The sequence below is a fragment of the Rhinolophus hipposideros genome (assembly GCF_964194185.1).
Source record: "Rhinolophus hipposideros genome assembly, chromosome: 13".
NCBI lineage: Eukaryota > Metazoa > Chordata > Mammalia > Chiroptera > Rhinolophidae > Rhinolophus > Rhinolophus hipposideros.
This window is the reverse complement of record NC_138059.1, coordinates 61817178-62393893: the sequence shown is the minus strand read 5'-3', so window position 1 is coordinate 62393893 and position 576716 is coordinate 61817178. Positions and strand designations below refer to the sequence as shown.

The following is a 576716-nucleotide window of genomic DNA, read 5'->3' as shown; positions in this document are numbered from 1 at the left end:
TTTTTAATATTTTAGGTGGATTTCATTATCATGTTAAGAAAACTGCTAATTGTCAGGAGAAAGGGGACTTCTCACTCTCCACAGAGCCAGCATATAAAATTCTTTCTTCATTTGTTTGCTTCACACAAGCCACTGTCAATATCATTTAAGGAGAAATGACTATATTAACCTTAATAATACACGAGGACCTGGCATGACATAAATGGCTTCCATTTTTCATCCATATCTAAAAACAACAGAACCCTCCACAACTCTTGCAAAAAAGAATTTCAATTTTTTTTCAATTTTTCAAAACACAGCTGGTTTTATATCTGAAGTCCAGGCGCTCCAATCTCTTCTTGAAACTGACACATTACTCTAGTGTCATTCCCTATTTCTATCACTTAAAAAACAGATACATATAAACTCAAATTCAAATCTGTTTAACAATGCCAGGCAACCAGATTAGTGATACTGGATCTACATGAATACACCTGTGCAGAAAAGAGTTATCAGAGCAGGTCTGAGACTGCCTATCCTTATAAAGGCCTATGTGCAAGGCTGGAGGCCATTGACTGGCCCGGGAATACAGATTTTTGGGAGGGGTCCCACCATTCCCAGAACTGATAAGAGTAGCTCACTGTGCCTAAACTGTCTGTACAAACAATGCAGGGGACGCTGAACATCTGTGTTCCTTCAGGGAGTCTAGAATTTAGGAAAAGGGTGCCTCTGTGAGCAGCCCCCAATAAAAACACTGGACACTGAGTCTCTGATGAGCTTTCTTGGTAGACAACATTTTGCCCAAGTTGTCATAATGCAATGCTGGAAGAACCAAACACGTCCTGTGCGACTCCACTGGGAGAAAACTCTTAGAAGCTTATACCTGGTTTTCTTTGGACTTTGTCCCATGTGCCTTTTTCCTTTGCTGATTTTACTTTATATCGTTTCAACTGTAATAAATCATAGCCAGGAATAAAACTATATATACAAAGTCCTGGGAGTCCTCCTAGCGAATCCCCAAACATGGAGGTGATCTTGCAAACTCACAATACAACAAACAAAAGTAAATTTGTTGATGTGGTACAGTGAGCCTGTGAGTTTTCAAATACAGAAAAAATTTAAAGTTACAAATTTTTAAAAACACAACATGGGATTCAATCAGAATTAACCAGAATTAAAGGCTACTTACACATACAAAAATTCTAAAATTTATCAGAGCTTGTGGCTTCCTACCTTTTCAGTTAAATTGGCTAAAGACAACATTTGGATTTGCAAGTCTAGCTTATCCATATACAGTTGAACCCAAAGCATCTACACTAAAACATGTTTTATAGGTTTTTCTGTATATATGGATATTTTAATAAAGAAAATACCATAAGCACACTTTCAAAGTTTATTCTAAATTAAAGAAATTTAAGACATGATTTTGTTTATGTATATGGTCAAGGTTTCTTTGCTAAATTCTCCAGTAAAATCACAAAGATTTCTTAATAAACAACCCATATGAAAGAAAGAGTAAAGTGTATCCTTTCTCTAAAGAAAAAAAATTATTAAAAAATTATAGAAGTCCCCTCTGTCTCTGGTAATTATAAAATTAAAACTGGAGAAATGTTTAAGAGGCAAACAAAGAGTAGAGATATGTATTTCATTAAAAAGAATAAAATAAAATCTGAAAACATTCTATTCAGTTTTATGAAATGACTGATAAGATTGTGCTTGCTTTGTTAAATCAGGGAAAAATTACTATTTACAAATAGAGTCCATAAACTTTTTTCAAGTTACTAATAGAAGACCAAAAGAAACAGAAAAAAAGAAAAAGAAAATACAACCTAGAACAGAATATAACAAGCTATGAAGCCAAATTATAGCTTGGAAAGTTAGCCACTTATTTTCTAGTAAAATATTCCTATAATTATAATGGAATTTCCTTCATTCACTGAAGTTTCTTTCATATTTGTAATAAATTTAGCATTTAATGACTCAGCTATTTCTGGCTGTTCACTTTAACAGCATTTATGGTGATCTTTCAATTTATTTTAGAAACCTTTACTGAGGTAAATAAATGGAGTCATCTTTGAAGACAGGAACTGGTGAGAGCCGGCAGTTTTAACACAGCCCTCTCTCTCTTCAATCCTCTCAACATCAAGGGGCAACTCACAGACGGTAATCTCCAGAAGTAATGAACTCACTAAATGTTTAATAACAACCTGATTCTAGTCAAAGTGCAGGAGTTCAGTTTAGGTCCAGTTTGTCCTTGAGAAGTTCTGTTTAGCTGTGGCTTTAGAGCCAGTGCCAGATTAAAACTATCCCTGTGACCCACAACCATCTAAATATTCTATGGCTTTAAAACCATACGTTCACTTAACACACATCTCTCAATCCGTTTGGGTTTCCTCAGAAAGGGGCAGACCTTTCTGAGAAAAAGGTCAGAAAAAAGTCCATTTCTGACCACATAAGAAAAAATGTCCTTACTTTGACATACCACATCATATTTGATTGAGAGTATAATTGTAAAATAGTTTCACCATCCTACTATCAAAAAAAAAGTTAAAGGTTATGTTAAATGGATAAAGCTTTTTATCTATTTCCTTGAAGACGTGGATCAATAACTAGTTATTAGGTTCAAATTTCAATGCCAAAAAAACCCAGGAATAGGCTAGAGGCCAAGTTTACTCACTCCATAAATTAACACATGCATGTATCTTTTTTAAAAAATTACTCTTAAAGAAGAAAAACAAACTGTTTAAAACCACAGGTATTTTCAGCTAATTGAAATGCGAATGTACACTGCTAAATGATAATGAATAATTTATATTTTTTCCTTAAAAAACCACAGAATCAACTACTTCAGAAATAAATTTACAATGCTTATGCTGTAAAAAATAACACATTATAAAAATAAAATATTTACCATCTGTTATGCTGTCAAAAAATAACACATTATAAAAATATTTACCATCTGTTGGTCCTAGATTAATATAGCTCATAGGGAGAATCAAATTTCTCCTTACTTAAAAGAAATCATCTAATTCATATTAATGGTTACACCACTTTGTTTTCATATAAAGAATTTCTCTAATGTGAATGCAATCTGCTGTTAGGGGTACTCTAGATTATAAAAGTTAAAAGAAAAATACTAAGCTATTAATGTGAGTCTCCACTGTTCTCGTTGTTTTCAGTTCTTACCCAATTTTTATATTCTCTTTAATTCAGTAACAGTGTTTTATAAAATCAACCCCATCTATAAAGTGGGAAAAATAATTAATATTAAAATGGTCCTTCCAAAGATAAATGAAAATCTATAAGAAAAAAAGTAATACCAAGCTAAATAACTCATGTTCTAATAAACCATTTCTCCTCACTTACATTTTCATAGTAAGCATGCACATATCTTAGAATGTCCTACACTAAAATTTATGTTTCAGATTCTAATTTCAGATGGAGTTTTAGCTCAGAATTTTATTAAATGACGATTAAGATTACAAAATAGCAAATATCAAGAGTTAAACAGAAGTGCTAACTGCATTAATCACACAAAAACTAAAAAAACAGCATTTTTTAATGCTAAAATTTTCTTTTACTCATTAACATTGGTTATAAAGTAAAACATAATATGGTAATATATTAACTTCTCTAGCTCAAGTTAATAAATAATAAAGACTAGGATGACTATATTTTAAAAGTGCCTACAAATTTTAAAGTATTATAAGACACACTGTTACATTCAACCTAAGACAGTTCCCAGAACATTATAAATTTTACTTAACTTAGTAAATATGTGTAAATAAATAATACACATATGCACACCACACACACACACAAACACACACACACACACAGAATGCAACTGAAAAAGTGCTAACCACCTCGTTAACTATTAAAAACAGTGCCAATGATTAAGGATTAGTTTAGGAAAGTAAAATCATTTCTGGATTTAGCTTTCCCATATTTAAAGTAGGGAAAAATGTTTCCCCACACAATACAATATATAGATGATGCATTATTATAAAATTGTTTATTTGAAACCTATGTAATTTTACTAATCAATGTCACCACAATAAATTTAATTTTAAAAAGATATTATGGTATGTGGAAAAGTTTATAGATTAACTTAGAAAAAAACTGAGGCCAAAAGTATAAAAATAAAAAATTATTAAAACTCAAAAGTAGAATTTATGACATGCTAACTTTTAGAAGAAAAAAAGAACAAGAGAAACAGAAGAACGAAGGAAAATTAATTTTATACTTCTCACATTCAGTTATAATTATTTTTCTATCAAGAACTTCTGGTTAAGATTATAGTATATTAAGAATAAATGGAGGGAAAAAAAAAGAATAAATGGTTAGAGAAAGAGACCAAATGCACATTTGTCTATACATTACACATTTCTTTAGCCTCTTTTACTAACAAGTAGTCATTTTCCTATTAACTCACTCTGCGTGCTAAATAAAAACTATTGAATGATCGATGTGATTTTTTTTCTTGCTGGAAATAAGGAATCTACAAATCTAAAATACAGAAATTCAGTTTTAACCTCAATTGATGTATGTCTTTCTCTAAGGAAAACCTTACATTTAGAGATATGTGCATTAACAAAATGGAAGTAACATATAATAATGATTTGTATTTTGAAGAAATATTTTTCAAAACTTTGAAATGTGTAGCAGGAATTACTCTCACTCATCCTCATGTTTAATCTGAAACTATTACTTCAGAGCAATAATATAGAAAGAGCTCATTTCGTTTATGGGATACATGAGAAAATAAAATAGTTCTCAAATAATCAGGCTGAAATTCATTTGTTAGTTCATATGTAAAATTATCACGGTATAATTACAAAAACAATAGATTAAAATATACAAAAAAACAAAGCAATAACCATCTTAGTAAGTTTCTTGAAATTCCAAACTTAGAAAAAAAGTTCTCAAGTACAAAGAAGGCAGCACCAAGAACTGAGAGTTCTTTTAGTTTAGGCAGCCTTCCGATATAAACAAACATTTTCAAATATAACTCATAATAAGATTTGAAGCATTTTCTGAACGACAATTAGATTCAAATCAGAGATAACTATAATTAGCATTGCAAAATTCGAATCCTTCACTCAAATTACCTACTTTAGGGTGAATAATAAAAAGATCGGTGAGCAGGACATAATAGCTACAGAATAAAGAGTAGAAGACAAAGAACTATAGAGGCTTTGCAATATTAATTAGAATATTGAATGTGCAGCATTACGTCTCAGAAAATTTCCTGAAATACTAAAAAATGTAATCTATTTGGGCTAATATATGAAACAGGTCCCATTCACCGCTCAAAATTTAGATTTAAGCCTTTCAAGTTAAAAAGGCAGTGACAAATATGGGACCCTGCCACATTTCTATCTCCAAATCAAAAGTTAGGTTGAAGTATAGCAAGTTTTAAGTATTAACACAAATGACTAAATAAAAATAAGAAATTATAAACAACTTACAAAAACAATCATCCAAAGGAACTGAAAAACTGATCAAAAAAGTTAGTGCCATTTCACTTAAATAAATGTTTCATAAGTAACTTAAAAACAAAGAAATGTATTGATAGAAGGACTTAGAGCATAGGAACATTAAAGTAATAAACTGTGTTTCACCTATTTTAAGATGTCGTTTTCTCCCCACATTCTAACTTCTGAAACTAAGATGGCCATCAACCTTGTTTCAAATAGAGTTATTAGCCAAAGGAGGAGTTATTTTTCCCCTGCCAGTCACTCAGGGGCATTATGAATGTCAGACAATGGAATTCTCACCTCCAGTTTTTATATGTTTGTTTGTTTGTTTGTGTTGTTTTTTGACAATACTGGCAGCATGAATTCTGACAGCAAACCTGAATCAGCACTGGCTTGCCATTTCAATTCTCAGGGAAGTTTTGTTTTTGTTTTTTTTTAACTCTCCTCTACTCAGTGCTGAGGTTGAGACACGAAAGTTTCTTTTCTGTCCCCTCCTATGGGAAATTTTATTTCCCGTTTAATTTTAAATAAAGGTGTTTACTGCCTTTCGGTGTTCCAGCTTTATGACAGGGTCCCCTTCTCCCCAACTTGGGTGATTTCTTTTTTCCCTCAGTGGCACATAATATAAGAGTGCATCTTAGAATTAATTAAATATACAAATCAAATGAAACTGCTCCCTAATATGATAAAAAGGAGCAGCAGTAATATTAAGCAAGAAAAGAAAAATGAAGTTGTAAATACCTGTCATTTGCATACACTCTCAAAGGTCTTCTATCAAAATCACTTTCGTATCTAAACCTCTCATCCATTTCTTCACTTACTTCAGGATCTTGGTCTGGTCTGTAATACTGTCTGTCAAACACAAGATCCTCATCAAGCCTGTGAAATCTTCTGTCGGGAATGTCAACCTTGCTGGCAAACCTGTGATGTTTTTTATTAGGAATGCCCACTTCTTCATTGGTTTTCTTAACAATGCTTCTATTCCTTAATTCAATTTCGTCATCTAGTTGTCGGTATCTGTCCTCCTCCCGTCGTCTTTGGTTTAGAAGCTCTTCATATGTCTCCGAAGGAGTTAAGACATCTCTCCTAAGACCCTCTGAATTTTCCAAAGATGTTTGTATTTGTGAAAGTAAACCAGGCTTAACCTGACTAATAGGTTTTTTACTTCTTTGACTCTTGTGCTGGTCAATTAAAAAAGAAAAAAAAAACAGATCTAAATGAGATGCTATTTCTTAAAAGGTAATTAAACCCTCAAATGATGCTTAGTCTATTTATCATCTCGACTCTAAGGCTTAATCACCCATAAGAAATACCTTATCTTTAGAAAAAAGCTTCAGAAAATTCATCCTTCAATGAAACTTAATAAATACCAAAGAAACAGACAACACTAATATGGGTAAGTAGTTCTAAAAAAGATAAACTAAATGCAAATTCCTATCCCAGGAGATATTTGAAGCATATTGTGGCAGTTAAATATTGCTTCAAAATGTTTCAAATTAAATTCTTCCTCAACACAAAGCATACAGAAGGTGGTAGATTTTTTGGCCCTAGTAACACCAACCATCCTTAAATTTGGAAAATATATAGCTAGAAATTGTCACTATAAAACAAATAAACAAAAATCGTTTAAAACCGACCTCTAAAATTAAATCTCTCCCGTGAAGTTAGTTAAAAGGTAGGATAAGTTCTTCAACATAAGATAAAACCATTTGCACAACTAAATATTTAAATGTCCTGTGTTTGGCTCAATTTGGCTTAATTTTTAAAATATTTACCTAAAAACCAAAAGAAATGTCTGACACATAAAAATATTTTCAAGTAAATACAAAATATTCAACTTGTGCTGTTAAAGATTTACTTTAAAAGCAAAACCTACCTCAGTACTGTTTTCTGCCTGTCTGAACTTTTCAGTGGAGTCTTCCTTACCCCTGAGAAATTGATTGTATTCTCTGTTGCGTTCAAGTTTCAACCTTTCCTTAAAATAGACACCAAAAGACAATGTAAACTTTAACTTTAGGATAAAGTATCTTAAAGTCAAATTGAACTCATACAAACTAGAGATCTTGCCCAGAATCAAGTTTTACTAATAATTTCAAGGATGTAAGTAGTTACAAGGCACAGGGGAGCAGGAGGTTATAAACCATCAATTCAGTTCCCCTTTATTGCCACATTAAAATATGCATTACCACATGCTTAGGTCTAGATTAACATGAGGTCTCTAAGAAGCGTCTCCATGTTACACTCCAGTAGTTATATAGCTTAGACGACATTTTCCAAGGAGCCATGCCCCATAAATCCACGGATTCTAGGTTTGTTTACCAATAGTAACCCTAGACAATCTAAGTGCACTCTGCTAAGAGCATCATAAATCAATCTTTCCCATTAGTAAATACATGATTGCGTTTGCCAAGAAGTCTGCCATTAGCATGTTTCCAAGGGGACTTGACAGGTTACCTTCCTTCTTTCCTTCCCCAACACCCCCCGCCCCTCCCCATCCCAAAAGACCTGCTGCTAACTATTTCCTTCCCAAGGCGAAAGAAGGATACTTGTATTTTAAACATAAAAAGGTAAAACTGTCATAGACAATAAAATATTGTAATGTGTGTGTTCTGTTGAAACCTCTAAAGAGGATGCCCTCCATGTACTTGGAGGGACAGAAATGCACCCCTCAAACACCCCACACCCTCCCCCACAGAACACAGAAGCACCGTGTGCTCCATCCACTCATCTCTGTTCCAGAGCATAAACATTACAGCCCAGGGACCACTGCGAAACAGTGAATTCTGAACATACAGTTGATCAACATATTAAAGAAATACATCACATTACATCATTACAAATGTAATTTTCAAAAAAAGTTTTTAAACAGCACCACTAGAGACTCCACAGATTTGGGGGCGGGGGGGGGAGAGATATTCAAGTATGGGAAATGAAGTAATTTGTTTACATTTGCAGGAGCATGTCCTTTCATGATTTTGATGCTGCATAAAACTGCTACCCACAATAACTACTTCTATCCACCTACCTTGGCAGATAACCTCTCACCAATAGGAAGAGAAACTCCCAGAGTAGATGGATCTGTTTCACTCGTGGATAGAAAATTTTTCTGTATATATACACATTAAAAAAACATATTATCTAATTGCCTTTATAAAATGTGTTTCATAAATGTGTCTTTAGGTTTGATACTTTATGCTATTACATTATGCAGAGCAAAAGAATGAAATGGAGATGACAACAGAAACTACAAATCTATAGAGATCATAATTAGAAAACAAGAGAATTTGCTTCCAATCAACAATGCAATGAAGAGGAGAATCAGGTCTTAATTTTCATGTGCAATACATGTATAATCTATTGATTCAAGATGATTTTATAAAGTATGAAAAAAAAAGAAACTTCTTAATTCATATTCTTCTAAGCCCATATGTTTTCATTTTCAATGCCCTACTACTCTTTCATTAAGGAAAATGTAAACTTCCTCATGAATATCTATATGCCTGCTGCAATAATGCTGTCTTCTATTTTTCCTGCAATTATGAGTTACTATCTACTGAAGTGCTGGAAGATACAAACTATGAACATTGTTTCTTTATGTGTCCCTCCATTCTTGTTCAGCAAACACTTAAGTAACTAGTGTAGCTGAGAGAACATTAGACTAGGAGTCTAAACACATCAGCTCTAGGACCAGCCTGAACACCTCTCAGTGGTATGACCCTGAGCAAGTCACTTAACCTCCTTGACAAAGACTTTCTCAGTCCGTAAAATGAGAATGAGAATGGCATCTGCTCTGCCCATCTACCAAAGCTGGTATAAGGATCAAAGATAAAAAATGGAAAATCTCTTTGAACACTATAAAGCAAACATAAGTGATTAGTAAAAAGCATACACAATCCCCAACTTTCTGGTACTGCTAATTAGTAGTCATATAATCTGAAATAAATTCCTTAACTTCTCTGCCTTAGTTTCTTTGTATGTAAAACAAGAATGTCATCTACATCACTAGGTTATGAGGATTAACCAAAACTTATTAACCTGTCCAGCTCCATGCCTTTTATGTATTCATTAAACAAGCAATTATTGACCATCTAATATTTTATCAGTGACTTTTTGAGGTGGTTGGAAGACAAATATAAGCATATGTTCTCTATATTTAAGAGATTTACAATTCACTTGGGGAAACAAACCTGTAAACAAATACTACAATATAAGGTACTAATAAGATTATATTCAAAACATTATGGGAACAGATTAATAAAACTAAGTTATTAATAAAATTTCATTAAATCTAAATTTATGAGTAAATTGTGCTACAAAAAGCTAATTTGAAAGTTGGTGGAACTCTACACTTACTTGTCAAGGGAAACAACATGACAACGACTAGATCCCTGAGCCAGTTCAAACCCGTTTACACCAAAGTACATTATAAACATAATCATTTCATCGAGTTATCCATGTACAAAAAAACACATTCATAGTTCCAACCCTGGGAAGAGAGAGATACAGAACCTTCACTCCTTCACTGAGTAATGCCCCATTCCCAAAACAGGTCCACGATGATGTTTAAAATTTTCCATAAAATTAAAAATTTAGGAATAGAGTGAGTTTTTCAAAAAGCTGACTTTTAGTCATTCACTCATTCATTGAATAAATATTGAGTGCCTACTATGTCCCAAACTGTTTGATACATTTGAGTCTCATCAGTAAAGGAAGCAGATAAAAATCTGCCTCCCTGAGGCTTACATTCAAGCAGGGGAAACTGACAATAAACATAATGGTATGTTAGAAAGTGACGGCCCTACAACACAAAAATATAAAGAACTGGCCACAGGCAGTCCAGGTTTCTAGAGGATCAGAGTGAAAACAACAGAAATCTTGGAGTTCCCTTTTGGATATATATTTTCAACATAAGATACCCATTAGATTTCTAAATGAAAATGTCAAATGGGCAGCCAAAGAGAAAAGTTTGAGGTTCAGGCCTGGCTGAAAATAGAAATGTACTGATTCCATTTAACAACTGTTCTTCTGATAATATGTTCTTCTTGCATTGTTAAATGGTCAAGTGCCTTTTATTCTAAAAACAGTAAAGAAAATGGTAAAGATGGCAGTTGCTTGTTTTAATGGCTCTCTTTGACCAAATTTAGAGATTTGAATTTTTTTAAAATATGAATGTAATCGACAGCCTAGAAGGCACAAGAAATTCCATAAAGAATGAGACTTGTAGAGTGTACCTAATCCAGGGGTCAAGGAAGCTATTGCTGCGACCTCCTCTACCCTATATAATTTTCTTTTTGCCTTGTTTTCCTTTCCACTCCACTTTCTCAGATGGCAACCAAAATTGTCTCTTTCATATTAAGGAACTATTGCCCCTCTACAACTTGATAGTCCAACACTAAAAACTCCTCATCCCTTTGAATTTAAAGATTCGCACACCTTGATCCCTTTCCCTTTCCACCACTGTTCTTTTTATTAATCACACATCTATGAAGCAAAGTAAAAATCCACAAATGAAAATGGTAGCTATCATAGGAAAACGCCACCCAATAAAGAGGGGGTGGGAAGGATAACGAGGTACGAGACCAGGGAGGCAGGTCGTCCTGAACAATTTGAATTTTTATCCAGAAGGCAGTGAAGAGACACTGAAGTATTTAAATCGGTAAAAGACAGACTCATTCTGGAAAGCAGCATAGAGAATGGACTGAGAATTAATGGAAGGAGATCAGTTAAAAATCCATAACAGTAATTTAGGACAGTAAGATAAGAGTCTCTAACATGCGGAACTAACTGTCCTGAAACAGTTATCAAGCTCCTCACAGGCTGCTTCAGGAGGCCAAGGCTTGCTGCCTATCACACATTGCAATTTAAAAACCCACTGCTTTCTACTTGGACCCTGTCCTATTTACATCACTATTTCTTACTACTCTCAGGAAGACTCTAACTTGGTCAGGCTGGTAAACCTAACAGGCCTCATTCATACGAAGCCAAAGTCCACCCTCCAAGTCCTTCTTCACGCTATACTTTCCATCTGAAAAGCTTCCTCTCTTCCCTCCACTCGCCTTGAGAATAACCAAATTCTAGCTACCCTGTAATGGCTCACCAAATAACACCAAGGCCTTTCCTGATCACTTTATCCTCCTTGGCAGTTACTACTTTCTGAGTTGTATGTTATCTCTGCAACTAGATTCTAAGCCCTTGAAGACGTGATTCATCTTCATAAGTGTTTAAAAAGCGTTGGTTGAATGATGAATGGATGGGTGAGCTGCTTTTTAAAAAAAGTTTTGTGTGTAAAACTGCAAAACTTTTATTTTCTCTTTCTTTTCCCACATAAATTTACAAATGCAAACCACAGGTTTGGGTACAAAAATATCAAGTAATCCAAATACTGGCAACACGTGGCTCAAAAACATCTTAGAATATCTTGAATATTCTAATATTTTATTAACTTAATATGATTAATAATTTGAAGAACAAAACTGGCATGCTGGTCCGGCCCGGTGGCTCAGGCGGTTGGAGCTCCGTGCTCCTAACTCCGAAGGCTGCCGGTTCGATTCCCACATGGGCCAGTGGGCTCTCAACCACAAGGTTGCCAGTTCAGTTCCCGCAAGGGATGGTGGGCAGCGCCCCCTACAACTAAGACTGAACATGGCACCTTGAGCTGAGCTGGCGTGCTCTCAACCACGAGGTTGCCAGTTCGACTCCCACAAGGGATGGTGGGCTGCGCCCCCTGCAACTAGAAACGGCAACTGGACCTGGAGTTGAGCAGCACCCTCCACAACTAAGACTGAAAGGACAACTTGAAGCTGAACGGCACCCTCCACAAGATTGAAAGGATAACTTGACTTGGAAAAAAGTCCTAGAAGTACACACTGGTCCCCAATAAAGCCTGTTCCCCTTCCCCAATAAAATCTTTAAAAAAAAATACTATTGATTATTTAAAAAAAATAAATAAATAAAAAAAAATAAAAAACTGGCATGCTAAAAACAAATGAACTTATAACAGGTGCAGAATATTTCTCAAGGATACATTAGAAAGCAACAAAAACAAATGCAAAGAAGGAATCAAAAGGAATGCTTAATTGTATTAATGGAAAATTATAATGTATAGATTGTCATCTTGCAAAAGCAAAAATACAAAATGGTACTATTCAAACGTCTCAAAATTACAAAAGAAGCTATTTTTCTTATGGGAGGGCAGCAATAGCATAGATGCAAATAATTGCAAGCTACTAGATGTTAAAAAAAAAAAAATTGAAGGAGAATATTGTGCAGGCAACCCTACCTTTCTTTTTGCTTCTGTAATACCCTAAAGTCAAGGGAAACAAACCATTGATAAAATATTGTCAGAGTCCTTTCTCTCCACATGCAAATCAGAATGAGCAAGAGACCATTTATACATTTGGAACAAACATTACAAAGAGTAAAAAACCAAAGAATATTTGAGGATGACTAGAAACATCATACTTGTTTAAAATAATTTTATAAGCTAAAAAGTAAAGTGCATTTTAAAACTTAAATCTTCAGCTTAGCTGTTAATAATTTACCAAAATATACTTAAAACAAGAGTTCTATTAAGTAATCAGATTAAATCATAAAGTCAAGACTTTGGTGGTTAAACATGTTAAATGAAGTTTCGTACACTTAGCTCATTGGAAAGTAATTATTAACAACCAGAACTCCACGTGTCATTTTAATACCTGGTTGGGGGGAGGAGAGGAGTAGGGACCATCAGTGGGCTATCTTAACTATGATAATTTGACAGAAAACACAAACCAGAATTTATAATCCCATTTACAATTAGAATCCACCTCCCTACTCCAAACAGTCTATTATTCCATGACAACAGTTCTCAGCACCAATTTTTTTCTCTATCCATGCCATATACGTCACTCACTTTCACTTTTATACCCTATTGCTAGATACCACTGAAAACCTAAAAATTAACACATGTAACTAAAACCTTAGGAAAACAAATTTAGGCGATGAATTCTGAAGCACAAGACCCAACAATTAATAGACCTCTTTACCTGAGTAAGATAGCGTCTGTAATCTTGTCGCAATTCTTCTTTTAGTTTATGTTTCTTCCGTTCATAGTCTTCCCCAAGTGGTAAACTTAACCCATAATCAATTCCTAGGAAGAAAACAAGTTCTTAAAGTAACGTAGTTCATTTTCAATCCAATCTCAATTTTAATACAATCTCCTATGACAAAGCACAGTAGGAAGGAATACAGCCACATTGATTCTGAGACCGGGATCGGGATAATAAATTTTTCATTTAAAATGTTCAATAGGTAATACATTCACATAATGGAAAATATGGTCCCACCCATGAACCCCTGCCACTCAGTTCTCCTTCCTGCCCAGAACCAACAACATTACTGTTTCTCGTATCTCCTTTAAGAGACTTTTTATGCATCTATAAACAGATACTTTTGTATTATAGTGCTGGTATGGGGTAGGTGTGCGTATATTTACTTCTTCCCCCTTTAGATAATGGGTCTACATTGTTTGGAATCTTGCTTTTTCAAGGACAGCAAAATGCAAGCAAAGAAAAACTGTTACCTTTCCTCCTTCAGTTAATTCTACCAAAATTTCTGTAAAAAATAAATACTGACAACAATTTCAGTGTTTTTCAGTCTGTGAAAATTAATACATGATTTTTTAACCTACACAAACATCCTTGTTATAACACATTTGAGAAAAATTAGGGCCATGCGTGGCTCAGGCTGAAATTTCCCAAGTGAAGCCACCAATTCTGATTTCACATAAATGGACATTAATTTTTACTGTGGTAAAATGTACGTAATATAAAATTTACCATTTTAACCATTTTTAAGCATACAATTCAGTGGCATAAGTTCATCCAAAATACTGAGCAACCATCACCACTATCCATTTCCAGAATTTTTTCATCATCCTTAACAGAAACTCTGTAAAAGGATAATTTTTTAAAGGAAAACTTCAATTTTGAGCAGTGTTTCCTTACACAGAGTTCAAAAATCAAATTACATTTTGGGGTGACGACAACAGTGATGGCTGCACGACTTGTAAATACACTCATAACCATGAATTTATACGATTTAAAGGAATGAACTCTCTGGTATATAAAGGATATCCCAACAAAGCTGTTAAAATCAAATTACATACTTTTCAAATATTTTAAATAGTAAAATATTGTGTCAAGAAACAAAGATATCGGATCAGTATTTGATTTCTGAAGTCCCTCTATCTTTTCTTAGTCCTACTATGTAATACGATGCTATAAAAAAGTTATCATTTCTAAACAAAATAAAAATTTTCCTTAGAGAGTCAGCTACAAGCAATATAAAAGAAGTAACTGACTAGAGTTTAAAAACTGATAAGGATATCACCATTTTTGTGCCTTGCTCTTCATAATGCAACTAAAAGATAGGGACCTATCATGAATGTATCATACCACTGCTTTATTATATCACTGAAATATTTCGGAGGCAAAAAGGCCAAAGTAGCATAAACATAAATGAATGTCGATTCCTCTGCAATACTAAATTCCATTTTCCATTATAAACATTGTAGAATTGTTTATAAACACTGTCGGCCTCCTTAACTGCTGATAAAAGAGGGTGTAACAGGATTCCTTAGGATACCTCTCACCCATGCTCCCAACACTCTTCCAAAAAAATCTAAAGCATTTAGTATGCTTGCAATTTTAAATCACCCTAGAAAGGCATTCTTTCCTCACAAAGGAATCTAAACTGTATTTTTTTTTTTTGGTATTACAACTGAAAAAATAAATTCTAATTAAAGCTTATTGGGGTGACAAACGTTAGTAAGGTTACATAGGTTTCATGTGTACAATTCTGTAATACATTATCTACATATCACATTGTGTGCTCACCACCTAGAGTCAGTTCTTCCATCACCATATGTTTGATCCCGTTTACCCTCATCCACCACCCCTCTCCCCTTACCTTTTAATAACACAGAATTTAAACCTAAAGAAACAATTTCAATTCTCACATTCAGAACGGAGTATCAATAAGAAACTAAACAATATAATCAATTGAGGTCAGGTCCATGCTTTATTCAATTTTATAATGCCTGACATACAACCTGCACCCCAGAAATGTTCACCGAATAAATGGGTGAATGAATATATGAATGAATGCCTAAGAGAAAGGAAGGAGAGGAAGCAAGAAAGAAGAAGAAGACACTATTCTTAGAATTTCATTTTTGCTTCCAGCAGCGTGATTGCACAGAGAGGAAGCATAATAACTGGTAACCACAGTTACCTGTCTCTAGTCAGAGTCACAAAGGACGCTCTATTGTGTCAAGGAGAAGAAAACAATGCTGCAAGGATGATGCCTCCCAACTTGCTCAGTGCTGCTCTCAGGGAACAATTTACGGCTTTCTGAAAAGTCATGGGTTTAAGGTGGTTTTTACTGCTGGTGGTTTTTTCAATTTTGCTTGGTGGACTTTCGTGGAAGAGTAGGAAGAAAAATTTTCATTTTCACTTATAAATTACTGTTCATACTAAGTTCAATTTTATTTATCAAGAGTATTTGCTTTTTCTATTAATTCAAATAGTATTTGTAATAATTGTCTTAAAAGACAAGTAAATATACATAATGCCTTCTTTCTGAATTTAAAATTTAGATTTAAAGTTTTATTAAGGTTTACTCAACAGAAAATAATAACTCTTGAATTCTTATTTTTCTCAGCCGGTAGATTTTCTAATGCTGGAAGATTTTCTGGCATTATAGGTAAGTCATAGAAATATAACTAAGAACTTATGGAACAATTTATTCTGTTCATTTTAACCTGTGCATTAACAATGCATCTCGGGGGCCGGCCCGGTGGCTCAGGCGGTTGGAGCTCCGTGCTCCTAACTCCGAAGGCTGCCGGTTCAATTCCCACATGGGCCAGTGGGCTCTCAACCACAAGGCTGCCGGTTTGATTCCTCGAGTCCCGCAAGGGATGGTGGGCAGCGCCCCCTGAAACTAAGATTGAACACGGCACCTTGAGCTGAGCTGCCTGCCTCCCGGATGGCTCAGTTGGTTGGAGCGCGTCCTCTCAACCACAAGGTTGCCAGTTCGACTCCCACAAGGGATGGTGGGCTGTGCCCCCTGCAACTAGAAACGGGCAACTGGACCTGGAGCTGAGCTGCGCCCTCCACAACTAAGACTGAAAGGACAACAACTTGAAGCTGAATGGCACCCTCCACAACTAAGATTGAAAGGACAACAACTTGACTTGGAAAAAGGCCTGGAAGTACACACTGTTCCCCAATAAAGTCCTGTTCCCCTTCCCCAATAAAAAACAAAACAAAAAATGCGTCTCAATTGACTTTAATAAGCTAAGAAACATGGTGAGACTCACTTATTCAGAGCAGTTTTCTTCTGCTAGTTCTAGTGGCAAGGGCTGGTGTCATCTTAGGGCCATTTGAAGTGATGTCACTTCAGCAAGGACACCACCACTGACTCTAAGATAGTTAACATTATGCTTCAGAATGACATCAGTTAGAAGCATTTGGTTTCCATAGTGATTCTGGGTTAGATAAAATATTTGAAACTAAAGTACACAGTCTTTTTAAACCTAATACACCTTCTAATATAGCACTCATAATACACACTTTATAAAACAAATTACCACGGAACACTTAGTTTCTTCTTTTCATTATTACATTACCATATTAAGTCATTATGTAAAAATAAAGGACAAACTATAAATAATAACAGGCCTTTCCATAAGCAGATGACTTATTAAGAAATGTGACTTTATTTTTTTAAGCGTAGATGTATTTTGACAGGATCACACAATGGAATATTACACAGCAATAAGAGTATATGACTACAATTACAATCCAACGATATGGATGAATCTCACAAACCTGCTGAACAAGAGAAGCCCAGACACAACAGTACATACCCTTTTATTCCATTTAGCAAAGAAACACACAGCAGTATGCTGTTGAGATGTGACTATTTTAATTGAGGAGAACATTGTACTCAAACTTCAGCTATAAAGCTATTATTACAAATCACCCACTTGACATGCTCATATCACACAGGACATGCTCAATTCCTCCAACAAGTTGTGACAACACACGTGAAGTGCTGCCTCCCCAGGAAGCTCGTTAGAGACTCAGTGCCCAAGGCTGTTACTGGGAAGTGGTCATACAGGCACCCTCTACCTAGCATGTACACAGGCTCCCCAAAAGGGAAGCATGTGTCTGGATAAACCACATGGTTTCTGCGCAACGAGCCACACTAATCCCTTAGGAAAAAGTTTTAGAGCGGTGTAGAAAACCGTTAACTCAGCTAGCTTCCAGATACGAGCCCAGGGCCAGCTTTGCAGCAGGCCTTCCTAAGGACAGGCAGTCCCAGGCCTGTTGTTAACAATGTATGAAGAAGTGTAAGGCCTTGCCCAAAGGCACAGCACCTAGCCCATAAACAAGCAAGCAAATAATTTCAGTATAACACACTAAGTGCTTGCTACTTGACACCTTCTATAACCTACTGCAGGTACCAATCAGTTTGGTACACAATGAACTTTCCTTTCAGCCAGGGATAAGGTTTTATACCAGGTCTAGGTTGATTTTTTTTTAACTCAAATTTTAGATTCCTTTTTGGAATAAAACAGGCTCTTAATTGTTTATTACAACATTATCCATGAGTTGCAAAACTTCTCTCTCCATGTTTTCCCCTGTTCCCATTTTAATCTTCTGTATCCCCCATTGAATCTTGGCTGTCATAATCAGACAGAAAAGGCAGGCACACTACTTTATTGCATCTGTAGCAGAAACCGTAGCAACACAGTAACTGTTCTAGGTCTGGCAATAAATGCATTAGGTTGTTTTTCATCCCAAGAGGTCATGGTCATGTCCCTGTAATTTAAATCACAAAAGTAGTATCTTTAAATGCAGAACAGGGTCTACAAGGTATGATCAAAACCTACAGTGAATGTTTAAATTTTATTACAGTAAAAAACACATTGGCACTAGCCCCCTCAAAACACTTCCACGTTGCTTTGAACACACTTATCCCATCATTCTTGTCACTTTCTGAAGCAGTTCTGGAAGTCCTCTTTCGTGAGTGTCTTTAGCTGCACTGTTGTGGCTGCCTTGATGTCCTGAATTAATTCAAAATATTTTCCTTTCACGGTCATTTTGACTTTGGGGAAGAGCCAGAAGTCGCACTATGCCAGATCCAGTGAATAAGGTAGATGAGGACACATCGTAATGTTTTTATTTGACAGAAATTGCCATACCAGAAGTGACGTGTGACACAGCAAGTTGTCATTGATGGAGGATGAAATAAAGACACTCACAAAAGAGGACTTCCAGAACTCCTTCAGAAAGTGGCAAGAATGATGGGATACGTGTGTTCGAAGCAAAGGGGAGTGTTTTGAGAGGGATTACTAGCAATGTATCTTTAACTATAATAAATTATTTAATGTAAACATTCACCATATTTTTCGATCACGCCTCGTATGCTACCATATATAGAAAAAGAAGAGAAGGCTATATCCGTGGGTACAAGGTCTACTCATGAAAATATATACAAGAAACTGCTTTAACAAGAGAGACTGAAGGACAGGGCTGGGAGGGTATGAGATAATAGAAAAAAATATGTATATATAGGTCTCTGCCCCTAGTTCCTGGCACAGAGCTACTAAAACTCTTGTAATTTCCCAAGTGATAACAGCACTAGGCTGGTCAAGATGGCAAAATAGAAAAACACTGTGCTTACCTCCTCCCGCAACCACATCAAATTTACAACTAAATTACCAAACAGCCATTACTGAGAACCACCTGAACACTAGCTAAACAGACTCCTATAACTAAGGATATATTTTTTTAAAAGCCACAATGAGATAGGTAAATGGGGCAGAAACTTGAAATGGGCTGGTCACACACCCATGTGTGGCATTTAGAATGAGGAGTGTTATCTTGGCTGCGGAGATCCCCGCTTGAGGAGCAAGAGGTCCCAGCCACACACCTGGCTCCCAGTCCAGGGCACCAAAAGGAGTCCCCGTAACAACTGGATTTGAAAAACAAAGGGGTTTGAATCAGTTAGACGGAGGGCTGCTGGAGTCTCAGGCAGCATAGGGGCACCAGAAGGAGAAGAAAGACAGCAAGCGATTGAAAACCTATTTGAAGAAATAAAAACAGAAAACTTCCCTAACCTGGTGAAGGCAATAGACATACAAGTCCAGGAAGCTCAGAGATTCCCAAACAAGAAGAACTCAAAGAGGCCAGACCAAGACGTATCATAATTAAAATGCCAAAGGTTAAAAAAACAAAAAGAGAACCTTAAAAGTAGCAAGCAAAAAGCTGTGAGTTACCTAAAGGGAACTCCCATAAGACTATCAGCTGATTTCTCAACAGAAACTTTGCAGGCCAGGAGGGAACGGTAGGAAATATTAAAAGTGATGAAAAGCAAGCACCCACAACCAAGATTACCCAGCAACGCTATCATTTAGAATCAAAGGAGAGACATAAACAGATTTGAAGAAAAGAGAAAGTTAAGGAGTTCATCACCACTAAACCAGTACACAAGAAATGTTAAAGGAACTTCTTTAAGTAGAAAAGACAAGATCAAAAATGTGAAAAACAGAGGAAAGAGAAAAAATGCTCACTGACAAATGCAAACACTAGTAAAAGCAGTGAATCAACAAACTATAAAGTTAGTACAAAGGTTAAAAGGCAAAGTAGGAAGATCATGTGTAATTACTAAATAAATCAAGGAATGCATTCACACACACACGAAGTTAAAAAAATAACAAAAATATAGACATAAAAGCGGTGAGTAAAAATTGCACTGCTCTTAGAATGTGTTCTAACTTAAGCAACCATCAACTTAAAATAGATTGCTATAAACATAGTTTGGTATGTAGGTTACATGGTAACAACAAAGCAAAAATCTACAAAAGATATATAAGAAATAAAGAGAAAGAAATCCAAACATGACACTATAAAAAGTCGTCAACACGCAAGAGAATAAGAAAGAAATAGAAAAGAACTACAAAAACAATCAGAAAACAATAAAAGGTAATAACTACATACCTATCAATAATTACTTTAAATGTAAAAGGATTAAATTCTGCAATCAAAGCTATACGGTGGCTGAATTAATAGAAAAGACCAATACATACTCATACACTGCCTACAAGAGACCCACTTCAGATGGAAAGACACACACAGACTGAAAGTAAAGGGATGGAAAAAGATATTTCATGCAAATGGAAATGAAAAATGGCCGGCATACCAAGACTAACAGATAAAATTGACTTTAAAATGAAGGTGATAACAAGAGACAAAGAAGGACATTCTATAATGATAAAAGGATCACTCCAACAAGAGGATATAACTCTTGTAAACATCTATGTAGCCAATGCAGGACCTCCTATATATATAAAGCAAATATTGATGAACATAAAAAGAGAAATCCATGGTAATACATCATAGTAGGGGACTTTAACACCTCACTGATAACAATGGCTATATCATCCAGACAAAAAGTCAATAGGGAAACAGTGGCCTTAAATGACACATTAACCTGACGGACTTGATATTTTTTGGATATTTCAGTCAAAAGCAGGAGACTATACATTCTTTTCAAATACATATAGAACATTTTCCAGAACAGACCACATGTTAGGACACAAAAAAAGTCTCACTAAATTTAAGAAAACTGAAACATCAAGCATCTTCTCCAATCACAATGGTATGAAACTAGAAATCAGTTACTGAAAACTGAAAAACACAAACACATGGAGGCTAAACAACATGCTACTAAACAAAGAATGAGTTAACAATGAGATCAAGGAAGAAATCAAAAAATACTTTGAGACAAATGAAAATGAAAATACAGTGACCAAAAAAGATCTATGGGACACAACCAATGCAGTTCTAAGAGAGAAATTTATAGTTATCAGCCTATTTCATGAAACAAGGAAAACCTCGAACAAAAATCTAACCTTATACCTAAAGGAACTAGAAAAAAAAGAATAAACAAAGCCCAAAGTGAATAGAAGTAAGAAAGTAATAAAGATCAAAGAAAAAATAAAGTCTAAAATAAGAACAGAATAGATCAATGAAAAGATTTTTAAAAATTGATAAACCTTTAGCCAGACTCATCAAGAAAAAGAGGGCCCAAATAAAATCAGAAACGAAAGAGAAGTGACAACTGACACCACAGAAATAACAAAGGATTATAAGGAAATACGACAAACTATTAAATGCCAACAAATTGGATGACTTGGAAGAAATGGATAAATTCCTAGAAACATACTATCTTCCAAGACAGAATTGTGAAAAAAAAACAGAAAATCTGAACAGACTGATAACTGCTAATGAAATCAAACAGTAATCAAAAACCTCCTAACAAACAGAATCCCTGGACCAGATGGCTTCACAGGTGAGTTTTACCAGACATTCAAGGAAGAAATAATACCTACCCTTCTCAAACTATTCCAAAAAATTGAAGAGGAAGGAAGGCTCCCAAACTCATTTTACAAGGCCAGCATTTCCCCGGTCCTAGAACCAGACAAAGACACTACAAGAAAAAGAAAATGATAGGCCAATGTCTTTGATAAACACAGATGAAAAAAATCTTGAACAAAATATTGGCAAACTAAATTCAGTACTACTTTAAAAAGATCATACACCATGATCAAGTGGGATTCTTTCCCTGGGATGCAAGATTGATTCAATATCTGCAACTCAAGTAACATGATACAAGCACCACATAAACAACTGAAGCATAAAAATCATATAATATCAACAGATGAAGAAAAAGCATTTGACAAAATCCAACATCCATTTATGATTAAAAAAAAAAAACCTCTTAGGAAATTGGGGATAGAGGGAACATACCTCAACATAATAAAGGTTACATATGACAAGCCCACAGGTAGCATCATACTCAATGGTGAAAAACTGAAAGCCTTTTCTCTAAGATCAGGAACAAGACAAAGATATCTGCTTTTACCACTTTTATTCAATGTAGTATTAGAAGTCCTGGCCAGAGTAATCAAACAAGAAAAAGAAATAAAGGCATCTGAATTGGAAAGGCAGAAGTAAAACTGTCACTATTGCAGATGATGTGATACTATATGGAGAGAATGGTAAAGATTCCACACAAAAAACTATTAGAACTAATAAATGAATTCAGTAAAGCCACAGTATACAAAATTAATATTCAGAAATCAGTTGTATTTTTATACACGAATAATGATCTATCAGAAAAAGAAATTAAAAAAATAATCCCATTTACAATTGCATCAAAAAGAAGTATCTATGAATAAATTTAACAAAAGAGATAAAAGACCTATACTTGGAAAACTGTAAGACACTGAAGAGAATGAAGAAGATATAAATAAATGGAAGCACATACCATGCTCATGGATAGGAAGAATTAGCATCGTTAAAATGTCCATACTACCCAAAGCAATCTACAGATTTGATGCCATCCCTATCAAAATATCAATGACATTTTTTCCCAGATCTACAACAAATAATCCTATATTTATATGGAACCACAAAGGATCCCATGCAGCCAAGGCAATCTTAAGAAAGAACAAAGTTGGAAGTATCATGCTGCTTGATATCAAACTATACTACAAGGCTATACTAATCAAAACAGCATGGTCTGGCATAAAAGAGACACACAACACACAGATCAATGAAATAGAATAGAGGCCAGAAATAAACTTATGCCTTTATGGTCAATTAATCTATGACAAAGGAGGCAAGTATATACAATAGGGTAATGACAGTCTTTTCAATAAATGGTGTTGGGAAAACTAGACAGATGGGGACTACATCAAACTAAAAAGTTTTTGCACATTGAAATCATCAGCAAAATGAAAAGACAACCTACTGAATGGGAAAGGTATTTGTCAATGATTTATCTGATAAGGGGTTAATATCAAAAATATATAAGGAACTCATACAATTTAACACCAAAAAAAAACACCAAACAATCCAATTTAAAAATGGGCAGAGGACCTGAATAGACATTTGTCCAAAGAGGACACAGAGATGGTCAACAGATATATGAAAAGATGCTCAACATCACTAATCATCAGGAAAATGCAAACCAAACCTCAACGAGATAGCACCTCACACCTGAAGAATGGCTATCATCAATCAATGATATAGAGAAAGGGAACCCTCGTGCACTGCTGCTGGGATTGTAAATTGGTGGAGCTGTTGTGGAAAACACTATGGAGGTTCCTCAACAAATAGAACTACCCTGTGATCCAGCAATTCCAATTCTGGGGATTTATCCAAAGAAATCCAAAACATTAATTTGAAGAGATATATGTACCCCTATATTCACTACAGCATTATTTATAGTAGCCAAGATATGGAAGCAACCTATGTGTCCATCAACAGATGACTGGATAAAGAGCTGGTACATATACAAAACAGAATATTACTCAGCCAAAAAAAAAAAAATGAAACCTTGCCATTTGCAACCACATGGATGGACCTAGAGGGAATTGTGCTAAGTGAAATAAGTCAGAGAAAGACAAATACCACATAATTTCACTTACATGTGTAATCTAAACAACAAAATAAATAAACACAACAGAAACAAACTCACAGATCAGAGAACAAACTGATGGTTGCCAGATGAGAGGGGGGTTAACGGGATGGTGGAAAAGGCGAAGGGATTAAGAAGTACAAATTGGCAGTTACAAAATAATCACAGGTATGTAAAGTATGGCATAGGGAATAAAGTCAATTATATTGTAATAACTATGTATAATGTCAGATGGATACTAGACTTATCAGAGTGATCAGTTCGTAAGTTTTATGTCTAAATATTGTTTCACACCAAAACTAACATTATATTGTATGTCAATTGTAATTTTAAAAGTTTTTTTAATTAAAAAGAGAACTAGGAATATCTTTTGTTCCAATGAGGTGACTCTGGGTGGGCTCCTGGATGAGGGCTGGTCACTGGAAAGACGAAGCCATGATTAGAAGGTTGGAATTGTCAGCCCCACCTTCCATTCTCTTGAGAAGGGAGAAGGGCTGAAAATGGATAATGACCCATCATGCCTACGTGATGAAGCCTCCACAAAATGCCCAAAGTACAGGGTTCAGAAAGGTTCCAGGTTGGTGAGCATGTGGAGGTGCCAGGAGAGTGGTGTGCCAGGAGAGAGCCTGGAAAGCTCCGCCCCGTCTCGCATACCTTGCCCTACGCAGCTCTTCCATATGGATGTACATTTATATCCTTTATCACATCCATTTACAATAAACCAGTAAACGTAAATGAACCGTTTTCCTGAGATACGTGAGCTGCTCTAGCAAATTAATTGAACCCATGGAGAGGGTTACAGGGACGGACCTCCAATCTTTATCCGGTTGGTCAGAAGCACAAGTGAAAACCTAAGCTTGCGACTGGTGTCTTAAGAGTCGGTAGTCTTGTAAAACTAAACCCGTAACCTGTGGGACCTGATGCTGTCTCGGGTAGACAGTGCCAGAATTTATTTGAATTGTAGGACACCCAGATAGTGTCCGAGAATTGCTTGTTGTGGGGAGGGGAAACCTCCACATATGTGGTGACCAGAATGTCAGAAATGTTTTACATAAAAATGAAGGAGACACACAGGAAAGAAAGATGCACGAGGGAAGAAGAAGGTTTCTCCCTGCATAAGAAAGAAAAAGACTGCTCAGTTTTTCCTTTTCAGAGGATCACAAAATTTCATGCTATATATACTTCTGTACTCTTTATAACTGTTTCACTGTGTGCATGTTTTTTCTTCATTTCTTAAATGAAAAACAAAAATCAAAAAATACCTTCAAATAGGGCAATAATCTCTTCCTCGTCATTGAGTCAGAAACTACATTTCAAAAGCAGTTGAGTCGAAATATATGTGTATATGAAAAAATGTTGAAAGTACTGGCTGCATTATTTCATCTATTAAAAATGTATTCCAGGTTATAAAGTATCAAAATCAAAGGGATAATGCTCAACTTCTCCAAGGGAAAATTCTCAACTTACCTAAGGAAGAGAAAGGATGAGGAGATATAATAGACCTAAATTTTAAAAAATTAATGGGAGCATTTCTCAATAGTAATGGTTATTAAACATGAAAATGAGTTAGTAAAAAAAAGTCAAAGACTTGTTGAACAACAATAACAACAATCACAAATATGCCTATTATGGCTTAAGGAGATAGACAATGTCATTCGCTTTTAAAGATCATTTTCAGCTGACTCATAATTTTATTCAACCTGAATAAACTCCTTACCAAGGACATCATTTCATGATTTTATATGGACTAAATCACGTATATGCTGGGTGTAATAAAGAATTTGGCTAGCCTTTGTCTCTGGTCCCTGGGGGTAACTTTAAATCCTTGGACTTTTCCAAGTGATGGGAGCGTCTTTGTTATTCATGGCAGGTCCCTACAACCATACCTGATAGTTCACACTAATAAGGTGACTCGTGGTAACCCCCTAGATAATTTATGCTAAAGAGATGACACAGATGAGGACTGGTCACACAAGAATGACCGACCACGTGACTAGACGGTGGACCTTTGAGCCATCTGACATCAGCCTGACCTCAGGGGGAAGGTAGTAGGTCTGGAGACTGAGCCCTGCAGGCAATGATTCAATCAGTCGTGCTTACACAAGGAACCCCTAGTAAAAACTCTGGACACCGAAGCTCAGATGAGCGTCCCAGTTGGCAATAGTCTGTATATTGTCACATATTGCTATGTGACAGAGCTTCATGCTGGGACCCTCCCAGACTGTGCCATATGTGTCTCTCCCTGTGGTTGGTTCTGATTTGTATCCTTTTGCTATAATAAAACTGTAATAATAAGTATAGCATTTTCCAGAGTTCTGAGTCATTTTAGTGACTTATCAGACTTGAGGGGATAGTGGAAACCCCCATATTTGTAGTCAGCTGGTTGAAAGTGAGGATGGCCTATGGACCCTGACCTTGCAGCTGGTGTCTGAGGTCAGAGAAGTCTGGTGGAGGACTGTGCCCTCAACCTGTGAAGTTTGGACCAACTCTGGGCTATTGGTGTCAGAAGTCATTGTAAAGCTCCTCAAATTTTTCTGTAAGAAGTATTAATGGTGGGAAATGAGCCAGATGGATAAACATTATCCATACGGTCAAATTCATGTCAAAGAAATGAATTTACAAAATCATAAAAATGTAGTGTTACATGATTGTTGTACTATATATTATTGCTAGCTACAAGGTTTAACTACTCATTCAAAGTATGGTATCACAGCTTTAATTCAACATATAATTTCCAAACTTGACCTTTATTATCAGTTTGTTTTATAATTGCTGGGTGAGATCACCTAAGTAAACTCTCTATTGCCAAGTCATTTTACATTTTTCTTAATATCAAAAATTATACAATGGCCTCATTTTAGGGCCACAATTATTCAGGCCAGAAGTCAGTAACTGAATATTTGTTAGAGGTATAAAATTAGTCAAACGATATATTATTCTTTAATAAGACTCAGTGTGCATCAAAAATAATTATTGCTTCAGTTGGCAATAAAAGAAACATTCCATGAAAATTAAATTCTATACACCCAAGAGAATTGTTTATTTTTGCAATGAGGACCTTCATTCATTCATTTGAAATATGTTTTTTAAGCAGCGACATGCCAGGCACTGTGGTAGGTAGGCAATGAATACACAACGTCAGGCAAGCTGGCATGCCATGGCGGCCCAACAGAGAGCTCAAGTTCAAAACTATTCTTCAAGGGGAGTGCCATAGGAGCACAGGCAGGAATGGCCAATACAATCTCATAAAAATGATAAAAGGGTAAAGTGATCACACAGGAAACCAGAAGCTCTTCAAGAATCTGAAGCAGAGACTAACGTGATCAGTTTTGTTTTGTGGAAGGATATTAAGGGCAGTGCCGAGACTTAGTAGAGAAAGTAGACCATAGAACAAAAGAACACTAGAAAAAAAATCTATGTGAGAGACAATGGAGGCCTACATAAAATAATGTCTGTGCACTTGGAGAAAAGTAAATTTATTTGAGGTTTAGGCATTAGAATTCACTGGATTTGTGTAATTACGTGCTATGGGTTATAAAGGGAAGAGAGGAGTCAAGGATGACAGCCTGCTCACTGGAGCACGGAAAGTTTGAAAGGAATAAAGTAAATTTTGCAGATGTTGATTCTGATGTCATGACACACAAGTATAGATGTTCAGTAGGAAGTGAGATAATTGGGTGTGGAGATCATAAAAGAAATTCGGAATGGGAGTCATGAATACACTGATGGTTAATAGAGCCGGTAAGTGGATGAGGTCACCCAAGGAACATATGAAATGAAAGAGGGCCCAAGACAGGGGTACCAATTCAGGAACAGGCAGAGGTCACTGTCTATACGTTCGACTTTAAATTCTCCATCATTTGTGAATGCAACAATAAAAGAATAACAATGTAATTCTCAAAAATAAAAAACCTAACTTTTTAACTTTTAAAAAGATGTAAAAGAGGTTGGGAAATTTATATTGTCTGCCAATTATATGCCAGTCATCTTTTCATATGTATTCAGTTATTGCCACATAATCTTTTAAGGTAGATGCCATTCTTAAGATGAAGAAACAAAGAGCTTAAATAACTTGTGTCAGGTCGCAAAGGCCCAAGAACCACAGTCCAAAGCAACTTGTAATCGCAGAATTTCAAAGTAATTCTGACTGACCTTAGTGCTCGAGAGAACCTACCACTAAACTTTTAAAATACTATGTCTTGAAATAATCAAATGTTTGATTCATCAAAATTTAGGATTAAAAGATAATCCAACTTCTTCATGGTTCAGATAAAGAAATTTAGGGCCTTAGAGATTAAGGAACTTAACCAAAATATGTATAATTCTTAAGCTCACCAAAGCTGTATATCAGCCAATAACTTGTAAGAGAAACAGGATTGAAAGTGTTATCTATATATCTGATACTAAAAGTACGATGTTAACTTTCAGCAGTTTTTCTAGTAGAGAAAAACTATTCAGTCTCTTAGTTAATATCTCCTTGTACCCAGTGACATACAAATGCAACTCAGCTAACAATTTAGGACTGAAAAACAGTCCACATGAGAACGAATGCTTTAACTAAATGAACTTATCACATTTGACTTCCTTTATGTGAAAAAGTTTCAAACATCAAAAATTCACAGGATAGACTTTTTAAAAATTCATACCTTTTCTTTTAAAAGAATGTATACCTACCAACAAGCCAAAGTGTGGTAAAAAGTTTCCAGATATTTTCCTATCAAACCATATAGTCAAAGTATCAGTATAGCTGCATATTAACTTCTTTACAAGTCCAATATAATTATCAAGAATTAAAATGGCCTTTCACCAAATAACGTTGTGTTCATTAAGCATGTCTTTGATTTTTAAATAAAACCAAGTCCACCATTTTTATTCCACAATTACCATACTTTCTTTCTCCCTCGCTCCCCCTTAACACACACACACACACACACACACACAGTCTCTCTCTCTCTCTCTCTCTGTCTCTCTCTCTTCAAATTTTTCAATTTTTAGTTATGTTACACATACTTACTGTTATAATTTCCTTAAGTCATAACCAAGGCAATAACATTTAAAAGGTTCTCAGTATACATTTCACATGTAGTCCATACCGTTATATGTAAGATTCCAGAAAGGAAAGTTACCAGGATTCCAAAAATACCTTTTTTTTTTCTGACAAGGCAATACTCTTTCACAACAGCCTGCTAAGAATATCTTAAAATCAATTCAGCACATTAATGACATACCTAAGGAGCCCTTCGCCTGTTGACTGTTTGGTGGTATGTTTTCCTTCGCCATGGAGATTAATATTTTACTGTTTTCAGAAAGCTTCTCTGATGGCTTTCCCTGAAAGAGACATAATATTTACAAAAGCAGAGGAGGGAAAAACGTCAATAAAATATACACTTCATCTCAGTACTTTTATTAAACAACTTGACAAAATTACACAGAATGGCATAGAAGAAATTTACATGTAAGGTTTGAGGAATTAACCAAAGGTATTTAATACTATAATAATTGTTCTAATATTGAGCTCATTCACTCATCAACAAATATTCACTGAGCTCCTACCAGGCACTGTCCCAGGCATTGGAAATACATGAGTGAAAAAAAACATACAAGAATCTGCTATCATGGAGCTTATAAACTATTGTGGAAACAATAAACATAGTATGTAATTAATTTATGTAATATGTAGAGAGTGACAGAGAAGGGCTATGGAAAATATAGAGCAGGATAAGGAGGCCCAAAAACAATGGGGGAGAGACCACAAGGCCTCACTGAGTCGGTGATACTTGAACTTAAAGACTTAAAAATTACTGTTCATGTACTATTTGATATTAGAAATTAGAACACAGCTGTATTTAAAGCAATGTAATAACTCTTTGAAAACACTGTAAGCTAGTTCTAAGTACTGGAGAGTGGTGAAGAGCGTGGACTTTGGAGCTGGACATGTGAAGGTTCCAACCCTGATCCACCAGTGTGTGTATCTGGACAAATTACTCCACCCCTGTAAGCCTCACTTTCTTCCTTGATCTGTAAAACAAGAAATTCCATCTACTTGCCAGAGATATTATGATTAAATGAGATAATACATGTAAAGTCCTTGGCACACTCCTTGTACATGACAGATATCATGGAAGGAAGACAACCGAGTATGGTGGTTAAGAGAAGAAGCATTGGATTTAGGTTGCCAGGGATCAAAGCCTAGTTCTACTAACTCTATCACTTTAGTCCCATTTAGGTAATGCGACTTCCCCATGCCACAGTTTACTCATTTGGAAAATGACAATAATGACAGTACTTATCTCACAGATTCATTTGCAATGTCACTGGACCCTCCTAAGACTACGCCTCATCCATATTTAGCACAATAAATGTTAGCTATGGAAGTCCTTTTGTATTGGGGTGCCCATATTATTTACCATCTCAACCAGGATACCTTTGTCCAGGACAAATGCTAAACCAGATGAGACAATGGGACAACAGGTAAACTAGGACTGTCTTGGGCAAACCAACATATATGGTTACTGTCATTATAATGGACCACATGGCACACATTAATCCACGTCCTGTATCTCATTACATAAACTGAGCCATGAGAGTAGGGGTGACTTCTGTCTAGATTAGTGCTATATTCTCAGAGCTTAGCACAGTACTTAGCAGTCTCAATAAATATTTGCCAAGTAGACGAATCACTCTTTCACCAAAAATACACTTGATCTTAGCCAAAAGGCCGAGAAGCGACCTTTCACCAAAAATAGAAAAGTTTAAGAAAGCTTTTCCAGACACTGCTTTCAGAAACATTTTAATAAATTTATATTCTGAAAAACAAGTGTACAAAGTAAAGCAAAAACTATTCTAATAAATTCACTTTTGTAGATTTCAAACAAAAACTTAAATAATGATTCATTAAAATTTTAAATAATGATTTAAAATAATGAACTTTTCCACACAGAATATAAGAACTTGCTTTTATATCTATTCTGTTTCTATTCGGAAAATCCGTTGTACTAAGGCTTATCTCCTAATCATTTTATGAACCACATAAAGCACTTATTAAAACTCTAATAAAAGAGGAGAAACTGGGAGATAAAACTCCACAGAAGAAAAACTGCCTGCAGAACCACTGAAATCTTGTCCAGAGTCAGGCTCTCAGAGGCAGAACGCCAGCACAGGCAAACTAAAGCATGAAACTGAGACTTCCCACCTGAACAGGATGTTTTGCATTTGCACGGGACTAATCTTCAGAGACAATTTTAATGAAATTTTGTTAGAAGAAAATGATTAACTTTACCTTCATTTCCATGTATGGGGGATCCCTTTCCAATTCTGCCTTGTCTTTGGCCAATTTGGCTTTTTGCTCTTCAATAAATTCATCCAAATTATGAGCCATTTTGCAGATACTAGAAAAAAACAAGAAGCCCACCTCAATGAGCACAGCTATAGCTATATAAGAGTATGTTAGACTGTTAATATGCAGGCTTAGTCGACATTTAGTATTCAATCTCATTTATCAAATTGAGAACTTCAAACAAGATTGAGTGAAATATGTCTGCCTGCTTTCTCTCCCAACTCCCTCCAAAAATCCTATAACATTCTTTAAAATATCTGAAAAGAAATAGGAAACAGCCACCAACATCCCTCCAACCCACACACACCGCACCCCCCCAAAAAAACCCAACTTTGAACCTTAAGCCAAAGCACCTTTTTAAAAGTTTTTTAAAACTATTTGAAGGTAATCTTTAACTTACAAAAAAGTTACGATAATAATAATACAAAGAACAGCTGTATACTTTTTACCTATTCCCCATTGTTAAGATTTTGCATCACTTATTCTTTCTTACGGTATTCACACAAGTTCTCTCTTTATACACACAACTTTCTCTAAAATTATTCAGAAGAGTAAATTACATATATCATGGCCCTTTACTCCTAAACGTTTCAGTGTGAATTAAGAACTAGATTATTCTCTTATATAACTTCAATACAATTATCAACTTCAGTAACACTGATTTTTTAATCTATTCTCCATATTCCAATGTTGTCACCTGACCTAATACTGTCCTTTATAACATATTTTTCTCTCTCCAGTTCAGGATCCATTCTAGGTCAGTTACTGCATTTTATTATGTCTCTTTAGCCTTTTTTCCCCCATGTTTCTTTAATCAGGCTTTTATTCAAAATTAGCTGTGCAAAGTGACTGGACTTTTACAGAAAAACAAATTTAAGTTTATGCCCCAGGCTTTTCTTCTGTGGTGGGTTTCTTTTCTGCAGGCTTCTCAGCTGCTGGTTTCTTGAGAGCTGCAGCCTTTTTCCCACCAAAGGCTCATTCTGCTTCGGAACATCACCAGCCTTCTTTCCTTTCTTCCCGGCTGCTGGCCTCTTGCCTGGAACCCCCTTCTCATCAGCTTTGGCTTCTTGCGCTGCTGCTGCTGCTGCTGCTTTTTCCACCCAGAGCTGCCTGGTGAAGACTGGCGTTCCGGCACATGGTCTTTCCATGTGGGTTTAGCTTCAAGGTGATTCTCAGGTTTTTCAGTGAATTCTTCTTCAGGAGTCTGCAACAAATCTTCTTGCGTGGTGCTCGGGGGGCTCTTTGGACCTCCGGGCTTTTCAAGATTCTGCTCAGGTCTGTATTGAGCATGTTGTGTGTGGGAAGGTTGTAGCTACTCTTGAGGGAGGCAGCTTTACGGCGAGTGCCATACAGACCTTCTAACTTGCAGAAAGCACTTTTGGTCTGACGGCAGACATGGCCCACGTGCCCACCAGGATAAGTTTCAAATGCTCAGTTTGCTTAGATTAAGCAGAGTAGCTCCAGGGATGTTTCCGAAGGCTTTGATGATGCCGTTGTCCTCCTTATAGATGACGCAAGGTCCCCTGCGCTGGATATGACAGTTTCTCATTCTGCCCTTGCCAGCTCTCATTCACTGAGAGGCATAGACTTTTTTGACATCATTCCAGGCCTTAAGCTTCTTAAGAAGCAAATCAGCCTCCTTGGTGTTCTTCAGCCTTCAACTGTATCCTCAACCACCAAAGAAGTTCAGGAACTTGCTCAATATGGTGGATTTAGACACGACTAGCGCTGGTAAGGCCGAGGCCGCCAGGGCAGAGCAGACGGCATATCGCTTCTGTGTTGTGTTCATTCTGAGGTGTCCACGGCACCAGGTTTGGGTTGGTGCAAACATGCGGCCCCCACGACACATTTTGCCAAAAGCACCCTGGCCTGAACTCTGGGAATTCGAGCCACAGCTCTGCCAGGACCCACGGCTCAGCACTGGCTTGATGACCTGCTAATCCATTGACAGCACAAGGCTGTTGTTCTCGTGCAAGTTGGTGTGAACAGAGTTCACAATATCTGGTTGAATGGGAGCTGTGAACAGAGCAGGCAAAGCGACATTTTTGGCAGATGACTCCCCATTTTCGGAGTATACTGATGTCAGTGAAGGAATACACGCCATGGTGGGGACAGGAGATGGCCACGCTCCTCTCAACCCGGTGGCTCCCACAGGAAAAGGTTCTTTAGATTTCTTTCGTTTGGAACATTTCCACAACCTTCCACTTGTACGACACTGTTATTTTTTAATACAGCCCACTCACCGCCACCCTCCACCTTTTTTCATAGAATAGTCTTCATTTAAGGTTTGCCTGATGTTTCTCCATGATTAAGTTCAGGTTACGCATTCTCAGGAGAAATACTTAGATGGGATGTGTCCTTCTCAAAGTGTCAACAATCAGAGACACACGATGTCCACATGCCCTTATTAGTGATGATAGTTCTGATCACCTGGTCAAGACGTTGTCTCATTTCTGCACTACTGTTCCCTTGCAACTAGCAAGCGGTCTGTGAGGAGATATTTTCAGACCATGCAAATATCCTGCTCCTGATCAAAATGTCTGACATTTAGCATCAATAGGTGATTCTTAATTAACCCACTCTTTGATTCTAGATGGCTGCAAAATGCTAATTTTCCAAGTCCACCACTTCCTGCGTATTTATTTACCAGTAAGCATTTATTTAACCATTTTATTCTAAGACCCCTTTCTTCATCTGTATTTACCGGCTTATCAGTCTGAATTCACAAATTCCTGTTTTCAGTAAGCCCTGGAATTGTTTTTAAACCTATAAGCTGTTGTTTTTATTGAGGAATAACTTACATACCATAAAATTCACCCATTTCGTGAACAGTTTCCATGACTCAGAATGATGAGTCATTCTGTTGGATGTGTAGTAATGTCCCACTGAGGCTTTCCCTTGCATTTCTCTAGTGACTATGATGTCGAGCATCTTTTCACGTGCTTGCCATCTGTAGAGGGAGCCAAAAAAATGTATACACATTCTAAGACAGGAAAACTATATTAAAATTGTAATACTCAATTCATACTGATACCAAAGGATGAATGCAAGTCCCGTTTGATTTCTGCGATTACAAGAGGTGCTCAAAGTGGTTACCATCAGCATCCAGACACTTCTGATGATGGCTAACCACTGCTTGACCAACACCGACCAGAGTCCATTTGTATACATTTTTTTGGCACCCCCAGTATGTAACCGTTGGCAAAATGTCTTCAAATCATCTTCCCATTTATTATTGAGCTGTAAGATTTTTTTATATATACATACTAGATACAAGTCCTTTATCAAGCATGATTTGTAGATATTTTCTCCCAGGCTGTGGTTCTTTTTTTACATTTTCCTGATAATGCCTTCTTTTTTAAGACTTTATTTTTTAGAGCAGTTTTAAGTTCACAGCAAAACTGAAGGGAAGGTACAGATTAACCATATGCTCCCTGCTTAGACTCCCCCGTTATCAACCTCCCCCTCAGATTGGTACATTTGCTATAATCAATGAACCCAGATAGACACATCATTATCACCCAAAGTCCACAGTTTACATAAGATGATATTTTGTGGGTTTAGACATATGTATAATGACATGTATCCATTGTAGAATCATACAAAGTGGTTTCACCGCCCTAAAAGTCCCCTATGCTCCACTTACTTATCCTCACCTCCCCTCTAATCCCTAGCAACCACTGCTCTTCTCACTGTCTCCATAGTTTTTTGCCTTTTCCAAAATGTCATATAGTTGTTATCATACAATGTTGGCTTCTTTGCATTACTAAGGCTTTTCATTGTCTTTTCATAGCTTGATAACTCATTTCTTTTCAGTGCTGAATAATATTCCATTGTCTGGATGGACCACAGTTTATTCATCCATTCTTTCACCTACTGAAGGACATCTTGGTTGTTTCCAGGTTTTGGTAATTATAAATAAAGCTGCTATAAAGATCTGTGTGACGATGTCTTCTTAAGAGCAAAAGTTTTTCATTTTTATGAAGTCCAATTTATCCATTTTTCATCAATTTTTAATCATTCATGCTTTTTGTGTCATATGGAAGAAATTCTTGCCTAGCCCAAGATCACAAATATTTTCTTCTATGTTTTCTTTTAGAAGTTTTATAGTTCTCTCTCTTATGTCTATGATGCATTTCAAGTTAAGTTTTGCAAATGGCGTAAGGTAAGGGTCATCAAGGTTCAGTGTGGACAGTTATTCCAGCACCATTTTTCAGAAAAGACTATCCTTTCCTCAGAGAACTTTTTTAAAAATACATTTTTCAAAAATTCATGAAACTTAGTGACGAACTGGATTATGTGGCAAGAAAGGTGCCACTGATGACCAAAATTTCACATCCTAGTAAAATTGGGAATCCTGGGCAGAAATGTTAGAAGAAGCTGGCAGGCTTGGAAAGGTTTGGTTTAGATATGCTAACTCGGAGCTAGTAAGACAAGCTAATGGAAATTTCCAGCAGATGGTTAGAAGTTCAAGACTCAAATTCCAGGAAGTGGACAACATTACAAATGTTTATTTACGAGTTAACTATTTGAAAGATAATAGTTGAATCTGTGGTAAAGAGCACAGAAGGGGGACAAAAGAAATGACCCAGAACTTAAATGCTAGGCAACGTTCACTTGAGGAGGTGACTGAAGAACAGAAGCTAGAAAAAATACAAAGGAGAAGTAATAAAAAGAAAGATATAACGAAAACCAAGTCAACATAATTTGTGGAGAAAAAGAGATACGAGAAAGAACCAATCAGCAATATCAAAGGCAAGAGTTAAATTTTAAAAACCCACTGAACGTAATGTTTGTGGAATAATGATTAATTTGTAAAGCTGTAGAAAAGCAAGCTTTACCTAAAAGAAATATGTTAAAACTTGTATCAATTAAGTGGTACATAATATGAACTTCATTCTATTTACTTCCATAAAGAACACTGATTTTAAACTATAGCTTTAGCAAAATATATTCCAAACCAACAAAAGTTAGTATGGTTTAGCCATTTTAAATTTTCTATTTATCTCTAAAGATTTTCCCAACGTAAAAATTAAAAACAACTCAACAGCAAACAATCGTCATGTTTTAAGAAATCATTTATTAAAATCCCCTAATTTTCCAAATTATTTTGTCTGATAGAAAAGATAATGTGATAATATACTCATATATAATACATATATTTTGCTATAGAATTTTATACAGAATTTAAGCAAAAAAGTCAATATAAAAAAAATAAGTAACAAGTCTCTTCCACTCTGAACTATCTAAGGCCTCCACATAATTCTGTTAACAATTATTAATTTAACATGTTCATTTGGTTGTTTAACCATACTTTGAAAGATGTCTCTTCTTGAATTTATGGATACTTCAATTTCCCTTTACTACAATGATTTAGCATCAATTAGGACTTCTAGAACTGATTTTACACAACAGTAACCATAATAAAACCCACTTTTAAACAATGGTAGTGAGTTAATATATGCCAAAGCTAAACCATGAGATTTATCAGGTATGTTTATGTTTAATCATTTCTAATTTTGTTCTACCATCTAATCTGATTAGAATATATTCTACTATTAAACTGAAGAGTCAAAGATACTACCGCTTTCTCCTGGCAATGCCCTCCAGACAAAGACCACCAGGAACACTACCCTAGTTAAACTAGATGGGTTTATTACTCACGGCATCAAGAAATGCATCCCTGAGGCCCACCATGGGGAACTCTGGAGTATTTTAGTAAGAGGGTGTTAGAAAAAACTTACAGGATTTGTGCTTGTGTCAGGTGATTCCGAGGAGATAGAGCTTTGCTCAGGGCTGAATGCTACCAGGAAGTGAGGGTAATTCTATGATTGGACAGTTTAGTAAAATCTGATCTACAGAGTGAGGCTAAAGCTGTAACTGGTGGAGGCAGCAGTCACTCATATTAAAGGGGATGTTTGGCATTTTGTGGCTTGGACAACATTCATGTTTTGTCTGTTTGAACACGACATGGAGTAGTATTGTTTTCCTCTTGATTCATCAAGGACACAAAGCAGGCCCATCTGATGTTGATATTCTGTGCAACTGTGTATCTTCCACAGAAGAACACCAAGCCTAAGCAGTTGTCTCAGGCCAGCACCTAGCAACACCAAAGGCTTGGCAGCTTCTCGCTGTCATGGCCACTTTTCTCTTTCTTACTCTTAAAAGCATGTGACAACTTACGTAAAACAATTTCAACTACAAAATTATTCAAGAATTACTTAGTGAATCAGAGACTGAGTTAGTGTGCACAGCCAAAGTACAAAATAGAGTAAGCATATTTATAATTCAAAAATTAAGGTCCAAAAAACATCAGCTAAAAGAAACCTAAGTGGGATTGTTCATTCTTTTACAACGTAAAATTACTCACCACTTTTTCAAGGTATTACCAAAGTTTATTTGTTTTTCCCAGTAGCTGTGTACATAGAACATAGATAATAAAGAGTTTTCAGGAAACGTTTAACTGAAAGACCTGGATTTAAAATCCAATTCCATCACTAATTAACTGTATTTGATTAACCTCAAATATGTTCCTTAACCTCTCTATGCCTCAGTTTCTTCATCTGTCAAATAGAAATATCCACTCCAGAGTTGTCATCAAGAAAAAACGAAATGATGCATTTAAAATGTATGGACCACCTGACACTTAGAAATCAATAAATCACAGCTGTTTTATTAATTCTTGTTATATTCTCTTAGTTTTTGTACACATCAGCACTCACCTTTGAAAAAGCCTCCAAAGTACATTGGGATTTAAATCACTAATAGATACTTGCTTATCATAATCCAAACCAAAATCGCTAAATCTTAAACTTAGGCCCTTTATGCTTATCATACAGATAGAAATATAAGCAGACCAGAACACATTCATGCTGCTAAGCCTAGGCAAATCTAAAAAGCAGAGAGGCCCCAGAAATAACTGAGTATGCCTGATTCCTTCTCCCAATTTCATCAATCACAAAGAAAGGGGAAAATGTAGCTGCCATCCTTTCCCCCTTGAGTGAAGTGCACATGCCCCTTCCATTACGGAAGCATGAGCAATGGAAAATAACTGCCCTCCTAAATCAGGGCTTTGTTCTAGATGCTAGGGAGGTAAAAAGTATAAGATGATCTTTGCCCTCGAATGTGAACACAATAATACCCCTGCCACAGTGGCTCATAGCCTTGCCGGACGGGGGCTTAGAGATTCAATGTGAGGTACCTATGAAGATCCAGTGGAGGTAACAATTAAACAATTTTAAACATGTCTGGAATTCAGAATAGAACCCAGGCTAAAAAAAAACATTTAGCAGTTTTTAAAATGATTAAAACTGTTAAGACAAGAGGTTGCCTAGCAAAAGAGAGCCTGGTATGGGAAAGCAGGACTGATGACAGAATAGCAGAGTGATAAAATATGGGGGTGCAGTGTGGGGAGGAGCCTGGGAAAGAGCCTTAGAAGAAAGAGGGTGAGGTGAACCAGGGCAATCTTTCTCATTTCCCATCGATCCAGAGATCTTTCTACCAAATACAAGGTGCTTAGTCTTTTTCACCTGGCTGATGACAACCATGAGTGACTTATTTCCATAGGCACCCCCAAATTTTGACAACTACTCCTAAAAGTTGCTTAACAAGTAAACGCCATGTTGCTGGGGGGGCAAGAGGGAGGTGGGTGTTAGGATATAGAGAGTGTGAATCCGGGCATACCGCGATGTTGCTGGGAGAGCAAGAGGGAGGTGGGAGTTAGGATATAGAGTGTGTGAATCCGGGCATAACTCGTTTTGTTACACTTTGCTTTACTGCACTTCACAGATGCTGCATTTTTAACAAATTGAAGGCAAGACCCTCCACCAGCAAAAAGATTACAACTGGCTTTACTGGGATGGTCTGGAACAAAACTCACAATATCTGAGGTATCCCTGTATAAAAAAGCACGATTCAGTCTGTTAGCACCTGTTAAATACACATCATAAACGGTGACCAAAGAGTAGCATACATTAGATAACCTTTGGGTAACACAAAATTGCCACAACACTTGCTCAAACACCTTTGTGTCCCACTCAGGAAAGCAATCAGAACGTAAGTCAGAATGATGTTAAAAAGGTAATCTGAAATCTGCTCAAAGTTTGTAACAGTTAAATTGCATTTGTCTGAAAAGTTCACTTGAGAAAAACTGTACTGGAAGCATCCTGTTTCAAATCACCCTATCTAAAACCACCTGTTACCTTCCAGAAGGTCATCTGTACTGCAGGAGACCCCAAATTGCATGTCCGCTAAGCATTTCAGCAGATATTTAACCACCAGAAAAATCAGTGTTCTCCTAGAGAGAAGAATGACGTGCAAGAAAAAAAAAAATCAGCATCTTACTGGTTGCCATGGGATTCCTTTTTGCTTGTCAACATGACAAGCCATTCTCTCACTTAAAATAGAACCTCTCTGAGGACAACTGTCTTTTTACAGACTCATGTTGGTTGCCAGTAGGCTCTTGCATTTTCCGAGGTGTCTGTAAACTGGGTGGTGGTTTATTTTAGAATTCAGTCTTCCCAGAAATCCAAGCTAAATGTCTTAACCCTATAATCTTGAGAGCCACTCTCTCCCTAAAGATGAGACCCACGGCTAACACTGAAAACTGAACTCAAAACCCAGCTTAACAATCCTAAAATGAAGGCAGTTACAAGAGGTTCTAGCTCGAGAAGCCAGGTGGAACCAGGAAAACAGCACAGAGTTCACAGGGCTGGGTGATTAAACCAATTTCACCTGCAAAGCAAAGCGCTGGGATCCGCGCGCCGGGCGCACGAGCCAGTCAACGTCAACCCTCACCCAGCACCAAGGAAGAGCAAAGATGCTCGGAAGGCTGACGGTAACAGCGGAGACCGGCTGATGGGCAGCGAAGGCACCGCTACTCTGCGCGCTGTAGGTGGCGGCCTCGCTGGAAAGCGTCAACGCGTTGTCAGGCAACCAACCAGGTCTCCACGGCACCCGAGGCGGCTGCGGCGCGGGCCCGGGAGTCAGGACCGCGTACCCAGGGCGCCGCCCAGGGCCCGCCCGGCCGCCGCGAGACCCCCGTCCACAGGTAAGCCCCGCCCCCGGGAACCGGGCACTGCCCCAGCCGGGCTGCTGCGAGACCCCCACCCGGACCTGGACACCGTCCCCGGCCCAGCAGCCACAGCACCCCAACCCCACCCGTAACTCGGACACTGCCCCTAGCCCGGCGGCCACGAGACCTCCCCCCACAGGGCGCCCCCGTCACCCTGACACCGCCGTCAGCGCGGCCGCCGCCCGGAGGCAGGATCGTCCCCAACCCCGCCCCGGGACAGCCCCTCCCGCCACACCCCGCCGGGCCGGCTCCCCACCCGCGGCCAGCGAAAGCTTACTCGGGAGCGTGGGCTCGCGTCCCGGGAGACGCACAGCGCTCCAGCGAGGACCTGCGCGATCCCAAGTGGTGGCGGTGGCCGCCTGGCGCGGGCTCCGCCTCTTAAGCCGACCCTCCGCCCGCCCTCAGCCAACGGCCGGGCGCGGCCCCGCCCCTCCCGGGCCTCGGGGGAAGGCCGCGCGGCCGGAGGCGCCCCCTGCCGCCCCGGAGGTCGTACAGTCGCCGGCGCTCGCAGGGCTCCCGCCTGCAGGTGGGGTACTGCGCCGCCGCCGCCCCCGGGTTCACCTGCCCCGCCTGAGGGCTGTTAAATGATTGCAGCCGATTCCCAGGCGAAACTGTTTCCAGCCCCTCCCAACGCCCCGAGTCCCAGCCGGCCTGGGAACAGTCAGAGTCTGGAAAGAAGAAAAGGGAGGGGTGGCAGTGAGAGAAAACTGTTGACCTCTCCAGGATCTTACTCCTCTGGTCAAGGTTTTGTCCTGGGCCTTTACTGCCAATGTCCACATATTCAGGTCACCCCAATACTAGATGGCCCTGTGCTACCACTAGAAAAGAAATCTCCGTGGAAAGTAGAACGACTAGGAGTCCTTTATCTTAAATTCCTTCGTAAGAGAGTTTTAAAGATAAATTTTCTTCAAGTCGAAATCAGTTTATCAAAACCGCTTGCAGGGAGGTGGATGCTAAAATTCTGATGTTTTTATTTTAACTATATGCCACCCACCGTACTGGGAGTGGGGTGTCCTGCACTCTGAAACTTACAGCGAAAGGAAAAACTTTGAAGGAAACAATATACTACAATGCAATGTGAGTTATAGAAGCACCTACAGACTCTTAGAGATACCGTGGAAGGAATTACAGCAGAGATGAGGAAGCAAGAGTAAATGGTAGAGATCTGTGAGCTGTGTTTTTAAAAGATGAATAGGAGCTCCCGGGCAGAAAAGTGGGAGGGCATTTGGGGCAATGCTGACCACATGTGCAAAATTCATATATGCAAAATTCTAAGGGTAACTGGAAAAAGATGAAGCGGGAGAATAAAGCTATGATGCTCTATTCTATTCTCCCATCTCCCTTTCCCCGACTCCAATAAAAAAAAGTATTGAACATCTACGCTCGGTGTCAGGGATAAAACAAGAATCACAGACCTGGTCTCTGTGGTTTAGAAGTTAGAATCCAGTGCGCCGTGGGGGAGGGGTGGGGAAGGAAGAAAACACAAGCAAATAATTAAACAGCGTATTAACTGTTGTAAGAAAACAAATAGTATGTTGAGATTAATTCGGCCTCGGGGACAGAGCTGGTTTCACGGAGCAATGCTGAAGATGAAAATGTAAACTATAAGAGCTGAGTACCAGACATTTTCCTAACACTAATAAGTCATGTTGACGTTAAGTTTTACAAACACGCCAAAGGGCATGATGGCAGGCGTCCACGACTTTCTATACCCTCCTCGGACGCTAGAGAACGCCCCGCTGGTGCCAAACCACCACCAGCCCTTAGGATTTTGCGCACATGCAGTGATTCGTCTGCCAGTAAATTAAGATGCCATGTTTCTTTCTCACCAGCACCAGAATTACTAATATCGCAGTTTTTCCGCGGACATCCTTAGTTTTCAGTCTTGCAACAAACTTTCATGTAAGGTACCTACAACTACAAAAAAAAAAACCAGTTAACCCCCAAACCCAGCTTCAGGAGCTACACGTTTTTAATATGGCGAAGGTTGAGCCTGCGCAGTACGAACTAAGAAGGCCAACTGCAGTTTCTGGCATAACGATAACATGCCCTTCTTCCGGTGCGGAAGGCTATACCATTCTCATATCCAAGCACTGCGTGTGTCCTAATACACACATATAATTTTCCAAGATAATAGGCTCTCCTTTAAGCCACAGGAAGACTCCTCTGTCTCTAACTGTTAAGTAACTGCTATTTCTAACCTCCTTTCTCGAAGGACCCCCCCCATCCCCGAATGGTCTATACCAACTTCACTTCCGGTTCTAGGTGTCATGGCTGCCTCGACAGGGTAGTGCGGCGGGTTTGCATCTTTGGTGGGGAGGGTCCGAGGCCCACACCCGGAAACCGAGCAAGGTAAAGTTGCGTCTTGAGTGTGGAGGCGACGACTTCTCCGGTGCCTCGGCGATGGCGGCGTCCGGGAGTGGTATGGCCCAGAAAACCTGGGAATTGGCCAACAACATGCAAGAAGCCCAGAGTATCGATGAAATCTATAAATACGACAAGAAACAGCAGCAAGAAATCCTGGCGGCGAAGCCCTGGACTAAGGAGTGAGGAGGTCCCTGGCGAGCGCAGGGGAGGGCAGGGGTGGCGGGGGTGGAGGAGCCCCCGGGGGAGTGGGAGCTGACGGGGATGGAGAGCTTGCTCTCTCCTGCACAGGGAGGAGGAGGAACATGCGCCTAAGGAATTTTGGTCTGCTCTCTGTACCCTCAAGTAGAGCCTAAGCCCCTCCACTGGGCTTGACTTCGTCTCCCCTTTCTGTGTCTTGAACACGTTTGCCCCCGAAGGATGGAAGAGGAAAAGGCAAGCGGTGATGTGTGTGGTCGCTTTTCAACATCCGTTATTGTACCGTATGCCACACGCTCTGCCTTGAACCCTCCCTTGTCTCGATACACACCTTGTCGGCACCTGCAGCCGCTCCCAGACTGGAGGCTGCAGCTGTCTTCAGAAATTGAGCCAGCCCAAGGATCTCTTAACTTTTGAGCCATCTTTTAGAGAGCTGTACTCGTTTACTGACTGCTGGTAATTAGTTCAGAAACACGCGAGCGTCTCCCCAGTCTCCCAAAATGTTGCTTCGCCGGTTTACGGAAACTAGAAATTGCATCACTAGAGCTGAAGGCTTTTTGCCCCTGAGCAAAATCCCTGTGTCCATGGCAGTGATGACAACTTGAGGATCCTTCACCCACAGCATTTATCCTTTCCTGAGAGCACATTTTGTAAGGGAGGGAGTAAGAAGAGCACAATCTAATTTAGAGAGAGAGAGAGAGTGGTGGTCAGCAACAAAAACCATACTTCACCTGTCTCACAGTTTTTTAGAAGGCAAGCTGTAACGGTCAGTGTTCAGATCCAGCCACGTTTATTGAGTGCTTAATATGCGTGAGGACTGACCTAGGAATTTCCATTCCATTTGCCATTTAATCCTCATGACAACCCAGTTCTATATTTTCATTCCATTTTTGCAAATAATGTTAGCAAACACGATCCAGTAACTTATTTCATGATCACACTGAGGCAATAAACTGAGCAATAGACGTAAGATCAAATCTCACTACTGTCACTAATTAGTTGATTGCCCCTTGGAAAATTACTTATCCATGTTCATTTTTTCAATCTGTAAAATGGAAATAAGGCCTATTGGTGATGTCATAAAAATATTTTAAAAGCTCTGGAATGAATGTAGTAGGGGCATAATAACCGGGTTTTTTGTTTTGTTTTGTTTTTTCTTTTCCCCAGTAAATGGAGGAGCCAAGATTTTTGTTCATGTCTTGACACCAAAACCAGGGCTCCATGTTTTTCAGTAGTGATTGACATCTGTGGGCAAACATCTTTAAAAGGTTTCTCAGAGACACTGAGAATTCTGTACAGACTGGTTAGTATGGCTGGTGGTCTGCTTACTCCTGTAGCAGGCGATGCATTCTAGGTCTGATGTAGCCTCTTAAATATTTGGGGATTATCAGCTGTGTTCACTGTCTGATTGTGGCTCTAATTATATTCATCCTAGCTGTCTTGGGCTGCATTGTTGAGATGGAAAATGCAATTTTATTCAAGAGTAGTTTAGTTCCATCCACAGATGACAAACTCTGAAATAGTGATCATAGTAGAACTAAAGCTATTAGGGCTGCATTTTTAATTTTGAGGCTGACACTACAAAAAGAAGCCTCACGGTCAATATAGTACACTGTTCTTTGAGAGTACTATAAAAGATTAATGCTAATAATACCTAACATTTTAAAAAAACTTCAGTTTGTCAGGCACTAAGCTAAGCACTTTACATACATTATTTCATTTAGTTTATTTCCTCCTAACAAAACCTCTATGAAATATCCCTATTTGCAGACGAGGAAACTGAAGTAGTTGTCTCAAGGCCACAGCTAGGACTTGGCAGTGCAAGGATTCAATCCTAGGCAGATGGATGTCAGAACCCACATTCTTCACCACTAGGCCAGAAGGTTAGTTAGGCCTCAGAATAGCTGGGCACAGCCATCCAACCAGTCAGAGTCAGAGATCTGGTGATTCCAAAATTAATGGAGAACAAGTCTGTTGAACTGGTCATGTAAATACCTCCATTTCACTTGAATAGTGTATTAAGAAATGATTTCATACTTTCCCTTCCCCCAAGGGGACCTATCCGGCAGCACTGTGACGTACATCATTTCTATCCCCCTGTAAGAACGCTGTCCTTTTCTACTTCCTTTTTCCTTTCCCACATTTCACACTCTCTCCTCCTCCCATCACTGTAAATTCCTTCAATGCATATTCATTATCTTCACACAAACTCCTTTGAAATTGTACTTTATATAAGAAAGTTAATGACACCGTGCTTCTGTTTTATAGCCACCACTACTTCAAGTACTGCAAAATCTCCGCGTTGGCTCTACTGAAAATGGTGATGCATGCCAGATCAGGAGGCAACCTGGAAGTGATGGGTTTGATGCTGGGAAAGGTGGACGGTGAAACCATGATCATCATGGACAGTTTTGCTCTGCCTGTGGAGGGCACTGAAACCCGAGTAAATGCCCAGGCCGCTGCCTATGAGTACATGGCCGCATACATAGAAAACGCCAAGCAGGTAAAAATGGTGCTCCTTCACGTTTCATCCCTGCAAGTTAGAGTCTCAGGGTGCCTTCCAGGTTTCTAAACTTGAAACTATCCTTTTTGCATGAAAGTTTACATTTTAAGTTACTTGCAACAATTTCTAGATAAAATATATATGATTTTAGCAGGGATTTTTAAAAAAATTAAGAGAGTGTATCTTAAAAGTTCTTATCACACGAAAAAAAAAATGTGTAACTGTGTGTGGTGATGGATGTTAATTAACACCCTCTGTGATCATTTCGCAATGTATACCTATCAAGTCATTACGTTGTACACCTGAACTAATACAATGTTACATGTCAATTATATCTCAAAACATTTTTTTAAATTCTCATTATCAGATGTGTGTTTAAAACTAAAAATTTGGAAATAACCTACATTTTTCTGAGTATAAACCTGATTAAATAAATTATGGCATAGCCATACAATGAACTGCTAGCCAGCCTTTAAAAAAAATAAAAACAGAAAAGTAGTTCTCTGTGTATTTACTAATGTGGCACAAACCCCAGAATATTTTGTTCAGTGAAAAAAGTGAAGAACACTGTATGTAGTATGCCATTGTGTGTGTGTTTCTCAATCTCCACATGCGAAGAATATCTCTGGAAGATAGGTGTGTAAGCATCTGGGTATAGTGGTGACGTCTGGGCTGAGAAACTGGATGGTTGAGGGGAAAGAAGTGGGAAGGGGACTGAAGGATCTTACAGGACTCGTGTCATGTTAGTTTTGTGCTCTGGGCATGTATTACCTATTCAAAACAATTTTTACCATGAAAGCAGCGTACACTATGAACTCTTCTGCATACTATTTTACCATAATACTATGTAAACAGACAAATGATAAGTGTCTCTAAGATGGAACAGGAATCTCAAGCTCCCATGCCCTCTTCATTTGTTAGGTTGGCCGCCTTGAAAATGCAATTGGCTGGTACCATAGCCACCCTGGCTATGGCTGCTGGCTCTCTGGGATTGATGTTAGCACTCAGATGCTCAATCAGCAGTTCCAGGAACCGTTTGTAGCCGTGGTGGTAAGTATTTGTACAACCGGTTTTAATTAAGTTCTTCATGAAGGTTTACCAGAGCAAACATACAGAGAAATACAAACTGTGTGGTGAGAGCAAGGCTCTGGTGTCGGCTGCCTAGGTTTGAATCTGAATGCCACCTCTTAGCAGCTGGGACTTTGAACAAGGTACTTAACCTCTCTGTGTCTCTTCTGCTACTCTGGGAGGTGAGGGTCATCACAGCATCTGTGTCTCAGTCCCTGGCACATAGTAGGCATTCAATCAGTGTTAACTGAGTAAGTCAGGAATCGCTAGAGCACCTCTTGTTATGTTCAGTGTACTAGACGCAATCCACGTTACTGTGAGGAAGGTAGAAATTGTTCTATTAAAAGGACAAAAACTTGAAAAAGAAACGAGTAAATCTTCAAATAATATTCTTAAATCGTATAATAACGAGATCTAACCTCTAAATTAACTAGGAGACATTTCTATACTTACCCACTTTATTGAACTTTTATGGCTTTTTAGTTTGGTTATTTTTTTTCCTATAATTTGGTTCTTTTAATTAGTGGGTGTTTGTGTGTGTGTGTGTGTGTGGTGTGTTATATGTACATGTGTATTTCTAGGTTTACGATGTTTAAACAAATGGAAATATGTAACGATTTTATAATCAGAAACTAAATATGTCTTTCTTGTAGATTGACCCAACAAGAACAATATCTGCAGGGAAAGTGAATCTTGGAGCCTTCAGGACATACCCAAAGGTAATTGTTAAAATTATAAATCTTTGTAATTCTTTTAATTCCAAATATTTGATTTATTTTTAAAGATATGTTACGGTTAGTATCTTGTTTTGTCCTAAAACAATTTAATACTTTTCACAAATTAGCAGTCAAATTGTCCTTAGCAAAAGACAATACATTTGTTCTACGTGTTGTTAATTTTACTAGAAAAGCAGTCTTTGTTATTCAGTTTCTGTATGCCTTTGGCATTCTTTCAGGTACCAGATAAATAAGCTAAATATACTTGTTTCCTTTCTTGCAATCTAAAATAGATATTAGCACAAGTGTATGTCACCTAAGGACAAGAAAAATGAATCTATACGCCAAATCCAGTCTTTAGCCACTAGGTGGGGTTCAGGGAGGATATAAGCAAAATAACTTTTTATTTACTTAATTGAACCTAGAATACTTATGTTCAATATTTGGCTCCCCATAATTAATGTTTCTATAAATAGAAAGCTGCATGTAAAACATAATGTTTTTACTCTTTTTTTTTTTAAATCTTCTATTTTCTTCATTTTTATTTAGGGCTACAAACCTCCTGATGAAGGACCTTCTGAGTACCAGACTATCCCACTTAATAAAATAGAAGACTTTGGTGTACACTGCAAACAGTAAGTAATTTAAAAATGCATGTGATGCCGAAATCATCATAAAAAGATCATTCAGTCCAGGCCCCTTACAGATGAGAAAAAAGGTTTAGACAAAATGCATTTCATAATATTTTTAAAATAATAGTAAGAATATATAAATTTCGAATAATGTTTGGATTTTTATTAATGATTGTTTAAATCTAATATGTTATTTGCGTTTCACACAACCATAAGCATTTTATCAATGTACAAGATATTTGGCCCGTTAATGAAATGAACAGTTGAAAGAAGTTGCATTCAGGGCCAGCCTGATACGAGCACGTCAGCAACCGTCAAAGTACCCAAATTCCACTGAGCAAAAATTCTTCCTAAACGTTTTCACTTCACAAGTTAAAGAAGCCCTACTAAAAACCACTGAATCTGTGTACTTCTTTAGTGACTCTGATGGTATGTGAATTACAGCTCAAGTTTTAAAAATGTTAAACCAATGAGGAGTGTTTTTCTACCTTCTGAAATATATCTTACCACCTGTCTTCTCACCTGGTCCTAAACCCCTGCATCTGGAGCCTGAACCAAAGCACTAGTCTTCTAACTAGCCTTCCAGCTTCTGCCCTTCACCCCTTAAAGGTCTTTTGTAAGTCAAATCATGTTCCTCCTCAGAATGACTTCCCATCTCAACAAGGATGCCGTCCCCAGTCCTGCAGACAAAACAAGATACTAACCATAACACGGGCTGCTGGTTGGATCCCTGCCACCTCTCTGAGCTCCTCCTGTCCCCGTCACTGAGCCGTGGCTCTCTCCCATCCAGCCTCACGGTTTGTCAGAGGTGCCAGGCAGGCTTCTGCCTCAGGGTCTTTGCACTTGCTGTTTCCCCTGCCTGGGACACTCTTCCTTTATTCCATGTGGCCCAGTACTTTAGACATTATCTGTTTAAGGGTCACCTTAACCGAGACTAATCATTGGTCACCCTATCTAAAATAGCACCTTCTTGTCACTGTGTGTTCCCTTTCCCTGCTTTATTTTTCTTCTTAGCACTTGCTACCAACTGGTATGTTTTTGCTTCCTTGTTATTGACCCCATTTGAATGTGAACTTCATGAGAGTGGAATTGATTCATTGCTGTATCTTAACATTTAAAACAGGGTGTGGCACATAGAAGGGTGGGCAACGCCCCCCCCCAAAAAAAATGGTGCTTAAATGATTATCTGGTGTCTCGTTTTCTCCATACCTTCTATCCCAACTTCAAGAAATACTTTGATTACCCATGTGCTACTTACTACTGCTCTTATTTTTTGTTTACAAATTCTTAGAAAATTCCAGAATTTCTAAAATAGAATTTGTAAATACATCTGGTTTTCAGTCATCCCTGACATATTTCTGAAGAAAAAGATTCTATTTTATTTTTCAGTTAGAGGTTTGGGATTAATTTGCCTTATTGAAAAGAATTTAAACCATTCCTATTTAAGAGAATTACTCCTAAGAGTGGAAACACTCTGCTGTGATACTTTCATTTTCAGAGTAACAATTTTTTCATTCACTTAAATTCAGTTGTAGTTATATCAAAAGCTTATACTTGTAATATCTACTCCACTTTTTTTCACCACCAGCAGCAGCTTTGGAAACAAACAAAAATGACCGATGTAGCCCATGCTTTCTATATCCAGACGAACTCCATGTCCTGTTTTTCCGAAATCGGAGCCTGTCAGAGAAGACCAGCTGCTTTCTAATTACCTACAATGCTAGAGCCTAGACTTTTGAACCTGGAATTGCTAGGATATTCAAAGATGTGCTCTTGTTTAGGATCAATTCCTAAATAAGAATAAACTTTTTCATAGGACAAATAAGTGGCTTAATTTATTTTTATTTCAAATCTGTAATAAAACATACTGCCAGGCTGAAAGAGCAGGAGTTTTGTGCAGACTGGTTATGGATACATTTCCTAAATTATTCGCTGATGAGTTATTATTTGCAGTTTATATTGACTTTTCTTTTTTCATTCCTATCTTAAGTCCCAGATCATAATACATACTCAAAGTCTGTTTTAAACATAGAATCTAATGAGATATTAAATATTTTTAACTTTAAAGATCCTTAGTGAAAATAGTGAAAAAGTGTTTTTTTTAAATTGGCTTGTACATTATCAGTGTTACATAAGCTTTGTTTAAAGAGTAAAATGGTTCTATGAAACTTTTTATGAAAAGCAAGCCTTGTACCATCCCAGAGGCAATCACTTAAACTGTTATAAACTGTTATTCCTCTAAATATTTACCCCAATATCTTCAAACAATATGATGATAGTGCTGCTTCTTGATTTTCAGTTCTAAGCAGTATCTATGACTGGCTTCTCGTACAGAAGATGATTTAGCTCCACGAGTAATTTTGAATGTTCTTGTTTTCAGCTCTGCTACTCAGATTTGCTGCTAATCACTACAGTTTACACAAAAAATGTCATTGCATCAGCCTATGGAATTAAAATAGTAATTACATTAAGGTGATACATAAATTTTAAAACATAAAAGTATATTATAGATGCTCAAGTTTGCATCCCCGTATTTTCCATCCTTTGTAAATCTAAATATCTCTTGCTATGCTCATCCTCTAATCTCTTTTTCCCTGAGGTATCAGAGGTACAACTCCTCCTTTCTAAAGCTGACCTTTCCATTTGAGCCCCTGCCCCCCCCCTCCCCATCCCTAACTCTCCCACTCCTGGGCCTCACTTCTTAAATACTGTCTTACATGTTTATACTCTGAATGAAAAAATAAAGACTGGGAGATTTTTGGCAATAGACATAACTTTCCTATCCTTTATCTACCACTCACCAGCTATGTGGCTTTGAGCAAGGTCTTTACTCTCTAAATCTGTTTCTCTGTCTGTACAATGGGAATAATAACTCCCTCCTTGTGTGGCTGGAGGGAAGATTAAATGAGAGTATATGTAAAGCACCCAAGACAGAAGAGGACCTCAAGAAATCCACTGCTGCACATTTCACTGGCTGTGTCTTTTCCATCTTCAGATACACACCATATCTTGATCTTGAAAAGGCCTTCACTTAATCCTATGTCTTTACGTTCTTCCTCCTTTTCATTCATTCACTCCTGCATTCGGTCAGCAAGCAGGTGTTGTTGTGCACCTGTGTCCGTCCTGCACCACTGCCCTGAGCCGCAGCCCTGCTTTTTCACACCTGCCCCGCTGCACTGGCACCCTTTGTGGCGTCCTTGCCTCCAGGCACTGCTCTAACACGTCCTGCCATGCCAGCTTCCTGAGGCACCTCTGCGGCCTTATCACTGTGCTGCTCAAATACCTCCTGTGAGTCCCAAGTACCCAGAAGATAAAAGTTTACATTTCTCAGCTTTTTATGTAATGTCCTCCACCAATTAGACCCTGACATAGCTTTCTAGGTTTCCCCCACGTAATTCTTCTGCTCTTGCTCACCTGTCCTGGTAAACTGATTGGCTTATTCCTTTCATGGCTTTCCTTTTGTGAGTCGATGCTCTCAGCCTAATGCCCTCCTTGCTCTCAGCATATCCACACCGTGGGCTCACGTAAGGGTCACTCTAAATCCTGCCTTCTCACTGGGGTTCTCAGGCAGTTCCATCAACACTAAGACTACTCCTTATCCCTAACAGTGAATTGGTAGGGGATTCACTTGAATATATGCGTTACATTATAGCATCACTTACTGTTAGTCAACGTATGTCATTTAACTTTTTGTGGATTCATACCACATCTACGTAAATGGTAAGCTCCTTTACCTTAAGGTAAACAAGTCCCTTGTGTTTCTTTGTGTCCATTCATGTACAGAACCTAATGAGATACTTAAATATTTATTACTTTAAAAAATATATATTTTCCAGACATTTAACCAAATATTTCTTGCTATCCCTGATTATAAACTAGGTACCTTTGGAATCACTGGTAATTCTTTTAAGTGCTTTAAGGACCTACTTTAAAGTTTACTTTTCCAAAAAGCAATAGGTCCTAGTTAGGAGATATAAAATGTAATTCACTAAAACTTGGCCATAACTTTTATATGATATAGTTGAGTATGTTTTCTACTTACTAAATTTGTGCTTTTGTTTTCATAGATATTATGCCTTAGAAGTCTCATATTTCAAATCCTCTTTGGATCGCAAATTGCTTGAACTTTTGTGGAATAAATACTGGGTGAATACACTGAGTTCCTCTAGTTTGCTTACTGTAAGTACTGTACTTGCAAGGGATGCATTTGAATTTTATCTAAGCTGCATGAGTTGTTTAATATCGGAAACTCTTTTTTCATCGAAGGGGCTGTACCTGACTTGGCTAAGACAGCAGGGCTGGGGTCAGATTCTGGTAGTAGGCCAAGCAAAGGTCTGTCGTGGACCACTGAGACCAAGTCTAAATGGCAAACATAGTAGCAAAATGCGGGTGAGATCTGCCCCTGCCTTAGAGACTTACAGAGAGAAAAGCACAAATCCTGATTTGTGTTGTGTCAGGTATTTCACGTAGGACTCTGGTTACAAGGGGCAGAAGACGCAACCAAACTGGCTTAAGCAAACAAGAGAGTCATGTAAGCTACAAAATCCAGGAGCAGGGCTCAGTTCAGCCTCAGCTAAGTTTGCATGCAAACAATATTATGAGGTCTTGGTCCTTTTCTCAGCTTTGACTTCATGTCAGTTGGCTTCAGTTTTAGATTTCATGTCAAAGCAAGATGGCAGCATTAGCTTCAGACCTCCTAGCCTCTAAGTTTCACATTCAGAAGAGAAGATCAAGGCGCGCGCACACACACTCACACACACACAGACACTTCTGGGCAAAGCCTCACTGTGTCTGAGCTTTGCGTAGGTCACATGCCCATCCGTAAACCTGATCTGGGTCGACGGAGTGAACACCATGAGTGGCTGGGCCAAGGCCAGGTGTTTCACTACTGGGCTGGGGTACAAGAAACTCTTTCAGGAGCACAGGGACTAAGAAGAAGGAAGGAGCTGCCCCAGAAGGAAATCAGATTATCATTATCTTAGAGCAGCAGATGGCAGGGAGGGAAGAAAAACAATCACTGAATATATTTTCCAATATATCATTAAAGCCTAACATACTTAGAAGGATATTTATTTAACAAGTTTCTATCTATTCTATCTAGAGCTTAGCCAGGAACAGTAGGCCGCTTCACATAGTACAATGCAGCATTGGTTAGAACCACAACATTTGGAATAAAATTAACTCTATTCAAAACAACTCTGCCGTTTTAGTAGCTGTGTGTGACCTTCACAAAGTTGTTCAGTGTGACTGAGAGCTTTTCTTGGGCTCAATGATAATAGTACCTACATCAATAAGTATATTGAGAATTAAGTGAAATACTTCACATAAAGCAGTTAGCAAAATGCCTGGCATATAATAAAGCCTCAATAAATTATTTTTTGTTATTGTTTGGTTTATTGTATTCAGGGGAAAAGATGCTACCTGAGCATATTTACTATGACTTTAAAAGTTATTTTCTGATTTTAAGAAATTAGTTCCCTATATTTAGTCTCTGTGTGTTTGAAATGTAATTGACGTCATTTTATTACATTTTAATAGTATAACTGTTTCTGCCATCCTGTTTTTCATTGCTTGAAGTAAACCTTCAAATATGAAGTGGTCTATAAACCTTAGGGTTTTCTCCAAATCGGGGGTGGGGGAGCATGTATTGGTGTCCTAAACCATTTAGATCCAGACAAAGTGAATATAATTGCATCTTTAAAAAATATCTTAAGTTTATAAAATCATTGGGAGAGCTGGTAGCATTTTAAAGGGCTCTCTGTAGTAACTTTGATGACGGCAAATAACTCTTTATGTTTGCTGATTGAACTGTTTTTTGTACACTGTCTTACACACCGAGCAGTGGAATAACTAATTGTTGCCAAATTGTGTACTTAATCTTCATTTTCTTCTATTGAAGATACAGGAAAGAAATGGAATATGTACTTCACAATTCATCTTTAAAACATTTTTTGTTTGTTTTACGCTTCTCTTTTATTAGGAAACATTAAAAAGCAACAACAACAAAAAAGCGAATAGCCACACATCTCAGTAACAAAGATCATTCCTTTGTGTTCTCAAGGCTAATAGGTTAAGCACCTCACAAAGGCAGTTCTCCCAATAGGGTTTAAGGATGGGAGCTGTGATGGGGAAAGGAGCTTAGGTCTCCAGCCTCAGACCTGGAGGAGAGGGACATAATTGTTTTGTATTTTAGACACATTTTCAAAAAGATGTCCCATAAAAATCTTTTTTTTAAATATTATCGTAAAGTATATATGTATGCAACTATTAAAATTTTTCTTTTTAAAAGGTATGAAACAGACAAAACAGTATATAGAAATATTCCAGCAGTATATAAGTATATATAGGTGTGCATATGGGCATCCAGCATATATTTAATACTCTGAAGTATAACTGGTTATAGTTAGGTGGAGGAATTGCATGTGTTTCTTCTTTATATTGCTTACATTTTCCAAATTTCTTGCAATAACAGTTTTATAAACAGGAAAGCTAAAACAATGCTATTTTTAAAACATTGTCATAGTATTAATTCTGGATGTTTAACAAAAAGAAATAACAAATTTAGCTAACAATTTATTAAGCCTTTAAAAGGTGCCTTGGGCAATGCTACGAGCTTTATATGTGTTACTTAATCTTCACTGTAGCCGTAAGGTAGCAATTCCCTCCTCCCTCCCCATTTTTTTCAGAAGCCTTAAAGGCACAGAGGAGCTCTCTCACAGGCTCCCAACTGCTCTGCAGCAGGACCAGAACCTGGACCCAGATCTGGCAAAGCCTCTCCTTGTAACAAACATTAGATTTCAGCAGTCAGAAAGAAAATTTTCAAATTTAATCTGGAAATTATAAAAGGGGGAAAACTGCACTTGCACTGCTTAAACTCTGGAATCAGTTTTTGTTAGTTTAATTTGATTTCTTAATTCACTGACTATTCACTTAGGTTTCATAGTGGAATTCTTTGTAAATGAAATGTTCTACATAGAAGAAATTAGTTTACCTTAAAATTGTCGAATGGTCGGCTTGTATCATGTACTGACACGGTACCGTTTTCCCCACAGAACGCAGACTATACCACTGGTCAGGTCTTTGATTTGTCTGAAAAATTAGAACAGTCAGAAGCCCAGCTGGGACGGGGGAGTTTCATGTTGGGTTTAGAGACACACGACCGAAAGTCAGAAGACAAACTTGCCAAAGCTACGCGAGACAGGTAAGAGCCTCTCTTTTTGTTTCAGGATTTGCAAATAACAGTAGGATTCAAATTCCTTATGGTGTGACTTACTTATAACTTAGAATGGTACCCGAACTTCTTGGGACCGGTAAGAGTTATCACATGCAGGTTTTAACTTTGAAAATTTAGAAGATATTAGGTAAGAACACTAAAGGCTTAAAGGGCTGGGTAACATTATAAAATACTCCCAGTCACTTTTTCTAGGTTCAGCTGTGACAAAGAAAACCAGTCGGTCACTGGATCTTTGGGGGGGTGGGGGAGGGGAACTTTGGCAAAAGAATGTCCTAATCTATTCTAACTTAATTGTCTTCTGAGGGATTAAAGTAGGAGTTCTTAAATTTATCAAATTTTAAATTTTTATAAAGTTTTAAACCCCTAAATATCATAGTAATGATTGTATCTCTGTTGTAATTCTTTTGAAACTATTCTTTATACAGTAATTTTTAGTATCCCAAATTTCACTACCAAGATTTGTTAGGAACAAACTCAGGATATGTTCTCTGATGACTTGGGAAATAATTACGTTGCTCTTCAGATGCGCACAGGACTGGGAAGTCTACGCACATAACATGTACTTTCACAAAAAATTGAATTTTAACATAATTAGGGACAGAGCAAGGGAAAACTATGTTGACATCTGTATAAACTGAAACCTGAGTAACCATTTTAAAAAAAACCCGGACTGCTGGATAGGAAAGAGAAGGGAGGAGGGAAGAGGAAGCGTTTTAGGAGCAGAAGCCCTCTTGGGTTAGAATCACCTCATTCCTTTCTCCACAGGTTTTCAAAAGGTACAGGTAGACCTGGTAGCCTGCATAAAAATTACTGTTTCCTTTGACTCTAGGTCTTCTTTTTGGTAACTGCCCTGAATGTGAGTTTTTGCTCTTCTGTCTGTGATTTGTAATTTTATCTACGTTTATATCTCAATTTCTTATGAAGCAAAAATGTCATTATGGGAATGCCCCCAGTTATCTAAGTAAAGTAGGAAGGACAAAAGTAACAGGACAGAAGTAGAGAATTTTCCCTTTTTTGGGTAACTTTACAAGAATTGCATCTCTTCTGATTATTGGTGGGTTGTTACCGTTTTTTGCTTTTTGTTTTTTTATCAATTCTAAAATCTAACTCTTTCACCCCCTAACCTAATTTTGGTTTTTAATTGTTTGGAGGATGTTTGTGATTTTTTTTTTCAGGAAAAAAAAGCATAGGACTCTTTAAAATCATTTTTTAAGTTAATCTAAGTAATAAATAATAAGGAGTAACAGATTCTTATGTAGTATTGGAATCAATATGAGTTACATATAATTTCAGTCACCTTTGAAACAGAACTTTTCCCAAAACTGCTGACAAGTAACAAAATTAACTTAAAAATTATGTCAAATTTTACATTGTCATTCCTTGTGAAGATGCTAGTAAGTAGTGAAGACATGCAGACGGCTAAAAATCACAAGAGGAAACTATAAATTGGTGTGGTTTGAGGAATGTGAATAGAACAGAAAATCATTGGGGGGGTGCAAGGATGGAAATTGTGGGGGGCGGGCTTGCATGTTTGAAACAGTTTTCAATTCAGTTCTTGTGACATTATGTGATGTGGTGTGTTTTTTTTTCTTTTCAGCTGTAAAACTACCATAGAAGCTATCCATGGATTGATGTCTCAGGTTATTAAGGATAAACTGTTTAATCAAATTAACATCTCCTAAACCATCACTAAGTAGTACTTTTGCCTGCAAGCCAGTATGTGAAAAATACTCGAGTAACACATTAAAACCAGGTACCAAAAATCTGTTAGAAGTATAAGGTGCTCTGAAGTGTCCTGAACATTAACACCCTGTAATAAAACTCTTCAAAATGAAATTGTTCTTTCACTTTTTTGTGTGTGGGAGGGGTTACAATATTTTTCTAGTATCCTTTAATGTTCTTGAAGATGAGGGAAAGAAATATTTATTACAACCTTTCTTTTTTTTAGAGTCTTGCCTATCTAGTGAAAGAATTTCATCATTTCACTTGCCATACTGATTATCACCCACTTTGCAATGTGCCTTATACATTAAGTCCTCACTTAACGTCATTGATAGGTTCTTGGAACTGCAGCAAAACGACGTATAACGAACCCGATTTTACCACAGGCTGATTGATATAAACAAGAGTTAAGTTCCTACAGCGTCTCATCAACATTTTAATGAAACAACGTTGAATGAAACAGTGTTATTCGAGTACCTGCTGTATCTTCTTTTGCCAGTCCATTAGTAAAACAATATAATTTAACATGGCATTTTTTGTGCTCCTGTGAAACACTGACCAAGCCACACCATAAATTATGATCCTGAAAATCAAATAACTTATTTGAGACAGAGCCTAGCACAGGTTATCTAGTCATTCAAATATTCACTAAGTGTCTTTACTGAACCAGGCCCAGTTTTACTCTCTGGAGATACTCTGAGCAAGACAGACATGGCCACTGACCTCACACAACTTGCCATGGGGGCTAAAGCTAAGTTAACAAGAACCTAAATGTATTGCTATGAAGGGAGAAATAAGTGTTGGAAGCTCAGGAAAAACATGCCAGAGGAGTTACACAGGTAGGCTTCCGGAAGGAAGTGCCTGACATGAAGCTGAAATTTGAAAGACAGGAGGACAAGCCAAAAAGCGTACTGGGGAGGCAATGACTTTTACAAGCAGAGAGGACAGCAGTGTGGAAGGTCAGCAGCAGAGAGCGAGAACTTACTGTGACCTTCGGAACTGAGATTTGCTTACTCGAGTGTCGGCCGACTGTGGGGAGTAGCGAGAGACGACTAACAGGAGGAAGATGGGGAAAATCCTGCAGGGGCCTGTTGGACTATCCTCCCAGTGACAGGGAACTAGTCTTAAACGGCAGAAATGTGCTGGATGGATGTTTCTAGAGTGCTATATTCAGAGAGTGGAGTAGAGGGCTGGATGAGATCAGGTGACATGACCTGTGGGAAACAGTGAAAAGAGGGCCCAAGAAAACAAATTGTAAAATGGCCGAGGAAGAGGAGACCACAGGAGCAGAGAAGTAAGAACACTTGAAGAAGTGATTTACCAGCCTCTTGACATGCTGCCAAGAGGTCAAGGAAAACAGCTTAAAAGTATTCCATTAGATTTAGCAACGAGGTAGTCCGGTAAGATGAGGAAGCCAATTATCATTAGTATCCAAGTACTTTCTCGGACACTTGATGATATATTAGCATTTCGGTCTAGTTTTAAGTAAAAAGCAGCACTCCCAGTTTCAGATGGCTCAACCTGACCTCCATGTTTGTGCCCTTTTAAAAAAATCATGACTGACCCCAACAAGCAGCCAAAATCTGTGTTTACTGCCACAACCTCAGTGACACCAACACATTGAATCATTTAGGACACTGACAAGCTCTTTGACGTTTCTTTGGCAGACGTGATGGAATGCTTAAGGTTTTGACATGAAGAGGAATCATGGAAATCACCAAGAAAACACTGGCGGTTTTCATTCCAAGACTAGAATACAGTTGTCCACATTTAACTTGACATTGGTGAGAGAATCAATTAAGACATCTTGGTGTGATGGAAAATGCCTATGGTAACAACAGAATTATCAGGAAAAGCAAGCTTTTCAGTCTTAGCCTCATTGGGCTCATTGTGATAAGTCTCCGTATTGCAGTTCTGATGCCAGTGCTTACACAATCAGAAGAATTTGTCGGCTCACCTAGCTCCACAGAGCCCAGAATCAAACGTGGTTCAGGTGTAGTGGGATTAAGCTTCCTACCAAGCTTCTCAGCTTTGCCCTCCGCGTCTTGACTTAAACCTAAAGCTGATTCACCCAAACTGGCTGCACATCACACCATCCACTTAGGGTGAAAGAGCTGCTTATAACTGTCAAAACAGGCTCCCACTTCACTCTGATTGGTCTAACTTGAGTTGTGAGCCCACCCTTGGGATTATATATAGTGACTGCTTTAGACCAAATAAGGGCCACCCCTGGAGTCAATAATATCTAAAATACGTAACTGCTACACTGAGAGGTGAAATGGATAATACAGAGACAATCAACAATGTCCCCTCTATCCCCTCTACTCATTGGTCCAGCCCAGGCAAAAGTAGCCCCAGAAAGGAGTATTTGTGTTTTATTGTAAATGCAGTTACTTTATTTCGAAAACAAGATCCTTTACAAGTATTTTTAAAGTGCATCTTCAAGTGTTAATGTACTGTCATAATCACTTTTGGTATAAGTGCTCCAATTTACATTATAGAGTTTTTAGGAAATCAGGGTTCAATTTGCATCCATCATTCAAAAACTAATGTATTGGGGTTACCTTTTCCTGCAAAGTATTATCTTACAGCCGCCTTGAGCTATTCAGGAGCTGAAAAGGCCATTTTCTAAATGAAGTCTGTTTTTTGTTCAGTTTCAACTTTTTTCAGAGATAATTTCTCAAGCTCTTTGGTGATAATATACAGGAAATGTCAATCGTCATTAAAAACTTGATCCCAATGTCCAAGTAATAAAATGAGCCAGAAGCACAGGCTAAAGAAGAGATGGAGAGAGGTCAGTGGATATAGAATGGGGACGGACCAGTTCAGGGTACAGCAAGATCCTAGAATCAAGGGTGTTCCAAATTTTCCAGGTTGTTTTAATAGCCCAAGGTCCGAGTTCCAAACAATTCAACAAGATTAACTTAGGTATAGTTGAGAATGTAGACATTTAGTACTGCTTTTTAAGTTCCGTTGTCCAGTTATATGAGCACTAAATTCTACATGTTTTATTTGTTGATTAACAATAAAACACCACACACGTTATTTTCAAATCAGTTGTACAGCCGAGAACAAAGAGCCAACAGGAAGAGAAACCATTTGGGATCCATTGTTTCTTAATTTGGAAAATCAACTCTAAAACCAAATATCACGTGCGAGCTTCATTTGAGGGATCTAGCCCGAAGACTGTTGTCACAAATTAGTATGACTACCTACTTAGTATGCAGGATTTTGAAAAATCACTGCATTGCACAATAGAATAATAAACTGCCCATAGTACGGCCACTTGAAAATAAACACAGACAGGCAGAAGCATTAGTAACTTTACAATGAAGCAGAGAAACTGTTTGGGAGTTGGAGTGCTACAGATTGCAGAGGTTCAGTTTCCAAAAACCGTCTGAGAGTGATGAGGTACAGATGCAGAAGTCATGCGTGCAGAGAAGAGTTCATTTATATTGCTAAGTCTGCACTGTGTCCACGTGTAGCCGAATAAACTGAACTGAACACAGACTGTGGAGTTCCAAGGTTTCTTTCTATATTTCTGGATTGTTTTAACTCCAAAGACACATACATTGGTGAGCAATGTGGGGGGCTTTCCTGTTCTGAGGGGGCTGTTGTGGAAGATAGGAAAATGTACTACACAGAATAATGGCTCTTTTTTGCTCATCCTTGTAATGTTAAACAAAGAAAGATGGTTATGTTCAAATTATGATGAGGTAATTATTTCACTCACTGTTTATTAATCGATGTGTCTATGTCATTGAGTTTGCAAAATACGAGTTAGGAAATTGAAAATCTGATTGTGCGTTCTCTCAGTTTGGCATGTTTTCAATACAAGTTCCAACTGCAAATAAATATACTTTTGGGGGGCCAAAATGCTAGTTTAAGGACTTCAGGTAACTTCTGAGGTAATCAGTTTGTAAGTTTCTAAAGGTTACTAAACCTTTTGTCCAAATATTAGTAGAAGAAATACCATTCATCTTTATAAATATCAAGTTATGATCTACTTATTTTAGAAAACTAACAACATGAAATGCAGGTCAACTGTAACCAGATTGGCATACTTAAACTTTTGATCTCAACAATCAGAATATTACAAAAATGAAATAAGGAACTCTGTCATTTCAGGTCAAATTTGGGAGGAAACAGCTCAAATCATAGCTTGATAACTAACACCAATGATTAATTGCTTTTTCAACATGTGCATTATCTTGGTGCCAAAAATTATGGAGCGATTGCCTAACAAATTGGAGAGTCCCTGATGTCAGTACTCATATTTTCTTTGGATTATACTAAGCAATTATGCTAAACTTTCTAATGACTGAGTAAAATGGTATTCTGCCTTAGGGCACATTTTGATGAACTACAGTTGTACATTTCATAACCTAAGAGGCATATGCAAAAAGAAGTGTATTGTCTAAGAATAGAGATCTGTAATCTTTATGTTAGATTTTAGAAGATTATAAATATCCATCATATAATTATGAATATGTTTACCATTAACAGTCATTACTTTAAACTACTTACCTTCCTTCCTGAAAAATTAGTTGGTATAAATTTGTCTCCAAATGAATGCTTAATTTAAATGATTCATTTTTGTTCCTAGAATTTACTACATCATACTCCATCCTCATATTCAACTTATTATTATTATTATTATTATTATTATTATTATTATTACTGGTGATGATACTAAATAAGTCCTTTAAAACATGTGTGTGTTTAGCTTTAATATTTTACTTCAATTCCTATGTAATCCACCTATCATTTCTGCATGTGTTTCCATTAAACTTGAGGCTATTATCTGAAGATTCTGGGCTTAAATAAAGTAACACAAATTAAACTGAATAAGAAATTAATTTATAATCTTATATATGAGGACACATCACGTTGAATAATTACAACCATCTAAAATGTTCCATAGCTTCAGAGAAGTTAACGTATATGCCACTGATGTGAGAATTATACATTAACATCACTTTTTAAGAGATTATTTTTAAACTTTCTGACTAGGCTTAATATTTAAAGTAAAACACTATATCACTTAAAACTAAGGAACTATGAACTACAGAAATGGTAATTCATTCAGACAGATATCAACATTACAGGCTTTTAATTATCCCAAGATCTAAAAATAATGTATTGACAAGTGCTAACCTATTTCAGTGAAGAGCAAAACTGAAACAAAAGCTGTATTAATAAGAGATTTTGAAGCACACATAGAACTTACATTTTCTAACTGTCAGGCTCCTGCTACTAGATTTCTAAGAGTATCTTTAAATATCCCGCACATTAATATCACACACACTACAAGAACATATTTCAATCGAGATTTTGAATTTCAACTTTTATAATAAACTGGCAACTGCTCTCTCCTTCAAACTCTAAATATAATAAATTTCATTTTTTTCTATTAACAAAGGAAAATTTACATTCTGCCTAAGAGTTAAATACCGCTATATATCAAAATCCCAATTTCTCACTGTGGGCTCAAGGCTGATCTGCTTCCTGCTTTCCTCTCATTCCATTCTCCTCCTCACCACACTTCATCCACACTGTCTTGAATCCTTATGCTCATCCAGCTCTTGCCCCTCTCCTCGCCTTCAAACTGGCTGCTTCCTGGGCCTGGAACACTTCCTCACAGGCTCTCACAAGCCTGGCTCATTCCTCCAGTCTCCGCTCACATTCTCCTCAGAGAGGCCTGGCCTGTCTCCCTCAGCTCAAGGAAACACTTCTTCCTTTCCCTCTTTCCTCCCTACTTCTACACTGCAGGTTCCCTCTATTTGTTTCCTTCACAGAATGTACCACAATCAGAAACTATCTTGGTCACTGATATATTTACTTTTTCACTGTCTTACTAGAATGTAAGCTCCACGGGGGTGGGAACTTGGGCTACCTTCTGCATCCCCCGCGCCTTGAACAATGGCATATGGCAGGCACTCAGAAAATATCTGTTCAACGAAGAAACAAATGCAGTGGACGGTTCAGTTTGCTTTTAAGAAACGTTAACAATATGTGTTTTTAGAATGACAAGATTAAATGGGTTCCTGCCTTTTTTACGGGAAACTGACTTTTGTTGCACTGTTAGATCATTATAAAATGAATATCATTTCCCCAACTTCTTCATAGATTTAAAAGAAATTTTAAAAAACGGGTTTTTCAATTGTTCAATAAAGTTTCTCTATTGCAGAAATGTGCAAATGGCCACATACTAGTAAAAAAGGACCAGCCATTTTCAAAAACAAGCATAAAGAAGTGAAACTCTTTTCAAACAAGCTGATCAAAAAATGCAGACAAGAGCCAAGAAAATAAAGCAATTAAATACCAGTATGCAGATATATAAGATGTTTTCACTGACTTTAACAAATTATTTTGAAAGATACAAGAATAGAGTATATTACATTGCTAAGTTTCACTCTCAGCCTCAATCCATCACCAACTAATTAAACTTTTGCTGAACTTATTATTGGCCTGATAAACTTAAGCAAAGTCTTAAATCTCTATTACAAGACAGAGGTTCCCCACCCTTGGTTCAAAAGACAATTTAAAAAACTTCTAAAACATAAGCAATGAACTGTTCCTGAAACCTAATCTAAACTTTTTCTAAAATTATAAGTCCCTTTCTTGCAAATGCTCCCTGCAAGACTCACACTAAAGTGTTAGACTCTTGACAGTAGATGTTTCAGAGATAAAGACAAAACATTATTTAATTAGAAAATCAGTGACAATGTTTGCAAAAATACTTTTCAAAAAACATATTTACTCTAAGATATATTCACTGTATAAGTGTGACTTTAAAGTAAGGAAACTGAGTTTCAGCTTAGACCCCTTAATTTACATCACATCTCATACATGCTATATTTATTACAATTTGACTCTCTAGTGGAAGGTAGAGATAAAGCATTTTAGAAGAAACTTTCTGTACATTAAAGATCATAAATTTTTTTAAATGAAACTTGAGAAAGTCCTTCCATATCCATTCTTAGTAATGAAGAGGACAGGGAGAGACAGCTGGGTTTGAAAGTTTCCGAGATTAAGTGAACTTGATTTGGTGACTGAATGTGGGGGATCCAGTATGTGAGAGAGTACTGGAGATGGCTTTTGGACTCTACTTTGGGGAGCAGAGTGGACTGTGGGAAAGACAGAAACTAGAGGAGACAGATCAGTTTTGTGCAGGATAGAAATGAGTTCAGTTTTTGACAGGTTCACTTTGCAATTCCTCTAGGAATTCATATCCAGCTGGAATGAATGTCTAGCAGCCAGTTGGATGGATATTCCTGGAACTCAGGAGAAATACTTTGGATTGTTTTATGTATAACCTATGTAATAGCATTACTGTATTTAATAAATGCATAAATTAGTTACTAAGGTAAGTTTTTAAAAAACTATTTATTGGTACCCATATTTTGTATATCATGGCAATAATTAGAAGGCCATGAAGCTCTCAATTAAATGCTCATCTCCATGATACAGAAATCAAGATTCACACCATGAATGGAAACTGCTTCATCCATAACCAAAGACCTTCCTTTATATTGATACTTCAACTGGCAGCTTCTATAAATGAATATTTTCATTTCATCTAAGCTGCAACCTCCTACAGTGACTCTCATTTCTCTCCTCTGAGCTCCACTCAGAATGTCCTATGAAAATGGAAATCATCTCTTCCAAAAAATTGAAGAAGAGACAGTACTCCCTAACTCATTTTATGAGGCCAACATTACCCTGATACCAAACCTGGTAAGGATAATATTTAAAAAATAAATTACAGACCAATATCTCTGAAGAATACAGATGCAAAATCCTTAACAAAATTCTAGCAAATCGAATTCAACAATGCATTAAAAAGATTATATCACGACTAAGTGGGGTTCATCCCCAGGGCACAAGGATGGTTCAACATCCGCAAATCCATCAATGTGATACATCACATAAACAAAATAAAGGACAAAAATCATACGATTATGTCAATTGATGCAGAAAAAGCATTTGACAAGATACAACATCCATTTATGATTAAAACACTTAATAAAATAGGTATAGAAGAAAAATACCTTACATAATAAAGACCATATATGACAAACCCTCAGCTAATATCGCAATTAACAGTGAAAAACTGAAGCCCTTTGCTCTACATTCAGGAATACAACAAGGCTGTCCCCTATCACCTCTGCTTTTCAACACAGTCTTGGAAGTCCTCGCCAGAGCAATCAGGCAAGAGAAAAAAATAAAAGGCATCCAAATTCAGAATGAAGAAGTTAAATTGTCACTCTTTGCAGATGACATGATGCTATACATAGAAAACCATAAAGACTCCACTGAAAAACTATTAGAAACAGTCAACGAATACAGTAAATTTGCTGGCTACAAAATCAACGTACAAAAGTCCATTGTATAACTATATACTAACAATGAAATCCCAGAAAAAGAAATGAAAAAAAAACAATTCCTTTTGCAATTGCACCAAAAAGAATAAACTACCTAGGAATAAACTTAACCAAAAATGTGAATGACCTATATGCTGAAAATTATAAGACATTTTTAAAAGAAATTGAAGAAGACACAAACAAATGGAAAGACATTCCGTGCTCATGGATTGGAAGAATCAACATAGTTAAAATGGCCATATTACCCAAAACAATATACAGATTTAATGCGATCCCCATCAAAATCCCAATGGCATTTTTTAAAGAAATTGAACAAAAAGTGATCAGATTTGTTTGGAACCACAAAAGACTCCGAATAGCCAAAGCAATCTTAAGAAAAAAAAACAATGCTGGAGGTATCACACTCCCTGACTTTAGCTTGTACTACAGGGCAACAATAATCAAATCATGGTATTGGCAGAAAAACAGACACATAGATCAATGGAATAGAACTGAGAACCCAGAAATAAGACCACATAAGCTCAGCTCCAGGTCCAGTTGCCGTTTTCTAGATGCAGGGGGCACAGCCCACCATCCCTTGCAGGAGTCGAACCGTCAACCTTGTGGTTGAGAGGATGCATTCCAACCAACTGAGCCATCCGGGAGCTCAGCAGCAGCTCAGCTCAAGGTGCGGTGTTCAATTTTAGTTGCAGGGGGTGCTGCCCACCATCCCTTGTGGGACTCGAGGAGTTGAACTGGCAACCTTGTGGTTGAAAGCCCACTGGCCCATGTGGGAATCAAACCAGCAGCCTTCAGAGTTAGGAGCATGGAGCTCTAACGGCCCGAGACACCGGGCCAGCCCTGGACAGATAATTTTTGACAAAGAAGCAAAAACATACAATGGAGAAAAGACAGCCTCTTCAATAAATGGTGCTGGCAGAATTGGAAAGCCAAGTGCAAAATAATGAAACTGGACTGCTATCTTTCATCATGTACCAAAATTAATTCAAAATGGATCAAAGACGTAAGCATAAGACCTGAAACAATAAACTGCAAAGAAGAAAACATAGGTACTAAACTTATGGACCTTTTGTTCAAAGAGCATTTCATGAATTTGATTCCAAAGGCATGGAAAGTAAAAGCTAAAATAAATGAATGGGACTATATCAAACTTAAAAGCTTCTGTACAGCAAAAGAAACCATCGACAAAAAAAAGAGGCAACCAACTGAATGAAAGACAATTTTTGCAAACAGTGCCTCCAAAATAATGTCTAAAATATATAAGAAACTCATACAACTCAATAACAAAAAGCAAACAACCCAACTGAAAAATGGGCAGAGGACCTGAAGAGACATTTCTCCAAAGAGGACATACAAATAGCAAATAGACATATGAAAAAATGCTCAACATCACTAATCATCAGAGAAATGCAAATAAAACCACAATGAGATATCACCTCACCCCAGTCAGAATGGCTATCATCAAAAAGACAAATAGTAACAAGTGTTGGAGAGGCTGTGGAGAAAAAGGAACCCTCATACACTGTTGGTGGGAATGCAGACTGGTACAGCCGTTATGGAAGGCAGTGTGGAGGTTCCTCAAAAAATTATGAATAGAATTACCATATAACCCAGCAATCCCTCTCCTGGGTATCTACCCAAAAAATTTGAAAACATTTATACATAAAGATACGTGTGCTCCAATGTTCATTGCAGCTTTGTTTACAGTGGTCAAGACATGGAAACAACCAAAATATCCTTCGATAGATGAATGGATAAAGAAGTTGTGTTATATATACACAATGGAATACTATTCGGTAGTAAGAAAAGGTGAAATAGGACCATTTGTGACAACATGGATGGATCCTGAGATTATAATGCCGAGTGAAATAAGTCAGACTGAAAATGCAGAGAACCATATGATTTCACTAATATGTGGTATATAAACCAAAAACAATAAAAGAACAAGACAAACAAATGAGAAACAAAAACTCATAGACACAGACAATAGTTTAGTGGTTATTAGAGGGCAAAGGGGGAGGGGGACGGTAGATGAGGGTAATGGGGATCAAATATATGGTGATGGAAGGAGAACTGATTCTGGGTGGTGAACACACAATGGGATTTATAGAAGATGTATTACAGAATTGTACACCTGAAATCTATGTAACTTTACTAACAATTGTCACCCCAATAAACTTTAATTATGAAAAAAAAAAGAAAAGAAAATGGGAATCATGTCCCAAATTTCTAAGTAAATCTTCCCTCCTTCAAGGAATTTTCCATTGCTGCCTGTATTAGCTATTTATTGCTGCATAACAAATTACCCCAAAACTTCGTGGCTTAAAACAATACATATTTATTATTTCACAGATATCATGGGCCAGGAATTTGGGTCCTCTGCTTCAGGGTCACTCACAAGGCTGCAATCAAGGTGTTGGCCAGGGATGAGGTCTCGTCTGAAAGCTCAACTGTGGAAGGATGGACTTCCAAGTTTAAACCGTAGTCGTTGCCATTCAGTTTCCTGTTGGACTTGAGGCTCTCAGTTCCTCACTAGCTTTTGGATAGAGGCCGTCCTCAGTTCCTTACCAAGTGAGACTCTCCTGAGTGACTGCTTGCTCTATCAGCAAGCACAAGCCAAAAAAACAATAGAGAGAGTCTGCTAGGAAGACAGAACTCACAATCTATTGTAACCTAATTGCGGAAATGACAGCTCATCAGCTTTGCCTGATTCTATTGGTTGGGACAAGTCATTAGGTCCAGCCCACACTCAAGTTGAGGTGATTACACAAGAGCCTGAATACCAGGAGGTGAGATCACTGAGACCATCTTAAAAGTCTGCCTACCTTAGTCACTAATACTTACCAACTTACAGGGTCAAGACAAAAGGAGGAGTTAACTCCAATAAAAGCTAATTTTTCTGTACAGAACTATGTGATGACATACATGTCTAGGCCCTTTAAACTGTTGCTTTCTCAATGAAAGTGACTGATCATTAAAGGGTTTGCTTAGTGCTTCACACAGGGCTGTGTACCATGTACTCTAGAAGGTCAAGAAGTACAAAAAATGTACAAAGATATATACAAAAATTTTTGAAATAAAAGGGGTATTTTGTCTAGTTACTGGGAAACTCTAGTGAAGACTTTGTAAAATGTGCTTTTTAGCATGATTCTTCCAAGTGTGCCTTTTAAAATGATTCTCAAGGCTTCACTTTTTTTTTTTTTTTTTACAAATACAAATTTCCCAACATCTGTCAAAGTGTAACTCTTAGACTACATTACACTGAACTTACAAATGTGGCACTGAAAACAAGTATTTCTTGTAGTCTGCCAAATTTCTGCCACATTGGAAAATACACAGACGATTGTTTAACACTGTGTGCCACTAGACAGGAATTATATTTCACATCTTAATGAGAAAATACTTTCTCTTAAGCTTAACTTGTTGCATGAAAAAGTTAATTAGTAATTCAAGCATTTAAAACTATTTTAAATACCAGCAGTCACAAAGTGATTTTCAATTCCACAAAGAGCAGGATCCAAATGAACTTTCAGAATATAATTTCATCATTTTTTAAAACCTAATGACTAAAATAAGAGAAACAGTCATAATCCCACCACCAAAAAATAACCACTATGATATATTTCGGCGTATAGACATAGGTATAGATCTATAGATCTACATCTAAGTCTATACTTGTAGATCTTTTTAGACATTTAAATGTGTATATAATTTTACCACAAATGAGACCATACTCCCTCTTATAATGATATATGAAATTGTTAAAAAATAAAGATTAACTGAGTAACTGATTTCCAATGAGGCCTTGCTACACACGTTCCTGGCAGAGTTAACTGAATGCTACCAGAGTCATGGGACAGCCCTGCATACATTGCCGAAGCTCTTGTTCCCTAGCGAATGACCTATAAAACAGATGACAAAGGGCATCTGATTTGTGCCATAGTGTTTTAGCCATATTATTTTGACCATTTTTTACTTCTCCATACCTTCTATAGCTTTTTATTGTTAGGCAACTCCCTCCTTAAACTCTTTCTCTGGTGTCCACATCTAAAGTATTAGCTCCTGAATCACTGAATTATTACTTATTCTCAGAATCTCACTTATGATGAATCTTGGTCTGACATCTTAACCAGCTTTGCTTCCCTCTTCCACCCAAACTAGTTGGCATAGTTACTGACTTGCTGTATTTCTCTTTTCCCTACTTTTCTCCCTCACTACCATTTATGGCCTTATAGTTTCAATGATTCTTCTATTCTGGAAACCTGAAATCTATCTCACCTCACACTTACATGTGTAAACCAACACATCCACTTCTCCTCAAATTACTTGACATCTCTCCTCTTTTTCCACTATTATTCCTTTATCCAGGAGTTATCTTCAATTTCTTCCTCCCGTTTATCCTATCGGATCTCTCCCTATTAAATCATGCTTCAAGATACCTCCTCAATTTGTTCATTCCTTGCCACTTTCTTTGCTTTCACTCTAATCTAGGCCAAAAGTGCCTCACAACTGGACTTTAGCAACAATGTCCCTAATGGGATTAGGGTTCACCTGTCCCCATCCCTCGGCCCCGCTTTATAGGCTACTCACTGCACCCATCAGTGATAGATAAGCAAAGCGGATCTGAGCTTGAAATCAGGGGCTCAAGGGTAAACTCCCTCTCTACCACCTCAGATGCAACCTTCCACATATTTCTGTCTTGTCTCTAGGTCTGGAAGTTTCCTCATCTGTAAAATGGCAAACTGGCCTGTCCACTTGGGCTTTAGGTTGCCTTGTAACTCTAACAATCTCCTATTTTCATGTTTCTTTGCTCAAGGAACAATGACAACCTTTCCAGCATGCCTCTGCCCCTCCAAGATCACAGCTGTTTCCCACTGTTTCCCAGCTTGCACTGTCCCTTACATCCAGATTGCTTATTTTATCATATCCCTAACGAGCCCCAGTCTTTCCCCTGTAAATGTCAGTTCCTTGTTTTATAGTTCTTCTCCTTCATTTATAAATTATTCATTTATGGAGTGACTGCTAATCCACAAAGTACTTTGCCAGGTCCTGGGAATAACGAGGTTAAAGACATCATCCTTGCCCTCGGAGAATTTACCATTTTATTGGAGACATGGGTAAGTAACAAACATATAGCAGTGTGGTGACTGTTATACGAAAGAACTTAATATATAGCCTAGCTGTTTGGGGGCAGAAAGCAGCATCACGGAAGACTGAGGGCATAAAAAGGCTTCAACAAGGATGTGCTAATTACAAGCTGAGTCCTTCCATCTTAAAAGGGGAAAATAAGAATTAAGAAGGAAAGAAAGCGTGTCCTATTGGTACCCTGAGGAGGGGAGAGGTGAGGTGCAAGTTCGTTAGAACAGGGCACCGTGGGCCAACACCCAGGTTGGAACCCTGGAGTACAGAGGGCAGGAGGCAGGCGGGGAGGCTGGTCATGATGAATGGACGGGAATGCAACCCCCCCTACGGAGTCTGGAGTTTATCTGAGGAAAGAGTGAAGTACGGGCTGTACTTTGATTTAGACACTTTGTTTCCTGGTCTGTTATTGGGAGAAGGTGGTTGGTTTGGGAGCACTTGAAACGTTCAATACTGATGCGAGGAAAATCCAGTAGGGGGAAATGGTGGCCTGCCAAAAATTGTCCTGGCTACTGGTTGGTCCACTAACACGCAAACGTGGCCTCATCAAGCTAAATGCCTTCCCTCACACCCCCCCTAGGGACCCCCATCAAACTCCGGCCGCCGCGTCACAGAGACAAGACCACCACCATCCCCCCACCCCGAGGCCACAGGGGAGGGCACTTCCGGAGACATCGCGAGATTTCCCGTGAGCCGCGGCCGGACCGGGAGCGTCCGGTCGCCTGGCAACCGCACGCGGGCGGCTGAAGAGTCTGGCACTGGGGACCTTGACCAAACGTGAGTTACTAACTCGGCTCATCCAGCGACGGGTGAGGTGCCTTCAGGGGAAAAGCGTGGGGACAGAGGAAACTCCAGCGTCAGGTTTCTCAAACTTGCCTGCCAGTAAGACTTTCCTGGGGCACTTGTTAAAATGCAGATCCCTGACCCTTATCTCTAGACATCTAGAATTTCTAGAAAAACAGTCTGAAAGTCTGTATTTTATTTTTTTTTTATTTTTTTTATTTTTATTTATTTTTTTTTTTTATGATTTATGCCACATTTTTTATTCGAATTTTAAATTAATGCACAGTACAGTTGACTTTTTGGGGGGGTGTACGGTTCTATGAATTTTTTTTTTTTAATTAATTTATTTATTAGTTTCAGGTGTACAAAACAAGGTAATACTTAGACGTTCATCATTTATATCCCTCATACTGTGAACCCCCCTCCCCCCATCCACTATCCCTCCGACCTCACACTGAACCATCACATTATATATATAAAATTATAGTTGGCATTCATTAATGTTTAGCTTCTGATGTACAATGCCATGATCAGGTATCCACAGTATCCCTGAGGTGGTCTCCCAAATAGGACGCATGTCCATCGGATACCCAACAAAATCTTTACAACATTATAGAATACCTTCCCCAAATTAATTTTCAAAAGAAAAACCCTGAGGCCATCTTGTGGTTACCAGCTGCTTCCAAATCCCTTCACCTTTCCCCTTATCCCCAACCCCCTCCCACACACCCATCTAACCACTCTCGGTTTTTTCTCTGCGTCCCCAAAACTGAGAAAGTCTGTATTTTAAAGAAATGGCTATAATCAGGCAAGGTGGGGAAACAGCGCTGGAGGAGACACGGTGGAGGGGTGGCCGCGGAGCTGCGGGAGCGGGACTTGGGTTTGAAAAGGAGACAGTAAGAGCGTGGGCCATTGGGAGCATCTGGAAGCCACTGAGCCTGGGGCCAGCTAAGGGAAACGTACCAACTGAATTTGGAAACGTCTACCACACCTAGCCAGTAGGAGCCCCAGGAGATGAAAGCCAAGGTGTCCACCCACGTGGTTCCCAGGGCGCCTGTAGAGCAGCTCTAAGCTGTCCCCCACCGGCCGGCGATCTGGCCAGTGAGATATCCTAGCAATGGAGCCCCGAGTAACAGAGGGATCTAGTAGGGGGAAATTATGAAAAAGCAGGTTCTCAAACTTTAGAAAACGAACCTCTTTTAAAAGAAAATCAGGGACACCCACAAGGGTTGACAACAATTATTTCTGTTATAATATTCTAAAATGTATCCAAATCCAAACTAGGTTCAGCTTAAACTCCTGAAGCTTATACTTTTTCCAAAACAAACTACAATGCCAATGAAGTTTAAATTAATGTTATAATAACAAGATAAATGGTGGTGTTTTGATGAAACTAAGTCCTCTTTCAGGGATCGGACTGCTACCATGCAGGTTCCTTTGATTTAATAGTCTCTATTGTGTTACGGGTTGATTCAATTCTCTCTCTTTCTACATCCAAGCCCCTGGAAAGTTTTCCTAAAGCTTAGGATGAAGTCCATTGACCTGCCCTTGGTTTAATAAATACTTCTTTAGATATTATCTAAATTATCTGAGAGAATTCTAATTATCTTTTCTAATTATCTAATTATCTGAGAGAATTACATTTATTTCTATATAAACATCAATGTGTATACTGGAACCTAGAGACAAAATCCATTTATAGAATAGTCATTCGTGAGGATTCAGATATTTCAAAGTTTCTCTGTTTTAGCCTAGGTTAGAAAGCATAACCTAAAGCAAAAACTCATGTGATAGCACTTTTAGGGGGTTGTTATCTCAGGGAAGCAGGAGGGGCGGGGAATAATGAGACAGAGATGGAGGGAGAGCAAGTATAACACAATATGTAACCCAGAAGACCACAGCATGTTTTCGGAAGGACGTTTTGAAATGGTTGTGACTCCTAAAAATCCATAGGGTTGGGGTGGGGAGAGAGAATAAATCATTCATAGCTCTGATCTCCCAAGAGTCAAAGTCACCCCACAAGGCATCACGTCCTTCAAAGTACAGGGTCACTCCTGCCTCAGCTATAAGGGAGAAACCCTGGGGTCTATAACCTCTTTCAGATGTGCATTTCACCACAGTTATCAGTGTGAAAGAGATATATGAAATTTCGAGAAAAAGTTCTAAAATTTTAAAATATAGGCCCAAAGAAATATTTTTAAATGTACAGTCCAGAAGTAGCCATCTTTAGTTTTAAACCCTAAAGAAGCTCTTGCAAATGTGCTAAGATGACATACATATACCATAAAAGCAACACTGCAAAAGCAAAAGAAAAATTTAAAAATTAAAAATTAAAACACCCAAAGATCTATCATTAGAATAAATTTCTTACAGTGGAATATTATATAGCAGCACAAATATTCTAGAGCTGCACACATCAACTCTGATGATTCTTACAAGCAAAACATTAAGCAAAAAAGAAAACTGGAGTCAGAATAATGCCACTTATGATGTGTAAATATGTAAAAAAAACAATAGTACATGTTTAGGTATACATACATTTGTAGTAAAAGTATAAAGACATGAATATGGGTGTCTGAATTTAAGATAAAATCTAAAATAGGAGAGTAGAGAGGGAGAAAGTTATAGAGGGGTTCCAAATGTATTTGTAGTGTTTTATATTTTAGCTGACTTGTGGGTCCATGGGTGTGGTGTTATTCTTTACACTTTTATGATGATATATTTTGTGAAATATTTTTAAGACAAGATTAATAAAAGTGAGCTACAAATAAAGAAACAAAAACTCATAGATACAGACAATAGTTTAGTGTTTACCAGAGGGTAAGGGGGGACGGAGGATGGTAGACGAGCGTAAAGGGGATCAAATACATGGTGACAGAAGGAGAACTGACTCTGGGTGGTGAACACACAATGTAATATATAGATGCTCTATTATAGAATTGTACATTTTAAACCTATGTAGCTTTGTTAACGATTGTCACCCCAATAAATTTTCATAAAAAAGAGAAAAGTTAGCTTTACTTAATTAGAAACTTTGTTCAGAATATTACTGTTGTGTTTGAAATTTGATCTGTAAACAGTAATCCTTTATGTCCAGCATACCACACAAACAGGTGTTTGGTTGGTGAATCCAATGAATCCCAGATTCATTGAAATAATAATGCTCAATGTTAAACTGTGTTTTTGTTTATATTTTTGATAAAAGAATAAAAGCACAATTGGAGAAACTGGGATATGTATCGCTTAAATAGCTATACTTCTGGAATGGTTGTAAGAAATAGGTTATCTCAAACTTATGAACAACATATGGGTATCTTACATACAGCAATATTTTATTAATAGCATGTTCCCCCTATTTAACAGCCCTAATATATTCCAGTGCAAAGAGTGAACAGTGTTCACCGTATCTGTGAACAAATCCGCAGAATAATAAGGATAGATAACGTTTTGATCTATGTACCAGGCGCTTTACAGAACACTGTTATGCATGATGATCATGTGTCATCCTCACAATATCCCTTAGAAGTAGGTACCATTATTACCCTAACTTTGTAAGACACTAAGGAAACATGCCCAAGATTGCCTAACCAGTGAGCAATGAAGCCAAAATTTTATCTCAGGCAGTCTAGACTGAGAAATACTACATTATGTTGCCTCTTTATGGATTATACTTGTAGTAATATAACAAAATTTCAAAGCCAGCCCCATTTTCAAGTATTTTGCACCACTGACCTATGTATACATTCAAGGTTTTCATACCATTTGTTCTGATTTGGGGATTTAGTAAATATGATCACCATGGGGACTATGGAAAAAGGAGCCAGGAAACATGGTCTCGTTACCAACTGTCACTAACTTGAGCAGTTTGAGACAAATCTCTGGGCCTTACTTTCTTCAAGAAAGAGCACTGGATGACATTCCTTGAGGTCTTTTTTGACTCCAAGAGAGAAAACTAATACTTTAAAAGGTGCTCACAACTAGTGACATCAGCATCATGACAGAATGAGAAGACTCCTTTGATTCTCCCCTTAAACTTACAAGTCAGACAACTATAATCCAACAAAGGATCCCCTACTCAACACACACACATGCCTGAAAAATCCATGCGTTGGGACATCTGAGTCATTCTTCACAATGACATGGAAACAACTTTAGTGTCCGTTGACAGATGATTAGGTACAGAAGATATGGTACATATACATAATGGAATACTACTCAGCCATAAAAAAGATGAATATTGCCATTTGTGACAACATGGATGGATCTGGAGAGTATTATGCTAAGTGAAATAAATCAGATGAAAAAGGACAAAAAATGATTTCACTCATATATGGGATATAAAACAAAAAGCAACAAATGAACAAACAAAACAAAAAAACTCATAGATACAGACAACAGAATGGTGGTTACCAGAAGAGAAGGGGGGCAGGGGAGAGGACAAAATGGGTAAAGGGGGACAAATATATGGTGATGGAAGGATGCCGACTTCCGGTGGTGAGCACACAATACAGTATGCAGATGTTGTATTATAAAGTTGTATAACTGCAATTTATATAATGTTATTAACTAATGTTACCCCAATAAATTTAATTTTTAAAAAATTAAATTAAAAAAGATGACCACCGTAACAGTTCAATACTATAGCGAGAGAAAAATTTAAGAGTAAAAGTGAATGCGCGTTGTGTATTTAATTAATTTTGGTATTTTAAATTTTTTTATAAAAAGAATTAGGTCTGTAAACTTGGAAAATAACCTAAATGTCTCTAAAAATGTCTATGCCCTAGCTTATCAAATAGTTTTATATAAGAAAAAGAGTACGTCGAAATAATTTTTCCTAAATTTCTATGTACATTATATTCCTTTTTTTTCTTTAATTTTTAGAAAGTTGGGCATGAAACAATACCTAAACCTGCTTCTTGACATGGCATCAGATCAGAGCTATTGCTGAGAGTTTGATTTATAGAGAAATCATGGTTCGTCTAACCTTGGATCTCATTGCCAAAAACAGCAATCTTAAACTTCGTAAAGAAGAAACCACTTCGCAATACCTGAAGAAAATAACTCATATAAATTTTTCAGACAAAAACATAGACGCAATTGTGAGAACTCTGAAATTATTTTCTATTTTTATATAATTAACAATGTAAAGTTTAGAAACTGGTGTCAGGGCATACCTTCTTATTAACTGTATTTTTATTATACTTATTAACTACATATTCATTAGCCAGCTTTATATTGGTGTTTGATTTTAATTTCCTGCTTGGGATGGTAAACTTATTAAGTCTATAAAATATACCTGTGTGATAGTTAAAAACTCTATAGTGTAGCAAACTAGATTTACAAGCATATTTTGGAAAACAATTTCAAAGATAATTACTTAGGTATAATTCCAGAACCTTGGAATATGAATTGTTTTAACATATCAAAATATTAAGAATTAACTATGTGAGTACAGTAGTTCAAAACTTTAACAGTGACATCTTTTTTGCACATAATTTAACTGGTTAGATGAATGTAGGTTATACTCTGTCACATCAGACAAGACTGTTTACTTGGATATACTCTGAAAGTACATTTTCTCTGTTTTAAGCCAACTCTTGGCTTTAATTTGGGAAATTTTAACGGCAACAATAACTCATCTAGGCCATTTGTATTGATATCCATTGCCTACAATAAAATGCTCAAATATATATATATATGTATATATATATACACACACACATTATATTATATACATATATATTCATATATATATGGGAGAAAATTTCTCGGAAACATATAAGATACATGAGGGCAGGGATCATGTCTATTTTCTTCATATCACCCTAAACCCCCCCATCTAATACTGTGCCTGACTCATATTAAGTGCTTAAATATTTATTGAGTGAATGAATGAATGAACAAATAAAAAAACACCAAAGCCCCAGTCAAAATTGTCCATTAAGACAATTGGTTTTTTTTTGTTTTATTTTTTACAGAACCCTACTCAGCTCCCATTCTACGTCATATATCCCTTTCCAGTTTCCTGTGATCCTTCTTCGTATGAATTCAATTGCCAAAACCCCATGTTTCTCTTTTGTTGCCCAAAGCTCTCTACCTCCTCGCACCATATACAGGCTGCTTTCTCCAGAGCCTCCATTTAATGTTCTTTGGCCCCTCACAATCAATGTTCCTTCACTCTGGACGACCTTTGTTAGGAAGAAGACAATTTGGTGTAAAGTAATTCACACTAAGATAGGAATAACTTGTAAATTTAAAGTTCCCAAGATGTGGCTGCACTTTAAGAGTTCTTAATGAAAGCCGAGATATTTTTTGAGCAAAACTTCACTCTCTCTCTTGCCTACTTAGCCTAGGCTGACTCTACCACCACACAAGAAATGACAGCCTTTAAAAATACCTTTAATTATTTTCTTATCTCAAAAGTAATTGCTGTTCATTTGTATAAGTACATATAAAAGAAAAAAATTAACTTGTAATTCTACCATGCAGAGAAAACCACTATTAACATTTAGATAATGTCCCTCTATTTTCTAGGCATATATTCGTATAATTTTACATCAGTGGGTCACTGAACATACTGTTCTCATTTTATTATCAGATATACAAAATATTACTACAGAAACTTTATTATATAAAGTATTTAGTAATATTTAGTAAATATTACTAAATGCTTCCCTTCAGTAGCATTATCATAGTTTCTTTATTAATCTATTGTTCTTGAATATCTAGATGACTTCCAATTTTCAGTATTATAAATCACAATCGTTTACTTCCAATCCTACAGAAAGATTAAGCCATAATTTATAATGTTGGAGCAGTAATCTATTAAATGCTTCAACTTCCAGAGGAGCCTAATTGCTTCCATGTAAAATTGCTTGCACTGGGAAAATCTTAAATACAATTTTATTGATATAGTTACAGAATACTAAAACCTAGAACTAATTTTGTAATCATTCTAGTCTTGTTTTGACTGTGCTAAGAACAAAGAAATACTGTTCTTTTATACTAACCTTATTACAGAATGACTAAGTGAAAAACTTTCTTAGAAACAAACTTCTAAGTTTTCAATAGAAATTAAGTACGACTTGTTTTTGTTTTCCTTTTAGGACGACCTCTCTCTTTGCAAAAATCTTAGTGTTTTATATTTGTATGATAATCGTATTAGTCAAATCAATAACTTGAATTTTGCCACAAACCTGACCCACCTGTACCTACAAAACAATTGTATTTCATGTATGGAGAACCTCAGGTCATTAAAGAAACTGGAAAAACTGTAAGTCCTTTTTTTTTAAGGTAATGTAATTGCCATCATTACAGTAATATTTTTACACGCAGATATTTCTATTATCTGCAGTTTTGTGGAACAGGCCTCCATTTTTATTCTCTTTTAGTATTATTAGTACAAAATAATTGTTTCAAATGTAATGCCTGACAATTAGTGTTTTAGTAAGCCTGGTATGCTTTCCTTTTGCATGAGACGAATTGTCTTAAGGGCTTACAGGTATACTAAAAACACCCTTATGTAGTAGGCTCCCATGGTGCAAGTTTCCATGAAACAAAGTCTGTGCTTTTCAGAATCACACATCTCAAAAAGGTAGGGTCACAGAATTAATAATACTGACGTAGATTTGATTGTTAAAAGGTATTTACTGCCTATGATGATTTAAACAACAAAGACTGGTGGATACAATTTCCCCAGATTGTTAGAACTATCAGTGCTTCCAAAATCCGGCCAGGGGCCTCAGAATAGGGAGATAGGAGTGAGGTGGGTAGTGCTTATTAAAAATGCAGATCGCTGGGTTCCTACCTAAAGAGCCAAATCAGAATCGCTGGGAGTTCAGCCCACAAATCTTCATTTTTAAACCCACAACCCAGGTGATTCTTCTGCACTCTAACATATGAGGAGCACCGGTAGATAGATTAACAAGGGCTATTCTAATTCTCTCACTTAAAAAAAAAAACATACTTTTTAGACTACGTTATGTGTAAGTATCATATAGATAAACCTTTCATTGATTCAATAACATTCTGCATGTATAATTTTCACACAGCTCAATGATTTTGTTATGTTTTTATCATTTTTACAGACCATGATGTTCTTATAATGTCTATTTAGAATTACTTCCTATATTTTGCAGGTATCTGGGAGGCAATTATATTGCTGTCATAGAAGGCTTAGAAGAATTAAAAGGACTAAGAGAGCTTCATGTTGAGAGTCAGAGGCTTCCGCTTGGAGAAAAGCTTCTCTTTGATCCAAGAACTCTTCATTCTCTGGCAGTAAGACCACATTTGAGTATTCTGACAAAGCATATCATGATCAACAGTTATAATGGAACAGGAGGGTGGTGATGGTATATTTGCACATTGTTCATACTCTGCATGTTTATATGGCCAACTGAGAGTTCATTTGAGGGCTAACACTAATTTTCCCACATAATTTCTCAGAGACTCAGCAGCTATAAAGTGGGGATAATACCTGCCTTAGGGCAACTGGAAGGATCAAAAGAAGGATGTTAAAAGGTGATGGAAACTTTAGGGGCAGCTGGATGGTTCCGTTGGTTAGAGCGCAAGCTCTCAACAACAAGGTTGCCAGTTCAATTCCCACATGGGATGGTGGGCTGTGCCCCCAACAACTAGATTGAAAATGGTGACTAGACTTGGAGCTGAGCTGCATCAATTAGATTGAAGGACAATGACTTGACTTGGAGCTGATGGGTCCTGGAAAAACATACTGTTCCCCAATATTCCCCAATTAAAAAAAAATTTTTTTAAAAAGGTTATGTAAACTTTGAAGTTCTAACACAGATGTTAATTCATTCATAAATTAGACCTTGGTGATGATCATGACTCAAAATTTTAAATTTGAGGGAAAAGCCTAAGGAAAGAGATGTGCACAATTATTTGGCAAATTTTAAACAACCTATAGAATCATTACTATAGGTAAGTCATTTTTCTCACTAGAGTCAGATTCAATTGTAGGTTGCACTACAGACAATTCTGCCTCATCAGAAGCAGGTGGATCTGGAAGCATTGAATTTGCTGCTCCGGCTGTCACCTAACAATTGTTCACATCACATGATGGTGTCACAATGAGTTGAGAAGCCAGAGGGCACCACGCTAATCTTCAAAACAGGATTTGTTTGGATACGCTACCTTCAATTTGGGGGCAAGGGGCGGAAATGGAATGTGGTTGTTGCATTTACAGATTCTGTTTGTTTTATTTTAGAGGGCCCCAAAACGGAGGGCAGTATAAAGTTTCTGAACCAAACGTATAAAAATTAAGGGATAGTGCTTTAAATTGGGGGTGGGGGGTGGGGGTGGAGTGACCTGATTTCTATCCTACCCCTCTGTCCTCCCCAGAGAATCAACTGTCTCAGCCCAACCTCAACTGATCCAAGACACCAACCCCACTGTGGGGATGGCTAGTTTTATTACAAAACGCCACTGAAAATATCTTTGCTTACTCAATTTTTGCATGTATTCAAGCAGATTCCTAAATTCTAAATATAAGGCATAATTTTTTAAGCTGTATTTCAAGTCTTGAAGAGTGTCGGGAAGTATGTTCTGTATATATTAACTGTGTGTGGACACCTGGGTGGTGTCCACCTTAGATTCCTGGACCTTAGATTATTTTTTTGTTGTTATAAATTTTATTGGGTAAAAGTGTGCTTCTCCAGGTTTCATCAACTCCAAGTCATTGTCCTCCAATCCAGTTGTGGAGGGTGCAGCTCAGCTCCAAGTGCAGTCGCCGTTTTCAATCTTTAGTTGCAGCGGGTACAGCCCATCATCCCATGAGGAACCGGCAACCTTGTTGTTGAGAACCGCGCTCTAACCAACTGAGCCACCCGGCCACCCCTTTGGCAGTTCAGCGACAGCTCGTTGTCTTCAATCTAATTGTGGCAGGCGCAGCTCACTGGCCTATGTGGGAATCAAACCGGCAACCATGTTGTTCCAAGCTTGCATTTTAACCAACTGAGCCATGCGGTCACCCCCAGGCCTTAGATTTTAAGATGGCTTTCATTTAATATTGTCCTAATCCCTATTTATGTCCTCATTAAGAGCTGATGTTGAAATTCTTGTTAAATAACTAATTATTATCCTAAGTGGCTTCTGAACATATGAAACGTCAAGAGAATCCTATATATAGAGAGAAAGCTAAAAATAGATACCAGCTATTCTTTCATTCTTGGTCAATGTTTCCTATTTTGAAAAACTAAGACAAAAGCAATTTCTTCCTATGTAACTACATATTTTAATGATATTTAACACAAAATGAAACTTGCTTAAACTGAAATAAGCACACTTTCTACATTATGTTATTTGTTTATTGGGGCACCTTCTTTCTTTGCTTCTTGATTCTTGGCTTTTTTCTATAAATTTCTCTTATATCCTAATCAAACTTATGAAAAATAGTAAGTTATATCACAATTACTATAGTTCTAAAAGTTCTATCTGAAAAAAAATATGCCATAGAGACAAAATCTCCATGCCTTTTTTATTTTCTTGCCTAAAGAATAAAACAGCCTGAACTGATAAATCTTAAATTTTTTCACGGATTAGGATTTCTGGTTCCTATATATAGTATTTAATTAACTAATTAACTAATTAATTAGTTAATTAGTTAATAGACTATTAACTAATACCAATTTAATTGTTTTCTTACAGAAATCCCTCTCTATATTGAATATCAGCAATAATAATATTGATGACATAAGAGACTTAGAAATACTGGAGAATCTTAATCAGCTCATAGCAGTTGACAACCAACTCCTACATGTGAAGGTAGTGTAAAGAAAAATTAATTTTAAAATATTTACATGAAATTCTGGTTGAAATAGCATAAAATGTATTACTTTTAAAACTATTTTGGATTTTTTCTAAAACTAGCTTATAAATCTCTACTTCTTAATGTATTGATTTGCATAATTCTGCCCTCTTACCTGGTGTTCCCCTCCATACCCAATGCCTCCATCTCTCACCAACAGAAAAAAAGTTTCTCTAAAAAAGAAGTATACGCTTTTTTTCCTCTCTGTTTTATGTTTCCATCAAATGTTTCCCTCTAGAGACTAGATTTATTGTCCCTTAATTCTAATCTGTCAATGAATGAGTTTCTAGTAACTGGGACTAGACCTGAACTCTCTCCTGGCTGTTCCTTCTTAGGGAAGCACCTTGAACTTGAACTTGTTCTAATTTGCACTAGCTGTATTCATGTCATGTTATATCATATCATGCCATATTCATTCAATCATGTAATGGACACCTACCTATTTGTCAGGCACTGGACTACTTGGTGTAGAACGGAGGAAGGAAGGATATAGTCCCGGGGCTCACAAACCCCCCAGTCAACAAGTAACATGAACCTTGGAGAAACATGTTCTAGGCACTGGGGATACCATGAAAAATAACAGAGACAAGGTCTCTGCCCTCAAGGAGCTTACATTACAGTGAGACAGGAGAGGGAACGGCCAGAAAAAGAATAAGCAGAAAAGATTGTGAAAATGCTACAAAGGAATTAAGTAGGACATAGTGGAAAAATCAGGTTATCAAGAAAGACCTCTGAGGAAATGACATTTATGCTGAGATCTAAAGGATGAGAAAGAAATCTGTGCAGAGAGCAAGGGAAAGAAAATACCCAGCATAGGGAAAAACAAACACAAAGATTCTACACACTTTAAACATAAAAATATCTAAAAGTAAAATGATGGGGAAATATATGCAATACAAACACAAATAAGAAAATTAAAAAGCTGGAGTGGCAATATTAATATAAGACAAAACTGACTTCAGGACAAGAAATATTACCAGAAATAGATCAAGAAAATTTTATAATGACAAAAAGTGCCAATTAGTCAAGAAAACAACACTCCCCAATATTTATGTACCAAATTAACAGAGCTTCAAAATGCATGAAGCAAAATGACAGAAATAAAAGGAGAAATAGACACATCATAATTATAACAAATTTCAACACTCTTCTCTCAGTAGTTTATAGAACAAGTAGGTAGTAAATCAATAAGGATATAAAAGATTGGTACAACAAAGCCAACCAAACCAATCTAATTGACTTTTACACAACATTCCACCTAACAGCTGTTGGAATATTCATCAAAATAGTCCATATACGGGGCCATAAAGCAAGCCTTGAAAACTTTAAAGAACTGAAATTATACAAGTATATTGTTTGATCAAAATGGAATTAAATCAGAAAGAAAGGAAAAATATCTTTAAAATCTCCAAATATTTGGAAATTTAAAAACACACTTTTTAATAACCCCTGGGTCAAACAAAGAATTACAAGGTAAATTAGAAAATAATTAGACTGACCAAAAATGAAAAGGAAACATTTGAGGGCCAGCCTGGTGGCTCAGGCGGTTGGAGCTCCATGCTCTTAACTCCGAAGGCTGCCGGTTGGATTCCCACATGGGCCAGTGGGCTCTCACCCACAAGGTTGCCAGTTCGAGTCCCGCGAGGGATGGTGGGCTGTGCCTCCTGCAACTAGCAACGGCAACTGGACCTGGACCTGAGCTGTATTTTCCACAACTAAGACTGAAAGGACAACAACTTGACTTGGAAAAAAAGGCCTGGAAGTACACACTGTTCCCCAATAAAGTCCTGTTCCCCTTCCCCAATAAAATCTAAAAAGAAAAAGGAAACATTTGAATATTTGTGTGATGCAGTAACATCGTAGCATAGAGCTTTATAGCTCTGAATGGTTATATAATATTAAAAAAGAAAAATTATCTAAGCTTCCATCTCAAGAAGCAAGAAAAACAAATGCAAATTAAATTCAAAGTAAGTGGAAGGAAGGAAGTAATAAAGATAACAGCAGAAATTAATGAAATAGAAATACAATCAATACAGAAAAATCAATGACACCAAAGCTGATTCTTTGAAAACATAAAGTAATAAATTCTAGGTAGGCTGATCAAGAAAACAGAAATTCAGAAGTTATCACTACAGTTAAAAGGATAATAAAGGAATTTTGTGAAAGACGTTATGCCAACAAAGTCGACAGCTTAGATAAAACAGACAAATTCCTTGAAAAAGAAATTACCAAACCTAACATGAGAAAAAGTAGATATTCTAAATAGATATGGATCTACTAAATAAATAATCATATTTATAAGTAAAATCCTTTCCACAAAGAAAACTCTAAGCTCAGATGGCTTCTTTGATGCACTCTATCACACACTTAAGAAATTACACTAGATCACTGCACTGTACACCTGAAGCTGAACAATAATGAATGCCAACTATAATTTTACATATATATGTATATATATGTATGTATATACTTACAAGAAGCGGAGTATAGCATTAGGAATAGAGACAGTGGAAATGTAATGGTTCTGTGCGATGTCAGAGGGATAGTGGATGGGGGCGGGGGGTTCACACAGTGTGAGGGATCTAAATGATAAACGTCTAAGTATTACTTTGTCTTGTGCACCTGAAACTAATAAAAAATAAAATTACACTAATCTTATGCTAACTCCTTCAGCAAGTAGGTAAGTAGGGAATACTTTTCTATTCATGTTATCCAGCTAACATTATCCTATCCCCAACAATATTCCAGGAAAACTACAATGAATTAAACAAATAACAATATCCCTCATGAACACAGAACCACACGTCCCTACCAAAATATTAGCAAATAAAATCTAGCAACATATAAAAAGGTAATCCATAACAACCAACTGAGATTTATCCCAGGAAGGAAAGATTGGTTTGACATTCAAAAATCAATCTAGTTCTCCAAACAAAGTAAAGGAGAAATATTATATGATAATCAATAGATGCACTAAAAGCATTTTTAAAAACTCAACATCTATTTTTGACTTTTAAAAATGATCAGCAAAATATAAATAGATGGGAACTTAACCTGATAGCTGATATTCATGTAAAATCTACAGATAATACCATATTTAATGATGAAAAACTGAATGCTTTCCCCCTCAAGAGTGGGAATAAAGCAAGGAGGTTTCCTGTACTTTATAGTAGAGAGCTCAGCCAGTACAATAAGGCAAGGAAATGAAACAAACAACACTCAGTTTGGAAAGGAAGAAATAAAACTGGCTTTATCTGCAGACTACATGATTGGGTACCTATAAAATCACAAGAAATATACAATCTACAAAAAGCTATTAGAGATGGGGGGGGTGGGGGTTGACACAATGTGAGGGATATAAATGATAAAAGTCTGACTATTACTTTGTTTTGTGTACCTAAAACTAAAAAAAAAAAAAAAAGCTATTAGAACTTATAGAGTAAATTTGGCAATGCTATAGAATACAGCAAGGTCAGTATGCAAAAATCAATGCTCACACACTGGCAATGAACAAGTGGAGAATATTTTTTTAAATACCATTTACAATTCACATCAAGAAATATGAAATACTTAGGGATAAATTTAAGAAAATATGTGCAAGAGCTGTACAATTAAAACTACAAAACACTGTTGGGAGAAATTAAAGAAGACCTAAATAAATGGAGAGAGATACCATTTTTATGGATTGAAAGACTCTATATTCTTGAGGTGCTAATTCTTTCCAAATTATCTTTACATTCAACACACTCTCAATCAAAATCTCAGAAGATTTTTTTAAAAGAAATCCTAATTCTAAAATTTATATGATAATGCAAAGGACTTAAAATACCTAAACAATATTGCTAAAAAGAATAATGTTGGAAAACTTACCATACCTGATTTTGTGACTTTAATGTTACCATAATCAAGACAATCTGGTATTGGCATAGGATGGACACAGAGATCCGGGAAACGGATTAACAAGTTTATCAATAAATCTGCACATATGTCCAATTGATATTTTTGCAGCGGTTCCAAAATAATTCAATGAGGGAAAGATAATCTTTCAATAAATGCTGGTGGAATAACTGGATATCCAAATAGAAAAAGTGAGCCTTCACCTTTTATACCATGTACAAACATTTACTCAGAGTGGATCATATCCAAATTTAAGTGCTAAAATATAAAACTTCCAGGAAAAAGTAGTTTGTACAGAAATCTTTAAAAGAACACAAAAAGCGACTCATAAAAATTAATAATCTAGACCATCAAAATTTAAAGCTTTCGCTCTCTTTAAAAGACATTATTAATGAAACGGTAAACCACAGACTGAGAGAAAATATTAGCTATTGTGTATCTCACAATTTTTATCCAGAATACAAAAAGAACTCTTACAACTGTATTTAGTAAGAAAACAAACATGTTAAAAAATAGGCTACAGATTTCAACAGAAACTTTACAAAAGAACATATACTAATGGTCAATAAACAAGAAAACATGCTCAGTATCATCACTCCCTAGGGAAATACAAGTCAAAACCAAAAATGTGATACCACTACACACCCACGAGAATGGCTAAAAGTAAAAAGACTAACAATACCAATTTTTGATGACTATGTATGTGGAATAACTGGAACTGTCACTCATTGCTGAGGAAGTTTAAAATGGTACAACCTCTTTGGAAAACAATTTGACAGTTTCCTAACCAAAGTTAAATATGCACTTACCATATGACTCAGCAATCACATTCTTAGGTATTTACCCAAGTGAAATGAAAACCTATGTTCATACAAATACCTGTATGCAAATCTTTATACAGTAACTTTATTTGTAATTTTGGAAACAACCAAGTTTCCCTCAAGTGGAGAATGGATACACTGTGTTCCCTGCAAGGGAATATCACTGAGCAATAAAAAGGCTTAAACTACTGATGCACACAACAGAATGGACAAATTTTTAAAACATTATACTGAGCAAAGTAAGCCAGACAGAGTATATACTGTCTGTATGACTCCATTTATATGAAACTCTTGAAAAGTAAAAAATGTATACAGTCATAGCAGATCAATGATTCCTCGATGGGAATGTGAAGAGATTGACTGGAAAGGGCCATGAGTGAATCTTTTGTGATAATGAAAACGTGGTCTTGATTATGGCGGTTGTTATATGGATGTATATGGTTTGATCATTTAAATGGATACATTTTGCTGTATGTAAATTATAACTCAATAAAGTTAATTTAAAAATAATATTAGAAAATTTTCAAAACCAAAGAACGTGAGTTACCAGATTGAAACTGTCTCCCAAATGCCAGCACAGTGGATGAAAATTGACCCACTCCCAGGTCCATCCTTTCAAGTTTTTAGGATGCCAGGATAAAGAGCTCCTAAAGGCTCCTACAGAGAAAAAGGGGAACAAAGAATTAAGAATCAAAATGGAATCAGAATTATCAGACCCTTCAATCTGGAAGACAGCAGAAAAATATATTCAAAATTCTGAGGTAAAATATATTCTCAATCAAGAGTTATATACTCAGTCAATTCTTCAATTATTAAGTATAAAGTATTTTTAAACATGCAAGCTCTCAAAAAAAATGTATGTCCCGCATGCCCTTTCTTAGGAAGCTCTTGGAAAATGTGTTCCACCTAGTTTGCTCATTTATTCTGTTCTTTAGATTCCACATATAAGTGAGATCATGTGGTATTTGTCTTTCTTTGTCTGACTTATTTCACTTAGCATAATGTCCTCCAGGTCCATCCATGTCATTGCAAATGGTAAGATTTTGTTCTTCTGAATAATACTCCAGTGTATAAATGTACCACCGTTTCTTAATCCAGTCATCTACCGATGGGCATTTCGGTTGTTTCCATGTCTTGGCTATTGTGTATAGTGCTGCAATAAACATAGGAGTGCATGTATTTTTTTGAATTAGCGTTTTGGATTTCTCCGGATAGATACCTAAGAGTGGAATTACTGGATCATAAGGTAGTTCCATTTTCAGTTTTTTGAGATACCTCCATACTGTTTTCCTTAGTGGCTGCACCAATCTGCAACCCCACCAGGGATCCCTTTTCTCCACATCCTCGCCACCCCTTTTGTTTGCTGATTTATTGATGATAGCCATTTTGACTGGGGTGAGGTGGTATCTTACTGTGGTTTTCATTTGAATTTCTCTAATGATTAGTGAGGTTGAGCATTTTTTCATATGTCTGTTGGCCTTCTGTATGTCCTCTTTAGAAAAATGTCTCTTCATGTCCTCTGCCCATTTTTTAATTGGGTTGTTTTTTTGGTGTTGAGTTGAATGAGTTTTTTATAAATTTTGGATATCAACCCCTTATCAGATGTGTCATTGACAGATATCTTCTCCCATTCAGTAGGTTGCTTTGCTTTGATTTTTAAAAATCTAGTTTTAAAAAGAGTGAATGATTGGTAAGAAACACCTGGTTAATATAATTCTGTTATCATATATCACCATATCCCCCAGTAGACTGAGAGCCTTTAAGAGAAAGGAATTTCTGTTAATTTCAGGATTCCCTAGATCTCAGTCCAGTGCCTGGTACACAGTAGGAATCTACTACGAATTTATCAAATGAATGAATACAGGAGCAATAAAAGAAATATTGAACTATCTGGGGAAGAAATGCAAACCATTCAGCCACTTCCCGAGGCTGGGATATGCCAAGAGTTGCTTTTCTCTCCCATAGAGAGAAGATATCCAGGGAGTGAGGCTGAAATATCAAGTCCTTTTACTTCCAGCAAGAAGACACAGCAATTAAAAATGCCTAGATGCAGAAGTTTGCATATAGTTTGCCTGGAGTTCGCTTGCAATGTACTTTTGTGGTCTATTTGAAATCATCCTCTGAAGGTTTAACCAAAGGACATGTTGAAGTTCAGTGTCAGAATACTAACTTGTTTCCCCATATGTATTCCTGGGGTCAGATCTCCATTTTTTGGCTTTAATTTTTCTAGTCTTTATGCTCATTGATTGAAGTTACCCCAAAACTGCTGACACCAAACCCTGTGCCACGGGAGAGAAAGCTCAACATGCCATACAGGTCACTGACATCCATCCTAAGAGTCTTCAGCAGCAGACAGCTCTGTGCCATGGGGAAAAAGAAGTGGCCATCATTAGCAAATCCTAACAAAACCCCTCTAATTAGCCAAGGTTTTAGCACAAGAGCAGCTGCTTTGATATGGACAAGCATAGGTTCCTCAAATGCACCTATAGAAAATACATGAAATAAGGTAAAAGTGAAGAAATAATGGTCCCTGAGGTGGTTAAATAACTTTGAATCTTCCAATCAAGATTCTGGTTTGAGCAGTGAAAAAGAAACAGATTTACGAAAATTGAAAAGGAACCCATGGAACAAGGAAAAGTACTACCATGGCAACTGAAATCCTGGAGCTCTGGGAAAGAAATCATAAGAAAAGGAAAAAGAAAAGAGACTCGTATCACTGGGAAAATAGACATTCCCCAACGATGCCCAGGCCCTAGCCGGCTGAAGGTCTTCACAGAGCGGTGGCTACATGAGGGGCCAGGCACAGGATAAGGACCTAGAGGACGGTGGCTGGCTGACTGGCCTCTGCCCTTCCTGCTATCTGAGATTTCATTCCCTTCCCTCTCTCACTTGTACAGACCCACAGCTAGCAAGTACTTTTCCCCCCAAGATCCTCTAACCTTTCCTCATCTCTCCTGTTTCCTAATCCAAAGCTGGTCCAGGGCAGAGACCTGGGGCAAGAGAGGGAGAAGGGGTGAGGGTAGCGAAGGAGGAAATCAAAGATAAATCCTGTCTTTCCTCTCTCTTTCCATGTCTATAGCCTCTCTAATCAGCAACTTTTTCAAAATGGTTCCATATAATTTTTCCTTCATAATTTCTGTCCTGCTTTTAACCTCAGATCCCTTTATTCATGCATGATTGCATTCATTTCATCGTACCATTCATTCAAAAAAACATCTACCATGTGGCAGCACATGCTAGACAAGGGAGGAGACAATAGTGACCAAAGGAAAAAAAAAAGATATGGTCGCTGGCCTCAAAGAGCTCTTAGCATTGAGGGGAAGAGAAACATTAAGCACATAATCATCCCAAAACCATGTAAAATTGCACCTGTGGCTACTACTACAAATAGAAGTATGTGGCTCTGGGAGGCTATAACAGGGGAACTGGCCTTGGTTAGGGGGCTCAGTGAAGGTTTCCCTTAGGAAGGGACGTGAGAACAGAAGAGCTTACCAGGTAAAGAGAATAGCATGTGCAAAGGCCCTGGGGCAGGTGATGGATGAGGGATGGCAAGGATAAGAGACAGGAAGCAGGAGAGTGAAGGTGGAGCATAGTGCATGTAGAGGCTGGTGGGTAGAAGGTGCATAGGTCATGACAGAGAGTTTTGTCTTCATCCTAAGAACAACGGGGAGCCACTGAAGGTGTTTGAGCCAGGGTGAAGTAAGTACAGATTAGTATTTTGCAAAGACCAGGAGGGCTACAGTGTGGAGAATGGATTGGAAGAGGCCAACCAGTCAGGAAGTGAAAGATAATGGAAACTTGAATGGGGTTGGGGTGGAAATGAAGTCAGTGGGGAGACTGAAGAGTTGTTCAGGAAGTAGAGCGGACAGAACGTGGTGGTGACAGAAGGAGTGTGGAAGAAGTCAAGAATGTTTCCCTGGGAGGGTGACCGGTTAGCTCAGTTGGTTAGAGCGTAGTGCTGATAACACCAAGGTTGCCGGTTCGATCCCTGCATGAGCCACTGTGAGCTGCGCCCTCCTTAGGGGGAAAAAAATTGCACAAGAATGGTTCCCTGGCTTCTGCCTTGCACAATGGAAAATAGGGGACTCAAGAAACTGGTTTAGGGGACAGGGAGAAGATCATGAATTTTGGCCATGTAGAGTTTAAAGTGCCTTCTAAGTGTTCCAGAGAAATGATCAAGCAGACAATTGGATATATGAGGCTGGGGCTCTGTGGACAGAAGAATGTGGGAGTCTTCAGCATATTGGTTAAGTGGTCACTGAACCACCTGCCATCATGGATGAAATTGCCTGGATATGGGAGGAGAGAGGGTATGATGAGATGCTCAGTGGCGTCCCACAAAATCTGGTGCTTCTGCTCACGGACAGATGACCCTTCCTTCCTTGGTTGAATAGGTGTTCTACTATTGTCATCAACGTGGCCATTCTTTTTCTGAAAAGGGTCTGCATATAAATGGAGAATGTGGTGGGTTATAGAAGAAAAACATTTTTCAAGCCATGATTTTACAGTTTCCTGTAGTCCCAGAAAGGAAAACAAACACTGTTTGAAAGGAATAAATGTACATTACAGAAAAGCAAGAGAATTGACCCCTGATGGTCTGCCGCAGGGACGCCTACTCCTGCTTCCCCAGAGGGAGCTCTAATGCTTGGGAAACATGGTGACACATCATGGGGAGGTTTCACATCACTGTCACCACACAGATATTATTTGGGCTTTTTCTCATTAAATAGGGCTGTTTTTCTGGGCTGACGCTGGCAACAGTCTGCCAGGAATGGCACTGTTTTTTGATGGGATGTGTTCTCCATTCTCAAAAGTAACTTTTAGAAAACAGCCTGGTTATACATTAGGGTTTCCTCTGGTCAGAGGTTTGTTACTTGTGGGGTTAGAGATTCATGCAGGATCGAGGGAGCCTGAAAAATGTGGAACCACAAAGCCATAAAGGGAGCAGCAGTAGTGTAAGATGCTCTAAAAAACTGAGACTGAGAAATAAGGCAATAAGCGATAGGGTTAGCAGTGCCTGTTCAGAAGTCCCAGGCTAGAGACGTCCAGTGACTGAGGAAGCAGAGGCTGTGGCCTAGACCTTTATAACCAAATGTGGTCCTAGGACACAGCCACGCCACCTCCGAAATGTAGACTCTCAGCTTCTGCCCCAGACCTAACACATCAGAACCTGCATTCCTTAAACAAGATCGCTAGGTGATCCTTAAGCACCTAACATTTGAGAAGCACTGGTCTGGACTAGTCTTTCAAGAAGTGTAGTGATGGTAGGTAAGAGCCAGAAGAGAGGGAGAGATTGGAAGTGCAAATGCAAAAGCAAGAAGATCCCAAGAGAAGGAGGCCAGTGAAAGAGGGGATGGGGTCGAGAGAACCAATTAATTTAGGAAAGGAGGTGGGACTCTCATTTTTGAGAAAAATGGGAAAGAGGAATGGAAGAGGGAATGAGAGAGCTAAGGCAAATAACTGAGAAAACTCTGGGCAGATGACCCGATTCTCCCCAATAAAACTGGGGGCAAAGTCAACTCTTGAGGAGGGGGAGAAAGAAGGCAATACTCCATGGTTGAAAAACTTTCTTTAACTCACAGGGCTCTCGTTTAAATGACATTTACTTTGGGTTAACATTTCTTTGCGTTTTTTTTTTTTTTCTGTAACTCCTTTAAATAGGTATGTACTGATGTATTAAAATATTAAACACTTTAATGACCATTTACAATAAAACTTTTGCATTTCTCCAAGGAGCTTGGTGAGCCATGAACTTCAACAGAGCCAACCTCCTATAACCTGCTGACACTATTAAGTCAGATAAATATCATGGTTGCAAACGTGCATTTAAAAGAACATTTTAAAAAATCTATACCTACAGTTTTTATGTCTGCAAAGTTTGCTAAATCAATAAAATGATCTGAAAAGTTCATCTCACAGTCAGATATATTAGTGATTTGCTTCATTGGTTTTCTCATGACCATTTATCATGAGGTAAAGCATCTTCAGAATGAATGGTGGAAAGCAAAAATTTGACGTGCTTGCCTCTTATATAACCTAAATATTTGATTTATAAGACGCAAACGAACAAACCACCATGGCCTGTCATGCTTTTCCAGTTTCTAATTTATTCAACCTCTGCTCAATATTGATCCTGACAAGGAGAGTAACCCAAAGATAAATTTATTCACTCCACAGTTTAGTCAGGAACAAGCCAAAAATTATAGATTTTTCCCAGGCAGATGATGACAGGCAGTCAGGGGGATGACAAATGGCTGTCTTTAGATTCAGTTAGGACAGTTGGGCCAGACGTTTCCGATAAAGATTGGAGCATGCTGGTCAAATACAGGTTCATCAGTGGCCATCATTAATTGTGGAGGGAAGACTGCCAGGGAGCTTAGCACCAGCCCTGCATGGGAAACAGAATTGGCTTCTCAGGATTGTGCAGCACTCCTCTGAGTGATAGCATGACATGATCATTTATCAAACAGAGACTATCCAGAAAAGTGTCTGCTCCCTTTAGTAACTTATTGAAGGGCACGAAAGTGAAAGCAGTTTATTAAAGACAGGAAGGCAATGAACAACCAGAGCGTATCCAAAGGGTAATCATATTTCAGCACAGGATTAGTTTAGTCTTAAATAAACATGCACTGGAGGGAGTATGTCGAGGGTCATTTATCAAGTGAGGAACAATTAACAAAACTCTCCAGGACTCTCTATCTCTGTACATTTAAAGTTCTCTTATTGTTCTTATTACTTAACTTAAAAATGATGGGCATTGTATTCAACGCGGCACAAAAAGGCAATGCACAATTCCTTCCTTACAGGTTTTCAGACCAAGAAATACAGCTGAAACTCTCACATAAAATAGGATAATTATGGCTGTATCAAACACTGTGGAGAGAGCATAATACAGCGCACAGGACTGAAGGATGAAGTTGTAACTTTTGAAGAGAACTTTCTTTTTTCTTTTAATTTTGTATTCAATTTACTGGGGTGACATTGGTTAGTAAAATCATACAGGTTTCAAGTGTACAATTCTGTAATACATCATCTATATATCACATTGTGTGTTCACCACCCAGAGTCAGTTCTCCTTCCATCACCATATATTTGATCCCCTTTACTCTCTTCTACCCCAACTCTCCCCTCCCCCTCTGGTAACCCCTAAACTCTTTTCTGTGTCTATGAGTATTATAAGTCAACTACATGTCAGTGGTCAGAAGCTTATTCTTCCTTAAACAATTTTTGTTCTGTGTTGACCAAAATTAAGAGAAAGAAAATTAGCTGAGGGGTGGGAGGACAGGCAAAAGGGCAGAGAACTAACACGTTTATTATTACCTGCTTTGTCCCAGGCATTTATGTCACGGCAACTACTCCTAATTATCCCACTTTATACATAAGGACACAGGCTTGCCTAAAGTCAAACAGTAGCAGCAGTGCCAGGAAGTTTGGCACTGCCTGCATTTTTAAAAGCCATTCCTATTTTTACATAAGTTATTTATTTGGATAGCTCAGAATCTAGCACAGATCTTAGTCCATGATTCAAGAAGTATTTTGTTGAATAATGAAGTAAGCAGCACTGGAAATACTTTTACCACTTTATGTAGGAAGATGTTGGTCTCAGAAGATTAAGGGACTTGCCAGGTACTCTGTAGAAGGTCTTAGACACCCAGCTTTCCTTGTAATTATTCCCCCAAAGCAACATTTCTTCATGTAGATACAGGTGCATTCTGCATATTCCGAATTTGTTACCTCCATGATAAGACAGAGTGTTGTGGGGATTTTTAATATGTGGAAGGAAACTACCATCAAAGCTTCATAGTAAAAAAAAAAAAAAAAAGATTTTCCTAAAATCTAAAGAATAAATGCTCTAATATATGGTGATAGAAGGAGAACTGACTCTGGGTGGTGAACACACAGTTGGATTTATAGATGATGTAATACAGAATTGTACACCTGAAATGTATGTAATTTCACTAACAATTGTCACCCCAATAAATTTTAAAAAATAAATAGAAAAAAAGAATAAATGCAATCTTATTATAAGAAATTTTTCCAAAAATGGACCAATGAAGTATCTAAGCAATAATAAACACGGATCAAGCAAAAAATAAGATGGGAGGTACAATAGTTAGGTTAAATAGATATAGAAGGCTAAATGGTACCAAGCTTTGTAGGTGAGGAAATGATAAAGGGAATAAAAATACCAGGCAATATATTGTTGATTACTTTCAGCTTTGCAATTAAGAACATGTATGAATTAATCTATAATTTGTATCTCCTAATTTTCCCTTATTCCCTATGGTAATGTGTGTCTTGGCCTGAGGAAAACAAATGAAAGACTCATAGATAGGTGCTTGTCTGCTGCTATCTGGAATTTTCATTAATTCTGTAATCCTCCCACCCCCCACATTCTAAATAGCAATCCCCCTAGATGTGTACAAGATCACATACATGGCATTGCTCTGAAAGCTCTCCACAGAATTAATTGTTATCAACATTTATTATGATTAGCAGTAAAACATTTGCTTTGAAATAGTGTTTTTGCCCTATCGAAGGTTAGTTTTCCTCTCTCTTTTTTAGCCTATGGCCATTGAATTTTTAAAAATCAGTTGAAGGCTTTAGAGTAGAACAACAGTTTTTGCATTGCTTGTTTTGAGTAATTCATTACAAATGAGACTTACTGATTTTTAAAATTAAAAACAGAACTTTGGGGAATATATAAGAAATACTCCAAGTATTATTTCACTTCCACTAAACAGCTAAAATAAATATTTAAAAAATGAGGAAGGGAAGAGAGCAAGGAAAGGAATGACAAAAAGGCAAGGTACTGGAAACAGAGATGGTGACATTGGATGGAAAAAGAATCCCAAATAGGGGATCCCAAAAAGAATCCCAAAAAGGGAGAGAAAGAGGAGGTGAAGAGGGCAAACTGAAGGAGCGTTGGTTTTTAAGGCTATGAATCTGTTTTCTCACATTCCTGCAATGCTGATGGCCTACTTACTGCCTTCATCTGGAAACTTCCATAAGCTCCACTAAGAATAGGGGCATCTTCTGCAGCTTGGGCAAAACTGCTGGGTCAAGCTGCAGGTTGGGTCCATTTGACGGAGTGTGACAGAGAACAGGTCTGTGACTCCCAACTCAGGACCACCCTTTTTGCCTTCTCTTTAGCCCCCTCTAGTATTAGTATAGACCATTTTATCCGGGGGAAAAAAAGACTTAGCGTTACACTTTCTAAGTACCTGGCACTTAGCTAAGACGCCATGAAAAGCAGTCATTACCCTTAACTGAATGAAAGAAATATTGATAATTGTGAAATATTTGTATCTTGGTTTTTCTTCTGTAATTACAGGATTTGGAGTTTTTACTGAACAAGTTGATAAAGCTGTGGAAAATGGATCTGAATGGAAATCCTGTTTGTCTCAAACCAAAATACAGAGACAGACTGATACTGGTGTCCAAATCACTGGGTACACATTTATATTATATTAATATCATTTTCCTAGAGAAAGAGACCTGGTTCACTTTTTACTTAATGTATCAGCAAGCCTTCAGAAATATAAGTATGAACTCTGAATCTACAAAAATGGTCGACGTTAAATTTGATATTTTGAATAAGAGCAAAAGTTACAATAGAGACGTAAAGCATGAAAAATATCTGATGTTCAAAAATAATTAATCAAGGCCCCAGACACCTTTTCTTTACGAAAGAAAATGTGGCAGTTCCCAACAAACGTGGTTAGTGATAAATGTGTAGAACTCAACTCACCTTCTGCCAAATTTCCACTGGCACAAATCCTTGAAAGATCCTGACTCTTTAGCTCTTGGATCTGCAGATAAAATTATCAAGGTTTTCATTGCTTGACACTTGATAAATGGCACCCTAAGAACATATGGAAGTTTCTTTCATTTGAAAATGGAGCAGAGTGGGGAGTCCTTTAGAGACCCTTACAAATAATAACATTCCCGAATACGCACTATATTGGGGGAGATGGACCGAAGCTCTACAACAGGGACCCAGTGATACAGCATCAGGAGACCAGCACTGCCCTCTCAAAAGGAGACCTGTGAGCCGGTTTCCTGTATCAGCACTTCTGTGACATGCTGAACTTGGGTGTAAAAACTTACGTATCACAAAACTATTTCACAGCTCATGGCTGTAGTAAACCTTGATTAATCTTAATGCTAGTGCAGGGGGGAGGAAGGGATCGACAGAGAGCATATCAGAAAGATCCAAGATGATTTTTCAAAATACGTATGTGAGGGTCATACCCTGCCCAACTTTTACCCCACCAGCCAATGGTTGGGAACAGAGAATATGCAGGGAGAATAGTCATGCATATTTTTTAAAAGCTCTACAGATGATTCTGCTATGCAGCACCCGCAACTCTCCACCTCCTCTCCTCTCTGCCCACCACAACAATCTTATTAGTCCACTTTCCTTAGGAAGCAGAGTAAACACAATTAATGTTTGATAATTAAGAATCTTCCTGTGAAAAAAAAAAAAAAAAAAAAAAAAAAAAAAAAGAATCTTCCTGTGTTGTGATGCTACAGTACCACATGCAATGCTGTAAAAGATATGGAGATAAGTGTACTAATTTCAAAATAAAGAGGATTTATTCAAAGTTTTTAAAAAACAACTCTTTTCTATGACATATTTTATGATTGTAAAATTAATACGTATTTCTTCTACAAAATGCAGAAAATGCAGGAAAGAAAATAACATTCATAATCCTGCCATAAATCTGCTGTTAACACTTTAATATATATCCTTTCAGTGTTTTCTATGCCTTAGATACACGTATAACAAATTCTCTTTGATTTTAGCTTGTTTTATTTTAATTTCCTTTTTCCTAAATGCAAAACCAAACAACACAAAGTTAACTGAAAGCCTGGTTTGGTGTGTCCCAGTAAAAAGAACAGCAATTTTCTGTTTTGTAAGTAACCCAGTTCTTACCAAACAGGATGACAATCCACACACTTGGTTTACTTAGTATGAGTGAAAGTAAATTTTGTGTTGAGAGCAACTCATTAAAACAAATCTCACAGGTCTCCGATCTTGTGTCCATTGCTTGGCGTCTCCTCCTGAACCATTTCCACACCTAATAACCTCAAATAAGATCAAGATCACTTGCTAAAAGTGAGACAGAATCAGATTTACTGAGGCCTAGTCTCCTAGTCATTTCTCAGCTTTGTCTGGAACATGATGAAAAGGAAATGGGATTATGGTAAAAGACGTGGATTTTTCACTCCTTATCCTTATAATAGATGTTTTTTAAAAATATGTATTGATTTACACATATGACATCCAAAATATACTAACAAATTATACAATTATTAATAGAAACATCTGGAAAGACATTAATAAATACAAGTGGTTTGGAAAACTGAACACAAAAGAATGACTTTTAATGTAAAGTTGTAAATACTGTAAGATGTGTGATGATAAAACATTTAGCCAATTTCTTACATTATAATTTGGAGAGCTCTGTTATTCAGTTAAAATAAGTAAATGAGGCAAGATATGGAAACAATTAAAATTCTAGTGTTTATGGTTCTAATTTATATTTCTAGTTTCATCACTTGATTTTGTACTTTGGGTATAACAATGTTATGGATCATATTTAAGTGGTAATGTTAATACTTTCAGTAATACAATTAATATTTCATCAGGACATTATCATTTTTCCCTGTAATAATACAATCTAAAAATTTTTACTACATCCTTTCTGCATTCTGGGATAAGGTGGAAGACATTATATGGGTGATGAGAAAAAATATATTTAACTTTAAAAATACTATATAGCAAATTTTGCTAGAAAAGATAGTCTTTATATTAAATTAAGGCCACCCATATTCACATAATTTAAAAAGGTAATATAAAATGTCCTATTACTTTACAGTATATACATACAGTAGAATGCTATCAGCCATTAAAAACTGCGTTTTGAAGAAAGACATGGTAAAAAGCTCACAACACAATATTGAAAAGTAGGACGTAATGCTGTATAAACAGAGAATTCCAATTTTATATAATACACATCACACATAGAAAAAAAAAGAATTCTAAAAAACATGTTATCAGTGGTTTTTAGTGATTATTTCTGGTTGTGAAATACAGGCAATGTTAATTTTTTTTCCTGTGCCCATTTTTCTTTTGTATTTAACAAATATCTTAAAACATACAAAAATTATTTGTGTAATTAAGATGCTCAATTTTCAAAACTTTTTTAAAGGAACACAATGTAAAGATAGCTGAAATCTCACTTCTTAGAACCAAGAGGCCAGCTATATGGATTGTTCCTATTATAGCCTTGGTCCTAGGATAGAATAAGCATTATTAATGTATGTGCTTTTAAAATACCATGTTACATATATAAAACTTCTTATTCGCTTTAAGATAAAATATATTTTTCTTTTTCCCAACAATAACCATAGTGTTATTTAAAGAAATAGGCAATAATTTTTGTTGAGTATGACATTTTTGTTTTTAAAAATAACAATATAATGTACATATGACCCTGGAAGGGTGACCATACATTGAATTGTTTACGGTGATTATCTTTGTCAGCGACGGGAAGGAGAGGTATGGATATAGTAATACAGAGCATTTTTATGTCTTTTTCCATCCTGTTTCAGTTGCTTATATAATAGACACATATTCTTTTTGAAATCAGAAAAATTAAAAATTAAAAAGAAATAAAAGCTAAACAAAAATACAGAAGTTGTGTAAATAAGGTATTTTTAAAATACATGTATTTCAGCCTACTGTGTAACTTAAGTTTGTGTGCCCTAAACCAAAAGACTATATATATTATCTATATATTGATATATATTTATCTACATATTGTATTTTTTTAACATATATATATTTTCTTTAGAATTTCTTGATGGAAAAGAAATTAAACATATGGAAAGACAATTCCTAATAAATTGGAAAGCATCCAAAGATGCCAAGAAAATCAGCAAGAAAAGAAACAATAAGAAAAAGGATGAAAGTAACTCATACATAAGTAAGTAAGCTGTCATTAGTAAGTAAGCGGTCATTCCGTAGTTGACCACTTCTACTAGCAAAGGGAATCTTCTACTCAACAACAACAAACATTGCGAGAAATAAGGAAGATTTGTTTAGATTTTTTGTGTAAGGTTTTTTTTTTAACTTATTTATGATTCCTAGGAAATTTAAGCTTAATGTTTATATTTGATAATTGTAGCCATTATCAGCAAAAGCTGTGTTTGGTTCTTATTGAGTACGACTGTGTCAGCTATGTAAACAGAGAGCATTGGGGGTGTGGAAAATGTATAATTTTATGTCTGGCAAAAGTGCACGCTATTAATTATGTATCGTATTTTGCCATGTATCATGCACTCCTATATATAACGCGCACCCATTTTTTGGGCCCAAACTTTCCGGGAAACAATCTTTCGTTTCGATTTTTAATTCAAATTTTTATTTGTTTACATTTAGGTACTTGGTTTTTGTATCATAAAGGAATTTTAGCATTTATTTTTTAACATATTACGGTACAAGAAATTTTATGTAACAAATAATTACAAAACACAAGAACAGGTATAAGGTACATGAAATTTTATGTATCGGTAACAAATTTACTATATTTACGTATCATAGAAGGTCAAGAACTCTTCGTGGTTACAAGTTCGTCATTGAGTTCAAGTAAACAATTATCGTATTCCAGGGTATTATTTTGCTTAAGGATATCGTTATTGACTTCTAGAGTAACACTTTTAACTCATAAGCATAAAAAAAAAGAATTAAAAACATTTATACAGATACAGAATTAGTACTACCCATGTATAGTGCACATCTTTATTTTTCCCTCACAAATTTGGGCAAAAAATTACGCATCATACACGGCAAAATACAGTAAATGGTAAAACAACAATCAGCTATGCAAATTGTGAAACCCAAGTCACCAGTATATTTGTTTAAAAACAGATTACAAATCACATTTTTCCTCCAGGTAGAAAATAAAAATGTAACACAACAACATCTGTGGCCTGTCCCCTTTCTTATGTACACACCCCAACAGTTGCATATTTTATTACAATATGCGTAAGGTTGTGTTGCAAAGGACATGCCAACCTCCTTTGCCTAAGTAATGCCACTAAATGTATCTCAGCATAATGGGTAACAATTATCTTTATCATATTGGGGAGCATCCTAGAATTACTCCATAGATTGTGCAGGTCACAACATTGGAATGAGCGCTTCCTCCATTCCACCTGTTGGAATGCCAATGGTCTTCCTGTTCCATAGCTAACACAGGATGGGGCATAGAAAGGGGTTAGGCTACGAGAATAGGGACAGGGAAAGTGGAACAGTACAGTGAGGCTTTATGCATGGACAGACAGCATATCCTAGCAGCTTTGTCTCTTGGGCAAGGAGGTCAAGGCGAGTAGAAGTAGAGATGGGGAGGCATAGAACTCTGATGATTTTGCCATCTCATGTCCACTGACTATGAACTGTGGAAAATCATTTTGAAGAATGGGACTTTCTGAGCTGACAGTATACCCATGAATGATGAAACTGTGTTGGCAATGTGAATTTCTCTGAAAGATCTGAAACTTATAACACAGACAGGAGGCATTTCTCCTTCTCTGGTTATCCCTGGCTGGCTGTGAAGGGTAGAAGTAGACCCAGAGTAAGGATTTCAATAATTTAAACACTTTTTCAGTATTACATCAAAGATGCCAAAGTACCTTATTAATATTGAGGTACTCATAGAATTCAACACCAGCCCTCACCCAAAATTTGAGCCTATTCTACTATAACATTTCCTTCATCTTAATAGATTTCACAAGTTCTTCCAAATTCAGAGACAATTCAATTAATTAATTTTTAAGTTCTCCAGTAAATTCAACAAAATAATATAATGTATCTTAAAGTTTACAATTTTTAAAAATTACAGTCATTTAATTTTCTCAATAAAATCCGTCTTAATCTCTTTATAATCTAGTGTGACCCCCCAACTAATTAATAAAAGTAATCCTTAAAGCCACATAGATACACTAACAACTATCTGAAAAGGAAATTAGGAAAACAATTCCACTTACAATAGCACCAAAAAAAGAATGAAATACCTAGGAATAAACTTAACTAAGGAGATGAAAGAATGGTATACAGAAAACCTAAAATATTGATGAAAGAAATTAAGACACAAATAGGAAGACATCCTGTGTTCAAGGACTGGAAGATTTAATATCATTAAAATTCTATAACACCCTGGTCCGGCCCAGTAGCTCAGGCGGTTAGAGCTCCATGCTCCTAACTCCGAAGGCTGCTGGTTCGATTCCCACATGGGCCAGTGGGCTCTCAATCACAAGGTTGCCAGTTCAATTCCTCGAGTCCCGCAAGGGATGGTGGGCTGTGCCCCCTGCAATTAGCAACAGCAACTGGACCTGGAGCTGAGCTGCGCCCTCCACAACTAAGACTGAAAGGACAACAACTTGACTTGGAAAAAAGTCCTGGAAGTACACACTGTTCCCCAATAAAGCTGTTCCCTTCCCCCCCAAAAAAAGTCTTTTTTTAAAAAGAAAAAATTCTATAACACCCAGAGTCATCTATAGATTCAGTGCAATTCCTATCAAAATTCCAATGACATTTTTCACAGAAATAGACAAAAACAATTCTAAAATTCATGTGGAACTACAAAAAATATCCAAATCACCCTTGAAAAAGAACAAAGCTGGAGGCATCACACTTCCCGATTTCAAAATACATTATAAAGCTACAGGAATCAAAACAGGATGGTACTGGCATAAGACAGACATACAGACCTATGGAACAGAACTGACAGCTCAAAAGTAAATCCACACAGAAACAGCCCGCTGATCTTTAACAAGGGTGCCCACAATATACAATGAGGAAAGAATAGTCTCTTTAACAAATGTTGTGAAAACTGGATGTCCACATGCAAAAGAATGAAGCTGGACCCTTATTTTACACCATACAAAAAATTAATTCAAAGTAGATTAAAATATGACCCAAAACTGTAAAACTCCTAGAGGGAAAAACTTAGGGGCAAAACCTGACATTAGTCTTGGCAATGATTTCATGGATATGACACCAAAAGCACAGACCACAAAAAACAAAAATCAACAAGTGAGACAAATTAAACACTTTCGGCACAGCAAAGGAAACAGTGAAAAAGCAATCTACAGAATGGGAGAAAATATTTGCAAACCATGTATCTGATATGGGGTTAAGCTCCAAAAGTAAAAAGGAACTCCTACAACTCAATAGCTAAAAAACTCATAACCCAACTTTATAAATGGGCTAGGGACTTGAACAGACATAACTCCAAAGAGACCTACAAATGGCCAACAGGTATATTACAAATGCTCAATGTCACTCATCAACAGGGAAATGCAAATCCAAACCACAGTGAGTTATCACCTCACACCTGTCACGATGGCTGTTATCAAAATAACAAAAGACAAATGTTGGTGAGAACGTGGAGAACTTGGAAGCTTTGCACACTGTTGGTGAGAATGCATAATGGTGCAGCCACTCTGCAAAGCAGCACGGCAGTGCCTCAAAATGTAAAAATAGAACTACCATATGATCCAACAGTCCCACTTCTGGGTATTTATTTGAATGAATTTAAATCAGGATCTTAGAGCGATATTAGCACCCCTATGTTCCCTGCAGCACTAGTCACAGTAGCTGAGATGTGGAAACAACCTGAATGAATGTCTATTGACAGACGCCTGGTGCATACACACAACGGGATACTATTCAGCCTTACAAAAGGATATCCAGCAATATGTGACCACATGGATGAACCTTGAGAACATTGTGCTACGTGAAATTAGCCACTCATTCACAGAAAGACAAATACTGAATGATTCCATTTATGTGAGGCATCTTAAAACAGTCCAATTCATAGAATCAACGAGTGGCATGGTAGTTGCTAGAGGCTGCAGGGCAGGGGCATAAAGGAGTTACTAACCAGCAGGTATAAAGTTTCAGTCAAGCAAGATGAAACTTCTAGAGATCTGCTGTACAAAGTTGTACCTACGGTCAACAGCAATGTATTACACTTACAATGTTGTTAACCGGGTGGATCTCATATTACGTGTTCTCACCACAATTTTCTTACAAGACATACAGGATGTTTGCAGTTCAGAAGCATCGTTTCATTCTCTGTTGTCACCGCTATTGTAATAATCATTAATAATTTCAAATGGATAGCACTCTACTCTAGGAGGCAAAGAATAGTGGGCAAAAGAAGAAAAGAGAGCTATTTTCACTGAGCCACACATTTCAGATATTCATACACATTAGTGCAGTTAAATCCTTCTGACCTATGGGGGCAGATAATCATTATATCCGTTTTACAGATGAGAACGCTGAGTTTTAGAAACATGAAATGACTTATCCAACATCACAAAGATGGCAGGTGCCACAGCGATGAATCCAAGTTACCTAACTTCACGAAACCCCTTTGGTTCCTGCTGACCACTCTAGGCTTGCCTGGCTGAGCTGGGCTTAGACGGGGACAAAAACGTCTGCTGTCCTTAGAAATCCACTTCAGTTTGGTGGACATTTAGGGAAATCTGCAGGTGTTTAAACGTGTGACATGTAAACAAATAATTTTTTTTAATTTTTTTTTATTGGGGAAGGAGGGCAGGACTTTATTGGGGAACAGTGTGTACTTCCAGACCTTTTTTCCAAGTCAAATTGTTGTCCTTTCAGTCTTAGTTGTGGAGGGTGCTGTTCAGCTTCAAGTTGTTGTCCTTTCAGTTAGTTGTGGAGGAGCAGCTCAGCTCCAGGTCCAGCTGCCAGTTTTCTAGTTGCAAGGGGCACAGCCCCCCATCCCTTGCGGGAGTCCAACCGGCAACCTTGTGGTTAAGAGGACCCGCTCCAAGGAACTGAGCCATCCGGGAGCTCAGTGCCAGCTCAGCTCAGGGTGCCGTGTTCAATCTTAGTTGCAGGGGGCAGAGCCCACCATCCCTTGCGGGACTGGAGGAGTTCAACTGGCAACCTTGTGGTTGAGAGCCCACTGGCCCATGTGGGAATCGAACCGGCAGCCTTCGGAGTTAGGAGCATGGAGTTCTAATCGCCTGAGCCACCGGGCTGGCCCTAAACAAACAATTTTTTACAAATAAAAAAGAGCCTAGGGAGAAAATGGGATAATAGGTTATGAAAGAACTTTGACATTTTAAAAGTATTCAAATAGATTATATGATTTCCTATATTGAAAAATAGACCTTAAGTTCAATTAAAATAAAACTGAAATTGAAAGCAGACAAGCTGCAATAGAAAATTCTCCTGAGTTTTCCTCAGGAGTACTTATTCTCCCTTGACCACTGTAGAGATCCTTCTCTCTCGCCTCCCACACGTTTGCCATCCTATCCAAACAAATGACAGTTCTTAACGCTGTCAGGCTTAAAAACAGTGACATCCCTGGATATGTGTATATAACACACACTAACTCTACCTTTAGGTATGTGGCCAATAGCTTACACCACGGTATTTATGCAAAGGTTCTGTCATTACTGCTCAAGAGAAATGGAAAGCATGAATTAAAGTCTAGAAAATACATGTTTTTAAAATCTATACTATACCTTCAGATCTTTAGAAGACCTAAAATGAACCTTTTAAAGATGCCTCTGTACAACCAAATACATTGTAAGTGAACGGAAATTCTTAGGACGACAGTAAGTTTTGTACTTCCTGACCATTTACGTAGTTTTGATACCATCGTAAGTGTGGAGTTCTGGATTAGGAACAGATGGTAAGACCACAGGGACTCTAGCCTCAAACTTCATTATTTTACAATAAAAATCTTGTCATAAATATAGCCTCATAACGAAACTGAAAACAAAACCACTTTAACATCCAAAATATATGCATATCTCTCAGCATTTACTTTTGTAGCGTTTTGATGGAAACATTCATGTATTCATTTAACAAACACTTATTGAGGACCTTGGACTCTGCTAGACACTGGGAATTAGCAGTGATAAGGCAGCCCCCACTTAAAAGGAAATCACTGCTGGAAATGGAGGAGGATCAGTAATGACAGGGGACGTTAAGTGCAGAGAGAAAGGCAAGAACTACGGGAGCGGGAGCGACTAATCTACTCCCTAAAGGTTAAACGCTCTGAATAAAGAAACTTAGAACAGCAAAATGCAAGGGGTGTTAATATTTATAGTAACTTTCCTGTACCCATTTTGTCTGTGAGATTTGACTATAAACTTTCCTGTGTAGGTTTCTATGTATGAAAGTCTATGATATTTTATCTCGGATATTACTTTTTTTATTGGTTTTACCGTGGATCCAATTAACTTATTTAATTCCATTTCATAAGATACAATTTTTATAGTCTAATGCTGTTATATGTTATGTTCACAATTTAGTTATTAGTTTCAAAGCAGAATGCTTTTAATTCTTTGTATGCTACAGGTAACTTTGAAACAATGCATCACATAGTTCCTGTTTATTACCCACAGGTGGGTAAGCCAAAATTAGTCTTTTTCTCTGCTGTACAGACATACCTTGCAAATGGAAATGCACCTCCAGAAAGCTCTCATGAAGATAACCCTAATATTAGTGAAGAGACCAGGTAAGTTCTTTCAAATATTTATATGATTTATCTTCTGAGGAAGATGGGACACTCTCACTGTCAGTCAACGGCACAGAGGAAGACAGGCCCTTCATCTGTCTCTCCTGGTTCTCTGTTCTCGATTCTTCTTGGCTAAGCAGCAAAGGGGGGGGGGGGAGAAAAGAAAAGAAAGAAAAAATCATTGTTGGTCTAGCAGAACAGTGACAAAGTTGAGGTGGAAGGATTAGTCAAGAAGAGCTGGGCGGCACAAACTAGATACACCCCCGAGGTCGGGGAGGTGACTCAAGAAGTCCCAGAGGCAGCAGGTAGCAATGTGGGAATGAGCAGGGATCAAACCAAAGGAGCCTGAGGCCCAGCTGATGATGGGTGGTCCACTGGTGAGTGGATGACCAGGAAGGGCAACTGGTGGCAAAAAGGAGGGGAGGCCCGACACATGGGCTAGTTTCACCACGGCAGCAAACCAAAGGGTCTTAACCTGGTGTCGCTGAAGGAGACATTAGAAGTTCATTAAACTCTTAAAGGGTTTGTGGTCCAACAGATACTTCAAGAATCACTGCTCTAAACTTGAGTATGTACATAATTTAGCTTCAGGCGAATCAGCTATAAGTCTCCTGAGAAGAAGAAAGTTGCTTTCGGGGTTTTAAAAGATGATATTGCTTCAATGTAAAAAGAAGTCATAACAGAAAATAACTTCATTTATTCATAAATGTAATGGGCACCTGCTATATGCTGAGCAGTACTGAATATAAAAACTCAAATGAGATAGTCCTGATCTCAAAGATCTTCCTACAAGTTGGTCAGAGAGTCAAATGTGATATAATTATAGTGTGATATGGGCATTATAAATCAGATCCTAATACAGCCTACAAATTATTCGTTCAACTTTTTTTCATTGATAAGCAAAAAATGATTGCTCTATTGATCCTTCCAATAGTAGTCATTTCAATACAATGAAGGGCAACCACATATTTCATTGAGAAATAATCAGTCAGTGGACATGCTTTGGAAGAGATTTCCTTTTTCCAGAACTGTCTACTGAAGGTCAGGTGAATTTGTCATGAGACCCTCTTTGCAGGGTGTACTCAAGCTATGGTGACTTAGCATTCCTTAATGGAACCACTCGAAGAAGAGCCATGAACAACAGGTCGCACTGTCCTATCCCCATTCCCTGAAGACTAGCTTAGGCTTGTCAGGCCAGAGGCTTAAGGGAGAGAGAGTCCTGGGAGTCGGAAAATGCTTCACTTGGGGAGAGGAGAACAGGTATGGAAAGGGTCCTAGTTTGGGTCTTGTCTCCTCTCCATTAACAAAAACAAACAACAAACAAACAACAACAGGTCTGGAAGCTGTGTGAAAATTTGCTTTACTGCTACCGTAGTGTGTTCATTGTAACTACCATCAAAACCTTAGCCAGTGTGTCTGTAGCATCCCAGCAGTTTCTTAAGGATTTATACAAGTGGTGTCAATTCCGCCACAGTGTTCATGAGTTTTGTTTTTTGCCAAGCACTTTTAAAGGTCTCGCTGGTATATCATCAAGGTGGAAAACAATAAAAATGGACACAGCGTCAGAAAACAATGTTGGTAAATTCTACACATTGCCACACACACTAGGATCAGTTGTGAGCTGTGACCTTACCACATACCGTGTGTTACACTGTTTCCCCGAAAATAAGACCTAGCTGGACCATCAGCTCTAATGTGTCTTTTAGAGCAAAAATTAATATAAGACCGGGTCTTATATTATAGTAAAATAAGACCCGGTCTTATATTATAGTGTATAAGATAAGACCCAGTCTTACATTATAGTAAAATAAGACCGGGTCTTATATTAATTTTTGCTCCAAAAGACACATTAGAACCGATTGTCTGGCTAGGTCTTATTTTCGGGGAAACACAGTATTCTCTAGCCCCAAGCAAAGCTCTAATCCCTGGGACTACACTGATGAAACAGCAAATAAATCACTGTATCCTCATTTTCCTTATGAGGAACATTCAATACAGAGATAAATGCATTTTTAACTGCTCTGTACTGCAAAGACAGGCTACCCTAAAAGAAGCCAGCAGAACAGAGGGGTTCCTGTGAAAAGAACGCAAAGAATGTCCTGCTTCCACCACGGTCAGAAAAGTTGATTATGTTCAATCCCGAGTCTTCAGTTTTATAATGTGGAAAAAAAATAATTACATAAATATTTCATTTTAAATATTTTATTTCCTTAGGTACCATTTTTACTGAGGGTATGCCAAAATAGCATTTTGTTATCACAAAAGACTCGGCTTATTAAATGGGAATATCCGTGCTAACCTATCTTTAATAAAAGACCCAATGTATGGTGGGATTTCATTAAGCTTTTTTTTAAAAAAAAAAAAGATTTTATTAGGGAAGGGGAACAGGACTTTATTGGGGAACAGTGTGTACTTCCAGGACTTTTTTCCAAGTCAAGTTGTTGTCCTTTCAATCGTAGTTGTGGAGGGCGCAGCTCAGCTCCAGGTCCAGTTGCCGTTGCCATCGAACCGGCAGCCTTTGGAGTTAGGAGCATGGAGCTCTAACCGCCTGAGCCACGGGCCAGCCCCTCATTAAGCTCTTGATACAGATGTTGAGTGGGTGCCTGTTGCTAACATGTTCCTCATTTAGTGTAAAGCTGAGAGATACTGAAAATAAAGCTAGAAGGTCAGCAAAGCGTTAAAAACAAAATACGCAGACCAAACACAAAGAATAAATGTTTTCAGTTTCTAAAAAGTTGATTGAAGCAACTCTTTCTGTGAATTACTTTAAGGGGGGGAACGAGGCGGCCTCAGCAGACGCGTGGTCCACAGTCTACGTTTAGTACTCGAGGTGGGGAGCCTGCTCAGAGGTGGAAAGGCGCTTAGAGTGCTTCTCCCCAATACTCCCAGTATGTGCCCCCCCTCTCCTTAAGGTTCCACACACTGGGAGCTGTGCCTGTATCCTTGTGGAACACAATGAAGCAACATCTGTCCAATGACAGGGAAATGTTTTCTGCCTCCTTTATAAATGTGTGCAGTCTGTGCTCGTGTATATTTACACAAGCCTTCATTCCCTACAGGGAGGAGAAAGGCAGACTCGTTGACGTTGTTTTTGACCCTCAAACTGAACTTGATACTATCAATGTACACTTTAATTAAAGATTAGCTCAAAACTATTTTTTATTTAAAGGCTGATGCTGAACAAATGCCTTCACTGTTCAATTAAAAGTAATATATGGTATTAAACAAAAAATGTACACATTATTGCCTCTTTCTGTGTTTGTCACAGTAAATACTTCTGACAGATGTTTCCTCTTTTCAAACATGCTAGGAGGTGCTTGAGCCTTAGTAATTTTAAAATAGACATTAAATGCATTTATATGTTGTAAATAAGATCCACTTAAAATACTGTACAGCACTGCACAATGAAAAAACCAAATTGTTGTTTGGTTATTTCACTATCTTTCCAGCCCAGGGAATGTCAATAGAGTCAATTCATCTCTTTTGTTAACGCAAAAATAATAACCTTCTAGCTGGGTTAGAATGTCCTTAGTTTCAGATAACTTTAAGGAATGTGAATCTCATAGAAAATGTTCATGTATGTTATTTAGCTATTTATAAAATTCCTACTATCTTCAGTTAGAATATGGAAGCATTGATTTCTTTGAGTTAAAACGTGAACTTGACAACCAGTAAAAATAACTTGCTTTCACCACTGTTAAGGTTGTGTTTGAAAAGTTGCAACAACAGATCTCCTATGTGCTTCAAGAAGAATTTTTAAAACTTAGAAAACATTTTTTAGTCACAAAACTCTAGGATGATCTTATATAATCTTATTCGCAAAGCTCTAAATGCCTTTAATTTTGTTGTGTTGAACCTAACCTCAGTCTGATTGATTTTATAGGCAAAATAAACTTATGTATCAGTAATGTAGGTATAATCTTAAGATTTTGATATGCAGTTCTCAAAGAACTCTTTTGAAATTAGGACACCCACCCCCAGAAAAAAAAAGCAATTGTGGTAAGCAACAAAGTTTTTAAAACAGTCTAAGGTAGCTTTTGTGACTTCTAGTCTCCACTCTGTCAATGGCTTACTCTGGGAACAAGAGTTATGTAACATCTAATTTATAGGAATTATATTAGTTATTTTCCATTCCAAAATGTCTATTTTGAAAGCTGAATCTTCATTACTCAAACAAATTAAAACAAAACAAAACAATAAAACAGTAGAACCCTTTGAGATGAGAATCCTACGAGCCTTATTTCATAGATGGGAAATGAGCAGTGGAGATGGCCCACAGGGACCCGTAGTCACACGACTGCCATGAGGCAGAGCTGGGATTTGAATCCAGTCCCTGACTCCAAAAGCCGAGTTCTCAGCTGCTCCGCAAGGAGGTGTCAAAAATGTCCTCAGGTACGGACAGGTAAAGTAAGTGAGGGAAGCAGGTGAGAATATGATTGAAGGGAATTGGAGAGCACATGTCCAATTAAAGGCAGGTACAGCTACTTGACTCCCAAACAATGCAGTCAGGCAGATATGCTGAACTTGAGAAATCACGCTAGCTGGCAAGCAAGATATCCAGATTGTGAAATTATCTGATTTTAAAATATTGGATCATTTTTTTCTTTAAAAATCTCTATTAAAATAGATAAGAAAAAAATCCTGTAATGCTAACAAAGATATGGAGCAACTGAAACTCCCAGGCACAACTGGTGGGAGTTCAAAAATATTAGGTTGGTACAAAAGTAATTGCGGTTTAAAAGGTTAAAAATAACTGCAAAAACCGCAATTACTTTTGCACCAACCTAATAGTACAGCTACTTTGGAAAATAATTTGACCTCTTCTTATAAAATTAAACATAGACTTCCTTTCCCTGGTATTTCCAAAGTGAAATGAACCTATACCCACACAAAAATCTGTACCCAAATCAAACATCTGTACCCAAATGTTTATAGTGGCTTCTTCATAATCACCAAAAAGTGGAAACAACCCAAAGGTCTCTGGACTGGGGAATGGATGAACTGTTTAAGTCTATCCATACAATGGAATATTACTCAGCATTAAAAAGGAATGAACTAGTGACACACGAAACAACCTGGACAGACCTCAAAAGCATTATTCAAGCGAAAGAAGCCAGACTGAAAAGGCTCAATACTGTATCATTCTATGATGTTCTGGCAAAGGCAAAACTACAGAGACAGAAAACAGATCAGTAGTTGACAAGGTCTTAGGGGGTGACTGCAAAGGGTCAGCACAAAGGAATTGGGGAATGGGAGGGATGAAATGTTGCCTATCTTTATTGTGGTAGTGGTTCCATGACTGTATATGTTTATCAAATCTTGGTGAATAGTCTCAAAAGAGTGAATTTAACTATGTAAATTATATTTTAAACAATGAGTGAAATAGTTGAAGGGTGATAAAAAGCACCAATTATATAAAACTTATGTATGATATATATATATATATTTCAAAGCACTGTATTTTCTTCACTGTATGTGTGATCAATTTACATTATAGAGTTCAGATGACAAATTATTTGACCTACTTAGAAAAAAGACAAGTATAATTTTAAGACCTACACCACACTCTGAAATAAAATTTATAGCACTCTAAAGCCATGTACTTTCTGCAAGACTAGACAAGAACTCCAAAGAATGATATACTATAGAAATAGTATTTGCAGTGTTAATAGGAATCAAGTTAAAGTATGCCCTTTTTGAGATAATAGACATAAAAAATGTTTTGCAGATAATAAAGAACTCTACAAATATTAAATAAAGTAGTATGGTAAAAAGCACAAGCGTTAGGGTCAATCTGCCTGGCTTACAACCCGTCTGCCTCTTACTGTGTGACCCTCAGACAAGTTACTCAATCCCTCTGAGCTTCATTTTCTCAACCACAAAATGTAAAATCCTCAAAGGGTTTTTGTAAAGACTAACTGGAAGATAAAGTACTTGTAAAGCACTTAACATATAGAGTTAAATAAGAGTTAAATAAGGTCTAACTCTTATTTAATAAGAGTTAAATAAGGTTATCCATCATTAATTTATGTAATGTTGAAAATTTGAAGATTTTCATCTATTTTGAATTTCACAGCAAATGCTGGCTTCTTGCAGGACTTCAGACTAATCTAGAATCGTTAGAGAATTCAGACAGGCTGCTTGGAGAGGCAGCAGATAGCACAAGTTCGCCAGTACTTGGACTTGTTACATCAGTCCTTTCTTCCTGACCTGTTGGGAAACACAGCTGGCCACCAGCCAGCCACTGTTACTAGCAGTGAGGAGCCCCAGCTGTGCCCCTACCACTGACAGTCACAGCAGACTCTAGCAGGGGAGGCTAAGGTGAGGGTGTGAGATGTCAAAGATGCAAAATGTAAGGCTCTCTGCACACCTAATTCGCCTCACCCTAGTCCTGGCCCACTTTCCTTCCAATTATTCCAATTTCCATACCTCTCCCAACTCATAGATTGTCCTATTCTTCCCTGTCCCAGAGGGAGGAATCTTTATGTTTCTGCTCCCATTAAAGCTTGAGAAGATTCACACAGTTTAGTGACTAATCATTAGCCTGATTATTGTGTCCTAGATACTGTTTGCTACCTGTTTTGGATAAGTTGCATTCTTGAAATAATTTAACGCTGTGTGTTGTTTTTTTTTTCTCTATTAGTACAGGAATCTCTTTGAAGGAATCCGAAAGCTTAGTGACAAAATAACGAAGTACTCACACCTCACCTTCTCCATAACGGAAAAGTAAAAGAACATTTGTAAAACAGGAGTCAATTCAGCCTTAAGTGATCTGAAACATCTGATTTTTGTTTTCTGTCTTTATAGAACGAGGCGACATCGTCTTTTGTGGTTTGTAGCCTTATGGTATCTCTTTAGATGAGAAAAACCTGTAAGATCTTGTTTGATTTGCTTCTCTGTGGAATCTGAAACACTGCTTTCCAATTGCTTTAATCCTCACTGCATGTAATTTACTGGGGAAATGAAGACGTGCTTTCTCATGCATCGAAACAAAGGAATCTTTTCTCGAAGCAGTGGTGTTTTGGTGGGCTGCTTTCTGAGTGTGAATCTAATTCCGTGGTTGACTAGAAATTGACATGAAAGCCTGACGATTATTCTGATTCACTCTAATATACCAAACTGGGAAACGACGTATTCAAACACAAATGCCACCATTACTATGTACTACTTGGTCGTTCCAGTTTAAAAATCTGTGGTCAGGCAGGAAATGATGTCCCCCACACCAGAGCAGATTCATGAATGATAATGTACATCTGAGGGTCTTGACCCCAGACATTTTTGAGAAGTCCTGCTCTTCGCATCGTAGGCAGTGTTTCAAGGATATACTAATCAGTTGCTAGAAAATCTCGTGCGTCCCCGCAGACTTGGCCTCTGAAGGCGAGGCGCCCGAGACACGCGGAGGCCACGGAGCGCAGGGGGCGCCCCGAACCCCCTCGCGGCGCAGCGCCGGCGTCCGGAAGGAGCCCTGGCCCGAGCCCCTCCGCGCGCGGCCGCCAGCCACGCTTCCCGCGGGGTCCCCAAGGGCAAGACACCTCCGTGAGTGCCTCGCAGGAGGACAGGCCGGGACGAATTTTAAGTCCAAATAACGACACAAAGCGGAGGCCCCGGGGGCACAACGGAGGCGGCCGGCCAGGGCGCGCGCCCCTCGGAAGAAGCGGTCGAAGTCCCAGGGCCCCTTCCGCTGGTGGGAGGACTTCCTAAACTTAGTGCCACCGACGTGGGAGCGTTCGAGGGAAGCGGTTGGACTCCGAGCGGCCCCTAAGCGGGTCACAGAGTACCCGGGTGGAGGGACCACTGCTTTAAGGCATTAGGACGACGTGAAACTCGTACCTGGTGGTGAAATGAAAGGCTAGCGCGGCGAGGCGGCACGCTCCACATCGCCTCGCAGAAAATTAAACGTCGCGCTCCACAAAACGACAGCGTCCCGCCTCAACTCGGTGCCCGCCTGGAAGGCGCCCGGCTCAGAGCGGTGACTCGCGGAGCCGCGCCGGGCTCCGGCCCCACGCGCCGCCAACCTCGCAGGTGCGGAACGTGGGGCGCGGGAGTCCCGCCTCCGGAGACCTCGGACGTGGGGGGCGGGGACGGCAGGACGCCCCGCCCCCTTGGCCCCGCCCCGCCGGACGGTTTGATTAATGACTCTCCCGCGGCACAGGGGGCGGCTCCGAGAGGAGGCTGCCCGGGAGCAGCGCTCAGGTGAGCGCGGACCTCCGCGGCCTTGCCTTCGGGGCCCGACGCCGAGCTTGGTCCGCACGCGCGCGTGGCCTCGGGGGCGCCCTCATAAGGGGCGCGTCCAGCAGTGCTGGAAGCCGTCGTCGGTTTCAGCTGGACGAGGATGGAGTGACCGGCGCGGCCCTGGCCTCGCAGGCACGGCTCGACTTTCCTTGCCCGCTCGCGCCGCGGAGCAGAGCCCCGCACGGCCGCTCCCGGAAAGGTAAGGGCCCCGGTGCGATCCCCGCCGCGCCGCGCGGTCCTCGCCCCTGGAGGGCAGCCGGCACCTTAGTCCGAGGTGAGGCCAGGGGACCCCCCCCACTCCTCTGGCAGAAATTACCCTGGGCTCCAGCCGTCGCCACCGGGGTCCCGGGCCGCGGGAGCGAGTGGTGCGGGAGCGGCGGCCGTAGCCCCGGCACTCCGCGGACAGGACCCGCACCGTCTTCCTTGCGGGCTTGCGGGCTGACATTCCAGAAGCTCGAGCAAGTTCTGGGCCCGGGCTGTGCTTCCGAGAGCCCTCTTCCCCAGTAGAGTAGCCCTTTGGTTTAATTTGTCGGTGAAAAGTGAAGCCGGTACCACGCCGTCAGCCTCCCGAGGAGCCCGGGAACTCTCAGACCCCAAAGCCTCCCCAGGTGTGGGGAGGCAAACACGCCCCAATCGAAGCGACCCCCCCCCCCCGGAGCACGCCGGAGCCAGGCGGAGGCCAGGCACGCGCGGGAGCCGAGAGGGCTGCGCTCGCGGGTGGAGCCCGCCCGGCGCCCCGGCTCAGCGCGCCTTGGGTCCCTTGCAGGGCGCGCGGCGCGGGACGTCGCGATGGACCGCTGCGGCCCGGCGTGCAGCCCCGTGATCGCCAGCAGCCAACCCGCGCCCCCGGCCCCCGCCCCCCGCGACTCGAGCCCGGGGAGGACCGGGCCGGGGCCGGCGGGCCCGGGCGGCGGGGCGCGCTCCGGCGGAGGGCGGCCGGCGGCAGCGAACGCGGCGCGGGAGCGCAGCCGGGTGCAGACCCTGCGGCACGCCTTCCTGGAGCTGCAGCGCACGCTGCCGTCCGTGCCACCCGACACCAAGCTGTCCAAGCTGGACGTGCTGCTGCTGGCCACCACCTACATCGCGCACCTCACCCGAAGCCTGCAGGACGACGCCGAGGCGCCGGCGGACCCCGGGCTGGGCGCCCTGCGCGGCGACGGCTACCTGCACCCCGTCAAAGTAAGCGGGCAGGGCGCGCGGCGGGGCTGGGCGAGCCACGGGGCAGCTGGTCCGCTCGGCCGGCGCCTGGGTAGGTGCCACCGGGCTCTCCTCGCCCTCCTGTCGGGGTGAGTGGGGGGAACACCCCGGCGGAGCGACCGTGGTCTGAGCGGTGTACGGAAGGCGGTGGGTTTAAACCCGGGTTGGGGGCAGGGGTGTCTCACGCACCGTAGAGGACGCAACCTACAGGTTGCCCTTCTCGGGTGAGAGGTTTCTTGGGGGTGCCTGGTGAGGTGCTGGGTAATGTTTTAGTGTCAGAGTTACGTTTATGAGCCTTGGAGTTTTTAAGTGTTTTGAATTTACATGATTACACTTCCATTGTGGTTTTTATCAGACGTTTGAAAAGTTTCAGGAATAAAGTATTCATGAAAAATGGGGTAATGGAATTATCTGTCCCTAAGTAATCTGTCCCTAGGAAACCAACGTGGAAAATTTTTTGTAAAATTGAGAACAAAATGAGACTGTTCAGCATTCGCACAGTAAATTTTCAGTCCGTTTTAATAAATCGTAAACTATCATGGGCTAGAGAGCCACCGAGAGTGTGAGAAAAACTGTAATGTGTTTATGTAAGTTTTATAAGTCCTTTGGCATATATGCTGAGCTGATTAAATACTATATTCAAATTATGTAACGGACAAAATTAGACAAGAATATCCGTTTTCTGTAATTTTTCTACATATAGGTAGAATGGTCAGTGTTTTCGTTTAATATGGTATGTATGATTATGATTTATTATCTATATTGCAGTATTTAGGTTCTGCATTGTCTTTTTCTTCGAGACTTGATTGTTTGAAGTCCTACATTGATCTGGCTTTTTGTTCAAAATGCATCATCTTCCCTGTATTTTCTAAGCCTAAATTTTTAAATTTTGGTTCCACCATTCTGAAGCCCTCTCTCTCTCTCTCTCTCTCTCTCTCTCTCTCTCTCTCTCTCTCTCTCTCTCTCTCTCTCTCTCTCTCTCTCTCTCTCTCTCTCTCACACACACACACACACACACAAATTAGGACTTAGCCTTAGTATTCAGTGTTCAGTAAATTATTGAATAATCGTTATTGAAATGTGGTAAATTGTGCTCGCTTCGGCAGCACATATACTAAAATTGAAATGTGGTAAATTACTCTCTAATATTAACTGAATTTAAACTTTTGTGGTGAGGTTTAACAAAATTTACTTTGCAAAATATAATCAAAATGATAGTTTCAAACTATTTTAAATATTAAATATAAAAATGTGAAATATCACTTATTTGTAATTATGATAGACCACATTCATGTATTATATAACAATTACAGCTGAAAAGTCATTCATTAAGGGGTTTTGTATTACAGTGTGCCTTAGATTGCTATTAAATTATATCATTAATATTAGGTTTTTTTGACATGATATTTCCCATATTCTCTAAGAAACTTTTTTTTTAACCATTAAGTACACTTTAAGACAAAAAGCATCTGTTAAATGTGTCTTTCTGGAAAATATAATTCAGATGAAGAAATCAGGTTGTTTTCTATCTTAGTGTTTGCTTTTTTGAATGAGTAATGTTAGAACCATAATTTTCATGTAACAATAAGCTTAACAAGAGTTTTATTTTTGCACTTGATGCATGTACCAACTATTTTTGTAGTCCTATAACTCTTTTAAGAACAATTCAATCTCATTTGTCCTCTGGATCAATTGGTTTGATGTTAAAAGACAACTCTAGGAATAATGAAACAAGGCCAAAGATTACCCCTTCATGAAATTGATGATGGTTGAACAAATGACTAATCTGTTTTAAAATCATTAACTAAGTGCCTACTATGCGCAAAGCACTGTGTTAGCAGAGTGAACACAGTTAAGGGTAAGACTCAATCCCTCCCCTAAATGAACATATAATAGAAAGGAAAACACATAAGGGAGAATGTTGTATGTGCCAGAAGAGAGCTATAATCATGTGCTGTGTAGGTTCCAAGGAAAGAGATTTTATGTACGTAATTAAAACCACCTGTAACATAGTATTTTACAGACACTACGAGAGAATGCTTAAATATTAACTCTATCTTTCATTTACCTAATCCAAATAGAAATATTCTCATATTATACTTCTTGGGTAACTAAATTGTAATCCTTAGTATACCAAGGACCTTAGAACTAAACTGATTATATGACACCCCCTCCAAAAAAAAGAGAGGTCCATTCTGAAAGGGGTACTTATGTAATTTTTTTCGTTGCTATGGCTATTCAGCAATAAATGCTATTGTATGAGTGGCTGTTCACTTTAAAGGTGAATTTAGAAAAATCACAATCTGAATACAAATGTGGTGATTACTGAAAAGTTAGAGCTGTGTGATGCCAGTACATCCAGACATTTAATCTGGGTGTTCTATCTATACACCACCAAATATTCTAACATTTGCATCTTCTAGATATTGCTTTTAGCTAGACAAAATGTTTAGATAGTTGAATTTGTCACTTTCCATTGTAATTCTTTGACAAGTGTAGACACATAATATTTACCATATATAACTTTCAAAAATATCTTTCAAGCCAGGGATCTTGCTTTAAGGCTTTTGTTTCAGGTTTTAGTTTGAAATTAAAACATTGTGGATAACTATATTTTCCTATACTTAACTATATTCTCCATGATTTCTTATCCACATTATTTTATATAGTTATACACATTATTTTATATAGTTATAAACAAAGTCTGGGTATATTCTTACTTTTATTGTTAGCGTTAATAAACATTTTTTCATGTTGTACCTTAGACTTCATAATTATTAATACAATTGTTACTGGCTACATACTATTGCACTTGCATTGAAGTATTTGGAATTACTATTATTATCATTATTATTGATTATGTTATATCTGTCATAGATACTAACTTTTGGATTTGCTTGTTCTTTTTCAGAAATGGCCCATGAGATCAAGATTATACATTGGTGCTACCGGGCAGTTTCTGAAGCATTCCGTCTCTGGAGAAAAAGCAAATCATAGCACTGCTCCAGCAGACTCACAGCCTTAGGCTCTCTCTCCCCTGATGGGGGCTGGAAGACAATGGTGTCATTGTTTTTAAAATAGTGTGAGATAATTCTGTATTTATTACATCAGATATAACAAACAGCATTTCTGAAAGTTTACATTATGAATCTATAGTTTGATGTTCAGATTTATCTGTCTAATCTAAATAAATGTGGAATGAAATAATCAGTCTTGCATCAAACACACAGCTTCTCTATTCAGTGTAACAGATAGTCATTACTATATAGTGCAGGAAAAACTACTGGAAAACAAAGACACACAAAAGCAAAAGCTATATATTTACAGAATGCACATACTTTCTTAGCGTATTTATTAAAAACTGAAAAGCTAGTATCTACTGATAGTCTTTCTACTTAAAAAAAATAAAAGCTGTGTTTGTAATGCACTAGTATTTCATGTTAGTATTTCATTTCATTTTCATTTTGCTTAAAGTTAGTCTGAGAAGCCATTTCAGTTGGAAGTTGTGCGATCATTTATTCAGTTTTAGCTGAATATGTTTGAAAAGACTGTTGAGGTAATATGATGATGCAGTAACTTCTATAACTAGTTCTTTCTCTTGGAAAATTTGCTCAGAGTATCAGAAATAGTTTGCATCATAGGACCAGGCTTGGCCACCTTCCTAGAGGATTACTAAATATCTAATTGTTTCAAAATTGTGGAAGGCATTGGGAATCCCTGAAGCCCAGTATGAACAGATGGGTGTCACTGGGCAGCAGGGTTCGTCACCCTCTCCCTGGTCACTTTCTTTCAGGTCCTAGACTAGGCCCGCTGGTGCAGCTGCAGCCACCCTAGAGAGAGTAGTGTGTTTGGGCCTGTTGGTGGCCTCAAGTGAGCCCCAAGTGAGCCCCTGGGACCCTCGCAGCCACAGCGTTTGCCAGGCTCCTTCTCCCTTCATCAACTGCTGTTCACAATCTACCTACTTGGCTGTTATGAAATGGGAGATATCCCATTGCTTTGGGAATTCTAGGACACAGTGACCATCCGGGGATACATCAGGCCAGAGCAGATCCCGCCCCCCATCCTGCCCTGCTTTGAACCTACACCCAGGGAAGGCTCTCTGCTGTGGGCCTTTCCCAAGGAGCTGCCCAGCAGGTGCCCGGGCAGCAGCCGTTCTACATGATTGCACCACTGGTTTCGTTTTTTAACAGGAGCTGTGGGGTCACAGCCGTGAAGCAGAGATGTTGGTCAGGGAACTCTGTGAACCTCAGAACAACGGGGTACAGTAGAGACACCTGAAAAAAAATCATCTGTCTCTTCTGTCATGTGTTTGCTGACTTAGACTCCGTTGCATCTCTCTTATTTTTCTCCTTAGCCTTTACTATTCTATTTTCCAACTGTAAAGTTCAGTTACTTCTCAAAAACCCAGTTTTAAAGTTGTTGAAACTCATTCAAGATTACCAAATAGAAAGGCATATTAATGGACTCGGTTAAATTAATATAGCAGTTGAACCACCACTTTATTTTCTCCTCACCTCAGTTTTCTTCCAGGTTTTGGCAGTGAAATGAAGTAAAAGGCCATTTAAAGACAAAAGCTATCATTCAGTTAAAAAATAAATAAGTAACTAAATAAAACTATCAGTCAGTTAAAAATAAATAAAACTATCATTCATTCAGTTGATTCAGCTAAACATGACCATGTTTTTGACTCATATCTGACAGTTTGTAATTTTTATTATTTTATGTGAATATCTTGTAATGTGATGAAAGCATGTCTTTAAAATAAAAGATATATAATAAAAGCTTTGTACATACTAATATGTAGCAAAAATGTTTGTATGTTTAAATATTTGTAAATATTTTTACTCATAACATTGAAAGGGATAAAAGGTAAAATGAGCTACGGATTCAGCTATTTAGTAAGTTATTAGCATAAAAAGAGCTAAGAATAATCTTTTATTTTAAGGAATGAAATTAAAACTTTTAAAAAGTTACCTAAAAATGAACTACAAACACTAAATTTGATAGCAAGAATGTCATAAAAATGGCTTTCTTGCGAATAATCTATTTGGCTAAAGTTTTTAAAGCATTGAATTTGGAGAAAATTATGACTTGCTGAATTATCAGACTTTTCTAAATCATCCTGCTAAATAGTTAAGCTTTGCCTTTCACAGTATTACTTTTTATTTCTTCTTGTCCAGTTACAAAGGTTTTAATGCCAAAGAAGTTATATTTCTGCCATAGGTCTTCATAACATTTTAGTAAATTGCTAAATATGCTAACAGCTTTTGGTAGGTTGGAAAATCTCAGAGGAGAAATTGCATATTTTCACCCAAAGTTTCAAGGAAGCATGCTGTTTTAATTAATGGTGCATGGTCAAGAGAAGAGATGTTACTGAAGTAAAATAAAATGCTAATTTGAAAATGTAGTCTGTTAAATTTGCATGTCTCTATGGATATTTTACAAATACTGAAGGTAGATTTGAAAATCTTTCTAGTAGATATCTACTTGGCAATAGCTTCTTCACCAGGCTTTAAGGAACAGAGTATATATTAAGACTGGGACGGGGTGTATTTGGATCATACTATTATCCCATAATCTGTAAGGCAGATCCTCAGTTAAATTTCTGTCAGTTTACTCAGCTCTCAGTGATGTGACATGCATTTAAATTTCTCTATAGTGATATTTTGGGGGGATAAGGAAATGCCTTTATAGGGGGTCATAACAAGTTCCAACAGACTTAAAATATTGTTGATATTTCTGATTATAAAAACTGCAGTTTATTGTACACCAATTATACTATATATATATATATTATATATATATAATATATATATATCAATAAAGCTCTATTAAAAGTATATGCATGCCTGTTTTAAAAAAATAATAAAAGGAATGAAGTGGAAAATAAAAGTCTTACAATGGAGATTGGTGGTTGGGATAAAGGTGGGGATATCTGTTCACATGTTATTTGGTAAATAAGAATGGTTCTGCATTGTGATAAGGGTTTTTTTGACCCAACTACTTCAATCTGCAGAGTTGCAGATATCCGTAACAGTGGTTTTCTTATCTCCATGGAAATTTTGTTTACACTTAGAAGCTGTGCACGAAAAGAAAATAAATGTTAATTGACCTTGTTGAAATGCACAGTAATTATTTTAGTTGAAATTGCTTTTTAGGTAAATTATTCAGTAATTTCTCCTTCTCTCAAAGGGCCTCATTTTATATTCATGAATGCAACTAACCAGTTATTACCAATTAAAGAGAAAGTATTCAGGCTCTAGTAAGGTCTTTTTTTTTTTTTTTGGAGTGGGAAGAGGTAATCCTATATATATATATAATTTCCAGCACATTATTTAACCTTTTCTTTAGGCCTCAGTATAGTATAGTACCATTTGAGGAAATAAGCCAATAAAGACATCTCTGCAGTGGCCAACATGATTCCCTCAGAAATCAACACATGAATTATTTGGCATCATTATAAAACAAGTTGCTTGTTGACTCTATATACACTGTATTGTTCTTAGCTGTCAGGGAGAAAAAATTATAAATCAAACAGATTGCTTTGATCCAAATTTACATATTAGGTATTTTGAGAAGATGGCTTAATCTAAAGGCTCTTTCCTAACTGTGTATAAGATATTACAGATTATATCGATCATGTATTTTATTTGAAAAGCTATGAACTTTGATTCTTCTAACGCTGGCACATTCTGTCTTGATCTGATGACAAAATTCCTTTTTTTTTTTTTTAATCATTGCTGGAGGATGTGATATCTACAGTTTTTCAGATGACTTACCACCAGTAAATAGTGTACTACTGCTGTCTTTCTCCACGGTACACAGTATTGATATTTTTAATTTTATTTTTGTTGTTATTGTAACTTTGAAAATATCCAAAAACTAAAATCCAATTTTTTTAAGGAGCACTAGGGAAATATTATAAAAGTATGTATCTCAGAGAAATGAATATATGTTTTTGTTTTGTTACATACTGGTAGTTGGTGGTCTTATACATGACAATGAAAAAAATAAATGCTGCTTAAATCCTATAGATTTGCTTCTATGATCTTTGAGTTCGGCCCAGCTGGTACTAAGGCACAGTTGGGACTGAGGGACATTAAGTATTCCTGCCTAACTACAGAAACCCGGGAAGGGCTTCCCTTCCTATGTTTACACAAGTCTTAGTTTCAACTCATAAGAGAAACTCGCTTAGTGAAATCTACCTCAATCACTCAAACTCTTTCATTATAAATTATACCTTAGCATTTAGCTGTCAGAAGCTTTTAAATTATAAACTGAAAAATAATCTTAACTATTAGGCTTAAAGATTATGTCAATAGTCATTTCCTATGCGTATGAATGTTACTGAAGAAACTCATGCATTCCAGCCCTCTCAGGACCAAGAAGTATGTCCACAGGGAGCTCTGGGGATGGACTTAAATCACTGGTCTCCATTTTTATGGTCACTGGAAATGGGAGGGCATTTAAAACAATGTGAAGTCTAAGGAAGAGTTGATTTTAAACATTCTTCTTTTTCAAATAAGTTCTGAAATCACTCAATTTAAAAATTCTAAATGTGTGCTATTGTAAAGCATCTTAATATTTTACATAGATGGGTATTGTGGGCCAAATTTTTTTTTAATTAAGTTGTATTTTTTTTATTTAAAAAAAGGCCTGTGTATGATTGTTTCTATTCTGTGTGCAGCCTCTTGCTGACTGTAAGACTCTATACCAGAGTCATCTTGAAAGGTAGGCTATAACCAAGTGAAAAAAAGTGGTGTGCAATGGCGGAAACAGAAGAAAGCAGAAGGTGGGAAGTGGGAAGTGAGTTCCAGATCCTCCTTTCAGAGAGGGGAGGCCAGTTCCACCAGGGCCCAATCAGGCTTTAAGTGTAATATTTTGGGACATAGAGGAGAGGCTGCCTTAAAAAGGAGACCTGACTTCAGGACGGGACCAGAACAAGATAAAACGTTGCTCCTGCTGGACCACACCTGGCCTGAGAAGGCCAGATAGCTGTGACTCACAGGGGCTCAGCAACGACTAAGCCCAGGCGGCTCTATGTCCCTCTCCCGCCAGCCAAGACCAGAGGCTGGACAATGGCTAGAGTGGGAATGGCTTGACCCAAAACGGAGACTTATCACCCCAAATAATAACTGCTGGTCTTCCCCCTTCCCCAGCCATGCAAGCCCCCTTCCCCCACACCTATCCCCTAAGCTTATGGCCTCTCTGGGATACACATTTTGATTACATGACTCCCCTCCCTCCCCTTGTTGAAAGGAAGCAGAGCTTCCTGCAAAAATGAATGGTGGGAGGTGAGAGCATGTTACTCGAGAAGTGCCTTCAGTCAAGCTTCAGGATGTGGGGCAGGGGGATGCATGAAGGGGTGGAAAAAGAAATATATTCTAGAGAGACCTCAACCCCACTTCCTTATAGGGGATAGGCTGGGGAACACCGGTGTGAATACATTTCCTTAGGGCACGCAGTAGTTTACAAAGAAGAGGGGCTCATCCTATATTTTAAGTTTCTAAACTGATTCAGGAGCCCGCAGCCTCCCGTACTCACTGAATTAAGGGCCTCTGGTGAAGGGCAGAATCCTTCTAGAACGAAGTCGTTGTATACCTCTGAAGTTACAAAACTGACTGAGACTCTCTAGCAAGACAGTGGACCTAAAACTCAAACTTTATTAAGAGAGAAAATGGAATTCTAAATTCCAAAAGGTGCCCTCTAGGTATACGAGCGAAGGTTGGAGCTCCATAGAGATTTACTCTAAGTGGTAACAGAGGGAGGGGAGAATCAGGCCAAGGGGCAGGCAGGGACAATGGCCAGAGTGCAGGCACTGCTGTCATCTGCCTTGGGTAGAGTGGGGAAGCGTGAGGCAGCGAAGAAATGGAGACAAAGTCTGGCCTTGCCACGCTCCTAGAAACAAAGCCTGGGCGGATGCAGACCCTTAGAGGAGCCCTGGTTCCACCCAGAGCCACAGGGGCAGGGGGTGAGTGGCAATGGCTGAGAGCACAACCTGAGGGCGGGGGTGGGGACACGTTGCAGCGGGGACAGAAGCCTCTGAGAGTACCCAGGCCACCATGCCAGGAATCAGGGAGATGGCAGAATAGGGGGCCCCTCAGAACAGGAAGTTGACTCAGGGCCTCAGCACTACACCAGCCCAACATTAAGCAACAGACACTGTGAATCAGGTCTGGACCCAGGGGACAGGAGACAAGGGAGCCTGCAGCCCTGCCTCCCCGCCTCCTTAGACACAGAACTTCTCCCTAAAGCTAACCACGGATCGTAGGGGAAGGGCAGGTAGGAAGCCCATTGAGAGGGCAAAACAGCCCTGATAGAGTTTCAGCTTCTATTTGACTGCATATTTAACAGTCTGCCTGTTTGGCAGACGTTTTTCCTCTTCAAGGGTAGGGATTCCAGAACAAGACAAGATTGGATACAGGACATGAAGAAAGCTACTTTATTTGCCTCGCACTTGAGTCATGGTGTGGACATGTTAACCTACTTATACCATCGAGATCGACTATCTGCAATTTACAACTTAATTGTTTAGTATTCCATTTTATTTTTCACCTTATACGTCGTTTTGAAGACACCTAAATGAGTGATTGTGAAGATGCTAAGGACATTCATAAACATTTGCAAGTGCATTAGGAAAAGTCAGAGTATAAGAAGCTTGCCCAGAGTTGCCCACCTTACCCATGGAACAGCCAGATTCAGATTCCAGCAGTGTGGCTCTGAGGGTGCTTCTTATCTGCTCTGCTAGGCTGCCTGTCCTGGTGCTTCAGGCACTCCTTTTCCACCCGCAGTCTGGTGGGAAAACTCCCTCCTTTGCTGCAGGTATCTCTCACTGTGATAAGCACTTGTCTTAGGGTTTGCCCTCAACAAATTTCCCTTGCCTTTTCACCCTCTTCGCCTCAGCTCACAAAGTTAATGTGAAATAATAGCTGCGAAAATGCATGGAGGCAGCGCAGCGCAATTCAGGCATGTCTTGTCTGGCTGGTTAGCTCTATTAGATGAAGAGTTAAAGGTGGAAAGGTGAAGCGTGACACAAAAAAGCCAAGAAGCCACAAAGGAAAAGATGGGTCATTTTGACTACATAAAAATAAATGCATAGAACAAAAGAACAAATCATAAACCAGGTGAAAAGACAAAAACAAAACTGAAAAAATTCACAACATACATGATAGTCACAGTAATTTCCTTTATATAAAATCAGCCCTCGGAAGGTAAAGACCAGCAACTCAGAAAATTCCGCAAATGGCACAAATAACTAATTTATATAAAAGAAATCAAATGGCCAATATCTTTAGGAAAAGAAACCCAAACTCACACATGATTAAGAAACAGAAATTTAAACAGCAATGAAATAATATATTTCACCTATCAGAATGATATAAACAGTCCAGTTATAAGTTTTGGGGTGTAATGTACAGCATTGTGACTATACATTACACCATGTATAATGTATATCTGAAAGTTGTTATGAGAGTAGATCTTTAAAGTTCTCATCAAAGAAAAAAATTGTAATTCTGTGAGGTGATGAATGTCAACTGAACTTATTGTGGTGATCACTTCCCAACACATACATTTAGCAAATCATTATGTTGTACACTCTAAACAATGTTATATGTCAATCATATCTCAATAAAACTGGGGGAAATGGTTAGTTGGACTCACAGGGTAAGTAATGATGACTAATTTTCTGGCATAACTTGCTTTAACCAGACTCATAATGTATGTTTTTGATGGAAATAAATCTCTGTAATTTTTATCCTCATGACTTCCTCACACACACACACACACACACACACACACACACACACATAATATTAAATGGAGGAGTGTGGAAAAAAATAATACAAATTAAAAACAGCCATTATTGGTGAGGATGGGGAAACGAGGACTGTTGCACTGTTGGAGTGTAAGCTCTTTTAAATACCATTCGGCAGTATCTTCCGGTATTTCAAGTGTACACACTCTGACTTAGCAATTCCACATCAAACAATTTCTGTAAAGATACACTTACATTCACAAATGCATGTAAGAATAATTATTATAGGTAGCCATCATTTTTTATCTCACAATTTGTACATTTAACAGTTTTCCCTGACTTCAGTATTGGCTGCACCCAAGTAACCTGTCAAAAATGCAAATCTGTGGCTATAACGCACCTTTTCAAGTTCCTTCAGTGGTTTCCTATATTCTAAACATGATGTATAACCCCTTAACTTGGCCTATGAAACCCCTATCTATATCACTGCCCTTACTCTCCACAACCTCCTACTTTGTACTTTAAGTTGTAGAACACACACACACACACACACACACACACACACACACACACACACTGCTATTTCATGCTTCACTGCCTTTGTTCATCAATCATTAGTTGGTCCACAAATATTTTTCTAATACTATGGCATACATTGCTCATTGCTTACTATATCAGTTAGGAATTGTATTCAGCTGCTAATAAGAAAGGCCCCAACCATAGTGGCCTAAATAAAGGACTTTAGGACTTTAGGACTTTATTCCTTCATGTAAAAAAATCCACAAGTGGTCAGATGACTTCATAAAATTTTCAGGATCCAAGGCTTCCATTTATTTCTCATTGGCCAGAACTGGGTCAATAAGGTCACCCCCAACTGTGAGGAAGGTATATTTATCAGTCTGGGTTTGGTTAAGGTATCTGCTCCTGTTAGTTTAAAAACAAAGAGGGTAGTAGGGTCGTAGTGACTTACAGAATCATTGGATGAAACAAACTTGGGCTGAATTTATAGGAACAATTTCCAAAGTCATTTCACAGAACTAGGCGCCAAGGCAGCCACTTGTCCGTGGTCCACACTCTGCCTGACACCTGGGAAGCTGCCCCCTAGTGGCCGAGTCCAGAAGTATCACGCCTTTGCTGCACATAGGTCAGCAAACTGGATGCTGTGTGGCCTGCTTTTCTCCAGACATACTCATAACTCATTGTAGAATTCGGAATTTTGCACCAATGCATTTGATTGGCAGGACCCAATCCAGAAATCTGTCTGCAAGAGAATCTTGGAATATATAATACTTAGCTTTTCAGCCTCTCAGGTGCAGAAATGCAGATAAAAGGAGGCTGGAATAGCGTGTGAGAGAGCCAGTCCCAGCATCTACCACAGGAAGCAGGCAAACAGGCTGGCTCAGCACTAACAGGAGGCCCATAACACAAACAAAAGCAGGGTTTCATTATTGGGAAGAGGGCTGGGGATTGCAACGAGGATAGCAACAATAATATCTGCCAGAACAAGAGTACCTGATCCAGTCTTAAGAGATCAAGGAAAGTTTTCCTGAGAAGACAAGGAGGGGCAAGAAGAACATTCTAGTCATAGGGGAAAGCAACTGAGAGGAATATGGTGTTGGAAAGAAATGCAAGGGGAAAGGGAATGGATACGGAACATATGTTATTTCAGTTAATCCTCACAAAAATCCTAGGAATAAGTACTATATTGCTCCCAAATTTTAAATCAAGGAGGGTCTTGAAAGGCATGTTAAAGGATTTGGATTTAAGGGTAGCCAGAAATCTTCCACAGCAATACAGAGGTACTGGGTAAAATGCAGAGGTTGGGGAGCTGTTGGTAAGCAGAGAGAAGAACACAGAATTCCAAACATCATAAAACACCATAAATATAATGAAAATTAAAACAGACTGGGAAAAGGGATTTGCAATGCATGTAACTGTTGACTGACTAAAGATTAGTATCCACAATATGTAAAGAAATCCTATAAATCAACTTTAAAAATTACAAATACTCCGATTAAAATTTGGGAGAAGCTATGATTTACAAAAGAGGAAACCCAAATGATTAAAAACATGAAAAAAAATGTAAGCGAAAAAGAAAACATACGTAAAGTTACCTGATGGCAACTGCAAATTAAAATAACAGTAAAAAAAACAAACAAACAAACAAAAAACCATAAAATAAAAGAACAGTAAATACCATTGCCCTTTTGTCAGACTGGCAAAAATGTTTAAATTCTGAAAAGATCAAATTTTGACAAGGCTGTGGTATCACCAACCATTTGGAAAGCAGTTTGACTGTATTAAGTACGAAGATGGATTTATCCTTCAGTTCTTCAACCCACAATTCAGCTTCTAGAGACAATGGTGTGTGCTGAGAGCCAATTGTTAATTATTCAAGTATTCAGGGATTTTGTGAGCCAGTTGTTAAATAGTACCTTGAAATCAGCTGGGAAGAGAATATTTACACCAGGGAAATCTGCAAATGCCACACATCAAGGTTTGGGGGCGTGTCTTTGTTTTTAGATCCTGTTTACCAGAATACCCCTGGATAGAGAAACTCCCACGCGTATGTTCAAGAGGACATTTGTAGAAGAAACATTCAGAATCTACACTGTGTTTAAGTTTAGTGGGGTGTTAATTTCAGGACATGATTTGTATTAGCTCATCACTGAAGTACAAATAATATCGTAATTTAACCTTAGTTTGAATTTTTCAATTATTTCCACATTCTTAATTCTCTATGTAATTATTCTTAATGTTTTTTTTTTTTAAACAGTAAGAAAGTGTCTTATTTCACATAACAAGAAGCCTAAGCTGGAGAGCTCCCTGGCTGGTTCATTTGGTGACTATTCAATGTGTTTAAGTTGTTTGGTTCCTTTTCCTTTCTACTTTGCCATCTCTGGTGAGCTCCCTTCATTTAACAAGATGGCAGCAGTGATGCCAGGAATTCTTTCACAGATGATAATATCTAGGAAGGAAGAGCTGTTTCTTCCCATATGTGTCTTTTCATCAAAGAAGAAGACTTTCCCTGAAGTCCCCTAGCCGACTTCCCCTCAGGTCCCATTGGTCAGCTTGAATAATTTTAATAACATTCCATTACATTCAGATTTTGTCATAGGATTTAAGTAGTTATTTGCAAGGCTTACTCTTAACATAAAAGTTAAATTTTTAAAGAGAAAAGGAAAACCCTAGTGTCTCACATTGACAATTAGAGTCACTCATTATTTTAGATCCGGGCAGAAATCATAAGTAATTTAGGTAATTTTCACCAAAATTATCTCAGTAAAGTTCATGTGCTTCAAGTGTTTAAGCATCAACTTTCGTTCAGATCAGTGCCCTATTTTCTGACAATTTAATGTATTTTTCACAGATTTGGAACTTTAACCTTGACGAGAGGTATAAATGCTATGATTATCTTAATGTCAATATTATGTTTAAAAATATCTTGCCTCAAGTAAAGGGATCTTATATATAAAAGTCATGCATTTATGACTAGGGTCATTTACATTTCTCTTGCATTAACTCTATTTTGACATGCTTACTCTTGAGCAAGGGAAAGCAGAAGCAGATGGTTATTATAGCCAACTTCCTTCCAGCTCCAACCTCATTTTCTGCTGCAAACATCTAGGGGAACCAGGAGGGTCTCCAAATCATTCACTAAATATGAAAAAGGACCAAAGGGCAAATGTATTCATTTACTAACGAGATTTACATGTGTAAGTGCAGACTATAGGTTTTGAAAACTTATGAGAAAATAATGTCCTTTATTCCCTAAATCCAGATGTATGTCTACCTACAAAATATAAACTTTTCTAAGGTAACCCTGGTTGTCCTAGCAAAGAATGGCTATGTTTTTAAGTTATTTTTGATACACTGCTATATCAGATTTAAACCATGAAATTATTCCCTTGACGTGGTTTCAGTTGTTTACAACTGGCAGCATGAACGCAGTTCAGCAAACTGGAGACCAGCCACCCCCAGGGATGAGCTCTTTTCTGGAGAATACCAACTACTTTTCATAATGCCAGTCAGGGTTGAAAGGGCAAATCTTAGAAATGGTCTATTTTTGCAGTTGTAAGATAAAATGTACTACTTTAATAATTCTGTCTTACATTTAATTTTAAAATCGCATACACATAGTAAAATTCCAAACAGTAGAGAATGGTATACAATAAAATATAAAAATATCACTTTCCCCACAAATGCTAAGTTATACTCCCTAGAGACAGCCATTGTAAATAGCTCCTTTTGTAACCTCTCAAAAATATTCTATGCATAAACAATCATATAAATACATGTTTTTATTTAACCAAAAATGAGATTTTAACTGAAGACCTTCTGCGCCTAGCTTTTAAATTTTAACATCTTGAAAAATACCCCAAATCATCACATACAGATCTATGATTCATTTATTCATTCACACAATTGATATTTACTAAGTCCTAGAGACTGTATTAGGTGCTAGGAATAAAAAAGGTGAACAAATCAGACAAGGTCTTTCCTCTCACATAATGTATATGCCAGCGAGGGGAGCAAAAGTACATAAGTTTAAAAACAAACAAGGTAATTATAGATTATGAAAACAAAAAGGGAGATGATTTGTAGTGGGCTCACTTTAGAAAGCCGGGGCAAGTGTGGCCTCACTGAGAAACTGGCATAGAAGCTGAGATCAAAAAAGGAAAGAAGTCAGCCATTCAAAAATCTAATTTTAGGCAAGAACGAAGGTCTTGAGATGTGAAAATTATTTGGCATGTTCTAACTAAGAGCAGTCGAAGGTGACAGGGGTGTGGTAAGAGGGGGGAAGCAAGAGATGAGGTAAGCCATGTGAAGAGGTGGGTCTTTTATATCTTTTTAAAATATCTTTTATTTGTATTGTGGTAAAGTATAACATAAAATTTATCATGTTAAGCATCTGTAAGTATATAATTCAGTGGTATTACGTCCATTCACAAACCATTACCACTATCCATTTCCAGGACTTTTTCATCATCCTAAAGAGAAACTCTGTACCCATTAAACAATAACTCCCCATTCATTTTTCACCTCAGCTCCTGGAATCACTGTTCTACTTACTACCTTGTGACATGGCCTATTCTAAGTCATTCTAAGTCATTCCACCTTCCGCTAAGTGAAATCAAATAATATTTGTCCTTTTTCTCTGGCTTATTTCACTTAGCATAATGTCTTCAAAGTTCATCTACAAGAATTTCCTTCCTTTTTAAGGCCAAATAATATTCCGTAGTATGTATGTACATATTACATTTTGTTTATCCATTCATCCATCCATGAACATTTGAGCTGTTTCTACTTTTTGGGTATAGTGAATAATGTTGCTCTGATTATTGAGTCTGTTTGAGTCTCTGCTTTCAATTCTTTTGGATATACACCCTGAAGTGAAATTGCTGGATCATAGAGTGATTCTGTATTTAACTTTTTGAAGAACCAGCATACTGTTTTACACAGAGGCTGCACTATTTTATATTCTCACCAGCAATGGTACAAGGGTTCCAATCTCTCCACATCCTTGCCACCATCTGTTATATTGTCGTTGATTTTTTTTTTTAATAGACACACCAATGGGTGTGAAGTGGTCTCTCGTTGTTTTGATTTACATTTCTCTAAGGCTAGTTATACTGGGCATCTTTTCATGTGCTTATTGGCCATCTGTATATCTTCTTTGGAGAAATGTCTATTCATTTTCTTTGTCCATTTTTAAACTGAATTGTCTGGTTTTTCTTTGTTGAGTTGTAAGAGACTTCATATATTATGGATATTAATCCCTTGTCAGATATATGCTTTGCAAATATTTTCTCCCATTCCATGGGCAGTCTTATCACTCTCTTGATAGCATCTTTTGATGTACAAAAGTTTTAATTTTGGTGAAGTCCAATTTATCTATTTTACTTTTTTATTGCCTGTGCTCTTGGTGTCAGTCATACCCAAGAAATCACTGCCAAATCCAATGTGATGAAGATATTCCCTATGTTTTCTTCTATGAGTTTTATATAATTTTTTTTGTTTTGACTGTTGTAAGTGCTGATTCCCTGAAAAGTCCAACAAAATAACCTGTTGATAAAGTAAAGCCAAGTTTATCATCACAAAAACTTGTAAAGGAGAGAGGGATAAGGGAAGTTAGGGAGACCATTGCCTTGACAGTCTTTTTTTTTTTTTCAGTGTGTGCACATACACATACAAAGTCAGACAATCAAGTACCTGAACCCCTCCTAGAAAAAGTGCTAAATATCTCATTGCTGAATATCACTACAGTCACCTTCGAAGTACTCCCCTTGGGAAGCTATGCACCGACGCCAGCGCCTAGTCCACCCTTCAAAGCAATTTTGAAACTTTTTCTGGAATGGCCATCAGAGTTGTCGTCGTATTATCCTTGATGTCCTGAATGTCAGCCAAATGTCTTCCTTTCAATATTTCCTTTATCTTCAGGTCAGGTGAGTAGGGAGGGTGTTCCAATACAGTTATTTGTTTACTGGTTAAAAACTCCCCCCACAGACAGTGCCGTGTGAGCTGGTGCAGTGTCGTGATGCAAGAGCCATGAATTGTTGGCAAAAAGTTCAGGTCGTCTGATTTTTTCATGCAGCCTTTTCAGCACTTCCAAATAGTAAACTTGGTTAACTGTGTCCAGTTGTTACAAATTCATGATGAATAATTCCTCTGATATCAAAATAAAATTAGCAACAGCATTGAAACAAGTTTGCGAACTTGTCACACCTCATATGTTTGTTTATTGCATTGAATTTCTCATGGTACTTTTCTCCCTATATTTTTATAATCCAAAAGGGATTCAAAAAAATGTATTTCATTGTGCTCAGTTCTAAAAAATACAAAAATGAACATTAAGATTACAGGAATTTGCTAATATGCTGAACTTGACATAGTGTTAATAGCATTTCAGCAGGGGAGGGCAAAGGCAGGATATTTATGAGGTTTCTGAGGGTCTGGTTTAGGATGACTCTTTCAATGTTAAGGGGGCTTATTGGATTTGGACAAAATTCATGACATAATCCATACAGACATAGCTAGTGAAGGATTCAAAATGTATCTTTGATAGAAACAGTCATTTGATGAGCCTAGTTGAGTGATCTATGGTCCTGAAAAGGACATATTTATTCTCCTGACGAATAATTCAGTAGGCCTATGGTTAGGGAAAAAAAAAGGATTTTCCATAAGTTTGAATTACGTAAACTTTCTTAGACATAACACCCAAACTCAAATCCATATAAGAAAATAAACTGACAAATTGGATTTCATCAAAATGAAGAACTTCTCTTTGAATGACACTGTTAAAAGAATGAAGACAAAATATAGAATAGGAGAAAATACTTGCAAATGATATCTGATAAAGAACTTGTATCCCCAACATATAAAGAACCCTCAAAACTCAATTTTAAGGAAACAAACAACTCAATTTTTTAGACGGGCAAAAGATTTGAATAGACATTTCATTAAAGAAGATATTCAGATAACAAATAAGCATGTAAAAAGATGCTCATTATCCTTTAGGGAAAGGCAAATAAAAAGCACAATGAAATACTACCACACGCCTATTTGAATGTCTAAAATTAAAAAAGGACTGACCATTCCAAGCATTGGCAAGAATGTAAAATGACTGAACACTCAAGCCCTGCTGTGTAAAAGGGTACATCTACTTTGGAAAACAGTTTGGCAGTTTCTTACAAAGTTAAACATACACCTACCATGCCATTTCATTCGTGGGTTATTTACCAAGAGAAATAAAAGCACATGTCCCTACAAAGACTCATGTATGAATATTCGTAGCAGCTTTGTTTGTAACAGTCATGCACTGAAAACAATCCAAATGTCCATCAATGGGTCAATGGATGAATAAATTGTAGTACATTCAAATATGGGAATATTATTCAGCAGTAAAAAGGAATTAACCATTGTTACACACAACAGCATGGATGAATCTCAGAATAATTATGCTGAGTGAAAGAAGCCAGATAAAAGAGTACGTGCTGTCTGATTCAATTTAAGCAAATGAGAATTAATTTTCAAACCCTCCTCTCCACCTTTCAGTAATAGTGGCTCCCACACCTGCCCACTCAGTTGTAAGCAAAGGCTTACATCTGGTGGAGATAGCTGCCCAGGCTGCCAAATTAGGTTGTACAAGTAATATTCACCGAGGAGTCTGTGATGGCAGGCTTAGGCCTAAGCCACTACTTGACAGAAGAAACAGTGTCCACTTGGGGCCCCAAAGAATTTTAAACCCCTATAAAGCATTCAGCAAAAGCTTTATATAGAGAGGAATCCTTTGGTAAATGAGTACAATCGCAATTTATATTGCTAGGTTTAGATTTTCATACCAGGTTTCTTTGAGGCAAATATATTTTGTACTGGATTTTCTATCAATTTCTTAGACGTCCAATTTTTAAAGGAGAGATGATGTGTCTCTTACTGATGAAACTGTTTAATGATACGCCTGTATATGTATTCTTTCTTTCTTGCAACAAGATCATCAACCTGTCTTCTCCAGCACTAAGCCTAGTGCTTTGCAGCCAGGACATTATATATAATAACAGAGAGAAACAGCAGGAATACAGGCATACCTCAGAGATGCTGCGGATGGGGTTCCATACCAACACGATAAAGTCAGTCATACTCTTTTTGCTGGTGGAGGGTCTTGCGTTCATTTTGTAAAAAATGCACATCTGTGGCCCACAATAAAACAAAGCACATTAAAGCAAGGTATTGCCTGTAAAACACAAAGCACGAAAATCAATAGCAAAATTACATGTTCATAAACAAGGCGGGTGACTGCTTCATCAATGCCTTTCTAACCCTCAATTATTATTAATAAAAATAGGAACGGTAGCTATCACTGTAATATAGGGAAAACATAAGTTTTTTTGGGCTGGCAACCGGTTCTTCTGTATGTGTGAAGGGGTCGATACCGGATACCCTTACTCTCTATATTGGGATGTTCAATCCCAGCAGTTCCTTAAGCACTGGACCATGTGAGCGAGTAGAAGACCAAGCAAATATAACCTACTAGGAATGGGAACCTCGTTGTAGAGCAGTTTGCTCGCTTGGATACGTAACAAACTGGTAGATTAATCATTTACATACTCAGTGAATTAGCTTTACGTGAGGTCCTCAGGAGCCTTGAAAACCTCTACGGAAGTTCCAAAAGCCACTCCAATACAAACTTGAGGTCTAGCGCGCCACCTCCGGCCCAAAGGCCCCGGAGCAGACCGATTATCCAGGCCGGGCCCCGCCCCACGCCTCTCGCTCCGCCTCCAGGGGCGGGGCCAGGTCCCGGAAGGGGCGGGGCCAACCGCAGCACGTAAGAGCGGTCGGCGGCCTTGCTGCTTTCTTTTCCGCCGGGCCGCCGACGGGGCAAGTCCTCGCAGCGGCATCCGCCATGTGACCCACGCGGCCCCTGCGGCAGCGCCTGTGGGCCCCTGTCGCCGGGCTTTTCAAGGTGGGAGTCCCCGCAGCCTTAGTTCCTTCTCTCTTCCTACTGGGACTCCGACTCCGTGCTGGAGCCCACGCCCGCCCGGGACCCTCTCCGCCGTTTGGTTCCGGCGCCCCGGGCCTTCATCCCCGTGGAATCCGTCCCTCCGCTGCCTGCAGCGGAACGGCCGGCCCCGGAGGCCACCTTCCTCTCCCCTCAGCCCGGGTGGATGCGGCTTTCCTCCGCAGCGTCAGCTCAGTCGCGCGTTGTGAGTTACCCCCTGCGAGCTAGCTGACCCTTTAGTAAACGTGGGTTTCGACTGTTCTCAGCTCAGAAACTAATTCAGGGCCTCTGTCTGTTTCAACTGGTTCCGAGACGGCGGTGGCTCCGTGTTCCTTTCCGACCTTGGCTGGAGCCCTTTTGTGTCCTCTGGGTGTGGCCTATGCGGTAACAGGGTCCCTTAAATGGGCGACTTATCCCTGGTGGGGAGCGTGTTATAAGTTGGGAAGGCATTCTCTTAGATATTAAGACAACCTTAACTGTGCTTGGCGTTTCATCTTAAAATTGTTAACCGCACGGTTTACTAACAGTTTTGATTTTGATACAGTAGAACTCTTGGGCGGCGTTTGTTTCTGGATCTTCCTTTGTAAATAGGCTCCAAAGACGTGGTATTGAAGTTGAAAAATAATATGTCCGGTATACAAGGCCCTTAGGCCGAAATGCCTGCTAGCTACAGTGGCGCCTCGGTTTCCGAACGTCTCAGTTGACGAACATTTCGGTTTATGAACGCCGTAAATTTTATGGATCTATGGTATCATTAGATAGTAAAAATCATGCTAAATGTGCAGTTTTAGGGGTTGATCTTAAAGGTCTGGAACGGATTAATCCACTTTGCATTACTTTCTATGGGGAAACCGCACCTCGGTTTTCCAACGTTTCAGGACTCGGTCTTCTGGAACGGATTGCGTTTGAAAACCGAGGTGCCAGTGTATACCCTTAGATGCTGGCGTTTACATAGAAATGTGTGTTTCCGGACATAAAACAGAAGAAACTGGTAAACAGCTGTGAGACCGAGACTGAAAGAACATGTTACCTACCCAAAAACATGTTATAAATGAATACCTCTTCGATGAGACCTAGTAATAATAGTCTTGTGGTATTTTCCTCTACCCAAATTTGAAACACGTTGCTTCATGCAAAACAGAGCAAATACGATGGCTTGAAGTATTTTATGTTGTATTACAATCGTCCTTATTTTTGAGACCTAAGTGGCATGAATCCTATGTACAAACTAAATGTTTGATAAAAAATATTGATAATGCATGTAAGTCCTGTAGCATAATAAATACAATCCATAATAAATACCAATCAATTTAATAGCTGGAATAATGCCAATAGCATAGTATTTATTTGCTTTCCTATTCCATCCCCCTTTCCTTCCATCTGAGGTGCCAATCTGGATTTGGTGTCTAGTCTCTTGGTTTTTTTGAGGGGAGTGGGATGGATAGTAATGTTACTACATACATGTATCCCTAAATACTGTTGTTTTTTTTTAGTTTTAGGCTTTACACAAGTGGGATTGTGCAAGCAGTTGTCAGTAGTTCCCATAAATTGAAGTTTTCCAAGTTGGAATTACTCATAATATGTAGTCTGTGTTTCTGATATTGATTATCTGAAATATTTCAGCACTTCGAGACTTGAAAATGATAAATTGTTTTGCAAGGTCCAACATTTGATGTCTTCATAAATCATTTCCAATAGCTGTCTGGTTCAATGATTTAGCCTCCTGGAGGACCTGATTGGTGGCCTTGGCATGCCCTTTGCAGTACCTAAGTGTGCTTTCAGGCAACCTGGGACTTAATTCTGCTGGACTGTGTCCAATAATGATGCCATCAAAATGTGTGACTGCTCTCAAAACTACTCGATATGCTGTTGTAATGCTTTTAGTTGGAGGTCTGCACTTAGATATATACACTTGGTTGTATATATCTAACCTTTAACCTAGCTCATAGCTCATCCTTGTCAGGCTCTGAGACGGAAAAGCAACGGCTGGGTACTCATTAGGACCATCATGTCTTAAAATCAATACTGCCACAGTAAGGAACATCATATCCACCATTTTTCCTGCCGAGGCTTAATGAATTCATTTCCATCTTGAAAAGACTATTTGTGGAATTATTAGGGCCTAATCAATCAAAAGGAGTAACGCTCTCAAATCATTGTAGACATTTTAAATTTGGGGTTGCAGATATTAACTACTAAAAAAATGAAGCAGCAAGTACATTCTTGTGTTTCATTAGAGACATGTTAAAAAACAATTACTCCACTATGGGGTGTTGATGTTGGTAGTTTTTATTAAACAACTGGTTAGGAGTCAGGAAGCTTGTTAGTATGGTTGTTTATGGTTCCTGATGAGTGTGAAAAAACTTACTGGACCATTCCTACATAAAAGATGCCGAGCAAATACGTGCAAGTACAAATAAAAATTCACAATAAAATACTTGACTTCCAGGTGCCACAGAGCCTATGAGTTGAAGATGAATGAAGGTTGTCATGAATATTTTCCAAGAGTTTAAGATGACTGAACTGCTAGGAGCACAACTGTGTGGAACAAGGTACCAAAATGTTAAAACTGCTTTTTTACATAAGTTTTGTTCCTGAAGAATAGTACCTAAAATGTTGACTGTTTTGGTAGGTTTAATAACTGGCACAGTGATGACAAAGTACTTTTTGCCGTTTACCCAGCTGAGGGTTTCTTTGAAGAAATAATTGTAAGACTGAGATGCCAGTAGTCTATGTTGAAATTAATGTGAATTACTCAACTATAATGCAGGTTTTTTTTACTAAAATGCTGAAATGTTCTTTTTCATATAGGTAGCTGCAGGTGAATGTTCAAGTCCTTAGCTGTGGTTTAAAAAGTCACTGCCTCTGGTAAGTATGATTTATCAGGCAACCACATTTTTTAATTCAAAAGTATCTGATAAACTAAAGGGCTAGAGCCATTTCCTGTTGCCTTTGTGTTAGTGGGATGATTTCCTGCGCCTTAGAGTACAGAATGGTTTTCACTGTTGGTTTGTTTTGTTTTTTTTCCAGAAGTGGCACGTAACATTTTGGAAGGAAAAATGAATTGGTGAAGAAGACATGAATTTGAGCAAATGATGAAAATTAATATTTTATTTAACATTGATCACAAATTATGCAGAAAATAACATGTTTGAATACTTTGAATTGCTGAGCAATAAAATGTTTTTTAAAATACATCAAATTGTTACACAGCTCCATTCTCAGTCACTAGTCAGATTTGTTTTTAACATACTTCAGGGGTAGTATGTTCTCTCATTAGTGGCTAGCTCCTTTGTGCATAGTGATTCTCTTTGAGGTGTCAAGCAGCTGGGGAGACATTTCTAGCATACCTTTGCTTGCCTTAGAGGATTTCTGGAGAGGCCCTAACCATTGCACACAAACTGCTGGCCTCCCCTTCAGAATCTGCTGTTAGGTCTGAAAAATAGTACAGTAGTCTCCCCTCCCATCCTCAGTTACTCATAATCTGAAAGTACTAAATAAAAAATATCCAGAAATAAGTTTTAAATTGTGGACTGTTCTAAGTAGCATGGACCATCTTTGTCTAGTGTGTCCATGCTGCACATTACCTGCCCAGTAGTCACTTAGTAATCTCATGGTAATCTTAATACAGTATTTTATAATTTGTTAGTGTTAAATCTCTTACTGTGCATAATTTATACGAAAAACAGTATATGTAGGATTTGGTAATATGCCTGCTTTCACAGGCATCCACTGGTCTTGGAAAGCATTCCCCGTGGATAAGGGGGAACAGTAGTTGGAATCTCAAATTCCCTAAATGAATTGCCACTTACAAATAAAGGTTTTTGCCTGGGACCTACAAGTTTTATTTACTTTTACCTTTGAACAAAAAAGTAACCCCAGATCTAGTACAAGTAATATACTGTTTTAAGGGAGAGACTGGATGATCCAGTCTGTCCAGAAGTTGAAAATTTGTAAGAATACTAAAACTGAATTCCTACCTCGGGGAAGACATTCTTTTTATCAGGGTTATAATTTTAATACGGAAAGGCAAACTAAAATGTACAGCAACATATATAACTGCATCAGAGGCAACATTTGAAAACCATTGCCCCTGTGTTGGACAGTCCTTTCTCATCAACAGAACCATAACATTACAGTTGTAAAATGGAGGTCATTTTATGGATCCGAGTATAAAATAGAAATGCTTTGCCCTCATACAAAACCAGGAAAATATGTAATCTACAAAATAAGGTCTTTGTGTAAAGTTGTAATATGCAGTTGGTTTTTAAAAACTGCCTTTCTGGAAACTGAACACTAGTCTGGCACTACTGGTTACTCAGTAAATGCTGTCAAATGACTAGGAAAAGAGTGACTTGTCAAAAGTCCTATAGAATTAGCTCTCTTCCTTATGGTTAAAAGAATCGATACCTGGTAGCATCTTGGTACTTTAGTAAGGTGGCAATTCTGTGATGACTGTTCTTTTGGTAAAATGATTAAAGCTTTGAAAAATGAAAAGGATTTTGAAATTGCACAAGTACATATTTTCATGGTGTCCTTTTTGAGAGCAGTTATCTTCCCTCTAAAAATGAAGACTGGTTTTGCAAATTGGTTTCTTTGACTTTTGCTGTCTTCCTTGTAACTAGCTAGATTTAAAGAGCTAATTATTGCTCCTTGATTTGATGTAAATTACTTTTTTTTTGGTTTCACCTGGCTTATAAAAAATGAAAAATTTCCAAGGCTTTTTCTGACTCCATAATTAGGGCTTCCAAAAAACATTTATATAATGGATATGTCAATATCTAGTAAAGGATGAAAAGCCCTTAAATTTGAGGCTTTTGGTTGTATAAATTGTTATCAATTTGTCAAGTTCACAAATGCAAGAAAAAATGGTTTAATTTGTAGGTACTCATTGAAAGTGCTATTGCCATCTTGTGACAAATTGAGGAAACTACATAAAAGTTACCTTTTTTTACATTGCTTAGCTTGCAATATACATGCACGTTATCTGTTGACCACTGGTATAGTGGGCTAACTAGAATTTTTAATCTAAGTTTTAAATTAACTGCTATTGGCTGTGAGATTTGGATTAGTCTTAACTCCATTAGCAATTAGTTTGAAGAGACCATTTTACATTTAAGATGGCATTCTATATACTATTACTTCAACATCACACTTCCACTGTTGAAATAGGAACCGGGAAAGTTTTCCTCAGATTACCTATTCATCGCTAGTAAAAATAGTTGTCCCAGGTCCATATGTGGCAATAAACTGGAGGAGCTGCTGTTGGCACTGAGTCAGATAGATATCCCTTTGCTCTAAATATTCTTCATCATACAGTTCAAATGGAAATACTGCATTTGGAGCAACACAAAATACAGTGGCCCCTAAGTGAAGAAGGAAAAAGTGTAAATGAGAAATACTTAAAATGCTAAATATGAAATCATATTTTCAACAATATCCTAATGAGTTTTAAAATTAAGTTCTGACCTACTTAATAAAGTATTTCAATAATCATTTAAATCTGAATTATTTTTTTGAGAGCCAGAAACAATTTCAGTAAAAGCACAAATGTACAGTACCAATGGAAGACCTCTTGAGGTTTAAATTTTGAAAACTTAAGTTTGCCATCTATTGAAATAGTCATTACAGTTTTCAAGCTAAATAGTGATGGAAGAAGTAGAGGGGAGGAGGTATTGGAAGGTAAGGAAATGCTAATATATATTTCATAAAGGTTAAGTTAATCGAGCTGGACAATCAGCTCTAATGCACCTTTTGGAGCAAAAATTATTATAGTAAAATAAGACCGGGTCTTATATAAGACCAGGTATAATATAAGACCAAGTCTTATGTTAATTTTTGTGTCTCAGATTTTATCAAATATGTTTTAAATATAGGAAAGGAAGAATGCAAAGATAAAGCAAATTAAAAATAAAAATATTTATATATCCTTCCTCTTACTTAGTATTGGTTGGGAACTAGGTTTTTCTCCTTTGGCAAATAAAACTAATTCAGGATGGTAATTAACCTTCTCGAGAGGTTGTGATTCATCTCCCTAAGCAAAAAGGTATAAAGCACATACATGTGCAAATTTACATATAATTTTGGGATTCACAAGCCCCTAGGACTAAGTATCCATGAATCCTAGGTCAGGAATGCTTGATTTAGACAATTATAGAACTAAGTTCTAATGTTCTAATGGATAGTTGCAAAAAGTTATAAATTGAATTTAAAGCACATGAAAGCACTAAACAAACACATAGAAAAGTCAGTGTTAAAACACCCTTTCAGTCCGAGGGTTGGAACTAAAGTTTGGTTTGAAGCATGGTAGGTCTCATCAAAATTAATGTCTCACCGAATTCAACAAAGAACTTTGTCAGAATAACTCTCTTCACTCTTACATTAGGAGCACTTTTGTGTTTATACTATGAAAACCATAATAAATCCATTCATTTCAAATAATAAAATGCTATCAATAGTCATAACATAACTAGCAATTTGGAGAAGGTGGTCATGCAAGATGATCATATTTTCTTTGGCTACACGCCTAACTCCACTCTGGGGTACTGAATGACAATTAAATGCTGTATGTTATTTTAAAAGGACGATAAATTTAAAATCATTTTAGGTATTAAGTAGTTTTTTTCCTAGAATTCTTTAAATTGCAAAAGTTCAAGTACAGAAACACTCATGCACAATAAGAAATATCAGATGATGATACTACTTATAAACAATTAGTAAATGTCAAATTAAAACAGGCCCTAACAGATAAAAATGTATTGTTCTTGAAAATAATATTTAAAATATATATAAAAATTTAAGACTAAAAATGTTTATCTTTAAATATAATTATTTGTAGTCATTAACAATTTAAAAGATTACCATATTTCAATGTGAGAGATGTTTCAAATAATAAGGCTGCTATTAGTGCATCTTCTTTAATAACTTTATTCCTTAAGTTCAGTCGAGCATGGGCTTCAGATAGGGAAACTCTAAAAACAAAATTGATGCCAATCAAAATATGTTGATATTACAAAGATAATATATTTTGGCAGGAATAAACCAAGACATATGCAAATATAAGCCATACCTTAAAGATCAGCATATTCTTACTTTTAAAAAAATTTAGGCTTTTTCCAAAGCCTTCTATCCCTACCAAGTTAAACAGACTTTTCCAGAGCAAGCAAGTATACTGACTTATTATCAAAGTGTTCGTTTCCACCCCGGCTTATCTTTATGATTCTATACCCTCTCCATTCAAATTCTGTTCAGATAAATACACAGTTGGGAAAATTAACCTAATTAAATGTCTTTTACAAACACATCCTTGGTATTTTCTTCCAGTTCTTCATCTATTTGAAGTCCTCAAAGAATCGAAATTTCAGTGTTGGAAGAGATCTTTGAGCTCAAAGTTCATACTCCATCAGATAACTGAATTTTCTCTACAACATCATACTAATTATTGTCTAGTCTCTTTTGAGCTTCTCCTAGGAATCACTAGGAGTCATGAAACAATCCATTCCTTTATTTTTATTTTTTTTTTAATTTTTATTTATGTATTTAAAGATTTTATTGGGAAAGGGGAACAGGACTTTATTGGGGAACAGTGTGTACTTCCAGAACTTCTTCTAAGTCAAGTTGTTGCCCTTTCAGTCTTAGTTGTGGAGGGCATAGCTCAACTCCGGGTCCAGTTGCCGTTGTTAGTTGCAGGCAGCAGAGCCCACCGTCCCTTGCGGGACTCTATGAGTTGAACCGGCAACCTTGTGGTTGAGAGCTCACTGTCCCATATGGGAATCGAACCAGCAGCCTTCGGCATTAGGAACATGGAGCTCCAGCCTCCTGAGCCACGGGGCCGGCCCTATTTTTCATTTTGAAACTGCCTTTGATTACCTGAAAAATCTCGCTTAAGCTCTCATTAGGCATATGTAATGTACTTGAATGACTGCTGGACTTGGGAATCAGAAAAACGAAGCTAAGTCTCCAAAATTCACTAGCTGTGTGACTGTATAAATTCTTTAATTTTTGAAGCTCAGCTATAAGATGGGGATAATAATAATTCACAGGGTTTTTGTAATTTCAAATAAGGCAACTGAAAAATTTGGAACTCAATCACAAAGATTATATAAATGTTCGATGAAATTGGTTTCATTGCAATTTCCACCCACTGGTACCTAGTTTTGTCTTCTGGGATTACAGAACAAACCTAATACTTCTTAAATGTGACAGCTCTTCAAATAGTCAAAGACAACTTTTCTAGTTGCCTAATGTTCTCTTTTCTCCAAGATAAGTATTCCTATTTCATATTCATGAGACATAACGTGCAGGCCCCACATCGTCCTGGCTCCTCTCCTAGAGAGCAGATTTGGTTACTATTCCTTGTCAGTACAGTATTGCAGGTGAGATTTGACCAGCAGAGTAGAGGAGAGACAGAACTAACATTTTCTTACTCGTGATACTATATTCTATTAATGCAACCCCAAAGCACAGTATTATTAACAGCCATGTTATACTGTTTACTCATATTACGCATAAAAAGAATAACATTTCAAGTCTTTTTCATATTAAGCCACATCACCCTTTCCTATCCATTCATACTTATATAGGGAGCTTGGACCTAATTGAGGATATTACATTTTTCCTATTAATTTTCTTCTTGTTAAATTAAGATCATCATTCAAATTTGTGAAGATCTCTCCAGAGTTGCTTATTTACAAATTTGATTATCATGTTCCTGATGTCTCACCCAACCTCCTTCTAAAAATGTTGACCAGAACAGAATATGTACACAGCCTTTTAGGAAAAGAGTATTGTTCAGCTCCACTTCTTTAGCAAAGCAAGGATGGTGTTACTAGGTATGGTCTATAGAAATACAATAGGAGAGAAATTCAAGGTTAATGACTCTTCTTTCGGAGTAGTGGTTCATTTACTTTGCTATAAACCCCATCTCCACCTCTACTGTTTATTTCTACAATGGGAAAAGGTAGAGTTAACATTAAAATTAACCCTGCTTTATTTTTTTATCAATATAGTCAAATATAAAATGAAGATAGGTGAGTTTAAGTATCTTTTTACTATGGTGAAAAAACATGAGAAAGAGGACTTTCAAAGCTTTTAAGCTTTGAGTATTGATTTAAGTATTTCAAATATTACTTCAGAAAATGAAAAGCATTATACAATTCTATTTACCATTTTAAAATATCATAGTTGATTCTACCGTCAGCATTTTTTCAGCTCTGTGAAGCTAAATACACAGTTGGAGAAATTAACTAAACATATTTATCTCTTATAGACCTATACTTGACATTTCCTTCCAGTCATTCATTTGTCTTATATTGCAGTTATAAGAAGATATTTATTTATTTAATGGATTGCTTTACTCTTGGTCCTACTTTATCATTTGTTTGAGATTATACATTAATCTATGTCATATGAAGTAATGGTCTTTTAATAGGGGACTCTAAATTATGGTATAGCTACAGCACAACACAGTAAAACTGTAATGCAGCTGTTAGAACAGAATGAGGCAATACTTTATGTGCTGATAGTGAGACAGTGTGATAAGTATACCATGTATAATTCCATTTGGGCAAAAAGGGTATCTATGTATATTTATACATTATAACATATATATAATGTTTAAATAACATTCATCTAAAATATATAATATTCAAATAAATGTGTACTATATGCCATATATTTAAGTTACATATTTGTATATGCTAGTATTTGAATGGATGATTTCTAGAAGGATACACAAAAATTGTTCACAGTGATGGGAATGAGATAGAAATGGGTAGGGTTAATAGGACACTTGACTCACTATTTTAGATTTCTCTTTACTATGTCTATACTTCACTTTGATAATAAAAATTAGTTTTTAAAAGAACTTTTCAAGGAACAATAATAGATGAGCCTATTAAAGTATTTAAAAGTACAAGGAACAATATACTTAAGATTTTTTTTTCTAGGTTCAGTTACAAAATACCTGGAATGTGAAGGGCTTCAGAACAGGCCTCCCCAATATATGCCACTTTGGCATGTGGATTATTTTGAGCTGAAGGCAACTGAGACCCTGCAAGCTCACAAGAAACTTCTACCTCTCTCTGAAAGAATTTAAATTTGGGGCCTGGCTCATAATAAGAGTGCTTACCAGAGATAACTTTTTATGACCTATCTACAGGGCAGGGCAAACATCTAATGACTGAACATCTGCTCTTCTTACTGCCCTGTGAATGGCCTTCCCTCTGAAGCTCCAAGGCGCCTTACCTCATCCTTAGCTCAGAATGCCATATATACCCATTTTAATTTTCCATCCCTGAACCTCTCATGCATGTGGGGTCTCTGACTCTCTCACATATGTGGGGTTTCTATATATACGCATGTAATTAAATTTGCTTATTTTCTCTTGTTCATTTGTTTTACGTCAATTTAATGATTAGACCATTCGGAAAAACCAAAAGGGTAAAGAAAAATTTCTTCCCCACAAATGTAAACAGCTACATTTAAAAACAAAAATCATTTGCATTTGAAATCAGTGCAGCCACTATTTTCTCAGCCACACCTTATACAGAGGGACCAATAAAAATTAATTTAGTGAAAACAAATCATTGGAGGTTCAAATGATGTAACAATATAACAAAAAGAACTGTTAAGTCACCTTAAATTCTTTTAGAACAAGGTAAATTATAAACCAGCCAACCAACAATCAAACAAAGAAATAAATGAAACAGATAAATAATTAAACATCATTTAAAGTTAATACTGGCTTTAAAACTTTACATTGAATACCTACAAATATTTTAATGCAGATGCTGACAGTTTTGATCCACATACAGAATCTGTTCTGATTCTGCGACTTGCTAGATAATAGCCATGAATTATTCTTTCTGCCTCCAAGCTGAATTCTACATTTAAATTCTTTGCAAAAGCCAGCAGCTAAAATAAAAGTGTGAAAAATTTAAGAGATTTAAACTTTATTATAGAATCTACATTATAAAAATCCAAAGTATATTGTCATTTTATTTTGAAGTTTGCCTATTTTATTTATATCAAAATTGATTAAATATCTGGAGCCACCCCAATGTCATTGAGCATTTTAAATCATAGTCTTTTACTTCTAAGAACTAGATTAAAGTTTACCCCAAATAATTTCTTCCCCCTTAGTGCGGAAATGTTCTGTGAAATATACTGGAACGACTATCAAGTCTTTGCTTCCAGTGGAATAAAGGCTCACTCAGAGAATTTCAATGGGAGAGAGAAGCTCTCCTCAGAAGCTCATTTCCCTCTGAATAGCTTTAATTCTTTGACAGTTTATTTACTTATAACTTTACCTCATTGGCCCTAGACCTTGTCCTCCTTTCCTCCCTTTCTTCCTTTTAAAGAACACAACTAAACACCAGCAATGTGAGAGGTACTGTGTTATCTATTACCGATATGGACCTTGGAGACTGAGCAAGGTCTGGGGAGAGAATAAGTCTTCAGCACAATGATTACCCCTGTTTCATTTCCTTAATTTTGTGCTTTTCTTTCTATCTGAGTGATTCCCAGTTCCTTAAGTCCTTATTCAATGACATCATTTCCAGACTTGTCACCATCCTAATTGTTTTCTGCTTTTAGACTCATAGAACCAAAATGAAAAATTAACCATAATAAGGTTTCTATTAACTATAATATTTATGTTTTAAATATAACTTTTTTAACCTTCTGGGTATATCCTGGGTTGGATATATCCTGTCTTCTTTATTCTCCTTATACTCTACAGTTCCCTCTGGGCCTTCCAAACTGGATAATAACACTATTAATTACATCAGTAGCCCTCTCTAGGTTTTACTTTATGGAGGTGCAGTGATGTGCCACCTATACCCCTTCAGGAAAGGATTGTTGCCCCAGCTGCCAGGAGTGGTGTCAGCACTGGCCTCCAGTTGTCAACTTCCTCAGGGATTGCCTCATATCAAACGACTGACCGGGGTGGAGGTGGGGCGGGTGTTATAAAGCCCCTCTATTTCTGTTCAAAGCAGGAGAACTCCGATGGGTCTCTTTAGCTCCACAGCACACTGTGGGGCCTGCAACGCTCTCTTTGGGCCTCCATCGCAGCTCAACCCCTTCCTCGGTCCAGTCCCACTTCCTTCTCCCGTCTACAGGTAGGGATAGAAGAGCGTTTCCTAATAAGGAACGGCACAGTAAGCTCCATCTCACTATGCCTCCTGGAGAGCCCAGGCTGTAACATATTCCATCAAATGTGTTTTGTTTGATAGACAGATTTATCTTTTGGAGATATCATTTTCACTATTACACCAGCCTGTTCTCTCTAGTCTGACAAATCAACTATAAACTCTTTTGCCTGAGCTTCCAGTCTTACTGTAAATTTTCCAGATCTTAATTCCGATGACTCCATAATACATTTTTCCAGTCAGACAGGTCTTACAGTTTTCCATGTTTACTCATTTCTACTTTTATGCCTTTGCTCCTCTTTTTATTTCTGTTTAGCATGCCCATCTTTCCTGTCATCTAACTCTTACTTTTCCTTAAGTCCCAACTAAAGTCGTACCTCATCTATGAAATCTTCCCAAGTCCTGCATTCTACTTGGTATCTTCCTTTCTGAATCCTGAAATACTTAAAGCCAGTCTCACCTAGTTTAGCACTTAAATTGTCCCTTAATTGTTTCATGTATCTTGTTTTTATCTGTTAAATGATAACCTATTTAAAGTAAAAAAATTCATGTTTCTGTGAGAATATAAAACAATAGAAATAAGCTCATATATATATATATATATATATATATATATATAAAATATTCAGTAAATACCTGAATAATTAATAAACCCACAGATTTTTGTTTGTTTTTCTGGGAAAAACTAGGTAAAAATTTCTCCGGTTCATTAGTGTATCTACTTATTTAGTATGTTAATTCCTAGAGACAAACTACTTTTTTCTTATATACTAAAATAAACAGAAAGACCTTATTGTACTATCAATATTGTTGTTTTTCCATTCTAATCTATGTGAAGAAACAATGCTCATAATTCATTTTTGTCTACCTCACCTTTCAACCTTTTACCCATGCAATATGCCTCAAGGAAGGCAGGTATGAACAAAAAAATAATAATGACTCATGGATTCCCACTTCCTGATATTCCCTGCCTTTAATCTATCTTACCCAGATACTTTATCTCTACCATGGACAGATTTCTAAATAGTTAATATTAAAAGGGCTTCACTTGTAAATACTTGAGTATCTTTAATAGCTATGAAAATTGTTACTAAATTTATATCATCTACTCTCAGGTTCTCTGAACATGCCACACATGTTTGCATGTCAGGACATTAAAGTGAATTAGTGAGTCATGATAGATATTCCCTACAATCAGGACGTTAAAGGCATTCACATAAAGGAAATCCCTTTGAATAGTCTACAAAATGTAAATAACCGTATAGCTATACAGCTTCTCATAATTTTCTATAGAAATATTCTCTTTTGGCTTTCCTTTCATTGAGAGTCTTTAAGATGTGAGGATTTAGATGGTGCAAAGAGTAAACTCAACATTTTAATATCTATGTCCTTATTCAGTTTTTTATTTAATTATGATCCTAAATATTTTCTATACAATGTCCTTAAAATGTTTAAAAGTTAGAAGCAAGTTGGAATAAAACAATTCGAAATAAAGAAAATTGAATGCTCAAAAAGAGTTCTGTTTAGGCTGAGACACATTAGCTCAAGTATTCTTGGTAATCATTTTTTCTACCATTACCTTTTCAAAATCTTCAGTTGTGAACTGTTTAGAAGCTACATAAAGCAGTCCTTCAGGATCAATGGCTTTCTTTAAAGTATGTTGCACAGTAGGAAGAAATGGGTGGCAAGGAGATGATTCATTACAGTTAATCAATAATCCAAACGCCTCTACAAGGTTAGCTGGAATCAAACTGCAATCCTACAGTAAACAAAAATGTAAAAGGCAAACATTAAATTCTGGCATTTTCATCAACACTTTGGAAATAATTCTAAATTATTTAAATTATTCATATATTTATTATTTTATTATATTAAATTATATACCTATAATTATAACAATTATGTGTTGTTATTATTAATTATTAATTAAGGTGAATTTGAATAGCATGGAAATTTATAGTGACCAAAATTTTTTAAATGCTTTTCATTGAGAATTTTCTTACACATTATTCATTAAAGCTTCCCCCACTACCTATTCAAATAATAATTTCTAGTGAGCAGATACTTGCTTTGTATGATTGAAAAAACAAAAAAATTTCAAACTGTCATTATTTAGTTCTAGTACCCAATTAAGTATAGAAATGGGTTAATAACAAAACATTACAAACAACAAAAACATTAAAATCTGTGGCTACATTCCCTGAACAACATTCTAATAAAAAAAATACGTATACCTTACCATCTGACCAATTAGAGTATTGGGTTTCTGCATATTTTTCCTTGAAGATGAATCCATATTAACAAAAGACCAAAAACTGCATTGAACCGGAAAAGTCATTTGTTGATCAATATCATCCCCAAACTTCTTTCCCGGGATGTATACTGTGATGCTTCTGCTTTCCATAACTAAGTCAAAAAACATTACCCATTTGTTACTTAAGTTAATTTTGGTCTGTATATCTACAAATCAATAACAATTATTATTACATAGAATTTCACTGTCTAAAATTTAGACAGTTAAAGACACAAGTTTATTTGATTGTTTTGTGAGATGTGTATGGCTCTTCCATAAAAAGATCTTCCATAAAAAGATCAAGGCAAGAAAAATATTTGAATGTTTACATGTCCCATGACTTCATGAGAACCAGCAGTCCAAAGCATGTAGCTGGAATTGTGGTCAGTGTCTGGGTGGAATAGGCAGAGGGTTAGGAGATTGGTCACATAGTGCAGGCTTACGAGGGAGGCTGAAATTAAGCAATGTTCTTTTATAATGGAAAAAAATAATAGCAAGTGGGCTATCTATGTGGGAGTGAGAGAGGAAAAGATTGAGAGAGAATATGAACAACAATGACTAGGGAAAAATATATCTCAAATTTAATATGTACAGAACCAAATTCAGTATTTCTCCTCCTCAAATGGCTCTGGGTGCATTACTCACAATTAGGGATATCAGTATCTATCTACTTAAAACGCAAACAAAAAAATGTGGAAACATCCTACTCTCTTTCTATCCTTCCTTCAACCCTTATAACCATTCCATCTATGAATTCAATCCATTTACTAGGATTCTGCCTCTCAAATATTTCTTCAATTAGTCTTCTCTCCATTCATGATAAAAGAGTCTTTCTTATACATGTTTATCTTCCTCTGGGGTCATAAGGTTCATACATATTTAACTCTATAGAAACTGCCAGAACAGTTTGTAAAATGGTATACTATTTTATGTTCTCATCAATGATACATGACAATTCCAGTTTCTCCACATCCTTGGCAAAATTGGTTGTCAATCTTTCTAATTTTTTGTCATTCTAATAGCCATGGCCAGCTACATAATTTGTGGGGCTTAGTGTAAAATTAAAATGTGGGCTTCTTAATCAAAAATCAGGGAAAAACTGCTGTTAAGAGTACTAATATATAAAGCTTTTACCTTTAAAAATATGTTATTACTTATAAAATGTAATAGGGGTGACAAGGAGAAATTAGAATAGCCATGCCTTACTGGTGTAAAATACTGTGCCCACCTTGGAAAAGTTTGGTGGCTCCTCATAAAGTTAAATATAGAATTACCCTATGATCCAGCAATTCCACTTCTAGGTATATACCCCAAAGAGTTAAAAGTAGAGATACAAACAGATACTTGTATACCAGTGTTCATAGCAGCATGATTAATAGCCAGGAGGTAGAAACAGCCAAGTGTCCATCAACAGATGAATAATTTTTAAGTGGTATATGCATACAATGGAATATTATTCAGCCATAAAAAAGGAATGGGATTCAATGAACAGGCAAATTCACAGAGAGAGAAAGTAGAATAGAGGTTACCAGGGGCTGGAGGTGGCGGGGAATAGGGAGTTATTGTTTAAGGGGTACAGTTTCTATTAGGGATGATAAAAAAAGTTCTGGAAATGGATAGTGGTGATGGTTGTACAACATTGTGAATGTACTTAATTCCACTAAATTGTACACTTAAAAATGGTTAAAATGGTAAACCTTATGTGTATTTTATCAGATTATTTTTTAGAAAAGGACTGAAGTAATGATATATGCTACAACATTGACCTCAAAAACATTATGCTAGGGCGGACAGGTGGCTCAGTTGGTTAGAGAGCGGGCTCTGGATAACAGGGCAGCCGGTTTGATTCCCACATGGGCCAGCTGCGCCCTCTGCAACTAGGATGAAGTCAATGAGCTGCCGTTCAGCTCCCAGATGGCTCAGTTGGTTGAAGCATGTCCTCTCAGCCACAGGGTTGCTGGTGCAACTCCAGTAAGGGATGGTGGGCTGTGCCCCCTGCAACTAGCAACGGCAACTGGACCTGGAGCTGAGCTGTACCCTCCACAACTAAGACTGAAAGGACAACAACTTGACTTGGATGGAGCTGATGAGAATCCTGGGAAAAACACACCACTGTTCCCCAATAGAAAAAAGTCCTGGAAATGCACACTTCCCCAAAAAGTCCTGTTCCCCTTCCCGAATAAAATCTTAAAAAACAAAACATTATGCCAAGTAAAAGAAGTCAGTCACAAAAGACTATTTACTATATATTGTATGATTCCATTTACAAGAAATGTCCACAATAGGCAAATCTATAGAGACAGAAGTACATTAGGTTGCCAGGGACTGTGGGGAAAGAGGGTTTGGGGGGCAACGACTAATGAGTATGGGGTTTCCTTTTAGGGTGATGAAAATGTTCTGAAAGTAGACAGTAGTGATGGTTGTACAACTCTGTGAATATTCTAAAAACCAGTAAACTATGATTTTAAGTTGTGAATCGTATGTTATGCAAATTACGCCTCAATAAAACTGTTACCAAAAAACGTAATAGAATTGCCATTCTAAAATGAAAAACTTTTATTAGCATGATTTTTACCATTTAGTTTTATATTGTGCAAATAAAGTCTTAAATACAAATATATGAGCATTTAACTCTTATGTGGAATCACTAATAGTTTGTAGCTAGTATATACCTATACTGATTGTTCTTACCAGAGCAGTGGAAATGCTGCACAAACTGTATTCTACTTCTTGATATGTACACGTTTCCCCCAAACTCTCTCCTTTTAGCTTACAAATGAATAAGGAAGGACTGAAAGGAAAAGAAACTATGGGTTTCCCTATCTTTCCCTTTCCTGCTATAGCATCATTTTCAGTGTAAGTGGTTGCCAAATACGGGTAAGTAACCAAATAAAAAAGAATATCATGGGTTCCTTGGTCATTTGTGTTTCTTAGAAAGCTACCGTGTTTCTTCTATCTTAAAAGCAAGTCTGATCTGAATGAGAGCGTCTTGGGGCTATAAGTGCCCCCCTCTTACTCAGTAGAAGATGATTTGATATGGAACATGAGCACTGAATTGTAGTGAACTCACAATGCATGGGAGTCCAGTGAGAATCAAACTGATTACAAACTGTGTTGCAGAAGTCGCACAGTGACTGCAAATGCTGTATGAAATGGGGGCAGCACGTGGACACGTGTGACTGTATCTCCTCTGCTCATGTGCAAGCTCCACTGTCTTACTGGACTTCCTTACAAAACACAAGTTCAATGATAAAATTATTAAAAATGTTTTTATGAGAGTATATTTTTATTAGTTTCAGGTGTACAAAACAATGTAATAGTTAGACATTTACACCCCTCACAAAGTGATAACCCCCCTTCCCCAATTACTACCCCTCTGACATCGTATACAGCTGTTACAATTCCACTCTATTCCCTATGCTGCACTCCACATCCCGTGACTATATGTATATTAAATTATGGTTGACATTATTATTCAGCTTCAAGTGTACAGAGCAGTGATCAGGCATCTACACCGTCCATGAAGTGGTCTCCCTCATAAAACAAGTGCCCGTCTGACACCCTACAAAATCTTTACAACATTATTGATTATATTCCCCAAACAGTCTTTCGTATTCCTGTGGCAATCTTGTGGTTACAAATTTGGAGATGGTGAGAGTAGTGTTTTAACCAAGTGCCAGGCTCTTCTAGGGGAAGGAGGACCTCTGTGCAATTGCATGCATGCTTCTTCCACATGCATGAAGCAGGCCCTGCTAGCATGAATGTTGGTATCTCATTGCATTTTTTATCTTCATTCCCTAATACCTACCTAATGATACTGAGCACTCTTTCATGTGCTTGTTAGTCATTTTGTATGTCTTCCTTTGTGAAGTCACTATTCAAGTCTCTTGCCCATTTTTTGCTGGGTTGTTTTTAAATTATTGACTTGTAGTAATTATTTCTATATTCTAAGTGCATGTCCTATGTCAGATATATATATGTAATTATTTTCTTTTGCTTGCCTATTCACTTTTTAAATAGGCCTTTTGATGTGTAGAACTTCTTAGTTTTGATAAAGTCTAATTTATCAATTATTTTCTGTTTATTGCTTTCTGGGTTCTAACAAATCTCTGCCTATCCTAAGGTCATGAAGATATTCTCCTATGTTACCCTCTAGAGCTTTATGGTTCTAGTTTTTACATTTAGGTTACGATCCATCTTTAGTATATGTGCTGCCGAAGCGAGCACACGATCCATGTTTAATTATTGTGTATAGTTGAGGTGAGCAGATATTAATTTGTTTTATATCTATCTATCTATCTATCTATCTATCTATCTATCTATCTATCTATCTATCTATCTATCTATATGCAGATGTTCCACCATCATTTGGTGAAAAAAATTTTTGTTTCCTCATTTACTTGCTTTGGTGCCATAGTCAAAAATCAATTGACAGTATTAGTGTGGATCTATTTCTGCATTCTCTTATAGGGAGAAGCAATATGCTATGTACTCTGATCATTGCTGCGCATTCTTGCTGGTATCCCAAGAATGCATGGCCCTGACTGCTCTTTTCCCAGTCCATATCTATCCATATCTTTGTTACTTATAAATCTGGCCCAGCCAGCATTATCTTAATACCAAAACCAGACAAAGACTTTACAAGAAAAGAAAACTACAGAGCAATATCTCTTGTGAACATAGATGCAGAAATCATCAACAAAATATTAGCAAATTGAGTCCAATAATGTATAAAAAGAATTATACACCACAGCCAGGTGGGATTTTTTTCTAAGTATGCAAACTTGGTTCAACATTTGAAAATCAATTAATGTAATCCATAATATTAATAGGCTACAGAAGAAAAATCACATTATCACAGCAGTAATGCAGAAAAAGCATTTGATAAAATGCAACATCCACTATATATATATGTATGTATGTATATATATATATATATATACCTATATGTATATATACATACATATATATACACACATGTATATATATATATACACACATATATATATAATCTCAGTATACTAGACATAGAGGGGAATTCCTTCAACTTGAAAGAGAACATCTACAAAAAAACCTACTGCTGGCATCATACTTGATGGTGAGAAACTCAAAGATTTCCTGCTAAGATCAGGAATAAGACAAGTATGTCCCTTCTCACTACTGCTTTTCAATATCATATTGGAAGTCCTAGCTAATGCAGTAAGAGAAGAAAAGGAAATAAATCTGGCCCAATACAAACTCATGTGTTAGCACACCTGAGAGCAAAGGCTAAAACAGTACATTTGCCCATTAAATTCCTGTTTTTATTTATAAAGGTAAAATGAGAAATGTCATTTAATGCAATTTCTCAATTTCTAAAATGAGTACAATACAATCTTGACTGTTAGTAAGTCTTCAGCACTGATGAGACTATAAGTTAAACAGATGAAAATTAATTTGAAAAAAATACTGTTTACCTGATTGAAGCTGTTCAAGTTTATCTTTTTTGTGTGAAGCCAAGTCTCCTATAAAGCAGATACCATCTTTAGCTAGCAAAGCACTGCCAGCCTGAATACTAACTGCTCCAGTTCCATACTTATTTCTGGACAGAGTGGGAAAAATTTCAGTAGAGACTGGATGACGTATACCACGGGGCACAAGGTTTATACTAAAATTCAAAAGCCTAGGGAAAAAAATAAATTATTCATTACTATTATCTAATATTTGGTTTTCAGAAATCATGATGTGTAACAGCTACACAATCAAATTTAATTTGATTCAATGTTTATTGAGCACGTGATCTAGGGATAAAAGCATACATGAGACCTGGTCCTTAACTTGGAAAGCTCACAGCCTAGAAAGAGAGACATAAACAAAAAACTAAAACACAATATAATAAATCCTGAAATGCTGTCATGAGAACATCTGTAACCACAAGGTTATTTCTTCCTGTAAGGAAGTCAAAGAAAGCTACAGAGAGGTGACTTTTGACCTGAGCTTTCCTCCTTTTCTGGATTACTTTTTTTTGTTGATTCAGAAGTTTTGCATTTATGCTTGCCAATAGCCCATCATGACTATCCCACTGCCTGGTAACCCTTGATACAATCTTTTGCTTTCGAATCTCTTGGCCAGTTGCCTCAGCCTCTTCATTTCTCAAATTTAAATTCTAAGAAAGGAATATGATTAGTCTAGCCACAGAAATCATAGCTTGCTGGTACAGTCAACTGTGATGAGCAGACACAGACATGCAGGGCACAAAAGGGAGAAGGAGCATCCCTTAAATGGGGATAGGTACATGCTGTAAAATGTCTAGTGTATGTGCCATTCCAAGGAATTTGGGTATTAGTTTGAAGATATATGAAATGAGAGAGTGAGATTTAGAAAGAAACTTGCAAGCCTATTGAGCAGTGGTTTTCAACTCACATTAAAATCATGTGGGGAGTTTTTAAAAATTCTAGTGTCAAGCCCCACCCCAAACCAGGGAAATTAGAATCTCTGGGAGTGGACCACAACCATATATATGTGTATGAATTTTAAAATTCTCCTAGATGATTCTAATGTGCAGCCAGGCTCAGACTCTAGTTATATAGAACAATGGACCTCAAACATTGGAATCAGTAAAGGAATTTTTAAAAATACTGATACAATCTCACAGAACACATAGTCAAAGTACAAAAATCAATTGCATTTCTATATATTCAAAGCAAATATTTGAAAAATGAAAATAACAAAACTACAATTTTAATAACATCAAAAATATCAAATATTAGAAGTCAACAAAACATGTGCATGACCTTTACAAAACATAGCTGAGCGAAATTAAGGAAGATTTAAGAAATGCAGATGTATACCATATACACAGATTGGAAGACTCAACATTATAAAGATATAAATTCTCTCCTAGGGCCGGCCCGGTGGCTCAGTCGGTTAGAGCTCTATGTTCCTAACTCCAAAGGTGGCCGGTTAGATTCCCATATGGACCAGTGGGATCTCAACCACAAGGTTGCCAGTTCAATCTCTGGAGTCCCGCAAGGGATGGTGGGCTCCGCCCCTGCAACTAAGATTGAACAGGGCACCTTGAGTTGAGCTGCAGCTGAGCTCCCAGATGGCTCACTTGGTTGTAGCGCAGGCTCTCAACCACAAGGTTGCTAGTTTCGACTCCCGCAAGGGATGGTGGGCTGCGCCCCCTGCAACTAGCAATGGTAACTGGACCTGGAGCTGAGCTGCGCCCGCCACAACTAAGACTGAAAGGACAAAAACTTGAAGCTGAATGGCGCCCTCCACAACTAACATTGAAAGGACAACCACTTGACTTGGAAAAAAGTCCTGGAAGTACACACTGTTCCCCAATAAAGTCCTGTTCCCCTTCTCCAATAAAAAAAAATCCTAAAAAAAAAATTCTCTCCAAAATTAATTTTATGTTAAATGCAATTCCAATCAAAATCCTTAAAGGTTTCTTTGGACGGGGTTTAGGGAGGAAGGTTGGTATTAACATATGGATTCTAAACTTTGTAAGAAAATGAAAAAGACCTAAAATAGTGAAAAAAATAATTGAAAATGAGGAATAAATTCGCCTTATCAGATTCAAAACTTAACATAGAGCTACACCAATCAAGAATGTGTGATATTGGTGTAATTATAGACAAAGGGGTCAAAATAACAGAAAAGAGGGTTCAAATAAATTTATACCCAGTTCAATTTTATACCAAGTTTATACCCAGTTCAACCGATTTTTAACAGTGGTACCAAAGCAATTCAATGGGGAAAGGAAAAAGTTTTCAATAAATGGTATTAAAAAATTAGATAAATGCATAGGAAGAACATTAACCTTGACTCCGACCTCAAACCATATATAAAATCAACCTGTGATAAATACCAAAACTAATATAAAAGCGAAACTATAATGCTTTTAGAAGAAAACATAAAAGAATACATTTATGATCTTGGGGTAGGAGGCAAAGATTTCTTAAACAGAACCCAGAAAACACTAACATATAAGAAACTAATAAATTGGATTTCATCAAAACCAAAAAGTCTGCTCATCAAAGATATCTTCAAGAAAAAAAATACAAGTTTCAGACTGGGAAGAAAATTTCATACATCTGTGACAAAGTACGTGATACACATATGTGACAAAGGACATGCATCCAAAACAACCCCATTTAGAAGTGAGCAAAGGACTTGAACATACATTTCATAAAAGGAGATAATATGAGTAACAACAAGCACATGAAAAAGAGCTCAAATCAGCAGTCATCAGGGAAATGCAAATTAGAACCATAATGAGGTACCATTTCATACAAACTAGAATGGCTAAACTTAGAAAGACTGAGCACAGGTGGAACCTTACATTGTTGGTAGGAATGTAAAATGGTACGACCACTTTGGAAAATTGGCAGTTCATAAAGTTAAATATACATCTACATTATGACACAGCAATTCCACTAAGTATTTATCCAACATAATGAAAACACGTTCACAAAAAGACTTACACAAGAATATTTATAGCAGCTTTATGTGTAATAGTCAAAACATGCAAAAACCAAACCTTCATCATTAGGAGAATGGATAAACAAATTCTGGTATATGCAAGTAATGGAATACTACTCATTGATAAAAACAATGGACAACTGATACATACAACTGAGTTAATCTCAAAAACATGAAAAACACGTTGAGCGAAAGAGACCAGACCCAAAGTGTATGCCCTGTATAATTCTATTTATATGAAATTCAAGAACAGGAAAATCAATCTATGGTGACAGAAATCACCAGCGGAAAAAGAAACTGAAACTAAGGAAGAGGGACTGAAAGAACTTTCTGAGGTGATGGAACTGTTCTACATCTCTTAATTTGGTGATGGCTTATAGGATTGTATGCATTTGTCAAACCTCATTGAATTGTATACTTAAAATCTGATTATTTAACTGTATGTAAATTTTACCTCAAAAACAAAATAAAAAAAACAAATCTCTCATGAGTCTTAAATACCATAGGAAAAGTCAAAGGTGAATGACAAACAGGAAAACAGAACAAGGCCTTAATTCATGAGGTATCACAAACAATAAGAAATAAACTACTGAACAGAAAAGTGAACAACGGTCAAGGAGTTTCATAGAAAAATAACAGAAGTGTTTCACAAGCTATAAATAATGCTAAAACTTATTTCCAGTTAAAGAAATGCAAATTAAAATAAAATACCATTTTCCACCAATCAGATGGAAAATTTTTAAAGCTTGATAATACCCAGTGTTGGTAAGGCTGTGAGGAAACAAATACTGTCATGCTCATATTGGAAGATTAAATTGGTGCAATCTGTAGCAGTTAGCACCATATTTACATTGCAATACAATTTTGATTTAATTTTAGCAAAACACCATCTGTCCAATTAAGTCATAGTTAATTTGAATTTTATTTTCTTAATTTTAAATTCATTCTATAAATTTTACAATTACATAAAAGATACGAATATAAGGAGCATACTCCTAGCTTTTCTTGAACATTTAAGTAACTCTTAATAAAAGGTACTTGCTAGTGAGGCGCCCCAAAATGCTGAGGAGAGGCTTATTCTAAGGTTAGGGTGATTTCCCCAAAAACAGTAATTCTGGCACTTTTGACAGCCTTATTTGGGTACAGTGAGTCAGTATTATTGAGTGGAATCTTAAAGAAAAATAAGAAAATGGCTTATTGGGTTTTAGAGGAGAGAGTATTTTAAAATGAAAACGATACAAAAGCAGAACACTAAGCTACGGAATAGGGGAAATGCGAAAGATGCGTTTATTTGTAAAGGTCTGAGTGGGGAAATAGGTTGAAACTCTGAATGGTTAAATTCTCAAAGTATGGAAAGTAAATATCTCATTTCTCAATTCACATTTTAAACTTCATTGGTAAAAGTTTATTTAAATATTATACTACCCAGAAAAATTCTAAATATGTCTTGTAATAATGCTCATGGAAAGGATTTGTGCAAATCTGTGACCAATTTATAATTTGAAAAAGTTCACGTATTTTACCTGTCCACAAGTAGAGCATCACTTGTTATAATTAAAATATCCAGGCAATCTTCCAGGTCCTTGTTACGGTCACTTGTCTGTACTAGACTCATCAGCAAACAGAGTTTGAGCAAATTGTAAGTCCCGGGGGGAACAATTTGTGATGCAAAGATATTGGCGATTATTGCTGCAAACTTCCAGCATGAGCTGGAAGTCAAAGAGAGGAGACACCTGAAATGGTCACTAATCCCTGAAGGAACTGAAAATAAATATTAATACATATGTTAAAAACGGTTTTAAAACAAGAAAACGACATTATAGATGTCTAATTCTATTTATCTAAAATATCAGATTGCAATTCTTTTAATGCCACATTTAAATTCTTATAATGATGTTAAATTATGATTGGAGGTCACCACGGTCTATCATTTCTATCCCAGAGAATAAAAGGAAGCAGTCACCCCACGTGTCCACATAGACTGTCTGTGGGTTACAAGCAAATCCCTCCTTTTCCTGCTTTTAAGAACTATGTGAGCAAAGGCAGATTAGGGGGCTCCTGTATTGCAGTGTTTGTTTCTTTATTTCTATGTGTGAAATAATATCACCTTTAATGAGGACTGAAAAGAAGAATGGGAAATATTTGAATGTTGCTATTGAAAGGGAAGATTTACACTCCACTACTCTGAAAACACTCTACTGCACTGTAACATTCTAGATCTCCACTCCCTCACTCTGTCCAGCTCCTGAAAGGGATGGTTAGGGAGGAATAGCTGTGCATGTATGACCCAGGCCCTTTCTCCTTCCTCTTGGGCTGCCATCATACAGTAATGATTTCTTCTACTCATCCATGCCCATGGACTAAGGAAGGCTTAGTACCTTAGTGTAGCTCTTGCTACATTTGAGTGGTTAAATCTGACTAATTCTGGAGTTCATCATGAGAAAGCACTTTTCCACCTACTATGTTTCCCCGAAAATAAAACCTAGCCGGACTATTAGCTGTAATGCATCTTTTGGAGTAAAAATTAATATAAGACCTGGTATAATATAATACGATATAATACCCCGTATAATATAATACCAGGTCTTATATTAATTATTGCTCCAAAAGACGCGTTAGAGCTGATGGCCCATCTAGGTCTTATTTTGGGGGAAACACGATACATATAAGTCATGTTCTACTACCAAATCAATAAATCTTGAAACATTTCACAGCAGAAAATATTTAAAAGATCACTAAAATGTCTATTGTCCACTAGTGTTTTCTTTCATCAACATTTTTATTGAAGCTTTCTTTACAAGATAAGCAGAAGTATCTAGAATCCACTTGCATTTAAATTCAACTTGAGTCTCTATTATTGCAGAAGGTTACCTAGGGATTCTAAAAAAAAAAAGGCTAACTCTATTCAAGATTTAACTAGCCTTTCCTACATTTAGACCTTTGTGTGCCAAGTAAAAAGAGCAGGTCTGCTCTCCACTTTGGTTTACTTAAGCTCAATTTATGTTGACGTTGTTATCAATAACAATGGTGATATTTTGGCCATGATCTGCCTTTCTCTCTTGTCTTATATCTCTTGATTGGCTTAGAACTCAGATAAGGAAAAGGATGCTATTTTATTGGGTTCTCTTTCTTAGAGTAACTAACAGTTACTTATTATTGCCTTAACTAGAAAATAAAGGTTAGGGTAGAAAAAACTTTTGACTAATCTCTGTTGATACCCTCAATCATTGTTTTCTCATTGCTAATTATAAAAAATAAATAAAAATAAGGTTTAGGCAAAAGAGTTTAGGAGTCCTTCCCATGGGCAAGGTTCTATATTATCCCATTTTATTTCCTTCATAGCATTTATTATCTGAAATTGTCTTATTGATTAGTTTACACCTTTACTGATTGTCTACCATCTGATTTAAGAATAGGAACCTTGACTTTTCTGATCACAACTGAATCCCTAGTGCTTACTTAGAAGAGTGCCCAACACTCAGGCAGCCAATACTTACTTTCTGAACAATTGATTTTAAATTTAAATATTTGTTAATGCATGATACTAACATTTTCCTCACCTTTTGGGTTGCAAAAAGTTATGTTATTTGCCTCTATACAGACAGAAGTTTGTGAAGTTTTTACACAGGTTGGAATTCCAATAATTTTATACTCATTTCCTATATTCATTTTATTCACGGATTCATCTAAAATTATTAAACACAAAAGAAAATATGTGTTCACTAAATGAAACTTGTACATGATCAGATGGTTCAAAGATTAGAACTAGTAACAATTCAGTCGTTAAATTAGCTGTAAAGTATCTACTTTTGTTTACTATTATTTCCATATAAAGTAGCACTAATACTATAAACTGAGGCAATTTTATTTCTGATAAATTTTGATACTTATAGGCAATGATGAATTAACTTCAAGTAGCACATGACATAGCAACTAGATAGTCTCCTATATATAGTCAAAAGGAGAAACAAGATCGTTCTGTTTAAAATGAAATATCTTTGCATTAAATGACAAGAAATGTAATCACCTTAAAAATAATACTTTTATTTGGGAAGAAAATGATTTTAAAAGGTATTCTTCACTGCCTATAGTATAGGCAAGTTATTTTTATACATTACCTAATTGTAAACTGTAAAATAGATATTGTTATCCCCACTTTACATATGAAGAAACTGAGAAGTTAGGTGACTTGCACAAGGTAAACAGTAAGCACCGGATCTGGAATTCCATCTCGGTCTGCTTATCTCCAAAGTCTACCCTCTTGCATTATACCAGGTTCCTCTCTTACACCCACAGATTGGGCTAAGCCTCCGCCAAGTTCAAAATGTATTTTAAAAGACATATGCTAAAACTCTCGATCCTCCATTACACAATTAGAAGTTGGGTGGTTGTAAAGCTATGAGAGAAAAGCTCACAAGGAGGAACAGGATCAACTACTCTTTATGAAGAAGATCAACTAATGATCTTCACTTTTTATTCTTCTCCCTCTTTCTCTTTCTTTTCTTTTCTTTTTTTTTAAGCTCCAGAAAGCATATTGGTATACCCTGCAGACCTGGAAGGGAAGAATCAGGATCAAGAATTGAGAAAATAAAATCCCAATACCAACCAACAAAACCAACAACAATAACAACAAAAGATACCAACTAAATGATACAGAATGAATTAAAAGGGGAAAATAAAAGTGAATAGTTTTTCAACTGTGCCATGGAATCTTAAAAGTTTGGTGGATGTGTCCTGAGGTCAAGGAAAGGTAAAAGGAAGGCAAGGAGGCTGGGAAATCTGGGTATCTCTTCTGATATCAACCCCAAAGGCCTACTTTTATTTATTTAATTTTTAAATTTTTATTTGGGTTCTATATAAGAGTTTATTTGAACAAAGGATTTTCTAATAAAATATAAGTTGGATAGCCACTTACATTTCTATATTGTAATGTATGGTTTGTATATAGTATATAAAAGAATTTAGTTAAAAACATATATTTTGAAGCTGGAATGCCTGAGTTTGAATCACAGCTGTGCCTAGCTTGAGTGACCTTTGACAAGTTACTTAACTTCTCTGTGCCTCAGTTTCCACATTGTAAAATGAAGATAAAAGTAGAACCTACATGATAGGTTTGGTGTGACTAAATGAGTTGATATATATAAGCGTGCCTGGCACATAGCAATTAGCTATATAAAAATTACATACATCTGGGCTTACGTGCCTGCCTCGTCCTTGTCAGGACATAGAGAAAAAAGTTCTTGTTTGAGTCTACTTTCCTAACTCTTGAGTGTCCTGTATCTAGTTGACATCCACGATCTCTCTTTCTGAATAGTTTAATTCCTCCAATTTTAGCCCAAGAAAAGAAGCTGAGCCCCATCCTCATTTGCACTGTTCTGGCTTCTCAAAGAAGACTCACTTCTTCCCTCGGTGATTGATAATGATAATAATTTCCTCCTTCATGGCAAACTCTGTCTACTCACAGGTCTTGACCCCATTCACTCATTTATTTAACAAATATTTATTGAGTTTTTACTATGTGAGGTAAAAAACCCAATTCCCTACCTTCATGAAACTTATATTCTAAAACAATAACTCTAATATGTACATAACACACATACGTAGAATAATGGGAGAGCATTCCCATGAATAACTGTGTCCCTGAGACTTAGCATAGTGCTTGGGACATAGTAAGTAGGTCCTAACAACTTTTTAAATGAATGTTGTATGACTGAATAATTGATACATTAGCTAAATAAGACTCTTTAAAACACTCAAGAATAAGAAGACATGTGATTCTTAAGCTACAGTAGTCCCTTCTTGTCTGCAGGGGGTATGTGACAAAACCCGCACTGGATGCCTGAAAGTACGGTTGGTACCAAACTCTACATATACTATTCTTTCCCTACACATATATACCTATGAATAAGTTTAATTTATAAGATAGGCACAGTAAGAAATTAACAACAACTAATAATAAAGTAGAACTATGATAACAATATACTGTAGTAAAGGTTATGTGAATGTGACATTAAGTAAAATAAGGGTTACATGAACATAAGCACTGCAATATCACAATAGTCGATCTGATAACCAAGATGACTACTAAGTCACTACCAGCCAGGGAGCATGTATAATGTGGAGACGCTGGACAAAGGGATGATTCATGTCCTGGGCAGGACAGAGCAGGACACCATGAGAGCTTATCACGTTACTCAGAACAGTGTGCAATTTAAAACTTATGAATTGTTTATTTCTGCAACTTTCCATTTAGTATTTTTAGACCATGGTGGACCACGGGTAACTGAAATCAGAGAAAGCAAAACCATGGCTAAGTAGATACTACTGTATAAAAGTACCATTTATATTACAAAAGCATAAAGAAGTCAACTACCTATTTCATATGTTTTATAGCAATTTGCTTTTAGTTCAAACAGAACTTACCTCTTAGGAAAATTGTAAGAGATTGAAACCTAAATGGCTGGTTAGAATATCCTTGAAAAGCATGAAGTGCCTGTGCAGTAATTATTTCAACTATCTGTTTATCTGAAGGCAAAGAGCAAAAACAAACGTTATTAGAATATATATTCAATTTAATTTCCACATTAAAATAACAGACGCTATTTTTAAAATTGTAATTACAAAATGTAAATGCATTTTTACCACCAAGTACTCTAAATTTTCTGTCTTCTTGAAGTGCAGATGAACATAGATCACACAAAAAGTCATTTCTTACTGTTGCAGATTCTGTAGCACCAGGCACATGCACTCTTATATACTGAAATCCTGAAAGAATGAAAACAGGGAAGCTAAATTTGCCTTTGGACTTAGCTATCCATTTTCAGTCCTTTAAAATTAATAATTCAAAGTATAATTAATTCAATTTTGCGTGTGGGTTCAGAGCAGTTCAATTAACATTTATTACATGGCTATGTTTTGCCAAACACTGGGCTAAGGCACTGGTGATATGGATATTGAAACACACAATTTCATAGGCAGCAATAAGAAACAGATCATTTCAATATGCAGTATTCATTTACAGAGTGTTCAGAGAGAGAGCATCCAACCCAATGAGAAGTAGGGTTGAATGGGAAAGGTGTCCTAGAGAAGGACTGAACTGAAGTTAAGCCAAAGGCTGGAGAGAGGACATTACACAGAGTGGGAAGAGAATGAACAAACACTCATGAAGCAATGTGAGAAGAACAAGCACTTTAGCAAAACAAGAGCACCTGTCAAGTTGGTCCTAGAGGAAGGGAAAAAAGAACGCATTTCAAGATTATGCAAACTAAACACCAAATTTTGGAAGACACCAAATTTTCTTGCATTCTTTCTACTCTGAATATTTTATAACTAAATGAAAACATGATTTAGGATTAAACAAAAAATTGCTTCATGTTTTGATTTTACATTCTAATATTTACCTTTTGAAAGAGGGCATGCTTCATCTGAACAAAGAAATCTTGCACCTTGTGTATACTTGGTTACAGTTGTCATTGCAATCACAATTCCTTGTATCATATAAAATCTTTGAGATGTATAATCAAGTGGAAATTCACACAAATCAAGACTATAACTTGGCAGAGGAGGTAAATGTGTTAACTTCAGCACTATATTAATCTAATAAGAACATAAAAATGGTATTAATAAATACTGCAGATCCAATTGAATTTGCAATATATAAGTATATTTATAGGGTAAATCAAGTAAATGATTTGTAAACGTAGAACCAAAATTTTAAGCCTAAGAGATTTAAATATAAAATTAAAGATGCAAAATCCTTATAATCTTGTATTTTAATTGAAAATATCATTATGAACTCATATTTTTCCTTAAAAATATGCATTTCCTGGCTATAGCCACTGAAAAGACTTATGAAACAATGACAAAATTCAATAGCAACGAACACTTCTGCTGCCCAGATTGTGATCTCTAAATATAATTTCTCCCCTAAAAGGAACCAGAGCTCCTCAGGGGAAGTGGCTGATTCCAGGTCTGGGACAGAAAATAATACCAGATGGACCTGGTACATTTCCTTGTGCCAGAAACCATGACAGCTATAAAAACTAATTGAATATGTCAAAAGGAGACAGGAGCAAAATTCAAGGAACTCCCAATGACCAAACATAGGGTAATATAAGCATAAAAAAGAATGACAGAGTCATTAAATATATCAGATATATTTAAAAATTCATGAATTCTTCATAATTAGAAAAAAAAAGGAAAAATAAAAACTCCCAAAATTATTTGGCATCATTGGAGGTCGCTAGATTTCAACTCATTAATCTCTGAAAATTAAATGGAAATAATCAAACATTTACTCTGCCTTTCCTGTACAAACTGTATCTCAGGGTAACCAGGTAGTTGATGAAAGAAAACTTCTCTTATAGAATAATTGCAGCTAATAAATTCAGAAAGTAATTAAAAATTAAATTTAGAAAAATCACAATTTTGCAACTCCTAATGAAATAATGGATTCTAGGCAATGATCATCAACAACTACAAAAACCATTAGGTGAAAGTTGATGGGAGGCTGTATTATTGGAGGGATCTATCAGCTGACATCATCTGAACCCACAGATCAGCTGCGGCATTGCTAAAATTGGGACCACAGAGAGTATCATTCTCCTAATGTAGTGCAATATGAAATACATGAAACTATGATGTATTCTTGTCAAAATGAGTTGAATCTGAATCTAAGGAAGTATTTAGAGCCAATTTCTATTTTTCAGAAATATGGGAAATAGGGGAATAAGTTAAATACCACAAGAACATAATCAGACAAATCCAGATTACATGACGTTTTACAGGACAATTAACTAATTTCCTAAAAAACTCAATGGTATAAAAAGGATGGGGAAGAAAGTAGCTCTAAACAGACTTTTAGTAAGATATAAGAACCAATTGTAATATGTAGACCTTGTTTTGATCCTGATTTGAACAAATCAACTGTGAGACATTCTTGAGACTCCAAATGGGTAAATTTAAATACGGACTGGATATTATACCAAAGAATTACTGTAATTTTTGTAAGAGGTGATAATGGTATTGTGATTATATAAGAAAAGTATCCACAATGTTTAGAGGTTGATACTAAAGTATGTAGATGTAAAATAACAGAATGTTTAGGATTTGCTTTAAAGTATTTCAGGAAAAAAAATTGATGATGAATGTATGGCAAAATATTTCAATCTTCAAATCTGAATGATAGATATATGGAAGATCATTGTATTATTCTCTTTATTTTGGGGTCTGTTTGAAATATTTTATTTTAAAAATGTTTAATGTTATAAGTGATAATACAGGAAATAAAGATGTGCATATAAAATATTCTATTGAACTTTGAAAAATGTAATCTTTTTAATAAACAAAGAATATAAAAATATTTATATACAACTTATCTTAAAAGTATTGTACCTTAGTTTTCTTCATCAAATTTAACAAAAACTTACTTGAGTTTCAGTCTGTAATTGTCCAATTAATGATAGAGTCTTAACAGCAATAAAACAGACCTGTGATTTCAAACAAACAAAAAAGTTACCAAAAATTTCATGTGGCACAAAATTATTTCTTGCTTTAACTTACTGATTGAAAAACTTGAGCAGCTTTTAAAGGCTGGTGTAAAATGTGATTTCCAAGTTCAGCATCTAATTCAACAATATCAGAGGGATTTATTAAAATATTGAATCGATAAACAGCATAACTTGGTTTTGAATCTGTAAAAAACACAAATATAAAAATGAGGATAGTTATGTGTTGAAATTTATTTTAAAGTTTCAAAAATAAAGTCACCTTTGCTGAACATACCATTGTAGTATTTGCAATCATCTATAAACTTTTGGAGCCCTCCACTTCTGTCAAGATAGATAAGGGCTGCCTCTTTCATTTTTAGAGTTGACATTTTCTCCTAGTTAACGATTCTTCTCTATCAGTAACTGATTAAATCACAAAAGCTGGTAAAAACTACAGATGCTGAAACTCATAGAAAAGATGAGAACTCCTAGAAATAAAATAAAAATTTACATACTATGAAACAAAATTGAGAGTGAAATAAAACAAAGTAAAATTTCCAACTTTAAGAATTTCCTACCCAGAGAAACTAAACTGTTTTCTTTTGCCAAATAACATTTTCATCAACACAAGGCTATGAGAGTCTCCACAATATTGCACACTTAAGAACAGAAGCCTCAAATGTCCCTTTACAGAGTAGATACTAAAAAAAAAAAAAAAGGTGGTTGAAATAAATACTGGATGATGAGGTCCCTTTGCAGGCATTCTTTAAAGAATGCAAGTGGTAAAAGTTGTTTCATTAATTCAATCTGAGCAACAAAGTGTAGCTAACTTAAGAAATCTGAGAACTTGGTTCTAGAACAAGCATTTCCTAGCTGCTATGGGGAAATTACTGAACTCCGTTGGTTTAGTATCTTAATCTGTAGGAAATGGAGTTGTATTAGATAAGGCCTCTTGCGGCTTTCAGTCTTTTATCAGTGACCAACATAAAACACTAAACCATAGTAGAGAATGGAATATGTAAAATTCATTTAAAGACAGCAAACACTAATTGGAAACAATATATACCAATAATGGTATTAGGTGTTAGGGATAAAGTGAATAAGATTGGATCATGCCTTCAAGGAGTTGCCAATTCAGAGAAGTCAGAAATAATGATTACCATATTTATTCGTTATCAAGTATTTATTGAGCATTTAGTATTTATTGGATACCAGATTGTCCTAGGCACCAGAGATACAGATGAATAATATATGGTCCCTACTGTTCACAAAGAGTACAGTGAGGGATGACAGATATGTAAAAAATTACAATACAACTTATGTGTTATAAAAGAAATGTTAATGTACTAGGGAGCTCTGAAGGGACAACATAGATGAAGTAGTTCACAAAATTTGGGTCATCTATGTGTAGGGGGTCATAACATTTTCTGTAGTTTGAGGACATTTTGATTTAACATGGTGGGTTCATAGAGAAGCAGCAATGAAATTCTCCTTTAAAGGTGACATCTGATTGATGAGAAAGATTTCACTAATTGGAGGAAAGGTGAAGAGAGTTAGTTGTCCAAAGGTAACCCCCCCTTTCCCCTAGTATTCAGATCTACACTATTGAATCCATATCCCTATTACTTGGAATTCAGGCCACTTTCCAGAGAAAAGTAATTGAGACTATCCTTTTCACTTGTGTATAGTGGGGAAATTTCAGAGGTTATTGCTCTGCGGCCCTCAGTACGCACAATAAGGTGTTCTGTCGTGTGCAGGACATTACATCAGTGCTTCATCAGAAAAATAAAGGTTTCTGATGCCGAATGAAAGGGAGGCTATGGATAATGAAATGACTGGATGAGGCTCAACCACATTATGAGAGCCTTTGAAGTTCATGATCATTATAGAGGCAAAGAGAAATCTTTTTTTTTTTTTTTTACAGGGGAGTAATAATTATTTTGGCAATTAATGCCTGCTGCCAGTGTGGAAAATGGGAAGGAATAGAGGGCGATGTTTCTCGCTATTGAAATAGTGGGAAGAGAAAGATGGCCTCATCTGGGGTGTTAGGAATGAAATGGAATGGAGGAGGAGATGGGTTCTGGATTTTTAAAGATTTCACACTGGACCTGGGGACCACCAGCCTCAGGTTTCAATATGGGTTTGGGTGGATGCTGCTGCTGCTCTAATGGAAGGAAATACGGAAGCCCGGGGAAGAGTGGAAAATGTTACCAAGTTCACTTGAGATATTCTGACTTCGACAGGCTCTCGGGACACCCAGACAGATATAACCACTAGGGTGACCGGAATCGGGGCCTGGATGGAGTTCAGTAGCTCAAAAAAAAAAGGATAAAGCCCGTGGGTATCACCTGTGGAAAGCGGGGGTCCTGCGCGTGGGTGCATTTTCAAGGAAGGGGAAAGCGGAGGAAAAGACATGGAAGCCGGTGGAAAGCATTAAACAAGCGAACGGGGATAAAAGTCCGCCCGTCTCCCCACAGTCTACAGAATCCAACTGTTGGTTCACTTGGAACCAGCGCGCGGACGTATCTTCGCTCTTCGCCGCGTCAGCAGGAAAACACCGCACAATCAAAGCGGCTGCAAGCGCGTCAGGCCCCACCCCTGGGATCCAGGACCCCTGGGACCCACAGCGCCGACGCCCGGCACAGCGGACCCCAGCCCAGCACCGCGTCACACCCACTCCGGTACCCACCAAACTCCACCAACCGCGCGCCGCCGGGATGCAGGGAGGCCCTCGCGCGCATGCGCGAACCTTTAGACGGTTGGCCGCGCGGGGGCTGCTGGGAGGCCGCACCTCCCAGTCACCAGGGCAACGGGGCGCATCGGAGCTTCACCCGCGTCAATCACTCCTGCTCCTTTATGCAGAGCAAAGCAGAGAGATAGATAGAAACCTCTGGTTTTCGTTATCATGGGTCAAGGGTGCCCATGAAAACTAAAAACTTTCCTGATAGGAACGCAAAATGGTGTAGTCAACTTGAAAAACATTCCGGGACTACCTTAAAGGACTAAACATAGTTACTGTATGACCTAACAATTCCAAGTCATATAGTATACATTATATAGATATGAGACAATTTGAAATGTATGTTCACACAAAAATTTGTACATGAATGTTCATAGTATTACTCATAATAGCCAAAAGTGAAAACAACTGACAAATGAATAAAATGTGGTATATACATACAATGGAATGTTATTTGGCTGTAAAAAGAAATGAGGTACTAATACATGCTACAACATAGATGAACCTTAAAAACATTGCGCAGAGGAAAAAGCCAGACACAAAAGGCCAAATATTGTATGATTCTGTTCATATGAAATGCCCAGAATACGCAAATCTGTAGAAAGTACTTTTCCTTGTATAGATGTATGTATTTTGTTAGAATTTCTACCTATTTAGAGGTGGAGGTATGCTAATGTAAATGATATTGGTTTTAATTTCAAATTTCACTTGTTTATTGCTGGTATATAAGAGAGACTTGACTGACTTTTGTGTATATTAACCTCACTTACTGATTCTAGAACTTGAAGTAATTCTACTGGATATTCTACATATTCATGTCATCTACAAACAAGGACAGTTTGTTTGCTACTTTTTGATATCTTATTGAACCATACCACTAACGGGTATCTTACTAAAGTAAATTGGTAGTGTTCAACATCAATGCACCGTCAATAAAGTAAGCTGTAATCATTGCACTATTACTATCATTGAGGCATAAGAGAAAAATTCAACACAGCAAGGCTATATGTTAACTACCATCTGGAAAGAAATGAAAAAAATCCAACACACTGAGATCAAATTTGACCACTTGAGTGGGTCTGTTTTCCTGTATATAAGCCTTCTGGACTCCTTAATAAAACATAAACATTTAAATACTGACAACTCATTGTAACAAAGATTTAGCTACCCGTTGAAGAGGAAATCTCTGCTCCCTAATAAAGTGAAAATGATGAAACTATATTAGAAAAAATGATGAATCTACAATTATGTATTCCTGCAAAAACAAATTTACAGTAAAAACTTCCAAGTTATGTTTGAATGCAAGATTTCTAAAAACACCAACTGTGTTTGGTTCTTCCAATAAGTGGGGTTATGTAGAATGATCTACTTCTTTATTTTACACTATTCCTGTAAACTTCATATGATGATCTATCATTTTCAGTGCAATTTGCAAAACTAACTTTTTATTTGTAGGACCCTTTGATTGGCTATTTCACTGCTATAAATGTCACCCTGAACTTGTACTTCTCTATTGGCTTTTTTCTTTGCTGTAAATTATTTTCTACTATCTTGACTGTGGGTAAATCATGAAAAAGTTACATTTTGAGACAGCTGTATTTCTTTCTGACTTAATTACCTCCGTAAAAGTAGGTATAAAGGAATAATAAAATAAGAAATACTTTCGTGTGTAGGAGTCCTTTTAACTACCAAGGAATATGTTTAAAGGATTACAAATGGGTGATTATACAATATTGGTAAGACACCAAAAATGCTAAATAGATGATATAAATCTCCAGTTAGAATGCTTTCAGCAGCTTCTCTTAATATTAGGTGAGTAAAGGAGAACAAAAGTGGCAGAGAAGAAAGCCAATCTATTTTTACAGCAGTTGAATCCTTTTGAGCATCTGAACAAAGCTATGTAGCACTCCCTGCCCTAAGTCGATTTCATCCACACACAAAACTCGGCGTATCATTTCAAGGTATTCAAGCCACCTGAAACACATTTATGTACAGTTTAGGATTTCATATGAACCATCACCTTGGGATATGGCATAATCAAGTAATTTTTATGTTTGTCCAAATATTTAGTTAAAATTTTACTTTTCTTCCTCGCACATAGATAATTCGTTTTGTAATGACTACTGTAACCAACACCAATTTTAATTTAAAATAACGACAGGCATTAGATAATCACTAATGTTTTTGCTAGCTTTATTATACTATATAAGAGCTGTATTTCTTGCAATCTGAGAAACATCAATGTTCTATTTTAAATTTGTTCTTAAAAATATACAATATTGCACTTTAATTTTTGGCATGTAATTAAGGAGAGGCTAAATTTTAAAAAACCATACAAGAAACTACAGTTTTTATTTTGCTTTATAATAAGCAGTAGTGCCAAATAAACCAAATATTTACAGTGTCGCTATTAAAGTCTTACCTCTAAAGGAAGATTCAGTGTATCAAATGCAAATATTAATCTAACAAATGCACACTCCCCTCCCTCCATTCTTCTGAACATTTTTAAGCCAAAGGGTATTGGTGTGAAATGCTCTTTTGATTTCTTTCTCAAGAGAAAAATATATGGAAAGAATGCTTGTTCTTGAAGCATCTAAACTGGGTCACTAAACTCTTTCACAATGTTTCTTACATGACTTGAAAAAGAATCTCTAAACTAAAAATCAAAATTCCAAGATAAGCACTCTTCTTTAGTTTTTCTGTAGTCATTCTCTTTTACAATTATAAGTACACTAGTTGGTTTTTAGTATGACTTTTAAGATCATTTTCCCATACATATTTTGAGATACATAAATACTGACTAGGCATCTGAATGAATTATTTTTAACTTTTGTTACAGTGCAGTGAAACTGTATACATTTATATTGACCCAGAATTTGCTATTCTACTTTTTAATTCCCAATTGGGTAAATACTCTAGAAAGCTCAGTATTTTTTACTTATCAACCAATTAGGGAGACAGTTTTGAATAGCTATTTGCAAAACTAAATACCAAGATTTAGACCTACTTAACAGTATATTAAACATTTAAAAGACCAAAAAGAACATAAATAGACTGTATTTGTAATATAAATACATGACACAGAGACATTCATTTTTGGCACCACCTAAAAAAAAATTCAGCAGTACTTTATTACCCTTCAGATCTTTGGGAAGACTTAAAATGTCTAATTATTAAACTTTTACTTTCACTCGAGAGAAAAAATAATTCACAAATTTCAACTGGTATTTCAAAAGCAAAGGATTTCGTTTTGTTACTTCTTAATTTGATCTGCAAAATGGTTATTCAAAGTGTTAACGAGTAGCCAATGTGTTAACTATGCTTTTTACATTTTAATCCTACCAAGGACTGATTATTTCAAACGGTGATTTATTATGGAAAGATATGGTTTCTTCTTAAACAACCATGTACTAATTGCATAGTTCTGATCTGAGAACAAAGGTAAAAGTAGAGTTACAAAGGCATTAATGTATGTTAACTGAACTGAAATAGACTTGAAAAACAGTCTATCTTGGGTAGATGTTAGTGTAAACTTAGAGGGAAAGAAACAGTCATTAGCGAAAGTTTTCTTTAAAAATAGGTTAATGCTAAGAACAATAGCTTTTAAAATTTCTGTTTAAAAATAAGCTTAATAAACAAGAATACAAATTTTAATTCAAAACTTAGCTCTTTGAAATGCCCTATTTTCTTGCATACAGCAGAAAATACATTTTTCATAGTTAACATTACATGTAAAAATGAGGCACTAGTTAAACATATTTGAGCATATTCACACAAACAGAAGTTCCAGTCTCATCCGTACGCTTGTATTTGCTCAATGGTTTCCAGATGGCAAACTGTTCACAAAAATAAGTCTTCTGAAGGAGGTGCGTAAGAGAACCCAACGAATGCATCATCGGCCTCCAGTACGCTGGCGTTCACTATGGAATAGTCAGACGATACACACACAGAGTATGGAACTGTTTCTTCTGTAAAGGCCGCATCAAAGTTCCTGATATCATCGGGTCCTGTCTAAAACATCAAAAGCACTATTATTTACCTTAGCTTTTGTCATTAATTTAGTTCTTCATTAAAACCCCTTTATGAATTTGTGTATTGATTCCTGTTCAGATGTCTTCATCATTGCTTTGAAACATTTTCTGTTTTTCCTTTCCTGACTTGTATTATTTAGGTGAGGTCCTTCCAACAGGGAAGGTTCTTGTTGCTGGGTGGGGGGAGGAGAGATAAGGGTGAGGAAGGCTAGCATACCAGAGACCTTACCTATGTTAATTTGAATCTCAGGCCCTGCAATTGACCCTTTCTCTCTACCTATCACCTCTAAGTTTAGAGAAGGGGTTTAGGTAAGTTTTCAGGATAGCATTTTTGCATTCCATCAAATACCTTCCATCAAATGCCTGCCCATGCAGTTTCTCAGTTCTGGGTAGGTGAAGCCTTTTGATGAAGGAATGAAGGGGTTCTAAGTAAAATTGTGAAAGATAACTCTTCTTGTACCACAAAGGTCATTAAGCATTCAGCTATGACACCTTAGCTCTAGAGGCCTAAAGGGACCAGGAACCTGGGAAATGAAGCATGGTGTCTGCTTAGGCTCAAAGATATTGGTTCTTAATCTTCCTTTGCAAATCTCATACAAGCTAATGGATACAAGCTAATGGACTATCCCCTTCCAATGTATTTAAAGACAAAAATTGGGTTTACCAATTCAGGTGATTCACTGTTAAACCCATCCCTGAAGCTCAGTTATCTCTGCCCAAACGGGAAGGGAATCCTTAAAATGTTCACGTCACCAAGTTTAATGGAGGTGAACAAATACGGATTCGGGGCAGATATCACAATCCAACGATACAGTTAGACTGGTAGGTCTACAAACAGCAGAGCAGAGACCAGGGAAACCCAGAATGCTAGATCCTCCCGTATAAGAAATTCTGCCACGACAGAGGAAAAAGACTGCTAGAAATTATGTATGTAAAAAAAGTCATCCAATTTTTATATATAACCCTAGAAACTATGGCCTTTGGAATAGACTAAGGTTTGAATTCTGGCTGTGAAATTTGCTAGCTATAATTCTTTATATAAGCTACCCTAACTCTGTGAGCTTGTTTCCTCTTAGGTAAAATAAGAATACCACCACCTACCTGTTAAGGTTGCCGTGAAGATTTGATATGTTAATACATAAAATTCCTAGAATCTGATAGGTAGGAGGTGCTCAATAAATGAAGACAAACGTCCTTTTACTTGACTTCATAAATATTTTGAGAAAGTCCTTATGGCTCATGGCTAGTACTGACTGTATATTAGGAGTTGAAGGAGGCTGGAGAATAGAGTAGATGACTGACTTATTTTCATACACTTCTGTACTATCTGAACTATGTATTAGAATAAGCATGTTTTACTGTTTAAACTAAAAGTCCAATAAAGAAGAAACAAACAAACAAACAAAAAGTGAGGGGGGCTCTGTCTTCAAAGTGCCTGTGTTCAAATTCTAGTTCTGCAACTTTCCATTTTTGGCAAGTAATTGAGCCTTCTCTGTGCCTAAGTTAACTCGCCGGTATTATGTGGAAAATAACAGTACTATTTCATAGGATTGTAGTCAGGGTTAAGTAAAAAGATACAAGTGATGAGAACAGTGTGTGAGAATATCTACTTTACCCTACTCTAGCTACGTTTTTGATCGTTGTTAAATCTGTTAGGTGAAAAATGGTAACTTGTTAGGATTTTGTTTTGTATTTTTTTCAATTGTCAGTGAGTTTGAACATATTTTAATATATTTAAAAGCCACCTGTATTTATTTTTCTGTAATTGCATGTTTTGTGTCTTGTCCATGTTTCGAGTAGTCCTTGGTCTTCTCGCTGACTTATCAGAATGCTTTGTATGCTAAGAAAATTTTCCCTAATGTTATTTGCAGTGTTTGTTTTTTTTCATGCAAACATTTCTAAATATATACTTTTAAACTTTTATTTATTTTAAGTGTGTTTTTCCAGGACTCATTAGCTCCAAGTCAAGCAGTTGTTTCAATCTAGCTGGGGAATTCACAGTGGCCCATGTGGGGATCGAACCGGCAACCTTGCTGGCTAAGAGCACCTGGCTCCAACCAAGTGGGCTAATAGGCCAGGCCACCCCAACATTTATAAATTTTATGTGCTCAAATTTACCCATTCTTTTCTTTCATGGCGTCTCAGTTGTGGGTGTTGCTTTTAAAAAGTTTACTTAATTAGTTATAGGCTTTTAAAAAGTTTAGTTCTAGAAGAGCAGGGATCCAAGCCTCCGGCACCTGACTCTGAAGTCAAAGCTGCTTGCATTTCCAGTGGTGCTCAGGGGTCCCTATCTCTTTAATGTGACCGATGACACAATGACTTGAGGATAACTAAACTCAGCAGGGCTCTCAGTAAAAAAAAGAATAAAAATACTCTTAAAGATTCTAGGTTCTTATAGCAAACTCTGGAAATGAGAGACAGAAATTTTCCCTAATAGAATAGAGTCACTTGTGTAACAGTCACTTTTGGATGAGCTACATGAAATAAGCCAATACAAAAACTGTTATATTTACAGATATATAATATCACCCTATTAATACCAGCTATAAGCTATGTAGTGAGGCTAACCTTTAACAAAATCAGAGTAGACTAAATACTGACTGTCCTGAAGTGATTTCCCTACCTTGCTCTAAGTTACTAAAAAAGTATTTCATGAGTTTCACAGCAATACCACAAAATTTAAAATGAAAGAAAAACAAATTCACCTATGATCCTGCAACCCCAAATCAATCTTGGTTTATAGTCTCTTCCAGTTCTTATTCGTTATTTTTACTGCTGTAATCATAAGTCACAAAAATTATAATTGCCATGTTTTCATTTAACATTATAAGGATTTTCCAAGCGTCTGCTCACTTTTATATTTGTTACCACTATTATCATTTATTTAACATGAAAAGGCAACAGACCATAACAAAGCATAGAAAACATAGTGACTTTGGAATCAGGCACAGATTTGAATCCTTGCTCTCTTTTAAATCCAGCTATGTGACATCTCTGAGTTTCCATTCATAAAACAAGTATAAGAAGAATAGTAATAGTAGTATTTGAGGACTAAATTACATATTATAATGCATAAAAGGTATATATGTTTACATATAAGAAGCTATCAGTAACATTTTTGAACTACGGATGATTAATAACATTTTCCCTATTATATATTAATTTCCAAAAACTTCCAACCCTGTTAATATTGAGAACAGGTCTTTGATGCAGTTTTTTCACTTTAAAACAAAAATTATCTTTAGGTAAAATGTTTCCATTGGTGGATTTAACACATCAAACTAACATGAATAACATGAGTATTTTTATAATACTGTCTTACTGTTTTCCAAAAATGATGTAACAATTTACATTAGCATTAATGTCTGCCTATACCTAGTTTTATATCAATCTAGAAAAAACCTGTACATTTGTGTTCCTTAAAATATTTGACTTATAGGTATGAAAATGATACCTCATACTTTAATTTGCATCCTTTTTTTTTAACCCATTGAGCTCATCCCTTTCTTATTCATGATCCAAAGAAACATTTCATAATTACTGTACTGGAAGAAATTTTTATCAATCTAACTATAATCTTACTGGTCATCTTGAAGTCATCAGGTGTACTAAACAACCCTGAGTGACATATTTAACAAATATTTAGGTACTAATTCTATTTCATTCAGATTAGATTTTGAGATCTATTGCTAAAATTATGATGAGCAACAGTTCTACATTTCACTATTTTAGAAAGAAAAGACTTGGATATATACTTACCACATTAGGATTAAAAGGTGGTGGAATCTTCTTTTGTACAAGGTCAGTCCAGCTCAGTGATTCAAAAAAGGGATGATTCTGAATTTCAAGCTAGAATATTAAAGAAATATATATTTTTTTTACTAATTGTGAAGAATATATTAGGTATTCACTGAAGAATTTTATGAAGCAAAATCATTACCACTTTGTCCCTCAATAATTCGTTTTAGGTACATGTTTATGCTGTTCACCTGGTAAAATAGTCTAGCAGAAAGAGTACTTGAGCACACATGAAAAAAAGAGTTATTATATCCTCTTGGAAGTCACAGCTTCTTCATAGGTAAGAAGTTAACATTTCTGCCCTAGAAACTTCAAAGGCTGTTTTAAGGATCAGTGGAAAACACAGAAATAAGGGAGGTATGAAAAGAAAAAAGCACTACGTGGGTACGAAAAATTATTAGTATTATCTAAATGAGGGAAGTAATGAAAAAGTTAGGCAAGAGAGTTTTGCACAGTGGCGCAGAAATAAAATGAAGATGATGAGCTCCACTACCAAAATGTATTCCACTCTGGGTTGCTAGTATTAAAAGTTGACACAGTATTTATTCCAGCCTTTTCATTTTTTCCCTGCAAGATGCCACTAAAGTATATAAAGTAGGATCCAACTTAGTTTGGTGGGCTTAAAAAAAGAGAGAAAGTGATGCTTGACCAGAGTTCTGAAAGATGAGTAAGAATTAGCCAGACAAAAGATTGAGGTATGTGGGATATAAAACAGGAAGAAACAAACGAACAAACTCACAGACACAGACAACAGAAGGGTAGTTACCAGAGGGGAAAGGCGTCGGTGGGGTGGTAGAAGAGGGTAAAGGGGCTCAAATATGTGGTGACAGAAGGAGACTAGACTCTGGGTAGTGAGCACACAATGCAATATACAGATGATGTATTACAGAATTGTGCGCTTTGAAATTTACATAATTTTGTTTGGTTGGGTTTTTTTGTTTTGTTTTTTTTATATATAATGTTATTAACCAATGTTACCCCCAATAAATTTTTAAAAAATAAGGGGAGAACATATCGGGCTGAATATGAAGTCTCTGAGGTGGCAAAGAGGTACGTTTGGTCAAGACAATGAGGGTCCAGTATGGCTGCAGTACAGGGAAGGATGGGGCCCATCACACAAGGGGAAGCTCAAACAGTAAACGGGCCGTATCATATGGGCCTATATTAGGAATTTTGGATTTTATTCTAGAGTTATGGGCAGCCATCAAGGAGTTTTAGGTACGGGAAAGTCACAAATGTGGGGTTTTGTTCGTTTGTTTGTTTTTAAGACCGCTGACTGTAAAAACGGAAGACTGGAGAGTCATAATCAGATAAAGGAAAAATAGCTATTGTTGTGGCCAAACAAAAGATGACAATGTTAGGAAAAGAGTCCCTAGCTGTATGTTACAAATGGAAGTAAGAAAGAAAGAAGAGTCAAGAATGACTCTCATATCATTCTTGCTAAGCGAAACCAGTCAGATAGAAAAACACAAGAACCATATGATTTCACTCCTATGTGGGATATAAAACAGAAAGCAACAAACAAAAAAACAAACAAAACCTCATAGACACAAACGGTATGGTGGTTACCAGAAGGGAAGGGAGATGGGGGAAGGTTGGAGAAGGTAAAGGGGGTCAAATATACGGTGACAGAAGCAGATTAAACTTTGGGTGGTGAGCACACAATGCAATATACATATGATATATTATAGAATTGTATACACTTAAAACTTATATAATCTCATTAACCAGTATCACCCCAATAAATTTTATAAAAAGTACTTCAAAGCAGTGTTAGGGAAGAATTACTTGATTTAATTATTTAATATATCAAATTTATAGTCATATAAGAAAATATTGATATAGAAAGACATCTCTAGGATAAATGACAAAAGTATAGAACAGACTATACTGTGCTCCGATTTGTGTAAAAAAAAGTTGATGGGGAGGAGATGGGTATTATCATGGGTATCTGCTGAAAGAACAAAAAAACAGAAAAACTATTGATAGTGATGACTTCTGGAGAATGAGACAGGGATCTGGGGTGGGAGGTTACATTTTTCATTGTGTTCTGTGAAAAATTATTTGAAATTTTTACATGCATCTTAACAAAAATACCAATAAATTCATAAAGGAAAAAAAAAGAAAGAATGACTCTCAGATTTCTGACCTAAGATCACAGAAGAAAGATAGCAGTTCAATTTTGAAGATGGGGTGTTTGAGGAACTCTCACGAAGTCCAAGGAATGGTGTCGAACAGGCAGATAGTACATGAATCCAGAGTTCAGAAGAGAGATCTGGACTGGAGGAAGAAGCGTGTGAGACAAAGACACACAAGCAACCAGGGCCACAGGGCTGATTGACATTGTCCAGGAAGAGAGCACGGTAGAAGAGGGTTTCAGGACAAACACGAGGAGCTGCAACCCTTAGCAGTCAGGCTGAAGAGGAGGCGCTCACACGGGAGATTATGGAAGAGGACCCAGAAATACAGAAAGAAAAGCAGAAGAAGAATGTGTCCGCTTGCAGAAGTCTAGGGAACAAGAGTGTTGGAAGTTTAAATGCTGCTGAGAACTCACGCTGAGGAACAGAAGTATTCAGCAATTCTAGTAGCCATTTTGTGGTAAGCTGAGAAATGAAGAAAGAACAGGAAAGGGAGAATGAATATAGACACTTTCAACAAGTTTGGCTATGAAGGGAAAGAGTTACTACCCTGCAGGACAGTAGGGCTGAGGGTGTTTTGGTTTGTTTTAAGCAACAGATTTGATAATGTTTAATTATTGACTGGAAGGAACTAGAACGAAAGGGAGCAGCTATCTGTGCATAAAAAAGGTTGCACAGGTTTCCCTGCCAGGGGTTGGGATCCAGCACAGGCAGAAACTGACTGTTTCCACTATAATAGGAAGGAAATGACACGAACTAGTCCAGGTAGGTCGGCAAATTTGACAGCAAGAAGCTGAGTTAGTTCTGCTCTGCTCATTCTATTTTCTCTATAAAACAGAAGGCTAAAAGTGAAGAGGAGAAGGAAGAAGTGGAGGAGGAAGAGGAGGAAAAGGGAGAGGAAGATGAGAAGGAGGAGGAGGATTCAGGAAATCTGGAGAGAAGGTCTGGAATAATTATGATAGGGAGTAGCAGAGTAAGCTGGAGAAACACAGGAGCACCACTAGGCAGTGTGAAGCAGAGAGATTAATGACCATGACGTCACAGTGCTTCCCATATGCCCATGTGATACCGTGATTTATACTATGAAATGTCTTTGGTCTTTGTCCATTTCCGGCATGGAGCTCCCACACCCCTTGGAATTTCCTAAGTGATGAGAGCAACAGTGGTGTCTCATTTCATATTAATGAGGTGACTTTCGGACCCCACCCAAGGATGGGGGCTGGTCAACAGAACCAACCATGTAATTAGAGACCTAAAACTTTCAGTGCCAACCCTCCCCTCCAAACCTCCGGGAGAGGAAAGAGGATTGAGGTTGAATCAATCACCAATGGCCAATAACTTAGTCAGTCGTGACTACGTAATGAAGCCTCAATAAAAACCCAAAAGGGCATCTCATCGGCCCATGTTGGAGCAGAATGCTCCCCTGTGCCATCTTGCCGAGCCCCAAGCTCCATGAGGACAGAAGGTACTTTGTTCCGGACCTCACTTTATGGAGCTCTTCATCTGGATGTTGATTTGTATTCTTCAATATTCTCTTTAGTAAATCAGTCATCTAGTAAGTAAATGGGTTTTCTTGAGTTCTGTAAGCTGTTCTGCAAATTAACTGAACCCGAGGGAGTACTGGGGAACCTGATGTGTAGCTGGTCTGTCAGAAGCACAGATAACAACACGGGCTTTCGATTGGTGGAGGACACTCTTGAGGGACTGAGCCCTTTACCTGTGGAATCCAGTTCCTTCTCCAGGTAGACAGTGTCAGGATTGAGTTGAATTCTCAGACACCCTGCTGGTGTCCAAAAATTGTTGGTGTGGAGAAGCACGTGTAAATGTGTGCTCGCACACAAACTGGAATTGGGTCTGAGAGCCCTTTTCAGCCTAGTGACGCAACTTTGTTCAGCACTGTTCGGCAGCCCAGAAGATGACAGGTGGATTTCTCCATGGTTGCGATTTCTGCCAGTGAATTCAATAAAAGCACCAAGGGGGCAAGAAGGTATGGAGTATCAGCAAGACTGACTGAAACAGTGCATTACGGAATGCCAGAGGGATGGGGAACTGTTGACAGAGTCACCAGCTGAACAGGGAATGTAGGGCAGGAAAATCAGTAGCAGAAGAGTTTATTATTCACAGCTCAAGTTCAAGATTGACAAACAGCCCTCAAGAATTTTCTGAGAAATTTGCAACGAATTTAAAAAGCTTTTTTTTATTTAAAAAAAAAATAAACCTGTAGATTCCATAATCGTCGTAAGGAGGTGTGACCAAATTCTCAGAAAAAAAAAGTGATTTAATGTTAGCTAGTTCAAGGCAAAAGGCATTAAGTCCTGAAGTCAGGAGGCAATTTAATTCTTGTTAACATGATCTCAAAGTTTACATAATTAAAAAATGTATGCCACACATTTCTTAAAAAGAAGAGGAGGAAAACTTCTAACATAAAAATCAAATAAATAATAGAGTGTGAAAGCTGGATGTGGGGAATGAAGAGGACAGGATCAATTTGTGATGGAGATCAAGTGCAAGAGCTTTAAACTGTACAGTGCTACATATAAACACTGGTGCGGTTGTTGGCACAAGTATGCCTGTTTTTCATGTTGCTCTCCTTTAAGCTGTATTCATCCCATTAAATGCATAAAATACGGCTTTACCTTCTAATCATAAATAAACTTAAATAAAGTGGGTACTGGGAAAGATGTACGTACAAAGTCTTCTTTGGCACCAAGGCGATTTTGCCTGTCTTTTTCTAGGAGTTCTTCCAGAATGGACCAGGCTGTGAGGCTCACTCCTGGCCTCAAATTTAGGGGCTTGTGAAGAATATTGTCATACATTTCAGCAACATCTCGGCAATAAAAAGGAGGCTGAACAAAAAAAAGCAAAATAAAGCATTGTTACACTAAACAATGCCATAGTGTTTGGGTTAAAATAGTTGGACTTGGCCTTGATCTACAGGGAGCAGACTGGGTCTGTACACTTCCAGAAATGCACAGGCCTCTTTGGTTGTCTGCACCTCTGCAGTGCAGCCTCTCGATGAGAAAGTGATTCTAAAACCCAGCACAATGAAGAGCTTAATACATGTTCATTGAATAAATTAGGGCCAGTCTGTTTAATAACACCTTGTAGACAGGGGTCAATTGTCTAAAACTTGTAATAGTATCTGTTTTACAGAAAACCACCACCAACCACGTCATAGGTGCAATGACAGAATTACTGGAAACAGATCCAACACTGATCCAACGTTAACTAATTTCTTGAGACTGGAGAATAAACTAATTATAACTGAGGTTTCTAGTAGACATGGAGACCTGAAGACAGTGTGCCTTCCTAAGTAGAGCACAGCCTTATGGGTGTCCTCTGCAGAAGGAAACTTCTATTGTTACAGCCTGAAGACCTGAGTTACAGCATCAACACAAAGATTAGCCAGTTAAGCATCGAGTTAAAAGTTTTAAAGCAAAAATAATTTTTAAAGTTAAGGGAGTTATAGGCTTGTCACTTTTTCTTTTTTATAGGAAACAGAAAACTTTTTTATTTTGTAAAATCTAACTTTATTTTTAAATAGTTAATATAAGTCTCATTAACGGATGTTCCCTTTTGAATCCGTTGAATTTTATACACAACACTTTCAAAGTCCTCTAAAGAAATTCAAAGGATTTGGAACTATCAGGATAGCAAATCGCCAGCTCCGAGGGAAACGAAGGTATAAAGTGGTTATCAGGTGTTCTAAATCTCAGGCATCACCAGAAAACTAGACCTTTCAACAAGCATGTCTTGGTCAAGGGCAAAGAAGAATATTTCTTTGGGGGAAATATTCAAACACTTCCCCCAGAAACTGGCTATCAAAGGGCTCTAGCATTCCACGTGAGCAACATGAAACAAGTGCTCTAAAATGTACCCCACATGTTGAATTTTAATGAGAGCTCCCAATTTTCAGGAAAAACAAACAAACAAAAAGCAGAACAACCACCAAAAACAAGCCCCAGCTCAGGTCTCAGCTGATGGCGGGGGCAGCACCAGGGGACGTGAGTGGATGGTTCCCAGCCTGAGGCTTTGGGACACGCATGGGGCAACAAAGAGGGGCTAGAAATGATTTTGAATATTTCAAAAAAACCTAAATAAAAACATATTCCTCTAAGTATATGTATGCTAACTAAAATGCCTAAATTGTTTGCATTTGGTCAGAATGTTATTTACTCAATGCAGAGAAACAATTTTACTCATGTTAACCAGACGCTCTGGCTGGCCTTATGTGTCTTTAATAAAAACTGGGGCAACTGATTACATAGTAAACATCACTTGTTTTCAATGAAATCTTCAAGACAGTGTTTATGGTGAAGGGAATAGAAGGTTCTCAGTGATGGAAAAAGTATAGCACCAGTGTATTAATTAAATCCTAAACAAAATACAAGACAAAACCAAAAGGCATTCTTCAGATAAATACAAAATTCTTTTTTCTTTCCATCTTTTTGAAATCAGGCAGCATCATGATTGGGGTAAACTGAATTAAAAGCAGATAATTTTAATACTAGGTGTTTATTCTTTAAAAATGCGAATTGGATGAGAGTACCTGCAGTATGACAGAGAAATAATTATACTAAAAAAACTAATAATGAAATGAAAAGTTGTTCTTTTTGTGCATAACCCTAATGTGGTTTTGGATTCATTTAACCAGACTACTGCTCTCTGAAGTGTTATCTAAGAGTCCATGAGAGTACTAACAGAGAAAGAGAAGAGAGAAAACTCAAATCAATTATATCAGAATAATAATAAAAGAGTAGAAATACATACCAACCCATAGAGCATTTCATATAGAACAGCACCCAGGCACCACCAATCTACAGTGTTGTCATAGGGCTGTTTTCTGATTACTTCAGGTGCAAGGTACTACAGAAAAGATGAAATATTACAGCAACTCACTAAACAGCTCAAGATACAACATAGGAATACTTGAGAAATTCATCAAATTTTACGTTTTACTATCACACTAAAAACATCTAGATTTTCAAATGGTTGAGTAAGTAGTCTCATAGCAGTGGTTCTTCAGAATCAATTGGGACACTTTTCAAAATATACATATTCAAACATTTGCCCCAGAAACTGTGATGTAGTTAAGACAAACAGAAGAGCACAGCAAATGCAGAATCTGTAATACAAAGTCGGTAAAGGTAGGTTATTTGGGGTGGGGGTGGGGGGGTCTTTTACAAGATTATTTTAGCAATTCCTCTGGTCATTACCCATAACTATTTCTCTTGAAGAGGGAATTCTTAATGTGGCAGTTATAATCCACTTTTCCACCTTTCAATTAACATATTATTTAGAAATGTTGTGTAAGTTATTAGATGACTATTTACATTTTTGTAAAAAACTTAAACTCATCACCACTTCAACACATATAAGATAGTAAATTTGAATTTTAGATTCCAAAATATATATTTTCTCTTCCCATATGAAATAAGAAAATTTCTTAAGCGTTTTTAATGTGATTAAAAGAAGTGGAAGAACAAATAGAAAGGGTTTAATAATTTCTGATCACATTTAGACTTAGATGATCAAAAACACTTGTTTCCTTTCTGAAAACTACAGGTCTTAAAGATTTTAACTATGAAATCAATATATATTCACAAAAAAGTTTCACTCATACATAAACTAAAATAGAATGGTTACAAATGTATGTAGGAGCTAGGGCTAGATTAGAAAAAGGAAGAAAAAAATATATTTTAAAGTAAATATTGTTACTTTTAATTAAGTTTTTGATCTTAATTATAAGTCTCATGTGAGCCATTTTATCATACATTTTCAACAATATTTGAAATTTCGATAATGATGAAATACTACGTGGCACCTAAGATCACTATCCATACATTAAAATTAGGACAGTTTAAAATAAACTAAAGGTGTGTGTGTGTGTGTGTGTGTGTGTGTGTGTGTGTGTGTGTGTCTGAGAATAGCAAGGTTTTAACATAAATTGTAAGGATTATTACTATTGCCTCAAACAGAAAGATACATTTTCTGCTAGCTAACAGGAATAAAGAATGGGATGTTTGGGTTTATAAATTCTGATTTGTGCTTCTCCCCATGCCCATCCACTGTTTTATTTTCTCCTGTTAAAAAAACACTTAATTTCATTATGAAATATTTTAACTCTACAGAAAAATAGAGAAATATAATAGAAACCAATAAGGCTGCCACCTAAATGTGGCCAATATTTTGCCACATTTGCTTTCGCTTATTTAAACACACACACACACACACACACACACACACACACACACACACACACACACACAGCTTTATTAAGATATTCACATACCATGAAGTTTACCCATTTAAAATGTACAATTTAATGGCTATTAATATATTCACCGAATTGTGCGACCATTACCACAATTTTAGGACATTTTCGTCACTGACTTGTGATTTATTTTTAAGGATTAGGAATATAATCAAATGCTTAAAGAAGTCTAAGGTAAACATGTCCATTAAAAAGAAGCATAACATATCTTTTTTGGGTTATCTGTGGTATCTCACATTCATAGTTAAAAATAACAACTATCAATAAACTTTAAATATTCAGAAAGGATGATTATCAGATTATTTCTAATTGGCTAGAAACTGAAATGATAGTTTTTATTCTACTTTTCTGATTTCAAATTTTGTATATGCAATTTGTGATTCATTTTTGCATTTTATACATGATTATGTGAATGACAAAAGAGACTTCTTACCTCTGGTGTCCCACAAAATGTTGTCGTGGTGTCAGAAATAGCAATTCCTTCTTTACAAAGCCCAAAATCTGTTAAGACAACATGTCCCTGAGAAATACAGGGGCAGTAAGATAAAACAACAAATGGACATAAATTGACAATTTTAAAAACCATTTTATTTTGAAGTAATTATAGACCCAAAGGAAATGGCAAAAATAATACCCAAAGTTCCATGTACCCCTCACCCAGCGTCCCCCAATGCTGATATCCTATGTAACTGCAGTACAATATCAAAATTGGAAAACTGACAATGGTACAATATTAACAAAACTGCAGACCTTATTTAGTTTTCACTATTTTGTACATGCCTGCATTTGTGTGTTAGTTTAAAATAAACTAAATGTGTCTGTATGTGTGTCTGAGAATAACAAGGCTTTAACATAAATTGTAAGGATTATAGTATTGTATCATGTTTCTGCTGGCTAACATGATTAGAAAACGGGATGTTCAGGTTTTTATGTGTAAGTATGTGTAGTTTTATGCAATAGACACGTACAGATTTTTGTAACTACCACCACCCACAATCACGACAGAACTGTCCATCACCCCAAAGGGACAGTGCTACCCCTTTATCTTTGCACCTCCTTATCCCCTTGACCCTGTGCCCTTGCAACCCACTAATCTGTTCTCCATCTCTACAGTTTTGTTATTTTGACACTGTTACATAAATTCAGTTTGGAACCTTTGAGGCTGACTTTTCTCCACTAAGCACAACAATAAAAACTGAGAGCTACTAGATTTTTAAAAGACAATACTTACTATGGAATCCAAAAGAATATTTTCTGGTTTCAAGTCTCTATCAAAAAAAAAAAAAAAAAGGAAAGAAGAATAAAACTGAATTATCAACTGAAGTAAAACAATAAAAAGACATTTTTACAAGTAATGTTTAAAAAACTTACCTGTACACTATTTTGATGGAGTGCAAGTAACCCAACGCACTGGCGATTTCAGCAGCATAAAACCTAGCTCTGTGTTCAGGAAAGGACCGTTCTCTTTGTAAGTGAAAAAACAGCTGTAAAATGGAAAAAATAGGAATACTAACATCATTCACACATAAAGCAAAACAAATGTATTCTGTAAATAGAAAACAGGATTTCTGTTATTTTGAACGTGAGATAAAAGAGCACAGAACTGTGACTCTCCCTCGCCTGTGTCCCTGACCTATTGTCTCTCTTCAACCACAGGTTTTCTTCCCCCCTTGCTAATTTACTCATCTCCCATTTACTCCTCAATCTTCAGTCTGGCAATGTCCTTACCACTCCAGGCAACCACGCTGGAAAAGATCAATGAAGACCAATGACCTAGATATTGCCATGTAGTTACAGTACCTTACTGGACCTATTTTAACTGTTCTTGCCTTTGGTAAAATCAAACCTATTCAGAGACTGGCAACTAGTGGCTGGCACATCAACTATAACCCACAGACATAATTTGCTTGAGCCAAACACTGTTTTTAGAAATATCTAAATTAATCGGTAAATTAAAAACTGGAAAAATGTTTTTGATGAAGATTCATAGTTTGGGTTTCTTCCAGGAAAAAAAAAAAAAAAGAGGGGAGGCTCGGCACCATTAAGCCTGAATTCCAATGTGGTAGCAAATGGCTAGAGGGAAGTGGCAGCTGGACTTTCCAGTTCCTTTCTTACACTTTCTAATTCTTAATTTATTTCTTACAACCTGCCTATAGTTATTAGGTTACCTGCCTTGGCACAGTTTGCTTGACCTATTTCTAAGTCCTTGGCTTCTACGACAATGATCTCTCTTTCGGTCTCCATCTCCCTTGGAGAATTCCATCTCCACTCCTTTCTGGGCCCTTACACTGTAGGGATTAACAAGGGTTCTCCACAAGTATCCTTTCTCTGGATACCGTGCCCTGATCTATTGCAATGAGTTCATCCCCTGTGTTGACGTCTCTCATGTGGACCCCCCAGCCCAGACCTCTGCGAAGAGCTTCTGCAAACACCTGCTGCCTGCTGCTCTTTCCTGAATATTTCCTAAGGCAACAAATTCCACTTGCCTAAAACAGAGCCCCTTGTCTTTCACAGACTTCCTGCTGCTGCCGTGACCTCCCTTTGAATGATACTACTTTCTGCCCAGCCCTCTAAGCCATGGGAGGCAGCAAGGCACTGTGGAGGCAGGTTTCATAGCTGATCAGATTGGGTTTAAATCCTGGTTCTTCTTCTTTTTTTTTTTTTTTGTAGGCAATTCATTTAACTTCTCCAATTTTCAAAGATTGTCCAAAAATGTTTTCTTAGCCTCTTCTGGAAGGCTAGGGTGAAGATCAGTTACACTACATCTGACAGAGTAGATAAAAGGGTGCAGACCTGGGATTCGCCTGTTCTGCTCCTTTACCCTTAGCCCCTGCATCTAGTCAATGAATAAATTCTTGTTTTTAATCTTTTAATTATTTCTGGAATACTTCCTCCTTTTTATCCCTACTATTGTTTTTATCAGCTGTAGCTTACATTATTGTAATATTCTATTTCTTGATCTCCTGTTCACATCTGTCCAATACAATACTAATGAAAATCTGACCATTCACTAACACTGGCTGCTTATTGAATCAAAGGCACTAAGCTAAGGACTTTAGATATGCTTGTGTTATTTAATACACCCAACTATTTTGAGGTAGAAAATTAATGAGAAAGCTGAGGCTCAGAAAGGCTTATTTATATGCCCAGTATCAAAAAACTTATTTGTTTATACTCTACCTGGTTCCAAAACAAATCTGAAGTAGTATACAATAATAAATACCACGCATCAAGGTTAAAATATAAGTATGGGGTGACAATTGTTAGTAAAGTTACATAGGTTTCAGGTGTAGAATTCTGTATTCTGTATCATCTATTGAGTGTTCACCACCGAGTCAGTTCTTCCATCACCATATATTTGATCCCCTTTACCCTCATCTACTACCTCTCTCCCCCCTTACCCTCCAGTGACCACTATTGTCTGTGTCTATGAGTTTTTGTTTTTTCATTTGTTTGTCTCGTTCTTTCGTTGTTTAAAAACAAATGCAGGAGTGGCCAGTTAGCTCAGTTGTTTAGAGCATGGTGCTAATAATACCAAGGTTGCTGGTCCGATCCCCACATGGGCCACTGTGAGCTGTGCCCTCCTTAAAAAAAATATATAATAATAATAAATAAAAATAAAAATCATTGTTAATATTTAAAAAACCGTAAGTATGAACATTGGGGGAAATAATAAGAATAATAACAGAAAACACATAATGAAATTATACTCCATCTCTCTTTTTATCCTTTCTCCTGGTCTTTATTCCTTGTCTATCTATTGCCCCATTCAACTCCTCTTCCACCCACCCCAACATTCTATTTCTATTTTTCCCCTATTATCTTAGCCAAGTGTATCTTTTAGAAGACAAGCCTACTCTTTCCACCTTTGCCACTCAGTTATGAGTGGTCACTGCGTAAAGAGATCGGAAGCGAAGTCCTAAAGCAGTATGAAGAAACCACAGACAAAGAAGGAAACCTGCTGTAGGATCTCATTTGCAGTTGGATGCCTCACATGACATTTCAAAGACATGAGAGAGGTACTTATATGTCTAGGTTACATCCAGGGCTTAACACTTACTAGAACAATGTGACATTTAGGAAGTTACTTAACCTCTTGAGCCTTAATCTCCTTATTTATAAAATGGGTACAAGAGTGTGTATCTCAAAGAGTTGTGATGATGAACTGAAATAACACATGTAAAATAATTACAAAGTAAGAGCCCCTCAATCAATTCTCATTATATGTTAGCATTCATGCACATACAAGATAAAATGACAACCTGCAAGGTTGGGGTCATTTACATCTATCTCTGAATCAGGGTGCCTGGGGGATTCATAATCTTGCTTCTGCACTGAGGAGTCATAAGGCATTTTTGTCATAGATGTAGGGGGCTGAATAATGATTCTTTTTATGATCTTTCTGCCAAGTGATCTAGGTGTGTCTGATCACCTTTCAGGTTTGCAGAATAGAAACTGGTCTTCTTTTTAGCTCCTTTATTCTATAGTTAAGTGTACTACAATGAGGTTGAAATATTCTTTTCCCCTCGCTCTGCTCTGGGACTAGGGCATGGAAGGTCTCTTTGTGTAGATATGACAGCATCTGTCAGCTAAAATCATTTTTAGAGACATTCACAGATCAGAGCTCAAATTAGAATGGTGTGAGGGTTGAAGTAGAGGAATAGGAGGTGGTCGGCTGCCTAAATCTTGGAATCAGACTGCCCGAGTTCAATTCCTGGCTCCAATACTTACAACCGTACAATTTGAGCAAGTTACCTAGCTTCTCCATGCCTCAGTTTCTTTGTCTCATATAATAAAACTGTTTGAAGACAAAATGATATGTACAAAGAGCCAGAGTGCTGGGCCTGTAAGTATACTTGATACATGTTAGCTATTACTGTACTTATCACAAGAGCAGCATATCTGAAAATGTATTTCAATATCCCTTTAATTCAGAGTTTTGGGGAATACTATTGACAGATTTGGTTCAAACAAAAAAAGGGGTTATGTGATAAAAAATTTTTAAAAACCAAATCCTGGGGACCTATTCAAGATGGTGGATTAGTAGGGAAAAAACTGAAACATAATAAATATATGAATAAAATAAAATTCTAAGAAAACTTAAGATTTTTTTTAGAAAAATTAAAAATCTCAAATTATTAACGAAACAACACAACAACAAATCCTGGCTTTGTTTAATGCAGAACTTTTCGAAGTCTTTACACATGTTGAAACATATTATAAATCACCAAGAAACATATTGTTAATTATCAATGGGATATAACATGAAACATTTTCAAAACTGACTTCACCATAGAACCCTTTATTAGAGGATCACCTCATCTGATTAATAGTTTACACATTTTAGAAAATGACAGGCTAGACGAATATTTATATGCAACTATTGAAACAATAATTATCTAAATTACAAATCATGTTTTATTCTAATGCTTCAGAATATTATTCTTGCTATATTACTCAGTGACAAAACTATCCATGGAGTCTGTAGCTTCACACTGAGGTTCTTTTATTATGAACTTTCCCATCTATGCCATAAGCTGAGTAAGAGCTTTGTGTTTATACTTTTCCACATCTTGTGTTATGCTTATTTAGCCATCACCTTAAATATTGTTGCTACTCAACAAACAGCTGTTGATGCAGGACTAGCCTTCCAAAAACTCAAGGAAAGAAAAATTTTGACTTAATTCTATTTTTCTAAACATTATCAATATTAGAAAACTAATTATAAAACTCACCTCCCCTCCATTAACAAAATCCAGAACAAAATAAAGCTTTTCAGTTGTTTGGAAAGAATAATGTAATCCAACCAAAAATGGGTGTTTCACATTTTTCAAGAGCACATTACGTTCAGCCATAATATGTTTTTGCTGTAAAAAAAAAAGGTGAAAGATCAACTCACATTATATACTAGAAAACAACTGTGTTAATTGAGAAAAGGGGTTTAGGAGAAAAGAAGTTATTTTATTTTACCTCTTTTCTGTTGAGAACTACTTTTTTCTGTAACACTTTGACAGCATAAAATTTCCCATCCAGTTTTCGTTTTGCAAGAAGAACCTGTTGTAGTTAAAGATTGTGCATGCTATTAGAAATTTTAATATTCTGATAGGAATAATTCACTTATCAATAAATCAAAACTTAAGTTTATAGATTAATTTTGTCTTGAAAATTGAAAACTACTAAATTTATTTTATAACTCCACTTTTCTTTAGATATTTTAAAACAAAAAAGGCTGTTGTTGATCATTTGAAATGCCAGGCACCATTTCTTTGTCAGTTAATGTGCTGATGTTTGAGATTTTCACTAAATTTAAGTACCAAAATCTACACTGTTTGAGATCTTTGTGTGCACGCGCGTGTGTTTGTGTGTGTGTGTACATGTGTGCGCCAGCCCAAGTCAGGAAGAGTGTCCTTAGAAAATATTAAGGCTATAAACTTCATGGCTACATACAAAAAGGAGAAGGAAATGGCTTCTAAGTGATCAAAATGCATTTTTGTGTGAACTTTTAGGCTTCTCTTTATAGGTTCCCAATTCAGGAGAGTTCAGAAGAAGCAGCACCAAGTTTGAGTGTAGCTGAGTGCCTATAATGAGCTGGACTGCATGAAGACACATTGAAGGATCTGCAGAAACTTAAGATTTTCCCTCAGAAAAAAGGCAGACATATACTCAAGGTTTTGCAAATAGTTTTAAGGGATGCAAGATGCCCCACAGGTTGCATAACTATTAAATGACATATTCCAAAGCGTTTCGGAATGATGTGAAACAGCAACTAGTAACGTTGCTGGGCTTTACTTTGTGGTCTTCCTTGCCAAAACCTATAACTCCAGTCTGATCATTAGAAAAATATCCGACAAATTCCAATAGAGGGATATCTTAATATATACCTAACCAGCACTTCTCATAACCATCAAGGGTCCTCAAAAACAAGGCAAATCTGAGAAACTGTCACAGCTAAGAGAAGCTTAATAGGGAGATACAACAACTAAATGTAACACGGGATTACAGATGAGATCCCCAAACAGAAAAAGGACATTATGTAAAAACTTAGGCGATCTAAATAAACGATGAACTTTAGTTAATAATAATGTATTGCTATCTGTTCAATAATTGGAACAAATGTACCATACTAATGTAAGATGTAAATAATAGGGCAAGCTGTGTGTATGGGGTGGGGGATGATTTGTGAATTCTCTGACCTTTCTGTATTTTCTCTTCACTCATTTTTTTTGTAAGTCTAAAACAGTTCTGAAAAACAAAGTCTATTAATTTTTTTTTAAATGTTAGTCATGGAGATGGAGTCAAAACATCTTTAGGGTGAAAATGTCCTGTGCTCAACTGTTGGCATTTTTCTCATGTCCCATTCTTTTGTTCTTTACAATATTTGACTGTGTTGGACCTTCTTCCCTTCTTACATTTTTCCTTTTCTCGACACCTCCCACCTGCCTAACATTTCCTTCTATATTTTGATTGGTTCATTTTCAAGGACATTCTGAGAAAATAATTCAAAGAATGTGGCAATTTGGAGGTAGTGATTTCCTTCAAGTAGGCAGTTTTTTCTAGTAGACTGGTGGTAGATTTAGAGGACAGATGGTTAAGAAACAAATGGGCAAATGGAAAGTAGAACCAAGACCACTAATTGGAGTTTAGAATAAATGTTGGATTGCCATTTAATTATATACATATTTTTCTATTTTACAACATACTGTGAATTTACATTTCTGTTTGCTTTTCCTTCTTTTTGTGTATTCTGCTTTACTATGTTTTATTGCTCTTTGTTCGTTTCTAAGCATTTTGCAAGATTTTAAATTTTTATTAAGCATAACATAAGTAGAGTAACAGACAAATCATTACAGTTCAGTGAATTATTACAAAATAAACACACTATGTAATCACTATCCAGGTCAAAAAATAAAACATTGTTGGAAGCCTGAAGCGCCGCCCCCCTTTCCCCCTTGCCCCATTCCAGAAACTACTCAATCTCCATCTTCCTCAAAGGTTAAGTATCTCAACTTGCAATAACAAAGGTTAAATTTTGACATTTCTTGAATTTCATTATTATTAGAATTATATAAAGTTGTCTCTGTCTTACTTCTTTCACTCTAAATTATCTAATGTGAATTCATGTTGTGGCATGTAGCATAGTTTTCACATTTTTGTCGCTGTACAGAATACTGCATTACATAATTTAATCCACTCTTTCGTTGATAGACATTTAGATTGTTTATAAATAACAATGCTATGAATATTCTGGCATGTGCTTTTCTTTGTGCATATGTGCATGCATTTCTGTTGGATACAGAGCTAGGAGTAGAACCAATGTCTCACAAGCAATGCATACATTCAGCTTCACTAATTAACACTAGTTTTCAAACGGCATAAAAACAAACCACGCAGGAATACATCTAATTAAAGATGTGTAAAAATTCTATACAGAACACTGTAAAAGAGTATTAAGGAAAATTAAAGATGAACTAAATTAACAAAGGGATATATCATGATCATGGATTAGAAGACTCAATAATGTAAAGATGATAATTCTCCCAATTGATTTCCATATTCAATGCCATCTCAATCAAAATCCAACAGATATCTTGTGGAAACTGAAATGCTAATTTTGAAATTTATACAGATATGCAAAGAACTAAGAATAGCCTCTTGAAGAACAAGGAGGGAGGACTTGTTCTGTCAGATATCAAGCCATGTTTGTCACGATGATGTGGTATTGGAGTAAGGACAAATAGACTAATGAAACAAAATATAAAGTCTACAAGCAAATACTAAACATAAGGTCTTCGAAGTAGATCATTGCATATGTGGACACTGGCTATATGATGAGGGTTACTCTGACATCAGTAGCGAAAGAATAGTCTTTTCAATAGATTGGGATCAGATGGATACCCACAGGAAATAAAATGAACTGTGATCTACACCTAATATTAAACGCAAGAACCAATTCTTGGTAGACTCAAGATCTAAACATGAAGTTTCCAAAAGATAATGCTTTTTGGCATTATTGACAGATTATCTCTAACATCTCAATGGACTGTGAGCAGTCTGAGAGTAGGTCTAACTTTCTATTGCCCAGGATGTAGCAGGTGGTCAATATATATTTGCTGAATTAATAATATTTGCTGAATTAATAAATTACTGCATGGTCCCAATTCCTGGTATCTAAGGAACTCAGAAAACAAACTAGAGATATAGAATATGAATACAGCAAATTATAATTAAACACATACATGTTTATCTTTACTACAGATTGAAGTATAATGCAAAAAGGTATTAAATACATTTGATAATTCTGATAACTCCACCTATGACACCTCTAGCCTTAAGTGATTCTCCTTCCTTGGTAGGGCCACAATATCAAGTTAAGTGACTGATGTGACCCTCAATTTTTAGGAGAAGCCAGGTCTTTACACAGCCCTTTCTTTTCCCAAGTATTATTTACACCGCTGCTCATTTTTCTCTTTCCAGCCTCAGCTTAAATAGCACCTCTTTGGAGAAGCCATCTCTGACCAACCCATCTAAGGAGGGATTTTGCCCTCACTTCCTATAGTCCTCTGTCACTTCCCTCTATTCATTTCCTTCACAGGCCCATTACTACTTATAATTATTTATTTGACTGCATATTTTTAATTGACTCCCTTCCCCCCCAACACACACACACTAGGTTGTAGGCATCACAAAGGTACTACCATGTCAATATTATCTGTAATAATATTGTAACGGCCTGTAATGGTGCTTGGCACACAGGAGGTACTCAACAAATACCTGTTGAACAAATAAGTTTTATGTTAGAATTTGAGTAGGTGTCTTATCTCTCTAGTTATTCTGTCAGTGCTTTGAAGATAGAGAAACGATCTTAACTCCATATCCCACATACCAATAAGCTCTGTGGCCTCGCATATATAAAGCATGCATTCCGTAAGTACTTATTAATGGAATGAGAAAATAAAAGCTCTTACCTTGCCAAAGCTGCCTTTTCCAATAACTTTTAAGAAATCAAAGTCTGTTGGTTTAGCACTGAAATAAATGAACAATGACAAGAATCAGCCTCCTAGAAACTGAGAAGATGTTAACTTTCAAGCATTTCTTTCATAAGTAAATGCTAGATACAAAACACTTCAGCATGATGACTCCAGCTTTCACACTGGTAGCATCTCATTTTTAATATAAAGTAGGTAATAGTGAATAATATCTACTTTCTGATAGATAACACATTTATAACTTCACTTAAGCCTTAAGTTCTGCTTAAGAGAAACTTCAATAACAGCCTCCTTGAAAGAAAAATCTCTCTCTCTCTCTCTCTCTCTCTCTCTCTCTCTCCCCCTATGTGTGTGTCTGTATATATAAATATGTGTGTGTATATATATATATATATATATATATAAATAATTTTAAACTCAATGTAGCTTCTATCTAAACCAATTTTACTAATCATACACTTCACCCATGTTGTTAATGAGGAAACTGAATAACTATATAAATTAGTGATACATTCCAAGGACTATCTCGTCTGGTAATTCTTCTGGAAAGAAAGGTACTAGCCATTAACACCTAATAAAGTCACTAAGAAAAGTTTCTGATGGAGTAAAAAGTCATCACATTGTTTTGCATGTATATCACTTATTGTACATTACAGATAAAAGACCTCTCTATTTGTTCTCATAGATGGTAATATAGGAAAGCCAGGAGTAGAGAAGCCAGAGGGAATATTAAAATTGTCCTTTTATTCATAGTAACCTATCAGGTAAAAACAACATTGGCTGTACATAGGAAAAAGCCAGAGCAGCAGAAAGTTAAGCTTAAGCAGCGGGAAGAGCTAGTTCCTTCAATCCAGTCTGAATTCCTAAATTGCTCTAGAGAGGGGGGAATGACTCTATTTAGATTTTAAATTTCCTTCAACTCATTACTGAAACAAATGGCCAACTCACACATTAGAGTAACACCAAGCCTAGGTTAAAGAGTAACAGGTGAAGATTAGGGAGATAAAAACTTAACTAAGCTTAGATGTTTTCTTCTTCAAGAACCTGCTCTTTGGACTAGTTACTTTGTTCTTTAATGATGTGCTAGATAGTGAAATCACTTTTTAAACAAAAAGAATAGCAAAAAAATAAATGTCTCATAATAAACACGCTAACTGGGGCCATACCCAAGGCCGCACTGTTAAGTGTTGGTGATAAAGCCAATTTCTGTTTCTGTGCTGCTGGCCAATTCAGTACTATGTGGGTTGACAGAAAAGAATGCTCAAAACCAAACTTTCTCATCTAGTTACCATCCTATTTCTTTGCTTTCCTTTGTAGCAAAACTCCTCAGGTGGGTGGTCTACACTCAGTATCTATACCCGCTGTGTTCTCCTCCAGTTCCCTCTTGAACCCTTTCCTGTCAGGATCTTTGTACCACACCACTGGAACTGTCGTAACAGTCACCAGGGACTTAGCAAATCCAGTGGTCAATTCTCACCCTTCATCTCACTTGTCCTATCAGCAGCATTAACAGGATTAATCACTCCTTCCTCAAGACACTTTGTTCACCTGATTGTGTGACACCACATTCTCTTTAGTCTCTTTTACTGATTCCTCCCTGACCTTACGATAACGCTGAAGTGTCCCAGGACCCCATCCTTGGACCATGCCTCTTATCTGTCTATACTCACTGTTTAAGAGGACCAAAAGGGTGAGGGAAGCGTAGTATCCTGGATAAAAGACAGAATACTTTAGAATTAGTCCAATAAGGCTATAAAGATAATTTTAAGTCAGGACAGCCACACTACACTCCTTCTCTAATCCCTGGCAGTCATCACTAATCTGTCAGGGCTCCTCAAACTGAGCCAGGAAGTGGTCTTGGACTCCTTCGCATTCAGTGTTCTAGGTAAGTATTCAGCTCCAATGAATTCCTGGAGTTGACACTCAAGATGAAGTCTGTATTTACCACTCCTGGTGTTCCTCAAAATGTTTCCCTGGGGTCAAATAAATAAGGTTCTATGGGAAAAACTGCATCAAGATTGTTTAATAGCCTGTAATGAGCTAACGTGCATCATGACTCCTCTGGAACCAGCTGGCTAACAACTAGGGTTGCACCAACGACAGCACCAGGAGAATATCAGTTAGGCCTCAGGGATGCTTCTGTCATAACACTTCCCAAGCACCTCCCGGGACTTAGGGTCCCCTAGGAAATATAGTCTGATTACACACACACACACACACACACACACACACACACACACACACACACACACACAGAAAAGTGACAAAAGCAAATCAGCAGAACCTGATCAATAATTTGTGGATTAAAAACACCTCAGAACTCTACTAAAGCAATGCAAAGCTAGAGCAGTAATTAGGCAAGCATATGACAGTATTATATTCACTGTAACTATGGTTACATTTCATAGGCTTCCAGTTAAACTGGTATAATTATATTTGCACATTCACGAAAAAAAAAAAAAGCTTTGTAAAATTTAAAGGATTGTTTGAAATAAATCAAACCTACTGAGGATTTCCAGATGGTCCCAGGTTGATGTTCTGTGAGGTAGAGTGTAGCTGTTGGGGTGGGGAAAAAAAATTAATGTTCATATTGGAGCTTCAATGATCAATGTATGTTTTTCAAATAAAATGTACATAATTGTACCAGGTATCTGATGTATTGCCATGTTAAAGAAACCCAAAGTCCTAATTCTTAATCAATGTATAGACTTATTTGGAAACATACATAATCATTTTTATGATAAATTTCAAGAGTAGTTGTACAGAAAAGGGTAAGGCAGAAATCAAGCTCAAAGCGGCAAAAGAACGAAGTAAACTGGGAAAAGCTCTTTGGAAGAGGTGGGTATTGAAACCACAATTTAAAAGGAATCATTTTTACATTTAAAACACTGGTTAAAAATTGGCTTTTGTTTTTCAATTTTCAAATAATAACTTATCAAATATAGGAAATTATAATATGATCATAAAGAGTGCAAATACTGGATTGAAAGTTTTAATTTGATAGGAGATAAACTTATTTCTAAAGCAAATACATACAACGAAGAGTGTTTTTCTAATTCTACCATTGTGGTAGTATCAAAATTTTAGATGGGCTTTTTTTCTCTTTACAACTGTTAAGACAGTAAATTTAATCCCTGTTATTAATTTAGAAGCAAATCTTTACTCACCTAGTAAGCCATAAAGTAATTTAATAAAGATTCTAGTTCATTAATAATTATAATAGCTTGAAATTTAACTCAAAATCCCAAAAGATTAGTCTAGAATGAGCACTTTCCACAAAAGCCAAGTGTAAGTGAATTCTGCGTCATATAAATTCACTTTGAAATTCTTCATACATTCAGAATTAAATCACTAATAGATGTCTCAAATATCTATACTTTCACTAGAGCCTTATATAATTATGTAAGCTACTGATAGAAAATAAGCTTTTAAGAACTTCTCTTTAAGTTAATTAGAACCAACAAATTTTATCTAAGCAACTTCTTATTAGAGACATATGTCCTACATATTTCCACTTAAATTCATTTGAAACTTACAGATGATCTCCAGAATACAAGCTATTTTTTTTTTAAAAAAAGGGCAAACGTTCTGATGAATAGTAATAAAGCTTTCTTAAGAAACAACGTTGGCACCAGCTTTCCAGTTACAAACCAAATTTATTTCTTAACAATAACTTTACATGAAAAATCTTCATGTAATATATTTTCAATCTCCAGTTTTTAAGACAGAAATATAAGGAACCATAACACTCTAGCACAAAACAAAACAAAAAGTATAAATACTCCAGTTCATTAAATGAGAACTGCCCTACTGTGGCATAATTTAACATGGAGTAATCTTTTTTCCCCCAGTTTTACTGAGATAAAATTGACATACAGCACTGTATAAGTTTAGTTTAAGGAGTAAAGCATAATAATTTGACTTAATATATTGTGATTATGTTTAAATGTTAGTGTTCCATAGAACCTGATAATGTAATCTGAACTAAAGTGTAGTTTTAATACACTTATTATTTTAGTCAATGCGCAAAGAACTAAATCACATTTCCACTCAATGAAGTTTTCTTATATAGATGAAGGAAGTGGTATCAATAAGCATGGATTAAACATTAACAAGGATAACGTGTCCTCTGAATTACGTTAATATGTAGCAAGATCATTTTTGTTTGGCAATGATTTTCCTACTGCAGCACATTTCTAAAATAATAATAAAATTATTGGGGTATATAATTAGATAACTTTTTACTCTACCTACTGTTCTTAAAGATTACATCTAATCACTAAACTTGGGGTGAGGTATAATTTATTAACAGAGTGAACACTACTCACGAGCGTAAGTTTCTTGACTTCTCTTGACCTCTTTTTCTCTATATAAATAAGGAGTAGGTCCAAATGCCCTCTAAGATCCTTTCTGGCTGTTAACTTCATTTAGTTATCCACTTAAAAAGTCCTTAATAATAGTTACAACTATAAGATGAAGTATGGCTCTTTCCCTTTTTTGAAGAGATTCTTTTTATCAGTATTTTAAAACTGCGAGAGATCCTAGTCTAAGTTTCAGATTTTATGGATGAAAAAAGAAAACAAGACATAAAATTTGGAGCTAAAGCCGAAAGCGGCGGAACAGGAGGCAAGACCCAAGAATCGCTGTCAGTTCTGTTCTTTCAAAACCAGTTGTCTCCTACAGCAAGGCCAAGACAATCTACAACTGACCTAACCCTACATATGCTCAACACGATTAGCAAACGAAACATGGAAAATCATGATTACATAGATTTTATCCTTTAACTTTTGCTGTGACAGTCAGATATATCTGAATGAATATTTCCATCTGCTGACTGCAGATGCAACTTCCAGAAAAGAAGTTTAGGAAAGCTGATGTACATTTTTTATATTTTTGTGTTTGCCAAAAATGAGTAACAATAGGAAATATTTATACATAAATACAATGTCACTTATATACAAAGCACTTCAAATTATTATTATTAAATGCGTAAAATAATCAAAATACCAACTTGTTGGTTTTTTTGTGGATTTCTGACACATTTTGGGAAAAGACTTGAAATGAATTAACGCAGTGAAAGAGTTAAAATATTTTTGAATGGTTTCATCTTTTACGATTAAAAATATATATTCATAGTAAGAAAATAAGAAAAGTATTAGGAATAAGATTATTTTTTCAAATATCCATAACCAACAGATAATCTTGGAAATATTTAACAGTAATTTTACATAGTTTTTCTGTAACTATTAAAAACTGACCGTAATCACACTGTGAATGTGTATAAAATTTATACTCTTCTTTCATTATGTCAAAACTTTAAATACATCATCTTCAAGAATATTTTTTAAATGTACAATATATAGATAAATATATGATTAATGAATAAACTTGATGCTAATTTTACATTATAAATCATACAATGAACATCTTTGTTCTTCTTCCATATGAAGGATTATTTCATTTGCAACAATTCCTAAGTGACATGAATATTTTCATGTCTGATACATATTGCCAAACTGCTTTCCAAAAGAGTTGCATAATGTTATAATGACACTAGTAATGCCCAAGTGTGCCCACTGTATTTTACCTTCTCAGTTCTTCAGTATTTATTTATTTTACAGTTTCCTTAATTATGTAGAGAAAAAAATGTCTCCTTTAAAAATCTCATTTACTATTGGCATCAAGGTTAAACATTTTCCCACATATTTTTATTAAGAGTATTTCTTCCAGTCCCTTTCCTTTTAACTATTTGGGTCTTAAATATCATTCTTTTCAAAAATCCATTTGAATGAGATTTTTACAGAGATGCTATTCTTTGTTATGCCTTATTTGTTACAAATGTTTTTTCAGTTTGTGTTTCTCTTTTACCCAGATACACTGATAGAAAATTAAAATACCCTTTTACATTTTCCTAAGAGTAACCATGTCACAGATGAAAAAGTTAAATCTGTTCTCTTAACTGAGAACCAGAGAAACATTACTACTTTCTGGTAGTCACAAAAAAGGGATATGTCTATTTTCAAAAGAAGACTTTAGCTGTGGGACAGTAACATTCCATCTCGTAATATTATCTTTTAAATTACAAAAACAGAACCATGACAAAATTAAAAAACATTATAAAAATAAAAATGTCCTTCAATCCAACATCTCTGATTTTCATGTACATATTTAACAAATACTTATAATCAATTTTGAGTTAAAGAGGTATATTTATATTAATTTGTAATCATAATTTGAATTGCTAATTAATCATTTGAGTTAAATTATTGTATTTACCTTTCACTCATAATTTTCTAAAGTAAACGTAGAAAATATTTTCATAAGGCACAAGTTTATTATATTTATTTGTTATCACATTTTAAAAAATAAAAATATCCTATTCAAGTATTCTGATGATGAAGACATACAGTAACCTAAAAATAAGATGCAAAGTGAAGAGAGCAGAATATAAAACACTATATACGATATAATTAAAGTAGATAATTTAAAAATCCTTATATGTTAAGAGAAGATTAGAAAGAAAATCACTAAAATGTTAAAAGTTACTAACTACTAGGTCTGGTTGGTGATAATATGGGTAATACTTCCCTTCTTACTATTTTCAAAACTTTAATTAATATGTATTAATTTTTATTGTAAAAGTACTCATTCTATATATTTTATAAGAAATGGTAATCAGTAAGAGGTGTACATATTTGCTTTTATGTGTTCTCCAGAGTGGAAAATCTACAATGGATGAAATTACTTCGTTTTAAGTAAATGTCCTAAATTGTCAATAACTCCACCTTTGGGGTGTATTTTTTTCTGTTAAAAGAACACAGTCCTTCTTACTACCTTCTGGGTACTTCTTTCCTCCTCATCTTCAGATGGGTCTGACTGGTGTTTGGGACTGTCCATTTGAAGGAATGCTCTGACATCTGGACTAAAAACAAAAATTAACTTCATTATGACTTTGAAAGCATTTCTACAGCTTTTCTTCCTTTTAAAATGAAAATAAAACAACTACAGTACCATGTACATTAATAGAGCCAAACAAAACCCACTAATATTATAAAAGGATAAAAAAATTAAGTTTTTTAAAAATAGGGAATCCAACAGACAAATGGGTACAGGTGTAAACAGGCTATTCATAGAAGAGAAAACCCAAATGGTAAGGAAACTGAGGATGATGCTACCAATCATCTGAGAAATACAAATTAAAACAATAATGAGATACCACTTTATGCCCATTAACTGGCATAAATTAGGAAGACAGATAATATCAAAAGGTGGTAGGGATACAGGGAAAGAGACACCCTCATGTATGACTGGTGAGATTGTAAAATGAGGCAACTTTTCTGCAAAGCAATCTGGCAATATTGGCGAAAGTGTGTATGCAAAGTGTAACCCCCTCCCCCGATCTACTACCCCTCTGACATCACATATAGCCATTACATTTCCACTGTCTCTTTTCCTTATGCAGGGAGTAAAAAAAAAAGAAAAAGAAAGAAAGAAAGAAACTGTGTATGCATTTTCCCTGGGCCCAGGAATTCCATTTCTAGGAATAAACCATAGAAAAACTTATGGACAGGTTCAGTGAAAGACATGAAATTAGGAAATTAGGATACTCATTGCAACATTCTGTATAGTAGTGAATCAGAAGCAAAACAGGCGTCCACCACTAGGGAAATAAGGAAGCAAGCCATGGCAACTGTCCGCAGAAAATACCTGTCAGCAGTCAGAAACAAGGAACGACAGCACAGTACCATTTACGTATTATATTAAACACTCACAGACACAAAGCAACAATTGATAAACAAACATCCAAAGACAAATAACAAACACATTAAAGTGGGTATCAGCAGTGGGAATGAAGAAATGGGTCTGAAGATCAAAGATAAAGAGGAAAAAATGGATGAAAAGAGGGGCCTTGCATGGACTAGTGACATTCCCAAGGAATGAATAAATCTCTGTATCTGGGGTACCGCCTCCAAAATTGTTTTTTTTCCCTTGAGATATAATCGATACACACACACGTTCCAGGTGTACAGCATAATGCATCGTTATTTGTATATATTGTAAAATGATCATCACAATAAGTCTGGTTAACACCCATTACCACACAGTTACAGCTTTTTTTCTTGTGGTGACAACTTTTAAAAGATGCTGTCTTAGGAACTTTCAAATATACAATACAGAATTATTAACTACAGTTACCATGTTGTACATTAGATTCCCCCATGCTTTGTTTTATAACTGGAAGTTTGTTATTTTTTGACCACCTTCACACAATTCCCCCACTCCCCAACCCCTGCCTTTGGCAACCACCAATCTGTTCTCTGTATCTACAAGTTCAGTGTTCTGAGTTTTTTCTTGTGTTGTTTTTTCACTTACCCCTCAAGGCCCATCCATCTTGTCCTAAATGCAAGAGTTCCCAAATTGTTCATAATAATTAAATACAAATAATATACATTCATTGTAAGAAATTCAGAGAGATGAACAATAATTTTTAAAAAGGGGAAAGGTTGGTGGGAACGTAAAATATTGCAGCCACTGGGACAGTTCCTCAAAAGTTAAACGTAGAGTTACCATATGACACAGCAACTCCATCCTAGGTTTATACCCAAGAGAAATAACATATGCCCACACAAAAAATTCATACACAAATGTTTACAGCAGCATTATTTATAATAGCCTAAAAGTGGAAATAATCCAAATGTCCGTCAAATGATGAAGGGATACACAAAATGTGGTATTATCCATACAATGGACTATTATTCATTCATGAAGAGGAATGAAGTACTGATATAAGCTACAACATGGATAAACCTCAAAAACCTTATGCCAAATGAACAAAGGAAGATTAAAAAGGTCTCATACTATATGATTTCATGTTTTCTGGTAAACAAGAAATTACCAGAATAGGCAAATCCACAGAGACAGAAAGGAGATTAGTGGCTGCCATGGGTTGGAGAAAAGGGGAGGTTTGAAAGTGCAGTTTCTTTTTGGGGTGACATTAATGTTAGATCAGACTTGGGGTGATAGTGATGATGGCTGTACAGCATTGTAACTATACTAAAAACCACTGAATTGTACACTTTAAAGTGAAGAATTTTATGTTACGTGAATTGCATCTCAAAACATTTTTTCTCAAGGTGAAGATCTTCAATCTTACCACAAAGGCAACTATTATTAACATCTTTGCATATTTTATTTCAGTCTTTCTCTCTGCAAAGTTAAGATCATGCTATACTTAAAATATTTTATTTTACTGTTTTTCACCTACAAACTACATCATAAGCATTTCACCATGTTGTTATAAACACTTTGTAAACAATCACTTTTGATAGGTGTACGTTGTATAATATGGATGCATCAAATGTTACTCAACGATTCATTCTTTCACTTTAGGATAAACGAGATGGCTCAGATGGCTCGTATATTTTACTACCAATATTTCACTACCCACCTTCACTACTATATTTGTGCTTAACACTAGAACTGCATGTATGTTTACACTACAGATTTTTAAAAATAAAATTATTTGGTCTGAATTATAAACCATTTTCAGGCTTTAAATTAGTTTAAGCTAATTTCCAGAGAGGCTGTACCAATTTATTACTCCTAGTGCTATATGAACATTCCGAAGACTCTCTGCTGTCAGCCTTGGTTAGCATTAAATGTTACAGTTTATATTACCATCTCAGATAATCTGATAAGTGAAAAATAGTATTTTAAAAAGAAGGCACTTGATTTCATTAGTAATTAGTGAAATGCAAACTAAAGTGACAATAATATACCGCTACCCACTCATCAGGATGGCTAAAATTGCAAAGACTAACAATACTAAGTGTTGATAAGGTGGGCAATGTGATCTCGTACACGGATGGTGGAAGTGTAAATTGGTACAATCACTTTGGAAAACTATTTCACACTGTCTACTAAGGCGAACCATACAGATACCCTACAACCCAGAAGTTCTACTCCAGGATAGATCAGAAACGCTTCCACATGTCCACCAAAAGATACACCGATGACAACATTAGTCATCACGGCCAGGACATGAAAACAAATCAAATGTCCATCAGTGGTAGAATGGATGAATTGTGGTATACTCATGCAATGGGTATTGTACAGCAAAGGAAACAAACAAACTACAGCTAGATACAACATGGACGACCCTCATTTTGTTGAAAATAAGCCAGACAGAGAATATGTATTGTATGATTCCATTCATAGAGTTCAAAAATAGGGCACATTCATCAATGCTGCTAAAAAAATCAGGAGGGTAATTACCTTTGGGAAAGAAGGAAGGGAGAGAGATTAATTGAAAAGAGACACGAGGGTCTTCAGGGGTACTAGTCATGTTCTGTTTCTTGGCCTGCAGGTGGCAATTCAGATGTATTCACTTTCTCACCATTCATGAAGCTATACAGTCATGCTCTGTGCTCTTTTCTGTATGTGTTATGCTGCAGCAAAGCTTTTTAAAACGAGGTACTTTTGCTTCCATTTGCATTTCTCAGATAAGGAAATGTTCAGTTTCATTGGTAATTAATCAGCCATTTGTATCCCCTCTTTTTGTAAATCATTAATGTACTTTGTCTATTTTTCTTTTGGTGTCTTAAGTGTGTATTATCTGCAAGAGCTCTTTCTACATTAAGCATATTTATCTATTGCCCTTTATCTTGGAAAGCACTTTCTATATTTTTGTTTTTCAATTTCACTTGTGATTTTTGGGGTTCAAATGTTTTTATTAGTTAAATTTGTCAGTTGTACTTTGTAATACATTATGCCCTGCCACTATGCTTTAAAAAACCCTTTTTTATCCAGAGATCAGAGAAATATTAACATATCGTATTCTAGCTTTTTAATAATTTTTAAAATCAATTTTAATCAAGTTGTCTTAAAAATAAACTTTACTGAAGTAAAGTTACTTTTAAAGCGTGTTTCCCTAACACAGTTACAACAGGCACACAGTAGGTGATCAAGATACACTTGCCAATTGGCTTCTCTTCTTGCTCTCTTAAATCGTTTGATATTCAAATGAAGAGTGTGAAAATTAACAAAGTTTTGTTAACAATAGATAAGATCCAGAAATGTCATTTTTTATTAAAAAAAAGAAGATGTCAGTTAAAATTATTTAAAAAAAACCTCTTGGCTATTTATTTTTGGGGTGCTCTACAAAGGTCCTCTATCTTAAATGAAATGATGGTAGGTACAGGGTGCATATGTTTGTAAAAATCCCGTGGGTTCCATACTTAAGAACTGTGTATTATGCAGGATAACGTTAAAATTAAAACAATCAAATTGTTTTTAGCTGAATTTTAATACCAAATATAACATCTTCAGAATATCACTCTTCTAGATCCAGAATGAATATTTAGAATTTAATATATAGTGTTAGAGGTTCTGAGTAACACTGTTCAAAATACCAGGAGAAATCACCACCACTACCACCATTTATTCTATACTTAGTCCATGCGAGGAGACCCACCCTTTTTCCATCACCAGGAGCTGCTGGTCTACAGGAGTCTACACTCATTAGCAGGAGACACACACGGGGCTGGGGAAATGCCTTCATGTTAAGCGGCTGCCTGGAATGCTGTGTTGAGAAGGACTGGAGGCCTTCTCGGTAGCAGAGAACACCGCCCGGGTGAAACAAGAAGTGTGGCACGTGTGTCTGATCCTTGCCAATGCCTTCAAAGCCCTCGTTTCCTTTCTGGAAAGCTGCTCTGTGTTCCAGTCATACTGCAGGATCCGGAACAGTTTTTGTAGACTCTGTTACGTGTACTGCTCCCTTTGCCTGGAATGCTCTCCCTGCCTTTTTGTCTTGAATGATGACACTCATTTCTCTTTACATGCCCTATGCACACAGCAGGTACTTAATAAATGCTTTTCGAATGCATGAATAAATATAACATCGAACAATTAACTGTGTAGTATACAAATTCCTTTTAAGATTAATCTACAAAAATAATACAAGCAAAAAACGATGAAAGAAAATAACTAGAGCTTTAAATTGATGGTTAGAAAAGGAGTTAAGAATACCGGGGGAATATGCTTTAGAAAGAGTTTACAAATCACAGTAACATTCCACAGAATGTATAAAATCTGTATCAGTAGCTTATTCAATATTCTTAGGTTTGGTTTCAGTGCCTCTTCAGAACACAATGAAAATTACTTACTGGTTGTAAAGCTCTGGATGTCTAACTAAGTTCTGAATGAATTCATTCAGTCCTGCTCTTCTTTGTTTAATAAAATCTGTTAAGAAATACATAAGCTATTAGGATTATTTATATCAAACTATGTAATTATCATCAATACAGTTACAAAAGAGAGAAGTACAAAATAGTGAATTCTGATTAAGAAACTATTTCTTAATTTGGTTCTTGATATACAATAAAAAACAAATACATGTATTTTAAAATCTATAAATACAGTGATTATAAAATTAAAGCAGATGACCTATCTCCCAAAAGAAAATTCTCCAAAAAAAATGCCTATTAGGTTCTAAATAGACTCTCTACCAAACTTGGAGAGGCATTTGCTTTGTCCTCATGTACTACCAGGTAACAAATAAAAATTAACACTACGACACTGGTTATTGAAAAAAAAAAATCACACTAATAAAAAAATAATAAAAACAAGAATTACTGGAAATCCTTGCAACTAAGAAATGGTGATTAAGTGGTTCCTTAAGTGGTTACAAGTGATTACAAAACCCTGCTTCTAAAAACTCCCACTGCTTTAAAAAAAAAAAAAAAAAAAACCCTTGAAAAATATACTGGAATACTTTCCTAACAAGTAATTGTCCAGCATCTTCAAAGTGTTTTCATTGTTGATAATAGCAGCTCAGCAATAAAGGTTAAGTAAGCACAAGAGTTTCTTGGAATTAGAAAACTTGAATCAAGTATCCTCTCTGCTACTTACTAGCTGACCTTGAACCTTTCTAAATCTTAAATCCTGACTTGTAACATAGGGACAGTGACACTATTTACACCTCATAAAGCTGATAGAGGATTCAATGAGACAAGGCACATAAGTTTATAGTAGAATGCCTGGTAGACAGAAGCAGCAGTCTTTGGCTACCATTATTTTTGTTGTGGTCGGGTCAAAGCCATCCTAAATCCTAATTCTTAAGAAATTACAGATGTTCCCTGACTTACGATTGGTTCGACTCAGGATTTTTCAACTTGACAATGGTGTGAAAGCAGTAAGAATTCAGCAGAAACTATGCTTTGAATTTTGTCCTTTTACTGGGCTAGTGATATGCCATGCGGTATTCTTGCGATGCTGAGCTGTAACAGCAGGTGATTCTGCCCAACTGTAAGCTAAATGTTCTGACCATGTATAAGGTGGGTGAGGCTGTGATGATGTTCAGTAGGTTAGGTGTATTAAATGCATTTCTGACTTAAGATATTTTCAATTTACGATGGGTTTATCAGGATGTAACACCATAGTAAGTTCAGGAGCATCTGTGTACTCTAAAAATTAAATAAACAGGAGACTCGAGAGTGTCTCAGAATGGTGCATGTCTTGATAAAAACCTATAAACAACATTCAACTTAACAGTGAGTTTTGGTTTAGTAAAATGATCTCTACTCAATAAAGGTTTTAATGCACAGTGTTTGTCACCAAAATTATGGGTTGTTTCCAGTCAGGCAGGTTTATTTCCATTCCTCAAATGTAAGGTACGGATATAAAAGAACAAATATGAATTAGGTATGTTCTCTTAGATCCAGATGCACTTGGTCCTGTTTTCTTGTTCAACGATGAATTTCTTGAAGAAATTTCAGGACGGTATCTTGCAAAACTCATCCAATTCTTTATGTCACCAATCAAGCATAGGTGAGGCTTACATTAAAAACTGTACTTGAAAGGCAGTCATTTTTCAGAAACTGGACTTAGTAACATAGGAGGGAGAAAATGACTGTATTTGAGATATTTAAAGCAAATCCAATGACTACATGAAGGCAGCTTTAAACTGTTCTGTGGATGTTTACTGAAGGTATATTTCACACTGGGTGGTCAGTTGTGACAAAAGAGTGATTTCCTCTCTTCAGAGAGCTACAGCCTGTGCTGCACTGATTAGTGCTACCAGACTTTCCATTTCATTACTGACTTTACACACAGTTTTGAAAGCCCTATATAAGAAAATCAAGAAGTCAGTAATGAGCCCACAGTCAAAGCCCACAGTCGTCAGAATTCAGGGGCAATTTCAAGTTTATTTTAGATCAACATTAAACATGCAAATACCTGAAAAAAATTCCATGCAAGACTAAACTATGTACCAGCCCATCACAGGATAAGTTCCAAGAATTTGTAAGGCTGACATATTAGCTTTAAGAATTATAGTTAGTTGGAGATGCATATTTTCAAAAGTCTCTCCAGTTAAGAATTTATGTGAATATATCTGTTATTCAAAAGAGGTTTCCATTAGAGATCTGAAAGAACTTAATGCTTAGCTAATAAAGTTTTAGTCCCCAGAATAAGTATGCAAGTGACCGATACAGATTTCTTTGCCATTTCACTGCTTCTAGAAAAAAAATCATCCAAGGGGAGCTAATCTCCAATTACAGGATAAGAAAATCAAACTCTGACTTAAGGAAACCTTGTCCTATTACTGCTACTGGTGGCCAGAGCGACCTGATTATATTCACAATCAAAGGACATTCAGAGCCTGCAGGGACCACAGAGATCCTTTAGTCTTAACCCATACTTTTCAGATTAGGAAATAGGGTAAGATTTCTGGAATATTCCAAACAAGTAATTTTAAAATAAAATGCACATAAAAGTTTGTGAATTTTTTTTTAAGGTACCAGTCGTTAATGAGACAGTAGAGAAAGGGGATGAGAGAAACAAACAACTTGGATGAGTCTAATTTCTCCACGTATTAGCTTTGTGGCTTGGGAGAGGTGGCTTAGCTCTGCTAACTCTCTACTTTGCTCTGGAATGTAGTAGAAAAGAAGCTGCCCTGTAGTTACAAATTCAAATGAAAATTCTACATATAACAGGGGAAGTGAAGTCTCATCCAATGCCAATCCTGAGTAAAATGTAAAAGAGAGGGCTACAGGGGATCCTCCAGCAGCCTGGGAGGAGGGTGGGGGGGAGGAGGAGGAGGGAGAACTAAGTTTTAATTAAAGCAAGAACGTGAAAGAAATATGAAAAGGATGGAGAATAAAGAGAAGTTTGTTCATTGTGGGCAGAATTCCACATGGCACAGTGAAAAGGTCTGGGAGGGAAAGGAATGGTACAAGGTTAGGTTACAGAGAAGCCGCAGTCAAGATCAGTGATTTGAGAGCTATTTGATAGAGGGCGACCTGACTAAGAAAGCAGACATGTAAGGAATCATAAGTTTTATGGGTTACAAGGCTACAAGCAAAGTCAGGTGAGGAGGTATGGCCGGGAGGGAGGTCTCTCTGGCTTGTCAGGATTCACCGGTGGCATTTTGTCACCAAAATTATGGGTCACAGGTGACTTTTTGGACAGGCTTTCTATTAGATAAGGAGATTTCTGTCTCTCAGGAAGTAGTCATTTATGACCAGGATTGATTTCTTGGATCCTAGTGAAAATTTCAGGCTTGAAGCTTTAGCCATATAGGCTCCAGATTCCTGAGATCCTTTGTGTAATTTAAGCTCCCCAAGGGTGAACAACAGAACATCTGCTTGGTATCCCATTCAGAGGGCTGCAGGGTCCTGTGCACAGAACATGTTTAATAAGTGCTTCTCAATGTAACAAACATGTAACAACGAATGTCCTTTATGGTTAGAAAAGTATCCCACATTATCCTCAATGATGCATAAATGTATACGAAGCAGGCCTGCTTGAACTTAACTTTAAAATCTGACATTTACTAGCTGTATGTGACTCTGGACAAATTAATTAGCCTAACTGTGCCTCAGTTTCCTTATCTGTAAAATAGAGATGATGATAATAATACCCACCTCAAAGAATTGTGAGGATTGAATGAATTAAAAACTTGAAATGTGTTTAAAACAATGCCTTGTACACAGTATGTACCTTCCTGAGGCATCCTTTTCATAGAACGTAAGATCAATTAGCTAGGTACAGTCTTGTACTACTATACAGCACACTGAATACAATATGTTAACTACGTCTTCAAACTTCAACCATCACTTATGGCTGCTCTATGAAGTTACTGCTTACCTGGATCAAAATTATCACCAAATATTCGCTTGGCAGGAATCTTCAGGGCCATAGCAGGAAACTGTTTCTTTAACTAAAAATTTTTTTAAATAACATTATATGAACTCAATTTTTTAAAAGTCTTCTAGTAATGCATGCACAAAAACAAAATACAATCAATCTGATTTACAAGAACATCCATCAGAAGACATGCTTTTAAATATATCATGATCAAATGTACAATATTAAATTATACCAATAAAATACCAGACTAATCATCCTATTTTGTCACAATAAAACACTTAGCAGCTTTGTGACCTTGGATAAGCTACTTAACATCTCTGTGCCTCAGTTTCCCTGCCTGTAAAATAGGGACAGTTTTAGCACTTATCTCACAGGTTTATTGCAAGGCTTAAAGGAAATCATTTAAGTGCTTAGACTAGAATCTGGTATGCAAGTCCTGAATACATATTACTCACCATTTATTACCTCTAGGGAAGAGGGGGTCTTTGGGTTCCCTCTATGAGTAGACTGACAATTGTTTTCTAAGAAAGCTGATGAAATTTTGTTTTCAGATCCTCTACTTTGGTCCCCCCTCCATACTATTCTAATACATTTATCAGATTTGCATATCCCCAGAGAAGAAACAACTTGGCCCTGAAGAACTTAAATTTGAGTAGTAAAGTCATACAAACAGGTTAATGCTTATTTTTATTATAAGCTTCAGGTCAGAAAACCACATACAAACAGAGTAACTATATATCTAACTACCAACTGACAGGAAATAGAAAGAATAAAAGAATGTGTTAATCACTCGACACCATGGACATGCTATCGGCAAAATCCAGACTGAGAAAGTCTATAGACAAATGACACTGTTTTTCCAACAAAAAAAACTGTAAAGGAAAGATAAGAGAGGGGCAGGGGGAAATCTAGTGATCAAAAGACACTTAACAGGCTTAACAACCAGTTACATGAACACTGACTATTTAATATGAAGATATTATCATTAGTTTAGTTTTAGATGTGATAATGGAATTTGTGTGTGTGTGTGCGTGTGTGTGTATGTGTTTTTAAGGACCTTTATCTTTTTAGAGATACTAAAATACTGACAGATGAAATGATGTGATGAATGAACTTTACTTCAAAATTACAGTGGGCTGACTAGGGCCAGAGATGAAACAAGAATGGCTATGTAATTGTTGAAGCTGGACAGTACCTTATATTATTCTCTGTATTTGTACTAGTCTCTCTACTTCTGTAGGTGTTCAACAATTTTTATAAGAAAGTTTTAAAATGTAAATGACAGTCATTAAAAACACACATTTAAACTGACACTTAAAATGCTGACAGATGGAAAGTTACACTTTTTGTCTTTTATTCTAAGAGAAGCATACGAAAATAATTTGTATTTTCAGAGTTAGGAAAATCCGGGCCAAGTTTACCTCACTTCTGTGGTTTGAAAAAACGCAACTGATGCCATTCCCTTGTTTTTTTTCTTTGCCCATCACCACAGGAGGCAGAACTGGAAGGGGTTATAGTAAAAGAAAGAGGTAGACACAGAAAACGGGGAAATAAGAAAACGATGAAAAACAGAAGAGAAATACAGGGAAAAATGAGAGACATGGATAATAAAAACTCAACTATATGTTAAGGAAAATTTTCTGCAAAAAGCGTAAGGGGGGGTGGTTTAATGAAAAGAGAATGAAAGTGATCACGGCGGGGGGAATGTCCAATACAAACTTTCCTACTTCATCTTTATGTTGAAAAATACTCATATATTAGGCGCTCCACCTAATTAATCACCAGCTATTTAAATCATGAAACCATCACGAGGAAGCTCTTCACTCATGCATGTCCACCTGCTCAGTTTTTAGATGACATCCCCTACACGCCTCCCTCTTATAAACAATTCTACAAAAGGAAACAAGTTTAGAAGGTAAATCTGACCTATATAATCTTTTAAGCAAAATACAAAACAAAATCTCAAATTTTTAGTTATTAGTTATTTCAGAATGAAATCTGATCTTACCCCTCTGTATGTGTGTTATGTTACCATCAAGTTATTTTTACCTGAGTATCATAACCCAGGTATCCTGATAGGCACAGTTAGATTTGTACAATTATCCAAAAATGCTAATCATGTATACTAAGATGGTATCCAAGACTTTCAAATAGAGCTAGCAATTCAACCCTCACCCAGCCTTCAATATGAACCCTTTTTTAAAAAACAAAAACAAAACACATATTACAGAAGATATTCTCATGTACAAACTCTAACTGGCTATTATTATGTTTCAAAAACGTCTCTTCAGTCAAAAGACAGTCAAAAAACGACTGTCTTAATATCCTTTGATTAAGCAATACTGAAAGCTATATAAAACTTTAAACTATAAGTTCAGTTGCATATGCATTAAATAAAAACTAACAGAAGAAAACACAGTAAAGCTAAGAAAGGGTTGGGCAATTTAACCAGAAATAACATAAAGATTAACAATTATTAGATACGTAGAAAGACAGGATTTCTAATATTCTACAACATTAAAATGCATTTTAAGCTGCTCATCTAGTTGTCATATCTTGAGCAGTTTACCTGGAACTTCTCAACATTTCCCTCTCCACCCTTTTTTGTAAGAATTCCAAAGTTAGAATGCTTTTGGAGAATCTCTTACCCTTTTGTGCTTATCTGACATGAGTATTTTTTTAATTGTTCAAATAAACTCTCTCTTAGTTTTTAGTTTTCTCAGGTGTTTCGTTTTAAATAAAAATCCTATAAACTATTACTTACAGTATTGTAAAGCTTATCAAACTCTGCATATCTCCTGAAGACAAACCACTCACTCCTGCCCACTGAGACCAGAACTTTATAAACCTATGAAAAACAAGAAATAAAAATAACACAATAAAATTTGATTGCAAAAAAAAAGGCATTAGCTATTTAAATAATCTGTTTTCATACTCATGAAACTGGTAATAGATACTAATGTTTATATGATTCTACAAGATACACAAGTATACCAACCGAAACACTTATTTCATCTTGTTGAAAGGTGGTTACTTTTAAAATGTTATGAAATATTTCTGTAATTTTCAGAGTGACAGTGAACACATGTGTACTCATTTAGATGAATTTTAACAGTCTGCCATTCTTGTTTCAGATTTTTCCCCAAGAATAAAACATCATAGATTCAATTGATGATATTCTATATTATTCCCCGAGAGCAACCAGTACCCTGAAATTAGTAAGTATTTTAAAAAATGATGTCTGGCACATTATAAACACTCAATTATTAGTTCTCCTTCTTCCAGGACACCTTTTACACGGTATTTTTCAAACTGAGAATTTATCCTTGGATTTCTTACCACCACCTTACGTGTGTTTAATATTTTCATATATAATTGCATATAATCATAGCCAACAACTCTATGATGTGAGCAGAACAAATATTACCGTCCCCACTCTACATATGAGGAAATGATGGCCCAAAAAGTGAAGTAACTTGTACAAGTTCACAAACTTGTGAGACTAAGATCTAAGCCTTCTGGTGAACCCTCCATTCACCAGAACCAGTATTAAATCGTCAAGTTATAATATAGAATTAACTTTCACAATTCATCTCACACATCCCCTCGGATTATAATTCAACATACCAATGTAGAGAAAACTATTTGGGACCTCAAAGATCTTGTATCATTTCTAAAGAGAAAAATAACAAGAATCCAGATTTATGAGGAAAGGCTCACTGATGTACGGCTCGGATTATCAACCTCATCATTTTACACTGAAGACTACGGAAAAGAGACAGGAGTTACTTTGGGGTTTATAATTCACTTGCTCCCAGTCTGTTAGACAATTTAAAATAAACCAGGTTAATTTTAGTAGATGGGCATACAAATATGTATCAACTATCCTTTCCCATGAAAGATTAGTAAGCTACACTCACAAATTCCTAGTTATATAATAGTGGGAGGAAAGGACCTGATTATATTATACGAATTCTGTAGTATCATTTAAGATATGAGCACATTAACAGGCCCACAGTGAGAGGAGTTCCAGAATGTAAAGCCACTTCTCTCCCTGAGGGAGGACACAGGGTCTCACCTGGAAGATGAAGCCAACTCACTAGTATCAGATACCTAGGTAAGCGATGACTCACTAAGATTGAAAGAAACAGAGCAGCCAAGCACCCTACATGAGCTACAAGGTGGTGATACGGCTCTCCAGTCTTAACCAAGAAGGTATCAAGTTGTCTTAGAGGAATCTATTGAACAGAATATGTCAGAACTGTTTGTAAGATGATACATGTTGTGAGAGTGCAGAAGTAGAGGGTCAGGAACGTGGTTAAGGAGAGCCATGCTTGTAAGACTAGACTCTATAGATTTCTCTCACCCAGCATTCAGGATTGCGTAGGCCTGGAGCAGGACTGCTACAAAAGGATCAGAAACTTAGACTGATGTGACCGTGAGCTTCTGGAATGATTTGTGCTTACTTCCTGGTATGTTATGGTAGCTTCCCATGGTCACCCAAGTACAGTCAAGACTGGAACCCAAGCTTAGGTTCCCAGCTGAAGCAGCTCTGCTGCAAATATATTTACAGGAACTAAGACAGAGCCCTGCGAAGTTATTAATCAGCAGTATGATTTATGAAAAAGGACTTATTGAGCAAATTCTATTAGGTTGGTACCAAAGTAACTGCGGTTTAAAAGGTTAAAAATAATTGCAAAAACTGCAATTACTTTTTTTTTTAAAATAAATTTTATTGGGGAATATTGGGGTGCAGTGTGTTTCTCCAGGGCCCATCAGCTCCAAGTCATTGTCCTTCAATCTAGTTGTGGAGGATGCAGCTCAGCTCCAAGTCCAGTCGCCGTTTTCAATCTTTAGTTGCTGGGGGCGCAGCCCACCATCCCATGTGGGAATTAAACTGGCAACCTTGTTGTTGAGAGCTCACACTCTAACCAACTGAGCCATCTGGCCGCCCCAAAACCACAATTACTTTTGCACCAACCTAATAATAAAACACCAATAAGCAAAATCAAAAACTCTTAAAATTTTTAAAAATACTTTTATTTGCCAAAAAGAAGCACAAGATTTCACAGAAAACAGTGTAATACTTATTACAATATGACATTATCTTATTTTTCTTAAAAATATTTTCCTATTGTCTGTCTTGCCCCACCAGAAGGTAAGTTTCTTGAAAGCAAGGGCTGTCATTCTTACTACCCCTTGTATCCCCAGTACCTAGAACAGTGTCTGGCATAACAAAGAAACTCAATGACAATTTGTCAAGTGGATAAATGAAAGTATAACTCAGACTTGGTTTAAGTCAAGACATCCTAGGGTGCAACGCAATTCTCTATTAGAAGCTTCATGGTATAGAGCTATATAAAAGACATACGAGGGGTGGCCGGATGTCTCAATCGGTTAGAGAGTGAGCTCTGAACAACAGGGCTGCTGGTTAATTCCCGCATGGGATGGTGGGCTGTGCCCCCTGCAACTAAAGTTTGAAAACGGCAACTGGACTTGGAGCTGAGCTGTGCCCTCCACAACTAGCTTGAAAGACAACTACTCGGAGCTGAAGGGCCCTGGAGAAACACACTGTCCCCCAATATTCCCCAATAAAATTTAAAAAAAAGAAAGACAGATGAGAACTAGAGCTCCAAAATATTACTGAATAGTCAGTCACGCAATATCTGTGTTTGTTCCTACGTATAGTACAGGCGTCTGGGCCTGCTGAGGCTGGATGCAGAGTCTGTGTTGGGTGGGATGGGTCCTATCTGTGCTGACTAGAACCCAGTTCCTGGAGGACTGAGGAATGCACTGTGGTAATCAGCAACCAACACGTGAACTTAGTACTGCTTTTCATTCAACATCAATTCAACAGGTAACTTCTTAAACATCCATCTCTGTTCTAGGTCCTGGTGAAACAACAGTGAGGGAAGTTCTTGCTTCAAAGTACCTTGCGTTCTAGTCAGGCAAGTCACACACAAATATTAGGTTGGTGCAAAAGTAATTGCGGTGTTTGCAATTATTTAAACCACAATTACTTTTGCACCAACCAAATAAATACAAAATGTCAGGTGGTGATACTGCTATAGAGAATTTAAATACAGTAAGTGGGCAGAGAGTGAAAGGGGTAGGATGAGGTATGAAGGTGCTATTTTACATACACGGTGGTCAGAAAAAGCCTCTCTAATAAGGCAAAACCTGAGACTCTGAAGGAAGGAAATGAACATGGTGATTTGGATAGGCCCTTTGAGGATTCAGGGGACAGCTCAGAGAGGGCAGGGTGAGAGCAATGCTACAGGTCTCCTGGAACTTGTCACATTAGACATGGATATACCTTTACCATGAAAAATAGAAGGATACCTCAGATAACCTACTGCCTACATTTGCTCTGTATGAATATCCTCAAACTTGGCAGGAGGTTATGCCCTTGAAGAAGAGAATGGCCCAAAGGTAAAAATAAGGACAGGGAAGGAAGGAACACTTTCATATACTCCACTATTTTATCAAAGATACACTCACTTCTTCGTTACCATTAATGTGATGTTGCTAAAATTTGCTTTTATGAGTGTGGAGTAAATTTGCAATGCTTGGTAAGCTACTGCTACAACACAGAGACCGAGGCGAAGCAAATGGTCAGACATGCATCACCATCTCTCTTCTCTGGGCTTTGGTGCAGGGTGTGGCGGTGTGTTTACTAAGGAAGGGAGAAGACAGAAGGGCTGTTCCCAACTCCTTATCTGGGCCTTTGGGAGAAAACCACCATTTCGGGGCTGAAGCCCCAGCTAGTTAAGATGGCAGAGTGGAGTGGTCAGACAAAGGGTTTAGTTGAACTCCTCAGCTTCCATCACCTCCCATGTGAAATGGACTCTGAGTTGAAAGTCACTTGTCATGGGCTCAACTGGCAGGGGCCAGGTGATGCCCTGGTCAGAGGCTGGGGAAGACCACTTGACTAAGGAGCAGGTGAAGACCATGTCAGTGGGTTCTAGAGCCATTGAGAGCCCAACGGAAGCTGAGTTGGCACCACCCAGGCCAACCCAACAAAGAATAAATAACAAGTCAGTTCACTGACTGCAGATGCCATCAATGGATGCCAACAAAATGCCCAGAGCTGGATCAGGTCAACCATAGCTGGACGTTTGCCAAACGAGTCACTCTACAGCTGGAATCGCCAAGATCTAGAGAGATGATATGAATGCAAGAGCCTTCACCAGGCTACCGGGGGCCAGTCGTCAACCACTGTGAAAGAGGACACATCTCCTCCCATAAACTCTGATGCCAAGTTGGAGAAGGAGTGTTCAAACAAGATAACGAGCAGAATGGAGACAATCTGGGCATTTTTACTTAAAAGAACTGCTTAAATTTTAGCTCAGACCAATTGTTTCAATAGACTTGGGTTAAATGAATTCCTTCATATGATTCAGTGGGTGGGGAGTTCATAAAGAAGCCCAGATCAGTTACATATTTTTCAGGGGGAAGAGGGCAGGAGAACTCTGTATATACTAACAGAACTACTGGAACTAAAGACAATATTATATGTTTCATTACACTCATTAGAAAAGTGACTATTCTCCAATAATAGTCACGAATACACTGATTCTGCAAATATTCACTGTGCTTATTCTTTATAAAGTAGATGCTATGGTGAGAAAAAGTAAAATTAGAAATGGGCTTTGCTTTTAAGGGGGGGAAAAGAGATAAAATACTGGATTGAACAGGCTTAAAATTGCAGTACAAAATGATAAACGTCATTTAAGAAAGGTAAGTAAAATCTGGATATGTGAAGACAGGGGACAGAGTGTTCTAGGCTGAGGAAGAACAAAAGGAAATGGAAGTATTCTCTAGATTCCATTTTTCCCATATGCTTTACATTACATACTTACAGTAAACCTCTTCTTTTTCTCTCTGTGTTCGTCAGAGCTGGGAATGCTCACACTTGGGCAGCTTTCTTTGTACTCCATGATATATCCCTTTGGGTTTATTGCCTCAAGAGCACACCAAAAACTGAGTCCGAAGAAAGCGTCAGCAGAGGACAAATACAATTAACTAATCCAAAACATAAAACCTCTTGAGGTCATGTTCAAATTCCATCATGCAACCTTAACCAACAGAAAAAAAACAAAACAAAACAAAAAACTGATTAGCAAAAGAACTTGAAAATACCAGGATTTGTCAGTCCTCGTTCACAGGACCCAAGTTACGCTGGTTCTGCCAGGAATTTACTTTTGATCACAAAGCTCAGCTCAGGTTAGAGATTTCGTTACCATTATGTCGCTATCAATAGCTACACCCCAATCCAACATTTGCATCCCATTTCCCTTGCTTTTCTGCTACGAAATTCTGCAAGCTTCTACACCACACCACAGTTCACGAGGACTAATGGCCACAGTTCGTGTGGAGTAATGGCTACCTCTCACCTAAAAGGGCTTTCGTTTGATGGATTCAGAGCAAGGCTTTTCAAAGTGTGGTTTTCAGACTTTTGCCTCAGGATGAACAGGTGCAGCTTGCTTCAGGTTGAGATGCTATATATTAGGTAACTACGCACCCCCATTTTATAAATGAGGCAACTGAGACACAGAGAGGTTTAAGTAATCTGCCTGGCCAGGATTTGAACCCAGGCTGTCTGGCTCCAGAGTCCCGACTCTTAACCACGGTGCGATGCTGCATTTTACCAACTATGGGGAATTCTGATGCACTGGACCGCTCCCTAGTCAGAGAAATTACAGTAGATCTTCATACAAAACAAATAGTTATGCCAATTTTATCATTCCACCATGGGCAAAGGGCTGGAGATGTCACACTGATGTCACCTTTGCTACATACAGCAGCCCAATGTCACCACTGACACCCAAGTAATACCTTTTAAAAGGTTAGCTTGCCCATTTCTCCTGGTGATTAATTTCAAGAAGTCACGCTGACAGGTCTAATACTTGTAAATAAATTATACTCAAGCAATGATTTCAAATGTCTATCAGAAGGCACTGAGTCTTCAGGTATAATGAGTTTTAAATGATTACAGGGTGCTTTCTTTGAGATGATTCAAAACCTGCTTTGTTGGGTTTGCTGCTGGAAATGAAGTCAGGAAGGAACGATACATAGTTGAACCAGTTGTTCGAAAACATGGAAATGTAACTGACCCCATCCTAAGCTCAGGGTGCAGCACTTGTGCATGTGTTACAGTGCCCTAACACCCCATAAAAGCAGCATCTTTGACTCCCCGTACCTCACCATCAGACCAGGACGGCCACCTGACCTGAGCCCTGCCCTTCAGTCCGGTGCTCTATTGTTAAAGAATTAGAGCAGGTGGAACCCACAGCTCTTCTAAGCAGATACACCTTGTCGGGGAGCCCCAGGACCCACATCAGCCCCTGTCCGGGATCCCCGGGACCCACATCAGCCCCTGTCTGGGAGCCCCGGGACCTACATCAGCCCATCCTTTTCCATCTGCAGCAGAAATGACGAGGTGAGAGGGTGAAGGTGATGGTGCTGCACTTTTCCACATCTGTCCCTCGAGAATGTGGGAGGCAGGGGGTGGTAGGTCCTGCTGCCACCGTATCACATATGAGCTTGAATGTCTGCCTTCCCATGCATGGCCCATAGGAGCAGAGGAACAAGAGAACGTCATGCCTCGGGCCTCCCCCTTGGAAGGGACAATAGGATATGACTTGAAATAGCATCAGGAATAGAGACGGAAGAGCCAGGGTAAGATAAGGTGTTTCACACAAGGTGCCCTGGGGATACCTAAGCGTGCGTGTACCGCAGGCGGGTAAGCCTGGCGCTCAGCTCTAGGCCACAGTTGCCAATCTAACAACTGTGCTACAGTCTCCCTAGGCCCTTCCGGATCCAAAACCACAGTCTCCACCCTGCCACAAGCCCTACGGACCTCACACTCAGGCAGCCTGCCCTTGCCCTCTGGCATCTGCTTGTGTTCAATCAATGCAAAACACTAGCAGAAGATGGAAGCGAGATGCTGAGGTATTTATTCCCCTGCTCCTTTTCTAACAAGCAGTGTTTTCTCCACCTAAGGTCACAGTTCCTAGCAGGCAGCCCCTCGCCCACAACTAAAGCCAATACTGGGAGTAGTATTGGCTTGCAAACACTAAGCAGAAGGGGTGCTTCACCATGCTCTGCTGGTTCTTGCCCCTGCCCACGACAGCTTAGGAGACGGTCCTTTGTTAGGTTCCCTTCAATTACTTTTGAGTATATCATGTGACTGATGTAGTAACTAGGACCAAGAATGACCCCAGGAAATAGAGCCTGAAAAACGGGACAGATGTGTGATGAACGCCCTGACGACCTTCCTGTGGAGGGAGGGAATGGGGAAGTGGTCACTGTAAAACAGTGATCACGGTGGCTCACATTTCCTCCCAGGGCGTCACAGGACAGAGGCAGGCAGTGGGCAAGGTGCTGGAAGTCCACGGGGATGATGAAAAGACTGATTTCAAAGACTGTGACCTGGGCTGGGGCTGCTTCTGCTTATCTCTGAGAAGGTGCACAAAGCAAATGACAGAGAGCTGGGAATTCCCAAATAGATGGGCTGTCAGATAGTTTTCTCTTATAGCTGCTAAGCTGACAGGACTAAGGCTCAAGCCCAGGGTTTGATGGTAAGGGTTGCAGAGCCAATTAAACATGCAACCCTGCAAAGTCTCTTATGCATTGGCTGGAAAGGATCTTGAATCATGGATGTTGGCACTTAGGCAGCCAAACGAGGCTAACGAAGTTGAACTTCTTATGTAGCTGAACATTCCTGCTGAAAGCAGCAATCCATAGCCCTCTGAGGAGACCCAGCCTCCCAAATCCCGCCACCCCCATAACCCTTTTCAAGCTTTTGCACAAAGGGATGCCAACTCACCTCACTACCTGCTCCCATCACCCCTCATTGCCTCCTAACAGTAGTTAGATCCCTCCCAAAAAACAAACCAGAAAGAAGTTCAAAGCCTACTCTGGAAAGAGACTGCCTTTATATCGAAAAATTTGTAGAATCTCAACAATTTTTACCAGCAGGAGTCTGAAGAGCACATGTGGGAGCACCTTCAAAGGATGTTAGACCGATGACTAAATATAAGGTGACTGACCCTGTACACAGCCAAAGGCGTATCCCATCAATCTGTCTCCAGACCTTCTCCAAGAGGGGCCTGCAGCCATTCATTCACAAGGGTATGCTGGGAACCGGGAAAGGCATAACCCTTCCAAGGGTTATGGGCACCAGCTCTGAACTGATGCTAATCCCTGGTCCACCAGTCAGACTGCCTGCCTCATTCCAGAGAAGAGGTGAGAGATGAAGGCAACCCTGATGTCTCATGGTGGCCCACCCTTTGGTTATTGCCCTAGGTCCAGAATTTTAGTGGAAACAGATATGCTTAGCAATGGGCCAAGTCCCCACATTGGCTTCCTGTCCCATGTCATAAAAGCCATTATGGAAGAAAGAGCCATGAGGAAGTCCCTGGACCTCTCCCCACTCTCCTCAATAAGAAAGTAAACCAAAAACGATACCACATTCCTGGGAGAAGCTCAGAAATCAGTACCACCATTAAAACCTTAAAAGGATACAGGGGTGTTGATTCCTATTCCAGTCCATTTAAGCTGCCTATTTACCTGGATCAAAGTCAGGAAGATCTGGGAACATGACTTTGGATTATTATACATTTAATCAGATGATGATGCCAATCACAGGTGCGATTCTAGATGTTCTATCTTTTGTTGGTGTAACCCGACATCTGGTAAACAACTACTGATCTGGAAAATGCTTTCTTTTCTATCACCACCAGTAAGGACGTGATGCAACGTGCCATCGAGTGGCTAAAATGGCCACACACCTTCACTGTCTTACCTGAAGGCTGTGTCTGCACTGTTGTAATATAATCTGGAGGAACCTTGATCATCCCAATATCCCACAGACCACCACCCTGGTCCATCACGTTGATGGCATTATGTTAACTGGACCTGGTGAACACGAAGCAGCGAGCACCCAGGATGCCTTTGTAAGACACACACACACATACACAAGCCAGAGAATGGGGAATAAAACCCGCGGAAGCTCAGGCACCCACGACTTTGACAGTTTCTACAGTCCAGAGGCCTGAGGCAGGATATCCTGTCTAAAGTGACAGAACCTGGGCCGGCCCGGTGGCTCAGGCGGTTAGAGCTCCATGATCCTAACTCCGAAGGCTGCCGGTTCGATTCCCACATGGGCCAGTGGGCTCTCAACCACAAGGTTGCCAGTTCAATCCCTGGAGTCCCCCAAGAGATGGTGGGCAGCGCCCCCTGCAACTAGCAACGGCAACTGGACCTGGAGCTGAACTACGCCCTCAACTACGATTCAAAGGACAACAACTTGACTTGGAAAAAAAATCCCCCAATAAAGTCCTGTGCCTCTTCCCCAATTAAAAAAAAAAATCTTAAAATGAGAGAACCGGATACACCTTGCACGTCCACCAAGAAAGAGATAAAACGATTGGTGAGCTTTGCATCTAAGTAGGCTACTCTGGTCTGTTTACTGGGTAACCCATACGGCTGCAAGTTTTCATGGGGCCTGATCCAAGAGAAGGTTCTACAACAATGAAAGCTGCCCTACCTCTTGGGCCTAGGCCTCAGCATACCCAATAGTACGAGAAATGACATGGCAGACGGGACGGGGTAAGGAGCCTCTGATAAACACCAGGAGAAGAGTAAGAGTTGTACTGCCAACAGCTCCTGCACGCATGGGTCCTGGCTTGGTACCAAGCCTGGGTAGAGATCAGATAGACACCTACTCCTGGGAAACCAAGCGACTGTGTAACAAGAACAGCCCGTCATAAACACAGTATTATGTGATGCTCGGAATCGTGAAACTGGACTGTGCAGAAGCATTCCACTTGGTGCGGTAAAAGCAAGACTGAGCCTGCGCAGGTCTGGAAGGAAACTAAAGGGACAGGCGGCTCCCCGGTGACTTGCTCCCCTTTCCTTGTGCGCTCTCTCTCTCACCCCACACTCATGGGGGGAGAGCCCACAACCAGTTAGGAGAGCGGGGGGGGGGGGGGGGGGAAGGCATACCTGTTTATGGATGGACGTGACAGTGTGCTAGCACTGACCGGAAGTGAGAGCAGACAGCCCTATTCAGCAATGGTCCTGAAAGACTTGTGAAGGGAAATCATCCCAACGCACAGACTTCTGAGCAGAGCGCATGGTGGCTCGCTTGCGCATCGGGAGAGATTCACTGGGGCATGTGGGACACTGTGGCAACCCACAAAAAGATGGGGCTACAAGGGAGTTGGGTCCTGTGGGAATGAAGGTTTGGGTCACCCCACCAGTGAACTCTGACCAGCTGAGGGGCTGGCAGAGGTGAAGGGAACATAAAAGAGGGACCCGGACAAAAAGGCATGATTACCACCTGGAGCCAAAAGACTAGGGCTCAAATCCTGTAAACTTGTCCAAGGACTTGAGGTGGAGAATGGTGGCATTTCATCCCCGCAAGAGTGATAGTCACCGCAGTGGTAGTCACCTGACAGGAGCTTTGGCCTTAGAGGAACAGGTGCAGACATCACAGCAGTTTTGTTTTGTTTTGAGTTTTTTTTCTCTGTCACTTTGTATGAAGAACACGGGTGGTGGTTTCAGGCGGGAGTATGAATAAACTGGATGCAGTGACTGAGACGACAGGTGTTTCCCGAGTTAGGAACGTGAGTTTTACGCTCCCAGTATGAGTGAATACTAGGGGACAGAAAGAGGAGGCGTGCGCTGGGTATTCTCGATCTGCCCTTTTGGCTCCATCTCCACCCTGCTCTGTGCCCCAAGACGCTGCTGTCTACAGTCTGCACCCCACGGGCTCCCTGGCCCTCCTGCTGCTGGTTGATTTCATCCAGAGAGGCACTGACAGGGTCTGGGGTGGGAAGAGAGGGATGAGGGTACAAATTTCCTCATCCTGCTTCCCCCTGGGCAGCCAGTTTGGTAGCTGCTGTGTTCCTCTAAGGCCAAAGCTCCCGTCAGGTGACCGATCTGCCGTGACAACCACTCTTTCGGGGATGAAATGCCACCATTCACCTACCAGCTCAAGTTCTTGGACAAGTTCCAATGATTTGAGCACTAGTTTCTAGAAAATGGGGCTAGCAACACCTACTTTACGTAGTTGTTCAAAGGATTCAAGAAATGTGTATAGTAGTCAATAACCTCGGTCTAATACATAGCAATTTGTTTCAAATTGGCTTTTATTCCTTCATTCAACAAATAGTAAGCATTTATCATGCATTAAGCAATGGAAAGACAAAGAGGAAAGTCCTACCAGAAGGAACTTATTTCATGGGAAGAATGATAAGCAACACAAAAATTTCAATCGGTGGGTAAGTATGATGTTAGATGTATGCATGTACGAAGGCACAGAGATGAGCCACCGATCCAGACTGTCATACATTCCCAGACTAGCTACCAATAAAGCCAGGCAGGCATGGAAGCAGAAGTTGGAAGAGATTACACATTTGCCTCAATTTCCTTTGGAAAAAGGAGCTCGAGTCTTATGTTAGAAATGACAATGTTGCGAGATAAAACCACCTGCCGAAGCCAGGATCCAGCTGACGACAGAGCTAGGATTCAAATCCGAATTGGACTGACTCCAAAATGTATATGGACTTGTCTGCTACACCATACTGTCTCTCCCTAAGTAAGCTTTTCCTGTCCTTTCAGCGAAATCAAACTGGCAACCTACCCATACTTAACACATAGTGGCGAAGCTTATTACAAGCCAGACTGTGCTTTATGTGTGTGAATCTGGTTGCTCCTCACAACAGCTCTTGGGAGACAAAACCAAGGAGACACTGAAGCATAAAAAGATGAAGTCACCTGGCCCAGCTGATGGAGTCAGGATTTGAACCCAGGTGGTCTGACTTCGGGACCTTTACCCACAGTATCTCACTACCTCTACCAGATATACAAGCTCTAAAGAGTCCTCTGGGAAGCACAGAAGGTTCATAAACTGATTTTTAGGTGGTTACGAGCGAAATTATGAAAAAGAAACCCTGCTATTCCTGTAAATCTTATGCATGTGTATTCTATCAAACTGAAGCCATTTCAATTCTTCAAAATCATCTGCTGGCCAGGCAGCCAAATAAAACAGAATGAGAAGAGGGCTCCTGTAAGAACCCCACCAACTAAGAAAGAACAAAAAGCTATGTGGTTCACATGGGAATAAAAGTTGGGACTTTGGGGGAGGTATGTAGGTTCGGCTTTCTACAAGAGACACAGGAAGAGTCTGCCTTCCCTGCGCTGGGGAATCATGAGATAATCTCAGCCTGGCTCCCAGGGGCAGCTGGCGTGCCTGGGAGGAAGTCACACGGCTCTGAAGAGACTAAGATCAGATATTCACCCAGAATGGAAGCACTAACCTTAACATCCAGCCGGCAAATCAACGGTGATAAACCCAGCAAGACAAAACAAAGTTGGTCAGATGAGAACAGACCCTTCTGAGGCCAGCCAGATTTTAGGGTGGGGGGGGGGGCGTGATCAGCAATAGCCATTATTGCACATACGGTTCTCATCGGGGGGACATGTGGCAATGTCTGGAGACATTTTTGGCTGTCACAGCTTGGGTGCTGGCTAATGACTACATGTCAAGGAGGACGCTAAACATCCCACAATGCACAGGACAGCCCCTACAGCAGAGAATTATCTGGCTCAAAATGTCAATAGTGTCGAGGTTGAGAAACGAATGCGAGGCATTATTCTAAGAGCCGGCACCTAACACATGACTTCATCCTCATAACAACCCAGGAAATAAGTATCATCATCCCGATTTTACAGGTGAAGAACCTAGGTGATGAGGAGGACGTCCACATGATCACACAGGTCTGGGTGGCAGCACGGTGACACACATACAGCTCTGACCTCAGAGCCCAGCTGGCACAGTGCCCCACGATTTCTTATGGCACTGCTCATGCATCTCCTTCTAAATCGCCTTTGGCGATACCAAGTTGAAGAGAACAGAGCACCAAGTATCCATCGGCCGCCGGGTTACAGAAAGAAGGCCATGCACAAGAAAAGCAGCTTTCCAATTCTGTCAGCAGGAGGGGGTAGGTTTGTGCAGCACTCAGTCAGGAAGGGCCCATCTTCCTCTTCCTGAAACATCACATGTCAACATCTAACCAGGGGTCTGGTACAAAGTGAGCTCTGAGTATTGATCCCATCTCAAGGACAATCGAGGGCCAAATTCTGACATAAAGAAGACACAAGAAAGGATGCTATCCAGGATATGGTCTATTAAAACGGAGGGGGAGTTAGTCTTTTTTTAAAAAAGCTTTCATATATTTAAAATTTCTTACTTGGAGCTATAAAAAGTAGAAATATAGGCAAAGCTCCATAATAGAAAACTGACAAATTTATGTTACGTTAAAATTTTGTTAATACATACTGCTTAAAATAGGTGGATATTAGTTAAGACTTTTTTAAAAAGCATTTTTCGCTTCATCATCGTGCTCATCCTTTTGTTCATTGTATGCAATTACTGCCCTGGATCTTGTCCATCTTTCTTTCAGACAGCCAAAATAACTGAGTAAGGTCAAAAGCTTCTTCTGCTTTTAACCCTAAAACATAAGCAGAGAGGTTCTGAAATCCATTTCCTTCACCCATCATGAAGACTGGTATTGATGACTGGACCCTACCCAAATCCCAAGGTAGATAAATTCATAAGTATCAGTAACACTCTTAACTACTATGGCAAACAGAGGTGGTCAGTGATTCAGCCCAGACATAAAGGAAAATTAAGAACAAGCCTGTTCCAAAAGGAAGGAAAGAGGCCTGGAAGAGCTACAGGTTTTCTTCAGCAGGGGGACATGCTGGGTGTTTGGGAACAAGAGTCCCAGTCAAGGAAGAGACAAAAGAAAATCTGTGCACAGACCCTGGGCATGGCAAGGGGACTGGTATAGGAACAGGTTTGGAAACAGGGGACTGACACAGAGAATAAGAAAAGGAATTGGGGGTGGGGATGGGACAGGGATTATTCCTGAGAAGAGAACAGGCCAAGTGGGTAGGTTTCATTTTAAACTACATTAAAAGTGCCTTCCCAGTTCTTACCCAAATCAACTGGTTACTCTATTAGAAGACTATTATCAGTGTGTCATCTGAGTCTGCTTATTTCCGCCTCTCAGAATACTAGCTCCAAATACATTCAAAATGTTGCAACGGAAACAAAGGACATCTTTGTCACATCTATAAATTAAATTAATTGTAGAACAGATTAAGAACCTAACAGGATCTGCCAATGGGAGATACATAGTAACCTCCTCCCCACACACATCACATGATGAATCAGTGACTTTTCCTGTTTTTCTTCCTTACTAATACATCCTTCCTCTAATTCCCACCCCACTCCAGTTTGATTCTGTAATCACAGAGCAGTCCTAATTTTTCCTAGATGTATCCATCTCTTATTTGAGATACCTTTTATTTATCCTGACTCTTAATAAAGAAGTGATATAGGAATTAAGAATAAAACACGTGCAAAATATACAATGTTGGGACACAATACAGAAGAGTAGTCTGCACCCAACAATTAATTCCACAGGAGTGTCCAAAAACCTCAACAAAGTGTGTCGGTTTCCTGAACCAACATGAGTCTGTAGGTTCCCTAAAACCTACAGACTTTTGATTTCCACTAGAATCAAAGCTGACAGGATACAAGGAAGGCCCTTGGCTTACTCCAACTGATAACCTGCCCCTCTGCCTGTTCCAGGACAGGGATGACAACTAGAGCAGCAATGCCCGTGACTGTCCTCGGCCTCCCAAGGTCACTATCCTGGGTTCCCAATCACGAGAATGCCCGCCCTCATCCTGGCTTCCCAGGCTTGTCCATCGGGAGGCACCCTCCCAGGGTATCTCCCAGGCAGATGTGAACACAGAACACGCTCAAGGATGATTCCTGGAGGGCTGACCACTGGCAGAATGATGGGGTGGACGGGTGACTCTATGAGGCAAGAGAAAAGCAAACGGGGGAATTCACACAGAACCAGCAGTGGTGAAATCCCGCAAGCCCTAGGGAGCTAAGGGAGAGCTGGTTCTGACTGAGGAGGCTGGGAGAATTCAGATGAAGGAGGCACCAAAACCAAACCACAGACAACAATCACCAGCACATCACAGTCTCCTGGGAGAACCTCCAACCTGGTATCTCTTCCAATCCATTCTTCCCACAGCAGAGAGAGATTTTTAAAATCACTGTAAATCTGATCATTTCACTCCTTTGCTGAAACCCTTCCCATGGCTTCCCACCCTCCTCAGAATAAAATCCAAGCTGAATTGTTGCTAAGACTACGTGAACCCACATGACCTAACCTTGCCCTCCCTCTCCAGTTGCTTCCCACCGGGGCCTCTCGCCCCTCTAGTCACCAGACTCCTCAGAACAGACCCCTCCTAGTTCTCACACACACTGAGCCCTGCTTGTACCTGTGTCCCCTCTGCCTCGAATGCTTTCCCTCCAGCTCTTCACAGTATAGCCCTCGTTCAAATGTCACTTCCTCCAAGAAGCCTTCATAACCACCCTAGCTAAAGTGCTCTGTCCCCAAATTAATCTATTGTCATCATTCTGTTTTTCTTTTCCCTTTCAGCACTGATTGTGATCTAGGATTGCATGTTGCTGGTTTATTGAGAACCTCCGTGACTGGACTGGGACTCAGGTACGGCCATGCACTTAGTAGGTCTCAATACACAACTGCTTGTTCGATTCATTCAACAAACAGGTGGAGAGAGACCCTTGGAAAGTCCACTTTGCCGAAGTGTGCAACGGAGATCTTCAAAGCAAACTGGTCCATCACTCCTCCATCAATCTCCTGAATCATCAATTTCTCCCTCTTATTACACGTATTAGTATATTACAATATTTTAATGAAATCCTCCCTAAAAGTTTAACTTAAGATACTTGCACAGTGCTTACCATGTGCTAGGGATATGTAATTAGTTTGTGTCCCAACTTTTACTATTTGCATGAACAATCTTATGTGATAACACTCTTAACTAAAGGCTTTTTAAAAACAAGGGGAGCTCCGGGTAAACACAGATGCTTACACAGTGTGATAAAGGAAACTGTACTCCAAAGCACATGTTAGCTTTCAAAAGATTCCTCTTCTGACAGTAAAACTTTACTGGTTAGCACATGAGAAGAAATTTCCCAAAGGAAAAACAGTATAACCAATTACATATTTAAATTATAGTACAGGGGCGGCCAGTTAGCTCAGTTGCTTAGAGTGCAGTGCTCTTAACAAGGTTGCCGGTTTGATCCCCACGTGGGCCACTGTGAGCTGCGCCCTCCACAACTAGACTGAAACACCTACTTGACTTGGAGCTGATGGGTCCTGGAAAAACACACTTAAAAATAAATAAAAGTCAAAAAATATATAGTACAATTTAAATATAAATTGTAGTCTACTAGCTTCAAATCCTGACTTTACATTGTTATTAATAAAGATAATATACAGAATTTTACTTTAAAGTTCTACCATTTCAAAAATCAGGAGTTTTATATATATGTTTTCCTATCAATAGAAACTGCAGCTTCATCCCAGGAATGGTGAAATAAATTCAGAACTATACTCGTAAGTACTCAAAATCAAGTACAAAAAAAGTAAGTCAGGCCAATGCGTGCCTTCAGGTGGGAAAACCCCACCTGAGGTTTGGGAAGCAATATGGAAAAATAAGTTAAATTGCAGAAACGTCTACAAAAGTTCTGGAAAAAAGTTTTAATGTATTAATATTAGGGAAAAAATCATAAGTAAAACAAAAACATTCACTCAAGTGGAATATGTGCAAGGATATGTTTGTTATGAAAACTGAAGCAAAACATATCAAATCAAATGCTGATATCAAACTTAATAAAACTGGAAGCTTCACCAAAGGACAAATTCAAGTATTTCATATCTACCTCTTTTCTCTGAAGGACAAAAGCTTCTGGTATATGTCTTCTCCATATATCCAGGAAACTAAATGAAGAAAGAAGTATGAACTTTTTACTGTTTTAAACAATGAGGGGAACAAAAGTAAACCACTTTCTGCAGCCTAGAAAGAAGAGAACGTTCAGTCCTATCCAGCTCAGAAAACAAAGCAGGGAGACAGGATTATTTGCACCTAGAGATGTGAAAACAAAATAATGCTTAGGAATAATACCCCACAAGAAAAATCCAAAGCTGCAGAGGTTGGTCCATGAAATCTGTCTTGTCTTCATGGTTTCCTGAGAGAGTTTATTCTGCATATTTTTTAACTTCTGTCTGTCCATCTAGATGCGAGTTGGTCTGTTATTCTCCCCATACCTACTCCCCCTTCTGTGACTCCAGATCCCAGTATCTTCATTTGTATCTTTTTATTTAGTACTGAATTTCCCCCTGCCTTCCTCCTTAACTGTCCATATTGTAGAAATGACTATAGAAGTGTAATATTTAACGATCTGTCCTATTCAGTAGAACTTTAAGTTCATTTGTATTTAAAAACTAGGTAAGTGGGAGTGTGCCTAAATTTTCCTTAAAATAGTAATTGGAACTTGTGTGCAGGTATCTTGTCCTCCAGGAGCTTATATGTAGCAAAAAGACAAATGCCCAAAGAATTACAGTTCAAAGTAGACTGTGATAAATTCTCTAAGAAAGCTATGAGAAGTGACTATAATTCAGGGGAGAGAAAAACCACTTCCAGCTGAACTTATCTAGGTATTTGGGATGGCGACGGACGACATGTGAGGGCAGTTTTTAAAGGCTGGGCACACAAAACAGAAAGGGCAGCCCAGCCCTCGATACAAACAAGTTACAGCCATTAGTCCGGTTTGTCTGAATTCCTGCTCACCTGTGGGAGAACAAAATTCACTCAATAAAAACAGAAAGAGAAAAGTGGATTTGAGATCATGTTGTAGAGAACTCTGAATGCCAGGCTTCTCACTCTGGATTTCATTCTGCAGACGAGGATGTAAAGGCATTTGAAAAGAGAACTTGAAGGGCTGTAGGTGTAGAGAATAGAATGAGATGGAGGAGGGCTTGAAGAAACAGGGGCTTGTCATCAATAGGAATGGCAGGTTTGCACAAAAAAACCAAAAGGAGAAGTAAGTCAGCAGCTATTTCATGGGGAGGGCAAGGCAGAAGGAGGAATTAACACTGCCTCCTGGGTAACCAGGAAAAGTAACTAGAAATGGGGGGAGAAGAGAGCAAGCCAAAATGACAGTGAATTGGCTTCAGTAATTACTAGCCCTAACTGGAAATGTCTGCATCAGATCCATGCATTTGACACCTTCTGGTGGCAGGTGAACACAACTGGCAAGCACCCCGGCCCTCATGGAACTTATCCTCTAGTGGCAGACAGTAGATAATAAACAACTAAATTGATACATAAACATGTATTATAGGAAGAGTGGGGTGGCATGCAATTTTAAATAGGAGAGTCTGACTGAGATAGTTAACATCTGAACAAATACCTACTGGTGAGGGAGTGAACAACACAGTCAGCAACTAACAAAACAATTTGTTAGTATCGCCAAAGAATTTCATTCCATGATGCTTTGGAAGTTGGCAGCAATTGCAACACATCTCTTCCGTGACCCAGTCCTGTTTCCTCGGGCTAGTGTTCAGTGTTCCACTTCCTGACTCCAGCCTACCCAATTGAGAAAACTTCACCAATAACAGTGATAACAAACTGCCTACTAGGTTAATTTGCTTATCCTGGCTGTTTACATTCCCTGCATGGGACAAAAGGACTGCATACTAAAACAACAAACCCCCAGCATTATTAGAACATGTTTATACAAAGCTTAAGAAGACAATCATCTTGTTCTCAAAGCAATCACTGGGGTAGCAACTTTGAGACTTTGTGATTTAAATCAAAGATGCTCAAGAATGATTATGAATCATGCAATTAAACTACCAAGCAGGATGTTGCTGAGAGAAAAAAAAACAACATTCACAGCACCATAAAACTCTCAAAAATAAAAATAGTACTATTATCAAAACCAGAAGTAACATCATCCTTTGATTCTATAATTTGTTGTCAGCAGTGCTGAAGTCTAGTCTAAGCTCTGCCATTTATTGGTCCTAGGTCTTTGGGCCTCATCCTTATCTGTGAAGAGCAGCTGATCTGATTTTTCATATTCCTTTCAATGCTGAGATTCTATGTGGCAAGTTATGGTTTCTACGATGCTTATTTATGGACTTGGGTACTTTGGTTTACCTAATTTTGCAGCAACAGTACAAATAAGCACCCTCCAAAATAGTACAACTTGTTTTAAGTTCTGTATAAAGTAAAACGAACTTCTTTTAAACCAACCTACCACAGCTTCGTGTTTAAAATGAGGCTCCACTCACTCTAAAAGTGCAGCTTTTTTTCCATCCCTCTTTTAGAGGAAACCTGCAAGACTCTGAGATTTCTGTATCACTGGATTTGATATGGAACCACGTGGAGGACCACATCTTCCGTAAGAGCCAAAAGTCATGAGGTTTTTGTTTTGGTGGGACTCAGTCTTTGAAAACTGTTTCAAATGACTCCCCAAACATTTCTAGCAACAGTTCTGAGGAAACTGGTGATGACAGCTTTGAAGATGAATGCCCAATAAAGAAAATAGCCAAAATTACTGTTCTATGTACCAGGCACTTAAGTATTAACTCATTTAATCTTCGTAACAGTCCTATACCGGGGGTGGGGGGCGGACTACTATTACCCCCATTTAAAAAACGCAGAAACATTTTGTACAGCCCCTGGCAGTGCCCTTCTAATTGCTAGATGGGATGCTGCCCAGTTCATGAATCTTTTAATAAAGCCGATTAGGTCTTTTTTAAAAACTCTGAAACAAAGCCATAGAGAGGAAGCAAACTGCCCAAGTTTTCACAATTGAGAAGCAGATTCAAACTCTGACAGCCTAGCTTCCAAGCCTGCGCGCTCTATCGCCACGATGCACTGCCTATGTAAACCTTGGCGTCCCTGTTTAAATAGCACCATTACTGGTCTCCTCCTTCCTGCACAATGAATAACACTAAGTCAAAATAAAGCCGCGCCGCAAGTGCACTCTCGAGTTTTCTCCTACAGTCCTGAACCACAAACTAGAAATGTATTTTAAAGAATATAAAATCTCTCCAGCACCTGAGGTCTCTCCTCTTTGGGGAGAGGGTGTGTGAAGCAACGCAAATGTTTTCCGTTGGGCAGCTACTGCCGTGAACCAGTGCGCAAAGCTAGAGCCCGACCCGGTGTCTCCCTCCCGCCGGGGGGTCACGCCAGGAGCCGCCTGCCCGCGCGGGACCCGCGCTCCTACTCGGCGCGGAATTGGCACTGGAGCTGGTCCACCCAAACCACACCTGCATCGGGCGTTCCCGCAGGGTTCCTCCAACCAGCCCGCGCGCCGCCAGGACCTCTCCCCACGCTTACCTTCGGGAACCCGCGCCCGGCGCGTGGCTAGCGGGAAGAGCCGCCCCAGCTGCGCCACACTCCACCCGGCTCCGCGCCCCGCCTCTTGCCCCCAGCGGCGACCGCCGTGCTCCCAGCCCGGGACTCCGGGCCCCGCCCACAAGCGGCAGGCCCAGCCCCCACCAATCAACAGCGCCGTCTCGGCCGCCGGCCCCGCCCAAACTAGGGGTGGGGCTTTTGCTCACTCAGCTCCGCCCCCGGCACTCTAGGGGGCCGTGGACCCTAGAGGATCTGCTGGCAGCGTGCCTCACTGAAGGCTGTAAATAAACTGGGGAGAGCCTGGGGGAGTTTGACCTCGAGGGAAGATGGGCAGGACGGGAGGGAGGTGGGCAGGGAACCGGGGAAAAGAGAAAGCCAGGGGGTAAGATGAGGAAAGAGGTTTTCTAACGGAAAGAGAAGGCACTCTCCCCAGGTTCCAGCTAAGGTGTAGGACTAGGTGAGACATCGTAACACAACAGAGTTCATTTATTCAGGGCATTGGCTAAGCTCATTCTTCGGGGGAAGGATACGAGTCACAGTCGAATTCAGGGTTCCATGCATGAGAAGTCATAGGGAATGGGATTAAGGGGGGCAAAAAAGGAAGCAATTTCTTTGCTGATCTCTACTACAAATCCTCATTCTTCATTTAAAAATTGTGGAAAGGACTCCCACTGAGAATCATCACTCGAGGCTTAAATTAATGTTAATCATTCCCTTACCCCTCAACAGTTCAGGCACTTTCAAGAGAGCATACCCATTACGCCTAGGCAGAGTTTGGCATTCATCCCCATAGTGTACTACTACAAGGTTTGTGACTGCATGTACGAATAAAGGAAAAAAATCAGACCACTGGAAAGGAATTATTTTAACTATTAATGTATTTGATTTGAGAAGGTGAAAAACGATTTGAGGAATCAAGTCAATAACTAACTGAATTATGGTGGGGAAACACAAGGGTCACTTTGCCAACAAGTAGGACTGATACACGTAACCTTTGCTACAAGAATTTCAGAAAATAGTGCCAAGATGCCAGCCTAGCTGTCTGACCTTAAGGGAAGTCACCATATCTGAAGCCCTCAATATCCTTATCTGTAGAATGAAGAGATTAGGCCAAGTTACCGCATGAGCTCTAAATGTCCTTCCTCACTCCATGTCATCCTGCCAGACTCAACAATTAAAGGAGGAGGACTACAGGGAAAGCACTGTCCAGTTAGGAACCATACAGAAAAACGGGGAATTTTTAGAAAAAGCATGAGGGATTCAGCATCACTTCATTCAAGCTCTCCTTTCTGCCTTGTCTCTTTGTAAGAATAACAACAACACTCTTCCTAGCTCAAAACCTTTGGTTCTTCTCCCCTCCCGATCCTCACATTTAGGCACCAGGTCCTTGGCTTTCTCCATTACAGAATCTTTTCAATGACCCTTCTCATTTTCCCTGCCATCTCTGTATAAGGTACAAATTAGAAAAACTCAAGATCTTGGATCTGACCCTCACCTATTTTTTCCACCTAGTCTCAAAACTACTCTCTGTGTACACATCTGTCAGACAGACTGTGTCCTCACTGTACAGTATCCACAACATACAGCAAACATTCCCACCACTGAACATTTACACCTACTGCTTCCCACCTCAGAATGCGTCTTCTCAATCTTAGCTACCTGTCTAGACAACAATAGCTAAACTCAGGGATCTCTCTGTGCAATAAATGCTATAATACTTAGGATCTATACCACTCAACTGGGCACTTAAGAGGTGACCTTGTTTTGTTTTCTCTGTTATTTATAATATTTATCTCCAAAACTAAACAATAAGCTACTTACTGGGTATCTCAGGCCCCAACCAACCAAGGAAGAAAAAGCTACTTTCAGTATCTCAAAAAGCCTAACAGAAATTATATATTCATCTATAATTAGGCTACCTATAACAGCAAGATTCTCTGCTTTTGTCTGAAATTATATGACACTGAAATAACACCAGTTTCTTCATACTCACCAAAGCTTTGATGGACAGTTACATGTGACTGATTCAAAAAAGGGGAAAATAAATTAGTATTAAATAAGACTTTTTTGAAGACTAAATCTTTGACATTCATGGAACTGCATAAAAATAAAAAGTAGCCTACCCATTCTTTGTCACCCATTGCCTGAACAAGTGATCTATCCATAGTAAGTATTTTAAAATATATTCATCAGTCTATGATTATTTTCAGTTTTCCTTAACTCTCTTTCACTATAATTAAAATACTGGTCTTTTCTTTTTCATGCAAATAAGATTGTAAAAGTTTCCCCTTCTAATTTCAAATAAATTCTCAATAAGATAAACAAGAATCACACAGCACTTCTTGGAGTTCAACTAGAAAGGTTTTTAGTGTTCCAGAAATAAACCCTTGAACCACAGTAAATTGCCTATGTTAGGGGGCCCTACATACTATTAAAGTCTTTAGAGAGTAAATTTTCCTTAACTGCAACTTTACCCAGATGACACAAGTAGAAGCAGAACCAAGTTTGCAGAATGACTACCAAGTAAGAGTGAAAACTGATTTGCAATCTATCAATGGCCCCTTGTGTTTTGAAAATGTCACTGACATGTTTAAGGGAGGCCCCAGAGCTCTGAAGTCTGGCCCAAACAATCTATAAATCACTACTCACAGCAAACCTTTATAATATTCTGGAGATTTAAGAAGTATTAAATAGGCAGACTAAACAAGTCACACTTCATTTTACAAAGTGGTTGTACCAGAAGCTATTGGTTGTAGACTCTTAGAAATTTCTCTTCCTCTCCTCAAAATGTGAGGTGACTATTGTGTGTGTATGTGTGTGTGGTGACTTTTAAGAGTAGAGCCGTGGGGGTGGGGAGGAACTTCTGAATCCACCCAAGATGGAGTAACAAGGACCATATTTACCTTTCCACCTAGAACAATGACAGTAGCAAAAAAGAGCTAGACAAAATATATAAAACAACAGTTTTCAAGATCCTGGATATCAGGCAATGAAGGAAAGTGACCCCTCAGAGATGGGAAATGCACAAGGTATACCCCCGCTAATTAACTTCAGAGAACTTATAGACCATCACACAGGAAGGGGCAGGACAGCCCGGCAGATTCCCTGAGTTGAGGAGATGGAGCTGTGAGTCTGGGAGGACAAGATGGCTAGAGTTCACAAGACATAGGAGACAAGATAACAACACAGAGAATCCCAGAGATCTGCAGAGGGTTCTCCTCAAGAATTCAATAGTGCTGATCAATGCATGCATATGAGGAAACTACCCAAGGTCAAGGAAAGAACAAACCATCTGAAAGTATTAGAAGGAACAGTATTAGGCACTTACAGAGGGCCAGGAATAGTGGCTGTTCACACCAAGCCAACTAGAAAACTTCCCAATTCAATGAGGTAGATTATGTAGGAGGATCTTGCCTTAGTACTGGAGAGTAATTAGCCCTAGACTAAATGCTACTTAGATGCTGCCAAAAAAAAAATACAAGTAAGTTCCAAGAAAATAAAACTATTTTAAAGTAATTTAACTGCATCTCAAATTAAAAATCAAGCATATTTATAGGAATGCAAAAATATTCAGCACCCAAGATAAAATTCGCAATATCTGTCACTCAATCAAATATTACAAGGCATGCAAAGAAGCACAAAATATGACCCTTAATGAGGAGAAAAATCAATTACTGAATGTAACCTACAACTAACATAGATGTAGAATTAGCAAACAAGGACATTAAAACAGTTATTCTAATGGTAATATACTGAAAAATTAAGTAGAGACAAGAAGGTATAAAAATTTTCTAAATCCATCTTCTACAGATGGAAACAATCTCTAAGGTAAAAAAATACACTGGATGGGATTAACAGAAGAGTAGACATAGCAGAAGAAAAGATTAGTGAACTTGAAAACACACAATAGAAACTTTCAAAATGAACTATATGGAGAAAAAGAAATTAAGAAGAAAAGAGAATCAATGAGCTATATGACACCTCCAAGCAGCCTAATGTACTTGTAATTGGAGTCTCTGAAGGTGAGGGTAAAGGTAGGATTGGGGAAGGAGATCAGAAAAGACATTTGAAGAAATATGACTGGTCTTTTTTCAAATTTGATGAAAATTAGAAACCCACAGATCTGACAAGTTCAATGAACCCAACCACTAGAAGAAGAAAACTCTACCAAGACATTTCATAATGAAATTACTAAAAAACAGTGATAAAGCAAACAGTAATATCAGCCACAGGAAAAACGATATTCTGTATATGGAGGAACAAAGGTAAAGATGACAGCAGATTTCTTGTCAGAAATAGTGCAAGAAAAAGACAGAGGAGCAATACCTTTGAAGTACTGAACAAAAAAACTGTAAACCCAGAATTCTATACCCAGCAAAAATATCTTTCAAAACTGAAGGCAATACAAAGATTTTTTTCAGATTACAAAAGCTGAAAGAATTCATAACCAGCAGACTTGCACTACAAGAAATATTAAGGGAAGTCCATCGGATAGAAGGAAAATTATTCCAGATTTCTACAAATATAGATGTACACTAGGAATAAAGAACACTGGAAATAGCAACAGAGATAAATATATGCTGTTGATTTTTTATAATTTCAATCTCTTTAAAAGATGGCAACTGTTTAAACAAAAATAGTAATAATTTATTGTGGGTTTTATGTATAAGTAAAATGTATCACAACAAAAGCATAAAGACAGAGATGAAAGATACAGACATATACTATTACAAGGTGTATTCTATAATTAATTGTAAACATACTATAAATGATGTGGTATAATTCAATTGAAGATAGACTGTTTCAGATAGAAGAGTAAATTAAAGATGTATTCTTAAACCCTAAAACAACCATTAACATAAGGAGGAAAAGGAGTTATAAGTAATAAGCCAACAAAGGCGAAAAAATGGAATGATAAAACTCAGTCCAAAATAAGGCAAAAAAAGGGGGGAAAGGACATAATGAACAGATAAGACAAACAAAAAACAAATAGCAAGATGACAGACATAAACTTATATCAATAATAACATTAAATGTAATGGTCAAAACACCCCAATTACAACTTGTCATGATGGGTAAATAAAATACCCAACTATATGTTGCCTACAAAAAAACCCTACACTTCAAATATGAAGACTCAAATAGATTAAAAGGATGAAGAACAATATACCATGTTAACACTAGTCAAAAGAAAGCTGGAGTAGCCATATTAATATCATACAAAGCAGATTTCAGAGCAAATAATATTACCAGGGAAAGAGAAGTTCATTTCATAATTACGAAGAGGCCAATTCAGCTCGAGGACATAAAATACACTTATATACCTTATAATAGAGCTTCAAAATACAGGAGCAAAAACTGAAACAACTTCAAGGAAAAAGAGACACATTCAGTTATAGTCAAAGGTTTCAAAAACCCTCTCATAATAATAGAACAATTAAAGGGAAAATCAATAAGGATATTGTCTTAATTCAGGCTGCTATAACAAAATACCACAGACTGGGTAGCTTATAAACAATAGAAATTTAATTCTCACAGTTCTGCTGGTGACTGGAAATCTGAAATCAGGGTGCCAGCATGGTTGAGTAAGGGCCCTCTTGCTGGTTCATACCCAGCATCTCTTCTCTGTGTCCTCACGTGGTGGAGGGACTAGGGACCTCTGTGGTATCTCTTATAAGAGTACTAATCCCATTCATGAGTACTCTTTTATAAGAGTACTAAGGCCATTCATGAGGGCCTTACCCTCATAACATTTCACCTCCCAAAGGCCCCACTTACTAATACCATCATCACCTTTGGAGGTTAGGATTTCAACATATGAATTTGGGGGTGTGGGTACACAAATATTCAGACCATAGTAGGTACAGAAGACCTAAACAATACCATTTACCATCTAAACTTAACTGACATATACAGATAACTCCAAGACAGAAGAATATACATTGTTTTCAAGTGCACACTATTTACCAAGATAGACCATCTACTGGGCCATGAAACAAGTTTCAATACATTTATAAGGATTCCAGTCACACAAACTGTTTCCTAACTATAGTGAAATTAAATTAGAAATCAATAACAAAAAGACATCTGGAAAATCTCCAAATATGTGGAATCAAAGTATACAACTCTAATTATTCCATGAGTTAAAGAAGAAATCAAAAGGAAAATTAGAAAATATTTTGCACAAATGGAAATGAAAACACAACATATCAAAATTTATGAATGACACTAAAATGAATGGTGCTTAGGAGGTATACCCATTTTAAAAAAGAAGAAAGGTCTCAAATCAAGGACACCAGCTTCCATCTTACAAAACATAAAAAAGAAAAGCAAACTGAACCAAAATAATCCAAAGAAAGGAAGAAATAAAGATGAGAGCACAAATAAATGAAAGAGAAAAGAGAAAAATCAATGAAACCAAAAGTTGATTTTTCAAAAAAAAAAAAAAATCAATAAAATTGACAAACCAAACTGATTAGCGCAAAAAGACAGAAGACACAAATTACAATATCAGGAATGAAAGATGTGACATTACTTCAAATCCTACAGATATTAAAAGTATAATAAGGGAATATATGAACAATTATATACCAACAAATTCAACAACATAGATGAAACGTACAAATTCCTTGAAAGACACAAACTACCAAATTTCACTCAAAAAAAACAACAGGTAAATCAAATAGCCCTATATTTATTAAAGAAAATGAGTTTGTACTTAAAAACTTTCTCCCAAAGAAAATTATAGTACCGCACAGTGTCACTGGTAAATTCTACCAAACATTTAAGGAGGAAATGATACCAAATCTATACAAATTTTCCAGAAAATTAGAGGAAGAAATACTTCCCAACTCATTCCACAAGGCCAGCATTACCCTAACAATCAAAACAAAGACATTACAAGAGAAGAGACTCCAAACGAACATCCCTCATTAGCATAGATGGCAAAAATTCTAAACAAAATTTTAGTAAGTTGCATTCAAAAATATATAAAAAGAATACTACATCATGACCAAGTGTGGTTTATCCATGGAATGCAAGGTTTAACATTTAAAAATTAATTAATATAATACACATATCAACAAACTAAAGCAGACAAACCCTATGCTATCTCAATAGACACATAAATAGCACTTGATAAAATCCAATTTCCATACTTGATAAAAATTATCAGCAAACTGGAAATAGAAGGGAATTTCCTCAACCTGATAAAGGGCATCTACAAAAATCTTATAGCTAATTTCATACTTAATTTGGAAAGACTGAAAGCTTCCCCCCTAAGCTTAGAACAAGAAAAGGATGTCTCTTTATTTCTAGTCAGCATTGTACTAGGGGTTCTAGCCAGGGAAACCAGAAAGAAAAAGAAGTAAAAGAAACCAGAGTAGAAGGAAGAAGTAAAACTTCCTTTACTTGAATTTTATCTGATTAGGATGGCTATAGGATGGCAGTAGGATCTGATTAGGATGGCAGTAGGATGGCAATAATCAGAAAAGTAGAAACCAAGTGTAAGGAGGTAAAGAAATAGGAGCCCTTGTACATTATTGGTAGGAATGTTAAATGGGGCAGCTGCTGTAGAAAAGTTTGGCTGTTCCTCAAAAAATTAAACATAGAATTACCATATGACCCAACAATTTCACATAGAGACATACACCAAAAAGAACTGAAAGCAGGTACCAAAACAAATACTTATACATAAATGTTAATAGCAGCACTGCTCACAATAGCCCAAAAGAAGGAAACAACCAAATGTCCATCAACAGATAAATGGTTAAGCAAACTGTGATTTACATAATCGAATGTATATTTTTCAACCATAAAACGGAATGAAGTACTGATACATGCTCAATGTGAGTCAACCTCAAAAACATTATGCTAAGTGAAAGAAGTCAGACATGAGAGGTCACATCCTGAATGAATCCACTTACATGAAATATTCAAAATAGAAACAGAAAGCAGATTGGTAGTTGCCAGGACCTGGGGGGGATGAGGGAATGGGGAATAACTACTTAAAGGATATGGGGTCTAATTTGGGGGTGACGAAAATTTTTGAAACTAGATAAATTTAATGGTTGCACAACATGGTAAATGTACTAAGTGCCACTAAATTGTTCACTTTAAATTTTGTTGTGTAAATTTTGTTATGGTTAATTTTGTCATGTGATTTCACCTTATTTAAAAAATAACCTTAATAACATCCCAGTGATGACCGATAAGACTTAATCAGCCTAGCCTCCTAGATCCTCCACAGTCTGACCACCATATAACCCTACTTCCCTTTCATGCACCCCGTGCTCCAAGCAAAATGAAGCCTTTTCTTTACATGCAACACAGAGCCTTCTTTCTCTATAGATGTAACTCCTGCTCCTCTTTCAAAGCATTATTCAAATACACTCACTTTCAAGTTGTTCTCATTCTTTTAGTGGGAAATACTCTTTCCTACATGCTTTTATGAACATTGCACCTCTTGCTTTCCACCTAGAACTATTTATTTATATTTATATGTCTTCTATTAGCCAATAATTGTCAGCAAGATCCATATGTGATTCTCCCTATTATTCCCAGGATCCTTAGAATACCCTTATACAGATCAGACACCTAAATATTTATTGAAGTAAAAAGATTAATCTAAAATGAATTTCTGTATATGAATCCTCTTGGCTTTATTACAAAATTGGAGATGTTGTTCTTCTGGGAATATATTTGACTCTAGCATATCTAAACCCTTTGAAAACCACATGTAGGTAATATTACCATTTCCTGATGAAATAGTAATAAAAATATTTTGAACACTAATATAAAATGACTAGAACTATTTATATCCTTGACAATAATTGCTTATGTTCTTATCAGTACAAGTCATAACAACAATAATAGCTAACAGTTAATATAACACTTCTGTGTCACACTCACCAAGCACTTTATATATATGTAGATAGATAGATAGATAGATAGATAGATAGATAGATAGACAGACAGACAGACAGACAGATAGATATAGATCCTCACAATAAGCCTATGAGCTATGTACAATTATCATCTCCATATTACAGGTGAAGAAATATGACTCAATGTCACTGAGCTAGTAACTGGTGGGGTGAGATTAGATTAGAAACCAGGTACTTTGGGGTTCCAGAGCCCATCCTCTTAACCACTATATCATGTCACTTCTCCATAACAACAGTTTAATTCTGCATATTAAAATAGCTTTGAAAGGTCAATGAGTTGCCAAGAAAACATTTTCTAATATTCTAGAGCAGGTTAATGTGAAACTTTCAGTTTCTCAGACTCAGTGCCTGGAATTTTGAGACCGCTAATAACTTTTAGAAATAAACTTTCATTACACTGAAGTATGATTTCATTATACTGAAGAAATGATATTGACTAAGAAATAAAGTTGAAGCAGGAACGCAACATAATGCACAACTAAAGATACAATAATAAGGAAACTATATTAAAGGAACACAATAAAAGTTTAAGTACAGCAATGGGACTGTACACTTACTGAAATATAAAGGGACCTGAAAATTTTATGAAGAAAGACTTCTGATGATATAATTTTTTTTTCAGTTGGGGAATATTGGGAACAGTATGTTTCTCCAGGACCCATCAACTCCAAGTCATTGTCCTTCAATCTAGTTGTGGAGGGCTCAGCTCAGCTCCAAGGCCAGTCGCTATTTTCAATCTTAGTTGCATGGGGGGCAGCCCACCATCCCATGTGGGAATTGAACCTGTAAGCTTGTTGTTAAGAGATTGCACTCTAACCAACTGAGCCATCCTGCCGCCCCTGATGATACAATTTTTTAAATGTGAGTTTCTGTATCTCAAATTCCAATATAATTCTCATATAAAACTATGAATCTTTTGCTTAAATGCATGATGGTTTATATAAATATTAATGTAATAGTGAAGGAAACTAACTCTATAAAAGACATTAGTGACCTATGATATAATGATATTCAAGCCTCACATAGCAATAGACCAGAGAAAATAAAATTGGGTAAACAACAATTAGAAGCTGTTCATCTTAGAGAGGAAATAAAATCTTTGAATTTGACATCCAATTGAATCCTTTTTACAACTCTCAAAAGTCAGTTCTTTTCTATTAATCTTGTGGGTAGAAAATCATCTTATCAATGATGTGTCGAATAATTTTATTTGACACTGGAATTTGGAATAGGCCTTTAGGTTTAAATTTGTCTAAAATGATTTATATGATATGGACAGTAACTTTTAATCCATGATTAACTACTCATATTTCCTTTAATATGCTGCCTAATTCAGATTCCATTAATGGAGACAGATTACAAGGACATTTTTATGTATTTTTTTTAATGTATTCCCTTCCTCGGGCATTTCAATTTTATTTTATTTTATTTTATTTATTTATTTTCTCCCTCCTTTAACTTCCCCAACCCCAAGCCATTGTTTCTCAGTCTAGTTGTGTAGGACACAGCTACCTGGCCCAGGCTGGTATAATGAGCCTTGCGCTCTGCCCTACTGAGGCAGTTGGTCACCAGTTGTTGGTCAGCTGCTCACAGCAGCTGCTGGCAACTCTCACCAGCTGCTGGCCACTAACGCTGGCCATTGGCTGCTCATGGCGGGACACGGTAGCCCACGGCAGCACACAGCAGCCTGCGGCAGCTCACGCCAACCTCCAGCTGCTCGCGGCAGCCAAGAGCAGGGAGAACTGTTGTTCACAGTCTTAGCTGTAGAGGGTGCAGCTCACTGGCCCATGTGGGAATCAAACCAGTGACCTCAGCGTTAGGATCACGGCACTCCAACCACCTGAGCCACCAGGCCTGCCCTTATGTATTATTTTATGTGCTTAGGAGGGAAATAATTTTCTACCATATTTTCATAATTCAATAGACTATGTCATAAGTAGGTGAAGTTTTTTTTGTTATTTGTCCAGTTTGGGTCCCAAAGCTCAGCACTAATAGCTTCATTCACATGAACTTACTTTCTAAGATTTTATTGTATATTCACCTTTTACCTAAATAAAACATTCTCAGGCTCTCTCCTTGGTATTTTTTCTCTAGTCATACCAAATTTGTAGCACAATAACATATCTTTTAACAATAGAACAACAGAAACAGAAAAATATGCTGCAACATCCAAAGTCATTTACAGAGAATGAGGGAAAAATGGAAGAGAAAGATGACTGTTCCTAATTCTAAATCCTTGATCTGATATCATGATTTATAAAATACTAATGTCTCCATCAATTGAAGACTAACCTTTTATTTGGCAAAGAGTATAATAAAAATTCAATTTAATTCAGCAAATATTGATTATCTGATATGTACACTGCTCCCTACTAGGCCCTATGAATAGCCCATTAAGTGTATAAAAATTTTAAAAACCTTTCAATCCTATCATCTATTGTTTATAGAAGAAATAAAGCATAGAAATTAAGCTTAGAAATTATAGTCTGACCAATAGAGTAGCTAAAAATGTGACCACTACAGTGAGGTAAGGAGGGTAATACTAAGTGAGTTCAATTCTCATATATTGCAATTGTATATGCAAAGATAATGTACAAAGTTGACAAAAATAAGAAGTAAAGGTATAAGTTTAGAGATATTATTTAGAGATATGGAGGAAAATATAATAGGAACTAAAAGCAGAAATGATTAAAAATACAAGTAACTCCTTGTCAAACTTCAACTAATAGGCCTAACTAAACTTATTAGAGGAATTATTTCAAGTGACTTCAAAACAAAGTATACTCCTGTGGGATAAGCCCTAAGGACAAAAAGAACTGTTTAAAAAAATCTTATGCTCTATTAAGGTAATCATATTTTTGGTAATAATATTATTATTCTGAGACCTGTTTGTGTTGTGGGGTAAAAAAATGAGTAATTATCTTGTGTCTTTAAGAACCAAGAATTTTGATGTGGGAGAAAAGAGATAAAAATCAGATTAAGTTTGAAAAAACAAACACCTATACTACTGAATTTCAGTTGGAAATAACATTATGAATATATTTTGTATTTTACCTTTAAAATATATGTATTACCTAACTCTGGCACAGAATAGACCTAAAATCAATGACCATCCCAGTGACATGAGTACCACCAGTATCTAGCTAGTGGTCTCTAAACACTCCCCACTAAAATAAATCAGGCTCCTTGCAGAATTGGCTGATTGCAGATCTGCGGCAGCAAATGTGTAAGATGAGCCTGGGATATCTTAACTTTCTTACTTTCTGGTATGATATTAATGATTACTAGAGTCATGTCAAAGGCTTCAGAGGCCAACTCAAAGAGTTAACCAAAGACGGGAAAAGTGAGCATAAAATAATGACTATGGTGAACTGAAACACAATGAGTGTTAAATCCAGGAGTCGACAAAGATACTAAAAAATACAAAACAAACCTCATGGATTACCTTTGAGTGATGTTAAGAAACTGAATCATTTTTTAAAAATAAACAGGTAAACACAGGGTAAGAATCAAGTCTCTATCCTGCCTATCCTATATAAGTTAACCAAAAGAATCAAGTCTCTAGCCTGCCTTTCCAATATAAGGTAACGAGATAGTCGATGAAGGGAAGTTTCTCTTTACCAAAGAATTCCAGCTAATGAACAAAGGATAAATTAGAATACCACCATTCTGTAACCCCTGAGGAAGTAATGCATCTAAGGCAGTAATCATCCATGGCTGCTCTCCTTATAAAAAGAAAGCCAACCAGATATTTTATGCTTCCTCATGGAAAACACACCACGACTTATGAAGTACTCTTGCCAAAAATTTGAACCCAAATCTCATCAAGTTTCTAGCTCTAACTTTCAATTTATAAGAAACACAGGGGTCCAAGGTGCTTGGTAAGCAACAGTTCAGGGATGCAATCAGCAAAATTTAATGGGAAACTTTACAGGAAAAATGACCTTATTTCTTCATTACACAACTTACAATGGAAAAAAGAAAGGCAGGAAACATATAAATTAAAAGACTTAAAAAGATAATTTTTAACTAACAATTGTAATATATGGCTATTACTTGGATCATTCTTGGACTAAACAAATTAAAAATATTATGAGGCAAGTGAAGAAATTTAAGCATGACTCACTATCTAAAGACATTAAGAAATCACTGGGGATTTTTTTTGGTATGATGATGTTATTACGCTGTTTTTAAAAAGAGTCAATATTGTAGAGATAATACTGAAATATTTATGGATGACATGACCTGCTGTCTCAGATTTGCTTCAAAACTGTCTCTGTGTGGCGGTAATTAGCTGAATAAGATGTAGCAATAAGAAGATAAATGTTGAAACTGGGCAATATGTTTATGGAAGCTAATTATACTATTAAGGCTATTTTTTAACTTTGAAATTTTCTATGATAAAAGGGGTTTTTTTCCCCTTAAAACAATATTTGATTCAGAGGAATGGTCAGTTGGGAAACTGCTGCTTTTTATTATAACTCTTCCTGTACTATTTGTTTGCTTTTTTAAATTTTTATATATTTCATTTCTAAGGAAATAGTCCTATCAATGAGTTAAGAAATACACGTTATAGACAGAACAAATTGATGGTGGCCAGAGAGGAGTAGGGTGAGGAGAAGGGTGAAAAAGGTGAAGGGGATAAAGAGATACAAACTTAATAAAAATAAATAAGTCACGGGGATTTAACGTACAGCATAGGGAATATAGTTAATAATATCATAATAACTTTGTATGGTGATAGATGGCTACTAGACTTATTGTGGTGACCACTTTCTAAGACATATAAATGTCGAATCGTTATGCTGTATATCTGAAACTAACATAATATTGCATGTCAACAATACTTTAATAAAATCTATATCTACATCTGTTAAAAATGTAATCAGTCTATGATGATTTAGTTCTAAACTGAATGGTATATAACAGCAGTTTTCAAAGTATAGTCCATGTACCCCTAGAAGGCCCTAAGATCCTTTGAGGGGGTCTCTGAGGTTAAACTATTTTCATGGTAACATGAAGATGTTATTTGCCTTTTTCACTGTGTTGACATTTGCACTGACGGGGAAAAGCAGTAGTGGCTAGAACTGGCTGTGCCTTGGCATGAACCAAGGCCGTGGCACTGCCGGGCTAGTAGTCACTGTATTCTCTTCCATCACTCACTTGCAGTTTAAAAAGAGAAAGAAGCCAAGTTCACTTAAGGACGTCCTTGATAAAGCAGTAAAAATTAACTTTTAAAAATCTTGACCCTTGAGTACCCTTGATTCTGTGTGACAAAAATCGAAGTATGCTTAAAGCACTTCTGCTGTATACCAAAGTCTAATAATTGTCAAGAGGGAAAGCCTTTCCTTGTGTGACTGGTCAAGTGAAAAGCTTGAACTAGTAGCTGCTTTTACGTAGAACACCATTTTTACTCAAAAGGACTACTGACAAATGACGGTATTTGCCAAACTTGGATATTGGGCAGACATTTTCTTGAAAATGAACAAAGTAAGCCTGTCACATCAAGGAAAACAACTCAATGTATTTGTTGGCAATGACAAAATTCAAGTCCGAAAGTGAAATTGAGAGTTTTGGAAAATTTCTCTCTGCTTGACTGCTTCCCTCCATTGAAAGGTTTTTCTGATGTACTCAGTTGGTGATATTAACAAATGTGATTTTTAAAAATGTTGTTAAATGAAATGTGTCAACATTTGGAAGAGCTGTATAAATGAGTGAACCAATATTTTCCAAATGACTAATGCATGAAGTTATGAAACTGTGCATGCATCAAAGATCCATTCAAAATGTTAAGATGACTGTAGTGACTTAAATGGTGGCCCCCGAAAGGGTCCTGAGATGAGATCATTTGGATTATGTAGGTGAGCCCTAAATCCAATGACAAGGGGCTCTATAAGAGACAGAACAGGAGAAGCACAGAGACACATGGACGAGAAGGCCATAGGAAGACGGAGACAACCACCAGAAACTACAAGAGATAAGGAACAATTGTCTCCTGCAGTTTGTGGAGAGAATGCAGCCCCGCTGTTCCCTTGATTTTGGACTGCTAGCCTCCAGAACTGTGAAGAGAATAAATTTTTATTGTTTTAGGCCACCGCGTTTGTGTTAATTTGTTACAGCAGCCGTAGGAACTAATACAATGTCAATGGATGTTAATATAAATGAGTACAAAAATGTACTGATATGGATTCAGAGCCACATTGCATCTAATCTTTAAGAAACCACCACTTGTCAAATCTTGATAGAGTATCACAGAAGAATCTCCACAACTTTCTGAAAAAGGCTATTAAAATATCCCTACTTTTTCCTACATGTGTCATTGTGAGGCCTGACTTTTTTATACGTCAGTCAAAACAACATATTGTAACAGTTTGAATGCAGAAGCAGGTATAAGGTTCCAGCTGTCTCCTATTAAGCCACATATTAAAGAGATTTGAAATACGTAAAATAATGCTAATCTCACAATTTTTGTTCAGTCTTGGGAAAAACTTTTTTTTAATAAAAAATATATTTTTATGTTAATATGTAATGTTATATATTTTTAATTTAAATAAAATTTTTAAAATTTCTCAGTCTTGACTTCTTATATAGTAAATATCAATAACATACATAAATACAAACTCTTTGGGGCCCTCAATAATTTTCTTAAAAGTGTAACGGGTTCTGAAACCAAAACGTTTAGGAACCACTGTTATACACAATCAGTAAAAGAGGACAGACAAGTAATCAGAAAGGTACCACGTACATAAGATTTCATTTATTTTGAACTATGCATCGGATTTTCAGGGGCACAAAGGCAGATAAAGGCCCTTCCAAGCAAAAGAACCCCATGAGCATCTATAATGCACTTTAGAAGCAGGTCTACACATGATAACGTCAGGGAACACTGGGCCATCAATAAATACATAAACATGTAATATTACAGATCCAGATTATTATCTTTGAAAAACAACAGATGCATGATTCAATTTCATGAATCTCTGTTAGTCTTTGGAAATCCATTATCTTAAACAGGTATCTGGTTTTATAAATATGGGTAACATGCTCTTCTCTTTATTCCTTGTACTCCGAGCTGATGGAGTGAGTCCTTTTCAATGCTAAACTAGCCAGCCACAACCGCCCTCTGAGTCTCCATGCATTCACTCCACCTGGAGTACTCATATCTCTACTTCTCTTTGGTGCATTAGTCAACTAGGGCTGTCATACCAAAGTGCCACAGACTGGGTGGCTTAAACAACAATATTTATTTCCTCACAATTCTAGAGGCTAAATACCGACATTAAGGTGTCTGCAGGGTTGGTTTCTTCTGAGGCCTCTCTCGTTGGCTTGTAAAAGGCCATCTGTTCCTGTGTCTTTACATGGCCCTCCATGTCAAATCTCCTGTTCTTAGAAGGTCACCAGTCGTACTGGGTTAGTCGTATCCACCCTAATCTTATTCAATCTCAATTACTTTAAAGCCCGTATCTTCAAATATACATTCTGAGGTGCTGTAAGTTAGCACTTCAACATAAGAACTGGGGTGGAGGTTACACAATTCAGTTTGGGAATCACCCTGAACTGTACTTCCTTAGGGAAGCTCTCCTTAACCCTGGACTTAAGTAAGGGCCCTTGTTAGACTTACACAGTATCCAGTACTTATCCTACATAGCATTTATCCCACAGATGGAATTAAACACTCAGTGTGATTGTTTTATGACCGTCTCTCCTACCAAACCCTAAGTATCATGAGGGCAGACATTGTTGCCTGTCATGTTCTCCCCGGGTCCACAGGGTTTAGTGTGGTTTAGTGCTTGACATACTAGTCTCACTCAGTGAGTGAGTGAGGGAAAGCTGTGTTGTGTCACAATATTACAGAGTTTCATCAATGAAAGCTCGAAGTCCATGAGCCCGCCTGGGAAGCAGTCTGAATACTGAGGCAGCCACCATCCTCATGAGATGTACCAGCAAATCAGTAATCTTGGTGGTAAAGTCTAACTGGCTTTTAATCCCACTGGAGTCCTAGGTAATGAGGTGGGGAGGGGTAAGGGCTTAACTCTAGTCCTGGGTTAATCATTAACTAGCGATATAAAAATGGGGCAATATTCTTTAACTTTGCATTCTCTCTCCTTCCTCATCTAAAGCAATGCAGAAATTATCTAAAGTCAAAACTGGTCACCACTTAAACAAGAAAGCCCATGAACTGTGAATATCCCAAATATACAAACCAACTCCACTCCATGCTACCGGGGGCCTTGTCTGCCTTTGGTGGGACGTCAACCCCAACCTTTAACAGCCAATTCTGCTGAAGCTCTGGGAGTCCAGTCCCACTTATAGGCTCCTGAAGTTTTCTCTCAAACTGCAATAGGAGACTGCTAACCAAACATAGCTTCAAAGAGTCACTACCACCTCCTAAAGGTGAACTCCCTCAGAGGGCAAAGGGAGTTCAGGGGTTCGTAAGCACATTTCACGTCTAGGGCCACTACTCCTAACATGATTAGGAGTTAAGAAGTAGTATCCGTGACTTGTAGGAGAATTTGAATTAAAACGACCAACATACAAATGAATGGCTAGAATTCTTCTGGATATGGACAGGGTGGGATCATGTTCTCTTCTTTTGAAGTTGGGAAAGTATGTAATGTGGGGAAAGGAAGTCTCAGCACTTTACAATGTCTTTAGTTGTTCTCTCCTACATGTTGCCTAACCACATATTTTGACTACCTATGTGACTTTGGACAAGATTCTACCTTGGTGACTGTCCCTTCACCTGGGGATAATAATACCCTAGAGGTGGTTGTTAGTGTCATGTGAAGTCACCTGTGGAAATGTATTACCTGCAAGTAAAGAGTGAAGGACTCCACAGAACCTACAGAATTTGGACTTCTACCTCTTCGAAAATGTGTAACCTTGGGCTAGTGTTAACTTCTTCACGCCTCAGTTTCCTCATCTGTAAAATGGAGATGGTAACAGTATCTATTTATTGTGACTGTTGTGATAATTAAATGTGATAATGTTTATAACATATTTAGTGCCTGAAACAAAGGACGCGTTCAGTACGTGTTAGCTATTTCTTTTAATGCTTTGTAGTTTTCAGACCTCTTCTGATCATTGTCAGAAACTGCGATCCCCTTTCTTCTCTCTCTCCTTCAGCAATGCCCCGGACTCACTGAAAACATGGAGGCCACCAGATTTTATCTCCATCAACATCCCATCACATCCCCAAACTGCTGTGGCATAAGCACCTGGGCTCCCTGCCCCAGGGACTTTCGCGACTTTCCCTTCTGTTTCTGGGAAAAAATGACTTGTGTTTCAACTATAATTTTATGTGTATAATGTGATGGCTCGGTGTGAGGTCGGGGTGGTGGTGGATGGGGGGAGGGGGGTTCACGGTGTGAGGGATGTAAAAATAAAATAAAATAAAATAAAATAAAATAAAATAAAATAAAATAAAATAAAATAAAACTATAAAAACAAAACAAAACAAAAAAAACAAATGCTGCCTGCTTTCTCTGCCTGAAATAGTATGTTCTCCCCTCACCCCCAAGGTTTTGTTGGGGTAACTACTATTTTTTCTCTGGATTCATTTCACCTTCTCCTTCACAACTTCCTTCTGACCATCTTCTGCAAACTGGGGAGTGTCCCTTTTTGTGTTCCCATGGCACCTTAAATTTACATCCCAAATTATCATGTTATATAATACTCTCTTTGTATGTCTATTTTTTCAACCTCAGAATCTCACATAGAATCTAGCTCGTAGAGCAACCAATTGCTCCTTTTTGCCTGCGATTGTCCTGGTTTTAACACTAACCATCCTGAATCTCAGGAAACCCTGCAGTCCTGGGTGGTTAGTCACCCTAATATACACTCACTACGCTTTACTGAATGAACAGAGTCCACGCTTGCTTCTCCTCCTCCTCTACTGTTCAATCTTCAACCCAGTGTCTTCAGCTGCCACCGCTTACTTCCCAAACTGCTTTGGCACATAGCACAATGCTATCCTCATGGCCAAATCTACTGGACACTTTTTAATCCCTATTAGATTGACTTCTCAATAAATGACAGTCAATAACCAGAGAGCATTCATATGGTGTACCTATTTTTTCTTAGCGTGAAGCAGGCCAGTATTAAAATATCCATATTTATTAAGTGTGTGAGTATATGCGGACTCAAGGCACCATCCCATGTGTTGTTTACATAGTTCTAAATATCATGCCATACTTATGATTTCACTAAAATAATCACAAGATGTGATCAATGACTGCTAAATGTTTTCTGAATAAGAAGTTTCCAGAAGTCATGACTCATGGAATTAAAAAAACAAAACACTTGTAGCAAGGAGAAAAGCAGTTCCCCTTTTTCAAGAAATCCAAACAAGAAAACAGAGTGATATTTTAGGAAGCTCATAATAAATGATTTTTCTTTTTCTTTTAAGCTCTGAAAATAGATATATGAAAATGATTAATAAAAATTAATAAGTAAACAAGCATTTAAATGTATTGAGTACTTCTTTTTAACCAAAGAACAGATTTTTTAAAATATCTTAATAGTCAAGGCTTTTCCTTACCCCTTTTTTAAACTAAATATGAATCAACATTTATCAAAGAAAAATGCCTAGGAATTACCTGTTTACATATCTCTCTCTCCCACTGAAATTGTTGAAGATAGAATTGTATTTTGTTTCTTATTACATCTCTAGCATTTAGAAAAATAGGTGCCTGGCTCAGGTAGGGGCAAAAATAAATGTCTTAAGTAGGGCGGAAGTGATGAAGGGAGGAGAGCTAAAAGGTGAGAGAATTTTAGATAGTTATAAAACAAAAATTTTTCAGAACAGGGCATTATATCAGAAATGTACATAAATTTCATATATAAAACATTTCCCGATATACACACAAAGGAACATTTTGGCAATAAACACTAATTATAAAGTTAATAATCATGATAACCATATTGGCTCATCTTTTCTAGAATTTCCAACATCAAAGTGAAAAATTAATTCCGTATCTTCAGTCCATCTTACTTCCAGACAATTTCGATTGCACTGGGAATCAAAACAAGCTGAATGAATAGGAAACCCCCCTTTTGTTTTTGCCCAAAAATCAAGAAATCTGAAGGCAGTTTTTTCACTTCCCTTAGTCAGAGATTTACACACACACACATCCCCAAAATTACTTCCAGGCAGTGGCTGATATTCAATTGGCATGTACCAGGATAGTCATCCTGTTCTGTATGTAATTAACAAAAGTTAGCCATTATTATTAATATTATATTCTGATCCTTGAAATTTACTGTGTCTTTATCTCATTTCTGTATCTCTACACCTGTATATTAATATATCTAAAAAATCTGGAATTCTTTACTTCCTGACCTTTCTGGAATAAATCCATTATCTCTAAATAATTTTAAATGCAGACTATTTTTTCCTAGAAAAGACTGGTTAAAGTTGATACAAAATTACAAACCATTGATTTAAAATAAAATACCTTAATCTCAAATCCCCCTTAAATTCAAAGAAAAGCAAATTGCATGTTTCATGAAATTCAGAAATTACTCAATTGGTCTAGCAATTCCACTTTCACTCACGTGCAACAAGGGACACGTATAAAAAGTCAATGTTTGTATTAGCCAAAAAACTAGCAATGACCCAAAAGTCTATTAAGAGAAGAACAGATAACTAAATAGATCACTAAATTGTGGGGTAGTCGTTTGATGGAATATTGTACAGACGTGAAAATACATGAACCACATCTGTACACATGGATGAATGACACCAACACTATGTTATAAGTAAGTATCAGGGGAAATTATTCCATTTATAAGTTTCAAAAACAAAAAAATCAGTAATTTATTGTTTAGGGATAAACAAAAATGCTGCAAAATCTAGTTTTACAAAAAGGCAAGGGAATAATAAATACAAAGTTTTATCATGGTTACTTGGGGGATGGAGGGAGGTGAACTGAACTGGAGAAGAGCACATGGGGAATCTAATGTGTTGCTAATATTCTATTTCTTAAACTGGGTGGTAAATACATGGGTGTTGGTTTATTGTTATTCTTTATACTATGCACATATGCTATGAATATTCTCTTACATGTGTTCAAAAATGTTAAAAGAGAGTGAATAGTTTACAAAAAACATTTTAAACAATTCAAATCTAAGTCCACTATATCCCCAGAACGTTAAACCTTTTACTTTTTAAAGTAAAAAATGTAAATGGAGATTTTTAGTTTAGTAAAAAAAAAAAGTATCCATAAAGCTACATAACATTTACCTTCAAAATTCTGAAAAAGTGTTCCAAATGCAAAAAAAAAGCCCAGTAATAAAATAATAATTTTTCTATCAAGTAAAACAAATCAAATTTCGCCCATTTTGTTATATGTGGACCAAAGGAAGTTTATTTCAGAAGGTGTATTAAAGAATAATTTTCTGAATAATACAAAATGGATCTATCCCTTATTCCATATTTTCTTCACCATTCTCTCACATGAAAATTCATATAAACTAGAATATCTGGTGAGTTTCACCAGAAATAATTTAATAGCAAAGTCAGAAGATCCTAATGACCAACTTTGACATGGCGGGTTTCAAATTGATGAGTCCACCATCTTCATAAAAGTAACCCAGACAAATTGATGACAGTAGTATGCAGGCAGTTTTCAAAATTAAAATTGATGAGCCTGCTCCTTCTCCTTGTCAGAATACAGTTTATTGATCTCAGAATCAGTGGTGTTAGAGGGAAATGCGAGTCAGGGCAGGGTTGTACGGGTCCTGTGGGCCCCTAGCGTGAGTGGGCATTGAGTCAGGTCCAGGAAGATCCCAGACAAAACACAGCCCACAGGCAGGATGAGCCCAGCATATTTACAGCACATTAGCATAAAAAGGAAGAATCTATCAAGGCTTGACATATTTATAAATTCTCCTAAGTAATACCCAACGTCTGAGGAGCTTGGCAAATACGTGATTTCAAAAATTTGGAATTCCCTCCAGCAACTTACTGTTGTTTTTATAGATTGCTAATTCAGCACAGACAGGATCAACTCTTTAGAAAGCTCTGAGCATAAATAAATACTACTTTAATAGCAGTATTTTTTTTTTGAATTTGCCAAAACTATCTCCAAATTAAATCTTCTAAGAATTAGAAGAAAGGATCTGTATTACATAACTTCCTACTGGTAGTTTTGACTCAGCACAACCTCCTAAGCATGTAGGAGGAAGGTAGGAGGGAAAGGCGCTATATGCTAGATGCTTTACATACCTCAGTAGAACGAGCTAAGGTTTATGGAGCCAAGCCCTGTGCTAAGGATTTCATGTGCAATCTCTCATGTAATCCCCATACGAAACCTTATTAACTCCATTTTACAGATGCAGAAAATGAAAGATTAGGTAACTTGTTCAAATTCACCAAGCAATCAGCAGTGCTGGAATGCAAGCCTAACTTGTCCAACACTAAGTCTTGTGTTCTACCTGCCATGCTATGCTATAAATACACTGGGTTAATTTTTCATGAAGACTTAGGAAATTAAATGGATTTTTTTTAAAAAGTAAATTGCTAAGTGGCTAAAAGTTTAAAAGATAAGAGGTTTTTTTTTAGCTCTATACTAAAATGGCACACATGTCAAAGCATTTTAAAATAACATGTAATACAGTACCATTCTTTATAACATGGCACCACACCTGATCTCCATCTGCTCCAGCTCTCTTACTAGTTTAGACCTGGCCTTTGTAAAACAGGTATTCTGTACTATTTACTCAAAAAATGGTATGGCTGTTTAAAGTATTTGAAGATAGTCTTTTATCTGTAAGCAATGAATTACTCTGTAAGAAATTTTACTGAAGTTACTGAGATGGAAAAATCATGCTCCAAAAGAAAAAGAACATTAAAAAGAGTCTATTTTTTAGAATAAAACAGTCTATTTTAAAAGTAAACTTCACACCTTAGTATCGTGAGAACTAACAACTTTCACAAAGTCACATTCAGGATGCTTTGTAGTATTGTGAATCATCTCCTGATGCCATACTCTGGAAATTTGAATTGGCCATGAGAGACCAACAAACATTGGCCTGTCAAAATCTAAAGTCACAAAGGGAAAAAATACTTTGTTTTTTTGAAATGGTAAACCATAAAAGGTGATTTAAAATCTATATTGCATTCTTTCTATGCTCTCTGGAAAACAGCATGCTAATTAATACTTACAGAAGGATTCTATCTTCATAAATGCATTGACATTGATTAATTAGGTCTCAACATCCCTGGGTAGCAGAAACATTAGCATAGTCTTTCCATTTTTAATGATGTATATTGAGAAACTAGTGAATTGAAAAGTTCAGGAAAGGATTTCTCATTTTAAGAGGTTGGCATAGATGTTTCCCTCCTTTTCCTCAGAAGTCACCTTCAAACAATAGGGAAAACACAAAACACAACACAAACTCCATACCATATGAAGCTAGAAAAGCCATGCAGGGGCAGGAAATGGGCAGAGTAGAAGAAGGTGAAACCTGAGGGTCTGCAAAAGGGACACCAGGTAAGAGCGAGCTGACCAAACCTGCAGATGTGGCAAAAGGCTCAGGATTTGGTGCAACAGGCAAAATATGAGAGGCTTGTTATCTGGAAAAACTGAATGATCCTGGAGAAAACAGCTGATGATGAAATCTGTGATGATCCCCTTCAAAAAAGATGGCTCACCTTTAACAAGTGCCACCCAGATACACAAAACATTTATTCAGTTTTTAATGTATTCTTTTAGTGTATCGCTCTTAAATAATCATTAAGCACTGAAGAAAAACCTCTAACATAAAGGACCAAAGTAAAAAAAAAAAAAAAAAAACTGAAACAAACTAGTATACATAAAAACAGGAAATAGAATACCAGGAATAGACAAAAGCTTTTTACCTATAGAAAAAAGTACCTTCAAAGAGATGGAAAACATTATATGTGGAAAACAAGAACAAAATATTTTTAAAAGATAATAAAAAAGCACAATCAGAGAATAAGAAAGAGCTATTGAAAAGTAATAATGACAACTAAAACAAAAAATTCAATAGAAAGGTTGGAAGATAAAGTTGAGAGATTCTTGTAGAAAGTACAACAAAAATACCAAAAGATGGACAACAGGAAGAACCAGTAAGAAAATTAGAGGACTGATCCAAAAGATCAAACACACAACTTATCAAAGATCTAGAAAGAGAAAATAGTGAGGTTGAAATTATCAGAGAATTTTTCTGAGACATGAACAATATAAATTTCAGATTGAAAGGATACATTGAGTACCTAGCACAGGGGTTGAAGAGACATCACAAGGCAGATCACTATAATACTTCAAAATAGAATGTATATAAAGGAGAACTTAAGAACTTCCAGAGAGGAAGAAAGGGTGACATACTGAAGTTCAGGAATAAGAATGACAGGGCTTCTTGATTGCAACAGTGGAAACCAGAAGACAATGGAGCAATGCTTTTAAAAGAAGAAAAACCATTTTCAACTGAGATTTCTATAGCCAGCCAAAATATCACTCAAATGTGAAGATAGAATACAGGCATTTTTAAACAATATAAGGTTTTAAAAGTACCTTCCCCGTACACTTTCTCAGGAAGCTATTGGACTATGTGCTCTACCAAAATAACAGAATAAGCAAAAAAATAAAAAATAAAAAAAAATAAAATATATAATATATATTTCAGCAAGGGATCCAATCCAAGGAAGATGCACAAAAAATTCCCAGAATGACAACTGTGCAGCAGTAGTCCAGATTGGAACTGGAGAACGGAGGACTCCTAGAGGAAGTTTTCCAGAGGGGGAATGTAGCTAAGAGATTCCAATCCTCGATTGAACTATATAGGAAATTTATGGTGAGGCTGTTACAGGATTTAAGAAGAATTAGAGATAAGTTCAAAGGAAATCAACATTTTTGATGAACAAAGCACCCTGGATACTATATTAAATGGAGAGGGTGGAAATATTTCGAGCCTGAGTGAGAAGTCTCTGTCTTAAAGTAGCATATAATCTAATTGGGGAGATAATCCATAAGTATGATACGAACCAGTATTTTTCAAACTTTTGACCAAGACCTACAGTAAGAAATACTTCTCACATGATGAATCAACACACTCATTTATGTCTATAACTGCAAAAAAAGTACATGGAACAAATATTACCTCTTTTTACATATAACTCATTTTAATATTTTCTATTCGGGTCTATTTTATTCCAGTTTTTAAATCACAACCCACTAAACTGACTTCACAAGTCACTAATGGGTTGCAACCCACATTTTAAAAAACACTACAAAAGACTGGCACGTCTTATTAAAAAGAAAAAAACCACTCTTGGAGTTGAGAACCGCAGGGGCAGGAAGGACAGCAAGAAAATTAGAAACTTAATAAAAGCATCTGAACTGAGCTTTCATGAAAGCATCATCGTGTGACGGGCAGTGAAAGAGAAGAATGGTATTCCAGTTAAAGGAAGGTAAGTAAAGGCCCAAAAGCAAGAAAAGAGAGGGTATGTTAAAGGTATGGCAGACCAAAGGGGAAGTCTGGATAAAGGAGAGGAGTAGAAAATACAGATAGAGAGGTAGATTGGAGACACTAACCACAAAAGTCTTGACAACTGTGCTAAGGAGTCTGATGTTATTCTAACAGCAATGGAGAGCCAAGGAGTGGATGGAAGGAAATGTGCTCTAAGAAGTGGGGGAGGGTACTGCGGGACAGTGAGAGCAAACTGCAGTGATGTCAATACCACCTCAACATGACTTACTAATTTTACATGCATGATATTTACATAAGTTAAAAACAACATAACATTTGACTAGAAGCTGGATGTCAGTGAAACAACAGAAACGTATTTTATTCATTCTGATTTTTTTCCTCCTAACACTGTTAAGAAAGAAAGGAATAAATTGATTTCAACAATTTAGGCCTTGAGGGAAAGAGCAAGTATGTCACGGATAAGACAAAGAGATATCCTTTCTTTTCTTTTATGATCTACTACAGTAATGCAGATAGAGGGCCAGCCTTAAGAAACTTCTCTTACTTTCTTGAGTGTACCAGGCTCTCTGCCCATTGGGCTTTTGCACTTGCTGTTCCTGTAATACACGTCAACTGCCATCAAGCTGGATGTCACTGAGCCTGAGAAGTCTTCCCTGATCTCATAGCTGGATTAGGTGCCCCTGCCGTGGCCTCCTGCCTTACCATTTTTTCCCTGGATTATAATTATTGATTTGTCTTCACAATTAGGCCAGGATGTCCATGAAGGCTGAGGTTATGTTGATTTTGATTCCCACCAAAGCGTCATCCATCAGTACAATGCCTAACCCACAGTGGGCACTCAAAAAATATTTGATGAATACAAAGTTTTTGTTTAGTATAACAACATATAACTTGAAAGTCTATACTCTGTGGCTAAAGCCTAGATTTGAAAAGCCAAAATCTGCTCCAGGTAAGAACCACCAATCCATACCCCCTGCCTACTCCGCCTATTAAGTAAACTAAAAGAACTGTGCGGACTGCTTTGTTAAATACGCAATCAGGGTGAAGAGTCTGGACTTGAACTAATAAAGAGCTATTGTAGGTTAAGAAAGGTAGGCATGCAATTAAAATAGAGCTTTAAGAAGATTAGTCTCTTCTGGTATGCAGGATAGAATGGGGGGGGGGATTTTTTTCCACCATTATTTTCAGCCTTTTTTTAAGGTGTGAGCAGATGACCAGACTAACGTGAGCACTCAACCACAAAGGCCCAGTTTGCACAGATGGAGTTTAGTATTCATTAATGTAAACGTGTTTTGAGGTTCTACTATGTTCTATGAGCTGTGTTATATTACAATCAAATACCTTCATATACTGAAACCTGACGTGTAATGAAATGGATAAAAACTGTTGAGAGCTGAGCCCCAGATATGTCAGCATTCTGGTACAGTAAGAGGAGTCTATGGTGCTTAAGTATAAATGGGAAACAGTCCACATAAAATGACTGCACTTAACATATTTTCATAGAACCAAATCGCATTTTTTATTATTCTTTTCTTACTTTATTAGTGCTCCCATACTAATAAATAATTTCAATGACAACTATGACTCTCACCTCTGGAAATAAGTAGAAGCCCAACTGAAGGTATCCTACGGCACCCATGACTTCTCGTGGGCTGTATTGTAATTCCAGTACAATAATGTATTAGAAGAGAAGTATCCAGAGGTTACAGTGGAAGCACAGGGGACAGGCAAGTGGTTCAGTTTTGGGAGGCAGTGTGGGAAGGAAAATGAAGGTTAGGGAAGATGTCCTCAAGAAGGTGGCTGTTGAGCTGAGTGCTGGCAATTGGACAAGTTAGTGAACAGTAGAGGGACAACATTCCAAGCACACAGGGGTGAAATAGCATAATGTCTTTGGAAGTCATTACTGTTGTTGGAGCTGAGAACATGAGCCTAGAAATGGCAGAGGACAAGTAGAGATCAGAGGATCACAAGAGCCTGATAAGCCATGCTAAGGATCTAGGACTTGATATTGCAAGAATGAAGAATGTATTTATATGTAGGAATGACAATGGTCAGATCTTTGCTTTAGATCACTTTGAAAAGAATGTGGAAAATGAATGGAGAAAGGGAGAGATCAAGATGGAGGTAGAAAAATCTCTTAGGAGGGGCCACTGAAAAAAGTAGATGATGATGAAAGCCTTAAGAGGCTACAGTAGACATAGAACAGATGGGACAAACTTGAGAAATATTTAGGAGGTAACACTGTGTTTCCCCGAAAATAAGACCTAGCTGGACCATCAGCTCTAATGTATCATCTGGAGCAAAAATTAATGCCTTATTTTACTATAAGACCAGGTCTTATATAATATAATGTGATGTAGTATAATATAATACCGGGTCTCATATTAATTTTTGCTCCAAGATGCATAAAAGCTGATTGTCTGGCTAGGTCTTATTTTCAGGGAAACACAGTATCAGGACTTTGCAAATGATAGGATGCAGATAGTATGGGAGACAAAGCCCGAATGCCTCTCAAGTTTCTGGGTGGATGGTGACACTGTAAATTGAATAGGGACAATAAAAGGAAGATGAAATTGATGAAAAGTGGGGGTGAGGTACCAGGAAAAGGATAAAGAAAATACATTTTGTTTTATACATGCTGACTTCGGACAACCTGTAGGGTAACTTGACATATTAATCTAAAGGGCAAAGGATAAAGGTCAGGATAAGAACGATGGATTTGGGAGTCACCAGTACAAGATGCATGTAAACCAGGAAAAGTAACTTTAATCACCGACAGAGAGCTAGTATAACCCCCAAAATGCAATGGGCTGGAGTCAGACACCTGAGAACACAACCTGAGGTAGGAATGGCATTATCGCCTTGATGCTTAGGTCAAGGGTCATCTCTAAAGATAACAGTTTTCTTTGCGATTTTCTTTGCTATTTTTCTTTCTGTGCTATTCTCCAGATCTCCTCCCTTACAGCTTCTTAGGACTCAATGTAGGAAAAGTTGTGGTATATGTCTTTCTTTGAAGTACTTAACAAAAGAGAAACAAATTTAAGGCCCTAACATTTTATTCATTAAGACTATTATTAATTAGTGACATTTATTGAGCACCTACTATATCCTAAGCACTGTGTTAAGTGTTTTACAAGTATTATTTATTTTAAACTTAGTAACAACCCTATGAGTTATGTCCTATGACTATGCCTATTCTACAGGCGAGGAAACCGGAAGTGATGGATGAACCACTATTTGAATTATGGTCTGGCTAAGTCCAGACCCCGAATCTTAACCACTGTTGGTATAATCTCTCACAGGAGCTGAAAACAGATAATGAGTCACCAGAGGCAACCTGTTACTTCAACACGTACCAATGCCTGTCAATAACATTCATTCCATTTGTGACCATTTTATAATATATAAATTTTAAAGAAGTAGTATTCTGGTTTTTACATATGATTATACTAAATTTGAATAAAGGTTCTATTAAATGCTATAGTTCAAAGACTTATTCTGCTCAGATTATAAGAGAGAAACATTATAATTGACACCTGAGTGGTAAAAGAAAAAAAAGGTAAACAAGACAAAAGCAAACAAACAAAACAAAAAGAAACCTCAGTGGTAAACGTTGATAATAGACATTAAAGTAAAAGAAAACTGCTTTTTAAGCTCAGAATGTTATAGCAGAATACCTCAGATGAAATGAGAAAGTGCTCCTTGCTTTTCACCTGTAAAAATAAGTCTAAAAGTCAATACTATCTACTGGGGCAGCGTTAGACCTAGTGGGTCCTAGAAATGCTTAAGAGCAAATGCTAATCAGGGTAGTATAGAATTACCCAATAAACATATAGTCTTCAACACAATCACTTACCCAGAAACCTTCTCCACTTGACCCAAGCTTTATATTTTAATGATTAGGAAGTGCATGAGAAGAGACTTCATTAAACTTATATACTATCCTTTTCAATAAGGATTTGGAAAATCTGTCATTTTAAGAGAGCTCCTTCTACTTCTGTACATACTTACACAATAAACCATAATGACTCATAACCACCCTCCATTACCTAAGTTAGTATTTCGCAACTTGTTTTCCACGTTTTCCTCCTTCTAAAACTGGACTTAAGGCAATGTACATAGAATTATGATAAATGAACTTCAATAGTAAAAGATTAAAATTAAAAAAAAAAGAAAAATCCACCATACATTTGGATGGCTTGCCTCCTGATTTTTTTCATAAAACCTCAAACAGATATTTAAAGTGTATTCTTTTAATAGAGGTGGAAAAAAATGTTTTGGTTCTCATAATTTTAACAATTTTTAAACAAGATATACTACTGTGATATAGTGATTTATATTAATAATAAATATATATATATATACACACATATATGTATACATACATGTATATGTATATATATATTTGGTCTTTGTCCATTTATGGCAAAGAGCTCCTAAAATCCTTGGAATTTCCTAAGAGATAAGACTGATGAAGGTGAAACAGGGTAGGTGGCTTCTGTTATTCATATAACAAGCCTCTTTCAATCACACCTGAGTTTATATTAATGAGTTTCTGGAAAGCCCCTAGGTAACTTAAGGATGGGTACTGGCTGCCAGGGAACTGATCTGATTAGATTAGAAGGTTGGAATTTTCTCTTCTCTGGGGAACAGAGGGGCTGGAGGCTGAATCAATCACCAATGGCCAATGATTTAACCAACCATGCCTATGTAATGAAGCCTCCATAAAATCCCAAAAGGATGCAGTTGGAAGAGCTTCTGAGTTGGTGCACATGGAGATGTGGGGAGATCCATGCTCTGACAGCGCATGGAAACTCCCGAGTTATATACCCTTTTATATTAAACCAGTAATCTAGTAAGTAAACAGTTTCCCCAAGTTTGGTGAGCTTCTCTAGCGAATTAATTGGAGTGGTGGGAAACTGATTTATCGCCTGTTGGTCAGAACAGGTAACAACCTTGACTGCTGGTTTGTGGCTGAAGGTGGGGGAGGGCAGGTGTATAGAACTAAGCCCTTAACCTGTGGAATCTACAGGTAGACAGTATCAGAATTGAGTTAAATTGTAGGACACCCAGCTGACTGTCTCAGAATTGGCTGGTGTGGGGAAAACTACCACAGATTCGATGACAAGAGTACAGAAATGTTCAGAGTGTTGCGTGTAGTATAAAGGGAAAAAAAGAAAATTTTTTTCCTTTACAACGACATGAATAGGATTCCACACAGCCTTATTTGAAGCCAGGCAATGGCATCTTTTCAAAACAAAGATGATCCACCACAGTGATGCATTCTCTAACAGTCACACCATACCTCAACATTTCAAAATGGTAGAAATGCTCCTAAATTTTACGTTATCATTAAATTTTTACCAGAAATACCACAGATCCAGAAAACAAATAGAACAAAAAGTAGCCATAATTTCTCCGACAGCTTTGCAGGATCCGAGCCACACTTCCAACCTGCTTTACACTGATTCCTGCAGTAAATTCCACCTGTACATTTTAGAACTTTTGCAAATTAAGTTAGAAGTTCTTGTTCACCTCAACTCATCTCTGCTGGATGGCTTGCGTGGATCTCTAAATGTAAGTACAACTGTGTTACTGTTCTCCGATTAGTGTAGAATAATTCTTGGATTCATGGCAATGCCAGGCTAAATGACACTGCAAAGAAACCCTTTGTTTTCAAATAAATCAGTGGTTGGCTTTAGATAATGCAATAAAGAATCTTATTCATGTAGTGTGCCCTAGTTGAAATTGTAAAAGTTGAGAACAACAACACAAGCTTCCACATCTATTAAGAGAACAATCTTTATTTAAAACTTTTTTTCCCCCTAAATGAATGCAATAGAACTGCAGAATTTCAGAAGTGAAAGGAACTTTGAGTAATTTAAAGAAAATCAAGTCACTTGCTTGGGATCACTTAAGTTAGTGGGAGGCCACTTAACCTGGGTCTGCTGAGTTCCCTAGCCAAAGCTATTAAATATTGTAGAATATTATGGACAGGTTAATATCAGCCAACATTTCTCGTTGCCTACTTTGTGCCCTTCACCGTGCCAAGCATTTTCACATCTATCAACTCTTCCCTAAGTCAGCTCATAAGATTTAAAAAGACTTAATAAACCAATCACATTCACTCCTTTGGAGACTCAGTGTTGCCAACAGAAAATATTGCCATATGATCCAAATGGTAAGAGGTAATTCAATTATTGCAGTAACCACACTACTTAAGAGGATGTGTTCCAACAACACACTCCACGCTCAGAAATTTCCCTCCCAGAAGGAGATATAGCTTTAGAAGGCTTAAGAATGCATGTGTGGGTACGAGCCTCTTTGCCAAGACCTATAAAGACTTCTGCAGCTACCTCCTCCTTCTTCATCCACTTCTACACTTTTTCCACTATTGCATTCTTTTTGATCTTTCTGCAGCTGCTGTTTGTTCTTCAGTCTATGCTGTCTTCTGAACTGGGGTCCCCTGCAATAATCTAGAAATCTGGATAATCTAGAAATGAGATCGAATTTCTCCTCTACATCCTGACTCATAACCTTTATCTACCTAGGCCAAATGGCCTTCCAAAATGGTCATTGTTACATGATAGGATTCATTTAATGAGAGATCACTTTAACTACAAATAGTTTAAAATAAAAAGAAAACACTGAAACGTGGGTATTTTACTTTTTATATTTTCAAAACAATAATTTATTTTTAAAATGCCAAATAATTTCTATATGTAATGCAAGGAAAAGTCAAATTATAGTCTTCATAAACCCAAGGCGCTAAAATGTCTAAGTATTTTTAGTTGAGGAAAATAATTTTACTGGTATTCATACTGTTGGGGAGGAAGAAATTTTCCTCTACCCTTCTAGGTTCTTCTGGTTGGTCTAAGAACTAAAGTGACATGGGGCAGATTAACAAGAAAAAAACAGCCAAATTAATTATGTATGTACTTACAATGGTTCCATAAGAATAGGGGGGTTCCATAAGAATATGGAGCTCAAGGTAGGCAGTTGAGGCTTATATGCCATCTGGAGCTAAGGAGAAGGGGGTATTGGGTTGGAACTTCAAAAGGGAAAAAGGTAATTCACATCGAGATGGAAAAGCAAATGTTTGGTAAACAAATATCATTTAGCTGGGCCATCTTGAACAATGGGACAGAGGGCACAGAGCACAGTCTGATCTCTAAGCTAATTAAGACAGATAGATTAATAGACTAGCATTGAGAGTACTTTACATTTATGGTCAACTGATTTTTGACAATGGATGCCAAGATAATTCAATGGGGAAAGAATAGTTTTTTCAACAAACAATCCTGGGACAATTATATATCCACATGCAACAGAATAAAGTTGGAGCCCTCCCTCATACCATAAACAAAAATTGACTCAGAATAGATTATAGATCTAAAAGTAAAAGCTAAAACTATAACCTGAGAAGAAAACACCGTAGTCAATCTCTGTGACCTTGAATTAGGCAATGATTTCTTAGATGACGTGACACCAAAAGCACAAGTGACAAAAGAAAAAAGAGATAAATTGGACTTCATCAAAGTTAAAATCTTCTGTGTTTCAATGCAAACCATAAAGAAAATTAAAAAAGAAAACCCACAGAATGGAAGAAATGTTTGTAAATCACATATGTGATAAATAGCATGCATCCACACTATATAAAGAACGCTTACAATTCAACAAAAAAGACAAATAACTCCATTTAAAAATGGGCAAAGAATCTAAGAAGACATTTCTCCAAATAAAATATACAAATAGTTAATAAGCACATGAAAGATGCCCAACATCAGTAGTCATTAGGGAAATGTAAATCAAAACCTCAATGAGAAACCACTTCACACCCACTAAAATGACTAAAATCAAAAAGACAAGCGTTGGTGAGGATGTGGACAAATCTGAACTCTCATACATTATTGGCTGGATTGTAAAGTCGTGCAGACACTGGAACACAGTTTGGCAATGCCTTAAAAAGTTAAGAAGAATTACCATGTGACCCAGCAATTCTGCTCCTACATATACACAAATGAAAAAATATGCGTATGTCCACACAAAAACTTACACATGAGTATTCACAGCAGCATTATTCATAATTGCCAAAAAATGGAAACAACCCAAATGTCCATTAACAGATGAATGAATAAGCAAAATATGGAACACTGGTACAAATGAATATTTTTCAGCAATAAAAAGAAATGAAGTACTATGTGCTACAGCATGGATGAAACTTCAAAACAGTATGCTAAATGAAATAAACCAGTCACAAAAGGCATGATTCCATTTTTAATCAAGTGTCCAAAATAAGCAAATCTAGAGAGCGAGATATGTAGATTCCTAATTGCCAGGGGCTGGGGGGAGGGAGTGAGGGAGGGAATGTATGTAGGAATTACTGCTAATGGGTCCAGGGTTCCTTTTGGGAATGAGGAAAATGTTCTGGAATTAGATAGTAATGGTGGCTGCATACCTCTGTGACTAAACCACTGAAATGTACACTTTAAAAGGGTGAATTTAGTGGCATGTGAATTGTCTTAATAAAGCTGTTTGTGTTTGTTTGAAGTGTTAAGTGTAAGATACTCCAGTGTATGCTGCGGGTTTCTTCTGTCTTCTCTACTCACTGTGACCCTTTTTAGCTTTCTAATCACTTGGATTTCCTCAGTATCTTTTTCACCATCTTTTCCCAGAACATAAATACATTTTATTAGGTAATAAAAACAGGAATTCCGACCTAAAATGTTCTTTCATTCTTACTTGGTTAGCAGGAGCTCATCCCAGTATTTGCACCTGCTGGTTGCTCTATTTCCAGGGATTAATGTAAATGCTGCTGCTTTTCATTGTTAAGGGATTTTAGAATCTGACAACAGCATTTGTCAGAGTTGACAAAGTTCACTGGCCATTGGTTGCTAACAGGAGTGTGTGACAGCTCTGTAGATAACAGCATAAGACATTTAAATTCAGTCAGTTCAAAATTGAACACATTCAGCAATTTAGAATTTTAAGCCCTTTTCTATTAGGTAAGATATATATATAATATTTAAAACATGTTCAGTCAGCTTTTCTCCTGAAGTCTGGCAGCAGTTTCTAGATTACAACATTAAAACAATCTCAGAATAATAAAGTAAAAATGAAAAGCCAGTTTTCATACTCATTGACCCACTTCAGCAAATGGTAATCTGAGTTATCTGTACATCAATTTTGCCTATTCTTTCTGGTGAGGGCTTTGAGAGGAGTTAGCCTTTACCCCCTTTTCAAAGGCTCAGGGGACCTCCTGGTAAAGTCAGGTAGACCTGTTCAAATCAGTTTTGCCCTGTGTTACACACGCATGGCTACCTTCAAAACCTCACTAAGCCCCAACTTCCTCATCTGTAAAATGAAACTACACACTTAGCCCTGTAGAGTTATTATGAGTATTTAATGAAATAATGTCTCTAAAGCACCCAGCACATGGTACATATTCAATATAAATTCCTTTCTCTTTGCTCTCCTCGGGGTAAAATACTGATCCAAATGACAAAAACCACAAAAATCCTGGTGAAAAACTATTTAGCTTAGTGTGTACTGAAAAGAGCAGAATTATCTAATTAAAAGAAAACCAACCTTTATTTTCTAAAAGCACCAACCCCATATGATATTAAGTAGATCAATTATAACCATGTTGACAAGATAACAGATACCATGGGGGCGGGGGAAATCAAGTAACTTTGCACCAATTAGGTTGGTATTGTCTAATAGTTTTATTAGGAAACAGCTGAGTATCCAGTTGGCAAAGTACTGCAAGTAATTTCAGTTGAATGGTTCTTCAACTCAGCCAACAATAACTTAAGGTTTGGCCCTATTTGCAGTATCAGAATTTCCTAAGGGAAGTCTTCATAATGAATCTTAGTCCCAGCACTTGAGGAGACGAAAGTCAGGTCAAGATGCCTGAGAAATACTACTAGTCCTTTGAGGCTAGAATACATACACATTCTTAAAAAAATAATATGAAACAACAATTTTGCTAAAGACATAGGGAAAAGGGACAACAGGAATATATAGATATTTTTTTTAAGTCAAGGAAACCACACACGATTTTTAAAACTGCTTTTACAATGGGTTACATATTCACATAGTTCAAAAACCAAGAAATTATAAAAGAGATACGGTGAAAAGTCTGCTTCCCAATCGCATAACCCAATCGCAAATATACACTTAATGCATAACCCAATCGCAAATAGATATACACTTAATTTCTTATGTTTTCTTCTAGAGTCTCTTTCTGCTTAGAGATACAAAGCAAAAATATATTCTTATTTCTTCCTTGTTTTTCTACACAGAGGTGGCGTTTCATACACATTGTTCTACAACTCAAAGGCAAACTTCTAATCCTGAAATGTGCAACAAAAGCAACAAATTCAGTGGAATGAAGAAGTACAAATTGGTAGCTACAAAATAGTCATGGAAATGTAAAGCACAGTATGGGGAATATTGTAAAAACTATGTATGGTGTCAGATGGGTACCAGACTTATCGGGGAGGATCATTTCGTAAGTTATATAAATGTCTAATCACAACACTGCACAACTGAAACTAATATAAACTAATATTCAATGTCAATTAAAAAAATAGTCACGGGGATATAAAGTACAGCATAGGGAATATAGTCAATAATATTGTAATAACTAGTACAGTGTCAGATAGGTGATAGACTCATTGGGGTTATCACTTTGTGAGGTACATAAATGTCTAATCACTAAGTTTTGTACACCTGAAACTAATAAAAAAAAATTCAGTGGAATGGCGACTTTTGTTCGTACTTGAGTGGATTTTTAAAAGGAGGAATAGAAATAAATGACGTTAATGTTGGTGGAAATCAGAAATAAAGGAAATCTAAAGGATGACACACTATTCAAGGGGAAAAGGATACAGTCTTATAAATCTCGTAAAAATTCTTCTCTGCTAAATCATTGATATGTCTTACTTTTCATTAATAAAAAAAATCATTTCCTTACAGACAAAAATAATTCAACAAAATATTCATGAGAAGAGTTGGTAAAAGGAGAACAATTAGCAAAAAGAGAAAGGGACTTGTGTTGGGAATGGACTAAAATGTGAACTGTGTACAACTATGTACACTTAGCACCACAAAACTAAGAACGATTTTTTCAAACCATAGCAAAGTCTTAACTTCTGAATGTTTATTAACAATGGTCCCAGTTCAAATCAGCAAATAATATGGAATTTTCATGGTTAAGCCACCATGAACTGTAGCACCGTGTTGTTGTTTGGAGGATGAATAAACATGTGATTTCAAAATCTTTTTCAATAACGTTTATGAAAAAATAGGTCTTTAATTTCATGCAGCTTAAGAAGCTATTGTCTTGAAGCGGAGCTCACGTCTGGCCGAAGCACCTTTACAGGTGAGCTGAAGTTGGAATGAAGTCAGCTACCTGGGCCTGATCCATCCTCCACCCCCACCTCGTGAGAGAGTCTACGGGGAAACCAAACATTTCCTTCGACTAGTACTGCTTCTTCTCTACCTCCCAAGAGTGGAAGGCTGATCCCTGCTTCTCAATGCATGTCTCTGCTGATGAAAATCTGCATCAAAGGAAGCGTTTGGAATCTTGGCACACCATTTCTCAAAGATGGCTAATCTTTGGTTTAAGATAGACTTATTAGTCTTCAACTGCAAAACAAAGAGGTTGTTTTTAAACCAGATATTTAGAACTTTGGGTGTATTTTCTGAAGGGAACAGTGGTCTTACCTAGGAGTTAGCTTTAAGACCAAAACATTCTCAAGTCAATCCATAATATGGCTAACATCTTCAACAGGGGGGAAAAAATCACAAAACAATGCTATTGCAATGACATGAACAAAAACTTATAGTTTTAAATTTTATTGTACATTCCAACGCTTAAGAAAACAAAACAACATATTTAGAGAAGAGGAGGTGGGTGGAGACTGTGGAAATTTTGAAAGGAATTACTGGGTATTCTCAAGGGCTTTGAAGGTTGAAACCGCTAGTTCTTTATAATATCTACCTTTCCTTCCAAACTAAATGCTTTCCTTTTCTTTATTAAAGGCTTGTTCTTAACTGTACCACCATGATTAGTATCTTTTTTGCTTAAGATCAAAATGGAGAAAGGACAGGGGGAGATTTTCTTAAAGCAAAAGCTGGAAGAAGAAGAAAACAGAACAAGGTTAAACGTGGTACTAAACTCTCAGAAAAGGGGTAAGGCCGCAAAAGGATACAGGAGGAAAGTGTCGGTGATAGTTTGTGCACATGCGCAGTGGGAGAAGAAAAGGGGGGGTGGAGAGATATTACCCCAGACAGAGGGTGGCTGGAAAAACTGGTGGTGTTAATGACTAGGCAGTTGTATGCATGAAATTATACTAAGTCAATGGTTACTAACTCTGAGACAGCCTATAATATAATAGGATTACCAGAAATGTCAAGGTCACCTATTCCTACCATTGGTGGGAGCTTTGTTAAACCAATTATTTCAAAAAAACGTACTTATCATTGGGAAACTATTTCAAAACATGTAAACTTCAGCTGTTTTCATTTTTAACTAAATTCAACAGTGTTTCCTTGGCTCAAGTCCATTATTTCTGCATTTCCTTTAGTGACCACAGTCAATTTCATGTGAATATTCTGTTATTTCTTTTCTTAAATATCTTATATTTTAGATGTACTTAAAATACAAATGTTGACTGACCTCTATTGGAAGGATACCTGCTTTATGCTGATTTGGATAGATCTATCGGTCCATCCACACACCTCATCCCTTTTATGAGCAGTAGTATAAATTTCCAAGAGCATTATCCAGGTTTGGGGTATGGCAGGTGGCCAGGAAACACAGTAAAATAACTGGTTTAAAAGTGCATGGAATCAATGACGTTTGTTGTTGGCTACATAAGCATGATTCTCCAACAAACAAAGCAAGCTTTTATATGAGAAATTATTTTAAGTGGCATTGAAAATATGGATATGCAGACACACAAGTTTAGAAAGATATACTCTAAAATAATAATAGTGATTATGAATGAGTAGTAGGTTTACTGGTGATTATTATTCTCTTTTAATTTTTCTTAAAAATGTATTTTAAAAATGTATTACTTTGGTGATTTAAACATTTTTAAAAAGACAAAAGAATGAACACATAATAGAAATAGAAAATGGATAATTTATTAAATATAAGGTTTTATAGTTAAATTTAAGGGCCTACATATTCCTTTGTAATTAAAAATGATATTTAGAAAATATAAGAAACAAAACTAAAAATGGGGAAAAAAAATACACACAGTGTTTTCTTCATCAACTAAAGATATAATCCCTATAGTCTTTTACCTGGTCATATATATAATATACATATGCATTAGATTATATAGTCACACACACATACACACACACACACACACACATTTGCTTGTGTGGATGCTGAGTTGGAAACCAGATCATTTTAAGGTTAACTTGAATCTATTTTTATCTTAAAAACAGGGAGGTAAATAACCAGAACAATCAAGTTCCTTCTCATTCTGAACTGAAGCAATTAGTCATGTCCTATTGAAGCCCCACGGTACTTGAGGACATTTCATCCAGCAGTCTGCATACTGGCTAGCCCATCAGTGAGTCAGTCCAATTTTGTATATGAACATACTACATACAAAGTCCCTTTTACCTAGAGGAAAAAAGATGTTTGGTATTGACTGGTATAGCAAATAGTATTTCTGAATGGAAGCATGATGTTTGGTATTGAAAATGGAAAAAAGATGTTTGGTATTGACTGGTACAGCAAAAGGATTCCTGAATGGAAGCAATTAACTTGAGTCATATTCATCACAGTATGCTATGCAAACACAACGTCATTTATTTAAAATCATGAAACAGTGAAAAGAATGACATTATCTCAACGTATAGACACTCTCCAAAAAGAGCAAGCCTTTAAAAAGGTACAAAATCCAGGCCTTTACTCAACCAAAGCCTGTCAAATCATCCTTACTCTCAAGTTAAATGCCAGGAAACCAGCTCTCTACATTTTAATTATCTGCAAACATTTTCTGCATATTATTTTGTGGCCTGAAAAAACCAGCTACCTATAATGACACTTTTGCACTTGGTGGCACGAAGGAACTCTGCCTGCCAATATCATATGCCAATAGTATGTTTCTTATTCTTCCCAGACTTTCTTTGATTTTCATATAAGTTTTCCCTGTATTATGGTCCCATTCGGAGAGGCAGAGCAGCACTCTGCATGAATCTTTCACCACGAGCTCTAACATCTCTTACTTCACCCACACATCTTCTATCTTCCATCTTACGTATTATCAATTTCTCACACTACAATTGCTCTAAGATAACCACCCTTTTTTCACTCACTCACCACCCCCACCCAAGGCAGATTTGGGTTCTGAATAATAGAAGAAATGGTGGCTCCACGGAGATAACTAAGGCAGGTTTTCAGGGACCTGTGGGAACTAGGAAAGGCCCTGAGAATTGAACAAAGCCAAGGAGATGGTACACTGCCCTAATTCCCTTTGAAACCTCCCTGGCTCACCTTCAGACAAAAAAATGTTACTGGTTGATGTTTTGAGTCAGCCTTCAACATCTGATTTCCATGGTGTTTCCCTCTGCAGTGACAATTAACTCCCAAGTTATTACTGAGTTAAAATTATTTTGACATGAACTACAAGATGTGGAATCGGCACCTCTTAGATTTACCACATTTCTCCATGAAATAGAAAAAGAAAAGGTTAAATGAGAACAAAGACGGCACCATAAGGAATGGAACAGGTAAAGGAAAAGAGACATTGAGGCCCTTAAAATAATGCGCGAGCTGTTTCTGTCAGGAATAACATGTTACATAATTTGAGTTTCATGAATCAGCAGTTTAGTCAGTAATTTACATGAATTTTAAAAAAGAGCCAGTGAGAGAGAGAGAAAACATGAGAATTGGAAAAGGTAAAGTAGTTTCTGAAACAAGACAGGTTTCAAAAGTATTTTATTCCACCCCCACACAGAAGAATGTTGACAGGCAGATGACTCAGTCTGGCTTCATTTTGGGTTTCTTACCACTTTATACTCCTCACGGGAAAAGCCATCCCATGTCATTTTTCTTCCCTTCTCAATTTCTCCCACCAGGTAATGGCCATATTTTCCTCTCTAATCGAAGGTTTTCCATCTGGAGGTCACATACTTTAGAATACAGAGTTTATCCTTAAAGGATATAAATGGTTGAGTATTTTTTTGTTTTTTGCTTTTTGTTTTTTTTTTTAAAAAGACCCTTATACTTAAATAATTGCAACATTTCAAAAATCACAGTAGTGATGTTAGACGCATGAAAAAAATTACAATACCTAGGATCGCTGTGTTTAAATTTGATCATAATTCCAAGTAGCTTAGTTGAGTTCACTGACATTGAAAATCTATAGTGATCTGTAGTCCTTAAAAATGACCTTAACTGAGCAGGGAGAGAACAAGAAAGCCGTCAACACAAACACTTAACTGATGTGTCTACTCTAAACTCTCTCCAAATCATACGAAACAAGTAAAGTGTTTGAGATAGAGAAAAAAATAACCAACCTATTTCCTTTTTCAAAAACCAGAGATGATAAATCCTAACAAAGGAGTCCAAAGAGCATTCTCATCCCTTTTGGAGAAAATATGTGTATCATATGCTGTTGGAAATAAGAGAGAGACATCGGATTAGGCCTGGAAATCTTTTAGGCACAAATTGATGATGGTACCATGTTTCCCCGAAAAATAAGACCTCACAGGAAAATAAGCCCTAGCGTGATTTTTCGGGATGACATTCCCTGAACATAAGCCCTGATGCGTCTTTTGGAGCAAAAATTAATATAAGACCCAGTCTTATTTCGGGGGAAACATGTTATTGGAGAGGCATATGTTTTGAAAGAGCAAGAACTACGAAGTCATTTGGAGTCATTCATTCCACAAAGGTTTATTACAGACTGGCACGTGCCAGGTACTGTCCACATACCTGCTCTTTATTCAAGCTCTACCTCTTATCAGCTGTGCAATCCTGGCTAAAGCTTTTTAACATTTCTATGCCTCAGTTTCCTCATTTATTAAAAACAGGAATAAAAAATGGCTACCAACCTCACAGAGTCTCTCTGAAGAGCAAATAAGTATGTCTGGAAGCACTTTGTAAACCATGAAAGTGTTGTCATTTGGCTGAATTAAAACCACTAACGTCTGTTGTGCTATAAATTATATCAGAAAAAGGGAGCCCTCCTGCTTCCAGGAGACACTTCATAATCCTATTAAATAAGGCTTTAGAGTCTCATTTAATCATCTCCCTGGAAATTTGGATATACAACAGAGAGAAAGAAAGTCAGTATGACGTGTAGATTTTGACATTAGATTCGTAATCACCATAATGACAAGAACCATGTCTATGTTATTCACTAATCTGGTCATTAGGCCAAGGCACTCCTTTAAAAGAGGGCATTTTAATTCTGGAAAAATATTCTCTCTATATAACTGCAAATCACAAAATGGACACCTACAAGTATAAAAATGTTTTACTTTATAGTACATTTCCACATTCAATCTGACACTTAAATCTAAGCTACCGTACATCAATAGTCAAACAGATTGGGAACAAAATTGCTTCTAAAAACAAAATTAGGCTCCACGCAGTGGCAGTTGAAGAAAGGGGGAAGTTCTGGTCTCTCCAGTGTTAGCTAATATGGGCACGATGGCAGATAGGAAAGACCATCTTATAAAAGATGGTAGGGATGAGAGCTGCAGGGAAGAGGTGCAGAAGAGGGGGTAGCCCTAGACTCCCTTCCCCCAGGAAGAGGAGGGGTGGCAGCTTGTCTTACAGGAGGGGTAGCCAAAGGGTCCAGAAGACACACTCAGTCCTAAAATATGCCTGAAACTTCCTCTCATGTTTCTAGCTCTTGCAATGACATTGGGGAACTGAAGTACACAGAGCCTCTTCATTGCTAGAACCGCTATGATATCTTAACAATTTGAGTTAATATTTATAAAACTCTTAGAAAGAGCCCAGGACGTAGTAAGAGCTAACTAAGTGTTTGTTAAATAAATAAAGCACTTTCCAGACTGGCTGGTTGACACCTCAACCTAGTGACAGAGATCTAGATAATCAAAAACACACAACAGTCTAATATTTTTCACCTTGATAAAATTTTAGAAACTGTAGTGCTCTAAATTTATTTCCGCATCTCAAGTATACCCTGTATAGTCTTTTGTGCAGGACTGAAATTCTACTCTTGGTTCAGAAATCACTGTGCAAAAACTAAGTAATGGAAGAGTTTAAGTCTCAAGGGATGAATTCTTTCTTTTCTCTTTCCAAATAGCCACCACGAAAAATGGCAAAATCTAAAAATATCCAAGCACTTCTAGATAGCACATACCAAGGCTAACACTGTGGGCATCGACAGCGCCAAATTCACTTGAAAAGTGACGGAGAGGGTTCAAATCACAGAGAACTTAGAGGGCAGCAAGATATTCAACGTGTCATGACGACTCCAGGTCCACTGACAACAGGTTGCTGATTCCCGTGCCCTCCACTCCCCAGGCCTCCTCTGTCCCCGACTCTCGCAGGGGACCCGCCACTACTTTCCAGCACAGGTGGGGGTCTCCCACCCCCCGGGTGCTCGGCCGCCCGGCGCTCCGAAGCTGCGCACCAGTTAATTAACTATGTCCATCCACCGAGACCACTGGGGAGTTTAGGAATCAAACAGCAGAAACTGATTCACCCCGAGGAAACAAAGAGCACAAACTCTCCGAGTCGGGCTGAGGGTGGGGGCGCTGCCAGGGGACCCGGGAAGGGCACGGTTGCTTGGAGGAGAGGCAGCAGTCGAGGCCCGGACACCCCTCGCCCCGCCCCGCCCCACGCGCCCGGGGGCTCCCACGGCGGCCCGGACGCGCGCGGACCCTAACGCCCGCCCACCCGCCTCGGGTCCCTCCAGCCCCGCACCTACCCCGCTCCACTGTGCTGCCTCCCCGCGCGGCGGGCGCGGAGCCGAGCGCACTCGCGCTTCCTCCTTCCCCGCAGGGCCGCCGGGCGCCGGCGTTTCCTCCCTGACGCGTCACGGCGGCCGGCGGCTCCTCCCGCGGAGCGCGCGGGGCGGCCGGGGCAAGCCGGGTGGGCGGCGGGCAGCGCGCCGGGAGGGCGCCCGCTCCGAGCCGAGGGGCGCCGGGCAGGAGCCGCAGGCGGGGCGGCCCCTGCTGACACCCGCCGCGGAAACCAGCTCCGTAGGCGCTCTCTTTTCCGAGGACCCCCCGCGAAAGCCCGGGCCCCCGGCCCGCCTTGTGCGCAAAGTTCAGGGGACACCAGTGATCCCGTCTAGAGGCCCAGACTCTTGGATGTTTCCCGCCGCTCAGCTGATCGTGACCGCTGCTCCGGGGCCCAAGAGCGGCCTGGGCCAGCACGCCCGGGCCCGGCTGCTGAAGATGACACCGGTGTGTCCCGGGAGCAGGACCGCCGGACGGCCAGAGGGTCAGAGCCACCCCAGGAATGGCTTGGCGGGCCTGTGGCTTGGGGTAAACTGCAAAGTCAAAAAACATCCAAATAATCTAGGCGATTACTATGCTTCATTTAGCATTACTTGAAGTTCTTTCTCATCAACAAAGTTTTGGCCTTTGTGTTTATTAAGACGGGGAGAGCGGTCACAAATTGGCAGATCCAGCGTACAAAGAAATTTCCTTTCTACATGTCTTTGTAGATCTACTAACTACTGTTTTTTCATTCCCGTTAATCTCCAAGTCAGCTGAGGGCACACTTTTACAATTTATTACTCTTTCTTATTCTTCAAATGTAGAAGTTGCATTTTAGGCCCACTTATTTGCCTCTTTTTTCCGGATAAGATAAAGAGAGGTACAGAACGTGAACGGAGAACTAAGAATTACATAATTCAGTGGGTGTGAAGTAAAGAGGTCAGCATTTTGAAGTAGAGTGGGTTTGGGTGGTTTTTTTTTTTGCCCCACAACACTAATTTAAGTTTTATCAGGTATCACTTGAAGATAGACTTCCCTATTTAAAGATTCCCATGTGCATATATCATGCTTCAGATTTTGAGACAATCATCTATATACTTCATATCAGATGAGTCTTGACAATTTGCCACAAAGCTATGAACAAATAAACTTCCAAAGGTAGAGAAAATGCAATTTATGTGTGGCTTCCCTAAATTCAGGGAACATTTCCTTATATTTTAAAATGATGTTTAAAAATTTAGCTCCACAGGTAAAGGTTAGAATATTTTTAATGTCAGTCACCACCACATGGCCTTCTCTTTTTTTCTAAAAAAAGGATGTGAGTCCAACATTTTTATATTTTGAAATATCATAATCCTAACAGAACTTTATGATGTTCACTGGCATACAGAAACAGATATAAAGTACAGTACATACAAATCAACACATCTCCAATGGTCTTTTACACATTTTCACTGTGATCTATACACAAAGCAATCCACACAATAAGGCACAGAGAAGCTTAAAGAAGTTCCTCCCTTATAATAAAATCAACAAATGATCAGTGTATCTCTCAAAGCCATATTCACAGTGCTGAAAAATTTCTCAGCCAAAAGGAAGTTTTGTGTCAATAAACTCCAAGAGGAATGACACCATTCTTGTTTGAGAGACAAATACCTGGCTCTGGCCACATTTCAACTTCCTTTTCTTCATCCTTTATTTCTTTTTGAAATACAAACATCTGGGAACAATTACATTTCCAGGATAAATTTGTCCTCCTGTTGTGAAGTGTGCACACACACACACACACACACACACAAAACCACCACTACCACCTCCCACAAATACTTTAAGACAGGAAGGTGATGAGCTGATAAGAGGTTGGGTGTTTTGCCTTTATAATCTGAGAGCTGCAATTTAATAGCTTGATTTCTCAGAATACTAGAGGAGGTAAATATATTAAAAAACTATTGAAGGGCATTTACACTTTAAATTCATTTTCAGGGCACACTTTAAGGCTGATCACTTTGATTAATCATAGTCAGCTATAGATATAGGTTATATCTCTATTTCCCATTATGTTTCCAATTTCTTTTAAGTTTATACTGTAAAAGAAATGTTGTTGAATGTTCAGCTAAATGTCTAGTTGATGTTTATGCTTTCATAAGTTTTTACGTAAATAAAATTTTAAAATAGAGCAAGTTTTTTGTTAGACCATGGGTTCCAATATTTTGTTTAGAAATACAATTCTGTTCATGCAGATGGAGCACATATTTTGTTCATCTGTTTTATCTATAATGTAGAGATTATAAGCACAAGCTTTGGAATCGGACAGAGTCAGGTTTATGTTCTAGCTCTGCCACCTTCTACGTTGGGTAAATTATTTCACCTCTGAGCATTTATTTTATCAGTAACATGAGGATGATAATAGTACTTTTTTTTCCTCAGCAAAACAGAATATAGTACTTATCTTGTGAAATTGCTATGAGGATCAAATGAACTCAGTAGAATACATGGAACATAATATCAGTTAACTGCTATTGTCATCATCATTATTATTAACTCTAACACAGATATACAAATGCCAATACTTTTATTTTATTTGTACTAGTATAAATAATGGTCAAATTTTAGAGTTTTGGTGGTTTTATAGACATCCTAAAAGTAACAGGAAAAAAAGTCATAAAAGAAATACTAAGATATAGTTATGTTCAGAATTTTAGAAAATTGAACTGGCAATACTGTAATAAACTGTTGACCCAAACATGAAAAAAAAAAAAAAAAACCTGCTTAACTAGATACTGCAGTATTTTTTTTTTAGATAATATATTCCAATGAGATGAGTGCTTGGTTTTCATCCTGTTTTCAAAATGGAAAATCTTTTCTCTAAAATGGTGCCTCATATGGAATCATCAGGGCTTTTTATATCATATTAAAGTCCTTTGTTATTTGTAGTTCTTTTGTTGTAACTTTGAAAGAGTTGAGAAGCATTACAATACAAGAAGTATCACTTCCTTTAGGGAGAAAAATTGATAAAATGGCAATCACAGGATCTGAATGATTTATTCGTAAGTCAGCTGTTAATGGAAGTAATGGCCAGTATCCATAGAATATTTGTTTTATAGCAGCTAAACCACCAAGACTAGAGAGATAAGAATAATGCTACCAACTACATGATTACAAAAGCAAAGATGTTTTTGATTCATATTATTTGCTCTGCTTTTACAGCACCTTTTCCTTCATTCTACTATAGACTCATCTACGTAAGTGGGTCAGACATTATGAGTTGTTGCTATAGTTTCCAGTTATGTTTATCCGTTGAGACAACAATCACAGCATCCCACAACTTCAAAAAAAACAACATTTTTATTACAAAGGTTCTTTAAGGTATAGTGCTAGCCATGAATTGGCTTAGAAAATAATTAACGAGGAAAAGCGTGCTGTAAAAATAAGTACGAAAAGGAGAATTAAAGTGACCCACTAACTTACTGAATTTCCTAAACAAAACAATTTAATAAAACACAAAGCAACCCAAGGTATAGTTAGAAAAACTCAGATACTCACGGGAACTGAAATTGAGATCGGTTTATACTGCTTTAGCACAGAGCAGAATTAACTTGTTTCCTTGGTCTAGAAAATGGTTCAGAGAGTGCTCATTTTATGTGCTGGGGATGGGAGTAGCCCAAAGTTCAACATCTTTCTTGAGTCAAGTTAGCCATGTTCAAATTCAAAACTGAAATGCCTGAAGTTCAAGTGTGTTTTGTAATAAAGGGAAAACTCATTTTAAAGCAAAACTACATAAGGCTTTTCAGATCACAGGCCTTTCTCACTTTCTATATTAGACTCATGAGAAAAACCAAGGGGAAGTGTTAGGAGATCAGAATCCTTAAACAGCTAGCATCAGCTTTTCGATAAAAGGTTGCTAGAAATTCCTTTAAGGTTTGCTAAGACCATTAGTTATATGAAGTAAAACTATTATCCTTCCCTAGTAAGGAAATCTCATGGTCTACCAATCTAGTTATTAAGAGTATTAAGAACAAAATATAAATCGCCCCATTCTCTCTCTCTCTCTCTCTCTCTCTCTCTCTCTCTCTCTCTCTCTCTCTCTCTCTCTCTCTCTCATTTGGATAGTCTATTATGTACATAAGCTATATCTGTTAATAGTTGACAAAGCTTATTTACATACGTCGTGTCAGCAGTGACTATGTTCCTCAGAGAATCATATTAGGCCTCTGAGCTCAAACCTACAAGGTAGACTTTGAAGATAATAATTATTTTAGTTGCTTATCAGTAGGGAATAATAGCTTTTCTTAAACACTAGTCATTTGGTGACTCAGTTATTTACTGTCAATTATGTGCAATTAATGATTGAACCAATTTCAAATGCAAAGGCTTAATAGCCTCTGGCCTAAGTTCATTGCTGTTATTTCCTCAGCTAAATCTCTAAGGAATCTGTGTCTGGCTCAACCAGATGTGTCAAAGATTTAAACAGACTTTAAGGTATTATAAGTCTTTATATACCGGAAGACCCTTAAATTCTCTAGGTTTTCTAGAATAAACAACCTCAGTTCTTTAAATTTTTCTCACACCTCTTTTTTTTAATGTTTTATGACTCTCATACAAATTCTTTCCAAATTCTCCTCATTTTTCTTTAGATGAGATGCTCAGTATAAGATATGGAAGTCTAAAAAGGATCAGGTAAGTCTTAGTGTAGTGAGAGCATTCTCTCGCAGCTCTTCAATTTGCACTCTCACAACACAATTTAGAATTATTCTTACATTTAAAATTGCATGTCATTATTATTAGATATTAAAATCTGAACCCTAAACACTTGTTGGGCCTACTTATATTTCTTGAGTTAAATGTAAGAGGTTTTTTTGATTATCCTATTGCCTCTGCACCTACTTTACCAAAACTGTATTTTTCCTGGGTGATTTTGAATTTCATCATATTTGTTAAAGACAAAAGTCATCCACAATGGAAGGTGCACATCGTCGGGGTACTCAAGACAATCTGCTGCAGTTCAAAAAGAAAATACCCAATGTCCACTTGTTTTTCATCTGAAAAGAAAGAAATCAAGCTCTATTATTTAACATACATATTGAAGCTGGCACGCCCATACAGTCCTTTGTCAGTCATCCACTTGCTAAGAAGGCTGGGCTTTCCACTGGAAGGGAAACTCGTGTGCATCCAAGGTCAGTTTTATGTGGTATAGCGGGTCACTGACGTGGTTAGTTTTGTGAAAACAAATCCTTTCTATAGAATCTATGCAACACTCTACTGAAATGGGGAGCAGTTGTGGAACTCTTTATCTTCTATAAAGTATTCAAGATCTTTAGGGTTAAAAAGCATTGCTCCTGGATACACGCTGCCTCTGCCTTGTACTGACTAGTGACGCCATCACCACCACCATGTAACCCAGGACAAGTTATTTAACGTCTCTGGGGCTCAGTTTGTTCTGAAGGTTAAGTGAGTCAATATAAGTAAACCCACCACTGAAATCAGCACTACAAAAGCACTAGTTATTATTACTTAAAAATAATACTTAAATATCAAGAATGAAACATTTTCCTTTCACAAAAATACAAGGGATCAAAATTTCTCTTAGAAAGAGAATAGTACTCTTTTTTTTAAGGTAAAGCTTTAGCAATGAATGAGAAAGTAACTCCATCCACTCTCCCCTTTAACTGTACATATGTTTTGAAAGAAATGCTTTGGGGAGAAAGTTTTGAAAAGGATGTTTGGAAATAGTCCCATCAGTATGTAATTTCATTGCAAAAAAAACTGTGTGTGTGTGTGCGAGCACTCTCTTAAAACTCTAATATATGCACACTAAAGAATTTTGGAAATACAATTTTGTATTTGTTTAAATATTTTCCACGGGCGGTCAGATGGCTCAGTTGGTTAGAGCGTGAGCCCTTAACAACAAGGCTGCCGGTTCAATTCCCACATGGGATGGCGGGCTGCACCCCCTGCAACTAAGATTGGAAATGGTGACTGGACTTGGAGCTGAGCTGCGCCCTCCACAACTAGATTGAAGGACAATGACTTGGAGCTGATGGGTCCTGGAGACACACTGTTGCCCAATAAAAAATTTTTTGAAATATATATATATTTTTTCCAAATAATGAATTTCTGTTGGTCTTAAACTAATCTGTTGAAAAGGTAAAAAAATGCAATGTCTTTAAGTTAGTTTTCAGGAATTTTTGATTGATAGCAGAGAAAATGGATGTTTACTAGTCAAATTTCAACAAAAACCTTTGTAGGACAGGTTGATGGGATAGAAAATGGAAATAAGTACCTTAATAGATATAACCAACAACAATGCCTTTCATCAATATCAATCTAAGCATCTGTTTGAAATATCTTTTCCAGCTATGACAGCTATTAAAATATAGTATTAGAATAAACTAAACTTAGAACTACATCTTTGAATCACTATGCCACATGTGTTAAACCAAGATTTTAAAAATGTAATAAAATACCAGGTAATAAAGCAGTAAAGCATCAAGTGAAACTAAAAAGGCTCTTATACTATTAATAAAATACCACTAAATTATTTTTAAAATGTTGATTATTTCATGTTTTTTTATTTGGGGTTTCTATTTTACAATGTATACAATACATTCGTATAGGAGGTTACAAATATGTAATTTGTATGTGCATGTGTATGCTGAAACATTTTTTTCTTTTTTCTTTTTTTTATGACTGTAGGATTATTTCATTTTATTTTTTAAATTTATTTTATTTATTTATTTATTGGGGTGACAATTGTCAATGAAATTACACAATTTCAGGTGTACAATTCTGTATTACATCATCTATAAATGCTGAAACATTTTAAAAGATGAAGTGCATATTCAAAAAGCAAGATATTAGTTACCTTCTACCATCTCCGTTCCGTGGTTTGGTGTCATCTAAGAACTTAATGTCTTTTGTCATCTTCCTTCTTCTTTCAGTAAGTATTTGTTGATTACCTAGTGTGTGCCAGGTATTGTGCTAGGCTCAGAGAGGTAGAAATTAAAAATATAATCCCCATCCATGAAAAGGAGTTTAAATCACTTATGAAACATATAATAAGGAACTATTCTCACAACTAAATTCCACAGAATCACCTGCTTCTCAGCTCCTTCCCCTACCTCCACTCCCAGGCCTTTCCACAGATAATGATCTGCTGTGGATTGGGCTTTGAATTTGAAACTGGTCATTTTAACACCCACTTCGTTTTTCATGTCGTTTAAATAAACCATTTATTACTTATTTTCCTTTCTAGATATCTGCAAAGTGCTTTTAATGCAATCATGTGGGAACATAAATATTTCTGATTCAACAAACATGTCCTATGCAAAGCACTGAATTTAGACAGAGGGAAGGTTCAAGGTACAAAGATGTACTGTGCTTTCAACAAAAGGATTTTATATCCATGCTAGAACATGATAAAATGAGAACTGAGAAAAACACCTTATTTTGTCCTTATACTATTGAATGTATTCTTCAATACATTGTCTTTTTAACCATCTTACCCCGTTTGCCTTGTGCGGTGTTTCTTCAAGCCTAGTAATATACTGTTTGAAAGTTTTATAAGCATGTCATTTGGCTTCAACCACCTCTTTCAAATTTCATTTCATGACTTATAATTTCAACCCATGACTGGGATAAATTACTTTTAATTGCTACTTATTTGCACTGAAGAACAATCATGAAAAACAGGTAGAGGAAAATACTGCTGGAAATTAAGATCATAGAAATTAAAATTCCCTGTATGCCTAAATGGAATTCTATACCATCATTTCCCTAAATAGCAAGAAAACGTGATGATTTGAGGTATTTAAGGCCAGAAACGGGACCACATGACCTCCTGGGGTCTCGTTTACTTTTAAACTCTGCAGATAAGCAAAGTCAAATCTCACAGCCTTGGGAAGAACCTATATACACTTGACTTTTTAAAAGTGTACTAACAGTTCAGAAATTTGGGGCATGGTATGAAAAGTCAAAATTAGTTACAAAAGTCTGTGATGACATAAAATTTTAGAAAAATAAGCAGCACATTAAGGCAATAAAGAGATAATATCTTCATTCGAATTTTAATTGATACATACTCCTTGGGCTATCCCTCCCACAGAAAAATCCAATTTTCACTATAATAATTATTTCCTTAGAAAATGAAAAGAAAAATCCAACTTGAACAAATTTCAGTATAATGTAGTGATTAAGGACATGGCGTTAAAGGACAACAGCCCTGGGTTTGAATCTCACTCTGCTGCTGACCAGCTCTGGACTGAGGCATAATTCCTAACTCCCCGGCCTCAGTTTTCTCATTCATGAAAGTAGTTCTTATTTCACAGGGCTGATGTGAGGATTAAATGAGATAATCACACAGTAAGAACACAATATATGGTTAAAATTGTAAATTACATATATATAATATATATAAATTACATATATATTACATATATAAAACACATACTCATTATGAGAGGCACAATGATGCCGCTGCCCCCCCCCCCAAAAGAAATCCACATCCTAGTCCACAGAACCTGTGAATATGGTACATGGTATGGCAAAGAATGAAGGTTGCATAGACAACACAGATGAACCTTGAAGACATTATGCTAAGTCAAATAAGTTGGACAGAGAAAGGCAAATACCATTATGATCTCATTTATATGTGGAATCTAAAAAAAAAAATCAAAACAAAAATAACTCATACATACAGAGAACAAATTAGTGATTGACAGGCAGGGGTTGGGGGGAGGTTTGGGGGGAGGCAATGGGTGAAGGGGTCAAAAGGTGCAAACTCCACTTATAAAATAAATGTCATGAGATGTAATGTTCAGCATGGTGACTGTACTTAATAATACCGTATTGTATATTTGAAGCTTGCTAGGAGAGTAGATCTTAAGCTTTCTCATCACAAGAAAAAATTTGTAACTGTGTAGTGATGGATGTTAACTAGACGTACTATGGTAATCATTTTGCAATATATAGATATGTTGAATCATTATGTTGTACACCTGAAACTAATATAATGTTATGTCAATTATACCTCAATTAAAAATTAATTTTAAAAAAGAATTAAAGTTGCAGATGGAATTAAGGTTGCTAATCAGCTAACCTTAAGATGGGAAGAAGACCCTGGATTTTCTGGGCTGGCCCAAGGTCCTTAAATGTGGAAGATGGAGGCAATAAAACAGAGTCAGAGAAAGAGACGTGACTATGGAGGAATGGTCAGAGAGATGTAACATTGCTGGCTCTGAAGCTGAAGAAGGGGGCCATGTGCCAAGGAATGTGGGCAGCACCTAGAAGCTGGAAAAGGCAAGGGAACAGATTCACTCCTCGTGCCTCCAATAAAAGAGGGCAGCCCTGCTGACACACCGAGTTTAGCTCCATGACAACCATGGCTGACTTCTAACCTATGGAGCTGTAAGAGAATACATTTGTGCTGGTTTAAGTCCCTAAGGTTGTGGTAATGTGTTACAGTAGTAGGTGGAAAACAAATTAGGTATATAGATAAATAAGGAGCCCTACAAAACTTGGGTAAGTATGGGCATATGGAGAATTGTCTTTTTTTTTCCTTCCAGTTTTAGAAACCATGCTAACTCACAAACATTTTTATTTTTGTTTTCTTTATATAATTAATTGCAAGAATTTGACTTACCACACCATAAGATTATCCTCCAAGCAATAGGGGTGCTACTGGCTAACAGTTCAGCCCATTATGGTTCCTTGATGATGGCAGCAGCTGAAAATTATAGGAAATAAATAGTTCATACTATTCATTTTCTTATGATTTTCTTATTTGTGTCTAGACACCTAAGAATATCATACAAATTAATTTTGAGTTAATGATGCCTGAGACTAACAGGAGTGACAGCAAAGAGGCTGTCCATGGAGGCAGACCACACTCACTGAGCGATCCTGCCTCTTCTCAGTGTCACCAGAAGCACATTATGCATATTGCTGCCTTTAATCCTCACCATCACTATCCCCATTTTACAGATAAAGAAGTTCAAAGAGGTGAAATAGTCGCACCCAGATCACACAGGAGGACAGTGGCAGAGCTGAGTCCATTTCATTTGATCCTTCTAGAACACCACAGAACCTCCAATGTCAGTGGGTGGTGCTGGGTGAGAGGCATCACGGACCAGGCATAGAAGAGTTTATAAACTCAAATGCCAAAAGCATCTGACACGGATGCTGAATGTCAGAAGGGAAAGTGAGATGATAAATAGCAACTGACAGTCTTCTTGAGTGGCAAGAGGAGCATGCCCTCTCTAAAGTGAGAAACTGACAGCTGCTATCAGATCTATTAATTTTGCCATAAAACCTAGCAATATACATTGTAATGTGAAATGGCATAATTTCAAAATGCTAGAGATGAATTCAGATTTTCTTAAAACACTGTGCAGGCCAAATAAGACACATCTATCAAGTAAATCTGCCCCCCTGGGCTGCCAATTTGAGACCCCAAGGATCATTACTGAGCTAGGGATTGGTCCATAGTCACGCTAAAAGAAAAGTTGTAGATGGGTTGGACTGGATTTAGATTGCGCTCCTTGAGTGAAGAGGTGCCCTAATCTAAGAACAAGGGATACTTATTCTAGGGCATTGAGGCACAACAGAGAAGGGGGTATGACTCAACTTTCCACAGAATCTTCGTAAACAGAGCAGTCTAACCAATAATTAAAGCAATTCTAAACATATTAACCCACATGTTATTTTTCCCTCTCCTCTTTGCTAATGTATAAGCACTCTTGGATGAATCTTCATTGATAGATATGCTTATCTGCCATATTTCTACATGTTATGATTAGTAGTCAGATTATATGTTACTTTAATAGAATACAGCTTAATAACATGAATCCAATTTTACATATGTGTGACAAGTTGACATAATACAGTTATGCACCAAATAATGTTTCAGTCAGTGATGGACCACATACACCATGGTGGTCCCATTAAGATTATAATGGAGCTAACGTCCATAATTATCACCTAGTGACACTGTAGCCATTGTAACATTACTCATGTGTTTGTGGTGATACTGGTGTAAACAAACCTACTGCTCTGTCAATCATATAAAAGTATAGCACATACAATTATAGTAGTGGGCAAAACCATCTAGGCTTGTGTGAGTGCACTCCATGATGTCCTCACAACAAAATCACCTACCAACATATTTCTCAGAACATATCCTTGTGTTAAGCGGCACGTGACTGTGTCTGTAGAGTAAGAAATGGCATAAAACTTCTAATGTATTTATTCAAAATAGTGCAATATCAAAACAATAAAACTAACGCTAACACTTACTGATACACATTTGAAGTAGAAAGCTGATTTGAGAAACACAGTTGCAGGGAACACTGAGGACTGAGCTGATGTAGGAGATGGCAAGTTCCACGGTAGACATCGTCTTGAGCATTTGACTTTCCCCGGGCAGAGCTCTGCAGCCATGGAGGAGGCAGACAGCTGGATTGGACCTGGGTTGGGGGAGGTTCAAGACAATGACAGTGGAGCAGAGGAAGAGAGCCCAAGTGAAGGTCATGCCATTTACATTTGCTAAGGAAAGGAGGCAGTCATAGGCAGAAAGGTGAGGCCAAGGGCTTGGGTTACTTGAACAGTTACAGAGTGAGGTTAACAAAAACTTACTACACACACTATTAATATTTTACATGTTAAAGTACACTGTAATTTTCAAAGCATTTAAAAAAGTATACTTTGTTTTTTAGAGCAGGGTTAGGTTCATAGCAAAACTGACTAAAAAGTACAGAGTTCCCATATACTCCTGTCCCCACACATGCACAACCTTGGCCACCACTGGCATCTCCCATCATAGTGGTATATTTGTTACAATCAACGAACCTACACTGACACATCATTATCACCCAAAGACAGTTTACATTAGGGTTCACTCTTGGTGTTGTACATTCTGTGGGTTTGGACAAACGTCTAATGACATGTATCCACCATTGTAGCATCATACAGAATAGTTTCACTGCCCTAAAAATCCTCTGTGCTCCCTCTAGTCATCCCTTCCATCCCGCTAATTCCTGGCAGCCACTGACCTTTTTACTGTTTCCATAGTTTTGCCTTTTCCAGATTGTTACATAGTTGGAATCACACAGTATATAAGCTTTTCAAATTGACTTATTTTACCTGGTAATACGCATTTAAGCCCCTCCTCCCAACTTTTTGTGTCTTAATAGCTCGTTTCTTTTTAGCACGGAATAATCTTCCAACCCATGGATGTGCCACAGTTTATCCATTCACCTGCTGAAGGATGTCTTGGTTGCTTCCAAGTTTGGGCCATTTGAATAAAGCTGCTATAAAATCCATGTACAGGTTTTTGTGTAGACAATGCATTTTTACCTTCAGACTCTGAATATAGAGCACATTTTCTAAATCAAATCCTAACAAGCGAAATATAGCACACCAAATCAAAGCATTTATCCATAGGACTGGCAGTATTTATTTTTCTACCACAAATAACACAATACAAACTATAACATTACAATGGGAGGAATAAAACTCTCTAAATGATGATTTCAACAAATGTTTTGAGGAATTAACTCTCTATTTTGTCATTTCTCCCTATCTTTGTTCGGACCCACCCCTCCTCAACTCTTAACACCGTTAACACGATACAGTGGATCATGGACGCTGTAGCCAGGCTGTTTGTGTTTGTTTCTGGTTGAATATGGGGCTCTGACACTTACACACTGCATGACTTGAAGCAAATTAATATCTTTGTGTCTCTTCTCGAGGCCTCATCTGTAAAATAAGGATTTTTAATAGTGATTACCTCATGGATTAAAAGAGTTTATGTCCATAAACTCCTCCAGTAATACCTGGCACATAAGTGTTTGTCATATAAAATGAATAATGTTTACGTGGATCTCTTGTGTGAATGCTGGTCTCACAGGCCTGGACACAATTCTGATCAGGTCTTCCTGTTGAGACAGACTTTCAGGTCTATGATTTGATTTTTTTCCTACTTATTTATAAGTCAACAAGTTAGCCTGTAACTGTTTCCTAGATGCTGAAAGAAACACGAGACGTCTGAATCAGAGAAAAAGAACTTTTTTACTCACAGCACAGCATAAAAAACATGAACACCAGAATATTTGCATCAATCCCTTTTGCCCTCAAGTTCCCCAGGGGTGATGGGAACGGGCCGATAGATACTGCACATGCAGTGGGGGGAACAATGAGCTTGGGGAACCCAATGCTTTCCTAGCAGGCAGTAAACTAAGCCTGCTCTTTGTCCTAGAGGGAGATCTCACTTTATCCCCCAAGACTGCTGCAAATACAGCCATGGGAAATGGCTTGGGTAAAGAGTGGTGTGGGAGAAAGTCTCTAAGATGGTCCATAATGGTTCTTGCCTCCTGGCATTCACTCCTTTGTGTAATCCCCTCCAGGTGACTGTGGGCTGGACTTATTCATTTACTTCTTTTCTCCTTTTTCACCCCCTTCTTCCACCCCGCCCCCACTCCGGTTCAAGCCGTTGTTTCTCAGTCTAGTTGTGTAGGGCACAGCTCCCTGGCCCAGGCTGGTATTCTGAGCCTTGCACTCTCCCCAGCTGAGGCAGTTGGTCACCAGTTGTAAGTTGGCCACTCACAGCAGCTCTCGCTGGCTGCTGGCTGCTCATGATGGCTGCCGGTCACTCACACTAGCCACCAGCCACTCCTGGCAGCCTACGGCACCACCAGCTCTAGGGAGAGCCGTTGTTCACAACCTTAGCTGTAGAAAGCACAGCTCACTGGCCCATGTGGGAATTGAACTGGCGACTTCGGTGTTAGGAGCACAGCACTCCAACCACCTGAGTCACGGGCTGGCCCTCACTTACTTCTAAGTAACTGAATATAGCACAAATGACGGGATATTGCCTCCAAGATTAGGTTATAAAAAGACTGTGGCTTCCATCTTGCGTCTCCTCTCACTCACTTTGAGGGAAGACAGCTGTCATATTATAAGCTGCCTTATAGAGAGACTTGCTTGGAAAGGAAAGGAAGTCTTTGGCCAACAGTCAGAAAAGATGTAAGGCCTCCAATATCCACGTGTGTGAGCTTAAGAGCAGAGTTTCCCTCATTGGAGTCTGGAAATGACCTCAGCCCTGGCCAAAACCTCGACTGTAGCCTTGTCACAGACCCTAAGCCAGGGACCCAGCAAAGCTGCACCCAGATTACTAATCCACAGTCACTGTCAGAAAATAAATATTTGTTGGTTTAAGTCTCTGTTTTGGAGTAATCTGTTATGCAATAGATAATTAATACAAGCAGTCAGAGCCTTGCATTGTTGGCATACTAAGCAAGACATGCAGGGGCATAGATTACTATCCTACAACAACAGGGTAAAGCTACAACCCCTGTAAAAGGGATAGGCAGTGTCATCTTCCAAGAGGGCTGACATACTTAGCGTCTAGTATCTAGGGAAGAGGCAGACACTAAAACTGGAAACTAGAATTGGGGAGGAAGCCCTTAGCTGGAACTAGCCTTGGGGCTAGTTTTTGAAGAATTTTTCTTGCTTGAGGACATAATGCAGGATAGAAAAAAACTGGCTGGTGCTTTGTTATGCAGTGGGAAGCAAGGTAGGAAAAAATCCTTTCACAGTGTCAAATGCTGAAATGCCTACAATGCATTTAGTGAACCGAATTATATAGTTGTATATTACTCCCTGTACTCATTTGCCTTCTGTTCATCTGGAGCCTTTTGTAAACTTTTGTTTAAATATTTTCCCTGGTCTTATCTGTACTCAAGGGAATTATGGGTCAAATGCTTGAGCCACAATATTAAAAGGGAAACAGTGCCCCCTAGAGACCAGAGTGGCAATACCCAGAGATGCCTCCCACTCCCACCCCACCAAGAGGTAGGAGAAGCTAGGATACACAAGGGAGATGGCACGGTTCTTTATAGATGTTAAAAAAAGAAAAGATAAAATCAAAAATATCTTTGACTGAAAGCCTTTAAGAAATTGGTATGAAAATTCTGTAACTATGCGTGGTGATGGATTTTCACTAGACTTATTGTGATCATTTTGCAATATATACAAATATCAAATCATTATGTTGTACACCTGAAATATAATGTCATAGGTTAATTATATGTCAATTTTTTAAGCAGCCATTCATCCTAAATAAATATAAAGGAAAGAAATTTGTATGGAAGTATTTTTTTTCCTTAACACAATAGTTTTCTCGTTTTTCTTTTTTGTTTTTTCCCCAGAGAGAATCAACTTTATACATGACAGAGGGCGAGACAATACTGTTGTTCAGAACATAGGTTGTGGAATATGACAGGCTCTTCTTTTGTTAACTGTATCACTGGGCAAGTTGATAAATCTTAGTTTATTTCTTCATCTGTAAAACAAAGATAATATCTCATTGGATTATAGTGAGGATTTAATGAGATTACGTATATAATGTCCTTAGCACTTGGTAAACACTCAGTATTTGAAAGCTGTTATTAATATTAACTATTACTGCTACTACTACTATTACTACTACTATGTTAATAAGATAAATGTGTCCTATGTAACCACAACTACTTAATATACTATTCTACATACTGATATCTGAATTTTCAGATGAGAAGAATTTACAGAAGACATAAATTAGAATAAATAGAGGAAAGACTCACTGGGCAAGAAAACCCAAGAATATTTGTGAAGGTATGGGAAAAACATAATCTTTAAAAACTTTCTATCTAATACATAGAGTTGTTACAAATATAGAATTAACATCACCAGTCTATTAGATAAGTGAAAAAAGATGAAAAAGCAGTTTAACAAGTATGTTATCGAACAGCCTACTTATTAGTTAATAAATGCAAGATAAAATAACTTTCAGGTCTCATATACCTTTCAAGGTTTCAAATGAAAAATGAAAAGAATGGGTACTGGAGATGACCCAGGAAAAGTATTGACCATGGAACACAACACACCTGACTTTGCCTCTTACCAGCTGTGAGTGCAAATACGTTACCCTCTATCTCTGCACCTCAGTTTCCTTATTTGTACATACAAGACAGTAACTGCATCTGATAGACTCATTGTGAGGATTAAATGAGAAAAGACATTTTCCCAGAGCACAACACCCGACTCAACAAAAGGTCTCACCATCCTCGTCATCATTATCTTCATCATTGTTATTTACGTGCTGATGTTATTACAAGCAGAATTAGAAAGGGGGCTAGGAGTTCAGGAGATTCCTCAGAGCAAGATGTAATAAAGTTATAAGGTTACATGTACACTTTAATCTGTTTTTCCCATTTGTGGCAAGAAATTTAAAGGGAAAATATTACCTGATTAAATATGTTTATAGCAATGCTAATTACGCACTTCAAATTTTGGGAACAACTTATTGCCCAGAAATGAGGGAGAGGTTAAGTAAACAAAGTATAGTAATACAAAATGTTAAATACAGAAGGAATATACAAAAGTCATAATTTTTCTATGAATAAGGAAGAACCAGTTCAAAAGTATAATGGAACAATATCCCATCCATTATAAACACAACTATAAAATACCTAGAAACAAAATCAATAGAAATGTTAAAAACCCATTAAAACAAACTATAATATCTTACTGAAGGACATACAAAGATCTTTTTAAGTGGAGAGTCACACCAAGATAAGAAGCCTCAATATGTTTTAAAGCCAGTTCTCCCTCATATTGATCTGTAAATTAAATGCAATTTTTATAAAAATCCCAATGGAATTTTTTAAATTTAAAAGTTAATTGTCTAGCTTATCTGGAAGAGTAAAGGTTTGAAAATAGTCAAGACAGTTTTATAAAACAATTGTAACACAATAAGACTTAGCCTGCAAGACAGTAAAAGGAATAATAAAGCTATATAGTAAACAGGGTAGCGTGGTAGTGAAGAGGAAAAGATAATTAAATCAATGCAGTGAAAGAGAGTCCAGAAAATAACCCACATTCATATTTATAGGCGTTCACATGTGCTCACTTAGCATCTCAAATAGGTGGGGGAAGACAAGATTATTCAATATAAATAATACAAGGCATAATTACTCATAAATTATGGGCGATTTGAAGCTCTAAACGCACAAAACCAAAACAATAAAACTATTCGTAAAAAAAATATAGAAAAATATCTTTACAAACTTTAAGTAGGAAACAACTTCTTTAGCCTGACACAAACCCTAAAAGCCATGATGAGTTGTTTAGATTATGTAAAGATTAAACACTTGTATAGAGTCCTGCCTTTCCTTATGTTCTTCCTTCTCCCCTAGGAATCCCAGGGGAGCAGTCACATAGGGTGGGAGAAAGGCATTGGGAGGCCAGTAGAGGGAGTCAGGAAAGGGCACCCTGGAGTCTTTTGCTATGCTTCTCTTTGGTCCTGGGCATTGCTCCCTGCTCAAATAAGCACAGTGGATTTCCCACTTAGTATTTTTATAAGTTTTTGGAACGTATTCCTAGTTCCTAGTATTCCTAATTTTAAATGAATTTAGATGACATAAAAACTCATTGGTACCCTCCCCCAAACACCAACATAACTTCCAAATAGCAAGAGACCATAATGTTAAAAGATGAGTGACAGAGAGAAAATATTTGCAACATGGGCAACAAAGGGTTATATTCAAATTATAAAGAGTTCTTTTAAAACAATAAGAAAAAGAAAATAGCCAAAAAAAACCCACAAGACAGTCCAAAGATATGAATAGGCAATTCAGCGAGAAATAAATACAAATTTCCAATAAACAAATAAGCATATGTTCAACCTCACAATAATCAGAGAAATGCAAATTAAAGCAAGATGGCTTTTTTACTTATCAGCAGTGGTATACCAAGACGGGGTGCTCAATGTGAGTCGTCGGCAAGAAGGAGGGCAGGCACTAAAAGTGTGCATTGTCTGTAGAGAATTTTAAAAATAATAATAAAACATTTCATCATACTCCAGTGATTCCAAAATATGTCACTGGTAAAATATTCTTCTCTACAGGGGCAGGCTGCTCCCACTGCCCCACCTCAGCAGGCCCCTGCCTATCAGAATAGAAAACTGTAAAAGATTAATAGCATCTTGTGTTAGTGTAAGAGTATGCCCATACACTGTTGGTGGAAATCTACAGCTTTTGGGGCTGGCAAATTGGAAAGCCTTAATCAACATTTTAAATGTGTGTTTCTTTTGACCCAGTAATTCCACTTCTTGAAATCTAGAGACCTGAAATATTCCTAAATGTGCCCAAAGATATTCGTACCAAAAAAGTCACATAAACTTTGTGAAGGGGACAATATGGGGTACAACCTAACTGTCAACCACTAGGAGAGTGGGTAAATATATTATGGTACATGGCAGAATTCCCTCGAATGGTTGGGAGATTGGATTAGGTAACTCATCAGATCTCTTCCTACTCTTCCAATTTTAGGCCCAGTTCATTCCAAACATTACCTAAAGGCTCCAGTATCTTTGGCTAGTGTCGGTCTGGCCTGGTCCTCCATACACTAATCTGTTACAAGGACCAAGAGAGGGCAGCTGAAGCCACAGTAGGTAACTGATCGAGAATTCAAGGATCCTGGCTCCCAATCCTGTGTTTTTCATCTCAAAAAAACTAATACTTACTATGTATCTCTTTCAAACGCCTCCTACTTCAGGGCCTGATCCAACAGACACACCCAGATTTACTCAAGCTACACTTTAAATTCAGTCTCATTTATTATCCCTAAGTCCCTATAAATTAAGTAGGGTATGTCCATTTTACAAGAGAAAACTATGGCTCAGAAAAGTTAAATGGTTTCTCTAGCTTGTAAGTGAGAGAGCCAGGATTAAGCCCAGAATGGGGGAGCACAGCTTCAATGAAGATACTGCCTTTTGTTTTGTAGAAGTGAAATAACATTAAATGTCCAGTTTTCGGTAAATATGGTTTCTGCTTGATTTGGAATTGTACCCTTGCTTTGAATCATCAAACTTATAAACAATTCAAAATGATTAACATTAGATGAATAGTTAAAAGTCCTTTTGCTTTAAATTGGCAATAAAGCATGCCTTACAAGCTGTTGAAACAACAAAGCCAAAAGCACTGGTGATCTAATTCCAGCTACTGCAGGTAATAAGACTCTCTTCTCCACTAGTAACAGAAGCTCACGATAGCAAAGAAATCAAAGTCATTCCTTCTGGGAGACAGTCATCGAGGTGAGGAAAACACGGCTCCAGAGCATCCAAGTGGAACCAAACTTGGCTGTTACTGAACTGACTACCTCCAGTTTAACTATTTTTAATTTTCTAATGTCTGAGGTGACGAAGTCTGAGGTTAGCAAACCAAAGCATTGTCTTGTTTTTAAAAACGTTTCAGAAACTGCTGTTTTCAGATTCTGTTAATTTAATAACAGTGAGTAAGCATGTCAAGAACCTGAGAAGACTGAATGACAAAATTAAAACATTAGGCACAAGGACTTTTATTTAACAGCTTGCATCTGCATGCCAAGTGTGGTGAATGTTTATGGTTCACTGGACTGTGCTTATGCCAGACACTTCAAAGAACATTCCAGAGAGATGGCCTGACTTACTGGAAGTTTAAAGACTCAAACCCCTTATTTTGTCCTGGTGTTTTTCTGTTTTGTTCTGTTTTGTTTTTTTAAAAACTTTTTATTATGAAATATTTAGACATTTTACAGGAAAACTAATCCAGTTTCCACAACTCAATGACATACATTTTCTTTAATCAATAAAAAAAAAAGAAAAACAGGGAAAAAAGAGAAAAAAGCAGTGCCCTGGATTAAAAGACTTAAAGCACCTAACAACTAAAGGCATTCTGTGGACCTTATTTAGATCCTGATTTGAACAAACCAACTATTAAAAGACGTTTTTGAGACATCAAGGAAATTTGGCTATGGAATTGGTACTAGCTGCTGGCAATAAGTATGGTTTTGTGATATGTAAGAAAATGTTCGTATTTTAAAGATGGATCCTTACTATATGAAGGGACAAAACTGCATATTTGGGATTTGCTTTTAAACATTTCAGCAAAGGAAGAAAAAAAATGACACAGGAAGTAAATGTCAGCAAACTTAACAATCACTGACTGAGTAATTCCCAAGATAATGGGAATTTAGTGTACTCTTCTCCTTTTACGGAACTTTAAATTTTTCAAAATAAAGTTTTTACAAAATTCCCACAAAATTTAAATTGGGGTGGGGTTATGGTTATAACTCCAGATCTTTCAGACCTGTGAAGAGTCTGTGATGGTCACCATGAACTATCTCAACAATTCTTTACAGATGAAGTTAGTTTAAGCCTGATTTATTTGCCACTGTGGTTTTAGTAAACTCTTTGAAAAGCGGGAAACACTCTGAGGTCATCAAAAACCTTCATTTGCCAAAGTGGCTCTGAATGGTATCCCTGCTTTCACTCTTGATCTTCTCTAGTCATTCTCTACCTAGCTGGAGTCACATTTAAAACGATAGATTCTGTTAATCTCTGCTTAAAACCCTCAATAGATTCCAATTCCTAGACTAAAATCAAAAGCTCTAACGTGGCTCATACAGCCCTCTGTGAGCTAGCCCCCCGGGTCTCTCGCCTCCTCTTGGCCACTCACTATGCTCCCACCTCGGTGGCTTCTTTCAACCCTTCAGGGGCCAAGGTCTGTCCTGGCCCATGACCTTCCCCGAGCTGGTCACTGCTCTTGGAACAGCCTCCCCAGCGCTTCTTCACAGAACACTCCCCCATGCATTGTTTTCTCCCGTACAGAAGCAGTTCTTTTCCCTTTCAGCAATTTATTTGGGTTTGTTCCATGTCTATTCCCCCCACCCCGTTTCTCCATGCCTTCTATCTACCACTGTACAGTCAACAATATCCAATTTTCATTGAATCAGTTAAGAAACATTTCCTCCCAAACTTCCAGTCTCTTAAGAATCATATGAACATTGAAATCTCATTTTGAAATAATGGAAAGAAGGAAGTAGGTGAACATTATTCAAAAAGTTGGCTTATACGTCAGAGAATTACGGTTGAGGGAGCAGGGGGCATTTAAGAGGAGAAATATCAGAGTGTAGCAAGTGATAATTAGGTTGCAGAGCAAAACCTTACAAAAGGGAGCTGTCAACCCCTTGGGATTCTCAGTGTGTTTGAATTCATGAACTTCCATTTCTGTGATGCCTTTTCCGCTCTGTCAGTGCCCTGACTTCCGTCCTAGTTTTCCGCTGTGCAGTGAAACACAGCGCTCACTAACAAGAAGCATCAGGGGATGAGATCCAGACAAACGACCAGGATTTCTCACTCGCATGCCAGGGAGTGAGCTGGCAGAATACATGCAAATAAGTACAGATCCACACAATCACAGGGAGCTTTTAACGCACTTGTCTAAAAATCGAGAGCTCAAATATACAGAATTTGAACAAGAGAGTTAAATTTGAGCTAGTGGACTTATATATAACTGTACACCATGTGATTATTTTTAAAATTTAACTCTATATGGTGCTTATAGTGTTACTATTGTGAGTGCTTTACAACTATTGGCTTATTTGAAGAATTAAAAGAGAACACATTTTTTCTCAGGCTATATGGAACATTTGTAAAAGTGACCACGTACTGAGTCGCAAAGCAAATCTCAACAAATAATGAAAATTCAATAACTATAGATCTAATCATATGTAGTAAAAGGACAAAAACACGTAAAACAGGGCCGGCCCAGTGGCTCAGGCGGAGCTCCATGCTAACTCCGAAGGCTGTCCGTTCGATTCCCACATGGGCCAGTGGGCTCTCAACCACAAGGTTGCCAGTTCAACTCCTCGAGTCCCACAAGAGATGGTGGGCTCTGCCCCCTGCAACTAAGATTGAACACGGCACCTTGAGCTGAGCTACCTCCCGGATGGCTCATTTGGTTGGAGCTTGGGCTCTTAATCACGAGGTTGCCAGTTCATTCCTTGAGTCCAGCAAGGGATGGTGGACAGCGCCCCCTGCAACAAAGATTGAACATGGCACCTTGAGCTGACCTGCCGCTGAGCTCCCGGATGACTCAGTTAGTTGGAGTGCAACCTTGTGGTCCTCTCAAACACAACCTTGGTCCTCTCAAACACAAGGTTGCCGGTTCGACTCCCGCAAGGGATGGTGGGCTGCACCCCCTGCAATTAGCAACGGCAACTGGACCTGGAGCTGAGCTGTGCCCTCCACAACTAAGATTGAAAGGACAACAACTTGACTTGGAAAAAAGTCCTGGAAGTACACACTGTTCCCCAATAAAGTCCTGTTCCCCTTCCCCAATAAAATCTTTAAAAAAAAAAAAGCCACATAAAACAGCAAGTTCCCTGAAAAAGGCCAGGAGAAGCAGGGAGGGAGAGAAGGGAATGGATGAAGTGAGGAAGTTTTAGCTATACCTATTTTTTTCTTTTTTGAGAGGAAGGAAGAAAGGGAGGGAGGAAGGAAAGAAGAAAGGGAAATTTCTCTTAAATGGTCCAGAAAAAAATAATCTGCGTATGTAATATAGAGAGACAAGGATAAACAAATATAGTAAAATACTGACATTTGGGAAACTGTGAAGAGTGGAATTCTTTGTAACATTTTTTTCAATTTTTCTAAAAGTCTGAAATTAAGTTAAACATTTTTTAAAGTTACAGCAATTATGGCAATCTCAATTTATGGGTAAACGAGCGTCACATGATCTTCTTTACATTTTAACCATTTCATAATTAAAAGATTAAAAAGAAAAACTTGCAATCAAGCACAGCAAACGATTTTATAAGGGTAACCTCTAGTGTCAGAAGAGCGGAGACTGTTGTTTGTTCACCCACAGAAGCCTGCCTTTCAGCGAACTGAAACAAAGTGCTCGCAGGACCTCTGCAAGCAGAGGGCGTCTAGAGCTCGGTCCTCACTGGCCCTGGAGCAGGTGGCCCTGTGCAGGAAATGACCTGCCCAACTTTTCAGCCCTGACTCTGCATCTTATTTATCTACATTTGGCAGTTTTTCTCTAAGACAAGATAAATAGATTAATAAACATTAAAACTCACATAAAAGGAGGTGGGCTGGGTAAAAATGGTGAAGGGATTAGGAAGTACAAAGTGGCAGTTATAAAACAGCCATGGGGATGTGAAACACAGCCTAGGGAATATGGTCAATGATAGCTTAATAATTATGCATGGTGCCAGGTGGGTCCTACTAGACCTAGGGGGGGATCACTTCGTTAGTTATATAAATGTCTAACCACTATGCTGTACCCCTGAAACTAATGTAATGAATGTCAACTGTAATTGAAATATGAAAAAAAAAATTTTAAACACATACAATTGTTTATCCATTATTCAGTTTCTATGCAAGTATGCTAACGTCATTCAGTTGGTATTTATAGGGTGCACACTGTAAACAAAGTACTGCAGCACTGGGTATAGTAGAAAAATATAACAATAAATATAAGGCATGGCCAAATGCTCACCCAAACTCACAATCTGACAGAGAAAGGAAAGGTACGATTGCCTACCGGTATCTGTACCAGAGGTTTTACCATCCACTTTCATTTTTGCTGCCTCATCTCATTTTCATACCAATTCTGTGAAATAGCATTCATTATTGCTATTTTATAGATGAAGAAGCCCAGAGAAGCTATTAACTAGCCCATGATGACACAACTACTAAGTGATAAAGCCAGTTTGTCTCAGTTTGTCTGACTCCAAAGTCCATGCTCTTTCCACATCACCATATTTGTAAAAGTCACAAAAACATAAATACCATAAAATTCCACTTACTCAACACTCTTGGGTATGACTCATGCTGGGCAGACGAGTAAGTGAAAGGCTATCCTCTAGGAAACATTGTTCAAAACCTTCCAAGTTTAGAGAATACTCCAAAAGCCTCTGGAGAAGCAGCTTTTCCTCCCTGCATTTCTTTTCCCCCTTGGACTTTTGGCATTCGAAGCCCAGCACACCTGGTGTCTAACAGACACTCTCCCCCTAAAACACCAGCAGAAGACAGCCAAAGATCCCTTTTCCCGTTTTGCTCCCTCAACACACAAATCAGATAGTCTGACAATTCAGAAATAATTTTAGTACATACTAAGGGAAAACAAAACAGGAAATATTTACAGAAAATACAATCAGCATAAAAACAGCTGGGTTTCCAAAGCAGTTTTCTGATACCGGCTTGGTCACCCACCCAATCCTGAATGTTAAAACACTGTCCTTTGGTCCTAAAGGGTGGCATGACTCTGCAGGCCTGTTTCTTATCTCATTCCTCAGCATTTTGCTATCTCGTGGCCAGATGGCTTTCAATATTTATCTTGTCCTTAGTCCTAAAAATGGGTCTAATGATTCCTTCCACTGCTTCCATATGTAACCTCCCCAAATTTTAGATTCCTCATCTGTACAAAAAGGGAATAAAAATATCTAACTCACAGAGATCAAATGGGGAGATGACAGCACATAGTAAGCGCTCTTATTTTTCTCCTCTTTCCTCGTCTCGGAATTAGTACATCATCATCCTGACAATTAGAACTAATAATTAAGCACTTAACTATAGTATGTCCCAGCCACTGTTCTGTATGTATTAACTAATTTAATCATCACCACCACAATCTTATGAAGTAAGTACAATGACTTTCATTTTATGAAGACAATGAGGCACCAAGAGGACAAACAAGTCACCCAAGTTCAAAAGCTGGGACTCAATCTAGCCAGTGGGGCTCCAGAACCAGCGCTTCTGGCCACCTTGCCACACCACCTACAAAATGGACGCTTCTGTGCTGAAAGGCAGCCATCCAGACCTACATCCCTCCACTCAGGCTGTCTTTCTGATCCGTCTCCAACTCCATCCAGGGCCTGTAAGTTGACATTAGAGCAAGAGATAGAATTGAGGGAACAAGTATATCTAATCATACACAGAAATATAATTTAGAATTAAAGGTGCAGCTACTTTATAATCTTCAGTATTGTTTGAATTCTCAGAGCAGGCATTTAATACTTCCAAAATCAATTTAAGAATGTATAAAGGCAGATTCACTTGGGGGGAAAAAAATGACCAAGCACAAGCAACTTTGAAAAGGAAGAGATTGCCTATGGGAGGGAGTTTTCCGTTTGTTGTCAGTTAAATTGTTTAAAACAATAACTTATCAGTAAACAGTGAATATTTTCCCATATGATTAGGACAGTGATGAAGAACAAGGATTAAGAGCAAACATAGGCTGAATTCCAGCAACGCGGCTTTACTAGCTGTTTGAACTTTTCTCCTATGTTTTCTCATCTATAAATGGGAATAATGACACCTAGCATCTAGGGATATTGTTAGACTTAAAACAAGACAATATAATTAAGGTATGTGACGTGGTACATTTTTTCTTTTCACAACATCACTGTAATAGCTGAAGAGTATCCTGTCTTATGGCTGTGCCAAGGATTCATTTAACTAGCCCCACATCGTTAAACATTTGGATCATTTTCAATACTATCAATATACATTTTTTCATGCATTTCTTGTTATTTCTTTAGGGTTAAATCCTAAAAGTGTTTCAGGGGATCAAAGAATATCAACATTGTAAACTTGTGACACACATTAACAAATTATTGACCAATACTAAGTAGTTTTACCAAGTTAATCTTCTCTACATTGAAGGCATTTAGTTAACTCTTGCCAATAATGGACATTATTCTAAAGAAATAAGCTAATTTTACAGGCCCCCAAACACCCCATGTTGCTATTTTACTTATGAGATGTTTCCACTTTTTTTGTTATATTATAAAGCTTATTATAAAGCTGTTAGACTCCATAAATTAAAATAGGAGATTGACAGAAAAATAGAAAAATAATTGGAACTGGTAAAAATTTTAATGTAGCATATTACAGATGTGGTACGTCAACTCATTTATGTGGGGATTAATTTTCCCAAAGGTTTTCAAAGTACTCTCTGGAGCATCTCCTGTGGGGAGGGTGGGAATAGGGGCAAGGGATGCTGGCAGGTAGAAATAACTCTCATCCACAATTACCTGTTTTACATATTGAACTTTTGGTGGGTTGATCTGAAGGGTTCTGGACCTGAAAACAAAACCAAAGCCACATTTGATGCAAGGCTTTGGGACAACTGGTATTTTGCAATACAAAATAAATAAGTTGAATCTCTCCGTCCCATCACATAAAAATATATATATATATCAGCTGGATTTAAACATTAAAAGGAAAAAAAAACCACCTCCCTAAACTACCAGAAAATATGGGCATGCATTAATTCAAGCACACTGATAAAACTAGAGATCATAATGAGACACTATTTGTTTGAGTTGTTTTTTTCCTAAAATATGTGCCTCTGACACAGATTCAAAATGTTTTTGTGGCCAAAGAAGTGTGGAAATGCTACATATCAATAATAGAACCAAGAGGTAGTTAGGGCTCTACACATCCACATTGTATCTATTAGCATCCCCTGACCACCCCAAAATACATACTCTAAATAAAACTGTACAAAACAAATGTAACTGAGGGACATATCCTAGTATCTTATGCTGCAAGCAGATGCTTGAGACTAAGCCCTTGCTTTCCCTAGACATTCTGGAGTCGTCACTGCTGCTCTCTGCAAAGTCACAATGTCATCAGCATAGAAAGGCTCTGAGAAGTCCTGCTGGAGACAAAGAAGAAAACTAACTTACTCATCATTTCCTAATTTGACCATTGAATCCTTCCCTCAATGATACCTATTAATATCCGTAGAATTCATGGAGCACAACATAGCAAATACCAGGATATATGAAAATTAGTATTTGAATAGGAAAATGCTGGATGAAAGGTGTCCTGTCCATTTACCACTATTTTGCCAATGCTCAACTTGAGGCACTCTCCAACGTGATCTGCTGACACCTAGTGCCAATGTGTTAATTTAGCACAAACACATAATTCCCTACAATATATTGCGGCCCACTTAAATAAAAACTCCTGCTTGCAGACTGCCTTGAATTTAAATTCCTGTACGAAGTGATTAAAAAAAAATACAATGAATGTTTAATTAAAAAAAAATTATTACATTAAAAGACACATTGCCCTTAATCCCCCTCAAAATACGCCCCTTCACTTCGAACATGCTTATCCCATTGTTCTTGCCACTTACTGAAGCAGTTCTGGAAGTCCTCTTCCATTTAGTTGCGCTGTTATGGCTGCCGCGATGACCTGAATCGATTCAAAACATTTCCCTTTCATGGTCATTTGTGACTTTGGGGGAAGAGTCAGAAGTCACACAGGGCTCACACCGTGCCAGATCTGGTGAATAAGGTAGATAAGGACACACCGTAATGTTTTTATTTGACAGAAATTGCCATACCAGAAGTGAAGTGTGACATGGAGCCTTTCCATTATGATCACAAAATGTGGTGAATGCTGCTGCCCAGTGCCATCCAATGGAAAGACAGGGATCTTCAATATGGGAAGAGGCGTGTCGAACTTGTGTGACAAGTTTCAACTTGTTTGGTGCAACCAGTCAGGTGTAAGCTACGGTTGAGAGGTGTGGTTGAAAGTGTGCCGTAAATCATCCTCCATCATGACAACACTCCATATCACCCCTCGCTTCGGATACACGGCAATCCCTGTCAAATAAAAAATTACCGTGTGTCCTTATCCACCTAATTCACTGGATCTGGCACCATGTGACTTCTGGCTCTTCCCCAAAGTCAAAATGACCACGAAAGGAAAATGTTTTGAATTGATTCAGGACATTGAGGCAACAAAGACAGCGCAACTAAAGACACTCACGAAAGAGGACTTACAGAACTGCTTCAGAAAGTGGCAAGATGGGATAAGTGTTTCGAAGCGAGGGGGAGTAATTTGAGAGGGATTAATGTCTTTTACTGTAATATTTTTTAACATTCACTGTATTGTTTGATCACACCCCGTACATCATCATGATGCATTTATATCTTGGAATACTATGAAACGTTTGTGTAAATGATCCACAGGGATAAAGAAGTATGCTGCATGTAATTTTTCTCTTCTCTCACCTGTTAAAATGTCTGATGAAACGACATGGGAAAAATGTGTCAAGTGCTAATTGTTCTGACTTGTTTATGTCACACACATGAAAGGAACTGAATTAGACTGTATTTGGGATAGAGCTAGATGGTTCAAAGAGAGGTCGGACTGTTGTACAGAAACTCAAAATTGTTACTGGAATAAAAATACAACAGGTGTTATTTTAAGAATTAACTAATTTCTTTTAGTTAATTCTTGAACTTTCTTTTACCCTGAAAGTACCTCTTGGGCTCTAAATAATGGGGGAAAAGAAGGAAAAGACAAAGGTAATACAATTGCGGTAATAAGCATTCTCTTGCTCCAAGGACAGTGGCTATTCGGTTCAGCCATTTAAAATTAATGTTAATTTGAATTGTAAAATGTTAGGTTTATGAGCATTAAGATTCAACTTCTGATCTATGTTAAGTATGCCTCTATATGTTTAATAATGTCAGTGGAAATGTTATCTGTTTGCACAAATACATTGTATTAATAACCCACATTTTTTGCTGCTAGTTTGAAATAATCAGATCTTATATTTTAGTAAAAACTTCTGGTGCTACAAAATCCTGGAAAGTCAATTTTGAGTATCACTTGATAACTCTATAAAGCAGTCTTATTCACTATAAGACACGGTATTTTTGAGTATTTGAAATCTGAATTAAATAGTATCTAATCTGGTTCTGGGAACCAAAAAACAATTTCACACTATGCATTTATTAGTCCACATACAACTATTAATTTGTTGTGAAATATATATATATATATATATATAATGTCTTGTGCAATTTCCGTTTCTAACTGGAATGTGACACAGCTGAAGTGCTGGTACTTACGAGTTTGGCATGTCCAGGATACTGTGTGACGAGATGACTCAACTCTCTATCAAAGTTACCGTGAAATCTTGATCCATATATTTTTGTTTGTGGATTTTCTATGAATATATGCTTGGATCTCAGGCTGAGAAACACTGCCATGGATGATAGCCATTCATTCTTTCATTCAACAATATTTATTGAGGCTACTGTGTGCCTGGCAGAGGAAATGCAATAATCAACAAACTGCCTGCCTTATGAACAGCCTTACAGTCTAATGGAGGAGGACAACAGATAAGTAATGATATAATTTCAGACAGGGATTAGTGCAGTAAGGAAAGTGAGCAGGATAAGGGAATGGAAGTTGAAAAGAACAAAGGTATTGTTTTAGAAAGGCTGGCCGCAATGGCATCATGTCTGACATATGAGCAGACACCTAAATGAATATTATTTGTGGAAGAGTTTTCCAGGCAGAAGAGTAAGTGCAAAGGCCCTGAGACAGGAATGTACTTGGAATGTTTGAGGACCGTCCGGGTTACTGTGGCTGAAACATGAGCCAGGAAAATAATGTCAGAGAAGTAGTCAGGGCCCAGATCACACAGGCTCCTGTAATGCAGTCATGACTTTGGTGGTTCTTCGGGAAAAAATGGGATTGCAGAAGGCCTGCTTTAGACAGATGTGAGATGGAAGTACTGTCTCTAAAACTCAACTCTTTTTTTTTTCTTTTAAAATCAACTTTATTGAGGTATTATTAACATACAAGAAACATACCCATTTTAAAAGGACAGTCAGATGATTTTGGCAAATGTATATATCCATGTCACCATTATAATCAAGATAAAGAATATTTTCATCATCCCCAAAAGTTCCATTGTTACCTTTTGCAGTCAGTGTCCATCCCCTGACCCACCACGAGTCAGGACTCACTGGAATTTGGGGACTTACTATTTTTAATGTGCACTTTGAGGACCTAGATCTGTGCTGTCCAACATGGTAGCCACCAGCCATATGTGGCTACTAAAATTTAAGTAAAATGAACAATTCAGTTTCTCAGTTGCACTATCCACATTTCAAGTGCCCAGTAGCAAGATGTGGCTCGTGGCTGTCGTATTGGACAGGACATGCATAGGGCTCTTCCATCACCGCAGACAGTTCTATTGGGCAATGCTGAGATGTTACCTTAGTGGAATTTGACCTTCACCACATGGAGGTAGGCCACGCAGCATGGAAACTGAGTAAGCCATACAAGTCTCATTACCTAGCTTTACATTACTATCTGTGCTTATTACCTTTACCACCAAGTAATTAATAAAGCCCATCGGTGTGGAAGGGGGAGGAGTGTTCACTGGGGTACTATGATAATGGCAACAGTAACTATGGAGTTGTTCACTACATAGAAATCCTTTCTCCATTACTAACTTTAAAGGATATCCTACTTTTATTTAGGGAAATGGTAATTTCCCTTATAAATCACAAAGCACAATTTTAAGTAAAATATAAATCATAGTCTTACTAAATCTATGATACGTTTTTCCTTTTCAGAAAGGGGGATTCTAAAGCAAATATGCTAACATATTAATATCTGTTAAACCTAGTACTGGGTGCGTGAATATTTTTATATTATTTTTCCGTACACTTTTGAGCATTTGAAATATTTTACAGGCATATCTCAGAGATATTGTAAGTTTCTTTCCAGACCATCACAAGAAAGCAAGTATCACAATGAAGCAAGTCACACAAATTTTTTGGTTTTCCAGTGCATACAGAAGTTATGTTTATACTATACTGTTGTCTATTAAGTGTGCAATAGCATTATGTCTAAAAAATATACATACCTTAATTTAAAAATACTTTATTACTTAAAAATGCTAACCATCCCCTGAGCTCTGGTGAACTGTAATCTTTTTGCTGGTGAAGGGTCCAGCCTTGATGTTGATGCCTGCTGACTGATCAGGATTGTGACTGTGGAAGGTTGGGGTGGCTGTGGCAATTTCTTAAAATAAGACAACAATGAAGTTTGTTACATCAGTTGACTCTTCCCCCCACGAGGGATTTCTCTGTAGCACGCAATACTGTTTGACCGCATTTTACCCACAGAACTTCTTTCAAAATTGGAGTCAATCCTTTTAAACAGTGCTGCTGCTTTATCAACTAAGTGTGTGTAATATTCTAAATCTTTTGTTGTCATTTCAACAATCTTCACAGCATTTTCACTGGAAGTAAACACAGAGACACAAAGTGAGCCCATGCTGTTACAAAAACGGCATCAATAGAATTGCTCCACGCAGGGTTGCCACAAACCTTCAATTTGTAAAAAACTCAGTATCTGCGAAGCACAATAAAGCGAAAGGCAATAAAACGAGGTCTGATTGTAAAATAAAAAAATAGGCTTTCATTTTCAAAGTTGGACAAAAATGTTTAATATCAAGACTGTTCTTGATGTGATTAAACAATACAGCTTAAAGACAGTGTGCAGTATAGTACTGCGTAACGGTCAGGACGGCAAAAGAGTCAGTAGCAAAAGGTTAAGTGTATAGGCTCCGGAGTCAGGTTGCTTGGGTTTTTAATCCTAATTATGCCATTTACTGGCAATGAAACACTCAGCAACTTAAACCTCGCTGTACCTCAGTTTTCTCATCTGTAAAATAAGAATGATAATAATAGTACCTGGCTCATAAGGATATTATAAGGATTAAGTAAATACATGTAAAGACCCTGGTGCACAGATGCTCAATAAGTGTTAATAGTTATGATGATGATGATGACGATGATACAATTTTGGTTTCTTTAAAAACTATACTATTTTTAGGGAAAAAATTCTAAGAACCATCAAAAATGTTAACCGTAACCTCTAATTGGTAACAGACTAATTTTAATTTTCTTTTCACTTATTTTCTAAACATTCTACGTTAAGCAATTCCTTTTGTACTTAAAACAAGAGAAACACAGAAACAAAACCTTGGCTTAAGCCCTTCCCCCAAAGTGCCCTATAGCCTGGTAAGCAATGATTTTTCAAAGTGTGATCCTTGGACCAGCACCAGCTAGCAGTACCGAGAACTTGCTAGAAATGCAAATTCTCAGGCTTCCCTTCAGATGCACTCATTCTGGGGTGGAGCCCAGAAATCTCTTTTGGCCTTACATTTGATTCTGAGGCTTACTGAAGGTGAAGAACTACTGTGCTACGGCATAACTTCTAGCTCTTGTACTTGACTTTTCTCACCTTTATATAATGATAAATACTGCCAATCATTCTTCCTCAAACACTCTGCAATTTTCGTTCATGAAGTCCTCTTCCACCCTTCGTTATATCTTCTCTATGAGCCTTTTGAGAATAGTTCCTCTCAGTCCCCAGTTACTGCCTGACATAGAAAACGCAAATGCTTTCTAGAGCCAGGCAGGTAATTTGTGTCAAAGGGGCCTGGTGTACAAACTTAAAGAGTGAAGTGCTGGCCACTGCCCAAAGATATTCACATTAAAAAAACAGTTAAATTGCTGCTGGCCAAACAAAAATACATGTAAGCCAACTTTGGCCATTGGCCACCAGTTTGCACTCACTTTTGGGCTAATTGTCTCTCAAATCACTAAGCAGTTGTGAGGTAGAAAGAGTGAGGGCTGAACGTGGAAGAAAACCCTGCTTTGAAGCCCAGCTCTGCTACCTGCTAATAATAATAATGTTAACCTTTCAGAGTTACATCTTCTCATCTGTATAAGGACAATACTACCTACCTCACAGCATTGTTTTAAAGATTAAGATAATATACCTAAAAGCACCTGCCCTATAATAAACCCCTCCATACATTTTTCATAGTATTTGATATTTATTTTCCTGAATTGTTTTGATGGACTATATGCTTTACTCAACTTGTATTTACGAACAGTTTAGATTAGCCTATTTCTTCTATTAGACTCTGAGCTCCTCTGGGATAGGGATGGCCTTCTGCATCCCTTTAAATTCCTATATTTATTTTAGTAATTAAGTCCCTCCCACACCCATTCCCAAGCTTCAAAATAAGCTTGTGACTCGACATCTCATCATCCAGGATAGATATCTGGAGTAACATAGTCAACTCTTAGTACGGATGTACACTTCATGGGAGAAAGTACGTGGCTTACTTAAAACAATCCCCAAAGTTATGATTCCCTTCCTTTTCTAATGTAAAAGAGAAAAAACAATGACGGTTGCTCTGTTGTGAAGTGGATGACTTTTGCATTTACATTAAGTATATGCCTTTAGCTTTTAGCATTTACCAGGTTTGTTAAAAGCAATACAGGAAATTTAGAAGTGCCATACTAGAAATTATGGAAAAAAAGCAAAACAGGCTTCAGTTTTAATTGAATTTTGGCAATTCGTATACAAGGATGATGGTGGTAGAAGAGTTATATATCGGAGCAGCTAACATAGTAGGTGCCCAGCTCATATTTCCCATCTGGAATACTGAGATAAGAACAAGAACTATTATGTATTCCACAAAGATCTTGTGAAAGTTATGAAGCAATTAAGATCATGTAATTTTGGGGGAAGAGGAAGGAAGCATGCATATCTCTTATAAGTTAGGTTAGAAGCTTTTAGCACTCCTATGTCCTATAAGAAACAGTATGTTCTATTTTGTCCTAACAAAATTTCGTTTTCTTACTTTACAGGTATGCATACCTTCTAAGTACCTGTAAAGAACTCATTCACATATTGAACTTGGCATGGTTAATATTATTGTCCCTTTCTTTATGTTAGCTTTCTTATTTTCTGAATTTTGACTGCACCTACAGATTCATTAAATTAGTGCCTTTCAGGTAAAATCATCTTATTTAACTCTAGAATTGCTTGAAAATTTACCTTTTCCTCCTGCCTCTATTAACAATGCTCATATCAGGGTATTTCTATTTTTTCCCTCAAAAGTAGAATCCTTAAAACTAGAACTATAGTAATAAATGGGTTTAAATATCAAATTTAGTTTGGGAAGAATGTTTCTAACTAATCAAGGTTCCATATGGGGAAATGAGCACTGGATCAGTCAAGTGGATTATACTTACTTGACAAGCCAGAGAAATGCTGCCCATTGTTTCAGTAGTGTGGGGAATGGTTATTTTGTCAAGGTATGATTCAGAATGACAGATTCAGGTGCAATTTAAAAATCTATTTCACTGTTCATATGTATCACTACTAAAGAAAATTTGGCTTGGTGATGTTAAGACATAAAGGTGCAGACAGTGTTAGAATTGCACACCGCTTGCTATCAGCTTTCATAATTCAATTCTTTGGGTTCTGTATGAGAAAAATAAAATTTCACTGCAGATGCAACTTCTCAGTTACGGTAAAAAATAATTTCCACTTAAAGGGCATATTTAAACTTAAAGGGCAGTTTCTCAACATATAAACACTCAATTAAAAAAATCAGTTCCAAGACCACATATGCAGTTACCACCAAACTATTACCAAAACAGAAATAAACAACTTTTGCTGCATGAATTAATTCTTTAAGAAAAACTTTCTTAAAAATTAGCCCCTTCAAGATAAGTAACATTACCTATCTTGTTTGAAGGTAACATTATTTTTACATGGGCCAAGTAGAATTGGGCGAGAAAATAATTAACATTTGAAGGATTTCCAAGCGTATTTCTTTTTTTTTTCTTCCCAAGCGTATTTCAAAACATCTCTTCCAAACAGCATTTATTTTGAAGACCATTATAAGTAACAATTAGGTGAAAGTCTGTACTAATACTCTTTAGGGGTGTCTATCTTACAGATGGTTCATTTCAAGCATCAAATTCTATTTACTCAAAAAATCTAACCAGGTAAATATTTCCCTTGGCAGCTACAGAAGACACATGATCTCATGGATTGCACTGATGGATCTATCTTGTGCCAAATGTTTCAGAAATTTTGAGGAAGTTCACTTATCTAAGATTTGAAAGCAAGAATTTCCAGAATAAGTGAAAGGGGTTGACTGTATAATAATAATTAAAATAATACTAGTTTCCATTTAACGTATGAATGTGTTTTGCATGAAAAGGCAGTTTCCCAGCATATAAGTAATAAAATAAAGCTCTTTTAAGGGTACACATTCTTACAACCCGAGTCACTACGAGATCCAGAGGCCTAACAAAAGGTCTGATCTTAATAGCTTTTTTTTTTTTTTGTAGAGGAAATAGTGTAAAAAGCACTCACTGAGTCTGAGATACACCTGTGATTTGCCTTGAACAAGTCACTTAATTCCTTTTAGTCTGTTTCTACAACTGTAAATGGAGTTAACCATACCTGGTAAAGGCATCACAGGACTGGTGTGAGGATCAGACGATATATGGGAACATATAATGTACAACTATGGGGAGGAAAAAAGGGGCTACATACTAAACCTGACAAACCAGAGACCAAGGTAATCACACAGGGTGGTTTGAACACAAAAATTCCTCACTAAAAGCGGGTCATGGTGGGTAGTCTCGTCGTAGGCCTGTAGCTTCATTTGACAAAAGTCAATCCTTACCTTTGAAATTGCTTATTATCTTTGTGCATCGAAGATAATATACCTTTGAAATGTCCGAGTAATTTTCTTTTCCAGACCCCTCCAAGGCACAACCACCAGCACCAGAACACAAAACCACATTGTTATTTTGTTGCCCACATACCATCTCTACGTGCTGTAAACGTTAACTATACTGTACCCACCAGTGTAAAAGAAGCATGTGTCTGTTTTACTTTTTATTCAATCTCAGAGATTTCCCCTCTTTGCTTTCTCCTGCCCCCTTAATCTACCACCAATGAATTTCATGTCACCCTCCTTACATCTCCTCTTTTGAGTCTAATGTATAAAATAATCTGCAAAACTGCCATTTTCTGGAGCATGATCTCAATCCACTGAGATTTTTGCTTCCCGGCAGTTGTTATCAGCTTGGCTCAAATAAAGTCTTATAAGTCATTTTCTTAGGACATTCTTTCGTCAACTATAATAGTAACCAGAAGGTAGTTACGAATTTATTAATACCAGCTAACCTTTCCTGCCTACGCCCCTAATCTGTAAAATGGGTATAGATCTAGGTCTGAATGCCTATCCAGCCACTTAATGACTGCCTGAGCTTAAGCAAGTCATTTCCTTTCTGACCGTGTTTCCTAACAAGGTTATTACGAAGAACAAATGATGACACCCTGTATATAAACTCCGTGACAAACATACATTAAGAACTTAAGAAATGAATGACTGCTATTACTCTCTGAGGGGAGGCGGTATTATGTTGTGAACTGCAAAAAAGTACAGGGGACAAGGAAACAAATGGCGCCTCAGCGACCCTCAGTAGAGAGGGAAATAAGGCAGAAAACGGGGCTCAGGCACCTCAGCGACTTTAAAAAGCGGGAGGGAATGAAAATAGAAAAGTGTGGCAGAAAAAAAGACCTTAACAAACACTCCGATAATCAATTCACTGTTTTCCCCCTGTTCTTACGACCACCAGCCTAAAGACCATTTCTCTCAACTTCCCAGCCCGCCATATCTCTGGACATGTATTTACTGTACCTTCTTCAGAGAGCCTTTCATTTCCCTCCCCTTCTAGAAGTCGCGAAGTTCGGACCATCTGCTTCCGACCCCCATTCCCTTTAACTGCTTCTTTCCAAGCTTCCCCGTATCCTTCCCTCAGCCTAAGGGGAAGTGAAGCTTGACGCACCGCAGTGCATCCTAGGAAAGATGGTCTCTCACACTGTTTTGCTTGGGCCCCAGAATGGGGAAGACGGCAAAGCCGACCCAGTTAAAACTACAACTCCCGGCGGGCAACTTGAGTGACTAGCTTCCTTTCTGCCCCTCCTTCCTACCGCCTTCCTCTTCCTCCCCTCCGCGGGCGCGGAACCACCTGGCCTCACGGTATTTGTAGTTCTTTACGTACCTAAGATCCTAGCAGTCGATGGCCAATAAGGAGGCTCGAAGACTCTAACTCCCAGAAGGCAGAGCTGAAGTTGCGCCTGCGCACTCTCAGTGAGGGCGTGTATGTCCGTGTGTCTGAGGGAGAGAGAGCGAGAGTCAGTGAGTGTGAGTGCGGGTTAGGGTGGTGGCCGTTACGTTCGGGGCAACGGCTAAGGCGGTGGAGAAGTAAGAAGAGCAACAACGTCCGGCGCTTCCGCCTTCGCTTAGGAGGAGGAGGAGCTGGTAGGGAAAGGAAACTGATTCGCCCTGGGCCTGGACTAGACCGAGTCGGGCCGGTGGGGGTCTGGGCTATGAGCCTTTGAGGGTCGCTTGGGACGCGGAGCGAGACACGAGAGCCGAGAGCTATGTCTCAGCCGCCGCCGCCGCCTCCGCTGCCGCCGCCACCTCCTCCCCCTGAGGCTCCGCAGACTCCGCCGTCCCTGGCGGCGGCTGCGGCGGCTGCTCCGGGGGGCCTCTCGAAGCGGAGAGACCGGAGAATCCTTTCCGGGAGCTGCCCGGATCCGAAGTGCCAGGCGCGTCTGTTCTTCCCGGCCTCCGGTTCTGTCAGCATCGAGTGTACCGAGTGCGGACAGCGGCACGAGCAGCAACAGCTGCTGGGGGTGGAGGAGGTGACGGACCCGGACGTAGTGCTGCACAACCTGCTGCGGAACGCGCTGCTGGGGGTGACAGGGGCCCCCAAGAAGAACACGGAACTGGTGAAGGTGATGGGCCTTTCCAACTACCACTGCAAATTGTTGTCGCCCATATTAGCTCGCTATGGAATGGACAAACAGACAGGCCGAGCTAAGCTTCTCCGGGACATGAACCAGGGCGAGCTGTTCGATTGTGCTTTACTGGGAGACCGCGCCTTCCTCATCGAACCCGAGCACGTCAACACGGTGGGCTATGGCAAGGACCGCTCCGGAAGCCTCCTGTATTTGCATGACACTCTTGAAGACATCAAGCGGGCCAATAAAAGTCAGGAATGCCTCATTCCAGTGCATGTGGACGGCGATGGACACTGCCTGGTCCATGCGGTGTCCCGGGCTCTCGTGGGCCGGGAGCTCTTCTGGCATGCCTTGAGAGAGAATCTGAAACAGCACTTTCAGCAGCACCTGGCTCGATATCAAGCCCTGTTCCATGACTTCATTGATGCCGCTGAGTGGGAGGACATTATCAATGAGTGTGACCCTCTCTTTGTACCACCTGAGGGTGTTCCATTGGGCCTGAGGAACATCCACATATTTGGCCTTGCCAATGTGTTGCATCGCCCCATTATTCTGTTAGATTCTCTCAGTGGGATGAGAAGCTCTGGTGATTATTCAGCCACCTTTCTGCCTGGGCTCATCCCTGCAGAGAAGTGCACTGGGAGAGATGGTCATTTGAACAAACCAATCTGTATTGCATGGAGTAGCTCTGGTAGAAACCATTATATACCTTTGGTAGGCATCAAAGGGGCTGCTTTGCCCAAACTGCCTATGAATTTGCTTCCTAAAGCGTGGGGTGTGCCTCAGGACCTTATTAAAAAGTACATCAAACTTGAAGAGGATGGTGGTTGTGTTATTGGAGGAGATCGAAGCCTGCATGATAAATACTTACTTAGGCTTGTTGCTGCTATGGAAGAAGTGTTTATGGACAAACACGGTATCCATCCTAGTTTGGTTGCTGATGTCCATCAGTATTTCTACAGGAGGACTGGGGTGATAGGAGTTCAGCCTGAAGAAGTCACAGCAGCTGCTAAAAAAGCAGTAATGGATAATCGCCTTCACAAATGTTTGCTCTGCGGTGCCCTTTCTGAACTTCATGTTCCTCCAGAGTGGTTGGCTCCAGGAGGGAAACTGTATAACTTGGCAAAAGGTACTCATGGACAGCTGAGGCCTGACAAAAATTACAGCTTTCCCTTAAACAATTTGGTTTGTTCATATGATTCAGTGAAAGATATTCTGATACCTGACTACGGATTGAGTAACCTAACTGCTTGTAATTGGTGCCATGGCACATCTGTGAGAAGGGTAAGAGGAGATGGGTCTATTGTGTATTTGGATGGAGACAGAACTAATTCTAGGTCCACTGGTGGCAAATGTGGTTGTGGATTCAAACATTTTTGGGATGGCAAAGAATATGACAATCTACCAGAAGCTTTTCCTATTACTTTGGAATGGGGTGGCAGAGTGGTCAGAGAAACAGTATATTGGTTTCAGTATGAAAGTGATTCATCTTTGAATAGTAATGTTTATGATGTTGCAATGAAACTTGTTACCAAGCACTTTCCAGGTGAATTTGGGAGTGAAATCCTAGTTCAGAAAGTTGTCCACACTATATTGCATCAGACTGCCAAAAAGAATCCTGATGATTACACTCCTGTAAATATAGATGGTGCTCATGCCCAAAGAGTTGGAGATGTACAAGGACAAGAGTCGGAGTCTCAGCTCCCAACCAAAATCATTCTTACTGGACAGAAAACAAAAACTTTGCACAAGGAAGAGTTAAACATGAGTAAAACTGAAAGAACTATTCAACATAATATTACGGAACAGGCTTCTGCAATGCAGAAACGGAAAACAGAGAAGTTAAAACAAGAACACAAAGGACAGGCCAGGACTGTTTCTCCCAGTGCCATTCGTGATGGTCCATCCTCTGCACCTGCTACCCCAACCAAGGCTCCCTATTCACCAACAACTTCGAAGGAAAAGAAGATCCGAATAACAACTAATGATGGACGACAGTCCATGGTTACTCTTAAGTCTTCAACAACCTTTTTTGAACTGCAGGAAAGCATAGCCAGAGAATTCAACATTCCTCCATATTTACAGTGTATTCGCTATGGCTTTCCTCCTAAAGAGTTAATGCCACCCCAGGCAGGAATGGAAAAGGAGCCAGTTCCTTTACAGCATGGTGACAGAATTACAATTGAGATTCTAAAAAGTAAAGCAGAAGGTGGTCAGTCTGCTGCAGCACACTCGGCCCACACTGTGAAACAAGAAGAGATTGCTGTTACTGGTAAACTGTCATCTAAGGAACTTCAGGAGCAAGCTGACAAAGAAATGTACACCTTGTGTCTTTTAGCAACATTAATGGGTAAGATCAATTTAACTCAGATGGTATTTCTTAATTGTGAATATAATGTGCTGAGTTTTTCTGTTTGTGAAAAAAAATCTGTGATCATAAAAACTATTTGATTATATATTTTTGGACAAAATTTTCTTTAGCTTTTTGACAGTTTTTGGGTAGATATTGGTGTGATTCTCTATTGAGTAAATATTAGGAAAACGTAAGAAAGTGAAAGTAGTCCCTTAACTGTCCCCAGATTATTTAAATATAATTTATCCTTCTACATTTTTTTAAATAGGTATTTAATAGATCCATTTAAAGCCTTTTTCATTAGCCCCTCCTTTGCCTTTATTGAGTGTGCCCACCTTTCCCCTTTTCATTTTTAAGTTTTATTTTCCTGCATGTCATGTGATTTCAGGACTTCCTGTTTGATGAATTGCAGTTTCTGGTGTTTATGTTCTCACTGCACTCCCACCAAATAATCTCCTCCATTTCTTCTCTTCTCCCTTTCCAAGTTCATCACATTTTTCTTACTTGTACATTAGGATTTGTGTTCAAGTAATTTCCTTGCTCAGTGACTCTTTGTCATCAATTGTAATGAACTATTGTAACTCCTGAGAAATATGAAGAACAGAGGTAGATTTTAATGGGGTTGCTTAAGAAGCATTTCTTTTTTTCATAACAGTATAAATTAAAGGAAACTATATTATCAGCAGAATATGTAATTTAAAACTTAGATGATTTGAGATATGATCCAATGGTGCACTTTTTACGTTATTTTTATTTGTTTAATCTATGTTTTAAAATCAGTGTTAACATACTTTACATAACAAAGCTCAAAGTAGAAGTAAAATTTAAATATATTAACATAATAGAAAGGCTGTGTTTTTTGCTGAAATTAGAGCTCTCAACTACAAAAGTGTTCTGGGTTTTGATTCTGTTTTCTAAGAGTAATAAATATCAGTGGATTGGGCCTTGACCTTCCAAAATGAAGATTATTTATTCCTGGCTTATTAAGTTTGGGGACCTAGTAGTTAGCAAGAGATCTAAATGACCCGTACAAATTTATAAGTTGACATTGCTGATTTTATTTTGGCAGACATAGTCATTGAATTTGGGGAATATATCAAGAAATGTACTAGTGGGCACTTTATGTGTTACGTATCTCAGTTTTTAGTGTCTTAGAGACTGCATAGAATGGAAGAAAGATTGTGTGATCTTTGGAGTAAGAAAGACCTAGAATTTGAATCTTGGCTCCACTACTTATTAACTTAGTGATTTCAGGTAAGCTACTTAACCCCCCAGCCTCCTTTATATAAAATACCTTGTAGCTGGTATATGAGGCAGCAGTATAATATTCCTAGAACTCTGAAAATTGAATAACATCAGCACAAAATGGATAAAATTAGATATATGCAGAAGGCACTTAAAAAAATATATTGGTAGGTGTCCCAGGTCAAAAGTAGGAAAGAGAAGGTCTTCCTCAATAGAAGATGAATTCGAGAGTGTGGCCTGTATCATAAATAACCTTGGATTCTCAGCACCTAGTATTGTGCTCAGCAGGTAGTAGGCGCTTCGAAATGGTTTTCATTGAATTAAATAGATGACATTAACATGTCTGCACAAAGGCTATGTCAGCAGAAAGGGAATGGATGCTCAGCATTGAACATTGAAAAAGAGTTGAAAAGCAGAATTTGGCACTGTTTGTACACTGCTGTACAAAGGGAAAAGATACATCATCTGGGGTTCATGAAAATTCTGGTAACTAGGAAGGTAATCTGTTGGGGGCAGGAATATGTGATCAGTCCTCACCATGGCCTGGCAGAAAGATCTGTATCCCTTGACTGATTCCATATTCATCAAACATCTATTCTGATCACTCATTTAACTTCCCGATGTTAATACCAACATTGATGTACTGGTGACAGTGCGAATGAGGATTATGTCCCCTTGGAAGGCTGTGTTCTCCAGTGTAGGTTAATACATTGGCATGGGTGAGATTATGATCATTAATCTAAAAGTCTGATCAGCATCACGATGTATTTCATAACAAAATTTAGTACAATATAATTCTGATTTATAATTAGTCACTTTTACTTTTGGTTTGAGGTTTCTGGACCTGAATATCTGAGTACTGTGGACTGTGGACTGCAGTGAGTTCACCAAGATAATGTCTTCCTGTTATGATCCCTCCTCTTCACCTCCAACATTTATGTCGCTGCCCTTACAAACAACAAATTTCTTTAAATCTTCCACTCCAGGCCCAAAATTTGAGCATAAAAAAAGTGTTATGTTAATTTTATAGTGGTAGCCCTTGAGAAACTTTCTGCTTTAAAGGACTAAGACAGTGCTTGGCCTGTATTAGTCCCTCCATAAATATTAGTTTCCTACCTCTAATTCTCTTATAACTGTATTTGAATTATATAGATGATATTCTTAATAAAAAGTGGTGTGTTTGTAAAATGTCAGCTTGGAAATAGTTATATACACACAACCTTATGTAAAGAGTTCTGGGAAACTATTGATGTTTAGGTTGAAGTGGGCTAGAAAATGAGAAACGATGGCTTATTTGAAAAATTGCAAGTTTCAAAGTGCAGAAATTGCTTTGTGAATTACTTTGTGAGCTAAGCTGCTGATATATTAATTTAGAAAATAGCTCATTAAGCTTTATGCTGTTCAAATAGCTGGCTCCTTCTCATTTAGGTTTAGGCTTAATTAAATACCATTTTCTTACGAGAGGCTTTCTCCTCCTGATCACCTCATCTAAGGGTTTGAGAGGCCCTTGCTAAGCACTCTTGAATAGGTCCCCTCTATCATTGTATCCTCTTCATTCCTCTCACAGCACCTATTGCAAGATTTCATTATCTTATTTGTTGGTTTACTTATTCATTTGCCTTCCCCACTGTATTTTAAACTCCACAAACACAGAGACAAGAGCCTGTTTTATTCACTGATGAAAACCCTAACACCTAGTACAGGGCCTGACACTTATTAGGTGCCAAGTAACTGTTTGTTGAATGAATGAATGCAGATTATTTCAGCAAAATGAATGTCTGCTATGAATTAGACTGTGCTGGAGGTACAAAGATGAATGAGACACAGTCCTTGTTCTCCATAAGCTTACCTGCAGGATTCCAACTGAGGACATCCCATACTTTTAAAGCTTGCATCAGCATATCTTTAGCTTTCTCTTCTTTATACATAAAAATTATAAAAAACGTGTATAAATATAGGATTGTATATCTTCATTAAATAGATTGACTGCTTGATAGTCAGGGACATGTGCTTTTTCTTTCACTGTTTGTAAATAGAATATTTATTAAGTGGAATTTATACTATTATTTATTTATATCAACAAGACATTAAGTACATCAGTCTTTTTCTCAGTATGAACCATTCATGGAACTAGTCACTTTGAATTTTAAGATGATAGTTTTAAAATGTAAGTGTTCTTCCTCTATTTTTTTTTTTTTAATTTTATTGAGGAATATTGGGGAACAGTGTATTTTTCCAGGACCCATCAGCTCCAAGTCAAGTCATTTTCAATCTAGTGGAGGGCACAGCTCACTGGCCCATGTGGGAATCGAACCTGTGACCTTGGTGTTTTGAGCACTGCACTCTAACCAACTAAGCCAACCGACTGCCCTCTTCCTGTAATTTTTGACATGTTTTAATCTACTTTATCCAGACCACTGAAGATTATTGAACAAGATTTTCAGACTGTAATCTTCATTATTTATATAGTATTGGAGTGACTAACTCTGGTATTTCAAAACATGTTATTAAATTTTCTTGTAGAACAGTTTTTTGTGGATCTTCTTTTGTGGTAGGTATGGTGGATGGTACATCATCCACCATAAACACTAGGCTAATTTATTTTTTTTCTTAGCAATATATTCTAACTTTCTACTTAATTTTCTTTTTCAAGATATAAAGACAGATTTGTGAAAAATAGAATTTGTGAGTTTAAAGTTGTTTCAATGGAATGAAGCAAGTTGTGATATTTACCTCATTCACTACAAAGTTTAGTGACCTTTCAGGAGTTGAGAAACTTGTTTGATTTTTATATACTTTCTATCTTCCTGAAAAAAACTATGAATTTTTGATACACATTTTTTAAAGTGCACAGTATTTTGTAATTTCATAGTACCTCTTGATGTTATAACTGCCTTAGAATTTTCCAGAATTATATATTGGATTAAAACACTTATGTTTTAGGTGATATTAGTCTGAGTATCATTAGTGCGTCTTGATTTTTTTTGTTCAAATGTTGGATGAAGGACAGCTTCAAATCTAGTACTTAATGCATATTATTATTATTCTTTACATGCCATCTGATAGCCCTTCTGATTGATTTACATAGAACATATTTCTAATGGAACAATTGATTTCTAATGGAGCAGTTGATAAAGTTGATTAAAAATAACTCATATAGATATATCTTAAGATAAATGTATATGTTATAAATGGTGATTTTATACTATCACACTTTGAAGATTAAGTTAAATGTTGATTCTGTTCCTTTCCATATTCAGCTACTTTGATACCTTTTATTTCCCTTCATATTTTTCCATTACAAGATAATATTATTTTTAAAAATTCAAAGAATTGAAGTATGTATACAATAAAACATAAGTTTTCTTTAACATTTGCACACTGCAGAGAGAATCAGATTCTGTATGTGTGTGTACACATTTACACACAACTTTCTGTGCACGTATGTGTATGATAAATACATCTTTTAATGCTGATGATAACACTAAAAGCTGTACAGGCTGGGTACACTTAAGGGACTGAGTAAAAGAGAAACAGGCATGCCATTCTTAGAAACGGTTTTGACTATTGGTAAGATAGATACATTTTTAGATGGGAGGATCTGTAGGAAGGATGGAAAAATGGCAGCAATTCTTTCAGCTAATGAATATCTTTAGGATTCTTTCTAGTGGAAACAGTCCCATGTTCCTGGTTTAAATGTGCATTTTATTTTGGTCGTTTTATTTTGTGGTCTTAGATACTTCAGTTCAGAGTTAATTTTAGGTATTTTTAGGTAGATTTTTAAAAATGTATTTCATCTGGATACTAGATTTTAAAATTTACTCACTTCATAAATTGCAAAGTAGAAACTTCAAATAGCCTTTTTGCTTATCTAAAGTTAGAAAATTGGAATGATGACTTTTTAAACTCACTTTTAACCCCATGATTGTATTATTAGTAGTAAAAGTTAGAAAAATATAACAATATTTTTAAAAATGTTTCATTTTAATATACTTCTTTAAATTCAGAAAATTACTTCTTATTGAAGAGGAAAAAAACATCAGATAAACCAAAAGGAAAATCGTTCCTAATACCACTGCCATATGTAACTGCTGTTCAGGTAGGAGAACTGAAAACTATTAGGAGGAAGGATTTGAAGAAGATAAGACGTGAACACAGTTTTGTCTATGGTGGCACTGTAGACTTTTTCTACATTTATACACACACACAATATGTTGAATATAAGTATTCTGTTGCACTGTGAATGAACAGTTGAATTATAAAGTAAAATTAATTGGAAACTAACAAAAATGTGAATTAATTTAGTATTTGCTAGATGCTTTACCAAACTGTTCCCATTCTAATGAAATGGTAGAAAAATAATTCTACCCCACCCCATTTTTAAGATCTAGTTTCTTAGCAACTTTCAAATTTGTAATACAATATTGTTAACTATAGTCACTATGCTGTACATTGCTATGACTTATATATTTTATAACTGGAATGTTGTACCTAAAAGTCTTTCCCTTTGTTTTTGCTATGATTTTGTTTTACTAAATTCATGAAGAGGTACAGATGGTACCATTAGTTATATTTTATCCATAACGTTGAAGAACAGTTATCATTTAGCTACTTCAGTTAAGTTTTTTTAGAACTTCTTTTAGACGTTGTTTAACGTTGTTAAAAGGAAAAACTTTACTTATATTATTCATTTATATACATTTTATTCAACAAAGGCTAGGAGTGTTACTGGCAGCACTGTGCCAGGCCCTGGGAATAGAAAGTCAGATAGGTCACTGACCGTTTCCTGACTCTGAAAAACTTGTAGTCTTGAAGGGGAACAGAAAAAGTAAATTAAATTAACCTGCAGTGTGATAAGGGGTATGGTATTCATATATAGGAACAGCAAGGGCGGTTGCTGCCTGACCACCACTCTAGGGAGGAAGTGACACCTAAATTGAGGTTTTTTAAAATTTATTTATTTAAACTTTATTGAGGTAACACTGGTTAATAACATTATGTAATTTTCAGGTATACAACATTATAATTCGATGTCTGTGTATTCTATTGCGTGCTCACCACCAAAAGACTAGTTTCCTTTGGTTACCATATATTTGATTTCCCTTTACCTAATTCACCCTCCTCCTCCCCCGTTTCCCTTTGGTAACCACCATTCTGCTGTATGTAACTATAACTTTTGTTTGTTCACGTTTCTTTTTTGTTTTATATTCCTCATACAAGTGAAATCATGGTGTTTTTCCTTTTCCATCTGACTTATTTCACTTAGCATAATACCCTCAAGATCCATCCATGTTGTCGCAAATGGCAATATGTCATCTTTTTGATGGCTGAGTAGTATTCCACTGTGTGTATACACCACATCTTCTTTATCCAGTCATATGTTGATGGACACTTAGGTTGTTTTCATATCTTGGCTACTGTAAATAATGCTGCAGTTAGTGGCCTTTGGGGAACCAGAGCAGTTTGGTGGTATTGCTTTATAAAAATCAAGTTAGCATATGGTGAGAGATGTGAGCTAGGTGAGAGGGCAAGGACTCTCTCAAGAGTGCCTTTCATGCTGTGAAAAAGGAGCTTAGACTTTACCATATGGTTTTGGGAAAGCATTAAAGGTTTAACTCTGAAGGCTGTGTTTGGGGGATTGGGATTGGGGGGGAACAAGATCAGAGGGAAACCCAGTTATGAGGTAGTAGCAGTAGTTCAGGCAGGAGACGAAACTGAACCAGGGCTTGCACAAGGGATGGAGAGAAGTGCAGTACAGAGCCCTGAGAGACTGATGGGGGGATTGCGGTGTCACAATCCCGGTTTCTTAATCTCTAATCCCTTTCCTTGGTTCTGTTACCAGTAGAAGTGACTTCAGGGAAGCGTTTGATTATCATAGGAAATAATTTGCCTATTTTTTTTCTCTCCCAACCAGTTGTTGATGTCATGGATTTCTATAAGAAAAGACATAGGTAGTTCTGTCAAATGTGTTGTAACACAATTTGGCCTCTAGTATAGGTTTAATATCAATGGAAAGGGTATATAAGCTTTGGAACAACACAGGGTTCAAATCCTGGCTCCGCTATTTACTAGCTGTTTGATCTTGAGAGAATTAGTTAAGCTCTCTGGGCTTGTTTCCTTGTCTGTAAAATAGGGCTTAGTTGTGATGAGAAAATGAAACCATGTAAAGTGGCTGCTCAGAGCTGGGTAGATAATGGATAGCGGTTTAGATGGTATTTATCCCTCTCTCAAAGCCTCCCTTAAAGCAATAGAGCACGCGTACTCAGTGAGGCCGTATTGCCCTGAAGAGGGTGAAAACTGGTTCTTGGGGGAGCGGGAGGATAAAAAAATCTTACCTATTTAATGAATACAGCGCAGATATATAGTACATAAATAGAGAAACAGTATATCTCTAGTATTCAAATATCATGGGGGAGGTGGGTTAGGAACATGTTTAAAAAGGATCCTTAGGGGGAGATTATGAAAACAAGGTTGATAAACACTCGAATAAGAGTTCTTATTTCTTAGAGTTATGCCTGCTTAAGCAAGAAATAGTTGGGTATATAAAGTACTGAAAAATGTCATTTTCCTTACTGAAGTATTTAGGTAGTCAGTTCTGAGGAATTCACTATTTTGGTACCTGTTTAGTTTTTTACCACAATAATTAAGTGCTACCATATAATTTTAAAATGTATTTTCCAAGTAAATGATATCCTAGAGTATTTTATAAAATACTAAGTACATTTAAGATAACATTAATAACTAAATGAAAGGTCATCACCACAGAAATAATTTATCCAAATGAAGTTTAATAATAAGTTCCTTCAACTTAAATATAGCCATATTCTAATGGCACTGTATCATTAGTGAATGAAATAAGTGTGTAAGTAAATATTCTAGTTAACTGAAACTTTGTCAGGCTTTTAAAATTTATATACTTTAAACTGATAAACTGAGCATCTTCAGCCAACTGCCGTGAAAATTCATATTCCTGTTTATAAATGTGGAAAGGGGCTGGAGTGCTGTGAGATTGTAGGTATGTAGTAATTACTTCGCATCACCAATAACCTCCATTCAAAGCCCAGCTCTGATAGTATAATCTACTAGTAGGAAAGATAAAAGTTAACTTTTCTTTGTTAAAATTAACTGAAAATAGTCTGGATTAGAATAGTAGTACTGCACATTATCAGATTAGAAAATAATGAAAGTATAAAGAAACCAAACAGCCACATTCCACAAACTAAAAGTAACTTTCATGTTCTTTCCAGTTGTTATTAACTTCTTGAACAGTGATTATCATTCTTAAATTTTCATTTGAAACTTCTTATTGAAATAAGCACTGTCAAAGAATGTTCTTGAAAAAATGTTTTTGTGAAATGGTGGTTTGTTTGTGGATATTTTGTGGACTTCTAAAGGTTATTCTAAATCTTCAACAAGTTATTTTCCCCCAAATTTTCTATTTTGAAAAGACCACTTTGGAACAACAAAATACAATATAATTACTTATCTTCAGCCTTCCTATTTATTTTTCTCCCTAGCCCTTCCATCTGGTTTTATTTGGTTTTAACATAAATATAGAAAATACAATTTTATACTTTTAAAAATTATCTTTCTGTAACCTTTTCTGTTGGTCTAGTCCAAGGTTGCAAATAGTTTCCTCTGAGCTGTATTGAGTTTTCAGATCTATTTTGTTTAATATCACCCGTATTGACTTGTGTAGTTTTAAAGATATTTCTGAATTAGTGCCTACATTTAAAAATTGGGAGAATTCACATTAAAACCCCAGATTTCTGGATTCTCTTGAGAAACCATATGATCTTCAAACATTGGGCCTACACTCTTCCATGATAACACTTGCCAGTGGCTGCCGCCTTCGATGGGCCATGCGTCTTCCAGTGTGCCATAACCCCGTCACTCTATGTCGTCTCCCTGTGCTGTGTCCGTCTGCATCGCTCATTTAGGAGGTCTGCCTTGCAATCTGTGTAAGAGGCTAATCCATATAAAAGCAACCTTCGGTTGAACTCTTGTTTGCTGCTAATACTGAATCTGTTTTTATTTTATAGGAGAAGATGTATGGTCTTATGCAAAAGGGCTTCCTCACCTGTTCCAGCCGGGTGGCGTATTCTACAATATTATGAAGAAAACCATGGGTATAGTTAATTTCTGATTTTATTCTTAGATAATATCTTCATTCCAGCTGTTATAAGATTAAGAAAGTTCAGATAGTATTCTTCTAAAACTATTTCCAATGTTAATTGTAGGTATATATTCTTTGTTAGCAGTTTACCTAGTTAAAATGGATTGTCCTGATAATGATCAGCTGTTTTCTGCTGTAATATTACTAAAAATATCCTATCACTTTTTTGCTCCTATTTCCTCATTTACATTACGTATGAGTTTTTTTTGTTTTGATTTACTGGGGTGACATTTGTTAGTAAAATTACATAGATTTCAGGTGTACAATTCTGTAATACATCATCTATATATCCCATTGTGTGTTCACCACCCAGAGTCAGTTCTCCTTCCATCACCATATATTTGACCCCCTTACCCTCATCTCCCTCCCCCCACCCCCTTTACCCTCTGGTAACCACTAAACTATTGTCTGTGTCTGTCAGTTTTTCTTTCTCATTTGTTTGTCTTGTTCTTTTGTTGTTTTTGGTTTATATACCACATGTCAGTGAAATCATAGGGTTCTCTGCTTTCTCTGTCTGACTTATTTCACTTAGCATTATACTCTCAAGGTCCATCCATGTTGTCACAAATGTTCCTATATCATCTTTTCTTACCGCCGAATAGTACTCCATTGTGTATATATACCACAACTTCTTTATCCAGTCATCTATCGAAGGACATTTTGGTTGTTTTCATGTCTTGGCCATCGTAAACAAAGCTGCAATGAACATTGGAGCACACGTGTCTTTATGTGTAAATGTTTTCGGATTTTTTGGGTCGATACCCAGGAGAGGGATTGCTGGGTCATATGGTCATTCTATTTGTAATTTTTTGAGGAACCTCCACACTGCCTTCCATAAAGGCTGTACCAGTCTGCATTCCCACCAGGGATTCCTTTTCCTTCACAGTCTCTCCAACACTTGTTACTATTTGTCTTGTTGATGATAGCCATTCTGACTGGGGTGAGGTGATATCCCATTGTTGTTTTTATTTGCATTTCTCTGATGATTAGTGATGTTTAGCATTTTTTCATATGTCTATTTGCCATTTGTATGTCCTCTTTGGAGAAATGTCTCTTCAGGTCCTCTGCCCATTTTTCAATTGAGTTGTTTGTTTTTTTGTTTTTGAGTTTCGTGAGTTCCTTGTATATTTTGGATATTAGCCCCTTATCAGAGGTGCTGTTTGCAAAAATCTTCTCCCATTCAGTCGGCTGCCTCTTTATTTTGTCGATGGTTTCTTTTGCTGTGCAGAAGCTTTTAAGTTTCCTATAGTACCATTTGTTTATTTTAGCTTTTACTTCCTTTGCCTTTGGAGTCAAATTCATAAAATGTTCTTTGAACCCAAGGTCCATAAGTTTAGTACCTATGTTTTCTTCTATGCAGTTTATTGTGTCAGGTCTTATGCTTAAGTATTTGATCCATTTTGAATTAATTTTGGTACATGGTGACAGATAGCAGTCTAGTTTCATTCTTTTGCACATGGCTATCCAATTCTCCTAGCACCATTTATTGAAGAAGCTGTCTTTCCAAGTATATGAGCCTTAACAGCTAAAGACAAATTGTGAAATGAGAAGCAAATCTGGTTGTAAGGCTGGTGACTATCCCAGAACCAGATAAGATAGTATTTTGTTATTGTTATGCTTTGGCTGTGATTATTACAGCTCATTTTACATTTAACTTGTTTTCACATTGTCTGTGCATTGTTTGTAAAGATATGTGTGAGTATATAACTATATCTGCATAGTTTTAAGGTCTTAAAAGAGAAGATACTGGTGTGTGTGTTTGGTACTCATGTATTTTTTCAAAAATTTTATGTGAATGCTTTTGGCCTCAGACTTTATCACTCTGGCTTGTGTCCCTTCTTCACCTACTGGACCTCAGTAGACATTAAGTGCTTAATCTCTATTTTATGGTTTTTATCTCTTCCTCACTTTTTTTCATTCTTACCCTTTCCAACTTGGCTATAATAGAACTGTTCAAGCATATATAAAAGTAACAAGAATAATATATAATAAGCCCCTATCTACCCACCAACCAGCTTCAACAATTATCAGTACATTTCTACCCCATCTCAACTACACTATTTTAAAATAAATCCCAGACATAATATAATATCATCTGTAAAGAACTTCAGTATGTATATATATTTTTATTTTTAAAAAATAACCACGATACCATTCTCATATTTAAAAAATATGAACAATAATTTTTCAAATGTCACCAAATATCCAGTCAATGTTTAAATTTCCTTGATTTTTTTTAATTATCTCAAAAAATTGTTTTGTTTTTTTTAAATCAGGGACCAAAGGATGGCTTTCTCCCTCCCTTCCTTCCTTTTCTAAGACAGGATTATTAAAGCATAATTAGCGTACAGTAAAATTCACTTGTAGGTATAAAGGTATATAAATTTTGACAAATATATTCAGTCATGTGACGACCACCACAATCGAGATGAAGAATATTTCATTCAAAAAAGTTGCCTTGTGCCCCTTTCTAATTAATCCCTTACTCTTACCCCCAGACCTTCACAATCATGGATTTGATTTATTTCTATATGTTTGCCTTTTTCCTATCACCATATAAATGGAATTATATAGTGTAACCTTTTGTGTCTTGCTCCTTTGATTTACACAGGGGTTGGCTAATTATTGCCTACGGGCCATATGAGGCCCATTGCTTGTCGTATATAAAGTTTTATCTGAACACAGCTGCACTCATATTTACGTATTATCTATGGCTGTTTCACACTACAATGGTGAGTTGAATAGCTGTGACAGAGGCTTCATGATTTGCAAAACCTAAAATGTTACCATGTTGCTGCTTTACAGAAAAAAATTGCCAGTTTTTGTTTTAGCCTGATGCTTTTGGGATTCATCTATCTGATTGCATGTATTACTGTAGAAGTTCATTCCTTTTTATGGCTGAGTGGCATTCTGTTGTATGTATCACATTTTTTAAACTCCATAACCAATGAAGGACATTTGGTGTTTTTTTTCAGTTTTTGGCTACTATAAATAAAGCCACTAAAAACATTTGTGTATAGGTCTTTGTGTAGACATATGTTTTTACTTCTCTTTGGTAAATACCTGGGAGTGGGATTGCTGAGTCATATGGTAAGTATATACTTATCTTTCTAAGAAACTTCCAAACCATTTTCAAGTGGCTGGGCCATTTTGTATTTGTATAGCACTGTATTAGAGTTTCAGTTGCTCTGTATCCTTGGCAGCACTTGGTAGTATGTTTCTGTTTTAAAACCATTGTAATAGGTTTATAATACTATTTCATAGTGGTTTTAATTTGCATTTCCTTAATAACTAATGATATTGAGACTCTTTTAATGTGCTTATTTGCTATCTTTTCTATCCCCCATTTTCAAATTGGTTTGAATTGTTTTGAGTTTTGAGAGTTCTTTATGTATTCTGAGCACATATCAGTTATTGGATAAGTGTTTTGCAAATATTTTCTCCCAGTTTGTAACTTTTCCGTTCATTCTTTTAACAGCATCTTTGAAGAGCAGAGGTTTCTAATTTTGATAACCAACTTAACAGTTTTTTTCTTTTATGATTTATACTTTTTGTGTCCTATCAAAAAATCTTCGCCTAATCCAAAGTCAGAAATTTTTTCTTCTGTTTTCTTCTAGGAGTTTTATAATTTTAGGTTTTATGTTTAGGTTTATGATGCATTTCAAGTTGATTTTTTAATATGTTGTAAGTTATAAGTCAAGATTTTTTTTTTTTTTTTATGTATGGATGTCCAGTTGTTCCAGAACCATTTGTTTAAAAGGCTATACTTTATCCATTGAATTACTTTGATATTTTTTTCAAACATCAATTGACCGGGTGGATGGGTGGCTCAGTTGGTTAGAGTGGGAGCTCTGGGCAACGGGGCTGCAGGTTCGATTCCCACATGGGCCAGCCAGCTGCACCCTCTGCAGGTAGAATGAAGTCAATGAACTTCCGCTCAGCTCCCGGGTGACCAGATGGCTCAGTTGGTTTGAGCGCGTCCTCTAAACCACAGGGTTGCTGGTTCGGCTCCCGGGAGGGATGGTGGGCTGTGCCCCCTGCAACTAACAACGGCAACTGGACCTAGAGCTGAGCTGTGCCCTCCACAACTAAGATTGAAAGGACAACAGCTTGATTTGGAAAAGTCCTGGAAGTACACACTGTTCCCCAATAAAGTCCTGTTCCCCTTCCCCAATAAAATCTAAAAAAAAAAAAAAATCAATTGACTGAATTATATACTTGAAAAGGGTGAATTATATGCAAAATATGTCAACAAAGTTATTTTTAAAAAATCAGATGACCATATACATATGGGTCTATTTCTAGAATCTTTAAAAAAATTGTTTTGGATATTCCAAGTGCTTCGCTTGTCCCTATAAATTTTATAATCAACTTGTCAATTTCTATAAAAAATGTCTGCTGGGATTATTATTGTGATTATGTTACATGTATAGATCAAATTGAGGATAATTAATATTTTGACATGATTCTAATTCATGAAAATGTTATAGTTCTCCATTTATGTAAGTCTTTAATTTCTCTTACCAAAATTTTGTAATTTTCAGCATATAATTATTGCACATCCTTTGTTAGATTTTTCATGTTTTGGAATGCTATTGTAAGAGATACTTTTAAAAAATGCCCATTTCTGGGTGGCTGGTTAACTCAGTTGTTAGAGCGTGGTGCTAATAACACCAAGGTTGTCGGTTCAAACCCGCATGGGCCACTGTGAGCTGCGCTCTCCTTAAAAAAAAAAAAAATGCTCGTTTCTTATTACTAGTGCACAGACATAAGATTGGTTTTTATGTGATGACGTTGTATCTTGTGGCTTTGCGAAACTCACATATTAGTTCTAGTAGTTTTTTAGCAGATTCTTTGGGATTGTCTATATAGGTCATCATATCTTTTGCAAATAAAAGACAGTTTTCTTCCTTTTCAATCTGTATTTCTTCTATTTCTTTCTCTTGCCTTATGGCACTAGCTGTAAGTTCAGTGTTAAATGAGTGGTGAGAATGTACATTTTTGCCTTCTTCCTGATCTTAGGGGGAAAGCATTCAGCCTGTAGTTTTGTTTTTCAGAAATGCCCTTTATCAGGGCATTCCCTTCTATTCCTAGTTTACTGAAAGTTTATGTTGTGAATGGATGTTGAATTTTATAAGGTGCTCTTTTACTGCATCTATTGAAATGATCTTATAGTTTTTCTCTTTAGTTTGTTGATAGTGTTGAATTGCATTGATTGGTTTTTTTTTGTTTAGCTTTTCTTTTTTTCCATTACAGTTGCCATTCAATATTACATTAGTTTCAGGTGTACAGCACAGTGTTTAGACATTCATATAACTTATGAAGTGATTCCCTCAAAAAAGTCTAGTACTCCCTTGACACCAGACATAGTTATTACAATATTAACTATATTCCCTATGCTGTACTTTCCATCTCCGTGACTATTCACTGATTTTTTGAATGTTGAAATAACTTTGCATGGTGGATTCAAATTGCTCATATTTTGTTGAGTGTTTTTGCATGGTTTCATGTGTTCATGTTCATGAGAGATAATAGTAAGTAGTTTTCTTGTAACGACAGTTTAATCAGGGTGGTGTTGGCTTCATAAAATAGAGTTGGGAAGTGTTCACTCTTCTGTTTTCTGGTAGATTTTGTAATAGTTTTGATATTACTTCTTTCTTAAATGTTTGGTAGAATTCACCATTGAAGCCACCTGTGCTTGCAGTTTTCTTTGTTGGACAATTTTTAACTACAAATTTAATTTCTTCTCTTTTTTGTTAGGAAACACTTCTTAAAAAATTTTTATTGGTGAATATTGGGGAACAGTGTGTTTCTCCAGGGCCCATCAGATCCAAGTCGTTGTCCTTCAATCCAGTTGTGGAGGGCGCAGCTCAGCTCCAAGTCCAGTTGCCGTTTTCAATCTTTAGTTGCAGGGGGCACAGCCCACCATCCCATGCCGGAATTGAACCGGCAACCTTGTTGTTGAGAGCTTGCGCTCTAACCAACTGAGCCACCTGGCTGCCCACGAATTTAATTTCTTAAGAAAGTTATCTCTAATAAAAGTATCCCTTTCTTCTTGAGTAAGCTTGTTTTGTCTTTGAAGAGATGTGTCCATTTCATCTAAGTTATCATTTTATTGGCATAAAATTATTTATAGTATTCGTTTGCTGTCCTTTTAATGTCTGTTAGGTCTATAGCTCTTTCATTTCTGGTATTGTACCTCTCTTGTTTTGTATCTCTTGTTTTGCTGACCAGTCCAGTTAATGGTTTATCAATTTCATTGATCTTTTCAAAGAAACAGCTTTTGGTTTCATAGGTTTTCTCTATTGTTTTTCTGACTTCAGTTTCATTGATTTCTGCTCTTTATTTCCTTCCTTATGCTTGTTTCGAGTTTAATTCACACTTTCCTTTCTAGTTTCTTTAAGGAGAAACTTAGATTATTGATTATAAATTTTTGTTTTCTAATATAAGCATTTAAAGCTATAAATTTCTCTCTGACATCCCCTTTTTCTGCATTTTAACTTTCCCTTGTATTTTAACTTTCTATCGTTCACTTCATTCTACTTTGTGAAATATATTGATACCACTTAGTGGTTTTTTAAAAGTTTGTATTAGGATTATGATAATGGGGAAAATAATAGTTTTTTCAACAAATGGTGCTGGGACAATTGTATATCCACATGCAAAAAAATGAAGTTTGACCTCTTCCTCCTACCAAATACAAAATTAAGTCAAACCTGAGTATAAGAGCTAAAACTAGAAAACTCTTAGAAGAAAACATAGGCATAAAACTTTGACTTTGGATGAGGCAAACAAAACCTTACATGTGACACCAAATGTACAAGCAACAAAAGAAAAAAGTAGTTAAATAAAAAGCAAACTTTTGTGCTGCAAGTTATCCTTTAACTTATAGTGTTCAGTTTTGCTTGTGTTTGAACTTTATAAAAATGGAATGCTATATACATTCTCCTTGACTTGCTTCTTTTATGCAGTACTGTTTCATATTCATTCATGCTGATGGGTTCGACTATAGTTTGTTCATTTTCACTGCTGCATAGTACTCTATTGTGTCATTTTAATATAATTCATCCATTGTTCTCCTGATGCACTTGTGGGTAGTTTCCAGTTTTTTGACATAAGGAAGAATGTAGCTATAAATATTACTGTGTTTCCCTGAAAATAAGACCTAGCTGGACAATTAGCTCTTAATGCGTCTTTTGGAGCAAAGATTAATATAAGACCCGGTATTATATTATGTTAATTATATTAATTATATTATATCATATTATATTATACCCTGTCTTATAGTAAAATAAGACCAGGTCTTATATTAATTTTTGCTTCAAAACATGCATTAGAACTGATTGTCCAGCTAGGTCTTATTTTCGAGGGAAACACAGTAATAGACATGTCTTTTGGTGTATGTGTATAACGGAATTATTGATATGTGATATAGAAATTTTAATACACCTTGATTCTTAAAATTCAGAGGACTAAAAAGTTATATTAAACCTAAATGATTATGCTTAAAGGGATCACAACACTTAAAAGTATTTGCATTGATTTTTTAATACGTACTTTAAAATTTTTAAAAAGCAAAAAGTCTACACACTGTAGAAGTGGGAAAAAGCACCTATAATTTTAAAGTATTTGTCTTATACATACATTTTTGGCATGATTGTAATTAATAGTACTTAGATTTGTTTCCTGCTATTTTACCATCATGCACATTTTACTCTATATATGAGGTATCATAGTTCTCCTATTTATATGAGTATTAATAGCTGCATGTTACTTCCATCAGGTAGACAGACTATAAGTTTCTTAACCATTCTCTTCTTCTTGAAAGCTTAGATGGTTTCCAGTGTTTCACTGTAAATAGTACTATGATGAACATGTGTGGGACTGTGATTCTTTCCAGGGATAGCCAAGAGAAAGCATCACAGCAGCCTAGAAACAATTACAAACCCTTTTTGATCTACTGATTGTCTGATTTATATTAGGCACTGTGGTATATGCTTTGCATGTTTTCTCATTTAATCCTCAAATAATCGTGAAATGAGTACTATACCCATCATTTTCCTTATCTGATTGAATTATGATGATTTGTTGGTTTTGGTCTCCTAGGAATTACATTATATTTTTGAATCTTCAGGGTTTATTTTAGTTCCTGGCACATAGTGAGTGTCAATAGATGTTATCTGTTAAAATGAATGTTTCAGTGCTTTGCCTAAGTGGATCCCTGACTTTACCATTCAGAATTCTCTTTGCTACCTTTGTTTCCTGGGCGGTGGTTTACAGATCTCTGAGGTAGGGGATTAGTAGACAGTAAACTGATTTCAGGGTTGTGCCCTAAAAGGTGCTATTTAGACATTCCTGATTTTAATTTTTGTATGTCTATTTTTGCCAGTTATCTGCCAAAAATGTGCCAAGAGGAAATTCTAGTTGAATTTTTGATACTTCACTTACCATTGAAATGAATATTTATTTGAAATTACTGTATGTTATTTATTCATCTGCAGTTTAGTTCTTTTCTCTGATTATTTGGAATATTCACAATGAGATACATTAGAACCACTCAGTAGCTTTTTTCAGAGGACTAAGGAACTATTCTTAATAACCTAGAAATATGGCGAAGACCTAAATGCCCACAAAGTATTCCAGAGTTCACTCATCTTCCCCCCTCTGAATTTATATAGCACTTACTAATGATTCCATTTCATTTTTAACTAGCTTGCTTTTGCCTTTATGTTTTGCCATAAACATACCTATATGGACCATATAATCATTAAAAGTTCTCTACTTCATCTTTTTTTAAAATACAAAATCTATGGTTTCATAAAATTTGAAAACCCTTATTTTTGCATACTTGGAGTATACTTAGAGTGACAAATTTACACTTGATCTTAGCCAAAAGGCCGAGAAGCGATAGAGTGACAAATTTAAAATGCAAGGATATTGAATAGTTTTTATCATTTAGCCATATTTGCTTTATGTCTCTCTATACAATTACATAGGTAATATATGTATATATTTTGCTGAGCCATTTGAGGATTAATTGGATGTATGACATTTTGCTTTTAAATATTCAACAAGTGTCTTTGAAAAATAAGGACATTCTCCTATGTAAGCACAATGCAAAAATGATAATTTTTAAACATCCCTTGGGGAACTATTTTAAGTTCTATAGTGATGTTTCTTTTTTATAATAGTATTAAATTCTATTAATAAGTAGACTATTTTCTAATTAATTTGTTTTAAAAGCTATCTCTAAATTATTATCGAAAATTCACTATTTCACCTATAATTGTCTTTACTTGTTAAGTAAGATTTTAATGTTAAGTATCTTTTTCCCTTCTTTAGGTATGGCTGATGGCAAGCATTGTACTTTTCCGCATCTGCCTGGCAAAACCTTTGTCTATAATGCTTCTGAGGATAGACTGGAGTTGTGTGTGGATGCCGCAGGACATTTCCCCATCGGTCCTGATGTTGAAGACTTAGTTAAAGAGGCTGTAAGTCAGGTTCGAGCAGAGGCTACTACAAGAAGTAGGGAATCAAGTCCCTCACACGGGCTGTTGAAACTAGGTAGTGGTGGAGTAGTGAAAAAGAAATCTGAGCAACTTCATAATGTAACTGCCTTTCAGGGAAAAGGGCATTCTCTAGGAACTGCATCCAGTAACCCTCACCTGGATCCAAGAGCTAGGGAAACTCCAGTTGTAAGGAAGCATAACACAGGGACAGACTTTAGTAATAGTTCCACTAAAACAGAGCCTTCTGTATTCACAGCTGCTCCTAGTAACAGTGAGCTTATTCGAATAGCTCCTGGAGTAGTTACAATGAGAGACAGCAGGCAGCTTGATCCTGATTTGGTTGAGGCCCAGCGAAAAAAATTGCAGGAAATGGTTTCTTCTATTCAGGCTTCAATGGACAAGCACTTGCGGGATCAAAGTACAGAGCAGTCACCATCTGATCTTCCTCAAAGAAAGGGAGAAGTTGTGAGTTCTGTGAAGTCTGGGACTCTTCAGACTGGCTTACCTGACTCTTTTTCTTTAACTGGTGGCACTGAAAATTTGAATACAGAAACAACTGATAGCTGTGTGGCAGAGGCACTGGGAGCAGCATTTGCCACAAGGTCAAAAGCACAAAAGGGAAATTCCGTGGAGGAGCCTGAAGAAATGGATAGTCAAGATGCTGAGATGACAAACACAGCTGAGCCGATGGATCACTCTTGATTGAACTAGAGGCTAATAAAGGCAGAATGTTTATTGTGAATATGTAATATTTGTTGGCTGGGCCACATAACTTGATTAGTCATTAAAAATCTTGTACGTATATAATTCAAAGATTATATCTTGTTATTCAGTGCATGACAGCAAGTGTGTGATTGGCAATAGCTTTTAATATACTGCTGCCTAGGCTGGCTCTGAATTCCTATCAGTTAGTTATTAGATCTTCCATATATGTGGTTAATTGGAAGTTCTTTGTAATTTTAATTCCATGAAAGTCTTAATGTTTCAAACATGAAAATTCTCTTGCTAAATATGTTTGATTTCTGAAAAGGCTAGAACTGGAAGGGAATGAGATTTTGCTACTGTTGACGTCATCAAGGTAACCATCCCACATATTTACTAGAATGTCAAAGATTTATGTAAATTTGAAGGTTATCTGAACTAAATTGTATCTTAAATTTCATGAAAGGATTTATTAGACACTGGTATCCTGACATTTCTGTGGATGTAAACACATTCATAGAGATATGTATTCCTGGTGAAAATATCTTGAGAATAGAGTGTAATCATAAAAAACTTTGCTGATTTGAGCAAGATTAGGGGTAAAATATTTATCCTAGAATGATAAAGTCAATGTGATTCAGTGATGTTGCTGTCTGAGCCAACCCAGCCCGTGGAGTGCTCTGTGGCTGATAATCTGTTACCGTTAGTTTTTGAATCCTGGCCTGGTCAAGTACCACCCAGGTGTTGGTTTTTTTGTTGTTTGTTTGTTTCCTTTAATCTTGCAGAAAAGTTGATTGCAAAGAGTGGTAGAAAATACAAAAATAATGGTAGCAGTAGTTAATCTCTAATTTTCAGAGTTTGTCCGATTCACAGAAAATATATAAATAAGAATTTATCTTTATGAATAAGTTACATTGTTCTACAATTTTGATCAATGGTATTTAAGCTTGTACATGCTAAGTGTCTTTGACCCCCTTTCAACCAAAACTATTTCCTTTTTTCTTCCAGTCCATAAGGTTTTCTTTATTTGTTGGCTTCACTTGGATTTGGATGCAAATTTTACTGCATCATACCCTGATCAAAGGGGCATTTGCTTAAATAGTGTATTCATCAAATCTTTAGTGCCAGTTTCCACAAGCAGCAGCTTTCATGCTTATTCCTTAAAGACAAAGAATGTTTAGCCTGAGATTGGTATTGCACTATTTTATCCTATTCTGCAAATCTGTATTCTGAAATGTACATTTCAATCCATATTTTTCCTCTGTTTACTGAAATTAAGTTGAATTTGAATGGATGAAAGACAAAATATATGTTAATACACTCTCTTATGTAGAGCATTCAAAGCCTGGCTGTCTCTGTTTGCACATGTAACAGATGCAGAATTCTGCATTCTAAGAAAATGTAGCAGAAAGGTGTTTAAAAATCTCAACCTTCTGATTCATAAGGAATATAGACAGTACTTTAACTTGTTTCCAAATAAGGGAGGTTTTCGTTTTCTTTCTGTGAAAGTATCTCTGACTGAATCCACTTACTAAATGGAACTAGTCCATTTTGAATAAGGAAAGAATGGAGAATGTAGAGATTTGCAGGTGATACCCGAACAAGATATACATATTTGAGTTTTATCACATCACATTTTTTAAACCATACTTTACTTCCATTCTTCTAAATTTCAAGTATCTTTCTCTGTATCTAAATAGCAGGAAAATATACAACTTTTATATTCTGCACTAGTTTTGCATAAAGAACTGCAGTACCTAATAATATTTCCCATTTCAGTTAGTGTAGGTGACTTCTGTGTGTCTTAAACTAAAAATTACAAATATCACTAACCACTATAATTATTTTTGGCTTTTTCAGCCACTGAAGAATGCCCCCCCACTTTTTTAGTTTAAATACAAGAAAACTTTAACAAGCAAATGCACTGCTTCTAGGTAAATGACATAATCACTTTTAACAAATATTTTCTTCACCTGTGGCTTGGTATGTTTAGTAAATAACTGACAAATATACTCTCATAGCATAAAGTAAAAACATCAGACACAAATTCAATCTCCCTATATTAAATACTTTCATTTAGTCAAATTAGAATATACCTGGGAACATTTAGAAGAAGGGCTGGTTAATTCTGACAACACTATTAATTTCTTGCCACAGCAATGCTATTTAGGAGCCAGTAACATGAATATTTATTATAGTTTGGGTTCTCCCTTAATAAAGAAAACAGGCTTGATTCTGAGAATGATTAGATTTCTTGAAATTATTTTAAAGCTGCTGAAATTTGGTTGGGGTAATTAATGGTTTTTGAGAGGTGGGCCAGGTACCATCCTTACGAAGAAGTTTTAGAACACAATTTAAGTTCTTAAATATCGTTCTTCCATATGGTTATCAATCAAATGCAGGACTGTAAAATTATTTTTTAGTACTGCTATTTGTGATCACAACTTTTGAGTCCACGCTAGAGATCATAAATCAGTCAAAATATTTTTTAGCCCTAGATGTAACATTATAACTATAATTCAATCCTATAATTAAATAAATTGTAAATTCTTCAGTAATCCATTTTATAATTAATCATACCAAGTTTGAATTGATGACCCTAAGTCCCAGTAGAATTGAAGATGGTGTATGACTAGCATACTGGTAATGAGAAACTGGTTGAAACTGAAGAAAACAAGACAAGTGCCAAATATGAGCTGGAATATAATGAACTCCAGGATATGGTTACTCAGGAACTAGTTAAAGAGAAGCCTAAGGCCCATTTCCCCCCTTTCACTATGTTTCAGATATTTTATTGGAAAATGTTAGGATAATGACCTGAGAAATTTAGTGAATGCTATCGACTGAAATTTGCTTTATATCTTTTGATGATTTTTAGTTTGGTTTTACAGTCAAACCTGCTGCTTGCTATTAAGATACCAATCTGAAATGCGTCTGATTCCCAGCCACAGGTCCTAATTGCCATTATTTTTGAGTAACTTCATTGGAAATGAGCATACATTTTTGCATATGGTCTCTTACCTCAGGGAAGATCACTTGCTAGCAGCTCATATACTACTAATGACAGGTTTTTGACAATTGAACTGACATCACTTGTTACTACTAACTGCAAAGTTTATAAAATGTATTTTAAATAGTTACCTGGTAATACTGCCTGCTAGTGAACGTTTCTCCAAAAATGTAGACCTCATTAATCCCTTTAGATATGAAATAAACTTATATCTTCTGTCATTATGCTTTGGTCAATATAATAACAATATCAAAATGTTTATTTCAGAGTATAAGTACAGTTTTGTCTTCATTTTCAATAGGAATTTTAACTGGCCCACACTTTAAATACTGCAAAGCAGATTTTGAGAGTTTCGTGAGTTTTCCAAACAAGGTTTCCATATTAAGATTTTCATAAAAGCCTTTGCAAAATCAGATTAAACTTCACTCATCTTAATATGAATTTAAAATGAACTTTTTAATAGTAGTAGTAAGATACATGCTCTAAGGTGGGTAGACATATCCTACATTTAAAGGTTACCATATAATTTAACAAAATTGTACAACCTCAAGGCTCTTCACAATTAAAAAAATTACTATTCACTTGAAAACATACCATAGTAGAATGTTTACTTGAATAATAAAGGGAAGCTATATCACCCATGTAAGATTTATAGTTCATTGTAAGTTCTGCCATTCTTAATAGAATTCTCTGAGATGCTGTTTCAATTCATATTTAATAATACTTAAATCGTGGGAATTTTAATGTTTGTTCCAAATAGCAGAAACTGTAAAAATTGTGAATTATTGGAGAAAATGCTATTACTTGTATATTTGACATTTAATTTTTTAAATTATGGAGTTACATGCTTTTGTAGTATAATACTAATACAATGATTATTCTCTTGTAAAAGAAAGGAAAACTACTAAAAAAAGCTTTAGTTGATGTTATTTGCTTGTGAGTATAAATATTTAAAATTTCAAGGTATTGCATACTTTTCTTCAGAATGCACAAGTCCCTTCTTGAGCCTTGATGCCTGTGGTAGAGCAATAAAAGAATTAAAAGGTTTTCAATATTTTTAGGTTGATTTGACTTTAAGAATTAGTGCCAAGAGCTGAAGAGTCTACTTTTTGGAGGGAAATGTATTTAGAATATGTAAAACTAAGTGGCAATAGTGTAAATATTTGGGAAAAATAGCAAGTGCTTTAACTGCTCAATAAAATAGTATAGATGTTACATTATCCGTAAGGCACTGGCTGTTACCCATTATTTTCTGGTTTTGTGATTGCTGTATATATTAGAGTAATAGTTGGTAATAGTGTATTATAACTATAGTGTTCTCCAGCACACCTCACTGTACAGTATTCGAAATTTTCTTTTATATCAATAATAAAAATACATACTGATTTTCCCCTCAACTTCTCCACATTAGCTTTTTAAAGTAATTTTTTATTTAGTTTCCTGGAATTAAACACCTTCATGTTATAATGCATGAAAATATAATTCAGTTTTATAAAGGAATTCTTGGTATAATAAAGTTTTTTTAAAAACTTCCTTAAGTGAGACATCACATAGGGGAAGTAATTTCTCCCCTTAATGCAGATTTCAATGCAAATGAAATGGATGCAATTAGAAAAAGAGTGAGCAAAATTTCTCTAAACATATTACATAGTTGAGTCATGTAATGCTTACTGAGGATTTAAAGAACAAAGATGTTCTAATAACGATAATTTGGTTTTGTGCTGCTTCTTAAAAAATACTGGTTAGAGATAATGCAGAAATGAAGGGAAATATAGAAAATAGTACTAAATTACATTTGTGTAGTTTAGCAATCAACATGACATGTTTACTTTTAAGTTTGAATATATATGCTTAGTATTCGTCGTGTTGGACTGTTTAACTTCGTAGTTAGAGCACAGCCTCTAACTACTGTAAGACTAGACACCAGACTTACTAGAGCTGAGTCCTGGCACACCGCTTACTGCCTGACCTCTCTCTACTTCACTTTCTTCTCTGAGAAGACGACCATGACATCTGGGGTTATTGTGAGGAGTAAATGAATTAATACCTGACAGATGATTAGAACAGTGCCTAACATAGTGTTTGATACTGTTGATACTATGTATAAAAATAATTCAGTAGAATTTAGTTACAATTTATGTGCAATACATCCTCACGTATAGGGCACACATTTAAATTGTTTCATTAAGTTAAAACCTGCTTTGTGGTTAATGAACTGAAAACTGAATGGTTGTATGTTCAGATATTTACAGGGAGCTTTGTGACCACAGGCAACACTGAAAATCTGGAGAACTGACAGTCTGTGCTCTGCAACTGACTTGTTCTGTGACCTAAGGCAAGTCATAGAGCCTTTCACGGCCTCCATTTCTGCTAAAACCTTGTGGTTCTACAGTTGTTACCCTCTTGTTCTGCTTAATCATGTCATCATGGTCTCACCTGCTGACAGCGTAGTGCTGACGGGACAAGTGACATGGGTGTGAGCTCCAAGCAAACTAAACATAAGTACCTTTCCTTTACGCTTTGGCTACACTTGTTCCAAAGTTGGACTTGAGGTCTTCCACATGCTGCCCGTGGGTATATACCATATAATTAAGAGCTCTCAAAAACTCTTCAGTGAATAACATAAACATCCTACTTATGACAGTTCAGTATGGATTTTATTTTTATTGGTGCCTTTTCAGACTCCAGTGACTGCAGTTCTGACTGCATAGTCATTTTTAATCATTTGTCATACCACATAATTATCTAAAAACAGATAAATTGTGTGAGAATCTGGGATGATTATTCCTGTGTGTCAGTTCTATGTATAGAAAAAAACATGTATGAGGTCTACCTGTAAAAGAATGACTTCTTTTTATATTTGATTTATGGAATCAACATACTGAATTATTCATTCATTTAAAACTGTTTATTAAGCACTAAATTAAGATCACACAAGTCTTTGCAAACATCTATTGTTTATCTTGTTTTCAGGCGTATCAACCTGGTTTGAACTGACTTCAATGCCTAGTACCTACCTTTAATTTCACTTCCTGTAAGTTCCCTTCCTGAACCCCAATCCTCCAAGTTCTTACCTCCTTGGGTTTGTTTTCTTTCTCCAAATGTGGAAGTGCTTTAAGGGTTTCAGAATTTCTTAGATGATTAAACTGGGTAAATTTGAGAATCACTGGTTAGAAAAAAGTCCAATTGCCTCATGTCAAGAACCTAGAATAATTATTGTCATTTACTAAGCGGGTCTGTTGCTTTGGTGGAAAGGTTCCTTAAATGTGATGTTTCTCAAAGTACAGTTCGTGGGCTATGTGCATATCACCTAGAAAGCTTATTTCTATGACATCTATCATGTGCGTGGTAGTCTATCAAGTTTTGATCTGTCAGGTACTTTGTTAAGACCTAAAGAATAAGATGTTTAAAAATTAAATTGGCAAGATGCAGCACCTCTAAAAATATTTACTAGGCCGCTCCATCAAGCACAATTAAGTGGGACGCTTATGTCTGCCACACTAGATCCCAAATCCTGTAAGAGAGTGGTGATCCAGTTGAATGCGTAAGGATGAAGAAGTTTAAGAAGGCTTGTACAAATAGGGTTGCTAAGGAAAAATGAGTCAACTGTATCAGAATGAGTTCTAAATTCACTGTATAAAACCCAAGTTCAGAGACATGAGCTTATCTTTTGAAACTAAAAGGTATCTCTGCTACTGAATCTGACCAGTGTAAATTAGGTGCATAGATACATAATAAAAATGTAAGCAAAATAGTGAAGAATCAAATTAGCTAGAATCTCTGAATTATTTGATTTCTTTCAACATTACTGGGACTATAGAAAGATTAGTTATATTTCTTCTAGCTTCTCATGGCTCTGCCCCAGTATCTGTCACCTCTGTTTCCATTAAGCAGTAGTGCTGCCTAAGTGGCTAGTAACCAATGGATACATAAGTTGTGCTTACAATATTGCTTTTCAAGTTTATAATTTTGTTCCCTTATGCCAAGTGATTTGTCTTTTTCTTTAGTAAACTTTATAATGCTATTAAATCTATTTTTGGTACAGTGAAGTGAGTAGAAAAATTAAAGCAATAGCTGAAAACGTAGTCTAAAAGTTTTCATTGAAATAGGCCTTGTTTTAATTTTAAAGTTATTCTCAAAGCATTCACAAAATATATATATGGTTAAAAAAAAAAAAATTCAGGGTGACCGGTTAGCTCAGTTGGTTAGAGCGAGGTGCTGATAATGCAAGGTTGCTGGTTCGATCCCCGCATGGGCCACTGAGATGCGCCCTCCTTAAAAAAAAAAAAAAAAAAAAAAAAAAAAGCTATAGAAAGACAACCAGCTCCCCCATCTCAATTGCCAAATCAATCATTTATCTTTTGGTGGTTACCTCCATAACCTAAATATGATATATACAGATCTAATCTCTTGATTTAGCAACTTTAGACAGTATTTATTTCTCCATTTCAAAATATGAGTTCTCTTACCCTTTTTAGGTTATCTTTATAACTGTATAATATATATAAGGCTCTGTTTATTGAGCCATCAGTTTTAGACATCTCTTAACTCTCAGTATGTAAAACGAGGAAATTAGCATTTCTACATTTTCTAATACTCTTTATTTTCCCATTCTACTTCCTAACTTTTATTAGCTATGCTGTTACTTTTACATCATCAAGGTTTATGGTATTCAAAATATGTTCTGTAGCTGTAATTGCTTTTAAAGTAATCTATAGTTTCACTAAACTGATAAACAGTTGAGGTGACCCTAAATGTCACATGAGAAGGGCTTTTTTCTGAGACACCAACTAGAAGTTGGAGCTTTCCCAAGGCAGATACTGTAATTTGAACAGAGTTAAGTTTTGAGGATCCCTCACGTGGCCAAGAGGTGGATATATTGGCTCGGACAAGATGAGAGGACAAGAGAGAATTAGAAGACTTGGTACAACTGGGTGACAGGTGAGAGCCTGAACTGACCACTGGCACTAGGGATGGAGAGAGTAAAAAGGTCAATCTAGACTCGCAGATTCTGACTTGAGAGCCTGGATGGTGGTGCTACTTATTTGGAATAGGACCCAGGAATAATTACAGATTGGTGGGTAGGAAGCGAGTTTCATTTTGGGTCATGTTGAATTTTAGGTATTTAGTGCTTCCAGATGGAGAGAAATGAAGTTCAGTAGAGGGTTTGAGATTGGAAGTCAAGATTTGTGAATCACAGGATATGACTGAAATTGTAGGAGTGGATGAGGTTGCCCAGAAAGAGTGTAGAGTGAGAAGAGAGCTAAAAATGCAATATTGGGGACTGTCAACACTTAAGGAGCAGGCTTGCAAAGGAGCCTGAGGGATGGAAATCTGGATGTGATGTCACAGAAAACAGGATGAAAGTTTTAAATAAAAGGAAGTAATGAAGTCAAATGCTGTAGAAAGTTCATGTAAAATGAAGATTGGTTTCTTTCTTCAAGTGTCCATTGGATTTTACAGGGTTGGTGACTTTTGCAGCCACAATCTCAGACATGGTGATGACGGTAAAGGTTAGACTGTGAGAGGATTGAAGGCTGGGTAGTGAAGTCAAGACATCTTTGAAGAAGTTTGACTGAAAGGGAAGAAGGGAAGATAGCAAGTACAGCGTTGTGGGAGGGATGGATGGATGAATATATTGAGATCAGTATTTTCAACCCTACTAGAACCACTATCCCCTTTTTATAACAATATATTCTACTCCCTATACCCTACTAAAATGAAATTCATAGATAACTTACACACAATTCTTTAAAAAAAATCAACTGCTCTACCTATACTGTGGAGGAGAAACAAGATTTATACTAAAATCACTCTCAGGTACAAGTAACCAGCTGACAAGTAACTTCCCTGGTTTACAGAGTGGTTGCATGTTTGGAAATATTCAGTGTATTTTAAAACAGTGCAAAAAAAAAACCCCATCACTTGTGCAACTTGTGTTTGTATGTAAAAAGGAATTGATTATAGGCTTAAATAATGATAATCAGGTTTTTCACTTACCTTACTGTCTGGTTGGACACTGAGTAGAACTCAGGAGAATTCTGCCTTGTGCAGGACTAAAACACTGCCAGAGTCTCATGGTCCTAGAACCGGCACACTAAATGCCAGTACACAACCTTCAATAACCATACATTCACCTAAAATTTCCCCAATTCACTGTTCCCTTTGTGAGTGCATGGACATACTAGGCCAGAAGAGAAGGGGAGTCTGAAAAAAAAGGCAAGATAGATTATTGTCCTGGATAAAATGGAAGGTGATAAATTGAGAGGTAGAAAGCTTAGAATTTGAAAGAAACACACACATTCATGTCTTGGAGGATGTCACATTTCCCACGGATGAATGGTACTCTTGCTTTAAGGATTTTGTGGTATGCTGGTAAATGATTTCTCTTCTTTAATGCCCTGAGTATCCTCTCTCCTAACTTAGATGGAGTTCCTGTCTTTCATTTTGAACCCTCAGTTACTACCTCATTTGCTGTAAAAAAAGGGCTAAAATTTCAACACTGAAAAATCACTTTATGAAGAGAAAGCACTACTTTTATTATAGGCCAAAAATATGGAACATTTCAGGAAAGATGTATTACTTTCCGACTGCTGCTGTAACAGATTAGTACACACTTCATGACTTGAAACAATATAAACTTGTTATCCTAAGGTTCTGGAGATGAGAAGTACAAAACGGATCTCCCGGGGCTAATTTTTAAACCAAAGGTGTCAGTAGGGCTGTTTTCTTTCTGGATTCTTTAGAGAAGAATACATTTCCTTGACATGTCTTCACTCGTAGAAGCTGCCTGCATTCGTTGCCTCATGACCCATTCCTACATTTTTGAAGGTAACAAGACAGTATAATCAGATCTCTCTTAGACTCCCAAGTTCCCTCTTCCACTCTCAAGGACCGCTGTGACTATACTGGGTCCACCTGGATAATCCAAGCTCATTACCCCATGTCAAAATCCTAAATTTAATCACATCTGTAAAACTCTTGCCATTATAGTAATATATCCACAGATTCTAGGGGTTAGGATGTGGACATTTTTGGGGGCCATTATTCTATCTACCACAAAAGGGTAGAGCAAGGAATACTAGGTTGAAAGAGGGACACTTTGAAACTTTTTTTCTCTTAGTTGTTTTTCTTGCAGGCCAAGCACTCTTATTTTTATTTTTAAAAGTCAAACCAAGAATTCTATACCGTAGTTGCTTATCTTAGTATGATTTCTATTTATAATTTTCATCAAATTAAAAGAGCACCTTTAAATGCAAACTAGAGATTAGCAAAAGATATTGGTAGTGGGGAGAGAGGTTAGAGCAGGCCTTTATATATCCAAGATACATTCTAATCCTGACTTTTGTTTTCAGATTGAATACATAATATATGTTCATCATTTCTGCCAAAGGAATATTTCTTTAGCATTACTGATGTAGGGCAAGTTTTATATACCATATTGTGCTATTTCCTTCTAGGATTTTCAACCATTTTTGGAGTATAGCATCAACTCATGTTTTTAGGTTAAAAAATAAACACAAATGCTTTAAAAAAATGCTTTTATGCTTTTAAAAAGTCCAATACAAAAATATATAGGGTAAAAAGTTAAAGCCTGCCCTGCTTCCATCTCATTCCTTTCTCCAAAGCAAAACACTGTTAAACAGTTTGGTGTGTATTTCATAGGCCATTTTCTAGAATGTTAGACACAACCATACAAATAACACCCAGGGTTTTTATAAATGACATCATACTAATCACAGGCCTGCTACTAGCTCTTTGCAGTACATCATACTGTCTCTATACTATACACTGTATTTATAGTTGAATGCCTATAGATATGAAGGTGGCAGATTGGGAGTTTGGGGTCTAATTGCAATCTTAGTTCTGCCACTGTATGCCCTTGGATATGTTAACCCTTTGGTACCAATTTTCCTCATTTATAAAGTGGATGAAAATAATAGTAATTACCTCATAGGGTTGTGTAGGGACCTGGCCCACAGGCAGATAAGCTAGCAGGCAGTCAAGGTCTCCTGGCTCCATCGGAACGCTGCACATCAGACAGCCAGTTCTGTATGCTGGCTAGCAGTGAAGGTCTCCGGGCTTCTTGGGACGCTGTGTGCATGAGAGCCCGCCTGCAGGGCCTGCCAGATTTCTCCCACGGGATGCTCTTTGTTTTGCTGTACCTACATAACCTTTCCTGGGTGTGGACCACTACCCTTCGGCGGGCTGCCACTGGAGTCCCTGGTCAGTAATTCTTAATAGACCTATGTCTTGCACTCAGCTACCTGGTGTGTTCTTTGGGTTTGCGGCTTCTCAGGCACAAACCTTGGAACCACTTGGATTTCAGTCCAAACAGGTTTCAGTTATACAACTTGTGAATATTAAGACAAATGCATGTACCCTATACTTCAGTGGAAAAACTTGAGAAGCATTAATAGATTATTCAAAACAACTCTCTGGGGTTGAGGAGTAAGAATGTCCCTTTCAGTATTTTCAGTTTTGGGTGATTACAGATGAAGCCACTATAAGCATTTGCATTCCCCAGCAGTGTATGAAAGTTGTATTTGCTCAGCATCTTTGTCTTCACCAACACTTGTGTACTCAGTCTTTCTTTTCTTTTTTCTCATTCTAAGAGCTATGTAGTAGTATCTCATTGTGGTTTTAATTTGCATTTCTCTAATGACTAATGATGTGGAGCCTCTTTTCATGTGGCTTATTTGCCAGTATATCTTTTTTGTGTGAAGTATGTATTCTGATCCTTTGCCCTTTATTGCTTTTCTTCTCATTAGTGAGTTTTGAGAGTTCTTTATATATACCTGTATGTACACTGAATAAAAATTCTTTATTAAATGTTTTGCTAAAAAAATCCCAACTCCCACGTTATATTTGAGTATATATGATATATTTGAGTCATTCAGGTGACTGTGAACCATCTTAATTCCACGCTTTATCTTTTTATAACTGTTTTACATGAATTTGCAATTTACATGTTATCTTTCTGTGGAATTATGTTTTTCTCTACCTCTAAACTGAGGGGGATTCAGTTTACTGTCACATCTAAAATACCTGCCTTCAAGCTCTAAAAAAAAAGTTCTGTATAAAACTGATGTAGCCTAAAATATAGCAGAAACTCTGCTTCCTGTGAGGATATTAAATAAGCAGAGTTATGTATGACCCAGAAGTAAGAAGAGTCTTCAAATGACATTCCTTTCCAAATTAGTTTTTTTTTTTTAAAGTGAAGGAGCCACACAGTAAGGAATGATATTAAAAGAAAGGCTGTCCACCTTCCCAGAAGACTTACCTTGAGAACAAGGAACTATAAAAAGCCGGATGTTTTACATTTTGAAAATAGTGCATGCAAGCTCTTAAGTCACATTTGCACCTGCATCTGATTTGCAAAAATTGATGCGTCAAGTTTCAAAATAGCAAAATGTTAAAGTCTGTTATAATATTAACGTGTGGTTTATCGTTCGATGCAGTAGAGCATGTTACCTTGCAAATCTGGATTCTTTACCATTTCTAAATGGTTACTGTCGTTAAATCTATTTTAATGCCACTTGAATTGAGCAGTAAAACGCTCCTCGGGGGCGGCTCCCCCTCCTTCCCCTCTCCTGCGAAGAAAGGTGAGCTTCCACTGTGGAGGCGTCCACCGTACTCGTTCATCGAGACTAAATCCCCAGGCCGCTCCAGTCTTCCCGCATCAGGGCTCCTTCCCCGTGCGCGTCAGTCATCAGTCACTTCCCGCAGAGCCGGGGGTGGGGGTGGGGGGGGGAAGCTTAAGCATTTGCAGACCAGCCGCAGACCTGGATTATTTCCCTGATCCGTTCTAAGCACGTCTCCGGCTAAAAACTTTTTTTTCTTTTTTTTCACCTGTCACACTTTTGCTCATTCTTGATACGCAGTTTCCTGCCACAGAGTCTTCGCTACTGCAGTCGTCATGACGTCTGGGAGCTCACCTTGTTACTTAAACAATAACGGCAGCCCAAAGGTGATGGTTGGATGTGTCTCGGAAGACTGCGTAGCGTGGCGGGATGCACCCGAGGACTGCGGAGCGGTGGCCCAGAAAAGGTTGCAGGGCCGTCCCCCGCGAGACCCTCGGAGGCCCCGCGCGGAGACATGGCCCGCACAGCCCGGGAAGTTTGGGATCCGCTCGCCGCTTCCGGACCCGCCTCTCCGCGAGCGCTGGAACTCGTTTTCCCAGCAGCCCCCGCGTGGCCCGGCGTCCTGCCCCCTCGCGCTGCGCCGCTCGGCGCGCGATGGGGCCTGTCACGCGAGCCCCGCGAGCCCCCCCTGCGGCCCCAGCCCCGGCCTCCCGGCTCCGTCCCCGACTCCCGCGAGTTCCAGGCCGGGCTTCCAGCTCCCCGGCCCCGCCCCCAGTCGCGCGCGCTCTCCCGGCCCCGCCCTTGTCCCCCGCGTGCGGCCGCCACAGCCAATGGGGTTGGGGGCCGCGTGCGCAGATTCAAACGGTGGCTCCGGAGTGAGGCTGGGCGCGAGATTCGGCGGTGCGGACAAAACCCTGCAGGAGTCTGCGAGCCGTGCAGAGCTGCTGGCGGCGGGGAGAGGGCGGGGGTCGGCGCCCGCGGCTACGAGGCTTAGAGGCGGCGGGGGGGGCCGGCCGAGGGCCCGAGCGCGCCTGCTGACATGTTGGGAGCATCCTGGACCCGACCCGGCCGGGGCTAGGAGCGGCGCTGCGGACCGGGGGCGGGTCGCGGTCCGCCCCTCTGTCCCTCAGTCCCCCCCTGCGGGGGACTAGCGTTCCGCACTCGGCCTCCTCGGACAGGGAGCGAGGAAAGCGGCGGGAGGGTCGGGGATAAGGAGCATTCGTCGGAGGCTGCAGGAGGCTGAACTGCGTCCCCGCCCAGCCCGCGCCTATGCGGTACTTGAAGGATGGCGAAGAGGTCGCGCAGGTGGGTGACATCCCTTTCGCCCAGGCCTGTCGGCACAGTCTCGGCTCAGATTCGCGTTGCCTTTCCTGCGGCTTCCCCACCAGGCCTTCCCCGGCCGGGGCACAGGTTTTTTCCTGTCCCGTTGCTCTCCCGCCGCCTCGGCCCAGCTGGCCGGAGAGCGGCCGTGACGTGTGCAGAGTGGGGACCCGTGAGTTTAAGACGCAGAAAGTGAGTAACATGCCCAGGTTGCTCCTTGGAGTTGATTCTCTCCCCATACTCTCTCCCAGCCACTTGTTGGTGGGAGTTCCTTGCCTGGTAACTCCGTGCGCTTTTGGGGAATACGCTACGCGGAGAAAAGTGATACTGTTCTGCCTGGGTGACTTGAAAATGGTGTTCAGAGTGACTCACTTTTTATGAATTACTGTGTCAGTAAAAATAGGAACTTGGTGACCAACCCGGGCAGAGACCCCTCTGCCGTTATTGCGACCTGAAAGGTGTTGGAAAATCTGCGGAGGAACAGCTGAGAGGACCTTGTTGATGTTTTCTGTAATCGCCATACTCATTTTCTCAGCTTTATGTATACACTTTAACTATCTTCTATCGGTAAGATGTCACATTGTTACTACCAGTAGCTTGATTTTCAAATAAAACAATGTGTCTGATTCACTTAATATTTGGAGTGGTGGCGTTTGGCTTTGACTGTAACTAGGTAAGTTGCACAGAGGTAGGGCACATTTTTTGTTGGAAACTTGCTACTGTGTTTCCCCGAAAATAAGACCTCGCCATACAATCAGCTCTAATGTGTCTTTTGGAGCAAAAATTAATATAAGAACCGGTCTTATTTTATTATAATATAAGACCGGGTCTCATATAACGTAATATAAGACCCGATCTTATATTAATTTTTGCTCCAAAAGATGCATTAGAGCAGATTGTCCGGCTAGGTCTTATTTTCGGGGAAACACAGTAGGATGAATTTATGTGTCTGATTTTTATTTATGTCATTGTAGTATCTACTCCTAAATTGTGTGTAGTAATCACTTAGAAGACAAAAAACTAGGGTGTCTTTTTATTGTGTTATTAACAAACCTGAAAAGATGTTGGGCACAATGTCCAAATGGTTTTATTTCTAGATCCACAGACTCAAAGTCTTAACTTTGTATTTCTTAAGTTGAAATTTAGTATCAGGATTGATTAATTGAGGATTTCTGTTAAAAATTGTCAATAATACACAAAAATTGGCAATGAATGCGCTTTGCTCATTTATCAAGCATCTGCTATATGTAAGATGTTTTTGCAGAATGCATAAAACGTAATTAAGTCCTTGTTAGCTTATTATTTTGTAGCAACGACAGTATAGGTCATACTCTTGAAGTGGAATAAATGGACGTGCACATATAAACCATATCTCAAGGACAGGGGTTTCAACCTTGGCCCTATTGATATTTTGGATCAGATAATTCTTTGTAGTGGGGGGCTGTCCTGTGCTTTGCAGGATGTTTAGTAGTATCCCTGGCCTCTACACAATAGATACCAGTAACACCCGCCTTCCCCTAGTTGTGACAATCAAAAATTTCTCCAGACATTACCAAATATCTGTTGGGGAGACAGGGGTGGGGGGGAGGGGGGAGCGCAATTCACCCAGGTGAGAATCACTGCTCCAGAATGTCAAGGATCAGTTAACCTCTTAAACTTCAGAAAAGATAGATATTTAAAGCTCCTGTAATTATAATTACTGAAGTACAGCTTTAGGCCTTTTCTTTTGAATATACAAAATTTTAAACATAAAATAACTTAATTAAGCAAGGTGATAAGTGCCTATAACGCGTGGCATTATCTACTTAGCAGTACTGATGTTAATCTTATTTGAAATAGTTTCTCAGCTAATGCTGTCATCAGCATTTAGTTGTGGTTAGACATGGATGCTTGAATGGCATAACCCTGCTTTCTCCAATTGGTTTTCTGTTTGTTTCATAATTTGTATGTGTTTCATAATAGTAGAATAAGAAAGAAGAAATGATTTAATGATTAATTTGCCTGTATAAGTTTCCTTTTGTTGACAATACTATTAGCTTTGAGATCTAAACATTAACTGGACTGTTGACTTTCATTCCTTGTTCTCTGTATAAATTAATTGAAACACATAGAATGATTTAAAGAGTCTGGAGTAATTAAACATAGTGAAGTGAAGTTACACTCCCTTTGGGAGTATTGAGATTGAGATAGAGGATGTGAGAAATTATCATCTTTGAATGGTATATTTCTTAGGGTCTTCATATTTGAATGTTTCATGTTCTAAATTGTATTTCTTATATTTATATAAATGACTTATTTATCTTAGAAAATAATAGAATGTGAAATGTTTTGAAGAGAAAAATCTGTTCATTGGGCAAGTCTAGTCTCATTTCTTTGGCTAAGATGTTTTTGCAGAAAGCAGCATAAAATGTAACTAAGTGTCTATTAGCTTATTTTGTAGTATTAGCTTATTATTTTGTAGCAACGACAGTGTAGGTCAAACTCTTGAGGTGGAATAAATGTACATGCACACACATATATACTGGTATCTCTAGAACAGAGTTCTAGATATCTTAATATTAAATATGAAGCTAATTTATAATTGAAAGAGAAAGGAAATAATTCAGTCACTTTAAGGTCACCACTAGACAACCATTTAACGGTTCGACTGAAAATTATACTTTGCTGTATCAAAGTTTTGCATAAGACTATAGGCATAAATCCTGTAATACACTTTTTCTGTGTGACCTGAAAAAAAAAAAAAAGAGTAAAACAGTTACCTCAGGTGTGAAACAACTGAAGAATGTTGGCTCTTTTGATCTTTAAGATAGCTGTAGTGTCTCTGGTCTATATTTACATAAAGGAAAAGGCTCATTTAGTGTTGTGACTTTAAATAGTGTTAGATCCCACTAGGATTTTAATGACATAATTTGCAGGCAATAGCAAAATTGATATATCTGTTATTAACATGTACTTGATTGTTAAGCATATATATGTATTATATATGTATAATATATATATGTATTAAGTAATTAATTTTAATTTTTAAAGCCAGTTCTACCCTTAAAAGTAAACTTTTAAAAATGTCATTTAGAAGCCAAAAGGCCTATTTCAGTAGTAACAGATTCAGGTATTTATACTTGAGATGACCTGTGACTATATTAAACTGAAAAGATAAAAGCCAGCTCTTGAATTAGAAGATGATTTTCGGTGGAAATGTGTGTGCAGGAAACAATTTTACTATGTTGTCTCCAATGTTATGGGTGCAAGAATACTGAAATATGAGAACTGATACTTTAACTCATCTTTGTCATTAACTAGCAATATTGTTTTGGGAAAGCAAGGAAACTCTGTATCCCAGTTTTTCATCTGTTACTATAAAGGATTTGTATTTTATGGTCTGTAAGGTAACTTCTAATTTAATATCTATTCTATTTTGAACCCTTTTGTAATAAGCTTTTCTCATTTTAAAATGGAGGAAAGTAGAAATGTTCTTGTTTATATATAGCTAGGTAAAACTCTCTTCAGTATTTATTTTAGTATTGCTATTAATAATGTTCAAATGAAGTCAAATTTGTCTTACTCTAATATGCTAGTTTGCAATCCAGATTTGGAAATGAAATATTCATGTATGCAGTACATCGTATTAACCACTGGGTGGCCTGGTTTCACTATATTAAATTAACCTGGTAAATGTTCATACCTTGAATTTGATTAGACTTTTTAAAAAATGCAAAATCCTGTCAAGATGATATAATAAAGATGTATTTGTTGATGATAAAAATTTCAGACTTAATGCAGTTTTTGATTTAAAATATGATTAAGTTGAAGTTATTTTATTAGAACAAATTTTATAAAACCACTGATTTTTCCTCAATTTCAAACCAGTAGTTTCTTTTCAAATAAAAACAAATTTTTAAAATTCTCAAAGTCTGCCTCATTTTACTCTTTTTAGGTGGTATAATTGGCCTCTTTTAAAATTCAACTTCTTCTGAATGTTTTATCTTAATATTGTCAAGTGTGACTAGTTTGTGTATTTATTTCATAGGCAAAAGATGACTGTCACATCCTATTAGCTTACACCGCAGTGTGAAATTACTCTTAACCATTTTCCTTGCTTAATGAATCATAGTATTTTTGTGTGTGTGTGTGCGTGTGTTTCATTTTGCTGTTTCATAATCAACCCTAATCACTTTGTTCATTCATAATCTACAAACCCTTTCCATTTGACTATAATACTTAGGTAATGTATTAACAGTAACAGCATAAATATTTTCTTTGACTTAAATAAACCTGACAGAATGATTCTGGAAACCAAGTCCTGGATGGAGATTCAGAGACCAAATTCCCCTTCTATTTTTGCTTTGTGACTGTAGAAATAATTTCATCTGTTTTTGCTGTCTTCTGGATTAGTCACCTTAGGCTGACTAAGGTTATTTAGGCTAGAAATGGGTTATTTACCTACACAGTAGGAAGTTGATTTTGTTTATTATATATTACCAGCATTGATTGCTACAATACAGAAATGCTAAAAGATGATATAAAAAGCAGAAAAAGTGAGCAGATTATTAATCAATGAGACCTTTTTACTATTAAATGGTGAAAAGTGGAGTGAATATTGGTGAGGTTTCTTACCGGGTTTTATCCTTTCCCTTTTTGGGGGCAAATTGTAGGCCTTCTCAGGGATCTTTCTGTTGAAGTTAGTGATGTTGATAAATTTCTAGAATTTTTTTCTATCATACTTATTTAAAAGTTACCTCATCCTTTCAACAATCACTTAAAATAATGCAGAAATAACTTAATGCTAAAACTAAGAAGTAGCTAGGTAGACAGACTCTAGGAAAGTCCCCGTGGCAGAGAGATGATTCTAAGAATTCTACTTTAATCCTCCCTCACACTCACCCACTCAAAAAACCCAGCTTCCTGAACACTGAGCTGATTAACTCTGCCTGAAATTGATGACATACTGATGCAAAACAGAATGAAACCTCATATAGAAATAGAAATTTCTCACAGATCAGCTATGTGGTTACAAAGTAAGGGAGAATTTTAACGTTAAAATGAACACGCTTTCAGGAAAATTATTCCTTGGAAACTAGTCTTTTGACCCAAGTAACGTTTTTGGACTCATAGTCTTAAAATAGTTTGTAAGAACCTTAAGGTGAATTTCGTACAGATTAGCTTTGATGTAGATATTTTTGTGAATACTCAAGATTTATATGGGCAAGTCCCCAAATTAAAAATTGTTTTAATCTACAAATAACCTAATTTTTAAAGCAGTTTCAAAATGCTGTTGTGGAAGCTTTTGGGATCTGAGGGGAGGAAGGAGAGGGAAACCTGTGAAAAGCACAACAGAGGGCTGTTTGGGATGGCAGGAAGTGGTGAACTTGCTAGAGACAGTTCTAGGAAAGGTTAGGCAACATTAGTAGACACTCCAAAGAACCCCTTCTGTACTGAATACTTTTTTTAATGTTATTTCAGCAGGTTCGGCTTCTTATACTTTTCCAATTGGAGGTGCATTTGGATTTTGAAAGTCCTTTTTAACAAATGGGAATGAATGCCTTTCACCTCCTCCTAAGAGTTATTTTTCATTTGTTAAAAAAATGTTTTCTCGTGTTCACTTGAGATCTGCCGTGTAGAGGAAGGTAAAGTTTTGACTGGGTTGAAAGGAATTGAGGGAATTTTGGAATACAGAACACTTGGAGGAGATGAAAGAGTAAGGAAGAGCATTAATTTTACACACACATTTGAATGGCAGGTACTGTGCTTGGTGTGGAGAGGTGAACATATCAGGCAGTCTTTGCACTCCTGAGCTTACGCTTTGCGGGGGAACGTTGGCAACTGTGCTGAGCATAGAGAAGGAAGGGTAGCTGCCATGTGTACATACAAACGGGGCAGAACGCTTCAGTGTATGGTGTTTAATCTGATTTGTAACCGCCTTAGAAATGTATGAAGTCATTGGATCCGGAACGATCTCCAAGTTAAAAAATAATAATATTGGCTAGTCAGGTAATATTTCTAATAGCCAAAGATGGCTGCAAACAGCAAGTATTTTCTTTAATTAAACCCGTGTGTGTGTTTTTTGGCATAGTTTAACAAAACAAGCATTTATGTAATTAGAACTGGCAGATTATTGTTACAAATAGACATTGGCTTTTGGGAGAGAGCATTTGAATATTAAAGTGCATCGAACTAGAGTTAGATAAATGTCATAGGTAGTGGCATAGAGGATCGTGGTGTCTTGCTTGGTCAGATGATGAATTTTGGTCCTATGGCATTGACAAATCAAGGGAAATGAAGTTCCCGCAAAAGATTTGTAGACAGCATATATTAAATCTAGGCCTTCGTTTTTCTAAGATTGAAACTATATGTAGATATTAGGAGCTACCTGAGTGTTATAAAGTATATTACGGTAAGGTTAAACAAATCATCGAACTTTTGCTATTTGAAATCAGAATGAATTTTTGGAAAAGAGTTGAATCTAGAAAAGCAAAAATAAGTTTGAATATGTTTAGGCAATCAGCCTATGCAAAAATAATGATGTTGAGCCACCTCTCTGTGCCACATGCTACTTACACGTGTGCCCAGTTTCCTTCTAGATCTGCTCTGTCCAATAGGAGAGCCACTATCCACATGAGGCTGTTGAGCTTTTGAAACGTGGCTAGTCTGAATTGCGATGTACTGTATAAAATACACACCAGATTTTGAAGACTTTAATAAGAAAAAAGGAATGTGAAGTATTTCATGATTATGTTGGAATGATCATTTTTTATATGTTGGGTTAAATAATATTGATTATTAAAATTAATTTCACCTATTTCTATTTTTTTAAAACCTGGCTACTACGAAATTACATATGTGGCTTGCATTACATTTCTTTGGACAGTTCTGTTATATATATATTCACCTGTATATTTCTCAAGTGCCTTGAAATCAGCTCGTCTAAAACTGCTTACTCTCCCCATTCCCTTCTCCCTCCCAAAGTTGTTTCTCCTACTCTATTCCTTACCTCAGTGAATAGCTCTATTTATGCTTCCAAAACTGGAAATTTGGGAGTCACCCTTGATTCCTCCTTCTCCTATGTCTCTCATACCCATTCGTTGTAAAATCTTGTTTCTACCTCTTTAATGTTTCTCAGTTTCATGTGCTTCTTTTCATTGCCACTATTATTACCTTAGTCAGTTTGTTCTTTTATGGTTTCTTGATTTTTGTAACATTTAGATCTCTTTTATTCAATGATATAAAAAATAGAATTCTACCCTATTTTCTTATAGTACTATTGTGGTTTCATGTTTAAAAAACTAAAATATCTGAATTTTGTAATCTTAAAGTGGGACTTGAACTTTATTTTTTTGTAATAGCTACTCAGTGTCTTACCATTTATTGAAAAGTCTATCTTTACCCCACTGATTTGGTATGTTACTGTTATAATTTACCAAATTCTTATATGGGTTTCATTTTTTTTCTGAGTATTCTATTCTGTTCCACTGATCTATGAATCTGTTCGTGTTCCAGTGCCATTCTGTTTTATTTATTGTTTCTGTACAGTATACTTTGCTATTAATTTAGGGAGAATGGACACCTCTAATATTCTTTTCCTTTCTAAGAATGTGGTCTGGATGTTTTTCCATATGTTCAAGTTTTCTGTGTCTCAAAATCGTGTTTTATTGTTTACTGTACCTTGATCTTGTACATTCAAGTTATTTCTACATATTTTAACTTTTTGTTGTTGTTGGTATTATTAATGGATTATTTTTTCCATTGTGCCTTTTAATTGGCTGTGTTTTGTATTTTATCATTACCATTGTCAGGTCCTAATAATTCCTTACTTGGAATTATTTCTTACTTCCTTACTTTCTTATTATAAAAGATTACCAATTTGTCTTCCTCCCTCCATTTCTCCACACTCCTGCCAGTGACTTATCTGAAACACAAGATATTTATCTTTGACTCCCTTAAAGTCTTTTAACTCTTTAGTATAAAGGTTAAAAAGAATAAAGGTCAAACTCCTTAGCATGATGTAAAGATTATCACTTGGACCATGGTGACAATCCACCCTCATCTCTCCGGTGTCAGTAAGAACTATAGCTCTTCTCCATTGTGCCGTGTTTCCCCAAAACTAAGACTGAGTCTATATTAATTTTTGCTCCAAAAGATGTATTAGGGGTTACATTCAGGGGATGTCATCCTGAAAAATCATGCTAGGGCTTATTTTCCGCTTAGGTATGTCTCTTAAATTTTTTTATACTTTGAATAATCTGATTGGATATGTGTCTTTTAATCTGAGTGGTTTCTTCAGTCATACAAATTTAAATAAAATTCTTGATTTCACAATTGTGTTGTTTTTAGTGAGGATGAGGATGATGACCTTCAGTATGCTGATCATGATTATGAAGTACCACAACAAAAAGGATTGAAGAAACTCTGGAACAGAGTAAAATGGACAAGAGATGAGGTGATTATCTGATAAGGTTTACTGATTTCATCCTTGTATTTATTAATAATATCATAGATGTGAAAAATATTTAAAAACAAAACATGAGAAAAGTTTTCCATCAACTAACTTGCACATTATTTTTCTTCAACCAGATACATGAATAGTGCATTGATGTTGAACCTGACAGAAAAAGTATAGTAAATGGGAGAACTTGTATTACAGTGGCTTCAGTCCTGCTAACAATGGCCACTGGATAATGCCATGAACGAATTGGCGAGTTATCTATATTCAGGGACAGAGGAACAGGGTGGGGGAAAGCTTTCTAATATTCAAACCTGTTTTAATAGGATGATAAGTTAAAGAAGTTGGTTGAACAACATGGAACTGATGATTGGACTCTAATTGCTAGTCATCTTCAAGTAAGTAAAACATTATATTTCTGTATATAATGGATGATTTAAATCAATGGGTTAAATTTGCTGTTTTTAAAAGAATATGTCTATATTATTTTAGATTTAGGTTTCCTTTCTAAAAACATCTCTTCTTCTGGTCCTCCTATAGTTGCCAATGTCTTCGAAAGCCTGATGTTCTAGTAATTAGTTTATCCAGGGCTTATTTTAGATTACGAATCTAAAATAAGAATGATAATTAAGTTTGGGTAGGGCTTTATAAATATTTGCTGACAAATGTTAAAACATTTTGAAAGAAGTTGAATACATTGAACTATTCGATAGCTAATAAGAAAAGGTGTTGTTGAAAAGTTTGTCATAAAATGCTTACATTTTAAAGTGTTAACAGATTTTTTTAAAATTATACTTACTGTTCACCATACTAGTATTCACATACTATTCATTAGCATGTATTAGGTTGGTGCAAAAGTACTTGTGGTTTTTTGCAATTACTTTTAACCTTTTAAACCACAATTACTTTTGCGGTTACCAACCTAATAATTTTATAATTTACAAAGTATTTTCACATGTACTTTTATTTGTTCCTTAGTATACTGTAGGTAGTAAGACAAAATATTCGATTGGAATTTCTGTATTTACTACCTTGGGCTTCAGAAACCATGTTCCCTGTGTTCTTTCTATATTGTTTTAATGTCTTTTAACATAACCTGAAAATTGAGACCAAATCATGGAAAGAGCATAAGTTTTGGAGTCAGTCTGAATTATGTTCGAATGTCTTAGAAAAATTTCAGCCTCTTTGGTCTTTGGCTTTTTTATCTATAATAATACTCGTTTTGTAGTAATTTTGTGAGAATTAGAAATAACATATAGGATGTTTGGCACAGTTCCTGACATTTTGCAGATGTTCAATAAATGGAAGCTAAAGTAGGACAGTTATTTACATTAGCTTTATCAGTTTAACTTCAACTGTACAACAGCAAATGAAGTGAACAGAGAAATGCTACAAGAACATAACAGGATCGACCTGATTATTTTGAAGTGATAGCCTCAAAATGGATCAGCATTGATGTACAGAAGCCATAAATGAAGACGCTCAGTTTGAATAAAAATAATTTGAAGTCCACTAGGCACAAAGACAGAGCTATTGGTAAACAAAGTATTTGTATCTATCCCTTTATATACTTCTAAATTATTTGTAATCCTGTATATGAACTAATATCTTTGTAAACAATGAATCACTAATGAAAAGTTAGTTATTGTTGTCATCGTCACTGTACTACATAGGTGTTACTAGGTCATGGATTGACTAAATAAAGTAAGACTGCATTTATTAATCATTTGTGGAGTTTGAGATGTTTCTACATAAGGTTTTTTATCCTGGTAAATTCATTTTTCTTTTTAAGCTTCAATAGTTAAATAATTTAAGTGCTAGATAATGCGCACCATCTATACATATAGATATGTTTTTACTTTTTCTTGATAACTTGGGAGTCATCATGTATAACCATCCTTTAAATACCATGCATTAGTCTAGTAATGCCTTTAGGGTTTTTTTTTTTAATTGTGTAGAATTATTACTGCTGTACTGTGTGAATCCAGACTGCTGTGCTGCTTGAGTTCTTTTATCTGCTTTGTATAGTTTTCTGTTTGCTCCCTTTTATTTCTCAACCTTATAGACGATTTTTATGGGCAGTATTTGTGTCATAGCTTTGCTGCTTGCTGTTTTATAAGGCATAGTATAGAAACAAATACTTTGATTTCAAATTATGTCTTGTTTTTATTTGTACTCTGATCCCAGCCAATGACTTTAGTAAAAGAAAAAAAAAATTGGGACACAGGCATGTAAAGTAAATATGACATGTTTAAGGAATGCTGTTCTTGAAGACTTCGATCTTAAGGTTGTGAGACATAAATGTGGGTTGACTTGCTTTCTGGAAGACAGTTGTTCAATAACAAAATCGTCTGAATTCTTTCAGAATCGTTCTGACTTTCAGTGCCAGCATCGATGGCAGAAAGTTTTAAATCCAGAATTGATAAAGGGTCCCTGGACTAAAGAAGAAGATCAGAGGGTAACATGTTCATTTTTTTTTTCCACTGTGTAGGTGGATTAGCTTATTTTTCCTCCTAGTACGTTGTTTTGATACGTTAAGTATACCTTTAAATGACTTTGATTTTGTTCTCTGGGTGCTGCTTGCATAAGAATTAAAAGTTAAGTGTCTTGAAATGTAGTTTTTAATGAATTAAGTGTCTTGAAATGTAGTTTTTAATAAATTTAATATGTATATATTAAAAACTATGTATAGCCTTTTCTGTCTGAGAGTTTGGTTTGCAAAAGAAAAAAATACTGTCAGCTTAGTCACCTTGTTTAGACTTTAAGTTCGCAACATTTAGGGTATAGTTTCTTTTTGAAAATTGAGTAAACATTTTTAAAAACAGAATTTAATTTTTATTTTATATGTTAACACTATATGTGAGGAAGTCATTCTTAACTTTCCCTCTTGACCTATAATAAGCCCCGAAATAAGGTAGATATCAGAGCATCATGTTTCCAAAGGGTTGGATGATTTAAAAAGCAAGATAATTCTTTGTATTATAAAAGAATGGGAGAGTTTCGGTCCTCCACTTGGAATTGCCCTTTAGTTTATGTCCTTTATGGCATAAAACTTGTTAATGTAGTTGGGGAATTAGAGTATTCTTATTGCCACTCAAAAAAAAATTACTTCAGTAAGCTCAGAACTGATCTGATTTACTTGATGGCTAATGCTAAGTTTTAAAATGTGTGATTTATGTCTTTTTAGTTTGGGAAAGGGAAAAGTGAAAAGATGGTAACTGTAGATTCTTCCTGCTTGATTTATTTGGCTTTCAGCTGAAGCTTTTTTTTTTTTTTTTTTAAGATGTAAGAATAAAAAATACATAAATCTTACCATTTTTACTGTTATTTTAAATTAATTTTGTATGAAAACAATTTAATTTACAAGTCACTTTAATTAGCACCTTGTAAATTTTAGATAAGTTTGGGATCAATTTTTGAACTTGGCAAATACTGAGGTAGTATTTATTGGTAAAATTGTTTCTTTAAGTTGTAGTTGTGGCTTGCATTTCATGCATTTTTTTTAAAAGTAGTATTCTTTATTTTTAATTTAATTTGATTATTAGTTTCAGGTGTCAAAAATAGTATTCTTGAGTTATGTGTTTTTTTTCCCAATTAAAGTTTATTGGGTGACAATTGTTAGTAAAGTTACATAGATTTCAGTTGTACAATTCTGTATTACATCATCTATAAATTACATTGTGTGTTCACCACCCAGAGTCAGTTCTCCTTCCATCATCATATATTTGATCCCCTTTACCCTCGTCTACCACCCTCCTCCCCCCTTACCCTCTATTGTCTGTGTCTGTGAGTTTTTGTTTCTCATTTATTTGTCTTGTTGAATTATGTTTTAACATCTGTCAAGGTGATGCTTGTTAAACTTTGTTTTTCTGTTTCTTAGGTTATTGAATTAGTTCAGAAATATGGGCCTAAAAGATGGTCTTTAATTGCAAAACATTTGAAAGGAAGAATAGGCAAGCAGTGTAGAGAAAGATGGCATAATCATCTGAATCCCGAGGTAAAGAAATCTTCCTGGACAGAAGAGGAGGACAGGATCATTTATGAAGCACATAAGCGGTTGGGAAATCGTTGGGCAGAAATTGCCAAACTACTTCCTGGAAGGTGCTTATATAAATGTATATACATTTTTCTGTACTTAAACTTGATCTTTATTATATTAGTATTAAATATATTTGCAAGTACCCCATGACTTTTATTTTATTTATAATTAAATTTTAAACTATAAGACAAGCAACCCTTTGGAACTATTTGTTAATATGTTCTGTGGTAAGGGATATAATTACTTTTTTAATGAAATATTTCATAGCAGTAATTTGTGCAATAAAATGATAGTCCTTTGGATTATGAAAGTTTACTACCCTCCCAAAATTATTTGTACATATCAATGCCAGTCAGGCAGACCGTCTTTGTACAAACTCTGTTGGGGGAATGGAATCTACATCGAACAGAGAATAACAAATACACTGGCTGAAATAAACTGCTATAAAAGTGCACTAGAGAAAATTCAATTCTTAATTAATTATGGTGTGATTCAAATCATGGGGGTCGTGCATATATTTGTGTGGCTAAAATACAGAATTTCTTTCCGGCAGTAATGTGCTGTGTACACTATACGTTGCACTGGTTCAAATCTATATCTCACTTAGAAGATATGCATTTGTTTTTTATATTAATCCCTATCTGTATAGTACTTCCTAGTTTGTAAAATGCTTTTACATATATTCTTAATTAATCTTCATATACTGTGAAATATGCAGAGCGAACATTGCTGTCTTCATAGACAAGGAACTTCTGATGTTTGTAATTTCGTACATCTTTTTACTGTCCATAGAACCTAGCTTAGTGCCTTAACATAAATCAGGCTCTCAGTAAATGTATATTTTATAAAGGATGGAATTTACACTACAAGTAGCTGCAGGTTGAAGATTTACACTTATCTAAAGGGAACTTAGGTGAAAATGGGGTGGTGAACTCTTTCTTTCATAGGTATTTTGTTCTAAGGAGTACAGAAGATTACTGAGATTCTATAATTTGTGGTTTGCTTTTCATGACCATGTTTGTTCTTGGCTCAAAGGTCTTTGTCCTTGCTATGCCCTTAATGCTCTTTTTTTTTCCTTCTGTTCTTGTATTATCTGTTTCATTCTTGTCATTCAGATCTTAGCTTCACTGTCACCACACATAGTCCTTCCTGGACCACTTAATCACCTAGTTACTCGTGTTTCTTATCCTGCTTTTAATGATCTACATCGCACTGGTATTTTTCTTATTATATATATTTTTTTGTTTTCCTATTCTTCCCTCCTTCCCTGCTGTCACTCTTCCCATGAGAATGTAAGTTCCCTGAGAGAGGGACTTTCTTTGTCTTATTCTCTACTATGTCTCCAGTGCTTAGAACTGGGCCTGACATGTAGACATATGGTTTATATTTTTTAATTAAAAAAGTATCTAATTTCACCAAATGTAAACTTTCTTTTAAGTACTTTGTACATTTTATACAGCATTCAAATTTGTGGAATCCTCTTTTTCTTTTAAAAATATACACTTTCATTTTGTAGGACTGATAATTCTATAAAAAACCATTGGAATTCTACTATGCGAAGAAAAGTGGAACAGGAGGGCTACTTACAAGATGGAATAAAATCAGAACGATCTTCAGCTAAACTTCAACACAAACCTTGTGCGACAATGGACCATTTGCAAACCCAGAATCAGTTTTACATACCTGTTCAGGCACATATTTTTAATACCTTTATTATTTAAAAAATTTCTTTAGTTGCGATGTGGGAAAGTGTTTGGTTTCTTAATAGGACAAATACAACATGTATTAAGGGGAATAGACATTTGAATTTCCAAGCTGAAAAAATATTCCATAACTAGCTGTTATACAATTAATGGCAGTTTAATCTCTATTTGTTTTGATTGATAAATATTTTGGGAACAAACTTATTAAAATGTTTCTTTTACACGTAATTTTTACATTATCTGGTAAAATTTCCTAATATTATCATTCTTTGAATCTTTATTTATGATTCAAAGCCAGTGGTCATCTGTGCTTTAACATCTATTGTAGTTTTTTAAAAATTTTGTCTAATTATAGTATTCCATATATCTAAGATGTAAGTGTATATAAAATGGTTTAAAGGGGAAAATAGTAAAATAAAGGAGAAAATAGAAAAATATCATTCAAGCCATAGTTTTGAAGAGTGTGGTAAATAATTGGTTCTTTGATGGCATTTAACTTTGCTTTTCCCCTGATAACCAGTTGAGTGATTTCAGTCTTCATTTAGAAAGGTTCATTGGAGTAGAGATTACCCACGTTCATAATGGGTCAAGCTCTAGTTTCCTTACAGTGCACTTTCCTACCTGTAAGAAATTAGTTTAGGAGTTTTCATAAGGTTTGTTTACATTTCCCTGTCTAGCTATCTGTCATACCATGTTGAGCAATTCTTGTTCTTGTCACACATACAATGTGAAGAGTATGTCAGGACTTAATAGTATCTACCAAAAGGCAAAATTTGGCTAGTGTTAAAAATCTGTGCTTAGTATTTCTTTTCCATTAAATGGACGTTTTTTAAGGCATAATTTTAAAAGAACCACTTACAGTAATGACATCTTAATTTACAAATAGGAAAAACATGTGAAGAAGACATTATACTTATCTGCTGATACTCAGTATCTTAAGGTTTTTAGTGTATGTTTCTTTACATTTTTCTTTAGAGATCTAGATTTCAGCAGCATAAACTGAAACATTCTGCTTCTATCTTAGAAAGGTTACCATTTAAATTTATTTCTTTAACTCATAGAAAAATAATTTTAAAAATTATTTGGGGCCAAAGAAGTGAGTGTTTAACAATCTCAATCAAAATATATTGAAAAAATAAAGATAGTTCTTGTACTGTAAGAATTGTTTACCTTTTAATATTCTTGAAAGATTATATATTCATAGTTCAATTCATTTAAACTACTAAAAATATAATTTAATTTTGACTTGAAAGAAAAAAAATGGATTGGTATGAAATGCTGTCACAGATTTTCGTGAAAAATTTGAGAAAGACAATGTTTTTAATCCATTGGAGTTACCAAGTTGAGTGGTAACTGATGCTAATCAAATATGCTGAAAATTAAGTTCTATGTTAGAAGTATAATGATACTGCATTAGATAGTGATTCAGATAGGCCATTTTGGAAAATAAGTCATATCATATTTTTCTTTTTTTAGTTTTTAAAAATACCTTCTCATTTCTTTCCACCATTACACACTAAATTTGTATGCAACTTCAAAATCCTTATTATAGATGGTCTGGAAAAGAAACAGAATAATTCTTAGTCTAGTAACTTAATTCAGAGCATTGAAAGGTACATGAGTGATTCTGATTGTTTTTCTAAGTCAAGTAACAGAAGAAGCCTCTTTTTTTCCTATCTTTCTACCCAACAGATTGCCATGGGGTGGTAGTAGGAGTAGTAGATATGATGTTGAAAAATTTGCTTTAGTCTCCATCTTTGTGAGTGCTTCATATGGACTAACCCCTTCCTCTGAAACATAGGAAGACAATTACTTTGTCTTCTCCAGGAGACAGAGCAATTCTAATAGAAGACTTAAAAAAATATTTGGTGGATATTGTAGTTAATAGATAGAGTGATTGGCTGATAAATTTAGGCCAAATAATTCTCATATTTCATTTAGAAGACGATAGGTCTTTCCTAGGTGTTATATGACTTTTAATCAGTAGATTCTAAGATGAGAGATGTACCCACCATATTTTGCCGTGTATAATGCGCACTTTTTTGCCCAAATTGGTGAAGGAAAAATAAGGAAGCGCATTATACGTGGATAGTACAAATTCTGTATCTATATAAATGTTTTTAATTCTTTTAATTATGCTTATGAGTTAAAAGTGTAACTCTAGAAATCAATAACCATATCCGTATGCAAAATAATACCATGGAATGCAGTCATCGGTTTTGTTGAACTTACCATGAGCTGCCAACAAGGAAGAGTTCTTGGCCTTCTATGATGTGTAAATATCATAAATTTGTACATAAAATTTCTTGTACCTTGTATCTGTTCTTGTGTTTTGCAATTGTTTGTTACGTAAAATTTCTTGTACCATATTATATTAAAAATAAACGCTAAAATTCTTTTGTAATACAAAAAACAAGTACCTAAATGTAAACAAATAAAAATTAAAATGAAAGATTTTTTTCCCCCTGAAAGTTTGGGCCAAAAACGTGGGTGCGCGTTACACACGGGAGCACATTATACACAGCAAAATATGGCATTTGTTAGATAAGAAACTACTGTAGATATGAATATTCAAAGTTAACAGAAATACTTCTGAGCTTTTAATGTTGATATTTAATCAAGAGTTTTTGTGCTTTGCCTCAGATTTTGAATATTTGTATAGTGTTATATATATGATATTAACGATTGAATTACTTTTTAGATCCCAGGCTATCAGTATGTGTCACCTGAAGGCAATTGTGTAGAACATGTTCAGACTTCTGCCTTTATTCAGGTAACTTTTTATTTATAATAAAACAAAAGAAACACTTTCAAACATATTTTTGAAAGTCTAATAGTGCCTGTTTCCTCACCTATAAAACTAGGACAAAAACAATACTACTGTCCTATTTACTTTGAGTATTATAACATTAAAGGAGAAAGTTTGTTAAGTGGGTTTGAGAAACAAACTACAAATGCAAGGTGATTGACAACACCAGTAAGGCAGTTCTTTTCATTCTTCCAACGTAAAACATGAAGGTTGTGAATGGACATATTTTTGTAAATTAGATAGAAAATATGTATTAAAATTCAATTAATTGAAACATACTCCAGACATACATTTTTAAATTGATATAGATGATGCAATATAAATTTTTTAATGCATTTAAATTTTCCAAATATTTTCATTAAAAATATTTACCAGCACCTCTTTAGACACCAGAAGGATTGTGAGGTTTAGTAGTATTAGCATTATTAGTTAAATGTATTTTATGTTGTGTAGAAGAAAATAAAAATTAGAACACTACGAATAATAAAGCAATTATGTAAGTAGCCTGTTTTTTATTTAACTTATTTTAGCCACCCTTTGTTGATGAAGATCCTGATAAGGAAAAAAAAATTAAGGAACTTGAGATGCTTCTTATGTCAGCTGAGAATGAAGTTAGAAGAAAGCGAGTTCCATCGGTAAGAAATAAGGTTAAATGTTTACATTTTATTGTAAGAATCCTTTATATGCTTTTCTAGTTTTCATCAGCATTGACTTTCATATTGCAACAAGTGGAAAGCGTATTCAGTATGACTTCAGATTTTAATAAGAACTACAAATGGTCTTTCTAATTTGTAACTTTGCAGTTGCCTGATTTTGATAAGTATCCTGAGAATCTTTTACAGTGTTCTGTATTAAGATGCTTCTTGAGTCATAAATGTCACGCAGTCTTAAGATGTAATCTTTGATATATATGTTTGTGAAAATGATGTGTGGGTTTGATTAAGCTTTGGTTTATGTAATGATGGCTTTGATAGAAAAGAATTAAGCTTGACAAATAATTTAAAAGATGTGTAGTGATTTATGTGCTCCAAATTATTTTTATTGTCTTTGAATTTTTTTTCCTATTTACTATATTTAGTAAATTGGAAAAATATGGAAAAAAAGGAACATTTAGATTTTATCTTCGCTAAAGAAATTTTGATATGGATGTTGAGTTTTGGATACCAGGTGTGAAAACTATTGTCAGAGATTTGGTTGATGAGAACAACTAGGAATATTTAATTAGGATAAAGAGTAATCATTCTACCTAAGTTAAATAGGCTATACTAGATGGATTAAAAGGGAAAAAAAGTTTATAGTAAATGACAATTTTAAAAGTTTAATATCCTGACACTTTTACATTTTGGAAACGGTTTTTCTTGGTTTGGGGATGAATGAGGGGACATTTTAGAGAGAATGGGAACTAATACAAAATTACTAAATAGAATAACTTGAGATCTTGAAATAGTATTATGAGGCAACTGGTGATATCTTTATACTATTTAGAGAGTATTAATAAAAATGATGTTTGTTAATTATAATAAAGATATACACCATCGGAAAAGTAGTTTTTGTTTTGAAACTGCAAAAACCATGGGAAAATAGGAAGACCTGAAGTGTACTTACCTCTGTACTTTGTCAAGTAGGTGGTTTATCGTTAGGAATTGAGATTCGGGTGTGTGTGTGGTTACAACCCTCTGGTTTTTCCAGTGATCTCCCTTTTTGCATCTTTTTCCTACCAACAAACTCAAATCGAAATGCATATGGTTTGAAAGTTTTCTCCAGGAAGTAATTATTAACGCTATGTTAGTGAAATAAGATTGCTTTAATTTCTTTTACTTTTAGGAAACTTTAAAACAGGTGGAACTTATTTTGCCACAATGTTGAAAACTTGTTTTTTCACCTTACTTAACTTGGAACGTATGGTTTTGTTATTGTGACTAACACAGTCTAACAGTTTTCATTTCTAATAATAATAGGTACCATTTATTGAGTACTTCCTATGGACTGGGGCATTTTGCTCTCTAGAATGCAGTAGTTACTAGCCACATTTAATTTTAAATAAAATTTAAAAATTCAGCTCCTCAGTTGCACTAGCCTCATTTTGGTTACTCATATGGTTAGTGGCTTCTATACTGAGCAGCCGCAGATGCAGAACATTTTTATCACTTCAGAAAGTTCTGTTGGACAGTGCAATGACATGTAGCAGTACACATTGTTTCTTTTTTCCCCAGTGAAAGGAAAAAGAAAAGAAGGTTTTTTTTTCCTTGTGATAAGAACTCTTAGGATCTACTCTTTTAACAACTTTCAAATTACGTATTGTTTCTTAGTCATGACTCTTCAAGGCCTCTTTTCTTGTTTTTTTATTATGAAACACTAGGAAACTCGGCTCAAAAGATAAGTAAATTGCCAAGTGTACATCTCTACAGAGAGAAAGAGAGATGACACAGTCCCTGACTTCAAAGGATTTGCTCTGCAATGGGAACAGAGACAAGCAGCGGGATACAGTGTGCTAACATAAGCCACAGAGCATTATGGGAGCACATAGGAGAGGTGCCTAATTGAGACTGAGGTAGTCAGGGAAGGGTTCCTGGAAGAAATTCTGCTTGAGCTCAGTCTTGAAAGACAGGCAATGATTATATATTAGCAAAGTAGATGAGCTAGGTCATTATTATAAATGGAACAGCTAAAAGTATATAGTCAGATGGAAGTATTTTCCAGTATTCAAATGTATCTTAAATGGGGAATAGGAGTTTATCCTGGTTGTTAGGTTGGGGAGCACTCTTGATAAAGGCAACAGCAGTATGTGCAGAGACACTCAGGCTAAAACACTAACTGATCAGGGAATTGCAAGTCCTATAGTTGGGTGGGTATTCCCTGGGAGGAGGAAGTGTTGGGACATGAAGTTTGAAAGGTAGAGGTCAGATTCTAGGAATTTAGACTTTATGTTGAATATACACACTTGTTTCATCTCACTATAATTTTATAAATTTTAAAAAAATTTAGTTAGAATAAAGAAATATAGACAAGATATGATGGTTAATTAAAATATTTTTATATCAATTTTGAGGAAAGACTATATTAGCTACTATATTTTTAGCTGAAATGTTGTGAAGTATGTTCTAGAAAAAGCTCTTACAATCCAAATTTATGCTTACGTTAGAAATGACAAATAGTATTCAAATTTCTCTTGTACTTTTAGCAGCCTGGAAGCTTTTCTAACTGGTCTGGTAATTTCCTCCTGGATGACAGCATGGCTAATACTCTAAATAGCCTCGAGGAACACACGAATGAGTTTTACAGTATGGATGAAAGTCAAACTGTGTCTGCTCAGCAGAATTCACCCACAAAGTTCCTGGCCGTAGAGGCAAATGCTGTGCTGTCCTCTCTACAGACCATCCCAGAATTTGCAGAGACTCTTGAACTTATTGAATCTGTAAGTTTGAAATAGTGAGATTATCAAAAGCTCAATTTTAGAGACATGATTTCATGTTCAGAGACTCAATGGACACTGACCAGTTTTATGTCAAGCATTACTTTGTATGTTATACTTAATTTTGTTTTGATATTTTTCAGTGACTTCTGGGAAAAATATATATATAAATAGTTCTCAAATATGTACCTTGTATAGAATTGTTAAAAATTAAAAATTTAACAGTTCATTTTTTTGTTGTACAAGTTGTACAAATATATTAGAAATAGATGGAAACTAGAGAATACTGATATGAAGAAAATTAAAGTCTTCCATAAACCAGTTAGTGATCTGAGGTATTTCCCTGTCAGACCGTGTTCTATGCATGTAAAACACACATATTCATCTATTTTTAAAGCGAGATATATATTTATGTGTTATGTTTGTGGATTTTTTCTCTCATTATATCATGAGCATGCTCTTTTTTAACTATTTCTTAAACTTGAATTTTAATGGCTTCATAGTACTCTATCATATGAATGTAACAAAATTTATTTACTTAGTATACCATTATTATTGGACATTTAGGTGGTGTTCAGTTTATCAGTATTACAAGTTGCAGAACGTATTATGTAAAGCTTTGTGCAAAATCACAATTATATCCTTCGGTTAAAATGAATTTCTGGATCAAAGTATATGACCGTTTTGAAGATGTTCCATACACATTACCAAATGATGATGTAGAATTTGATAGTATTTTCCTGATGTGAAATAGAGTGGGAAGTTTTATGATAAATTTTATTCTTCGATAATAACTTAAAATAATTTCTTCCTTTTATTTAAAATACTTTCACAGTAAGCTTCAGCTACTGAATTAGATGAAATATTATTTTGGGATGTTCCAAACTGGAGTTGTAGTAAAACCATAATGTGTTCCTGTCAAGTGGTCTTGCTTAAAAAATAATGAACAAGGAAAGCCTATTTCTACTGATAAAAATGAGTAGTTAATTAGCTGTGGAAGTCATCCTCCTATGTTCAAGGTCAGATTTAACTACACTGTAGCATTCACTTTAAGAACTGAATCTTTTGCAGGATCCTGTAGCCTGGAGTGATGTGACCAGTTTTGATCTTTCCGATGCTGCTGCTTCTCCTGTCAAGTCCACTCCCGTTAAACTAATGCGAATTCAACACAACGAAGGAGCCATGGAATGTCAATTTAATGTCAGTCTTGTACTTGAAGGGAAGAAAAATGGTTGTAATGGTGCAGACAGTGAGGCTGTTCCTTTAGCATCCTCGAGTGTGGCCAAGTTTAGCACTCCACCAACCATTCTCAGAAAGAAGAGAAGAATGCGAGTGGCTCAGTCCCCAGGCAGTGAACTCAGCGTTGGTGCCTTCAGTGATGGCGGCAACACAGCACTAAAGCACACACCGGTGAAAACACTACCGTTTTCTCCTTCACAGGTAGTAGTGCTGTTTTATTTATGTTTCCAAATGTTGATGAACTAGATTAAATTAAATCTTTAATATCCTTATTAACATCCTCTAATATCCTTTAATATCCAAAGCAGTTTGTTGCTTTGATATTATATAAAAATGGGTAATGTATTTAAATGTATACATGAGCATGTCTAAGCTCTGATAAATCAGAAGATATCTCACAAAGTGTAGTTCTTGCATTATAGTGTCTTACAATTTTTAAAGCTAAAAGAAATGTTTGGATATGTAGTTTCAAATCTTTTTAATTGGACTCATCAGGAAATAGGTCCAGAAAGGTAAAATGATTTGCCCAAAGTTATCTAATTACAAAGCTCAGACGATACCCACTTTCCTAGCAGATAGCAGGTATATATCCATAGACAACTGCTCACTGGAAGGATTTCACGTGTCAGAAGATTTCGGGGGATGTCAGGAACTACCTGCTTTTTCCGATAGTTATATCCTAGGCAGCAAATATTTCAGTTAGGGCAAACTGGACCTCTGAATTTATAATATCCTCTTAATGAATACTGTGTGCTAAACACTTTTCTTCCAGCATCACAGCAAAAATCTTTAGGAGGTCAGTGGAATGAAATTTGGAATAGTTAAGCAATTTGTCCAAGGTCAGTTATTAAGATATGGAGCTGGTGTTTGCTGAAAGTGTCCTGACAGAGGTTAAGAAGTTTTATGGGAGAAGAAGGAAGTTTAATGGTCAAATAAACCTGGAGGATGCTGGGATATTATTGGAGGTGTTTTGATGTTAGGAAGATGAGGAGGATAGGGCAGCACATAGTCACCATGATCTCTAAAAATTGTGCCCCCCCCCCCCCCGCCCCCGCTTCAGGGGAGTGTAAATGTATGTAAATGACATAGGCTACAATGTGAATAGTGCACCCCCACCCCACCCCAGCCCTCAGAGCTACAAAGCCTCCCAAGGCTTGGGCACACCTAGCAATTTTCTATGGAGTTTTGCACACCAGCAATTTTTGTTGTAGTGTAAATTCTAACGTGGAAAGTGGCTGAGAAGGTGAGGTGTGATCATAATGACCTTATATCCAATGGCAAAGGGCTTGGGTTTTACCCTGTAGTTGATGGGCATCACTGCAGGGTTTTAAGATGGTTTGACTGCTCGTTTTAGGGTTGAGTATATTGCAGATATTAGGAATGAGAAAGGAGAGAGCTAGAATTCATTCCAGTTATAAGTAGCCTTAAAGCACTTTGTACTTCTCCCTACCATTGTTTCTAATCTATTGACGACAAAAATAAATTCGTATTTCACAACTGTGTGTAAGATCTAATGAGTAAAGTGTGTCATTTGGAAAATGGACTATGTGATACCAATTTTGGCTGCTCTGAGGTTCTGAGCTGTGTTCTAAATAGGCAACTTCGCCAGACAGGTGTATTTCTTATCAGCAAAGCATTATTATATTCTGAATTGAAAGTATTCTCATAGAAAAGGACACTTACGATTATTTACTAATAAACTAATAAACACTTTTTTTTTCAGTTCCACTGTTGTACCAAACTGTTACATTTAACCCAGCAGCTATTTATTGTTTCTATAGTTTCCTATTTGATAATATACTGTTTAAAAATTTCGTACTGTGTTTTGTAACTTTTGAATTTTTATTAAACAACTATTTCTTGCATGCCTATTATGTGCTAAACACTGTTGTAAGAGCTAGAGAGGCAGTGATGAAGCAAACAAAAATTCTGCTCTCATGGAGTGGAATGTAAATGTAGTATTACTGGTAATCCTTTTGTAAGAGAAATGGGGAAATAATTTGAAAATTTTATCGGTTTAATAGTTGTGTAGAGATTTTGATATTCTAGAAATTATCTTTAAATTCTCTTCCTTTTTTAGTTTTTCAACACATGCCCTGGAAATGAACAAATTAATATAGAAAATCCTTCATTTACATCAACCCCCATTTGTGGGCAGAAAGTTCTCATTACAACTCCTCTTCAAAAGGCAACAACCCCCAAAGATCAAAAGGAAAATGTAGGGTAAGTAAGTCTTAAATAATTGGGTCAGAGAAAACAAGAAGTACAATCTCAACAGTAGATTAGCTTTCTGTCCACTGATACATAAATCATAATTTCTATCCACATGGGATTTAGAATTAAAAAAAAAAGTCATACCCTATACCATGGAGACTGAAAAATAGCTAAATATAGTGTAAAACTGTGAACTCAAACAAAACATTTCTAGTACTGTTTTCTACATTAGTTCTTTTCTCTATTTTAAGATCAGTGATTGAAATAAGAATTAGTTTAGGCAGGCATACTTAAAATAGTCCTGGAATGTTTAAATAAAGAATGTGTATATGCAAGAAAAATGTAGTGTATGCTTTTATTATGGTTTTGCATTTCCTAACTCACATGAAATCAAATTTTGACTGTAATACAAATATCTAAATGATTGGATAGGTTTAGAACACCTACAATTAGAAGATCTATATTGGGTACGACACCAAGAACTCCTACTCCTTTTAAGAATGCGCTTGCTGCTCAGGAGAAAAAATATGGACCTCTTAAAATTGTGGTATGTATACTCTTTATTTTTAAGAATTTTCCTAATTTTAATTAAAACAACTTTTAATATTTATCCTTGATTTTTAAACATTTTTTAAAAGGTGTTCACTGAAACTGATAAAAAGTTTCATCTCTTCATTTGAATTTGTGTTAATCTTTTTCCTTGATTTATAAATAAACCTTTGCTTGGCTTGTTTTGAATTCTTGCTTTCTTTATGTTATATCTAGAGAAAGCAAATCAAGTATCAGCAGAATTCTTTTCTTAATACTAAAACTCACCTTTTAGTAGTTTCTGTAGTGGTTTCCTGTAGTAGAATAAAATAATTTTAATATTTTTATATACATAAGCAACTTTCCTAATAATATTTTTGAAACTGATTGATCAGGATACCTCTTTAAGGCTCAGTTTCCTCTTCTGTTCAATGGAGATCATAAAACACATCCCACAGGGTTATTTGTGAGGCTAAAAGAGATCATGGAAATAAAGCTGGTGGTGCTAAGTTTCTGGTGGTGCTAAGTAGTATGTGCTTAATTAGTTGCTGCTGTTAAAATAATTTTAATAATAGTCATAGCAATTGTAGTTCATGAATAGAGGTAGGAAGTGTTATCTGTGCTTGTACATATATATTGTCAGTCTTGAAGTACCTTAGATGAGCCATGGGCATTCTAATTCTAGACAGATACAGATTTCTGACAAATTGGGTTCATTAGAAATAAAACATGTATTTTAAAAAATCTCGGTCACTTCTAGGGTACTTTAGTTTTATGTTCTATTTTTTAGTCACATTTTGGGTAGATGCATTAATAAATTAAATTCTAGTTTACTTGAATTAATCCAGTTTCTACCAATAGGCATGTCATACTTTCAAATCTTCTAGTCTTTTCCCTTTTTTTGAGATACTGTTTCAGAGTGTACATAGTAGGACCCATCTTTTTGTCACTCAGCTCCATATACTGCTATGAACAATTATTTTCTCTTTAGAGCTCTCTAGACTTTTTTTAAATTTATGCACATACACATAACAAAAGTGAGATCATACTTTATGTACTATTCTACAACGTTTTTGTTCAACTAAGTTAATAAATGAACATATTAATTTTTAGTGTTCATAATTTCTAATGTTTGTGTAATAATCCATTGTATGGAATTACCTAATTGATTTCACTAATCTGTTTCAGTATTTTGTTACTTTTTTTGTTTTTGTTACTTATTTCAAAAATTCCTCCTTAATTCAACATATATTGATTGAGTGCTTAATAGGTGCCAGGCACTGGACTAGGCTTTGGGGATGTAATGTTGAACATGTTAGGTATAGTTCCTGCCTTCGTAGGGATCTGTAACCTAACTGGGAGCTAGACAAATAAACAACGATTTGAAGACATTAAAAAATGCTACAGTGCTTCAGGGTTATTTGTTCATCATATAAATTGAATAAAAATTATCACTTTAATAATTAGAAATTAGGTTTTAAGTAACCTAAAGTCTTTGTCAGTTTGTTTATGCTTGGGAAAAATGTATCCATTTCCAAAATAGATCATTTTCATCAGCAATGTAAGAGAAAAATAATAAAAGATAAAAGTAATGATTTAGTAATTAAAATTTCTAACATGTCCATAGGCTCATACATTTCTTTGCAGCAAGCTCACTTTTCACTCCTGCCCCTCTTCCACCACTTAATTTGCTGAGTACCTACTATACGCTAACCCCGGAGCTTTCTAGTGTATCTTACTATGTGTCAAAAACACTTCTTAGCGATTGGCCTTGGAATTTTAATCAGGTACATCTAAACATCTGTTGCTTTCTTAATAAACATTGTTAGTAACCATTATTACTAAAAATTACTCAAAAAACTGAAAACTGTGAAAGTCCTTTAAATGTAAATCTGTTAGTTTTGATAGAATCAAACCTGAGAAGTATTAAATGCAACAGTTCTTGTCTTTGTCACATTAGGACAATTAAGAGAATAATTCTTAGTAGTGAATGAATTCATCTGTGTCTTAGCCACTTCTCAAGGACATTTGTATTCTTAATGGGAGAAAAAAACATTCCAGAATTCTTTTTAAGAACATCTAAATCTGTATTCTTTGCGGCATATAATCCTTAAAAGCTCTTGGAGCTATACAGAAATACTGATATAATTCCTGCATGTCTCCGGCTGTACATGAGAGGATATTTAAAATTCTATTTTCATTTGTAAAGTTTTTATAAGTGCTGTGAAATCTCATCTATACATGAATGCTAGTCTGCCTAACTTTGTTGAATGGGAACATAAGCTGCTAGTCATTATGTACTTCCACCTTGTTCTTTTACTTAGTGGAGCTTTGATTACCTTTTTTTTTTTAAAGCAGATCTTGGTTTCGGTAGGTGTTAAGTTTGATATAATTCAATTATTTTTCTAGAAAACTACATGAATAATATTTTGAGGCCATTTCATTATTCAGCCCACATTCAAGTTTCTTTCTGTATCCTGCCCTCCCACTCTCCAATGCACACATCCTCCTGTGCTCCTACCAACACACCCACTTCCTGAACACTGTGTCTCAGGTCTCAGCTTAAGGCCAGGTGTAGAGAGAGATGTGGACAAAGATGAAAAAGGCGAGATCACTGCTCTTAAGTAGCTCATACATTTCGTGGTAAGAGAAATATGTTAAATAATGATTGCACACTGTATAATGAGTACAATACAGAGAGCTAGTACAGTCCCAATTTGTTCTATTTTTTTTCTATTTTTATATAAAAACACTTGAGAAATAATCTTTTTCTTTTCTTTTTAATACTGAGGATCCTAATTGAAGTAGGATCTACAATAAGTCCCCTAAAAGGAAGATTTTTGTTTAGTAACCTGGACTGAAGAAAGTGCCATGCTTCATTCAGTGCTTACAATGTGCAAAATTTTTTTTGTCATAAAACTGATTAGTTGATTTTTGTTTTCCACTTATGTATCCATAGGGACTGGGAGAAAATTAAGCCAATAATGAAAAAGTGTAAAAGATGGGTTGTATATGCGGGGAGAAAAAAAGGAATTGTTATAAAAGACTTTTTAAACATTCTTTTAAAAACAATTTAGTCACAGCCACTTGCCTTCTTGGAAGAAGATATTCGGGAAGTTTTAAAAGAAGAAACTGGAACAGACATATTCCTCAAAGAGCCAGATGAACCTGCTTACAAAAGCTGCAAGCAAGAGGTAATCTTTTAGTATTATTGTTACTAAAAACCTTATCGTGTCCAAGTGACCTTGCCATAATGCTTTTATTGTAAATTATTCACTCTAGCATACTGCTTCTGTGAAGAAAGTCAGAAAATCACTCGTTTTAGATAATTGGGAAAAAGAACCAGGCACTCAACTATTGACCGAAGACATTTCAGATGTGCAGGTTTGTAAAGCTTTTTTTTCTTCTTAGAATAGTTGCGTAAAGTCCTAGTGGTTCTTGTTTCTTACTCATTGTGTGATCAGTTCATTAAAGAGTCATCGAGTTTCCGTTAGTAGTATTCTGTCTAATTTAGAGAAGCTATTAACAGCAGAGAGTATTTTGTTTATTATGTTGCTTTTTATTATATATTTGTTTTGTGTTGAGAGGAGATGGCTCTCTTATGTATGATGTCAAAAAATGGTAGTTCTTAAAACTTTAAATTTCAGTATTTATCTTTGGCTCATTTCTGAAATACTAATTTTATTACATTACTAGAAATTTCTTTGGGGCCAAAAGCTTTCTTGGAAATGAATGGAGCTTCCACTACCGCTTACCCAGTAGTCCCTTTATTTGTCTCCATTTTTTAATTACTTATTTTATTTTCCTTTTCCTCTTTTCTCTCTTAGTCAGAAAATGTATTTACAACATCTTTATTAATGATACCATTATTGGAAATACATGACAATAGGTGCAACTTGACTCCTGAAAAACAAGATATAAATTCAACCAACAAAACGTATACACTTAATAAAAAGAAACCAAACCCCAACACTTCCAAAGTAGTCACATTGGAAAAGAATCTTCAGGTACGAATTCATAAATTTATTTTAGTGGTTTTTGTTGTTGTTTATTCAATTATCACTTTGGACTTACTGATCACAAATTATGCTTTTTTCTTTTGAAATTTGACGTTGACTATAACAGTAACTAAATATTCACCATTTATTTGTCACTCAAACTAGACTTGCTTTTTAAGAGACTTATTCATCAGGGCACAGGTAAACTAAACAATTGGAGATGTAGCCAGACTCTCCTGGTGATTTTCCAAGCACTATTTCATTTTTAAACTAAAGATACCTAAATCTACTTCTGGTATCTTTTCTCCTATAACAAATAAGTATAGCCCTAATTGCTATCTTGAAAGGGTAAGTGGTTGGAAGCTGTTTCAGCTTGATTTTGTTGGTATAACAGTTTTCAGTGAACTTTTTGGACTCAAAAGTTATAAAACAAAATCCTTTTTTTCTGTGCAGCCATTATGTAGCTGCAAATGAAGGCTGGGAATTTTTTACGACATTACCTGAAGAATTCAACCCAGAGAATTTGAGAGTTCATTGAGAAGCAAGTTTTCTGTACACCACAATGATTGCAGCACTAGCATTCCTGACATTTAAGCATTCCTTGAAAACATCTTTGGTGTTCAAATATGGTTGCCTCATCTCTGTCCTTAGCCAGTGCTCTTCAAAGAGCCTTATAGCACATTCTCTTAATCCATTTAAAATGATTTGGCTTCCAAGTGTTTACCACAAAACTTTTCAGGCAAACTTATTACATAGCAGGTCACACCTATAATGTAGTAATCTTTATAATAAAGGCAGAAAACAAATGAAACAGACATAAACTTGATTTTATGCTTTGACTAGATTTCCTAATATGCAAGACATAAAGCATTCTCAGCTCATTTTTTGAACTTGCATCCTCTCTTTCAATATTTTGTAAAATTTTGAAGCAATACTGACACTTCCTTCCATATTGTTTGATTTGATTTTTGGGGGGAGTTGTGGGGACATAACTTTTAAACTGCCTCTACAGGCCTGTAAACAATATAAATAGCTAAAAAATTGACTTAAAAAATTGATCATAAGTATTTCAGTATGTATTTTTAAAACATAGCATTGTTATTTAAAAAGAATTACAATGCCATTACCAAAACATTTTAACAAGAATTACTTATCAAATATCAAATCAATTAAAATAATTGACTTTTTAAAAGTACAATTGTGTAGTAGTATGGATAATTATTTTAGTAATTTTAATGTCACTATTAATATTTCCTTCCTAGTCAAATTGTGAGTGGGAAACAGTGGTTTATGGGAAGACAGAAGACCAACTTATCATGACTGAACAAGCAAGACGATATCTGAGTACTTACACAGCTGCCAGCAGCACATCAAGAGCTCTTATACTGTAACTGTTATGAAAACTGATGAAATGCCCCAGCTCCTTATTATACTCTATACTAAATTAGGTTGCAATGAAATTTTCATCAATTAATTGTTTTTAAAGTTTTAATATAGTCCTAAAACAGTTTGCATCTTCTTTTTCATACGGGGCAGGCAGAAATCTAAGCCACTTAGGCAAGGGGTAGGCAATTTCGTAGTTTATTTTTTAAGAGATGAGATTTTTAAAAATTGTTTTTAAAGAACAAGATGGGAAAATCATATTAGAATTAGTTCATGGCTCTTCTGAAAGTAAATTCTCACATGTTTACCTCAGAAGATGTATGTTGCTACTCTTGATGCTGCAGTTTTGTTACACGAGGTGTATGAGTATGTGTAATTTCTGAAATTAGTCTATGTATGGGAAGCACACATGGTTTTATGAAATAGTTTTGCCTACGTGCTGATTTATTTACTTAGGCTACCTACCATTTACAAAGAAACACAATGGAACGGAGTTAAAGGAAGGACAGAAAGTTGCACTACTAACTTTTGGTATTTTTCAAAAACAGTAAAATTAACTACAGTGTTAAATGTATTTATTTGAGCATAGTACTAAAAACAGAAAGTTGGAAAAAGTTTTTTTTTTTCCTTATTAGTAAAGAGTCAGTATTTTCCTCATAAATCTCAGAAGAGCTGAGAGAGTTGAATGTATTGTACAGTATATAGGAGCAGGAAAACTTTGTAAATTGGAAAGAAGTCTGTTTTTATAATTTATTTTCATTTTTAAAGCTTAAATGTAGATATTTATACCTATACAGGGTGTCTAGAAGCCAATGTTGTTTCCTGTTTTTACAGCCAACATAGAAAGAACAATTTTGACTTTTAAGTATGAAACAGTAAGTTATAGCTGCAAAGAATACAATATCTATACTGTATGTCACATCTACCTAAATATTGCACTAAAGCCCTTTAAATCATGTCGGTTATAAAGTAGTTCTAAAAATGTACTAAATAATAATTTAATGTTTTCTTTTTAAATTATATGGGGAGGGGTCATATAAATTAATCTGGTGATTTGTATATGTGTTTGAAATTTTTGCATTTTGTTTAAAAAATAATATGGTACTTTGGTCCCTAAAAACAGTCTGCACTTAGAAGTTTATTATATTTACTCAATGTTTCAGAAGTAGAGAACATTATTTTTTATTTATAAAAATATTTTGTCCTTTTATAAATGTTTTGTGTTTCTCTACAGGTTACAACAGTTGCTTCAGTTGCCTGTTTTAGGTGTTTGCACTTATTTTATTTCTTCTTGAAAGAATGTCTTTATTTGCTTTGTGTAGAGATTTATGTAATTTTTTTGAGACATATAATGGTGTGCTGTCAACTTAAACACTGACAGGCAAATAGAATTGTACACTGTAGTTTTAATTATTTATAATTGACACACTCTCTCCCTCTCCACTCCTGAAGTATGCTGCTATAGAAAATAGCAGAATCGGCTTGCTGCTATGAGAGAAGGAAAGAGCGACCACCACTTGCACTGTGTAAAAAGATAAAAAGCAAATGATGGCACGTTCTCAAGTTAACTTAATGGAATCAACCATTACCAGGCAAAGTCTTGCAAATACCAAAATACTATGCCTTAAAACAAAAACAGCTTAAGATTTTCTGATGTTAATAGAAATGGAAATACTAAGTATTTTAATGCCTAGCTCTTGAACCGTAGACCTAAAAGGGTTTTAAGCTATTTAAATCCACTAGCTCTTTTTTTGCATCTTATACGTAGTGAGAAGTGAAGAAAATGTATGGTACTAAGATTATGCCTTGTTGATAACAAATAGATGAACCAATTTGAATCTTCTTAGCATATTTGTTAAGTATGTTGATTGCTTCCTAATTAGTGAACTTCTCACAGAAATTTCACTTTGTAAAACCAATGACTGTAGCAAAATCATACTGGACCATTTAAATTTCAGATACCTTGAATTAATAGCACATAATGTTGTATTTTGTTTTTTTAAATATATGTAGCCCTTACCTGATTTGGATGTGCATAGTCTCCAATCACCAAAGTATAATATCTTGGAAGAGCTATATTTTTAAAAGCATAATTTTTTTTTTGAGCATTAAATTATCCCAAAGGTAATCTATTGCAGATAAGCCTGGGATTATTGGTACATACTTGGGTTGGTATTGGTTGAATCCTTCATTTAACGGCTTTGTTGCTTTTTGCAAGAAGTTTTTAAATCTTACGTATGTCGGGCATCTTAAGTCATTTTTATGCAGTTATGTTAATTTGAATTTCTTTCAATATGTTATAAAAATGCCAGACATATATATAGCAGCCATACTTGCATGGAAACTGAGTACACACATATAGCACTGCATTTTTGTTGTAAGGTTTTCACATTAATACAGCAGTTACCATGATTAAATTGAGTTTTTTGATGTATGGGAAAACTTACCATTGTTAAGAGAATCTCGCATATAATGTTGACTGTTAACATCCAAAATAAAGCATCTGTGTACAAGCTGACGTGGCATTGCTCATTTCCCTTTGCTTTTGAGTTTTATGGTATTGACTGAACCCTTAAGGACTTAACCCAACATTCTGTTTTTACAGACTTTTTTTCTCCTTTACAGGTGATTTTATCTGTTAACAAACTTGACATGTTACTGTTTACTCTTCAGCCTCATTCAGAACCATACTTTTAGCTGCCTTTAGATATTTCCACGAGTCTTCTGTCAGTATTTAAATGCAACATGTCTTCTTTTTCCCTCCTGAAACCAGCTCTTCCTTTGTTCTATCTCTTAGTTGTGTTGCCTTTCCTTCCATCATCCACCAACGAGTCCTCTCTCTCCCTCACCCCTCACATTGAAATCTGTTGTAAATCCTTTGCCTGCATAAGGCCCCTGCTCTAGTTCCATGCCTTCATCCCTTACTTGGATTATTGCACTAATCACTCTGATCTCCATTCTATAGAACTATCAAGAAACTGTTCAGTGACATCAGGGTGTCACCTGGGCAAGGCCAGCTGGTCACCCAGTCAGGTCTATGCAGTATTACATTGCCTTGGTGAATTCGTCACCATCCAGATTTTACTTTTATCTTTCTAGGCTCAGAAATCTGATAGACTAACTCACCAGATATGAGTTTACCTCTCAGTAGACTGCTTATATCAAGTGTGTGAGACTGACATGAAACCCGAATGCCAACTTAAGTGACGGTGTAAAATCTTAACTGCTGAGAGGATGAGGCACGTTCTCTCCTTATATTAAGCAGAAAGATACAGAAATCACACAGATTTGTCACATTTCTCCTATTCAAAGACTCCATAGTTGTCTGTTGCCCAAATAATAAGTGTTCCTTCACTTCCTAATCTGGACGTGGTGACTTGGATCTTCCAAGGATATAGATGTATATACGCCTGTCTCCACGTCTCTGCATGAGTGCTTTTCTTTGTCTCCCTAGCCTGTTAAAATCTTATTCAACCTTCAAGGCACAGATCTGTCAATCATTTCCTGATTATCCTAGTGCTTCCAGAAACTTCCCGACTACGCTTTACGTTTTAAAGAGTAGAGTTTGCCATGTATAGCTCTGTGTCTAGCATGGTGTTTAGAAAATCTCAGTAAGTGTTAAATTGAAAAAAAAATTTACTCGTGACAGGGAATATTAACCATACTTATTTTACACAACAGATTATAAATAGCTTTGGTTTATTAGTTACCTGCATGAAACCAGGTTTGCTGGTAAACTATTATTTTGTTAAAATCTTTTAGCTCATTTTATAACCATGCAATTTTCTGCTTGATTTATCCAGTTATAGCTATAGCGTGATAGGTTTGCCAGCCAATCAGAACTTTAATTGTAATGTAAAACAGATGGTGGTTTTGAAGAGGTACTTCATTCCGTGAGAAGTGAAAATGTATTTTAATTAAGTAGTGGAGGGTGAAATGAACCAAGTGAAATTCCTTCCGAACGTTATACTTTCCCCTTTCCTGCTTACAAAAAAAAAAAAGGCGATAATCAAGAATATGTGAAATATATTGGTAGAAAACTAAGATAAAATGCACCAGAAAAGAAAATTATTCATGGCTGACGTGTTAGGAAGAGAATGTTTTTGAAAACATTAGTATCTTGGCATGAGTACATTAAAAGCTGTTGAGTTTGAGCAAACTCAGTATTAAAAGCAGCATAGTATACTGTAATTTCTGAAGGTCTCAGACCTGGTGTGCTTATTCAAGTTCCAAGTACAGGATGTGCTAGGTTTGAGTGGATTTTCCTGGCCAGCACATGGAAAGACGGAGGGAGATTGACTTTACTCTTGATTTTTACTACTGTAATTTTGCCAACCGTAGCTCAAGAGATTGGATCAGATTCTGACAATTTTCTAAGCCCCAATACAGTTAGCACTTATGTATTCGTTCAATTAGCAACCAGTACTTAAGTGAGTGCTTATAGTACCTGGAGCTAATCCTGGGAATACTATGGTAAACAGGACATGACCCTTCCCGTAAGGAAGCAGATATTCTAGAAGGGGAGATGAGTAAGTATGTAATAGAAATGGCATCTCTTCTTTGGCCCCGAATGGAATGGGCAAGGAGCCAAGTTCTCTGTTTGTAGATGCTCACTTTTGAGAGTAAGGAAATGGCTGGTCACTGCCTAGATAGTACGGGTTTTTCCCCCATATGCTGCGGAGAATTGGCTGGGCCCCAGCCAGGGATCTTGCACCACCCAGGATGTTCACAGAATAAGTTGGAGAACAATGTAGCAGGTGCAGTGTACCAGTCACATACATTAGCTCATTTAATCCTTCCAACAACTCTATTAGGTGATATACATTGTTATAATGCACTTCTATGGATGGAAACAGGCTTAGGTGAAGAGGCTTGTCTAAACTCAGTATAATACTGAGCTGGGATTCATTCAATCGTCTGAGATTTGGGTTGAGTCTTTAACATTAAGCATAAGGCACAAAGGAGCATATAGTGTATGCTTCCATTTCTATAAAAGTACAAAAATAGGCAAAACTAATGTATACTATTAGAAGTCAGGAGAGTGGTTACCTTGGAGGAAGGGTGGCTGAAAGGATCCTTTTTGGGGGGGAATGGGCGTCAGGGGTGCTACAAAGCTTCATTTCTTGGTGGGTGCTGTCTTATGGTTGTATTTAAGTTTACAAATCCAAGTTCTACTATTATGTGCATTTTTTGTACGTATGTGCATTATGCTTCAATAATAAGTTTTTAAAAATTAAGCCTAGGTTGGATAAGAGAAGAAAATAAAAATTCTCTGACAGAGCTCAAGGTAAATGAATGACCCTTTGCCCTGTGGCATTCATATGCTTACTTGTCACCATTATTCTCTAGCGTATGTTGGGCCCCTTTCTTCCGGTAAAGTAAATGTATGCTACATTTCTGCATGTAATAAGTGAGTAGTTCATGGGTTGTATATATCAAGTATATCAAATTTTATGTGTGAGCTTACTCTACTCCACTATGTGAACTCTTTACTCAGGCCCAACTAAATAGTCACAGTTCCTTGTGGTAAATACACCACAATTATATCTCTGAGTCTTTGCTCAGCCTCTTGCCATCCCACAGGTATTCACCAAATTACTTGTTGCCAAATATTCATCTATCTAATGTGGTCCACTAGTTACTTTGTACCTCATCAACTGTGTTTCTTTACAGCACAGTGAGTTATCTTCTTTGTTTAGTGTTAACTTCTCTTAACCAACATTCATTCAATTGACCCACGTTCTTCATTCCCAAGTTCCCAGTTCACCCAGAGCTAGTTGGCTAGCAGACTTTCTCCAGTTTGTTGTACACTTTTGCTCAACTAACAATGAGTGCAAATAATGTCAGGAGAGAGGGCTTCTACCACATTTTTTAAAAGTTTAATAATACATTTTATTTAACCCGATATATACAAAATATTATTTTAAAGTGATTAATATACATTATTAGTGAAGTATTTTGCATTCCTTTTTTTTTTTTTTCCATTCTAAGTCTGAAATCCAATGTCCATTTTACACTCACACCACTTCTCCGGGCAGACCCTCCGCATTTCAAGGGCTCGATGTGGTCACAGGTGAATGACGACTGCACTGGGTAATGTAGTTCTACAACACTAGGAATTCACAGAATTTTGTGATTCAGAAGAAACTACCTCGTTCAGGCCACACCAAAATAATTTAGTAAGTTAACAGGCATTGTAATCCTTCCTTCATGCCTCCCTCCCTCTTCCCCTCCTTTCTCCCTGAGTTCCTTGACTCCCAAATTCTTTGACTTGAGTTTCTTTGTGGACTAAGAGACAGGGGCATCAGCTGAGAGCGAAAAGGAGGCACCGTTGGAGATGTGAGGAGAATGAAGTATTTCTGAAACAATCCTTGAGAAGAATGGGGAAGGGATTTGACCAGGGAGACCCAGGAGACATGCCAAGCAGTACTGGGGACTGGCTCAAGGTTGGCGGGCAGGAGTTCGGGCCCTCTCCTAGGTCCATCATGGCGTCTGTGTTCATTCAGCCCCACTCGTTTCCTCGGCTGGGTGAAGCCCACAGGCAGGGCCCTGCGCGCAGGCACAGCGATACTCGTCTGCCCTCCCCTTGGCATCTGGGCCCGCTGACCCGGTGGCGCAGCACAGGCAACAGACAGCACCTCCACGTGCCCAATGGATGTGACAAAAGGACTGAGGGGCAAGGGAGAGTGGACTATTATCAAGAAAGGTGGCTCAGGAAATGAGGCAGGATAACCTTCGACTGGAAGTCACTTGGCCTCTTCTAAATTGCCACTGCACTTTATCTGTCCCTCACTTGTGGTTGTCATCACTTCCATTTTTTGTTGTAGCTATTTTAGCTCCTCTTAGTTCCTCTTCTAGATCGTAGCTCTCTGAAGAGTTCCAGATCCCAGTGGGCGCTCAACAAATATAGTCTAAATGTTCTGGAATGTTGTCTTCTTGACTCACCTACATTGACTCATCTACATGGAATTAGTTATAGCTTAGCCAAGTACTGGTTAGGGGAGGAGGAAGGGAGCCTGGATCCACATTCTGGTTCCTTATTCACTCATTCACTCAGCAGTATTGATCGTGTCCTACCATAAACCAGGAAGGATACATCAGACCTGCTTTCAACCTTGTGGGATTTAATGTTTGATGGAGAGAGAGACACTCATAACTACAGACCATGATAAGCATTCTGAAGGAAAGGACTGCAGTATTTTGATGGTGTCTATAATGAAAGGATCCAATGGGTGGTCAGGCAGGGAAGGTTTCCCTAGGGAAATGATACTTGAGCAACCCCCCACAGAAGGGGTTAAGAGGGAAGGAGATCAAATATAAGAATACGAACAAAATGAGGCCGTGATTATTTATTGGCTGGCATTTGCTGCCCAGGCTCGACAGTGAACACACCTCCAGCCTGTGCAATCTGTCGGCTGGGCAGGCTTTCCAGGCTTCCACTGCCTCCACCCAGAAAGTGCATTTCAAGACCTGAGGCCACAGCTGCAAGAGGTGTAGGGTGCATGCCTGGATGTGATCGCAGCATCTTTCCACGTTTGGGGAGTGCACAAGAGCTGGATGGGGCACGTTGCAAGAAGCAATGGAGCTCTTCGAACAAGCCCTTTGACCTGGTTCTCAATGACCAGCTGTAGCTTCTGACAGAACCTTCCTCTACCATCTGTTACTATAACTACATTGAATCTAGAAAAATAAAGCCCAACATACACTATTAAGGCCTTCTCAGTTATTATAATTATCAACATATTGTGTTTCCTGTTATCATTAAGTCCTACAGGATTCTAGAGTTCATTGAATTAGTATTTTTTATAAAAGCTTAAAATAACTTGAAAGGCATATAAAAGCAGTTATTGAATAAATTTTTTCCTAAAAGCAATGTACTAATAATAGTCTACATTGGATTATGTTCATGGATTTTCCTTAGACACCTTTAACTTTTAGATTGGTCGGTTTCTTCTTGTCATTCCTTCTCAAGGGGTATCAATTCATCTTAGTCAAGTAAGTCACTGCCCGTTTACTGTGGCTCATAGAACTTCGAAAGAGATAGATTTTAGGTATCTCTCTGTAGAATGAGAATTATTACACTATGCTGTATTAGTTTCCTGTTGCTGCCGTAACAAGCTACAACAAATTTAGAGGCTTAAAATAACACAAATTTATTATCTTAGAGCCCCGACGTCAGAAATTTGAAGTCAGTTTGCATGAACTAAAATCAAGGCGTCAGAAGGCTTGCATTCCTTCTGGAAGCTCCAGGGAAGAATTCATTTCATGGCATTTCTAGCTCCTGGAGGCTGCCTGCATCCTTGGCTCCTGGCCCTTTCTTCCATCTTCGAAGCTAGGATTGGTCAGTGGAGTCTTCCTTATGCCACATACCTCTGACATTCCTCTTTCTAGTCAAATCTCCCTGTGCCTCCTTTGTGATTACATTGGGCCCACCCAGATAATCCAGACTAATCTCCCCACGTCATGATCCTTAACTAGATGACATCTGCCAAGTCCTTTTTACCACAGAAGGCAACATGTTTATAGGCTCTGGAGATTCACATTTCAACATTTGAGGGTCAATTTTCAGCTTCCCATATTAGGCTAGTATAATAGTGTGAATTATTGCATTTGTGGCAGATATGTAATCCATGGACCAATTTTGAATAATGGAGTAAATATATTAATTATATAATACTCAGAAATTGCAGTCAATGAAAAAATCTATCCAGATAGACTCTTATAACATGAATCTTAACCTAAATGTTCTTTTTTCCCCCATTACAGTATTGTACTCTAATTCTTAACTTTTTTTTTTTTTTGGATGGAAAGGGGTTTCTCTACCATTTATTCATTTATCTAATAAATATACATCTATGTATGTGTATGTGGGAAGCATTCTTCTCAGGCATAGGGTTGGACACACTCTCCTTATTAGAAATCACCGTTGACTGAGCTACACTGATGTTACTGAAAAAAAGAAAAAAAAAATCAGCTCAACCTAATTGAAGAATATGAAAGCTAAAATTCAAGATGTGGAGGAGATACCTGGGTTGAAGTTTTGGGAAGAGCAATAGTAGGGATTAGTGCCAATTTCTCATGCTTTTGGACTGGGATGTAAGTAGGTGGACCAAGTATCTTAACAGAGATGGAATCATGAAATTTACCATAGAATCAAAAGTTGATAAGTCAAAGCAGACTTATTTTAAATTTAATTTAAAATTTGAGATCAATTCTATCTCTCTTTCAGAATGTACCATTACTAGACATTTACTTTTAGTATTTAAGAAAATTTGTTCGTAAGTATTCAATTATCTCCAAGTGTCTTAAACATATTCTTTCTTAAATATGAGAGCAAAAACTGAAGACTCAATAAAAGAAATCTTGGGAAGTAATATCTATGCCTCACCACCCACTGTTTAAAATTACTTAATTGGTTTCTTGTTTCCTCTCTCCAACACTCAGAGGTTGTGGAGGGCCCATTTTCTTGCCCCTCAGCCTCAGATCTGCTTGTGAGATGGTGCCACGCTTCCTTTTCAGGTTCATCTCTCTTACACACCTTGCAGTTATCCTATCCTTTCCTTCTGTTATTATCCAAGATAAGGACACTGAGCTGAGGCTGGAGTAGTTGTTAATTACAGAAGCATTTCTTTTACAAAGGCAAGAATAAAACTAAGGCTAATTGTTTAAAATAGAATGAGACACGTGGAATCTCTTGCCTGTTGTGGTATTAGCACTTTTCCCACATTGTTGTGTATTATTTTACAGGGACCTAATTAGTTCCTGTTTGTCAGAGCCGGTGGGATGTCAGGTAAAATGCAGCCACATGAAAATAGCCCTTGGAGGGATCTGTGTTGACTTAGAGACAACTTTCAGGGGTCACCTTCAGACTTCTCACAAACATTTTGGAAAAGTCGCCACAGAAAAAGGTACCTTTCTTGGTGAGGAAGCACTAACAGGAAATAGCTCATTGAAACCTTTGCGGGTTACTTACAAGATAAAAAGGATTGCAGCGAGTTCCAGTGACATGAAGGAAAGCGTTTATGTGTTGCCTAAACTGGATTTCCCTGCAGTGATTTGTAAAAGCCAAATTGCTGAGGGCGGTGAGTCCCTCTGACGACTATAGGCCACGGAAGAGGCCAGCCCTGAGCAGTGTGCGCTTCCAGTGGGGCGTGAAACAGACACATCTCCAGGCTTTTGTTCCATAAACAGACCAGCTTGGGCAGGAAATTCATCTGAGACTGCTCTGAATTAGAAACTACAAAGTTATGAATGGCCCATCTGCTTACAGGCCTGAGCCGTTGAATCTCCTGAGTCCTTTAACCTTTTTCTAATCGCTTCAGTGCAACAACAACAACAAAACCGTTTGGTTTTATTATGCATTATTTTCAGAAGAAGTAATTACAGGGAAGGCCCAGATAGAGTGTTGCTTTACCTAATTCCTATTTTAGACATACGTTGCTAGAGAAGGTTTTGTAAAAACTAACAAAATCTACTAGTCTAAAAATCCATTAAAAGTGACATAAGAAAAGAAGGCATAGATCGTTTGTTGAAAATGACAATAATCTAACTGGAAGGAAACTGTCTCTACAAGGAGTCAGAACAGTGCAGGGTGTTTCATGTGTAACCTCCACCTCTTGATCATTGGTGTTAGGAAATAACGACTGCCTGTGTGGTGCCCAATGGGTTCCAACACTAGTTCCTGAATTATTTCATTGGGTCCTCACAGCAATCTCCTCAGGTAGCCATTATGATTCCATTTTATAGATGAACAAACTGAGGACCAGATAAGTTATGTGACCTGCCCAAGATCATACTGCAGAGAGGTGTATTTACTATAAAGCAAGAAGCTTAAACTTCATGGCCCTGACTTGTCAGGCCTCTGTGAGTGCCAGAGTCACAGGGTATGGGGTGGTGGGGGTGGGGGTGAGGGGTGGAAGCCAGATTGCAATCAGAGCATTTCTGTATAAGTATTTCTGGTAAATTGCCTAAAGACATCTCAGAAGAAAAGATAAAAATCTCCAGATCTCCAGAAATGTGTTGTGATTTCGTTTATCATTCCAAAGAAATATTCAATTCTGCTCTCAGTTTTGTATTCTTAAAGAGGGGCCCCCCAAATTATAAAAGCTTTGAGCTCCATAACACTACTGCTTGCAGATAGGTGGTAAGTGGTGGTAACAGAGTTTTGAACTTGAGTTTTCTGATTCCAAGACCTGTTCTATGTTCATACTATGTAGAAACACAGAAAAATATAAATAGAAAATCAGATGAAAAAAACAGCTGGGTATGAGAACTATAATTGTAATAATGTAAAACTTTTGTGTCTGACAAAAGAGAAAGGAAACACTTTCAAGTTAGCAGTGATTATCATAGAATTTGTGGAGTATGAGAGATAATTTTGGGTAAATTTTCTGAAAAGTTACTTAAATAGTATAAGACAAAACTGGAAATACAGAAGAATGACTTGCATTTGAAAATTTGCTGGTTTAACAAATGACAATATTAGTTCAAGTTTTAAGTGTTTACAAAGCAAAGCCAAATTACCAACAACTGAACTTATGAATAAATTCCAGCATTGGTATCTGATTTATGTTTTCTTGGTGCATTTGTTGTGCAGCATATCCTGACTTCTGCTGTGCTTAAATGAGTTTTCTTATTTATAAAGTAGAGATAACATTGTTTCTCCCTCCTCCGCATCTGGTTTCTGGAAGTGGTAAAATTGGACAAGGGGTCAGAAGGCCAGCATCCTCATCCTAGACCTGACACCAGTCAAGGTTGGTTAACTTAACCTCTCTGAACGTTCGTCTCTTCTTTCATAAGATGGAAACAGGCTTATCTTTCTTACTAATTTCTGCATTAGGATGAAATGAGATAATGTGTATGTGCCTTTCAGTTCTGGAGTTGTCGACAAAAGTGAGGCATGACCAACTATAGTTATTATTACATCAAGAAAACGAGTCCTTCTAAATAGAAACCCTGCTCAGATTCTCAGAGTAGACTTCCCAGTTAGCAAAGGTGAAGATGACGATAATGAGGGAAGAAACTCGACCTGCTATCTACTGGTGTAGTTCAGTCAGGAAGTACAGCGCTTGTAATACAGCAAGTGCTCAATAAATATGTGTGGAATAAGTGTTTACATGCATAGCTGGAAAACAGCTGAATTTTGCTCTATTCCATGTTGAGCTTCAATATTAGAGAGTAATTTTGATCAATGATGAAGGGATTGCATTTTAGACAGAAAGAGCAAGAATGAGTAAAGGCTGGAGAATGGAAAATTAAGGACATTCATGGGAAATGACAAGTGGCTTACTTTGATTTAAGTGTGGAGTGAATAGTAAGAAATAATAATACAGTGAACATGGAGATTAGGAAATATTTTTTAAAATCCTGGTAAGAGGTTGAAGTTTATCCTGAAGAATTTGGGAGCTTGGGATACCTCCAAGCATGATCAAAGAATTATCTCTTTTAAAAACCAAAAAAAACCCCCCCAAAACTAGAGCATACATGTGAGTAAGATATGAGTACGTATTATTCTCAATGAATAATGAAAAATTTCTCCTGGTAACAGGATGAGACAGGTCACTGCGGTATCGTTCACTTAGTGACCATTGGTGATCAGATATGTAAGACAAAAATGAATATTCATTTTGTTTAAAGCTTTCTTAAAGAGATGGACACATACAAGCTAAAAGTTTACCAAAAACATGGCAGTCCTTCTTGTGTATCAAAGGAAGGGAGACAGACTAAGCACTTTAAGAGTTCTGAGAAGATTGGATGGTAGGCCAAAAACAAGTTGCTATAAAGGACGTAACTGGGAGTATATTAGTCTGCTTGAGTTGCTATGACAAAATACCATGGAGAGGGCAGCTTCAATAACTGAAAATTATAATCTCACAGTTTTGGCAACTGGAAAATACAAGGTCAAGTTGCCTGCAAATTCAGTTTCTGGTGAGAGCCCTCTTCCTGGTTTCTAGAAGGCGAAGTCTGTCTTCTGGCTGCGTCGTCTCACACAGCGGGGGTGAGGGGGTGGGGGGGATGGAGAAAGAGAGGAAGAATGAGAGACAGCTCTCTGGTGTCTCTTCTTATAAGGTCTCCATCCTTATGGCCTCATTACTTCCTTGGAGGCCCCATCTCCAAATATAGTTACAACAGGGCGTAGGGCTTTAACATATGAATTTTAAGGAGACATATTCACTCCATGATAATTAGCAACACTTGAATAAAATTCATAGATTAGACAATAGTATTGTATCAATGTTAAATTTCATGATTTTGATCATTGTACTATGGTGGTATAAGTGAATTTCCCCCCCTTTCTTCCGCCTCCCCACCCTCCACTCCCTCTCCACCAGCTGAAGCAGTGGGTAGCCAGTCATAGGTCAGCCACTCACAGCAGCTCAAGGCAGCTCTCAACCTGCTGCCAGCCGCTCATGAAGGGCTTTAGGAGCACAGAGTTCCAACCACCTGAGCCACCGGGCGGGCCTGAATATTTTTGTTCTAGCGAATGCTCACTGAAGTATTTAGGGATAAAGAAGCATGATGTCTGTAACTCAGATAGTTCAAGGAAAATGTGTGTGTGTGTGTGTGTGCGCACACACACAAAAAGAGAGAGAGAGAGAATGATAAAGCAAATGTGGCTAAAATGTCAACAGATGGAAAACCTGGTTCAAAGGGCTATGTGAAAGTTTCTCGTACTATTCTTGCAACTTTTCCTTTACTGTGATAGCATTTCAAAATTAAGCAAAAAATGAAAAATTAAGCAAAAAATGTTTCAGGGATCTAAAGAAAGCTGGGATTGTGGAAGAGATAGGAACAAATACTTTCCCCCTTGTTGTTCCCAAACATTGTTCCCCTAGCCCAGCCCTGCACTTTTTGGCTTTGAGGCCGGTGCTTTGTGTTCACACCACATCTCCCTCTTAGAGACTGCGTGGGATTCCTCTCCCAGGACCTAAGGACCAAGGGGAGCGGGAGTTTGGGGGGGCAGTGCACTTGTAGGTGGTTGATAAACCTCATTAACCAACTTAAAGTGGTACATGTAATTTATATTTTTATATTTGGTTTACTGTTCACTTTCCAAAGGAGAATGTATATGATATTATCCTGGAGTCGCAAAGGATCTGGGGAATAGGTGAGATAACACAGAAATTTACTCCCATTGCTGAGCACTTCAGATCTAGCGTGCGTGGTTTTGAGTCCTTCAATCCGTTTCTTTCACTGTAACTTTTTATGATGTGGTTATAAAAGTGAATGTTTTCTCTGACTTGCTGATAAATCAGGAGAAAGAGTGGCACAGGAAATGGTTTCCTTAGGCCATAATACAAATTAAAGGGTGGAGGACAGGATAAGGACATAGAATCTCTGGAATTTGTGAGACTACTGCAGCACCAGATTTTATTGCATTCAGTTTGGGATTGCTTTTTAATTTTCTTTAAATCAATCTTTTGATCTGGGTAGAATTAGAAAGAAACAAATTTTTTTTTTTCCTAATTCTATTGTCCATATGAACATCAATCCTATTTTGGGTGAGGATATGCTCTTATTTGAGAAAAGTGGGTGGGCATAATAAGCTTTTAAGTAAAAGAAAATTTAACTCAAAAAAAGAAAATGTAATTAACTTATAGAATAGTCATTTACTCTGAGAACGTGTTCTTCCTATTTTGGGGGTGTTCAAATAATAACCTTTTTTATAAAAAGAACAAAAAAACCAAGGAGGATATCCTTAGTTGACAAAATATGCCAGACTCCAAACCTATCACTTCTCTAAACCCCAAATATTTTTGAAATCTTACAGGTCCATGAAATCTAAAAGTTTGGTAACCACTCCTGGAGCTCTTGGATAAGAAATTCCATCTCTAAGATTTTTGCGACAGGGTTGTAGAAGAATTTTTACTCTTTTCCAGACACTTTATACTATTGATGTTCTTGTATTCTGTGGCCAGTGAATAAGAACATAAAGCTTGGTGAGAAGTTAGGATTTAGCCCTTGTTGCCATTAAGTTTTATGGGCTTTTATTGGCATATTGATGTCAGAATCTCCACTCATATTAGTTGGCAGGGTAGTTGATATTATAATATTAAATGCATAAGAACATGGAAGTGGTAGATTTCAGGGCAGCCGTGATGGTGTCTTTTTAGGTTCTGTGATGAAAGAGAAGTTGATCAGCAATTTTCAACCCGGAATCCTCACAGAGACTGTTGATCTATGGTGAAGAATAAAGGGGTCTGTAGGAAAACAAGGCCCATTGCATTCCCAGCAGCTGCATGGGTTTTCTTCTTTTATACTCTGGAGAAAATGGCTTTAAACGACAAGGCAGGATGTCTCCTTAATAATAATCACAAAGTGTGAGTAGCTGGCTGAGGGGGTGTGGTGCTTGGGTGAGACTGATGAGAGGGAGCCTGGAGACAGAACCTCTCTGGGCCACGTAATTAAATCATCAGATATCAGCTCTCATCTTTCTTCTACTTTATAAAGGGAGAACTGCCATCTCATTATGATTATATTTTCCCCCTTTTCATGAATACATAAGATGGAGTGTGTCCCGGAAAAAAGTACTAAAGTACTCGAGAATGTGATCATTATTTTGATTCCGTTTATTGTCATAAGAGTTAAGATGAAGTCATTTCCTGAGACAGATATAAATATTACAAAAAAATTAAGAGAGCGAGAGGGAGAAAGAATTAGGGCGTGTATATTTAGGGATGGAGCTGTGTGTATTAAATAATTCATGTTAATAGAAAGATCCAGATATGCATAATTTTCCATTATATAAATAAAATTAATCCAATTTTTGTTGTATTGGCTGCACAACTCTGTGAATTTACTAAAAATTGTTGAGTTGAACACTTAAGCAAATTTTATAATATGTAAATTATACCTCAAAAAAGCTATGAACAATTAATTCAGGGTTGTTGGTGTTTGTTTTTTTGTAGGCAGAAGCAATAAAAGAGTGACAAAACAAGAAAATAGGAGCAAAACGTTTTAAAAAGGCTCAGTTCACACTGTGCCTAACACTGTAGGGCTGTCGAAGGAGGGTCAAAAGTTAGATTCTGATGCTGAACCAGATGAAAAACATGAACAAGTTTTGAATTTTCAGTTTGTAGATTGTTCTGAAAGCTTCAACCCTCCGTCTATATTTTGTGTCCACTGAGGACTCCATTTGAGTTCTGAGGTGCTAACACGAGAGTTTTGAGGGGAGGGTGACTCAGGGAGCCCTTGTTGACTTGACAGTAGCTATAACTGGGGTGGCCATAGGATTTATCTTCTAACCCAGGGACAGATTGGAGCTTGAAATGTGATGCTATAAATAATTATACTGGGACAATAAGCTTAAGCAAATTATATGCAAGATGCCTGAAGCTCTAATCATGTGTCTAATAACATAACAAATAATTATATGTAACTCTGGGTTGGTTTTATAAGCAGGGTTTGGAATGACAAGGCCCGTGTTTGCCTTTCTGAGCTTTGATTTCCTCAGTTCTAAAATGGAGAACCTTTTCTCCTTCCCTCCTACATCCTTTCTTCCCATCCTCGCTTTCTTCCTTCAACACATATTTATTGAGTTCCTTCTATTTTTTAAGTTCTGCCCTAAGAATTCAGGAGATAAAGATAACTCATTCCTAGCCCTCAAGGAACTCCTACTTTAATTTTAGAAACAGACACAGGTACCTAATTATAATTCTGGAAGGTATGATCCCTAAGTTAAGTCCAAGTGCAAACCGGCTTCAGGCAGGGGTAGGAACAGCTATTTCCAGCAAAATGTTCCAGGCACGAGAAACTCTCTGCAGGGCAAGCTTCCCAAAGGCCTCTGCTCATCTCCTCTATCACCCGGGAAGTCTGCTAACTCACAGAGCACCGAAGGGTGGCTACAGGCAAAGACACAACGGTGCCCCCTACTTGGTAAAAGTGTACATCGATGCCACAATCTTACCCCAAGCGCCTGGACCACTGTCTCTCTCTTCTCTGACACGATCTTTCTCACTTTCTCTCTCCTCAGACTTCCGTGCACTCACAGCTTGCTCTTTTGTGGGGGAGGGGGAAACTAGTGACAGTCAGCCTAGAAATACCTCATTTCCACCTCCTCCTGTCATACCTACCAAGCCACCTAGACATACTCTGCTGACTTTCTCCATGCACAGGCCACACGCCCTCCCCTGAGCACGACCCCACCACGCCTGTTGCCCTTGCAGTCCTCCCTTCTCTCCATCCCTCTCTCCTGGATCATTTTCATCTTCCTACAACAGTGTTGAAATACCCTCCACATTAAAAAAATCCCTCCCTTGATGGACACCAGCCCCCCGACTCCCATTTCTCTGCTTCTCATCAAAGCTCCACTTCCTCACCTTCCCTCTTGTTCTGATAAACTTTCGTTTTGCTCCACCAATGTCCAATTTGCTGTCCTAATGTTATTATCTGACCTCTTAGGGACATGGGACAGAGTCAGCTCTCATCTGTAGGATCCACTTGTTTCACTTGGCCTCTGGGATCCTTCTGGGTTTTCTCCTTTCTTACTGGCTGCCCTTTCGTGGTTTCCTTTCCTGTCTCCTCCTCATCCTATGTCTAACTTTCATATGTGGAAGTCCAGGCCCCTGCCCTGTACCCCTTCTCTTTTCTGTATTTTCCCTCAGGTGACTTCATCTAGTCGTGGTTTCAAATAGTATCTATAAGTAAATGAGAAAGCTGTCTCCAGCATTCATTTAAAAAAATGTCTTCTTTCATTATACAAATAACACGTTCCATTACAGAAAATATGTAAAAATCAGAAAATACAGAAAATCAAAATAGGAAGATAAAACCAGTCACAAACTCAATACCAGAAATAATCCATTAACATCTTGGTATATATACTTTTTCTTCATACGTACATACCTGTATGTACATCCATCCATACACATATACATGTATTCTTCTCTGTGATACGCATATATATATATATATATATATATATATATATATATATATAACATGCATATATATTATAACAAGATATAATCACATTTTACAAATCATTTTGTAACTTGCTTTTTAAACTTAAGAATGTTTTCGTGGATATCCTTTGATGTCAACATACACAGGTCTCCAGCATCATTTTGAAGCCCTATACAGTATTTGATAGTGTGGATATTTCCCCAATTTAGGTAAGTAATCCAACTATTTTGAATTGTTAGAACTGTTTCCAAAATTTTGCTATTATACAGAAAGTTGGCGCCACGAACCCCTGGCAGCTCTGTTGTTGGGTCCTTCTCAGTTGCATGCTGCCCAGGAGGAGTTCCTAGGAGCTACGAGCTGCTGAGTCACAGCCACCTGCATTTTAATACATGTTGCCAATCTTGATGGGGTCCTAGGTCTCTCGTCTCCACTTTCTCTAGCTGAGGGCCAATCCACCGACATACCTGTCAGTCCTGGGCTGATAAAATGTCCTTGGTGCCCATCCAGGAGTGTGGGGACGCAGGCCCTCGGCCCTGGATATGGCCTTTGTCCTCCCTCCCTGAGTGACCGTGGATGGCCATAGGCCTGGCACCTGCCGGCATGTGCCCTGTCAGGCCTGGCGGGGGCAGCTGCAGCCTGGGCCCCACAAATGCACAAAACGGCCTGGAGAAAGGCCAGGGTGAGGCTGGGCCACAGCCTTTGTTTGTGCCAGACAACAGATGGGAAGCAATTAGGGCCGTGCACAGCGGGTCAGATGGCAGGCTCTCCGTGGACTAGCTGCTGCTGCTGGTACAGACATTTTGGCGGGATGGAAAAATTCTTAAAAAAAAAAAAAAAGAACTTTTTCTCTGTGATACGCCCTTTGGACAAAAGTCTTTTTGACTTTGTATGTGCTTGGGGGTGGGGTGGCAGCTCAGAATTGGACTCTGTCCTTCTGAGATAAAAGCCTTTAGCTCTGTCAGATGTGGGCCAACAATGAGGGGGGAGTTTCCATATGGCCTTTTAGGGAGAGAAGGGCGATGTTTGCACTCTGCTGAGCACGGCTGGCTGTTGTTAGGAGGCTCAATGACTGCAAAGATGTCAGTGAGGGATGGACTTGTGCTGCGCCCAGTGTGTACACTTGTACAGGGAAAGGACACGAGGGAGGAGGGAGGGACAGTGGGACCCCTCCCAAAGAGAATTCCCCAATTTACATCTTAACCCAGCGTTCCTGGGAAGAGCAAAACCTGGCAGGTAGGAGACATGGATGGCTTCCCGACCACGTATTGAGTGTGTGTGTGTGTGTTGGTAGGAGGTAGGTGGGCAGAGCTATACTTTATTTGTAATCACTTGCCCCATGGTCTCTGCTACCTGGAGGGGCCATTTCTCTAGGTCTGCCTCAGAAGTGATTAATGGTAAAAATGACTTATCCAGGCCTGAGACTTGGGCGCCATTCGGATGAAATGCATTTATGGTACGTTCAGATCTGTTCAGATTTTAATGGAGCACTCAGTTCTAGAACACTGCTGTTCTGGACCAGCAGACCTGAGGGGAGACCGTATGAAAGCCCCTCTACCTCCCGAACGTCTGGACCACTGACTTGCCCTCTTCAGGTCTAGGTGTTCTCTCTCCAGAAGGCCCGTGTTATATCTACAGTGGTGACCCCGGGTCTAACACCTTAGCACAGCTCATCACGTAAGCAGAGAGCAGTGCATGCAGGTAATGACATTCGGCTTAAATGTACTATGGAGACATGAGGAGCTGGGAGAGCTCTGCAGTGAGGATGAGAGAGGACAGGCAGCCCAGAGTGAGAGTCCAGCAGAGCGTCCCTGTGGGGGTGGGATGAAGAGACAAGGCTCTCCAGGGGTCTCCAAAAGCCACTTCATGTTTGCCCGTGGCCTGCCTGCTTGGATCCCACCTTTCCACCTAACCCCACGTTATCTCGGGTAATATGCACAGATGTTCATCTGTGTCAGGTGGTGAGTCACTGGTCTTCTAAAAAGAGAGTAAAATATGTGTGGGACCAGGCAGAATGAAGTCACAGAGAGTTCTTGGGAGTTTCAGGCATTGTCCCCTGGAATCAGGGCTCCTCCAGAGCTCTAGCCAGCATGAGATGTCAGGAGCCTCCTCCATCCACTTCTCCTTCATGGTGTGATCTTGGACCAGCGCTTTGTCTACTGACCCTGTTTCCTTATTGCTAATCAGGAGAGAAGAATACCCAGTTTATAGGGTCAGGGTACAGATGGAACAAGCTCTGTAAAGAGTATGACGATGATAACAATGATATTCTTTTCAATACTTTGGTGGCATCTTCCCATACTTATGGTGGCATCTTCCCAGAGAACCAGTCCCCTCTTCCATTCGTGCAATAGGCAGGCTTCCTCTTTTCAGAATACTGGTGTCCTTAGATTATCATTTTCATTTATTTTTAATTCTCTGACTCTGAGGGGTTCAACACAGTGGCCATTAACCCCATATGGTTATTCAGCACTTGAAATGTGACTGGTTTGAATTGAGATGTGCTCTGAGTGTAAAATACACACCAGATTTCGGAGATTCAAGACACAAGAGAATGTAAACTATCTCACTAATTATTTTTATTTTGGCTTTTTGGTGAAATGACATTATTTTGGATACATTGGGCCAAATCAAAACAGTGATTTCCCAGTGCAATCTTTCTCTTTTTGCTTTTTAAAATGTGGCTTCTAGAAAAATTTAAATTACATTTGTGGAATACATTATATTCAACTGCTGACACCTAAGTACTAGGAAGAAGACTACTTTCTTACTGTCCAGCCCTCGTCCTTCCTCATAAGGTTGGCTGGTTGGGCGACAAATGCTCTGATCTGTCTTTTTCTTACTCCTAGGGAGTACAGTCCTTGTGGCTTCCGTGTTTTCTGACATGAGGTTGCTTTGAGGCTGTGAATCTTTTCTTGTTTCCATAAATCAGGGGCCAAAGCAAGCCTCTGCCCTCAGGCTGACCAACACTGTTCTGGAAGTGGGAGGAGCTCTGGCTCCCACACCTTAAGTTTTAGCACAGGTGATTAGAGAAAGTCCAGGTCAAAGGAAAATCTGCTGGGGACTTCCAGAGTTGGATGCCTTATTTAACTGGCCATCTCATTTCTCCTTTATAAGTTAAAATCAAAATACAAGGCATTTAAAACCTGAGGAGATATTTTGATGCGGTGAAACCTGTGGCCACGAGTTGGAGAAGGCGTCTGTCTTTCCCTCTTTGACCACTGGTAAGCCCTGAACACTTTGTCATCAGGGAATTTACCTTCACGGGTTTCACCTCCACTGGGAAGCAACCAAGTGTGTCTGACTTAGTTCCCATTGAGGAAGTAATTTCATGCTGACTTCTTTGTATTTTGGTCAAGGCCAAGCAGAATAAGCTGCATTTCCTTAACTTAAAATTCTCTTCTAAACGGTTGAAAATTCCACTACATTTCTGTTTTTAAGAGTGAAAACAGGCTCTCAGCACACTGGATAGGATGGTTTGGATGGGTTGGTTCTACCGGAGTGGTGCCTGCTTCTGCCGTGAAGACCCTGTCCCACTGGCGTGCAGCCCAGAATAGACTGGCCCTTTCTGGGTACAAAACAGCCTTATGGGCCACAGAACAGCCCCTCCGAGGGTGGGAGGATGCCAACCCTCCTCCAGCTTTTATATTTTATGTATTTTTCCCCGTTTTTCTGCCCCCCCCACTCCAGTTCAAGCCCTGTTGTTTCTCAGTCTAGTTTTGTAGGACACGGCTCCCTGACCATGCTAGTATTATGAGCCTTGCTCTTCCCCGCAGGGTGCGCCCTGCCGCAGCAGCCCAGCTCCAGGGAGAGCTGTTGTTCACAATCTTAGCTGTAGAGAGTGCAGTTCACTGGCCCATGTGGGAATTGAACTCGCGACCTCGGTGTTAGGAGCACGCGTTCCAACCACCTGAGCCACTGGGCCAGCCCACATTTTATGCATTTTTAAAAGGCTCTACTCTACTTGGCTGGCTACGGTTGGACAAGTCGGTCAGCCTCTGCACTAAATAACGGAATTGGCAAAATGGTTCCACAGTTCCATCCAGTTCCCAATTTCCACTATGTTAATATGAGAAAAAAGAAACAACTGGCTCAGGGCAATCAAGTTCACAGAAAAGGGGACTCAATATTTCTTCTTAGAACAGCACATACCCAGAAATAAGTACAGGTGAAAGAAGATTGTTGTGAAATAGGGTTTCTTATCTGATCATCCTCTCCTTTCTGACGATGAACATACCTGAGATAGTCATCATGACCCCCGACTTTGATAAGTCGGTGGCTTGAATACTTTCTATCATAACACACCCATGCTCTGTGGCTATCTTTCTGGGAATAGGGTTTGTGACACTTCCTGGTCCTCAGACAAGGCCTCCATCAGGGATGGACTCCAATCCAGCCCCTGTTCTCTTTGAGACGCTGAGCATCTATGGATGGCATGCTGACTGGCAGGTGGGGATGTGGGGAGATGGGAGAACATGAAAGAAGGGAACAATACTCATGTCTTCAACTGGGAATTGTTGGAAGCAATGGGAGCATCTCATAAATTCTTACCCTGCCCATTCACACCCTCACCTGCAAAGAATACCTGATGTAAAAGAACTCCAAGGAACAGATATGATCGTGCCATTGCTCTACCCAAAAAAATCTGACTTTCTGCTGCCCACATTTGGGCCTTTGGGACCATCTATGAGTCATATGACCTAACTCCAAGCCTTTCTTTCCAGCTTGTTCTCTCACTTCTCAGATTCTCTCATCTCTTCAGAGAGACCCTTCATCTCCCCCTCTCCACGCTTTTTCTGGACTCGATGCTCTTTCTAAAATGCTATAATCCCATATCTACCTCTTGAAATCCTAATCACCACTTAAGGCCCAGCTGGTTCTACTGCCTCCTTGATGAAGCCTTCCTGGATTTCCTGAGCCAGGAATATTCTCTCTCTTATCAGAACATAGATGGTGTTTGGTTTGTATCTTTCTTTTGGTACTACTTGCTTTCTACCTATTCTTATAATTATTTCTATGCATCTTTGACCAGCCTTTATGTATCTGAGAACATTTAACTCACATTATGCACTTAGTGGGTATTCAACAAATGTTTCTTGATCCACATATGAAATGAAATCAGCACAAAAATTCATGTATCAGTGCTGATGTGGGAGCGCAGCAGGACAGCTGCAGGGTGAAATGCAGATCTAAGAGCCAAGTGGCCTCAGACCACCTCAGAGCACAAAGGTTTTATTTTCTAGAACTGAATCTGCTGGTGGTGGGCCAGCCATGTGTGCCCCCCAGGAGGACCTATTGTTCCCCCTTCTCTTTTCTTTTTTGAGCCCCATACACCTGCATCCTTTTCAGATTGAATAAAAGAAGAATTGGAAATACAAGATGCACTTAAGGAAAAGAAGTACTAATTTTGAAAGATTATCTTGTGGTTAGGCAAAGGTCTCAACATAGGGCATTTAGTTTTGATCACTTTCTGCTTATTGTTTCCTGAAAAAAAAACACACACACAAAAAAAAGCCCAGCACATTTCAAGCAAATTTTAAGGCCGTGTGGCCTCTATACCAGGGCTGTTCAAACTTGAACGTGCACACATACCAGCAGAAGATCTTACCAAATACAGATCCTGATTCAGTCGGTCTGGGGGGAGTCTATAATTTTGCGTTTCTAACCAGCTCCCAGGTGAAACTTATGCTCTGGTTCTGTGGACAACACCTTGAGAAGCCAGGACCTATACACAATTTTCAAATTGTGTGCTGTAACTATGTTTTTCAAATCACCTTCTTCACTTTGAACCTCCATAGTATCTTCCTCTGTGCTGCTCTTAAGGCCCATTTAGCAGATTTCATTTTAGTATTATAGCTATGCTGTACATTAGAAGCTATCTCCTTGAAGAAAGCAGCCATCTCTTACTTCTCTATAGTTTTCCTTAAAACCCTCATACTGCTAGTGCATTGTAGGTCTTCACAAATGTTTGTTAAATGAATATATGTGTGAATTCATGGGCAAAGCAAAACTATAAGACTATGGTTCAGGGCATGGTGGTCTCCCTCAGAGAAAGTAGAACCCAGGAAAAGAAACCAAAGTGTTCTATGGAAACTTAGCTTCTTCAGGAGCTGACTTCATTGCCTAAAGAGAAGGGCCATTTTGAATTGACTGGATGGATGCCTTAGGCTCCCAGTCACACTTTGGAATGTTCCACTAGAAAAAGACACACCATGTAGCACGTGGCAGTCACCATACTCAGGGTTTTCATATTATGAGCCTCTGGGAACTTCTCACTAGAATTCACATAATTATTCAAATGCTAATGATAGAACTCATGAAGTATCCAGGCTCTTAGCCTTTCTTCCTTATTTCTCCCCCATTGTTTCTTTTTGTCACTTTTCAACATTTTGGCACTATTCATCATAGCATACACAGAACTGCTGGTGAGTGCTTTCTGTAGCAGAGCTCTTCACAGCACTCTTCTTCCCATGAGCTTCATTTACCAGCCCACTGCCAACCCGAATCTGAAGCATCTGCTTAGCCCCCTTTCCAGTTTTATCTCTTATCCTTTTCCATCAGACAGCCTACTCCCCTCAAATGAACTGTTTTCCACTCCCCAAACCCGTCCTTAGGCCTCTGTGTTTTCCCTTTTGCTGTTCGCTTTGCCTAAAACGTCTCTCTCTACCTAGCAACCTTGAACTCCTGGCCCTGTTCAATCCCATCTTTCCCTGGGGTCCTCCTAACGCCCCAGAAGAATTAATCAGTCTTTCTCTTTGCTCCTCCTTTGTTTCTGCATTTATCTCATTGCATGATTGATGGAATCTACCTGTGTCCCACCTACCTTCTCCTTTGTGTCTTCAGTACCCAGTGGGCACTCAACTCATGGGTATTGAAGAAATGAAGTCAACAGGGAAGTATGTTAGCCAACCACTATTCATTATAATCCCTCTTCCTTTCCCCTGGCAATGCAGAAGAAACTCACATTGATCCAGCACCTACTGTGTGCCAATTTCATTACCTCCCTATCTTATTTTTTCTTCACAACATCTCTGTGGTAGGTGTTTGTGGGGACAGAGCCCCAGAAAGCAGTTTCCAGGCTCTCGGCCTCATGTGGAGAGGTGCTGGCTCAGATAGTGGATGGCCGTCAGCTGTGGCTGGTTGGCCATCAGCTGTAGCCATTAAGCCATTGGTCACTGATATAACTGCCGCGGCTACGGAGGGGAGCCGAGGAGAGTGAAGGAGGAGACTGAAGGAGAGTAAGCAGAGTCGAGGAGAGTTGGTCGGTTGGCAGCAAAGCGGACAGCAGGTCGCACGTCGTGTAAACCCAGCCTCCAGTGAGACCATAGTGGTATGACTTCCCTACCTATGGCTCTGTGTGTGTTCCTTTTTGGCCTCACCATGTCCTGCATTCTTATGTGGGGAGTGGGAGCCGAGACCCCGCAGGCCGCCCCACCGGACGCCCCGCACGACAGTGTTATTATGCTCACTTTATACATGAGGGTCAGGGAAGTTAAATCATGTGCCCCAGAGCTTTCTGAAGATTTTATCTGCAGACTTGGGGCCTGGAGTTTAGCTATATGCTAAAAATTGTGGCTCTGGAAGCCTAAGTCCCATTAAGTATGCACTGAAAATGTGTCTCCTTAAGAAGGCCATTGGTTGGGTAGGGAGACAGTCAGTGGCAACTGAGTCACTCATTCCTGAAGTGAGACTTCAGATGTTGAATGGAATTTCCCCTTTTTCACATTCCTGGTACATTCATATGACTCAAGTGGAGGGTACAGTAAGTAGGAAGCTGGCTAACTTAGTAGGTATCACATTGAGGGTGGGGCCATAGTTCTTAGCCACAAGTAGCCAAATTACTTCTTTCAAGAGGGGTTATTGCTGGTCATGCTCAAGTAGCCGTCATTTGAAAACATCTTCAAGAGGTTTTTTTTTTTTTTTTCTATTCAATTTAAAGACATGCTTGCTTGTCTAGTTCTTCTGATATATTGTACCCGTGGGGTAATTGACCAATCTGGGGTTAATACAGACACACACTTAGGATTTGTTGTGAGTGTGGACAAGTTATTGAACCTCCACTTCCTCATTTAGAAAATGAAGTTGCCTGAGATTATGTTATTTGTGTATACAGGTGCCGAGCCTATAGTAGCCTCTCACCAATGTTTGCTGAGCTTGAGGCCCTGGCTCGCCTTGTCTTCCCCAAAGCTTTTCTTTCACCATAATCCTGCTAAGGTGCTGAAGAGCTTAAGGAATTAGAAAAATGTTGGATATAAATTAAAAGCAAATATTCAATGATGCATCTGATATTTAAATAAAGGTGCCCTTTGGGACTCTTCAGGAAAACGTGGGCCACCATGAACTGAAGTGAAGGGGAAATAAAAATAAAACTGACTCATTCATTAGGGACTTAGAGCTCATTGGATCACTAGCATCTGAATCCCCTGTTTCTTTTTTCCTTTCTTTTCTTTTGTTAAGGCCCTGCCTAACCTATGATAATCTCTGGGTGAGAGGTCCAGATCTGTCTGGGCACCTCTTGGGCTTGGAACTTGGGTGGCTATCAAGAAAGAGATGTAACTTTAATGAGAAACAAACTCATCATGTGATTCTTATAAGGATTAAGACTTTAGGACAATTCAGTTGCTTTTCTTTTTTAAAAAGATTTTTATTAAAATTATATAGCTAACATACAATATCATATCAGTTTCAGGGGTACACCATAATTACTCAACATTTATATACCTAAAGAAGTAATTACCATGATTAAGCGCAGCAACCATCTGACACCATATTATGCTATCACAATATTATTGACTATATTCCCTATAATGGTGTATTAAATTCCCATGACATATTTTTTTTTATACCTGGAAATTTGGACCTCTTATTCCCCTTCACCTTTCCCCCTTTTTAATTTTTCAATTACAATTGACATTCTATTTTAGTTTATGTTAATTTCAGGTGTACAACATATTGGTTAGACATTTATATAATTTAAGAAGTGATCCCCCTGACTGGTCTAGTACCCACCTGGCACCATACATAGTTATTACCACATTATTGACTTTATGCTTTACTTTACATCCCCATGACTATTTTGTTACTACCAATTTGTACTTTTTAATCCCTTCACATTTTTCATCCTGCCCACCAACCCCTCCTATCTATCACCCCATCAAATCTAGTACGCCTCTGACACTATCTATACATATCGTGTTTCCCCAAAAATAAGACCTAGCCAGACAATCAGCTCTAATGCGTCTTTTGGAGCAAAAATTAATATAAAACCTGGTATTATATTATATTATATTATATTATATTATACTATATTATACCCGGTCTTATATTATAGTCAATATTATTGACTATATTCTTTATGCTATACCCTATTTTTTAACAACTAATTTGTACTTCTTTATGCCTTCTCTTTTTTTCACCCACACCCCCAACTGCCCACCCATCTGGCAACCATCAAAATGTTTTCTGTATCTATGGGTTTGTATCTGTTTTGTTTGTTAATTTTGTTCTTGTATTCCACATATAAGTGAAATCACATTGCATCTGTCTGACATACGCCCCTCAGCACAATACCCTCCAGGTCCATCCATGTCGCCACAGATGGCAAGAACCCTTTCCCTTCCATGGCTTAGCAATATTCCATTGTATATATACCACCTCCTCTTTATCCATTCTTCTATCAATGGACACCCAGGCTGCCTCCACATTTTGGTCATTGTAAATAATGCTGCAGTGAACATACGGGTATACAGGTTCTCTCAAGCTGGCTGCTTGCAAGAAAGTGCATTCCCCGTTGGGGGAGTTGGATGGGGTGAGTTCCCAGTGAGTCAGCAGGGTGGAGCAGCAGAGCTCACCAGACCAATCAGACTCAGCTTTTCCTGTGGAGTCAGGCTCAACACAGGAAAGATGGCTCCACCTGACAGCTGCACAGGAGAAGGACTTCACACAGGGAAAAATGGTGACTGTCCTCCAGCTCTGCCCCAAAGCCACACACCTCAGTTTGCCTCCCATGTATCTCCGACACCTCCCGAGTCTCTGTCCCTCTGCCGGAGCCCAGGGTGAGTGCCTGGGGGTGAGAGAGTCTGCACAGGATATTTAAGAGGATGTTTGGGTTTCCCGTAGCCTTTCATCCCACCCAGATGGTCAGAATCCCCACTGTTTGTCACAGCCAGATGTTGTGGAGGCTTCTTTTTTTGGCACCAGTTCTCTGGGCTGGGAGACTGGTGTGGGGCTGTTGTCCCTCATTCCTCTGGGTGGAACCTCCTCAGCTGAGATATCCCTCTTGATTTTCAACTACCACACAGAAGTTTTAGGCCAGCATGTTGTGTATCTCCTCCCCTCCTACCAGTTTTGACATGGCTTCTTATTTGATTCCTTAGTTATAAAACTTCTGTTCAGCCAGACTTCAGATGGTTCTCCAGGTTGATTTTTCTATAATTTAGTTGTAATTTTAATGTGTTCATGGAAGGAAGCAAGCACTTGTTTATCTACTCTGCCACCTAGATCTCTCCTGCTTTTCTTAAATTAGTTAAATTTACAAACAAAAAGTGTTATACTGGAGAACTGGTCTCCCTGCTCTGGTCACAGCTCTTCCTTCAGGAGACCCTAGACCCGTGTTTGGCATTTGTCATACCCCTTGTTGATTTCTGCACACAAACCTTTAAGCCTGAAGGTGGTTAACTGACATATGTTTCGGAACGAAGTCCGTGGAGATGTTAGTATTAAACTCCAATTGCTGCTTCTGCTTATAGTGGGGTTTTAAATCATAATGTGCAATTCAAAGCTAGCAGGAAGACTGATTTTGATCATTCTGGTACTGATATCTGGCATTGAGTTAGATAATTCAGAAATTTTGATAGTTTCTACAGGGAATGCAAAATGAATGAATCTGTTCCGTTATGGTGGAAAACATTTAATTCAGGGAAATTAGTTTGTGTAAAATACAAGGTGTATTGTAAGGGCCATAGTAGACTTGACTTGGTGGCTTCTGGCAGTGGGAATTTGAGACTTTCTTTTTGGATAAAGTAAGAGATCATTTTGGCAGGAAGATCTCAGAATCATTTACGTTACACAATGGTTGTTGAACTTCCCCAAAAATGAGTTACAGTCCATGCAAATCTTTGGTGTGTTGCATAGGAGACAAGGTGATTGAGATTTCGGGAAGCTTCAAGAAGGGACACAGGTGTCCCTGGACCACCCAAAATGAATGTCTAGAAGACTTTCCTGCGTCCTCCAGTGCAGGCACTACCATAAGCCTTGGTTTCAAATTCCCTGCTCCCTCCCACCCTGCTGGGCACCCCTTTCTGGATACTGGGCCTTCTCTCCACAGCACAGGACTTAGGCAGATGACTTGGGGACTTTATGTAAGAACTTGGGCCCTGGACTCAGGGGACATAGAAACAAGTCACTATGGTTGAGGTCTTCACAAAAACCCCTGTTTTCTTTACTGTATAAGTAAGGGAGTGAGTTTAAATTCCATTCTCAGTGTCTCAGGGAGCAACAGCTCTGGATACTCAAACACAGCAAGACAAAATAAAAACACCCCCTCTTTAATCTTATCATTATCATAATACACGTTTATTGTAGGAGATAAAAAAAATACTGATATGAAAGTAATAAAAGTTAAATCATCCATAATCCCACATCCAAAGATAATCTCTATGAATGTTTTATGTATTCTTTATATATTCTAAATATAAAATTGGATTACCTCCTCTTTCTACATTTTTTTTTTTTTTAAAGATTTTATTGGGGAAGCAGAACAGGCCTTTTTTTTTTCTTTTTCTTTTTTTTTTTTTTTAATTGGGGAACAGTGTGTACTTCCAGGAATTTTTTCCAAGTCAAGTTGTTGTACTTTCAGTCTGGGTTGTGGAGGGCGCAGCTCAGCTCCAGGTCCAGTTGCCGTTGCCGTTGCTGTTGCCGTTGCTGTTGCTGTTGCTGTTGCCGTTGCTAGTTGCAGGGGGCGGAGCCCACCATCCCTTGCAGGACTTGAGGAATTGAACTGGCAACCTTGTGGTTGAGAGCACACTGGCCCATGTGGGAATCGAACCGTCAACCTTTGGAGTTAGGAGCATGGAGCTCCAACCGCCTGAGCCACCGGCCTGAGCCACCTTTCTGCTTTTTATTCACATATCCAATAAACACTTACTGGGAGGCCCCTAAGTGCTCTTGTTCACAGAGGAATAAGACACAGTCCTGGCCTCTAAAGAACTGCAGGTTGGGAGGGGAGATAAGACATTTCCACAAATATCCAACCCATGTTTTAAAAGCTCCTGAAGCAACTGGCATGATACACTCTCTGCAGGTCATGAATGTATAGCGTGCTAAGGCACACTGGCCTGCACAGAGAGATCACTTCTGCAGGAGCTGTTCACTTGCTAGGGTTGCTATAACAAAATACCACAGTCTGGGTGGCTTAAAGAACAGAAATTAATTTTCTCACACTTCTGGAGGCTAGAAGTCCGAAATCAAGTTGTCAACATGTTTGGTTTCTCCCGAGGCCTCTCCCCTTGGCTTGCAGATGGCCGCCTTCTCACTGTGTCCTCACATGTCCTTTCCTCTGTACTCATGCACCCCTGGTGTCTTTAATTCTTCTTATAAGGGCACCAGTTTTATTGGATTAGGGCTCCAGCCTGATGACTTCATTTAGTCTTAATTACATTGTGAAAGACCCCATTTCTAAATATGGTTACATTCCGGGGGTGGCCGGTTAGCTCAGTTAGAGGATAGTGTAAATAACACCAAGGTTGCTGGTTCGATCCCCACATGGGCCACTGTGAGCTGCACCCTCTTAAAAATATATATATACACACACATATGGTTACATTCTGAAATTCTAGGGATTGGGACTTCAATGTATGAATTTTGAGAGTACACAATTGAGCCCATGGCACATGGGGCACTTTTACAATTCATCTAGCTATTTATTCCTTTATTTATTTTGCTAAATCAAGCCCACAAATCTGCCATGAGGTAGACACAATGAATGTAGAGGTGAACAGTCACATTTGGAAGCCTGCCCATCTCCATCCGAATGCCTCCTCCACGGCCTCTTCCTTGCCTCAAGGCCCCGAGCCTTGGGAAGATATCAGTTTCTTAATTTCTAGAAGGTTCTCTGTAGGGGAAAAGAGATGATGTTTTCTCAGAGACACACGAGTTTAACTGCACGATTCAGGTGGCCAAACAATTTTACAATTCCTAGGGCTGTTCACTGATGTCTACTCATTGGTCTTGCTTTATGGTGACACAGAAGCTTCTTAGAATGCAAATTCTTCAGGGCTGTTTTCCTCAAAGTGAAGCCCCCAAGATCACCACAAGAATTTTTAAATTCTGTGATTTCATTTCAATTGATAATCTTAAAGAATCAATACAGAGAAAATTTGGTTTTGATTTTATTGTCCTACGAGAGCAAAAGTATGAGTTTATGCTTGACTTTATGTTTCAGTAACATTTAAAAAACAATTTAAGTGGACACAGGGGTGGACTGTGTAGTTTGAAAATTCTCCCCCTTCCCTTTAAAGGTGGCCTATACATTATTGAAGTTTGAGAAACCCTGCTTGAAGGAGGCCTCAGTGAAGAATGGAGTAAGTGAGGCATCTGTATTAGTTTGCTGGGCTGCAGTAACAAAGTACCACAGACTGGGTGGCTTAGACAATAGAAATTGATTGCCTCACAGTTCTGAAGGCCTGAAGTCTGAAATCAATGTGTCAGCAGGGTTGGTTCCTTCTGAGAGCTGTGGGGGGATCTGTTCCAGGCCTCTCGCCTTGACTTGTAGATGGCCGTTTTTTCCCTCTGTCTTTTCACATTCTCTTTCTCTCCAAGTGCATCTCTGTATCTTAATTTCCCTTCTTATGGGGACAGAAGTCCCAATATTGGATTAGGGCCCACCTTAATGACCTGTTTTTAACTTAATTACCACTGTAAAGACCGTATCCCCCAATAAGGTCACACTCTGAGGTACTAGGGATTGGGACTTCAATATGTGACCTTTTATGTGTGTGTGTGTTTGGGGGGTGGGGGGGTGGTCACAGTTCAGCCCATAACAGCATCCTTCCCCTGAAGGTTGGCTCCTTGCCCAGAGTTTCTGCTACCAAGAGGCACAACTGCTGTGGGGTCACATTTGTTCCTAGGTCATAGGTGCCATAGAGCTCAGTGATTTTTTCGCTGCGATGAGCTCCACACCTCCAAGCCACACAGCCCTCCACACAGGATTGACCTCAGCAATTCCAGGGTGATGGACGATCTTTTCAGGGATGGAGCCAGGAGGGATGGCTGTCAGTGGGGCCACACTCAATGCCCCTTCACTCAGTTGGCGAGGTGGGAATTTTTTCTCTCCTTTAGAGGACACAGTACCAACCCCACTTTCTTAAGGGTTCTAGTTCCCAGGAAAGAGATGGATTGTCTTGATTTCCTCTGGGTAAACTTACCTAGAGTAGTTTAACTTTTAATTCAACAAATATTTATTGGGTTCCTACTTTAAAAAAATTATTTGGCAAACACCCCCCCCCCCAAAAAAAACCCATATTAGATGATTTGCTATCCTTACCCTATGCATATTCTTATCATAATTTTGCAGAGTAGCAATTATTTGCCCTGTTTTATGAGTAAGTAATCAGAGGTGAAGCTGATATGCAAAGTATAATCCAGACCATTCTCTCTCTTCCCCCACCAACCATCCCCTTGAGTTCAGGCTGACCTATATTACCATTCCCCAAATCCAAAGGGTCCTTGCCCAGGAATGCTCCCTGCTCTCACAGTAAGAGAAATCTCCCTGAATTGGTTTCTTGGCTCCTTTCCTTTAAGTTCTTTCTATCTGACCTATCTTTGGAATGCCCTCAGGCCCTTTCCCTTTTGTGGCAAAACTCGTGCTCATGTTTCAATACCCAGCTCAAGTGTCCCTGACTCCCCCAGTCAGATGCTCTCTCCTTTATTTCCCCTTCGTATCCTGTAAATGCCTCAACTGTAACACGGATCATGTGGTTTTCTAATTGGTTTATGTTGTTGTCTTAATCTAGACTGTTGCTCTCCTCAAGAGCAAGGACTGTCTTTTCACGTGTGTACTCCCAGTGTCCAGCATCCTTTGCTGAGTAGCCAGTTTATCCTGTCTGAAATTATTCTGCTTTCTGATTCTAAGCTTTTGAAAGCCCCTTCCCTTTTCCTTTCTGACTACCATCTCAAATTCTCACATCTAATTCCCAGGTCATGTCTTCTGTTTCATACTTCCTAACCTTCTCTTTCTCTTGCTTGCCCCATAATTCCCACTTAGGCACTGTTAAATTCTGTGTCTCTTTAGAATAACCTTTGTTTTTTGTTGTCTTATAGGAAAGGCAGGGATTAATTTTGAAAATGCACGATTAAACTGTGAAGGAAGGTGTGTTTCTTAATCCTGATCACAAATCCAGGTTTTGCAGTGGGGGAGGTGTTCTCATCCTAGAGGTCCCCAGCACTATAGAAATTACATAGGTGGAAATTAGGCCCGTAATTTTTTTTTTAATAAATATCATTTCCAGGCAGAGTAAGGGGCCCAGAAATGTTCCGAGGCTGGAGAAATGTTCTCACATCAAGAAGCCTACCTATATTTTTTTTCCTGTGCCCCGATCCTTCCCAGTACATATGACACAGCAATGTTACGTGAGGGAGCCCAGGGCACTGACCTGTACACCTCCACACTGTTTGTGCGGTTGCCCTGGACACTGGGACACAACCACTGTCTTTCCAAGTCAGCTCACCTGCTGAATAATGGGCTGGCTGAGGGCCTAACTCGCGCTTCCTGCCTCCCTGGAGCATGAGGCCACATTTCCTCCTACTGAAAATTAGCTGTTCTGGTGAGGAACCTTGAAGGAGTTTCTACCCTTCTCTTGGTCCTTAGAATGAGAGACTATCCGAAAAAACCCCCCACAAAAAAACAGGTCACTGGAAATGGGAAAACATCGATGCCCTTTGCCCTGAGCCCAGGGAGCAGGTAGGCAGAGTCGGCACGCTGCAGAAGTTATATAGTGACAACACTCTAGGAGCCTGGACATTCCCAGGCTAGGGACGCCACCATCAGGCCTGGCACTTTCTCACATCCCCCTCCTTCCCACAACATTTCTGCATCAGTATTAACTAGTGACAGAAAAGCTCCAGCCTTGGGGAGAGGGAGCCCAGAGTACAAGGACCATTTCTTCTTTAGAGTGATTTTTGACTGCAATCAGTAAAGTGTGATGAGAACTTGCAGGCATTTTCGCTCTGGGAGTGGTGGGTGGGGGCAGGGGTGTGAGTGTCTAGGCCGTGAGGAACCTGCAGTCCGTGTTACTGCTCCCTAGCAAAGGTGTGAGGGTATGAGCAGCCCTGGAGTGTGGATCCACCAGGAGAGAACCCTCTTTTCCGGTTCAGAGCGTCTGTTATTTACAGACAGCCTGGCCTGGGTACAGCCAGACTTCCTAAACATTGTTACTTTAGTGCCTATAATAGCAGAATACCATGAAGACATGCCCTGGAGGTCTCCAACCTAAGAATTTTCTTTCAAGGCTCATGGGGTGTGTGTGTGTGTGTGTGTGGCGCACACACTCGTGTTCTTTTGAATTAAACTGCTTTTTGAAACAATCCCAAACTTACTGACAAATGGAAAGCATAGTGCAAAGAACATTTTTTCTCCTGAACCATTTGAAAGTCAGTTGCCTATATATTTGTTTTTTTCCCCAAAAAGCAACTTATATTTTATTTACCTTTCTAGACTTTAACAACAAATGTAATGAAAGTTTAACAATGGTATTTTTTAATAGTGAGAATTAAAAATATTTTTTAAATTATTCTTTTCTTGGCTATTTTAATTTTTGTCTAGTTTTATTGAGATATAATTGACATGTAACATTCTATTAGTTTAAGGTGTACAAGATAATGACTTGATATATGTATAAATTGTGAAATGATTACTCTAATAAGTTTAGTTAACATCGATTATCTCACATAGTTACAAATTTTTTTCTTGTGGTGAGAACTTTGAAGATCTACTCTCTTACCTATATATTTGTATTCTATGAAAATACCACCTGGATAATAGTGGTGACATCTGAAAAAGTGACGGAGATCAAAGGGGAGGGAAGGAGACTTATGTTTTTTAATGAATAGCTTCTGTATGGCTTGGTGTTTTTTACAATGAGAAAATACCCATACGTTACTAGTTTGGGGTAAAAGTAAAAGAAAAGGTAAAAGTAATAATGAAAAAAATGTAAGAGTAAGTTGCTGGCATGGTACCTTCCACAAAAAGACATTTCTCTGCATCATCCCAAGAGAACCATTCAGTCAGGAAACTAACATGGCTGCATGACTGCCACCAATCTTCACATCCCCTTCGAGGTTCTCCAGTTATCCCTGTAGTGTCCTTTATCTCAAAAGGATCCAGCCCTCCTCTCCTCAGTCACTGTGGCTGTGCCCCCTCACCCTGCATGGATAGGGTGCTTTGCCAGGTGGACTAGGGCTGAGTTATTTAAGAAGGAAGAGGAAAGGAAAGAGAAAGATTTGTATGTAAGGAATATATTTTGTGATATATATATATATATATATCCCCTCTGGGAAGCAGCCTTTTTAAGACAAGCTGACAGTATCTTTGTGTAGAGCAAGCCCCTGTGCCAGGGCACATACCACTTGTCCCAAGTAAGGCCCCTTAGGGTAGTGTACAGATCGGACATCTAAATGCAGTGGGATCCACTGCATTTAGAACACAGTCTGCCTGGGTTCATCTCTAGGCCTGCCACAAATAGCAGTGTGACCTCAGACAAGCTAATACACTCTGGAAGCCTCTGTAAATGAAGGGTTAAAGGAAAGAACGATCTCATGGGACTGCATGAGCTAAGGTCGTTTAAGAACAGTGCCTGGTACATGGTAAACATGGTAAACATCCAGTAAACGTTGGCTCCTGTTCATACAGCTGCATTTATCTTTTTTTTTTTTTTAAAGACTTTATTGGGGAAGGGGCACAGAACTTTATTGGAGAACAGTGTGTACTTCCAGGACTCTTTTTCCAAGTCAAATTGTTGTCCTTTCAATCTTAGTTGTGGAGGGTGCAGCTCAGCTCCAGGTCTAGTTGCTATTGTGAGTTGCAGGGGGCACAGCCCACCATCCCTTGCGGGAGTTGAACTGGCAACCTTGTGGTTGAGAGGACACTCTCCAACCAACTGAGCCATCTGGGAGCTCGGCGGCAGCTCAGCTCAAGGTGCCGTGTTCAATTTTAGTTGCAGGGGGCGCTGCCCACCATCCCTTGCAGGACTCGAGGAATTGAACCGGCAACCTTGTGGTTGAGAGCCCACTGGCCCATGTGGGAATCGAACCGTCAGCCTTAGGAGTTAGGAGCATGGAGCTCTAACCACCTGAGCCACCGGGCCGGCCTGCATTTATCTTAATGTCAAGAAATCCACCATACTCTGGCGGGAGGGCCCAGGAAGATGTGTGGGTTTAGCCTGTGGCTTCAGGTAGTGCCTGGCACACAGCTCTGGGCAGCTGGAGGGGCATCCAGTTTCAAAGCCTGGGGATGGCTTTCTGCCCTTCTTCTCAGGCTGGAGGAGCAGGGAATAAACAGCTATAACATCAGGCCTCCCTTCTCCTCCCTACTTCCTACTTCCTTCCCCCATCGGCATCTCTCACCATATCCCGAAGAAGAACAAAGCAACAGATAGGGGAAAGGAAACAGGACCAGGCTGAGGGGGTTTCACAATAGTGCCCAACTCCCAGTGCTCTCGAGGCAGCATGCTGACGTCCAGACCCTGGCCAGGGCTCTGGAGAGCCAAGATGACAAATAGCTTTGATCTGGTTTCTTTATGCTTTGGCAAGAGAGCAGGACCCAGAGACTGAAAACCCCCACCCTCAACCCCTCTCCACTGGGACTGTGGTTTCTCTAGACAGGAGGGAAAAAGCTGCATCCCAGCTCCCAGCCTGCTCCTACGCTGGACACACCTGTTCCTTCTACAGGGCAGTGCCTCTCTGGGACTTTTCATGACAAACTGAGTCTCCTGGGTTGTTAGGGGATGTGGGGTTTTTGTGAGAGACTGTGGGGCCTGCTTTCCTGATGAGGTCACTGTTCCTTGAATTATTATTACCTTGCTTTCCTTGGCCTGAGCAAGCGGCAAGAATGCCTTGGAGAAGTGTTTGTTTGTGAAACAGCGAATCCCTGCCTAGTTACGCCTAAGCAGGCCAACTCGCCTCCAGATCCCATCCCTCAGTAGTTCCTCAGCCTTTAGTCCTGTGGGTATGGGTGTCTGTTACCTGCTCCAAAACAAAAGAGCCAGCTTCCCTCCTCGGGGCTGGAGCACGTGGCAGCGCTTATGGTCTCCAGGGCCAGCATGCTTTGTAGGTTTCTTCTGAGGGCTAATTTTGCTGGTAGGGAATGTAGGCAAGAGGCCAGGGCAGCATTTGGCAGCAAGCAGGCAGCTCCTGGAGAGGGAGAGCCGTTTGAAATCGTAATGAAGTCCAAGGATGGTCACCGCCCTGCATTTCCTGCCTGTGTACCAGGCTGTTGGCTGCACTGACCTCTAGGGGCCACCTCAGGCTGCCTCCAGCCCCATGCACTGTCCCCACATGCCACACGCTGGGTGGGTGGGGGTCGGTGGGGAAGGGGCAGGTGGCCTGGGGACCCCTGCCGGGCTGGAGCCCCTGTCTGCCAGTTGCTGGTGGGCCTGGCCCTGAGAGTCTGGCCCTAGGCTCTGAAAATGATTCTATTTTTGGCCCCTGACTAGCTCTTCAGGCCTCACTCCTGTCTTGAGTTTCCTGAGTCATTTCTCCCCACTCCCAGCTCTGCTTCTTTCTGAATGGAGTGGATTATCATAACACCATATGTTAGAAAAGCAATTCACAATTTACAAAGCCCTTTTATGAACCAGCTCTCTGATCTTCCATCAGCCTGTGAGGTCCACGGGAAGGTAATTTAATCCATGTTTCATAGATGAGGGATAATGGAGGCTCAAAGAAACTCAAGCAGCCTGACTAACAAGACACTGCACATGGCCCAGGCACACTGCAAGTCAGGGTGGGGTTGAGTCTCAGAACCAGGCTTCCTGCTCATCCCCAGATATCCATGGAGTATGGCACTGGGGAGGGGGACCCTGCAGGACCACATACAGTGACCATTTCCTTTCTTCTTCATGGAGGACAGTTGCTTCTGGCGAGTATTGCACTTTGAACCCAAGGAATTTAAAATGCTGGTGGGGGAGAAGCAGAATTCTAGGCAAAGCGGAGAAAATAGCCTGAATTCCCTTCTCCATTCTGGGCCCTTTCTAACCCTTCCCTCAGCATTTCGCCCCCTCCTTTCCCCTTACCTCCTTGTTCCTAAGAAAACCTCTTCTCCATTCCCTCATTCACCGACTCTAAGGCATACATGACTGATAAGTTTAAATGATCACCCCTCCATACCTTAGCACACCTTACAATTCTGTGGTCTATGCCTCCACTTACAAGGCAGGTACAAACCCATTGTCCCCAGGAGGAAAGTAAGGACATGTTTTATACATTTTTAACCACTGGTGTAGCCCGTGCAAATGACCAATGAGAACAAACGTTGCTGACAGTGCTGAGTGGGTCCTGGAGTGCCCCCCCCCCCCCCCCCGCTCCATAGTGCCAGGCATTACCCACAGCTGTTGATTCATGAAAGAGTCCCAGGGAGAAACTGGGCAACCAGGGCTGAGGGGAAGAGCTCTGGGCATTGACCATTACCAGCCAGCATGGCACCACTGTGACATTTTCTCACATACACTGTCTTACCAGTGCATACCGGTTACATATTAACACCAATTATTGAATTTAATCTTTTCTAGAACATATTCAACTGCTGAGGAAACAGGGTCTTCATGACATTCAACACTTCTCAAGCTCTCATAGCCAGTGAGTGTTTCTGGTAGTGGGGGAAGTTCAGATCATGGGGTACCCAGGACAGGACGCCCTTGGTGGGATAAAGGAGGTGGGAGCCCTGGGCAGGCATTGGGCACCATGAGGGCTCAGGCCCTCCCCCCAGAGGCCCAGAAGCATGATGTGGAGAAACAGGGAAAGGAACAGAAAGGAAAGGGGTGTGTGTGTGTGTGTGTGTGTGTGTGTGTGTGTGTGTGTGTCGACTGGAAAGATGGCAAGGATTGGGGATGGGAGGACACTGAGAAACTGAGAATAAGCCTGCCCTCACCAGAGTTTTGCTGTGGTCGGAACTAGCCCGACGTGAAACAAAGAAACTACTTCCATTGCTTGCTTTGCCTCTTGCTCTCTGTCTGCATGTTGTCACCCAGGAAATGAGATCACACTTGCAGCACTAGCTGTGGCATTCTAGAAATAGCTGTCTCATGCATTAGGGGTTCATCACTTCTGATACCTGCCCCTCATCCTCCCCCCACCCCCACCCCCACAACTGCTAGGCTGTGAAGGATCCTGAGCTCCACAGAGACTGATGTGAGCAAAAGCTGGTTAATGTGGAAGAGAGGGCTCTCTTTGCAGAGTGCCTGGGGCCCAGGTGGTCAAAGATTAGGAAACTCAATTTGCTCTCCTGTGGATGGAGCCTGAAACCTTGGTCAGCACTTGCCCAGAATTCTCGGCACCTCTCCCTCTTTGGGGCTGGGCAGGATCCAGATACCTGTCTTTGGAAAAGCACAGGCCCTCTTAGGCCAACAAGCAAAGGCCTGGCTGCTTGTCCCCTGCGGAAGGGCTCAGCACTTCTGAAGTCCCCTGGAGTGAGGGTGTAAGAAGGTTCCTCCACAGCCCCCAACAGGGGCTACGAACCAGGTGGGCACAGGCCCAACTGCCCTGTCAATGGATACATCACATGTCAGATTACTTCTGCTTCTATTCTCTGGGCAGCGCACGCCTTTTCCCAACCTATATATTCCCTCTCAACAAAGAATATTAATAGGTGTGAGTCTTGTCCCAGATGAAAAGATACAAAAAACAAAATTTTTTTTCTAGGCACGTGGCCTAGTCTGCAGAATGAGATCTCTTTCCCCCGGCCTCATGGCAATGCATTCACCAAAAACCTGTCAACAGAGGCTGATATTCTTATAGGAAATTAAAAACGAAATGCAATCCTAATCCTCAGGAGAGTCATCTTTTTGTCTGTGTTTTTTTTTCTTGCTTGTCACATGATTCCTTTTCAAATTGGGCTCTGGCTGCTTCTGCTTTTCCTACCCACTGCCCATCTGCCTGCTCTAAAGGCAACCCAAGTACTGGGTGTGTGTGTCGGGGGGGGGTGGGGTGGGGGCAGGAGACTGCCATAGAGAGTGCTCAAATAAGAACTGAAATATTTGACTGGACTTGGTGCTAACAGAGGCAATTTTATTACCCTAAATGTCCCGGAAACCCAGTTGTCTCTGGCGTTAGAAGATTCCAGGCTCTGGCATGTCCGGATGGCCCTGGGTAGCTAGCTAGTCCTGGCGTGCTTCTGCAAGTGGCTGTGATATGAGTCATAGGGGCAGTCCCCAGTGAGGCTGACCATGAGGTCGACACAGAAGAGAAAGGCTGCATCTTCCTCCACCTGGGGGTGAGAGGCCAGCAGGCTGGGGATGGCCCCTTGGCCCCCTGGGGTTTGTGGTGGGGACTGAGGGGTCAGCATCAGCAGGGAGGAGGGTGAGCCCAGAGAGGACACCTCAGGCCAGGCCAGGCCCCATCAGAAATGGCCCTGGTGCTAGGCAGGGCCTTGATATCAAAAGCAGATATTGCCTTAGGATGAAAAGAACATGCTGGATTCTTTCTCATAATCCTTTTCATTTAGGTAAAGGAGCAATGAGGTCCAGATGCATAATTCTTTCCCTTTGTGACAGTCTTCTCTCTCATTCAATGAGGGAGCCTTAGGCATACTCTTGTAGTGGTTTATTGATGTCACAGACAAAGCATACTTTATTTTTATTTGAATTGGCCAATGAAAATGTTCTATACAAGGCAAACACTTCGTGATGAAATATTTAAATTAAAAATAAATAAATTAGTTGCATCCTACGGACACCTCCAGCTGCCACATACAAATAGAAGGCATCAGTTATAAATTAAATAATTTAAAATAAATAGTCTTAGGATACTCTGATTGACAGGTCCAGCATAAATCACCTCTTTGCTTCCCAACTTTATTCGGGGTCCCATTATCTACACCAGGTAGGACTATTAGTCCCCCGAGACTAGGCCCTCATTGAAAGACCACTTGATACCGAAATCTCCAAAGTGTGTTCAGGTGCAAGGACTGAGTCTGCAGAACCGAAAACGGTTGAAGAGCAGAGAGCAGCAAGGCGAAAGCCTAGAAGACAAGGCCTCTTATCCCCCCATGCCTTCTCACGGTTCACCTGGAGATACGGAAACAGTAACTTAGCAAAAAGTAACACGTGGCCTCGGAGCAGCAGCATATGAATAGCAGTTGAGTCTGAGACAGTAATGTGATCAAATTCTTCTTTGTACCAACATATGGCAATTTCCAACCTAGTTGTACATTAAATTTCTCCATGGAGCGTCAGGTTCTATCAGGTGAGCTGGATTAACTTAAACTTCCGAATTAGAAAACAAGCCTTCTGGAGGCTGAGTTGAGGCCACAGACGACAATACACAAGGCATCTTGCCACCGAGGCCCTCCACAGGCAGGTATTACTAATTGATCACGGCACTCCTTCATCTCAGATTCCAGCTCCACACAGAACTCCAGGCAGCCTCTGCCAATCAACTACGGTTAGCATTTGAGATCAAAATGATTTATTAATTTTGGTCCATCTCTATGTTCTGCACTATTCTCTGTGAAGGAGTAGATATAACACAGTCATTGAAGCCTGATACCCACGTGATTAGGTGCCTTCAGACTAATTGTTTAATTGCTTTAAACTGATGTCTATTAAATGGGCAAGGCCACCTAACTGAGAGTTGTTAGAAAGATTGGGATAATGTGTGTAAAATGCTCAGTGTCATTCCTGGCACATCGTAGGCATTTAATAAATGATAGCTATCATTATCATATTAGCATTTTAAAGCTACTGATGTTGACAGTGGAATTGGTCATGACATTTCCATTGAAGGAAGGAAATCATAATATTATATATTAGGTTGAACGATATGAAATTGATAACAAATAGTTTTTGACCTACAAACATGGCAATTTCTTTAGTTCATCCTAATGTATAATGGTGTATTTTATTCAAGTCCCTTACTTGTTCCAGTTTTATCAAATTCTTCCCTTCAAAGATTACCCCCAAAGACATACTCCTACTTCTCAAAACCTTCCTCAAATCAGTTGCTAGAGTAAACAAAGCAAGGAGTCTGGTGGAGACGTTCAAGACCTGGTATTTAGTTCCACTGTATCTAGCCATACAACTTCTTAAGGCCTTGACTTTCTCATCTGTAGATTGGGAACAATTGTGCTTTCTGAAACACAGAAAGGGAAGATAGAATTTTGGGAAGATAGGAGATAATGGATGGGAAAGCACTTTCAAAAGTTAAAATCATTATACCAAAGAAAGTAGAAATTAATTCCACTAGACTATACCATTTCAGAAAACATTAGCATATAACATTTAATTTTTAATCATGTTTTTCTACAGAAAAACTGCATGTAAAAGACTAGAGAATTCATGCAATCATGTCAAATCGTCAACAAAACCCATCTTGATGATACTCTCAATCGGATATTTGAATGACTAAGTAAATATGTAGTGCTCGGTTATTACAAATCGTACCTTGTCAAGATGAAATAAAGGCGATAACAGGAATAGTAAGAGCCATTGTGTTTACAAGTGCCTCAAACATCAGGCTCTCCCATTTATACTACAAATCACACACATTAGAACAACTCACAATGAAGATGGAAGAATCACCTGCTTCCTTCCTTGGAGGTCTTGAAAATGGGTTAGGAAAATTTGATCTGGGTGTGGCTTTGCTTAAAGATAAGGATATAAACTGAAGACCTCCCAAAGTTACTTTCAGACCAGTGTCTTTAGTGACTCTGAGAAGGAACCGTTTTCTTTTGCCTTCAAGGGAAGTTCCTTTCCTGTGTCCTAAGTTGGGGTGATGGGTAAGTAAGGGCGGATGATGTGTTCAGACCAGCTACAAGCAGAGGGGGATGTGGCTCCATTCCAATCCAGTTTTCGCCCCCTGTGCAGTGAACTTTGGCCAATGGGGGGCACCTGGAGGAGCGGGGAGGGGGGCACCCTTAGTCGGCCTCAAAGGCACTGTTGGTAGCTCCCACGTATTCAGATTTCTTCTTGTGCCTCATCCACATTTTCCGGAGGATGCTGGGGACGCTGCAGGAAGCACTTCCTGTCAGTGGTAGGGAGGCTTCTGCTCCCTGGGAAAGGGTTGGATACTCTTCAGTCGTCTTCTTGAGATGCCTGGATCTAAAGAAAAGCCAGGGGTGAGTGGGGAGGGCAGTCACTTCCCTGAGCCAGACTTTTAATTGTTTTGCAGGAGAAGAGTAGCCAGAGCTCTTACTTCTCCTCTGCTCACACATCCTGTGACCAGCAGGGAGGGTCACTGTTGGGACCCATATAGGAATGCCTCCCCCTGGGGGGTGCCCACCTGGGGTGAGGGAAGGAGGTGGCTCTGGGCACACTGGTTCGTGCACCTCAAGTTCTGCTCTTGTCCAAGTTCCACTTTTCCACCCCTCCTGCCTCTATGCTAACAACCTCACTGGAAAGGGCAAATGTCCCAAAGCATTGGCTAGTGAAAGAGCATGATGAGCCTTGGGGTTGAATCCTGCTCCCCATGTACTGTATGACCTCAGGCAAGTGACTTAAACTCAACCAGCCTCAGTTTCCTCATGTACAAAATGGGGATCATTTCATCTAACTCATGGGGCTTCTGTGGGGAGGAAAATGAGATCATCAAGCATTTGGCACATGGTCGGCCTCAATAAATGTTCCTGTTTCTCCTCACTTTCTGCTCTTAGGTGAAAGAAATGGCCTTAATTTTTAATAGCCAAGGTCCAGGGACAAATTAAAATGAGAATGACTGAGCTTAGAGAGAAAGGAGCCGTTCAGAACCCTTTGTAATACGGCTGCGGCTGCGCGGATGGCAGGGGTCGGTTTTCCAGTAGTCAGCAACAGCCAGGAGAACTTAATACCATGCAAATGATTTTCTTACTTTTCTCCAATTAGGTGCAATACATCGAGTGACTTGTTTTTTTATCATTCTTTCTAGATGGCTTTTTTCAGCTAGAAGGGCTTGCACATTGTTCCCTCCCTCCTTGGACTCCCAAAGCTTTTAAGGGGTGCACCACTCCGGTGGATATTTTAGTCCACGGGTCCTCATACATGCACAGCAAATGCATTCCCAAGTATGTGTCTTTCCAACTAGTAGTGGATTGTCAGTTTCTTGAAAAATGATAGCAACGATTCGTGGTAAGCTCTTCACACATTACCTCATTCCGTTCTCATAATACCTCTCAACAGGGATACTACTAACCCCATTATTTACTTTTTTAATAAATGAGGGCATGGAGGTCTGACTAACTTGCCTGAAGTCACAGCAAGACAGAGGCAGTGCCGGGGAAGCAAGCAGAACCACTTGTCGGCCACCTGCAGTACGGAGGAGTGGCGAAGGCATCACCGGACAGGGTGAGCTGAGTTAAGACCCCTGCCACTATCTTCTTAGTGCTCTATTGAATGCTTGGGATTTACCCACCCCTGCTACTCTAACTGCCCTCTCTGCATCAGAGGTAACAGTGACATGGCACTGATGAATTTGGTTTGAAATCTTTGTATCTTATGTTCAGAAGCCCTGAGCTTAATTCAGGAGACATTTCTGACCTCAGCGTGCCTACAGGAGGCTATGAATATGGCCTGTGATTACATTTACCTAATTAACCAAGAATCCTTCCAAGGACACTTCTTTACGTCTAAAGAGTGGTGTTAATGAAGTGGAAACCATCAAAAACAATTCAGCGTAATCCTAGGGAAACAGTTGATGAAGCATTACAGACTCAGGATTATTGCCCTCATTACGAGGTCATTTGCAGCTGGCGTGGGTTTTGTGTTAGTGTCTTGAGAGTCTGTTACCCAGGCCACCTGTTACTCTTCTGCCACAGGACCCGGAGCAGGTGGGGAGCCCTGCAGGCTGCCGGGCTGGGAGTCACCAGCACTTACCCCCTTGCCAGAACAGCTCTGTTCTCTGAGCCTGTGGCTGCCGCCTCCAGGACAGCGGCGGGGGCTTTCACGGAGATCCGGGCCACAGGAGGAATCTGGATTGTATGAAAGGGGAAGACAAGGTGAGGATGTAGCTGTGGTCCCAACTCTGGCACTGACTGGAGCCATTTGAAAGGTGGATGGCTGAATTGAACCACCCCCGACCTAGGGCATCAGGCTTGTTAACACTGTGCTGGGCCCACCCTAGCATCCAGGCAGTAAATCTGATGTGAGCGTGAGAATTTGCATTTCCAACAGGTTCCTAGGTACTGCTAGTCCTGGGACCCCACTTTGAGAACCACCTACCTAGACAGAACAACTTGAGATAGAACAACTCAGTCTTACCTGAGAACTCTGCCCCCTCGCACCCCTGTCGCCTGTGTCCCCTTTGTTGTTAAACTCTGCAGATTCTTGCTTTGAAATACTGCCTAGATGGCATCCTCTCCGTTTCCTCTGCTGTGGCCTTCAGAGCCAGTTACCTGGGACCTCCTTGTTTCCCACCAGACCCACCACATACCTCGGGCCCCTCCTGGATCAGCAGGGCCTCCCCATTGCAGAGCAGACTGAGGCCAACTCTGCAGCCTGATCTTCGAGTTTCCTCAGAACCAGCCTCTCCACCTTTATCAATGCAGCTCCGCCTTCTGTTATCCCCCGAGGGTACCAGCAGTTCCAGTCCCAGCAGGGCTGGACCTACCTTTTTTAATGCTCGTGCCCAGCTCTGTATCTTGATTTGGCTTTTTCTTCCCTCTCTGGATTGAGCCTCATCTCTGCCTGCCCCTTGAGGCCACTTCCTCAAGGAAGCCTTCCCTCAGGCTGGAGGCCCAAGCTGATATCTCTGTCCTCACATCCCCACAGCACTGTGTACCAATGTGACATGTTTTAGCATCCCACCAATTCTTTCTACGTTTCTCTACTTGTTTCGTATGCTTTTCCAATTTCCTAGTCCCCAGAAGGGTAGCATGCTATGTGGCAGGACCTGGGACTTAACTACTTTGGGGGCCTCCTTGGCTCTAGTAAAGGAGGTGGTGAATGCTTAAGAAACGTGTACTGAAGTGAAAAGGAACCGATGGCCTGACCTGAGCTAAGTCCAGAGCTTGCTTAGTCAGTGGACACAGGCTATGCTTTGTTTATCCACCCCAAGGCCCATCGAAGGCCTAAGGTCACTATAATCCTAGAATTGCTGGGAAATTCCAGGTTGAGGAGACAGGGATTCATCTCTCTTCTGTCCTGAACAGGCCAGACGCTGTGGACAGAGTTACTGTGCCACCTTGTGGCCTCTCGGGAGCTCTCCCTCCCCATAATCAAACACGGAGAACATACACCTAGCCCTCCTTCCGCACTGCCCTTAGCGTCATCTCCTCCAGTGCATTTCAGTGTTGAATCAGACTTAGCTGTCCGTCTTCTGAATTGCTCCCCCAGGCTCTGATGAAGCAGGACACCAGCCCCATTGCCTCAGACCAGGAGGAAAGCGTCAGTCGTTACTGCCTGGGGTCAGTCTTCTGCATTATTAATGCCCCCCACCTTTGTAACTGTGTTTCCATCACCACCCTACCCCATTCCAACTCGCTACAGCCTCCCAGCTACGGCAACCTCTCTGCCAAGGGCAGTGTCTGAGCCCAGCTCTGGGCCTGGGAGCAGGCGATCATAGGCTGTGAGCTCTCTCTTCTTTTCAGCCTGTCTCCCATGGGCTCAACTGTGGGCAGCTGTTGGAGCTGTTACAACCTGACAACCTTCCCTCTGTGGCAATGGCCCAGCCATCCTGGGTACCCACCAAACCCAACCAGATGAGGTTGGCATAGGTGGCTCCTGACAAGACAGCTTGTTCCATCCCTGCCCTTTGTGTGCCTTTCCTAGGACAGCGATGACCTAGAGGAGATACTTGGGTTAGATTTCCCGCTCAGACCAGGAGCGAATGGCTCCCATCTTGGTCCACTTATTCCATAAAGATGAGGGGCTGGCTCAGACGATGTCTCGGGGCTCTTCTAGTTCTCACATGGCATGATCCCCGAGTCTTGAGGGCTGATGCTCACAGAGCCCCGGGTGCCTGAGCCAACCTCACCTCCGGCCAAGACGACACCCCTCCTGTGCTACCCAGAGGGAACCCACATTCATGCCCAGAAGGGGACTATGGAAATGTGTGTTTTTTTTCCAGGGTGACACTGAGCTAGACCTGGACACGTGCCATTTAATCCCCCTTCAGGGAAAGACAAGCTGCCTCACTGTGGGAGGGCTGGCAACAGATGGCTCTCAGCTCCCTCAGGTATCTCAGCTACAGAGGGCCACCTTGCCCACCCCAGGTCACGGCCTCCTGGGCAGCCAACATGCCATGAGAAAGAGATGAGGAAACATAAAGACTTGGCCATTTGGATCAAACTTGGGACAACCTGGATGGGTAACACTTGCCCCAGAGCTCTCACCAGGAAAGGTCGGCCATAGGTGGCAGTGCCCAAGCCTGCTGCCCTCATCCTGTCACAGTTGCTGATCCCTAATGCACATCTCATACCCCACACCCCAAATCTCAGGGTTGGCTTTCAGAGAACCTGAGGGGGAGCAGAAGCCCTCCGAGGCGTCCTATCCTGAGGCGCCTGGTGTTTTGTGTTTTCATAATGCTTGAGACACTTACATCGCTTTCCCCCCTAAGAATTAGTCAGGCGTTTCCAGCTAGCAGGGGGCCAGCCATAGAAACACTTCTTTCCCCCCATGTTGGAGATGTCCGCTAGGTAACACCTTCTTCTGTTTGCCTAAGAGCTGAATTTCTGGCAAGAAAGAGAGCAGCAGTCTGTGTGCCGCTGACAGACCAGAAGCAAGAAACCCTCAGGCTGGCTTTTCTATAGTCCTGGGGCCTGGAACAAAGGACACTTAGTCTCTCCTTGAGCTTCAGAGCACAATACACGCAACTAACCAGGCTTCCTTTACTTACCAAAGACTTGCCATAGGCTCGATTCCCACTCAGATTTGATGATTTGGATTCAGCAATGCCCACTGCAAAGGTGAATGGAGGAGACATCATTCATTGTGTGACTCTGTGTTCTTTTTCCTTCCACGATTCTGTATCAATAACCTCGTTAGCGAATCAATCACAAGCAGGCAATTCTAAAGGTCTCGTACCAAGCAGCAAAATCAGGCAGTGGGACAACTGCTGCATGCATCACCAGGCCCCCTGGTGCTCTTCCGGTGGGGGTGGGGGGACAGAGCTAAGGTCTAATAAGATCATGTGTGTGGAAGCATTTAGTGCTGTGTCTGTGAGCAGTAGATGCTCATCTGCAGGTACTAGGTGCTAAGAGAATGTGCCCTTAGCTCCTCCTTCCTTCCTAAGGTGACAGGTCATGAGGTTATGGGGAATGAAGTCCTTATGGCTTGGACCAATTATTTGACTGCTGGGCATCCCTCTGTGAAAATGAGCAGAGAAGTCTTGCCTGCAGTGGGAAGCACAGCATGACAATGGGGAGGATTGGAGCTTTTCAGAGTCCTGAGACATTGGCTACCTGAGCGCCACATGAGAACCATCTTCCTATGCATTTATTCCCAAGACCCAACTGACTTCTGAGGAATTTCTACCCGGAAGCCTGCAGCTGCTGAGAATCCAGGTATTGAGCTACAGGTGGGGAAAGTTGGCTTTTAATATAGTCCTCTCCTGGGGCAGATGTTCCAGGACGAGCCCCATCCTAACACTACAGCATATAGAAATAAAACACCCCCACCCCCAGGAGGTTATCGCAATGCCAATGAGATGAAGTTACAGGACAACTGGGATCAAACCACAGTGTACAGTACTCTGGCATAAGCAATGAGAGCAGCTCATAGTTTTTGAGTCTTTGTGGTGTCAGACACTGTGCTGAGTGTAAAACACGTAAACCTTGTCTGATTTAATCCTCACCACAACCGTAATAGGTAGATATCATAATAGTTCCCATTTTTCAGCCGAGGAAATGGAGGCTTTAGAGATCCCTAACAGCTGTGAAGAACCTGGGTAAGGGTGATCTCCAGAATGATAAACTGCTCTTTTTGGTCTTGCAGGGCTGGGCAAACTTGACCCCGGGGGCTTTCTAATGCAGTCTGGGAGGAGTTAGCCAGATGGAGGGACACAGGGGAGCAATCTGCTTGGAGAACAGTACCAGCAAAGGTCCAGGGAAACAGGACATAAGGGAGTAGTCAGAATTACACAGCAGCTCAGAATTGCTTTATGTATTGGCTGGCAGGGACAGGAATGTCACAGGAGGTGGTTCTGGAGAGGTCAGCAGAGGACAGTTCCTGGAGGGCCTTGGGCATGGTCTGGAGGGTGGCTGGGGGTGGGAGGACACAGGGTTTAAAGTGGAGGGATGGCAGAGGCTCATTTCTGCTCTAGAAGGACCCTCTGGTAGTCTTGTAGTGTGTGTGGGGGTGCGGGGCTGGTGGCTGAGGACCAGGGTTGGCTATTGCACACAAGGGATGATGAAGGGAAACTGAATCCAGATAGGCAGAGGTAGGTACCAAGAGGGAGAGTGGAGACATACCTGGGAGCTGACATGGTCAGTGTTTAGTGTCTGATATGGTGAATGGAGTGGGGGGTGGGGGAGGAAAAGGGGTGTTAGGGAAAACATCCCAGCAGCATGCTAGGAAGATGGATAGTGGTCCCAGCTGAGAAAGGAAGAGAGGTTTGAAGAAGGAAGAGGAGTTCTGTTTGAACAAGTTGATTCTGAGGTGCCTGAGGACATCTTGGTGGAGAGGTTCTCCCAGGCCCAGGAGGTGGTGTGTTCCCTTTCCACCTGACTGTCACCTGCTCAAGGCCTCATGGTGAGAGTTTCTCAGCTGGGCCTCTGCCTTCAGAGTCCCTGCAATTTCCAAGACTCCTCAGAGAATCTTTCTCTCATGTGAGAAGGCTATAGCATCCAGGAGCCTTCTCCTGTAACTCGGAAAAGAAACAAGCCCCCAGATCTGAGATCCCTGGAGACGCACATCCTTCCGGCAGGAAGACTTGATGCCCAAGGCTGGTGCCAAGCCCTTCCTGTGAAGAGCACTTGATTCTGGCTTTGGCTCAGAAAGCCTCCCTCTCCCACCCGCTCTGGAATATATCAGATTCAGGGAGCTGAAGGTTGAATCAGTGCCCAGCTCGACCTTCTTTTTTTTTTTTTTTTTCCTAAACCTGACTAGCAAGCACATTCCCTGCATGAGCTGAGTGTCACAGGTTGGGCAGATTCTCTCCATTTCATAACTTACTCTTCTCCTCTTTCAGAATAAAAGACTGACTTGGGCAGGCCAAGTGTGGGAACAAAGCAAGGAGTGCAGTTTCCAGGCTCTCGGCCTCACGTGGAAAGGTGCTCACTCAGGTAGTAAATGGCCATCAACTGTGATTGGTGACCATCAGCTGTGGCTAGTTGGCCGTCAGCTGTAACCAGTGAGCCATTGGCGACTAATATAACTGCTGTGGCTATGCTAGCAGGAAAATGGGGGCTAGCAAGAAGATGATGGCTGAGCTAGAAAGAGCGGATTGCAGCTAGCAAGTGGTTGGTTGGCAGGCAGAAAAGTGGACAGCAGGTCGCATGTAGTGTGAATCCAACCTCCAGTGAGACTATAGTGGTATGACTCCCCTACCTATGGCTCCGTGGGTATTCCTTTTTGGCCTAGCCACATCCTGCGTTCTTATGTGGGGAGCGGGAGCTGAGACCCCGCATGACACCAAGCTACTTAGAAAGGGAGGAAAGTGGCCCCTAAAATGAGACAGTTGGGAAGACATTCTCCAGGGGGAAGAGATATTAGCTAGGAAATCAGGAGATCTGAGATTTAACCTTAGCTCTGTAGCTAATGAGCTACGTGACCGTGCATAGGTCACAGTTTCCATGGTTTCAGTTTCCTCTTCTGTAAGTTGGCAGGGGATGGGCGGTTCTTTACCATCAGTAGGCATTAGAATCAACGTGTGGGGAGTGTTAAAGCACAGATTGCTGGGCTCCACCCCAGAATTCCTAATTTAATAGGTCTCGGGTGGGACCCCAAATTTGCATTTCCAGCATATGATTCTGCTGGAATCCCAGGTGATTCAGATGCTCCGGGGACCCTGCGTTGAGAACCAGCCATTAGGTCATCTCTAAGTCCTTGCAAATCGGTTTGTTGACCTCAGAACCAACATCAGCAGCAGCATCTGCAAGCATGTTAGAAACATAAAATCTGGGGCCCTCCTCAGTCTTACTGAATTGGTATCTGCCTAAAAACAAGATTCTCAGGTGATTCTCTTCCAAATTAAAATCTGAGAAACATGGCTCTAAATTCACTTTATGATTTTGTAGTGAAGATAAATATTCTCCTTTTCTCTTTCTGCGCACATGTACCCACCCACCCACCTATATATAGACAGAGAAAAATTTGTCTCCTCTTAATTTACAAGGCAGATTGTGGTTTTCCTAATGCTTTCACTCTCCATACATCTGTGTATATTTAATCACTTAACTAGAGACTAGAGCTTGATTTATGCATTCTTATTCGTAGGATCATAAAAACAGGATCAGGGTGTCAGTGATCAAAGAAACCTTAGCAAGCCAGTCTAGCATCTGTGAAGGAGAAAAGATGGATGGTTGAAGGGACGATTAATGGAGTCGTATTTCAGTTCTTGTAACATATACAGAATTGTTGACACACAAAAGCTTTGAGAAGAACATCCTAGACTTCCTATCGTATATTTTTGAAGTTAAAAAAAAACAAGAATAATTTTAGGGTATGGGTATAACAGAAATAACCTAAACCAGCAATGAAATGCAAAATACCATCACAGGCTTCAGTGGGCTAGACGAAGATGCCTGTTTAACTGCTTAGGGCGGAAGCCATTTTTAACAACAGTGTGGAAGGTAAGATTATGCTGTTTCTAGCTTTGGAAGCAAATTTGTCCCCAAGTTCTGGTTTATAGCTTGTTGAAATAGCCTAAGTCATTCAAATTTAAAATGGTGTGAGATTTTCAAGATGGCAGTTTTTGATGAGCCTATACAATCACACATACACACACACAGCCGGTAAAATAAGTAGCGTAGGTTCTGCTTCGAGTCACATCTACACTGCTGTATACCAGGACAAAGTGATTTTCACCTCCTGAATGTAGCAGGTCTTCCTGTGGAGCAAGATGGTAGATGAAAGCATCTTTGCTCATCACACACACCCAGAAGCAAGTGTTTTCTAGGTAAATGGTGTTATGAGGGGCTGCTGTAGGTGGGGCCCCAGAGTGGGTGCATACCCAGCGGGTCGAGTATGTATTGGGGAAAAGCCTATTTCCCAGGTGCTCTGCTCACCTGGTGTGACCGAGGTCACCAGGAAGGACCATAATGCGGTGGGAAAAAACACAAGCCAGGATGCAGAAACTGTGGCTGCTGTTCTAAGCATGTCATTGTCCCCCAAGGAGGTACCGGGAACATGGGCCAGGGCACACATACCGGGTCTGGCAGGGGTCTTGGCAGGGTGGGGTCCCTGCTGCCATGGGCTTTGGAGCCGGCCCGACCTGCGGCCCTCCCCTTCCCGGCAGTCGCCACGGAGTGGCAGCAGCTCCAGGTGTCGGGGTGCGTAGAGGTCCGATTCAATCACCACCTGCAGGGAGGAGGAAGGACAGTCAAAGCTTGTTCCTTTCCGATCTAGGGATGCACGACTCAGGCCAGGACTGCAGCTGTGCAGATGAATCTTGTGCTGACAAGGATGTTTTGGAGCCATCCTTCCTCCAGTGAATGCTAGGAGAGCAGTGAGAAAACTTGAGTAAACTGGCCAGAAACAGTTATTTGTTTTATTGAACTTAAGACAATGTCCAATGGTGACATGTGCAGGAAAATGAGGGTTCTGGGGGTTCCTCACTAGCAGTCCCTTCACAGAATCAGGATCCTGGGCCATCAGCTCAAAAAGGAGGGCTAGTCACCTGCATCTGGGCCTGACACGGTTCGACAACAGGACAGGCTGTTTGAAATGAGGATAGTCCTGGAAATCCGGGTCTTACGATCTTTGCAGCTAAGTGGATGCTCTTGTTCATGCAGTGGGCAGCTTTTTTGGGGGGCTCTAGCAGAGGGAAAACCTAGGGAGAGGACTGGGGCCCAATTGATTACCAGATTTTAAAAAAGAAAGAAGCTGCTGGCAAGACCCCAGAATGCTCCTTGCAGAATGCCTGTGTGTGGTGGAGCTGGGAACTGAATTTCCCTATGTGTGGTTCGGTAAGTGGAAATCCTGGTAAACCAAAGACAGCGCTAAATGCTAAGTCGTTTTCAGTAAGGATCACCTGGGAATTTGAATGGGTATTTTGGGGGAAATACTCCTTTTGTCAGGCCTCACCAAAATGGGTCATAGAAATTATAATAAAAACACTTAAATCACTGAAATAAATGTGAAATTTTGAGACAAATAACAGTCTTTTATCTTACTACTGGGAATGACAAAGGAAATTCTAGCAGTTTTTGGCTCATGTCCTGCTTACTTTCATACCTATCCAGGACACTGGGGTCATTCATTCTGAATTTTGTCTCTGGTTGGAACTTCCAATATTCCATGGCAGCTGCTCTGAGGTTTGCATTTACCCCTTTGCTTGCTTGCTGGTTCCTTCCCTCTGCAGACATCCTGCAAGGGCACGTTCTGTGGCAGATCCTGGGCACACGATGCCTCTGGGAGTGAGGTGGACCCATCTTAGCCCCACTGTCTAGTCTTTGACAGATGTCTGCATATGACAATTGTATTTTGGAGGATGTGAAGCAAACCAGATTGAATTTTAAAATATCACAATAAGGTGGTATTTCAATTGAGTGGAGAAAAATTGGATCTTTAATAAATATTGTTGGTCAGGGCAGCCGGTTGGCTCAGTGGTTAGGGCACCGGTTAGCGTGCAGTGCTCATAGCACCAGGGTCACTGGTACGATTCCCACACAGGCCAGTGAGTTGCGCCCTCCACAACTAGATTGAAAATAACGACTTGACATGGAACTGATGGGTCCTGGAAAAACGCACTGTTCCCCAATTAAAAAAAATAAAATAAAATAAAAATTGTTGGAATAACATCTGGCCACTGGGGTAAATCAATCCCTGTCCATACTTCTCACACCAACATGAAAAAAAAAAAAAAAGCCAAAAGCCCAAACACTAGAACGTGGCTCAATAAAACATTTGTTACTTATAATGGGGAATTATCCCTATGTATATAGAACTCTTAGAAATTAATAAAGAGGAAAAAATAGAAAAATGGGGCAAAAAATATGATCTGGCAATTGACAATAAAAATACAAATGGCCAATCAACATGAAAAGATGCTGAACAACATTCATAATGAAATAAATGCAAATTGAAACAGTCACTTTTTTTCTCTCCTAACAGATAACTCGTTTGGATTCGACCCCCAGTGATGACTAGTGGTTATGTGGGAGGGGGATACCTGGTCTGCCCTTGCTGTATCGGGGCATAGCAAGTGCGTCTTATTAGTAGAGATTTTAGTAGCACAGCTGCTTTTTCAGTTCAGGTTACATATTTATCTATAGTATCTGAGAGCAGTTCATGTCTCTCACAGAGGAAAATGAAGGGCAGGAGTCACTCTTTGCTGCAGTTTACCACAAATCATCCTTTGCTTAGAAAATTAATGTATTCCTTTATCCATAAAGACACGTGTGCTCCAATGTGCATTGCAGCTTTGTTTACGGTGGCCAAGACATGGAAACAACCAAAATGTCCTTCGATAGACGAATGGATAAAGAAGTTGTGGTATATATACACAATGGAATACTATTCGGCGTTAAGGAAAGATGATATAGGAGCATTTGTGACAACATGGATGGATCTTGAGAGTATAATGCTAAGTGAAATAAGTCAGACAGAAAAAGCAGAGAACCCTATGATTTCACTGATATGTGGTATATAAACCAAAAACAACAAAAGAACAAGACAAACAAATGAGAAACAAAAATTCATAGACACAGACAATAGTTTAGTGGTTATCAGAGGGTAAGGGGGGTGGGGGGAGGGAGATGAGGGTAAGGGGGATCAAATATACGGTGATGGAAGGAGAACTGGCTCTGGGTGGTGAACACACAATGGGATCTATAGATGATGTATTACAGAATTGTACACTTGAAATTATGTAATTTCATTAACAATTGTCACCCCAATAAATAAATTTAAAAAAAAAAGAAAATTAATGTATTCCAAATTTGGTCTTATCTGGGATAGGAAATTAACTCTTATGCCTATTTTAGGACCCAGATTTAGTCATTCTGTCCCTTTGGAGAAAGCTGATAATTCAGGATCATTTAGGATTAGTCCCCTCTCTCCTCTGGACGGTGCAGAGGTGGGGTTTCTGTGCTCGGCAAGCCTCACTGCAGTCGGGGGCAGACCCTCCACTCTATGCCAGCTCACCAGGGGCAGGAAGGTACAGCAGTGGGTGGGTTGGCACTCACCACCCTGACATACATCCCCTCTGCTCTCTTCTTTTCTTTCCTTTCAGCTCTGCGCTCTGCTGTGATGTCGCCCGGAATACTGGAATTTCCTAGGTTAATGATAGTTTGGAGCCCCATTCCCCTGGATACATGGACTGTTTGATTTAAGGGCTGTCCCCCAAGAATATGAATCTCCAGGTCGAACAGGAAAGACATGCGTCTCATTATTTGACACTTGTAAGACTCTCTGCTTGACCTCCCATCGTAGGTATTTCTGATTTTATTTTCATTGTCTCTGCATGCCTCTAAGGGAGGAACAGTAAGGATAGGTGTGTTTTCAGACCCACTTTATAGAAGGAGAAAGTAAGGCAGCATGTGAAAGCCTGAGGAGTCCCTGGGGAAACCCAGCATTTCCTCCTTTGAAAGGGAAGCAAATGTTCCCTTTCAGGAACAAGAACTGCCACCTCCACAATGCCTTCTCTGTACTGTGGGCTGGGAGAAGAGAATGGTGAGGGACAGAGTGGAGAGGCAGTAGCTGCTCAGTCCCTGGCAAGACATAGGAGGCATCCTGGGGGTTGAGATGAGGCTGGTTCCCCCCCAGGTTATGACTTAGGGCCAAGTGCCTCTTTGGGGTATCTTCTCCAATTGCCCAAAAGGATGCTAACATCAAGAAAGGAAAGAGGAGAGGGGCCCAGCTCAGAAGATTTCCCTTTTATAGCTGATCCTGTACTTGGTTCTCATTTCCCACAATAACAGAGGCTCTTTCAGGGCTCCAAGCCAGTGCATTCGGCCCACAACAAGGAATGGACAGCTGAGTGGATGGCTGTGGCCTCCCAAAAGCCTCCTGACAGCCTGGTGTATTTTCTGTTCTGTAGGACACAGTCTGCTGCTGCTGCTGGTCTTAGAACAAACTGGTCTGAGAGTAGGCTCTTTAGCACCCTGAGTAAGTGAGTAAGACAGGGAACTGGCAGCAGGGGGTGGGGTATATTAACAGGGAGTTAGAAAGACACGTGAGTCTTAGGTGATGGAGAATCATCATGATTTGGGGCTGCTAAGGAGCCATAGTAATGTTCTAGCCCAACTCCCTAATTTTACACACAGGGAAGCCAAGAGAAGTCTTATATCTTCAAGGTCACAGAACTATAAGGGGCAGACCCAGGATGAGAACTGTGGTTTTATGACTCCTGAGTGATCTTTGTTAGACCCACAGAAGTGCCTATATCCAGATAAGAATTTTCAAGTGCAATTGATTGCTCACTGCATTTTGAGAAATCAGCAGATCACCAGACAAATCCCTCCTCCGCAAGATTGAAATCTGGGGGGAATGTGACATTTGCAATCTCATTTCTTCATCTTTCCTGGTGGTGGCCCCACTGCTAATTATGAAGGGACTGTGACTCACAGAGGCAGGGGCTCCGTTGTACAGGGAGTCCTAACTGACCCACGCCTTAGTGTAAATTCATCCCTTTGAGTACTCTTATAATGTTGGTGGCAGCTGGTTGATCAGGGTGTCAAAGAAATTGCCTAAGAATTCAAGGAGGGTAAAAAGACCAGTGAGACTGTCTAGAGAAGGAACAGTGTGTGGTTTTGTCCTGGGTTCGGAAATAAAGTGGAACTTAGGAGGAGTCCAGAGAGAGAAAACTGTAACACTGAGGATGGTTCAGAGAGGAAAGGAATATTTGCAAAGGAAGGAAACATCCACATAGTAGTCCAGGGAGTGAGAATAGGCACAGATAAGAATTTCAGGACAAAGTCATAAACATGAGTACATGAGAGCAGGTGCAAAATATGAATCATTTACTCAGGAACTCAAAGGGAAGCCAAGAGCCAGAAGGATGCAGAAACGAGATCAGAGCCAATTCTTTCTTCTTTGGGACTCCCTTCTCCCAGTTTAGGTGGACTAACAGACCTTTCCTGTCTTTTCTCATTTGAATGTTCTGTATAGCTAGAGCTAAATTTTATAAGCAAAGGATGAGTCAGGCTGTGAGGGGAAATCAGAAATTCAGAGGAGAGCTCAAAGGCCAGAGGGCATTATGAAACTGCCTCCCCTGAAGGAAGATTGCATATTTGAAGACAAGATTCTAGCTTGTGATTTTTATCAAAAGCAATTTTTATATGTATTCATATACTTGAGTCATTTTTTTCCCCCTCTGAGTAAAAGTATTTTAGACAGGGGAAGTCATAAACATAGCAGTCTTTCTCAAAAATTTCCTCTTCCAGGAAACCTGAGAGCAAGGTTCTGCAGTGCCTGGCTGAAGTCAGATATGCCAGGAGGTAGTGCCCCATGTTTTGGTGGCTTTGTGTATCTCCTGTTCATGTGGCTTTACCTCCACCATTGAGAGTTGTCTACTTTGTTTAGGTTTTAAGCCCCCTGAGAATTTTCTTCCCTAGAACCCTATTTAAGTACTAGAAAGTATAGTGATCTAGTTTCCATTTTAAAAGTTTTTGTCACCACTGTGACAAAACCAGTAGGTATTGGTATAAGGGGTGATTCAGACAGGAACGTTGTTTAAGGTTAGAAATTCAAGGCAAGAACTTGGTTGAAAACTAAATATTCCTAATTCCTAAGGGATGGTCCCTGAGTCATGTATGATTTGTGGCTCCTTCAAATCCTGAGTAATGCCAAACACAAGTCCTTCACTGACGGGTCTGTTGTGAAACTTTTTTAAACTCTGAATTACCTACAAACATTGGCCTCCCTTTCCATTTTTGGTAACACCCACGGCTCCTTAAAAGTCAGGAGCATTTTCCTTTTACATTGTGGGCTTAAATGTTTCCAGGGACCAGGAGAAAGATAAGAATCTCTTGTCCTTCCATTCATTGAAAGCCCCTTTTTTTCTTAATATACAAAATATTCTCAAAAGTTATTTAGAAAAGACACACAACTGACAAAAAAAGTGGGCAAAAGGCATGAGTAAGGAACCCATAGTGAAAACAACAACAAAATCTATGAAAAGATGAAGAATGATATCAAGAAAGAAATGCAAATTAAAACAATAAGATGTTCTCTTATCAGATTGTCAAATATGAACAGCATTGGCTCAGGTATTCTGGTGAAGCTGCTTTTAAAACACAGTTGCTAAGAATTTGGCAATGCCTATAAAATTTGTTCGATGACCATATCCTTTGAGCATTTCCTTTCTTTTTTTAGATCGAAACACAATTGACATATAACATTGTATAAATTTAAGGAGTACACGTGTTGATTTGATGACTCATTTTTCATATCTATGAATTAATCCTCAAAAACATTTGCATCAGAGCATAAAAATGTGTTCAAGAGTACTTCTTGTGGCATTGTCTTATTAGAAAATAATGGGAAAATCTCATTTATTGATTATTTGGTTAAATAATTAATCTACAAAACCCCAGATTTGGTTTGGGTAAAAAATTATAGTATATTCATACAATGGCATACATGCAGCCTCTATAAAGAATGGGATAGCTCTATATGTATTAATTGACATGTAAAGACGTTCAAGATTTATTTTTCAGTGAAAAAAGTAAATTTCAAAACAACATGTTGTCAAGCAATAAAGCATAATAATTATGTTACCCTTTTTCCCCCAAAATAAGACCTAGCCAGACAATCAGCTCTAATGCATCTTTTGGAGCAAAAATTAATATAAGACCTGGTATTATATTATATTACATTATATTATATTAAAGACCTGGTCTTATAGTAAAATAAGGCTGGGTCTTATATTAATTTTTGCTCCAAAAGATGCAGTAGAGCTGATTGTCTGGCTAGATTTTATTTTTGGGGAAACACGGCAGTATATGAGAAATTTTCACTTAAACATGCCAATGCTTGTTGAATGCTCAGTATGTGTCAGACTCTAGTCTAAAGACTGTACAGGTATTAGATTATTTACTCCTTCCAGGGTTCTTGATATAGGTGCTCTTTTTATCCCCATTTTAATGATAAGGAAGTTGAGTCCCAGGATGGTTGGGCAACTTGCCCAAAATCACACAGCTAGAAATGGGTAGAATTGGGATTTAAGCCCAGGCAGTTCAACTCTAAGTCTCCACACTTAACCATTGTGTTCTACAGCCTCTCAGGATTTATTAATATTTTATATCTTCGTAATGTTTCAAATTTTATAATGGGCGCATACTGCTCTGGGTATTAAAAAAAGGAATAAATAGACACGGAAAGAACATTGACTAAAACCCCATCTCATCCAAAGGACACTTAACACAATTTTTTTTAAGTGAAGAATAGGATTTTTCAAATTGAGGTACTTTAGAAAATCAAAACGGTATTTTATGAAAAATTGTGGTAGAAATAGAATCACCAGTACAACCAAGAGGAAATAATTACTAGTTAAAATAAACCTTTTAAAGTACAAAAATGTATTAACAGCTTTTATATAAAGAAATCTGGAAGTAAAATGAGAAATTCACAGCATCGTTAGGCTCTAAAGACATGTAAACTAATTTTAAGGTAATACGCATGGTTATTAAAGTAGCAAAAGATAAAGTAAAAGGCAGTGTTGGTAGGTTGGAGGTAAATGGAGAAGCATTGCTGGAAGCCTGGCAACTGCTCAGAATTCTTGGTCATATGTGACAAAACTGTAAGCAGGAACCATGCTTCTAAAATCACTATTATTTCTGCACGCCTAGCCCAGGGTCTCTTACACATAACAGGAATGCAAGTATTTGATAGATGGATGGATGGATGAAACTATTCTTATCCTCTTACTTGTTAATTCTACTGTGAAAGACTTTGCACCAAGGAATTAATCCAAAAGAAGAATACTTTGTACAAATGAATTCATTGCACTGCTCTTTAGGATAGTGGAAAAAAATGAAACATTTCAAGTGCCAACAACAGGAGAACACATAGGTCAGAGATACTATACCCATATCATGGACTTCGTTTAAATAAGAAAAAAAAGTATATATAAAATAAGATTTACTCACAGTGTCTGGGGAAAATGGAGAACAGGGAGGTCTAATTCAGGGCTGAGTGCTCTCTGGTTGACATTTGCTAATTATTTTGGTTAGGTGGAGGATAGAGAATGTTACAATATGGGATATAGAAAACCTTTCTGTTTAGTGGGAGCAGAGGAGAGAGAATGAAAAAAAGTAGACATTGCTTTTTAAATGAAAATCAATCAAAGAGATCAAAACTGAAGTTTCCTTACATTCTTGGTCAAGAGGTGTTGAGAGCTTTTGACTCTTCTTCTGGCTGGGCTGGGCACTGCAAAGAGAGATGAAGGAATGGTTTTAGAGAACACCTGTGAGTGTGATGTAGCTATGGTAACAAAACCAAGAGGGTTCAAACCTGGAGTGGGCCAAAGGAGGAACACAGGGAGCAATTGCAACTTTAGACATGACTTCGCTGAGTACTCCAGAGTTCACTGCAGCATTATTCATGATAGCCAAAAGGTGGAACCAACCCCAATGTACATCCGCAGATGAACGGCTAAACAAACAAAATGTGGTGTATACATTCCATAGAATATTACTCAGCCCTAAGAAGGAACGGAATTCTGATACATGCTGCAACATGAATGAACCTTGGAGGCATCAAGTGAAGTGAAATAAGCCAGATACGAAAGAACAAATATTATATGAGTCCACTTATATGAGAGACCTAGAGTAGTCACATTTATGGGAACAGAAAGTAGAATAGAGACTACCAAGGGCTGGGGGGAAGAAAGGAATGGGGAATTATTTAACATGCACAGAGTTCCTGTTGGGGCTGATGAAAAAATTCTGGAAATGGATAGTGATGATGGTTGCACAACAATGTACTTAATGCCATAGTACTATACACTTAAAAAAATGGTTAAATGGTAAATTTTATATTATGTATATTTTACCACAAAAACAAAGAAACTTAAAAAATCCTTTAACCATGAAAAATGTTACTTGGTTGGGAAAAGGTGTGCATTTTGTTGCAAATGGAGAAGACATCCAGGCATCTCTTTTCCATATTGTTATCACAATGATTTACTTGGAACTGAAATCCCCTCATGTCACTGCCCTGCCTAGATGTCACCTATCAGATAAGTGGAGAGTGCTGTGTTGTTATTTTCTGCAGAGCTCTTGCAGCCATCACACCAGTTGTCTAGCTCTAGCTGCTGGTTAACAGCCAGGGGGCCCCACTCCTTCCACTTGGGTGTGTATCTGAACTTGACCACTTGCCAGTTATGTGACTTGGGCAAATTACTCATCCTCTCTAAGCCTCACTTCCCTCATCTGTAAGTCAGGGGTAATAATAGCACCTACCTCAGAGGGCTGTGGCAAGGATGAAATGAACTCATCTTTACAAAGCCTCTGACCCAGCACCGAGCAAAAAGTAAGTTTCCAGAATTAGTGGAATTACTATGATATTCTTTCTCTGCAAAATAAGAGCTAGAGGAAGGAATAGGCGATAACTTCTAGAGACTGTAACATTTCATTAGAATTTCTCTTTCTGGATTTTCTCCATTTCCTCTTGCCATTCCCTAATTCCCCTTGCCACCCTCTCCCCATTGTTGTTTATTCCCAAGTGATTATTTTGAATGCTGTGGTACTCTTCACCCCAGAATCAAACCTACTCTGGTGTGCCTCAGGAAATAGCTTCTGGTATAACTTCTTGGTAAAACCACAGCTTTTATCGTTTGCATTTATTGTGAATTGTGTCTATGGAATCTTTCCTTCAAAGGTTTCTCTTTCTCTAGAAAGTAAAAGTACACACTTGTCCTCACTTACAGACTTGATCTATGTCCTGTGCCTTTAAAATACCGAAGAAGAACGATAACATTTGCTGTGCCCATATTTTTGTGAGATATTAAGATGGCTCAGCCAATAAAAATATATAGTTATTAGATTGAACCCAATGTGTGTTTTGTGTGTGTGTGTGTGTGTGTGTGTATGTGTGTTGGAAAGAGGGATGAATACAACAATAATAAATGTAAACTAGCTCCTATTGAGCTTTACTAGGCTTATGGCTTATTTGTCTTACCTTATTTACTCCTCACAACAATTCTGTGAGGTAGGTGTGCTTCATTAACTCCATGTTATAGATGGGGATACTGAGGGTTAAGGTTACAGAATTGAAGGTAGAATAAGGCCTATGCTCTTCACCATTAGGCCACCATTCACACTCCCATGTGACTGAACTTGTGCTTGGAAAATGTTTTGTTCATTGCACATTGACTAAACATGGCTAAACAGTAGCCCTTAGGGAAGGGCGTACCAGATAGGACTATCACCTTTGTTAGATAAAATCAAACCGACCTATATTTTTGCAGTTAGGGAATGTGAGGATGTAATAAAGAGTTAGCAATCTCTCTCATAAGTGGTGACATAAGAAGAGCTAGCACTGCCTTCTTTCACTGAGATCCCTCTGCTTGATGGCTTTGGAGACAGCAAGATGGGGCAAAACAAGATGAAGGAAGAGGTGGACTTCTTCCATTTCTGGTCTAACATAAACTGCAAATACTCCTTTTCTAGAGAACAACTTCCTGAGCAGTGAAATGTCCATGAATACTGATGACTACTTGGTTTACTACCAGGAGGTGGCCATGAATGAAAATGGGAAGAAAGGAATAGAGGATTCATATTTATCTTTGACTGAACATAGTCATTGCTCTAAATATGGAATAAAAACAGAAATCACTTTGTAAATAATGTATTTAATGGTGCTTACTATATGCTAGGTACTGTTTTGGATGCTTCACAAAGTTTATCTATACCTCACTTTCCCCCATAATAACTCTGGGAGGAGAATTCTAGTTCTCCCTTTTGCAAAAGTGGAAACTCAGGCCCAGACAGGTTAAGTAGCCTGCCCAAGGTCACACAGAGCATAAGTGGTGGCAGTCTCCTGACCACTGTGCTAAGTGTGACATTGCTCCTGAATTGCACAGTACATTTTTAATTAAAAAGAACCATTTTGATTTGACTTTTTCCCCTCCCTTTAAAATGTTTTTAAAAGGAGAGGTGTGTGAAATGACAGAAAATAGACATATCTTAACATTTTCATATTTGCTTCCAATCTGTTTCCTTCTCATATAAAATAAATAAAAAATGAGAGGGCAAGTTTAGGTCCATTTCCTACCCTCCCCTAATTCTACTTACCTCCCTCCCAGGGCTACTAAGATCACTAATTTTATCTGTATCTTTCCAGCCTGTTTACGTACTTTTCTCTAGATATGTATCAATAGTAGTATTTTGTATTTCCAAATTTAATCATTGTTATCACACGTAGATAATTTCAGCCTGCTTTTTTTTCACTCAACATTCTGCTTTGAGATCTCTGTCCATGCACATAGATTTTGTTTATCCCTGTTGACTCCTGTGGAGTGTTCTATAGTATGATGACACCACATTTTACTCCTGCTCCTCTTCAAGGACATTTAGGTTCTCTTGAATTTTGCCCTCATAGAATCAATGCTACCATGAGCATCTACCCGGAAGGTTGTTTACCCAGAAGTGGGACTGCTGGGTCAGAGGGTCAGCCTTGACTTTCCCAGTACGTTTTGGAGTTTCCAGAGAGAGTTCTAACTCCTGCATGTGGGCAGACTCTTAGCTCTTTTTTCTCTCTCTCTGGCAATACATGTCTAAAGCTTAATTTATGTTCTGCTGGCTTTTTGTGGCTAGGCTGAGTCTCTCCCTTCCCCCCTGAGCAACGGCCCTGTCGGTGGCTGACACTGGAAAAAGAAAGGAATTGTTTGAACAGGGGGTCACAATACCAGCAAACACCCAGCCACCTTCATTCAAGTCTGACAATGACACCAAGGCTAAGCCAGAGTCCCAGACTCTCCTAGCAAGACAGGCGCTGCAGGGCGAGAACAGAGGCAGCAGAAGAGAGGGGGAGCTTTGGAGGGGACAATGGACCTGTCCAGTCACCAGAAACCTGCTGTCATCTGAGCTCTTATCTGAAGCCCTTCCTGGGACTTGATACCATTCGCCTGGGAGCACGAGGACCGACAAAGTCACACTTTTGAGTGGCACTGGGTCCAGGTTAAGTCTGGGAGCGTGGCCCTGAGGTCTGGGTAGAGGCCAGCCAGGGTCAGGGTATTATTCGACCACTTCTTTGGACTTCGGGCCACTGTGGGGAGTATTTCTCCTCACATTTCACTGCACAGTTAGAAAGCAGACTTTTGAGACGGCTGGTTCTCGTTTCAGAGCCTGCTTGCTCACTGGAGAAGATGAAAGAACCTATCTAGCTGCCCTGGGAATTTTGTTTTCACATCTGTTTCCTGCAACAATGGCTTGCTGTCACTTTCATTCGGCGTATTAGGTGGCAGTACTGAATTAAGTGAAACGGAATATTCAACTGCCCTCGTTTCCTCCTTGAAGGATTGTTTCTCAAAGACTGATGTTTATCCACGTGCCTCCTTTTCAGATACAAAAACAACAACAACAACAACAACAACAACAACAAATACCATCAAAACAGAGAAGCGGCAGAGCTCAGAGACCTGAGGGAAAACCATAGTAAAACAGCACGTGACTTTCCTCACCCTCCCGCAGAAGGTGCCCCATTAACGGAATAGTCAAGGGCGATTTTACTCACCCTTGGAAGGAATCACAGTGGTGAAAACTTCTATATTTTCGTCACTGCAGCTGTAAATCTGATGCATCGTTTCAGCCTTCTCTCCCCCAAAGTGCCTGAGAACCGGAGGCCTCTCTCTGTACCCCTGGTCTGGAGGTTTCCTAATCCAGTCTGGCTCAGGGAATCATTGATTGTATCATTGTGCAGGTCCACAAAAGACAGGCTGGTGCTGTGATCTCATCTCATTCCAGAGTCTTCACTGCAACATTTTCTAATCCCATCTGTCTTTTTTTTTTTTTTTTTTTTATGAATCCTATTATTGCAAACCTTTGATTGAGCCTGGAGGCTTCAGTCCCCTCCCAGCCAGGATGTATTTAACATTTTTATTTTGCCGTGTCTGCCGCAGTGAATTTGGAAGTCTTTTGTGAAGTGATGAAGTGAAATCGCCTACTCGGTTAGCGCCCAGCTTGGCTGGAGAATTTCACCGAGAAGGAAACATGATTTTTGGTATCCGCAACTCCCCTTGTCATTTCAGAAATGAAGAAGCTTTTCTTTTTCTTTCCCTGCAGAAAAACTGGATATTCAGTAACTTTTCATGTATTAATTTGGCTTCCTTCAAAATTTCTATTTTTAACAAAAGCACTGTTTCTCCAGAGTGTTTTTGCCTCGTGCCAGTACGTGACAAGGCTGACGTTTCTACAGAGCCGTTTGCTTGTCATCTCCTTGTACAGCCCTTCAGATGCTCACAGGACTTGGTAACAAGAAGTGTCCCAACACTCAAGGTACCCGGTTACAGGAAGGTTATATTTTTATTATCCTAAATATCCTAATATACATTATCCTATATGTACTATATTTCATCCTATATACCTATATATTATACACAAAAATAAGGTATGGTGGAAACATGTGTATTATGTCAAACCCATTGCCTTTCATTACACCATTACAGATTTACTTCTTCATATAAATAATGATAATGGTGTAATACTGCTAATAATGATAGTTGGCATTTGTTAAATGTTTGCTAAGTGCTAGGAAGCTGGGTATATAATCTCATTTAATATCTATAACTACCCAATAAAACTATTATTTGTGCCACCTTACAGATGAAAGAACTAAGACATGAAGAGATTGAGTAAATTGCCGAAGATTAAAATACCTAGTTCATGGCACATATTGTATTTGATCTCTAACTTGACTCCAAAGCCAATGTATTTAACCACTAAATTATACTCCATACTTTACCTCTACAGCCATTTTTCCTACTTTGAACCTGAGTCATAATCTCTTACATTTGGACTTGGAATTCATTGACATTTCTGTAGTAGACAAATTTGGGGCATGTGCTCATCAAGTAGTTGTCGGTATTATACCCATGTCTCTGAGAATTTCACCCAGCCACAGAAGAATGGCTCTGGGAAGCCATGTTCATTCTACCTGAATTTGTCCCCTTGGCCACATTTGATTGAACCAGGGTAGACAGCTAACACAAATTGCTGCCTCCTGGAAACAGAAATTGGGCCTTAGTCTGGGGCCAAGGGAAGGTATTCATTCTATACGCCTGGGGTGGCTCTCAAGGCCAATGGGGGTGAAGCTGAGGGGAAGCCAGTGGAGATAAATGGAACTGTTGGTCTGGAAAGGGCCTGAGGCCTGAATGTAAATCCAGGGTAAAGAGTTCTAGCTGGAGGAGGGGAGCAGGGACTCTTTCCTTGGCCCGCACTTGGTGGGTCTGTGGTTATGGGCACACTCCAGGAACAGCCAGTGGGAGGGATGGGGGCTTGGGTGTGAGGGTAGCGTTGGGACAGTGAAGGGTGGGTATGAGGGGATTGAGAAAGGTAGAGCAGAAAGAGATAAGGGGGGTAAGAGTATGGCCCCAGCTTAATAGTTTCCCGTTTCCTGCTCTCTCAGGCTTACACTTACACCTGTCTTGTGGTCAATGAGAAACCTCAGTCTCCATCTGATAAATTTCTTTTTTGTTTAAGTTTAAGTAGATTTTGGTCATTTTCAGCTAACAGGGATACTTTCTAAAAGATGTGTCTATAAATTTTATAACTTCTATAGTGATTCAATTTTTAGATAATGTAAAGTTTAGAAGAATATCTAAAGCAATAGAAAGCAAGATCCAAAATTATGTTAACAGACTGAAATTGTGTTAACAGATGGCAGGCAATAAAACCTACAAGATGAGATTTAAAAGAACTAAACAAATCATCTACATTTACATTTAAAAAAATTAAGTACAGAAGTGGGGTTGACGAGGTTTAGTAGCAATTCATTAAAGAGAAATCTGGGGTTTGATTCACCACATGCTTCATAAGAGGCAATACTCATATTAAAGGGCAGGAGACACAAATGTAGTTTCAAGGACTTGGTACTAAATTGAAATTAAGACCCCTTTGGGGCACCCAGAAGCCAATCATAGTTACCTGGATTTACTCTTAAAGGGTCCAGGCTGGACGAGGCTTTCTCTAAGAAATTCCATATTTAATCAATTAGAATATATTGTGCTATATCTAATAAATAAGCCTGAAACACATAACTAAATGGACTAATGTAAGGAAACACACCCAGAAAAAAAAACAATTCTTAAGAAATCGTTTTTACCTGCTTGAAATATATTTTAAATAATACAAAATAATACGTGCTTATAACAAATTCAAAAATTGTAGATGAGTATACAGAAAAAGTGAAATACACTTCCCCAATTTTAGTCTCACTTCCTAAAATCAATCATTGTTTACAGATTAGTGGGTATATTTCCAGATTTTATATATATATATATATATATATATATATGTATATATATATATATATATGTATATATATAACTTTTTAAAAATAGAAATGGAGTCATGCTACACATACACACATACATAAACACCCACTCAGGTATGAACATATATAGTTGCATTCTTTATTTATTTATTTTTTTTTTATTTATTTTTATTTTTTTTATTTTATTTTTTTTAATTAATTAATTTATTTATTAGTTTCAGGTGTACAAAACAAGGTAATACTTAGACGTTCATCATTTATATCCCTCATACTGTGAACCCCCCTCCCCCCATCCACTATCCCTCCGACCTCACACTGAACCATCACATTATATATATAAAATTATAGTTGGCATTCATTAATGTTTAGCTTCTGATGTACAATGCCATGATCAGGTATCCACAGTATCCCTGAGGTGGTCTCCCAAATAGGACGCATGTCCATCGGATACCCAACAAAATCTTTACAACATTATAGAATACCTTCCCCAAATTAATTTTCAAAAGAAAAACCCTGAGGCCATCTTGTGGTTACCAGCTGCTTCCAAATCCCTTCACCTTTCCCCTTATCCCCAACCCCCTCCCACACACCCATCTAACCACTCTCGGTTTTTTCTCTGCGTCCCCAAAACTGACTCTGATTAGTTCATTCACATAGTCTTTTCTTTAGATTCCATATATAAGTGAGATCATATGGTACTTGTCTTTCTCTTTCTGACTTATTTCACTTAACATAATGTTCTCTAGATCCATCCATGTTGCTGCAAATGATAAGATTTCTTTCTTCTTTATGGCTGCGTAATACTCCATTGTATAAATGTACCACAGCTTCTTAATCCAGTCATCTACCGATGGGCATTTTGGTTGTTTCCATATCTTGGCTACTGTGTAAAGTGCTGCAATAAACATAGAAGTGCATACAGATTTTTGAATTGGAGTTTTGGATTTCTCCGGGTAGATGCCTAGGAGTGGAATTACTGGATCATAGGGTAGTTCCATTTTCAGATTCCTGAGATACCTCCATACTGTTTTCCATAGTGGCTGCACTAATCTGCAGTCCCACCAACAGTGCACTAGCGTTCCCTTTTCTCCACATCCGCGCCAGCATTTGTTGTTTGTTGATTTATTGATAATAGCCATTTTGACTGGAGTGAGGTGGTATCTCATTGTGGTTTTTATTTGCATTTCTCTGATGGTTAGTGAGGTTGAGCATTTCTTCATATGTCTTCTTGCCTTCTGTATGTCCTTTTTAGAGAAATGTCTCCCCAAGTCCTCTGCCCATTTTTTAATTGGGTTGTTTGTTTTTTTGGAGTTGAGTTGAGTAAGTTTTTTATAGATTTGTGATATTAATCCCTTATCAGATATATCATTGGCAAATATCTTTTCCCATAGAGTAGGATCCCTTTTTGTTTTATTGATGGTTTCCTTTGCTGTGAAAAAACTTTTTAGTTTGATGTAATCCCACATGTTTATTTTTTCTCTTACTTCGCTCGCGCGAGGGGATATATCAGTGAAAATCTTACTCTGGGTAATGTCCATGAAGTTTCTTCCTATATTTTCTTCTAGATATTTTATGGTTTCAGATCTTACATTTAAGTCTTTAAGCCATTTTGAATTTGTTTTTGTATATGGTGTAAGGAGGTGGTCCAGCTTCATTTTCTTGCATGTGTCTGTCCAGGTTTCCCAACACCACTTATTGAACAGACTATCTTTACCCCATCGTACATTCTTGCTTCCATTGTCGTAGATTAGATGGGCATATAGGCATGGATTTACGTCTGGACTCTCTATTCTGTTCCATTGATCTATGTATCTATTTTTATGCCAGTACCATGTTGTTTTGATTACTGTAGCCTTGTAGTATAGTTTGAAATCAGGTATCGTTATACCTCCCACTTTGTTCTTATTTCTCAAGATTGCTGAGGCTATCCGGGGTCTTTTATGGTCCCATATAAATTTTAGGATTATATGTTCTATTTCTGTGAAAAACGTCGTTGGTAGTTTGATAGGAATTGCGTTGAATATGTATTATAGTTGCATTCTTTAAATACGGGAGCAGAAGACCAGTGCATTATAAGAATTTATCCACTTCTTTCTTGATACTATAGCTTGTTCCATTTTTTAAAAAGTAGAAACAATGCTGTGAAGTACATCTTTATATATGTATCTGTATACATGTCTTCTAATAGTTCTGTAGGCTACATTTCTAGTTGTGGAACTGCAGGTCATAGCATATGCATGTTTGAAATTGTGAGGGGTTTTTCCACATTGCCTTTCAAAAATTCAGCATCACTTGACACTTTCACCATAGGGTATGAAGGCCTTATTCCCCACACCCTTGGCAACACTTGATATTATTAATCTTTCAATGTTTTGCCAACACAATCCAGTTTGGTTTTTGAGCTCTGAGCCTAGAATCTTGATCACATTAGACAATTAGGGTCCTCCTTGCCCAGGTACTTTACAATCCGTGGAGGAGTGAATGAATGGCTGAGTCCTCATGTTGCAATAAAAACTCTATCATCTGTATGCAGTATATACCAGACATATGCGTACTGGTGACAACCCCTGTCTCAGACCAGGCTAAGGCTAAATAAGGGAGAGTCTGTTCTGGTCTGCGGTCCTCTTCTCCAAGGTTCTGGGAAGCCACTGCTGAGAGTTCTACTCTGGTGGCACATGGATACCCATTTATGCCCTTTAAAAAGTTTGCTTCTACACTTAACTCCAAGGGCAGTCAATTAACATCAACGAAAGCCTTTATTTCTTTACTGCGTGTTCTGCAAAAGGCTTGGCTACTTGTTTGCCTAGTGGGAAGAGATCAGTGGTGGGCGCTACCTCTGTACTTCTCTCTCAAACCTGAGAGCTCTGGAAATGCATCCTTGCAAAGACCCTTAGAAGAAACCTTCTCTGAGGAACTTCCATTTAGGCTGAAACCTAAGCAATGCTTCTCAGACTTGAAAGTACGTAGGAGGGAGCTGGCCTGGTGGCTCAGGTGGAGCACCGTGCTCCTAATGCTGTAGTCAGCAGGCGACCGACTGCCTCTGCTTGGCTCATCATACCAGCATGGGCCAGGGAGCTGTGTCCTACACAACTAGACTGAGAAACAATGGCTTGAACCGGAGTGGCGGCCGGGGGTGGGAAGGGCAGAAAAAGGGGGGGGGAAGAAAGTACACAGGAATCACCAGGGGTCTTGTTAAAGTGCGGATTCTGATTCCAGAGGTCTGGGGTGGGGGCCTGAAGACCAAGTTTGTGAAGTATCCCTGTGCAGCCCTCCTTGCTGATCCCAGGCACACTGGAGAGGAGAGTTCACATAAGGAGAGCAGACATCCCTGACCCAGATGAGGTGCTCGGCTCCCCCACTAGACTATTTAAACATGATTGATTCTCTAGGGCGCAGGCATAGATACTTAAAAACATCTCTGGTGACTATAATATGTAGCTAGGGTTTGGGTGGAGTGAGGTGGTTCTCAAATTGTCCCCAGACGGCAGCACCAGCTTGTTAGACATGCAAATTCTCAGAGTGGTCCCCACCTGCCAAACCCCCTACACCGCCTACTCAGTCAGAAACTCTGGGGTAGGGCCCAGCAATCTGTGTCTGAACAGCTCTCCAGGGCTTCTGATCTTGCTAGAGCTTGAGAACCACTGATGGACAGAAGAGGAACCTCCTTGACAGAGTCTTCCTCCAAGAGCTGGATCTGTGGTTCTTAACCCTGCCTGCACGTTAGAACTGCTAAGCAGCTTGGTAAACGTCTGCATGCCTGGGTCCCACCCCCATTCTTTCTGATTCCAAAGACCTGGGCTGATTCCCAGGCTTTAAAAGCAGCTGGGGGATGTGGATTTAGTGACTGAGAAGAGGGGCGATATCCCCTCAACATGAATGTGGTTTGTGGTCTCCTGGCGTCATCCGTTCAATCTACATTTATCGAACCCATAACGTGACAGATACTGTGTGGATGATTTACTGTTGAATACCTGTGATGTACCAGGCACTTTATACATTTGCCCTACAACAACCCTGCAAGTTGGGCCCATGACCATGTTACATAAGACAGTTCCTAGCCCGGGTCAGTCATGACTCCAAAACCTGGACTCCACACTGTGCCACAGTGCCAGTCTTTGCAGACTTAGGGGGGCACCAGGCCTCTGAGAAGCCTCTGTGTTTAAGCTTCAGTGGCTTATTTTGTGAAATTAGAGATACACTTGTAATTTTAGTAGATATATAACATTCGACTTTCAGTTCCTCTGAGAGAGACAGAGAGAGAGAGAAAGAGATGGTTTCGATCTTTAACTTATGCAAAGTGATGTTCTTTGTGGGTAAAGACGCTCTTTATCAGATGGCAGGTGCTTGGAGTGCAGGTGGTTAGAAACAATACAGGTTACGCAGTTAAGTTTTAATTTAAGAAAAATAACACAGCATTTTTCTGGTATAAGTATGTCCCAAATATTGCATGGGGCATACTTATACTAAAACACTATTCGTTGTTTACTGAAATTCAAATCTAATTGGGTGTCCTATCCTTTACACTCACTCAGGCAAGCCCATTGGAGTGGGTTTTCTGGCCCCGTTACTGAGCACTCTCCATCTCCTGTGACCATGATGCTCCCATGTTAGAGGCTTGCAGCTAGGGCTTGAATAGGGGCAGAAAACAAATTCACTTGGTTTTACCACAGTCTTCAATAATTGAGATAATCAGACACAGTCGTAGAAATGCTTTTAAAAATAGCACTATGTGCCAAGCACTATGCTATGAGCCTTTTGCTCACTATTTTATTTAATTCTCACAAGCCTTTAAGTTGGCCCACGACTAGTATCACCATTTTACAGATGAGAAAACTGAGGCCCAAATTGGCTTAGCAATTGGTCTAAGGCAGCTTCTCAATTGTCTTCTCAATTGTCTGGGGCCAGATAATTCTTTGTTGTGGGGACTGTCCTTTGCATTGTAGGATGCTTTGTGACATTCCTGACCTTTACCCATTACCTGCCAGTAACACTCCTTCAGTTGTAACAACCAAACTTGTCTCCAAACATTACCAAATGTCCCTGGGAGCAAATTTACCCCTGATTGAGAACAAGTGGTCTAAGATTTTATCGCTATCAAGATATTGAACCAGAATCAGAACCCAGGCAGCCTGCCCCCAAACTTGTGTTCGTAGACACTGCAGCAATTTCATCTAGGGAAAGTTCTGGAAGAAAGAGGAATCTATCATATCACATTAATTTGAAAGAAAATCACTTGAAAATGATGTGCAGGACTTTTGCATGACCTATTATTACAGCTTGATTTCCTCTTTAGGGTGCTGGCACAGTGCTCCGTAGGGTTCAGAGTGGACAATGACTGGGACCTCACAGGCATTTAATATGGTTGTTGAATTATGGCGTAAATGAGCAGGACCCAGGCACGCTACTGGGCATGTTCTCCCTGCCTTGAGCATGGGCTTTAACACAGACAGTTCTCAGGCTCTCCTGCTGTGGCCTGAGAAATCTGCCACTCCCGTCGCCTCTCCCCACCTCTTAACAGAAAAGTCCTGACACTGCCAGACCTCTCTACTCTATAAAGGTTCATTCATTTGTTGTTGTATGCTTTTTTTAGTGAGGTGAAATTCACAAACATAAAATTAACCATTTTAAAACACACATTTCAGTGGGATTTAGTACATTCACAATGCTGTGCTACTATTACTACTGTCATCACTACCGAGGCATAAAATATTTTTATCACCTCAAAAGGAAACCTCGCACCCATTAAGCAGTCAATCCCCATTTCCCTTTCCCCTAGCCTCTAGCAGCCACCAGTCTGCATTCTGTCTCTACAGATTTATCTATTCTGAATACTTCCTATTAATGAAATCATACAATAATGTGACCTTTTGTGTCTGGCTTCTTCCATTTAGCAGAATATTTTTGAGGTTCATCCATGTTTTGTTCATTCATTGTTGTTCAACAGATATTTATTGAATACCTAGTATGCATCGAGCAGTAGAGACGATGAGCTTACATTCTACTGAGGGAGACAGGTGATAGCCAGATGCTATGGTCTGAATGTTTGTACCTGCAAAAATTCATATGTTGAAATCTTACTGCCCCATGTGATGGTATAAGTCACTGAAAAAGAGTGAACCAGGGGCAGGTGTTAGGAGATGAGGTCTAAGAGGTAGCAGGAGGGTACTTCACGAAGGGCCTGATCAGTAGGCTAGCCATATCGTTTGTAATCCACACTAGGCTACTTTTGAGAGTGAAAGCAATTGCTATTAAAATTATGCTGGGACATCAGGTATAAAGTCAGCTGGCCCTAGGTGTGCCCGTTCACAGCAGGGATTTAGCTTTTACTATGAGGGGGAAGGACTTCAAACAGAGCTGTGCCATGACCCGAGTTGAGACCTGTGTCATGCAGGGACTCAGCTCCCGCTCCCGGCACAAGAACGCAGGATACGGTGAGGCCAAATGGAACACCCACGGAGCCATGGATAGGGGGTTCATACCATTATATTCTTGACGGTGGCTGGGTTGGAGATACAGGAAGCAGGATCCACACAATCTGCAATCCGCCGTCTGCTTCTCTGCCAACCAACCAACCCCTTAGCATAGCCACGGCAGTTATATTAATGGCTAACGGCTAACCGGGAACAGCTTATGGCCACCCAGCCACAACGTATGGCCATCTGATTACAGCTGATGGCCATCTAATAACCGAGCCAGCACCTTTCCACATGAGGCTGAGAGCCTGGAAACTGCTCTCTGGGACTCTGTTCCCACAACCTGCATTCTGGTTCTCTGTTGAGAGGGATTGAAGGGTGGCGAGGGCAGAAGCAGAGAGAAAAGTTGGGAGGCCATTACAATACCACAGGTGAGAGATGATGGGGAATTGGATCAGGACAGTGGTGGAAGAGGTCGTGAGAAATTGTCAGATTCTAGATATAATTTAAGGTAAACAGCAGTAAGATTTCTGACCAACAGGCTGTGGGTGTGAGAGAAAGAGAGGAACTAAAGATGGCACCAGGAGAAAACTAAAAGAGAAAGAGATTTGGAGGGAAGGTCATGTTGTAGATCAAGTTTCCAGGAAGACAACTCTGAGATGACAGTTGCAGGCAGGAAGTTTGCTGCCCAGCGCAGGCAGCATCAACACCTACAGGAGAAGCGAAGGAAGTGGGAGTGGGCAGAGGAAGCTGCTGGACGGCAATGTAGTCCCAGCAAGGAACTCAGCCAACTTCCTGAAGGAACTCTGAAGCTGGGCAGCCTTCAGAGTTATCTAAGCTGGGACAAGGTGCTTGGCTGGGAATCCTAATTGACCTCCTACTTGGCTGGCAGTGGTAGTGACCACTTTGGGAAGGGGCGTGATCTTGGGCAAGGCGGTTCTCCTCAGTGGAGTGATGTGGGTTCCTGAAAAACCACGGTAGGTGGGGCCTGATCTTCTCCCTTTGAAATGTGTTGCTTTACTGTTTGATGGTGATGGCTTATTTGCTTTGTTAAGTGTTTGAACTGTTGTGTGAGCGTAATTTTTTCTTTTTCTTTAAGAAAAGACAAAATCAGGCAAAAATGCTTGTGTTACACAGTGGAAGCTCCCTTTTCCCAATTTATTCAATTTTTAAAAACTTTTCATTGTGAATAATTTTAAACATATACAGAAGTGAAGAATACAATATAATGGACCCCCAGGCTCCCATCACTCATTGTTAACAATGAGCAATTTATGGCCAATCTTTTTTCATCCTTACCTCTACCCACTTACCCATCCTTTTTATTTTGAAACCAACTCCAAGCATCATATATTTTAACTTAGAAAATGATTTTTGGCTTCCCTTGCTACCTCTGGTTTCTTGGTGAGATCAGAATTGCAAATTTGGTGCCTATGCTCAACATTACGGTAAATTCTTAGGTATTTAAATGGCTGGCTGGTGAGTTAATGACATGAGCAACCAGAGTTGCTATTAGCTCTTGATTTATGAAGCCACATGTTCAGCTTGCATGACGGATGTCATTAACATCAGGTGTGGCAGACTCATTCATCTGTCTCTGTCCCGAGTTCTTCAGTCAGAACCACACTAAACAGATGGGGAATTTCATGGCCACAAATGGAATTGTTTATCCTCTCATTGTTCTTGTGTCAGCAATCAAACTAAATCCATTACCCACCAATAAAAAGATCAGCCTCCTGCCAGTTCAGCCGTGGAAAGAGTTGAAGCTATGTTGAGGGGATTTGGAGTTTTAGAGGGGATTAAAAAAAAAAGAAAGGTAATAAGAAGCCACATAAAAGTTAAGACCTGAGGGAAGAGTTTGAGTCTCTCATTCTAAAGCTGAAGGTTTTAAGGGATTTATAAGGGAAGGCCTAGTAACTCAATCTTTTCCTTAACATAAAATATACTCTAAAGACCCCTGATTATAAATATTGCATAGCTTTTATTGTGTTGATGGCTTTATTATTTCATTTAAAAAATAAAAAGCGCTCAAATTGGGCTTTGAAGAAGAAGGAAATGTCAGATTCATAATGGAAAAGCTGCTAAGATGTTAACGGTGTTATTACTGGTAGGAAGATTTTCTTTTGTGTAGATAAATAGTTGTCTGCTCTTTATAAAGTTATCCCTCACTGGCTCAGCTAAGCGGTTCTCTGTGCATTGATCCGAAGGAGGGGACTCTTAAGATCTGTGGACCCCCCCAGGCTGCCCTCCCAACATTCTCAATGGACCAGTGTGCGGACAGAGCCAGGAGTGCAGCTTCCAGGCTCTCGGCCTCACGTGGAAAGGTGCTGGCTCAGGTAGTAAATGGCCATCAACTGTGATTGGATGGCCATCAGCTGTGGCTAGTTGGCCATCAGCTGTAACCAGTGAGCCATTGTCAACTAATATAACTGCCGAGGCTACGCTAGCAGAAAATGGGGGGCTAGAAAGAAGATGGGAGCTGAGCTAGCAAGCGCAGATTGCAGTTAGCAAGTCGGTCGGTTGGCAGAGAGAAGTGGACGGCAGGTCACATGTCATGTGAATCCAACCTCCAGTGAGACTATAGTGGTATGACTCCCCTACCTATGGCTCCGTGGGTGTTCATTTTTGGCCTCACCATATCCTGCGTTCTTATGTGGGGAGCGGGAGCTGAGACCCTGCAGGTCTCCCCGCACGACAGCCAGGACTTCAAAAAGTAGATCCGAGAACACTTTTTGATTTTTGCCAAGTTGTTTTTATATCAGGATATAATGGGCAAGAGATGTTAGTTCCACCACTCATTGATTATAGCTGAGGAGCTGAGACATACAGACTTGGCATTTATTTACTTGTAAAGTGTAAGATTGGCTAATGAAAAATCAGATTGTCTGAGTAGGGAAAGAATCAGACTGGTTGTTTCATTCTCTCCTTTCCGTTCTATCGTGCCAATCCTTATGGATAACTTACTGCTGTAGATGCCAGCTATTAGCTAGGTGATAAGGACCTAGAGATAATTAAGACAAAGTCTTTTACCCTCTGTTAACAGATTAGAGGGGGAGATAGACAAGAAAATAAATGATCAGCCACAGAACATTTATAACAGAGTGCTAAGTGGAGACACACGAAGGACCTTACAGAGTTCAGAGGAGACCTCAAATGAGGGTTCCTTGACTCCCCTAGGGAGTAGGATGAGACTGCAGCGGAAGCATGCAGTGGAGACTCAAATGAAAATGGAAAAGATTGCTTTATCCTTTGGTTACAAAAATAACCTACCTCCAGTAAATTTTTGAGGCATAAACATCAGAGAGTAATAAAACCTAGCAGCAACATTTAGAAAGGAAACTTTTTTCTGAGCAGTAGGTCCCTATGGTGGGCTTAAAATATTTAGTAAACCATGTTGTAAACAGATGTGCTGCCATCCAGGCTTTGTTGTTCGATTTATAATGCATAGACAGAGTAGATTTAGCATACTTCTTAAGGGGCCTAGGATTTTTGGAATGGTAAATGATCGTTGGCTACAATTTAAACTCACCAGCTGCACTAGCCCCTAACAAGAGAGTCAGCCTGTCCTTTGAAGGCTTGAAGTCAGGCGTTGACTTCTTTGCTCTAGTGATGAAAGTCCTACATGGCATCTTCTTCCAATATGAGGCTGCTTCATCTACATTGAAAATCTGTTGTTTTGTGTAGCCACCTTCTTTATGAATTATCTTAGCTAGACCTTCTGGATAACTTGTTGTGGCTTTTCCATCAGCACTTTTTGTTTCAACCTGCACTTTTATATTATGGAGAGGGTTTCTATCCTTAAACCCCATGAACCAACCTTGGCTAGCTTCAAACTTTTCTTCTGCAGATTCCTCACCTCTCTCAGCCTTCATGGAATTGAAGAGAGTTAGGGCCTTGCTCTGGATCAGGCTTTCACTTAAGGGAATGTTGTGGCTGGTTTGATCTTCGATCCAGACCCCTCTAACCTTCTCTCTGTCAGCATAAGGCTGTTTTACTTTCTTATCATTCATGTGTTCACTGGAGTAGCACTTTCAATTTCCCTCAAGAACTTTTTCTTTGCGTCCACAACTTGGCTAACTATTTGGTGCAAGAGGCCTAACTTTCAGTCTATCCCAGCCTTCAACGTGGTCTTCCTCACTAAGGCTAATCATTTCTAACTTTTGATCTAAAGTGATTAAATGTCTATGGGACTCTTCCTTTCACTTGAACACTCAGAGGCTACTTTCAATATTGTTGTGTTTCAGGGAACAGGGTGGCCCACGGAGAGGAAGAGAGATAGGGGAACGGCTGGTTGGTGGGGCAGTCAGAATACACACAACATTTATCAATTAAGTTTGTCCTCTTAGGTGGGCATGGTTCATGGCACCCCAAAACAATTATAACAGTAATATCAAAGATCAACTGATCATAGATCCCTATAACAAGTACAGTAACAGTGAAAACTTTGAAATATTTTGAGAATTACAAAAATGTGACACAGAGACACGGAGTGAGTGCTGTTGGAAAAACGGTGCTGATAGACTTGCTCAACGCAGTTACCACAAATCTTCAATTTGTAACGAATGCAATGCTATATCTGCGAAGTGCAATAAAGCAAAGTAAAACAAAATGAGGTATATCTGTATTATTATTGTCTTTATTATTTTTGCCAGCTGCAGTAGATGTTCTAGTAAATAGGCCACTGTGTTTCATGAGAGTTGATATTTTTAAGTGTCAATAGTTTGGTTCAAAATACTACTGTCATGTTCTTGTAATTACCCCAGTTCTCCTCCTCTCCCCAAATCCATGTTCTCCTTCCTCCTTTGGGGAACTACTTTGTCAAGTAGTTGTCCTTACTTAGGCAATCACTCAGCCTGTTGTTACTATTTGGACATCTCTTCAATTAAATGCTGCTTTACAAACATTTTTTCTCTCTCTCTCATATGCAATGCTTGGTATAAAGTTCATGTTGGTCCCCAGTAAATGTCGACAAAGCCATCATGGGACCAGTATGTACAACTGTGAAGTTTGTGAGGTTTCTGATTAGAGCAACAACTTAGACCCTTGGAAGGGGTCTTGATGGAGGTGGTTGCTTGGTGTCACTCACCTCCCTCCCAGCACAGCAATGCTTTCACTCACAGGCCCAGATGATTCTAGAACATCCTTAGAGAAAAGGACATTTATGTTTTCACGTTGTTCCCTTGGGTCTTTTTCCTTGGCCAGAAAAATGGAGGACCATGAATAGACATAGGGACCCATAGAGGGTCCTAGAAGGAAGAAAGAAAAGGAAGTGACCAAGAAAAGTAGACTTGGTGATCTATAGTTTCATTTAAGAGGCAATAACATAACACTAAAGTGTCTGATTTTATTTGAAAATTTTAATCTGTTCATGTTAACTGTTAAGATATGCTGATATAAAAGAAAAAAACCATAGCTGAATTTTGCAGGTCTGCACAAATAGTCTTGCAGGTCCATTCATGTAAATTTTGTTTCATTACTTGTTGCTCTGTACTACCATTGATTTTAAAGAAAAGTAAGATTGAAGGAGAGAGGAAGCAGCATTGAAAACAATAGTAAGGTATATGTAATTTGACAATATGAATCAAGAACCATAAAAATGTCTATACTCTAAAGTAAAAATTCAATTGGGGGGGTGGCCGGTTAGCTCAATTGGTTAGAGTGTGGTGCTGGTAACACCAAGGTTGCCGGTTCAATCCCTGCATGGGCCACTGTGAGCTGCGCCCGCCTTTAAAAAAAAAAAAAAAAAGAAAAGAAAAATTCAATCAGGGAATAATCAACCTAAGAAATTAATTTAGAATATGAAAAAAGCCACATACACAATATTCATTGCTATGTTATAGATAGGGGTAAAAATTTGGAAGTAATCTTGATGCTCTGTAAGAAAAATTATTAAATTCCTGTTCAATAAACTGTTAGTACCTTTTAAATTAATGGTTATTAAGATTATGTGGCAACATAGAAAATACTTAAAATGTCATGCTTTAAGATTACATCATCCAAATGAAAAAGATGGGAAGGAAATATATCAAATGATAACAGCTGTGTTTGGGTAATGGCATGATGGTAATTTTTTTCTCCTTTTTACTCATGATTATCTTAATCAGTTTTCCAATTACATAAATTGGAAAACCAATTAAAAGCACCCAAATGAAAAAGCTAATAGTTAAAGCCAGAAAGAATAAGATGGGGTTATTTTAAAGTTAGCTGTTCTGCAGATAGTTTCATGAGGGATTTCACATGGGACAAAACCGCAAGCAGTTATTGCGATTTGCAAGGCATATGCATTTATTCTGGGAGTTGTTGGGGTGGCTGGAAAGACAGTGGAATAATAACATGAGGAAGGAGACCCTCCCACCCCCAGCTGCCAGTAATTCAACCTAGGGCTTCGAGAACCAATTCCTGCCCAAAGTGTGGTTTGTCTCGGGTGACTGCCTCCCACAGATCATTGTGATGGTGATGGCTGGGATGTGGCCTGGCCTCCAAAACAGCTCCCAGAGGATCAGGCATTTAATGGAGGAGCCCGGGCAGCTGTCTCAGCTTGGAGTTGCTGGTCATCAAAGACATGGCAGCCTGTGCAATGTTGACCTGGAGGTGAACAGTCCCCTTTCTCATACCCACTCCCTGGAGGCAACAACCCCTCATTAGGGTACAGTTTCTAATCCAAACAACCATTAATCTTTCTCAGGGTTAAAAGGCCAGAAAAGCAATTTTTTCGCTCCCTCTCTCTCTCTCTCTCTCTCTCTCTCTCTCTCTCTCTCTCTCTCTCTCTCTCTCTCGATACTGTACTTGTCTGTGTTTTACAAGAGCAGACTTACTTCACTGACTTCATTGACCACTGGGAAACACCCCACAGCTGTGTCTACAGCTATGCAAACAATGCCAAACCCAACACAGCCCTCCGCGTACATGGAGAAGGGATAGGAGTGCAGAACGGCTTAGCTATTTATGGTGGCACTTGACAAAACCCACAGAAACATGACTTACTTGAAACAAATTAGTATTTGTATCACAAAACAAAATTAGGGATGTACATGTAAATTTTAAGTGAAAATGCCACCGTATGTGATAGTTTTATGAAAGTGGATTTTACAAACTTTTGAATACTATTCATTTAATTTCCTTGCCTTAGCAAGTAAATTAATCCATATTAAGTGGATCCGGGACTCCTAACAATGTGTGTGTGTGTTTTTAAAAGATTTTATTGGGGAAGGGGAACAGGACTTTATTGGGGAACAGTGTGTACTTCCAGGACTTTTTTTCCAAGTGAAGTTGTTGTCCTTTCAATCTTAGTTGTGGAGGGCGCAGCTCAGCTCCAGGTCCAGTTGCCGTTTTCTAGTTGCAGGAGGTGTAGCCCACCATCCCTTGTGGGAGTCGAACCGGCAACCTTGTGGTTGAGAGAATGCGCTCCAACCAACTGAGCCATCCGGGAGCTCAGCGGCAGCTCAGCCGCTGTTCAATCAACTGTTCAATCTTAGGTGCTGGGGGCGCTGCCCACCATCCCTTGCGGGACTCGAAGAATTGAACGGGCAACCTTGTGATTGAGAGCCCACTGGCCCATGTGGGAATCGAACCCGCAGCCTTTGGAGTTAGGAGCATGGAGCTCTAACCACCTGAGCCAGCGGGCGGGCCCTCCTAAGAACTTTTTGATCCTTTAAAGGAAATCAATAGAAAAATAAGATTTGACTTAGAAGAATGCACTCAATTATCTCAGAAACATCAAAGTGGTCGGTTCACAGAAACGGGCTGAATATCGTATCTCTCACTCTTTTAACAGCTAGAAACACATCTTTTCCATATTCTCATCTTGTAAGAACCCAAAATGATAATTATTAAGATTTCTTAAAAAAGAAGGCTTCCTAAATCTGTTTCTTCATGCTTGACCTTTAAATCCTTCCTCCAGAGTCATCATCAGCATGAACAGCAAACACTCCTCCTGCTGAGTCACATTTAGACATCTGGCTACTGGTAGTAAAGGCGTCGAACATTGAAGAAAGAGAGACAAAGCATTTTTATACGTCAAATTATTTCACATTAAATTTCCCAAACTCAAAATCTCACATCAAGGACTAGGTAATACATAAAATCTAATCACAGCGTTTTCAAGCTGGAAGAGGCATTGGTTGAATACAGTAAGACTTAGATAGACCAAGGGACTGGAGCAGAGCCCAGAGCTCTTGACTCCTATAAGGTTTTCTAATGATGCCATGTCACCTGGCAGAGAATATTACAAGAGCTCTAGAAATTCCCTGGACTTTTTTGGGGGAGGAGGGAAGAGGCGGGACATATATATGTTTTTGCTATGCCAAATGTATTTTGAGACATTCATTAACAGTTTTTACTCAAGTTTCCTGAAGAATCTCAGATTGGCAGAGCATTTAGCTGTTCTCTGCATCATTCACACAGCTTCTGCTCTCAGAATCCATGATTCCCTTGAAAAGCTGGAGGGAAATTTAGCTAGATAGGGTCTGCAAGGTATAGCTGAAATTCTGTTGGTGCTGTCTTATGCTTGCCTTTTGGGCACTTGGTAAAAGAATCTGAATGTTCTGTAGGGTTTACAACAATACCTTAATGATACCATTTCTAAGTAAAAAACATCTACATACACAGTTATCTATAACATATATACATACATATGCATACAAAATGACTGAAAGGACATATATCAAACTTTTTTTTTTTAAATTAATTTTATTGGGGTGACAATTGTTAGTAAATTTACATAGATTTCAGGTGTACAATTCTGTATTACATCGTCTATAAATCCCATTGCGTGTTCACCACCCAGAGTTAGTTCCCCTTCCATCACCATATATTTGAATATATCAAACTTTTAACAGAGGCTCTTTTGGATGGTGCAATAGGAACACATATTTTCTTTTGTGTTTATCTTTGTATTACCAATTTTTGGTACTGAACATATTTTATGTTTGTGATTAGAGAAAATTCCCAATAAACATTATTTAAATGATATTTTAAAAATCTTAAGGAAATAAAGATCTTTATAAAGTGGGCCTGGGCAGGTTGAATGGCACTGCTGATGTAATTATATACAAATATATCTATGTATCTACATATATCTATCTATCTATCTATCTATCTATCTATCTATCTATCTATCTATCTATCTATATCTTATTTGATTAAGTCTTTAATTCAATTTAAAATACAAGTAAATCCACAAGTCCACTGAGATCTAGACTCCAAAGCTGGAGCAGGCAAACCTCAATGTGGGAACCTTTGTGAGGAAACGAACCACAGAAGTTTCAGCAAATAGGGAGGCAGATGGTCACACCCCTTAGATTTTACTTGCAAGGCTGAAGTCCGTAAACTACAACTGCTTGCTTTTGAATTAATTTATTCTGAGCACCAGAAACATTTTTCCAAAGAGGGAATTACCATGTAAAATGTGAGTGTTTTCTAATTCAAAAAGATATACATATCCCCATGTACATTACAGCATTATTTACAATAGTCAAGATACAGGAACAACCTAAGTGTCCATCGATGGAGGAGTGGATGAAGAAGATATACACACACACACACACACACAGACACACACAACAGACTAGTACTCAGACATAAAAAAGATGAAATATTGCCATTAGCAACAACATGGATGAAAAGGATAAAAACCATATGATTTCACTCATATGTGAAATTTGTAAAACAAAAAAGAAAGAAATGAACAAATAAAACAAGAACAAACTCATAGATACAGACTACAGATTGGTGGTTATGAGAGGGGAAAAGGGTGGGGGGAAGGCAAAAATGGGTAAAGGAGGTTAAATATACATATGGTGCCTCATGAAAACTAGACTTCAGGTGGCGAGCACTCTATAGTATATACAGATATTGAATTATAATGTTGTATATACCTGAAATTTATATAATGTTATTAACCAATGTTACCTCAATTCAAAAAACAGTGTTTTTCTCAAAAGAACAATTTATTTACCAGAGGTCCAGTCTCTAATATTATACCCCTTTGTATTTGCTTTTATCTTTTAAATATTAGTTGCTAGTATTTTAATAAAATATGATGAATCTGACCTAAAACAGTAAAGTGGTATTTTTCTTTCTTTTCTTTCCCCCCTTTAAAATTAGAAGATATATGCTTTTTGTGACAAATCCAAACAATACAGATGTTTATAAAATTAAAAGTGAAGGTATACAATATAAAGTAAACAATTTATCTTAATTCTCTATACCTCAAATTCCATTTCTCCAGTGATAACTTTTAATATTTTGATGTGCATCTTTCTTTTCTATGTATAGATAGATATATATTTATATATTATTAAAAACAAAAATCAGACCATACTAAAATATAATTTTTCTGCAACTTACTTTCTTCCAATTTAGCAGTATATCATGGACATATTTCCAACAGTTTTACCTCATTCTTATTAATAGCACTATAGCATTCCATTATTTAATGCACTGTGATTTATTTATCAATAAACTATTAATGAATATTTAGGTTCTTTCACATTTTTTATTAGAAAAAGTGCTGCCTGAAACATCCTTGGCATATTTCTTTACACACTCATGCTAGAACCTCTATAGGATAAATTTCTAGACATGGATGGCTGGGCACAGGATATGTGCATGAACAGTTTTGATAGATACTGAGTTTTTACCCATTTAACACATGAAGCAGGGGAAGTCTGCAGGGTTTGGGACAGGAATGCAAATGAGGGGCCAACATTGGGGGCATTTGTCTAACCTGTAGTATGGAAGTGGCTTGACTTTGAGCATCAGGGAATCTTCTGCAGGATAAACTTACATCACACTCAAACTGATAACAGATAAGTTATGTGTGGAGATGAAAAGACAAAGCTCTGCCTAGATCAACTTCTGATCTTAAACTATGATAGCCAATGGTAATTCCTTCAGTGAAAATATAAATTAATAGAGTTTCATTGAAGCTTCAAACAGGGCAGACAGATCCTCTTCCGACTGAGGGCGTGGTGCAAGCTTGGTGACCCTTTCCTGAAACAGTAAACAAAAGGAGTTACTCTGGGCTTTGAAAAGACAGTTTACAAAAGCTACTCGGTTATATAACTTAACTAGGGCATAAGAAATAACGACTTGAGAATAGTGATATCTTTAAAAATCATATTCCTTGTTTGCTTCGTACTAGCTGACTCCAACTCAGTAGTTCATCAAGTGACAGCTCTTTCCCACAAATTTTCAAAAGCCATTGTCCTTATCTTGTGTCCTGGCAATATCCTTCTGCCCAAATACACAGAACCAAATCAACCTAGGGAGAAACACCTCCTAGAATGACCAAACGGTGTCCAGTCAGCAACCTCTGCCAGCTCGGTGTGAATGCAGAGCAAAGTCCCAGGCACAGCGCGTGCAGCCAAAGAAAACAGAACTCAGGCCTCCTTGACCTCAAAGACTGTATTTTACAACCTGGACTTCAGATATACATTCGAAAGAACTTCATTAGGGCATAACTTTCAGGCTATGGGCAATAAGTAACTCCTTTTTAAATATTAACTAGGGTTTTATTTCAACCTTCCCCAACAAATTCAGTGACTTGCTTAATTTTTCCAATGATTATTGACTCAAGTTAGCACATCTTTTTGCTATTTATACTCCCATCAGTGGGTCCTAGATTCCTCTGCGACAGGGGATTAGAAGATAATGTCACAAGTACCCTGTGTCCACATTTCTGAGGCGACATAAAATTAAGAAGTGTGTCAGTTTGGGGGTTCAATTTTCATGGGTCTCTCGGTCTGTGCTCTTGTGATAAACACTTGTTTGGGGGCCTATCTGGTATGAGAAATGCTCCATGCCCAGCACCTACCAGAGTGCTTGACACACCATTAATAGGTGCTCAACAGTTATTTGTTCAATTAATGAAGACGATGGGAAGGGGGAATCAAATTTCACACACGCAAGATCGAACTCGGACTCCCCTACCACCCCTTTTCGTTATCTCAGAAATGACACCCAGTCACTCAGGGAAAAGTCTAGGAGTCATCCTTGATTCCTCTTTCCCTTCCCTCCATATTAAATCTAAGTCTATCAGCAAATCTGTCAAATTTACCTACAAAATAAATCCCAAATCTGACCACTTCTCACCTCCCATTCTACCACAACCCGTGGCTACGTCACCCTCACTCTCCTGTCCTACTTGCAAGGCCTCTTAAAGGTGTTTCCACTTTTGCTCCACGCTTGCCCCCTAGAGGTCAATCTCCCTATGGCAGCAGAATGATTTCCCCACAATTATAAATCTGATCTTAACGCTCTCCAATAACTTCTCATTGCAATTAGAACAAAACCATGGCTTCTAATGCCACTTGATCTGGCCCTGGTTCTTGCCCCAGTTCTGACTCTTCTCCCAATGGTTCATCTCAGTTAGACCCACGTGCCCTCTCAGTCCTGTGAAAATGCTAATCTTCACCCTGTCTTAGGGCCTTTCCCTTCTGCCTGGACTGCTTCTCCCAGATCTTCACTTGCCTACTTCCACCTTCAGTCAGAGACCTTCTCTGACCATCCTCACTGGAGTTCCTTCCACATTGTCCTGTGTGAAACCACCCAGGTTTTCCTTCATACCACTTATCATTATCTGGAACGATTTCATTTATATATTATTTATAGATTTGATTAGATGTGCCTTGTCTGTTTCCCCTCACTAGAATGTAAGCTCCATGAGAGAGGGAAAAGGCTTTTATTTTCCTCCTCACTGTATCCTATAAAATGCATGGTATATAGTAACACCTGACTAAGTATTTGTCAGGTAAAAGAAAGAATGAAAAGAAGGAAAGATGTACACAAAAATTAACTCAAAACGGACCTAAATGTAAGCGATAAATCTTAAAATTCTTAGAAGAAAACGGGAAAATCTTCACAACATTGGGTTTGTTGGATATGACACCAAAATCACAGGCAACAAAAGAAAAAAACAGACAAACTGGCCTGCAGCAAAATTTAAAACTTTTATGCATCAATAGACATTTTCAAAAGAGTGAAAAGATAACTAATAGAATGGGAAAAATATTTGCAAGTCAGATATCTGATAAGGGATTAATATCCAGAATATATAAATAATTGCTATATTTCAACAATAAAAAACCACAGACAGCCCAATTCAAAAATAGGCAAAGGACTTGAATAGACATTTCTCCAAGGAAGATATATAAATAGCCACGTACACGGAAAAATGGTCAACATCATTAATCATTAGGGAAATACAAGTCAAAACCATAATGAATTTCCACTCACACCCACTAGAATGGCTATCAAAAAACAAAAACAAAAAGCAGGATAAAAATAACAAGTATTTAACAAGTGTTGGTGAAGCTGTGGAGAAACTGGAATCCTCATACATTGTTGGTTGGACTATAAAATGGTGTAGCCATTATGGAAAACAGTTTGGCAGTTCCTAAAAAAGTTAAACATAGAATTGCATGATCCAACAGTTCTATTCCTAGGTATACCCAAATAAATTGCAATCAGGGACTAAAACAGATACTTGTAAAGCAATGTTTCTAGCAGCACTATTCACAATAGCCAAGAAGTGGCATCAACCCCAATGTCTATCTGAAAATAAATGGAATAAAAAATACAGTATATCAAATAGAATTACCATATGACCCAGCAATCCCACTCCTGGGTATCTACCCAAAGAATTTGAAATCATTTATACATAAAGACACGTGTGCTCCAATGTTCATTGCAGCTTTGTTTACGGTGGCCAAGACATGGAAACAACCAAAATGTCCTTCGATAGATGAATGGATAAAGAAGTTGTGGTATATATACACAATAGAATACTATTCGGCGTTAAGGAAAGATGATATAGGAGCATTTGTGACAACATGGATGGATCTTGAGAGTATAATGCTAAGTGAAATAAGTCAGACAGAAAAAGCAGAGAACCCTATGATTTCACTGATATGTGGTATATAAACCAAAAACAACAAAAGAACAAGACAAACAAATGAGAAACAAAAACTCACAGACACAGACAATAGTTTAGTGGTTACTAGAGGGTAAGGGGGTGGGGGGTGGGTGATGAGGGTAAGGGGGATCAAATATATGGTGATGGAAGAAGAACTGGCTCTGGGTGGTGAACACACAATGGGATTTATAGATGATGTAATACAGAATTGTACACCTGAAATTATGTAATTTCATTAACAATTGTCACCCAATAAATAAAAAAAAATCTTATACACATAATATAAAAAAAAATACAGTATATCTATGCAATGGAATATCAGTCAGCCATGAAAAGGAATGCAATTCCCAAACATTGAAGACATTATGCTGAGTAGGGATGTCACAATAGGACAAATATTATTGTATGACTCCACTTACATGAAGTACCTACACTAGGCAAATTCACAAAGACAGAAAGTAGAATAGAGGGTACCAGGGGCTAGGGGAAGGGGAGAATGGGGAGATGTCATTTACTATTAAACAATAGAACAGAGCTTCTGTTTGGGATGATTAAAAAGTTCTGGAAATGGATAGTGGTGATGGTTGCACAAGATTATAAATGTGCTTAATGGCATTAACTTGTACATCTAAAAATGGTTAAAATAGTAAATGGTGCTAGGTATATGTTACCACAATTAAAAGAATGAATTATAAAGAAAGAAAGGATGGAGAGACAGATGGGAGAAGGATGGGGACTATGCTGATGAGTGTGGGCGAAGCCGAGGTAGAACTGTTCCTACTAGCCTGCCTTTTAGAAACTTGAAAGACTATTGAAAATCCATAGCAAGGCAGAGACTGCTTGATGGTGACCTATATACATGTTTGTGCCAGGCTGAAGAACTGAAGCTCAGTGTTTGCTATGGCTGAAGATTACTGCCCCATTATTCCATTTATAACGGAGGCTCTTATCTGATGAGCTCAAAGGCCCTTAAAATGATCCTGTCACATTTGGTGAAGTAGTTTAGGACTCAGAAGTCCTTCAGGCCCAGCTGAGCCGAGCTTCTCTTTCACATTTGTAACCCCCAATGATTGGTTAAACGGGGGCAAGGATGTAAAGTTTGCAATATATCCCCATGCATATCATCTATGCCATGTAAAGGTTAAACTCTCAGAATTAAGATGTGTTCTGCAAAGCACTATTATTTATAGACATGGAAGACCAAATGACAACTGATTAACATGGGCACTGAAATAAATCCAGACTACTACTTTTAGCACATTCATAAAATAACAACATTTCAGCTGGCCTGCCTGCCAGGGAGTGGAAGTGCTCATTTTGGTAGACAGCTCTCCTCAGTAATGAAATGTTTTGATTTGAAATGTAAGTGTTTCTTTCCAGAGGTTTCAGAAATCCAGCTTGGGAGATTAATTTATTCCTGCCGGCTCCCCTTGCAGCCTGGCGATGGCGGTTGGAAGCCTCTGTACACAGGGCCGCTATTTGCTGCCGCCAGTAGCAGCTGTAGTGTTTGGTCAAGAATACTGGCCTGGTTGTTCCTTCCAGAGAAAACCAATCCCTCGTTGCTGAACATAAAAGGAGCTTTATCAAATGTCGACTATATGAAATAACCTTTTTGCAGGAACCAGTATACCTCCCCGCCCCTCACTACCTTAAATCCTGTAAATACTAGTAAGTGCAGATTAGTTTGCAGCATGTGAAAAATTCTGAAGTTGCCATAGCATTCCTGTAAAATGTTCACTGCTGCCAAAAGCAAACAAAAAACCTCACAGTAGTTCTTCATTTGCAAGACAAGCTTATTTCTAAGATTGCTTCTGAAGTCCTGTGTATATACCCCTTCCTCTCTTTCCATCTATATCTATATATAGATATAGATATATAGATATAGATAGATATCATCTATATCTATCTATATACCTTTGTCTGTTTGCCATCTATCAATCTATCTATCTATCTATCTATCAGTCAATCAATCAATCTATCTATTTACCGTGTTTCCCCAAAATAAGACCTAGCCGGACAATCAGCTCTAATGTGTCTTTTGGAGCAAAAATTAATTTAAGACGCAGTCTTATTTTATTATAAGACTGAGTCTTTAATATAATATAATATAATATAATATAATATAATATAATATAATATAATATCTCAGTCTTATTTTATTGTAAGACCCAGTCTTATATAATATGAGACTTGGTCTTATATTAATTTTTGCTCCAAAAGACACATTAGAACTGATTGTCTGGCTAGGTCTTACTTTCAGGGAAACAGGGTATCTATCATCTATCTATCTATCTATCTATCTATCTATCTATCTATCTATCTATCTCACGTATATCACATTGACTCAAAAATGGAACTAGTGCTAGTTAATTAAAATTGACTATGTTTCTCCCAATCATGAAAATATGATCAAAGGGAAAAAAAAGGCAGTATACACGTTGGGACTGCTTTAGGAATACAGCTTGAGGAAATACTGGCTTCCTACTTTATAGATATGACTTGCATCTTTTCTGCAACGAAGAAATTAGTTTTATCTAATTTAGGTTGTGCTCCCTGTATTTCCAAGTATGACACGTGCACTGAAGTAGTCAGAATGATATCTAATTAGCTTGCTATGCTAGTGGATGGTCTCAGATGTTAGTTTGGAATAGATTCTGAAAGTGAAAGTCTGAGCACAGCATAATTAAAACAGTAAATAAACACTTGCCAATGCATCCTGATGGCTGGGAGATGCTTTGCCACCAGCAATTAAATGGCCAAGAACATCACAGTTTCATCTGAAAACCATTCCTAGATGTTGACAAACACATATTCCTGAATACTTCCCTGAGCTAAACAAGCAGAACTTTTCAAAGAATCCCTTGCAAAAGGGACACTATCACTGGGACCCTGCTGTAAGAGCCTTGGGCTACATAAAACTCATGATGACCGTTTGGTCTGGTGTCCCTAGGTAGGTTTTCATGGCTCTTTGTCATTGGTTGAGTCCTATTAAATCTAAGGAAAGTTCTCATGAAGTTACCATATTCAGCCATTAAGCTCACCTGGACAGACGATTTAGGAGAGGGCTGCAGGTATGTGTTCATTTAAGATGTTTACTAGCCATGCTAAGTACAATAGAGAATAGATGACCAAAACAGACAGGTTCCTGCCCTCATAGAACTTACAGGTTTGAATAAAACAACTGGGATGGTCATGTCTTTTGACTATTTTGTCCCTTGACTGTGGGTTAGAACGAAGGGTTTGTGAGTTAGTCTAGGGGCTCGGCTACATTTTGAGATTCTTCTTTTTCTCATTCATTTCTATTTTTAGAAGCAACTGAGTCCACTGGGCCTGAGTCTAAATTAGGGAAACTGATGCTGCATGGGCCATGTTTGGTCTGTACATTGGGAAATAAGGGAATTCAATACAAATATTCAGATTGCTGATTTTTCTTGAAAATTGGAAGTTCTCCCAACACTGGGACCTGGATTTCTGCTTGGAGATGATAAATTGTAGCTGAAAAGAGGCTTACCCCATCAGATGGCTCGTGTGATTTCTAGTTCACCAAAGTCCCCACTACCCCCTATTGCTTTAACTGACTGTTCATTGCTGTTATCTACCTGGCTCCTGCAAACATGAATCTGTGAACCTAATCCATACAAATATTATCTTATGTGAGCTGAGGTCTTCAACATTCTAAGCACTTGTTAAGTGGGAAATTGCTTAACTGGAGTGGGGCAAGGGAAAAGCGTTGTTATTCATGGCAAGCAGTATGCTGTGTGAGTAGAATTCCAGCTGTTAACTCTGTTCCAGTGTCAGGAAAAGATCCATGAATACCTTGAGGCAGACACACCTTATCCTCATATCCTCACAGTTTTTTTTTTTTTTTTTTGGTGGGGGGTTACATTTTATTCATTCATTCATTCATTCATTCATTTATTTATTTATTTCCTGGTTTAAATGACCCTTGTCTTTCCCATTTTGGACAGAAGGACCAAGTGAGCGCTCTGGGCCTGGTGGGCATGGTGTGATCCACAAGCTGAGTGCCCATGGCTCGGAATCTCTATTTTATGGTGAATTGCAATGAACACAGTCTTGGCCTATTAGGGTCTGATGCTGTAGCACAGTGGAAGAGAGGCCCAGTGGGGCAGAAACTCTCTTCATGTGAAGTTTGGGAGGGGAAACTCGACATCTATTTCGATTCTACCAAATAAAGGATAACAGCTCAGTTTATACTATTTAGCAACATTTAAATAAATAAGATTCAAAATGACACAGACATGTATACATATAAAATATACACTCTCCCAAATATGCTAAAAAGTGATTTTGTCATGGTGACAACTATACAGTAATACTGTACTGTATATTTGACAGTTGCTGGGAGAGTAGATCTTAAAAGTTTCCATCACAAGAAGAAAAATTATTGTGACTCTGTGAGGTGATGGATGTTAATAATAGACTTATTAATCATTCCACAATATATACAAATATGGAATCATTATGTTGTATACCTGAAATGAATATAATATCAATTATAGCTAAATAAAAAAGGTAATTTTGTAATAGTCTTAAAGGTCATGTCTACTGTTCACAGTAGTAGGAATTTGTAACTCTTTATAGTGAAAAATAATATTAGTGGCCCTTCACAGAGTTTTATAGGGGACTCTTAAAAGAGTAGACATGGAGAAAAGAGAGATTTGCTATACCTCAAGATGAATGCGTTTTTTTGTGTTTTTCTTTGCCTTGAATTTTTATAAGGGCTCCTTTCAGTTACATCATAAGTTTCACACATGCCACAGTTTTATGGAAGAATATAAAGGTGAGGGAGCTGTGGCTCCTTCCCTCTGGGGAAGGGGAGAGCTTATGTCTGGTACAGCAAACCTGTGGACCCCGGGTTTTTATCTCCCCTAACACGCCCCAAATGGAGTACATCTTTCCTGTAGCTTTGTGTTTCCAGAAGGGAGTGAAGAAGATGTGTGTGTCTCTTACCTGGGGCAGCGTTCCTTTCACTAACGCAGGGATATCAGCCTTAGAATAACCAACGGCAGCCAGGCCATCATCAACATCCAAATCGAATAAGAATTTCCGGAGTGCATCTGCCAAAACAGGCCCAGCATCTGCGGTCCTGGCAGTGTGGGTGTGGGCGCCTAGAAGACACAAAGCACTGACTGTAGACAGAGAGGAGGAAGCTGGCCCTGGGTGTCATTCAGTCACAAGGCGGCTGATGTATAGCCTACTGCTGGTTGCCTGACACAGAGGACAAGGGTGCCCCTGTGCCTCACACGGAGGCCGGCCCAGCGGTCAGCCCCATGGGCCAGGCCCGTGCAGAGAGGTCTGCGGGGGGCAGCTCACCTGGTTCTCACATTTCTAATGGGCTGCTCCCCGCTTTGGGGTCGGAAGGAGAGGAACAGAGCCAAGAAAAGAGGCACAGGAAGGAGACCAAGAAGGAAGGCTGGTGTTTGGATGAGAAAGAAGGAACACTTGTAGCAGAAAACACAGCTTACATAGCTTTCAGGGCTTAGAATATGCTGACATCTAGAGGTACACATGTTCAATGTCTTTTCTTACGGCAACATCTTAGGAAAGGAAAACAAACCCTTTGCAAAAATACTGTGTGAGATATGGATGTATGTGAAGTACAAAAACTCCAATGCTAACTGCCAAAAAGGAGGAAACTGACAAAAATGGACTTTGTGTGGCCAGGGAGGGAAGTATTTCCTGTCTATAGCTACAAAAGTTTTTATTTTGGACTCTGTTACCAAAGGGCAAGGCAGGCTCCTCTAAATAAATATTATAGACTTAGGCAGAACCAAGAACAGGAAGACTCAGAAAATGATATTTACTATGTAGATAATAATGATATCATAAAGGGGGAGGAAGGTTCCCAAGGGTTGGAGTCATGTAAGGGTAGAATGTGGACATAATTAATATACACAATCACAGAAATGTCAATCTGGAAGAACCAGGGGGTTTTGCCTTCAGGCAGGGTGTCCGTGAAAGTTCCCAGAGGAAGGGAACTGGTCCGAAACCATTAGCACCCCTGCCCCTCATCTATTCTGGTTGAACATCTTCACAGTCAGGAAGTGAAACACTTTACAGATGGAATGTAATATTAGTTATTATCCAAAATGCCTCATGCTGTCACCCAAGCCCACTTGGTATTGTGCAAAAGGACACTAGAATGTACGGTTCACCGCCATACTAAAGCACGTTATTAAATCCGTTTTAACCTTTCTCTTCCAGGACAGTGAGGACTGTTTCACTAATCCAGGAAAAGGTATAAATAGAACCAGATACAGGGCTGGTCGGGAGAGCAGCTGAATGGAAGGTAAACCTTGCCTGACAAGACCAGCCTATATTACACAGCAGCAGCTAAACTATGGAGTAGGTGGAGAGGCGACACACGATACGAGGTTTATGGGCTTTTTATTTTCCTGGGATGGCTGCCATATAAAAACACCATCAAAACCCCTGCGTTTTCCTATGAAGTGTTTTAGAAAAAAAGAGGGTAGGAAAGAGACTACATTGGTATAAAGCTTAAGAAAATCTAAGATTACATAGGGAAGCAAAATATTTAATGGCTAAGTAGAGAATAATATTAAACACATTTCCTATGCAAGAAGGAAGAATTGGTGGGTTCTACTGGCCTGGGTTTTGTCTAACAGAGGAATCGCTTTCTCAGTATTTTTACTGGTTGCGTGGAAAGTTCTCTAAGATGTCCCCATTTACCATACAGCTAGGTAGTCTATTTGGGCTCCTGCCTATTTACACTGTTTGCATATTTGCAGAGGCATCTGAGTCCCAGGAAATGGCTAAACAACATCCCCAGGCCCAAAGGGAAAATGGATATAAGAACCTTGGTAAAGCTGGCGCCACATTTCCAGCAGAAAGTGCTGGAAAAACCAAGCCCCCAGCACGACTTCTCTACCCTGGACTTCTTTCATGAACACTCCCAGCCCAGAGCCTGGAACTCAGCGAAAGCACAAACGTCAGAGTGTGAGAGAAAAGTTGGGGTGAAGCGGCACCTCGGAAGGATGTCTGTGGTCATTCCTACCTTTATGGAAACAATCTCTCCAACGGCCGGTGCTAGAAGAGCCTAATGAAGTTTTCTTTTTAGCCTTTCCCTTCCTACCCTAAATGCAAGTAGGGGAATAAGATGTTTGGAAAGTTAATCAAACACTCAAGTTTACTTAAAAGAGTTCTCGTCTTAGAAAAATACCAAAATTTTACTCAACACTAAAGCTATCCTGAACATAATTTTATTTGTTGTCAGATTCAAAAGGCACAGTTGGAATCTTATTATAGACATTATTTATTTTACAGAGCAGTAAACAAATTCTTCTTTTGAGATCTTTTTATACAGTTTTTAGTTGTTTAGATTCTCTGTAATTGGGAATTTATTTTTACTTCCTGAGTTAGATTCATTTTATTACCCGTTAAACATAGCAAAAGCCATTTACAACACTGGTAGTCTATAGAGTTTCACGTTCCTTGGGGATGAAACCACTGGACACAGGATTACTCCAAACTGAACATAAGCAATATTTGGTTCCATTTCATTAATAGACGATTTATTAGAAACATAAGATTAGAATTTTAGCGCAAATTGGACTTTGGGCATGTCACTGACATTTTATTAGTAAACTATCTCAAAGCAACGTTTTTAGTATTATCCTTTATGGTTTATCTTCAGAAACAACCCTAGGAAATGCTCCAAACACATGGGGTCACAGATTTATGAGTAATAGTTCCTACCCAATATTTCTGCTGCCTCCAGATGCCGCTCGGGAAACATCTGTGCGGTGAAAGTGAACACGGCTGGGGAGGTGAGCACCACAGAAAGGCCATGAGGCTGCAGACAAACAAAACTTGGTGACCAGTTGGCCAAAGCTGGTCTTCAACCTGCATGTCCTAGATAGTAAATTACTGTATCCCGTACTCCAAGCAAACAAGAATTGACAAATACATTTATGGCAACTGCGAGGAAATATAAGATGTAATTAAATAATTTATTATGATTTTTACCACCAGTGGGTGATCCACATTATAATCCTTTGCTTTATATGTCTTCACTAAGCCTGAAATTGGGTAAGACATTCCATGGCTAGAAAAGAAAGAAAGTCTTTATGTTGACATACAGATACCAGACATTCAAATTAACAACACAAAGATACTCTTATGGGAGAGCCCTTTATAGTCTTTTGACAATCCCGCTATCTCACAAAGTTACACATTCTTTGATATAAGGATATGTCATTAGGCCCTTGGTACTTGGTGTTCTTCATAACAAAACCTCGGGAATGTTCAAATTCAAATGCTCATTAAACATGTCGATGCAGAAGTTGCTCCCCAAACACATTTGGTGAACCTTCTGATCTTGAAGAAATTAAGAATTCACTTTGAAGTTTCTTTAATAAGCTTCAGGGCATGAGTTTTCTGTCCTGCTTTGCAATGCTTTCGTGGCATGCTCCGTGGGAGTTTTATGAGCCGAGATGTGCTGTGTTAGACATGCAAGCTTGACCTGCCAGTGATCTGTCCCACCAATAACTGATACATCCTTTTGAATGTTACAAACTAATGGAGTTGAATCATAAATGATTATTTTAGTCCAAAGGGCTTTCAAGAAAAGGCACCATGTGTTTTCATTTGTGGGGGTTTTCTTTTTGGTTTGTTTTAATGGAAAAACCCTTTATGTCCTCTTGAGTTATTAGTGAACAAATAGGATAATATTATAGTTTAATAGATGACTCAGAAGAGTCATCTTCTGTAAGATTCATACACCTTAATAATATAGTTACAATTAATATATTGAAATAAAATGTTTTATAATAGTAAAGTGGTCTGTAAGTCTATTGATATGGATTATTGGATGAATTTGTGCTTATGCACCAAAAGATTTGAATTTCATAGAAAGTTGAAATATTTTTGTGAACAGTATAATTATCTGTCCAAAAAAAAAGGTGCCCCTTGCCTATCATCTTTTTTGAGGCAGATTGGAAGCTATCAATTCTCTGAGTTGTTGGGTATTTTGGAATTTGTTTTACCTAGCTCAGGTTCCAGAGTATTCAGAATATTATTGCTTTGTGTGCTTTCATGACATGAAAGGGTGCATGTACTGTGTTTCCCCCAAAATAAGACCTAGCTGGACCATTAGCTCTAATGTGTCTTTTGGAGCAAAAATTAACATAAGACCCAGTCTTATATTATATTATATTATATTATATTATATTATATTATATTATATTATATTACATTAAAGATCCTGTCTTATATTAAAGTAAGACCGGGTCTTATATTAATTTTTGCTCCAAAAGATGCATTAGAACTGATGGTCTGGCTAGGTCTTATTTTTGGGGAAACACGGTAACTTTCATAGGTACCTTTCTAACAATATCCAATATTTTAATTCTTAACAGTTGCATGTATTCTTTATAAAATGAAAATAATACATAATCGCTTTTTCTCAAGATAATCATTATAGAATATTTCCTTCTAGTCTTTTTTAAAAATAATTAAAGTTTATTGGGGTGACAATTGTCAGTAAAGTTACAGAGATTTCAGGTGTACAATTCTGTAATACATCATATATTATCATATTGTGTGTTCACCACCCAGAGTCAGTTCTCCTTCCATCACCATATATTTGATCCCCTTAACCCGCATGTACCACCCACTTCCCTCTTCCCCTCTGGTAACCACTAAACTATTGTCTGTGTCTATGAGTTTTTGTTTCTTCATTTGTTTGTCTTGTTCTTTTGTTGTTTTCAGTTTTATATCCCACATATCAGTGAACTCATATGGTTCTAGACTTTTTCTGTCTGACTTATTTTGCTTAGCATAATAATCTCAAGATCCATCCATGTTGTCATAAATGGTACTATTTCATCTTTTCTTATGGCAGAATAGTATTCCATTGTGTATATATGCCACAACTTCTTTATCCAATCATTTATCAAAGGACACTTTGCTTGTTTCCATGTCTTGGCCACTGTAAATAAAGCTGCAATGAACATTGGAGCACGTATATCTTTACGGATAAATCGTTTCAGATTTTTTTGGTAGATACCCAGGAGAGGGATTGCTGGGTCATATGGTAATTCTATTCTTAATTTTTTGAGGAACCTCCACACTGCCTACCATAATGGCTGCACCAGTCTGCATTCCCACCAGCAGTGTATGAGGGTTCCTTTTTCTCCACAGCCTCTCCAACACTTGTTACTATTTGTCTTGTTGATGATAGCCGTTCTGACTGGGGTGAGGTGATATCTCATTGTGGTTTTTATTTGCATTTCTCTGATGATTAGTGATATTGAGCATTTTTTCATATATCTATAGGCCATTTGTATGTCCTCTTTGGAGAAATGTCTATTCAGGTCCTCTGCACATTTTTTAATGAATACAGATGAAAAAATCCTAAACAAAATTCTAGTAAATTGAATGCAACAATGCATTAAAAAGATTATGCATCACGACCAAGTGGGGTTCATCCCAGGGTCATAAGGATAGTTGAATATACGCAAATCCATCAACGTTATACACCACATAAACAAAATAAAGGACAAAAATCATATGATTATATCAATAGATACAGAAAAAGCATTTGACAAGATATAACATCCATTTATGATTAAAACACTTAATAAAATGGGTATACAAGGAAAATACCTTAACATAATAATGGCCATATATGATAAACCCTCAGGTATTATCATAATTAATGGTGAAAAACTGAAGCCCTTTGCTCTACGTTCAGGAACAGGTCCCCTATCACCTCTGCTTTTCAACATAGTATTGGAAGTCCTAGCCAGAACAATCAGGCAAGAGAAAGAAATAAAAGGCATCCAAATTGGGAATGAAGAAGCTAAATTGTCATTTTTTGCAGATGACATTTTGCAGATGACATGATGCTATATACAGAAAACCCTAAAAAAGCCACAAAAAATTATTAGAAACAATAAAGGAATATAGTAAAGTTGCTGGCTACAAAATTTATGTACAAAAGTCCATTGCAGGGGCCGGCCCGGTGGCTCAGGCGGTTAAAGCTCCATTATCCTAACTCCGAAGGCTGCCGGTTCGATTCCCACATGGGCCAGTGGGCTCTCAACCACAAGGTTGCCAGTTCAATTCCTCAAGTCCCACGAGGGATGGTAGGCAGCGTTCCCTGCAACTAAAATTGAACATGGCACCTTGAGCGGAGCTTCCGCTGAGCTCCCGGATGGCTCAGTTGGTTGGAGTGCATTCTCTCAACCACAAGGTTGCCGGTTCGACTCCCGCAAGGGATGGTGGGCTACACCCCCTGCAACTAGCAACTGACAACTGGCCCTGGAGCTGAGCTGCGACCTCCACAACTAAGACTGAAAGGACAACAACTTGAAGCTGAATGGCACCCTCCACAACTAAGATTGAAAGGACAACAACTTGACTTGGAAAAAAGTCCTGGAAGTACACACTGTTCCCCAATAAAGTCCTGTTCCCCTTCTCCAATAAAATCTTTAAAAAAAAAATTTTAAAAAAGTCCATTGCATTCCTATATACTAACAATGAAATCTCAGAAAAAGAAAGAAAAAAACCTCTCTTTTCCAATTGCAACAAAAAGAATAAAATACCTAGTAATAAACTTAACCAAGGATATAAAAGACCAATATACTGAAAACTATAAGATATTTTTAAAATAAATTGAAGAAGACACAAAGAAATGGAAAGACATTCTGTGTTCATGGATTGGAAGAATCAACATAGTTAAAAATGGTCATATTACCCAAAGCAATATACAGATTTAATGCAATCCCCATCAAAATCCCAATGGTATTTTTAAAAGAAATAGAACAAAAAATCATAAGATTTGTTTGGAACCACAAAAGACCCCAAATAGCCAAAGCAATCCAAAGAAAAAAGAACAATGCTGGAGATATCACACTCCCTGACTTTAGCTTGTACTACAGGGCTACCATAATGAAAACAGCATGATATGGCAGAAAAACAGACACATAGACCAATGGAGTATAATTGAAAACCCAGAAATAAAACCACATAAATATGGACAGATAATTTTTGACAAAGAAGCCGAAAATACACAATGGAGAAAAGACAGTCTCTTCAATAAATGGTGCTGGGAGAATTGGAAAGCCACATGCAAAAGAATGAAACTAGACTGCTATCTGTCACTGTGTACCAAAATTAACTCAAAATGGATCAAAGACCTAAACGTAAGACCTGAAACAATAAAATGCATAGAAGAAAATATAGGTACTAAACTTATGGACCTTGGGTTCAAAGACGATTTTATGAATTTGACCTCAAAGGCAAGGGAAATAAAAGCTAAAATAAATGAATGGGATTATATCAAATCAAAAAGCTTCTGCACAGCCAAAGAAACCATAGGCAAAATAAACAGGCAACTAACTGAATGGGAGAAGATTTTTGCAAACAACACCTCCAATAAAGGGCTAATATCCAAAATACATAAGGAACTCATACAACTCAACAACAAAAAACCAAACAATGCTTCTAGTCTTGTGCATATCTTTAATTTATGATCATATTGTGTATTCAGTTTTAAACATTGCTTTTGTTACTTAACAGTCTTTGTAAACATTTTCCCATATAATTTTATATTCTTCTAAAACATTATTTTTAATAGCCTTATTTTGTTCTTTGAGTACTGCACTTTAACCATTCAAAACCTGTCGGAAATTTAGGTTGTTTCCAAATTTTTCAATTATAAATAACATTTAGGCGAATATCCTTATGTGGAAATTCTGTGATCATATCATGATTACTTTCTTAGGCTATATTCTTAGAAGTAAAATTAGTGAGTCAAAAAATATAAATATTTTTCAAGCTCTGGGGAGACTTTGCTCACCTGCTTTTTAGAAAGGTCGTGACTGACAATCTATGTTCCTCTCAGCATTAGAGTTTGGGGATGACCGTTTCATTTTACTCTCCCTAGCAAAGACCTATTCTTAATTTTCAGTGTTCACAGAGAACACTGAGGCAAATACAAATAAAGTTCTGTTCAAAACAATGAATTCTGGGCTATTAATAAAGATTCTGATCTCTCTTTTTGTGAGAGATTAGGAGAAAAAAATTATGTATTTGAGGTTTGAAAAATCCACAACACATGGCAAGGATGTGGAGAAATCAGAACCCACATCCACTGTTGGTAGGAATGCAAAATGGTGCGGCTGCTGTGAAAAACAGTCTGGAAGGTCCTCAAAATGTAAACATAGGATTACCAGCAATTCCACTCCTAGGTATATAATCAATAGAAATGAAAACACACATCCACACAAAAACTTGTACACTCATGTTCATAGCAGCATTATTCATAAGAGCCAAAAAGTAGAAACAACTCAAATGTCCACCAACTGATGAATGGAGAAATAAAAGTGGTCTATCCATATAATGGAATGTTATTTGGTAATAAAATGGAATGAAGTACTGTATATGCATGAATGAACCATGGAAAGACTATGCTAAGTTAAAGAAACCAGACTCAAAAGACCACATGTTATATGATTCTATTCATATGAAATGTCCAGAATAGGCAAATCTATAGAGACAGAAAGTAGATTAATAGTTGCCTGAAGGCATAGGAGGATTGGCAGGTAACAGCTAAGGGGTATAGGATTTCTTTTTTGGGTGATAACATGCCCTAAAATTGATTATGGTAACAGTAACTCAGTGAATATGCTAAAAAACACTGAATTACATATTTTAAATGGGTGAATTATATAGTGTGTCAATTATATCTTGATAAAACTGTTACCAAAAAAAACCCCAAAACCCAAAAATCTTTGACCTAACACACTACATTTGAATTAAGAAAATATTCCGTGACCCTAAATTAAATTTTTTCTTTCTATAGCATATTTAAATCTTATCACCTGTCCTAAATTCTAAATATTTAAAAAAATTTAAACGCAATTATCTTAGGTGAAGAAATAAAATCTCAGATTTGCTCACCACAGATGAACACCAGCATTTCCAAAGCCAATGCCAGCAAAAGCACTTGCCAAGTGCATATAGGACCTTGCTTCAATATCGTCAGGATTTCTGACGGCCCTGTGGATGACATAAATACCTAACAATAACACACTGACATTGGCATTTCCTACTGAATAAAGAGCTGCCTTAGGGAACGATCGGGAAAATAAGAAATGCTACTTGGTAGGAAGAAAAATTAGGCAAATTATTCAAATGACATCTTGTCTTCTCAAGAAAAACTGAAGGTAAGCAATATTTTCTCATCAATGGTTTCAGAAAAGGCATAATAAATATATGTCAGGCTGCTCATGTGATAAAAGCGCCAGGGGAAGCAAAGCACTGACCCTTGGATTGTGAGAGCTGCTCTAGCAAAGTGCCCTGGGACTCATTCTTCTTCTTCATTTGTCAGTAACCTTGACTGCAGCTGTGAATGGACTTAGAGTAAACACATACTCAAATGCACAGGGCCCAGACTGGTTCCCAGGAGTGAGTCCCTGTCGCCTGGGGCTACCTGCAGGATACATGCAGCCCGCCCATCGTTCTTGCTGTGACACTGCCCCAAATAGGACCCACTGGAGGCCTCTCGTTATCTGTGGAAACTGCACATGTTATTTTAATATTTATTATTGTGGAAGTGGGATGTTATTGTAGGACGGGCTTTGCTTGCTCTCTGTGTCCCCAGTGCCACTTTGGAAAAACACATTCTCAAAGGTCCCTTTCAGATGCAGCTCAGCCTTCCTGCACACAGAGCTTGGAAACCCTGCCCTGGGGAGGAAGCGTAAGACTGCCAGGCGGACCAGTTCTCGCTTGCTCTTTCACCATTTTGCCTGGAGTAAGGAAGCATTCCTGCTATGAAATAAGAGTGCCACGGCCTTTCCCCCTTTCTTTGGAATAGTTAGGCGTCTGTGTCTCCTTTCCAAAACCCAATGTTTGTTCCGTATTTCCTGATAAACAAGACGAAAGAGTAGATGATGGAGCTTCAGCCTCTCCTGTGTCCATTTTACCCCCTCACCTCCCACTGCTGCTCTGCTAAGGCTTCTGTTCCTCTCAAACACACTGGCTGACCGTTATCTGTACCCGCTTCTACCCAGTCAAATGCTTCCACGCTTTCCGGTGGTCCCCGTGAGCCTGAAACAGTTCCATGTCGTTTCCTGCCGGCTCTACTACAAATGCAGCCCAAGTCCCTTCTCCAGTGCAGCTTCCAGCTCAAGGCCAGAGGAGGCTCTATGCTCACATTCACGCCTAACCCACCGTGCTCTTGCCCTCCTTACGCATAAGTGCAAAAGTGAGTCCGACTTTGCATGTCTTCCTGTCTCAGGGATCAGCTTTCCTCTCTAAGTATCCCTCTGCTGTCTCAGAGCCTAGTATGGCCGTGTCATTCACAAATCTCTCGTAACCATTTAGGAAGCCTTCTAGCGCTCCCGGGACAGACAACTCCACATGTTTAATTCTTACACTTAGCTCATGTGAGCGTGCTCACTGGTGGACTCCGTGTGCCTTTCACACGGCCAGGATGGGGATGGGCGCAGCCGACATCTGCCTCTGTGGTTCTCTAGTCTGCCCTTGGTAGCTAGGTCTCAAGGACGTCTTTCCTCTGCTTAGCTTTGGTTCTGAGGATTTCATGACTGATCCTTCTACCTGCGTCCTTCGTCAGTTAGGGACTCCTATTTTGTACCCTCACAGCCTTTTGCCTTTTCAGACCAAAGGGTCCAGTTTTCCTTTGTCCTCTCGTGGCTCCCTCCCCATCTCTTTCATCCTTCCAGAAGCTTGCTGGTGCTTCTCTATGTCCACTGGCTAACCTTTTGGTGACGAGACTTGCTCAGGACATCTCTGGATCTGGCACAGCACATTTTATGCGAGGGTGGCATGTGCTCTTTCTGTTCTCGTCCTAGCCCCTCGAGGTGACATACCTCTTCAGATACTTAGCGACGATCCGCAGGGCCTGGACCGCCCAGATGTCGCTGATCGGGTTGCTGCCCTGGTAGGCGGGCCGGGAGATGGGGTTTGAAGGGCACGGGCTCCGCATGTGGTAGGGAAGGGCCGTGTAGGACTCCAGAGCATGGCTAACGAGAAGTATTTCAAAGACACAGGTTGAAAATAGTGTTTTGACCAATCTGTATAAGATTACATATGGCAAATAAATCTTTATGATGTTAAATTTTTTTAACATTTAAGTCATGAAGCAAAGCACTGACTCTAAACAAACGATTTCCTTCTAAAGTATACTTACCATTTTATACCTCGCATTGATCAAATACCATCTTACCCAAGGAGTTCATTTATTACACCAGCCTATTAAGAGCGTGATGCAGTGTGTGAGAACACGAAACCTGGGGTCATCTGCCCAGGTGTAAATTCTGGCACCAAATCTTCCTGCTGCGGGCCTGCGGGGAGTCACCACCCTCCCTGTGATTCTAAGACAGGAATAAATAATAGTCCATCTTCACGGTGCAACTGTGAAAATTGAGTTGACACATGTAAAGGACTTAGCATATTGGACCAGCACATTATAAAACTTATCATTCACCATTATTATTAAATCTTGGCCTGAAAGAAACTCCAATTCTTTTTCCTTATGTGACCTAAATTCAGGGTTGACTATTTCAGGACCCAAGCTTCAGAGTGTCTTCCACCTGCTGGCTTGCCACCAAGTCTAGGTAATCAAGTGCTGAAGATAAGAGTAAGCATAACCATCTAGATCAATAATGCATTGGGAACACAGTATAAGATGAACTATTTTTTGCACGAATTAGAATTTTCAGTCTTCAATTGGAGAATTTACTCTCTTCTACATCTGAGAAGCAGCTAACATTGGTTGAACAAAGCATTAGAACTGAACCAAAAAATCAGTTGGTCAACAGAAGCTATGGCTTTGTGGTTCTGAAGAGAGAATCTGTGGGTAACGTAAGAATGAGGTGTCCACGTGGCCAGGATGGGGTGGCACTGAGTCTGCTGAGGTCCAGTCCAACCTCTGCTCTGCATGCATCTCAATTCTGGGCCCGGGAGCAGCTCTGTCTCTCAGCGGCACACTCACCGAATGGCACTCACAGAAACGACATGTAAAACCTAGAAGTCCGATGATTGATTTGCAACAAGAAACATCACGGTGGAGGGGGACAGACGCTTGAGTCTTCCAGATGCCACCTTTTCTCCCTGCTGGCAAGTCCTATGGATGCTAATTTATGACCAGAAGGCCCATGGAGTCCTAACCAGGGGGATTGCCTCTAAGGTTGAGTGGATATGTGTGTTCACCTTCAGAACAGGCCACTGGGTCACAGGGGCAGATTCTTCAGGCCAGGTATTCTCTCCCTTGGACAATATTTGGAAGGGCAACTATCACCATTCTTCCTTCTGAGCCCACTCCCCCATCTGATTGGCAGTGAAGACTTTGGGCCTGTGAATCATTCACTTAAAGGTGACTGCTTTCATCCATTATATATTTATTATGCAGGTTTCAGTTAGGGAGGGTAATCTTATTTCCCTCATTTCCAAGTTGTTAGGGGAGAAATCTTCAAAGTACTGATAACAATGACCAGGATGGAGTTGAACACAATTTTTTCCAGTTTCTTGAAGGCAGCGCGATGTATTGAGTAAAGCAGACTATGAACTTGGGTCGACCTGGACGTGAATGCTAACTCTGCCACTTCCTGCTTGTATGAAATTCATTCAACAGGTATTAATTGAATACCTATCATGTGACCGCCACTGGGTCAAGGGGCAAGGATGGATAAGAAAGATGGTCCTGTCCTCACCAAGCTCACAGCGCACTGAGGGAGAGACGCATGTGAAGAGAAGGGTGTCTCAGAAGCAATGTATAGGTCCCTCTAAGGGGAAGAGCAAAGGATAGAGTGGTCAGTTGTGCTTGAGGAGAGGGAAGAGGAGGGTCAGCAAAGACTCCATCAGAGAGAGAATGCTCCAGTGGACATGAAAGATGAGTTACCCAAGCAGATAAAGAACTGAGCTTTGGGGACATTCCAGGGCCAAAGGAATGTGGCCTTTGGACAGTAGGCATGGAAAGCCATGGAAAGACCTATAAGGTAGAGTTATGTGTGTGTCTGTGTGTCTGTGTAGTGGCCATATTGCATTCTGAAAGCTTGGTGAGGCCAGTGAGGAGGACAGACGGAAGGACTATGGGATGGCAGCAGGGAGATTGATGAGCAAACGACTATAACACTCAGGGCAAGAGCTGGGGCGGGCCTGAACCAAGGCGGAGCAATGAGGCCCGAGAAGGAACACATACGAGAGAGATTGAGCAAGACTAGAGGAAGAACCTCCTGGCTGGTGTGGGCATGAGAGAAAGGAGACATTCACACTGAGTCTTACACTAAGTTAAGGGACTCAGGAGGAGAAGCTGTGAGGTGTGTGTGTGTGGGGGGAAGGGGGTGGAATTAAGAGAATGATCAGATTTCATCAAATTTAAGATGCCATGCATTATAAGATGTACTATTTAAAAAACAAAAGTACCACTGGAAGAAAGAACACTGTACCACCATGCCACAGATTTTAAGATATGTTCTGATTTTAGAGATGTTAGAATGTGAAAAAATATGCATGTACAGATGGGTGAAAGAGGGCAGTTTGGGACATCCTGAATGTGAAGTGCCGTGGGACCTCCGGGAGTGAGGCCACTGGGATGAATGGCCTTGAGCTCAGAAGCGAAGTCTGTGGTAGAAACGCTGATTAGGAAGCCAGGAGCGCATGGCAGCTGAAGGCAGCATGCGTTATGACTTGCACAAGTTACTAAGCATCTTGAAGCGAGTTCTCTTTTTCGCCTGGCACAGAGCTGTGGATGATGCATGTAACGTGCTGACATGGTGAGCACAGTTCAGCTCACAGAACGTCAGCTCCCTTTCCTGTCCTCTCGCGTGTTTTGGCAGCCCTGGGCATTCTCTGGTTAGCGTGGCCATAGAGACAGGCCAGCTCCAACTGCTCCCTGTGCTACGTCCCTGTGGCTGCAGCCGTGGCTGGGGTGGTCCATCCCGAACAGCAGGTTTGGGGCTCACCCACGGCCTCACTGACTTACCCATCTTTACAGCTTCAATAGTTTCATCTAGGCAAGGGGATAATGACAGCCAAAACTGGGGCTGCTGTGGAGTACTAATCCATGAATGCCTAGAAAGTAATTTCAGCAAGAAAATACTATCCATAGACCCAGGTACTGACAAAGCCCCTCCAGGCGGCACCTGTACCTACCAAAGCACATCGAAGCCACTGTTGGCGACCACCCGGGCAGGCATATGCAGGGTGTGCAGAGGGTCAATCAGTCCCAGCGTGGGTTTGATGGCTCGGGAAGCAATGCCTAAGACAGGGATTTTCAATAGAGGTTATAGATAATGGGTTCCATTTAAAAACATTAAATAACTTTAGGATAAGAAATTATCCTAAAAATAAAAAATATGAGACAAGATTCATTCTCCTGTACACAGTGGCAAGGAACAGTGGAAAGGGATTGCGAATCAGAAACCTGGCTTTTTCAGTGGAGCTGAAGTTCTTTCAGGTTCGAAAGAGCCAAGTGTGAGCATGTCTTCCCAAGTCCAGGTTGAGTGACGTCATTGGCTCTGATGGGAGTATTTACACCACACAAATTGGCAAAGACTACAAATCAGGGCTTATTTACTTATTAAATTCCAGAGAACTGGTTTACTAGCATGCCACTGGTTCGGTTCCTTGCTCTGCAACTTACTGTGTGTCTTTGGGTAAGTCACTTAGCCTCTCTGGGTTCTCTATGAGATGAGACTATACCATCACAGGACCTCCATTCCTCACAGAACTGTTTAAGGATCACATTAGATGACATGAAAAATTCTTTTAAAAAAACAAACACAAAACTGTAGGGGTGGCCGGATGGCTCAGTTGGTTAGACTGTGAGCTCTTAACAACAAGGTTGCAGGTTCAATTCCCACATGGGATGGTGGGCTGTGCCCCCTGCAACTAAAAATTGAAAACAGCAACTGGACTTGGAGCTGAGCTGCGCCCTCCACAACTAGATTGAAGGACAACAACCTGGGGCTGACAGGCCCTGGAGAAACACACTGTTCCCCAATATTCCCCAATAATAAAAAAAAAAGGATGCATTTTAAAAATCAACAACAACTTAAGGTAGAATTTAAGTGTTGGTAACTATTATTATCTTAACAATCTCAAAGGATAATGTAATTTAATTTTAAAAAGAGAAATTACTATAATGGGTGGTTGAACGTCAATTTATTCTGCTACAAAGGCCTAGAAGAAGAATATTGAGCTAGACTCAAGGAGAGGGACATTTCTGCCACCTTTGTTGAGAGTCAGAGAGGAAGATAGGATAAAAATGACAAAGAGGATGGAAAGCAGAACAGTTGTTACTCAGGAATGGGGCTGGAGGAATTGACTAGGAAAGAGCAGGAGGGAACGTTCTGGAATGATGGGGACATTTTATGTCTTGATTGGGGTGGTGGTTACATGGATGTCTATGTTTGTCAAACTCCATCAAACCAGACTCTTAAGATGGAGGCATTTTATTATATAATATTATGTCTCAATGACGTTGATTTAAAATATAACAAAAATGTCCAAGAAAGGAAGGACCATTTGTCATTGACATTCAAGTCACTAACTTGGGCAGAAAAATGGCGAATCGAGATTCATGGCATTTCAATATCCTTTTGTAGGTAATTCTCAAAAAGAAGTTCATTAGATTGTTTCATACTTTTATATATACTTGAAAAAAGAAAGAAAATGTACATACATATGCATTTAACTCCCTAATTCCTTGACTGTTAAATATTAGGATTAAAGAAAAGGGGGTGGGGTTAAAAGGTAAGAGACTTTTTTTAAAAGTTAAAGGGCAAAATTCTTACCAATTTTTACTTTCAAGTGTTCATAGTCAAAAATGGCAACTCCAGTAGTTTCACTTCCAGTTCCTGAAGTAGTTGGGACTTGAACAAAATAATGTTAATTTTAATACAACATCTAAATAAAGGTCGGTGGAGATACTTAGGAAATAAGGAGCAAAGTTAGAGAAGGAAGCTTTACAGCCCCCACTGCTTGTCTGATGTCTATTAATATGTATGTATGTTTCACCATCTATGTCTGCGTCTGCATTAACATGTATGTATAACAGCATGGTGCTTGTGTTGGCATTAACATGCATGTTTAACACATATGATGTCCATGTCTGCATTAAATGCATGCATGTGTAACATGCATGTGCGTTTTGATGTGTATGTGATGCCTGTACCTGTGTTCACATGTGTGTATGATGTCCATGACTGTATTAACACATATGTAACATGTACGTGTGATGTCTGTTTCTGTAGTAACAGTGAGGAGCTCTGGGAACCTCGGGCTCCTGGGTGCCAGAGCTTAAGCAGCTGCAGTTGGGGATCCCAACGCAGGCCATCTTCAGGAAGAAAACTCCTGTTTGCCTCTCTAAAGACGTCTTCATGCCCTCTTGGCAGCAAGCACAGTAATGCTCTGCCTTCGCTGGGCTCGTGGTTTGGTAGTTCTGTCAAGTTTCTAGACTTGACTAATCAGCCTGTGAGTGCTGCTGCCACTGTCTCCCCAGAGGGTTTCACTCGTCAGACATCAATTATGCTGCCCCTTGCTGACTGCTCATTCACACCACAGCAGTTCATCGGCCATCAACTCACCTGTATCCCATCACAAGGCCCATTCACAATGGGGACAGAAGAGGGGGAGAAGAGAGACGACAAGGCATTAAACTGATACTTGCCAGTTACAAGTTAGCGCATTTTAGGCATAAAACTTTAAATAGTAATAAGCTAACAGCCATAAAATGAGAAGGAAGAAAATACAGAAAGATCCCAAGGTCTGTGTGAAACACACAAGCTATTCTGATTTGGATTTGCACGGCTGTGCCCCTCCTAGCAGCCACAGAGCAGATGTCACCCAGAGCCATGCAGCCGTGCTGGCCACATGTCCCAGGGAAGACATGAAGCCTCAGGTCAGCTGAGGGGCCACTATGTGGAAGAAAGGGTTGAGTCAACACCAGAAAAATAATAGTGAATGTTCCCTTTAAACTCCACAGCGGCTGGGAACATGGGACAAAACAGGGTGGGGTTTAGAAGAAACACCTGCTGAAACTGGTAGAGGGATCTATTAAGTAAATAATGACCATCCCCCTTCCTTCAAATAGTGATTTCATAGCTTTAGTCTGCAAACTTTCCTACCACTGACCCAACTGTCCCGATCTGTGCAATAATGAAGATCGGAATTTTAACATAAGTGAATTGCTATCTGTTTTGCTCTCCCAACGAGGTACTACACTGAAATGAAGAGATCAGAAAGCTTTGGAAACATCTAACCTAAAATTCCTGGCTTGCATCTTTCCTAAGGCCTTTTGCCAACTGCGAAAGAAAACAAATAAACAAACAAACAAACAGTCTTTACCTGCAATCAGAGGCTTAAGAGGCACAGACACAGGCTTCCCTTTCCCAATGGGGGCACTGACATAATCTAGGATATCAGAGTGAGGGCTGGACGCATACAGGTTAGCGGCTTTACAGGTGTCCATGGTGGAGCCGCCACCCACGGCAACGTAGGCGTCAAAAGCTCCCTTTTTGGCAAACTCAATAGCTTCCATGAAGCTTAGAGAAGGGAAAATAAAAGCCATGATGTCATACTTTTCAGAAATACATTGCCATGCCATTAAGTAAGGCTTCTTGGGACAAGTTTTATGCAAACAGTGACAATGTGTTGGCTTCCACATAAAGTAAATAACAACAATAAAAAAATACCTTTTATCGGTTGGTTCCACCCTTACATTATCATAAACCTTAAAGTTTATGCCATTCTTCATTAGGGAATCCATAACTATTTGTACAGGAGGAAGCTGGGAAAGGTTCTTGTCTGTCATCAAACAAACATTTTTAGCACCCATGTTTTGTAGGTCCTACAGTAACGAAAATAATTTATAAGTTAGGTTTGATCGCACTAGAAACGTAATAGACACTTCTGGTAAGCTTAACATTGAACATTGAAAAAAACAACAACAACAAAGGACTCAACTGTTGTCAATTTGCTCTTTTCAAAAAGATATATAACCTCTACAGTAGACTCTAGAAAACTTAAATACTTGCCATTCCTACTTCCTTTGTAACTCCTGCTCCATATCTAATATTTGAAACAGCCATCTGAAAAAAAAAAAAGGTATTCGTGATGGGTGTATTAGAGATTTGACCATTTTATTTCTAACAGCCTGAAATCGTTCCTTTAGAGCAGGGGGGTCAAAACTGTGGCCAGCGGGCTAACTGCTGCCGCAATCCATTGTTAATTGGCTTGCAGCAAATTCCAAAAATATATTTAGTTTACTTAAATAAACCAGGTGAGGCAATACGTACTTCACCTCGAGTGAGTGGCCCAGCTGTTTGTGTATTGTACCGCATATGGCCCTTGGTAAAAAACGTTGAAAAAAGTTTGGACACCCCTGCTTTAGAGAATAAAGTATTTATTCAATAGCATGGCCTTCCAGGTCATCCTTATCTGGCCTCAGACTCATCACACTTCTTTAAGCAAACCTTGATTCTAGTCACTTTGGAATTATTTACCTTTTTCCAAACTCATCATAAACTCTCAATCGTTCCCTCAGCTTGAAATGCCTCCATATCTAAGTTACCTCTCAAATTTCTTATTTTCCAATTTAAATGTTGTTGATTCCTCGTGTATTTTTCACTCCCTTCATTCACTCATCCAACCATTCATCTATCCAACTACTGTTGCATGCATGTACCCATCCGTCCATCCATCCTCCTACCCACCCAAAACTACTGCTATGTTCCAGGCACTGTGGTAGGCTCTGGTAATACAACTACTAACAGGAGGAACATGGCTTCATAAAGTTTACAGCTGAGAGAAGAGCTTTCATATTGATGGATGATGGGTCACTTTTGTCTCAAAGACGTTTGTTTGATCCACATTATGTTTAGATTTTTTTTTTGAATTGGCTAATAACTCTTAAAAGTCAGGATTAAAAAAAATCCAATGTGACTATGTCTCTTAAATAACTGGGCTACATCAAGCCTGCATTCCTGGGGGTAGCAATCACCGGGGGCTGACTGGAGGCCGCACCTTTCAGATGGGCCTGGGCTCTCAGTGAACTCAGCACCATTCTCACCCAGCTTGCTCAGGGGCAAGTTGATTGTTAGGCCCCCTGTGACATGTACTTTATGATTCCTGAAATAGGAAGAGGCCGGGATTTAAACAAACAATTATATAAAAATACGGTGCGATAAAAATTCATCAGAATTAATTGTTCATTTGTTCTTGTGTCAAAAGATTACCTGGACCTCTTTTGAGACAGTTATAACTACAAAGCTAAAGAAGATTTAGCATACAACATATATAAATTGGAGAGTTTGTAGAACTGGGAATTTGTCCTACTTTAACAGCTATACAGAAGACAGTATGGTAGACATGACTCATGTTAACAGATTTATAGTCCATTATCCTAATAAGGTACTTTGCTAAATAGGGCCTGATCAAGTAATGAGATTAGGGAACATCAATTAATAACAGATTTCAAATGAGATAATAATGCATTAGCAAAATACTCTAGTTGTATTTTTTTCAGGTCATTCATAAAAGAAAGAACAGACTGATTGACTTTACCTCAAAGGCATAATCTGTTGTTTTCCCATAAGGTGAAAATACAGGAGCTAGAAATGTAAAACTTAGCATTAGAGGAGGTGTCAAAAATAAAGCAAAACATTGTCATTTGACAGTAAATTGGTATTCCAGCAGTGAACACCAGCAGTAAACATAAACATCTCCCCTGAACCCTTACCTAAACTATATTTTTCAGGTTTCATTGTTGTATATCAAATTAAACCTCAATTTTAAGAGAATGTAATGCTAACTTGATGCTGATTGTGTGAAAACAAAGTCACTTGGAATATTTTCTCCTTTGAAATTAAAATATACTTTTGAAAACATGATGTATAAAAATCTTCCAGAAAAAAAATCCTCTAGACTCTACAGATGGGTTATTATTAGAGAAAAGCTATTAGTAAATTCAGTAATTAGAGTCCTACTTACACCTCTTATAGCAACTGTGACCATTTGTTTAAGTTTTTTCCCATGGATGTTACTTATGACAGTGAGATATTTCTATTTCTCACGCTCATACATATAAAAATTTTCATTTTCTTTGTGAGATTTAATAAAAAAATTTATAAACTGATTATTTCTTTGCAATGTGTCTGGTTGCAATTATGGCAAAAATGATAATTCTGTGATACTGGAACAATAAGAGGGCCGCGTTAAATGAATTTTATTCTTGTTTTTATCGATTGTTTTCTATCAGTCCTGGTTATGACTATAAGATTGACAAAAAGTCTACTGAACAATTCTCACTACCATCTTTTTTTGAAAGACAGAGACTACCACTAGACAACAATCTATCTTCACTTTCCTGAGGGCGAGCGTATCCTTAATCAAAATTTAAATTTCTTTGATTATCACAGGCTTTAAAGAAAAAATCTATTACTCCTGTGAGTAAAGTTTAGGAAAAGACATAAATTGGATCCTATGAAAGAGACATTATCTTTCCCTAAATTACTAATTTTATTCCCCCCAAATAGAAAATTCCTGATTCTTTGCTGAAACCGAGTCAGAATTGGAGAAAAACAACTGAAGATGTATGCACATGAGGGCCTGGAGGCTGGGCATGCTTCTGCGTGGTGATGGCTGTTCATGAATGGGGTGATGGCTGTCTTGTCCTTAAGGCTGAGTCACTCCACCAGCAGGCACAGCCCTCAGTTAGTTTATCTGCTCTACTCCCCAACAGGCTTCTCTGTGGCGGCGGTTTTGGGGGGTGTTACTTAGGATTCTGCATGGCCAGACCCCCTCCTTTCTATCCCTCGCTACACTGTTCAGATTTGACCTTTCCTTCTAAGAGGTGACATCAGTGTTTGTGTCAGTAATTCATGTGACAGACATGCTGAGGACACACTGAGGTGACGATGGGCTTCCTGCTGCTCTGTGGACAATGGAGTTGGTACAGATTAAGATGTCTGTGGGAACTGAAAACTTTTGTCATTATTTTTAATTATTAAGAAATAGAATGTTACTTTAAACATTAATACCAGTAAGTTTTTTCCTTCTAGGAACCACCTTGTTCTTTAGCCTCTTTCTTTGTCGAGATGTATTAGAAAACTTGCAAAGATTTCATCTCGATGAATTCTGTTTGATGAACTCAGGCAATCTTAAAATCCTACCCATACCACCATTTTCAGCTTTGGCATATAATTCTATTTAGAACAAACATTATAAATACTATTAAATATGTATTTAAGCCAAACACATAATCAGTAGCATACATTCAGCTAACATCATAGAATTAGAACTACATATTACCAATTTCGAATGAGAAGACAATCACTTCCATCAACCTTCTCATATCCCTTGATTTTCTTTGCTTTTACCCTCTGTCCAAATATATTATAAATGCCAACTGTGGAAGTAGAAATTGGGGCCAGTCTGAAAACACAGAATGTATTATTACCTTGGGAGTAAGTATGCGAATGGGTTGGGCACTGGCATCTAGAGAAAAGAAAAAAATGTAAAGTGAAACTAGAAAACCCAAAGATAAGAAACCTTAAAATAACTCATTTTGAAGTCTATCTAGTCTTAAGATGCCATCAAAGTAGTAGCTATTGGCAAACACTGTATATAGAAGAAAACAGAAATCACCATGGACAAAAAGTTGACTGAGAGTCTTTCCAGTGTTTCTCGTTCTTTTGTGAATTATTCAAGCAGTATTTAACAAATGCCTAAGGGTAGCTGAGACGAACACCCCGGGACTACAAGTAAGTTTAAGGTGGGGTCCCTGAAACCACAAGTTTAAGGTGGGGTCCCTGGTTTCCATGAGGTCCCAGCTCTTACTAGGATAGGAGTTTTGACTGAAAGGACCCACAGTTAATTACTCTGGCACCTAATCTCCTCCCATCCTCACCACCCCAGGTACTTTCCTGTATTTTCCCAGGGTCTTCAAGGTGTTTAATTTTTCTTCAGACAGGTTCTGGGCCTGTCCTTCCCTGGGCCTACAGGCCTCCCTGGGTACCACCTTGAGCCTCCAGTCCTTTCTCTGCCAAGCTTCAGGGACCAGTGACCAGCGACCACTGCCCTTGTGTCCATCCCCTCCCTGCCTAAATTGCACCTGTCCTTTTCTTCTTACCAAATCCCTTACTCTTCTCAGTCTCAGTCTGCTTCTCTGCTCTTGCCTTCCGTATCCCTTCCCTGTGCTGGTCGCCTCCTGCCTCCTAGATCTTGGTCCCTTCTCTGGCTTCCCTTTGTCCTCCTCACTGAGTGTTGCAAGAGGGTTTTATGTTTCTAATTATTCCCAGGGGACCTTGTCATAGTTGGGTCCCTACGGATATGTGAGTGTATAACCTTCCCTCCCCCACTCAAATTTGGAATGAAAACATCTGAGGGGGAAGATGGGGAAGGAAGGAAAAAGGTTGAACTCCATGATGGTCATGATCTCAAAAACAGACTGGGGAAGTCAGAACCGCGCGGCGGCGTGTGCACGACGACGAATCAAGGCTGCCATCTCGTGGGCGCCGCTGAGAACGCCAAGTGCTAAGTGTTTTCCCAGGGGCATCCCGGCCGGTCGCAGGCTCCCGCCGGAGACATGAAAGCAGGCTAGGCCAAGGTGTTCTTTTCCACAGGTGGGCCTTACGCCTCCCACAGGAGAAAAGAGGCAAAGGGAAGACGAAAAGCAAACCCAAAGCTTTCCAAGGCCCAGGACCAGCGGGAGCACATGCACCCACCCGTTCTTACATTTTTCAGGCTCTAAGGCTACCTCAGTTGGTCATTTCTATTCCTTCCTATTTGTGCTTTGAATCCCATCCCCTCTTGCCATCTTGGGATCTCCATCTGTCCTGTATTTCCTATTCTCCCCCCTCACTCGATTCGTGTTATATCGTATTTATTAGTTTCATGCTTAAAATTTTCAAACTCTTGCACCTTCGGCTTGCTCACTCTGTTTCTCCCCTTCTGGCCTCTATCTGCTGGTTTCATTTCCTTGCCTCCCACACATTCCTTAGCCCCCTGAAATCCAGCTGCTGTCTCCATCAGTCCCAGCTTTCCTGCTGAGTCCTTACGTCTCTGACCCCCTAGCACCTTGCTCTCACAGCCTTGAACACTGTGGGTCACCCCTCTTTGGGTGGCTGAAACACTTTTTTGGCTTCCAGAACTCCTTGCTCACCTGGGTTTCCTCTAATTATTCTTCCTCCAGCTCTTTTCCCACTCTGCGAATTCCTTAAATGTTGGATTCTATCCTGGGCTCACCCCTCACCCTTTATAGTCCACCATGCATCAAGGCCCTAAATATTTCTCTACCCAAACCCACGCACTTCTCTGGGGCCCCCTGCCACTCGCCGGTTCTGGTGTCATCTCTCACCTGGATTGCTGTGGAGTTCCTAACAGGCTTGGCTCCACCCTTCTCACACTGTGGTCTGGGGCATATTTCCAATGATGTCACTCCCTTGTTTCAAAGTACTTCAAATGCTCCTCAAGACTCTTAGGATAAAGTTCAGACCTGGCCGTGCCTCACTGGCCCCGTTAACCTCTCCAGCCTAGCCCCCCATCTCCAGCCATCCCCAGGGTTGAGCTCTTACAAGATTAATTTTGTTCTTTTCCTTTAATCGGCCATACACTTTATCTCTTGCTTCCAGAATTTTGTCCTTGTTATGTTTTCTGGCTGGAACATACTTCTGGGCAATGAGGTTCTTTCTTGTTGTCACTTCAGATGTGGCTTCCCTAAGGCCTGGGCCCTGGGGAGACACCTTCTCTCTGTGGTCCATAGTTACCTGTATATCCCTCCCCATTAAAACTCTAATCAAATTCTGTTGCTGGTGCCCCTTTCCTGTTTCCATCTGCCTTGAGATTATAAATTTTGTGGTAATGAGGCAAGAGGTACCCTAGCTCACAACTTTATCTGCAGTGGCTAGCATGGGTCAGGCACAAAGTAAGCCCTAATCCTGAGTGAATGAATAAAGAAAGAAATGTAGACATTTACAATCTCTTGATCTTCTTCTCTCTTTTCCTGGTGAGCAAAGATATAGAGCCTGACCTGGGGGAGGGGAACAGACTGTGGGCTTCCCCACTTTCATAGGATGGCCTGAAACCACCGATGGGCTTCTTTGCACCCCTCCTGAGAAGCCGCAGAAGCCCATCAGAACAAGCCCCTCATCTGCCCAGCTCCTGGCTCCGGTCCAATCATCCTGGCTTCTCTCCTTGTATCACTGACAAACTGGCTGTGCTCTTGGCAAAGGCCAAGCCCTCCCCTGTGCACTAAATCTCAGGTCGCTCATCTACTACTCAAGGACAGCACTACCAGCAGTCCTTCCTTCTCTCTCCTGCATCATCCAAATTTCCCTCCCAATACTTCTTATCCATCAGTAGGAAACTCATTTTTCCCATTTTATATGAAAAAAGCAAACAACTTTCTTTTGCCCCGCTTCCCTCTCCTGAGGTCGCCCTCACCTCTCTCCTTCCCTTTAGCTGACTCTCTTCAACTTCTTTTCTCTCACTGTCGCTGGGACCTCTTTCAATCAGCCTTTGCCCCATGACTCCAGTGACAAGCTTACCAGGTCACCAGTGCCCCTCACCTTGCTAATTTACCACTCGGTCCTCAGTTCAGGCCGCATATTACCTGACCTGTCAGCAGGTTCACTCCTGTTCACTCCCTCCTCGCTGGAAAAACTCTTCTGTTGACCTCCAGGACACCACTCTCTGGTTTTCTTCCCACTGCACTGGCTGCTCCTGACCTTGTTTCTTTTTATGCTTGAGTCTGAATGCTGGTGGGTCCTAGGGTTCTGGCTGGGATGCTTCTCTTCTTTCCACACTTACTCCCTGAGTGACCCCACCTGTCTCATGACCTTGAGTACCTTGCCCTATCTAAAAGTGGCCACCACTTGCACAGTCAACAAGTATTTTATCATGTGGCTGCTAAAATACTCAGCCCCAGCAGACTTTCCCCAGATTAAATGTGAGCCGTGATGCCATTTCCCAATTTTCCAACATGTTTATTTAAAATTTCCCACGTTTAAATGCTTACCCTATGAAATGAATGAACACGTACAGAACAAACAAAGCACCATTTTGCTACTCCTGCTGTGACAGTGCTTCTCCCCACTTCATTCTCAGCCCTTTCCCTCTAGTTTTAGTTTGCCAAGGCCTTTGCTTCCACATTGTAGGGAAGATGTTGAGGAAAATTTGCCTTCACTGGCTGCTGTTCTGTCTATTAGCTTTTGTCTGTTCCTGCATATGAGGTGATTTCCGTGCCATGATCAGGGGTTGAATAAATTCCCCCTTTGGTCTCATTCTCCCCTGCAGGGGAGACAGGAGATGAGGTTGCAATTCCCCCTTCTGTCTCATTCCCGACAGGGGAGATATGAGAGATGTCTGTTCTTCCTTATCAGCTTTCTGTCTGTTTCTTCCTTATCAGCAGATGAAATGAAAAAGTCACCAAATTGTATCAAAATGACTTGTATCAAAATGATATAACAGGCACATCATCAGGTCTTGCTACTTATCTGGATGAACTAGCCCTTCAGCCCGATGGACAACATTCATACCACTGACTGCCTAACCCTCCCGGAACTGGCGATTCCTTGAGAGGGGAGGTGGGAATACAAAACTTGGCCTTGGGGTGCATCTAAAGACATATATAAGACAGACCTCAGGTGAATTGGATTGGATTGATTGCTGTTTTAAGAGATTGCTATTCAGAAGATATGCTGTTTCAGGACTGCTTTACAGGATGGATTGTTTCAGAGGAAGAGATCGGAACTTGCCTCAATGGACAGTAGAGACTTCTTTTGTTGGTGAATTGTCATCATTCTAGCATCTTTGGGAACTTGTATGCAGCTTGCAGCTTACAGTATCAGAAGACTTCCTAACTTCTAACAACTACAACAACACCAACAGCAGTAGCATTTTGGGAAACTAGCAAGTAGCAGTGTGGGAGACACCTGAGATTCTCTCAGCTACAGACCTGGCAAGGTTTTGATTTATGACTTTTCCAGTGCTGTTGTCCCACGGTTTGGTGAGCTTTTGGCATCTACTGTAATAGTTGCTATCCTATAGAGCTTACTACTGCTTTGGATACTCCTTACTGATGGTATTTGTGTATTTAGCCAAGTGATTTTTGATCAATAGTAAACATGTGTTGGGATCTCTTAAATTTATATGTATGTGTACTCCTTTGACATGACATTGTTATCAATGTATATAGTTTAGTCTTAGCCACCTTTAGTTTCTGTCATTAGCACATTCTGTTAATTGCCTTTGTCTTTTGCTATTGGATATTGCTAACTAAATTGATTAGATATTGCTAAATATATAAATTCATCAGCCCCACTCTAGCGTGCGTCCCTCCCCTATTTTTTCCCCACTCGTCATTACACACGCGCATGGTTTCAACTGTCCCTGATACACATGGATGAGTTCTCAACTCGCTCCTTAGTTCCAGAACAATATATTCAGTTCCCTGCTGGGTATCTTCATCCTGATATACCTGAGGCACGTCCAACTCAAAATGCCCAAGACTGCAGTTATTATCTTGCTTCTAACGCTAACCCTTTTACCATCCCAATCTTGGTAAATTGCCCACCAGTTACCTGATGTTCCAGCCAGAAAACTCAACTTCTGTCTCATTGATCAGATGCAAATCCTGCTGATTCTTACCAACTCCTCAATATTTCTCGTATCTTTCCTTGTACTAGCTGCCTCTCCTTGGTGCTCGAAGCCATCAATCAACTTTTAGCTGGAGCACTATAATTACCTCTAGTCTTTCTTCTTCACTCTATACTGCCACCACAAAGCTGTCACATAATTCTTATTATGCCACACTCCTTTGTCATGCAACCATTCCAAAAACATGTTCTACATGACACTGGTTCCAAGGGATATGAATGGTGTTGCTTAATAAAAAGAGTTTTATGAGGACGGGTTTAGAACAAAGTTCAATTAAATACAGCTAACGTTTCCCCCACCACTACCAGACTTCTCAGAGCCCTGCATGTACCAATGTATATCCTGACTCTCCAAGAGGGCTATGCAGCGGTGAGCAGTTTCCCAAACCTATTTGTCCATGGAATTCTATTTTCACGGGCCTTTCAAGATATTGGTGTTTCACAGTGAGAACTATTGCCTCCATAACTTTTCATTACCCATAGGACACAATTCAAATTCCTTAGCATAGGACTGAGAACAAAGTCTGTGAATCCAGAATATCTGGGTTCACATTATAACTGTGCCATTTGCTTACTATGTGACACTGAACACATTCTTTTTCTCCATGCGTTTATTTTTTTATCTGTAATATGAGGGTATAATACAGCATTGCATAGGATTGTTGTAATGATTAGAGTTACTAGTAACAGTACATGGTACACGTAAAGGGTGTGGGACTGTGCCTGACACCTAAGAGCTCCGTAAGTTTTATTTTCTTATTCATGGTCTTTCACCATCTGTCTTCTCCATCCTCACCTCCTCATATGAAGGCAGGTCCAGATTGGAACTACTTTTAGATGCTGGAGCCTCATCTCTTGCCTCTGGCGCTGCTCTTCCCTGGGCCTGAAATACCTCTTAACGTCTCCCCCTCCTATCCCCCTCGCCCCCGCTTACTTACCTCCCTGTTGTGTGAATATTTCCATGTTTTCCCAGGCCCACTAGTGCACTTACACAGTCAACAAGTATTTTGTCACGTGGCTGCTACGTACCCGGCATTTCTAGAGGGGAAGTGTGACATGTCATAACATTTAACCCCCCGTACGTGCCAGGGAGTGCAGCACCTGGTGACTTCTCACGGGCACCTCTTTCTTCTACACCCTCTGTCTGCTGCATTCCGTATAGGCCCGCCCGTTTTACAGACGCTGTCCCCTCATCGATATCCTACTAGACTTCAGACTGCTCCAGGGTCTTTCATCTTTGTATCCTCGGCACCTAGAATAGTTGGCACGTAACATGCACACAATACAAATGTGTTGATTGGATGCATAAATTCGTCTTGGTCACTATGTTAAGCCCTCGACTGCCTGCCCGGACGTGGCACCAGGCACTGTCCTCTCTGCGCCGTCGCTTCCTTCACCGCAGAACAGGGTGAGACCTGTCCCAGGCGCGGCGCGCGGCTGCACCGCAGTGACAACGCGGTCCTGCACCCCTGGCGGCTTGACCCTTCCCCAAGTTCTTGAAGGTAACCAGAGGAAGACTGCGCAGGGCCCGGGCGGGTCACACCCAGTGGGGCTGCGTGGGCACGGCGGCACCCTCCGATCCCTGCCCGCCCGCCGGGCCCTGCACTCACGTGGCGCGTTGCAGCTGCCTCAGCAAGTGCGCGACCCGAGCGCGGGCGGCGGCGGCCATGGCTGCGCAGGCGGTCCCCGAGGCCCCGCCCCCCGCGCCGGCCAATCCCAGCGTGGCCTCATCCTCCCGCCCACTGGGCAGCGTCTGTTCACCCCCTATGCTAGGTGCCCCCGCCCCAGCTTTAGCTTTCAGTGGCTCAGGGCCACTTTCCCACGAGTCAAAACCTCAGCTGCCCCAGCTGCAGTCTCACCATCACCTCTGTAATTGCCGTCTAGATAACTGCTCCGTAGGGTCTGAAGTCTCTACTTAAAACCCTCTATGTGACACGTGGGGAAAGGGAGAAACTAGGGTATTCTCTTCCCACGGATTCCTTTCGAATGCTATCCTGCCTTCTTATTTTCGGAATAAATTAAGACACCGCATTTAAACTTTTAACAGTAAACAAGAACCTCGCAAAAAGCCCCAGGGTCCTTTTTTACAGGGCCAGTGTTGTGTTCAACTGTTAAACTAAGAAGTCTAAAACCAAAAACAGACAATTCCCAAACAAAACAGCAACAAACCTGCCCCCAACCCCCTGGTTAAGACTTTAAAAGGTTAAATACTCGGGATGGCTTGGCTTTTGAAGTTGTTCACGATTGCATTAAACAGTTTCATCAGTAGTTAAAATTTTCCATGATTACACTATGCTTTGGGAGGGCTCAGCAGTCCCAAGTGCATCTTGTCCCAGGGGCAAAGTTGATCAATGATCAACCGGGCAAAGTACAACTTTAACTTAATCAGAAAGTCTCCTAAGACAGTAATGAATGAGCAAGTGTTTTAAGTAACTTATTATGAAATCTGAATATATTCTTTCATAACAATTTCTAAAAGTAACCTTATAAAACTGAGAGAACACTGAAAAAAAAAAAAAGAAAAAATGAATTCCCAATTTTAATTTCCTATTGTCAGATCAAACAGAGTGAAGTCCTCTCAACTCTAATACCAGCTAAAACGACCCCCTCAACCGCCCCAAATCCAGGGATTCTAGATCTACTATGAATCCTTTTCAGGAGATATTTTTTACAAAGTTGAGTTACTGAGATGAATTAGGGAGAGATCCAGACTAGCATTTCACCTCCTAAACAAACCAGCTCAGATGAATCAAGATGTTTCAGTTATGGATTTTGTGGGTTTTCTCTTCCCCAAAACAGACCCGCCTTGAACCTTTACAAAATCAGGGACATATATGTTGACAAAGATTTAAGTATTTTCTGGATTAATGAAGATTATTACCCCATTATTAGTTAAACTTTATCATTTATAGCAAATCAGTGTTTTCAGTGTTGAAAAGCATGACTTTTTTCAGACACACCAGTTACACTTTCAATATTTGATACCAAAAGAAGTATACATTTTTCTAAACTAAGTGATCTCACTGAAATCATAATTTAGCTGTTATGTGTATTTTAGATAGTAAATGAAAATAATCTGTACCAAGCATTCAAGTCACTGGCTTTACTTAAAATTTCTACCAATAGTCAAGAGTTAAAAGCAACATTAGATACAGACACATTTTTATTAAATAACAAGTTACCTGTAAGGCCAGTTTTGAAAATGTAATCTTTCTGTGTGCTCGACCCCTCCCAGACACACCTGCTTTGATAAATACACAAGCTTGTTAGAAAAATAATACAGAAATCAATCTAAGTCTCTGAAATATGACCCTTGTGTATCACACCATACACAAAGTTAAAAAACAGAATTAATTCCTAGTTTGCACCAAATTCTTTCTCTAATTTTTAAGTCGTCAAGTACATCCTTTACATCTCCAGCCAAAGTCTTGGTTGTGGGAAAAACATTAATTTGTACAGTTCAACATTTACATACTATCTTGAGGGGAAGGCAATCCTATCCCTTCAACCTCAAGCTCAATGAAGGCAGCCCCCTTACACTGCATCCTCCAACAGGTCCTAGAAGTTAACATTTAGTGTAGTTCTTGGTTTACAGGCAGGTCCGAGGGCGAAATTTACTTCCTCCTCTTTCCTCCTTGGTGTTGCCCTCCTTTCCTATTGCCACCCAAGCGAGGCGGTCCGGAATTCATCTTGCCGCCCAAGCCCGCTTTTCTTCTCCCTCCATGGCTGGGCGGACCGCCTTTCCTCTTGCCTCCAGAACCCTGACGGCCTCCCTTTCGGCTCATTTTCCTTCTCTTGGCCGCCTCCTCCTGTTCATCCTCTCTCATCTGCTTATTGGTGGCTCTCGTCACGTCCAGCTGGGGCTTTTTGCTGTTCATGACTCGCAGCATCTCCAACTGGCTGTTTTTCTCGGCTGCAAAGTCCCCGAAGAGGGGCTGAAACTTCCTCTTCTTGCCGGAGCCCCGGGGAGCCTTCTCCTTGGGCAGGCGCTCCTGGAAGCGCCCCACTGAGGCGGTGGAGACCTTGGCCACCTGCAAGGCGCGGCCCAGCTCTTTCGTACTCTGGTGTCCCGTAGGGTGCATGCCAGCCGCGCTGGGCAGCTGTGTTTTGTGAGCGCGGGCTAAGTTACGCAGCCGGTTCAGCTCGTTCTTGGCTACCCGTTCCTTCTTAGCTTGAATCCGCTTGGCGAACTGGTCCTCCAAGGGGTCTGCACTGCCGGGCACCTCGATCAGCCATTCCTTGGTATCGTCGCGGGCGCGCTGGTAGCCCCAGCGCCGCCGCCACTGGCCGCTCACCTCGTCCCACACCAGATTGGTCTTCTTCTTGGGACGGATGCCCTTGAGGCGCGCGAACTGCTGCCATCGTGTAAGCGGCCGTGGCCGGGGCACCGGCTTCTCGCGCGGCAGGCGAGTGGTGGGCTCCGGCAGCTGCGCCACCAGCGCCTCCTCCACGCGCTCCGTGGGCAGCTGCCACAGCTGGTTGATGAGCAGCTGCGTGTTGTCCCGCGCCAAGGCGCGCAGTTCGGCCTCCGGCGAGGGTCCCCCGCGCAGCCCAGTGGGGGGGTTCCGGTCCGAGGCCAGCAGGTTACCCAGGTCGAACTCCAGCTCCAGCTCCTTGTGCACCGTGATGCGCTGCAGCTTCTCTGCCTCGTCCCGCTCCGCCTTTGCCAGCAGCTCCTCTACACTCTGGCCCTCCATAGTTCCGGCTGGGCTCACTCGCTCCAGGAAACCAGTTCAAATAACTTCTCCGCCAGCGCCGGCTAAAACTAAGGCAACACAACCACGTGCGATCGCCCAGACGCTCGCCCCGGAAGAGGAAGCTTCACTTCCGGAGCAACCGGAACTGGTGCACAACCCGGGCTCCTCCAGAAAAGGCCGCCAGAGGACGGTGTTGGAGAGCGGATGGCATTCTTGGTGGCGCTTTTGGCTCGAGTCCAGATGGAGGCGGAGCTGGCGCGAGGAGCCAGGTGCCTACCAATTCCAGGAACCTGATTGGACTGCGGCTCCCTGGAGGCGGTGGCGCAGGTGGGGCGGCGCAAATTCCTGGGGCCACATGTTGTGGGGTTCCGGAGCGACTCTGTCACAATTTCAGTGAAAGTGCGTTCTCAGGATGTTTAGCGGGACACGTTATTGCACCAGACCCGTTCATCAGGGTCGTGGGTTTGGAACGAGACAAATGATGTCACCGGAGCCCCCACCCCTTCGTGGGGGTCGTGGGTTTGGGCCAGGAACGACACTTGGCACAGATGCATGTGCAGCTAAGCGGAGAAGACTTGGTTTGCTTTGGGATGAGTGGGCGCGAGTGTCCGCCCCGCTCAGCTTGCTGAGCGCCGGGAGCCCGGAGTCCGGGCCACATCCTCTGCTGACGGTGGCGAAAGAGCAACCGGCGCTGCAGTTCCCCTGCTTGGGTTGCAACCCTGACTGACCGTGTTTGCCCTGCAGCTTTAACTTGTTTGGGCCTGATTTAAAACCTGTAACCTCCTTAGGGCTGTCACAGAGATAAATGAGATAATCTGCCCCCCAAGGGAGTGTAGACCAGGGCCTGGAATATGTAAGTGCTCGATAAATATTAGCTAAATACCAGTTATTATTTAGTCTTCATAATGGCTCTGGGAACTAAGCCAAAGAGGCTTAGTGATTAAACACCAGGTTCTTGAGTCAGACTACCTAGAATCAGATCTAGGTTTACCATACCTACCTCGGACAGGTTGTTTAACCTAAGTTATGATAACTTGTTATCATACGTTTCCGGTACACGGTAAGCACTCAATAAATCTTAGCTGTTGTTATTCACCATATTCCTCTAATGACAAAGGAAGGCTCGGAGAGGTAAAATGACTTGTCTAAGGTTATACAACTAGGAAATCCGGGAGCAGGAGGTAGCTTACTCAAGGCTTTAGGACTACATACATATTCTGTAATGTCTTCCAGGCTCTCCATACTCTAAAAGTGTGCTCTCTGGATCAGCAATATAGCACCAGCGGGGGGACTTTGTTAGAAAGGCACAATTTCTGGCCTCACCCCAGATGTAATAATTCAGAACCTTCATTTTAGTAAGATCTTTAGGTGATGAGCATGTGTAATCAAATTTGGGAGGCACTACTGATTGTGTGGTTTATGGGTTTTATTTTCCTTTAAAGGGAGGTGGGGCGTAGTAAAGAGGGAGTTATGCTGGAGAATTAACCTATAGATATGAACATAATATCCATTAGGAAATAGATTCAGTTGAGTTCCTCTTAGAGAGGGCTTTAGATACAGCCTCATCTGTCATACCCGGCCGAGTTTAGTCTCCTCTTGAACTCACTATCTTTCCTCCGATCTCCTTTGTTTATTTACTCATAAACCATTTAATGAGCACATTTTATGCTTCATGCATTGTGCTAGAATCTTCTTTCTTTCTCTTTTCTAAAAGGGTTTAAAGATTTGCCAGGGTTTTCTGAACCTTTACCTTAACACTCAGCACCAAGCCTGTAATATCTCATCCCCTGAACCAAGGGCCAGGTCAATGACCAGAATAGGTAACTGCTGTGAACCTTAAAGCTTCGGGGATTTGCTGTAGGAGGGAGTTAAGGACATTGACAGTTGCTCTGGACCTGGCTTAGCTTCTGATTCTCTCATTCATTTAGCAAACGTTTGAATGACCAGCATGTTTCAGACATTAGATGTAAGATTATTGAGTAGGGAAGAAAGAAAGGTAAAGAGAAATTTACCATACGGCATGATTGGGCTTTTAATAGGAAGTGCAACGATGTAGGATTTAGCTCCTCTGTCAATATTCTGAGTTAGGAAAAAAAAAGAGCAGATGTCAACAGGTCTTGAATGGTATGAATTCTCACTGGATGAAATGCTGTTTGGTTTGAATCATACAGGTCAGCTCTTAATTGGACTCTAATTGTTTTATGTTCAATGTTTTTTTTTTATTTTTTATTCCAAGTGGAATTCAATTTCCTTGATGACTGGAGACTGATTTTTACTCACTTTGCTGAGCATAGTGCTGGATACATAATAGGTATTTAATACATGATTGCTTGAAAAAAATAAGCTTATTAAATAGACTTTTCTAAATTAAAAAGGATTAATGTTGGCTATGTTAGATTTAAGGTAAACAAAACTATTAAAATTAGGAATTAATGCTTTAAAAAAAAATCTCATTGAGACAAATAGGTAAGTGGAGGTCTCCAGCTTGCATTTGTATCACCTTTATGTTAGGCAAGTTTGTGCAGTGTCAAGAAAAAGAGGGATGTACAAATATATGTGAAATTATTTTAACAGTACAGCAAAAGGTTGCACGTATTGTCTTTTCCCTTTGTTGGTTTTTCCCTTTGCCTTTTCTCTTTGTTGGTTGCCCTTCTTTTTGTCTCATAATGCAGACAGATCTCTAGTTTGGTCACCAGATCCTCCGTGTTTTCTCTTTATACCTGCTGTCTATGCCATTTCATCTCGTCTCATGGTGTCAGCTGCTTTTTTTGTGCAGGTGGTTCTTAGACGTACATCTCTATCGCTTTCCTTTTCAGAGCTTTAGGCTGAAATCTCCAATCACTTGCTGGGTGTTTCCACTATAAACTCAGTATGTTTAAGGCTAAATAACATCCATCCACTTCTTTTCCCCAAAAAAATGTTTATAGAAGGCCTTTCATGCCTAAGATACTGTGCTGGGCATTGGAAATACAATGGTTAGTAACAATAGGCTCAGTTGATATTATTGTCATTCTAGTCTAGTAACTTAGCCTTGAAACTATGACATCATTCTTGACTTTTCTCTTTCCATCTCCAAATCCATCCAGGTAGAAAGTCCTGTTAAATTTGTCCCTATGTATATTGTATCTTTTCTGTTCCTACTACCAGGACCTTACCTCTGGACAGGGTCTCTTCATTGGCTTCTCTAGATCCTCCCTCTCCACTCTGCTCTCTGCCCCTGACTTCCAGATGGGTGCTGCCAGCAGGAGATCTGAGGGTGTACGAGAGTAAAGCGCTGTGTGCCCCCAGCCCTCTGCAGATTGCTGTGGACTGGCTGGTTCTTCTAAAAGGCCATAGCTCCAATCAGGCAACTCTCTCCACCCTCTCCTACCTCCTTTAACCACTTCCCTGGTTCCTGTAGGCCTTGGAGTAGACACAGCTCTTGCTATTATAGCACTCTTCTTTTTGAGTTTCCTTAAACTATGCCCACATCTTTGTAATATTCCCTTTGTTGATCTTTCTTAAATTACCCAGATTGACTGCTACCTGTTTTCCTGCCTGGACCCTCACTGATACCCAGGGAGCTAACCCAGCAGCATCCCAACAGTTTCCTGCCTCCATTCTCTCTAGAGGACAGTCCTGAAGATTTATCTTCCACAGATCTGGCCAAGTCACTTTTCTCAAAAGCTGCCTTCTCTGCCTAACAAAATGTGATTGTACTTGGTTTTGGGTATTCGTGATCCGGCCCCAAACAACTCTTTGTACTCACATGGCATATAGTGCTCTTTATGCTTATTTTCCAAATATTTCTTCCCTGTTCCGATTTTCCATGAACTGCCTTTCTGCAACCTTAAAAACATTCCTAAAAAAGGCAAATATGAGGTGCAGGAAAGAAGAAGCAATCATTATATTTTTGTTGTAAGTATTGTGAAATTTTCCATTAACAAAAGTGAACCGATAGGGAGATTCCCCTGTCCCGCAACCTCCCCCCCTCAACCTGGGACAAGAAGGTTAAAAATATGAAGGTAATACCTTCCACATTTCCACAAAACATAACTACTTTGGTCAGTAAAACATTTTTGTAAGCAATTTCTTATTCTTTTGATACTGCATTAACTTAGATTTAGTTTCTAACGTTTCTCAGTTGCTCATTTTTGGTAGCGGAAGTTGTTAGGGATGATTCAACCATTTTTTTCAGCATAGTTGTTTTGAGTATTTTTGTCTAGGAAATTCAATGTGCCAGTAATTTGATAAAGTAGTAGAAAAGGGCCCTTAAAACGCTTTCATTATTCACATAGTTCATTTTTACTGATTTGTAATTTTAACTTGGGAGTACTGGCAGAAAAGATTTAATTTTGAAAATTTCTTAATCATAAACAAAATCTATGTATTCATGTACTTCAGTTTTAGTCAGAAACCTGTACAAAATTCATTATTTTATGTTTAAAAGGAACAAAGAAGGTATAGCATTAAGATTTTGTGTAGTTAATGTAGAAGCAGATAAAAACCAACAAACAAACAAACAAAACTACCAAACATTGTACTTTTGTCTAGAAAGTACTTTCGATTTTAGGATAGTAAAAATGATGATAGCATTTGGGAATTGACTTGTTTTGCTCTCTATAAAATACACAATGGCTTCTGATTTTTAAAGATTGTCACATGCAGTTTTCTTTATTTGCCAAAATCTTATCACCACCTGTAAGATAGGTAAATACTGGCTTATGGTTTTCATTTATAAGGCTTTATCGCCAAATCCCAAGGGGATGAGATTGATATTAGGCTTTCAATTTTACATCTATAAGGAGTTTAATATAAAATGAAGTATTGATATAAAAAGGAAAGCTGAAGTTCCAGAATTTTGGGGATGTTTACACTCAATCCAATAACAGAAAATGTTGATCCATTTATTAAATTATCATTTTCTATTATATTTTAATTTGTGAAAGTAAAATTGCAATCACTAAGAAATCCTTTTGTGTTTTTCCTAATAAAAGTGAACAAGTTTTATAAATAACGTTAGAGTGATTTACTCTAGGTTAGGCAACTGAGTCCTGAATACCTTCCCCTCAGGAAAGCAACTTCGTCGTCACACAGCCTTCAGTTTGTATTTGTAATCATAGATCATGTGTAAACATACGGGGTCTGACAATGACGTTTGTGAACTTTGTTGCAATGATGTTGCTAAAGTTTTTGGATATCAGAGGTGTTATTCATTATGAATTTGTACCAACTGGACACACAGTCAACCAAGTTTACTATTTGGAAGTGCTGAAAAGACTGCATGAAAAAATTAGACGAAAACAATGTGAACTATTTGCCAACATTTCACGGCTCTTGCATCACGACAATGCACCAGCTCACACGTGCATGTCTGTGAGGGAGTTTGTAGGCAGTAAACAAATAACTGTATTGGAACACCCTCCCTACTCACCTGATTTGGCCCCCAATGACTTCTTTCTTTACCCCAAGATAAAAGAAATATTGAAAGGAAGACATTTTGATGACATTCAGGACATCAAGGGTAATAGGACGACAGCTCTGATGGCCATTCCAGAAAAAGAGCTCCAACATTGCTTTGAAGGGTGAACTAGGCACTGGTGTCAGTGCATAGCTTCCCAAGGGGAGTACTTCAAAGGTGACAGTAGTGATATTTAGCAATGAGATATGTAGCACTTATTCTAGGATGAAGTCACAAAATTAATTGTCAGACCTCATATACTAATCAATTTTTTCTTTTAAATTTCCCACATAAGCAACATTAATAATACACAGGAAGTTACTGCTATTCCAAATAAACATTAATTCTTCGCCCCTCTTAACCAAGAATTGTTTCTAAACATTTTTTTAGAACACATCTATGAAAAATATGAATAGAAATACTAAAAATATGAACACATATATGGCAAATTCTGTAGCCAACACTTTTCTTTTTCCAGGTGTTTTAACTTGACAAAGGAAGACAGTAAAGGAAAGAACCTCTTAGTAACAAGTAAGTGTGTCGTTGTATTTTTGTCAGCATCCAAGAGAGCACTGCAGTCCCATCCAGCCCATGTCACTTGTAAGGTACAAGGTCCAGTTGCCTGTGGTGTGTGTGCTTTCCCCCAAGGCCTAAATAGGACTTACTATTTAGAATGTATAAATAATGTTCCTGGTATTTTCCAGTATTTATTTCACTTACCTCATTAGCTAACGGTGTGAATTTCCATTTGGGGAAGTTGACTTCTTATGATGGGTCCTCCAGGGTCCCTTCTCTGCAAAACCTGTGATTTCAGAGGAGATGCAGTTTAGGTTTCGACTTCAGTATACACATATTATCTAGAAAATGAAGAGTTTTGAGGGGGGCCTTTATGATTCAACCGTATGATCCCTTTGTTAAAAATCTGTGCTGTTCAAGTGCCTCAATATTATTTTCTTATAAAGTGCTTTCTTTCCTAGTTGTTGGTTAAAGTTTTTGAATAATATATCCCATTTTACAAACCTCCCCCTCTTCCTGAATCATTTATCTCATTTCCTAGACTGGTTGTATGACTCCAAGTAGTGAAACAGTTCTCTGCGTGTACAAGGAGACTGACTGCAGAGTGCTAATCAGTTTTTAATAACATGGAGGCTGATTATTGTTTTTTCTAGGTTATTCAGGATGCTTTTTTCTTTACTTACCATTAAACTACTTTGAGAATTGGAAGGTAGGATAGAGAATGAGCAAGGTATAGTTCATTTTACTATTTGTTAGTTCTGGAAAAATGTCTTATAGGGAAGAAGATATAAAATATTTATAAAAATAGTTCTATTTATAGTCAGATCTGAGAATGAAAGATTGGCATTATGTGTGTCTTTCCTGATCCAAAATCTAGACTAATAATATTCTTTGATTACTACAATTGTAGAAAAGTTTTAAAGAATGATTCAAAATTAACTGCCTCAGTAAACTTGGGGCAGTTTTGTGTTTCTTAGTTTGGAGTTGCTTCAGAGAAAGCTAGTGAGAGAATTTTAACATAAGGAAGGTAAAGTAGAATAAAACATAATAACATAGCTAGTATGGTTAGTAATTATCATTCCGAAAATGAGTTGTAGGTAGTAATTTCTGGCCTGATTTACCCGGGGACAAGTTCCCCAAGGGATCATCCCCTCATCTGAAAAAAGGACTAACATTATTTCTCAATTTTAGAGTTCTGTGAGTCAGAGATAAATTATTCCCACACACTTTTGCAAAGAGCCCTAGAAGGGTAGTCAGGAGACAAGTTCTGGCTCCATCTCTGCCACTCTGTCGTTGTGTTGGCTTCGGTAAGTCACTTCACCTCTCTAGGTGTCAGTTTCCTTATCTCCAAGGTGAGCTTCACTAGCTTCTCTCTCTGCCTTTTCTAGCTCTATGTAGCATTCTGTGCTTTTGTTATGATGGCGTCGGAGAAAAGAGTGGGTGATGGTGAAACATAGATTTGAAGACAGAGGTTCTTTAGCTGGGGTTCCATGAGTGAGCTTCAGAGGACATGAATCCCTGATATTCTAGGCAAACGTAGGTAGGTATGCGTGTGCATTTTTATAGATGGGAGATTTTTTTCCCCCCATAAGATTCTCTAAAGCACCTATAGCTCTACCTCTCCCCCACAAGGTTAAGAAGAGGGAAATAAATGAAGGCTAGATAAATGAAGGGAGGAATTGGTGAAAGCTTTATGAAAGAAGAGGAACTTGAGTTGGCCTTTGAGCCGGGTAGAGTTTGAATAGATGGGAGGCAGGGTGGGGTTGTTCCAATAGATTGTAACCATATGAATACAGGCACGTAGCCAGTATTTATGGAGCAAGTACAATGTATCAGGCACTGATTTTCCTTTTAAATCCTCAATATTGGCCTAGGAGGTTACCAGTATCCTCGTTCTGTAGATGAGAAGACTGAAGATCATAAGGGTTAAGTAACTTGCCAAAGGCCATGAAGTTAGTAAATGGTAGAACAGGACTTGAACCTTTGCAGCCTAATTTCCAGCCCAGGCGCATAAGTGCTACACCATAGAGCTTCCTCTCTCTGGTCCATTAGTGCTTTGGCTTGCCTAGGAGAGATGATTTGTGTAGAGGACAGGTAAGAAATAAGCTTGGCTAGATAGGGCAGTACCAAATGTGGAGTACTTTTAGGATCAAGGAGAAGAATTTGGATTTGGTGCCAGAGGCAGTAAGCAACCACGGAAGACTTTAGACCAGTAAAGACATAACCAAAATGGCATTTTCTTAATGGGATTGTTTAAATTGTCCATGTTCTTACTAATATTTTGTCTTCTTCATCTATTCGTTACTAAGAAGTGTCTTGAAATCTTCTACTTTGATCATAGATTTATCAGTGTGTATTCCTACCAAATTTCCATTCTATATTTTGATGAACATGAACATTTAGATTTACTAAATCCTCCTAGTGAATTTTTCTTTTTATCCTTTTATCATGACATAGTGAGTATCTTTATCCTTAATAATGCTTTTAATAGTTCTACAGCTATTTTTAATAGTTCTGTTGCTTTTTGATGAGTGTTTGTCTGGTTTATCATTTTTCCATGTTTCATTTCCAACCTGTATTGTCTGTCCTTTTGCTTTAGATATGCCTCTTTCAGGTGGTATACAGTTGGATTTTGTTGGTGGTTTGTCATTTTTCAATCAAATCTGACAATCTGTGACTTTCAATTAATACATTTAGACTATAGTTATTGTGATTACTGATATATTTATTTCGATCATTTTTATGCTGTCTACCTGGTCTTTTCTATACATATTTTTCTCTGCTCTGGCATTTTATTAGCTTGATTAAGTTATGTTTCTTTTTTGAATTGAGCTATAATTGACATATAACATATTAGTTTCAGGTGATTTGATACTTATATATATCATGAAATAATCACTACAATAAGTCTAGTTAATAACCTAGTTCATCATAGATGACTTATTGGAAATCCTCCTGTGGAGGAATTCAATTATTTTCTAAGTTTTTACGAGGGCAGTTAGAGATCCCTTTGAGGCAATTCTGTGAATTATCTTATATATGAGTAGCTATTGTAAAAAGAATTGCTAAATGACAATGTTGTATAATTTTATGTACAGATATAGTTTGAAATATTTAGAGACTATTTGTTTTTATTGTCTTCATTGTCTTTTAATAGCTATAATACTAAGGGGAAATAGCAACGGCTATTTTAACAAAGGATATGTTACCAAATATCCTTTCCCTTCTCTTTCCTTCCTCTTGTAATCTTGTTTAAAGCTATTTTCTTACAGTATGCAACAAAAGGATTTATTCTCTTGACAATATATTTAATAACAAATGATTTAGCCGGCACTATGAATACCTTCCAAATGGTAATTTCTTCTAAGAAAATAAAAATACGTGTCGAGAACATTTTGTTACATTATGTTTTCTCCCTGTTTACAGCTCCCAGGTTAGCCATATGTGTACACTGTATACTGCAACTTTTCTACTACGTCTCTGTGACAACATCTTATGCTACTTGCAGCCTTGAAAACGGACAAATCACAGGATATCATAATTTTTTTCCCTTTTCTAGTTTTTATTGATCATGAGTCAACAGACACTTGATGACTGCCTAATGCAGCGGAACTCCAAGGGCCAGGGAAAGACCACAGGATGTTTGTACTGCACGGATTGTTGATAACGGAAGAGACACAATGCCAGCATGGGAAGGCACATGGAAGTGGAGCAGTAGTGTTTCCTGGCACAGGTACTTGCTCCCTTCCCAATGCTTGTCATGGTCATGTGCTTCCTACTTACGATGTGTAGGAAAAGCAGGGAAATCAACATTTGGGGAATAAGATCCAGTGCCTCCCAGGAGCAAACAAGATCTGAATGTAAATAAAATAGAAGATAAAAGTTTAAAGGGATATCTCAATATTTATGAAGTCCTTTCTGATCTGTTTAATAGTAATCAGTGGGAGATGAAAAAATGGCGAAACTTACAAACTCACTGTCTGCCAAGAGTCATAAGCTCATGTTTCTCTGTTGGATGCTGCTGCTCCTTCTGGTTTACATTCAGAGGTGGAGTGGCTTCCCCAGGGAACCCTGGCCTCTGACTACGGTCTCTGGACTAGAGCTCATTTGTGCTCCTTCTACCAGAAGAGGCCAGAACTGTGGCCTGGAATGTTCCAGAGAGTTGTCAGAGTTGGCACTTTCTTACTCCGCACCGTTTCCTCTCCCCCCAGCCAGGTCCTGTCCTCTTTGGGTTACAGATGTCAGTTCTGAGCCCATTTCAGGAATGTTGTGGACCAGTGACTTTGGACTCGGGCTCCCACAGAACGATATGATCTTGGCTCCTTATCATCTCTAATTTCTGTCCTTGACTCTCAGTCCTTGGGGGCACTGGCTGAATTTAGGTGCAACCTATCAATCAAATTTATTCATATTTCATATAACAAAATTATAAAAAATATATCATTTTAGAATTGAGACAAATGAACATGGCAACTATAATTTAAAATGTAAACCTTTTGTCAGTAAAACTGAAGTCAGAAATACATAGAATTTTGGAAACTAAAACCTAGAGATACCACAAATTTGGGTTTCATGATTTAAAAATGGCTTAAGTGCTTTCTAAAGGTCCTCTAATATCAGATTCTCCATAGCATATTGAGTCAACTGGCTTTTGCTTTTTCTTTTTGATGTAGTAGATAGAAAGTGTAGCTCTGGGATCTTGAGCCTATGAGAATAATAGATGTAGGTTAGGAATGGTAATTCTGATATTAAAAAGACCTGGCAGGAAATATACATGAGTGAAGCCCCCAGCCACCACACATTCTGGAAAATGATTTGAAAAGATATTCAGGTTTATGGTTTCCTTGGTCCCGAAATTCTGAAAATATTACTTAGTTACTATAGGTCAATTTGGGCCTAAAAATGATTACTCAAGGAACCTGTTAAGTGTGTTTACACAGTCTCCTGGAACTAGCATTTCCCTGAAAGGGTACCTGAGTAATCCTTTAGTGTCTGCTATGTTTGTTTCTCTGAGTACCAATAACTTTGTAAGGACTTTTCAGTACGTCAGACTATAATGTAGTCTCATGTACTCTTAAACTTCATCAGCAAGCAAAAAATAAAAGAAAAAAATCAAGATTGCAAAGAACTGAAAAACTGTCGTGGGTACAGGTTTTAAATGTTGACACCAGAGAATCAGATCTGGCTGAGAAATAGCCCCTTTCCTGAAACAACATGCTCATCTGAACCAAAGTTATTACAACTCATAGCAAGAGAGAGCCATCTTAAAGGCGAATGATCAGGGTTGCTATGGAGATGATGCAGGAAATGATTCAGAAGATTGCCCGGAAACATACTTCCTTGAATATTGATAAATCCCATGCGACCTGTGTCAGTCTGTGGCTATTATAAAATGATCCCTAATGACTCTGTGCTTAGGCTGTACCCGTCCTGTGGAACCCTCATTTGGATGCCGCTATAGGGCTGAAAGTGAAAACTTCCAAGAGACACTCTACGCCACAGTTACATACACATTGTGGGTGTTTTTCAGATTTGAATATGTGTGAGAATCACTAAGAGAGCTTATTACAAAAGTTGGTTTTGTTCTAATTCAGGGGATCTATAGACCATCTTGCTTTAAAATGAAAGTTTAGGAAGCATCACAGAGGTTTTGACTTGTTTTCTTGAGAAATGGTCTTGTTCTTTGGAAGCCATTCCTCCAGCTACAAAATGTTAAGTTTCCTTGAGTAAAGGAAATATGTGTCACCATTGTTCAGGGCCCTTTTTTCATATATCGATGGTGACTCCAAAGTTTCTACTCCTAACCCAGAACTTTTCTCTGAACTGCAAGTGTGTATATCCAACAGTCTGCTGGACACCTCCACTTGAATGTCTGACAGACTTCTCACGTAACCACCCTCAAACCCTCCCTGAGTCCATCCCACCCACAGTGCTCTCTGTTTCTGTTAATGCAACACCGTTCTTCTGCTTGCCCTGGCCAGAAAACTTGGAGTCATCCAAGGAGTTTTTTTCTTTTTGTTTGCCATACCCCACACCCAGTTGGCTGGCAAATCCCCTTGCCTCTACATTCAAAGTGTATCTAGACTTTGATAATTTTTGCCCACCTCTTGCTACATCTTGGTCTAAGCTTTTAACCATCTCTCACCTGAATTATTGCAGGTCTCCCTGCTTCCATTCCTGGTCCTTTATCATCTGTTTTCAGCACAGCAGCCAGAGTGTTCTTTAAAATTAAAACCACATCCTGTCCCACTTTGGCTCCAAGCCCTGCAGTCATTCCCCATGTCACTCAGAGTAATGATCGAAGAAGTGAGATTGACCTAAAGGTTCAATCTCTGACCTCTTCTTACACCTCTCTCCCACCTGCTCACTTTCTTCAAGGCTCAGTGTCTTTAACACTATTCCTTGGAGAGACCGGGCTTTTGTACTCACCATTCCCTCATTGTACTCATACTGAGGATGCTCTTCCCTGAGATATCTGAGTGGCTCCTTTCCTCACCACCTTTAAGTCTTTGCTCAAAGGTTGCCTTCTCCAAGGGCCAACTCTTATTCCTTTATTTATTTAAAACTGTAACCTCCATCCTTCTGCCCATTTACTCTACCATGAGCCCCCAGGCCCTTTGGCCCTGCTGTGGTTTTCCATAGCAGCTCTCCTCTGGTAACATACTGGATTTTTCCTTTTTTAAATTGAATGATTGATTGATTTCATGTTTATTGTTTATTTTTCTTTCTTTCATAGAATGTACTGTATTTTGCTGTGTATAATGTGCTCCCATGTATAATGCTCACCCATGTTTTTGGCCCAGACTTTCAGGGAAAAAAATCTTTTGTTTTAATTTTTTCATGCAAATTTTTGTTTATATTTTGGTACTTGTTTTTTGTATTTTAAAGGAATTTTAGCATTTATTGATTTCTTATTACACTTTTAACTCATAAGCATAAATAAAAGAATTAAAAACATTCATATATATATGGAATTAGCACTACCCATATATAATGCACATCCTTATTTTTTCCTCACAAATTTGGGCAAAAAAGTGCGCATTATACGCAGCAAAGTGCAGTAATTGCCACAGGGAAGCAATTTTATCTGTTTTGTTCTGAAGTGTCCCCGGTGCTGAGAAAGGTGCTTGAAACATACTAGGTGCTTAATAAATATTGCAGAGTAAACTCAGTGCCATCGTTACGGGGTAGTTACTAGAAGTCAAGCACTGCTCTCAGTTCTCAGAATACAGTTGCAGATGGACGGGACAGCTCTGCCTTCTCGGAGCTGACATTCCTGGTGGCGACTACTGCAAAACAGCAGAACTGCAGAGTCCACAGCATTTTGTGCAGAGGACAGCGCGTGGGGCTGGTAAAGCAGCCACAGCAGCAGAGATGGAAGAGGACACATGGACACGGCCCTCAGCAAAAGGCAGAGCAGTGTGCACGAGAGCCAAAGCTTCCAGAAAGCAGAGTGTGTATCACAGTGTCCAGAAGTCCAGGGATTACGGTAAAGTGAGTATGAAGAAGAATGTTGTACAGAAAAAGAAAGCAAGCTTATATGAACAGTATACAGTAGAAACTCCAAGTAACACTGGCTTAACCACACGATAGCTTATTCTCCTACGTAAAAGAAATGCAGAGGGAGCCAGGTGTTAGATGGAAGCACCAGAGACCCAGTCTCCTGTCTGTCTATTCCACTATCTTGCACATGCCTTCTATCCTCAAAATCACTTCCGGGAAGGATGCAAAGGAAAGGGCAAGAGAGTGTGTCTCGGCTGAGGAATCTTCCAGAAAAGAACACAGTACTTCTCATTGGCTGAAACTTAGTCACTTGGCCATATCTAGTGGCAAAGTAGTCTAAGGGAACTGGTCTTTTAACCCGGGGGATTGTGACCACAAATACCCTGTCATAGGAATAAATGGACAAATTAGCGCTTATTAGAAGAGGACCCAAGATTAAAACACAGCATTAAAGAGTCAGACCAAGACCCTGATTTAAGATGCCTGGCAGGAAGGGTTGGTGGTTAAAACTGTATTCTGAATATTTTGATCTCATTAGTTCTTTGTGTGTTGAGGGATGATTAGCAGGGAAGCAGATTTCCGAGTTACAAAACCAATGTCCCCAGAAAAGATAGAGTTTCAAATTGAAATGGTGCTTTGGTAGTTATCTGATTAATGTTTCTGACATGGAACATGGGCTGTTTTTATGTCCTTTGAATAAAAGTAAAGGAAACTAAGACAATTGGTGTATCTTTCAGACCACATTTAGGGAATCTTTGTAAAGATCATCAGGAGTCATTTGTTTTTAAATATATTGTAATATTGGTATTTTAAGCAAAAATGAATAAATGTACAGTGAAAAGTAAATCATTTCCTACCCCAGGCCATTACATCCCTGAACCTGTAGACTTCTGGTGCTTCTCCCCAGAAGCAACCACTCTTATCAATTTCTTGTAGAAGAAGAGGTCATATAAAACTGGTGAACCATATGGAAAGGAATGCGTGCTTCTTGTTGTTAAAAGTGGAAACTTTTTCAATTTGATTTATAGGCATTAAAAGGAAGAGCAAACTCAAACATACCACTTCTAGGAACCCCCTACCATACTGTGGTTAAGCCAGGCAGATACTGTAGTAACAGGCAGATACTGCCTCCCAACCTCCTTCATGCCTTTTTATAACTATCATTTTTTTTTTTATTGTGGCAAAACATACATAAGAAAATTTGCCGTGTTAATTGTTTTTAAGGGTACAGTGCAGTGATGTTGGGCATATTCACATTGTTGGGCAACCATCACCACTGTCCATTTCCAGAACGTTTTCATCATCCCAAAGAGAAACTCTGTCCCCATTAAATACTAACTCCTCATTCCTTATTCCCCCAGTGCCTGGTAACCCACCCTATTTTCTGTCTCTACAAATTTGCCTATTCTAAGTACCTCATATCAGTGGAATCATATGATATTTGTCCTTTTGGGTCTTGTGTATTTCGTGTAGCGTAATGTCTTCAAGGTTCGTCCATGTTGTAGCAGGTGTCACAATTGCCTTCCTTTTTAAGGCTGAATAATATTCCCTTGTATGGATAGATCACATTTTGTTCGTTCGTGTGTTCATGAACATTTGGGTTGTTTCTGCCTTTTGGTGATTGTGAATAATGGTGCTATGACATTTAGTCTCCAAGCGTCTGTTTGAGTTCCTGCTTTTAATTCTTTTGTATCCTTCATGTCTTTTCATAGCATGCTGTGATATATTGTAGTTGTTGCATAGATGCACAGATGCTTTAAATCCTTGTTAGATTCGAATCCCTTGAGAACAGGGACCGTACTTTTTCTTTCACTCACAAACTCACTCGTTTGGTCATTCAGCAATTATATATTGAGCACCTGCTGAGTACTGAGCACTGTGCCAGACTCTGGGGGCCCAGAGTGCGACGCCGAGCATAACCTCCGTCCTCTTGCTATGAGCATAGGTCTAGGAGGGACATTTTTCTCTCATTAATTTTGAACAATGCTTGCACATTGTAAGTATTCAACAAATATTCAACAAATATTGTTGACTTGGTTGACTTATTGACTTCATGTATCCTCAGGGGTTCTTGAGAGTGTCTTAACAGTGATTTGATGGCAGTAAAAATATATGGAACAAATGTAAGTTCGGTGTCATTTAGAATCACGCCTTTCTTGTTCCCCTGAAAATGGGCAGAGAATGATGTCCAGCACACAGTATGGGCTCAATAGTTTTAAAGTGAATGCAGATGACATAATTTGTTCGGATGAGCTCTGACAAGTTCTAATGAACCCTGCCCATATATTATGGATAGAAAAACTGAGGCATTTAAGAAAAGCACTGACCAAGTTAGAAATAGAACCTGGGCCTCCTGACCTGCAAACTGATGTTTTATGCTCTCGATCACACTAGTATATAAAATTAGAACTGATGTTCCACTTTTCTGCGAAAGATGTGAACTTTAATTAGGTGTAATCACACAGTATGGAGAAGATTGAAGGCCTTTAAATTTCCTAAAAATGATAATGAACCAGATTCTAAAATAAGCTTGTTAAAAGCTGTTCTTAAATTAAAAAGATAGTAGCATATAATGATGAATTGCTATTTCTGCTGGGAGGGGTGAGGTGTTACTGTATTGTCCATTTGGGACGCCTCACCAAGCTGTGTCCACTGTATATATCATGTCTCTGCTCATGCAGCTTGACCCTGTTCTTGGCGTTTGGAAATGATACCCAGTTCTTGAATGTCAATGAATTATTTAGGCATTTTGGATCTTTTTGCTCAACCTGGTTTGAAAACATTTAATCCTATGTTATATGGGTTCAAGTTCAAATCACTTTATTTCATGAGGAATTCTGGCTAAATTTTTCATGAGGTGGAATGTTGAGGCCTTTCATTATGAAAAAGTTTTTGGATTATTTGTGGATCTTAAAGCCAAGCTATTTTAAATTTTTCAGAAATTTCAGTTTCAAAAAAGCCTCCAGTATTTGAAATGAGTAAATTTGTTTTATAATAAAATGTAAGAAGGACACAGCTTGGAAACCCAAGGAGAGCATAGACTAAACTCACATCTAACTTTAGCTGATCAAGTCCTGAATCTATCATTGATTCACTGATGGCACAGGGCATAGATGATCTTAATTCATAAGGCAAAACCATTTTGTGTATGTGTGTGTATATATATATGTATATATATACACACACACACACATAAAGAATTTGACAAGAAGAGTAAATTGAGCAGAAATTATCTAAAAGAACTTGAAGAGAACAGAGTGCTACCACTGCTGTCCCCAAAGTTAAAAAGGATTTGTATACTGTTAGAATAAGCCTAAAGGTCAGACTCGTTGCCCTTGTTTTGTTGTTGTTGTTGTTTTTAAATGAGATATAATTGACATATAACATTGTGTAAGTTTAAGGTGTGCAACATGTTGATTTGATACATTTATATATTGCAAAATGATTACCATTGTAGCTTTAGCTAACACCTGTATCATCTTACATAACATTTCTTTTTTATGGTGAGAACAATTAAGATCTAGTCTCAGCAATTTGGAAGTTTATAATACAGCATTGTTGACTGTAATCACTGTGTCATGCATTAGGTCTTCAGGATTTAGCTACTAGTTGCAAATTTCTACCCTTAAACAAGATCTCCTCAATTCCCCCACTTTCCAGCTCCTGGTTACTACCATTCTACTCTCTATTTTTACAAGTTTGGCCTTTTTAGATTCCACATTTTAATGATATCATATAGTATTTGTCTTTTTCTGTCCGACTTGTTTCGCTTAGCATAATGTCCTCAAGGTCCATCCATATTGTTGCAAATGGCAGGGTTTCCTTTTTTCTCATGGTTGCATAATATTTCATTGTATGTGTATATGTACACCAAATCTTGTTTAGCTGTTCATCTTTTGATGGCTACTTAGGTTGTTTCCATATCTTGGCTATTGGGAATAATGCTGCAATAAACATGGGAGTGCAGACATTTCTTAAATATCCTGTTCCAATAACTCCTAGTAAAAAACATAGGGAAGAAGCTCTTTGAGATTAGTCTTGGCAATGATGATTTTTGGATATGACACCAAAATCACAAGAAACAAAAGCAAAAAAAGAAGTAGAACTATATTAAACTAAAAAGCTTCTGCCCAGCAAAGGAAACCAGCAACAAAATGAAATGGAAACCTATGGAATGGGAGAAAATATTTGTAAACCCTATGTCAGATAAGTGGTTGTTGCCCTTGTTGATGTGCAGACTTTCTAGATAATGAAATATGTTTTTGTTTTAATGACAAGAGGAAATGATCAGAAGTCTTTAGACTTACTATAATTTATCATAATAATGCAGATATTTCATCAATGTTGTTGTTATTTCCCATTGTATACTTTTCTAGAGTCAGGAGCATGAACATAAAATGACCAAGTCGTGGCCCATGATGTTTGGCCCTTCACTACCAACCTTATTTATGAGATTTGGGTGAAATAGGTACAAGTGTGTGTTCATAGTAAGGGCCAGAGCAGTAACTGCAGGTAATATGGTGAAATCAAATCATTGACAATGGAGTTTGGTCAAAAATTGTCTTGATGTCTGACTCAATTTTGATGTGTTGATTTCCTTGCTGCTGCACTGTTTGTGTCCCAGAGAATGATGGGGGCTCTTCCTCCAGCAGGCCCCCTTTTCTCCCTGCCCAACCATATGTAATGAAAGACAGACACTGATGTGGGAGAGCCTTTTTGTCAATGAAATCCTCTTCTGATCCTGCCAGACGACTGTCAGGGCCTGTGAGAGGAGAAATCAGCAGTTCCCATCATTTTTCTCACTTAACCTTAGAAGAGGGTTTTACATTTTACAGTATAGATGGAGAAGAGGCAGTGAGGATAGGGAGAATTGAGGCTAGAGGAAGGAGGAAAATATGGGAGGACAAATCTAGTGTCAAGTATTTTCCCCAGCATCTAAGACAGTGAACAGAAAGCTAATGCCTTAGCCGTCCTAGTCACTAATATAAACAATTTATTGCAGGCTCATGTACTAGGCTAAGTGCTTTGCAGCTAGCACTTCATTAAATTTTTACACCACCCCATGAAGTAGGCATTATCTTGTGTCTCTACTTTACAGATAAGAAAAAAAAAACCGAGATCCACAGAGAGTAACTTTGCTAAGATGATATGGCAAGAAAGGGCAGAAACCAGAATTCAACCTCAGCTGTGGTCTGACTTTAAAACCACTCTGCCATTCTGCATCTCCAGAATAAAGTATGCCCTTCCCCCGACCCGGTAGGCTCCTCAAAAAGTCCGTGTGAGGTCTGAAGACTGACTCCCTAAGATTAGTGAACTGGCAGCTGGGGCCCCAGGTCACTCTTGTGCCTCCAATGGAGTTTGACAGAAATGATCGCAACGGGTACTGCATGTCTGAATTTTTATCACATAGTAGGAATAGCAGTACGGAAAATTTAGGCTCCTATTGTCCAACAGAGATTGTGCCACTGTTAGAAGAGAAGTTTGCCAGACCTGTTTTTACAGCTCAACATATTCTTATGCAGTTGTTATCAAGTTGTTACTTTAATACCATAGTCAATCATGTTACATTACAGCAAAACACATCCGACATGCTCATTAAAACAAATATCACATTTGCATAATCACTGTCAATAAAAGGTAAACACACAGAGGCAGCTAGAAAACTAATGAGGTTTGTTCAAGCAGCAGCCGCCCTCATGGCACACATGCTCCAGGAACTTTCATGGGACTCCCCCGCCTCCTCTCACCTTCCTACCTTCACTTTTCTTAGAAGAGGTCAAGGCGAGTGTTGTTAAGAGGAAAATTGTAGAGGAGGATGAAAGGGAACAATCTGATGAAAGTTGAGGCTAGTGGTGAGAGAAAGTGACATGACTGGAAAAAAGGAGTAGCTCAGGGGCTTTTACTAAACAAAAGTGAGGACAAAGGAGGCCCTTCATGCAGGGCTGTCGTCTGAGGATGATGTGATGGTTGCATGTATTTGAAGAAGGGGACGACTTATTCAGTGTATCCTAAGGGCAGAATGGAGTCTACCACACCAGGGCCCATTCACAGTGGAGCAGGTCCAGAGCCTGCAATATCACCGACGCCCAGGAGTGGGGAGTGCAGGAATCTAGGGTATGCAGAATGCTCCATGAGTTCCAAAGCATTTTCAGTTTTTAGTAAGGGAGCTCGTTTGGTCATCCTGACCCCATCGTGAGATAGGTGTTATTACTGTACTTTTGGTAGATGAGGACAAAAGAGTAAGCAAGCTGCCAGAGCTCACATAGCCTGGTACATACCGTGTTTCCAGAAAATAAGACCTAGCCGGACAATCAGCTCTAATGCGTCTTTTGGAGCAAAAACTCATATAAGACCGGGTCTTATTTTACTATAATATAAGACCCAGTCTTATGTAATATAACATACCATACCATAACATACCATAACATACCATACCATAACATAACATAACATAACACTGAGTCTTATATTAATTTTTGTTCCAAAAGATGCATTAGAGCTGGTTGTCGGCTAGGTCTTATTTTCAGGGAAACACAGTAGTTGAATGAGTGAAGAGTGATGAATGAATGAATGAGCACAGTTGCCAAAGAAGATGTGGGAAAGGAAGATGGTGTTATCTCCAGGATCACTTCGTTCTAGTCAAGGAGCTTATTGAGCCAAAATTCAGTGCCTCCAAAAAAACATAGTCATTTCCCATTTGGCCCTTATTGAGAACTGGAAGGGAGTAATCGAACAGTTACACCCTAGGAAAGGTCCCCAGGGTGGTCACTCCATAGATTTAAAATGACTTGCAGACCTTTTCTTTGCTTTCCAGGACCCAGCACAGCCCCTCAGACATAGCGTGTGCTGTACAAATGTCTGTCATGGGGACTGAGTGCCAAAGCCCTTGCAGTAAGGCAGTTTCGTGTGGTTAGTGGTTTCTTTACCGACCCAATATAAGAACCTAATATAATATAAGGCTCTAGGGCTTGTTGGGATTTGAATCATGAAGGCTTATCCTCTACCTGAATGGAATATAAATTCTCCACTGGGGGGCACTGTGCCTGGTGGTGCAGAAATGCACTGTATCTTTATTTACAAAGTAGTCTGGGTCTTTAACAGAACCCTGCTCAAAATCCAATATATATATTTTTTCTTTTCAAACATGATTCATTCAAGTATTCTTTTGTGACTCCCCCCTTTATCTAACATTTTTTTGGGATAAATTGTTATGTGTAAATCAAGTTTTAAAAACTTAATCCCCTCATTCTAATCTCGCTTATGAGATTGTCACAGTTTCACTAAGATCATCAGTTACCTCCAGTCACTACACTATTGAACTCTCCCTCCAAGAAAAGACTTTTCTCTTTGTTTTCGGTAATGCTCCATCCTGGTTTTCCTCTCAGTTATGTGGCTTCTCCCTTCCCAGTCTCTTTCACAACTCTTACTCCTATACTCTGAGGTTAAATTGTTAGAGATTCTGGGAGCTTGGCTCTTGGGCCTCTTCTTTTCTAACTGTATTTGCTCCATACCATGGCTTCAATTGATTTCCATATGCTGATGACTTTCAAGTTTATATCTCTAGCAGAGATCCCTTCCTTAAGCTCTGGACCAAATACTGCTTTGATACCTCCATTGGGATATTTTAAAGTAACTCTAATTCAATTTGTCCAAAACTGAACTTGTAAAAATTGAACAGTTTCTCCTAAATTAATTCTCTTACAGTGTTTTCTATTCCAGCCAATGGCATCACCAACCAATGGGTTGCATAAGCCATCAACTTCCTAGCCATTCTTGTGGTGCTTCTCCCTACTCTCCACCACAAATCCTATTGATTTTACCTCCTAAGTATCTCTTAAATCCACCCCCTATTTCCATCTTTATTGCCATCACTCTAGTCTAAGCACTTACCATCACTTACGTGGGCTACTGAACTAGTTTGCCGACTGGTTTCCATGCCTCTGCTTTGATCTCCAATCCAGACTCCACAGTGAGCTTTCCAAAATACTTCTCTGATCACGTCAGTCCCTTGCTTAAATCCTTCAGCGAATTATATCCTTCTGTTCTTAGGGTAAATAACCTACAAGGCGTGGCCTGGCCCCTGCTACCTGGCCAAACTTCACCTTTCCTTATATGTTTACTTCTCTCTTGTTCCAGCTACATTGACTGGGGCCACATGCCCTCCTCTTTGGCCCAGTCCTCATGGATTACAGAGGAGGCAGCAGACTCAGAGGTATGAAATAGGTTTGCTTCAGATGAGAGCAGACTCTTTTCTTCCAGGTCACGGCCCCTGTTACCACACAGCCTGCGTTGCTTCAGTTCCTGAGTGCCATCCTATTCTGACGTGACCAAGAGAGCCCCGCAGAAAATAAGGAAACAAATTGTATGACTGCTTATTCAACTCCAGTGAAACCATTAAGTTTACTTAATTAAGTTCTTTCTGAGAATCCAGGATATAGTCAGAGTCAGATAACACAAATAATGGCGTCTTCCTTTGGATGCAGTCTTTAGACCATCTTCAGTCCATGAACTCACACTTGAAAAGCGCTTGTGTATTATCCTTGGCTAATGATCAGATGATAAAAATGAAAATCGAATGTAGCTATTAGCCAAAAACTAGCTTCCACACAGTGTCTCCGGAAACCTTTTGAACCTTGACATGGTTGATGAACAGAGTGCGTTAGAGCTGTGACTCAGCAGGGCCGCTGTCCGACAGGGTTTCCTTGGGTAGCAGCCTGGGTGTGTTCAAATCCCAAGTGATCTGATGTTTCTTTGATAAACTACATCAAAATGTACTTTGTCACCCTGTTATTGATGGAAAGTCGAAATGACAGTGCTCAATTGTGAGCTTTGGGGACTATTATGGGAAAGTACTTATTTCATGAATTAATTCTCTTCACTGCCACGGAGACCCGACTTAATGCTTTCATTCAGTTGGGAAGAAATGGGCCATCTACAAGATTGTCTTGAGGTGGGAAATGATGAAGTGATCATTGTCAGAGGTGTAATGGATGTCATATTGTGAATAGCTGTGCTCCATTTAATAAGTCCATGGTTAGAAATTGAACAGAAAAGCATTTTCAATCTCTTTATCCTCTAGGACTTTTAAAAGTTCTAGAATTTAAAAAAACAGGCATTAGAAATGACCACTTCAAACTACCTTTCAAGTTACCAAAGATTACCATGGCAACTAAATTACTGCGTGACTAAAGGAAGTGTGTTTAATGACGTTTTTTCAGCCCATGTACAAGTTTCCTGTTTTTGAAGAGGAAATGCCAGGGGTTGAGACTTTCATGCTCTTTGTTAAGAAAGAGAAGGAACACCTCCGGAGGAGGTGTATTACTCTTAGCAGAATGAAGGAAGGGTGTCAAAAGCCTTCACATGCATCTTCACAGAAGTGCCGGGGACATTAAAGGAATGAAATTGCTCAATGGGACACCGTCGCTCCTTGCAAGAGTGAGAAAGCCAGAGTTTTAACTATAGGAAACAGCTTTGGGATGATCTGGTGGTAGCTTCTTTTCCACATATATTTTTGTGTTCACTTTTGTTCTATGCATTGAATTTCATACCCTATTGGGTGATTTTCTCTTTTTTATCTGAAAGTGGAATCAGGAGCCAAGGTCAAGGCCTTGTTACACATTTTCGGAGGATGTTATATAATTGCGGCCCTGGGATTTCACTTTAAGTTTTGCAGACAATTTTTTGTTTGTCATTTATGTGTACATTCTCAGAAAACTCCTTGTTTCTTTGTAATATGTACTGCAAGCAATTATCACTAAAACACACTAACCTTTGGTGAAGAAATAGTAGCAAACCTCGTAGTTAGACAGATTCTTATGGTTGGAAGGGACTTTAAAGGTAATCTACTTTGCCCTCGCCTCCCATGCTTACCTAGCCTCAGTTCTAACACTTTTACTGACAGGGCCATCACTATCCTTAGAGATAGTCCACCTCATTGTTGGACAGCAATAATGATTAAAAAATTCTTTCTTTCGTTAAACTAAAAGTTGATACCATAAAACTTCCATTCGCTGATCCTTGCTTCACTAAAGGAAAGTATAATATACTGACAAAAACAAAAACTGATAGACTTTTAATGGATTATTTAAGTGCCACTGGGTCAGAGGTTAAAAGTTTGTGCAGAATGGGACGAAACATCTGGAAGGAAATTGGACTTTGTTTCGGCTAGACACTGAAGGATGTGACCACCTTGCTTTGTGCTTATGGCTTCCTCTCAGTCTCCCCCTCACTGAGAAGCATCTTTGGTTATTTCAGTTTTGTGAGAGGAGAGAAGGACAATTGGCACAGGGAACATAGGGCAAGGCTTCAAAGCTGAGATGATCCTGGGACTTGGAAATACAGGATTTTGGTCTTTAGACTTTTACAACCTTGAAGTGATTGGTAAGTTGATGAGATATTCAAAGAGAGACTCCACACAGTAGAGGGGCATTAGGGGATTTTCATAGATTCGTAGACTCTCAAGGTAGTTATGGAACTTTTCACTGCCGTGAAACTCACCACTTCCTGTGGCAGCAGCTTAGCTTTTCAACTGCTCATTGAACAGTTGTTCCTGTGTTGAGTTCAAAACCATTTGTCTCCCTGTAACTTGGACTTACTGGTCCTAGTTCTTTCATCTGTGTGACAACCTTCAAATATTTGGACAATAGCAACCCCATGTTCTTTTCAAGATGACTCTTCCCCCAGCTAAATTCACCCAGTTCTGTTAATAATTTTTATATGAAATGGATTAAAAAAAATTCATTGCCCCATGTAGTTCATTATACTTAAAAAATAAGCCATTTTTTGAGAATCTTATCTTTGCTAGGCATTGTATTTAACATTTTACCTTTAGAGTAGAGTAAATATTGCTGTTTTCTCATTTAATTCTCACAACAATCTCATGAGATAGGCAGTGTTCATATCAGCATTTAGCAGATAAGGAAACTAAAGCCCAGAGTGGTAAACCAACATGAGTAAGTTGATGGAGCTGATATTCCAGTTCCTATCTTTTGAACTCTGAACTCCATATTTTAAATCCCAACAATAGATTGGTTCTAATTTATGAATGAGCCTGTTAAAGTATGTTATCTGGAGCCAAACATCTGACTTTAGGGATGATCCCATGTGCATGAAGCACAGAAAAATTCCCTTATTTTGGAGACTCTGCTCCTGATACTGTAGCCAAAATCTCATTAGTTCTTTGGCAAAAGCATCATGCTGCTGACAGTCAAACAAAACCGTTGGGTCTTAAAACATGTGCTCTTGTCAGGATATGTCTTCCCAATTATACTTGTATGGTTTATTTTTTGGATATGAGTATAGGAATTTGTAGTTATATTTATTAACTTTCATCTCTTGTTATATTTGGCTCGTCACTTAAGATCTAAATTCTGGCAGCCATATACCATTAGCAAAGTGCTGGAGTGAAGGTGGGAATTCTTGGCTGAAAGAATGATCACTCAGGGCCAATAAGGAAGGGTTTACTCTGTGTAAGTTATGAAGACATAAAATATGTTTTAGAAAGATTTAATAAAAGAGACTAAAGCATTTAAAATTTTATTAATAAAATTCCCATGCAAAACAACGTGGCCCATCCAAATCAGTATCTTTCTACTGTTAGTATCAACACTATACATGTTGGCTATACTTTTTACTTCAGTGCACTTTCTCTACTCATTACATGTGTAACAGAGCCAGAGTCATTCCCTTTTGTTGAATCAATCATAATTAATTCTGGACTTCAGTTTAGTGAACGTGTGTGGGCATGAATGGATAAAATTGCCTTCCTGATGCAATGAAAATCAAGTGTGATAGAAGAAAACACCAGCACTGGCATGGAAGGTCTGAGGCTTAAACTCTCCCCGGCTATTAGGTGACTGCAATCAAGCTGGGAGCTCTGGCCTGACTTCCTCAGGGTGCCATTTGCAGAGCTGAGGAGATTCCTTCTTTCCAGGAAGGTCTGAGGGTATCATTGTTGTAGTTTACAGAGTGCAGACACTGGGGAGCATGCTCTAGCTTTTGAACTCTAGAGGGTTAGCCGAGGTCAGCGGAGATCCTGGACACCTGACCGGGAGGGTTCATCCAGTGTTGGTCGAAGATGTTTCCTCTCAGTAGTGAATCCCTGGGGTGTTAATGAAATACTAAGAAAATCCAGCCTGCTAGGGAATGGAAGTGTCTGGGAGAGACAGAAGACAGGTAAGATTAGGTCATCAGGGAATCACCTAGGGGAAAAGCTAGGTAGAGTGGGGTGCTTTTTACTTGTTCTGTTTGCATTTGCTCCCACAACTTGGGCTTCCTTCAACAACTTGTTAAAGTAACCAGATTGGGTCTAAGATGGAGTCATTTCTGCTAAGACCCATTTCAGCAAACCAAAACGTTAAGTTTCTAAGCTCAGCTCTCCCAGAAACGGAAGGCCTACGTCAACCATTCAGTACTTGCCTGCTCAGCTCAAGTTACCTGACTTGGCTCTAAGACTTCCTTTTGCTCCATGTAAGGAAAGTAATCTTGTAATAACCAATCAGCAAATCCTCAGTATAACTTCCTTATTTCTGCTCCCTTCTGCCTATAAAATCTCTTGCCTCGTTCAGCTCTTTAGAGCTACTTTATGTCTGCTAATTGGATGCTGTCCAATTCATGAATCACTGAATAATGCCATTAAGATATTTAAAATTTACTCAGTTGAATTTTGTTCTTTAACATCCCCATGGTAAGAACACAGGAAGAGCCAAAGCAAGGAAGAGAAAGCCCAAGATGCATGATGAGTTTGGAAGAAAAAGAAAATGGTCCTTGTGTCATCTACACTTAAAGAGATTATTGTTTTTCACCTTTTTTTGTTGATTTGTCTTAACTTCATGGTTTTGGCATGACTACACCCATCTCAGTGTAGGCATGATTCTGTAACTTGAAGAATATACAGAATCATGCCTACATGTTTGCTAGAACATTTCCTAAATCAATAATAAAATTCTAACAAAATGAGAACCCATGTGTTATCCATGTTCCATATCTTGGTGCATTGTCTGTAGTGCTAATATTTAAATCTTGCCTCTTGAGATCAAGACATGAAGTATTGGCCTGTTTCTTATCAAAGAACCTCTGTGGACATGGACTCATTCTTCCCTGACAGTGAATAAAGCCAGCTGAGGGCTCCTTTCAGCGACAAGACAGAAATAAGAAGTGCCTTGTTTAAACTCTTCTGGTGAGCCATCAAGAATATGTACAAGCACTACCAGCAGTTATTTCCCTATTCAAACTGTTACTGTAAATATTGGAAATGTGGAATCCAAAAAATCCATATGTAGTCAAGGATACGTTTTACTGAGGATCTCACCAATGTGCTGCACCTTAAACATGAATCAGGGCCCAGATGACCGCTCCGTGAGAATTTAGGAGGCATGTTGGTGCTCCAACTAGGAGTCTGTGACACTGGGAAAACCCTGGAAACTTCTGGGTCTCCACTTGTTGTTTTAGCTTTCATTTCTAAGTTGTGCTGTTAATATATTGCAGGGAAGAAATAGAAAAAGGGAGGGAGGGAGGGAGGAAGGGAGGGAAGGGGAAGAGAGAGAGAGAGAGGGAGAGAGAGAGAGACCCTGTTTCCTTTGTGAACAAGCATTTTCCCACAGAAAAGTTTAAAGGTGCTTGAGGAAGGAAGTTGAGTGTGTAATCAGCCACTTAAAGTGATCTAGAGAACATTATGTTAAGCGAAATAAGCCAGAAAGAGAAAGACAAGTACCATATGATCTCACTTATATGCGGAAACTAAAGAAAAGAATATGTGTATGAACTAATCCGAAACAGTTCTGGGGACAAAGAGGAAAAACTGAGGGTTATTAGATGGATGGGGGGATGGGGATAAGGGGAAAGGTGAGGGGATTAGAAAACAGTCGGTAACCACAAAATGGCCTCAGGGTTTTTGAAAAATAATTTTGGGAACGTAATCAATGATGTTGTAAAGATTTTGTAGGGTATCTGATGGACACAGGTCCCATTTGGGAGATCACCTCAGGGAAGATGTAGATGCTTGATCAATGTACTGTACACCTGAAGCTGAACAATAATGAATGCCAACTATAATTTTATATATATAATGTGATGGCTCAGTGCGATGTCGGAGGGATAGTGGAAGGGGGGATGGGGGAGAGGGGGTTCACAGTGTGAGGGATATAAATGATGAACGTCTAAGTATTACCTTGTCTTGTGCACCTGAAACTAATGATAAAAAAATTAAATTAAATTAAAAAAAAATTAGTAGGGGAGCTGAGGGCCAGTCTTTGAAGTGAACATACATTTACTCATTGGTTCAGTAATTGCCATTCTTTATTGACATCAACAATTTCTGAGTTGGTAGGCAATTTTCACATATGTTAGTCATGTTCTGACTTTCCTCTTTGGTGTCTTTACGGGTACTTTAATAAGAATTTGAGATCTAGTTTAATTGGAAATCTGAATCCTAAGAGTAGGATCCCAAAAGATCCAAAAGCTCATTTGCTCTTTCTGGGCTACAGGGACTGTACTACTTTTTGATTAAAACATACATTTTTTTAAAAATAAATAAATAAATAAATAAATAAATAAATAAATAAATAATAAAAATAAAGTGAATGGAAGCCTTAAAATTTGTCAGCCTACATTTAGCCCACACTTTAAGCAGTGAGTAGTATAAGATGAGCAGAGGAGAGAAAAGCATATGAGTCGGTGAGTCGGTTATAGAATGAAGAATAACAAATATGTGTATCTCAGGGTATTCAAAATGCAGAATACTGTATTTTGGGGCCTGATATTGGGGAAATATTAGCCAAGATCTCAGGTTTTTTTTCCCTCCTTCCAGAATTTAGACCAAACACGGCACAATGTTGCTTGTGTTTAACAGTTCTAACAAATGCTTGGTATAAGCAGAGCTAGAAGTAAATAGCTAAGATGAGGCTGTTGAATGATTTGCAGATTTCCTTTTGCGTGTCGTTCTGCCTGGGAAGACAGTAGAGAGTTCAGACTGCGGACTGTGCAAGCAGATACTGTAGTTCCAATCCTGGTGTCGTGGGTCTTCGGTTGGAGTTGGGCAAGCAGGGTGTTATAGGAATCCAGCCCTGTGGACAGGAGAGGGGGGAAGTAGGCTCGAGCAGAGGGAAGAGCGGAACTGCAAAGCAGGTTCCCCACCCCATGGGGAGCCCCGAATGTGCACAAACCATTACATCTGTCCCCGAGAGCCCCCCAAAGGCCAGACCTGAAACCTCAATGACAATCAGTCCCTAGGTTTGGGCTGCCTTGGGAAGAGTGTGTTCTTGGGCAAGATGCACTGGGTAGCTGAGGAAGCCTGGGAAGGAGCTGGCAGCACTCCCAGCATCTGGGGCAAGTTCTTCCTTGAAGGGGGTCCTGGGGGGCACCTCTCCATGTCTGCCACACCAGGCTTCATTTTCAGAAGTTACGTAACCTCAGACATCTTGCTTAAAACTTCAGTGGGACTCAGTCTCCTTTTCTGTAAGATGGGATAATAACAGTACCTATCTCATAAAGTTTTTGTGAGGATTTAATGAATTATTGTAAGGCCCTTAGAACTGGGCCTGGCACATAGTGAGCATATATAATAAATGCCAGTTATTATTCTATTTAGGTAATATTTCCCTCCCCTGATGGTAGCACATTTAATGGAGAAGGATTGTAGCATTTTCAAACTTTGTAAGATATAGTTCACACTCTGGGAAGAAGGTCACGACAGCCCTTTTTAAAAAACAATCATAATTGGGATGCTTCATGTTCTCCCCTTGTCACTTGATATTATGTGAACTATATTGTGAGCAGAATGTGCTAATGACCTCTGAGTAATAGAATATTAACAACTTCTAATGAGCTGAACATCATAGTCAGAGAGCTATTTAGAAGAGATTTGTAAATTACGATTCCATTCTTAATGTGTATGCATTCCACTCATAAAATAATATTTAATGACTGATAATTAAGGGCTTGATCTTTAACCCTCTAATGATTCATAAATGTTCATTTCTACTGCTTTGTAAGAGTCTCAATGGAAGTTTAAGGCCTAATGGAGTTTTTCAGTTTCTATAGCTTTGAATTTTTCAAATTTTCTTTGAAAAGCACTGAATATATCAAATAACACCCATTAAATTCCATTCATGACTGAATTTGAAAGAATTGTGCTCTCATTTGAGAAGTGGCAAATCACCAATGATGATGATACACTGAATTATCAACTAAGGGAGAATTATTGAAGAAAATGGATGGTGGGAGGCGGAGGGTGAAGAGATGAGAAAAGGAGAATCTGCTAGAAATAAAGACCAATTATTTCTTTCTATCTGTTTGTTCACTGAAAAAAGTATTATCTAGCATCCATTGTGTCCTAGGCAGGATGCTGGGTGCTGGGATGACTAGAACATGAATCCTTCATGGTCTCTTTGGGGCTGCAGTTGGGCAGGAGTGCTGTGGGGAGATGTACACAATATTATAGATATTGTAATAAAGATATAAGGTGACATTGAGATGGGAGGCCTGCTTTTAGGGACTGACCTTGGGAAGGGCAAAAAAGGAAGTGACGTCAGAGACACTGCAGGTGGAGAACAAGAAGTGCTTAACCATCAATTTGCTGAGGGAACAAGATGCAGGACTACTCAACAAGTGTTAGAGTTTCAAGCCTGGGTGGTGGGAGACAGGGAATGTCCTTAGAAAAAATAGGATATTTGGGGCAGATGATACATTTAGTTTTAGATATGTTAGTTTTAAGTACATTGGCACATTCAGGTGGACGTATCCGGCAGGTATGCAGGATTGTGAAGGGAACTCATGGATCAGAAAATAAAACTAAGGCTGCATTGGTAACATTGAAAACGAAGTATACATTTATGAAGTTAAACAGTTTGAGGTAAAATGTGACTGCACATCCCATGGTAAAATTTTCATAATTCTCTCATTTATTACATTGAATTTTATTCAATTGAAATGGCTGAAATGAATCATGTAATTACATGCTTGAAGCTCCATTTGCTAGGGTGTCTGTGCTTGATTTGCTTAATTTTTCTCTTTCTAAGAGTGGCTAAGCTCAAAAGCATGAGGCCTAGTACTCTTTTTAAAAATATAAAATATCATTTGCTTGTCAAAATTCAACTAATGGAGAATGACATGCAGCAGAGTGACAGGCTGCTGTCCTCCAACCCCAGCTCGTCCCAATCCTCTAGCTAATGACTGCTAGCATTTGGTGGGGTTTATTCCTGTCTTTTAAGTGAAAAATATAAACACATATCTGTATATTTTATACAAATGAGTTCATACCATATATAGTGCCTCGCATCCTACTGTTTTGCACAGAATAATATGTTGTGGAACGTTATTGAAACATATATCTTTTTAAAAAATTTATTGGGGTGACAATTGTTAGTAAAGTTACATAGATTTCAGGTGTACAATTCTGTATTACATCGTCTATAATAAATCCCATTGCGTGTTCACCACCCAGAGTCAGTTCTCCTTCCATCACCATATATTTGACCCCCTTTACCCTCATCTCCCACCCCCACCCCAGTACCCTCTGGTAACCACTATTGTCTGAAAACACATATATGTTATCCTTTTTACTTACTGTATACATTAGTATAGATGAAATATAATTCATTTAATCATTTCCCTACGGATGCATGTTTACTTTGCTGTTTTTCAAATTACAAAGCGTATCTGCAAACATCCTTGCAGCTGTACACTGCTGCAAGTGTCCTAGAAGCAGAATCACTAGGTCAAAGGGAATCCACATTTTAAATCTTGATGCATGTGACAAAGTGTATCCAAAGGGGCTATACCAATTTATACCCCCTTTTAAAGGCTCCTTCTTTCCTTCAATTATTACAGCTGATTTTTACTGAGTTCCTGCTGCTTGCAAAGGAATTTATGTAGATTATTCCATTTAATCCTTAAAAGAGTCCTTTGAGGTAGGTGCGCTTATTATCTTCATTTTGAGGTGTAGGGAACTGAGGCTCAGAGAGATGAAAGATGATGCCCCAAGTCGCATGGGTACTCAGCAGGAGAGCCGGTATTTGCCAAGTGTGACATTAGAACTCATGCCCTTAACCACTGTCCTGTCCTGCCTCTCCACGGAACACAAGACCACAAACCTGCAGGCTACGGGGGCCTCTAGTGCTGTGTCTGAACCTCAGATTTGGTTCTGACCTTTTTGGGTGCTAAACAGAAAGGGAATCAGTCGATTGAACTAATTTCAACAGCTTCTTTTAAATCAGATTGTCATTTCCCTGTGCCCATAGCTTCCAGCTATCTTGTCTTGCACCCTGCGCGAGAGAAGTGAAGCCATGTCAAAGACCCTTTATTGAACCACATTCCTAAAGACTCAAGTTCTTGAGGGACAAGAGCTCAGGCCAAGGTGGGCCATACTCCCTGTGACTCTTCAGCATCTGCTGACAGTGACACAGTTTGTGTTCATTATTCTGATGCAACAGGTTTTTGGGGCAAGGGCGACAGAGGAGAGAAACATGACTGAGACCCTTCGGCTCTTTGTGTGAATATTTAAAAACCATTTAAATAGATTTCTTTTTATCCCCTAATTTCCTATTGATGACAGCACTGAAACTACTTGTCTCATTTTTCCAATCAAAGCTTCCTAACACAAAATGGCCTGGAGACTGAACAGCTCTTGAAGCTCTATTAATCACAAGGTACAAGCAGGGTGGGGGAGCCCAATAAATTGTTCAGGGAGTGGAAAAGTACTTAAGACTCAAGACCACCTCTCCTTTCAGCTAACCGTTCACACTGCTGCTTTGAGGCTATTTTGTGTGTGTGTGTGTGTGAAGAGTCCTTTTGTTTTTTACTTCAGAAATGATTTCATAAGGACCTTCTTTTAACACACACCTATCACTTTCTCTCAAAAGACCTAGCTGGAGAGAAACAGCTGGGCTCTGGCCCATCTGATGCACTTGCCCTCAAAAGATGTGATTCTGACAAGTCATTGTGAAGTCTGGAGCCATAGCCCACACTGGGGCCACCTCCCTGAGCTTTAGGATCTGGAGCGATGTGGGTTGAAATCCTGTCTTACCCACTGTTACCTGTACGACATTGGCGACAGGTAGCGTTGGCTACAGGTAGCCAATGTCGTACAGGTAACTCCTCTGAGTTTGCTTGTCTGTAAAGCCTTGGTGTCTCTATTGGGATAATAATGGTCTCCTGGGGGTGTTTTTAGGATGAGTGACAATTTTCTCTCTTTTTGTCATTTGCAAATCACACACCAGCTCTGCTCTTCATCTATTGTGGCAGCTGCAGGATTTCCACAGAGCAGTGGTTGGGGTGATCATATGCTTACATTGTGCAGGTTTGGTAGGTTTTGGGGCTTTGCGGCTGCTCGCCAAGGCTCTTTACGTAAGATGGAGAAAACATCAATCACTCATTGCAAAGCTCGGGGTGGGGTGCTGATAGAGATTCTTTGGGTTGGGGGTTCTAAAGCCCCTGCAGGCCCTCTTGGTGCATCTATTGCTCATCCACTTTAGCTGCACAAAACTTGGGCAAGTCACTTAATCTCTTTCTCTCAAATTATTTAGTTGTGAAAAGAAGATAATAATAGTCTCTCCCGCATACAGTTGCTGTGAGGATTAATGAGAACTTCATGTCACCATTGCCTGCTTTGTTTTTCCATTTAGGTACCTTTTTTGATCTCACTTACTTTGGTTTCCTTGTTTGTCTTCATAAATGGCCACCTTTCCCAAGGTAAGCTCCGTGAAGCCAGAGGTTTTGTCTGTTTTGTTCGCTATTCTGTTGCCTGGCACAGCGCCTGACACACAGGCGTTGAATGTTGAATGAATGAATACAAAATGCATGGAACAGTGGCTGAAACATAGTAAGTACTCCATAAATGTGAGTCCCTTTTAAAAAGTCATTAACTGGGGATAATAAAACATCTAACTCATAGATTAGGATAAGAGATCATATAAATAGTGTACCTGGCACAGTACACAGTAGGCCCTCAATAAATGGATTATGTATGAGTAAGATTGTCAGTCATTCTCAGCTAAAGTATTTTGTGAAAAAAGCACTTGTAGTAGTTATGTTCTCTTTAACTCTGTGTTTGCGCACTCAATTAAAAAAATTGATTTCATCTTTGGGTGAGGGGTACAGGAATAGGCAGTGGGTGTTAGGAAATGATAGCTATTTTAAAGTGAACTCAGTTCATGCATCCAAAGAGTTCTTAATTATGCTGTTAACACTGTGCTGAGCATAGAGGTAATGAAACAGAAAGGTGAGAATGGCTTCCTCTCACAGCCAATCAGGAATCAGCAGTGCCAATTCTCATAGGCAGCTATTGGAGGTGCCCTTTCTGCAAGGCTTCAAGTGACCTAGCAGTTTTCAGGTAGGAATGTATGCTCTTGTTATCACCAGTGATACATATAAAGATACCTACCCACCCACCCACTTATAAATATTCATGACAACATTTGAAAAAATTTAAACCAATCCAAATGTCCTACAAGAAGGGGTTGTTTTAAACAACATGTTCAAATAATGGAATACTGTTTGACCATTAAAGATAATATGTGGAAGTATCTTTATTGATATGGAAAGACATTCACTATATATTTACTAAAGAGAGGTTACATAAGTTTGTTCTCTGTATCTATGAGTCTATTTCTGTTTTGTTTGTTCATTTATTTTGTACTTTATATTCCACATATAAGTGAGATCATAGGGTATTTGTCTTTCTCAGTTTCGCTTATTTCACTTAACATAATACCCTAAAGTACAGTATGGGATATATACTCAACAATATCTTAAAAACTGTATATTGTATCGGGATCACATCATAAATCATATAAATGTCTAACCACCACACTGTATACCTGTAACTAATATAAAATAATATTGAATGTCAACTATAATTGAAAAAAAATAGTCATGGGGATGTAAAGTACAGCATAGGGAATATAGTCAATAATATTATAACTATACACAATGTCAGATGAGTAATAGGCTTATTGGGGTTATCACTTTGTGAGGTATATAAATGTCTAATCATTATGTTGCTTTATATACCTGAAACCAATATAATATTGCATGTCAACGGTAATTGAAAAATACATTTTTAAAAATTAAAAAAATAGAAGGTTGTAGTATGATCTAAATTTTGAAAGAGCACATTTAGGAAAAATTGCTACACAGAGTTATCAGATAACTGGATAAAGAAGATGTGGTACATGCATGCAATGGAATATTAGCCATAAGAAAGATGAAATACTGCCATTTGCGACAACATAAATGGATCTTGAGATTATCATGCTAAGCAAAATAAGTCAGACAGAAAAAGTGGAGAACTATATGATTTCATTGATATGTGGGATATAAAAACTGAAATTAACAAAGGAATAAGACAAGCAAAAACTTATAAACAAACAGGCAAAAACTCATAAACACAGATAATAGTGGTTACCAGAGGGTAACGGGAAAAGGTGGGGAGATATAAGAGGACAAGGGGGGGTCAAATATATGGTGGCACAAGGAGATTTGACTTTGGGTGGTGAACACATCATGCCATCTATTGATGACATAGAGTCGTACACTTGAAACCTATATAATTTTATTAACCAATGTCACCCCAATATATTTAAACTGATAAGAACAGATACTACACTTGATCTTAGCCAAAAGGCCGAGAAGCGGTCCCCCCCAATACATTTAATAAGAAAATAAATAAAAATAAATAAAAGTGTTCAAAATTTTTTGAAAAAAAGTTACAGTATGATCTAAATTTTGAAAGAGGATATACTTAGGAATAATTGATACACAAGATATTTTTTAAATTATTTTAATTATTTTGTTTTATTCTAATTTTTCAATATACATAGGTATTAATTTAAGCACATAGAAATCTAGAATGATATATACACAAATGTTAACAGCATCAGAGGGTTGGTTCTATTGTTTTCTGAGTGGTTATTTGTATTTCCTATTTTTTTAAACTAAAATTTTCTTCATTATGTAATAAATTAAAAAAAATTATTTTACAATTATTTATCTCTAGGAGAATACACAAGAGACTGATAACATTTGTTTGCCCCAGGGAGGGAAGCTGGGTGTCTGGGGAAAAGGGGTATGAGGAGGAGCTTTCACTATATACTGTCTGTACCTTTAAATTTTAAAATATATGAATGTAATAACTATTGGAAAAAAATTTTTTAATTGTAAATGTGGTCTGAGAAATGGCAGTGGTGACCTTTATTGGGCTCTTGAGGCTGGTAAAGGAGTTTTCTTAGAGTACTGGCAGCTCCTGCAGGGAGGAGATGGTGGCTGGGACCTTAGCAGGTGACTTGGGGAGGAAGTACATGCTCCTTGCGGGAGGAGAGACCAGGCAAAAACACAGAGCAAATGCCTTGAGTAAAACTATGCTGCTGACTGTGCTGGTCTCTTTCTTCTCCCTGAAAATCCTCCAGGACTTGGGTATGTCTGAGAGCCCAAGATATTTAACTAATAAATTTATTAGTTTTTTTAAAGACAAAAGTAGTACATGTTCGTTGTAGATAATTTATAAAATGCAGACAATGAAAAAAATTATTCATAATCCAATTCAAAAGATACTATTTGCGTTTTAATGGTAGTCCTCAGTTATTTTTCAATATGTATAAAATGCGTGTGTGTGCACGTGCGTGTAGTATTATAGATGAGATAATGCATACTGCTTTGTAACCTGCCTTGAACATGTTTGAATGCTGATGGATATGACCCAGTGAGGGCTGGGCAGGGAATAATGACAAAACATGTTCCAAGATTTTTTTTTTTAATGTTGCTTCATATCTTTTTAATGAAAGATATAAAGATTAGAATAGAGAATTGTGGTCATCGAACAGACCCATTTATTCCTTTGTGCATGTATAATCCAGTATTCCTCCATCCCGACGAGCCAGTGTCCATGGTCGGAAGTCTCGTTTACTTAATGACACAGAGGCCCCCAACACCTAGATTGGCAGGACAACAGACTCTGTGACACTGGGACCCCTTAGGACGGATCCCTTCTTTGTCCTGTATCCTCTGTCCTTTCTACTGGATCATTTCCATCAACATTCCAATATGTTCAAGCCTCTCTCATCTACCTAAACACCCTCCTAAACCTTCTCTGCTTTCAACTTCTTCCATTTCAGGAAATGTCTCCCATGCAGTTGCTCATATCAAAGAGCTAAGTGTCATCCTTACTTCTACTTTTTCTTTCTCCTTCCACATTCAGTCCATTAACAAGTCCTGTAGACTTTATCTCCACCATGTACCCCTGATCTATCTACTTTTCTCCATCTTCACTGTTACCACTCTAGAGAAAACCACTATCGTTATTTTCCTAAATATGGGAATAGTCCATATAACCAGTCTTCCTACAACCCATTTTCTACACAGCAGCCAGTGGCACCTTTGACAAATCCAAATCCAATATCTCTTTCCCCTGTATAAAGCCCATTGCTGGCTTCTTCACATTTAGAAGAATACTCCGTTTCTTCTCATGGCCCAAAGGCCCCTTACAGACTGGCTGTGGGGACAGAGTCCCAGAGAGCAGTTTCCAGGCTCTCAGCCTCACATGGAGGAGTGCTGGCTCAGGTAGTAGATGACCATCAGCTGTGACTAGTTGGCCATCAGCTGTTACCAGTTAGCCATTAGCCACTGATATAACTGCTATGGCTATGTTGGTGGGTTGGTTGGTTGGTTGGCAGAGAAGCAGATGGCAGATTGCAGGTTATGTGACTCCTGCTTCCTGTATCTCCAACCCAGTGAGAATATAGTGGTATGAACTTATTACCATATCTTGGAGCTGACTTGGAGCTGAGCTGTGCCCTCTACAACTGGACTGAAGGACAATGACTTGACTGGGAGCTGATGGTCCCTGGAAAAACACACTGTTCTCCAATATTCCCCAGTTTAAATTTTTTTGTTTTTCAAAAAGAAAGAATAGGTGGGACATATATACAATGGGCAAGGAAGGGAATGGGTTCTTGCCATCTGTGGTGGTGTGGATGGACCTGGAGGGTACTCTCCTGAGTGGAATATGTCAGACAGAGAAATACAGATGCAATGTGATTTTTCTTATATATGAAATCTAAAGAACAAATTAAACAAAACTCATAGATACAGAGAACATTTTGATGGTTGCCTGATGGTCGATGGGGGAGGGCTAGGGGATGGATAAAAAAGGGGAAGGGGTTTAGAAGTACAAATTGGTTGTTACACTGTAGTCATGGGGATGTAGAGTATAGCATAAGGAATAATCGATAATATTGTAATAACTATGTATAGTGTCAGATGGGTACTAGATTCGGGGTGATAGATGGGAGGGGAGTTGGGGGACAGGATGAAAAGGTGAAAGGATTAAGAAGTACAAATCAGTAGTTACAAAATAGTCATGGGGATGTAAAGCACAAGGAATATAGTCAATGATATGGTAATAATTGGAGTCCCTATCCATGGCTCCATGGGTGGTCCTTTTTGGCCTCACCATATCCTGCGTTCTTGTGCGGGGAGTGGGAGCTGAGACCCCGCAGGCCACTGGCTCTGTCCACATCCCTGACCTTCATCTACTTTCCCCCGTTAGCCACTCTGGCTTTTTCCCCTTCCATGAACACTCCTATTTCGTTTGCTGCGAAGGAAGCTTCACCAGGGCACAGGCCATGACTGTTTTCTTCATTGCTGACTCCTTTCCATTCCAGTTCTGTGAGCATCATAGCTCTTTCATACATATTTTTGAATAAGCAGGTGAATTTATGAGCTAGTGAGGATGATAAAAACAAGTGAACAAACTTCTAAAATATAAAGACAAATGTGTTAAGTTTGAACCAAGTGGTCTGGAAGGTTGTGGATGGGATGCTCATTCTGGCTGAGGACTTCTGGCTGAGGAAATGTTTCAGCTGGATATCCAAGATACGTAAGACTCTTCAGGCTGGGAAAAGGAGCAGGGGCTGAAGAGAATACTGAGCAGTGATCCTGTTGAATCGGGCCTCATTATTCAAGGCATATGTAATGGGCTTGTACACATTAGGCTTGGGGAGGTAATTCTGGGTGTGAGTTTGGGGGATCTGTAGTGTCACATTTTACACAGTTCATCTGACAAAGGAAACATCCTTATCCTCCAGGGAACAAAACGATCATAGCTATAGGAAGATAAATTGGTCCATGGACTTAGGTGGTTGATAGTCTGGAGATGAGAGAAAAAAGAAGAGATGTGAGGATTACCCTAAAGAAACCATCAACAGGGATTGATAACTGACAAGGAATGAATGTGAGGTGAGGAACCAATGCAGATTTGAGCTTAGGTGATTCAGAGAATGGTGGTATCATTAATAGTAACAGAAAATCATGACGAGGATTTTTTTGAGAGGGAAGATGATGAGCTTGGTTTTTAACCTGTTGAGTTTAAGATACAAATAGAACATGCAGTTTGTGATAGAATTTGGGACTAAAGTCAGGATTAGAGATGTGGTTTCACTCATTCATTCATTTGTCCGAGTATTTATTGAGCACCTAGCATATGCCAGGCGCTGTATCAATCACTGGGAATATGAAGATGAGAAGCATAAACCTTGCCCCTAGGAATTTCCTTTTGCTGGATGTAGCTTTTTGACCCAGGTTCAAGAGGAAGGTATTCCTTTATTGCTATGTATTTTTAAATGATCATGATCAACAGTGTCACTATTGTGATGTGCATGAATGTTTATATTTTTCACCTCTACTATGATTATAGGATTGTATTAGAAGGAGTTTCATCATGCAAACGTAATTGCTTGTCATTTATAACCCAGGGTTCAAGGAAATCCTGATGTGATTATTGGAAGAAAGTTTGAGGAGCTATGTGTCTGACTTTAACCCTTGATTAGGTCATCTCATCTACATATTTAATAACACAGAGAAATGGCACTGGAAAAAGAGCCAAAAATATCAATTCCAACGTGCTCCAATGAATTTGGTAGGCTTCTGTTTCTCACTGGGTGTACATTCCATGGATAGTTTTAGCAAGGGTGTCAATCTGGAATCATCTTCAAAAGGAAAACAAGACCGCCTACACTCAGCCTCGGAGGGAGCAAGGATGACTAGTAAATGAGATTCTTGTTATTATTTTTCTTTTGGGAGAGGATAGGGTAATCCAGGCAAGGTGAGGAAAACTATAGGGAGAAATCAGGAGGCAGAAATGCGAGGCAAATGGGGAGAAGAGTCGAGAAATGGGGACGTGAGTTTAATTATAACCATGCACTTTAACTTTATTATCCTATTTGCACAACATCATGCAAGTTTGAACAATAGTTACCTTTCCCACTTTACAGAAAGAAATTGAAGCTCAGAGAAATTAAGTGGCTGAGGTTATAGGACTAAAAGCTAGCAGAGCTGGGGCTTGAGCCATGGCTTGGATTCCAAGTCTAGCATTCTTTCACGGTACTGAACTGTTGGGAGATGCTGTATGCTCTGTCCCACTGCTACCCCTTTGTTCAGGCTCACAGCTGAGCTTAAATGTCCTTCTCTTCCTCTCCAAAGTTCAAACCCTAGTTATCCTCACATGCCACCTTCTCCTTAAAACTTTCTTAGACCCTGTCAGCTAGCACTCAACAGCTCTTTGTCCTTACCTCTCTTATGGAGGCTCTTTTTCTCTATGGATTGCGTCACACTCTCTCTTGGCATTATAGTAATTATGTATGGGGATGTTTTATCTCTACTGATAGACAGTAAAGCACCTCAGGATAAGCCCTGGATCTGAATCATCATTATTTTCTCACAGTACTTAGCACAATGCCTCGTAGGCATTTAATAAATATATATTGAATGAATGAGTGAGTGATTGCATCTTCAGGTCCCCTGATCTGAGCCAGCTGGATAACTGCTAGGAGTTCCCTTGCTTCTCCAATTCGGGGCTGGACTGATGTCACCTGGATGTTATGGAGGGGAATAGCCAGATGAAAAAAAAGAGGACAAGGTTTGTTTTACTTTTCACAGATAAAAGATAGGAAGATGTAGAAGTAGTGAATGGATAGACTTAGAACTGAGATGCAACCTGTATGATGATTGTCTGAAGGTCTTAGGAAAACACTTCCAATCCCTTAGCTCATGTACATTGGAATAATTAGCACTCTGGGCTGTGTACCTGTGTTATGTGTCACAAAAAGAACAAAAATACATTAAGTGTGTTATAAGTAGGTCAAGAAAGATGAAGGATAAATGGAGAACATGGCTTTTTCCAATCATTTTTACTGTGGGTACACCCCATCATAGGCTGATGTCTAAACGATCCATTTTGCAGTCACGTGATTCTGTCTGCTGCTAGACTTCCTGGTGTGCTTGGAGCAAAGGAAATTAATTCAGTGGCTCATGGCTTACTTCCAGCACACTGTACTGAGGAAGTGCAGCATGGCAGTGAGAGAGAACTGAAGATTAAGGATGGGGAAGCAAATGGAACTGCTGCCACATCCCTGGATGAAATCATCCCTGTGCCAAAAAGATATTAATCACTCTCTCAACCATCAGGGGGAGAAGTCCAGGAGAGCAACTCAACCTTAGCCTCTTCTCTCACTGCTTCGAAGAGAATTAAAGACTATTCCAGCTTGGAACCAAGGAATGTGGATTTAAAGGATTTGAACGTGCTGACTCTGCTTTTAAGAAATCCATATGTGTGTTATACTAAAGCATTTCTGGCATTCTCTTTGACAGTTTCCTGACCTGAAAAACTAATAATTAGTTCTCTTATTGCAATGAATGCAAAACATAGAAATCAGGAAATTCAGACAAAAGTGAATTAACACTATTTTGACCAGGTAAATTAAAATCAACAGGACTTTAGAATTTAAAAGCTCACCATTTGAAGGCAGTCATTATTTTTTGCAGCAAAACATTCTTGAAAATGACACTGTAGATAGCTTATTGTAAATCACATGATGTTTTCCAGTAGGAAAAGTGTTGTACCTGGGGGTCATAACGATATCATAAAAGCAATGTAATACTGAATTGGAATACAGTAATTGAATATGGAAAAATTGTGGTCCAGATTAGAGCATCTGGAGTGATCAAGTGGGCTATCATTTTACAATGCTTTATAAAATATAAAATATTACATAAATTCTAGCTACTATTATTCAACATGGAAATAAGGGTATATTAATTCAAGAGGGTTGTTCCTTAAAGCCTACACAAAACAGAGCTTTATTATGTTAAACTTTTGACATACAGTTAATATGCTACTTATAATAACAATATTAAATTCTAATTAATGACAATTTTTCATGGTTTTCTAGAAATTCTAAACTTTCTTTTCTTTTCTTTCAGAAGGGGGTAATTTCAAGATTCAGGTCATTTCCAAAAGTTAGAATTGCTATTTCCTTTCTTTCTTAATATGCTTCTGATGATAGAGTTGATAATTTAAAATAATTTGATCTAGTTCAAGTAGCATATGCTCAGATTTATATAGGTACTTCTAGTGATGCTTTCCCCCCATTTTTTGAAAAGCAAAGGTTAGTTTTTTTTTTCCTACCCAACACAATAGTGCTTTGTAGAGAATCTTGAACTTTGGGAGTTTTGAAGTGAGTTACATTCTATGTGCATTTTTTTTAATGTGCCACTAGTTTTATAAAATGTAGGAAATTTATGCTATTGATGTTTTAATACTAGCAAGTGAAATTAGATTCTTCTTTTTTTTTTAAAGACATACAAAGTCTGAAAATTAAGGTCACAAAGTTGCCACTGTGTGCTTACGTTGGCAGCACTGTACAAACAGTTCTGTAAGGTTTCATAGCCTTGGTATATCAGTGTCTCACAGCTGTGTTTGTATTGACGTGTGGTGGAGTCTTGCTGAGTGGCATTCATTATTGTTGTTGCCTGTTTTTATGTGCCATCACGAGAATGTCTGAGCTTGAATTAGAGCAAAAAACAAACATTCAATTTCTTGTTAAACTTGGCAAGAGAGGAAGTGAAATCAGGGACATGTTGGTCCAAGTTTATAGGGATAATGTCATGAAGAACACAGCAGTGTACAAATGGCTAAAACGTTTTCCTGAGGGGAGAGAACACGTCACTGATGAAGAGAGGTGAAGGTCGCCTGTAACGAGCAGAACTGATGAAAACATTGCAAAAACTCAGTGAATTGTGCATCAGAATCGTCAGCTGACTGTGAGAAGCGTGGTAGACCAAGTAAACATCAATAGAGAAACAGGAAAATCTTAACTGAAAATCTTGGCATGAGAAGGGTATGTGCAAAAATGGTCCCGAAGGAGCTCACTGATGAACAAAAGCAAAGGAGAGTTGAAGTTTGCCAAGACCTTTTGGAGAAGCAAGATGATGTTTTGGGCCATGTTATCACTGGTGATGAAACATGTGGTACCAATATGACCCTGAAACAAAGCGTCAAAGTGCACAATGGAAGTCAGCCAATTCTCCACGACCAAAAAATTTCCATCAGTCCAAATCAAGAGTCAAGACGATGTTGCTAATCTTTTTTGATATCAGAGGGATTATTCATTATGAATTTGTACCAACTGGACAGTTATCCAAGTTTACTATTTGGAAGTGCTGTAAAGGCTCTGTGAAAAAGTTAGATGAAAATGACCTGAACTTTTCGCCAACAATGCAGGGCTCTTGCATCACGACAGTGCACCAGCTCACACGGCACTGTCTGTGAGGGAGTTTTTAGCCAGTAAACAAGTAACTGTATTGGAACACCCTCCCTACTCACCTGATCCGGCCCCCAATGACTTTTTTTTTTTAACACTTTTTTTTAATTTATCCCCAATGACTTCTTTCTTTACCTGAAGACAAAGGAAATATTGAAAGGAAGACATTTTGATCACATTCAGGACATCAAGGGTAAAATGACAGCTCTGATGGCCATTCCAGAAAGAGTTCCAAAATTGCTTTGAAGGGTAAACTAGGCACTGGTGTTGGTGCACAGCTTCCCAAGGGGAGGACTTTGAAGGTGGCCATAATGATATTCATCAATGAGGTATGGAGCACTTTTTCTAGGATGAGTTTGTGAGCTTAACTGTCAGACCTTATGAATTAGTTTTCTTCATGTTAGAACAGAATGTTTTACTCCTTTTGTCCAAGACTAAGCATGGACCATATCAGCTAAATAACTTATTGGATTTACCAGTGACTGAAGACAGGGTCGGGAGAGACTTTGATGAAAAGCCTTATACTGTTTAACTTAATTACATTGACAATTCTGTTGGTCATATACGAGAGGATGAGTTTTTAAAAGGTGAATATAGAATCTAATAAAGAGGGAATAGAAAAAGACTTAAAATATAAGAATGCAAAACAAGGACAAAACAGGCTAATTTAAAAGGGGTCCAGAAATTCACAGCCTCATAGCAGTACTTTGCCTCATGCTTGTTGAGTTTTTCCTGCAATTACCTGAGTGAAGGATGATCTTAAAATAAATGAACAGGACTTTGTAACTTTCCCAAGGCAATGTCACAGCTATATCAGGATATGTGTAGGAGGTTGTAACAAGGCTGCTGGCTGAATTTTAATTCAAGATTTATTTAAAAGTATCATGTTAGTTCTTGATAAACAACAACCATATAACAAAAAGCTATTTTCAGGTTTCATTTATGTTTTAAATATTTAAGAAAAATTTGTAAGAATCCCATACACACACACATACACACACACACACAATCAAAGAAATAAAATCACTGAAGACCTGTTAGTTTCAACAAATTGTGGTCAAGATTCATCCTATAAGATTCAGAAAATGTTTTCTGGAAGTATATGAAGTAGAAAAGTTTAGCTTCATTCAGTCTTAGGGAACATTGTTTCAATCAGTGAGTTATGTAATTTTTGTGTTTACTTTGATTCTCTTCATCGCATTGAGGTGATTGTTGCAAATAGTGAAATGTTCACATCTCAAGTACATAATTCAGTGAGTTTTGACAAATGCATACACTTGTATAACTGTCATCCCAATCAAAATAAAGAACATTTTGGTTAGACATTTGTATAATTTAAGAAGTGATTCCTGACAAGTCTAGTATGCACCTGGCACTATACATATTTATTACCATGTTATTGACTATTTCCTATGCTTTACTTTACATCCCCATGACTATTTTGTAACTACCAATTGTACTTCTTAATCCCTTCACCTTTTTCACCCTGCCCCTCAACTCCTCTCCCACCCATCACCCTGATAGATCTAGTACCCATCTGATACCGTACCTAGTTATTACAATATTATTGACTATATTACTTATGCTATACCCTCCATCCCCATAACTACTGTGTAACAACCAATTTGTACTTCTTAATCCCTTCCCCTTTTCACCCACCCTCAAACTCCCTCCGGTCTGGCAACCATCAAAATGTTCTCCGTATCTATGAGTTTGTTTGTTTTGTTCCTTTTGTTCTTTAGATTCCACATATAAATGAAATCACATTGAGTGTGTCCTTGTCTGACATATTTCACTCAGCACAATACCCTCCACTATGCTGGCCATCTGAAATTAATATAAAATAATATTGAATGTCAACGGTAATTGAACAATTTTATTGATAGTTTCCTTTGCTGTGAAACAACTTTTTAGTTTGATGTAATCCACATGTTTACTTTTTCTCTTACTTCCCTTGGCCAAGGGGATATATCAGTAAGAATCTTACTCCAGGTAATGTCTGTAAAGTTTCTTCCTATATTTTCTTGTAGGAATTTTATGGTTTCAGATCTTACATTTAAGTCTTTAATCCATTTTGAATTTATTCTCGTGTATGGTATAAGGAGGTGGTCCAGCTTCACTTTTTTGCATGTGTCTGTCCAGGTTTTCCAGCACCATTTATTGAATAGACTGTCTTTACCCCACTGTAAATTCTTGCTTCCACTGTCGTATTTAAATGACCGTATAGGCATTGGATTTATTTCTTGGCTCTCTATTCTATTCTATTGATCTATCCGATGGACACTTGTCTCATTAGGGAGACCACCTCAGGGATGATCTAGATGCCTGATCACTGCACTGTACACCTGAAGCTGAAGCTGAACAATAATGAATGTCAACTACATATATATATATATATATATATTTATATATTTATGTACACATATACGGTTACAAGTAGGTACAGCATTAGGAATAGAGACAGTGGAAATGTAATGGCTGTATACAATGTCAGAGGGGTAGTAGATGGGGGAGGGACGTTATCACTGTGTGAGGGATATAAATGATAAATGTTTAACTATTACATTGTTTTGTACACCTGAAACTAATAATAAATAAATAAATAAATAAATAAATAAATAAAATTTTTAAAGGGAGGAAATAGGTGAAGGGGAATAAGAGGTTCAAATTTCCGGGTATGACACAAGTCATGGGGATGTAATGTACAGCATAGGGAATATAGTCAATAATATTGTGATAGCGTGGAATGGTGTCAGATGGTTGCTGGACTTACCATGGTGATCACTTCTTTAGGTATATAAATGTTGAATAACTGTTGTGTAACCTGAAACTAATATAATATTGTGTGTTACCTGTATTTTAATAAAAATCTTAAAAAACATAAAGAATATTTTCGTCACCCTAGAGAGTTCCGTTATGCACCCAGCAAGTCAACTCCCAACTCCCATATGTAGTGTTATGATTTCCATCACCACAGATTATTTTGCCTGTGTTTGAATTTCATATACATGAAATCATTCAATATGTATTTCTGTGTGTTTGGCTTCTTTTGTTCAATATATTTTTGAGATTAATTCAGTTGCTGTGTGTATCAATAGTCCGTCCATTCCTTTAAATTGCTCAGTAGTATTCTATCTTTTGAGTAGTATCCACTCTTCTGTTGATGGGCATTTGTATTGTTTCCAGTTTATTGCCCATTACATTCTTGTACTACTGTTTTTGTTGATATACATTTCACTTTTTTTGAGTAGATGTCTAGGAGGAGAATTGCTGAGCCATAGGGCAGGTATATCTTTAACTTTATAAGAAACTGATAAACTGTTTTCCAAAATGTTTGCATCATTTTACAATTCTACCAGCAATATTTGGTATTTCAGTTGTTCCATATCCTTCTCAATATTTGCCACTGTCATTTTAATTTTAGCCATTCTAGTGGAATGAAATGGTAACTCATTGTGGTTTAAATTTGCATTCCCTAGTGACTAAAGAGACTGAGAATATTTTCATGACTTATTGACCATTTGTATATACTTTATTTCTTTGTGAAGTGTTCATTCAAGTGTTTTGCTTTTTTATTCTAATTTTTTTCTTTTTGTCATTAATTTATAAGAAGTTAAGAAATATTCTGGGTATTAGTCCTTTGTTGGATATATGTATTGCAAATATTTTGTTTCAGTGTTTTTATTATTCTCTGGGAATTCCTGGATTCTAGGATATATATATGTATATGTACATATATATATATATATATATACACATGTATACATATATATGTATATACGGGGGGTGCCAAAAACGTGTACACATTTTAAGATATGTTATCTGTGCTCAAGCAGTAGTTCACCATAATCAGAAGTGTCTGGATGCTGATGGTAACCACTTTGAGTACCATTTGTAATTGCAGAAATCAAATGTAACTTGTATTCATCTTTTTTTATCAGTATATATTATTACAATTAATATAGTTTTTTCCTTTCTTAAAATGTATATACATTTTTTTGGTACCCTGTGTGTGTGTGTGTGTGTGTGTGTGTGTATGTATATATATATTTAATTTCACTAAGTAATTCCAGATTGCTCTCCAGAATGGCAGTAGTCTGTCCTCCTACCAGGAGTACATATTCCTACAAACACTTGGCATTATTTAGCTGTCCACTTGTTTTCTATCTACAAGGGTAAAGTAGGAACTCACTGTTGTTTTACTTTTCATTTCTGATTGCCAGTGGACTGGAAATCTCTTCTATGCCAGTTAACCTTTTTAGTTTTCTCTTTTGTAAATTGCCTATTTATGATATCGTCTGCCCATTTTTCTTATTGGGCTTGTTGTTTATCTTATTTATTTGCAGGAGTGATGATTGTATATTCTATATGTTAATCACTTGACAGCTTAAGAAACTAAAATTATTTGTAATTTATCAATGTTATCCTTGTTAAAATATTTGAATGTTGAAAAATAATAATTAGTTTAAATAATAAAATACTAAAAGCTATCATTTATTTTGTTAGATCACAAAATTATTTTTTATGTTTTCTTCTATTAATTTTATATTTTGTCTTTTACATTTTGGTCTGTAATCCATTTAGAGTCTATCTTTGATTATGGAATTAGGTAAGGATCTACTTCTATTTTTCTCCACATAATTAGCTATTTTTTTAAATGAGGAGCTAAGTAATCTGTCCTTTCTCAATGATTTGTGGTGCTACATTTCTTATGTTACTCGTAGTTTTCTGATTCTGAATTTCCTATTTTGTTCCATTGTTTTTACATATTTTTCTTTTGCCAGAACCAACATACTTTTATTAATATGGTTTTGTACTGTGTCTTACTATCTGGGAAGATCCCCTATTTATCCTTCTGTGTTTAGGTTGACTTATTTATTTTTTGACTTTTACATTTTCATATAAACCTGGAATAAGTTTAAGAAGTTCCTTAACAACAACAAAAAATCCAACTGGAATTTTCATAGGGATTGCATTAAATTTGTATATTCACTTGATTATCATATTCAAGTATACTAAAGTGGCTTTCCATTTATATAATTAATCTTCTCTTTCTTTTTTAGAATTTTAAGGTTTTCTCCATAGAGTTCTTGTGTATCCTTGTAGTGAAATATTAGATATTTTAGAGCTTTGTTGCATTGCTGAATGGTGTCTTATTTTTTATTATTTTTTCTAGTCGGTTGTGCTGGTGTGAGAAATATTATTGGTTCTTATTGATGATTTTGTATTTTTATTCCACTATTTAGTTCTAATACACTCATTTACTGTTGGTTGATGCACTTGTATTTTCTAGACTGGTGATCATATCATCTACAAATAATATTTTTATTTCTTCCAATCCCATCCTTATAACTCTAATTTCTTTTTCTTTCCTTTTAGAATTAACCATAACCTCTAAGGCCAAGTTAAATTCATAGTGGCACTCTGTGTATAATTTTATTTTGTTAAGTATATGTTTGCTATAGAATTTGGGTATAACCTTTACCAAGTTAAGAAAATTCTATTTGATTTCTAGTGTTACTAAGAATTTTAAATATTCAAAAGTGTTGAACTTATTCAAATTCTTTAAAAATTTTTTTTAGATTGTGGTAAAATATACATATAACAAAATTTACCGCCATAACCAACGTTAGTGTACAGTTCAATGGCATTAAGTATATTCACATTATTGGGCAAACATCATACCGTCCATTTCAATGATAAATCTTTTCTACTTAGAAATCATATCCTGTATTTTCTTTGAAAATGTTTTGAGTTTTGCCTTTTACACATGAATCTATTTTAGATTGATTTGTTGTTTTTTTGGGGGGAGGACGAGGGTTGGTATGTTAGGTAGGAATCCAATTTTTATTATTTTCTTATGATAAGTTGTTCCACCACTATTTATTTAAAAGCCCATCCTTTCCCCCCAATTACCTACAATTGCATCTCCGTCATATATATATTTTTGGAGGGTTAGGGAGAGGGATATTTAATTTCTTATTTTATTGTGGTAAAATACACATAACACAAAATTTACCATCTTAACCATTTTTAAATGTACACCTCAGTACTCTAAACATATGAGATTTTTGGAAAATATTATCATTCTGTTATTGGTTTAAAATTTTATTGGACTGTGGTTAGAAAGACAAATCTGTAAGACATTTGATTATTTGAAATTATTGTTTTATATGGTCTATCACAGTCAATTTCTGGTCATATTCTAAGCAGGCAAAAAAGACTAGTCACTTTTCTATAAAACTGTTTCCCTCTTTTTAAAATTTCAGGATTGGTTTCGGGACAGGGATCCAGAAGCAAATTCAACATCTTGAAACAGGTTACTTTCATTTTTATACATTTAAGTTCCTATTTAATTAGTAGAATGAGACTTTGTACCATTATAGAAAGATATTCTTAGTGAAGTCACATATAGATTTAGACATTTTTCTATTGTCATAAAAATAGTGCATAGCCGGCCTGGTGGCTCAGGCGGTTAGAGCTCCATGCTCCTAACTCCGAAGGCTGCCGGTTCGATTCCCACATGGGCCAGTGGGCTCTCAACCACAAGGTTGCCAGTTTGATTCCTTGACTCCCGCAAGGGATGGTAGGCTGTGCCCCCTGCAACTAAGATTGAACACGGCACCTCGAGCTGAGCTGCCGCTGACCTCCCGGATGGCTTGGCTGGAGCATGTCCTCTCAGCCACAAGGTTGCCAGTTCGACTCCTGCAAGGGATGGTGGGCTGCGCCCCCCCTGCAACTAGAAAACGGCAACTGGACCTGGAGCTGAGCTGTGCCCTCCACAACTAAGACTGAAAGGACAACAACTTGACTTGGAAAAAAGTCCTGGAAGTACACACTGTTCCCCAATAAAGTCCTGTTCCCCTTCCCCAATAAAATCTTAAAAAAAAGTGCGTTTTATTTCCTCAATTTTCCTAAAGAGATGTGTTTTTGGAAAGTTTCAAACTAACAATCCTGAGACAACTCAGAAATAAGTACAAGGTTTAGATTATTGGGCCCATATTTTGGGAAATATTTTGCCTCTTTCCCATCTCTGCACTCTGCCTCTCACCTCTCCTCACCAGCCACACACAGCAAAAACTTGGCTGTATCCACATGGCTTCTCTTATTTTAACCTGAAGGACTTGTGCAAATAATAAAAATGGTGAGCAGTTACTTGCCAAGGAGGGGGAGTCTGTTTACTGAGATACTCTTTGTTCAGCAGAACCTAAGCTGAATGGAGGTATGCAGACCTGGTGGTAGAAGCTGGAATTCTTGCTGAATTGTTTTTTGTAATTGTGGAGGGAGGCCCCAGGATCAGAGCAAGCGGCCCCAGAGTTAGTTGGGAGAATGGAAATATCAAATGGAACATATTTAAGTTGAATCCCATAGGGTATATAATGTAATCCCCTTTGAAATTTTAAGTAAAATCTACACCAAAGAGGCAAAGAAGACTAGTGATATTTAGTACACCATTGACACTATAGGAGAGGAAAAACTTTTCCTCTACCTTCTTATGTTCAGTGACCGGGGGACTATGGATTAAACTGATGAAACACAGATTAACAGGAGAAAAAGCATACAGGCATTATTAATATTCATATTTTTATGTGCACAGGGGCTTGACAGAAAAGAAGTGAAAAACCAAAGAGGTGATTAGACCTGGGTGCTTAAATACCATTTTTACAAAGAGAGAGAAACTGTAGAGAAGTGACTAGACAAAGGAAAAGGAAGTTTTGAGGGCGGGATATTGTGGGAAGGTGACTAGGAAATGTATGGGGGACACTAATCGTAGATAAGGGTTGTTGATGCAGACTCATCTTGGGGTCATCTCCAGTGATAAGAGTTGTCCTCCTCTTCCTGGTCCAGGAGAGGGGGCAGCTTTACAAAGGGATATTTCCTTTATGGAGAGGAAGTTGAGGCCCTGCTGTTAGTCTGAGAGGAGGCGGGTCTGCTGTTTCTCAGTTGCCTTCAGTTCAAAATAATCCTTATGCCAAAGGGACATATTTTGATCCCTTTCAGTACATGTTATCATCAAGTCCCTGTGCATCTTGGGGATGTCCTCTTGGCAAGAGTTTCTTGAGGATTTCCATCCTTGTCTTTTTTAAGTTCGAGGCAATCTGCTGCTTGAGGCTCACGACCCTCCCCACCCACACCAGTCTCCCAAAGAGTCAGTATTCAGAGCAAAAGAATAAAGTTGTCAGAAAGTGAGTTCACTAATCTGGGGAACCTAATTATATACATTCAATCTGTCTTTTTGGAAAGTTACTGAATTATCTCAAATGATATGAAAATCAGTTTCTAAATCAAAGTCCTGGCCACTGTCCGTTATCACTCCCTCCCCTCCCCAGCACTTCCGCATTGACTACATTCCATCCTAGGCCCTGAGTCAGGATACCATCGCTATCATCTAAGCTTCCGTTGAACACATAGTTGATTCACTGCGCTGGAAAAGCTATGGCTCTCTGTGACTTAAAGAGACGTGAGTCCCTGAGCCCTTGTATCAACTTTCGTCAGCAAAGGACACAAGGAAGGAAACCCTGTTCACTGGCTCCTTAACTGGCACCCCCCAGCCCTGTGTTGCAGATGGAGAAAGCCCCCACCAAAGCCTGGGGCTCTAAGCCTCCTTGTCAATCGAGCTGGAGCAGCAATCAGGAGGTTCCCGATGTTGCTCCTTGGCCAGAGCTGAGCCCTCTCCTTAACCAGGGAGAGGCTCCTCGGCCTCCCGCGGTGCAGGAAGGAGGCAGAGCCCATCAGGGCTTCATCTCGGCTTCCTCTGTGTCCTTAAAACTTGGTTCAGAGTTTCTTTGTGATAGACATCACTTCTCCTCCCAGCTGTGAGGGCAGGAGGAAAAGCAATTAAGGGCATTATTAATCACCAAGTTCCCACAGAGAAGGGTCAAGCTGCAGCAGGATTTGACAAAGCAAAAATTCTGTCACCGGTGGAGTTACAAAAGTAGATAGCTCAACATCTTAGAGCTATATTTGGGCTTTTTCTTTCTTAGTCCTAAAAATCCTTATTGAAGGCAAACATCCCAGAGGTGACTAAAAACTTGCCTTCCTTTAAGTTTTGAAATTGTTTGAGTTCTAACAATTTTTGAGTTTGGAAAGCTTTGAGTCTTCTTTAGGGCGTTGCAGCAAAAATGAATTGGAAAATGTATCTGCGCTTTTACAGAAGAGGAGTCCCATTGCCTTTTGTTATAACATCTGTACTAGAATTCCTTCACTGAAATCAGGAAAACACTAGATAGAATTAGTAATGTAAATGAATTAAGAATATTGAAATTCTGTTCATTTTGTGGGATTAGTACTATTCACGAATGTTGAAAGCGGCAGTGTTTCTTTTGGTGACTACAACACTTCACCCCAAACCAACATTCTTGCAGGGGCCTACTGGTTACTACCCCTCAGTGATCTGACTGCTCTTCATGCTTCTTTTTTTTTTTCTCTGTAAGGTTCCTGCGTATTAATTTACTCAATCAGTCAAGAAATATTTATTGAGCATCTATTATGGACCAAAGATACAGTAGAGAATAAAGCAGACATATTCTCCTCCCTTGTCAAGCATATAATCCAGTAGGAAAGACAAATACTGAATAATTAGAATTTTTTAAACATAAATTATAGACATTACATCATTTCACCTTTAAATCCATGAATGTGTACATTTAAAAAATAATCTCACGTTGTCTTCCCTGAGATGTTAATTATATTATCTGTGATACAGGCAGGAGGTGGTTGGCTTGGATACTAAGACCAATCACCTTCCGATTATATCACTGACTGATCTGAGATAGAAGCGTTAGCAGCATTTTGGTTAAGATCTTTAAAATGTTTTTGGGAACAGCTTTGACTGAGATGGTAGAATGGGGAGTGGGAAAGAAGGGAGAAAACTAAGTATAAAGAACTTTAATTTTATAGCCTCAATCCAAAGTGGATGGGCAGAGGAAATACAAGAGACAACAAGGGAAATCCCAGGCAGGACCAAACAAAATATTCACTGGAGACACTACTACAGCCCCAGGCGGGGAGGAGGGGAGGCTCAAATTTCCCCACTCCAAGGACATTTTCTTTCATTTACACCCAAAGTGACTCTTTTCTGGTCTCTGACGGGTCCTCCCTCACAGGGGGCTACCGTGTTTCCCCAAAAATAAGACCTAGCTGGACAACCCTCTCTAATGCGTCTTTTGGAGCAAAAATTAATATAAGACCCGGTCTTGTTTTACTATACTATAAGACTGGGTATAATATAATATAATATAATATAATATAATATAATATAATATAATATAATATAATACGGGGTCTTATATTAATTTTTGCTCCAAAAGACACATTAGAGCTGATTGTCTGGCTAGGTCTTATTTTCAGGGAAACACAGTATGAGAAGTAATTAGTGTTTAAATAGCCTCTTGGGTGGTATTAAAAAACAAAATTCAACTGAGTAAATTTGAAGATCTAATGGGCTTTATTAAGCGATTCATGAATCGGGCAGCATCCCATCAAACAACTAGAAGGGGCTCCAAGGGGATTGTACGAAATGGAAGGTTTTTATAGGAAGAAGGGTAGGGCAAGGGAACTATAGCTAAAGAGAAGAAAGGATTATTTGGGGGCCAGGACATCTTTTCTTTGGGGGAAGAGAAAGAAAAGGTTTTTATCATACATGTTGCCTCTTCTTTCTATAAAGGAATAGAGAGGGCCCATGTGACAGATTACCTTACTGGTGCTTGACCAGAAAATTCCAGACTGGTTGATTAAGATTACATTTCTGGAGAGGTTGAAACTGCAATTTATATCAGGTATTAAATCTAAGTTTGGTATCATGGACTTTTAGCATGAATGATGTCATTTTGGGCCTGAGGTTTTTTTTCTTGAACAGTTTGAACACTCAGGAATTGCTTCAATAATCATGTCTAAACAAATTCTGTCTTGTAACTTTGGAAACCTCCCACCCTGGCCCTCAAAAGCAAGATAGAGACAATAGAGCCCAGTGATTGAAACCTGAATTCAGAAGCCAGGTTGCCTGGTACAGATGTGGATTCTTCCACTCACCAGCTGTGTGACCTTGGGCAAGGCATTTAACTCCTCAGTGCCTGCTGGTTGGCTCATTTATAAAATGGGAATAGAAGTTGTCTCCATCTCAGGGTTGTTGTGTCCCTGGTATATAGTAAGGACATTGCAAATGTTTTTAAATAAAATAAAAATCAAAAAATTAGAGGGAGGAGGAGTGAAAGTGTGCAGACAGGTGGTACCATGGAATTACCACTTACAGTTGATATGGAATGACTTCTGCCTGGGTTATGGCTCTCAAACCCAAGCAAGCCAGCTTTAGTGGCTCCGTTATCAGCTGTCCATACCTGCCACTGAACAGTTCCAAGAGACCCAAACTTCCTAACAGGATGCAGCCTGTTAGCTGGCCTGGGGTGCGGAGGTGGGGGCGGTGCCTGAGCACTGACAACTTTCAGGTCAGGAGCCACATAATTGCTGCAATTTGCAGTGTCATTAAACGTGAATGAATGGCAGCAGGTGTAGGGATAGGATAGGTTTGAAGGGGCCACCACAGGTGGACTCTCTGCAGATGGGAGCTTTGTGTCCAGAGTCTGACAGACTTTGGGATTGTTTCTGACAGTGGGAAGAACAGCTGCCCTTTGCCTAAACTCCTGTCACACTAAGTCTGAAGGTAAATGCTGACATATTTGTGATAGCTCAGTTCATCTACCTTGGATAGCACAAATGTCCATAATTAGCCCCTAATTACTCAACATGTGGCTTCTCTTCTGTTCTCCCTCCTGCTGTCTGGATTTTGACAGTTTCTATACTGAGCAGCTCATACACAGGAAGGCATCAAACATATGTCCATCTTACTAATAGCCCTGGTGAAAGGATTTTAGGCTGGGAAACTACAACCATTGGCCCAAACGAAGAGTTTGGACTAGCCTTGTGTTATGGGTTGCATAGTGCTCCCCTCACCCCCTGCCCGGGGCAAAAGATACTTGAGAATTTGATCTTATTTGGAGATAGGATCTTTACAGAGGTAATCAAATTGAAATGAGGTTATAAGAGCAAGCCCTCATCCAATATGATTGGTGTCCTTAAAAAAGGGAAATTCGGACACAGAGATAGATAAGACATAGAGAGGATACCATGCAAAGAGACCCAGGGAGTAAACAGCCATATATAAGCCAAGTAGAGAGGCCTGGATCAGCTCCTTCCCTCACAGGCCTCAGAAGGAACCAACCCTGCCAGAACCTTTATCTTGAACTTTAGTGTCCAGAACTGTGAGGCAGTACATTTCTGTTGCATAAGCCACTAGTTTGTGGTACTTGGTTAGGGCAGTCCTGGGAAACAAATACTGGATTGAAATTCCTCCTTAGGCGTTTACTGCTCCTGGCATCACCGTTACTTGTGTCTCCCTAGTTTTCCCCAGCTCAGTGCCTAGGTGAGGGTATTCAATGGGTACAAGGGACAGCAATGATATTGGTTCCAATGATATTGGTCTATCAGGAGAATTACTAGACTCCAGTCTCCTCTCTTACCTCCTTGGTAGTCATAAAGGGTTCTTGCTATATGGCTCGGTGCTCCTTCCCACTCAGATCCATAGCCTTAGACATAGCTATTGACCTGGTCAGGCAAAACAACAACAACAACAACAAAACAACAACAACAACAACAAAAACTCCTGTTTAAAGGGAACCTGTACATCTCTGTCTGACCAAACATTTATGAAATTTATTTGACCACAGAACAACCTTGTCCTATAACACATGGAGCCTCCTTGGGAATTACTGCCCACAGTGCTTTTCATCTGCAAATAACTAAGATGAATTTTCAAGGAGAAATCAGGATTAGATACTGGGTTGGGAAATAGAGATCTTGGAATTCCTATGTGATGGAAATTATACCATGTTTCCCTGAAAATAAGACCTAGCCAGACAATCAGCTGTAGTGCGTCTTTTGGAGCAAAAATGAATATAAGACCCAGTCTTATTTTACTATAAGACTGGCATAATATAATATAATTATAATATAATATAATACCCAGTATAATATAATAAATATAATATAATATAATATAATAATATAATATCGGGTCTTATTTTTGGGGAAACAGGGTAGTCATCACTCTAAGGCAGGTGACATTTTAGACCAGATAATGTTTTGTTGTGGGGGGCTGTCCTGTGCATTGTAGGAGATTTAGCAGCATCCCTGATCTCTACACACAAATGCTAGTAGCACCTGCCTCCCACTCATGGCAATCTGAATGTGTCCAGGCATTGCCAAATGTCCTCTGGGGAGCAAAATTTCCCTGGTTGAGAACCAGTAATCTAAGGTCACTAAAAAAGTTCACAAATTGGCACTCATTTTCCATATTGAAAGTACCAAGATAGAAGAGTGAGCCAGAAGAATGAAGTGTATGCGTGTGTGTGCGTACGTGTGTGTGTGTGTGTGTGTGTGTGTGTGTGTGTGTGTGGACAGAGCCCCAGAAAGCAGTTTCCAGGCTCTCGGCCTCACATAGAAAGGTGCTGGCTCAGGTAGTAAATGGCCATCAACTGTGATCAGATGGCCAGCAGCTGTGGCTAGTTGGCCGTCAGCTTTAACCCGTAAGCCATTGGCCACTAATATAACGGCTGTGGCTACGCTAGCAGAAGGAATGGGGGCTAGCAAGAGCGGATTGCAGAGAGGCGGATGCCACCGGTGAGAATATATTGGTTTTACTCCCCTACTTATGGCTCCGTGGGTGTTCCTTTTTGGCCTCACCATGTCCTGCGTTCTTATGTGGGGAGCGGGAGCTGAGACCCCGCCAGACGCCCTGCATGACAAATGGCGCAGAGAGCAGGACACCCTCCGTGACAGTGTGTGCATGTGTGTGTGTGTGTGTGTGTATGTATCTTGGTGGCATAAGGTAGAAAGATAGGAGCCTCCATGGAGTCCCTTGCAAAGAGATGCAGAAAAGAGACACGAGGCCTCATTTACTCTGAGACTGCTCTGAGTTTACTGGGATCTTAGTAACTTTCCTATTTTTGCTGATTTTGTTATTGTTTGGCTAGTTGCCCACATAGCAAGTGTCAGTAACACTCTTACGGAAAAAAAGAATCTGTGTTTTAGGGAATAAAGACTATGAGGGAAAGTATACAAATAAGTTAGGTTTGGTAGAAGATTTGAACCAAATCAAGCTCTTTTTTGCCACAGGACCTACCTGGAGGGCATTAACCTAGTATCCTCTCAAACATTGCCTTTAAGGAAAGATTTTTCCTGAGCTTTCTTTCTAAAATGATACTCCCTGAGCCAGAAATTCATTTTTTGTAACTTCAGTGGTTAATTTTATTCCAATAAAGGACAAAGATTTTTTAAAAATTTTATTTTATATACTTTTCTGAAAATGTTTTCTTATCTGTTACGTATAGAGTAATTTTATCTATATGTTGCCAAAACGAGTATCATAAAATCACATATAAGATTAAACAAATTCTTTTAAACACATCTCAGGAAAAAAATATCAAGTGGACCATTTAGTAATTTATGTACTGTCAATAGACTATAATACAATGTCTGGTTTGAGTCAAACATACAAACATTTTGCTATTAGTATAATTTTCATAAATTAATATCAGGTATTAGACATAAAAATTGTGTTTCTTAGAATCAGTATTGATTTGTAAATGATAAACTTGTCAGTTTATAATGTTTTTTTGTGTGTCATTTTGTATCATTTCATAGCAGTTAGACTGAGTTTTTCAACATACACATGTGACTTAGAGTCTAATGGTATCAGCATTTTATCATTTTGAGTGAAGTGTGGAACCTTACATCCACTTAGACTCCTTTACATTTTCCATTTTTAAATATCATTGTCTTGAATATCAGATAGTGTTATGTTTATTTCAATTTAGAAAATTCATGAGAAGGGTAGTCTACTGTATTTGCCCATATTTCTGCTTTTTTTGTTGTTCTTTCTTCCTTCCTGATGCTATAAGTTTCCTTTTGTTAAATTCTTTCCTTTGTGTTTGAAGAAGATTCTTCAGTCATTTTTTAAGAGTAATTCTGCCAGCAAGTTCTTTTAGTTCTCTTTCATGTGAGAATGTTCTTATTTCCCCTTTATTCCTGAAGGACAGTTGTGTCAGATATAAAATTCATGGTTGAAAGTTCTTTTTCTTTTTCAACACTTGAAAAATGTTCCACTTCTTCTTGCCTTCGTGGTTTCAAACAAGGAATCTGAGAAATATGCTGTCATTCAAATTGGTGTTCTCTATAGGTAATGTCATTTCTGTCTGGCTGCTTTTGATCTTTTCTTTGTCTTTAGTTTTCAGAAGTTTAATGATGATGTATCTTAATTTAGATTTCTTTGGGTTTATCTTATTTAGAATTCACTCAGCTTTTTGAATGTGTACATTTATAGGTTTTTTTTTTATTACCAAATTTGGGAAGTTTTTAGTCATTATTTCTTGGGATACTCTTTCAGCCACTTTCTTTATCCCCTTCTAGAACTCCAACGATATCAATGTTAGAGCTGTCATTGTTGTCGCACAAGTCCCTGAGACTGTTCCTTTTTTTTAAAGTATTTTCTCTCTTTTGTTCATAGTGGATAAATTTTATTGATTTGTTCTCAAGTTCACTGATTTTTTTTCTGTTATTTCCACTTTGCTATTGACTCTATCCAGTTAGATTTTGAAATTTTGGTTATTGTAATAGTCAGTTCTATAATTGCCATTTGGTTCTTTCTTATAACTTCTATTTCTTTGCTGAGATTATATATATATATTTTTAATTTGTTTCAAGAGCATTTTTAATTGCTTACTGAAGCATATTTATGATGACTACTTTAAAATCCTTGTCAGATCATTCCAACATCTGATTCACCTAGGTGCTGGTGTTAGCTGATTGTCTTTTCTCTCTCAAGTTGTAATCTTCTTATTCCTTGGTATGGTGGGTGATTTTGATTGTATCCTGGTTATCTTGGCTATGATAGAGTCTGGATCCTATGTAATATTTTATTTTAGCAAGCAGTCTCCATGTTTAGGTTTAGCTTGCAAATCCTGGCCCACTTTTGCAAGTTGGTTTCAATGCCAACTTAATTTTCAGAGCCTTTGTGGTACTATTTTGGTCTGCTTGGATTAGCTGGTGTCCTTGTGGCTTTAACAGATGCCAGCTGGTGTTTCCTGAAGGAGTAGAAGGAGCTCTCCAGGCCAGCATGGAGGCCAGGTGGGGACAAAGAGCGCTTCTGGGGTTGAACACTTGTTGTGTCAGAGTCTTATTCCTCCCAACTGCCTGGTATCTTCCAGAGAGGATTGTCTTAGGCCCAGGGGAGAAGGAAAGCCCTTCCCCTGGCCACTTAATATCAGCAGGGCTCCAGATAGAGTCTTCTTGCTGGTTCTACTGGGCTTGCTCAATCCAGAAAGTTTTATATCCCAACAGCCTGATTATTTCCTTAATAGCACTTGTTATCTGAAATTATATTTATTTATTGTTTTGATTTTTTTATTATCTGTCTCTCACAGTAGAATATAGCTCTGTGAGGCAGAGATTATTGTTGTTGTTTTTTAAATTTACTGCTGTATTTCAGTACCTAGACAAAGTAGGTTCTCAATAAATATTTGTTGAAGGAAAGAAGAAATCCCAAGAGATAGAAAAGATGATGATAACTTAATTTATAAGGTGGAGATGAGAGCAGACTGAATTCTTAAAATATATTGTATATTTCAGCAATAGGGTGAGATTTGTTAACTGTTTTATTGACTACAAATTTATTGAGTTCCTCTTCTGAGTCAGTCACTATTTTATGGCCTGTGAATTCAAAGTGAGTAAAATGCAGCTTTTGTCCCCAAGGGGCCTGTGGTCTAGGTGAAGAGTAGAACCGTTGACCTGTGTATTCTTGTGTATTCTCCAACCCTGGAACAGGCTAGGGGATTCCTGTATAAAACACTGAAAAGATTACCTGGCTCAGGATAGTCTCACCTCCTCAGCTTCGGATTTATACAAAGAGATCAAAATAAAATAGGAATAGCTAGTTCTTTCCAAATTGGAGCAAGCGTTCCTCTTGCATGACTACTCTGAAAATACATTCTAAAAACCTTAGGCTTTTTACGTGAGTGGAAGAAACAGTGACCAGCACAAAAGAAGATAAGAAAAGGTCCTTGCTCAGAGTCTAGTGGGAGGGAGGTGTGAAAACTGTTATAAAACTTACTGTTACAAAACAAGTAAGATGGTCACTCCAATAAAGGAATAAGTTCCTGGGAGAATGCGGGGAAAAAAATTCCTCCATCTGCAGTGCAGTCTGGAAGGGCTTTCCAGGGAAGTTAGGTTTTGAGCTGGCCATGAAGAACGACAACTTTCCAGATCTCCAAGCAGGAGGAAGGCAACCCCGCTGGAAGGATGAATCTGTGTAAATGATCAAGGAGGCGCAGTATAGATCTCCAGACATCTTGACAATCTACAAGATGTTTGGTATTGTTGGCACAAAAAAGTAAGGGGACAAGAAGTAGAAACATAAGTGGAAAAGGAAGTCTGGGACAAGACTGTGAAGAGTCTGCTGTACAGGCAAAGGGGTTTGCCTTTTCTGGCCTGGAGTTCTGGTTTTCTCGTTGCAATAGGACTATGCTGGAGAACTTTTATAAAAGACCAATGCCTGGTCCCCAGGCCCAAAGATGTGGGGTCAGGTCTGAACATCATTATTGTTTTCAAACTTTTTAGCCGAATAAAATATACATGCACACTCAACCTCTACTGTAGTCCTGCATGGAATCTCCTTTAACTTATGTTTCAAAATTGGAGGGAGAAAAAAATCTGACAGTGAAGGAAGTTTATATTTAAGTGATAGTTTATAAGCAATTTTCTTAATTCCGCAGTCATTTCAAAGTTTCCATTTAATGGGTATCAGTGTTTCCCTGGAGAGAGGAATGCGTTCTATTGAACTCACTACTCCTTCAGGGGAAAACCTGGATTTGGTTTCATGAACAGTAATGATCTTTTCACAAGGTGCACTTTACTTCATACAGGGTGGTATGATTCGTAAAATATAGTTCTGTGCCTTAATTATCCTTTCTAGGAATAAACCTTATTTTCTGAAACTATCATTTCTATTGTAAACCAGCTAAGCCCTTGTGCATATTACTGTGATAACAATTGATGGTTATCTTGTGTATCCACATTAAATGTCACCAGATGAGTATACTTCAGAATGGACATGAAAGAAAACAACAAGGAGAAAGAGGAGGAGAGAATAGATGGCAGAGTAGCACCTGATAGGGCTGATCCTACCCCTGCTTCCCAAATAAAATGTCTCCAACACCCAGTTGTCCATTGGAGCTCTGGGGAGAAAGAAGAGCAGATGGCTGAACTTTTTTTTATTGAAGTGGCCATCTCCATAGACATTTGCTCTGAGCTATCAGAGTAAGAATGAAGGCTTACCTCAGAGCTACTGTCTCCTTCCCCCCTCATCTCCCTCAGTGGTGAAAACTTATTGGGCAGCTTGGATTACTGAACTCCTTAATTAACTCAATAGAAATAATGAATGTTGTGGAGGCCTTCCTGACATCTATTCCTTCTGTTCCTCCCATGGTAGCAGCATCTTTGTTTTCCTTTGAAGTAAGGAGGACAGGTGACCAAGATTCCTGCTTACCTACATTTCTCCCATCTGAGACCTTAGGGCTGGCTTATAGCAAAGAGTCCAAAATGTTTGGCATGGAATGCAAATAGAATAATGAAAGTGATATTTGGTACTAATAATTTGGTAGCAGAAAGTAAAGGCAGGGAGTAAATTAGCAGCCAATTAGAACAGTTTGACAGGATATGGACCCCAGCCAGGAAGGTGTTGTGCCAGAATTGTTATTTACCCTGTTTCCCTGAAAATAAGACTTAGCCAGGCAATCAGCTCTAATGTGTCTTTTGGAGCAAAAAATAATATAAGACCCGATCTTATATTATATTATTATATAGGACCCGGTCTTATATTATACTAAAATAAGACTGGGTCTTATATTAATTTTTGCTCCAAAAGACACATTAGAGCTGATTGCCCTGCTAGGTCTTATTTTGGGGGAAACACGGTAGAGAGAATTTGGCCAAAGAATATACATAAACTGAGAGCATATTAGGAGCCAACCCTGGGCTTTACATAGATTATCTCATTTATGACAGAAGTGATTCCCCCTCTAAGAGCATACTTTCTGCTATGGCATGTTCACAGCTGGTAACCATGTATTTATGTACCGTGTTGCCCCGAAAATAAAACCGGGTCTTATATTAATTTTTGCTCCAAAAGACGCATTAGGTGTATTTTCAGGGGATGTCTTAGTTTTTCATGTACAACAATCTACATTTATTCAAATACAGTCATGTCATCTTCTTCTGGAACATTGTCATAACGTACTAAATGCATCCATCTGGCTGATGATCTTAACTCAGGCTTATTTTCAGGGAAACACTGTATGTGGTTAGTTGTTTTAACATCTGACTCTACCCACTAAGTTTCCAACTATGTGCCTGACACATAGTAGATGCTTAGAAAGTTTGTTGAATGAATGACTATATCTTAGTTACAACTACCGTGTTTCCCTGAAAATAAGACCTAGCTGGACAATCAGCTCTAATGCGTTTTTTGGAACAAAAATTAATATAAGACCCGATCTTATTTTACTATAATATAAGACCGGGTCATATAATATAGTATAGTATAGTATAGTATAGGATAGGATAGGATAGGATAGGATATGATATGATATGATATGATATGATATGATATGATATGATATGATATGATATAATATGATACCGGGTCTTATATTAATTTTTGCTCCAAAAGATGCGTTAGAGCTGATTGTCTGGCTAGGTCTTATTTTCAGGGAATCATGGTATTGTGAAATCTAGATTCATGAAAAGAAACCTCATGGAATTCTAGGAAAACCAGAATAACCAGAATGCAGAAAGGGGCTAAGCAAGACCCCTAGAGAACTTGGTCATTAACAGGATAGCTCCCAATGCTCCCACACTAGGGCTCTCAGTTTAAATTCTTGAGAGATTCCGATTGGATCAGATACCTACTCGTGAGTCAATCAGCTATGACCAGAAGGGGGGAGTCACGCAGTAGGGAAGCCTCTGCAGGGTTCCTCCTTTGACTGTGGTGGGAAAGGCAGTTCTCAGAGAAAGAGGATTTCATATAACAATTTTACTGGGGACTGAGAAGGTAACCTAAATGATGTTTACTGTAATACAGATTTGGAAGGAAGAATGTGACCTAATATATAGAGATATTTTGAAAAGATGTACTGTGTGGCACAGTGTCTGGGTACCAGGGTTCAAGTCCCAGACGCGACGCTTCCTATTTGATCCCGGGCAAATTACTTATTCCCTCCGTGCTTTAGTGTCCTCATCTGCAAAGTGAAGGTCATGACAGCGTTAACCACTGACTTGATATGAGTTTTGAAAGGGATAATATGTGTAAAACATTGAACAGTTCCTAGCATTGTAAGCACTCAATAGATGTTAGCTTAACATCATTCTTATAAGGGAATAAGGAAGTTTCATTAGAACATTTTTTTTCCCACTTAGTAAAATTAAAAATCCCATCAGGATTCTTTTAGGATATTGAATTTCTGGGAGAGAGTGGTATTAGTGTGATGAAGAATTTCAAATTTGGAGCGATATGATTTCAACAAGTCCACGAGATCAACGTGCTCATGAGATCATTTGTTAGCAGTGTTAGCAGTGTATTAAAACAGCAAAGTAGATTTAACATCAATCTCCACACAGGCTCTTTTAAAAAATCCGTCTTTTCGTGCTCGCTAATGTTGCACTGACGGTGGAGGACAGAGATTGCATTTCAAAATCATTAGTTCTTCGCCCAGACCCAATACTGGAGGCCGGGACTCACAGGGAAGTGATGAGGTAACCATTTGGCTGTTCAAGGCTCCTGATCTAATCCCTCTACTAATGCTTTAGGGATAAGGGAAAACTAATCTGTAGCTGTTGTAGCAGGCAGAACAGGCAGTGGGGTGTGCTAATGGACCAACTTCTTCACATTTAGCAACACATTATAACCTGAAACACATATTACAAATGTCAACCTGTGCTTTTTGAAGCCTAAGGAGTTCCTCTGCCAAGCCTCAGAGGGGCAGTGAGGAGCAGCCTGGACAAGGGCCCTGCAGAAACTTTGTGAAGCGATTGTACTATCAAATGTGTGGTGTTTCCTTTCATTTAATTATGTCCTCCTTTGGTTCCTTGAGGTCTGGGTTCTCGCTTGGCGTGCTGAGGGATTATTGGTGACAACCTCCATGAAGGCCTGCCTTGCCTTCCTGCCTGTGTTGAATGCCTATTCCATGCCAGACACTGTTCCAGGCATGAAGAGAACAAGGCAACGTCCTGTGCTCATGGAGCTTGCATTCTAGAGGGAGAGGCACACAATAAACAAGTGAAAGAAGGAGGGATGAGGGAGGGTGGGAGGGAGAGAGGAAGGAAATCAGAGGGTATAAAGTGTTCTGAGGGAAACAATGGAGAGAAGGAGAGTGCGTGGTAAGAGGGAGGAGGCGCAGGTGACCTGGCCGGTGGATGCTGCGCCACCTCCTTCTGCCCAAGTCCTGCCCCAGCCCCTATTTCTTGCAGCTGGCATCGATCACCCAGTGTGATGGGACTTCTCTCCTCTCTGAGCTCAACTTCTGAATTTGTGGTACCTAGCTCTTGCTGCCTTCTATTTTCGTTTTTCATCTTCCCTGTACGATTGTAAGCTTCTCGAGGACGGGCTGAGTTTTCTTGCATTTGGACCCCATACTAGCGCACAGTGCCTTGAAGCACCCAGCCCTTGTTTTCTCAGTAAATGCCATTGTGGGGAAACTTAGCCAATTACACTTTCTGTTTTCTTCTTTTCTCTTGTTTTTCAAGTCGTTTACATGAAACATGGTCACTGCTGCTGAAGAACCCTTTCACGCCTGCTGGATGGTTTCGCCTCATCTTTAATCGTGTGGTGACAGCCACATTGTCCCACTCGTGATAAGACGAAGGGCATCTTTGACTGTGATGAGAATTGCCGGCAGGCCTGGAGGATTCCTCAGTCAGGTGAGCCTGCTCTCCTGCAACAGTCTTTAATAATAAATGATGAGAAAAGACAGGGGGTGTGACATGTTTTTGTTTATCAGGGAACATCTTTGTAGGTTTTTAGCGTCCAAATTTAAACTAAGAAAGCAAGCTCTCCTTTTGGGCCTTTGGTTGCATATCATGAAACAATTTCAGTGTAGGGTAAGATAACGCCTCTGTGGGGACAAAGCCCCAAAAAACAGTTTCCAGGCTCTCGGCCTCACATAGAAAGGTGCTGGCTCAGGTAGTAAATGGCCATCAACTGTGATCAGATGGCCAGCAGCTATGGCTAGTTGGCCATCAGCTGTAACCCGTAAGCCATTGGCCACTAATATAACGGCTGTGGTTACGCTAGCAAAAAAAAAAAAAAAAAATGGGGGCTAGCAAGAAGATGGTGGCTGGCAAGCTCGGACTGCTGTTAGGACGACGGGTTGCAGATTATGTAGATCCTGCTTCCTGTGTCTCCAGCTCAGCCGCCAGCGAGAATATATTGGTTTGACTCCCCTATCTATGGCTCCGTGGGTGTTCCTTTTTGGCCTCAGGATGTCCTGCGTTCTTATGTGGGGAGCGGGAGAAGAGACCCCACCTGACACCCCGCCTGCTGCTCCGCACGACAGCCTCCTTTGGGAATCGGAGGCATTTCCAGAAATCATGGAGGTGCCTCATTGTTTGGTTTATGCAGACAGTTTCAATAACAGTGATATTTATTTGTGACCAGTTGCTTTAGAAGGAAATGGATTATGATTAGAAATATGAGTTAGAGTCATGCTGAATTATAACTATAGGTCCTCACAGGAGAAGTCAACCTTTTCCCAACATGGCAGAAAAGGCTGTAGTATTGGAGAGGTGGAGTATTAGAACTGGAACGAACATTAGCAATCCAGTCTCTTCATCCTGTAGAGATGAAAATGAGAGATAGAACCAAAATCTTACTTAAGATCACACAGCCAGGCAGAGATTGAGGCATGCTTGCTACTGAGGTCTTTTGACTTGTTCACAATCCCCTCCACCTGGATCTGTGATAATGAAAGAAACTGTTGTACATATGTGAACTATTACAATCCTATCACCTCAGCATACTGGCTCTCATCCTGCTTTGACTTCCCTGGGTCTTAGCTTTCTTGTGTATAAAATAAGTAGGGTTAGTTGATATCCAAGTTTGCTCTATTTCTAAAATTTCATTTTTTCATGGATTTTTAAAAAAAGAAAATGGAGATAGTGGTTGAAAGAACCTTGGAATTCACCAAGAAGCTCTTAACTTTTGCCTCCGTTGATTCTCCTCCTTCAGTCTCATCTCTTGCCACTTCATGCCCATCCCATGCCCTGACCTACCAACCAAAGTAAAAGCACCGCTCCCCAAATGCCCCAGGTTCTCCTTTGTCTCAGAGCAGCTGCACATGATTGCCCTCGGCTGTCTTTGCCCTGCTAACTCTTATTTGCTTTTTCAGGCTCCTTGTGAGCATCAGCTTCTCAGGAAGCCTTTCTTGAAGCTTCCCCAGCACCTAGTGGCTGCTACTGTCACGTTTCTCATACTGTATTGTAACTGTCTATTTAGATCCCTCCCTCCCTCTCCCTTTCTAGGCCGTGAGCTCCTCAGCTCTGAATACCACTGCTGCACTGCCTGTAACATAGGAGAGGCCCAATCAATGTTTGTTCAGCAATGTGTAGAGATCACTGACTGGTTATCTCCAAGAGATGACCAGAAGTTCCACATGTATGTCCCGTCTTGTCTTTCCACAGACTTTGACATCTTGGCATTGGCTGGTGGGCACAGCGACTTGGTGTCTTGGATGGCATAACAAGCATGTTAAGATTCGTTTTCCATGAGCCGTCTCTAAACATCGCCCCTGTGGAGTCCCTTGGTGCCACTTTGCTGATGGAAGGAGCTCAAGGTGAGTGACTTTTGAGCCTTCATCACTGAGGACAGAAGGAAGCTAGTCGCTTGTCATCTGGCTGCAGCTGAGCGCGCCAAACCGTGTTTCAGGGAGGGAGAGCCAGAAGGATATGTTGCAGACCCCGAAGAAGGTATGGCTCCTGTGAGTTTACAAGATCTGGTATACACAGGCAGCCCCTTTAGAGTTCTGGGGAGATAGGTGTGATGCTTCTCTCTGCGATGAGAGGATGGAAAGAGATCAGTCATTCGATAGATCTCTGAGTTTGCTGAGTGGTTTCTGAAGTGTGTTAACTCAGGTTGCTGCTAATTGCTTCTGATTGCTGGTTAATTGCTGGCAGTCGCAAGTGGCTGTGCTGGCAGCAGCAAAGGCACATTCCAAGGTAGCAGGAGTAGGGACAGGAGGGTGTAAATGACACTGGGGTGTCCAGGCCCAGAAGCCAGAATTGCTGAGGCAGCCAACATGCCAGTTAGCCAGGGGAGCCCAGGAGGAAAAGCTTGCTTGGGGATCCCAAAGTCACGAAGAATTTGAAAAGAGAGGGCATGATTCTGGCAGGAACTGGAATTCTGCTGTCTTCATTTTTATGATAAATGATGAATGGAAGTCGGCCAACAGGCTTGAGGAAAGTTGCTTCTCAACACTTCAGTGTGTCATAATTCTGGAGGCGTCCAGGATAAAATAAGAGACATAATACTAAATGGAAATAATGAAATTCAAGATTTTAATGGAGGGTGTGCACAAGATGTGTAGTGAAAAAGTAATTCCAGACTATTGAGATTACCTAACAATTGTTGGTCCTCTCCTCTTCTCTTTGGCGTAATTATGAAAAAGGCTTTGCCCCTTCACCTCTGCTTTTCCTTCTGTCCCGGGCTGAGTGGGGCTGTGGACAGGGGCAGTCCTTTCTACGATTCATGTACTGAGCTCACTGACTGCACTGTACTAGGCTTTAGGGACATACATGGAGTTTGAAGTGTTTTTGTCCTTCCTGCTTTTTCTTTATTCCTCTGAAAGTTTAATCCAGCTATTGACCCTGCCTGGGTGCTACTTCCTTTCCTTTGGTTGGAGTGGAATGGATGGGTGTGTGAGTGTGTGTGTCTGTCCCTGTGGCAGGTGGATGACGTTCCAGCAGAGAAACCATGTAAGTTCTTGATAACTTGGGAATCAACAGCAGACATGAAGGGAAGAAAGGCGGGGCTTGGAAGCCTTGGATCCTCTGGGGCCTGGTGCGACTGATTCCTCTTTGAGTGAAGCCACCACGAATATGCAACTAGTAGGGGGCTCTAGCAAGAAATGGTTGGCACACTGAAATGGTCCACTGGAGAGAATTTAACGAATGGACTTTTTTCAGGGATATGGGCAGGGCTAAGGAAATCAGCAAGGGATGAGGAAGCCCCCAGAGAGTAGCAATGGTGGAGAGCGCCTTCTGATTAAAATTTGGCAATTGCATGGCGCTGCCACTTGGAGACAACATAGGGTTACTAGATTGGCGATTAGGGACGATGTGCTCTTGCTTTCGAAATACTCAGTTCTATTATAGAAGATGAGTAAATTTGTAAAACATAGGTGAAACATGGTAAGGTATAGACAGGCATTATAGTAAGTACAACGTGTGTGTCAAACAGATGGGGAGGAATAAAACGACCAAAAGATATCTAATATTCATGAGGTCCTGGGTACTAAATATTTGTTAGACACTAAATATGTATGGATATAAGATATACTAAATATAAAAAGGCATAAAATATTCAGTTCACTAAATGAGCACATAATATTCATGAAGCCCTAATTCATAGCAGCCACTATGGCCCCATGTGTCCTCTGCCCAAGAAACACAAATAACCCCAGGGCTGTTCATTGGCTGACTGCTGCACTACAGCTGTGGCCAGAAAGGGGACTTGTCCTTGCATCTCTCCAATGAACCCAATGTGTGCTGGGCCAGGGTACCTTCCGTTCACAGACTCAAATCTCAATTCTGGTCCTTGTATTCCTGCCATCAGTAGGAAAGGCCTGTGTGTGTGTGTGTGTGTGTGTGTGTGTGTGTGTGTGTGTGTGTGCGCGCACGTAAGATAGAGAGAAAGAAGACAAATGAACACTGCTAATGCAGGGTTCAAGCAGCAAGATCCTTCCGCCCTGTCTGCAGCGTATCTTAAGTGTGTTAACTTATCCTGGTTTCTTTTATCCTTCTTTCTCAGTGTGTGTTATAAATGGATTTTTAGCAAACCATTTCATGATCTCCTAGTGGTATTTTTGGCATTCTGGTAGCCTGCAATGGCATCAGGACAGTTGTCTATAGGACAGTGGT

General features: G+C 38.5%; 14 protein-coding genes, 1 long non-coding RNA gene and 1 pseudogene across 42 annotated transcripts in view; 6 read left to right on the top strand and 10 right to left on the bottom strand.

Moving 5' to 3' along the window:
• Positions 1-40817, bottom strand: part of CSPP1 (centrosome and spindle pole associated protein 1) — a 103525-nt gene extending 62708 nt beyond the window's left edge. For 4 of the 5 annotated variants that reach the window (XR_013994697.1, XM_081069783.1, XM_081069785.1 and 1 more), the window contains exons 1-8: positions 40677-40817; positions 31270-31378; positions 29219-29318; positions 13484-13587; positions 12739-12762; positions 8485-8565; positions 7336-7434; positions 6201-6640 (exon numbers count right to left, since the gene is read on the bottom strand). Coding sequence is in view for 4 of the 5 variants with exons in the window: in XM_081069783.1 (XP_080925909.1) it covers positions 6201-6640; positions 7336-7434; positions 8485-8565; positions 12739-12762; positions 13484-13587; positions 29219-29318; positions 31270-31368 (947 nt within the window). In the remaining variant the exon portion in view is untranslated. Of the gene's footprint in view, positions 1-6200; positions 6641-7335; positions 7435-8484; positions 8566-12738; positions 12763-13483; positions 13588-29218; positions 29319-31269; positions 31379-34131; positions 34277-40676 lie in introns of all 5 variants that reach the window. The other variant, XM_081069784.1, reaches the window with a different exon arrangement.
• On the bottom strand, positions 32206-33430 carry LOC308506386 (large ribosomal subunit protein uL4-like; annotated as a pseudogene). Its single transcript has one exon. The product of its transcript is annotated as a large ribosomal subunit protein uL4-like (transcript).
• COPS5 (COP9 signalosome subunit 5) lies at positions 39718-56941 on the top strand. 3 transcript variants are annotated; one of them, XM_081069787.1, is made up of 9 exons: positions 40074-40375; positions 42665-42945; positions 45230-45464; positions 46386-46514; positions 47186-47251; positions 47798-47883; positions 51948-52059; positions 54933-55081; positions 56712-56941. In XM_081069787.1, exons 2-9 carry the CDS (start codon positions 42803-42805, stop codon positions 56794-56796), a joined length of 1005 nt encoding a protein of 334 aa, XP_080925913.1. In that variant the 5' UTR covers positions 40074-40375; positions 42665-42802; the 3' UTR covers positions 56797-56941. The 3 variants fall into 3 exon arrangements, with proteins under 3 accessions (XP_080925915.1, XP_080925913.1, XP_080925914.1); XM_081069789.1 differs by lacking the exon at positions 42665-42945 and having other exon boundaries at positions 39718-40375; XM_081069788.1 differs by lacking the exon at positions 40074-40375 and having other exon boundaries at positions 42665-42953.
• A 14152-nt stretch (positions 56942-71093) lies between these two features.
• On the top strand, positions 71094-112981 carry PPP1R42 (protein phosphatase 1 regulatory subunit 42; the record flags this gene model as incomplete). The annotated part of the gene is given in 10 exon segments (XM_081070806.1): positions 71094-71139; positions 76027-76244; positions 78252-78418; positions 79284-79422; positions 81811-81927; positions 96023-96140; positions 99552-99683; positions 106103-106262; positions 112906-112948; positions 112952-112981. Coding segments are annotated over 9 exon segments (1035 nt in total). The 5' UTR covers positions 71094-71139; positions 76027-76115.
• A 1441-nt stretch (positions 112982-114422) lies between these two features.
• Positions 114423-121091, top strand: TCF24 (transcription factor 24). Its single transcript, XM_081070646.1, has 3 exons — positions 114423-114693; positions 115261-115673; positions 118603-121091. Exons 2-3 carry the CDS (start codon positions 115284-115286, stop codon positions 118714-118716), a joined length of 504 nt encoding a protein of 167 aa, XP_080926772.1. The 5' UTR covers positions 114423-114693; positions 115261-115283; the 3' UTR covers positions 118717-121091.
• Positions 121092-124559: 3468 nt separating this feature from the next.
• On the top strand, positions 124560-140462 carry LOC308506566 (uncharacterized protein; the record flags this gene model as incomplete). Its single annotated transcript, XM_081070242.1, has 5 exons — positions 124560-124662; positions 135644-136148; positions 138393-138495; positions 138755-138811; positions 138974-140462. The coding sequence occupies 3 exons, from the start codon at positions 124560-124562 to the stop codon at positions 138454-138456; spliced, it is 672 nt and encodes a 223-aa protein (XP_080926368.1). The 3' UTR covers positions 138457-138495; positions 138755-138811; positions 138974-140462.
• MCMDC2 (minichromosome maintenance domain containing 2) lies at positions 139040-168830 on the bottom strand. The gene is made up of 14 exons (XM_081070449.1): positions 168638-168830; positions 168416-168546; positions 168283-168342; positions 166255-166450; positions 165497-165619; positions 165278-165379; positions 162415-162540; positions 160378-160615; positions 155842-156047; positions 150332-150498; positions 149672-149851; positions 146715-146857; positions 142805-142914; positions 139040-141309 (listed from the first exon to the last, which is right to left on the bottom strand). The coding sequence occupies exons 1-14, from the start codon at positions 168729-168731 to the stop codon at positions 141143-141145; spliced, it is 2043 nt and encodes a 680-aa protein (XP_080926575.1). The 5' UTR covers positions 168732-168830; the 3' UTR covers positions 139040-141142.
• A 4092-nt stretch (positions 168831-172922) lies between these two features.
• On the bottom strand, positions 172923-236892 carry SGK3 (serum/glucocorticoid regulated kinase family member 3). 6 transcript variants are annotated; one of them, XM_081070440.1, is made up of 17 exons: positions 236775-236860; positions 216223-216306; positions 214880-214959; positions 213456-213528; positions 209474-209549; positions 204144-204231; positions 199816-199865; positions 197289-197346; positions 193294-193377; positions 193059-193190; positions 188695-188807; positions 188555-188591; positions 187757-187843; positions 185820-185915; positions 183740-183895; positions 178873-178962; positions 172923-175093 (listed from the first exon to the last, which is right to left on the bottom strand). In XM_081070440.1, the coding sequence occupies exons 3-17, from the start codon at positions 214940-214942 to the stop codon at positions 174923-174925; spliced, it is 1374 nt and encodes a 457-aa protein (XP_080926566.1). In that variant the 5' UTR covers positions 214943-214959; positions 216223-216306; positions 236775-236860; the 3' UTR covers positions 172923-174922. The 6 variants fall into 6 exon arrangements, with proteins under 6 accessions (XP_080926566.1, XP_080926564.1, XP_080926567.1 ...); XM_081070438.1 differs by lacking the exons at positions 214880-214959; positions 236775-236860 and adding exons at positions 198980-199018; positions 221321-221536; XM_081070441.1 differs by lacking the exon at positions 236775-236860 and adding an exon at positions 221321-221396.
• On the bottom strand, positions 221321-280837 carry LOC308506663 (uncharacterized protein). 2 transcript variants are annotated; one of them, XM_081070444.1, is made up of 3 exons: positions 280132-280837; positions 233308-233365; positions 221412-221536 (listed from the first exon to the last, which is right to left on the bottom strand). In XM_081070444.1, exons 1-3 carry the CDS (start codon positions 280715-280717, stop codon positions 221518-221520), a joined length of 663 nt encoding a protein of 220 aa, XP_080926570.1. In that variant the 5' UTR covers positions 280718-280837; the 3' UTR covers positions 221412-221517. The 2 variants fall into 2 exon arrangements, with proteins under 2 accessions (XP_080926571.1, XP_080926570.1); XM_081070445.1 differs by lacking the exon at positions 233308-233365 and having other exon boundaries at positions 221321-221536.
• Positions 280838-283690: 2853 nt separating this feature from the next.
• LOC308506665 (uncharacterized protein) lies at positions 283691-316489 on the bottom strand. Of its 7 annotated transcripts, XR_013994749.1 has the most exons (6): positions 316366-316440; positions 292843-292897; positions 291437-291606; positions 289785-289868; positions 287010-287130; positions 283691-285186 (listed from the first exon to the last, which is right to left on the bottom strand). XR_013994749.1 is itself a non-coding variant. In XM_081070447.1 (4 exons), the coding sequence occupies exons 1-4, from the start codon at positions 316421-316423 to the stop codon at positions 289843-289845; spliced, it is 309 nt and encodes a 102-aa protein (XP_080926573.1). In that variant the 5' UTR covers positions 316424-316440; the 3' UTR covers positions 289733-289842. The 7 variants fall into 7 exon arrangements, 2 of the variants coding, with proteins under 2 accessions (XP_080926573.1, XP_080926574.1); XR_013994746.1 differs by lacking the exon at positions 292843-292897 and having other exon boundaries at positions 287010-287125; positions 316366-316489; XR_013994750.1 differs by lacking the exon at positions 287010-287130.
• Positions 316490-316817: 328 nt separating this feature from the next.
• Positions 316818-346750, top strand: VCPIP1 (valosin containing protein interacting protein 1). The gene is made up of 3 exons (XM_081071002.1): positions 316818-319824; positions 329115-329201; positions 338591-346750. The coding sequence occupies exons 1-3, from the start codon at positions 317112-317114 to the stop codon at positions 339457-339459; spliced, it is 3669 nt and encodes a 1222-aa protein (XP_080927128.1). The 5' UTR covers positions 316818-317111; the 3' UTR covers positions 339460-346750.
• Positions 346554-352626, bottom strand: LOC308506946. 2 transcript variants are annotated; one of them, XR_013994798.1, is made up of 3 exons: positions 351753-352626; positions 348470-348676; positions 346554-346743 (listed from the first exon to the last, which is right to left on the bottom strand). It is a non-coding gene; the product is annotated as an uncharacterized lncRNA (long non-coding RNA). The 2 variants fall into 2 exon arrangements; XR_013994799.1 differs by having other exon boundaries at positions 346572-346743; positions 348470-349286; positions 350420-352620.
• A 250-nt stretch (positions 352627-352876) lies between these two features.
• Positions 352877-385652, top strand: MYBL1 (MYB proto-oncogene like 1). Its single transcript, XM_081070366.1, has 16 exons — positions 352877-353358; positions 361702-361807; positions 362137-362208; positions 364176-364268; positions 365691-365911; positions 367366-367540; positions 370254-370325; positions 370892-370996; positions 373543-373776; positions 374845-375213; positions 377093-377235; positions 377659-377773; positions 380832-380948; positions 381037-381138; positions 381582-381761; positions 383015-385652. Exons 1-16 carry the CDS (start codon positions 353339-353341, stop codon positions 383141-383143), a joined length of 2253 nt encoding a protein of 750 aa, XP_080926492.1. The 5' UTR covers positions 352877-353338; the 3' UTR covers positions 383144-385652.
• Positions 385653-423827: 38175 nt separating this feature from the next.
• On the bottom strand, positions 423828-448201 carry VXN (vexin). Its single transcript, XM_081069923.1, has 6 exons — positions 447989-448201; positions 443625-443680; positions 435517-435667; positions 431046-431107; positions 428087-428181; positions 423828-426340 (listed from the first exon to the last, which is right to left on the bottom strand). Exons 1-6 carry the CDS (start codon positions 448053-448055, stop codon positions 426157-426159), a joined length of 615 nt encoding a protein of 204 aa, XP_080926049.1. The 5' UTR covers positions 448056-448201; the 3' UTR covers positions 423828-426156.
• Positions 448202-460246: 12045 nt separating this feature from the next.
• On the bottom strand, positions 460247-504427 carry ADHFE1 (alcohol dehydrogenase iron containing 1). Of its 8 annotated transcripts, none has more exons than XR_013994804.1 (15): positions 504348-504419; positions 497541-497578; positions 495647-495693; positions 494119-494172; positions 493777-493931; positions 493430-493626; positions 491878-491955; positions 490235-490340; positions 486952-487104; positions 485021-485119; positions 479081-479159; positions 478811-478907; positions 476045-476202; positions 467885-468150; positions 460247-462290 (listed from the first exon to the last, which is right to left on the bottom strand). XR_013994804.1 is itself a non-coding variant. In XM_081071051.1 (14 exons), exons 1-14 carry the CDS (start codon positions 504404-504406, stop codon positions 468067-468069), a joined length of 1404 nt encoding a protein of 467 aa, XP_080927177.1. In that variant the 5' UTR covers positions 504407-504427; the 3' UTR covers positions 465838-468066. The 8 variants fall into 8 exon arrangements, 4 of the variants coding, with proteins under 4 accessions (XP_080927177.1, XP_080927176.1, XP_080927179.1 ...); XR_013994805.1 differs by lacking the exon at positions 460247-462290 and adding an exon at positions 464141-465120; XR_013994806.1 differs by lacking the exon at positions 460247-462290 and adding an exon at positions 464350-465117.
• Positions 504428-505270: 843 nt separating this feature from the next.
• On the bottom strand, positions 505271-507539 carry RRS1 (ribosome biogenesis regulator 1 homolog). Its single transcript, XM_081071049.1, has one exon. It carries the CDS (start codon positions 507432-507434, stop codon positions 506352-506354), a length of 1083 nt encoding a protein of 360 aa, XP_080927175.1. The 5' UTR covers positions 507435-507539; the 3' UTR covers positions 505271-506351.
• Positions 507540-576716: the final 69177 nt, after the last annotated feature.

Coding starts and splice junctions, on each gene's coding strand:
- COPS5 (XM_081069787.1), top strand. CDS start 42,803: ATGGCGGCGTCCGGGAGTGGTATGGCCCAGAAAACCTGGGAATTGGCC. Junction 45,465..46,385: donor ACATAGAAAACGCCAAGCAG/GTAAAAATGGTG, acceptor TTCATTTGTTAG/GTTGGCCGCCTTGAAAATGC. Junction 47,252..47,797: donor CCTTCAGGACATACCCAAAG/GTAATTGTTAAA, acceptor ATTTTTATTTAG/GGCTACAAACCTCCTGATGA.
- TCF24 (XM_081070646.1), top strand. CDS start 115,284: ATGGACCGCTGCGGCCCGGCGTGCAGCCCCGTGATCGCCAGCAGCCAA. Junction 115,674..118,602: donor GCTACCTGCACCCCGTCAAA/GTAAGCGGGCAG, acceptor GTTCTTTTTCAG/AAATGGCCCATGAGATCAAG.
- MCMDC2 (XM_081070449.1), bottom strand. CDS start 168,731: ATGTCAACTCTAAAAATGAAAGAGGCAGCCCTTATCTATCTTGACAGA. Junction 165,380..165,496: donor AAAATTTAGAGTACTTGGTG/GTAAAAATGCAT, acceptor CTTTGCCTTCAG/ATAAACAGATAGTTGAAATA. Junction 149,852..150,331: donor ATACTCTAATTGGTCAGATG/GTAAGGTATACG, acceptor TGTTTACTGTAG/GATTGCAGTTTGATTCCAGC.
- SGK3 (XM_081070438.1), bottom strand. CDS start 221,398: ATGGAGTACAAAGAAAGCTGCCCAAGTGTGAGCATTCCCAGCTCTGAC. Junction 204,232..209,473: donor CATCCAGAGCTTTACAACCA/GTAAGTAATTTT, acceptor TTTTGTTTTTAG/TCCAGATGTCAGAGCATTCC. Junction 175,094..178,872: donor CACCTTTTAATCCTAATGTG/GTAAGTATATAT, acceptor TTGATGTTTTAG/ACAGGACCCGATGATATCAG.
- LOC308506663 (XM_081070444.1), bottom strand. CDS start 280,717: ATGTTTTTTGACTTTGCAGTTTACCCCAAGCCACAGGCCCGCCAAGCC. Junction 233,366..280,131: donor AGGCAGCACAGTGGAGCGGG/GTAGGTGCGGGG, acceptor TTCTTCATTTAG/TTTCCTGGATATATGGAGAA.
- LOC308506665 (XM_081070447.1), bottom strand. CDS start 316,423: ATGGTCCGAACTTCGCGACTTCTAGAAGGGGAGGGAAATGAAAGGCTC. Junction 292,898..316,365: donor TGAAAGGCTCTCTGAAGAAG/GTACAGTAAATA, acceptor CTTATTTTACAG/ATGAGGCCTCGAGAAGAGAC. Junction 291,607..292,842: donor TGCTTCAAGTCATGCAGTGT/GTAAGTGTCAGA, acceptor CCCCCAACCCAG/GTCCAATCCAGCTGTCTGCC.
- VCPIP1 (XM_081071002.1), top strand. CDS start 317,112: ATGTCTCAGCCGCCGCCGCCGCCTCCGCTGCCGCCGCCACCTCCTCCC. Junction 319,825..329,114: donor TCTTTTAGCAACATTAATGG/GTAAGATCAATT, acceptor TTTATTTTATAG/GAGAAGATGTATGGTCTTAT. Junction 329,202..338,590: donor TATTATGAAGAAAACCATGG/GTATAGTTAATT, acceptor TCCCTTCTTTAG/GTATGGCTGATGGCAAGCAT.
- MYBL1 (XM_081070366.1), top strand. CDS start 353,339: ATGGCGAAGAGGTCGCGCAG. Junction 353,359..361,701: donor ATGGCGAAGAGGTCGCGCAG/GTGGGTGACATC, acceptor TGTTGTTTTTAG/TGAGGATGAGGATGATGACC. Junction 373,777..374,844: donor CTCTTGAACTTATTGAATCT/GTAAGTTTGAAA, acceptor AATCTTTTGCAG/GATCCTGTAGCCTGGAGTGA.
- VXN (XM_081069923.1), bottom strand. CDS start 448,055: ATGCATCAGATTTACAGCTGCAGTGACGAAAATATAGAAGTTTTCACC. Junction 435,668..443,624: donor AACACCTCTTGACCAAGAAT/GTAAGGAAACTT, acceptor TCCTCCCTGCAG/GTGGTGATTGAATCGGACCT. Junction 426,341..428,086: donor AGAGCTGTTCTGGCAAGGGG/GTAAGTGCTGGT, acceptor GCTTTTCTTTAG/ATCCAGGCATCTCAAGAAGA.
- ADHFE1 (XM_081071050.1), bottom strand. CDS start 504,406: ATGGCCGCCGCCGCCCGCGCTCGGGTCGCGCACTTGCTGAGGCAGCTG. Junction 491,956..493,429: donor TCTTAAGCCTCTGATTGCAG/GTAAAGACTGTT, acceptor ATTTTGTTCAAG/TCCCAACTACTTCAGGAACT. Junction 479,160..485,020: donor AATGCTGGTGTTCATCTGTG/GTGAGCAAATCT, acceptor TTTCTTTTCTAG/CCATGGAATGTCTTACCCAA.
- RRS1 (XM_081071049.1), bottom strand. CDS start 507,434: ATGGAGGGCCAGAGTGTAGAGGAGCTGCTGGCAAAGGCGGAGCGGGAC.